The sequence below is a fragment of the Rhinoraja longicauda genome, chromosome 12 (assembly GCF_053455715.1).
Source record: "Rhinoraja longicauda isolate Sanriku21f chromosome 12, sRhiLon1.1, whole genome shotgun sequence".
In the NCBI taxonomy this organism is placed as follows: domain Eukaryota; kingdom Metazoa; phylum Chordata; class Chondrichthyes; order Rajiformes; family Arhynchobatidae; genus Rhinoraja; species Rhinoraja longicauda.
Genome location: NC_135964.1, coordinates 27911940 through 28399526, shown reverse-complemented (window position 1 = coordinate 28399526; position 487587 = coordinate 27911940). Strand labels below are relative to the sequence as shown.

The window sequence follows — 487587 nt, the reverse complement described above, 5'->3', positions numbered from 1 at the left end:
AGGCTGCATTTGGAGCATTATGTTCAGTTGTAGTCATCCCTTTACAGGAAGAGTGTGGGGGCTTTGGGGAGAGTGCAGAAGAGGCGTACCAGACTGCTGCCTGAATTAGAGAGTATTTGCTACAAGCCGAGGATGGACAAACTTGAATTGTATCCTCTGGAGTGTGGGAGGCTAAGGGAGACCTGATAAGGTACTGATAGGATAGACAGTTAAAAGCTTCTAGGAAGGTGAAAATGTCAAAGACTAGAGGGCATAGTGTTATGAGGGGAAATTGTTAAAGGAGACTAGAACAGGGTGGACCCGTTGGGCCCAAAGCTCTACTGCATTGGTCTAGCACCTTCCCCTCCCTCACTCCCCTCTCCCCTTCTCCTCCCCCCTCTCCCCACTCCATCCCCCCTCAACCATGGGATCAGTGATACCCCCCATATCTCCCTCCCCTGCAAGAGATTAATATATATTAATAGATATACAATAACATGTTATATTCTAACATTATTATATTTTAAGTATTCTTATTATTCTTCTTCTTATTATTATTATTATTATTATATATCATTATTATTATTATTATATGATATCATTATTATTTTGGTGAAGGGTGTGTGTGTGTGTGTGTGTGTGTGCTGCCTGCTAGGGGTCCGCTGATGGTCTGGGGCACTGGGGCCGGGCGGGAGTGTGGACTACACCTCCCGGCGGGCAGCGCAGCGGCGGGAGGTGCCCACAAGAGGGCGGAGCGGGAGGAGGAGGAGAAGAAGGAGAGCAGCCGCCATTGTTGTTTGAGTCACCTAGGACGCTGTCAGTTGAAGGGGGCGCTGGAGGAGATGCAGGAGGAGGAGAAGAAGCCACCCGCTGGGGGTTCTTGTCTGATGATGGTCCGGGGCGCAGGGGCCGGGTGGGAGCGGCAACTCGACGATGCCATCGGTTGAAGCGGGCGCTGGAGGAGACGGAGGGGAACTCGGGTGGGACCTGCCTCCCTCTGAGCTCCCATTGGTCAGATCCCGTCCCGTCCTCGTCCCTCATTGGCCAGGTGGCTGTTGGGTTCCCATTGTGACGTCGAACACGGCTGACGGGCAGGGTAAGTGGAAAAGGGGTTTATTAATGTTTAAAAAGTGATTTTAAACTTTTAAAATATAACAACCATTTGAACCGCAGGACATTGGTGAGTAAGGTGGTCCGAAAATTGTTGCGCTATCGTGTACCGTTTTGGCTGTATTTCAGGTATGTACAAATATGCAATGAAATCTATATAGTTAGTTAGTGGCATCTGCAAGAGATGATGGTGCGGCTTGGTGTTGCCCTGTTTGGAGAGGGGGATTTTTCATCTGTGGTTACATTTCACTGTGCCCAGCAAGGATGAAGTGTCCTCTCCATTTGATTTGGCCGCTGAGCCTGGGCAGGTGAATGGGAATACAAACTTTCCCAGCATCTCTATTCCCCTCTCGACCTGGTAGGCTGATTTCAGAGGAACAGCGTGGCTACCACGTCTGAGGCCTACTCGTTTGCAGGAGTTGCCGGAAGGCGGACGCACGAGGGATCAGCCGACCGCCTTTAGCGACTCCAGCTCCAGTGCCTTTGGCTGTCCTGAGCCTTACCCACAAGGCAGCGGGATGCTATTTAACCCATAGTTGGGACCTGGTTGACGGACGTCAGGACGTGTCCACCCGCCGGTGGGCCTGCATGTCGCATCTCTGGGGGCCAGAGTTCCTCCGAGATCCCCGCGCAGTTTAGCCTGTGACTGAAGGTGGCCCCAGTTACCATGTGTTGCCACGAGGAGGCACTGCGAGAGTCTTGATGATGCACAGGTTATGTGCTGGCAGGAGGTGGCTTACGCACTCGGCTCCCTTTTTCGCAAAAATGCTAGCCAGCGGCATCTGGATTTATACCACTGGACACATGCAATGCTCTGTGGCTCGCGCCACCATAACACTTCCATATATATCTATATTCTTCCACCTCAAAAACATTGCCCGTCTCCGTCCATCCCTCCTCCACAGCTGCAGAAACCCTCATCCACGCCTTCATCACCTCCCGTCTGGACTACTGCAACAGCCTCCTCTGTGGCGCACCCTCAAAAATCATCAATAAACTTCAATACATTCAAAACTCCGCTGCCCGTCTACTCACACACACCTCGATCCGTGACCATATCACCCCCGTCCTTTATAAACTCCACTGGCTCCCCATCCCCCAGAGAATCCAGTACAAAATCCTCCTCATAACCTACAAAGCCCTCCATAACCTGGCCCCATCCTACCTGACCGACCTCCTCCACAGGCACACTCCCACCTGCACCCTCTGCTCTGCCGCTGCCAATCTCCTATCCCCCCACATCCGGACCAAACTCAGATCCTGGGGGGACAGGGCTTTCTCCATCGCTGCTCCCACCCTATGGAACTCACTACCCCAAACCGTTAGAGACTCCTCCACACTCACCACATTCAAAACATCGCTGAAGTCTCACCTGTTCAGTACTGCCTTCAACCACTGAAGGTCACCTCACCTTCTGTCTCCTTTCTCTGTTCATTTATTTATTTACTTATTTATCTATTTATTCATTTCCCTATGTTCTCAAAATCTCTGTAAAGCGTCTTTGAGTATATGAAAAGCGCTATATAAATAAAATGCATTATTATTATTATATATATACACAGTTTTAGTAATATATCGATGTGTGGAATAGGTTTTTCACACAGAATGTGGGTACCTGGATCGAGCTACCAGGCATGGTGGTGAAGGCAGATGCAATAGAGACATTTAAGAGGCTATTAGATAGGCACGTGGACATGCAGAGAATGGGGGGATATAGATCACGTGCAGGCAGAGGAGATTAGTTGAACTCAGCATCATATTTGCCTTGGACATTGTGGACTGAAGGTCAAGTTCCTGTGATGTACTGTTCTGTGTTTATATTCAATGCCTCGAATGATGAAGAGAAGCATCCAATAAACTGCCTTTCCCATTCCGTCTGCTTGTGTTGCCACTTTCAGGCAACTTTGGACTTGGACCGCAAGATTCCCCTGTCCATTAATGCTGTGGCCACTTTCAGGGAGCTTAGGATTTGGACCCCAAGATTCCTTTTTCCATTAATGAGTTGTCCATCCTCTGTACAACAATGCAGTTAAGGATATTGCAATACTTAGGTACATGAACTCACACTTTGCCATGTTAAATTCCATTTGCCATGTTTTTGTCCACTCACCCAATTTTTCCTATTTAAGAGTCACAATATCCTTGTCCCTCCACCTATTTTCACATCATCTGCATACTTGCGAAACTTACATTCTGCCCCCACCTTCAGGTTGTTAATATAAATAATAAATGCAGGATCAAGAACTGAATGCTGGAGTACTCCATTCGTTACATCCTTCCAAACTACAAAAAAGACCCATTTATTCCAACATTATTTTCTACATGATAACCAGTTTTCAATTCACGCTAACACATTTCCTCTAATATCCTGTGCTCTGAATTTGTGCTGCAGGCTCATATTTCACCTTATCAAATGCATTTTGGAAAACTAAATACACCACACGCACAGGTTCCCCTCTTTCTACTCTGCTTGTTGCTTTCTTAAAGACAACGAGCAAATTTGTGAAACATGACTCGCATTTCATGACAATGTGGTGACTTGGTTAGATTATATTAGGCTTTCCAAAATTGTTTCGCTATTTTATCTTTGATGATTGATTCTAGCATCTTGCTGACAATAGATGGTAAACTAACCAGTATTATCTTTGGTCGATAGTTTCTAGCCTTTCCCCGATCCACTGGTGCGTGAGTTTTGAAAAACTTCAACCAATGGGTCCACTACCTCTAACGCCTCTGCCTTTAAAACCATTGGGTCCCAGTAACTTGTCAGCCTTAAATTCCATGAGCTTTCTTGTAGCAATCCCAATCACAATGAACACGTTTTTCTATCACAAATAAAGGAGATACACGTGAAAAGTTTGAGAGCACAAAATTCATACCACATTAAATCTCATACCACATTAAATCACAAAATTCATACCACATTAAATCTCATACCACATTAAATCACAAAATTCATACCACATTAAATCTCATACCACATTAAATCACAAAATTCATACCACATTAAATCTCATACCACATTAAATCACAAAATTCATACCACATTAAATCTCATACCACATTAAATCACAAAATTCATACCACATTAAATCTCATACCACATTAAATCACAAAATTCATACCACATTAAATCTCATACCACATTAAATCACAAAATTCATACCACATTAAATCTCATACCACATTAAATCACAAAATTCATACCACATTAAATCTCATACCACATGAAATCACAAAATTCATACCACATTAAATCTCATACCACATTAAATCACAAAATTCACACCACATTAAATCTCAATTCATACCACACTAAATCTCACATAACAATTCTCGCATAACAATATTGTTATTGTTCTCACATAACAATATTGTTATTGATAACAATAACATTGATAACAATCTCAATATTGTTGTGTGAGAACAATATCATTCTCACTGTTTCTGGCTGGCAATATATGTAACACCTCTGCCCAAACTGGACAGTTAAGGCGTGGGATCAGAAGGCAGTAGATTGAGTTATGGCCAAATATTTTTCATAATGCATCGTTTCTGTACAACTGAGCAACGACGCTGACCTGACGCCAGCCCCATACATTGTCACACTGAAGATTCAACAGTCGCCACTGAACCAACAGAAACTTGTATCTGCATCTCACCCGCTGCTCAATATTGGACACGGAGCAACTTCACTCACCGCTGCCAAAGAGGAAGACCCCAATAAGCAGCCGCATCCCGAGAGCAGCCATCGGTGAAGCTGGAAGCGCCAGTCCCGCGGCAGCTGCTGCCAGATGCGGGCCGTGGAGCGACCATCCCCATCCCCATTGCCACCCCCTCCGGCGGGAGGCGGGGAATAGCCCGCCCTCTACCTCTCCGCGCCCGGGGCCACAGTTGCGTGGCTCCGCTCTAACGAAGGCCGTTTGGCCCATCGCGCCCGCTCTGACCCAGGCCCACCGGCGCAGAGTGGCTCTGCTGCTACTCCACGTTTCACCCAGCGCCAAGGTCGTGTCCACTGATCCAGGAGCCGCTGGGATGTCCCAGCCTTGGGCTGCAGGCACCTGGTCACCAGCATCAACGCCTCGGGGCCATGGGACCTGGGGAGGTGGGTGCAGTAAGGTCGCTCGCCAGCCTCCGCTCATAGACAGCCCCGACCCACCCACCCACCCAAACTGGCTCTATCCATAACATAGCCCATTCATAATCAAGTCCCACCCCCACCTACACATCCCACCCACAAATAGACTCTGCCCTCAAGAGACTCCATTCACAAACTGGCCACAAACTGATCAGAATCCACCCCCACCACCCCCTCCCTGGGAACTAAAGCTCAACCGACCCTTATCACAACTGCCCCGTCCTCATGATCCACTGTCCTATATTTTAATCAGAGTTGGTTGCTCTCCATTGCTTTCTCCCCAAGAGCGCTGTGAATTTCCCCCTGTTTAAGTATTTACCCACTTTCTCACTGAAAGTCCCGCCATTGCTTCTGCGTGAGATCCCAGCCTACCATGTAAAGATGCTGTAGTGCCTCATGTTGGTCCAATATCTCACCTTCTGACCCGACACAGTTTCACCTCATTTACACTTTGAAGAGGCTTCAAATGTGAACATTTCCAACAAGTTCAGCAATAAACAATCTACTGGGATCTTGAGGAAAAACACAAAGTGAGTTATAAATTCAATGGGTCGGGCAGCATCTGCGGAGGGAGTGGTCAGGCAGCGTTTCACATCGGGACCCTTCTTCAGATTGCTGAAACAATCGGCTGGAGGAACAGAAAGGTCCATGACACGAAACGTCACTTATCCATGTCCCCCAGAGATGCTGGCTGGCCCGCTGAGTTACTCCAGTATTTTATGTCTTTTTTTTGTAAAGCAGCATCTGCAGCTCCTCGTTTCTTCACTTTAGCTCATTTTGAAGTTCTCCTCTCACGGACGGGAGCGATGAAACCCTCGCTCACTGCCTCCACTGTTATTCCTGCTCCCTCTCCTGCTGTATGACTATGTTCTGGCCCGGACTTGCCTCCACAGCCACGACTGTTTCCTCAACACTTACCTACGTTGTCACCTCGTGTCAGATGGCTTCCAGCTCCGTTTCGGACCCAACCAGGATTTCAAGTACCTACACCGTTTCTCACAACAGTTCTCATGTGCCCCGTGTTCTACACTCGTCTCTCCCGCAGCTGCCGGCCTCACTCCCACACACCTGCAGGCACCGCTAGTGCGGTGTCTGCCTGTCTCTTTCAATCTATCTATCAATCTGAGTTACTCCAGCACTTTGTATCTTGTTTTTGTGAACCAGCTTCTGCAGTTCCTTGTTTCTGCTGGAGGAACTCGAGTGCCACAACTGTCTCTGCCCACAAACCCACCCACAACCGGCTCCACCCACAAACAACCAACGGACAAACACCCACAGAAACAGAGTTGATGGTTTAAGAACCGCACCCCCTCACCCGCAATGTTACCCAACCTACAGATACAGTAGCCACACGTAATATACATAATCACGTATAATATTTCCACTGACTGGATAGTATGCAACAAAAAGCTTTTCACTGCACCTCGGTACACGTGACAATAAACTAATCTAAACTAACTAATGGCCAATTCCTGAAAATTGTCACGGCATGTTCCGTCCTTCCTAGAATGTACTGCTCAAAAATGAAACCAATGTTCCACTTGAGGCTAAACACTGGTTTACAAAATGTAGACAAGACTCCATTGTTTTTGTACTGTATACCTTTGTTTACAAGGCCATGCATCCTATACAATATTCAACATATCTGATTACCTTCCTATAGCAATGCTGACAATAATATCTGTTCAATTAAGATGTCAGGGATTCATGATGACTCGGGTGTATTGAGGAAGTTTGGGGTTCTGCGACTAGTGGAGTTCCCCCGGGATCTGTGCTGGGATCTCTGCTGTTTATGATATATATATATATATATATATATATATATATAACCCATCAGCCAAAACATTATGACTTGATGAACCAAAACATTATGACCACCTGTCTAATATGCTGTTGGGCCTCCGTGTGCAGCCCCATACGCAGCAGGGTACGATGCACTGTGTATTGTGACACATTCCTCCCGTGACCTCCATTAAAATTTTCTGTGACGTGCCACAGTACACCTTCTGTCTGTTCGGACCAGACGGGATAGCCTTCGTTGCCCTCGCGCATTGATGAGCCTTGGACGCCCAACACCCTGTCGCCGGTTTGTGGTTTGTCCCTCCTCGGACCACTGTCGGTAGGTACTCACCACTGCTGACCGGGTGCACCCCCACAAGCCTTGCCGTTTCAGAGATGCTCTGACCCAGTCGTCTGGCCATAACAATTTGGCCCTTGTCAAAGTCGCTCAGGTCTTTTTCTCCTGCATCCAACGCATCAACTTCAAGAACTGACTGTTCACTTGCTGCCTAATATATCCCACCCCTTGACAGGTGCCATTGTAACAAGATAATCAATGTTATTCACTTCACCTATCAGTGGCCATAATGTTTTGGCTCATCGGTGCTGTTCCTCCAATATATATATATATATAAACATAGCACAAAAAGTAAGGAAATTTGTGTTTGGTAGATTATTTCTTTGTTGTAACAATGCTTCTTGGCAATAAATCTTATACCGTTGGAAAGCCTGTTCATTTCCCTTTTAAATGGTGCCACATTTGTAAGGAACATGCATTTGTGGGATGAGCAGCAGAGCTGAGTATATGGGTTGCGCCCATGAAAAATTTGCCAAATCTTCTCTGCCAATGCCAAACAGCTTATTCTGCTGTTGCTATTGACTCTTGTTTTGAGCTTCTGGTACCCCCAGGTGCTGACAATCAGGTGCCTGATTGGTACCTGATTGGCAGCATCTGTGAGCATGGGCCCTGCTACAGTGGTCAATAGGTGTCTGCTCCAAGAATCGGCATGCCACGTTTGACTGATCTGGATAGGGCCCGTGCGATAGGGCAACTTCAAGCTGGTGTTCCGCAAAACCAAGTTGCGGCATTATTTGGAGTGAGCCCTAGTACCATCTCCAAAGTGAAGGCCAAGTTCCATATAACGGGGGATGTCAGAGACAGGCCGCGAAGTGGACGTCCCAAGAAGACGACACCCGAAGAAGACCGTTTCCTCATCCTGTCAGCACTTAGGAACCGTAGGCTGTCTTCTACAGATTTGCAGTCAAGGTTTGCAGGACGATATGGCCGACGGCTCTCTGCCCAGACAATTCGGAACAGACTGCACGCAGCCGATTTCCGGTCTCATAGGGCTGCCAGGAGGCCTGCCATGACTGCCCTTCACCATCAGGCCCGTTTGCGCTGGTGTCGGCAACACGTGCACTGGAACCTGAACATGTGGAGGAACGTTATGTTCAGCGATGAGTCCAGATTCTGCCTACGGCAGTTGGATCATAGGGTCAAAGTGTGGAGAAGACGCGGAGAACGATATGCTGATTGCTGCACCGATAGAGTAACATCTTTTGGTGGAGGCAGTGTGATGGTGTGGGGCGGCATCTCCCTCACTGGAAAAATGAGGCTTGTCATCATTGGAGGCAATCTCAATGCAGAGAGATATCAAGATGAGATTCTGCAACCAGTGGCAATCCCATATCTCCACAGTCTGGGACCGAACTCTATCCTCCAAGATGACAATGCTCGCCCCCACAGAGCAGGGTTTCTCAAAGACTAACTCCAGAATTTGGGAGTGGAGAGGATGGAATGGCCTGCCAGCAGTCCTGACCTCAACCCCATTGAACACTTGTGGGATCAGCTTGGGCGTGCTGTTCGTGCCAGAGTGACCAACACAACCACGTTGGCTGACTTGCGACAAATGCTGGTTGAAGAATGGGATGCCATCCCACAACAGTGTGTGACCAGGCTGGTGACCAGCACGAGGAGGAGGTGCCAGGCTGTTGTGGCTGTGTATGGTTCTTCCACACGCTACTGAGGCTCCTGTTTATTAAATGAATAAATTGTTAAATTGCCAATATGTCTTGTTTCTTTAGACTTCAATCATCCAATCCACCAAACAACACCGAACAAGAGTCAATGGCAGAATAAGCTGTTTGGCATTGGCAGAGAAGATTTGGCAGATTTTTCATGGGCGCAACCCACATACTCAGCTCTGCTGCTCATCCCACAAATGCATGTTCCTTACAAATGTGGCACCATTTAAAAGGGAAATAAACAGGCTTTCCAACGGTATAAGATTTATTGCCAAGAAGCATTGTTACAACAAAGAAATAATCTACCAAACACAAATTTCCTTACTTTTTGTGCTATGTTATATATATATTATATGACCTGGATATCAATGTAGATGTGTAGAAAGGAACTGCAGATGCTAGTTTACACTGAAGATAGACACAAAATGCTGGAGTAACTAAGGCAGCATCGCTGGAGAGAAGAAATGAGTGACATTTCGGGTCGAGACCCTTCTTCAGACTGAGCATCAGGGAAGAGGGAGTCTAGAGACATGGAAACGTAAGGTGTGAAAACAACAAATCAAAGCAGACAATAAGGAAATGTAAAATGTTTAATGTTAGCTGAGGGGACGATGACGAGGAGCCATACAATCAGTAAAATTAATCAGAAGGACAGTGAAACTAGTCGGAGTACTAGGGTGGGGGAGGGATGGAGAGAGAGGGAAAGCAAGGGTTACTTGAAGTTAGACAAATCAATATTCATACCACTGGGTTGTGAGCTGCCCAAGCGAAATATGAGGTGCTGTTCCTCCAATTTGCATTGGGAAATATAGATGGGTTAGTGAGTAGGTTTGCTGATGACACCAAAATTGGAGGAGTTGCATACAGTGAAGAGGGCTGTCAGAAGATACAGTGGGACATAGATCAGCTGCAGAAATGGGCGGAGAAATGGCAGATGGAGTTTGCCCCAAGCCAGTTTAAGGCATTGCACTTTGGGAGATTGAATGTAAGGGGAAAGTATGCAGTTAATGGCAAGATCCTTAACAGCAGTGATGTGCAGAGGGATCTTGGAGTCCAAGTTCATAGCACACTGAAGGTGGCAGCACAAGTAGATAGGATGGTAAAGGAGGCATACAGTATGCTTCATTGCTAGGGGCATTGAATACAAGAGCCAGGAGATCATGATGCAGTTCCATAGGACTTTGGTTAGACCGCATTTGGAGTATTGCCTGCAGTTTTGGTCGCCTCATTACAGGAAAAATGTGGAGGTTTTGAAGAGGGCGCAGAGGAGGTTTACTAGAATGCTCCCTGGATTAGATGGTTTAAGCTCCAGGGAGAGGTTGGATAGACTTGGATTGATTTCTCTGGAACGTCTTCAATATTCACTCGTATCACAATCAATTGCCAAATAACCAATAGAAGCACACACAGTTCTCTCTGCATGTTGTTGTGAATGTTCTCCTACTGTACATTGATTAGACAGAGCACAGCAGAATGTGGAGATATTCTGGAACTGAATCATCCTATTGATTACACGAATTATATTTATATTACAGTTACATTTACTTGAAAATGTCAGGGACTAAATCTGAAGTTCGACAAACTGCTATTCAGGCAATTGCTCTTCCTCAATATTTACAGTCACTGTGTACAATTTCAGTCATTGTCTTTCTGCACCAAGCGGAATGCCTCCAGAAATTCATTGAATTCTATGAAGCCATCATTGTTGAAGTCAATGCTCCGAGCCAGGTCATCCACGTAGGAATTATCCACATGGACGTTCATATGGGAACTGAAGAGTTTCCAGGTTTGCTGGAATTCCTCCATGGAGATCAATCCTGATGGGAGAGAATGATGAGTCATAGGCAGGCACACTGGACATGCCAATATATCAATACAGCTTTTAATACTCTGCACCATGTCCAGCTCTGAATCACAGCTCCATATGTAGCTGGCATCTCACTGCAAAGGAGACCTGTTAAACGCGCTCAATATCTATATACTAAAACTCTTGTTTGTTTGTTTGTATGTTTCTGAACTACAGCCAAAACGGTACACGATAGCGCGACAATCTTAGGCCCACCTTACTTACTGTTGTGTCCCTTTGGTGTTAATGAGAGAAGTTTCATGGAAATTGGTGCTATATTTTTTAAGTTATTCACATTTTAAAGTTTAAATCTATCTCCTAGGGAGGGAGGAAGGGAGAGGGGTGGAGGGAGGGTAAGGGGACGTTGAGGAGGATGAAGTGGGGGGGGAGGGGAGGAGGGAGGGGGAGTGGAGGGAGGAGAGGGTGCTGCACCAATGCAGGAGAGGTTTGGCCCCAACGTGTCCACTTGGTCTAGTCATCATTAATAATCAGTGACAAATCAACATTTGGAGGTTGCAATTGGAAGGAGTGCACAACAGATTACAACATATAATGTCTACAGTTAATTCTGCTATAATTTAATAGCTAAGTTCATAATGAACCCTGTGTTATAGAAAGTCATGTTGTAGCAAAGCAGGCTGCAGTTGCCAATATGTGTTATGGAAACACAAGTTATAGCAGAGCTACCTGTGCTATCCTATACTGTATTTTCAGGGCGGTAATCAATAAAGTCGGCCAACCCAGTCCGTCTCTTGGGAAAGCGAGGGCCATCTCCTCCTTCCCAGGCTTCTTACCAGTCTCTTGGTTCAAGTTATTCAGAAACACGGGCCAAACAGACAATAAAATAAACTGTAACTGTAAGGCAGTACCTGGGGCAACAGTGCCACCCTGCAACAGAATGAACTTAGGTTTCTAGTAAGCCAGGGACAATGACAACATTTGGTGAATCGTGGATTTGATTAGTAACACCACCACCAAGGTATGGATTTTGTACTGCACACGTCCCAGGGAACATTCCCATGTATGGACTTCCGGAATATGTAATGTTGCTGAAGCAACATTTATGGCAGCACAATCTGACCCTCGCTCCCACCACCCCACACCCAACCCCACGAGCATCGGCTTCCATCACAGAGGCATGTGTTGAGGATGCACAAGGTTCACAAGGCCTGGGCAACAATCAGACTCGGGTCTTCAATTCTTTGTGTGAATGCCGTACTGTCTGACTGCTGCTCGCATCAGGAAGACATTGGTGGCAGCCTCCCGAGCCATCATCAGGCCACATGCTGTGTTAATGCAATCCCGCATTTACCACGTGTCTGAACTGACTAACAGGGGGTTCTATAGAGTCAAGGCCTTCTTTGGAAGATTTAGTATCATTGTAATGAAAGGCCTGTACCATTAACAGCTTTCCCCGTGGGAGTGATCCATCACTTTGGTACAAGGTTCCAAAAAATGGATTCTAATTCACACCACTGCCACAACAAAGTGATTTCCCTCTTGCCCTAAATTAGTACACCTACAATCTCAGGAAGTCCATAAGAGTTGATGTGATCAGCATAATCACAACTAACTCACCTCCCCAATACAGCTGAGGTCAAACTCAACCATAGTATATGAGGAAAACTCATCCACACCATTATTCATTTCCTATGTTGTGCTTCCCCTTCATGACTGTTACATTATGTAGCAAACATTACATCACAAAAAATATCTTCTAGATGAGTTCTCTCACATAGAATGTGATAGAGGTAGAAATGTATCTATTCAACAATGATAATGCCATCTCGGCTGCTTTATGCTACTTTTAGTAATGGCTTTCCATGTTTCCTTCTGACTTAGACAATATACAATAGACAATAGGTGAAGGAGGAGGCCATTCGGCGCTTCGAGCCAGCACCACCATTCAATGTGATCATGGCTGATCATTCTCAATCAGCACCCCGTTCCTGCCTTCTCCCCATACCTCCTGACTCTGCTATCCTTAAGAGCTCTATCTAGCTCTCTCTTGAATGCAGTCAGAGAATTGGCCTCCACTGCCTTCTGAGGCAGAGAATTTCACAGATTTACAACTCTCTGTCTGACTGAAAAAGATTTTCCTCATCTCCGTTCTAAATAGTCTACCCCTTATTCGTAAACTGTGGCCCCTGGGTCTGGACTTCCCCAACATTGGGAACATGTTTCCTGCCTCTAACGTGTCCAACCCCTTAATAATCTTGTATGTTTCGATAAGATCCCCTCTCATCCTTCTAAATTCCAGTGTATACAAGCCTAGTCACTCCAGTCTTTCAACGTATGACAGTCCCGCCATTCCGGGAATTAACCTAGTAAACCTACGCCGCACGCCCTCAATAGCAAGAATATCTTTCCTCAAAGATCTGAAGAAATGAATAATGGTGTGGATGAGTTTTCCTCATATACTATGGTTGAGTTTGACCTCAGCTGTATTGGGGAGGTGAGTTAGTTGTGATTATGCTGATCACATCAACTCTTATGGACTTCCTGAGATTGTAGGTGTACTAATTTAGGGCAAGAGGGAAATCACTTTGTTGTGGCAGTGGTGTGAATTAGAATCCATTTTTTGGAACCTTGTACCAAAGTGATGGATCACTCCCACGGGGAAAGCTGTTAATGGTACAGGCCTTTCATTACAATGATACTAAATCTTCCAAAGAAGGCCTTGACTCTATAGAACCCCCTGTTAGTCAGTTCAGACACGTGGTAAATGCGGGATTGCATTAACACAGCATGTGGCCTGATGATGGCTCGGGAGGCTGCCACCAATGTCTTCCTGATGCGAGCAGCAGTCAGACAGTACGGCATTCACACAAAGAATTGAAGACCCGAGGCTGATTGTTGCCCAGGCCTTGTGAACCTTGTGCATCCTCAACACATGCCTCTGTGATGGAAGCCGATGCTCGTGGGGTTGGGTGTGGGGTGGTGGGAGCGAGGGTCAGATTGTGCTGCCATAAATGTTGCTTCAGCAACATTACATATTCCGGAAGTCCATACATGGGAATGTTCCCTGGGACGTGTGCAGAACAGAATCCATACCTTGGTGGTGGTGTTACTAATCAAATCCACGATTCACCAAATGTTGTCATTGTCCCTGGCTTACTAGAAACCTAAGTTCATTCTGTTGCAGGGTGGCACTGTTGCCCCAGGTACTGCCTTACAGTTACAGTTTATTTTATTGTCTGTTTGGCCCGTGTTTCTGAATAACTTGAACCAAGAGACTGGTAAGAAGCCTGGGAAGGAGGAGATGGCCCTCGCTTTCCCAAGAGACGGACTGGGTTGGCCGACTTTATTGATTACCGCCCTGAAAATACAGTATAGGATAGCACAGGTAGCTCTGCTATAACTTGTGTTTCCATAACACATATTGGCAACTGCAGCCTGCTTTGCTACAACATGACTTTCTATAACACAGGGTTCATTATGAACTTAGCTATTAAATTATAGCAGAATTAATTATAGCAGAATTATATGTTGTAATCTGTTGTGCACTCCTTCCAATTGCAACCTCCAAATGTTGATTTGTCACAGACCAAAACTGCACACAGTACTCCAGGTGCGGCCTCACTAGGGCCCTGTACAACTGCAGAAGGACCTCTTTGCTCCTGTACAACTCCTCGTTATGAACGCCAACATTCCTTTGGCTTTCTTCACTGCCTGCTGTACCTGCATGCTTCCTTTCAGTGACTGATGCACTAGGACACCCAGATCTCGTTGTCCGTCCCCTTTTCCAACACAATGCTCACTGTAGATGGTCTGCTATTAGCATCTCTGGGCCAGGTTGGCCTGGCTGGAGATGGGCAGCAGAAGTTCGGGTTAGCAGGCTGTGAGCAAGGTTGTGAGCACAAGCAGAGTGCTGGTATTGGGGATATGGATGCTGAGAGGACAGCACATTCTCGAACCATGGGCTTAGGCACAGAGGGCCTTCCAATCTGCAGAACATGGCTGCATTTGGAAATTATCTCAGTGTTAGTCTTCACATTGTGCTGACTGATGCCTAGAAAAATCATAGGAGTCAACAACACAAAAGGAGACCATTCCTCATGATGCAGAAGGATATTCAGCCCATTAAGTCTGTGCCAGCTTTCCAAGCAATCCCATCCCTCTATATTTATTTTTCTGTAACCTATCCTCACTCACATTCTCCCCTACCTCTCTTTAGATTCAACCACTCACCAACGCACTGGGGGCAATTTACAGGAGCCAATTAATGTACTGACCTACACATCTTTAGGTTGTGGAGGAGCAGGAAAAAACCCACATGGTCACAGGGAGAATGGGCAAACACACAAACAGCACCTGAGGTCAGGGTTGAACCTGGGTCTCTGGAGATGCGAGGCAGTTGGGAAGCAATTAGACATTCATGTTTTGAATCTATTCTGCTCAACCAATGTGCTGCTGTGTCACCCAACAACTCCATGCTGGTGAAAAGAGGTACCCATCCTAATCCCAGCCCTGAACCAGTAACCCTGTTGCTTTTCAAGTACACATCCGAGTCCTGCCCCATTGTGATGAAAGGTTTTGTCTTGCCCTCCCTTTCAGGCAGAGGGGCACAAACTTCACTACCCTCCAGATGAAAACAAATTATCACCTCCCCTCCAATCTTTCAACCAATTACTGCCCTGAATGTGACCTTTCTACCGAGGGAAATAGACCCTTCTTATTTACGCTTCGTGGTCCCTTATAATTTTATACCCTGATTTAGGCTCCATCAGTTCTTCCACATCATAAACTTTTTTCAATGTAGACCTGATTTACATTATACACTGTATATGAGCAGACTTAATACACAGTCCAATACATTGTTAAATCAAAGAATCAATTTCAAATATGGATAACATTACTTCCATTTACCTGTGCGACTTTTACTAATCATCCCAAAAATGATTTCCAGATTTGCACGATGCCTGCACATGGCTTCATTCAAATGTGTCTGAACCTGTAGATCAAAGTCAATCAGTCAAAGAATTTAGATGCCAATGTTTTGAACACATTCCACTAGCCATTACAACCTTGATAAGCATAGGAAGGGTCTCAACCCGAAACGTTACCCATTCCTTCTCTCCCGAGATGCTGCCTGACCTGCTGAGTTACTCCAGCATTTTGTGAATAAAAGCATAGGTCTTTATTGGGATGACCGATCTTCCATTCATGTAATCACTTGTCCTAGTGGATTTAGACTGCTCTTTGCAAAGGCACCTGACCCAACTTTTACTGCAGTGGTTAAAAGAGGTGGCCAGCAGCCAGAGTTCTAGACCAATGATCCATGCCAACCACATTAGCATACTGGGCTAGTCCCATTTGCCTGCATTTAGACCATTTAGACCACAGCCCCCTAAACATTTAGACCATAGCCTCCTAAACAATTTCTATCTGTCCAAATATATTTTAGAAGCCGTAATTTTATCTGCCTCTCTTTCTCTGGCTTCCTCTGGCAGCTCATTCCAGATATGAACTACCCTCTGAATGAAAAGGTTGTGCATGTCTTTCAAAACTCATAATTGTTGCTTCTTCAATAGCTTCCTCTGCCAGTCATTCAAGATACAGACTATCCCCAGAGTGAAAAGATTCCCTTTAAATTTCTCCCCTCTCATCTTAAGCCGATGCCCCCTAGTTTTAGAACACACTACCGTGGGGACAAAAGATTGCAAGCATTCACTTTAACCATGCCCTTTATGATCTTGTACAACTCAATAAGATCACCACTCAGTCTCCTATACTCCAAATAAAAAACGTCCCAGCTTATCTAACCTTTTCAGATAACTCAAACCCTCCAGTCAAAGTAACATCCTGGTGAATCTCTTCTGCACCCATTCCAACTCAATGACATCCTTCTTGTAGCTGGGCAACCAAAACTGCACACAGTACTCAGTAAAAGTGTGCTCTCACCAACGACATGTACAGTTGCATCATGGTACGCCCATTTTTGTGATTCCCTCCCAATAAAGCACATTGACCACCCAACTCATCACTTTTAAGCAACTTTTAAGCCTGTTCTCGCAGATCTCTCTGTTTACGCAACACCCTCTAGGGCTCTACCATTTACAATGTTTGATATACCGAAGTGCAACACCTCACACTTGTCAGAGTTAACTTCCACAATGTTCTCCAGCGAAGGAATCTGCTTGGTTCTGTAAAGAGACGTCCTTTGCACACAGAGTCTTTTACTGGATATTGTTTATTAATTTCACTACACACATGTTGTGCCCTAGCTGTCCGTGGTCATCACTGGAACTAGAGAGCGAGCTGGAGGTGGGGAAGCTACAATTATACAAGAGACAATGGGGAGTGGTTAGTAGTGGTGAGGTCACTATGTTAAAGGAACATGCACTGATCTACATCCTTCCTCTTGGAAACAAAAGTGACCACGGCTCATGCGCTAGGCTCAAACTACAAGCAGGGAGCAGATAGAATGCAGCACAACACAGACTACTCGTACACACCGTACCGGACAGGCGGCCTGACCACTCTCCCAGAGCGGGTGCGCAACGCACCATCCCCTCCGGTCGAAGGAACAGCATGGACGGGTGCGGGTACAGAGGCTGGGGAACCAGGGGAAGGAGGAGGACTGGGAAGCGATACACGCGCAGGCGAGGGAGGGGAAGGGGGCTGGGGCGACTGCGGATGTACCGGAGCAGGAGGCACATCAGGCACCGGGGACTGGACGGGAGGTGAATACGGGACCGCGGGAGGCGGTGCAGGCTCGTTTACCAGCATCAGGTGCTGGCGGGTACGACGATACACGGTGCCCTCGTAGTTGACCAGGTACGACCGTGGAGAGTCAGCATTGCCGACGACCACGGCCAGCCGGTGGTGACCGGAGGTGGACTCCATCCGGACAACCTGGCCAGCGAACAGAGGTGGAAGGGGACGGGACGATTTTCAGCAGGGGTCATTGTGCGAGAGGCATAGGAGACGGGCAGCTGTCGGTCGTCGTAGAGCTGCAGGCAGGCAGCACCAAGGCCGAACCGAGATGCATCGCAGGTGAGGACGTTTGGCCTGTTCAGGTCGAAGAACTGCAAAGTGGGGGTCCGTGCGAGTCTGGACCTCAGGGCCACGAAGGCCGATTGGTGGTGCGGGAGCCAGACCCAGGCATTGTCCTTCTTGGTCAGCTCCCTCAGGGGGGCACTCAGTTCGCTGAGGTCGGGTATGAACTTACCCAAGTAGTTGACCATGCCCAGGAAGCGCTGCAGGCCGGGCACGTCAGTGGGAGCGGGCATTTTGGTGATCGCCGCCGTCTTCTCGGGGTCTGGCTTCAGGCCCCCCCGCCGTGAAAACGTGGCCGACGTAGGTGACTTCCTCAACGCGGAACCGACACTTCCTTCGATTAAGCTTGAGGTTGATCTCACGAGCCTTGTCCAGGACTTGGCGGAGGTGTCGGTCATGCTCAGCGACGTCCCTCCCGTACACCAGGATGTCATCCACAATGATGGCGCACGGCAACCCAGCAAACAGCTGCTCCATCGTACGCTGAAAAACCTCGCTTGCCGAGTTGATCCCAAAAGGCATGCGGAGGAAACGGAACCTGCCGAACGGTGTGCTGAAGGTGGTCAGGAAGGAGGAACGTGCATCCAGCGGGATCTGCCAAAAGGAGCTCTTGGCATCCAGGACCGAGAAAACTGTGGCTGGACCGACCTGTGCCGCAACGTCCTCCACCGTCCGCATGGGGTAGTGCGGGCGTTTAATAGCCAGGTTCAGGTCCTTGGGGTTGATGCAGATCCTGATCTCGCTCGCGTCCTTCTTGGCAGCGACCACCATGGTGGAGACCCACTGGGTGGGGGCACTCACCTCCTTGAGGATGCCCATGTCCACCATGCCACGTAGTGTGGACTCCACGCGGCCCTTCATGGCAAAAGACACACGGTGGGCCGGTCTGACCACTGGGTTGACCCCCGGGTCCACAACGATCTTGTAGGCACAGGGCAGCTTCCCCAGGACGTCATCAAATCGGTCAGGGTACTCGATCAGGGGGTCCATGGGGGCCTGCACCAGGTGGATGTCGCGGTGGAATGAGACCAAACCAAAGTCCTGGCATGCACGGGCGCCCAGCAGGGTGACGTTGTCGGATGCTAGCAGGAGGAACGTGAGGGGCCGAGAGGTCTCCAGAACAGTACAGATAACCGTTGCCTTTCCCACGGCAATCAGAACGCCTCCCCCATAGGCATGGAGGCGGGAGTTGTCAGGAGTAACCCTCTCCCCCGAGCTTATCTGCTCGAAGAGGCCCACAGACATAACATTTGCAAAAGCCCCAGTATCGACCTTGGCAGGGAAGGAGTGTCCATTGACTGTAACATGCACGGATGGATCCGTTATCAATGCAGGTGCACCCAAAAGCGAAAACAGCATAGAGTCTCCATGGGAGGAAGTCGTATCTGAGCCATGGAGTTCCTCATGTTGGTACCGGGAACCGGTTGCGCTATCATCGGTCGCAAGGTTGTTTAGACTCCTTCTAGGAGCAGGGACAGGTCTCCCACGAGAACGACAAGCTGCAGAAAAATGGTTCTGCCTCCCGCAGGAATTACAAGTTTTGCCCTGCGCTGGGCAAACGTTATACCTGTGTGACGAGAAGTTGCAGTTTGGGCATCTGCGAGGGGTGACCATAGTGGGCGCGGAGGGGGTGACCCTGGTCTGCGGGTCATTCAATCGCCGGCGGCCGGTGAAATTTATGTCCTGGGGCGCCGGCCGAGATACTGAGCCAACAGCAGAGGCCATGCGTGCGGCATGTATGGCGTCCGTTAGCGACAGGTCAGGCTTCATCAGGAGCTCATCCCGCAGCTTAGAGTTTAGGAGACCGTTGACCAGGACGTCCCTGATCATCTCGTCGGGTGTAATCGTTTGAAGGCGGCACCGCCGAGCCATATGTCTTAAGGATGCAATGAAGGCGTCAACGTGCTCCCCTGGAGTCTGACGCCGCGAGAAAAAGTTGAAACGTTCGATAATGTTATTGGTGGGTATATCGCACAGGGCAGTGAACTTAGCCATGAGACATACCGGGTCGTTGCGGTCCTCCGGAGGGACGAATTCGAACGACGCATAGCGTTCCATTGCCTCCGGACCAGCCAGGTTGAGGAGCAGGTGAGCTTTTATCGCAGCAGTTGCATCAGGATGGGCAATCGCTATATAGTGCTCGTAGTCCCGCTGGAAGACAGTCCAGCGGTGCACTATGTCCTCATCAAAAACAAGCGTGTCCGGACGACGACACGAGGGAGCCATGGCAAAGTGGAAGGATGGGACACAACTGGGACGAACAAATGCTAAAAATAAAAACCCGATAAACAGGAGACGCAAGTCTACCGCTCTGACACCATGTAAAGAGACGTCCTTTGCACACAGAGTCTTTTACTGGATATTGTTTATTAATTTCACTACACACATGTTGTGCCCTAGCTGTCCGTGGTCATCACTGGAACTAGAGAGCGAGCTGGAGGTGGGGAAGCTACAATTATACAAGAGACAATGGGGAGTGGTTAGTAGTGGTGAGGTCACTATGTTAAAGGAACATGCACTGATCTACAGTTCTAGGTTCACCAATAAGGTTTATCCTTGGCTGCCTCCAAAGGGGCAATCGGTGATGGACCACAAATATTCTTATTGCCAATGACACCTTGTGGACAAATAAATTTAAATGTTGCACTGCTCAACAGCATATGTTGGCTCAGTATCCATTGCAGGACAAACAGGAGGTGCTGAGTCCGTGACCAACACCTGGCATAGACTTGGGCGCTGCACGTTGATTTGGCAGGGCTTGTGTCAGGTGGGATTGTGTGAAGATTGTCTTCCGCACCTGCTCAGCAAGCGAGATAACTCTGCTGTCTGGTGAGTAGTGAAAGTCCTGCTAAAAATTGAGTTTACAATTAGCGACAGAAATTGGAAGCAAATCAACACCTCTGGCACCCATGGCTCAATGGAGCCTGTGCGGAAAGTTTATATATATACACATATATATAAAAGCATTTATTTGTCACATGGCACCTTCTCCCAATGTAAATACTGTACAATTCCTGGAATATCAAAATCTCATTGTTGGCTTCTATTTTACCTCTTTCAGGGGTTGCTCGAACTTAAGATCTTTAAAGGTGGAGAGGTAATCCACCTTTCCATTAGCAAAGTTCTTTGCCAATCTAGGCCTCAAGGTCCTCCAGGGTACATTTAAATGTAGAGCCGAGTGCATAGCCGAGGCCCATTCACTGGATGAAATCTCTCCTTAAAAACAAAATCACACCAGGAAGATGATAAGATCAAGATTTAGTTTGGAACCGTAACGTGTCATTGAGCTTGAAGTTTTTTTGCTGTCATTGACATGGTTGAGCACACCATCCTTTGCTCAGCTCAGTGGGACCATTCTTATTCACCCAGCCTTTCAGCTGCTGTATCATTAGCCCCAAGGTTTTACCCTGAGCACCATTTCTCCCCGCCCAACCCCTTTCCCATGTGTTCGCTACTCCTTATTGACAACATATGATGATGGGAAAGATCCCATAGCCCTCAAACATCTAGCTCACCACCACTTCTTTTAACCCAACAACTCCCTCTGATTTATCACAATACCTGCCCATCATCCAGAACTGGAACAAGAAGGTTCCTCCTGCAAATTCCTGTGAAAGCAGAGGTAGGCTGCTTGCACCATGGTCTCGTGTTTAAGAGTAAAGAGTATTTTATTGTCATATGTACGGGAACAGAACAATTAAATTCTCACCTTTTGCAGCACAACAGGTTTTTAAACACAGTACTCAATATATATTATAATAAACAAATGAAAAAAGTTAAATAAATATGAAAATCAATAGCGTGCAAAACAAAAACAAAGCCTAAAGTCCCTCGTGCAACCAAGGCAGTACGTTGTTTAGAGTTTAGTTGGAGTGAAATTAGAGTGTGGCCAGGATGGTGTTGGTCCTTGATGATACTGGCTGCCTTTTCAAGACAGCGTCTCCTATAGATCCTTTCGATGCTGGGGAGGTCAGTACACTATAGGACCTGGCAATATTCTAAAACTTTATGTAATCTCCTTCATTCCTGGGCATTCCAGTTGCCGAACTCGGCTGTGATGCAACCAGTCAATACGCTCTCCATCATCTATAGACGTTTAAGAGAGTATTCGTCAACATACCAAATCTCCTCAATCTTCTAAGAAAGTAGAGGCATTGATGGGCTTTCTTTATGATTGGATGAATGTGCTGGGTCCAGGACAGATCTTCAGAGATATGCATGCCCAGGAACTTGAAGTTGTTGACTCTCTCCAACACCAACCGTCGATGAAGACAGGTTTGTGGGTTCTCGGCCTTCAGTGGACTTCATTGAACAAGGTGTGATTCACTAAAATTCACCCATATCATCATCTTTAGCAAGACAGTTATAGTGTATATAATGGTAACTGTATCTTTAAGTACTGAATACTAGAATTATATGATTTGTGTCATGTGATATATTCAACATCTTATCAGTCACTGAAAATCTGTGGCTTGTTTCAATCTACATGTTGAAGCCATAATATCTTACAATGGCGATGAGGATCAGATAGAGTTTATGAACTCAACCTTTAAATACAGTGCTGGACTGTTTTGCAATATGCAGTATTGTTTAATATTTTAAACAGCAAATACAAAGCTGTGTCGCAGTTGTTTGCGAACTGGACACGATAGGCCACAAATCCTTCTATGCATGGGGCTGTAGTTCAAAACAGCAGCTGTACAAGTCGTCTAGAGTTTGTCAGGCTATCTTTGTGTTGTGTCTATGGGGCAAGGTGGCGTCCTTGGGATACATTGGCCGATTAGAAACTTTTGACAAAAAACGTGAAACCTTTACCTCATACCGTGAGCGAATGGAAATGTTTTTTATTGCAAATTACATTATTGAAGCTGAAGAAACAGAGGATGATGATCAAGTGCAGGTAAGAGCACAAAACAAGGCCACCCAGGAACAAAAAAAAGCCATTCTTTTAACTGAAATTGGTCTTGAATTTTATGAAACTCTCACCAACATCCTGGCCACTGAGAAAGTAAGGAAAGTTTCATTTGAGACTGTTCTTTCAAAACTTGATGCTCACTTCAACCCTGAGCCCATAGAGATTGCAGAAAGTTACAAATTTCACACAAGAAACCAGAAGTCTGGTGAGGCTGTGGATGAGTGCATTATCTCATTGAAGAAGGTTTCTCTACACTGCAAATTTGCGACATTTCTGGATCAAGCTTTACATGATAGATTTGTATGTGGAATGCTGGATGAGCGAATCCAATCAAAATTACTGAACACACCAGCCCATACATTTGATTTGGCATGCAAAACTGCTTTGGCCATGTAAATGGCATGACAAAGTGCACATGAGTTTTGACCAACACATGCTGGCACAGTCAACAGACAAAAGGCAGGTCGAATACACAAGCATGACAAGACAGGGACAAGGTTTTTAACAGCAAAGTTCTGGGAAAAGCGCAGACATGTGCTATTGAAGCAATAGTCAACACAAAGCAAATAAGTGCCAGTTCAAGGACTTAACGTGTTACAACTGTCAAAAGAAAGGCCACATTGCATCAACATGTAGAGCACCATCACAGGACAAAGCAAAACAAAAGGCTCTACAAAACCAAATGGGTGGGATTCACAACCTTGAAGAAGTCAGAGAGTAATGAACTTGGACTGTACGGCATCTATACTACGAAAGGTGAGTCTGGAAAGGAATACTTTCAGACAAGGGTCAAAGTGAACAATCAACACATTACTATGTGTATTGAAACCGTTGCTGTTGCACAATTGACTTGGATGAAGGGATTAAAAGTACCATTAGCAAATTTGCAGATGATACAAAGCTAGGTGGCAGTGTGAACTGTGAGGAAGATGCTATGAGGTTGCAGGGTGACTTGGACAGGTTGTGTGAGTGGGCGGATGCATGGCAGATGCAGTTTAATGTAGATAAGTGTGAGGTTATCCACTTTGGTGGTAAGAATAGGAAGGCAGATTATTATCTGAATGGTGTCAAGTTAGGAAAAGGGGACGTACAACATGATCTGGGTGTCTTAGTGCATCAGTCACTGAAAGGAAGCATGCAGGTACAGCAGGCAGTAAAGAAAGCCAATGGAATGTAGGCCATAACAAGAGGAGTTGAGTATAGGAGCAAAGAGGTCCTTTTGCAGTTGTACAGGGCCCTAGTGAGACCGCACCTGGAGTACTGTGTGCAGTTTTGGTCTCCAAATTTGAGGAAGGATATCCTTGCTATTGAGGGCGTGCAGCGTAGGTTTACTAGGTTAATTCCCGGAATGGCGGGACTGTCATATGTTGAAAGACTGGAGCGACTAGGCTTGTATACACTGGAATTTAGAAGGATGAGAGGGGATCTTATCGAAACGTATGATTATTAAGGGGTTGGACACGTTAGAGGCAGGAACAATGTTCCCAATGTTGGGGGAGTCCAGAACCAGGGGCCACAGTTTACGAATAAGGGGTAGGCCATTTAGAACAGAGATGAGGAAAAACTTTTTTAGTCAGAGAGTTGTGAATCTGTGGAATTCTCTGCCTCAGAGGGCAGTGGAGGCCAATTCTCTGAATACATTCAAGAGAGAGCTAGATAGAGCTCTTAAGGATAGCGGAGTCAGGGGGTATGGGGAGAAGGCAGGAACGGGGTACTGATTGAGAATGATCAGCCATGATCACATTGAATGGTGGTGCTGGCTCGAAGAGCCGAATGGCCTACTCCTGCACCTAATGTCCATTGTCTACTGTCTATAATTATAAGCAAAGACATCCATAAATCCAAGTTTAGCCTGTAGGGACATAGGGATTGGCCAGGTAATAGAACCCACGGATTGGATTACGGTCATGGGTTAAGGAAGCGCGGGGTATTTAAATGCTTGGCGCCAAACCAGATTAGAGATTAGATTATTAAGTAAAGTAGTGTTTGTCCAGGAAGAAGTCAGTCGCGTTTGTTACGGGTTTTGATACTAATAAAGGATTCCAATAAAACCACTCGTCTGGACTCACTACATTGGTGACCTCGAACGTAGGAAGAAAGCAGCAGCATGTCGCAGGCGGGAGCGAGCGCGGGCGAAGTCCATCTACCGCCGTTCTGGGCCCATCAGCCGCACCTGTGGTTTGTGCAGGCAGAGTCACAGTTCCATCTCAAGAAGGTGGAGGAAGACCAGGAGAAGTACCATCATGTGGTGAGCTGTCTGCAGGCGGAGGTGGCTGCGCGGGTCAGCCGATACCTGACCAGTCCACCCCAAACGGAGCAGTACGTGGGGCTTAAGAAGCTCCTGCTGCGGACCTTCGGCTGGGCCCAGAGCCAGCGGGCTCTGAAGCTCCTCCATTTGCCAGACCTGGGGCAGCGGCTGCCGTCGGAGCTGATGTCCGAGATGCTGGCGTTGGCGGGCGACCATCAGCCATGTATGATGTTTGAGGCGGCCTTCCGGGAGAAGCTACCTGGGGACGTCAGGTTGGTGTTGGCGGACGTCCCTTTTGCAGAGCCGGTAGCGTTCGCCGAGAAGGCAGACACGCTGGTGAGGGAACGCAACGCCCGAGACGGCTCCGTTAACCGGGTCTCGAGGCCCAGCGGCAGTCGGGAGTGCGGCCGGGAGAGCGACGCATCGGCCGCTATTGCGCAGCCGGCCCGCCAAGAGAGGGCGGCGGCGCCTGTTCATTGGCAGCGGCCTCGACCAACAGAGCCGGATAGGCGTCGCTGGTGCTCTTTCCATCGGCGGTGGGGCAGCGACGCCCGAAGCTGTAGATCCCCGTGTTCGTTTCCGGGAAACGCCGGGGCCGATCGACTGTAGAGGCAGTCTCGGTTGGCCGTAACCACCGCCTCTACGCTACGGATCAGACTACCGGGATCGTTTTCCTGGTGGATACGGGAGCGGTTGTAAGTATTGTGCCCCCCTATGACTGTGAAGTTCGAGTGGGGGAAAAGGGCCCGCCCCTAATTGCAGTGAATGGTAGCACCATCCGTACGTACGGTAAAAGGACCATGTCCTTGTCCTTCGAGTCCAGGACTTACCGTTGGGAATTCATCGTTGCGGATGTGGGCCAGGCCATATTGGGGGCAGATTTCCTATGGGCGTTTTCCTTGGTCGCAGACGTCCGAGGGAGGGGCCTACAACCCTTGGCTGATGTACGGCCTCGGGATACTGGGCCAGAGGCTTCTACAAGCGCCGCCCCACCCAGCCTAGTCATCCAGTCCATCACCACGGCTCCCGGTCAGTTCGATGCGGTCCTGGCCGACTTCCCGCAGCTTCTCGTCCAGCGTTTTGATTCACCTTCGGAGAAGCACGGGGTCGTCCATTTCATTCCAACCGAAGGGCCGCCGGTTTTTGCCCGGGCACGGCGCCTTCCACCCGACAAGCTGGCCAGGGCGCGAGAGGAGTTCCTAAACTTGGAGAGGTTGGGAATCATTCGGCCTTCAAGAAGTCCGTGGGCATCCCCTTTGCACATGGTTTCCAAAGCATCTGGGGGGTGGAGACCATGTGGTGACTTCCGTCGACTCAACGCGGCAACACGGCCGGACCGCTACCCGATTCCACACATTCAGGACTTTTCAGCTAGCCTGGAGGGGGCTACAATATTTTCAAAAATTGATTTGGTGCGGGGATACCATCAGATCCCGGTCCACCCGCCGGATATTCCGAAAACAGCGACCATCACCCCGTTCGGACTGTTTGAGTGGTTGCGAATGCCTTTCGGCCTTAAAAATGCAGCTCAGGCATTCCAGCGTCTGATGGACCGGGTGGGTCGAGGGTTGCCGTTCGTCTTTATTTATTTAGACGATATATTGATTGCCAGCCGTTCGGACCAGGAGCACTTGGTCCACCTCCGCACCGTGTTCCAGAGGCTGCAAGACCATGGCCTGATTCTCCATCCGGACAAGTGCCAATTCGGCCTGTCCGTGGTGGATTTTTTGGGTCATCGGGTTACTCCGGCCGGTGCCACTCCCTTACCAGCTAAGGTGGACGCGGTCCGCTCTTTCCCCCGCCCGACTACCATCAAGGGCTTGCAGGAATTTGTGGGCATGGTCAATTTTTATCATCGGTTCGTGCCTGCAGCAGCTCGGGTTATGCGTCCCCTTTTTCAGTGTCTCGCAGGTAACCCCGCGGAGTTGGTATGGTCCGTAGCTGCGGAGACGGCTTTTGTTGCGGTCAAACAGGCCCTCGCCAATGCCACCATGCTGGTGCACCCGCGCTCCTCCGCCCCCACAGCTCTGACGGTGGACGCCTCAGACGTGGCAGTGGGTGGGGTTTTGGAGCAGCAGGTTGACGGTGAGTGGCAGCCTCTTGCGTTTTTCAGCAGGCAGCTCTCTCGGGCGGAGCTCAAGTACAGTGCGTTCAATAGGGAGCTCCTGGCCCTGTATTTAGCAGTCCGGCACTTCCGCTACTTTTTAGAAGGCCGTTCTTTCGTGGCCTACACGGATCACAAACCTTTGACATTCGCTTTTGCTAAGGTTTCTGATCCGTGGTCGGCTCGCCAGCAGCGGCACCTAACCCTCATTTCGGAGTTCACGACCGATGTCCGTCATATTGCGGGTAGGTTGAATGCCGTTGCTGATGCCCTGTCCCGGCCGGCCATTCCCTCCGTAGCCGTGGTTGGTGACCATGTGGATTTCCAGGAGCTAGCGGAGGCTCAGCGCCTGGAAGGAACTGCCGCGGTGTACGCCTCCACAACCTCGGGACTGCGTTTAGAACAGGTGGCGTGTGGCCCCACAGGTATCAAGTTGTGGTGCGATGTTACTCTCCCACGTCCTCGCCCGGTGGTGCCGGCCGCTCTGCGGCGTAAGGTTTTTGAGGCAATTCATGGCCTGGCACATCCGTCCATCAGGGCGACTTCAGCCATGGTGGCCGACCGGTTTGTCTGGCATGGCCTGCGGAAGCAGGTGGCAGCCTGGGCACGCGCCTGCATTCCGTGCCAGACCTCCAAAGTCCATCGTCATGTCCAGCCCCCGCACCAGACATTTGAGGTTCCCCCCGCCCGTTTTTTCCACATCCATGTGGATTTGGTGGGTCCATTGCCCTATTCTAGGGGTTACACTCATCTACTGACGGTGGTTGATCGGTTCACTCGTTGGCCGGAGGCGCTCCCGTTGTCGGACACCTCGGCGGCCTCCTGTGCACGGGCCCTGGCGTTGCATTGGGTGGCTCGTTTCGGAGTCCCGGCTATTATTACCACAGATCGGGGAGCCCAGTTCACCTCGTGTCTCTGGGCCGCGCTGGCGCAGCTGTATGGTGCTCGATTACAGCAGACCACCGCCTATCATCCCCAAGCCAACGGGATGGTTGAGCGTTTCCATCGGCAGCTGAAGGCGTCCCTCTGTGCTCGCCTGACTGGCTACGATTGGGCTGACCAGCTGCCTTGGGTCCTCCTCGGCATCCGTACGGCCCCGCGGGCGGAACTGGGCACATCTTCGGCCGAGCTCGTCTACGGTTCGCCCCTGCGGGTGCCGGGCGATATTCTCCCTTCCATTCCCGCCTTGCCGCCATCCGTCACGTCAGTCTTGGGCTCCCTCCGGGAACGGGTGGGTTCTCTGGCTCCAGTCCCCACCTCTAGTCACGGAAGCACAGCAGTTCACGTTCCTTCGGAATTGCGGAGCTGTGATTTCGTGTTTCTTCGGAAAGATTGCCACCGTCCCCCTCTGCAGCCGGTTTACCAGGGCCCGTTCCAGGTGCTCAAAAGAGGGACTGTAACCTTCACCTTGCAGGTAGGAAATCGTCAGGAGCTGGTTTCAGTGTCCCGTCTCAAGCCGGCCCATTTAGACCAGGACCTCCCCGTGTCGGTGGCTCAGCCGCCGCGCCGGGGCCGGCCTGTGGCTGCTCGACTGGTCCCGTCAGCGGCGCCCAGTTTACCACCTTTTGGGCCTCCGCCGCCTATGGTTGGTCCCGGGCTGCCGTTGTTTATCAAGTGCCCCACGTCACCGGCATCGCCTCCAGCGGCGGCGTCCCCCCCGCCTCCTGTCACACTGGGGGTATCGGTTTCCCCTATCCGTACACGTTCTGGGCGGGAGGTTCGGCCGCCCGTGAGGTATGGTTTCGAGGGTTCTGGGGGGGGTCATGTAGGGACATAGGGATTGGCCAGGTAATAGAACCCTCGGATTGGATTACGGTCATGGGTTAAGGAAGCGCGGGGTATTTAAATGCTTGGCGCCAAACCAGATTAGAGATTAGATTATTAAGTAAAGTAGTGTTTGTCCAGGAAGAAGTCAGTCGCGTTTGTTACGGGTTTTGATACTAATAAAGGATTCCAATAAAACCACTCGTCTGGACTCACTACAAGCCTATCACAGAAACAAACGTTCAGCTGAAAACATACTCTGGAGAAGTGTTGGAGACATGTGGAGAGATAGTTTGTGACGTAGAAGACAAAGACAAGACTCTGAAGTTGCCAATAGTTGTCGCAAGTTATGTCAATAGGCCAACGTTGATGGGCAAAAAATTGGCTCCGCTTACTGAAACTGGACTGGAAATCTGTATTCCAACTAAAAGCGCAAACACCACTGGATCAGTTGTTGCAGAAACATCATGCTATGTTCAATGACAGCTACGATGGCATAAAGGTTGAGCAAGCACACATCAGGATTTGACCCAATGTTGAACTTGTCCACTGTAGAAGGCGACCAGTGCCATATTCGCTGAAAAGTAAAGTGGAAGCGGAAATAAAAAAGTTGGAACAAAACGGTGTACTGGTTAAAACAGATCGCAGTGATTGGGCTAGTCCAATAGTAGTGGTTCCGAAAGTGGACAATACAGTGAGATTGTGGAGAGACTTCAGAGACCATCAACCAGGCAGTAGATGATGAACAGTATCCACTACCAACCTCACAAGATTTATACACTGAACTTGCTGGTTGCAAGGTATTCTCTAAGCTAGATCTGCCACATGCATATGCTCAGCTAAATGTTGATCGTAAGAGCCAGCAGTACCTCACGATAAACACACACATGGGGCTGTATTCCTACCCTATGGTGTGAAGTCAGCACCAAAAATCTTCCATGTTACAATGGACAAGATTCTGCAAGGAACATCACATTGTGTGAGCAATCAAGATGACTTGCTGATTGCAACTGTTATCACAATCACAATCACAATAAAACTTTATTAGCCAAGTATGTTTTGCAACATACGAGGAACTTCATTTGCCATACAGTCATAACAATAAAAAGCAACAGGACACACAAAATACATTTTAACATGAACATCCACCAGTGACTCCTCCGCATTCCTCACTGTGATGGAAGGTGAAAAAAAAGTTCAATCTCTCCCTTCTTTGTCCTCCAGCGGTCGGGGGCTCTAACCTTCCGTTGACGGGATGAGCCTTCCTCGTCGGGGCGATCAAGCTCCTTCATCGGGGGGGGGTGGTCTCAGCTCCCCCTCGCCGGCGAACTACCCCGGGTCGGGACCAGTCGAACCTCATGCAGCTTTTGGAGCTCCCGACCGGTCTCAACCCGAGACTGCGAGCTCCTGATGTTAAAGTTCGCAGGCTGCATTGGAGCGTCGATCCCAGGCTCAGATGATAAGCCCAAGCCTCCGCGGGGACGCAAGGTCTGTCCCAGGCAAGACCTCCAGCTCCGTGATGTTAGGCCACAGAGCGACCAGAGATACGATCCGGAAAACAATCGCATCTCCAGCAAGGTAAGAGATTGAAAAAAAGTTTTCCCAAACCCCCTCCCCCACCCCCCACATAAAACAAACCAGAGAACATTTACACAGACTTTTAAAACTTACCAAAAATAACAAAAAGAGTTTGAAAAGGACAGACAGACTGTAGGCGAGGCAGCCATCGTGCGGCGCCCCCTATTGAGGAGAATCTGGAGATACTCAGTGAAGTGTTGAAACGGCTTGATGATCACAATAGAATGTTGAAAAGAAGCAAATGTGCATTCTTACAGACCGAAGTAGTGTATCTTGGTTTGAAAGTGGATCGACAAGGACTACAACCAGTGAAGGAAAAGGTTGAAGCGATAGCAGACGCACCAACGCCACTGAATGTGTCTCAACTCCGCTCCTTCCTGGGTGGTACAATTACTCACGCTTCTTACACGAGTTAGCAACAAAGCTAGTTGCTCTTCACAGGTTGTTGAACATGGATAAAAAATGGGAATGGTCCAAAGAGCAACAAAATGCTTATAATGCCTGTAAGAAGAGTTTGACCAGTGATTTGTTTGACTTGTTCACTACGATACAAATCGCGAGTTAAAGCTAGCTTGCGATGCATCCAGTTGTGGGGTAGGAGCTGTGATTTCACATGTAATGAAACATGGACATGAAAAGCCTATAGCATTTGCATCACGCACACCTACCAAGAGCGAGTGTAATTATGCACAAATCGAGAAAGAAGCCCTTAGTATCATCTTTGGGATCAAGAAATTCCATCACTATCTGTTGGGTAGGAAATTCACCCTGGTTACCGATGATAAGCCACTCCTCGCTATTCTTGGTCCTCGGTCAGCAATACCTCAAGGATGCAGCGCTGGGCAGTTCTCCTGTCACAGTATGACTACAGCATTGAGTACTGCAGCTCAAAAGAAAATGCTATCGCTAATGCATTGTTGTGTTTGCCTCGTGAAGAATCAGAGGTGCTATCTACGTCACAGAAGCAGTGGACAATGACTTTCCAGTCACAGCAGCTGAAATTGCTGCTGAAACTCAAAAGGGCACTGTGCTAAAACAAGTATACAAGCACATTTTGTGTGGATGGTCAGAAATAAAACCAAGTACTAATGACCTAAAACCTTATCACAATAGACGACATGAACAGTCATGTGAGCAAGGGTGTATTAAATGGGGTGACAGAGTAGTTGTGCCAATTGTTTAAGACAAAGATTACTTAAAGAGCTCCATAGTGAACACACGGGTATTGTGGAAATAAAGTCTATAGCCAGAGGTTGCATGTATTGGTAGACACGCAATGTTGGAGTAACTCAGCGGGTCATGCAGCATCTCGTGAGAGAAGGAATGGGTGACGCTTCAGTTCGAGACCCTTCTTCAGCTGTAACTTCTCATGAAAAGAAGGCTCAGAACTAGATCGAGTTTGGTTCTACCTAACCAATCTCCTAAGGTTGAACGCAAACAATCTGATCAGAAACGTCATTATGGTGGAAGTCCAAAAGTAGGTAGGTTCAATACCCTTGATCAGGTTGGTGTTCTCAGCTCCCCTTAGAAAGCAACCAAATGGGAGGTGGGAACATTAGTTGAAGTGTGTAGCACCAGGAGGTACTTGGTATAAATTGGAGGACATGTTAGAAATGTGCACATGAACCATATGATCCCAGCAAGGGATGAACCGGTACATGAGCAAAGCATAGACAAAGAAGTAGATCTGTCAGACTTTGGTATTTTTCCAAGTTCAGATGTAAAATCAGAATCTCTAAAGAAAGTAGAGACAAAGGTAAATATCCTGAACTTGACTCTCCTTTAGAACCACAACCTGACACTCCCCCTAAACCACTCAGGAGACCAGAAAGAGGGCGTAAACCAGTCGTCAGATTAAATTTATAAAATTATTCTTGTTTGTCTAATTTACAAGTTATTTTACTTTCTAAGGGGAGAGCAGTGTTGTGTGTACAACGGTAACTGTAACTTTCAGTACTGAGTACTAGAATGATATGATTTGTGGTCATGTGATATCGTCAATATCTTATCAGTCTCGTGAATATGTATGAGTATCCGCAGTGTACTTTTGTGAGATAAAGAAGACCCACACTGGCAACAGCGTGGACTGAAAACCTGTGCTTGTTTATGTCTACATGCTGAAGCCGTAATATCTTACAACAGTCTACTTTTCTCTTCCATAACATCTCTTGTGTGAACCTTATCTTAGCTCTTTACTCATAATTTGTTAACTTCAAACTTAACTATTCACTCCTGGACAGCTATTTTCTCTTACAAAAGTTGAGGACGTCAAAAACTCTGCTGCTTGGTCCTAACACATTATGTTCCTTTGGCCCAATCACTGTTATGGTATGGGAAGATGTGACTGGTGGTGGGATCACGTTGAAGGTGGCAGAAATGTCGGAGAATAAAGTGTAGGATGCCAAGACTGGTGGGGCGAAAGGTGAGAACCTTTGTTCCATCTGGGGGGGGGGGGGGGGGAGGGGGGGGAGAAGGGGGAACAAAAACAGAACTACAAGACACAGAGAAAATGCAGGTGAGGGATCTATCTATAACAGCAGGTGAGGAAACCACATTTACTAAAGGAAGAGGACATCTTGGATGTCCTGGGATGGAATACCTCATATTGGGAGCAGGTGAGATGGAAATTGAGAAATTGAAAGTAGGGGATAGCGTCTTTGCAAGAGGCAGGGTGGGAGGAGGTGTAGTCCAGATAACTGAAGGAGTCGGTGAGTTTGTAGTAGATGTCAGTCGATAGTCTGTCATCTGTGATGGCGACAGAGAGATCAAGAAAGGGGAGAGAGGTGTCAGAGATAGTCCAAGTAAATTTAAGGGCAGGATGGAAGTTAGTGGTCAAGTTAATTAAATCAATGAGTTCTGCACAGGTGCAGGAGGCAGCTGCAATGCTGTGATCGATGTAGCATAGAAAGAGTTGGGGGATCGGATATCCCTGCAGGCCATGTTTGATCCACAAACTCGGCCACTTGAAGAGGCGACTGATCTACTTGAGCCCCAGGTTGCTTCAGGGCCTCCAGCAGCCCACCCCACCAATTCTACCAGTCCTTGACATCGGCCCATGAAAGCATCATCTTTCGCCGCAAATGGCCACCGCTTGGCCTCCGTTCCCAGGGGTGCATCCAATGGTGCAGGAGGTAACCCCTCCAGCCTGCACTCTGGCATCAATCATTCCTTCCACCCGCCGCCTTCTTGAAGGATTGAAGACCCAGCAAAATATTTTGAGATTTCCCCAAACAGAAGTTATGGATAAACAAGGAGACTGACCGCTAGATCTGTGCTGTTTAAGACATGTGATGTAGTATCATACAAGATCCAAGGGACAATACTGGACTAAGCTCAAGTCACAGATGGATGCTCGACATTTGTGGCAGGGCTTGCACATCATCCCCTCCTCTCCTACAAGGTGAAACTGGGTAGCAAATATAGTCACTTCCAGATTAGTTCTTTCTTTGCACACTTTCAAAGGGAAAATAATGACCAATGACTCTGTGGTCTCAGTCTCTGAGGCCAATGTCAGAGTACCCCTCGAAAGGGTGAATCAACGAAAAGCATCCACCCTGATGGAGGTTCTGGTAGAATGTTAAAGACCTATGCGGACCAACTGGGTAGAGTATTCAAGGACATCTTCAACCTCTCGCTTTTATAGTCTGAAGTTCACACCTGCTTCAAATGGGCATCTACCGTATCAGTGCCAATAAGAGCAGGGAGACCCACCTCAATGGGGACCATCCAATAGCACTTGCATCCAGCATAATGAAGAACTTTGAGAGGTTGGTTATGGCAGAAACCAATGTCTGCTTCAGAATTTGCTTATTGACACTCAGATCAATAAGGTTTTCCATACCAGGTCATCGGAGATATCCTCATTCTTTAGGAAACGGGGGTTTCCCCTCTTCCTTTATAGATTGAGGCTCTCACTAGGGTCTCCTCAATATCCCGCAGCTCCGCTCTTGCTCCCCCTCCCCCTATTCGTAACAAGAACAGAGTCCCCCTTGTCCTCACTTTCCACCCCATTCAGCCGTCGCATACAGTATATAATCCTCCAACATTTTCGCCACCTCCAACGGGATCCCACTACTGGCCATATCTTCCCATCTCCAGCCCTTTCTGCTGTCCACTGAGACCGTTCCCTCCGCAACTTCCTGGTCAACTCGTTCCTTCCCACCCAAACCACCCCCTCCCCAGGTTCTTTCCCCAGCAACCACAGGAGATGCAACACCTGTCCCTTTACTTCTCCCTTCGACTCCATCCAAGGACCCCGACAGTATTTTCAGGTAAGGCAGAGGTTCACTTGCAATTCTTCCAACCTCATCTACTGTATTCGCTGTTCCAGGAGTCAACTCCTGTACATCGGCGAGACCAAACGCAGACTCGGTGATCGTTTTGCTAAACACCTCCACTTAGTCTGCCTTAACCTACCTGATCTCCCGATTGCTCAGCACTTAAACTCCCCCTCCCATTGCTAATCTGTGTCCTGGGCCTCCCCTATTATAAGAGTGAGGCCTAGCGCAAATTGGAGGAACAGCATCTCATATTTCGCTTGGGTAGCTTACACCCCAGCGGTATGAACATTGATTTCTCTAACTTCAAATAGCCCTTGCTTTCCCTCTCTCTCCATCCCCTCCCCTTCCCAGTTCTCCCACCAGTCTTACTGTCTCAGACTACATTCTACCTCTGTCCCTCCCACTCCCCTGACATCAATCTGAAGAAAGGTCTCGACACGAAACATCACCCATTCCTTCTCTCCAGCAATGTTGCCTGTCCCGCTGAGTTACTCCAGCATTTTGTGTCTACCTTCGATTTAAACCAGTATCTGCAGTTCTTTCCTACACAGTAGATGCTATCTCATACGCTCTCCATGTCAGGCTGCTTTTCATAGACTGCTGCTTGGCATTCAACACTATCATACCTTCCAAATTCATCACCATGTTCAAAGACCTGAGCTTCTGCACCTCATTTTGGAACTTGACCCTTGACTTCCTCAACGCCAGACCTCAATTGCTGCAAGCACGTGCATATGACAATAAACGACGTAGAAACATAGAAAATAGGTGCAGGAGGAGGCCATTCGGCCCTTTGTGCCAGCACCGCTATTCATTGTAATCATGGCTGATCATCCACAATCAGTAACCTGTGCCCAACATCTCCCCATATCACTAGCCCCCAGAGCTCTATCTAACTCTCTCTTAAATTTATCCAGTGATTTGGCCTCCACTGCCCTCTGTGGCAGAGAATTCCATAAATTCACAGCTCTCTGAGTGAAAAAGTTCCTTCTCACCTCAGTTTTAAATGGCCTCCCCTTTATTCTAAGACTGTGGCCCCTGGTTCTGGACTCCCCCAACATTGGGAACATTTGTGACTTGAGCAAGACACTGATCATTCAGAGTTTTCACCCACTGGTAGACTGAACCGTCAGTACATCCCTGGTTACAGTATTTTCAGGTGAGGGGGGGGGGGGGTGGTTGAGGAAAGAAGCAGTGGCGGCAATATTGCTGAAGGAAACAAACACGGCTGTGGAAAGCAATGTTCAAAGGAAAATAGTTTGAAGGCAAAGAGACAAAGCAGGAACATTTGGTAATGAATAACCTTAAAGAGACTGGGAGATACACAATGGGGTGAACAGGTTTCTTCTGTGTTGTATAATTCTTTACTTCTATCACCCTGTAACAAATGTATTTATTTTGCCTCTGCCAGAGCAAATCCCCAGAAGCTCAGGTTGTTCAGTATAGCATTGCGATACTGATTTCCTCACCAATCCAAAGTAGTTGCACTTCTAAAATAATGAGAACTGCTTTGGAACACTGCAGCAGTTGAACTAGAACGGGAAATCCTATTTTGTGGGTGAATAATGTAATGACACAAAACGTGAACCTTAATATTAATTTAAAATCAGTAAGATAAGTGTTATGTTTAATTAAACGTCACAGGTTGAAGATGAGATAGGAGAAATTGAAAAGAGATCAGGGGGAGGTACGTATTTCACACACAAGACAGTGGTGGAGGCAGATGAGATTACATTTGAAAAGCTTTTGGACTGGTTCTTCGAAGGAAAGATGTGGAGGGACACAGGCCTAATGTGGGAAAATGGGATTAGTAGATATAAATGTAGGCATGGACGTGAGGCAAAGAGCCTGTTTCTATGCTGTACGATTCTATGATTCTTATGCAACTTGAGGTGTGATCGGATGCTGGACTGTATGAGCTGAGGTGTTCTACATGAATAAATGCATACATTCTACAAGTGCCATCCAGGTAAATTATTCCATGGCACTTTATTACAAATGGGACATGACCATTATAAGTTGTGCAACATAAGTATGTAAATATATAGTTCCCTGAATCAGTAAAATAAAACACACCAAAACAGAAATAAGGACAAGCCCAGTGAAGCAAAGGGCCGGTCTCTTTCTACCTGTGCGATCCGGATCGAAGTATCTGAAGGCAGTAATAATTTCAGCTTGATGTGTAAACAGCTTTTCACGCAAATCTTTCAGGGCAGTTTCTTCAACCACACTCACTCTTCAAAAAAAAACACAGAACAAGGGATTCAATGGTTAAAAATGGCCAATCAATAGATCAGGCAGCATCAGTGGAGAGAGGAACAGAGTTAGACACAAAGTGCTGGAGTAACTCAGTGGGTCAGGCGGCATCTCTGGAGAAAATGGATAAGTAACATTTCGGATCTGGACCCTTGCTTTTAGTAGGGAGATAAGATGCTTGTTGGATAGAGTGCAAGAGGGATACATAGTTGCAAATTGTGATGTTACTTAATGGACTTTTAGTGAAGGAAGAGGGGAAAGGAGGGTGGGTGGAGGAGAAAGGGAGGTGGGGGGAGAAGTTGTTAACAATCCAAGTGAAATATGAGGTGCTGTTCCTCCAATTTGCGTGTGGCCTCACTCAGCCAATTGAGGAGGCCTAAGACAGAAAGTCAGTATTGGAATGGGAAGGGGAGTTAAAGTGATTAGCAGACTGAGTAGCCTTGGTAGACTGAGTGTAAGAGTTTGGCAAAGTGGTTGCCGAGTTTACGTTTGGTCTCACTGATGTACAGGAACCCACATTGAGAGCAGACATCTGGGTCACAGAAGAGACGTGGGTGAGGGATCCATCTATGATAGTTGGTGGGAAACCATGGGTACGAAAGAACAAGGACTGTTCCAGATGTACACTGGCCTTACCCCTCCTTTCTCTTTCTCCAATACATCGAGGACTGCATCGGGGCTGCCTCCCACACCCATGCAGAACTCATGGATTTCATTAACTTCATCACTAACTTCCACCCTACCCTCAAATTCACCTGAACTATCTCAAACATCTCTCCCCTTTCTCGATCTCTGCCTCCATCACAGGAGTCAAACTGTTGACTGACGTATACTACAAACTTACTGACTCACAGCGCTATCGTGAATACACTTCTTTCCACCCAGCCTCTTGCAAAAATGCAATCCCCTACTCTCAATCCCTCTATCTCAAACGCATCTGTTCCTAAGATGAGGCTTTCCATAGGGAAACATCTAAGATGTCTCACTATTTAGTGAACGTCTCCCCCCTCCCCAAACCCCCGGTGTCACAGACCTGTGTCTCTTTTCTGGGAGAATGAGAGGTGATCATACTGGACATAACATTCTGAGTTGGACCGAAAGCAGGATGTTTTTAAAAGTCCAGGACATGCATGTTCCTGTTAGAAGTGAAGGGCAAGGTAGGTAAGCTTAAGGAAGCTTGGATGACGAAAGAAAATGAGGCTCTGGTCAAGAGTAAGGAGTTGGCATGGGGCAGGTTTAAGCAGCTGGGATCAAGTGTATCCATGGAGGTGTTTTGGGAACTTTAGACTTTAGAGATACAGTGTGGAAACAGACCTTTCGGCCCACCAGTCCGTGCCGACCAGCGATCACCCCATACACTAACACTATCCTACACTCTAAGGACAATTTGTACGATTTTTCCAAAGCCAATTAACCTACAAACGTGTACGTCTTTGGAATGTGGGAGGAAACCGGAGCACCTGGAGAAAACCCACGCTGTCACAGGGAGAACGTACATGCTCTGTACAGACAAAACCCGTAGTCAGGACTGAACCTGGATCTCTGGCGCTGTAAGAAGACAACTCTATCGCTCCACCATTGGAGTAACTGACGAACAAGCTGATAAGGGAAATCAGGAGGGCAAAAAGGGGCCAGGAAATCTGGCTCTGGCAGATAACATTAAGGATAACACCAAAAGATTTGATATGTACATAAAGGGAAAAAGGGTAACCAGAAAGAGAATGGGACCCCTCAGGAATCAAAGTGGTCAACTCTGTGTAGAGCCACAGGCAATAGACAAGGTCCTAGATGAGTATTTCTCCTCTGTTTTTACTGTGGAGAAAGATATGAGCACCAAGGAACTTGAGGCAGTCAATGGATGTGTCTTGAGAGCAGTTGGTATTACGGGCGAGGAGGTGCTCAAAGTCCTGATGCGTATGAAAGTAGAAATATCTCCCGGGCCTGGTCAAATAGATCCGAGGACACTGTGGGAAGGTAGAGAGGGAATTGCAGGTGTCCTGGCTGAGATTTCCGAGTCATCATTAAATACGGGTGAGGTGTAGGAAGACTGACGGGTGATAAACGTGCCTCAATTCAAGAAGGGCTGCAGGGAAAATCCTGGGAACTACAGGCCAGTGAGCCTAACATCTGCGGTCGGAAAGTTTCTAGAGAGTATTCTGAGGGATAAGGTATACATGTAGTTAGATGGACAAGGGCTCTTTAGGGATAGTCAGCACATGTACATTGGGAGGATCCAGCGCTGCCGTCGCAGCTGCGGCTTGCCTGCAGTCCGTCTGTCTTTTGTGTTTTTTGTTGTTTTTGTCTGAATTGTAGTCTTAATATTAATATGATGTAGTGTTGTATGTTATGTTTTTGGGGGGGGTGGGAGGGAACGGGAACTGTAAAATTCTCTCTCCCGAACGGAGACGCGACCTTTGTTTCTGTGTCGTGTCTCCGTTCCCGTTGCGGCCTACCACCGGCCATGCACCTGGGACTACCTGGGGCTCTGGTTCGCAGAGCCCGCGGTCCGGACTCACCACCTGCGGCGCTGGCTGCCTGCGGATGCTGCGGGAGCGGCTGCGACTCGTCTCCGGAGGCTCCGGCGCGGGCCGCGTGGATGTCGGAAGCCCGCAGGCCCCTGGATGGGGGCCGACATCGGGAGCTCCGGCAGAGGCAGCGACAGCGTCTTCGCCCGTCCCGAATCGCGGGGCTTGGGTCGGCCCGCCGCGGACCGTCTCTGCCCGGCGCGGCCTGAAATAGGCCGCGGGAGTTTTCACCGCCCAGCGGGGGCTTCAATATCGGGAGCCCCTACCGCCCCGACGTGGCAACTCCAACAGCCTGACCGCGGGACAAGACGGCAGGGAAGAGAAAAAGACATTCTGGCCTTCCATCACAGTGAGGAGGGACTGGAGGAGACTCACTGTGATGGATGTTTCTTTTTGTTTGGTGTTAGCTGTGATTGTATGTGTTGTATGTGTTATTGCATTTTTATTGATTAATCTTATTGGTCTTATTGTTCAACTGCGGGTAATGTTTCATTTCACTACACATTTATGTATATGTGACAAATAAACGACTATTGATTGAGGTCATGTCTCAGAAATCTGATTCAAATCAGATGAGGTTTTTTTGAAGCGGTGACCAAAAAGGTTGATGAGGGTAGAGCTGTTGACATTGTATATATGGAGTTCAGCAAGGCATTTGACAAGGTTCCAACTGGTAGACTGCTCCGGAAGGTTAGATCCCATGGGATCCAAAGATAGCTGGACTGATAGAAAATTGGCTTCATGGAAGAAAGCAGAAGGTGGTGATTGAAGGTTGTTTTTCGGACTGGAGGCCAGTGACCAGTGGTGTGCCTCAGTGTTTGGTGCTGGGCACCATTGTTTTTTGTCATCTATATTAGTGATTTGGATGAGAATGCACAAGGCATGATGAGCAAGTTTGCTGATGACACTATAATGGGTGGTATTTTAGATAGTGAAAATAGTTGTCAAAAATTGTAGCTGGATTTCGATTGGTTGGGCAGGTGGTCGAAGGAATGGTTGATGGAATTTAATACAGTGAAATGTGACGTGTTGCATTTTGGGAAGTCTAAGAAGGGCAGGACTTACACAGTGAATGGTAGAGCTCTGGGGAGTGGTGTAGAGCAACGGGACTGAAGAGTGCAGGTCGTTGAAAGGGGCACCACAGGCAGATAGTGTGGTCAAAAAGACTTTCGGCACATTAGCCTTCATCTGTCACGATATTGAGTATAGAAGTTGGGAGGTTATGTTACAGTTATATAAGACAATGGCGATGCCACATTTAGAGTAGTTTGTTCAGTTTTAGTCACCATGTTATAGGAAAGATGTTGTCAAGCTGGAAAGGCAGTGAAGACTATGAGAATGTTGCCAGGACTTGAGGGCCTGAGCTAAAGGGTGAAGTTGAGCAGGCTGGGACTTTATTCCTTGGAGTGCAGGAGGGTGAGGGATGATCTTATAGAGGTGTACAAAATCATGAGAGGAATAGATCGGGTGAACGCAAAGTGTCATTTGCCCAGAGTAGGGGAATCGAGAAACAGAGGCCATAGAGGCAAATACAATTAAAATATCCAATATTCATTTGGGCATGTTCATGGATAGGAAAGGTTTAGATGTATCTGGGCCAAACACAGTAAATTGTACTAGCTCGGGTAGACACTTTAGTCAGGACGATTGAGTTGGGCCAAATGCCCTGGTTTCCTGCTGTTTGATACTATGTTACTGGAGAGACAGAATGTTTATTGTTCCCCCATGAAGACCCCGAATAAACTGTAAAAAGGCAGCCCTGGTGTTCATTCTCTTATTTTATTTAGTTGTAGTTTTAGAGATACAATGCGGAAACAGGCCCTTTGGCTCATCGAGACTGCACTGACCAGCGATCACCGTACATTAACGTTATCCTACACATACAAGGGACAATTTACAATTTTACCCAGCCAATTAGCCAAAAAACCTGTGCCTTTGTATCTTTGATCATTCTCATTCTATTACAATTCACAAAGGATTCATAATTTCTTCCAATCTCAATGTGCCTCTCTTTTAAAAATGCAGCTGCCTTAAAGTAGCCTCAGACACTCTCAACATCAGGCCCACAGCTGATCTGTGTAGCTGGTGTACAGTGTGTTTGTACCAATTATTCCAAAGGCCAGGTAGCACCCAGTGGCACAGCTGGTAGAGCTGCTGCCTCACCAATACAGATATTTGGATTCAGTCCTGACCTCGGGTGCTGTCTAAGTGGAATGTGAATCCACATGGGTTTCCTCGTAAGGGCTGCGCTTTCCTTCCACATCGCAAAGATGTGGGTGCGTACGTTAATTGGCTGCTCTAAATTTCCCCCAGTGTGAGGGCAGAATCTGTAGAGAGGTTTTGACAGAAATGCAAAGAGAATACAATGAGATTGGAGTTGGATCATTGTAACTGGGTGCTGATGGGATGACAGTGGGCCGAAGGGCCTGTTTCAATGCTGTGTGACCGTGACTCTAAAGTTATTCCAATATCCGCTCTACCAGCTGGTTTTATTTCAACTTTCAAGTTGCTGTTAAGTGCATCAGAGCATGGACAGTTTGAATAAAATGCTGAAGAACGTCTCACACTCACCTTTGTTGAAGAGTCAGCTTCCTTGTAGATTTACTAACCCGATATTTGACAAAATGAGGAACCAAATCAGGACCAATTTTGATATATGCTCCTAGATTGCTGCCCATTGCATAATAATTAGAGGCAGAAAATATGGTGATAACCTGCATGAAAAATATTTCAGTTTGCTCCTGGTAATTCAATGCCTGATACAGATAAACATTGTTACACTGGCGTCAGGTACAAAATGAATAAAGTTACAGGAAGGTATTGAACATTTCTACTCACCTTGCCATTGTGGCACACTTCATAGCCATCCTGTTTGCACTCATGTGATCTTATGAGTAACTTTAACTTGTACTTTCTGAGCATCTTTTCTGTGACATCTTCACCAAAGTAACAGCCTCCTCCTCGCCTTGTATTGGGGAAGCAACCATCTCCTTTTCTAGGGTCACTCCAAAGAATGTCTGCAATCTAGGAAAGATTAAATCAGCTGCATAAACTTTCAGTTCAAGCATCCCAAGATCGCAGATGCACCTATCCAGTTATCAATAGATTGTGGCATAGCTTTCATCCAGGCTTCAGAACAAAAATGGTTTTAGTGTAGTTGCATCATTGCTACACATAAAGAATGACTTGAAGACAGAAATAACTAAGATATATCTCTCCCTCTCTCCCCCCTTCTCATGCTCCATGTTAAAGGAGTAACATTTTGTTTATTCATTCAGGAACCTAACAAGATTTATTTTTGTAAAAGACAAATTTCAACAAAACCAACATCTGAAAACAGTACTAATTAAATTTGAAATGTTTCTGGCAACTCAAAACATTAACTATGGTTACATCAGTGTGTCAATTTAATTTAGTTTAGTTTAGAGATACAGAGTGGAAACAGGCCCTTCGGCCCACCAAGTCCATGCCAACCAACGATCACCCACACACTAGTTCTATCCTACACACTGGGGACAATTTACAGAAGCCAATTAACCTACAAACCTGCACATCTTTGGAACCTGGAAAGAAACTGGAGCACCCAGAGAAAACCCATGCGGTCACAGGGAGAAAGTAAAAACTCTGTACAAACAGCACCCGTAGTCAGGATTGAACCTGGCGTTGTAAGGCAGCAACTCTATCGCTGCGTCACTGTGCCGCCATTATTTTATTAATTGGAATTAAAATCATCATTATGCGGAAAATTCAATATAAGAATGAAAAATGTTCTTTGATTTCTGAACGGTGAACTACTGAAATGTTAAAGATTTACAAAGATTTACAAGCCCCAAATATGAAAATCCAATTCTCATGTGTCTGCACATTGATTCTGAATTGGTGACACCTGTGAATGAAAATTACTGGTCGAAGGTATCACAAAATGCTGGAGTAACTCAGCAGGTCAGGCAGCATCTAGGAGAGAGGGAATGGGTGAAGTTTCGGGTCGAGACCGTTCTTCAGACTGATGATGAACCCAGGTCTAGTGACTTGGTCACAAGGAGACTCCATCATACCTTATACTGCCAGTCTTTAAGTATAATCCAAAGCAAGGAATCAACTCTATTTGCTCAAACACTCCAAAGCTCCATCATAAGATTAATGCATTGTAAGCGTTTCATAGGTTTGCTAGACTAATACCCAGAATAGAGGGTTGTCTTATGAAGAATGATTAGCCAGGTTAGAACATTTAGAGGAGACTTAACTAATCATAGACTTTTACTCCATAAAACCAGGCCCTTTGGCCATCCTTGTCCATGCCAACCAAAGTACCCATCTAAACTAGTCCCCTTCACCACATTTGGCCCCTATCTCTCTAAACCTTTCCTATCCGTGTATCCGTCCAAAACATTTAAGATCTTGAGGAGTCTTGACAGAGTGAATGTGGATCTAGAATTGTGGGAGAATCTAGAATTAGGTGCCACTATCCAAAATTAACCAGTTACAAGTTTAGAACAGGTGAGTTGAACTAGTTTCTCATAAGGGGCCATGACCTGCTGAGTTACTCTAGCATTTTGTGAATAAATTAACTCTTTGGAACTCTCTGCCTCAAAGAGCAGCGAAAGCAGAATCTGAAGGTAGGGGTTCGTCAGTTCTTGATAAGCAAGTGGGTGAACTGGGATTACTGGGGGTGGACAGGAATGTGGAAGTGGGGTTACAATCAGACCTTATTAAAAGCTGGAGTAGATTTGGTCGACTCCTGCACCCAACTCACATGTTTATCTGTCATGTGTTGGTTGTGAAGCCAGGAATTGTAATCTGTAGACACAGGTTTTGTAGGAAGGGAGAAGAGTCAAAAGAGAAATTGCTCAGGTTGAGAACAAGTTCAGTCAGGCAGATGAGAGCATTAACTAAGGAGAAATGGTTGGATCTTTGCTGTAGAAAGACACAGAGGCTTTAAGGCTTTCCTGATGGGGTGGAGATGTATAAAAGGATCATGATCTGTCTGTGTTGTGTATCTACATTCAGACTGAGAATAAAGGAGATAACCTGGTGGAGTGATGGTGGAGAAAGTAGAACTTGTTTGTGAACAGAAAGCTTTAATATTAGTTAGAGGGTTTGATGGTGGTGACATGGATGCAGACATTAATTAATTGAGCTAAAGAGCTTGTTGCTATGCTGTAAATACATCAGTAGATTGAATCCCTATGCACCTGCTTCCACTCCAGCTCTTCTCTTATTGTCTCGTCAGAAAATTCAATTTCCTCATCCAGGAAGGGCAGGTCTAAAAGATCCTTTGAATAGCTTGGAAATATGCCACTTGCATTGAAGCGTTGTTGATCACGATGTGATTCAGTTAAAGGTGATACCGAGGGAGATGATGAAGATGGTCCCGATCCAGGCATCGCATTATTGTGGCCAGCAACATCCAGCGACAGTTCACTGCCAGGCCTCGTTGAAGATCCTTGTATTAAACATTCTTTTGGTATACCTTTATGCACCCTGAGTAGAGATTTAAACTAAAAGGAATGCACCAATCTTAATGCTGACCCAGACTGTTATTCATTTAACACACATAATCAGAAAAACAATATAGCATGTAAGATTTAATCACAAGCTTTTGCCAGGAGATGCCAGCCCCTTTTAATTGAGCCAAGACAATTTAACATAATAATTCCACTGTTTGATGGCAATGTTGAAAATCACCTTCAACTTACTTGTTAATATATGAGTGGAGCATACGACAAATCTACAAAAGCATCAGGTCCAAATGTGGTTTAATGCTGGAAAAAATATGATGAAGCAACAAAAGAGATGGGTGATGAGGATTTGCGGTTAATGTTGTACGTGTTGACTTTCAAAGGAAATCTGCACCATAATAAATTTGGTAACAGGTGTCATTTTTAAGGACACGTTGGTAGGTGTATGTACACAATTCTTTTTGGGTAGCAAGATAAGCAGAAAATATGTTTTGAAAAAAGCATTGGGATTTTTATTTGAAACTAGAAAGTAGAAAACCCACTTTGGCGATTTTTAACGCAATTGCCGGCGACTGTCAAAGTCATTGCAGATCACCGATAAACCTTCGTTTATTTTAACCCTACGACAATGTCTACGACAATGACCAGGACAATGCCTACGAGAAGCTACGGCAACCTACCGCCTAGGCGACAGCAAGCTACGACAACCGGCGACCCACGATAAGATAATGGTACCAGTCAGTATATCTATCTCACAAAAAAGGCACGAGGATTGTAGGAAAAAAACAGTTCCCATTTCACACAATATTCATCCATTTGACAATTGTGGGCGGATAGAATTATCACTCGGATGCAGCATGTCTTCATTTCCCGAGGGCGGATATATGCCAAGATCATCTAGAATCGACCATTACACACCTACACAGTGCCTGTCGTGCTCTGCTCGGCCGCTTTGCATGACAAACTCGCATGAGAAAAAACTATTCGACAGCAACGTCGATCCACACAAGGTGCTCATCCGCGATACTTTCCTGACCCATGAAAGAATAGAGATTTCCCGCTTTACGCAAAGTGGTCATTTTGGGACAAGTAGACTTCAGACATACAGCATGGAAACAGACCCTTCGGCTCACGGAGTCGGCGCCGACCAGCGATCATCCCATACACTAGCACTATCCTACATACTAGGGACAATTTACAATTTTACTGAAGCCAATTAACCTATACACCTGAGACAGACACAAAAGCTGGAGTAATTCAACACGCCAGGCAGCATCTCTGGAGAAAAGGAATCGGTGACGTTTCGGGTCGAGACCCTTCTTCAAAAGTCACCTATTCCTTTTCTCCAGAGATGCTGCCTGACCCGCTGCCTGACTACAGCTTTTTGTGTCTGTTTTCAATATAACAAGCATCTGAAATTAAATTATTTCATTTTGTTTTATTTTGTTTTATTGGTCAAAATAAATGAAATTAAAATATTTGGAAGAGGTGCCATGAGAAACTACTCTGAAATACAATAACATCAAACATCAATCTTTGGTCAAAATGTCCAAAATTTACTTTATTCAAACAAACAAAATTCTTATAAAAGGTGGATCAGCACCGGCAAAAAACCAAATTCACCTGGCAACAACCTGGCGACAACCTACGACAGGATACGACAAGCTACGATCATTGGCGTCAAGCCAGCTGTCGCCGAAAAATTTAGAATGAAATTTCCGCGACAACCCGAGATCTGCCAAGACTCATTGGAGACGACTCACGACGATACCCGTGACACCCCGGCGAACGTACGGCGGCAGCCTAGTCGCCCGCAGTCGTCTTAAAAATCATCTAACTGGGACAGGCCCTTTAGGCAAAATACATGCTTATTATTAGCTTAATGTAAAGCAAAAAGAGATTATACCCCATGGACCTCCCTTCCATTTTACTTGCTTTGTTTGTAACATGCAGGACAACGGACCTTGCCTAAAGTAGATGTGCTTGTTAAATATCATTTTCTCCTTACCCTTTGTCTTTCTACTGAAGCCAGGAAATCCAGGTCAGTTGTGTCCGAGATCCCACCATGGACCACCAGCACCTTAGAGTCAATGATTGTTGCCAGTGGCAGCCATCTGAACACATCTTGGAAAAGCTGAAGGATTTTTAGTCCTTGTGACTAAACAAAGGATTAACAACAAGCTCAAAGCATCAATCTGCGGTGTATTTGATTTTCAAAAACATTTATTTCTCAAGAGTCATCAATTACAAACATTCTTAAGTTGAGATTTCTCCAGGGCAATGAAGAACATTGTGATACTCTGGGCTCTGGAATGGGCTCTGAGTCTAATACCCACTGGACAGTGAGACAAAAGGGGTCATGTGCAGCCATGCCCTGTCCTCTCCAACACCTCTGATGACAGAGTCCAAGGACCAGAAGAGGAGGTGTGGGAACAGGGAATAGCCCAACTACTGCAGCCAAACTCCTACAGTCGAATAAAGACATCAGGCAGATGATGGGAAAATGGAGAGTAAACAGCACAGTATTCCTTAAAGAGGCAAGTGGAAACAATACAGAAGAGCGCCTTATTCTGCCCCTTTGCCCTGTCCTGCCCTTTGTCATATTTTCCCCAATCTCTTCTCACCTGCTTCCACAATTGGTATCTTTTAGCTTTTACTCCAGGACCTGATGGGTTACCTGCTGATGCCCACCTCCTGACCACACCTGAATCTGCTACTCTTTGTGAGAAATTAGACTTTTTGCTCAATTGGCTTTCAAACTCATGGACATTTCTGGATACCATGACCATGGTTGCACACCACGCCACACGATGCAGCACCTTTGGTTCCCAGCTTAGATTTTACACATTTAATTATCTTACAGCCCAGCCCTACTGCTGCTCTGGCTCTGTGTTGACTGGTTCTAGTGACTCGGTGCCAGTCACAGCTTCATGCACCAGGCTAGAGTCCCGCCACTGGGCTGGTCCATTGCTACGGAATGAGATCATGTGAACACAGATGGAAAAGGTGAAAGTACAGACGGAGGTGGAGTGGGACCTTTGCAACAATTGCAAAAGTAATTTAAAAAAAATCAAAACACATTATTTTACCCATGTGTAACTAGGCATTGATATACAGTATTGAGTACCAAAACAGAAATCCCTGGAAATACATCGGCTGCAACAGTGGACAGTGAAATGGTCACTGACCTTTTGTCAGAAGTGGGAAAAGGTTGGAAATCTACTCATCTTTTAAGTTGCAGAGAAATGTGAGTAGAGGAGAGAATGAGGCAAATGCTTATAATATATTATGCTTAGAATATATATGACTGTCCAACTTTTTTCTAAATAATCAAAGATCTAGTTTCATTAACATTTCTTAAAACCCGTCCTTATTTAGCTGCATTTATTCAACTTTCCTCAAAATTATTTGCAACACCAGCGAATCCTGAAAGATTCTCAAAAGTGGCACAGTGGAGCAGCAGTAGAGTTGTTGCCTTACAGCGCCAGAGATCCGGGTTCAATCCTGACCACGGATGCTGTCTGTACAGAGTTTGTTTCTCCCTGTGACCACGCGGGTTTTATCCATGTGTTCCGGTTTCCTCCTTTGTCCCAACGACGTGTAGGTTGGTGGGTTACTTGGCTTCTGTATACTGTCCCTGGTGTGTAGGACAGAACTAGAAATGGGTCCTTCCTACTTACTATATCTAGGCCCTTACATATTTCTTCCCTCAGCCTTCTCTGCTCAAAGAAAGCAACCCCAAGCTAGTTCAATCTTTCCTCACAGCTAGAGTCTTCCAATCCAGGAAACATCGTCTCCACACTCTCTCCAGTAGAAACACATTTTTCCCATGATGTCATGACGAGACCTGTCCTCAGAACTCAACCTGTGGCATGACTCGGATATTTCATATAAAATGATGAGAAGTATAGGTATGGTAGACAGTCAGTCTTTTTCAGGGTGAAACTGTCCATCGCCAAAGGGTATAGCTATAAAGTGAAAGAGGGAAAGTCTAATGGAAATGTGCGGGGCAACTTAAAAAAAATAGTGTAGTGGAACGCATTGCCAGGGGTGGTGATGGAGGCAGACACGATAGTGGCGTTTAAAAGGCTTTTAGATGAGCACATGGAAATGCAGGGAATGGAGGGATATGGATTCAGTACAGGCGGATGAGATTAGTTTAACTAGACATCATGTGCAGGAAAGAACTGCAGATGCTGGTTTAAATCGAAGGTAGACACAAAATGCTGGAGTAACTCAGTGGGACAGGCAGCATCTCTGGACAGAAGGAATGGGTGATGTTTCAGGTCGAGACCCTTCTTCAGACTAAAGAAGGGTCTCGAAACTAAAATGTCACCCATTCCTTCTCTCCAGAGATGCTGCCTGTCCTGCTGAGTTACTCCAGCATTTGATGTCAACCTTCCCTTTAACTAGGCATCATTTTCTGCACTAACATTGTGGGCCAAACATTGCTGTGCTGTTCTACGTTTTATGTATTTCCTACAGGCCTTGTCTGTCAGGTTTGAGTATTGTTGCTGAAGTTTGGTTTCGTGGAGTCATACATTACCAAAACAGGCCTTCAGTCTAACTTGCCCATACTGACCAAGATGCCCATCTAAGCTAGTCTCATTTGCCCAATTAGCCATATCCCTTGAAACCTTTCCGATCCATGTACATGTCCAAGCTCTTTTAACTGCTGTTATAGTAACTGCCTCAACTATTCTCCTCTGCCAGCTTGTTCCATTTACTCACCATCCTCTGAGTGAAAATGTTGATCCTCATGTTCCTACTATATCTTTCCCCTCTTGCCTTAAACTTATGTCCTCTGGTTCTTGATTCCCCTACTCTAGGCAAAAGACTCTGGGCATGTACCCTATTTCCCTCATGATTTTATACATCCTGATAAGGTCATTCCTCAGCCTTTTGCACTCCAAGGAATAAAGTCCTAGCCCGCCCAACCTCTCCCTATTGTTCAAGCCCTTAAATCCTGTGACATACTCGTAAATCTTCTCTGCTCTCTTTCCAGATCAATGACATCCTTCCTTTAGTAGTGTGATCAATATTGAACACAATACTCCAAATGCAGCCTCACCATTGGCTTGTGCAACTGTAATACGTCATCCCCACTTCTACACTCAATACTCTGACTGATAAACTTGAATGTACCAAAAACCATCCTTACCACCTAATCTAGAGATCAGGGACTACGTTTTTGTACTTCTGAATCCCGCTCCTCTGCAATACTCCCCAGAGCCCTACCATTCACTGTGAATATCCCTCACAGGGTTTGTTTAGCTTAGAAATACAGCATGGAAACAGGCTCTTCAGCCCACGCCGACCAATTATTACCTGTGCACTATTTCCATGTTATCCCAGTTATGCATCCTACACACTAGGGGCAATTTACAGAAGCCAATTAACAGGCATGCCTTTGAAATGTGGGAGGAAACTGGAGCACCTGGAGAAAATGCACGCAGTCACAGGGAGAAAGTGCAAACTCCGTACAGACAGCATCCGTAGTCAGGATCAAACCCAGGTCTCTGGTGCTGTAAGGCAGCAACTCTACCAATGCTCCACTGTGCCACTCAATTTGAATTCCCAAATTGCAATATCGTGCACTTATCTGCGTTAAACTCCATTAGCCATTCCGCGGCCCACTTGCCCAGCTGTTTGTTGCTGAGCTCGCTGAGACTACAACGTGATAGGCCACATGTGCAGTCAGGGTAAATTTATTATTAGAAGCAAGCTAGGAAAGAATTTAAAAAATAGAAAAACCCTTACCTTGTACTTACTCAAAACTTCTTTTTTAAAACCATACCTGAAACATTTAAACATATATAAGCAATGTATACTGTTCACAAGGGGAAATGATCAAAGAAATAATAGGAAGTACTGATTATGCTGAACATCAGGGCAGCTGATATATTGAAGCAAAGGATTTATGGCACAAATTCCCTCAAATTAATTCATATACCCCAATGTTTAGTACTAAACTGTGTGTTGAATTATTATCCCTAAAATTTAACAAAACCTTCAAGCCAATTAATTTTTCTGGATGAAATTAGATTATATCTTCTCTGCACAGGAACAAAAAAATACTTGCAGTGAGAAAGTAAATGGAAGAACTAGTGGTTGGGACCAAACTGAGTGGATCTGTTGGGTATAACAGTTGTATGACTTCAATTCCAATCACCTCCATTGGTGGGTTCTCACTTCAACCCCTTGCTCAGGATGTGGAGTCACAACTGCAGCTAGTCCCTCACGATGTGATCAGTTTACAACATGCACATACAAAGGTAAGTCCACAAGTGACATGATAAGATGGTAGGAGATGCACTATGCCATGCTTGTTCTTTTTGCTACTTGGGGGAGTTTAAATTAGAGAGCCATGGGGATGGGAGCACAACCCACCAGTCCCACCGCCCCACCTCCTCCCCCCCCCCCCCCCCACCCCACCCCACACACACGCACATTCAGGGTTGGAGGATCTCCTGAATGTATTAAAATAACATTGGGATTTCAAAATCGTATTCCAAAACAAACTTATCACTGCATATCTCCCCGAGTTTGCGGATCATACAAAGATAGGTAGAGGGGCAGGCTGGTGTTGAGGAAGCACGGAACCTGCAGAAGAACTTCCATCTGCCACATCTTTGCCCACCCACCCACCCAACCTGACCAGGTTGGGTGGGTGGGCAAAGATGTGGCAGATGGAATGCAGTGTAGCAAAGTGTGCAGTCATGCACTTTGGTATTAAGAATAAAGGTGTAAACTATTTTCTAAATGGGGAGAGCATTCAAAAATCTGAGGTGCAAAGTGACTTGGGAGTGCTGATGCAGGAATCCCAAAAGGTTCATTTGCAAGTTGAATCGGTATTGAGAAAGGCATTTATTTTGAATATAAAAACAGGGATGTAATGCGGAGGCTTTATAAGGCACTGGTCAGACCACAATTGGAGTATTGTGAGCAGTTTTGGGCACCTTATCAGAGGAGGGATGTGCTGGCAGTGGAGTGGGTCTAGAGGAGATTTATGAGAGTAATCCTGGGAATGATTGGGTTAACATATTCTGAGCATTTGATGGCTCTGGGCCTTTATTCACAAGTTTAAAAGGATGGGGAGGGAGACCTCATTAAAACTTATCAAATTGTGAAAGGCCTGGATAGAGTGGATGTGGAGAGGATGTTTCCACTAGTGGGAGAGTCTCTGACCGGAGGGCACAGCCTTAGAATAAAAGGATGCACCTTTACAAAGGAGATGAAGAGGAATTTATTTTGTCTGAGTGGGTGAATCTGCGGAATTCAATGCAACAGACTGTGGAGGCCAGGTCATTGGGTATTTTTAAAGTGGAGATTGACAAGTTTTTGATTAGTGTCAAAGGTTATGGGGAGAAGGCAGGAGAATGGGGTTGAGAAGGAAAGATAGATCTGCCATGATTGAATGGCGGAGTAGACGTGATGGGCCGAATGGCCCAATTCTGCTCCTATGACTTATGAACTTAAGAATGAATTCACACAAGGCTTCCAAGCTCTGTCAAGACTAGCAACGTCAGAGAAAGTAAGAGACACATATTCACCTTATATTCATAACACAATCCTCATGATTTCCTCTGTTTAAATGGACATCTTTTGGATAGATCAGAAAAAATGCAAACAGGATAATTATAACCTCCACGGAATTTTCCCCTCTGTCAACAAAGTCTCCATTAAACACGTAAGATTTCTTTGGCATAGGATGGCCATTCTGTGAAAAGTTTAAAGGGAAAACAGAGTCGAATTATATGATAATTCATCCACAGCACTGAAAAAAAAAGAGAAAGTAGTGCATCTTGAAAAGCTGCTGCCTCACAGCACCAGGCACCCAGATTCCATCCTGATATTGGCTGCTGTCTGGGTGAGTTTGCATGCTCTGCTTGTGACTGTGCGAGTTCCTGTTTCCTCCACGTCCCAAAGATGTGGCCTCTGGCTTTACTGGCCTCTGTAAAAATTACCCCTAGAGTGTCGGGAGTGGATGAGAAAGTGGGATAACATAGAACTAGTGTAAACAGGTGATTAATGGTTGGCATGGAATTGGAGGGCTGAAGGACCTGTTTCTGTAAACTTAAGCGGCACCTTGTGTATACATAGCACATCTTCAAACACCATAATCAACACATTCAGAAACTGCTGTAGTTTAAAGATACAACGGGGAAACAAGCCCACCGAGACTGCACCAACCAGTGATCCCTGCACATTAACACAATCCCACACTAGGGACAAATTTACATTTATACCAAGCCAATTAACCTACAAACCTGTACATCTTTGGAGTGTGGGAGGAAAAGGAATATCTCAGAGAAAACCCACGCGGTCATGGGGAAAACGTACAAATTCTGTCCAGACAGCACCCATAATCAGGATTGAACCTAGGTCTCTGGCTCTGTAAGGCAGCAACTCTACCACTGTGCCGCCCCAAATTAGGAGCCTGCAAACTAGGCAAAGTGCAGAAGCCAATTTGAACAAAGAATAGGTGATCTATAACAGTGAGCAATCAGCCCTTATTGTGACTCTACCCTCTCCTATCATTCCATGGATCACCATTGTGGCCTTTTGTTAATCTAGAAGAATAGCCTGCCCATCTCTCTTATTTGACATGGATGCAGCACCATTGACAAAGGCACCAATTGCTCAGCACTGCACCAAGGAAGGAAAGAGGGGCAATCAAACCACCATTATGCAACATTATGCTCACTATTAGCAGAGCTCTTTAAATCTTTCATCCCAATTAGTACAGAGTTAGCAGTGGCTGCAAGGAAATATATACTTGGTATTAATTTAACACAAGAAAATTTCCAACACATAATTCTCGAAGCCATAATGGTTGGTTTGGGTCTACATTGGTTGCCATCTCACTCAAAGACATCAAAGCTACCACATGGAAAACTGAAGAACGACACCCGTCTCGACCCGAAACATCACCAATTCCTTCTCTCCAGAGACCACACCTGGAGTATTGCGTACAGTTTTGGTCTCCTAATCTGAGGAAAGACATTCTTGCCATAGAGGGAGTACAGAGAAGGTTCGCCAGATTGATTCCTGGGATGGCAGGACTTTCATATGAAGAAAGACTGGATAGACTCGGCTTGTACTCACTGGAATTTAGAAGATTGAGGGGGGATCTTATAGAAACTTACAAAATTCTTAAGGGGTTGGACAGGCTAGATGCAGGAAGATTGTTCCCGATGTTAGGGAAGTCCAGAACAAGGGGTCACAGTTTAAGGATATGGGGGAAGTCTTTTAGGACCGAGATGAGTCTGTGGTGAATCTGTGGAATTCTCTGCCACAGAAGGTAGTTGAGGCCAGTTCATTGGCTATATTTAAGAGGGAGTTAGATGTGGCCCTTGTGGCTAAAGGGATCAGGGGGTATGGAGAGAAGGCAGGTACGGGATACTGAGTTGGATGATCAGCCATGATCATATTGAATGGCGGTGCAGGCTCGAAGGGCCGAATGGCCTACTCCTGCACCTATTTTCTATGTTTCTATGTTTCTATGCTGCCTGTCCCGCTGAGTTACTCCAGTTTTTTGTGTCTATCTTTAGTTTAAACCAGCATTCCTACACATTTCGAAAACTGAAGAACTATGGGTAGACATTTTCCTAAATCTCCAGCGATCTGTAGAACATCCGTAAAATGCGATATCCAAGAACGGAATGAGTTTCTTACCTTGTGGAATATTAGAAGCAGATCATCCAGCTTCCCATGTAAATCTCCTGAAAGACACCACAAAATGTTAATATTCTCCAAGCTAATGTGTCATGCTTAGTACTGAAGTTATTCTATTTTCACCACAAACAAAATGAACTGTAAAATTGTGAAAAAATGCACAACGGTACTCAAGTATTGTACATGGATTCTGGAGCCCATTCCCATGAAATTTGCAAGATGTAGATGACAAATCTCTTGCTGAATAAGGGAGGGCAGCAAGTTGTAGGCCATTTTGCTGACAACAAACAGGAATACTTCAGGGCTGACAGGAGAACAGGTGAGTACAAATTCTTCTGCCTGCAAGTTTTCCCTTAAGCCATTCCATTAAGTTTTCAATGTTCAGTGATTAACAGAGGCTCAGAGTTCCACCTGATGCCATGCTTTCACTGATGAATTGACATTTCCTGGAAACGGACTTAGTGAATAAATCAAGATTTTACCGAATAGAATTCTTGCGCACAATATTTCTAATAATTATGTTCATTTTATGGGTTTTTACAGAACCACAAGAACCTACGTATTTCCTTATGACCATTCTAAAGACCTTTCAGTTCTGGGTACCGCTAGAGAAACTTTAATGCTCTTTCTTTTATTATTTCTTATCGTGGTAATTTGAAGGACAGGAATGTCAGAGGCTGCAGAGAGTGGTGAATTTAACCTGGTCCATCACGGACATAGCAGTCCCCATCATCAAAGGCATGAGGTGCCTCTATCATCAAGGATTCCCACAATCTGGACCATGCCTTCTCACTGCTACCTAATGGCAGGAGGCACAGAAACCCAAAGCCCCATATCAACAGGTGCAGGAACATTTACTTTTCTACAATTTACTTTCCTTGAAATTATCTGAACCACCCTTATTTTACCTTGTCAAAGGAACAATATAAGCCACTTCTTACATTACCATGGATTTGTTTTCTGAATGTACTTGCAAATGTCTTATTTTTTGCACAATCGTTCTCCTTTCATTGTCTTGTAGAATGTATGTATAATTTATGTTTTTGTGTGTGGCCTGAATCTGTGTGCCTGTGATGGTGCTGCAAGCAAGATTTTCATTGTACCTGTACTGCACCATACTTGTGCAGAAGACAATTAACTCAAATTAACTTGAAATCATCTTGGTTGTCTAAGGAGCTAATTACCTTTTGCCACTATTCTTTGAACCTATTTAGATCTGACAGTTTGCCTATTACCAAATGGCCTTATAGTGCCATGCTTTCACTGATGAATTGACATTTCCTGGAAACGGACTTAGTGAATAAATCAAGATTTTACCGAATAGAATTCTTGCGCACAATATTTCTAATAATTATGTTCATTTTATGGGTTTTTACAGAACCACAAGAACCTACGTATTTCCTTATGACCATTCTAAAGACCTTTCAGTTCTGGGTACCGCTAGAGGAGCCAGCGCTGCCGTCGCAGCTGCGGCTTGCCTGCAGTCCGTCTGTCTTTTGTGTTTTTTGTTGTTTTTGTCTGAATTGTAGTTAATATGATGTAGTGTTGTATGTTATATTTGGGGTGGGAGGGAACGGGAACTGTAACATTCTCTCTCCAGAACGGAGACGTGACCTTTGTTCTGTGTCGTGTCTCCGTTCCCGTTGCGGCCTACCACCGACCATGCACCTGGGACCACCTGGGGCTCTGGTTCGCAGAGCCCGCGGCCCGGACTCACCACCTGCGGCGCTGGCTGCCTGCGGATGCTACGGGAGCGGCTGCGATTCGTCTCCGGAGGCTCCGGCGCGGGCCGCGTGGACGTCGGAAGCCCGCAGGCCCCTGGGTGGGGGCCGACATCGGGAGCTCCGGCAGCGGCAGAGGCAGCGTGTTCGCCCGCCCCGAATCGCGGGGCTTGGGTCGGCCCGCCACGGACCTTTCACCGTCCGGCGCGGCCTGAAATAGGCCGTTGACCTTTCACCGCCCAGCGGGGGCTTCAATATCGGGAGCCCCGACCGCCCCGACGTGGCAACTCCAACAGCCTGACCTCGGGACAAGACGGCAGGGAAGAGAAAAAGACATTTTGGCCTTCCATCACAGTGAGGAGGGGACTGGAGGAGACTCACTGTGATGGATGTTTCTTTTTGTTTGGTGTTAGTTGTGATTGTATGTGTTATTGCATTTTTATTGATTAATCTTATTGGTCTTATTGTTCAACTGCGGGTAATGTTTCATTTTACTACACATTTATGTGTATGTAACAAATAAATGACTATTGAGTACATTTCACTCTCACAGATACACTGTCAGCTGAAAGGCCCAGCATAAGGTAAACAAATGGAAATAAAATGTCCTACCACAAACAGTTATATCCTTGGAGTAACGGGTTGAAAGATGGTTAATGTTTGGCATTTTTTTCAAAATGTTCTTGGTCTCCAGCAGAAGATTTAGCACATACCAACTATGAAGCTGCTGTAACAGCAAATCGGATGAGGTTAGCAGCAAGAAGTGCAGAACTAGGCAACCAGACAAAGTGGCTTGCCATCGTCCTTATTTTAACAGTTTAGTAGTCCAAAGACCCACATCATAAGAACAGAATACCAGAGAAAATTAGAGAATCTGAACTCAGTTAACAAAAAATTGATATGAATAAATCATAATTGTCGATAACTCAATAAATACACAAATGTTCTTTTGGAAAGGAAACCTTCTATGCTTAATTCACATACATGGATTATAGAACATATAACAATACAACACAGGAACAGGCCCTTCGGCCCATAGTGTCTGTGCCGAACCTGATGCCAAGTTAAACGAATCTCCTTTCCCTGCACATTCATGTGCCTATTTCAAAGCCTCTTAAACGCCATCATCGTCTTGTTTCCATGATGACACCTGGCAGCACATTCCAGGTACCCACCACTTTTTGTGGAAAGAAATGCACCGCAAGTCTCCTTATAACTTTCTTCCTCTGACGTTGCAGCTGTGCCCTCTAGTCTTTGTCATTTTCATCATGTGAAAAAAAGGTTGTCTACTCTATCTGTGCCTCTCATAATTTTGTATATTCCTATAAAATCTTTCCTCAACCATTGATGTTCCAGAGGAAACAATTGAAGTTTGCCCAACCTGTCCTTATACCTAATACCCATTAATCCAAGCAGCATTCTGGTAAACCTCTATGGAACAATGTGGCACAAACCCATATGGAATGAGCTGTAAGAGGAAGTAGTTGAGGCAGGAACAATAACACCATTTAACAGATATTAGGACGGGTACATAGAAGTGTAAGGTTTTGTGAGCTATGGTCCAGGCACAGGCAATTTAAACTTGTTTGGATGAGGCATCTTGGTCAGCATGGAAAAGTTGGGCCGAAGGGCCAGTTAACATGCTGTATGACTCTATAACTATTCTGCAAACTCTCCAGGGTCTGCACACCTTCCATGTAATGGGACAACTAGAAATGAACACAATACTCCAAATGCAGCTTAACTAATGCTCTAAAAAGCCACAACATTTCTTCCTGACTCTTATACTCGATAGCTTGACTAATAAATGGCAAGCATGCCATACTCTTATCTATTTGTGTTGCCGTTTTCAGGGAGCTATGGACATACATCAGTAGATCCTTCTGTACATCAATGCTGTTAAGGATCTTGCCATTAACTATGCTTTCCTCTTATACTGAACCTCCCAAAGTACAACACCTCCCACTTGCTCAGATTAAATTCCACCTGCCATCTTCCACATTGTTTAACAGTCTTTCTCACTTCCGCATCTCCCCCAATTTTGGTATCATCTGCAAATTTAATAACTAAGCCATTTACATTTATGTCCAAGTTGTTGAGAGCTATTACAAACATGAGGAACCAGCAGAGATTCCCGTAGAACACCACTGGCCAAAGACCTCCAATTAGAATAACATCCGTCCACCACCGCCATCTGGCTTCCATGGATAATCCAATTCTGAATCCAAATTACCAGGTCACTGTGGATCTCATGCACCGTTAACTTCAAGATCAGCCCACCATGAAGGACTTACTAAAATCCATGTAGACAACATCCACTGCCCTACCCTCATCAATCATTTTCACCACTTCCTCAAAAAACTTTGTGTTAGTGAGACACAACCTTCTGTGGGCAAAACAATGCTTCTGTGGGTAAATCATTCTCTTCCAAATGCAAATGAATCCTATCCTAAAGAATTCTCGCAACCGGTGTGAGGCTCATCAGTCTATATTTTAATAATAATAATAATAATAATAATAATATATTCCTTTATTCGTCCCACACCGGGGAAATTTACAGTGTTACAGCAGCAAAGTGGAGAGCAAGAGAGCAAGAGATCATTCATTATAAATAAAAGATACATAAATTGTCATCAGTTTTCTGTGTGTTCTTAGCTGTTATTGTTGACTTGTCTGCTGGGAACAGTGCTGGTTGTGCAGTCTCACAGCAGCGGGAAGGAAGGACCTCCTATATCTTTCCTTCACGCACTTGGGGTGGAGTCTGTCACTGAAGGAGCTAAGTGCAGGGGATTATCTCTACTTCCCTTCTTAAATAAAGTAACAACATTGACTACTCTCCTGGCCTCCGGAAACTCGCCTATGATTAGAGAGGATACAAAGACCATCAAGACCCTTGCGATCTCCTCTTGCCTCTCCCAATAACCTGGGATAGATCTTTGGAGCGTAGAAGGTTGAGGGGGGACTTGATAGAGGTTTTTAAAATTTTAAGAGGGACAGACAGAGTTGACGTGGGTAGGCTTTTCCCTTTGAGAGTGGGGAAGATTCCAACAAGGGGACATAACTTCAGAATTAAGGGATAAAAGTTTAGGGGTAACATGAGGGGTAACTTCTTTACTCAGAGGGTGGTGGCTGTATGGAATGAGCTTCCGGTGGAAGTGGTGGAGGCAGGCTCGATTTTATTATTTAAGGTTAAATTGGATAGGTATATGGATGGGAGGGGATTGGAGGAGGGTGATGGTCTGAGAGCAGGTAGATGAGACTAGGTCAGAGAAAGTGGTCGGCGTGGACTGGTAGGGCCGAACGGGCCTGTTTCCGTGCTGTAATTGTTATATGGTTATATGGTTATCCCATCAAGCCCAAGGGAATTATCCACCTTATTGCTTTTCAAGTCTCAACACCACCTCATTCTTGATCTCAAGCGGCCCATGCAGAGAAGTATATGCTCAGGCAATTTAGAAAAGGCCAACACAAAGTGCTGGGGGAAGGGGCAGCACAGTGATGCAGCTGGTAGAGCTGCTGACTCATAGCTCCAGAGACCTAGATTCGACATACCTGATGTCAGGTGTTATCTGCGTGGAATTTACATGTTCTCCCTGTGACCACGTGGAATTCCTCCGGGTGCTCCACATCCCAAAAATGTGTGGGTTTGGAGGTTAATTGGCCTCTGTAAATTGTCCCTAATGTGTGAGGAGTGGGTGCAAAAGTGAAATAACAGAACCAGTGTGCATGGGTGATCGATGGGCAGCGTAGACTCGATGGGCTGAAGGGCCTGTTTCCTTAGTGTATCTCCAACCTCAACCCAACCTCTACTCAATGGGTTGGACAGCATCTGTGGAGGGAATGGACAGATGACGTTTTGGATCGCGACCCTTTTTCAGACTGATGAAGTGGGAGGGAGAGAGATGGAAAGAAGTGGGGTGGGGTGGGGCAAAGCCTTGCAGGTGATTGGCAAATACATTTCAATTCATCAAGTTTGCATCTGGCCATACTCTAACAATGGAGAAGGGTTCGGATAAAAAAGTATGGGAAGAGGAATTGAAATGGTTAGTAACTAGAGGATAAAGTAGGCCTTGGTTGACAGAGTACAACTGTTCAGCAAAGCAGGGCAGCCTCGTCTATACCTGGTCTCACCAATGTAAAGGAGGCCACATCAGGAGCACTGAATGCAATAAATTCTATCTTGTCCGCCCCTGTCCAGTCCATTCCAACTTAGATCCAAGACACCTCACAAGCTGTTCACCACAATAGCTTTCAATTCCTAGGCTCCTATTGCCTCATTTTTCCCCCGATGAACATCCTTTCCCTTTACACGTCCATTCCCCACCTTGAAGATTTCAGGGCCCTCCACTTCTTCCTTGAGCTGAGACTCAATTAATTCCCCTCCACTAATACTTTCCCCCACTTGGTAGAACTTGTCCTCACCCTCAACAACTCGTTTGACTCATCTCACTTCTTCAAGTTAAAGGTACAGCCATGGGCACCAGTGATGCATGCAAATTGGCTAGTGTATTTGTAACTTGATAAGGGCAACTCCAGGAATGCCAATCGTGTTAGGTGCTCAAGGGATTTTTTTTTTAACGAGAGTGTGAAAGGCAGTATATGACAGCAATGTTTTACATTTTTAAATAGGATAGATTCAGAATAGATCAAACAGCATAAAACCAGGACAATTATGAGGTATAATGGACCATTATTCACAGAAGGATTGCATTCCACCACAATCTGTAATCTTGGGGCCAGCATATCCCTCATTCCACCATGACTGTTAAGCAAGGAAGCAACTCCAGTTTAATCAGTCAGGTAGTAGAGCATGCCAGCACACTGGGGCATTGATTGGAGTAGCTGGTGCCTCTTGTCAAGTGAGTAAAAGACCTTGACTGCGGCATGCAGAGGCAATTGGACCTTTGGAGGAGGATCTGTATTTATTCCCTGTGATGCCCAACTGCAGCTCACACGAGGGCTGTCTCTTTAACTCATGCTCAAACAAACACCCTAACATCAAGGTTAAACTTTCCTGTTCATTCTCCCTGCTGTAGCCATGCTTCAGTGTTGTTGCAGCAACATCGAACAAGCTTCACATAACTGATGTCACTGCATTGTGGGCAGGAATCAGTGCCGTGGATTCACACTGTGCTTCAATCATGTTCGGTGACCGACTCTATAATTTAGTTGCACAGCAGATCAAACACAGGCTGCATAATGCAATTTCCTGGCCATGCTTTCATCAGCGGTTCACCACTATGTTGCACACCACAGATGTGTGGAGTTAATATCGCTGGGATCAGTCAGGCTTAGCCTGAATCTATATATTACTGTAAATTGACTCACTCTCCGTTGTTTGAATGCTTTCAGCAAAGTACCGACATCTGAAACTTGAAGAGGAAACGAAATTCGTGGTCCCCTATAGTAACTGGGAACTTTGGCAATTTCAGGCATGCGGTCAAACTTTACACTGTCACATAGATTCAATATCTCGGGAAACATATCTGTAATAGGAGAAATAAGTGTGATTTTTCAACAGCAGACAAAGATCAGTACCTCAATGTATGCAGCTAATAAATTGGCTGCATTTATCACTTCCTGTAATATACATTTTACGAGATGTTTTGCACCTGGCAGTATCTGCAACTCAATTGCACGCGTCCGCAACAGAAACATGCAGCAATGGCTGAATACGTGCAAACAATTCTGCAGTCTTCCTCACTTACCTGCTCAATGCGCGTATTTTTATGCCATTTCTCACTGCGCCTCTGCCAATTCATCTACATTTACCTCTTATATTAAACATACCAAAATAATCAACCATGAACGTTCGACAAGTTTATTGTTCCCATGCACAAATATACAGGTACAATGAAAATCTTGCTTGCAGCAGCTTCACAGGCGCATGGACTCAGCCAACACCCAAAAACAGAATGTCGTAGGAAGGAACTGCAGATTCTGGTTTAAACCAAAGGTAGACACAAAGTGCTGGAGTAACTCAGTGGGACAGGCAGCATCTCTGGCTGGAAGGAATGGATGACGTTTCGGGTCGATACCCTTCTTCAGTCATTATTCAACCACAGGAGCACTCTTAATCGTGTTAACACCAACATCTTGGTGAATCCTACCCTTTCCCCTAGCCATTCTCCTCATTCTTCGACAGGGGAGAGACCCTGGGTAGGCAGCCCTCTGATACCTGCACTAGAAGGCCACTTCTCCTCTGTCAGCCTAAGCAAAGACCAGAAACGGAGGGTGGAAATGTACCATCTGAGAATGCAGATGTTATGGGGTCGAGTGTGTGTAGGATGGGAGGCTTTTGCTCAATTAACTGAACGTAACAGTGTATTGACAAACTACCTCCTGTCTGTGGCAACCGACGGGTGGGCAAGGTTAAAGGTAATTAAAGCACCATTGGATGTTTGTGGGTTTCTGACCTGTCTGGTGGATGCAGGAGGAAAGAACCACAGCATTGGAGGGGCTGAAACTGAGGGGTTGAAGAGTTGGCCGTTAACACTGCAGCTTTGCAGGGTGTGTGTGGCCTGTGTCAGGTTTTATTTGTTGAACTTAGATCAACAGACCATGTGGAAGACTGCAGCTGAGATGGGAGATGTGTTCACAAATAACAGATAGATTCTGGATTATCGGGTGTCAGGGGTTATGGGGAGAAGATGGAGAATGGGGTTAGGAGGGAGAGATAGATCAGCCATGATTGAATGGCGGAGTAGACATAATGGGCTGAATGGCCTAATTCTGCTCCTATCATTTATGACATGAACAAAATGATGGAGGAACTCAGCACTGTGGAAGAAATGGACAGATGACATATTGGCTCAGGACCCTTTGTCAGACTGATGGAATGGGGAGAGAAAGATGGAAAATAGATATGGGGTGGGGAAAAGCCAAGCAAGTGACAGGTGGATGCAGGTGAGGGGATGTTTGGCAGATGGGTGGCAAACACTGTCAGCCAGTGATAGGGGTCAGAGAGGCATCCAAGCGAGGGGGCATTGACATAGTGGCTAATTGTGAACTGCACCTTGCCCGCTCCACATCAGCATGGTGCAGTTGGAAAACAAGTTTACAGCTCAGAAAATATGCCATAAAGCTTGGGATGAAACTGTTGTTGCTCCGCCTACACAGCTGTGTGTAGGCTGTAAATATGTCATTGTAGGCAATGATAATAGTTATTTTAAGTAATTGATTTTCTGCTCATTGCAGAGTGCATCTATATACTAAAACTCTCGTTTGTTTGTTTATTTGTGATCGAACTACAGCCAAAACGGTACACGATAGCTTGACAATTTTAGGCCCACCTTACTCACCGTCATTGCTTTAATGGTAAAGCAAGTAGTTTTATTGAAATCGGTGTTATATTTTTAAAGTTATTCACATTTTAAATTGCAATCTATCTCCTAGGGAGGGAGGAAGGAGGGAGGGAGGGGGAGGGAGGTGGGGGGGAGGGAGGGAGGGGGGAGGAAGGTGGATAAGGGGGGTTGAGGGGGATAGAGAGGGGGAAGGGGAAGTGGGGAGGGGAGGGAGGGGAAGGAGGGGAAGGGGGATAGGAGAGGGCGCTGCACCAAAGCAGGAGAGGTCTGAGCCCAACGGGTCCACTTGGTCTAGTATTGTGCTAAAGGGCACTCCTGTAGAACTGAAGGATTTTAGTTTCTGGGAAAGGTGAGAACACAAGCAAATTAAGAAAGAACAGGTGTCCTTGTTCTTGGAAATGTATCCCTCCCCTACCTGGCTCCATCTGCCTGTCACCTCCTTCCTCACCTGGTTCCACCCATCGCCTGCCACCCCTCATCTCTTCAAACTGTCTACCTCATCTCCACACTCTCAGTACTGATGCAGGGTCTCGACCTGAAACATTGATTATCTCTTTTTCCTCCACAGATGCTTCTTGACCCACTGAGCTTCTTCAGCAGTTTGTTTTTCTTTTCACTACAGTTACATAACAATTCTATAAGGAGGAAAGAAAAAAGGCATAGTATCATAGTTATGCAGTGTGAAAACAGGCCCTTCGGCCCAACTTGCCCACGCTGATCAATATGCCCCATCTAAACTAGTTCACTTCAGTTAAGTTTATTGTCATGTGAAAAGCTTTTTTTGTACAGAGAAATCCCTTTGTAGTCCTACTAGTTCTACCTGTCTTCGTTTAGCGCATATCCTTCTAAACCTTTCCTATCCATGTACCTCTCCAGATGTCTTTTAAATGTTTTTATAGTACCTGCCTCAATTACCTCCTCTGGCAGCTTGTTCCATATACCCACCACCTTCTGTGTGGAAACGTTGCCTCTCATGTTCCTATTAAATCTTTCCCCTCTCACCTTAAACCTTTGACCTCTGGATTCCCCCGATTTTGGATAAAAGACTGTGCATTTACCACATCTGTTACCCTCATGCTAAGGGCAGGTTTAGCTGATAGACTGAGGTGCAGAGCAAACATATTTAGGAAATCCAAACAAAAGTTATAATTTAAACCTTGGTCAATGGATTTCCCAGACCTGATTATAACAACTTTGCATTGCTTTTGATTGAAAGCATTACTGCCTCGAAATTGGACCTTGTCCATGTTTGGAGCATTAAATCTCTTGGCATATAGTGCCAATGCCTATCCTAAGTGTACAAAAATCATGAAGTTGACTGAAAACACTGTAGGATAAATGCTGTGGTGGTTTACACCTTGAATCATGTGATCCACTGCACAAGGGAGAAACCAAGCGTGAACTAGGCGACAATTTTGGAGAGCGTATTATATTCTATCCGCAACAACCATCTTGAGCCGTTGAATGCACATCATTTTAACTCTCCTCCCTTGCATACCAACCTGTCCTCAGCCTTCCCCACTGCCATGGAGAGAACAAACATAGAGGGGAAAACCAGCATCTTACAATTTGCATTGGTAACTTACAACTCAGTGGTTTGAGCATTGAATTTTCATATTTCAGACAAGCCACAGCTCCTGCTTTCTTCTCCCACACACAATCACTTGACCACCTAGTTTTTCCTCCCTTTGTTCTCCTTTCCCCTCTCCCCTCCCCACCTGGCTGCAACTGCCCCTCATTCTCATCCCATCAAGTTACACGTTTCACCATCCAGCTTCTATCACATCCTTCCCACGTCCCTAGATTTCTGCTATCAATCCTTGCTCTTCCCGCTCAGTCTTGATGCAGGCTCTCCAGCCGAGGCATCAACTTATACCTTTTGCCTCCACAGATGCTGCCTGACCCACTGAATTATTCCAGTGTTCTGATTTTGGTTCCAGATTCCAGCATCTGCCATCCCTTTGGTCTCCCAGTACATAGCAGTGCCAGTAAATGCGTGAGCAACATGGTATGGTATATCTCACAACATAGCTTCGTTCCATGCCCACTGGAACAAACCCTTGATATTTGCAGCTCACCAAGCTGAGAGGGCAGCAGCATTTATTGGCATAGTCGTCATATATATACCCGCTGTTACTCCTGTGGAATAGACAGATACTGTGTGGAAGGGGAGAGGGTGCTTAGAAATTGGTGGAAGGGACTTGGATATTTTCAGCAACGTGGCCCATTGGACAGCACAGTAATGCAGCTGATAGAGCCACTGCCTCACAGTGCAGAGACCCAGGTTAGATCCTAACCTCAAGTGCTGTCAGTGTTGGGTTTGCACATTCTCCTTGTGATCATGTGAGTTTCCTCCAGCTGCTCAGTTTCCTCCCACATCTCAAGAACATGCGAGATGATACGTTAATTCACCACTGCAAATTGTCTCCAATTAGTGGGTGATAGGTAGAATCTGGGAGGGGGGTGGGGATGTAGTTGATAGGGATATGATAAAATAAAAAACGTGTACAATACTGGAATTATGTAAATGAATTGTTGATGGTTAGTGTGGACAGTGGGCCGAATGGCCTTTTTCTATGCCACATCTCTCCGTGACTCAGTAAATGCCTGGGAGATGGCCCTGTGTGTGAAGAAGGCCAGATGAACTCAGGGGGTAAGGATTCTGAATCGTTTTAGACCCCATACCCCCAACGGAACCTCATCTTCAGATGAACATGGTAGGAAAAATAAAAAGTTACTGCAATATGAGCAGAGGGAGTTAGGTAAAAGCTTAAAATGCAGGACGTCCAGGGTGAATTGCATGTGTGAATTGCTTCTGGTGCCATGTGCTCGTAAGGGTAGGAAAAGGAAGATAGGGGAGATGAATGTGTGACTGAGGAGTTGGTGCAGGGCGCAGGGACTCAGATGTCTAGACCATTGGGATCTCTTCTGGGACAGAGGTGACCTGTACAAGAGGAATGGGTTGGACCCGATCTGATGGGGAACCAATATCCTGGCAGGCAGGTTCGTTAGTGCTGCACGGGTGGGTTTAAAATAGGTTGGTTAGGGAGTGGGATCGTATGCAGGACCAAGGCAGTTGAGAGGCTGGAAGGGCAGTATGGATAGTGATGAAAGTTTAGTGGATAAAATAGACTGGGGAAAAAGGCTGGGAGTGAGAAAGGACTGTTGATTTGAATTGCACTTGTTTTAATGCTAGAGGACTGACGGGTAAGGCAGATGAACTCAGGCATGGATAGATAGAGGCCACTGGAACATTACAGCCATTACAAAAACCTGGTTAAGAGAGGGACAGGACTGGCAGCTTAATGTTCCAGGGTAAATGCTTCAGGAGAGATAGAGGTGGGGGTAAAAGAGGGGGTTTTGCTTTATTGATTTAAGGGGGATGTCACGGCAGGGGTCAGAGATGACATTACTGATGGTTCGTCCAGTGAAGCCAGACGGGTGGAGTTGAGAAATAAGAAAGGGATGATCACCTCGTTGGGAGTGTACTACAGGCCCCCAAATAGTCAACAGGAATTAGAAGAGCAAATATGCCAGGAAAACACTGATAATGTTGTCACAGTAGGGGATTTTAACTTTCTCAATATTGTCTAGGAATAACTAGTGCAAAAGGTTTAAATGGGGCAGAATTTATTACATTTGTTCAGGATGGCTTTCTCCAGCAATTTGTAGAGGGCACTACATTGGAGAAGGCTTGATCTAGTCTTAGGAAATTGGGATAGGCAAGTGGATGAAGTGTTCATGGATGAGCCTTTGGGGACCAGTGACCACTGTTCTCACAGGCTTAAGATAGTTAAGGTGAGAGATCGGGCAGGCCCACAAATGAAAATTCAAAATTGGAGCAAGACCAACTTTGACGTTATTGGACAGGAACTCACTCAAGTTGATTGGAGCAGGTTGTCTAAAGTAAAGGAACGTCCAGAAACTGGGTTGCTTTTAAAAGTGTGCCAACAAGAGTCCAGGACCTGCATGTTCCTATTAGAATGAAGGGCAAACCAAATAGGCGTAAGGAAGCTCGGATGACAAGAGAAATGTAGGCTTTGGTCAATAATAAGGAGGAGAAATTGGGCAGGTATAGAATGCTGGGATCAAGTGTTTCCCTGGAGGAGGTTCGGGAACTGAGGAGCACGCTAAAAACATGATGACAAAAAGGGTACAGGAGACAGCTCTGGCAGATAATATTAGGGACCGTCCCAAGAGATGTTGCAAGTACCTTAAAGGAAATGTAGGCAAAACATCTGGGCCTGATCAGATGTATCCAAGAAGAAGAAAACCTACCCCTCAGAATCTCTTTTAAAATATTTCCTCTCACCTTAAACCCATGCCCCTTGTTTTTGGCTTTCGGTCTTCATGAGTCAGGGTATTGTGTCCTGCACTAATCCTTGCGGAACACCACTTGTCAGATTTCCAATCAGAAAATCAATGTTCCACCATTATCCTCTGCCTCTATCACCAAGCCAATTTTAAATTCAATTAGACAGCTCACATGTGTCTTAACCAGTCTGCCATGCGAGACCCTGTCAAAAGTTGATATAAACAATGTCTACTGTCTTGTCTTCATCGATCTTTTTAATCATCTCCTCAAAAAACCCAGTCAGCTCTTTAGCCAGACGTTCATCTGTGCTCTGTGATTTTTACCCTCACCAGCACAGAGCATAGATTAAGAATCTAGATGCTGCTTTTTAACCTTCCTCCTACTTCCCAAATTCACTCTGCAGGACTTAATCCTTTTTTCTACCTATGTCGACAGTGAGAAACCTCGCCTAATAGTAGTCTCCAACCAGAAGGTATATATTTGGGATGTAGAGTAGGAGCTTTAGAGTGGATTTGTGGAAGAACTTGTTCTTTTACTCAGAGGCTAGTTGGAAACTGGGACTTACTGCCTGAAGAGGTGGAGGAGGCATGCCCCTGATTCACCACGGCATAGAAAGTTACAATCCAAGTGTGGGAACATGGGCTTCTTGTAGATGGTTAAACCAATGGCAGGCACAAACAGAGTGGGCTGAAGGGCCTGCCCTGTTGCTGTACAACTCTGTGTTTGCTCTATGCCTTGTTTACCCTGTAGCCTCAATGCTCACTGTTACTGATTACCTTACCATCCCCATCTCCTCTCCTTCTCCAAATGCTGCCCCTCTCTGGAGCCACTGGCTGGTGCATCAGAAAGGGGGCCTCTAAATCTGTCCAAAGTGTATCACAACACATTCTTGTCATCTGGCACTGTTCTCACAGTGATAGCGAGGTCTCCTCTAATCACACTCTCGAGTTGCTATAGTATTCATATTTCACTTAATTGGCCAGGCTCAGCAAGCTCTGGGAAAATGTGGGCGTGCCATCAGTAAACTGGATGATCAATACATTTAAATCATTAATTTGCTGCTCTGGAGCAGATTACGTGCAACCCATCGAGTGCACCGAAGTTAAAACCACAAGACCAAGGATTGAAAGCAGACAACTGAGCTGTAACGGTTTTGGTGAGTGTAGTCCCCATCCCTGTCCAAGGTCACCACTGATTGAAGTAAAAATTCCTTCCAACCGTATAATGTTGGTCTTGATTTTAACTTCATTGTAGACTGCTTAACAACTCTGCCCTTCAATATCAGGGCCTGAGCTGGGAGACACTGGTGTAGAATGGACAGTGAAAAATTAAACTGATATTCAGGGAATGGAGTGATATGGATTTCATGCAGACAGAGGAGATTAGTTTCATTTAAGAAGGATCTCAGCCCGAAACATCACCCATTCCTTCTATCCAGAGATGCTGCCTGCCCTGCTGAGTTACTCCAGCATTTTGTATTTATCTTCAGTTTAATTTAGCATCATGTTCAGCACAGATATTGTGGGCCAAGGGGCCTGTTCTTGTGCTGTACTGTCTATCAGACTCCTTGTGTTGAAATAGATGTGCCATGATTTCCTTCAATCTATCCACTCTTCTATTTCTCATCCCATCTGTACTTCTACCCTGCGACACAATCTCCTGCTAACTTGGTCGAAGTCCTCCCCAAGTGCATCCAGACCCTTCTCCGCCGGATGTTGGACTCAGCTCAATCCAGGTGCAACATGTCCGGCTGAGTACAGATCTCACTCCCCACTAACAGTCCCATTGATCCAGTCAGCGAAAGATCCTCTGCTACATCTCCAGCCACACATTTACCTGACCAAACCTCCCATGGTTAAGCTTACTCATTTTTGTGTTCTCTTGAGTATAGACACCTACAGTTAATGTAAATCAAAATGTTAATGTTCTAGATAATGTAAAGTGATAGAAGGGTTGGCCATGTCCTGAAGACATGGGTGTAACCTTACAATTGGAACTGGATCATTCTGTACTGCTTCACAGAAAGGATGCCAAAAAAATGGAATTCTCACCCACTAACCCATGACATTGGTGAGACCACATTTAGAGTACTGTGTTCAGTTCTGAGCACCAGGAAAGAAATAGTCAAGCTTGAAAGGGTTCAGAGAAGATTCACAAGGATGTTGCCAGGGCTAGAGGGTGTGAGCTATTGGGAGAGGTTGAGTAGGCTGGGACTCTATTCCTTGGAGCACAGGAGGACGAGGGGTATAAAACCATGAGAGGAATGGATCGGGTAGATGCACATTCTCTTGCCCAGAGTGGGGGAATCGAGGACCAGAGGACATGCGGTCATGGTGAATGAGAAAAGATTTAATAAGAATCTGAGGGGTAACTTTTTCACACAGAGGGTGGTGGGTGTATGGAACGAGCTGCTAGAGGAGGTAGTTGAGGCTGGGACTATCCCAATGATTAAGAAGCAGTTAGATAGGTACATGGATAGGACAAGTTTGGAGGGATAAGGACCAGGCGCAGGCAGGTGGGACTAGTGTAGCTGGGACATGTTGGACCGAAGGGCCTGTTTCCACACTGTATCACTCTATGACTAACCACATACAAAAAATAGGTTTGCGGTATCTGAAAATTTCACAACTGAGGTCGTTGTCTTTTTGTCGGCGGTGATAGTAAAGGTTAGGATTCCAACACAAAGGTCAAGGGCAACCACTGATTAGCTGGTCCAGCAGGATATGTTTATAGATGCCGTATTCCCAGTGAGATGATAATTTTGAACGATTTGGGTAGCTGGCCCATTGCAGGCCATGGCCCTTTCAGGCCATCTTCAGACCCGACCTGAAAAGTCACCCATTCCTTTTCTCCACAGATGCTGTCTGTCCAGCTGAGTTACTCCAGCATTTTGTGTCGACCTTCGATTTAAACCAGCATCTGCAGTTCTTTCCTTCACTGCGAGGACAGACTTGGCTGAGGCGGACGGAAATAGATCAAAGGATAGAATGGTGCATCAGTTGTGGTAGCGTTTAAAAAGATACCAGACCAAGTGGACCCGTTGGGCCCAAACCTCTCCTGCTTTGGTGCAGCATCCTCTCCTCCCCCACTCCCCCTCCCCCGCCACTCACCAACTCCATCCCCCTCAACCTCTCTTCCTCCCCCTCCTCCCTCCCCCTCCCCACCCCTCCCCCTCCCCACCCTCCCCCCTCTCCCTCCACCCCCCCTCCCTCTATCCCCATCTCCCTCCATCCCCCCACCCTCCCCCCACCCTCCCCCATCCTTCTCCCTCCCTCCCCCTCCTCACCCCCCTTCCGCCTTCCCCTCCCTCCCTCCCACCCACCCCCTCCATCCCTCCCCTCCCCCACCCATCCCTCCCTCCCCCCACCCATCCCTCCCTCCCCCCACCCTGCCCCATCCTCCCCCCTCCCACCTTCCCCTCCCTCCCTCCCCCCTCCACCCACCTCCCCCTCCCCCTCCCATCCCTCCCTCCCCTCCCTCTCCTCCCATCCCTCCCTCCCCCCCTGATGGAGGTTGCATCGTAACCCGCCTGCCGGCCCGCTGCCATTGGTGGAGCTGGGGTGGGGGGAGAGTCATGTACCGTCCCGGTGCGGGGATGTTCAGTGGGTGGGTCTCCCACTGTTGCAGCGCTGATGCCGCTGGACTCTGGGCGGCGTGGGGAAGGCGCTGAGCCGGCCGGGGAGAGGAGGGGGGACGGGGAACCGAGGGCAGGCCCAGGCCTCGGCCTCCACCTCGACCAACGCACGTCCTCACCGCCGCTGCTGCTGCTGCCACCTTTCCCCTTGGCCCACCTCAGGCTCGCGGTTACCTGGACACATCCAGGCCCAGGCTCTGGCTGCTTCCCCCGGCACCAGGCCTGGCTCTCCCGCCACTACGGAGCCGGCAAATCCGCCCCAAAAGATAGGCGGCGGAAGCCTGCTTGTACCCGAGATGAACAGGCCCCAACTTCGCAGGTGCGGATGCATTTGTTCTGCACACGTGCCGATGCGGCGGCCATCTTACGTAAGTACCAGATCAACAGTGCCGCAACTGCACATGGCATGGTTTTTTAAACTTTAAAATGTGAATAACTTTAAAAATGTAACACCAATTTGAATGAAACTTCATCCAGAGCACCACGGGACAATGGTAAGGTGGGCCTAAAATTGTCACACTATCGTGTACCGTTTTGGCTGTAGTTCAGGAACAAACTAACAAACAAGAGTTTTAATATATAGAAGTTACAAATTGCTGCAAAGGTATGTTCCAGTGAGGCTTGTGGGAAGGACACGCCACCCATAGACATGTAAGAAAATTCCTAATATTCTGCCGGATAAAGTTGTTTCATTGTATAATTCCAGAGAGTGCTTAGGCTTGCTCTGTGAGGCAATAACAAAAGAGGTCTCCAAAATAATTGGAGTTTTACAGAGGTACCTTACCTTATTTTAAGCACCAGTCGACTCCTCTTCACAGTAGACATAGTACATAACATTAACGAGGGATTGACATTGGCTCATAAATGACAAGTTATTTATAAGCAGTCTTTTGTCAACTGCTCCGAATGTACTTTGCGAAATACTTCTGAAATAATTTCAAAATAATCACAAAAATACCTATTCGTGAATAATTGATTTTAAACAATGTCCCCTTCAAGTCCATCAATATTTTGAAGAGAATGTTTCAATGGAATATTTCTTACTCACCATCTGTCATTTCCCATTGTGCAGTACGATGGATATAATAGTCCATCAGAAAGGCGAAGAACTGCGACAGCTGGAGAAAAAATGCACACACTGGATCATTAAATCATTGAGATCCGTAGGAACACCTGCAGTGTCACTCACTGCTGCACTTTCATCTCAACATCACGATCAAATCAATACTGGAATGTAAATTATAACCTGGTCACAGTCCTCGAGGCTCAGAACTGTTATGAAACAAGATGAAAGGATGGAGCAGGTACTCTCAGAACACTTAATAAGTATCTGGATGGTCACATGAATTGTCAAGGTACAGAATGCTATGAATCTACCTCATTGGTGACCCTCGGACTATCCTTGATCGGACTTTGCTGGCTTTATCTTGCACTAAACGTTATTCCATTATCTACTCACTGTAAATGGCTCGATTGTAATCATCTATTGTCTTTCCGCTGACTGGATAGAACGCAACAAAAGCTTTTCACTGTACCTCGGTACATATGACAATAAACTAAGTAACTAACAAAGTGAAAGGGAATTAATAAAACAAATTCCTATGCTAGGAATAGCAGAGGTCAGCATGGACGTGGGAGGCTGAAAGGCTTGTTTCTGTGCTGTATGACTCATTGACTCTGTGACTCCAAAAGGTCTGTTGAACACAAAATGGTCCTCTCATATACTAAGGATGTATTGCCGATCCACCAGTCTACCTCATTATGTCCTCGCACTTTTTATCAGCACTTTCTCTGTAGCTTTAACACTATATTTTGTACTCTGTCACCTTTCTCTTTTTGCATTGTCTGTTGCACTCATGGAAATATTGATTGTACTTGGGTATGATATAATTTGCCTGGATAGTACGAAAAATGATTTTCGCCACATCTCAATAAACATGATAATAGTAAACAAATAATAATACCATATTCCGATATGACATTTGATATTTAAATTATAAATTGGGTTTCCCTAATATACAGAAGCCTAAGAACACTGTGCCTGTAGTTGTTCTTTTGTGTTTATGGATGCATCAGTAAAACTTTGATTAGGTCATACCTGGACCTGAGGACAGAGTTAACTAGGGAAAAATAGATCAAAGTGTAAAATAGTGGATCGACAGTGGCAGACATTTCAAGAGATATTTCACAAATCTCAGTATGTTCCAGTGAGGCCCGTGGGGAGGACACAACATCCACGAAAATCTAAGGAGATTCCCAGGATTCTGGAGAGATCGCGGAGGATTGGAAATCGGCAAATATAACAGGACTATTCAAAAATGCAGGTCGTGAAAAGCCACTCTATCATTTGGAAAGTTTTGGAATCCATTGTGCAGGAGGTAATAGCAGGGCATTTAGAAAACTGCTGTAAACTGCTCCTAGTGTATTGGTGAGTGGTAGAATCCAGTGGGAGTTGGCAGCTTGTTCCAGATAACCAGATAATCTGAGGAATTTATTCCTCAGATCTCCATTAAATATTCTCCCCTCTCACCTTAAACCTGTGCTCCCTATCTATCCTCCTTAGAAGTTTATAAACCTGATTTTATGCATCTGTGTGGAGTTTGCACATTCTCCCCGTGACCCCGTGGGTATCCTCTGTGTGCAGTTTCTTCCCACATCCTAAAGACATGAGGGTTTGTACGTTAATGGCTTTTGGAAATTGCACCTAGTGTACAAGGAGTGGATGAGAAAGTGGGATTACATAGAACTAGTGTGAACCAGGGGTGATCAATGGTCAGCGTGGACTCGGTGGGCCAAAGGACCTGTTTCCATGTTGTATTACTAAGCTAAATTAAACTAAACTAAACTAAAGGTCATAGGAAAAAAAGTAGGCCATTCGACCCATTGGGTCTACTCCACCATATAATCACGGCTGGTCTATCTTTCCCTTTCAACCCCATTCTCTTACCTTCTCCCCATAACCCTTTTGACACCCTTACCAATCAAGTATCTGTCAATCTCTACCTTAAAAATACCCAAATAAACTAAACTAAACTAAACTCTGCAATGTCATTCCTCACGAGTGAGAGTAAACCCAACCTATCCAATATATTTTAAAACTACAACCCTCCATACCAGGCAACATGCTGGTAAATCTCTTCTGCACTCTCTTTTGCTACCACATTCTTCCTGTGTGGTGATAGAACCGTGTACAAAAAATGTCATGCTGTATATACTTAAGGATAAAACTCACCTGCAGTTGGTCCTGCTCTCCAGCATACTCCATGGTTTGAAAAATGTTCCATGTGTAACGCTGTTTCATCTCCGTCCGTGCAGCATGACCACGATACCACTGCTGAATAAGTACAGCTGCCTTAACGGCTGCAAAGTGAATAGGAACAGCGACATTAGTTCACAGATTGGGAAGTCCCACACTTCAGGAGGCAGTGAGCATGTCCTTCAGTTGTCGCAGCTCTGACCAGCTTTCAATGCTTGCCATGTCTGGCCAAGGGCACATTGTATGAATACCCAGGTCAAATTCTGAACTGACAATCTCAAACATGTCAACACAGCACATTAAGTCAGGAGAAATCCTTGTTATCAGGGAATCTTCTGCAGCATTTTTCATTCAGTTTACCTATTGTCATTAAATATTGATAATAAAGGTCTGTGTCAAATGCATTTTATATGGAAGCAGATAAGTTGTCTAATAGGGTATCAATGCACAAGTGACGATAGAAGCGATTAATTGTTGTCTTCTGTGGCCTCCTGCGGTGAAACTGACAGCATGTGTTCTTACGAGACAATGGTGTCTGATTACTGCAAAGTGGTTAGACAATAGACAATAGGTGCAAGAGTAGGCCATTCGGCCCTTCGAGCCAGCACCACCATTCAATGTGATCATGGCTGATCATTCTCAATCAGTACCCCGTTCCTGCCTTCTCCCCATACCCCCTGACTCCGCTATCCTTAAGAGCTCTATCTAGCTCTCTCTTGAAAGCATTCAGAGAACTGGCCTCCACTGCCTTCTGAGGCAGAGAATTCCACAGATTTACAAATCTCTGTTCTAAATGGCCTACCCCTTATTCTTAAACTGTGGCCCCTGGTTCTGGACTCCCCCAACATTGGGAACATGTTTCCTGTCTCAAACGTGTCCAACCCCTTAATAATCTTATATGTTTCAATAAGATCCCCTCTCATCCTTCTAAATTCCAGTGTATACAAGCCTAGTCACTCCAGTCTTTCAACATACGACAGTCCCGCAATTCCGGGAATTAACCTCGTAAACCTACGCTGCACGCCCTCAATAGCAAGAATATCCTTCCTCAAATTTGGAGACCAAAACTGCACACAGTACTCCAGGTGCAGCCTCACTAGGGCCCTGTACAACTGCAGAAAGACCTCTTTGCTCCTATACTCAACTCCTCTTGATATTTGGCCCCGTGTCCGCATCCCATGATGCCAAGCCAAACTTATCTCCATCTGACTGCACATAATCCATACACCGCCATTCCCTTCACATCCATATGCTTATCCAAAAGTCTCTTAAGTGCTGTTATCATATCTGCCTCAACCACCACCTCTGGCAACATGTTCCAGGCACCCACCACCTTCTGTATACAAATATTTGCCCTGCACATCTCAGTCAGGGAAAGTAAGTAGTTAATAACAAACAGTACATTGGCCTTTATTGCAGAGGGGCTGCATTCAGAAATAACAGTTTTATTACAATTGTACAAGGTGTTGCTGAGGCCACGCACAGTTCTGGTACCCTTACTTATGATAGAATATTATAGCATTGGACATAGTCCAACGGATAGTCATCAGGCTAATTCCTGGAATTAGTGGGTTGTTCTATCAAGGGACTAGACAGGTTGGATCTATATTCCTTGGAGTTTAGAAGAATGAGGGTGATCTTGCTGAAGCAGGTCGGATCCTAATGTGGCCTTTCAGATTAGATGTTGAGATATTTCCACGAGTGGAAGATTTTGAATGAGGACATAGTTTCCAGATGAGGAGCTGATCAGTTAATACCAAGGTATGCAGAAATATCTTCTTGCAAAGGGTGGTGACTCCCTGGGACTCTCTGTCCCAGATAGATAGCATAGGTTGGCAAAGTGGAGTAGATACATTATTAAATGACATGGGGATTGAGATTTTTGGTGATATGGCAGCAAGGAGGAGGTGAAGCCTAGGGTAGATCAGCCATGATCTACTTGTAGGGTGGGCTTGAGGGGCCGAGTGGCCTACTCGTGCTCCTGTGTATTTCTATTCTTGTGTTATTGTTAGTTTAGTTTGGCTTTAGCTATCGTAACTGATTACAGAGCACTTACAATGTTTGTATGAAAAGCACAAAGATTGTGACAGCATAAATGTAAGTTGGTGGAGGGCATGCAAACATTTTGACCTGTTATTGATCAGTGCCCCTGTACTGTTGCCAATGGTGCTTTTTGACCCAGGGAGTAAATGGCCGAGCAAAGTGGTGCTGCACTGCAACCTAGTGGTGAAAGCTGGAAATAGCTTAACCACAAAGCAGTGTCATAAAGTGCAAAGAATATTCTAGTCTGAGAGTTACAAACCATGTCAGCACCACATCATCACATAAACCTCATCATCCGCTTATAATCATGTAAGTCACTTACAATTAGTTTTTCAGTAGAATGGGAGACAGGATCATCAAGGTTTTCAATGGGAGAACTCCGCATAAATCCCCAAATGATTGATTGAATCATTGAAAGACACAGCATGGAAACAGGTCCTTCAGCCACTGAGTTCACGCCAACCATTGATCACTCGTTCTATGTCGTCCCATTTTGGCTTCCAGTCCCTAAACTCTGGATTAACCAATTAACCTATCAGCTTTGAGATACGAGATAAACTGGAGCACATGGAGGAAACCAACGCGGTCATAAGGAGTATGTGCAAACTCCACACAGACAGCACCTGAGGTCAGGATCGAACCCGGCTCTCTGGTGGTGTAAGGCCGAAGCTCTTCCATCTGCACCACTGTGTCTCAAAGTGTGACTGTCAATTCACAATTGAAACACTGTTGAGAGGTTTAGGGTCACAAGGTAATTCATGTGTTGTTCTTCATCATTAAGTATTACTTTCTGGGGTTACTTTATACAGTTTGATGATATGTTAGGAAGCTAAACAGCAAGTCTAAATGAAATTGGAATGGAAATGGATAACACCAGAGCACAGATCAAAGGATGCTATGGCACTCTCAACAGTTTCTATTATAAATGGAAGTATTGCCAAATATACAACCAAAGGTTAACAAAAGAACAAAAGGAAGTTAGATTGTTCAACAGGACATCCAAGTGGATGTTATTTTTAACTGTATTTCATAGTTGGAGATATTGATTTCTAACGAAGCATACTGTAATGGCGTTGATTGAAGAGCTATTGTAACCACTCCGGTGCTTCAGATGAGAAGGCTAATAAGGCGCTCCTGTAAAATAGCAGCAAGATGCTGCCCAAGCTGTTGTCTTATGGATCCTGAGAACAAACTTCAGAACAGGTTGTCTGAGTTGTACACAGTTCAATAACCCACCCACTTAGCAGAGTTGTGAAGCAGAGGAACAAGAAAAGTGAAAAGTAATATTGCCAAATTGTATGCATGAATAATGCCAGTGTGTTTCAAGATAATTCTATTCCAGGAAGAGGAAGAGTATGGGTAGTCTGGGATGGGGACATTATCCACAGTCTGTCATTGTGCTGTACATGAGAACAATTTCAGTCTGAGTGTTGAAACTGGTCTTTTCATTTCAAGAGTATTCGGAGATTCGGGCTCTCGCACAGAGACATAACATCACCCACTGATGAGATTACTGCTTTCAAACAAAATAAAAGTACAAAAGTTGAGATTTCGAATGTGCTCTTCAACAATGTCAGAGAGGGGTGAAAGCCAGTATTTAGTTTAAACTATGCCATTATAAATACAGTGATGACGACATCCAACACCACTCCCCCCCCCCCCACCTCACTTTCCCACCTTAACAATGGAGTGAATGCCGGATAGAACGATTCACGGTTGAAGACTTGAGTCAGAGATGGAAGAAAACACAATATATTTATTGCAAAAATTGCCATTGAAAAAGTACACAGCATGAGCATAGTTAGTTAACTCTTCAAATGCCATTAAAAAAGTACACGGCATGGGCTCTGTTAACTCTTTCAATGCCATTAAATAAGTAATATGCACTTTAGTAAAGGAGAATTATGACTGAATAAAAAGGAAAAGGCAATTGTTTTAGACTGCAGTAAGCCTTGCTAATAATCCACAACATTCATACCTGTTCAGTTACACTTTCATTACCGTCTTCTCATGCAACATCATGCAACACGTTAATTGGAATCAGAAAGACAACTTTGCTCAGCACGTTAGTTTGTATGTTTTGGGTCATAGCTCTTGTTTATGACATGATTCATATTATTCAATCCAATGCTCTCACCTTGTGGATACAATTAGTCAGCTCACCTTCAATCCCATGTGCCTTAATCTTAGGACTAGCCTACTATGTGCAACATGTACTGCCCATCCTTGTCAATTCCTTTCTGATTTATTTTCCCGGTGTGCCGGCCAGGAAGGTTCGTCGGTCGGCGGGACATCACCCGAAGGCTCAGCGGTTGATGGGACCGGGAACCCGCCCAAGGGCTCGTCGGAAGGCATAACCGGGAGCGAGCTGGAGATGTCAAGCGCTAGGAGTGGGCCGGAACTGGGGTATTGCTTCCAGCGCCTCAAGTCAGCTGCAGGAGGCGCCCCCGGGACACAAAGATGAGGGGATTAGATAAGATAGATACCTTTTTTTGCAGGGCAGGGGAGTTGAGAACAGGAGGGCATACATTTATGGGGAGAGGGAAGAAAGTTAAAGGGGCAGATTTTTTACACAGGTGGGGGATATCTGGACTGAGCTGCCATAGGAAATGGTAGAGGGAAACGCAATTACAACATTTGGACAGGTTCATGTATAGGAAATGTGCAGAGGGCTACGAGCCAAATTCAGGCAGATGGGATTAGTGTAGATAACCATCACGGCTGGTATGTATGAGGTAGGCTGAAATGCCCAGGTTCTGTCCTCTCTGATTCGATAATTGATTCCATGAAAAGAAATAAAACAATGCCAACTGAACCATTTTCCTCATAACTAATCTTTTCTATCTTTGTATCTCCCCTGAATTCTCTTTTTATACATATCATAAAAAAGCAACCAAATAGAAATACTTATGGAAACGCACTGTAAACAGTCTTCCAATCGATATAATTGATTTGGAGGGATATGACTGAATGCAGGCAAATGCAGGCAAACCTAGATGGGACACCTTGGTCAACATGGATGAGTTGGACCAAGTGGCCTGTTTCCATGATGCATGGTTTTACGACTTTATGACTCTGATCCCCGTGGTCTACTGCCGCTTCACTCTGTGCTTCTGTGCTCAGTTTAGAACCATAACTCATCTTCTCTTGAATCTTACAGCCTATTGTTTCTCAACTTGGGTATTTCTTTCCAGCACAGGTCAAATCTAACAGCACTGTAGCTTATAAAGAATGCGAAAATGCTAAAGTGCAAGGGGATTGCATTAGTACGTACATTTTTCGAACTGTGGTTGCATCTTTGCAGCAGCAGATGCACTGCATCCCATTGCTGCAGCTTCATGAATCCATCTCACATTGGAATCTTCACACTCCACACCACAATCCTTTGGAAGATTTGCCTCAGAGACATGTCTGCTCTCCTTCGCTAACTGTTCAAAACAAAAGGAGGGAAGAGCGGAGATATCAGAGGAGAGGACAATGACATGGGAGAATGATTGCATCAGATAACCGCGCAAAGATAAGGAAAGAACGTCACCTGAAAACTAATCCTGGCCACGGCCCTCACGACCAAATTAATAATTACACTGACACCATTTGCAGTTTTATATTTCTGTACTAATTAGTAGAGGTAAGCTGTTGAATGCATTTACAGCTAATACAGTAACATCTAAAGGTCTTCTTTCAACTGTTCAGGCTCTGTGTTAGAAGTGGGTGTGAATAAGGACCAGAAAGAAAGTCTATTGCTGGAGGAGGCATAGGACTTGGTCGACATGCTAATCCAGTATCAGCTTTCTTGCCTCTGTGGCAGAAGATGGGGACAAACTGAGACCTGTAATCTAGGCTGACACTTTGCTTGAAGTGCTGAAAGAACACAGTACTGTGACAAGATGAGAAATTAAACAAGTGCTCCGTATGATGGATGTGAACGATGTCACAATCCTGTTTTGAAGAAGAGCCGTTCTTCAGTGTCACCTTTGCTGAAACAGATTGTCAAAACGGTGTCACTTTGCTGCTGCTCGAAGCTTCTTGTATGCAAACTGACTATCAATTTGTTGACTTTCAAATACTTTGTGATGGTGTGCCGCAGTAAAGAATTTCTTCCAGTGTCGATCAAGTAGAAGGGTTTACTAAAGCCATTGTAAATAAGGATGCTGTTAGGAACTGAATGCCATTGCTATGGTTAGAAAGGGGTCAGATTGTATGGCAACCCTTGCACCAATTCCCTGTCTTGCATTTGTAGTTAATTTATGGTTATATCTACTGTGGACCCTATGATCTTTGAGGAGAAGGAATTTCATTACATCCAGGTGCATATGCCAATAAACTCATCTGAATCTGTTCCTGAAGGAAGGTGAACAGTCTGAGCACGAGGGTAACCATTTTAGATAGGATGGATGTCACACTCACGAGGGACGTAAAGGCAGAGATACTCAGGTGCTTGTCACAGAACTACAATGTAAACCCTGCAATGTGGGTAGTTGGAGCTCAGCTTCAAGCAGATCTCTCTCACTGCAAGTTTTGGAAACATGAGCCTCCAGGTACACTGCCACTCAGAGCATTGGTGTTGGTCTGGGGCCTCCTGTATACTTTAGGTCAATGAGATCTCTGGACATGAGCCCATCTTCTTCCAATGCTGCAACATCCACATGTCTGTGCTGCCTGTCCTGCAGGTTCATCTTCTACCAAGTGGGACCTGCCATGTCAAGGAGGCAGAAGCTGAGAAGTGACAAAACCTGTCCATGACAGACTGTATGTAGCTCAAAGTGCAACACTATGCACTGCTTCAGCAAATGGGAAACATCTGGGGAACCCTCTAAACAATACACTGTACTGCATAGTTTGCTTTGAAAATCTGCTTCTCATGAGTGACGGCAATCTTAGTAGAGCAAGAAAACAAGGCCCGGTTTCAAATCCTATCGTTCAGCACTGCATGTTTGGCAGCATCTTTCCACATTCATCCACAGCAGTGCACATGGAAATGTTGGAGTGAATTTCATAGATTCTGTGAATCAAACGGAAAGGCTGTGTTTTGTTAATTATTGTAAAAACATTAAACTTCATTCGGTGCCTAGACATCGCAACATGAATTCATTTCTAGTGGGTTGATGTGGCTGCAGGTCACATTCTGTGATGCACAATGACCCTCAGCTCTCTCTCAGACATTTTTGATGTTCACTCACCTTTTAAAAAATCATCTCTTTTTGTAATCTTCTCGCCACAGTCGACAACTGTACACATAAACTAATTAAATTAGTTAAGACAAATGTGGGTCCCTTGAAGACAGAAACAAGCAAATTATAATGGGAACAAGGAAATGGCAGACAAATTGAACAGGTACTTTGGTTCTGTCTTCACTAAGGAAGACGCAAACAATCTCCCAGATGTACTGGGGGACAGAGGACCTAGGGTGATGGAGGAACTGAAGGAAATTCACATTAGTCAGGAAATGGTGTTCGATAGACTGATCGGACTGAAGGCTGATAAATCCCCAGGGCCTGATAGTCTGCATCCCAGGGTAGTCAAGGAGGTGGCTCTAGAAATCGTGGACGCATTGGTGATCATTTTCCAATGTTCTATAGATTCAGGATCAGTTCCTGTGGATTGGAGGGCAGCTAATGTTATCCCACTTTTTAAGAAAGGAGGGAGAGAGAAAGGGAATTATAGACCAGTTAGCCTGGACAGGTTGTGTGAGTGGGCGGATGCATGGCAGATGCAGTATAATGTGGATAAATGTGAGGTTATTCACTTTGGTGGCAAGAACAGGAAGGCAGATTATTATCTGAATGGTGTCAGGTTAGGAAAGGGGAAGTACAACGAGACCTGGGTGTGCTTGTACATCCGTCACTGAAAGTAAGCATGCAAGTACACCAGGCAGTGAAGAAAGCAAATGGCCCCTTGGCCTTCATAACAAGAGGAGTTGCACTTCAACCCCCCTCCCACTCCCAGTCTGACCTTTCCATCATGGGCCTCCTCCATTGTTATAGTGAAGCCCAGCACAAATTGGAGGAACAGCATCTCATATTTCGCTTGGGCAGGTTACACCCCAACGGTATGAACATTGACTTCTCTAACTTCAGATAGTTCCTCTGACCCTCTCTTTCCCCTCCCCCTTCCCTGTTCTCCCACTGTTTTCCTGTCTCCTACTACATCCTATCTTTGTCCCGCCCCCTCCTCTGACATCAGTCTGAAGAAGGGTCTCGACCTGAAACATCACCCATTCCGTCTCTCCTGAGATGCTGCCTGACCCGCTGAGTTACTCTAGCATTTTGTGTCTACCTTCGATTTGAACCAGCATCTGCAGTTATTTTCCTACGTAGGAGCAAAGAGGTCCTTCTGCAGTTGTACAGGGCCCTGGTGAGGCCACACCTGGAGTATTGTGTGCAGTTTTGGTCTCCTAATTTGAGGAAGGACATTCTTGCTATTGAAGGAGTGCAGTGTAAGTTCACCAAGTTAATACCCAGGATGGGTATTGTCTATGTATCTACGTACATCCCACCACCATGGTACCTGTCCAGAGCTGTTCAACAAACTGTGCCCTGACCTTTGTGCTTATGGACTCCCATGCTGAGACTAATCCAACATGACAGAGCAGCTGGAGTATGAAGCAACTGAGCCTTCACCCAATGCTTCTCACAGTAATGTTCCAATTATTTTGTCAGTTCAAGTGGGCCCAATTTCAAACTAAATTGAGAACTGGAACAGAGAAAGGAAACGAGCTCCTTATTGCTCAGCCCAAGCCTCTTCGTACAAATTATCCCCAAAAAGTTTCTTCCAGTCTTTCTTTAAACTACAGTTCTCAGTCAGTGTGGCGAACAGTGTACATTTCTCTCATCTTGTTTCATTCAATCAACCTCACTCTTCCCCTTTAAAAAAGGTTTTGATGAATGCCACAAATAAAAATAAACAAAAGTAATTCACAGGAAAGCAGCAAATGAAAATAACTCAAATCAGAGGAGGCGAAAGATCTTGACTTGAACTGGTTGATCGAGTGACTCGCTGTGACATACAATACAATACAACACAATACAATACAATACAATACAATACAATACAATACAATACAATACAATACAATACAATACAACACAATACAATACAATACAATACAATACAACACAATACAATACAATACAATACAATACAATACAACACAATACAATACAATACAATACAACACAATACAATACAATACAACATATCTTTATTGTCATTGTACCCAGGGGTACAACGAGATTGGGAATGCGCCTCCCATACTTTGCAATAATTTAGGTAATTTAGACAGCAGCAACCCAACGAAACGAAACAGTTGTAACAGTTTTGGACAGGGTAAAGTGCAAGTTGATCTATGCGTTGTGGCCATCCGGCTCAGCAGGACCGGTTCATAGCAGCTATGGCCCTGGGGATGAAGCTGTTCCTGAGTCTGGAGGTGCGGGCATAGAAGGCCTTGTATCGTCTGCCCGATGGAAGGAGTTCGAACAGACTGTTGCAGGGGTGTGAAGAGTCTTTGTGGATGCTGGTGGCTTTTCTGAGGCATCGTGTGTTGTAGATGCCCTCCAAGTCTGGTAGCTGTGTTCCGATGGCCCTCTGAGCTCTATGGACTACCCGCTGTAGAGCTTTCCTTTCTGCCTCCGTGCAGCTGAGGTACCACACAGGGATGCCATGCGTTAGGATGCTCTCTATGGTGCAGCGGTAGAAGGTCTTCAGCAGCTGTTGGGGTAGACCAGACTTTTTCAGTGTTCTTAAGTAGAACAGTCTTTATTGTGCCTTCTTGACCAGCGCAGCAGTGTTATTGGACCATGTTAGGTCCTCCGAAATGTGAGTGCCCAGAAACTTGAAGCTGGACACTCTCTCCACACTGACCCCGTTGATAGAGATCGGGGCATATTCCCCGTTATGTGACCTACGGAAGTTGATGATCAGCTCCTTGGTCTTGGTGGTATTTAGGGACAGGTTGTTATCCGAGCACCAGTCCGCCAGGTTCTGCACCTCCGCTCTATAGTTTGTTTCATCCCCGTTGGTGATCAGCCCGATCACCGTTGTGTCATCTGCAAACTTGACAATGGTGTTGGTGTCGAATGCAGGAACACAGTCGTGTGTGAAGAGGGAGTAGAGCATGGGGCTCAGAACACAGCCCTGTGGTGTGCCGGTACTCAGGGTGATAGTGGAGGACAGGTGCGGGCCCATTCTCACTGCCTGCGGTCGTTCCAGCAGGAAGTCCAGGATCCAGTCACATAATGACGAGCTGAGGCCTAGCTGGTGGAGTTTGGTGATGAGCTTGGTGGGGATGACCGTGTTGAAGGCGGAGCTATAGTCTATGAATAGCATCCTCACGTACGTGCCCTGTCTCTCTAGGTGAGTCAGGACAGTGTGAAGAGCCAGAGAGATGGCGTCCTCTGTGGATCTATTTGCCCTGTATGCAAATTGATGTGGGTCCAGTGAGTCAGGGATGCTGGATTTGATGTGTGAGAGGACCAGCCTCTCAAAGCACTTCATGACTATCGGCGTTAGGGCAACCGGGTGGTAGTCGTTCAGGTTGGAGATCTTTGCTTTTTTCGGCACCGGAACTATGATAGCCGACTTCAGGCACTTGGGGACCGTAGCCAGAGATAATGACAGGTTAAAGATCCTGGTGAATACCTCAGCCAGCTGTTCAGCACAGTCCTTCAGTACCCTTCCTTGAACTCCATCCGGTCCTGCAGCCTTGCGTGGGTTGACCCTTTGCAGAGCGCGTTGTACCTCCTGTGTGCTCAGTTGCAAGACCTGTCCCACCGCCTCGGCTGGGGTTCTTTCACTCAAGGTGGTTTTGCCAGTTTCAAAGCGGGCAAAGAAGGTGTTAAGCTCGTTGGTCAGTGCCATATCGCTGTGGGGGCAGGCAGGGCTGCTCTTGTAGCCAGTGATGTCCCTGACACCCTGCCACATGCTTCTGGTGTCCGTGGTGTTGAAGTGGTCTTCCACCCGTTGCCTATGGGTGTCTTTGGCCCTTTTAATACCTTTGCTCAGGTGTGATCTGGCAACACTGTATGCTGAAGTGTCACCAGATTTAAAGGCATTGTTGCGTGCCCTCAGCAGAAACAAGATACAAGCACTGTGCGTACAGGAAAGGAAACCCCTTATCACGTGCCTCAAAGCATTCTGCCTTTGCAGCAAACAGGCCCTTTATTAAATTGCACAAGTTTTGGTCAATCGAACCACTCACTGCCCATCTTGGCAACTCAGATGAGGTTCATTTCTGCACAGAATTTTAGATTGCAAATACTCACCTCTACACAGACCACATCCTCATTCATACATAATAATCACACACTTTAGATTCACCAATAAATAAATAATGAGGCTTAAAGATGTCACAAGCAATGGTAAACAGGATTAGAAGTTGATAAATGTATCTGGTTAATATGTCATGAACTGGGCCACAGGTGAGGTGAGGTGAGGTGAGCCGCATTTGGTTTCAGCTTATAAATAGATCACTGAAAATGTTCTTTGACGAATTGCATCTTTGACTATTACCAATAAATATGACACAAGTAATGGAATCTATATACTAAAACTCTCATTTGTTTGTTTGTTTGTTTGTTCCTGAACTACAGCCAAAACGGTACACGATAGCGTGACAATTTTAGGCCCACCTTACCATCATTCCTTTGGTGCTAATGGAAGATGTTTCATTGAAATCGGTGTTATATTTTTTAAGCTATTCACATTTTAAATTTAAATCTATCTCCAAGGGAGGGAGGGGGGTGGAGGGAGGGGGGGGAGGAGGGAGGATAAGGGGGGGTTGAGGGGGATGGAGTGCGGGGGAGGGGAAAGGGGGGAAGGTAGGAAGGGGGTTGGGGGGAGGGAGATGGGGAGGTGGAAGGGAGGGGGGGAAGGGGGAGAGGGAGGAGAGGAGGGACGGAGGGAGGGAGGAGGGATAGGGAGGGGGGAGAGAGAGGAGGGGGGAGGGGGGGAGAGGGGAAGGGGAGGGGGGAGGAGAGGGTGCTGCACCAATGCAGGAGAGGTTTGGGCCCATCGGGTCCACTTGGTGTAGTTATATTATAAAATTATAAAATATATAATTCTAAAAAACATAATGGATTTATAAAGTGTTTGATTCAGTACTCATGATTTTCACAATCTCAGGTCCTCCCTGAGAATAAAGAACTTTTTGAACAATGGTCCTGTTTGTGATGTGATAAACAGAGCGGACAACTCACACTTAGCAAGTTCCCTCGCACAATACATAATCTAATCATAAAGTTACCTGCTCAGTCACCTCGGTTGTGTTGGAATATGCTGAGTGGACAGGGTAAATAACTTGACATGGCTCGTTGAGCCAATACAAGATTGGCAGACAATGGGTTGAGTTAGCAGAAGGCTGAAGAACAGCTAGAGCAGGAGGTTGGTTGAAACGAAGATTGGTGTTTTACTGTAATCTTAAAAAGAGACGATTTATCATTTCTCCCAAATAAAAGGGAGTGCTTCCCAAGGATTGTTTGTTGCCAGCAGCACAGTCTCTTCTTGGTGCCAATGTGTTGCCTGGTGTAATTACCTCACAATTCCTCAGACAGTGAGACTAGCTGACCTAACAGGTCCGTGGATCAAAGCCAGAGGACATTGTGTGGGTGGCCAGTTCGTGATTGGGTAATGAGGCTTTAGGTTATCAGGTGAGTTACCTTGTAGAATAGGTGGATATTGTTTGTTAGTGAGTGATATAAAAAGCGGTGATTAACTTTGAGTTTGTTTCGTTAAGTTTAGAGATACAGTGGGGAAACAGGCCCTTCAGTCCACTGTCCACACTGACCATCGATCACCATTCACTCTATGTTATGCCACTCTCTCATCCATTCCCTACACACTAGGGGTAATTTACAGAGGCCAATTAACCTACAAACCCACACATCGTGGGATGAACCCGGAGCACCTAGAGGAAACCCATGTGGTCACAGGGATAATGTGTAAATTCTACACAAACGGCACCCAAGATTAGGATCAAACTCAGGTCTCTGAAGCTGTGAGGCTGCAGACCTAACAGCTGATGCATTCTCTCAACTTGGCCTGGGGCAGAAGCTATGCAAGATTGTACTCTGATAAGGAAACTACCGCAGGTCCCGCGCAGAAGGGAAGCTCCCGGCAAGCGCTGTGGGGCTGTGCAAGAGTAGATCGTGCGGCCGATGAGAACAACCAGCTGCCGGCCGAGAGCAAGGATGGATCCCGCGGGCGACGAGAACAACGACCCGGCAGCTATCGAGAGCGAGGATGGACCCTGCGGCTGACGAGAACGTAGGTCTGGCAACCGCTGAGAACGAAGACCCGGCGGGCCGCCCACAGCCACGTGTGGCGGTAGGCCTGGTTCGCAGCAGCAAACGGATCGCTGACTACAGGGGGAAGCTCAGAAGCCTTGAAGACGGGAGAGTTGAGGAGAGAGCCCGCTGGCAACTACGGATGTGAGGAGTGGGCCGGTAGGAGAGGGACCAGGTATCGCCTCCAGTGCCTTCAAGGTCGGCTGCAGGAGGCGCCCCCTGCACACACAGAGGTGGCCGGGCGAGGAGGGGCACATTGGGTCGTGGGCCTCCAGCAGCCTGGGCCTTACCTGGTTCACATGGATCGGGGGCGCTCCAGTACTTCCAACTTGTGGACCGGACTTTGGACTTTTTTCATTTTTGTTGTAAACAGTGCCAAAATATGGTGACTGTGCATTTGTGGGTAGTGCAAAAGAATTTCAGTGGTGTGCATACGTGATGGTGTGCATACGTGACTATAAAGAACCATTGAACCATTTCTAAATAAAATCCACTACTGATTCACTAGTGCTTTCAACAATAAAATTAAGAATGTTACTGTACATAAATCAAGTGATAATTAATAACATTAACAATTTCAACATTGGTGCTAAGAGGTTTTCCTTTTTTCTTACACATGGCTTCCCCTTTCCCATAGTTAACAGGGCTCTGAACTGTATCCCCTCAATTCCCACACTTCTGCTCTCACCCACATTCCTCCCAGCCAGAACAGTTATACGTTTCCCAGCCCCTCACCTTCCACCCACCTGTCTCCACAGGTAGCCCATGGATCATCTTCTGTCATTTCCACCACCAGATACATCTTTCATTCCTCACGCCTTTCAGTGTTGTGAAGGGACCAGAGACCCTTGATTACTCTTCCACCGCCAGCAAGGTGCCTGGATTCCCCTGCTCATAGCAACTTCTTATCCAACTGTCGCACATGTAACTCTTGCCTCTTTACATCTTTCCATCCCACCATGCAGGAAACGAATTAATTTTCCAGACTAAAAAGCGATTCACGTGCTCCTTCGATCCCTGAGGCACAGCACTCATCACAAATCTCCAGTCTGAAAAATAACCTTCCACCACCATCCTCTGCTGCCTTTCTTAAAGCCAATTCTGTATCCAGTTTGCTAGAACTCCCTGGATCTCAATCGATCTAACTTTCCAGAGCAGTCTACAAAGTGGAACCTTATCAAAGGCCTTGCTGAAGTCCATATGGATCACATCTAGAACCTTGCCCTAGTCAACCTTTTTGGTTACCTCAAAAAACACAAACAAATTTGTAAGACATGATCTCCTACATACAAAACCACGTTAGTCCCTAAGCAGCCCCTATAGATGCTTTACCTATACATAAATATATAATGTGTGCCACATGTGCCTCAATTTAAGAGGGGCTGCAGATATATATATATATATATATATATACACACACACACAGTCCCCTGCACCTCACCGGTATCTCAGTCAGGGCTTCCACAACTTCTTCTCTAGCTTCCCACAGCGTCCTCGAATACATCTGATGGGGCCCTAGAAGGATTTATCTGCCTTCATACGCCCAGTACCTCCTTGACCATAATACAGACTGCCCCCAAGACATCCTCATTAACTGTCCCGAGTTTTCTTGCCTTCATGTTTTTCTACATGGTAAGAACAGGGGAGAAGTACTCATTGAGGACCTTGCCCATCTCCTGAGGGTCGATGCAGAGATGGCTGCTTTTGTTTATGTGAGGGCCTCTTCTCACTCTAGTGACACTCTTTCCCTTAATGTACATAAAATCTGGATTCTCCATAATATGATCAGCCAGAGCTATCTCCTGCCCCCTTTTTGCCCCTCTGATTGCTTTCTTAAGTATGCTCCTCAGTCCCTTAAAGTCCTCCAGGGTTACACTTGCTCCCAGCAGCTTATACCTGGCCCATGTCTCTTTTCATCCTGACCAGAGTCTCAATTTCTCTCATCATCCAAGGTTCTTTACTCCCAGCTGCCTTGCCCTTCACTCTAACAGGAACATGCATGGCTCCAACTTTCATCGTCACTCTTTTAAAAGAATCCCATTTTCCAGATGTTCCCTTGCCTGCAAACAATCTAGCCAATCAACTTTAGCAAGCTCCTATCTAATACCATCAAACTTGGCTTTGCCCCACTTCAAACCTTAACTTGTGGGTTTACCCTGTCCTTATCCATAACTATTTAAAAACTAATAGAACTGTGGTCACTTGTCACAAAATGCTCGCCCACTGACACTTTAGTCACTTGCCCTTTCCAATTTCCTAAGAATAGGTCAATTAAACATTTATCTTGATATTTGTTTCTTATCTTGAAACCTTACAGTAGAACATCTATTTCATCAAGTACAAATTGGCTTTGCAAGAGATATTGAAAGAGATCTCACAGCACTGCAAATCAACTGTTTCAATTCCATTCTCTCCATATTAAGCAAATTTACCTTGCTTGCTGTGTTCATTCCCTTTCAAATTATGAACCTTGCCTCACAAAATACATTTTTGTAGCGGTAGATTCCACATATTGTAAACAATCACACACATTACCTATCCAGCCCAGGACAGCAAGATCCGAATATCCTTCCTGTTGTTCATTACAGTCTGTTCCACTTCATTTCAAGCAGCTTTCAAGGCTTCTGCGGCTTCAGCCACAACTAATACGTGTTATGATGATGCCACGTGGTCAGTTCCTCAGGCACCAGTTTCAAAGCACTTTAATCAACTGGACAACAGAAACAGCTATGAACTAGGTGCCCTTTTCCTCCATACTCAATTTGATGCCTTTCCGCCGCCACAAAACACCGGCTTACAGCTGTGTGTGCAGCCTGCACTGATGAGCTCATTTTCTGATTTCAATATGCACTGACGTGACCCACTGTAAAGCAACCTGGGGGTGGAAGCACATTGCTTGAAAGCCTTCGAATGGAATCCTATCTCCCTTTCTAATGACCCACATGATCAGATCCATATTTTTCATAATTCCATCAACATGATTGCAGGTTATCGTAACGTTGTCAGAAACACTGGGGCTGGCTGCTTTTTGCATCCCTCAAATCGTATTCAATTCAAATCTGGCATTTGTAAAATATTTAATAACGTGCAGGTTGTTGGAAATTGTTGCATATAGGCAGCTGGGATCAAGAGTATCCCTGGAGGAGTATAGGAGATTGAAGATCACACTTCAGGAGAGCAAAAAGGGGCCTCAGATAGCTTATAGATTGTGGAAACAGGCCCTTCGGCCCAACTTGCCCATGCGACCAATGTGCCCCATCTACACTAGACCCACATGCCTTCTTTTGGTTCATATCCCACTTAAGGATAGCGGAGTGAGGGGGTATGGGGAGAAGGCAGGAACGGGGTACTGATTGAGAGTGATCAGCCATGATCGCATTGAATGGCGGTGCTGGCTCGAAGGGCTGAATGGCCTACTCCTGTACCTATTGTCTATTGTCTATTGTCTAAACCTACCCTATCCATGTAACTGTCTAAATGTTTCTTCAATATTGAATTAGTACCTGTCTCAACTAACTCCTCTTGCAGCTTGTTCCATAAACCCACCATCCTTTGTGTAAAAAAGTTACCCCCTCAGGTTCCCATTAAATCTTTCTCCCCTCACCTTAAACCTACCATATGTCCTCTGGTTCTCGATTCCCCTACTCTGGACAAAAGACTGTGCGTTTGACCAATCTATTCCTCTCATGATTTTGTAAACCTCTATAACATCACCCCTCATCCTCCTACACTCCAAGGAATAAAGCCCTAGCCTGCTCAACCTCTCCCTATACCTCAGTCCCTCAAGTCCCAGCAATATCCTGGTAAATCTTCTCTGAACCCTTTCAAGTTTGACAACATCCTTCCTATTACAGTGACCAAAACTAAACACAATACTCTAAATGTGGCCTCGCCATCGTCTTAAATAACAGTAACATGACCTCCCAACTGTAACATGACCTCCCCACTACTCAATACTCTGACTGATGAAGATCAATGCGCCCAAGGCTTTTTGACCACCCTATTTACCTGTGATGCCACTTTCAAGGACCTATACAACTGCACCCCTGGATCCCTTTGCTCTCCAACACTTCCAAGAGCCCTGCCATTTATTGTGTAGGTCCTGCCCATGTTAGACTTTCCAAAATACAACACCTCACATTTCTCTGTATTAAATTCCATCAATCATTCCTCATCCCACCTGCCAACCGATCAAGATCCTGCTGTAATCTTTGATAACCATCTTCACTATCTACACCACCACCCATTTTAGAGTTCCCTGCAACTTGCTAATCATTCCATGTACGTTCTCATCCAAATCATTGATATAGATGACAGACAGCAATGGGCCCAGCACTGAACCCTGAGGCACACTAATCACAAGTGTCCAGTCTGAAAAACAACCTTCCATCATCACCTTCTGCTTCCTTCCATGGACAAATTTCTATCCATTCAGTTATCTCTCCTTTGATCCCATGCAATCTAACCTTCCAGACCAACCTACCATGCGGAACCCTGTTGAATGTCTTACTGAAATCCATATATACATCAACAACTCTGCCCTCATCAACCTTCTTGGACACATCTTCAAAAGACTCAAACAGGTCGTGAGACACAACCTCCCACGTACAAAACCATGCTGACTATCCCTAATCACCACTTGTCCATCTATATGCATGTATACTTTATCCCTTAGAATACTCTCCAGCAACTTTCTGATCACAGATGTTAGGCTCACTAGCCTGTAACTCCATGGCTTTTCCCTGAAGTCCTTCTTGAATTGAGGCACAACATTTGCCACCGTCCAGTCTTCCGGCACCTCATCTGTATTTAATGATGACTCATAAATCTCAGCCAAATTAAAGAGAATCCAAATATTTTATGTATATTAAAGGAGAAAGGATAACCAGAGAGATATTAGGGCCCCTGAAAAACCAATGGGTCCATCCATGTGTGGAGTCAGGGGCAATTGGAAAGGTCATCAATGTGTATTTTCCCTTTGTTTATACCATGAAAAAAGACATGAAAACTATGGAAATTGGGAAAATTGATGGCAAAGTCTTGAGGACACTCCATATGAAGGTTGAGGATGTGCTGCGTCCCAATCCCAAGACGTATGAAGGTAAATAAACCTCTCAGGTCTGATCAGATATATCTGAGGACGCTGTGGGAAGTTAGAGAAAAAAATTGCAAGAGCACCTGCTGAGATTTATGAATCATCGATAGCCATGGGTCAGGTGCCAGAAAACTGGAGGGTACCTCCAATTAAGAAGGGCTGCAAAGAAAAACTTTGGAACTATAGACTAGTAAGCCTAACATCGATGATGAGAAAACATTTCTTCACACAGAGAGTGGTGAGCCTGTGGAATTCTCTGCCACAGAAGATAGTTGAGGCCAGTTCATTGGCTATATTTAAGAGGGAGTTAGATGTGGCCCTTGTGGCTAAAGGGATCAGGGGGTATCGAAGGGCCTACTCCTGCACCTATTTTCTATGTTTCTATGTTTCTATGATAGGAAAGTTGCTGGAAAGGATTCAAAACAATAAGATATGCATGTATGAAAAGACAGGGGTTGATTAGCGAAAGTCAGCATGGTTTTCTGCATGGGAGAGCGAGCCATGATTTTGATTGAGTCTTTTGAAGAAGTAACAAAAAAGAATGGACGGCAGGGCCCCATAGCCGATATGGAATTTAGCAAGGCCTTTGATAGCATTCCATGTGGTAGACTTCTCTGGAACGTTAGTTTGCTTGGGATGCATGGAGTGCTAACTAATTGAGCACAGAATTGGCTGAATGGTAGGAAGCAGAGGTTAGCGGTGGAAGGTTATTTTTTGGACTAGATGCCTGTAACTATTGGTGTGCCTCATGGCTTGGTGCTGGGCCCGTAGCTGTTTCTAATCTATATCTACAATTTGGATGAGAATGCACAAGGCGTGATTAATATGTTTGCAGATAAAACATGAGAGTGGGTGGTAGTGTAGACACCAAAAATGGTTATCATGAATTACAGCAGAATCTTGATTAGCTGGATAAGTGGGCCAAGGAATGGCAAAAGGAATTTGATTCAGATGAGTGTGAGGTGTTGCTTTTTGGGAAGTCAAACTGGGGCAGGACCTTCACAGTGAATGGTAGGACCCAGGGGAGGTTTGAGTATAGAAGTTGGGACATTATGTTACTGTTGTACAAGATGTTGTTGAGTCCAGACTTGGAGTTTTTTGTTCAGATTTTGGACATCCTGCGAAAGGAAAGATAATAATAATAATAATAATGCATTACATTTATATAGCGCTTTTCATACACTCAAAGACGCTTTACAGGGATTTAAAGAACATAGGGAAGTGAATACATAGATAAATAAGTAAACGAACAGAGAAAGGAGACAGAAGGTGAGGTGACCTTCAGTGGTTGAAGGCAGTACTGAACAGGTGAGACTTCAGTGATGTTTTGAATGTGGTGAATGTGATACCATTAAAGCTGGAAAGAGGGCAGGGAACAATTCAAAAATGAATATTTAATAACTGTTAAGATTATGTTTTTTTACATATTACTAATGGCAGGGCTGTTGGACAAATGAGGCACTACTTGTTGCCCTGTGAATTTAGCTTGGACATACATTTAGAAAGGAGATGAGGAGGAATTTCTCTAGTTAGAGGTTGGTGAATCTGTGGCATTCATTGCCACAGACGAATGTGGAGACCAAGTCGTTGGGTATTTTTAAAGCAGAGATTGACAGATTCTTGAATAGTAAAGGTGTCAAAGATTATGGGGAGAAGATGGAAGGATGGGGTTGAGAGGGAAAGATAGATCAGCCACAATCGAATGGCGGAATACGGTCGATAGGCTGAAATGCCCTAATTCAGCTCATATGACTAACAAACTTATGAGCTTCCATGTCCAGAGTAGTGCCACAAAGTAATTTATCATTATCTGAGGTAGCACACAAGGTCTCAGTTTAACATTTCACCTGAATGACGGCACCTCAACGAATTTGCCGGGTTTCAGCTGAGATTTTGTGGTTAATTCTTAACCCTTCTGTGGGAATTCAAGTCAAAAAGGCCCCAGGGCAAAGGGGCAAGGAATAAAACTGGCCTAATACATGAAGAATAGCCATATCCCTTGGTATGGCCCCTGCCTTGTAGAAAAAAAATGTTTTTAGGGAAATTGGGCAAAACCAAGTTTTTCATTTACTGAGTTCACCAGTTGTGCTTAATTTTGAATAGAAAAAGAAGCACACTGAATGGTAATTAATTAGTGGGATCACAAGACGTGGAAAATAAAAGCCATATTGGCCATTGAAATTGTCATCTCCGGTTGCTGTTCAGAAACAACAAGGAAACAGGCATTATATTATAGGGTCATCCATAATTCAAACCAGCCACCAAAGTGTTTTTGCCTTCGGTGTGAGCCCTTCAGAAGATGAAAAATAAAAAGGAAAGCTTCATTAAAGGCAACAAACATTAAAAGGTGATGGCTCACAAAGCAATGAAAGTGATGTGATTTAACATATTCTCCCCTATCTCATTTACAAAGGCCTATTCCACTTCACACAGCTGATGAAAATTCAGTATAATGGCAACAACGCAAGCTTTATAAAATGATACAGTATATTTCAAGCACACAATTTTCAGCACTAGGTTTGTTCACAGATAGTACATTACGATGCACAGCTGGAGAACAAGCTATTTGAAATGCCGCACTTTACTGGTTTTAAAAAGCAAATTTAACCTTACCTGTAATCATCTGTGTAAGAGAATATGAAAGAGACTACTTTAACTGCACTGTTTGGTTGGGAAGTTGTCTTCAACATTGGTGAAACCAAGTACAATGTTTCAGTGAGTCCAGTCACAGCATTTTCTTTACGTCTCCAAAACCGAGTATTTAGATAAAGTCATAGAGGCATACATTGTGGAAACAGGCCCTTTGGCCCAACTTGCTCAGGCCGACCAACATGCCCCGTCTACACTAGTCCCACCTACCTGTGTTTGGCCCATATCACTCTAAACCTATCCTATCCATGTAACCGTCCAAATGTTTTTTTAAATGTTGTGAGCCTCAACTACTTCTTCTAGCAGCTCGTTCCATACACCAACCACCATTTGTGTAAAACAGTTGTGCCTCAGGTTCTTATTAACTCTTTCGATTCCCCTAAAAGACTGTAAAGACAGAGAGTTTCACCCAGAGAGTTGTGAATCTGTGGAATTCTCTGCCACAGAAGGCAGTGGAGGCCAATTCACTGGATGTTTTCAAGAAAAAGTTAGATTTAGATCTTAGGGCTAACGGAATCAAGGGAATAAGGGGGAAAAGCAAAAATTGGGTACTGATTTTGGATGATCAGCCATGAACATATTGAATGGCAGTGCTGGCTCAAAGAGCCACATTGAACACATAGAACACAGAGGAAATAGGTGCAGGAGGAGGCCATTTGGCGCTTCGAGCCATCATTCATTGTGATCATGGGTGATCATCTACAATCAGTAACCTGTGCATGCCTTTTCCCCATATACCTTGATTCCACTAGCCCCTAGAGCTCTATCTAACTCTCTTTTAAATCCATCCAGTGAATTGGCTTCCACTGCCTTCTGTGGCAGAGAATTCCACAAATTCACAACTCTCTGGGTGAAAAGGTTTCTTCTCACCTCAGTTTTAAATGGCCTCCCCTTTATTCTTCTGTGTCCCCTGGTTCTGGACTCCCCCAACATTGGGAACATATTTCCTGCATCTAGCTTGTCTAGTCCTTTTATAATTTTATAGATCTCTATAAGATCCTCTCTCATCGTTCTAAACTCCAGTGAATACAAGCCTAGTCTTTCCAATCTTTCCTCATATGACATCTCAGGGATTAATCTTGTGAACCTACGCTGCACTGCCTCAATAGCAAGGACGTCCTTCCTCAAATTAGGAGAACAAAACTGCACACAATACTCCAGATGTGGTCTCACCAAGGCCCTATACAACTGCAGAAGGACTTCTTTGCTCCTGTACTCAAATCCTCTCGTTATGAAGGCCAAAATGCCATTTGCTTTCTTCTCTGCCTGCTGTACCTGCACGCTTACTTTCAGTGACTGGTATACAAGGACACCAAGGTCTCATTGCACTTCCCCTTTACCTAATCTGACACCATTGAGATAATAATCTGCCTCCTTATTTTTGCCGCCAAAGTGGATAACCTCACATTTATCTACATTATACTGCATCTGCCATGCATCTGCCCACTCACTCAACCTGTCCAAGTCACCCTGCAACCTCCTAACATCCTCTTCGCAGTTTACACTGCCACCCAGCTTTGTGTCATCTGCAAATTTGCTGGTGTTACTTCTACTTCCATCATCCAAATCATTTATATTGTAAATATTGCGGCCCCAGCACCGAGCCTTGCAGCACTCCATTCTCCACTGCCTGCCATTCTGAAAAGGACCCGTTTATTCCTACTCTTTGTTTCCTGTCTGCCAACCAATTCTCTATCCATGTCAATACCCTACCCCCAATACCATGTACTCTAATTTTGCTCACCAACCTCTCGTGTGGTATTTTATCAAAAGCTTTCTGAAAGTCTAGATACACTACATCCACTGGCTCTCCTTCATTCAGTTTACTTGTCACATCCTCAAAAAATTCCAGATTAGTCAAGCAGGATTTCCCCTTCATAAATCCATGCTGACTTGGACCAATCTTTTTACTGCTATCCAAATGAGCCGTTATTACCTCTTTAATAATTGACTCCAGCATCTTCCCCACCACCGATGTCAGGCTAAATGGTCTATAATTCCCCGTTTTCTCTCTCGCTCCTTTCTTGAAAAGTGGGATAACATTAGCTACCCTCCAATCCACAGGAACTGATCCTGAATCTATTGAACATTGGAAAATGATCACCAATGCGTCCACGATCTCTTGAGCCACCTCCTTGTGTACCCTGGGATGCAGACCATCAGGCCCTAGGGATTTATCAGCCTTTAGTCCCATCAGTCTACCCAATACTATTTCTCGCCTAATGCAAATTTCTTTTAGTTCCTCTGTCTCCCTTGATCCTCTGTCCACTAGTACATCTGGGAGATTGTTTGTGTCTTCCTTAGTGAAGACAGATCCGAAGTACCTGTTCAACTCTTCCGCCATTTCCTTGTTACCCAGAATAATTTCACCCATTTCTGCCTTCAAGGGACCCACATTTGTCTTTACTAATATTTTTCTCTTAACATACCTAAAGAAGCTTTTACTGTCCTTCTTTATATTCTTGGCCAGCTTTGCTTCGTACCTCATCTTTTCAGCCCTTTTTGCTATTGTCCTTTGAAAGTTGCCCACTCCTCTGGCTTCCCGCTACTCTTTGCTATGTTATACATCTTTTCTTTTAGTTATATTCCATCTCTAACTTCCCCTGTCAGCACGGTTGCCTCTTACTCCCCTTAGAATCTTTCTTCCTCTTTGGAATGAAATGATCCTGCATCTTCTGGATTATGCCCAGAAATTCCTGCCATTGCTGTTCCACCGTCATTCCTGCTAGGATCCCTTTCCATTCGACCTTGGCCAGATCCTCTCTCATGCCTTCATAGTCCCCTTTGTTCAACTGCAACACTGACATTCCTGGTTTAACCTTCTCCCTCTCAAATTGCAGATTAAAACTAATCATATTATGGTCAATACCTCCAAATGGTTCCTTTACATTGAGTTTCCTTATTAAATCTGGTTCATTGGACAACACTAAATCTAGAATTGCCTTCTCTCTGCTAGGCTCCAGTACAAGCTGCTCAAAGAATCCATCTCGGAGGCACGCTACAAACTCCTTTTCTTGGGGGTCTAGAACCATCCTGATTTTCCCAGTCTACCTGCATATTGAAATCTCCCATAACCACAGTGGCATTACCTTTGTTATATGCCAATTTTATCTCCTGCTGCAACTTACACCCTATATCCAGGCTACTGTTTGGGAGTCTGTAGATAACTCCCATTAGTGTCTTCGTACCTTTACAATTCCTCAACTCTATCCACAGTGACTCTACGTCGTCAGTCCCAATGTCACCCCTCGCAAGGGACTGAATTCCATCCCTCACCAACAGAGCTACCCCACCTCCTCTGCCTGCTGCTGCACCAAGTTTCTATGTTTCTATGACAGAGTAAAAGACTGTGCATTTACCTTGTCTATTCCTCTCATTGTCTTATATGCCTCTATAAGATCACCCCTCATCCTCCTGCGCTCCAAGGAATAAAATCCAAGACTACTCAACCTCTCCTTATAGCTCAGGCCCTCGAGTCCTGGCAACAACCTCATGTCTTCTTTGCACCGTTGCAACTTAGCAACATCTTTCCTATAAAAGGGTGACCAATACGCAACACAATACTCTAAATGTGGCCTCGCTAATGTGTACAACTGTCCCTCTGCTCTACACTTCCCAGGGCCCTGCCATTCACTGTGTAGGTGCTGCCTCGGTTAGACCCAAAATGCAACACCTCGCAATTCTCAATACAACATTTCATCAACCATTCTTCTGCCCACCTGCCCAACTGATCAAGATCCTGCTGCAGTTTTTGACAACCATCTTCACTATCTACAATACCACACTCTTTATTGTCATCTGCAAACTTGCTAATCATACCGTGCACATTCTCATCCTAATCATTGACATAGATGACAAACAATAATGGGCCCAGCACCAAACCCTGAGGTATACCACCAGTCACAGGCCTCTCGTCCGAAAAGCAACCTTCCACCATCACCTTCTTCTTCCTTCCATGAAGCCAATTTTCTATCATGAATCAATAGTGTTTTATTGTCGCATGAACCTACAGAACAATTAAATCCTTATCTACAGCAACACAACATATACAGTGCCCTCCAACATGTTTGGGACAAAGACCCACCATTTATTTATTTGCCTCTCTACTCCACAATTGAGATTTGTAATAGACAAAAATCACATGTGGTTAATGTGCATTGTCAGATTTTAATAAAGGCCATTTTTATACATTTTGGTTTCACCATGTAGAAATTACAGCAGTGCTTATACATAGTCCCCCCCATTTCAGGGCACCATAATGTTTTGGACACAGCAATGTCATGTAAATGAAAGTAGTCATGTTTAGTATTTTGTTGCATATCCTTTGCATGCAATGACTGCTTGAAGTCTGCGATTCATGGACATCACCAGTTGCTGGGTGTCTTCTCTGGTGATGCTCTGCCAGGCCTGTATTGCAGCAATCTTTAGCTTATGCTTGTTTTGGGGGTTAGTCCCCTTTCGTTTTCTCTTCAGCATATAAAAGGCAAGCTCAATTGCGTTCAGATTTGGTGATTGACTTGGCCACTCAAGAATTGACCATTTTTTAGCTTTGAAAAACTCCTTTGTTGCTTTAGTAGTATGTTTGGGATCATTGTCTTACTGTAGAAAGAACCGTCGGCCAATGAGTTTTGAGGCATTTGTTTGAACTTGAGCAGAGAGGATGTGTCTATACACTTCAGTATTCATTATACTATTATCATTAGCAGTTGTATCATCAATGAAGATAAGTGAGCCAGTACCTTCAGCAGCCATATATGCCCAGACCATTACACCCCCACCACCTGTTTCACAGGTGAGGTGATAAGCTTTGGATCTTGGGCCGTTCCTTCATACTTTGCTCTTGCCATCACTCTGATATAAGTTAATCTTCGTCTCATCTGTCCACAAGACCTTTTTCCAGAACTGTGGTTGCTCTTTTATGTACTTTTTGGCAAACTGTAACCTGGCCATCCTATTTTTGCAGCTAACCAGTGGTTTGCATCTTGCAGTGTAGCCTCTATTTCTGTTCATTAAGTCTTCTGCGGACAGTGGTCATTGACAAATCCACACCTGACTCCTGAAGAGTGTTTCTGATCTGTCGGACAGGTATTTGGGGATTTTTCTTTTTTATAGAGAATTCTTCTGTCATCAGCTGTGGAGGTCTTCCTTGGCCTGCCAATCCCTTTGCGATTAGTAAGCTCACCAGTACCCTCTTTCCTCTTAATGATGTTCCAAACAGTTGATTTTGATAGGCCTAAGGTTTGGCTGATGTCTCTAACAGTTTTATTCTTGTTTCTCAGTCTCATAATGGCTTCTTTGACTTTCATTGGCACAACTTTGGCCAGACGAGGTGCTGAGAGCTCTTATACCTGCATTAAGGAGGCAATTAAACACACCTGAGCAATTACAAACACCTGTGTAGCCATGTGTCCCAACCATTATGGTGCCCTGAAATGAAGGGACTATGTATAAACACTGCTGTGGTAAAACCAAAATGTATAAAAAATGGCCTTTATTGAAATCTGACAATGTGCACTTTAACCAAATGTGATTTTTCTATTACAAATCTCACATTGTGGAGTACAGAGGCAAATAAATAAATGATGGGTCTTTGTTCCAAACATTATGGAGGGCACTGTATGTGAACATATTACCCTGTAAAATCCATAATAAACAAAAAGTTCAGTATATATAAAAATAACAGACAAATAAATGGACAATAGTAGTGTAGCTTTACAATTTGTAACTCTTCAATCCTTTTGTCTTACACCTTCTGTCTTTTCATCTCTGGCCTTCGTCCACCATTTGCCGATCATTCCCACCCGCCTCATCTAATTAAATATTACTTAAGACAGACACAAAATGCTGGAGTAACTCAGCATCTGTTGAGAAAAAGGAGCAGGCGACGTTTCTGGTCGAGACCCTTCTTGGGATTGCAGACCCCAGTCTGAAGGGTCTCGACCAAAACGTCACATATTCCTTTTTCACCACAGATGCTGCCTGACCCACTGAGTTGCTCCAACATTTTGTGTGAATCTTCGGTATATACCAGCATCTGCAGGTCCCTTCTTTGGCCTGTTCCTCCTCTCTTCCAGCTCCCTCCCCACCACCCACAATCAGTCTGAAGACCCGAAAGGTCACCTATCCGTGTTCTCCACAGATGCTGCCTGACCCGCTGAGTTACTCCAGCATTTTTTGTGTCTATCCACGTGTGACAATTGTTTGCATTTTATCCTTCTCCTGTCCTGGATCGTCGCGGGTGGGTGGTGACTCCCGGCCAGTCAGTGAGAGCTTTTGCTGCTTCCCCTCCCTGGCCGTGAATGGGCGCCTCTGCCTCCGCACCGGGGGCCGCCGTGGATGAGTCACGGCTCTGCGTGAACTGAATGGATCTCTGTACACAAAAGCGAGGATGGAAGAGAAGATATAAGGAGCGCTGGCACGCATTTGTTTCCGTGTGGTTCCATAGTGTAGTGGTTATCACGTCTGCTTTACACGCAGAAGGTCCTGGGTTCGAGCCCCAGTGGAACCAAGTGCTTGTTTTTTTTTTTTTTAAGTTATGTTCTTAATTATTTTGTAATTTAAAGTTCCGACACAATATATATGAATACTGTTAGCGTTAAATCAACCAGCAGTTGATTGCTCTTTGAAATACCTTATCAAATCATTTATGCATGTGCATGAACTTAAGTAAAATCAAGGTAAATTCTTGCAGAAAGGAACTGGTTTCCAAAAGAAGTAGCTCAACAGGTCAGGCAGCATCTCGGGAGAACATGCTGAGGCGGCATTTCGGGTAGGGACTGTGATGTAAGTAAAGCAGGGTCTTACAGAGGACATTACAGGGACCCTTCTTCAGACTGATCCTGGGGGGATGAGGGAGCTGGAAGAGAGGAAGGGCAGGACAAAGCCTGGCAGGTAATAAGCCAAAGATAGACACAATAATGCTGGAGTAACTCAGCAGGTCAGGCAGCATCTCTGGAGAGAAGGAATGGGTGACGTTTCGGGTCGAGACCCTTCTTCGGACTAATCAGGGGAAAGGGAAACGAGAGATATAGACGACGATTGTAGAAAGATAAAGAACAATGAATGAAACTGGGTCGTAGCATCGGAGAGCAGGAGGAAGGAATCACAGAGGGGGAGCAGCGAGAGAGGGTGTTGCAATCAGCAAACGAAAGTCAGTACGGGACTGGGGAAGAAGAGTTAAAATGAAAAGCAACCGCAAAATCCCACAGGCTTTGGCGGAGCGAGTGTAAGTGTTCAGCAAAATGGTCACCACGTCTACGCTTGGTCTCACTGATGCAGTAATTGAAGTTAGATAAGGTGCACGTGAACACCTGTCTCACCTGGAAGAATTACTGGGAACCTTAGATCGAGCAGAGGGAGGGAGGGAGATATAGGGACAGGTGCTATAAGAGAAGGTGCAGAAATCTCAGAGAATTATGTTTTGGATATGAAGGCTGGTGGGGTGAAAAGTAAAGACAAGGGGAACTCTATCCTTGTTCTGCCTGGGTGGGAGGCAGCAGTGACAGCAGAACTCACGACGCAGAGAAGACACAGGTGAGGAGGGCTCCATTTGTGACATGGAGAAGTGATGTTTACTAAAGAAAGAGGACATCTCTGATGTCCTAGAGTGGAAAGCCTCATCTTGGGAGAAGATGTAGTGGACATAGAGAAATTGGGAGTAGAGAGCACCTGTGTCAAGATGAAACCTGGGTTTCTGGTGCAGTAAGGCAGTAAGGCAGCAATTTTATCGCAGCGCCGCTGCTAATTAATGGCAGGACCTTTCGCAAGATTGGTGTGGAGCGATCTTGGGGTCTGGGTCTGCGGCTCCCTGAACCTGGTAGTGTGAGAGGTTAAAGAACGCCTGACTTCATTGGTTGTGGTTTTGAGTATTATAAAACTTTGATTTGGGGAGAGTACAGAGGTAGTTTCTTGTAATGTTTAATAACCTAGGATGACAAGATATATTTTAAGTTTATTCAAAAGAAAAAAGAAGCATTTTAAGAAAGTTATGAACGAGGATAAATCTGGACCTTGGGGAAAGGTGCTAAATTTATGTAACGCAGATTACAGCAGAAGCTAGGGAGAATAAATTGAGAGCAGTTGTTATTGAGTAAGTCAATATCTGACATGTTGACATTATTTAAAGGCCAGCTAATCAAAATTCAGGACCAAAATGTTCCAGTAATGAGGAAGGATAAGGGTGGCAAGGCAACCTTGGATGACCAGAAAGGTGGAAAACGTTGTCATAAAGTAAAATAAAGCATACGTAAGGTTTAGAAAGGTGAAATCTGACGGGGCCGTTGAGGAATATAAAACAAGCAAGATAGAACTCGTGGGCAATTAGGACAAAAAAAGGGGCCATGAAATGTAATTGGCAAGTCAGATTAAAGATACCAGTGCTTTTTATCCGTACATTAAAAACAATAGTAGGACGATTTAAGGATAAAGGAGGGTGATTGGAATTAGAGAATGTAGGTGAGGTTCTGAGTACTCTGCATCTGTATTCACCAAGGACATGGGGACAATGAAATCGATGAGGGTAGGGCAGTGGGTGTTTAGATGGATCAGTAAGGCATTTGAGAAAGTCCCTCATGTAGGTTGATTGAGAAGATTACCAAGCATGGGGTCCACGGTGAGTTGGTCAGATAGATTCAGAACTGGCTTACCAGAAGACAGAGGCTCAGTGATGGAAGCATGTTATTCTGACTGGAGGTCTGTGACCAGTAAGTTCCACAAGGATCTCTGTTGTTACTATTATAAATAACTTGGATGTAAACTTAGATGGGATGGTTAGTAAATTTGCAAACGTGGAGTTGTGGACAGTTCGGAAAGTTGTCATTGTCAAAGTATAAAGTAGTATATAGATCTGGTACAAAAATCGGTGGCGAAATGGCAATTGGGAGTTAAATCTGAGCAAATGTGAGGTGTTGCACTTTGGGAAAGTACGCAGTTAATGCAAACACCCTTAACCGCATTGACAAACAAACGCATCTTGGGATCCAAATAGATAAGTGATAAAGACAGAATATGGTATGTTTGCCTTCATAAGTCGGGGCATTGAGTATGTGGGCGAGGAACTCGTGTTGCATCTTCACAGGACAATGGTCATGATTAGGGTTATTACAGAGGTAGTGAAAAACAAGACGGATTTTGAGCATTGTGTGCAGTTCTGGCCATCCCATTACAGGAAAGATGTAGAACATTCGGAGACGGTGGAAAAGCGGCTTACCAGAATGTTGTCTGGATTAAACGGTATTAGCTATAAGAAACTGGGCAAACGTCGATTGTACCCTCTGGAGCATAGGAAGCTGAGGGGAGACCTGTATAAAACAGTATGAGAGGCATAGATAGGATAGACAGTCAGACCCCCCCCCCCCCCCCCCCCCCCCCCCCCCCCCCACCCCCCCCCCCACCCCCCCCCCCCCCCCCCCCCCCCCCCCCCCCCCCAGGTGGAAATGTCAGACAAGAGGGCATAGCCTTCAGATGAGGAGGGGAAAAATATGTGTATATATATATATATATTTTTTTTTTTAATACACCCAGTGGTGGATGTCGGGAATGCATTGGCAGGGGTAATTCGATGTAATGGCATTTAAAAGGCTTTTGAATAGACATGGATATGCAGGAATCGCGTGCAGTTAATGATTACTTTAATCAGAGCATCGAGTATAGAAGTTGGGATGTAATGTTAAAATTGTACAAGGCATTGGTGAGGCCGAATCTGGAGTATGGTGTGCAGTTCTGGTCGCCAAATTATAGGAAGGATGTCGACAACATGGAGAGGGTACAGAGGAGATTTACTAGAATGTTGCCTGGGTTTCAGCACTTAAGCTACAGAGAGAGGTTGAGCAGGTTGGGTCTTTATTCTTTGGAGCGTAGAAGGTTGAGGGGGGACTTGATAGAGGTTTTTTAAATTTTGAGAGGGACGGACAGAGTTGACGTGGGTAGGCTTTTCCCTTTGAGAGTGGGGAAGATTCCAACAAGGGGACATAACTTCAGAATTGAGGGACAAAAGTTTAGGGGTAACATGAGGGGTAACTTCTTTACTCAGAGGGTGGTGGCTGTATGGAATGGGCTTCCGGTGGAAGTGGTGGAGGCAGGCTCGATTTTATTATTTAAGAGTAAATTGGATAGGTATATGGATAAGAGGGGATTAGAGGGTTATGGTCTGAGTGCAGGTAGATGAGACTAGGTCAGGGAGAGTGGTCGGCGTGGACTGGTAGGGCTGAACGGGCCTGTTTCCGTGCTGTAGTTGTTATATGGTTATATGGCATCATGAGATTAGGGAGGAGTGTTAATATTCAAGGGCATTTCGATACTAAGGAAAAGGACGTGCTGGGTCTCTTAAAACATTTGGGAGGACAAGTCCCCAGGGCCAGATGGATCTATCCTATAATACTGAGGGAAGCAAAGGAGGAAATTGGTGTTCTTTGACAGCTCTTTGTATCCTCTTTAATCATGTGTAAGATGCCAGAAGACGGAATTATAGAAGGGCAAGAGGGAAAGACAAGAAATTATAGGCTTGTGATCCTTGCAAGGATAGAGAAATCACTAGAGAAGATTCTTGGGGATAGGATTTACTCACATTTGGAAAAGCATGGAAATTAGGCTTTGTGTAGAGGTGACCTTCCTGGAATCTGTGGAAGGCCAAGATAGGGAGATAGTAAAGACACCGACAGCAAGGAATTAATTTCAGTGACAAAAGCACTAAGGCCACCCAACCTGCAGTTGTCTCAATGGTGAAGAAGCCACACCTGAGCAGAAACTTGTGATACTAAATTTAGCAGCGTACAAGTGAACCACTGGGTTACTTACAAGTTTTTGATGCTCTGGATGTTAGAAAATGAGTTGGTAGAGCAGACACTGAGTATGCTTCCGTTGAATGAGATAGAAAATGCATTTCAATTAAAACGATCACTGAAACATGGAATATAGAACAGTATACTGAAGATGGAATATAGAACAGTATAGTGAAAGGCTTGGATAGAGTGGATGTGGAGAGGATGTTTCCACTAGTGGGAGAGTCTAGGACTAGAGGTCATAGTCTCAGAATTAAGGGATATTCTTTTAGGAAGGAGATTCTTTAGTCAGAGGGTGGTGAATCCGTGGAATTCTTTGCCACAGACGGCTGTGGAGGCAAAGTCAGTGGATATATTTAAGGCAGAGGTAGAAAGATTCTTGAATAGTAGGGATGTCAGAGGTTATGGGGAGAAGACAGGAGAATGGGGTTAGATAGATCTGCCATGATTGAATGGCAGAGACTTGATGGGCCGAATGGCCTAATTCTACTCCTATCACTTATGATCTTGAGTATAGCACAAACTCAAGTTAAACTGAACTCCACTGCTGACACATGATCCATATCCATCCATGTGCCTATATAAAACTCTTAAATGCCACTATGGCATTTGCCTCCACATGTCTGGCAGTGTGTTCCAAGCACCTACCACTGTCAAAAAAGGACCCCACACCTCCCTCTCATCTTAAACCTATGCTCTTTATTCTTTGAGATGGTTGGAAAGGAGAAAGAATGGAACATCTACCAATAGCCTATTACGTCAGATGAGCCATTGATCGAGGCTAACAGGGGAGCCATCCCACTCTGGTCTAGCAGAGGGATGGAAAAAGAGGACGAAAGTCAAAGCGGCCAGAGAAACCCACGGGTGAAGACATGGCAAGTCAAATTAGAAACACTGACAATGTGAGGTGGCACCATCAGAACACATGAGGCAGGATTGGGCTAGAATTAATGAAAGTGTGGCAAGACTGCAGATGATGGAAGCTGGAGCAAAAAATTAACTGCAGCAGGAACAGTGGGTTGAGCAGATTTGTTGGAGGAGGAACTGTTGATGTTTCATTTCCAATCCCATTCCCCCTCCTCTATTGTCCCAACCGATGCTGCTCAACCTGCTGAATTCATCCAGCAGTTTGGTTTTTGAAATTAAGTGTGCTCAATGTATCCGTGAGTCGATTGGTTTGTAGTAGATACTGTCACCAGCCCATCTACTGAGATGAAAGGGGAAAAAAATCAGATGAAACACAGGAGTGAAAATTGGCAGCAAAGCTGCCAAACTTATCGTTCAAGGCATACACCATGAGTGTCAAGGTGGAGCAGATGCTGCCTGTCCAACTGAGTTACACCAGCATTTTATGTCTACCATAAGTGTCATTAACAATGTAGCAGAAAATAGCATGGGAAATGAAATGGAATGTTCCAATGACTTTCTGTAGAATCACCAAAATCAACCACAGCACCTTTGCAAGATCACATAGGGATAGGCAATAAAAAGTCTTGTTAATGATGTCCATATGCTTAAATGTTTACTTTAGCGTCCATTTGGAAAAAAATGATTATGGCATGAAAATTGCATAATTAAACTACATAAGCTGTAGATGGTTGATAGCCATTCAAATGTGTCAAGTTGTCTTTGAAATACCTCTAATCAATAAGCCAGTGATGGCCCTTCCACCGCCCAGGTAAAACAATAGAGGCCCTGACCCGAAATGCCATCTGTCCATTCCCTGCAGACGTTGCCTGACTGATTTTGTCTTGAGTTCTTGGCCCCATTGCTCCAGAGCCAGAAGTGCAGTTTAGCCATTTACACATTTACCTTTGTTCCATAACCCTTTTAATTCTTACAATTTTAAACAAATATGTTTTGTTCTGTTCTGAAAGAATTGGGGAAACAGGGAATGCCAAAGTTCAGAGGTCTAGGATAATGCAATACAGGCACTTGCATAAAATATTGTTCCCAAGATTGTTTAAAGGAATTTTGAAGATAGCAGTTCAGCACCATTCCGCTACAGCAGTATTTGGCATGTAAAACAATGTCCAAGTGATCAAGGGAGGTGGTCTTGGAGGGGAGGATGCTCCTCAAACTGTGGAACATCCTGAACAATACAGCTCACCCACTCCATGACCCACTGGTCAACCTGAGGAGCACCTTCAGCAACAGACTAATTCCACCAAGATGCAGGACAGAACGCCACAGGAGATCCCTCTTCCCCGTAGCTATCAAACTGTACAACTCCCCATGGCCGCGCCGTTGCGTTTGGCTGCCTGCCACTGTATGTCGTTTCTTTTTTTTTCTTTTCCTAATCAGATGTGCAGCACTTTGGTCAACGTGGGTTGTTTTTAAATGTGCTATACAAATAAAATTGACTTGACTTGACTTCTGCATGGGGTAGACTGACACTCTCCCTTCCCCCCATCATCTTTGCACATCCCCAATCCTTTCCACTCATCACTTTAATTTCATGTATTTTGCATCTTTATGACAGGTGGCAGATCAATTTCCCTCCTGGGTGGCAGATCAATTTCCCTCCTGGGACATGTTCTATCGTATCGTGATCCAAAATAAATAGAATAAAAGGAATAGAGCAGTAAAAAATAATTAGCACCTGTACTGTGAAAATGTTTCACGAAATTTGAAGTGGCAAGAGTAAACGGTGCAGAAAAAAATAAGCTGGACAAGAGACTCAGCAGATTAAAAGCATGTTCAGTTATGTTTTTAAACAAAACTAGGGGAAGAGAGACATATGGTTACACAGTTTGGAGGAAAGAAATTCAAAAAGCGTGGGATGTACAAGCAAGGATTTCATTAAATGTTAAAAACTTCAGAATACATGTTAAACTTTAAACGTATTTGTTTTAATTATGACTGAATACAACTTAAGTTTGGCTATAGTTGAAAGACTATTTTAATAAAGCAGCCATAATTGCATGGATTGGAGAAGTAAACAATGCAATTTTTCAAACAAGGAATTTAATGCAATAAACATGAGGTTTAAACAGCACTTAATATATACTGATAAATCAACAAGACTAATATCAGTCACAATAAATGTGGCTGCTCTAGTGAATTTATTTTAAAAAATGGTTTCAGAAAATTTCCAGTAATTTCAACCTTGCTATGTACTGAAATTAACAGCTTTCAAAATTAATACAGTTTAATAAAACATCACTGCATGGTCAACTGTTAGATATTAACAAAATGCATTTGAATGAAATGGAATCAGCTTGAAATTACAAAAGTTTTGTTCTCCAGGGATGCTGCTCCACTTGCTGAGCATTTCCAGTATTTTGTTTAAGTATTGCCACATCACATTATCAGTACTAAGAAAAGCAATCTGCATACAAAAGATACAAATGCTTTTTTTCCCAATGGAGTTGTATATTAACCAATTGGAAGCTTAGAGGATCAAATGCTTGAAGTATATTTGTAGATCAAAATCTGAAAGTCACCAACACAGAAAAGCAAACAAGTAGTTAGGATTTAAACTTTTTCAATGTTATATGACTTTTAATTTAATTAATTGGACAACCTCCCATTCAACTTTCTGTAGCCAGTCCAATTCAAAGTAGAAATGCTTGCATAGAACTTTTGTAAAAGTTTTGATAGGTCTCAATGCCCCCCCAAAATATGAAGTTGACATTACTGATGTACTATCAATGGTTTCAAGAGGTTAACTATGGATGAAAGATCAAGAAAATAAATGGAAAAGCCCCTCAATTTGCTCCACAAATGGTTGCAATGGTTACACAGACAACACTTGCCAAATAAAATCAATGTTAACTAACAAAACCTAATAGTTTATAAAATAGATGGTTCAGTTGAGACTCTGCAAAAGTTCAAAAGGAAAATACAAATAAGTGATTCTTCTAAGCACAAAACAACAAATTCAAAACATTCATATTACATGTAGTCTAGATAGCCAATTTTAAAAGATTATTTTGTTTAGTCACTGACATTTTTGTCCGTTGTAGAAACACAATTTTAACATGAGCAAATTTCTATAACTGGCTCTCATTAATGAACTTTCCTTGTTGTAAACTGCAAAGATGTGATGTTTCACACACGAATCTAATCAAAGAGATCAACCAGCATCAATCTGAGAATGTGCACAAGAACTTAGTTTAGAATAAAGATCAAAGATCTATAAGTCTTTTAAAAATATAAATCATCCCATTCCCATTTTGTGAATAGTGAGGTTTCTATTCTTTGCTTCTTGCTTTGAATCACTTGCCCTTTTATAATATTTTTTGCATTGTGCTATGCTTTTGCAAGATTGATAGTAGTCTTTTTTGATTCTATCTATTATGTAGCATCTAATCTCATCCAAATTTGGTGCTAATCCTACACAGTGGAGAACAATGCCCATTTCAACAGAACAGAAAAGAAGTACAAAGTCTCAAGTATCTTATCCAAATATTAACATTGTTTATTAATACATGCAAAAGTGCATGATCAAATGAAAAGCAAAACCACGGGAGCATAGCTAGTCATAACGTTTGATATAAACAATGAAAACACTTTTTTATTCAGACATCTACATCAATAAGCAACAAGCATTTCTGTTCAGTGTCCTGTAGCCACAGGCAACATAGAGATTTACATTTAATTTTGAAACATTCCTGGCTCACCCCATTTACTTCAATTGTTGATCAACTGTCGTGTTACAAACATAATGTAGCTACTTTCAACCCTTGGTACATCATTGATAACATTTGAACAGATTGTTATTTAGCTTCAATATTTATAGTTTTTAACAGTATGCTGTTCATACTAATTTATTCATGGGAAAACCATGTCAGAAATTAGAGCAGAAGGTACTATTTGGGGTACAGTGCTCTTATATTAACTCATACTGTCAAAATTATTTTCATTAATGTTGAAATTGCCCAGGAATACTTTACAAAGTGTCTTAAGTACTACTAACTAGAGTGAAATAAATCCACAGCAGTCTGCAACAGGCATATAGATTTCAAAAAGATGTTCTCGGTAGATTTTCTTCCTAGATCTCAACTCTTCCACATTCTGGTCAATTACTTGTCTGTGGTACTGCTGGGTAATTCCTAATCAAAAAGGAAATAAAAATCAGCAGCCATACGGTTAGAATCAAAAGTATGTTAATTTCTTGATAATTTGGGGGTTGGACGACGATATAGGAAATTAAGTTTCCTGTATATTTCTACAGAATTTGAATTGACCATCTAGAAATAGGTAAGTTTGCACTGTTAGTCTCACTGCATTTATACTGAACATTTGGATTGCACGTGTGAAGACCTTTTGTATTGAACTTGTACAAACATCCTTGTGCAAATTGATTTTTCTATTTTTCATATAACAAGTTTTAATGTCCACCATTTGTTCTTATATTTAAAAACTATAACATTCAAAATAATTTAAAGACAAAATGCAGGTATCACAAAATGCTGGAGTAATTCAGCAGGTCAGGCAGGCAGCATCTCAGGCGAGAAGGAATGGGTGACGTTTCGGGTCGAGACCCTTCTTCAGACTGTTGTCAGGGGAGGCGGGACAAAGAAAGGATATAGGTGGAGACAGGAAGACAGTGGGAGAACTGGGAAGGGGGAGGGGAAGAGAGGGACAGAGGAACTATCTAAAGTTAGAGAAGTCTGTTCATACCACTGGGCTGTAAGCTGCCCAAGCGCAATACGAGGTGCTGTTCATCCAATTTGTGGTGGGCCTCACTATGACACTGGAGGAGGCCCATGACAGAAAGGTCAGACTGGGAGTGGGAGTTGAAGTCCTCAGCCACCGGGAGATAAGTGGATTAAGGCCGACTGAGCGACGGTGTTGAGCGAAACAATCGCCGAGCCTGCGTTTGGTCTCGCTGATGTAGAGAAGCTGACATCTGGAACAGCAAATACAATAGATGAGGTTGGAGGAGGTGCAGGTGAACCTCTGTCTCACCTAGAAAGACTGTTTGGGTCCTTGGATGGAGTCGAGGGGGGAGGTAAAGGGACAGGTGTTGCATCTCCTGCAGTTGCCTGGGGAGGGGGTAGTTTGGGTAGGAAGGGACGAGTGGACCAGGGAGTTACGGCGGGAATGGTCTCTGCGAAACGCAGAAAGGGGAGGAGATTGGAAGATGTGGCCAGTAGTGGGATCCCGTGGGAGTTCTCCCACTGTCTTCCTGTCTCCACCTATACATTGACTTCTCTAACTTTAGATAGTTCCTCTGTCCCTCTCTTCCCCTCCCCCTTCTCCCAACGGTCTTCCTGTCTCCACCTATATCCTTGCTTTGTTCTGCTCCCCATCAGTCTGAAGAAGTGTCTCGACCTGAAACGTCACCCATTCCTTCTCCTGAGATGCTGCCTGACCTGCTGTTACTCCAGCATTTTGTGATACCTTCGATTTGTACCAGCATCTGCAGTTATTTTCCTACTAACGACAAAATGACAACCATATACCAGTATTGTGCTAGTATTGAATCACCTGCACACTGTTTTATCATTTCAGAAATTGTCAAGCAGTTCACAAAATGGATATCAATCAAGGAGGTGAACAAAGATCATAAGCTTGCATCTACATTGCTCAAAATCCTAGCTGGAGATCTCAAAGTTCGTAGGGGTGAGCCAAGCTTCTTGTAGGACTACTGAATTGGTTAATAATTTGCCGAATCTAGTTGTAGCGTTTAGAACTTTTTATTTAGGCACAACAGTTATATGGCAACTGAACAAAGCATGAAAATATCTGCAGTCCTTAACTAAAACTGAACATTTCATAACTAACAAAACAAAAAACCCATGGAATTTCAACTAAAAGATTGAACATAACTAGCAGACAAAAGACACTGGACATCCATCTAATAACTTTCACACAGAACACACTGCCTAAAACAAGTTTTGTTATCTTTATATTGTCCAGGATGTATAATCGCACCTTCGTATCATTGAAGGGGTTATTGTTCACAGTACTGTCTAGATTCTTATCAGTTGTAACTAAGTTCACAAGCTGCTCTCTATCACTGCGTTCAGCAGACCCAAGGTCACTGTTTTTAAAATAAACTAATTCTATCAACTCTAGATTAACCCTATCAATTATCCGCAAGGATTCCTATTAATTCTTTGTAAGGTCCTACAAACCCCCCTTTAATTCGTTGATCACTACAGAGAGAATGAATCACCTAAATAAGATTTTTTTTAAAAACTTGAATAGATGATACAATAACGAAATCAGTTATCATTATAAAATAAATTCAGTTCACTTTTGTTATTGATACTTGGTCTAGAGTGGCCCTTTTAACATGAGAAGCATGTATCCAGGCCTTCTTCCGCTGGACATTAACTGCAGTTTGCGTGGTCAACAGCACCTGGAAAGGTCCTTCCCACTTAGAGCCTAATGGTTCCTTTTGAATCTTCTTAACATAGATCGGTACGCCTGTGATTATGTCGTGGCCTCCCTCTGGTCGGTCACCCCACGTAGGCGATACCTGTTGGGAGGCAGAACTGATAGCTTTTGTCAGGCTTAGGCAGTATTCTAAAAAAAGCATCACTCATAAGATGAAAAGCAGCTTTTTGTAAGTCTGAGGTTCCTGGCAGTGACATAGGTCTGTTAGTGACAACATCAATGGGGCTCAGACCTATTGTTTTATTAGGATGGTTCTCAGACATATAAGACAATGGGAAGGGCCTGTGGCCGTGGTATTCCCTCTTAGTCAGGAGATCCTTCATAGTGCGATTCATGAGTACAACCAAACCAGAGGATTGTGGATGATGGGGACAGTGTACATCCCAGGTAATATCCAGGAGTCTGCAGACCTTCTTACAAACAGTACTTGTAAAGTGTGTACCCTGATCTGAGTGAATGTTAGAGGGGATACCCCATCTTGGGATATAGTCTTTATACAAAACTTTAGCAGTGTGCAAGGCTGCAGCCCATCTAGATGGGATGGCTTCCACCAAGTAAGACAATCTGTCCACTATGACCACAACATCAGAGTACCCTTGGCACTTAGGAAGGGAAATATAATCAACGTAAATGGTGGAAAGGTCCCGCCTAGGCAGGAGCTCATAATGGGACAGGTCGTATTTGATCTTGGGTTAGTCTTTTGGCAAGCCATAGACTCGTTGGGCATATTTTCGAAACCCACAACTCCACCAGTTTTTTTGGAACCGGGTGACCATTTGTATGAGCCAGATGGCCCCAGGAGTGAGCCAAATAAGGCATTGTGAAGCAACTGGTTGTCCAGTCTCTTCATGTCTCCATAAGTCATTGGAGCACACTTTAAATACCCTCCTCCATCTGTCCACATTTCTACTCTCGAGCAGTTATCTTGTATTTCTTTTAAGTCTCGAACTATATCTGAGTCTCAAGCTTGCAGAGGTGCATTTGATTGTCAGTATGGGGAGTAAAGAGGGAGCTTCTCGAGCCACCTGATCAGGTATTGCATTTCCCCGGACTTCTAGAATATCAGCAAAGTTGTGGGCGACTTCAAAGGCATATCTGGAATCAGTGTAGATGGTAGCTGATCTTCGTTCTGCCATCTGACATGCTTCCACTAAAGCTCGTAATTCTGCTTGTTGAGCTGATGTAACCGCTGGTAGACTGCCATTCGCTATTATCTCATGCTGATTTGTAACTGCTCATCCTGCTTTTCGGACACCATTATCCACAAAGGAGGAGCCTTGGTCTTGCGGTTGGTCGATTCCATGACAAACAATGTCAAAGACTAGATAAAGAACTATGGTTGACATATAATGTACTAATGACATAATGATGTGATGATAATGAATAAAGCTCAATGACAGAGCTTCAGAGTTAGCTTGTTATATTCAAATTTATACCAAATTAAATTAATTTGTACAAGGATGCAAGTAAATTACATACTTTCAAATACAGATTATATAATTACAAAATAAATACAGGGCTAAAATTTAGGTAATCGTGGAAATCACTTGCTTGCCAATTTTAACCACAAAATTAAAATTTTAAATAAACCCACTTTGAAGCAATTTTTGTATGGAACAACTACTCCCTTTGAAGTTCATATATAGGCAAGAATTCATTTCATGTGGCATGTAGCTCCAATTCCTGGGCACCACCAAAATGCATTTCTCTGTGATACTCTAAACTATAATTACAAGTTATCATTCTCGCCATTAACAATAGACTTAAAATACACGTATTATGTGGTTTAAACTGCTCTCCATGGACAAAGTTTGGAAGGATTTCACTAGACGGCACCTCTAAATTTAATAATATCCTATATTAAAAACTGGCGATGGCAAACATAAAACCACCAAATTGTTCTAAAAATCTGATTGACTAGCCATTCTGGGAAAGTAATTGACCATCCACATAGTCTTGTATATAGAACTGTTCAGTTCAGAGTTAATTAGGGATGGACAATAAATGTCAGCATGTCCATCCATATCCAGTGAATAGAGATTTAAAAATATACTCTATGGTCCCAATTAAGCCGTAACATTATGTTAGTGATGTCACAAATAGTACACTCCGATTTAACTAGATGGCATAGATAAACAGAAAGCAAAGGAAAGCCCAGTTAAAAACAACATACAGTTAGGTTATCAGAAAAAAACGCTGAAACTTGGAAGTATTAAAGGAGAAATATTTGCAAATTTATTTTCAACATTTGTGATCAAATTCTGTATTATTTCTGCACGGCCAAAATGCACTCTATTGCTCACATGCGCTACATTCCAAACCGTTTCCCTCCTTCCCCAAAAAATGAAAGATACAAGTGTTTAAAAAAATCAAAAAGTACTTCAATTCACTTGAACTTGTGATCTTTTAAAAAACAAATAAGGCAAACTAGGAATATATTACAGCTCTAAGTTTTTATTTTGGGAAATATATATTAAAGAGAGCAAAAATAAATTAATAAACAAAGAGAATGAAAAAGTATGTAGCACATATTAATATTGTTAATATTAAGTAATTAGATAAATTTAATTGACCAAGTTTAAAAATCCCAAATTAGAGGAATTCCTTACCCTTTCATCTCTCCTTTTCCTCACTAGCCCTTCCCTGAAGTGTTTGGTGAATACTCTTGGATTTGTACGTCCAAAACCAACGCCATACAGGCGCCGGTATTTTGACTCAATGCTGAAACTTTTCTTTCGCCCAGGTGCTGTATAGTCTTTTGAAAAATTCTGGATAAATCAATAACATTGATACCATTGTGGAAAATGACAAACATGTAGAAAGTTTAAATAAGTGAAATAGTAATTAGAGTGTACATCAACATTTAATTTTGAGTACAGGTCTACCATTGAATTTCTAGCAACAGATTGTCCAACGCCACCTTTAATTTATGTTCCCGTAGCCAACTTCCACATCTGACTTTACGGGCCAGTATCTACCCCTCCACCCCCACCTCCCCAGAGGGATGCACATCTGTCCCTAAACAGGGACCTTAAAATTCCAAGGAAAATTAGATGAAAAACATTTCCAAAGGACAAATGAAAAAAATATTGATCTTGAAAATCCTTTGTAATTGCAGAATCATGCATTAAATTGTATGAGTGTTATGGTGAAGAATCAAACTCCATACATAAACTAGAACTAAGTCCTGAAGATTCTAAGTATATTCAGGGAGGATTAAATTATTGAAAGATATGAAGTTGTTTGTACTTGAATTTGTTCATGGGGTGAGTGTTTCAAGTATTTAAAACCTCCATTGCTGAAAATATTGTACAATGAATTACAAACACAGATTACAATTAAAATTGTATCCAAAGAAATGCCAGTGATTTACCTATAACTGACAGTAGAGGTTTGGCTAAAGACTGGTGCTATTAACATAAAAACGTTATTCTCATTTTAAAAACATACTTCTTTGGACATTTGCAGCTAGCTCCTAGTTGTTCTTTTTGGAAAGAATTAAAAAAAATAGAATGTCCTAAATACAAGGGCTAAATAAAATTCGAGTTTCAACTTTTCAATTTTTGCTTTCAGGAATCTTTCTGTCATTATTCCATTTTGGATTTTTATCTTGTTTTCCATCTTATTCTCTCTTATCCTATCTGCAATGTTAAACAGATAGCACACTAACTGAAGACAGAGCATTGGTAATCTGCAAGAGGTACCTCAATCATCTAGCAGACTTGCTACCTAGATTAATAATTTGGGGAAAATACAGAAGGAATAAAAGTGTCATCCTCCTTAATTTATGATAGTTCAAATTTCATGCAACTCCACAAATATATAGTTATTAGAATTAAATATTTTATACGAACAACTCACAACTTTTAGCCAGCAAAAAGATTATGTTGTGTAATTTGAGCAGATCTTAAAAATCCAATTTCTGGATTGAATTAGTTCTCTGCTCAGGTTCTTTGGATTATAGCAAAGCACTTCTAATTGTTGTGGGTTGACCACAGGTACAAAGACAGATCCACAAGGAAATGAGAAATGAATCTTGTAAACAATGGCCGGACATTGCCAGAATTAGTCAGTCATTCAGCACAGAAACAGTCTGCAAGCTGACCATTGTACTTAGTCCCGTTTAACCCCATTATGTCCATACGCTTCTTCATCTTGACAATTCAAATGTTTGTCAAGGTACTTAAACGTTGTGAGGTGGTAAATTCAAGATTCTAACCACCCTCTGAGTAAAGTTGCTCCTCAGAAGCCCTCTAAAATCTCCTACCTCTCATCTTTACCTACCCTCTCAATATAAACATTCCGATTTGAAAAAGAGATACTCACTCTATCCATCTCACTCCCAATTTTGTACACCATTATCAGGTCACCCCTCAGGTTCCCTGTCTATCTCCTCCAGAGAAAAACAATCTGTCCTTATAATAAAATGCTGCAATACAGGTAACATCCTTAGAAGGCAGTGGAGGCCAGTTCTTTGAATGCATTCAAGAGAGGGCTAGATAGAGCTCTTAAGGATAGGGGTCAGGAGGTATGGGGAGAAGGCAGGAACGGGGTACTGATTGAGAATGATCAGCATGATCACATTGAATGGTGGTGCTGTTTTTGTAAACTTTTCACAATATTCTTGCTCTTATATTCTTTGCCATGGTTGATGATAGCAAGCATTCTATCTGACTTCTACACTCCCCGCCCTGCAGTGCAGCCACTTTCAGTATTCAGACATATACCCAAAGGTCATAAGGAACAAGAGTAGAATTAGGCCATTTGACCCATTAAGTCTACTCCACCATTCAATCATGGCTGATCTGTCTCTCCCTCCTAGCCCCGTTCTCCTGCCTTCTCCCCATTACTCCTGACACCTGTAATAATCAATAATCTCTTTCTCCACCTTAGAAATATCCACTACAGTCTGCTGTGGCAAAGAATTCCACAGATTCACCACCCTCTGACTAAAGAAATTTCTCCTCATCTCCTTCCTAAAAGAATGTCCTTTAATTCTGAGGCTATGACTTCTAGTTCTAGACTCTCCCAATAATGGAAACATCCTCTCCACATCCACTCTATCCAAGCCTTTCACTATTCTGTATGTTTCAATGAGGTCCCCCCTCACTCTTCTAAACTCCAGCGAGTACAGGCCCAGTGCCGACAAATTCCTGGGATCATTCTTGTAAACCTCCTTTGGACCCTCTACAGAGCAAGCACCTCCTTCCTCTGATATGGTGCCCAAAAATGCACACAATATTCCAAATGCGGCCTTACCAACACCTAGAGCCTCAACATTACATCCCTATTTTGTATACAAGCACGGTAGCGCAGCGGTAGAGTTGCTGCTTTACAGCGAATGCAGCGCCGGAGACTCAGGTTCGATCCTGACTACGGGTGCTGCACTGTAAGGAGTTTTGTACGTTCTCCCCGTGACCTGCGTGGGTTTTCTCCGAGATCTTCGGTTTCCTCCCACACTCCAAAGACGTACAGGTATGTAGGTTAATTGGCTGGGTAAATGTAAAAATCGTCCCTAGTGGGTGTAGGATAGTGTTGATGTACGGGGATCGCTGGGCGGCGCGGACTTGGTGGGCCGAAAAGGCCTGTTTCCGCGCTGTATATATATGATATGATATGATAAATGCTATCATTGAGCTTGCTTTCGTTACTACCAATTCGACTTGCAGATTAACATTTTGGGAATCCTGCACCAGCACTCCCAAATCCCTTTGCACCTCCGATTTCTGGATTCTCACCCCATTTGAAAATAGTCTACTCCTTTATTCTTGCTACCAAAATGCATGACTCCACACTTTGCTACACTGTATTCCATCTGCCACTTCTCTGCCCACTCTCCAAACCTGCCCAAGTCCTTCTTCATAGTCCCTGCTTTCTCTACACTACCTGCTCCTCCACCTATTTTTGTATCATCCACAAACTTTGCCACAAAGCATTCAATCCCCTCGTCCAAATCATTAATATACAACGTGAAGAGTAGCGGCCCCAGCACCGATCCTTGCGGAACTCCACTAGTCACTGGCAGCCAACCAGAAAAAGTTTCCTTTATTGCCACTCTTTGGTCTTTCGCCATCCAGCTAACCTGCTATCCATGCTAGTATCTGCCCTTTGATACGGGCTCTCATCTTCCTAAGCAGCCTAACATGTGGCTCCTGATCAAAGGCTTTCTGAAAATCTAAGTAAACACCATCTACTGACTCTCCTTTATCTGTCCTGCTATTTACTTCTTCAAAGCATTCCAGCAAATTTGTCACGCAAGACCTCTCCTTCACAAAGCAATACTGACTTCGGCCTATTTTATCGTGAACTCGTAAGTACTCCGTAACCTCATCCTTTGTAATGGAATCTAAAATCTTACCAACCACCGAAGCCATACTTATAGTTCCCACTATTCTGCCTTGCTCCCTTTTTGTGCAGTGGGGTAATATTGTCAATTTTCCAATCATCTGGGACCACTCCTGACTCGTGATTCCTGAAATATCCTTTCCAGTCAACTTTGGCCAGCTCCTCCCTCATGCCTCTGTAGTTCCCTTTGACCTGCTGCAATACCGACACATCCGATTTCACCTCCCTCTCAAATTGCAGATTATAAACATATCATATTGTGGTTGCAACCTCCCTATGGTTCCTTTGCCTTGAGTTCCCTTATCAAATCCTGTTCATTACATAACACCAAATCCAAAATTGTCTTTTCCCTGGTAGGCTCCACTGCAAGCTGCTCTAAGAATCCATCTTGGAGGCACTCTGCAAATTCCCTTTCTTGGGGTCTAGTATCAACCTGATTTTCCCAGGCTACCTGCATAATGAAATCTCCAATGACCACCCCATTGCCTTTTTAACATGCCAATTTTATCTCCTGATGTAACTTGTACCCTATATCCTGGCTACCGTTTGGGGGCCTGTAAATAACTCCCATTAGGGTCTTTTTACCCGTATAATTTCTCAGCTCTATCCACAATGACTCTACATCTTCCAATCCTGTCACCCCTCACTAAGGACTGAATTCCATTCCTAACCAACAGAGCTACCCCACCCCTCTGCCCACCTTCCTGTCATTCTAATATGACGTATAACCCAGAATATTTGGCTCCCAGCTCTAATCCTCTTGCAGCCATATCTCTGTAATTCCCACAACATTGAGCCAGCACCACCATTCACAATGAATGGCTCAAAGGGTCAAATGGCCTCCTCTTGCACCTATTTTCTATCATACCTGCCAATCTTTAACTACCAAAAAGCTCATCCACTTTGTTTCTTATACTACACACATTCAAATACAACACCTTTAATTCGGTATTCACCTCCCTTCTCACACAGGTCCCGATTTTACCCAACCTTACTCTCTTACCCCTTCTTGAACTTTCCGTCCCATTAATTTGGCAGACTTCTGTAACATTTGCTGCAATCTCTTTCCCTTTAACTCCACTTACACTTCCAATTTGCTGATCCCCACCCTCCCACTATTTAGTTTAAAGCTCTATCTACAGCCCTAGTTATACAGTTTGCCAGGAGACTGGTTCCAGTCGGGCTCATGTGGTGTCCGTCCCGTCGGAACAGTTCTCTCTTTCCCCAATACTGGTGCCAATGTCCCACAAATTCAAAAGCACTTCTTCCACACCAGTCTTTGAGCCACTTTATCCCTCAACCCTACGCCAATTTGCATGCAGCTCAGGTAGCAATCTAGAGGTTATTACCTTCCTGTTCTGCTTTTCAATTTGGTTCCTAGCTGCTTAAATTCCTTTAGCAGAACCTCTTTCCTCATTCTACCACATGGACCACGATGTTAAACCAGATCTTTGCTCTGCCACTCCAAGTTCCTTTGCAGGTCAGATGAGATGTCCAGAATCCGGGCATCAGGCAGGCAACACAGCCTGATCCTCGCAACAGAGAACTGTGTCAATCCACCTAACTATACTATCCCCAATGACAGCTACACTTTTGTTCCCTGTTCCAATGATTCATCAACACTCCCTAGGGCTCTTCCATTTACTGTGTTTGTTCTACCCATTTTTGGCCTTCCAGAATGAACTACTTCACACTTGCAGATAGAATTTACTTCTGGCATTGCTCCTTCCAACTGATCAATATCATGCTGCAACCACAGTCCACGCTATCTACAATAAGAGTTCTTACAATATTTTATCTTAATTCCTAGATAGGTCTGAGGCACAATGTAGAATGCAAAAAGCTGGAGTAACTCAGGCTGGAGGGACAGGCAGCATCTCTGGAGAGAAGGAATGGGTGACGTTTCGGGTTGAGACCCTTCTTCAGGAGTTACTCCAGCTTTTTGTGTCTATCTTTGGTTTAAATCAGCATCTACAGTTCCTTACACATGTAGAATGCAAATATGTTAAATGAAAGCAATCTGTAGAAACATGTTTCAAAGACTAAAGCCACAAAATACTATCAACTGTGTGATAACATTCACATGGAACTAAGCTGTGGATGCTTCCCATCAGATCATCTATAACACAGAAACTACCAAGTGATTAATCCATTCAAAGAAAGTTTACTGACCGCGATGGGCTTTTTTGCAACTCTCACTCGGTGCTCCATAAGCCCAGTTGGTGGCTTAAAGTGTAGATCTCTTGATGTTTTCACTCGATTGGATGAACGAGACTTTTCATGCCTCTCAGATCTATATTTTTAAAAATAGTTACTCGGGTTACTAAAATTCATATCAAAGAATTAGCGATAATGTAAGAAATATGTACAATAAATCATAATAATGGCCTGGTTTATTTATTTATAGAACACCTCACTAGTAGGGCTTCAATACTTGTTTGAATAAATCAAAGAGTCTGGTTTATCATCATATCATATCATATATATACAGCCGGAAACAGGCCTTTTCGGCCCACCAAGTCCGTGCCGCCCAGCGATCCCCGTACATTAACACTATCCTACACCCACTAGGGACAATTTTTTACATTTACCCAGCCAATTAACCTACAAATAGTAGAATAGTTTCTCCAAATGATTTTTGTAGTTGGTCACATTCTTTATTGCTTCTGAACGAAAAATCTAGTAGAATATACTTGCCACATACAATGGGACTTTGGCAGGACTGGACCAGTAGATTTTCCAGTCTTTCGGGTATTATTCTATTAATACTCCAATATGTTTTCAATTCGGATTTTTAAAAAAAGTTAATGCAGGAGAATAATATTTTCCAGTGATACTACTTAAGTTTAAAGGAACACCAGAACCAGGGCCCCAGGGAGTGGAAGGGAGACTATAAATTAGCATCTCTGATGAATGCTGAACCATTGGGAATTCAGAAAAGACATACAGCAGATTATTAAAGTTTTCCTATCATGTTAATTCAGTCCATGGGTGCAGAGGTTGTTGGTGATAAAGTCAATAAAACAGAACAAATTGGAATTCTAGGCATCTGAAAATGCTTGATATTTTTCAAAAAGAAACTTTGGATATCAGTTCTAGTGAGTCAATCAACTATATTTAGTACAACATATGATCCAGGTATTCCAGTTCCCTGATACAGTGTTGGTATGAGTTTATTATACTCACTGACACAACTGCAGGTGGTCTCAGTTCTTCCATTAAGAAGGCTTATAAACTAAAAGGTCACTCTGCCCTGTTGAGGCCAATTCAAATAATAATTCCTACAAATACTTCTATAATCAAGGCTAATAATCTTATCAACTAAACTTGATTTTGAATCAATTGAAATTCAGTAAAGCGGATCGATCTGCAAGGAGCAATATTAGAGTTCGGCTTTTGAGAATGGAGGAATAATTAAATATTCTTTAAGTGACTAATCACCTATCACAAAGCAATTTATGCTCCTCAGTTTGATAGGGCTCTTCATACTTGTCCCTTAACCGTTCCTTCCTCCTTCTCTCTATGTCATGACGAAGGTCATCCGGATTTACTGCAACCCATGTGCTTGTCTAAATATGAAGCAAACAAGTAAAATATAATTATCATGAGAAAGCAATTCTTTATTATCATAAAAAAGCATTTTGCAGGCCAATCACTTCTTCCCCAATTCAATACTTTTCTAAGAAAAATAATTAACTTGCTACAGGTTATTCAGTATTTCTGAGGAAATAATTGCAGTTCTGGTAAAACTACAGGAACATCTAATTATTTAACACAAGTGGTCCTAAAGATTACAAAAGATGGGAAGTGAAGACAGCGAATCAATGTAGTGAGGGAGAGAACGCAGTACAGTTTCTGGGAGTAGAACAGTTCACAAAAAGAACTGCAGCAGCACAGGTTAAGTAGCACAGGGCTACATAACATCTCGCTTGGCCTTGTCTCCAGCGCAGCAACATTGGGGAGACATTGGCCCAACTGGTCTACAAACAGGAAGTTCACATTCACTCTTAATAGGTTAAGCTTGTTCTTTATTCATGAAACTCCACCAGGTGGTGCCCTCAGCGATGCAGTCTCACGGTCTGTCTGTCTTTTTGGTTATTTTTAGCGCGTTTTAAAAGTATGTGTTAATGTTCTCTGGTTTGTTTTATGTGGGGGCATGGGGTCGGGGGAAGCTTTTTTCAATCTCTTACCTTGCCGGAGATGCAATTGTTTTCCGGATCGTATCTCCAGTCGCTCTGCGGCTTAACATCATGCTGCTGGAGGCCTTGCTCAAGACTGACTTTGAGGGGCCGTGGACTTACCATCGGAGCCTGTGATCCCTTGCCTGGGATCGACGCTCCGACCGCGGCCTGCGGATTTCAACATCGAGGAGCTCGCAGTCTCGGGTGGAGACTGATGTCGGGAAGCTCCAAAGTCACAAAAGTCACCAATCCCGACCCGGGGTCCGATCGCCCGGCGCGGGGAGCTGATCCCCAGATGTGGAGGGCCCGACTGCCGGCTACGGGAGCCAAGAATGTCCCTTCAACAGAGGGCTCAAGGCCCCCGACTGCGAGAGAACAAAGAATGGAAGAGATCGAACTTTCTTTAATTTTTCGTCTTCCATCACAGTGAGGAATGTAGGGGTGTTGCTGTGGTGGATGTTTATGCTAAAATGTATTTTGTGTGTTTTGTTGCTTTTTATTGGTATGACTATGGCAAATCAAATTCCTCATATGTTGCAAAACATACTTGGCTAACAAAGTATGATTATGATTTGAGGAACTGTGCATTTTTGATTATCTGTCAACTTATTAGACAATAGACAATGGGTGCAGGAGGAGGCCATTCGGCCCTTCGAGCCAGCACCGCTATTCAATGTGATCATGGCTGATCATTCTCAATCAGTACCCCGTTCCTGCCTTCTCCCCATACCCCCTGACTCCGCTATCCTTAAGAGCTCTATCCAGCTCTCTCTTGAATGCATTCAGAGAATTGGCCTCCACTGCCTTCTGAGGCAGAGAATTCCACAGATTCACAACTCTCTGACTGAAAAGGTTTTTCCTCATCTCAGTTCTAAATGGCCTACCCCTTATTCTTAAACTGTGGCCCCTTGTTCTGGACTCCCCCAACATTGGGAACATGTTTCTTGCCTCTAACGTGTCCAACCCCTTAATAATCTTATACGTTTCGATATTAAAAAACTTGCTGAACTAAGTTCAGAAAACCTATCGGCATCTGAAAAGACTAAAACGAGAACCGAGAAACTGCTGGAAATCTGAAGTTTCCTGGTCATTATTTCATCACTTATAACTTGAACTCGTATTTAGGTTGGCCAAAATATTTTGTGATTACTGCATACAATCACCTTTTAAGAACTTGTAGGAATCCCATGCTTGTAAAAGAAACTGCAGAAATTTACTTTCCGCTCGAAGGTCATTTCAATTTACTGAAGGCCATAAACTACGTTATTCCTGGTTGCCGAGAGTTAAATTTCCAATAGGTTTATAGATGTTTTCCAACCGAAAACACATTTATTTGCGTCATTTTAATTTCTTCTTACCTCGCTCGTCCTTGATTTACTTTTCAATTTATATTAGCTACAAAGATTCCCAACTTTTTTTAAAGCAAAATTCTCAACACATCCCCACTGGCGCTTTGTTACTGGCAGTGAGAAATAACTTTTGACTAATCTGGCTTAAGTATAATGCAAACTTCATACATCCCAGAGAAATGTTAAGTACATAACTATACTCCTACTTGTATAGCCTTATATTCTCAATCACATAAAATGTTACACTAAGTAAAATCCAAATGGAATTGAAAAGGTAAATAATGAACACATTAAATAGTGCACAGTACCTTTCTTCCAACAGGTTTCCTTTCTCGACTGTGCAAGTCTACCAGTGACATGTCAATCCGTCTTTTTCAGAAAGAAACAAAATTAAAAGATGTCCTTACAGAACAAAACAAATTTGTTTGTAAAGTAAAATTGTTGCTTGTGACAATACCTGTGTATCTCAGGACCCAGATGCTTTGCCTGTTTTGGTAGGCTTTGTGCATTATGTAACTTTGAAAAGCGGTCATGCAAAGTTAGATCGGAAATCTTAAAACGATCATCTGTAACATAAATCATAATTATTCATTATCATGAGTAACAGCGCAATGGCGAACTTAAATTTTACCATTAATATGCCCATTTGACATTTAAAATCAAGAAATCTCATACGACAGACTCCAATCCTATATTGTGTTAGAACTGACCTATTTCTTTAAAAAGTTTGATAATTCAAGGTTTTATGCTGCAATCAAGCATTAAACAACATTGTAAATGTGAAAACTGGTGTAATGCATACATTTGCTGACAAAAAGCCAGATGGCAATGGAGCCAAGTATGGCAGGTGATCTCGGACCCTTGAAATGCTCCTGTGATTCATGTATTGGTTCATGCAAAACTGCTTGAATGTACTTACTAATACCAGGTGGGAAATCAGGTACATCCAGCAGCATGTGCACAGGTAGCACGTCAAGCTATGGCTGGATTCACTATGAAGTATTCGGGATGTCAAGGACATTGCAAATAAAACATTTTAGTGAGCCGGTCACACCACAAGCAATGACTGCAAAGGCAGAAAAGCAGTGGGTAACCACCAGGATGAGTAATAGGTGTAAGCCACCTGTAGTGGAGATCCCCTTGGTCACCCTCCTCTCAAACAGCTATTCCATGTTAGATACTGTTGGAGGGGATATCCTTTCAGGGTAAAGCTGCAATGCTACATGCCACAAGAATAAGATGGTCGGATGAATGTGTGACTCAATAAATGGCTTTAGAATATTAGATCATCGGGAACATTTCTGTCGCAAGTTGAACCGGTACAAGCAGGACAGGTTACTCTTGAACGGGTCCAATAACCTTACTGGGAATTTTGGGAACCCTGATATATCAAAAGATAAAGGGTTTGTTTTAAAAAGGAAATAAATGGGGGGGGGGGGGTCTTCATAGCATAGAGTGCGTGGGGAAGGGGTGAGTGATTCTTCAAAAAAAATTAGAAGAACAAAGGGGCACCGAATATCATTCATGTTAAAGTAAATGTAAGAGATATTATTGATAAGTTTGTAGAAACACAAGAACTGGTGATGTTGTTGATATAGAGGAAAGTCTAACATTACAGAATGAGACTGATATGATGGTTGGATGGACAGGCAATGGTAGAATGAATTTATATCTGAATAAGTAGGAGGTAGTGCATTTTGGAATAATCTAACAAGGGTAGGACATATTTTTTGAATGGTAGGCCCCTTGAGAGAAATTAGAAATAAAGTGAGCTTGGTGCAAAAGGTTCCTGAAGGTAGCAGCTCATGGTGGAGGGGGGGGGGGGGGAGAAGACATCACAGGATGCTTGCCATTATTAGCTAGGGAAAGGAGGCCTGATAAAATTTGATAAAACATAAAATTGCAATTCCATGCAGTTCTGGTCACCACACTTTAGGGAGGATGTGATTGCACCATAGAGGATGAAGAGGAGTTTCACCAAGACAGAGAAGGTTGAGAAAGTCCTGAGAGAAGTGTACAAAATTATTGAAGGAATAGATAAGATTTGAAACTTTTACTCAGCGGTGTCGAGAACTGTAGAGTGTTTGTTGAAGGTGAAGAGCAAGAAGTTTAGAAAGGACCCGAGGAAGATACTCAAGGCAGATCAGCACATTTTTGGCAAGGAATACCGAAATAGCCCATGTTTTTATTAAAGACAGTAAAATTAGTATTCAGGGCCAAAGGAGGTTATCTCAATTAAGCAATTGTATTTTTGCCATCCATCTACAAAATATTTGCTATATTTAAGAAATAGAATTTTTGCTGTTCCCAGTGGATTTTAAACAAAAGACAGTCAAGATTTGGGATAAGACTTCAATTACAGAATGTATGCTCAATTTGTAGTGTTTATTTATGGACAAAGCAAGTTTTTAAATAGGAATGCCAACATCTTGGTAAATCTCCTCTGTACCTTCTTCAGTGAAATGAAGTAAAGAGAGCATAAATCCAAAGGTTAGGAATTTTATGCACTTTAGATCCAGTTTAATGAATCTATTCATTGGACCATTGAAATATACATCTATACATTTATCATTAATGCAAGCTCACCCTTCCAAGCCCCTTTTGAATTGGTGCCTTTAAGTAACTGGATTAAACCTGCAGTTCAAACTCATTTCAACTAACAGCATTCAACAACCAGGCAGCTGCTGGATAAATTTTATGCAGACAAAGACTAAAATACAGTATTTTAAACAATTCTGAAGAATTTGAATATTACAATTCAAGCACTATTTCTATCCGACTGTAACTTAAGGACTTATTCAGTTGTGTCACCAATAAACAAAACTGTTTCAATACCAGTAGCACTTTTTCTGACTAAATAAATAAAAAAAACAATGCAATAATGCATGTCCAACCTTTAATTTGGTGCACCAAAGTGATTATCTCCTGGGCAAATTCTCCTGAAGAGATATTCGGGTTAGCCTTCAATGATGAACCCATATGCTCAAACACATGATGGAACTCATCCCGTTTCTTGCCAACACTAACCAAATCCCGAGACATTAGTCTCTCTGAAGCATGGCTTGACGTAGGCCTGGAGAAATCCCCACATATATTCAAATTCACAGCTAAATATTTACGACTTTGAGCAAAGGCAGCCATATTATATGAACATGTAGATAAATACAAATATAAAAATTAGTATTGAAATTAGCAATTTTACAAATAAAAATCAAGATTCATAAAAACATTTTCAGGGGGGGTTATTTGAAGTATGCATACACCTATTTTGAACTTCAATGTCTCTTAACCAAACAAATAGCTTAATTATGGATAATATCAGTAATATCACGCGCTGAGGAGTGTGATATTCCCTCCCTTAATTCTACTTTCATTCTACAACCCCTAACTTGTCTCTTCATGAGAGCGAAGATAAAACAGAAGCAGGCAGATTGCTATCATCCAACCGGCCAGGAACCAAAGCCCCCAATTGGGTTGAAAAATATGACAATCAGAAATAAAAGTCATGTATTTGAAAAAAAAAATCAAGGCAAGATTTTTCCTTCAAAAAAGTTATACCCAAAGAGGTTTAGATTTTATATAATACAAGATAGATTATCGGCATAGCAGTTTTCATTGTGTGCATCCGAAATATGACAATTGTTTTCAGCTATCATACTTTTACATCAGCAGTTACGATTGAGAAAAAAGTTGTAAAGAAATTAAGTCATAAAATTGGCAAAACATTAGTGCCAAAGGAAAGTTTTAAGTTAAGCAGTTTATACACAGGCTAAAGGGTACAATTTCATTCTTTTTATAGGATGAATGAGGGAATCTTATGAATATACTGACTATTCATGGTTACATTTGTCAACCAGATACTTTAGGATACTAATAGAAATTCTGATCTTAATTCTGAATAACTTCAATAAATTACCTTTACTTTAATCAAGCAATTCATGCAACTTCTTGAAGCAAATCTAAACTTTGCTAAACACTAATTGTCACTCATGTTACATTCATGAGGTGAAAAAGTAGCTGGTGAAAACTTCAAGAAATATGTTCATACCTTGTATAATGACCTGGACTTGGTTTCCTTAAAGTCTTCTTGTTAAATAACTCCTGCATATACTAAAGAATTTAATACGACTACAAAAACACAAGCTGTTTATTTAAAAAGGCGTTTCTTCTGAGGATTTGTGTTTCAAACTTAATGTTATAGTAAAACATACCGATTTTATTAGTTAAACCGGTATCAGAAAATATCACTGTTTAGTACATACAATTGAGGCTGAATATAAAGAAATTTCACACTGAATACTTCAGCTGGAAATTCAAAATTCTTTTCTTTTTTTTTTACATGCTGTTTCTGCTATTGGGTGGTTCTCAGAGACATCCTTCAACATGTCACAAAAAGCTTCAATTTTAAGCTGGTGCTCAAGTACTTATTTGAAATGCAGCAAAGTTAATGTGACAAAATTATTGATTTGTCTTCTATGCATATGCAGTGGAATTTTCTGAAGTCCACTTTGAATGCAAGTTATTTATTCCTGCAGTTTTGAGACGGAAGCTGTTATGATTTATATGTGACGACTTTTCACCTTGTCCAGACAACAGAATCCAAGAACGTGCAACGGTAAGCTGCTGATCCATTATTTTAGCACTTGTGTGGTAAATGTATGGAACAGGCTCTCCAGGAGTTAGCTTTTTCGAGTCTTTCAAATGAAAATCTTGATTTCTTCAGAAAATGTTCCAAGATGAAACAGTAATTTGAACAATTACAGTTTTAGAAGCACAAGACTTGAATCTATTTTTGCCAAACTTCTCCACCACTGGGTTCTTGCTACTCACATATGGGTCTGGCTGTGGAAAAATATAAGATTGTTTGCTAAGATTAGTCAACAACTCAATTAATTGTTCTGTGCAACTGCCAGGATGGTTGGTTTTTCATTGAATTCTTCCCATGCATGTCTTTGTTATAGCAGAATTTAAATTTTCATCTGCAAAACAATGTTTTCTTATTCCATCACCAAGATGTCCAGAGACTTAACAGGAATCCTATGTACTGAGATACATAATGAAGCAAACGAAAGAACGAGTCGACCCTGCTGGATTAATAGCCAGCTCTCACTTCAAGCGTGTAACATACCAAAAGCAACATAAAGTCAAAACAATAGCTTCATGAATACAATGTGAAACGTATTCCAGACTTGTGTTTTTCCCGAAATCAGCTGAATATTATCTTCAATTTATTCATTTGTCATTTTATCAGCATATATTTTCAGATGTGTCGAAAACTGCAACCATATACAATCTGCCATTCTGAAATTGGAGGCTTCTATGAAATGCGTAGCTGCCACTGTGCTGTTTACATTGACAACACTTCAGTGTAAAAGAGCAGATATGAAAGTTATCCTCTGAGGTAATGTTGCATTCTGTGATCCACAATGAAACTTAAGTATGTAATCTTGATCCAAAACATTCACATCAAATTTGAACATCAAAGGGTATATGGGTTGGAATTATTTTCTCATCTGCCATTAACGATGTGCAAACCACTTGGCATATATTTACCAGTTGATCAGGAAAGTCTAAGATATCTTCGCATGGATTTTCTCAACCGAGGATCTGCTGCCTTGAAGTGTTTCTATTTTGATAAAACAATTCATAAGCTGCTCCATTCTCACACAGCAGAATGATTCCACGGGCCAAATTCATTTAGGCAACAGAAAAATACATCCTGTTTGAAGTGTAACAAAAAAATCCTGCGTTGATTGCAAGGACCATTTTGTTTGACCATTGCAAAAGCAAGTCGATTGATTTTACCAAACATTTCTTTATTCAGCCTCATGTGATCAAAAGAATTTAGAACCTGACCTTTATATTGCACGAGGAAGGATGACAATGCACTAGATCATGGCACAAAATTTCATTCTGAAGCGCGAATTTCACTTTCATAGTTTCATGGCAAAACAAATATATCCAACATGTAGCTACTCCTTAACTAAAGGATTTGGTTCCAAGTCGACACCTGCTGCTTTACAGGTATTGTTTTTCCATTCATTTTATGATAATTTGTAGAGAACCTTCACCCAATCTATTAAAAATTAGAGAAGACAATATTGCTTGATGTTCAAGATAATTTCTTTTACAATTTGTATTGACTTGGGTCTTCCATCCATTACTCAGTTCTCATTATGCAAGGAGAGCCTTGGAGAAGTCACCCAAGTGTTTCTTCATTGTTTGATATGTATTTTTGTTCGATCGCACCACCAAAAATGTTCTGTGCAGATAAAATTCTGTGCTTTGGACTCCAAATACTAAGTAAACTATCAAAATTATACATACTAATGTTCATTGCTCTTCCTGTCCTTTTTCTTTTCATGGTCCGAGTATGAAGACATTTGTAGATTTTTTTGGAATAAAGAAACTAGGAACAATAGTGTCCTGATTATAGAATGCAATTGGAGTACGCTGAGCTTTGTTGCATCAAGTACAGTTGAAGGAAAATGTTTTATATTGAAATTCATTTGGTAATAGGTTGCTTTCTGTCAGGGAAGAAAGGCACTATAATTTAAGCCATTAGATAGGTACTAAAAAGAGCGTGAAATTTCTTTATTCAGCCTCACGTGACCAAAGAATTTAGGACAATACCTGCATTTGTTCACAATCTTCTTCATGTCTAATTTGATGGTTAAGGACTCAGTTGTATTGTCTCGCTCATTATTGGAAGTACAATGTGAAGTTTCCAAATGATAAGATCTATGGTTTAATCGTTTAGGAGCATCATCATGCTGATCCTTAGAAAAATCAGAGCGGTTTCTGAACTCCTTTCCTCTTTCCACTCGCCCCCTTGTTGCCGAGGGTGCTGTATATCTTGGGCTCACTTCTTTCTTGATTGCTCGCGGAAACCTGTCAAAGTAATGCTCGAGAACTGGATATTTTTTCGTCACAGAGTTGTGACCCTCTGCTTTGTTCACATCAGTACCTGACCTCTTGCTGTTACTGTGAAAACGACTCACCTCTTTAGTACTCGAGGAGCCAGTCATATATTCTTTATCTTTACTTGAATATCTTTGCTGTCTTTCACTGGAAAAGCTCTGGTGATGCTCAGACGAGTGCATTTCAGGATACTTTTGCGAATGTGTAAACCCACTCTTTACCTGCACACACTCTTCAAAGCGATCACTGTCACTATACCAGCTTCTTGAAACATCTTTGATACGTGCACCTTCAGAGTCATTGTATAATGTCGAAGTGTAGGCTTTTCTATTATGAGGATTTTTTTCACCTTTCCATTTTAAGTCTCGATCATGATCTACTGTCTCATGCTTTCCTGGCACCCAGCCTCTTCCAGATGCTTCTCTGCAACCTTTGACATCATCTTCCTCAGGATACCTGTGTTGACATAAAGCAGTTTACACTTGCAGTAGAGAGAAGACAACGAGAATTAAATTTAGGTAACATGATGTTTGGGAGCAATGCCTTGAAAGCAGTGGTTTCCCCAGGTTACTAGTTTAACCCTTTATCCTTCTGAAAGTCATTCAGCAGGATGCCAAGGGATGGCATCTAGCCATCAATCTGTTCTGTTTTGGAACAAGTAAAGAACTGATCATTTATATAGATAAATGCTCTTACTTTCAGATTAGGACAAAGGGCTTTCCATTTTAAAATCTACTTAAAAAGAGACAATTTTATTCCGTTGAGGTTCTATATCAAAACATACAGCTTTAATGGTTTTATCCCAATACCTCTTCTGGTGGGAGTTCCTTTCCAGAAATTCTTCAGACCGTCTTCCAGGAGAACGTAAAGAACCTGAATGCCTTTCCTCATGCAAATTATGACTTCTAAAGCCTTCAGATTCATGCCATTTTTCTGAATAACCATAAGGGGCAGTGCTTGGTCGATCGTATGAATTTATTTGTGGATCTCCTCTCACAGTCTTGGATTTTTCATCAGGTGATTTGTAATGAGTCAAGATTTCTGTATTCTGATGATAATGTCGTTCATCGTGGTCATTACGCCATTCATTGTGATCATGGTGCCGTTCACTGTGACCATGGTGCCGCTCACTGTGACCATGGTGCCATTCTGTATGCCAGTCACTGTTGCCTTGATGCCGCTCATCGTGATCATGGTATGGATTGTCTTCAGCAGATCTTGAAAGAAGGGCATGGGATCGATTTCCTTCTCTTCCGTGTGGGTAAAGGTGTCTTCCCGTTGTATGTTCTGCCCCCACTCTTCTTGTAATTGGAGAAGGCTGCCTATACTCAAAAACTTTACAATGAACGTCACCGTATTGTGCATTTCCCGATCTCGATTCTACACTGCCCGTTTCATTCCATTGATCCTGTTGTCCCCGCCACTGTGTAGGTCTTCCTGAGATTTGACTGAATCCTCTTGACTCACTACTATGTGACTGATACAATCTTCTCTCAACATGGCATTCTTGGCTTCTTCCATAGGTTGGCGAGATTGACCTACAATGATTTGGAGAAGATGGGACATTTTTGGTACAACTCAAGTAAAATAACATAAAAATGGAGTGCGTTATTTCATTTAAAGTTTTCTTTATTTTTGGATTAACTATACTATGCAATCAATTATCAAAATTCCTAATGGTGCAATTGAAAACCAGAACTATTAAATTAAGGCAGTAATTTTAATTACAAGTAATACCAGTGCTTGCCAAGGTAGTGTAAAACAATTTTTAAAACTATGATCCTCAATTTTGAATTGCTATTTTTTCCAATTGTATGCAATTTTCTTAACTAACTAGCAATTTTCAACTCATTCTATGTTGTATTTTTTTGCGGAGCAACATTACTTAACTGGATGTTGCAGAGAAATCATTGGTGAGAATATATTAAACAATAACTGGCACATAATCAAAATTCTCAGAATAGTTTATCCAAAAGGAAAAGACTTCAAAACTTCTTCCGATCATTTGCAAAGAATATTTTAAAATAGTGTCTTGCATTCACAATAATAATTCAAGCTTGCAGACAGTGGCTAATACTGTTATAGAAGAAATTGCCTTGACAAACAAATAGCAGACATGATCACAGGTATCAAACTCCAGGGATTGGTGTTTTTGTGTCATAGCAACTTCACAGACATGATCTAAAACACATCCAAGTTCTACTTGTTCAAAAAAAGTATCCAAACAATCAAGGATTCAGTTTTGAGGTATTAAAACAGCAATTACGAGAACAAGGATGCATATATCTACTTCTTTTCAGGAAATCAATTGGAGAAACTAATATCAGCCCCAAGTCAAATGTTTTCCTTGTTTATGCTGTCTTTCCAGACATTAACCATCTTGTAGTATCAATTATGTTACAGATGAATTAAATTAATATGCAGGCCATTCAATTCTTGGAAAGCACGAGGGTTATTTTTGGAATATAGATTTCACTGACAAAAAAAACCCAATATTTAAAGCCACTGAGAAGGCAGTAGTGATGTGTTATCTCCTCGAACTGCTGAAATTCATTGTGAAATTGTTCCCATATTGCAGCCAGTCTGAAGAAGGGTCTCGACCCAAAACATCACCTGTTCCTTTTCTCCGAAGACGCTGTCTGGCCTGCTCCAGCTTACTCCAGCTTTTTGTGTCTATTTGCAGCAAGGTAAGTTCAATATCGATGGAAAGAGATGATTCATATCCTTTTAAATTAATGTTCCCATACATTTTTTGCCTTTTGTGTGCAGAAGGACACTGATTTAGTCAAAGAAACTTTGAAACTTCATGTAATAAGTCTTGCAGTTCAAGAATGTTAATGGTGGAGAGGATATGTGTTTGTCAGTAGATCAGGTTGCTTCAATTATGCATCTCAGTATTGCTACAGCAGCAGCCATCCAAGCAAATGGAGAATATTTTATTCAAAGTCCTGAAACATCCAATAATCGTTGGAGGCTTTGGAGAAACAGAATCTGTCCTGGCTGCTGAAAGCTTGGTCTTGTTCAATTTTTGATTAATGATCCCCAGAATGTTCTTGATAGACGACCTGATCACAGCCACACCACAATTTTAATAAGGGGATCACAAGTACTCTGGATGATCGTTGCCTGACCCTTAAGTGGTAAGTTATTGCCATGTTGTACATCAATCCAAACCTTGGCATTGCAGACACTGACAATTTAATTAAAAGAAAATCATTGAATCTCAATTCAGCCATCATGCCATTTTTAGCCTCAAAGTTCATTGACGAAATCATTCAAAAACGTAGGGTTGAAAATTCTGTCATGGAAAATCTCTGCTGCACCATTCCGAGGCCATTCAGCCCATGCTTTCTCAAAAACTTTCCGCAGTGCATGTCAACATTCTATAATGCATACTTTTGAATACTACCATTTCCCAGTCTCTCCATTTTATAAAATATGTATTTTTTCCCTAATATTACAGTTGCATAGCAGATATAGTTGACCTGTTTCGACACCCATTTTATGTTAAGTTGGATGGTTTGTGTAGCAGATGTATTCCTCCTTTGCTAGTTGATTAAGTTTGGGGCAGGAAAATATGGCAAGATTCCATTGTTGATAAAGGAGGAATAATCTGCTTTTTGGGCTAGGCTGAAATCTATCAGTATTGTTGCACTCATCTTCAGTCAACATATTTATTTAGCAGTACTTTATTGCCGGTGGTTGGGTTGGGTTGCATGTAAGCTTTTCAAAACAAATATTTCAATGTTAATTGTATGCCTCTCTAATGGTAGGAAGTAACTTGTTAATCAAATGTATAATCAGCATGGTGCATTAGCAGAGTAATGCAGATATAGTTGCCACACTTTTCCAATTACTTACTGCAGTTAAAAGTTAACTTTCTATAATACATATTTTTGAATACTAACATATCCTAGTTCCTCATTTTACAAAAATATTTTTCACCGACTATGTAGGAGTTGCTGCCTCACCACTCTGACCCAAATTCAATCTTGACCTCCAGCAGTCCGTGTGGAGTCTGTAGGTTAGAAGTTAGAAATGTAGAGCACATGAAAAAGGCCTTTTGGCCCATCATATTCACTCTGAACTTTTATTTTAATAAAGCATTTGACAAAGTTGGCACAGCTGACAGAGCTGCTGTCTCACTGCTCCAGAGACCCAGGCTCGATCATGAAGCATCCCGTCGCAGATCGTCACCTATCCATGTCATCCAGATATGCTGCATGACCCGCTGAATTACTCCAGCACTTTGTGATTTACTCACTCCAGCATCTGCAGCACCTCGTGTATTATTCCAAGTTAATGCACTTCATTTGGTGTTCACAATGTAATCTCAATGCTGGATAAACCAAACGGATTAGCTGCTTGCTTTATGAAACACCTACATTCAGTCCACACATGCGGCCCCGAGCTTCCCATTGCTTGTGACTTTCATTTCCATGCCACTCTGACCTAGTGGTCCGTAGCCTTCTGCAATGTTGCAACACAACCTTGAGTATCTCTCATTTTCTATCGCCAAAAGCTCCAGTCTTCTTGACTTACCATTCAACTCTACAACTGCAGGTAGTAGTCTCATTTCAGTCTGTATCAGTCATCCACCTGTAACTTGGCTCAGCTTTGTTCAAGTTTGTTCGGAAGCTGCCCCCCTCCTCCCTGACATTCTTTTGGCAATGTTCCCAGTCTCTAACTACTCCCATTCTCTGTGACCAGATAAGCTTCTTCGCGACATTACCGGGGCACTGGTTTCAATGGATATTTTTAAGGCAGAGATTGACAAATTCTTAATTAGTGTGGGTGTCAGGGGTTATGGGGTGTTCACAAATTATAGGAGTAGAATTAGGCCATTTGGCCCATCGAGTCTACTCCACCATTCAATCTTGGCTGATCTCTCCCTCCTAATCCCTTTTCCCTAAAACCCATGACACCCAATCTAATCAAGAATTTGCCTATTTCTGCCTTAAAAATATCCACTGACGGCCTCCACAGCTCTCTATGGGAATGTTCCACAGATTAACCACCCGCTGACTAAAGAAGTTCCTCCTCACCTCCTTTCTAAAAGGACGCCCTTTAATTCTGAGGCTGAGAGACTCAGTCCTAGACTCTCCCAGTGGAAACATCCTTTCCACATCCACTGACTATGCCTTTCATTATTTTGTAAGTTTTAATGAGGTCCCCCTTCGACCTTCTAAACTCCAGCGAGTAGAGGCCCAATGTTGTCAAGCACCTATTATATGCAAACCCACTCATTCCTGGAATGAAGGAAGGAAAATTAGGTTGAGAGGGAAAGATAGATCAGCCATGATTAAATGGCAGAGTAGACGATGGACCGAATGGCCTAATTCTGCTCCGAGAATATATGAACTTATTTACCCTATCAGAGACATTCCTCCTCACCTATCCTATCTATAGCTTAACAAGTTTCCCAGTTCTGAAAAAGGTTTTCAACGTGAAATGTTAACTCATTGGCTGTTACCACAGATTAGGCCTGATCTGTTCAGCATTTCCATCATTTTGTGTTTCTTTTTTTCCAGATTCTGCAGTTTTGGTTAAAAGTAACATGGAAATTAACTGTAAGGATGTAAAAAAAGAGTGACAAAAGTAAACATAGGTCGCAAGGCAGACATGGGACAAGTTATATTGGGAAGGAAGAAACTAGAGGGAATATTTGTCTCTTGATAGCAAAGATACAAATACATGGAAACAGTAGGAAATCAGGGGACTAGCGATTTTTAAAAAATATTCAAAAATATAGTACTGGTAAAATTAGTGGGATTTAAAGCTAAGAAATCCTCTCAACCTACATCTACAGTGCCCTCCATAATGTTTGGGACAAAGACCCTTCATTTATTTATTTACCTCTGTACTCCACACTTTGAGATTTGGAATAGAGGGAAAAAAAATCACACGTGGTTAAAGTGCACATTTGGGGTTTGCGTAAAACACAAAGCTGGGTGACAGTGTGAACTGTGAGGAGGATGCTATGAGGATGCAGGGTGACTTGGACATGTTGTGTGAGTGGGCAAATGCATGGCAGATGCAGTTTAATGTGGATACATGTGAGGTTATCCACTTTGGTGGAAAGAACAGGAAGGCAGATTATTATCCGAATGGTGTCAAGTTAGGAAATGGGGAAGTACAAAGAGATCTGGGTGTCCTTGTTCATCAGTCACTTAAAATTAGCATGCAGGTACAGCAGGCAGTGAAGAAAGCATGTTGGCCTTTATGACAAGAGGAGTTGAGTATAGGAGCAAAGAGGTCCTTCTGCAGTTGTACAGGGCCCTAGTGAGACCGCACCTGGAGTACTGTGTGTAGTTTTGGTCTCCAAATTTGAGGAAGGATATTCTTGCTATCGAGGGCGTGTAGCATAGATTCACTAGGTTAATTCCCGGAATGGCGGGACTGTCGTATGTTGAAAGACTGGGGCGACTAGGCTTGTATACGCTGGAATTTAGAAGGATGAGGGGATCTTATTGAAACATAAGATTATTAAGGGATTGGACATTATTTTTATTAAAAACAAGAGAAAAATGTTTAGCCCAAATCATTAATGGGGTATTTTGATTTTGTTCTCAACGAGGTGATGGAGTGCTGCATGAAAAACTGTTCCTAATGCCAATTTAGGTTTAAACTTCAATATATTTCTGCAAACTCCCTAACTGTGCAACAAATACAGAACCCGAGTCATTCCATATTAATAATGCACATTGAACGTGAGAATTTCTGATTCTGCTAGAGAATCATGCTAGAGATTTGTGTTTTGAAATTCCAAAGCAATCACTGCACTTGCATGGTAACCCAAATATACTCAATTATGTTATCATGTAATTCAGGAGGGAATAAAGTTGTCACATGGATTCAGAACTATCTTACTGATAGAACACAGGGGGTTGTGGTCAAAGGACAATATTCAGGTCGGAGGGCTAAGACCTCTGGTGTTTGTGAAAATTATGACTTGGAAGTCAACAAGTTGGTCATACAATGGGATATAGATCAGCTGCAGAAATGGATAGAGAAATGGCCGATGGTGTTTAATCCGAGCAAGTATGAGGTGATGCACTTTGGGAGGTCATAAGTAAGAGAAAAATGTACAATTAATGTCATGTCCCTGAATAGCATTGATGTACAGAGGGATCTTGGGGTCCAACTCCATAACTCCCTAAAAGTGGCAACACAAGTAGATTGAGTGGTAAAGATGGTAGAAAGTATGCTTGCTTTCAGAGGTTGGATCATTGAGTACAAGAGTCAGGAAGTCAAATCCAAGCTTTAAATGTCTTTTTCATAAGAGGAAAAGAAGTATATGACACTTTATCTAACTAAGAGCTTATACAAACTAATATATTCTTGATCTCTATATTTAAATTTGTAACAAATGTCATGTCTATGATGTGACTTTACCTATAGCTAATTAACTTTGGGCTTCCTTATTTTGGTTCCCAAGATTGATGCACTTGAGTTATAAGGAAAGATTGGGTGTGCTGGTCCTTTTTCCCCTGGAGAAACAGAGACTGAGTTGTTACCTTATAAAAAGTATATAAAAACACGACAGGCATAGGCACAATGATCATAGTCTTTTTCCCAAGATGGGAGAGTTTCAATTAAAGGGCATAGGATTAAGGAGAGAGGAGAAAGATTTTAAAAGAGTTGAAAAATAACCTTTTCCATGCAGAGGAAGGTGGGTACGTGGTACGAGCTATCAGAGAATGTGGTAAAGCTGGGTAAAATGTACTAGGTTTAAAATATATTTAAACAGGTACAAAGTTAGGCAAGGATTAGAGGATAATAATGGGTCAAACATAGACAAATGCCACAGAAGGCTGTGGAGGTCAAGTCAGTGGATATTTTTAAGGCATTCTTGATTAGTACAGGTGTCAGAGGTTATGGGGAGAAGGCAGGAGAATGGGGTTAGGAGAGAGAAATAAATCAGCCATGATTGACTGGCAGTTGACTTGATGGGCAGAATGGCCTCATTCTACTCATATCACTTATGACCTTATGAATGAGACTAACTGAGGTAAGACACTTGGTTGAGATGGACGAATTGGAAGGACCTGTTTCTATGCAGTATAACTTTATATATATTCACCCATTATGGAATCTTGCCAATGAATGTATGCTTCCATGTTATTTCTTCCAAAATCTATCACTATAAAGTTCGGTCACCTCAAAATGCCCCCATCTTCCACTTTCTTTCTCAGTGTCTGCCTGATGCCTTTTGCTCCCTACGTCCAAGTCTATACCATTTATGCACATGAAGAATAACAGGAATAAAAGATAGTTCTCCAAAATTGGAGTTTAATGTTCATGCCGTTAGGTTGCAAGCTACCTAAGCAGAATATAGGTTGTAAGCTACTCAAGCAGAATATGAGCTGCTGTTCCTCCAGTTTGCATGTGACCTCACTCTGGCAATGAAAGCAGCTCAGGACTGAAAGTCAGTAAAGGAATGGGTAGGGTAGTTAAAATGGTCGGCAACAGGGAGATCCAGCAAGCCTTGGTGAACTGAGCACATGTTTGGCGAAATGGTTGTTGAGTCTATGCTTGGTGTCGCTGATGTAAAGGAGGCCACATCAGGAACAATGAATGCAGTAGAATAGGTTTATTCACAAAATGCTGGAGTAACTCAGCAGGTCAGGCAGCATCTCGGGAGAGAAGGAATGGGTGACGTTTCGGGTCGAGACCCTTCTTCAGACTGATGTCAGGGGGGCGGGCCAAAGGAAGGATATAGGTGGAGACAGGAAGATAGAGGGAGATCTGGGAAGGAGGAGGGGAAGGGAGGGACAGAGGAGCTATCTGAAGTTGGAGAAGTCGACGTTCATACCACCGGGCTGCAAACTGCCCAGGCGAAATATGAGGTGCTGCTCCTCCAATTTCCGGCGGGCCTCACTATGGCACTGGAGGAGGCCCATGACAGAAAGGTCAGACTGGGAATCGGAGGGGGAGTTAAAGTGCTCGGCCACCGGGAGATCAGTTTTGTTGATGCGGACCGAGCGCAGGTGTTCAGCGAAGCGATCGCCGAGCCTGCGCTTGGTTTCGCCGATGTAAATAAGTTGACATCTAGAGCAGCGGATGCAATAGATGAGGTTGGAGGAGGTACAGGTGAACCTTTGTCTCACCTGGAAAGACTGTTTGGGTCCTTGGATGGAGTTGAGGGGGGAGGTAAAGGGACAGGTGTTGCATCTCGTGTGGTTGCAGGGGAAAGTGCCCGGGGTTGGGGTGGTTTGGGTAGGAAGGGACGAGTGGACCAGGGAGTTACGGAGGGAACGGTCTCTGCGGAACGCAGAGAGGGGAGGGGATGGGAAGATATGGCCAGTGGTGGGGTCCCGTTGTAAGTGACGGAAATGTTGGTGGATGATATGTTGGATCCGCTGGCTGGTGGGGTGGAAGGTGAGAACGAGGGGGATTCTGTCCTTGTTGCGAGTGGGGGGAGGGGGAGCAAGAGCGAAGCTGCGGGATGTAGAAGAGACCCTAGTGAGAGCCTCATCTATAATGGAGGAGGGGAAGCCCCGTTTTCTGAAGAACGAGGACATCTCGGAAGCCTTAGTGTGAAACACCTCATCCCGGGAGCAGATGCGGCGTAGACGGAGGAATTGGGAGTGGGGATAGACTTTTTGCAGGGGACCGGGTGGGAAGAAGTGTAGTCCAGATAGCTGTGCGAGTCGGTGGGTTTGTAGTAAATGTCCGTCACTAGTCTGTCTCCTGTGATGGAGATGGTGAGGTCCAGAAACGGGAGGGAGATGTCAGAGATAGTCCAGGTATATAGGCAGTAGAATAGGTTACAGGAGGTGCACATAAACTTCTATCTCACCTGTAAAGACTGCAGGGGTCCCTGGATGAATACGAGGGAGGAGGTTTCAGCTCAAGTGTTACATAAAGTAGATGGGGAGGGAGTGGTTTGGGTCGAAAGTAACAAGTGAACTAAGGAATTGCAGAGGGAGCGGACTTTGCAAAAGGCAGAGGGGCGAGGATGAAAAGATACAATTGTTGGTGGGATCACATTGAGGGTGGCAGAAATGTCAGAGAATAATGTGATGGATGCAGTGGCAGGTGGGGTGAAAGTTAAGAACCAGAGGAACTCTATCCGTTATGTTTGAGGGGAAGCAAGAGGGGACAGGGGAGAAGCAGGTGAGAGGTGGGGGGAAACATTTACCAAAGAAAGGACATCTGCATTTCCTTGCAACTGAACGAGATACAACATTTGTCCCCATATCTCCTCCCTCTACATTCGTCCAGGGACATTCAATATGATTTCCTACCTCAACTATGTACTTCCAAAACAAGAACTACTTTGCAAATAACATAAAAGGGCAGAGCAATGAAAAACAAGCTGAATCATTGGATTGTCCCTGGCTCCCAGTGGAGCCCTCTTAACACATCTTACAAAATTGTCAATTGAATGGGAAGATCTGAAGTGTGACCCAATGATTAGAAAATTCTGGAAGCATTCTTCAGGTCGGGTTGAAGACTATTCATGAAAATGATCTGATGACCTGAAATATTCAATCTATTTCTCTTTCCACAAGTGCAGTCTGACCTGCTGTGTATTACCAGCATTATTTTTCCAGAAATCCAGAATTTAGTTTATTTAAATTCTTATGATTGACGAATTTGGGAAAAATCAAGAAACCATCTCAAGATCAAGAAATATCTAGTTTCAAGGCTCCCTTAGAAATTTAGGTAACTTTCAAAAAGAATATGGGTTTGGACAGATTATCCTACATTGGAGGAACAGCACCTTATATTTTGCCTGGTCAGCTTGCAGCCCAGCGGTATGAACATTGACTTCTCCAACTTTAGATAGTTCCTCTGTCCCTCTCTTCCCCTCCCCCTTCCCATATCTCCCTCTATCTTCCTGTCTCCACCTATATCCTCCCTTTGTCCCGCCCGCCTGACATCAGTCTGAAGAAGGGTCTCGACCAGAAACGTCGCCCATTCCTTCTCTCCTGAGATGCTGCCTGACCTGCTGAGTTACTCCAGCATTTTGTGAATATATTATTAAACATATAAAAACTAAATGGGGAGCATTTCGAATATTATTTCACTTTAGTTTCACACATGGAGTTAAAATAGTTTCCAGGGAGCTGCAGATCAAATGAAGTTATGTCCAAGCTTATGAAGCCTCCAAGTCTAACTATTCAATTTACAAATTAAAATTAAGGTTTTGCTTGAAGAGTTCACCAAATAACATTGGGTTCACAGCCTGGCTCTCTACATATTAGCATTCATTGCTGCATAAATAGAAGAGTTATGAAAAATGTATTAATAAGTTCAGTTATAATTACAAATCATAGCAAGTTCACAACTATAAAATCCAATTTCACATAAAGCCCAAAATGCTGCACAAAGTAGAATGTTCTGGAAAAGATCTTTATAGAATTACACTCACTTGCAATTAATTCCAAAAATCTCTAATCAAATAAATGTTTAGATAAAATCTCTTAACACAACCAGAACTGGAATTCCTCTTACCACAATTCCAATATTAAAAGTTGTGCTTATTTTTTAAAGACAATATATTATGTAATATATTTTGTTGAAAAGTACTTACTGACTGTTGCACTGAATTTTTTTCTTTACAAAATCTTATTTGCTGAGTCAGTTTTACAATCTTTCTGGATAACAGCATTTGAATTGATTCATTACATTCATTTTCAAAATGCTGTATTTGCTTACCTATGCTTCCATCTTGGGGATCTTGACCTTGAACGAACCATTGTACCACACACTACCCTGTGATATATATACATACACACACACACATATGAGAAGTTCCATATTATAATGAAACAGAAATATTTAGCAATCTTAGCAAATGATTATTGTATGATGGTATTACAAATTTAACAGAAATAAAATGAACTTGATGTCCATTGATACATTGATATTTACAACTGCAAGTGATTTATCTTCAGTGCAAACCAGCAATTGCAGTTCCTTCCTACATATTTCAGGTCAGTTTTCTTTGGATTGCTTCCTCCTTGGGTATGAAGAAGGGTCCTGACCCGATATGTCACCTATCTATTCCCTTCGCAGATGCTATCTGACCTGCTGTGTTTCTTCGGAACTTTGTGCTTTGAACATACTTTTGGCCCATATCATTGTGTGTTATTCACAGATATCCCCTTTCACATGCCACCACTGAGATCCTAGTTGACATTCTAACATAGCCCTGCTGACTCCATGTACACTTGTAAGTGGGTACCCCAAACCTCACAAAATGGGACCAAACAACCCACGTTTAAATATGGCAAAACCTTCCTGGCCCCACCCACCTAAAGAAACATTACCAATACCCGCAGCTCCAGCCAACCCTCTCAGTAACACCCATAACTACTGACCTATTTCAGGGAAACTATAAAGAAACAACCTCACGCAACATTACAAGAGATCTGTAAACATTACGATGTTACTCTCGATCCATCCCCAAATATCTTTGGATTCTATCCATCCCCAAATGTCAATGGATGCTCTCACCAATTACTATTGCCCACGGGGGAACCCTGATCCCACCCACTCCCCGTTGGGGGAGATTCCTGAACGCACGCTTCCCTCCACTCTCCCGCGGGAGGGCAGGAGGACAGGAGGACTGTTGAACCCCGCCCGGCCTCCCTGGTGGAGGGACTACCAGTGCCGACGGCTCTCCCGCCATTGCCCGCCATACCCCGCCTCGCCTCGCCCCAGCGGACGGGAGTAACTAAGGACGTCGCGGCTCGCGGCTCGCGCCTCCCGCGGGTGCAAAGGTCTCGCGCACCGACGTCAGACGCAGCGGGCGCCCGGCAGATGGCGAGGGACCCGGATTTAACGGTTAACCCCCCCCTCCCCCATCGCCGCTGGAGGTACCGGCGGACACGTGCCGGGCCACGTACCGAGCGGCCGCCGTCTCACAGCTCCACACGTTGTTGGTGAGGTGAGGTAGAACTCAGCCCACGCCCTCGTATTTTTGTCCGCCGCTGCCGCTCTGCCCTTGGCCGAACCGTCGGAGCACCGACAACGAGCCGAGCCCGAACCTGCCCTCGCTGCGGCCACCACGTCGGGCCTGCGTCACTGTCGTGCGCATGCGCAGGCTCCGCTGCCCTCCTCTCTGCTCCCCTCCTCCAAAGCAGATGGCGCCTGCGCGCTCCTGCAGGCTTTGCCCCAAAGTCTTGTTTCAGTTTAGTTTATTGTCATGTGTTCCGATTACAGTGAAAAGCTTGTGTTGTTTGCTAACCAGTCAGTGGAAAGACAATGCATGATTACAATGGATGTCACGGTGGCGCAGCGGCAGAGTTGCTGCTTTGCAGCGCCACAGACCAGGCAGGGTTCAATCCCGATCACAGGCGCTGTCTGTACGGAGTTTGTACTTTCTCCCCGTGACCACGTGGGTTTTCTCCGAGATCTTCAGTTTCCTCCCACTCTCCAAAGACCGACAGGTTTGTAGGTGAATTGGCTTTGTACAAGTGTAAATTATCCCTAGCGTGTGTAGGATAGTGTTAATTTTAGTTTATTTTAGAGATACTGCGCAGAAACAGGCCCTTCGGCCCACCAGGTCTGCACGACCAGCAATCCCCTCATATTAACACAATCCTACACTCACTCGGGACAATTTTTACATTTACCAATCCAATTAACCTACAAACCTGTACATATTTGGAGTGGGAGGAAACCGAAGATTTTGGAGAAAACCCATGCATGTCAAGGGGAGAACATATAAATTCTGTACAGACCGCGCACGCCCGTAGTCGAGATCAAACCCAGGTCTAAACCTAACCCTGGTCGGTGCGGATTCGGTAGGCCGAAGGGCCTGTTTCCGCGCTGAATCTAAAACTAAAAGTAAAAAACTACAATCGTGCCATTCACAGTTTACATATACATGATAAGGGAATAATGTTTAGTGCAAAATAAAGCCAGTAAAGTCCAATCAAAGATAGTCCGAGGACCACCAATGAGGTAGATAGTAGTTCAGTGCTTTCTAGTTGCGGTAGGATGGTTCAGTTGCCTGATAATAAAAACACAGCACAAAAAGTAAGGAAATTTGTGTTTGGTAGATTATTTCTTTGTTGTAACAATGCTTCTTGGCAATAAATCTTATACCGTTGGAAAGCCTGTTTATTTCCCTTTTAAATGGTGCCACATTTGTAAGGAACATGCATTTGTGGGATGAGCAGCAGAGCTGAGTATGTGGGTTGCGCCCCTGAAAAATCTTCCAAATCTTCTCTGCCAATGCCAAACAGCTTATTCTGCCATTGACTCTTGTTCGGTGTTGTTTGGTGGATTGGATGATTGAAGTCTGAAGAAACAAGACATATTGGCAATTTAACAATTTATTCTTTTAATAAACAGGAGCCTCAGTAGCGTGTGGAAGAACCATACACAGCCACAACAGCCTGGCACCTCCTCCTCATGCTGGTCACCAGCCTTGTCACACACTGTTGTGGGATGGCATCCTATTCTTCAACCAACATTTGTCGCAAGTCAGCCAACGTGGTTGTGTTGGTCACTCTGGCACGAACAGCACGCCCAAGCTGATCCCACAAGTGTTCAATGGGGTTGAGGTCAGGACTGCTGGCAGGCCATTCCATCCTCTCCACTCCCAAATTCTGGAGGTAGTCTCTGAGAAACCCTGCTCTGTGGGGGCGAGCATTGTCATCTTGGAGGATAGAGTTCGGTCCCAGACTGTGGAGATATGGGATTGCCACTGGTTGCAGAATCTCATCTCGATATCTCTCTGCATTGAGATTGCCTCCAATGATGACAAGCCTCGTTTTTCCAGTGAGGGAGATGCCGCCCCACACCATCACACTGCCTCCACCAAAAGATGTTACTCTATCGGTGCAGCAATCAGCATAGCGTTCTCCGCGTTTTCTCCACACTTTGACCCTATGATCCAACTGCCGTAGGCAGAATCTGGACTCATCGCTGAACATAACGTTCCTCCACATGTTCAGGTTCCAGTGCACGTGTTGCCGACACCAGCGCAAACGGGCCTGACGGTGAAGGGCAGTCACAGCACTCCTATACATTGGTCGTGCAAATTCCTGCAGCATATTACATTTAGGTCTTAATGTGTTGTGTGCAATTTTACTTTCACTTTTGCACAGAGGAATCTTCCCGTGTCAGGAAAGGTGACATGAATATGTTGGCTGGTGGCAACATTTTCTGTACATTACAGAACTGAGCTTTGGAAGAGTTTGTGTTAAGGATCAAGCGAGCTCAAATAATGAAACACAATCTAAACTCTACAGATGCACTGTAGAAATCGTCCTATTGGGATGCATCACGACTGGCAACCTCTCTGACCAGGAGTGCAAGAAACTGCAGGGTTGTAAATGCAGCCCAGTCCATCACGCAACCAGCCCCCCATTCCCATCGACTCTACCTACATTTCAAACTTTCTTAAGAAGGCAGCCAATACAATCAAAGTGTAGGAAGGAACTTCAGATGCTGACTTACACCAAAGACAGTTTCATAGAAGAGGTTCCCTAAAAGAATGAGGACATCTCAGATGTCCTGGTATCTCCAGAGATACTGCCTGTCCCGCTGAGTTTTGTGTCTAACCAATCAAAGACACCTCTAAACCTCATCCATCATTCTCTCTTCTCCCCTTTCCTGTTAGGCAGATAAAGCTTAAAAGCATGTACACCAGATTCAAGAATGGCTTCTTTCCTCTGTTATCGCTCTTGAACAGACCTCATAACCTGAAGATGTATTCCCAATCTCACAATCTACCTAATTGCTGCCTTTGCACATTTTTTAAATCTGCGCTTTCTCAGTAGTTGTAAGAAAATATTCTGCACACTGTTTTCTTTGTTTTTGCACTGCCTAGTGTGCTCATTAAAGTATGTAGCCTTTACAGCATGCAAATCAAAGTTTACACTATGTGAGTGTACTTGGCAACAATGAACCAATACCAATAATGTTCCACTATGAATTCTGTGTTACAAAATATGTTGGAATTAATAGATAACACAAGTAAAAGCGAAATTTGGATTGCTCAACAGCTACTTAGATCGTAAATGTTCAATGAGTTTGAAAAATTGCCATTCCTGCTTGATCAGAACAACATCAAACTTTCACTCCGTTACTTTTAATGTTTTCTGAAATGGTTAAGAAAGCTGCTGCAAAGAACAAAACTAAAACAGTATAAAGAAAAACTGCAGATGCTGAAAATCTGAAACAAAACTGAAAATGCTACAAAAACTTGACAAGTCAGGCAACATTTGTGGAAAGAAAAACAGTCAACAATTTAGCCAAATGTTGACTGTTTCTCTTATCTTCAGATGCTGTTTGACCTGTTGAGTAGAGCTTTATCAGCATTTTCTGTTTCTGTTGAAATAATTTTCTCTTTAACAAATCCAAGACACGTATTCAATTATCCAAGATGCAAAGATCATGTTCAAGGCTATGGTATGCACTGAATTGCTCTCAAGGATTGATACAGAGAATAACATTTCACCTTTAGTAGATGTGTTATGTTTTTTCAGTTTGGTTTTGGTATTTCTGTTGCTCCCACATCTGCATTTGTCTGCTTTAGTTGGAGGACTCACTGGTGGCAGTAGTCTGGCATCACATCACACTTTTTACCCAAGATCAATGGCTATCTGCACTCACTGGTATGACCTAGGCTCAGTGGCAGCAGCAGCCAATTCTGGGAAACTGCTAATGCCTATGATGTCACTTCCTTAATATTGAAATCAAAGTACATGAAATCAAAACCAGTTCTTCATGAACACAGTGGCTGTATGTTCTTCCTGTCTGTGCAGTGGTGGACAGCCAATTGGGAGACATGGCAAAGATTTGCCGTGGCCACTTGGAAAGATTCTCTGGTGAGGAAATTGAGAATCAAAGTGACTTTGACCTTGCCAGTGAAACTATCCAGGCAGGCTAATATAGCTGTAGAAACAAGAAACTGCAGATGCTGATATACACAAAAGGACACAATGTGCTGGAATAATTCAGATCCGGATCTTCTTTTTATGGCTGACGGTCTACCTGCAGAAGCTCATACATCACTGTGATTACAGCCTTAAGAACTCCAGGACCTTCTTCAGAATCTGCAGAAGGGTCTCAACCCACAATGGCACCTACCCATGTTCTCCAGAAATGTTGCCTGACCCGCTAAGTTACTCTAGCACTCACATATTTTTTATAAACCAGCATCTGCAATTCCTTGCGTCTCCTGAAATTGTGTCTTTCGTCAGAGGTGTTCAGGGAGGAAATAATGTCTTCAAACTGCAGATGGCTCATTGCGAAGGTGTATATCTTTGCCTCCTGCACTGAGGTACCCAACAGACCCTACGTGGCCATAACAAGCCCTCCAGCATTGGCGGGTTGCCGGTGGTGTCATCACTGATGCGCACATTAAATGTGCAAAGCCAGTAAATGCAGGAAAAGGCATTCTGTTAGTACAGATCACTGATTTTAAAAATGTGAATAACAGTTCAGTTTAGTTTATTGTCACGTGTACAGAGGTACAGTGAAAAGCTTTTGTTGCGTGCTAACCATTCAGTGGAAAGACAATACATGATTCCATTCGTGCCATTCATAGTGCACAAATACATGATAAGGAGTTAACGTTTAGTGCAAAATCAAGCCAGTAAAGTCCAATCAAAGATAGCCCAGGGTCACCAATGAGGTAGATAGTAATTCAGGACTGCTATCTAGTTGCGGTAGGATGGTTCAGTTGCCTGATAACAGGTGGGACGAACTGTCGCTGAATCTGGAGGTACGCATTTTCACACTTCTATACCTTTTGCCCGATGGGAGAGGGGAGAAGAGGGAATGGCCAGGATGCGACTCATCCCTGATTATGCTGCTGGCCTTGCCGAGGCAGCGTGAGGTATAAATGGAGTCAATGGAAGGGAGGTTTGGTTTGTGCGATGGTCTGGACAGCATCCACAATTCGCTGCAATTTCCTGTGGTCTTGGAATCAGTATCAAGTATAAGTAGAGACAGATACAATTGCAATGTTTAAAATACATTTGGACAGGTTCGTGGATAGGAAAGTTCAGAGGGATATGTGCCAACTCGGACCAACTGGCAGGCACCTTGCTCAGCATGGATGAGTTGGGCAGGAGGCTCCGCTGTATGACTAACTAAATCTAGGTTTTAGATGAGGACCTGTCTTTGCAAAATTATATCAAAGCCAAAGTCAACACTTGCAATAAAACAGAGTTTGTGTATTTAACATAGCCAAAGGTTAGCATAAAGAAAATGTTACAGTGAGTCCCAGTCAATCTAGAGAGCTACTTTTGAGGGAGTGGGAATGAAAAATAACTGTCAAAGCAAGTTTCATATTCGCCATGGTCAGCTAGTCAATAAATGGTCAGTAATACACTCATCCTAAGAAAGAAGTAATACAATATGAACATGTTTGATTAAAAAACCTAAGAATTTAATTCTTTCTTTTAATCATCATATCAGTTTTCAGACGTTTGACCATGAGCTCACCTCCTCCTTTCATCCAAAGAATATTAATTCTTGTTTTTTTTATTCTATCAAAGTTTACTGTTTGTCTAAATCACTTGTGAACAGATGTTTCACAACATAGCAGCAATTACAATTAAAAATTATTGATGCTTTACACGTACATGCTCCACATTATAATGAGATTTAGCACATCAGCAACTACACAACAATGATTGTACATTGGCCAACAACAACTATTTATAAGTGAGTTATTACAGATGCAGAAATTGTTCACTGGATGTGGTATATATTGTAGCATCCTCAAATGAGATAATTTGTAGACTACTGTGGCATGCAAACCATTGTGTGGACAATCCACTAGCAGAATGGATCTATTAGTGCAATGAAACAATTAGGCCATACAGGTGTGTACAATCACACACAATAACAGTAGTTCTGCAATTAATAAGCACTGGGAAATTCATTCTACTATCCAACAAAAGCTGATATACAGCTGATTTGTGAAAGTTTAAGCCAGCAGTTCAAATTGGCCACATACATATTAGGTTTACTTAAAGAAATACTGCTTTTCTTGGCAACAAGCAATCATGGACTTTGCAGAGATAAATAACCCATCACTTTTTGATTCTGTGTAACACAATCTTTCCAAATGGAAATGTGCTACTTGACGCAGTTGACCAAGCTTGGTTCCCATAGCAACAAATAATAGTTACGCAGTGGTTATGCCCAGTGTCACAATCCAGGACATTACCTTGAAATATGCAGATACCGTAACTATCAGCATGGCTGTCAACTTTATGTTTAGGAACCCTTTTGTTTGAAATCACAAACTATTTCAGATTGTCTATCGTCGTTTTTTCAAGTGTAACCAATCATTCACATTTATCATCAGGTAATTCTTGCAGCAAAACAACAAGATTAAGGAAATAAATAATTGAAACTGGCACGAACCCTGCACTCAGCCACAACTTGCCTGAGATCAGATACTTGCCTGAGTTCAAGCTAATGATTAGTTAACAAATGCTCTGTGATCTTTGCAAAGGAACATTGGGAATCAGGGTGGTACTGGACTGATTGAAACCAATCAATATGTTCTGCTGAATGTTTTGGATCTAGGGCGGAAATGTCTGGTCACAGGCACTCCTGGAAATGACATAATATGATGACTTCTAATTATCCTGCTCAGTCAAACAATTCTTTTTCTTACCCCCTTGGCAACAAATGATTGGAAAAAAGTTCCAAGGAAATGAAAATATAATTTCAGTAGTTTTAATTTGCATTTGACGTTTCTCAATGTCTGCTTGCAGTGGTGCCCAGGATATTAATCTTCAATTCCTTGAGCTTCCAGGGCAAGCCTGAAAGTTTTCCAATCCTATCTGGATCTTTAAACACTTTTAATTACTACTGATTAACAAATGGCAAGGTTATTATCTAGTCAACAAGATCTATTCAAGAAAAAAACGACGACTGCTGCACTTTTAACTGACATTTTCATTTCCTTTGCCCTTTATTGGGTACTTGTACTGATGGAACCATTTAAGGTGTCGTTCTCCCCAATGACCACATACATTACTTTTAGGCTGAAATTCCGTGCAAATTGAGAACATGATGGTGTACATTTAAAGATAAATCACTACTAGTTAATTTTCTGAGTCAATTGTGATATATCCATTCTATGCATGAACTATATTCACTTTACTATGGATGTTAATTCTGTATTGAATATTGATGTTAATTATCAACTTAAGAGAATTGCACGTTATTTTTTGCATTAAAAAATTAAGAAATGCTCTAGTTATGCAGAATATTCATTTATAAAATTCATTAGATATGTGGCAAAATGCTTAGTGAATCATAATAAAACATTTAAAAATTAACATTCAGTTGCCACTGAAGAATACCTGAGTTTTCTAAGTACACATTACAATATCCCTTAATCTATACTTTGCATTACAACAAGCATCATTCACACGGCAATTAAATACACTTTCTCCTGAGGCAATTCAGTAAATAGGCTTGAATATTAAGAGAAGTATGCAGAAGCCCAGTAAATTACAATAATATTCACAACCATCTGAAAATGTGAGCAGCATTTAATTTAAATAATAGGAAGGCCTGAGAAAAATGAGTTGTACCATAATTATGAGTGAGTTTTTATTATTAATACAATTTAATTGCAGGATAAATGGCACTAAAGTGTTTTGTTCAAACTGACCATTCTGGCCAGAGTCAATGTTCATACATTTTCTTAAAATAAAAAACACATTTAATACAGATAATTTGAACTGCTGCGTGAAGAACTGCTGTTGGTTAACAAAGGCTACATTAATCTTCGCAGAGTCACAGTAGTGGTGGACGAATCAATTCAGTGGGCCATGTGTTTAAAGCTCTGGAAAAGGACACAATTACTTCATCAGCTGCAAGGATAAAATATAATTTCAGCACCAAATTAAAAAGCCACAAATATAAAATGTTCCTCTCTTTGAGTTATTCAAAATTCACCTTCATTACATTAAAGTTCAAAAGAAAGTCCACATTTTAGAAACATAGAAATAGAAGGAGCCGATTAAAACCTGTTCCACTCTACAGTAAGATTCTCGGAGGGATCAGCTGGAGTTTGAGAAACAATGGGGATGGTGTGGGTGTGTGGGAATCAAGAGAGGAAGAGAAAGCAGGCAAAAAACGTTCCAGTCCACTGGCCTACGATCAGCCATTGCCAATCTGTAGTTTTCAATATAAAATCCTTGGCCTACATTGTCAAACCACAGATTGTGCCTCTTTTTCATGGGATCCCTTGTTCTAATAGGGATAAATTCCTGCTGTTATCGACTGGCTATTTGAATGTCTGACTGTTTATCTACTGACTTGCACTGCTGATTTTCCCCAAACCATTTTAGACAACTTCATCTTCACACCAATCTAATTGCCCTTATTTAAGTGAAGACAATGGTTTTGGTCCTGTGGTGTTAATCCTCAAACTGCACCTGAAATCTCATAATTGATTCTTATTCATCCTTCCTCAATACTCGTGACCAATAACCTGGCCCTGTACAGGTTCCGTAACATCCTGCATTCCTTGACGTACTCCACAAGTTCTTCTGATGCCCATGCCAGTTTGGTTAATCAATATGTGGATTAAAATCTCCCATGATAATTGTAGTTCTTTCCAACATGTCCTAGATAATTTTAATCTTATCCAAATTCAGACATTTTAACTTTTTATCAGAGTTAGGATAAAAGACGCAACTAATCTGCATTCAATGTTAAAGACTTTTACAAAAGTCTCAATTTTTATATGATTTGCATTTTAGCTAATACCCACTGGATTATGTGTAGTAAGGAACTGCAGATGCTGGTTTACACCAAAGATAGACACAAATGCTGGAGTAACTCAGCAGGACAGGCAGCATCTCTGTATAGAAGGAATGGGTGACGTTTCGGCTCAAGACGCTTCTTCGACCTGAAACGTCACCCATTCCTTCTATCCAGAGATGCTGCCTGTCCCGCTGAGTTACTCCAGCATTTGTGTCTACCCACTGAATTATCCTGGAACAAGGCAATCCATCCACTGAAAGGAAATGAGAATGGTCGGTTCTTGGGGAAACACACTGCCCATGGGACAGAAGAGGGCAAGAGAGTTTCCTTTGTCCCCTGCACCATCTGACATCCCTCACCTTCACAATTTCACTCCCAACTACTGAATTCTGAACTTTAACCTATTTTCTCAAACCCTTAGCCATTTGGTCAGGGTGTGTTGAATGGGGAACAGGTAGAAAATAAAATCATTTGAGCAAGGGTGTGGAGGTTTTGAATAGGATACAGAAGAGGTTACTGGGTTGTAACGTGGATAAGTTATCGGGAGGTTGGTTAAACTTGGATTGATTTCTTTGGAGCATCGGAGGCTGAAGAGGGGAGGGGTGGGAGGTGGGGGGTGGGGGGGGGGGGGGGGGGGGTAGGGGAATGACCTGATAGAGGTTTATAAAATTATGAGAGGCACACAACAGGGTAAAAGTCAGAGTCTTTTTCCCAGGGAGGAAATGTCAAAGATTTAAGATGAGAGGAGGAATGTGTAAAGAGGATTTGCAAGTATTATTTTTAGTTGGGAGTGGATCACATCTCTAGGGGAAGTGGTAGAAGTAAATACAATAACAATGTGTTAGGCAGACACTTGAATAGGGAATAGAAGGATAGGGACTTTAAAGGCAGATGGAATTAGTGTAGCTTGGCATCATGGTTGGCACAGATATGGTGGGCCGAAGGGCCTGTTTCTGTGCTGTAAGGTTCTACGTAATCAGCCAGGCACGGAGTAAAAAAATCGGAACTTCCAAGTTTCACAACTTTCTCCATAGCATGAGGCAATATTAGGGCCATTAAGCCTGAACCATATAGTTATAGAGCTGTATAGACTGAAACAGGCCCTTCAGCCCACAAAGTCCATGCCAACAATGTTGCGATATTGGGTTAATCCCATTTGCCTGCATTTGGCTCATCCTCTAAACCCTTCCCTATCCATATATCTTTTCGAATGTTTTTTGAAAAATCATAATTGTATCTGTCTCTTTCGTTTCCTCTTGCAACTCATTCTAGATACAGACTACCCTCTGATGAAAGTGTTGCTCCCGAGATCCCTCTTACCCTCCATCTCATCTTAAGCTTGTGCCTTCTAGTTTTTGAATCCACTACCCTGGGGAAAAAGACAGTGTTCACCTTAATCATGCCCCTCAGATTTTTGTACATCTCACAGTTGCACAGTGGAAGAGTTGCTGTCTTTCAGTGCCAGACACTCGGGTTCAATCCTGACTGTGGGTGCTACCTATATGGAGTTTGTATGTTCTCATTGCGACCACGTGGGTTTCCACGAGGTGCTCCAGTTTCCACCCACATTCCAAAGACGTGCAAGTTTGTAGGTTAGTTAGTTTTTGTAAATTGCCCCGAGTGTGTAGGATCTGAAACTGGGATAACTGGGCGGCACGGTAGCGCAGCGGTAGAGTTGCTGCTTTACAGCGAATGCAGCGCCGGAGACTCAGGTTCGATCCTGACTACGGTGCTGTACTGTAAGGAGTTTGTACGTTCTCCCCGTGACCTGCGTGGGTTTTCTCCGAGATCTTCGGTTTCCTCCCACACTCCAAAGACATACAGGTATGTAGGTTAATTGACTGGGTATACATAAAAATTGTCCCTAGTGTGTGTAGGATAGTGTTAGTGTGCGGGGATCACTGGGCGGTGCGGACTTGGTGGACCGAAAAGGCCTGTTTCCGCGCTGTATCTGAAATATGAAAAAAAATAAAAATGAAACATATAGGTAGCGTATGAATGATCGTTGGTCGGCGCGGACTTGGCGGGCTGAAGGGCCTGTTTCTACTCCGGGTCTCTAAAGTAAACTACACAAGTCCTTGTAACATCCTGGTGGATCTTTTTTCCACCTGTTCTAACGTAATAATATCCTTCCTGTAGCTGATTCTCAAACTTCACAATTATGCCTAATGAAACAGTATAATCTACATTTAAAGCACAGAACGATGGCACAGCGGTAGAGTTGCTGCCTTACAATGCCAGAGACCCAGGTTCAATCCTGACTACTGGTGCCATCTGCACGGAATCTGTACATTCTCCAGTTTCGCTGCAGTTTGCATACCATCCGAACAGATCCACGGATGATGCACACCGCTGAAACTGGGGCTTAACACTCCCCTGTGTGCCTGGATCCTGGACTTTCTCACCACCAGGCCCCAGGTGGTCAAGATGGGGAGACATACATCTAACTCTCTCACCCTGAACACAGGATCCCCCCAGGGTTGCATCCTTAGCCCCCTACTGTACTTAGATTTAGAGATACAGCGCGGAAACAGGCCCTTAGGCCCACCGAGTCCGCGCCGCCCAGCGATCCCCGCACATTAACACTATCCTACACACACTAGGAACAATTTTTACATTTACCCAGTCAATTAACCTACATACCTGTATGTCTTTGGAGTGTGGGAGGAAAGAAAATCTCGGAGAAAACCCACGCAGGTCACGGGGAGAACGTACAAACTCCGTACAGACGGCGCCCGTAGTCAGGATCGAACCTGAGTCTCCGGCGCTGCATTCGCTGTAAGGCAGCAACTCTACCGCTGCGCAACCGTACTCCCTATACACCCATGACTGTGTGGCCAGGTTCAGCTCCAACTCCATCATCAAGTTTGCTGATGACACTGTGGTGGTGGGCCTGATCTCCGATAACGATGAGAAGGCCTACCGGGAGGAGGTGGCTGATCTGGCACTCTGGTGTCAGGACAGCAGCCTCCTCTTGAATGTCACAAAAACTAAGGAGCTGATTGTGCACTTTAGAAGGGCTCAACATCTAAGGACATACACGCCACTGGAGATAAATGTGATTACTGTGGATAAGGTGAGCATCTTTAAATACCTGGGAGTCCACATCACAGAGGATCTGACATGGACAACACACATTGCCGCACTGGTGAGTAGGCAAGGCAGCGCCTTTACCACCTCAGACAGCTGACGAAATTCAGAGTCTCTCTGAGGATCCTTCAGTGCTTCTACTCTGGGGCTGTAGAAAGCATCTTGTCCGGCAACATCTCAATCTGGTTTGGGAACAACTCTGCCCAGGACAGGAAAGCTCTGCGGAGAGTAGTGCGTTCGGCTGAACGCACTATAGGAACTACACTCGCCCCCCTGCAGGACCTATACATCAGGAAGTGCAGATCCAGAGCCAGCAACATTGTGGGGGACCCCTACCACCCCAGCAACAGACTGTTCCAGCTGCTACGGTCAGGCAAACACCTCCGCTGTCACGCTGTGGAAACAGAGAGGATGAAACGGAGTTTCTTCCCATAGGCCATCAGGACTATTAACTCTTATATCACCAGGGACTAATTTACTGTATTCTTTTTTGGGGGGGTTTTGTCTTTAAAAAAAAAAAAAATTCTATTCTGTTTTGTAGTTTTAGCACAATCCGCAGGCATTGCCACTTTCATTTCACTGCACATCTTGTATGTGTATGTGACAAATAAAGTAGACTTGACTTGACTTTCCCCGTGACCTGCATTGGTTTTCACCGGGTGCTCAGGTTTACTCCCACAATCCAAAGACGTGCAGGTTTGTAGGCTAATTGGCTTGGTAAAATTGTAAATTGTCCCTAGTGTGCGTAGGATAGTGTTAGTGTGCGGGGATCGCTAGTCGGTGCGGACTCAATGCCAGTAATCACCAGATGATCTTATAGAGGTGGACAAAATCATGAGAGGAATAGATTGACAAAGAGATAGGGGAATCGAGAACCAGAAGTCATAGATTTAAGGTGAGGGAGAAAGATTTAATAGGAACCCGAGGGGTAACTTTTTCACACAAAGGGTAGTGTATGTATTGAAGGAGCTGCCGGAGGAGGTAGTTAAGGGAGATACTATCACAATATTCAAGAAACATTAAGACAGGTGCATGGATAAGACAGCTTTAGAGGGATATAGGCCAAATGCAGGCAGGTGGGACGAGTGTAGATGGGACATGTAGGTCGGTGTGGGCAAGTTGAGCCAAAGGGCCTGTTTCAACGCTGCATGACTATAAGAAAAAATATGAATCATTTTTCCGTAAAGTAGTGCTCCATATGCAGTGGCTATTTAGTTTGGTGGGAGAGGGGTCAGTGAAGATAGTATCTCAGGAGAACATTTAGAAATATGAAAGTTGGAACAAATGTAGGAAGGTGATCTGATCTGAATGGGCTTATGTTAGAATTGTACTGGGAAGAAAAAAAGGAATACTATAGTTGATCCACAGCTTCAATTGGAGAAAAAGGGGTTTTAAAATTAGAAAACTCAAAATACTCGGGTCTGGGCACATTTGTGGAAAAGGTTAACATTTCTTTGTATGAAATGGGAATGCGGGAAAATAAGTTGTATATTTTTTTTAGTGAACATTCTTATTTTCTCCCCTTCCCAGTCCTGATAAAAAGTCTTCAAACTGGAACATTAGTACCGTCTCTTTCCACAGATACTATCAGACTTGCTGAGTTTGTAGCATTTTCAGTTTTGCCTATTTCATATTTCCAATATCTTATCTTTTTAAATTTAGGTTTATGGGAGTAAAGGGCATTCTGTTCATTTCTCAATAAACAAAGATTAACTCAGATTGTTAAAATACATTTTTATGAGATATACAGTACTATGTACAAGGAACATGCTGGATTTCTTTAGCAAATGTGTGTTGTTGAAGCTCACACAAGCAGTTAAGCAAATATGCTCTCCATCCAAAGGAATCACTTGTGTGCAAATTATAATCAGTATCTATATCTTGGATTCCTTTAATGGTTTCTTTGTAATAAACTGTATAACCAGTATTTCCTATGTTCCCTGTTCATCAAACATTTTATGAAAGAATGTCTGAAAGTTGCTTATGGTAATGCTACATAAACCCAATTTAGAAATCAGCAATTAACCAACTTCTTAGATGACAGGAAGTTTCATATGTGGTAACACCATTCACTCGTTAACTCCTGGAATAGTTTACCTGCTGATGTCTGGATATGAGTTTCCTCAACAGATTTAGACAGCAATGTGAGAAGAGGATTCTCCATGGAAATGCACTGCCCCTCAATCAAGTTTTTGTTACAGTCATCCAAGCTGATCTTATCCTGGGATAACTTATGGTAAGTTGAATGTCCTGTCAGGTCAATGAGATCTTCAACAGCCTGTGCATCACTCAGCCCAGTCTGGTCCTTCTCAAGTTCCACATCTTGGCTCATTTCATTTAGTGGAGAGAACTCAGGGATCGATATACCTTCATCCTTTGACATAGGGCTAGAAACAAAAATACTACAGGATGAAATACTTTGACACTTCATCGAACGACCTTCTAATGAAGGGGTTCCACTTGAAACATTATCCGTTTTTCTTCTTACAGATGCAACCTTACCTGCAATTTCCAAATTTTTCTTCGTCTTTATTTTTGTTTTTCTAGCATCTGCAGTTTTTTTTTAATTTGACAATTGCATTTTGATTGATAATGTTGGAATCATGAACTTTTCCCAAAATTACATCATGGGTTATTATTTCATGTTTGTTTACAAAAGAACATTTTACTGGTTAAATGGAGAAGAATGTAACTCTCAGCATTTCCTAATTCTTAAAACTAGGAAGTATTATAATTAGGAAATAAAATGCTGACTTCTTTTCTCTTCTTCCCAGTTTGACCTAATACGTTACCAATTTTCTTGCTGAGTATTTCCAGCATTTTATTTCAGTTTTCCAGCATCTACAATTTCTTTTTGGTTCTAAGTCTAGATAAGTCTAGGGGGGGGGGGGGGGGGGGAAACCTTTCTTTTATTAGGTCTCTTCCCCGGGGCGCAGCTCGGCTGCAGGGCCTTCCATCGCCCGCGGGGCCTTCCATCGCCCGGCGCGGCGCGGCCGCTGGACTTAACATCGCCGGCGCGGCTCGGCCGCGGGACCTAACAGTGCCCGGCACGGCTTGGCCGCGGGGCCTTCCACCGCCCGGTACGGCCGCGGGACGGTTCAGCGCTCGGTGCGGCTCGGCCGCGGGGCCTTCCATCGCCCGGTGCGGCTCGGCCGCGGAACGGTTCAGAGCCCGGCGCGGCCGCGGGGCCTTCCATCGCCCGGCGCGGCTCGGCTGCGGGACTTAACATCGCCGGCGCGGCTCGGCCGCGGGACGTTTCAGTGCCCGGTGCGGCTCGGCCGCGGGACTTAGCAGCGGCCGCGGGGCCTTCCATCGCCCAGCGCAGCTTGGCCGCTGGACTTAACATCGCCAGCGCGGCTCGGCCGCGGGGCCTTCCATCCCCTTGCGGGGGCTGTGCGTGTCGGTTGCCTCGGTAGGGGTCGAGCTGCCTGTCCGTGGGCGCGGGGGGAGGAGAGTGGAAGTTTTGTTGCCTTCCATCACAGTGAGGGGGTGTTTGGAGTCACTGTGATGTATGTTTGTGTTGGGGTCGTGTGTCCTGTGTTCTTTTCTTTTTTGCTGTGTCTTGTGACTGCTGAAATTTCGTTCGGTATTTATACCGAATGACAATAAAGTTCTGTTATACTGTTATATACTGTTATACATCCCCAAACAAGCACAAATTCCCAGCTTGCTCCTTGTGTGGTCCAACCTTCTCCCTGGTTATCCTCTGGTTTTTGGGATTTTCTTTAATCCAACTCACCAAAGCCTTTTTGTGGCCCCTTTTGGCTTTTCTGATTGCCCACTTGTTCTTTCCTTTTTATATATTCCTCAAACATCCTGTCTGATTCCAACCTGTTAAATCTTTCACACGCTCCCTTTTTGTTTCTGACCAAATTTATTACTTCTTTCGTCATCCAAGATTCCCTTACTTTGTCATCCTTGTGCGTCCTCCTCACTGGAACATGTCTGTTCCAAACTTCAATCAACTGGTCTTTAAACAACTCCCACATGTCACATGTAGACTTACCCAAATGCTCCCAGTGTACCCTCTCGAGCTCCTGCCTAATAGGTTGCCTTACTCTAGTTTAATACTTTCCTGCAAGGTCCAATCTTCCTCGTATTCAAAACAATCTTAAAACATATGGAGTTGTGATCACCATCTCCAAAAGGCCTTCCACTGAAAAACCAATCACCTGGCCAGGCTCATTTCAAACACAAGGTCCAGTATGTTCCCTTCTTTGGTTGGCTATCCACATACTATTTCAAGAAACTCGCTTGGATACTCCTCACAAATTTTGCCTTTGGCTCTGAGCAAGTTCCAGTCAAAATGGGGGAAGGTTAAAGTCACCCATTAGGACAACCTGTTGCTTTGGCATTTTTTGGAAATCTGTCGACACATATGTTCCTCTATCTCCCACTTGTTAATTGGGAGGGGGTGCTATAGTTCAATCCCAATGGAGTGCTTGGACCTTTCTTATTTCTAAGCTCCACCCATATTCCCTCAGTGGAAGAACCTTCTAATATGTCCTCTCTACGTGCTACCATGACAGTCTCCCTGAGCAAACTCCTCCACCTCTTTTGCCCCCTTCTCGATCACGTCTGAAACATTGAAACCCTACATTTAACTTTCCGCAATGGCAATGGCATTTCTAAGACTTTTCTGCTCAATTGAAAACTGCCTGAACTGGACACGTATAGTTTCACTGTCCATTCTATCAGATTATATAATATCTGACATAATCCAGGATGTGATACTATTGCTGTTCTGGCCCTTCTGGGTGATATATTTACCCAAGATCCAATTGGCCTTTTCAGATGGGTTCTTTTGGAGTAATGTGTGCAGCTCTAGTCACTCCATTGCAAGGAGGATGTGGAGGCTTTGGAGTAGGTGCAAAAGATTTGTGCTGTCTGGATTAGTGGGTATTAGTTATAAAGAGCAGTTGAATAAACAATATTGTTTTCTCTGGAGCATCAGTGATTGAAGGGACTGATAGGAGTATATAAAATTATAAGGCACAAATAGGGTAGACAGTCAGAACCTTTTCCCAGGATAAAAATGCCAGAGGGGGGTGGTTAAAGGAGTTGCGTGGAGCAACTCAGAAAGTGGTGTTGCCTTAACACGCTGCTAGGGATGATGGTGAAAGCAGATACGATAATAGTATTGAAGAGGCTTTTAGATAGGCACATGAATATACAGGGAATGGTGGAATATGGATCATATGTTGGTAGTGAAGATTAGTTTAATGTTCAGCACAGACATTGTGGGCCAATGGGCTTGTTCCAGTGTTGCAGTGTTACATGCTATATGTTCAAGCTTTTAATCACCTAACCTATATTCACTTTGGCTTAGTGTCATTTATTTGTCTGATATTCCAGTGAAGCATCCCACTACATTAAAGGTACTATATCATAATACTATACTACAACATATTGTTATCTTTCTATTACCTCAAGTTAAACCAGTTTCATTCCATGTTCAATTTAATCACTTTGGCTATTCTTATCAGTGCTTGTATATCAGGTCTGAATAAATAAATATTCCATTGGTAAGGCTGTATCAATGCATGGGATTTATCCATTTGTGCTTGAGCTCCTGATGTGCAGGCCACATGGAGTCCATGTCAAGCCTTGTGCTGATTATGAGCATTTGGAACAGCTTGATGTTCAGATCTTGCCAGTGCTCTGTTTGCCAGCTCTAGAATGGCATGGTTGGCTGCAGTATCAAGAAACACCTCACTTCTGAGGACCCTTGGCAAATATTCATTTACTCAATAATAGAAATCTCTAGTCAAGACAGGATATTGATGCAAAGTGATTGTCAGTGCTGGAGCAGCCAGTGTCGGAGTGGCTTGTTCTACAGTCATTCTTTGATGGACATTATTGACAATGCCAGAAATTTTCCTCGGAAGCAACCAGTTATTCACATTTGCTCAGATTTGCCCTGTCTGAAGCTATGAAACCGTTCTGTTTAACTAAATTTTCTAAAAAAGAAATGAAGGAATAAAAACACGACTGCAGATGCTGGAAACTGGAACAAGAAACAAACTGCTGGAGGAACTTAGCGGGTCAAGAAGCAGCTGTGGAGGCAGATGGTCGTCAATCCAGGTTGAGAACCTGCATCAGGACTTTTTAAAACCTGTTTCTGCTCACTCTACCTTTCAGGATCCTTAAGGGAATGCCAATTTGAAATTCCCAGAATAACCCTTTAACAAAATGGAATGTAACTATTTAGGTAAGAATCCTCACTATAGTTTACTTTCCTCATTGGTAGAAACACACTAACAAGCCAACCCACCTTACGTCCATTGACTGCAACTCATCTGTCGAATCATCCACACTGTTAGGTTGCTCATCCACTTGCTCAGTTGCTGCCACCACTTCCAGGACGGGTACAGCCTCAGCTGGGGTGATAGCAGAATGAGCTGCCTCATCCTTCTTGCCTTCCAAACAGATCAGAGCTGTGTCGACTTCCACTAGAAAACAAGGATGCAAAGTTACACTGGCCCTTGGATAGTTTTACACATGGCTCATCATATTACATATTGGTGCATTTTTGTTAAGCACCCGTGCACACTGAAGTGCTCACATTACACCTAGCTAAGAAGAATCTGGAAATTACTATATTATAACTGTTGGCTACATATTAAATGAAAAAAAATCTATAATTCATTAAACAAAATAATAACTCAAAAATACAAGTTTTATTCAGAATGGGAACCTTTTCTGTCATACTTTGAGAATCTAAAAGAACTACCCACTGACTGAGGGCACTTGATTGTAGTTGGGGATCTGCCTTTAATTATGTTTTACTTTTATTTATTTACTTATTTTTGTTTACACAATTGCCGATTACCTCACAGGATGGCTGATGCATAATGAACGAGAGAATCCTGAACCATCTGACATGTTGTAGATATGTATGGGCCTGCGCCTTGGAAGAATGTAGAGGTTTTGCTGTCAAATTGTGCATTTGTATTTGTGATATGATATATTGTGAACACATCAGCTGCAAAGGGGTGTCCAGGGAGGGTGGGTGAGGGTTATTTTTGTTGTTATATATAAAGAACAAAATGGAGGGGAATGTAATGCATTACGTTTTTTCATATTGTATCTTTCCTTCAATAAAAATAAATATTAAAAAAAAAAAAAATACAAGGACGCCAAATTATTTCAGAAGATAAAGAGTGCTATTGGAAAGATGCCATTAAGCTGGAAAAAGTGCAGAGAAGATTTATAAGGATGTTGCCAGGATTCGAAGGTCTGAGCTATAAGAAGAGGTTGGGCAGGCTAGAATTTTATTCCTTGGAATGCAAGAGGCTGACAAGTGATCTTAGAAGTGCATGAAATCATGAGGAGTATAGATAGTGTGAATGCATTTGGTCTTTTTCCCAGGGTATGGGAATCAAGAACTAGAGGATATAGATTTAAGGTGAGAGGGGAAGGTTTAATAGGAGCCTAAGGGGCACCATTTTCACACTGAAGGTGGTGCATATCTGGAACGAGCTGCCAGAGGAGTAGATGGGGCAGGGACATTTAAAGACATTTGGACAAGTACATGAATAGGAATGGTTTAGAGGGAGACACAAGAGACTGTAAATGCTCGAGTCTTGAGCAAAACGCAAAGTGCGGTTGGAACTCAGCGGGTCAGGCAGCAGCTGACGGAAAAGACAAGTGACATTTCAGGTGAGGACCCTCCTTTAGACTGGTTCAATTTGAAGAAGGGTTCCAACCCGAAATGTCGCCTGTTCATTCCCAGATACTACCTGACCCGCTGAGGTCCTCAAGCACTGTGTGTTAAGATTTAGTGGGATGTGGGTCAAACACGGGAAAATGGGACTAGCTTAGATGCGGCAACTTAATTTAGTTTAGTGATACAACACATACAGCACAGACCCTTCGACCCACCAAGTCCACGATGACTGTCGATCACCCATTCACACTAGTTCCATATTATCTCACTTTCGCATCCACTCCCAACACAACTAGGGAGCAATTTACAGCGGCCAATTAACCTACAAACCTACACGTCTTTGGAATGTGGGAGGAAACCAGAGCACCCGGAGGAAACCCACGTAGTCATAGGGAGAATGTGTAAACTCCTCACAGACAGCAGCCGAGGTCAGGATCGAACTTAAGTCTCTAATGCTGTCAGACAACAGCTCTAACAGCTGCTCCACGGTCCTGCCTCCTTGGTCAGCATGGACGAGTTGGACTGAAGGGCCTATTTCCATGTATTACAACTCTATGAGTACATTTTACTGTTTAACTCTCTTGCAACCAAGCTCTAAGCAGTGCTAGCATATGTCAGGATATGACCAGTCCCTAATCATCATCACTCAAGTTTAATAGAAGAAAAATCTGCTGATCTCCTGTCCTGAGGGAATTAAGTCTGGATCAAGAACTTTTTTTCTCCAGCTAGGATTGGGTAAGTTATTTATGGCTAATGCTTAAGTGCCATCAGTTTGATTGCTTGGGTTCTAACATAACTGTGGCTCTGTGTTCACCTGCAGCAGTACTCCACCTGTAACTACTTGGCAATACAGAAAGCAACTGGAGTCTTGTCCGTGTTCCACAGTGTAAGGTGTTTGCAATGTTGCGTCCAATTCCTGTTGCTGTTATCAACAAACATCACAGAATAATAGCATTGCACCATTGAAGACACAGGAACTGCAGATGCTGGTATACAAAATAAAACAATTGCCGCAGTAAGCTCAGTGGGTCAGGCAGCATCTGTGGAGGGAATGCATAGGTGATGTTTTGGGTTTAAACTTTTCTTCTGAATAATGGCGAGGAGAAGCCTAAAGGCAGCACAAAGCCTAAAGTGATAGGTGGAGACAGGTGAGAGGGATATGAATGGCAGATGGGTGGACAAAGTCTAGAGATGAAAGCTAGAAATGGCATTCGCTCAGTGAAGCAACTCAGGGGACTTTTAAGGGGAGGTTTTTGCATTCACTAGCACTGTTTTTTCATCTTGTCAGATTGCTTCACAGCTTGGTTTAGCAACAGTTCTGCCCATGACCGCAAGAAATTGCAGAGCTGTAGATGTAGCCCAATCCATCACAAGATCAGACGCCCCACCAGATTCCGCCTACATTTCATGCTGCCTCGGAAAAGCAACCAATATAATCAAAGACTTGTCCCATCCTGGTGATTCCTTCTTCTACCCTCTCCCATTGGGCATAAGATTCAGAAGCTTGAAAGAGCTAACCATCAGGCAGGAACAGCTTCTTCCCTCTGTTATCAGGCTTCTGTACATTCCTTTCATGAGCTAGTGTACTGTCCAATTCACCTCTACCCCATTGCGGACATTGGACTTTGGAACTGGTAAACTACAATGCTAAAAACTATAATCTGCATTCCGTATCTTTCCATTTGCTTAACCAATTGTACTTGAGATTGGTTTAATTGCATTTAACTATAGCATTATCTGATTTGATTTGATAACATGCAAAACAAAACGTTTCACTGCACCTCGGCACACGTGAAAATAATAAACTTAAAAAAGCTTAATACATCAACAAAGAATTTATTTGGCTTATTTCCAAGGGTTTAGGATCCTGCTGATGCACTCAGCATTTATTACTCACACTCAGTTGCATCAGGTGGTCAAGGTAGGTTATCTCTTGTAAGGTCTGGAATTTGATGAAAACATCCTTTCTAGGTCAATGTTTGTGCAGAGTAAAATCGCATGGAGTCAGGCCAGGGAAGGGGTTCTAGCAATCTGGTGGGTGTTTTGCCTTGAGGCCTCAATGTTTTGGTTCTGTTTATCCAAATCTTTTGCATAAGCATTTCTGTTGGGTTCTTCAATAAAAAAGAGCAATATATAGAGTAATAATTAAGAGCAATAATAATAAAAGCAATTTAAAAAAAGTTACTTTGCCACTTTAGGTTCATCAGGAAACTCGTAACATTCTTGCAGATATGAGCAAGTTCTCCTTCAAGAAGGGTCTCGACCCAAAACGTCACCCATTCCCTCTCTCCTAGATGCTGCCTGACCTGCTGAGTTACTCCAGCATTTTGTGATACCTTCAAAGTTCTCCTTCGAAGTCAAGATACTGCCAACATGGAATTAACCAACTTTAAAATCAGATTATCAGAATAATTTGTCATTCTATACTTGCAATAAGTTTGAGGCCTAATCCCATTTTAGTTTAGGTTTAGAGATGCAAGGTGGAAGCAGGTCCTTCAGCCCACCGATCAATGATCACCCGTACACTAATTTTGTCCTACACACTAGAGACAATTTTACAGAAGCCACTTCACCACAAACCTGCATGTCTTTGGAATGTGGGAGGAAGCCAGAGCACCTGTGAAACCCCTCGCAGTCACAGGGAGAATATACAAACTCCATACAGACAGCACCCGTAGTCAGGATCTAATCCGGGCCTTTGGCGCTATAAGGCAGCAACTTACCGCCGCACCATTGTGCCACCTGCAGGATACTACATTTGAATGGGATAATGCTCCATTACAAAAAGAGAATGCTATTCAAACCATCCTACCCAAAAACGAATTGAATGGCAATCATCTGGTGTGAAAAGAACACGAAACACATTGTGACACCATCATTCCTACCAATTTGTTGCCTGAAGCATGAAAGAGAACTAATAAAACATGAAGCATTTTTGTGCCTTTTTGGAACCATTGGAAAATAAGCACAATAGCCTGATAAAGGAGCCAGCTCTTCCCAGCATAATCAATAAACCAAGAAGCTGTTTACCCTGTGGTCACCTTATTTGCAACCACTATCTGTCTCTCCTTTTCTTTGCTCCACTGTGGAAATCTAGAATAATGTGCACTGGTACAGGAGCAGACATTACCTGGTTCCATCGAGCTTAAGATTTGATCCCTCTTTATCCCATTTGTGGCTGGTTCAATCTCCACTTTAATTTCTTCTTTCTGAAAGTGGAGCATTCAAAGTTTAATTATAATGCCCCTCACTTGTTTTATCAGTATTTTTCTTGATGATGAATTCCTCTAAAAAATCTACCTCTCTGTAAGATGATCAGTCCCAGCTTCTCCATTTTTTTAAAATCAGCTGGAGAGAATCACAGGTACCTTTCATGTAAAACAAGTACCCACAAGGTCCCTCGGGGGACAGTCCCCTCCCCCTGTTTAACTCCGCCTCCTGCCACCTGCAGAAGTTTTCAGATTACTTTGTAATTGTGGGTTGTATCAGTTAGGGGAGGGAAGCTGAATACAGAGGTGTAGTCAACGACTTTGTTGAGTGGTAAACATAGAAACATAGAAAATAGGTGCAGGAGGAGGCCATTCAGCCCTTCGAGCCAGCACCGCCATTCATTGTGATCATGGCTGATCATCTACAATCAGTAACCTGTGCCTGGTTTCTCCACATATCAACTCTCTTTTAAATCCATCCAGTGAATTGGCCTCCACTACCTTTTGTGGCAGAGAATTCCACAAATTCACAACTCTCTGGGTGAAAAAGTTTCTTCTCACCTCAGTTTTAAATGGCCTCCCCTTTATTCTTAGACTGTGTCCCCTGGTTCTGGACTCCCCCAACATTGGGAACATCTTTCCTGCATCTAGCTTGTCTAGTCCTTTTATAATTTTATACGTCTCTAAGATCCCCTTTCATCCTTCTAAACTCCAGTGAATGCACGCCCAGTCTTTCCAATCTTTCCTCATATGACAGTCCCTCCATCCCAGGAATTAACCTCGTGAACCTACGCTGCACTGCCTCAATATCAAGAACGTCCTTCCTCAAATTAGGAGACCTAAACTGCACACAATACTCCAGATGTGGTCTCACCAAGGCCCTATACAACTGCAGAAGGACCTCTTTGCTCCTGTACTCAAATCCTCTTGTTATGAAGACCGACATGCCATTAGCTTTCTTCACTGCCTGCTGTACCTGCACGCTTACTTTCAGTGACTGGTGTACAAGGACATCAAGGTCTCGTTGCACTTCCCCTTTACCTAATCTGACATCATTGAGATAATAATTAGCCACCTTATTTTTGCCGCCAAAGTGGATAACCTCACATTTATCTACATTATACTACATCTGCCATGCATCTGCCCACTCACTCAACCTGTCCAAGTCACCCTGCAATCTCCTAACATCCTCTTCGCAGTTCACACTGCCACCCGGTGTGGGCTGAATCACCTGCAGTTCAACACCGACAAGACAAAGGAGTTGGTGGTAGACTTTAGGAGGAGAGGAACACCCCTGTCCCCTGTCTCTATCAATGGTGTGGATGTGCCATTTACCAGCAACTACAAATACCTGGGAGTGTACCTGGACAGTAAACTGGACTGGTCCAGGAACGCTGAGGCCCTGCACAAGAAGGAACAGAGCTAGTTGTACTTTTTGAGAAGGCTCCACTCCTTCAACATCTGCAGTGAGAAAAGCCTATGACTTTCCTAACCTTTACTCAGAATAATCAGTTATAGTAACAAAAGCATACTCCAGAATGATAAAATGTTGAGTGAAGGGAAAAGACATTGCTTGGAAGATTTGATGGGAGTTATTTTGATTACCTTGGTCTCTCCAACATCACTTCGTCTGGTTCTCTTCATAATCTCTTCTATTCTCTACAAGAAAAGAACATCGTCAATAAAAACATTTCTTCTTTCTTCTCCTTAAACTAAGCGTTTCCTGTATTAGCAGCTTGCTTCCTCATTCCTACCCACTAACCTTCTTTCTCTCCAGTCTCTCCTGTTCGACCTGCTGAAAGGCCTGTTCTCTTATTTGACGCTGCTGTTCAGCTGCCTCTCGAGCCTTGGTTTCAGCTTCTTCCCGCTAAAGACAAAAATACAGGAGACATCTTTAAAAAATGGCTTAAATTATAGCTGTCTACATCCTGACCTAATAAATAAGGCCAATTTAATGAGGAAAATAAGTGAAGAAAAGATTCCAATTCTAATTGCCACTGAAAGTCAATCCAATACCTCAACACAGGAGAATGTTAATAATCTGAAAGCTGAATACCTTTCTAAATAGGACCTAGTAGCTAGCCTTCAGATATGCCTGGTGGAAATCAAAGCTCGACTCCTGGTCCCGCACCTCCATCGTGCTCAAAAATATATCACCAGATCTCGAATATTTCATCATGTTGTACAAATATTATCACAGCAAATGAAATAGAAGGTGAGAATGTTCTCCGTGGTAAGCATGTTAAATTTTGAAATTGTCTTTCCATTGAGCTAAATAACACCAAATAGACTAATTGGCCCAACTAGCCCATGCTGCAAAAATCCCACTTCCCAGTGGCCCACAATCCCTCCAAACCTTGAAATAAAAGACACAATGTGCTGGAGTAACTCAGCGGGTCGGGCAGCAACTCTGGAGAATATGGATAGGTGTATTTTTGGGTAGGAGGCCTTCTTCAGACTCCTAAACCTTTCCATGTAGCTTTATAAAACTTTGATCAGGCCACATTTGGAGCATAGTGTGCAATTCTGGTTGCACCATCACAGGAAGAATGCGGAAGGTTTTGGAGAGGGTGCAAGAGGTTTACCAGAATGCTGCCTGGATGAGAGGGTATTACCTACAAGGAGAGGTTGGACAAATATGGATTTTTTTCTCTCTGAAACATCAATGATGAGGGGACACTTGGTAGAACTGTATTAAATGATGACAGGCATGGATGGGGTAGACAATCAGAACCTTTTTTCCCTGGGTGGAAATGTCAAAGGTAGAGGGGATAGCTTTAAGTTTGAGGGGGGGGGGGACAGTTTAAAGGAGATATACAGAGCAAGGTTTTTTTTCACACAGAGAATAGTGGATGTCTGGAACCCGCTGCCAAGGGTGGTAGTGAAGCAGCTAAAATCGTGGAATTTAAGAGGCTTTTATAGAGGCACAAGGAACTGTGCAGAATGGAGGGATATGGATTAGGCTTAGGTTTATTATTGTCACGTTTATCAAGGTACAGTGAAAAACGTTGTTTTGCATGTTATCCAAACATATGAGATAATACTGTACATGAATACAATTAAGTCAAAAGTACAAAAGCTAGAGCAAAGGAGAAAATACAGAGTGCAGAACATAAATCTTAGTATTGCAGTGCACCAGTTTTATAGGCAAAATCTGATCTCCACGATGAGGTGGAGATGAATTGGACAGTACCCTAGCTTATGGAAGGACCATTCAGAAGCCTAATAACAGGGGAAGAACCTGTTACTTAGTTTGGTGTGCGTTAGGCTTTTGTACCTTCTGCCGGACGGGATCAGGGAGAAGGAGGAATGACTGGCGTGGGACAGGTCATTGATTATATTGGCTGCTTTTCTGAGGCAGCTTGAAGTGAAGATGGAGTCAATGGTGGGAAATTTGCTCTCTGTGATGAACTGGGCTACATCTACAACACTCTACAATTTCTTGTGATCTTGGGCAGAGCTGTTCCCAAATCAAACTGTGATGCAACCTGACAATAAGCTTTTTATGGTTCATCTGCAGAAGATTGTAAGAATCATTGGATATGTGCAAATTTCTTCATTCTCTTCAGGAAGTAGAGGTGTTGGTATGCATTCTTGGCTGTCCCATTGATGTGGTTGGTCCATGACAGATCGTTGGTAATAATGACACCAAAGAACTTGAAGCTTTCGACCATTTCTACTTCAGTACCATTGATGTTGATTGGGGCATGTACTCCACCACACTTCCTGAAGTCGATAACTAGCTCCTTCATCTTGCTGACATTGAGGGAGAGGTTATTGTCCTGACATCATATTACTAAGTTCTCTATTCCCTTCCTATATTATATCTCATCATTGTTTGTGAAGCGGCTCACAGCAATATCATCTACAAACTTGTAGATGGAGTTAGATCACATGCCAATAGAGGAGATTAGTTTGACTTGGCATCATATCCTGCACAGGCATTGCGGGCCAAAGGACCTGTTCCTGTACTGTGGTTTTCTATGATAATAGAGTTTTGAGAGTTCAGTATTGAAGGAGTGAAATCAAAAATGCTTTTGCACAGAAAGGTCATTGGTGCTCTGTAAAGTTGCACAACGTTAAGAGTTCCCAAGGCAGAGAGATTATGGAAAGATAGGACAGAGGTATATTGGTCATGGTCTACGTGTTAGAAACAGGTTCAGCAGACTGAATTGATGTATCCCATACCCAAGGGTGTGGCAGCGGTAGAGCAGTTAAACTCGAGGATTAGTACCTCAAATCCCGAGACCAACAATCCAGAGATGTGAATTCAAACCAGAACATGGAAGCTGTGAATTTAAACTAATTTGAAATGATTAGTCATTAGTAACAATTAACGTAAAATAATGGGATTCTCATCGAAACAGAAAGAAACCTGCATCCTAACCCAATCTGGCCCACTTCTCTCCAGAACCAAAGACATTATAGACTCTTGAGTTGCCCAGATAGTGGCAGGAGGACAGGCTCCTCCGCTATTCACCAGGGTGATTAGTTGATATTAATATGCTTGAATTTCAGTTAGATTGATAAATCCCCTCCTTACTCACTCCATCTGATCATCACCGATGCACTCCTCCCACTGGTCCCCTACTACCATCTGCCCACCCCACCTCTCTCCATTGGTTCCAATCATCACCTTCCTTCGTCATCAGATTCCATCATAAAGAGCAACAGATGATGGAATCTGATAATAAAGGAAGATGATGATGGAGAGAGGTGGAGTGGGCAGATATCACCTCCACATATTCCCCCCCCCCCCCCCTCCCAACCTCTGTTTCTACCTTTTCCTCCTGCATCTGACTCCATCTGCCAATGAACTCCTTCTCACCTGGATCCACCCTTTGTTTGCCAACTCCTGCCCCACCCTTGCCCCTACCTCTTTATATTAGTTATCTCCCCTCCACTCTTTCAATCCAGATGTAGGGCCCTGACCTGAGCCATCCACGACCCAATTCCTCCACAGATTCTGCCTATTGCTTAGTTCTTCCAGCAGCTCATTTTTTGCTCAAGATACACAAATGATTAGGAATGATAATTTAGAGTTATATAACACGGAAACAGGCCATTCAGTCCCACTCGTCCATACTGACCAAAATGCCCCATCTGATCTAGTCCCATTTGCTTGCATTTGGCCCATATATCCCTCTAAATCTTTCCTACCCATGTACCTGTTCAAATGTGTTTTAATTGTTCTAATTGTACCTGCCCCAACTACTTCCTCTTGACAGATCATTCAATATACCCACCACCCTTTGTGTGAAAAAGCTGCTCCTCAAGTTCCAATGAAATCTGTTGTCTCTCACCTTAAACCTACAACCTCTAGTGTTTGATTCCCCTACCCCGGGGAAAAAACTATTAATTCACCCCTCATGATTTAATACACCTTTATAAGATCATCCCTCCGCCTCCTTTGCTCCAAGGAATAAAGTCCTAGCTTGCCCAACCTCTCCTTAGAACAGGCCCTGGCAACATCCTTATAAATCTTCTCAACTTTCCTTTAGCAGGCTGATCAAAACTAAACACAATACTCCAAAAGTGGCCTCATCAACATCTTATACAATGGTAAAATGATGTCTCAACGTCTATACTCAACTCGACTGATTGATGAAGCCCAGCATGCCAAAAGCCACCTATCTCCCCATGATGTCTCTTTCAGAGAACTATGTACTTGTACTGCTAGATGCCTCTGCACCACAATATTCCCCTGGCCCTACCATTTATAGAGAAAGTCCTGTCCTAGTTTGATTTTTCAAAATGCAATATGTCACACTTATCTGAATAAAAACATAATTTGCCATTCCTTGACCATGTCCAGCTCATCAGGACCCCGGTGTAATTCTTGATAACCATCTCCACTGTCTATGATGCCACCTATGTTAGTGTCATCTGCATTTTTACTAATAATGCTTTGTATATTCTCATCCAAATTATTGATATAGATGACAAACAGCAATGATTCCTGAGACACACCACTTGTCACAGTTCTCCGGTCCAAAAACGACATTACACTACCACCCTCTGCTTTCTAACATTAAACCAATTTTATATCCAGTTAACTAGCTCTCCTGGATCCCTTGTGACCTAACCATCCAGAGCAGCCTTCCATGCAGAACCTTATTAAAGGCCTTGCTGGTCCATATAGACTATGTCTGGGGCCCTGCCCTCAACAACTCAAAAAATCCAATCAAATTCATAATGTAATGGCAGTTTCTATACCATCTCAAAGTCCTACTTCGATAGCCATTACTACTCGGGGATGAAATGTAGTTATAGCTTATGCACACGTCGCACCCTGATATGACAAAACGAATCTTCAAACGTCCTTTCTTAATTAATTGGTTTTATTAAAATAGCACAAATCAACGAGTAATTCATCGCTTTCCGTACTTTATCAACTGTTTTTTCTTCAAACAATATCTCAGAATTCTTGTAGTTATTACCGTATGGTTCTTACAAATATAACCGGTGCGAGCGCATGGTAAAGAACTGTATGCTCACCATCCTCCGAGTCTAAACTGACCCACAACCTCCACGCTAGCCATCTCCCATCTAGACACTCCCCATTACACATTAAGTCACACCCACAAGCAGGCAAAAAAGACATAAACTAGAAATATTAAAACATAGCCATAACACAATGACAGTAATTGAATTAAGCATAAATGGCTCCTACACACAAGACATGATCTCCCACGTAGAAAACCATTCGGGGTACTGATTGAGAGTGATCAGCCATGATCGCATTGAATGGCGGTGCTGGCTCGAAGGGCTGAATGGCCTACTCCTGCACCTATTGTCTATTGTCTATTGTCTATTGTCTATCCCTCCCCTTGACAGGTGCCATTGTAACAAGATAACCAATGTTATTCACTTCACCTGTCAATAGTGATAATGTTTTGGCTCATTGGTGTATCTCGATCAGGGCTCCACCAATTTATTTTCTAGCTTCTCACGGTGTCCTTGGATATATCTGATCAGGCCCTGGAGATTTAACAACCTTCATACATTTTAGGACATTCAGCACCACCTGAACTGTAATAAGGACTAACCTCGGGGCAAGGATGGAGGGGGGAGGTAAGGAGGGGGGAGAGGGGAGGTAAGGAGGGTGAGAGGAGAGGTAAGGAGGGGGGAGGGGAGAGGTAAGGAGGGGGGAGGGGAGGGGTAAGGAGGGGGAGGGGTAAGGAGGGGGGAGGGGAGAGGTAAGGAGGGGGAGGGGAGACGTAAGGAGGGAGGAGGTTAGGAAGGGAGAGGTAAGGAGGGGGGAGTGGAGCGGTTTGGAGGGGAGGGGAGAGGTAAGGAGGGGAGAGGTAAGGAGGGGAGAGGTAAGGAGGGGAGAGGTAAGGAGGGGAGAGGTAAGGAGGGGAGAGGTAAGGAGAGGAGGGGAGAGGTAAGGAGGGGAGAGGTAAGGAGGGGAGAGGTAAGGAGAGGAGGGGAGAGGTAAGGAGGGGAGAGGTAAGGAGGGGAGAGGTAATGAGAGGAGGGGAGAGGTAAGGACGGGAGGGGAGAGGTAAGGAGGGGAGAGGTAAGGAGAGGAGGTAAGGAGGGGAGAGGTCAGGACGGGAGGGGAGAGATAAGGAGGGGGGAGGAGGGGAGAGGTAAGGAGCACTGCACTTTACCTTCTGAAGCACTTGGCTCTGAACACAGGACAGAACACAGGTTATAACTGTAACAGTGCTTCATGAGATATTAGTCAGTCTACTTAAAGGAAAGTTACACTGCTCATCTACTTTGCACCAGGACTGTTGCATCCCTCTGTCCAATGCCATTTCAGAGTCAGAAGCAAGATACAAAGAGCTGAGGAGGATAACCTCACAAATCCAGTGTATTGTAGAGTTTAGAGAGACAGCGTGGAAACAGTCGTTTCGGCCACAGTTTGCTCCAACCAGCGATCACCCTACACTAGATCTATCATACACACTACCACAATTTACAGAAGCCAATTAACCTACAAACCTGCATGTCTTTGGAATGTTGGAGGAAACTGGAGAACCCGGAGAAAACCCACACAGTCTCAGGGAGAACATACAAACTCCGTACAAACAGCACCCGTAGTCAGGGTCGAACCCGGGTTTCTGCCATTGTTAGGCAGCAATTCTACTGCTGCGCTACCATGCCGCCCCAGTGCAAGAGCAAATCATCACCCCATCACTAACCTGCTGTTCCAGTCTTGCCAGGAGTGCCTTCTCCTGCTGTTCCTTTAAGATTCTTTCTTCCTCTGCTCTCTTCTGGCATTCCAGCTCCTGCTGTTTCTGCTCTTCCTCAAGCCTGCGTGCCTCTTCTTCACGACGTGCCTTCTCTTCAGCCTCTTTTCTTTCCAACTCTTCCTTCATTTTCCTTTAACAAGCATGAGATGTACTAAGATGCTGCCCACATCTCGAAACCCTTTCATCCATTATCCTTGAACCTGTTAGTGTGGGTAGGGTGGTTCGGCCATTATCCAAAAATCGCTATGTCACACCTTTTCCCTCTTACCACCACCTTCTTTGATCCCCCACTCAAATAATCAACTATTTCTAAAGAGTGTTCACTGCCCAAGGTGGCTAAGGTGATCCTAAACTCCAGTGTTGGTCAATAGGCTATTCCAGGAACTTTGGAGCAAAGTTGATCAGGAAACAGAGACTATCCAGCACTTGGTGAGGAATTTGCAGGTGGTGGTGTTTCCTTATAAGGTCACAGTTTGGGATTTGTTGTTGAAGCAGCCCAGGTGGTTTGTAAATGGTACTGACAAGGCGCCACAATGCAAGCAGTGAATGTTTTGAAACCCTTCCGAGGCTTTGCCCCTCCCTCAACCTAACCAATGTGGCCCCACCATCGAGGGAGCCACAGATCTCAATTGTGACCTCTTGACCTGCCCCAAATTTAACTGTGACACCATTATTGGATTTTGAACTGTGGAATCTGTTTCCTTTGTCACCCTCTCCTCCTTTAAGCTGGTACTTTACCAACCTTTTGATCACCTGTCCTAATTTCTCCTGATAGGTTCTGGTGTCACATTTGATTTATACTTCCATTAAGCACCTTGTGACATATTGATACGTAATAAAGATGCTACAAAATGCAATGTTTTTCTTGTAAAGAGACTTACAAGATGATAGATGAATAAATTTGCAATGAATGAAGGCTAGCATTAATGAAGGCTAGCATTAATGAAGGCTAGCATTAATGAAGGCTAGCATTAATGAATCATTACCTCTCAGCTTCCTCCTGTTCTTGTCGCTCCTGCTCCTCTACCTCCTTCTGTAGACGTGCGAGTCTTCGCCTTTCTGCTAGAAGCTTAGCTGCTTCCTCTGGATTTGTTGTTCCTGCCATGGTCTTGTTGCTGGATGTATCTGAAAGAGAAACAAAATTCCATCAAACATAACATGATACTGTATGTACATTAGGACAAAGAAAATCCCGAGTAGAAAGAACACAATGTTGACATCTAAACTGGATGGAAATATAACACAAGCATGGCTATCCTTCAATATAAAGCCACAGGACAGGTCACAATGGATTTGCTTCACATGTGGACGATTTGGAAATGTAGCTAAATATCTGTGATAGTCAGAGAACAAATTGAGGTACCAGTTGAAATTGAAATACAAGATGCTATAAACACTCTGTACATTAGGTTGCATCTACGGAGAATGGAAAAGGAGAGTTAATGTTTCAGTCAAAGGGCCTTTAGTCAGAATATGAACATGCAATAGCATCTTGGCCATTCAAAGCATCTTCAAGTTTAAACCGTATGGTGCAGGGTGATTTGGATAGGTTGCAGATGCAGTATAATGTGAATAATGTGAGGTTATCCACTTTGGAGGCAAGAACAAGAAGGCAGATTATTATCTGAATGGTGTCAGATTAGGAAAAGGGGAGGTGGAACGAGGCCTGGGTGTCCTTGAACATCAGTCACTGAAAGTAAGCAGGCAGTGAAGAAAGCAAATGGCATGTTGGTCTTCATAGCGAGAGGATTTGAGTATAGGAGCAAAGTCCTACTGCAGTTGTATAGGGTCCTGGTGAGACCGCACCTGGTGTATTGTGTGCAGTTTTGGTCTCCCAATTTGAGGAAAGACATTCTTGCTATTGAGGGAATGCAGCGTAGATTCACCAGATTAATTCCCGGGATGGCGGGACTAACATATGATAAAAGAATGGATCGACTGGGCTTATATTCACTGGAATTGAGAAGGATCAGAGGGGATCTTGTAGAAACATTTAAAATTCTTAAGGGTTGGACAGGCTAGATGCAGGAAAAATGTTCCTGATGTTGTGGGAGTCCAGAACCAGAGGTCACAGTTTAAGAATAACGGGTAGGCCATTTAGGACTGAGATGAGGAAAAAACTTTTCACCCAGAGGGTTGTGAATCTGTGGAATTCTCTGCCACAGAAGGCAGTGGAGACCAATTCACTGGATGTTTTCAAGAGAGAGTTAGATATAGCTCTTTGGGCTACCAGAATCAAGGGATAAGGGGAGAAAGCAGGAACAGGGTACTGATTTTGGATGATCTGCCATGATCATATTGAATGGTGGTGCTGGCTCGAAGGGCCGAACAGCCTCCTCCTGCACCTATTTCTATTGTGATGAGGTGGTGGTTATGTCACCCAACATCTGGACTAATGATCCAGAAACCAGGGTTCAAATCACAGGAACCGACTGGGGAATTAAATTTTGGTCATAAAATAGCATTTTACATGGTCATTTGTAACAATTATCATAAAACATCTGGATTGTCATAAGCACTCACTTGGATCACTGGGGCCTTCAGGGGAATAAATCTGCCATCCTCACCCAATCTCTGCATGACTCCAGGCCCATAACAATGTGGTTGTCTCTTATCAATGTCCTCTGAAATGGCCCAACAAGGCATTCATTTCAAAGCCAATTCAGGATGAGCAATAAATACTGGCTTTTCCATCGCCAGATCTTGATAAAAGTGATAAATAAATACAAATATTCTAACTGCTCAAATCCTAAAACTTCCCAAGATCTGTGCTCCTCAGCTGCGACCTCCTTCCTTTCCTTTATTTGCTCCATCTCTCTGTGTGAAAAAAAACTTTATTTTCTCGGTCCTAAAAGACTTCCCCCTTATCCTTAAACTGTGACCCCTTGTTCTGGACTTCCCCAACATCGGGAACAATCTTCCTGCATCTAGCCTGTCCAACCCCTTAGGAATTTTGTAAGTTTCTATAAGATCCCTCCTCAATCTTCTAAATTCCAGCGAGTACAAGCTGAGTCTATCCAGTCATTCTTCATATGAAAGTCCTGCCATCCCAGGAATCAATCTGGTGAACCTTCTCTGTACTCCCTCTATGGCAAGAATGTCTTTCCTCAGATTAGGAGACCAAAACTGTACGCAATACTCCAGGTGTGGTCTCACCAATGCCCTGTGTACAACTGCAGCAGAACCTCCCTGCTCCTATACTCAAATCCCCTCGCTATGAATGCCAACATACCATTCGCTTTCTTCACTGCCTGCTGCACCTGCATGCCTACTTCCAATGACTGGGGTACCACGACACCCAGGTCTCGTTGCATCTCCCCTTTTCCTAATCGGCCACCATTCAGATAATAGTCTGCTTTCCTGTTCTTGCCACCAAAGTGGATAACCTCACATTTATCCACATTATACTGCATCTGCCATGCATTTGCCAACTCACCTAACCTATCCAAGTCACCTTGCAGCCTCCTAACATCCTCCTCACAGCTAACACTGCCCCCCAGCTTCGTGTCATCCGCAAACTTGGAGATGTTGCATTCAATTCCCTCGTCCAAATCATTAATATATATTGTAAATAGCTGGGGTCCCAGCACTGAGCCTTGCGGTACCCCACTAGTCACTGCCTGCCATTCTGAAAAGGACCCGTTTATTCCTACTCTTTGCTTCCTATCTGCCAGCCAGTTCTCTATCCACATCAATACTGAACCCACAATACCGTGTGCTTTAAGTTTGCATACTGATCTCTTATGTGGGGCCTTGTTGAAAGCCTTCTGGAAGTCCAGATATAACACATCCACTGGTTCTCCTTTATCCACTCTACTAGTTACATCCTCGAAAAATTCTATAAGATTCGTCAGACATGATTTACCTTTCATAAATCCATGCAGACTTTGTCCAATGATTTCACCACTTTCCAAATGTGCTGCTATCCCATCTTTAATAACTGACTCTGGCATTTTCCCCACTACCGATGTTAGACTAACTGGTTTGTAATTCCCCGTTTTCTCTCTCCCTCCCTTTTTGAAAAGTGGGGTTACATTAGCTACACTCCAATCCTCAGGAACTACTCCAGAATCTAAAGAGTCGTACTCACCTTCACTCACAGCTGCCTTCTTCCTGTCGTGTTCTTTGACTGGAGTTGTCACAGATGGAAGTTCACTCTCAGCTTGTTCTGCCTCCTCGGATTTCTGTCGAGCCACCTCTCCCTTCTCTCTGCCCTTTTTCGCACTCTCTGCAATGTTAGTTGAAGACGGCCTCCGCCTCATGGGAGAAGACTTTCCACTGGAAGTTGGAGATAGCGGAAACTCTTTGGAAGAGCTGGGGGACTGTGTTCGAGCCTTTGAACTGGCCCTGTGGAAAACAAAACAAACATTCTCAGCAATATTAAATCTTTACTCGCCCTTAATACATGTGGCAAACTGCTATGGTTTTACTACTCCACCTGGCACCTTTTATTCAATCATGGAATTGCTGGAAAGGCGCGTTTCCATAACATGAATTGAATGTAATGCAAATAATGAATTAGGAACACTATATGTTTTATGCGTGCCTAATTGGTTATAAGGTAATTTTGATCTGGAACTAGATAACCACGTACAATTTTTTTTGGAAATTGACAAGCAGAAAGAAAATCGCCTTGCATTTTAAACCTTTTGGCCTACTCCTGCACCTATTGTCTATTGTCTAAACAGTATGGAATGGATATTTCCAAGTGACCTCACTGCAGTAATCAGACCACATTGTCTCCGGGGTTTCTGCCACTATCCCCCCACCCCCACTTTCTGCTCTATCCCCAATCTTCCACCCCCCCCCCCCCCTCTCATCCCTTTCCACCTATATCCCTCCCTCCTGCTTTAAAATTCATTTCTCTTGTTTTATCTGACACCCTTTTGTCTCCCGATCTCTTTCTTGACTCAGTTAGTCCCCTTTGTCACCCTTTTTACCTTTTGTCCATCCATCTATCTCTTAAACATCCCATCACATATATCCACCTATCACGTGTAGGGAGGAACTGCACATGCTGGTTTAAACCAAAGACAGACACAAAAAGCTGGAATAACTCAGTGGGTCAGGCAGCGTCTCTGAAGAAGGGTCTCGACCCGAAATGTCACCTACTTATTTTCTCCAGAGATGCTGCCTGACCTGCTGAATTACTCCGGCTTTTTATGTCAGTCTTCCACCTATCACTTGCCAGGCTTTGTCCTACACCCCTCTCTTTTCCAGCTTTCTCTCCCCTACTACAATCAGTCCAAAGAAGGGTCCCGACCTGACAGTATCTTACAGTAACAAATATAAACTTACTACTATTGAAAATAACTTATTTTTTGAAAATCCCAACCCTAACCCCCTTGACACAATTGCCTTTGTAATGTGATTTTCTACAAAATGAGATTTCTGATGGACACATCTATGCTGCTACAGCAGTACTATCTGACTATCAATAGTACCCGAGCTGACATGTTCATGGGAAGAGCTTTAAAATTCAGTGCAATTTTAATTTGTCTGTTTCGACTTGCAGCTGTCACGTGGTCACACTCTGACTTACAAATCAACTAGTCCCAGGGTCTCCTGTGCAGTGTGGAAGTACTTTGAAGAGCTGTCTTTCAAATTAGAGGCCGGTGATTGCCGATTCGATGTTTTTCGGACTACATGCTCGCTGGTGAAGCTGCTTCCTTCTGGTCCCTCGTCGGACAGCAGGAAGGCAGATTCCCCCCATCCAACCCCGCCCCACCTAACTTGATTTCTCTTCTTCCTCGTTCTGACGTTTACTGTTACTCTTTGGACAGATGCTGCCTGATTTACTGAATGTTTTGTTTTCATTTGTTTAAGGGGATCCAAGTCAACTTCATGGATCCCCATGATACATTGGCTCTGTGGGTTTCATTTACATTGTAATTCCTGGGTATGAGGGCAGAACAATGGTGCACTGCTAAAGCTGCTGCTTTATGGCTCCAGCGACCTGGGTTCAGTCCTTACCTCTGGTGCTGTCTGTGGCTCTGCGGATTTCCTCCAGGGATTCTGGTTTCCTCCCACATCCCAAACGTATCCAATTCGGTAGGTTAATTGGATCAGTAAATCTTAGTGTGTAAGGGAACAGTGGAATCTGGGAGATGATGTTGAATGTGGAGAGAATAAGGTGGGATTAGTGTACGGTTAGTGTGGGTGGGTGGGTGATGGTGGGCATGGGCTCAATGGGGACAGCTTCCCTGCTGTGTCATTCCATGAGCATGCTACTGTTCTTCAACTCCACACAAGGCAGACCATTTCATCACTGCACTTATATTCAGCTGGTTAATACACAGTGAAACCATCGCCCTGGCCAGATGCGATGAGGTTGGGTTATCATTGCCCAGGACTCACCAGCTAGAGATGGATTTGAACCTCATCAGCCTCTGATTTGAGTACGCAAAGGTTACCTCTGAGATGAGCAATACTTTTGAACCAACTTACTTCACTGCAGGTGACGATGACCTTTTAGACATGTTTGCTGGAGACTGGGATCTTCTGAAAGTGGATGTGGCACTGGACCCTGCACCGGATGAGTGCTTCTTTTCCTTCTTCACTTTCTCAGTCTAAAAGAAACGATCATTACTTAGCTTCAAAATCTTCAAAGACTTCAAAACGTTACCACAAAAAAAAGCATTTAAAAAAAAACTGCAAATGCAGGAAATCTGAAATGCTGGGGATATTCAACGACTCAGGCAAAGTTTGTGGAGGGAATCAAGTAACGGATGAAAGGTCATTGATCTGAAATATCTCTCCACAGACACTGCCTGACGCACTGCATTTTCTGGTTTTATGTTTCAAAAAACAGTTTAACACATGCACAGTATAATCATGAATGAAAATTCCAAATTCAAAAGCAGCGTTTAAACATAGATTCCAATGTTGACTTATTGTTAAAGACCAATCGGGTAAACTATGTTAATAATTAGCTTTGAATGTTTGACAGTGTCTGTTCGAAATTATTATTTTGCACAGAGAAGTTTCCAATTTTGCCATCACCACTGTAACTTTGGAAGTGTGTTCAGTTCTGGTAATGCCAGGTGAATAAAATCCTAAAGGAACAGCAACAGGCTGGGGAATTGGCTACTTCCTTGTGGAAGAACCAATGTACTAACAACAATTCGGCAGCAAAAGCATGTTATGTCACAGAATATACTCCAGTATCCCCAGAAATTCTTCAGAGTTTAACCAGCCTGCCACTAAGCCGACTTACACACAAGAGGTGGTGATCAGAACCAGCACCTTAACTCAATTTTCAGTCAGTGAGTTCAACTTCTAGTCACTCCATTACAAGGATGTGGAAGATTTAGAGAGGGTGGGAAGAGGTTCATCAGGATAGTTCCTGGATCAAAGACTTTTAGCTTTAAGGAGAGATTGGGCAAACTTGGGCAGTTTTCTCTGGAGCTTCAGAACCTGAGGGGAGACCTGATAGTAATATATAAAATTATGAGAGGCATAGATTGGATAGTTGGTCAGAGCCTTTACCACAGGGTGGAAATGACAAATAATAAAAGGCATAGCTTTAAGGTACAAGGGAGGTAGTTTAAAAATTAGGATGTTTTTTTTTTACACACACACACACACAGGGTGGTGGGTGCCAGGAACGCACCCTCAGGGTTGGAGGTGGAAGCAGATATGATAGTGGCAATGAAGAGACTTTTAGATAGGCACATGAATATGCACGGATTGGAGGAATATGCTTAATGTGCAAGCAGAAGGGATTAGTAAATTTGGCATCAAGTTCAGCACAAAACATTGTTGGCTATAGGTCCTGTTACTGTGCTGTACTGTTCCATGTTCTATGTTCATTCTTCTGCCAATTAACACAGCTACCAATGTAATCCCCCATTGGATAACTCAGTTAATGCAGCGGAGTTTCAGAAGAGTCTGGTCATCATCTTCCAAAGCTATTGAAAAATAACACTATAAAATATAACCTCGATGTATTTTTAAATTATTGTCTATTTTTCAAAATAAAGTCTGAGCATAACTCTTTGGGAAATGTGATCAATTTTACATTCTAGCAATGCACTGTTCCTTCAGTTTATTATAGTCAAAGATATGATTCAGAAATGTATTGCCAAACTCAGGTAGGCTGAACTATCAGCACGCAGGTTAATTTAGTATTAGAATATACGAAACAGATTGGTGGATCAATGTTACCCTGAAAATGTATTTAATTTTGATTTTTGATGCTTTGGCTTTACCTTTGGATATTGCAATCACAGTTACTGAGAAAAATTGTGTGTTTTATGCAAATCCATTGGTCAGATTGTGCAGAAGGGAAATTTGTGACAAAAATGGCCATAGAAATTCATAAGTGGAAACTATTGGCAGAAATTATCAAACAACCAAAAGCAAAACACAAAGTGCTGGAGGAACTCAGTGGGTCAAACTACATCTAGGGAGGAAATGAACAAGTGTTGTTTCGAGTTGGGATGCTTCTTTAGACCTTCAAACAAAGTAAAGGTTTTGGAAAAGGAATTTGTATATGACGTGTGAAGATTTTGGTAACAGGTGGATAAAAGATGCATATTCCCATTAAAATTGTGAGTTGATAGAGTAACCCAAATTACAAAGGTCATGGAAACACAGCCTGATGTTGATGGCATTAAAGGAAATATTTTCTGCTAATATTGTAAATAAAAATAACTGCAGATGCTGGAAATCTGAAATTAATCCTGAAATCCCCTGCGGGGAACATGCAGCAGGTCTGTGGCCGCTAGCCCAGCAGATGCAACCAAACCTGCTGAGCATTTCCTGCAGTTTCCCTCTTTAATCACTGAAAATATATCGTACTGCAATTAGGGCTAAACTTTATATAAAAAGTTACTTGATACAGATGAACTGATTAACTGCAATCAATAAAATTAAATTAATTTGCAAATGTTGAGCATTCTTGAAATTAGAGCAAATTGGAAAACCAGCTTGAAGCTTGACAGTAATTTATTACCATGGAGGTTAAGAAACGTAGCCAGCAGCAAAGCATAGAAAGAAGCAGGATAGAAGGTATATAGAGATCACTTCATACTGATGACTTGCCCTGCTTTTCAATTCACCGCTGAAAGTGACCTCTGCCATGCAGAATTTCTACAACTGAAGTATTCACTGGCCAAGCATCATTGGACAATTACCCCCTCAAATAACTATCCATCTGTCTCCTTCATGATTCATTGTAGCATCGAGAAAAATATTGTGGTACAGGGAATGTTTCATGGAAACATTTCTTTAAAACTTAAAATTGCTGGTAATTTTTGGTAGAAAGGAAAAACAAGGAGGATATAATTCATGTCAGGGGAAGACAGTGAGATCAACATTACCAGCTGCCCAAGCCGTGCAATGCTGGACATCCAAACCAGTCATGTAGGCTGGTGTGCACTGACCATGCAAGATCCCATTTTAAAATTGAAACATCGAAGCATATGTTGTAGAGTAATGGAACAGTAGAGGATTCAGTCATGTTTAGGAGGAACGTGTTTGGAACTTTTGTCTGTCCATGTAGTATTGGGCAGTGTAAGGAAGCACATTTGGGACTTTTCAACAGAGGTCAGAAAATCTGCCCCATTGGTTTCTATAGTCCAATGTCCAAGTTCTCAAAATTGTCCTGGTTCTCTATTCTTAGTACTTTGGAGGTGAAACCAGAAGATGGACAGGAATATAGGAAGCTGGGCCTTTACTTTCTCTGACCCCAAACAAACCAGACACAGCTGGCTGGGGGTCCGGATGGATAGGCTCTTTATTAGAACCCTTTTCATCAGGGTCAAGAAATAATCAAACTGCTTGATTAAATTTGACATCCATTAGAAGGGCAGATAAGATTTCACCAAACGTGCTCAAGGGCCACCTGAACTTAACCTCAAACCATTTATTTTTTCATAACAATGCTACAGATCATCAGGAAGAAAATATGTATCTGGTTTTGAACCTACTTGGGTTGCAAATAGCCTGTTGACATTAGCAGACTAACCTGGATCAACATGACCTCACCTGATTCCAAGGTGAGAGTTAATGAACAGCGTTGGTTTGTGTCCCACCCGAGGTTTGTGCATCCGCAACCCATCCATAGTGCTTGATGAATACTTTCAAATTATTACAACTTATAAACAGATATTTTCTTCTCATTTTGTTTTCTATTATTACAATACCATGCCAGAGCTTTGGGAGTCCAGTAATACCATCTCAGCTCTCCCTCCATCTCCAGGCCTTCCCTGCTTCTTTCGGCTTGCCCCAGGCACTTTGTTCCTTTGAGGCCTGCTCCAGACTCCCTATACAAGTAGGTAGTGACTTCACTTTAACAGGAACGCTACTCCACATGCTATGCATTTGGCTTACTGGAGTTGTCTTTTAATGTACATATAAATGAACACAACTAAATTACCTTTAAGTAAAAACCCATTGTACAAAAGTACTTGCCTGTTTCCATCACTCCCAGGAAATGCTCCACTGTGATAAGAATCTGCTGGCTGTGGCCAAGTTTAAACCATGGCTTGGTCTGCTCCCTTGGGTGCACAGAAACATTTCCACTCACTGGAGTGGATTTGTGCAGATGTGTTCTCCCCCGTGTCTAGATTGTTATCAATCCATCAACCAACATGAATTAAATAGATTATCTGGTCTTTCATTCAAACCAGCAATATAGTATATGCAATGGGTTTAACACTGACATTCCCAATGGTGGGGTAAGAAGAGTAACAATCAAAGAATGCTGGAAATCTGAAATAAAAATGGAAAATGCTGGAAACACTCAACAGATCAGTCACCATCTGTGGAGAGAGAATCAGAGCTAACAGCTCAGAGGAAAGGTCCCTGACCTGAAATGTTAACTTTGTTTCTCTCTCCATAGATGCAGTCTGACATTTAGACTACACTTTAGAGATACAGCAGGGAACTAGGCACTTCGGCCCTTCGAGTCCGTGCCGACCGGTGAATATCCCATACACTAGCACTATCCTATACACTAGGAACAATTTACAATTTTACCGAGGCCAATTAACCGACAAACCTGTACGTCTTTGGAGTGTGGGAGGAAACCAGAGCACGAGAAAACCCACAGGTTCACCGGGAGAATGTACAAACTGCTTACAGAGAGCACCCGTAGTCAGGATCCAACCCGGGTATCTGGCACTGTAAGGCAGCAACTCTGCCACTGCTCTCCTGTCCCACCTGCTGAGTGTTTCCAGCATTTCCATTCTGGAGTTGAAGTGGTGACATATCCTCAGTGCACAGACGACCATGCGACTTATTGTCACCAACCAGCTTTTTGTGTCTATCTTCGGTTTAAACCAGCATCTGCAGTTCCTTCCTACACATGCGACTTATTAATGTTAAGAGAGAGATAAATACTGATCTGGATACTTAGGGGACCTCCTTATTTTTAAACAGTGTCTGGATGATCCCTTTGACTGGGTAGCAGTAATAATATTTAACCAGGAGTCTTGATCCATTTAAGGAAGTACAAACAGACAAACTGCTGAGCATTACCAACTGAACTTGTACTTCCGGGGCATCAGATGCTGGATGGCAGAGAATGCATCATGCGATCAGCAACATTGGGTTGTTCCTCAATGGGACATCTCCTTCCCACCTCTAGCACCCACACCTGGACACGCCACAGCTTGCCACTCCATGTCTCAGTTTGCAGTGCTTAAGCCAGGGGCAGCGTCATTCCCCCTTATGCCCCACCCCATCTCTACTGGGGGACGAGGTGGAGTGTGAGGATTGTGTTGGGGCAGATTAGGGCAAGAGACCAAGTGGTCTCCAATGGAATGGGAAGGAGTGTGCAAGGGGAAAAGTTAACACATCTCCACGTGTTCCCTGCCACATCAAAATAATTGTGATTTTCTTTTAACATATAAATGTTTTTTGTTTGATAAATGTTTTGAACAAAACATTTCAATGATTATTTTTGTAAAAATCAGGTCCAGAATGTCTGCGCAGAGCAGCAACACTTCAAGCCCCTGACAAATGGCACCTTTGATTGAACAGTGTTGAGCCTGGGGGTGGGGCCCCAAGCTTGGGAAAGGACCCCCCCCCCACCCCTCACATGCAGAAGACCTCCAGTGGCGAGGACCCCCCACGCCAAGGGCACTCTGAGGTGAGGATCCCCCACGGCAAGAACCACCCCTGTTGAGGAACCCCTGTAGAGACACCCACTGGTTCCAGAACCTTCCTACACTGATACCTTTTGTGCTGATACCCCTTCTTCTGAATTCCCTCCTTCATGGGTTAAGTGAGGAAACACTCTACATGCAGAGAGCGTCTTCTAGAAACAACATTTTAAGGCGCCTCACCTGTTAATTTTACATTTGAAATTGACAGATTTTGACCATTTAAGGGGCGTTGAGGAATAAGGGAAAAGATGTGTAGCTAAGAAACAGTTCAACAATCTCAGTGAATGTTAGAAAAGATTGAAGGAATTAAATGAAGTTAAGGAATACATTGTTTCGGTTTCAGAAAAGAAATCAAGTTTTAAAGGCCAAAACAAATGTATAGGTTTACAGTCTAATTTCAATTCAATACAAATGTTTCAACACTCAATTTACCATATTGAAGTTATTTTATGACCAGAGGCTTCAATGGAAACACTGATACTCGTTTTTCCACGAGTAGTAGTTCTACTCAATAACCCAAAGTCTGTAGTTTCTTTTTTTTGTCTGGGTTATTTTCACCCACATGCTTAGACCGTAATGTTGTATCCTTATTGTTTTGATGTGTTTATGCTTTATTCTTAATTGTTAACTGTATGTTTGTGTTGTCATTTGTGAGCGGAGCACCAAGGCACATTCCTTGTATATGCACATACTTGGCCAATAAACTTATTCAATTCAATTCAATATCGGGAAGTCTGCCATGCCCGGGTGGCTGTATGGTAATTCAAATGTCACTGTACCTTAATTGGTACATGTGACAATAAACTGACCTTGAAACCTTGACCTTGAAACAACAGGGGCACTGACCAAATTAATTCAGTAAAAAAAACCATGAAAAGATGAAATTGTGATATTTGACAAAACACCAATATTATGCACTCTTCAATTTACTCCTCATTATTTATTCTTCAAGTATTTTAACTCTTTTCACTACCTGCTGAGTTTCCGACACTGGACTCCCTTTGGTTTCTCCTGGTGAGGTGGAAGTGGTTGCTGCACTCCGTCTGTCTCCACTTGGACTTGTAGGTTTGGAAGGGCTCTTGAGGGGACTACCTGAGATTATATAGGGGCAGACAGAGAACACTGAAGAGTTAAAGCTTCACATCATAGAGAAAACAATTACATAGAATGAGAAGGAATAAAGGATGAAGATACACAGGAGAAAATGGTTACTGCTTGATCAAGTCTGGGAAACGATCTTCCCACCATAACCGTCTGCATCGAGCACGTGATCCTTTGCTGCTGTTTCAGCAAATTAATCTTGTTAGGCCAAGCATGTAAAATTTATGTCTCCGTTTCATGAGATATAAATGTTGTGGTGATACAGGAAGAGAGAGGTTGCACAGCTCAGGAAAAGCAGATGAAACTGGAGCTCTTTGCAAGCTGTGACACAAGCAGAGGTTTTTAAGTTATGGAAGGATTGATTATGAAGAAGGCATATCCACAGGTGGGGATGTCAATTATTTCTGGGAATCTCAAAATCCAACATGAAAATTGGAAGAACGCTGTTCAAAGTGTGGAACTCGTGAGCAGCAAAGCTTCTTCCAATTTTCCTGTTGGATTTTGAAGTGTGAAACTCATGAGCAGGACATAGTTGAGGTGATTAGCATTTATACATTTGGATCAAAGCTAGGTAAACACATGGGAAGGATAGAAAATTGGTGTGGGTTTACTGAGCCAAAAAGGCTTTTTCAGTAATGCACATACAATGTACTCTACCTGGCTGTTCTACAAATGTCATAACCCCTGCACTATAAAACTATAATAACCATTTGGCTATTCTGCACAGAACTTTCAAAACATCCTAGAGTTATAGACTCATGGAGTGATACAGTGTGGAAACAGGCCCTTTGTCCCAACTTTCCCACACCGGCCAACATGTCCCAGCTACACTAGACCCACCTGCCCGGGTTTGGTCCATATCTCTCCAAACCTGTCCTATCCATGTACCTGTCTAACTGATTCTTAAATGTTGGGATAGTACTTGCCTTAACGATCTGCTCTGGCAGCTTGTTCCATACACCCACCACCCTTTGTGTGAAAAAGTTACCCCTTGGATTCCTATTAAATCTTTTCCCCTTCACCTTAAACCTATGTCCTCTGGTCCTCAATTCACCCACTCTGGGCAAGAGACTCTGTGCATCTACCTGATCTATTCCTCTCATGATTTTATAAACCTCTAAAAGATTGCCCCTCATCCTGCGTTCCAATGAACAGAGTCCCAGCCTACTCAACCTCTCCCTATAGCTCAGACCCTCTAGTCCTGGCAACATCCTCCTAAATCTTCTCTGTACCGTTTCCAGCTTGAGAACTTCTTTCCGAAGGCATGGTGCCCAGAACTAAACACAATACTCTAAATGTAACCTCACCAACGTCTTATACAACTGCAACATGACCTCCCAACTTCTATACTCAATACTCTGTCCCAACTTCTATACTCAATACTCAATACGATGAAGGCCAATGTGCCAAAAGACTTTCTGACCACCCGATCTACTTGCAACTCGACCTTCAAGGAACCATGCACCTGCACTTCTAGATCCCTCTGCTCTACAACACTCCCCAGAGCCCGATCATTCACTGTGTAGGTCCTGCCCTTGTTAGATTTCCCAAAATGCAACACCTCACATTTCTCTGTAATAAATTCCATCAACCATTCCTCAGCCTTCCTGGCCAATCGATCAAGATCCTGCTCCAATTTTTCACAACCACCTTCACTATCTGCAAAACCACCCACTTTTGTATCATCAGCAAACTTGCTAATCTTGCCATGTATGTTCTCATCCAAATCATTGATATAGATGACAAATAGTAAAGGGCCCTGCACGGAAATCTGAGGCACACCACTAGTCACATGCCTCCAGCCCGAGAAGCAGCCTTCCATCATCACTCTCTGCTTCCTTCCATGAAGCCAATGCGGAACCTTGACGAATGCCTTACTGAAATCCATGTACACAACATCTACAACCCTGTCCTCATCGACCTTTTTGGTCACGTCTTCCAAAAACTCAATCAGATTTGTGAGACACAACCTCCCATGTACAAAACCATGCAGACTATCCCTAATGAGCCCTTGTCCGTCTAAATGCATGTATACCCTATCCCTCAGAATATTCTCTAGTAACTTTCCGACCGCAGATATTAAGCTCACTGGACTTTGGTTCCCAACATTTCCCCTGCAGCATTTCTTGAATAGAGGCACAACATTTGCCACCCTCCAGTCTTCCGGCACCTCTCCTGTTTTAAAAAATGACTCGTAAATTTCAACCAGGGTTCCGGCAATTTCCTCCCCGGTTTCCCGCAATGCCCTCGGATATATCTGATCAGGCCCCATACAAGGATTTGCCTTCCTTCATACACAATAGCACCTTCAGCACCTCCTTGACTGTAACACCCACTGCTCTCAAGCCACTTCCATTGACTGCCCCAAGTTCCTCCATCCTCCTGCCTTTCTCCTCAGTAAATATAGAGGAGACATTGAGGACCTTGCCCATCTCATTGTGGCTCCACACAGAGTTGACCACTTTGATTCCTGAGGGGTCCCACTCTCCCTCCAGTTACCCTTTTCCCCCTTATGTATTTATAAAATCTCTTGGGATTGTCCTTAATGCAATCTGCCAGAGCTATCTCATGGCCCCTTTTTGCACTTTTAATTTCCTTTTTTACTTTGCTGAAGTATTTTCAACTCGTTCAGTTCTTCCCTCCCCTCGCAAGTCCACTTTCTCCGTAAATCGATTGAAGGAGACCATGAGCCCATTTTCAGTGGTAGGTCAGTGGTGGGGAGAATTAGCAGCTTCAAATCCCTGCAAATTAAATTCTCAGATGACTTGTCCAGAGCCCATCATATAGGTAAAACATGAAGCCGATGTGTCAGTGCCTTAATTTTTCTCAGATGTTACAATGATTCAGCATCTCACCAAATACTCTAACAAACCAGATATACTGTGGAAAGTATCTGACTTGTTGCATCAGGGCCTAGTACAGAAATTCCTGGATACAGCAATGCAAAAGGCTGCAGAGAGCCATGAACTCAGCTGGTCCGTCACAGGCGCAGCCCTCCCCACCATCAAAAGCATTTATACGGGGTGCTATCTCAAGAAAACATCATCTATCATCAAAGGTCCCCACCACATGAGCTATATCTTCTTCTCGCTGCTACCTTCGGGCAGGAGATATGGAAGCCTGAAGTCCCAACCACCTTGTTCAGAAGCAGCTACCTTTCTACAACCATCTGAGGCTGGGAAAGCACATCTCGGACCCGCAGACCCTCAGCATAGGAGCTCCGCAAGACTGCATGCTCTCCCCTCTCCTTTACTCTCTCTACACCAACGACTGCACCTCCACAGACTCCTCCGTCAAGCTCCTCAAGTTAGCGGATGACACTACCCTGATTGGACTGATCCAGAATGGAGAGGAATCTCCCTATAGAGGGGAAGTGACACAGTTGGTGTCCTGATGCCATCGTAACAACCTGGAGCTCAATGCTCTCAAGACAGCGGAACTAATTGTAGACTTTCGAAGAGATCCCCCTCCCCTCCCCCCACACCATCAACATCACCATAGTCACATCTGTGGAGTCATTTAAGTTCCTTGGAACCATCATCTCCAGGGAGCTTAAATGGGGGGCCACCATCGACTCCACAGTCAAAAAGGCCCAACAGAGGATGTACTTCCTGCAGCAACTGAGGAAACACAATCTGCCACAGGCAATGATGGTCCAATTCTATACTGCTATCATTGAGTCCGTCCTCACTATCTCCATCATGGTCTGGTTTGGCTGAGCCACCAAGCACGGAGGCTGCAACGGATCGTTCGCATAGATGAGAAGGTTGTTGGTGAACTGTACACTGCAAGGGCCAGGAAGCGAGCGGGCAAGATCATCTCTGACCCCTCTCACCCTGGCCAAAAACTCTTCGAAGCACTTCCCTCTGGAAGGCGACTCCGGACTGTCAAAGCAGCCACAGCCAGACATAAAAACAGCTTTTTTTCCACGAGTAGTGGTTCTACTCAATAACCAAAGTCTGCAGTCCCTTTTTTGCCCTGGTTTATTTTCACCTACATGTTTAGACCGTAATGTTATATCCTTATTGTTTTGATGTGGTTATGCTTTATTCTTAATTGTTAACTGTATGTATGTGTTGTTATTTGTGAGCGGAGCACCAAGGCACATTCCTTGTATATGCATACTTAGCCAATAAATGTATTCATTCATGTATTCATTCATGTATTCATTCATTCATTCATTCATTCATTCATTCATTCATTCATTCATCAGATTCTTCAACCGACCTGCACAATCCTAATCCTACAGCGGCAACGGAACACTACAGGGCACCCCTTACACTATTATCGACTTGTTTTCTAATTGAGTCTTTCATGCACTAATGTCTTGTATTATCGATAATCTTTTCTTCTTCTGCTGCCTGGTACAATGTATGTGTAATTTCTGTACAATTTATAATTTTGTGTGTTGTTTGAGTCTATGTGCCTGTGACGTTGCCTCAAACAAGATTTTCGTTGTACCTGTACCTCACCATACTTATGATGAAAACATGAAAATAAACTTGACTCAAGTTGGTGCTATGACAAATACAATCCACTCTCTTTACCCCCTAGATAGACACAAAAATCTGGAGTAACTCAGCAGGTCAGGCAGCATCTCTGGAGAAACATCACCTATTCATTTTCTCCAGAGATGCTGTCTGCACCTCACTTGCTGGATTGTTAGATTGCAGGCTAAGAATATATAGTGTTGGCAGCAAATTTTTACCAGCTCAGTGAACCGCAGGGGCCAGCAATCTCTCTCCTCAACCATTGGGTTACAGGATTTGGATATAAAAAGGAGTGAATTCGAAGCAGAAACTGAAGTAAAGAGAATAAAACTGGAATACTGCACGGAAACAGAAAATAAAGTCATTAGTGATGAGTTATTTGCAAACTAATAAAGGTTAGTTCATTAAACTCACCATTACTAGGCAAGTAAATCAAGTTGCGTACATAATTGTCTGTCAGTATTGATCAAATTTATCTGCTTGTGATTAACAAGGGAATTGAAAATATATTCCTGATATAAATTTAAAATATCCTTTGCTGTTTTCTCCTTTCGCAGGTATCACCATTGATATACAACATACAGAATGATGTGGGAGTACACACATTGCACAGGCAGCACCAATCAGTCCAAATATCATTGTTGGTTAACTAATTGCCCGTAGGTATCACAAAATGCTGGAGTAACTCAGCGGGTCAGGCAGCATCTCTGAAGAGGAATGGGTGACATTTCGGGTCGAGACCCTTCTTCAGCCCGAAATGTCACCTATTCCTTCTCTCCAGAGATGCTGCCTGACTCGTTGAGTTACTCCAGCATTTTGTGATACCTTCAACTTGTACCAGCATCTTAGTTATTTTCCTACACAACTAATTGCCCGTGGTCAGACTGGTGTTGCAGTAGGTCTTCTTCACTTTGATAGTCGGGACCAAGAGAAGTTGGAGATAGAGTGGAGTGCAGTGGGTAGATGGAGGGATGATCAGGGCTAGTGTAGGGGCAGGAAACAGATAGAATTTAGGGATCCCCGGAGAAAAAACCTTGCAAAGTTAGGGGTCTAGAGGATCAGAGTAGTCTTGTGAGAAGTGGATTAAAGCTAAGTGAGGGAATTACCATTAAGGGATCACACGTCAGGCCACATTGAGAGTGACCAAGAGCGGCTGGCCCTGCGACAACATTGCCTACTATCTTCCAAAATGATCCATGTGGAACTCAGTGCATAAGGGGGTCTCCGGCCTGGAAGTGTCCACAATTTCCAGCGAAGTCCTGAATGACCCACAAATGTTCGTTAGCAGATTTTTGACGTTAAAAAATATAATTTATTGCATGATCACCAAACAACCCCTGAACTATGCCACTGAATTTGCAGCCCTACATTTTGTATTAACAAATATCCTCGGCTCATTTAGTTTCTGTACTTTCATATGATAGTGATTCTGCAATTGCTAACACATTCATATAAAAAGGAAAGGGAAACAACTCAGTCTCCTTGGAAATTTTTCTCATGGACCTTCTTTGCTCTACCAATCAAATAAACTCCCTGGCAAGTATTATTCTCCAAGTATCGAAAGACACATCTTTTAATCAAATGCATTTTAATTGTATAACGGGAGAATAGTTTTTAATTGTTTTTCGGACAAAAGAAAAATATAAGGCAACATCTGAAATACTCCAACTTAAAAGTATGCTTTGGAAAAATAATATTCAACTTTTACATTTGACCTTTTTAACCTTTGCCATTCACCTGAACAAATTCTTAGATCAATCTGGAAACATAATAACAACTGCAAGTGGAAGAAAGATATGCAAGTGGTCAACAAATGGCTGATAATAAGGTGTCCCATGAGGATACAGTGAGCTGGCAGACTGGGGAGAATGAAACGCAGAATGAAAAAGCATGGGTTATTGAAGGGCACAAATCAATAAAATCAACAAACTTACCAATTCTGTTTCATTAAGCATCAAATTAATGAGAAAGCAATCAATGAATAGCACGAATGAGGGCGGTTAATGGGGGAAAAAAAACCAAAACAACATGCTGGGACGGTGAGCTCCGGAATGCAGCGGTTTCTGTGAATCGGACAGACAAGAGAATGTTGGAACTAGGCAGCATCTGTGGAGAGAAAAAAGTCAAGTTAACGTTGCAAGTGAATGAAATTGTCCAGTTTTTTCACAAACTGGAGTAGCAGGACATCTGAGATTTGAATCCCGAGGGTTGCAGTACACCCAGGTTGAAGGTGAGCTACCATTCTTCAGGGGTATCTTAAAATGATGTGGAGGAGCCGTCTGCTTCCATAGGGCTCTTGAATAATCCCATCAGTCCTCATTTCCCTAGAGCCATATCTCTCACAATAACTCTGCACTGCCTTTAATCAAAGAGGTTAAACTCAAATTTACAGCGGACAACTAACAGACCAATTCACAGATCATTGGGATGTGGCAGGGACTGGAACACCTGAGAGAAACTCATGATAGACACAAAATGATGGAGTAACTCAGCGGGTCAGACAGCATCACTGGAGAAAAGGAACAGGTGATGTTTCGGGTCGAGACCCTTCTTCAGTCACCCGCTGAGTTACACCAGCTTTTTGTGTCTATTTTCTGTTTAAATCAGCATCTACAGTTCCTTACACATCATGAGGAGAAGTTTCAAACTCGACAAAGACTAGAGTTTAGAAGGTTGAGGGGGGACATTGAAACTTACAAAATAATGAAAGGCATAGATAGAGTGGATGTGGAAAGTATGTTTCCACTGGTGGGAAAGTCTAGGACCAGAGGTCGTGACCTCAGAATTAATGGGCGTTCTTTTAGAAAGGAGGTGAGGAGGAATTTCTTTAGTCAGAGGGTAGTTAATCTGTGGAATTTATTGCCACAGAGGGCTGTGGAGGTCAAGTCAGTGGATATTTTTAAGGCAGAGATAGACATTCTTGATTAGAATGTGTGTCAAGGGTTATGGGGAGAGGGCAGGAAAATGGGATTAGGAGGCAGAGATCAGCCATGATTGAATGGCGGAGTGTACTTGATGGGCCGAATGGCCTAATTTTACTCCTATAACTTGTGAACTTGAACAGACGTCAGGACTGAGCCCAGGTTGCTGGAGCCGTGAGACAAAAGCTACAAACGCTGTGCCACATGCTGAAACAGTGCACAAAGCCAAACAGAATGGGAATGGGATAGAGAACTGAAGTGACTGGCAGACGGAAACTCAGGGCAGTCCTAGCAGACCGAATGCACCCAATCTGTGGGTGGCTTCTTCACCCACATCAGACCCTAGATATTCCCTCTGTTCTCTTCACCTCCTCCTCTTTGCAACTTAAAACATGCTTGTTCTTCTCATGTGTCCAGTTCTGACAAAAGATCAGGGTTGTTAGCTCTGTTTCTCGTTCCTCTCCTGCTGTCTGATCGGCTGAGTGCTTTCAGCATTTTCAGCTTTCAACCCAGGCTCTGTCAATTTCTACTCCCATCCATGGAATACTACAGGGAACACACCATGTCATGCTAAAGAGACAAAGAAGGTTGGGCCCACAAGAGACTGCAGATGCTGGAGTCCAGAGCCTAAATCAAACTGCCGGAGGAGCTCAGTAGGTCAGGCAGCATCTGTAGATAAACAATTCTCTCCACAGATGCTGCCTGGTCCATTGAGTTCCTCCAGCAGATAAGCGGTGTGCTTTTATTCAAAAAGCTGGGCTTTTATTCAGAAAGCTGCTCATAAACACTTTAGTCTCAAATAGCAAATATTTCCCACTCTCCTAAATCAGGAAGCCGCACACATTTCCTGGGGAAAGGGGGACTTTGTCTCTGTCCCCACAGTCTCTGCTAGGTTTGATGTTCTTCATGAAAGTGATACAGGACGCACAATCTTTTCAGCTTCAGTAAGTCCAGTCTATGCACAGAAACTGGCGTTCGGCTCAACTCTTCCTCGCCAACCTAGTTGTCTACCTGAGCCAGTTCCATTTGCCTGCGTTTGGCCCATTTCCCACTGAACCTTTGTCTGTTAAACTTTGTAATTGTACCTGCCGCTGCAGCTTCCTCTAGTAGTTTATTCCATATACCTACCGCCCTCTGTATGGAAAAATTAGCCCCTCAGATCCTCTAAATCGTTTTCCTCTCACCTTACATCTATGCCCCCTTTAGACACTTCTTTCCTTGGTAAAAAGACTTTGACCATCTATCTTATCTCTACTCTTCATGATTTTATACATCTCAATAAGGTCACCCCTCACCCATGTTTACTCCAGGGAAAAAAGGTCCTGCCTATCCAGTCTATTCTTCTAACTCAAAGGTCCAGTTCCAGGAGTGCTGACAGCCCTGGACAGCAGTGGTTTAGTAACTCCTACTGCTCAACATGATGATTTTAAAGAATGCCTCACAATTTAACCAATAAGTAAATGAACCCCAGTTGGTGCTGGCATCACTCCACACTGAGTGAAAGGTGATGACCAACTGGCCATCATGGCTGACTTTTGAGCCTGCGGAAATCTCAACCAACTCCACAGTCCGTGGACTACTCTCATTCACCACCATGAGTGGTCATGTGACCAGCCCCCCCCACCCTCAAATGCCCCTGTCTCGCAGACTGGTATTTTGGACAGATTAGCCCACTTTCGCCCATGTATTAGCCCAGGTATTAGTTCACTTTCCGCCCCCACCAACATACTCCCTAATCTGAGGAAAGACGTTCTTGCCTTAGAGGGAGTACAGAGAAGGTTCACCTGGGATGGCGGGACTTTCATATGAAGAAAGACTGGATAGCCTAGGCTTGTACTCGCTGGAATTTAGAAGACTGAGGGGGGATCTTATAGAAACATATAAAATTCTTAAGGGGTTGGAGAGGCTAGATGCGGGAAGATTGTTCCCGATGTTGGGGGAGTCCAGAACCAGGGGTTACAGCTTAAGGATAAGGGGGAAGTCTTTTAGGACCGAGATGAGAAAACATTTCATCACACAGAGTGGTGAGTCTGTGGAATTCTCTGCCACAGAAGGTAGTTGAGGCCAGTTCATTGGCTATATTTAAGAGGGAGTTAGATGTGGCCCTGGTGGCTAAAGGGATCAGGGGGTATGGAGAGAAGGCAGGTACAGGTTACTGAGCTGGATGATCAGCCATGATCATATTGAATGGCGGTGCAGGCTCGAAGGGCCGAATGGCCTACTCCTGCACCTATGTTTCTATGTTTCTATGTAACAGGAGCCCTAGACCCTGGGGAGGCCAGATGCCACCCAACGCCTAGACATCTGGATCCCTGGTGGGGCCGGAGCACTGACTGACAGGAGTCAAGATATTTGAGTTCCCGGTGATGCAGCAGAGACCGGTGTTTGTCAGCGAGTTGGGTGTTGGAAGATTCGCCGCCTCAGACACAAGTGGTGGTACTCTACTGGCTGCCAGTCCCTGGGCAGAGAGATTTAAAATGAAGGTCTGCCACTCCCTTAAAGCCAGTGCACCACTCTGCAGGACTAGCAGAAAATGTACACTGCATAATTTATCAGCAGAAGAATGCTAGATATCCCATCGGTCATAACTGGATGCAAATGATTCTCAATGCTATTAGTAGAATCCCACCGATTGGATTCTTGGCATGAGATAAAACATTAACGACACTACTTACGGTCAATAGCAACACTGCAAATGGATTTGACTCCCCTGGGTTGAGTGACTGATAGCCACTTCCCAAGAAGAAGCTCTTAATTTCTGTACATGGCTGAAACTGCACATTATGGCCTGGTGTCTCAGCACAGTTTGAGAAGCTTCTGGAGCTGCCCGTTAGTGAGAAGGTGATGGAAGACGTGAATTTCAAATATTAACACACTGCCCTTATGGAGAACACAGTAGAGAAAGATGAACAACCCTGATGGAGAAGAAACTGCAAAAACACCCTGATCAGACTATGACAAAATCATTAGAGTGAAGACTAATTCTATTAGACATTTAATCTGATTGGATTTCAGCACTCAACTGAAATATCAGTTGTCAAGTGATCACTGATTTTAATTAATCAACTGAAGTAACCTGGAGTTTTTTTAATATGGATTTCCCTTCATGTTTATATTTATATCTAGTAACCTATGAAGCATGCCTTGTCGATGAATATTTTCAGAACCAGTGTAAACCTTTTTTAAAGTAATTATTCCACATTGGACAAATAATTCCCCACACACAATTCCCTAGTCCCAGTGTTTCTCCCTCCATGTGTGTTGGGGATGGGGGTTGAGAAGTGAATTGGATGGATATTGCCCTAAGTATAAGCCCAATGAACGAAGACAGAGCTGATGCAAGTGGACAGCATCACCTTCAGTTCATCCAACCATTCACATGTAATATCACACCCTTTGTGACTCTTTGAAGGGACATTTTAAGGTTAGAGTAAATAAATCAGTGTAGAAAATTTTCTTGTATATTGCCAAGAGGAAACAATAAATACAGAAGAAAGAAAAAGAAAGCTGCAGCAAACCATTTGTTTCTGTAAATTCTACAGTATTGTTTGCCAAGCCATAGTATTTCTAAAATATGGTGAGAAGTCAGTAGTCAAGACATGATTCCAAAGTATTGGCGCAAAATTGGAAAGCCATTCCCCCATGGTGGGAGGTTGGGAGGACACATTCTCTACCTTGAATGAGAGACAATGGATCTGCTGTCCATTTCAGAGAAATAACTGGGACAGTCTGCTACTTCCAAGAATGTGAATATGAATGACTAGGCCCATGTTGAATAGCCCAGAGACAGCAGAGACGGTGGGCCTTTACCTGGAGCCATGGCAGTGTCAGAGAGTTGTATAAGGGGATGTAGGCCAGAGATTGGCCCTCCAGCCCTGGATGCAACTGCTGATGACAAGAGCAGAGCTGTAGACATAGCTAATTTCAAAGTTGGGTAAATAGAAAACTAATTATCACAGCAACAATGGTCAGTTGGTGAACCAGGCACCCAAGGAAGATCATGTCCAGGTCAATCATGTCAACTTGCCTTTCCCCCCATCAACTCCATATACACTTCACGCTGCCTCAGGAAAGCATCCACAACTATCAAGGACCTGGTCACTTTCACTTCTCCCCTCTCCCATGAGGCATAAGATATAAAAGCTTGAACGTACTATCAGGTTCAGGAACAACATCTTCCTCATTGCTATCACACTCTTCTATTGATTTCTCGTATGTCAAGAATAAATTCCTGATCCTCCAAGCTACCCCAATGGGGCCCTTGCATTTTCTTTCATCTGCACTTTCTCTGTAGATATAACACTGTTTCTTTTCCAAGCACTAGGAGTGGTAGTTCTGTATGACTTGACTCCATTCTTGTATGATATGATTTGACTGGAGAGCATAGTAACAAAATCTTTCACTGCACCTTGGTACACGTGACACCAATAAACCAATACTAATACTAAAATGGTAGCAACAGACAAGACTGGATGCTTTATGGACCAATGGCTAAAAAAATACAATTAAAAACATTGAACAAATTGCCCTGTCTGGTGCTCTGTCAGGGGTAAGGCTGCACTTTTGCCCAAGCTTTGGGGGTGGCCAGTTACATCAGCCCTATCGTTGTTTTATAAGTCTTATCTCTTTCACCATCAAAGGTTAATTGCACACGTGAGCTCGTTGCTTACAAGGGAAAGCAGCAGAGTTCCCTTTCAAAAGGTTCCCCTTAGCACATTCCCTTTTTATTATCAACCCAAAATGCTGGAATAACTCAGTGGAACAGGCAGCATCTCTGGAGAGAAGGAATGGGTGACATTTCGGGTTGAGATCTGGGTGTGCTTGAACATCAGTCACTGAAAGTAAGCATGCAGGTTCAGCATGCAGTGAAGAAAGCTAATGGCATGTTGGCCTTCATTGTGAGAGGATTTGAGTTTAGGAGCAAGGAGGTCCTACTGCAGTTGCACAGGGCCCTGGTGACACCGCACCTGAAGTATTGTGCGCAATTTTGTTCTCTTAATTTGAGGAAGGACATTGTTGCTATTGAAGGAGTGCAGCGTAGGTTCACCAGGTTAATTCCCGGGATCGCGGGACTGACATATGATGAAAGAATGGGTCAACTGAGCTTGTATTCGCTGGAATTTAGAAGGATGAGAGGATATCTTATAAAACCATATAAAATTCTTAGAGGATAGGACAGGGTAGATGCAGGAAAAATATTCCCGATGTTGGGGGAGTCCAGAACCAGGGATCACAGTTTAAGAATAAGGGGTAGGCCATTTAGGACTGAGATGAGGAAAAACTTTTTCACCCAGAGAGTTGTGAATCTGTGGAATTCTCTGCCACAGAAGGCAGTGGAGGCCAATTCACTGATGTTTTCATAAGAGGGTTAGATTTAGCTCATAGGGCGAAGGGAATCAAGCGATATGGGGAAAAAGGCAGAATGGGGTACTGATTTTGGATGATCAACCATGATCATATTGAATGGCGTTGCAGGCTCGAAGGACACATCAGCCAATTTAAGTTTTGAAACAGGACTGCATTAAACAACCACTTACAAATATTAATCACTTTTGATTTTGCTTCACTGCATCCTGCTCATCAGTAAAAGAACCCAATGACGATCCTTCACCAAGAGCACCCTGAACAACACAGTAAACCCTTCAATGGCTGATGATTGACATCATCTGGTCTTTCTGTGAGAATCTAGTCAGTCCAAACTTGGACTCGCTGCCTAAACATAAGAAGTCACCACTTAAGATGGAAAGGACGTGAATATTTTGTTCCCTCCGAGGGCCGTGAGGTCATCTACCTGATAAGCAACAGTGAGAGGGGAGGCGTTGTATGTAGAAATGCAGAGTTGGGGTAAAAATCAGATCAGCCATGATCTTGAAAATGGTGGGGCAGGCTGAAGGGAGTGAGGGTTTGCAATTACTCAACTCCTATCCCTCATTTACTGTACATGCTGTGCATTGTATTAGTATGATGAGGTGTGGCACCACCCCATGACCACTATTACGCCTGCTATCTGTTTCAATAGGAACATACCAACAAAAGTTATCTAAAGCAAAAGACAGTTTGCAATTTTCATAGCGCAATGCAGAGATTGCATTAAAACTCAAACCAGAGCAAAAACCCATCTCCTGCGGCAGGAATGCAGCAGTGCCTGTGCGCTGAGACGAGTAAGAGGATGAAGGGAAGAGTGGCAAACCCAGGGAAGCAGACTGCACAGGGCCCACATGCGACACCAGGAGCATGACCACTTGCCTCTTTCAGGGGGGCCTGCAGCGGAGGAGGGCGACAGCTTGTGGTCCGGTGACTCCATTTGTTTGGGAAGATCCGTAGCAGAAGCTGAGAGCCTGTCAGCCGCTGCAAGGAGAGAGGTAGCAAGGATATTTCCATTTACATCGGCTCCACTTAAATCTTTGCTTTGATACAAAAAAACAACCAGGACACTGGAAATCTTTTTCCCAAAAAATAAAATTTCTACATTGCAAAGACATGCATGCGAATAGTCTGACAACATAGAGTTTTACCGGCATCAAGGAAAGTAGATTGTCCACCAAAAAATATCACCACCATGCTTACCGATTACTGAGAAAATAAAAACATACACAGTGCCCAAAAGAAAAACAAGGAGTAACAATACGGACAGAAAAGACCACCAGAGTCGGGGTGGGAATACAGTGGGTTAGACAAGTGGGCCACACACTCAAAATATTTTAAAAGACAATAAGGTAAAGAGTAACTTTCCAAAATACCAGCATTAGCAGCAGCAGCATCAATGACCACAGGCTCTGGAGGATAGGTGTTGGCTGCTAGATCTATAGGAGGGGGTGGGGTATTTTCTGATTCACCTACACGACACAGAATTGAAATAAAATCAATCGAGGAACAGAATTATTACTTACAGGAAATAATACTTTGAGATATCGTATGACAAATAAATCGAGGCCCTGCCACAATGTCCTCAATACCAGGATTATTTGCAGTATGTTATCTCAGAGCTGGCCCTCATCTCGTATATAATTCACCAAATGTTCCTTTATGCCTCAGCAGTGTAAGGTTTACTGAGGAGCGGTCCGGGGGAAATTGATCTCTCTCGGTACAGGAAATACTGCAGAGGGAATTGCACCAATTGTCTGGGCTTCACAATCTGCCTGGGCTGACAATTATAAGCTTAAAATGTGCGAAGTTCCGAGTTCAAGGTGATCAAATACATAAGATATTTTCTTCTGCACGATTCTGGCATAGTTTGATAAGTCAGTGATTAAATGTTTCAGAAAGACAATCCTTGTAGATAGCAGAATTAAGAAAAAAAATCATATTGCTGTAAAAACCATTTTGAAAGAAAGATCATTATTGACTGAAGAATCACTTTTATATATCTGGCCCATATAACCAAACGCAGTCCTACACTTAATTAGCTTCCTATATTTAGATATCCCTTCCCTAATTTTTATCTGACTGCCTGAACCAGATAAAAGCTTTTGCTGCAGATTGCAGAATCGAGCTGAATGTTATTGCCGAGCGAAGACAAGAAATCCACATGAAAATAAGCCGGATGGAGAGAGAGAGGAGAAGGGCGAGGTCCCTCCTTCATAAGCTTGCTTTGCTTACTGAAATCAGCTGCTGCATTCTACGGAGGAATGGCTTAAGTGGTGTGAGAACACAGAACTCTCAGCCGAGGGGCACAGTTTCCTGTTGTTTTAGAAGCTGCAATGCAGTGAGTGTGTTTAACTCACCATCTCTGGTTCCAGTCCCCGTGGATGCTGTTCCTCCCCACGACCACCTCTTCTGTCGCTGTTCTAACTGTTGGTTACGTTCTAAAGTGCGACGCATCATTCCTTCGTGACGCTCCTAGCATTGAATGCAACAGACAAACGACCACACCATCTCCAGCATCAGTGGATTCACAATGCACTTTCACAATGTGTACACCCTGTTAGTAGCCCTGTCACACCCTGTCAGCCCTGTGTCACACCCTGTCAGCCCTGTTAGACTAAAACAAACATCAGGACTCACCGCTATTAGAAAATTATTGTGCAAAATTACAACCTAATGCATTCAATTAGTAAAAGCTAGGAAGCTTCCAGAATTTTCAGCATAAAACAGGCAGCAAAAACATACCATTGTAAACCTCCCGACGATGTAACCATACTCAAGAGTAGGACCTGGGTACAGGATGCTGAACTATGCAAATAGCACTTTACATCATCAGCAGCACCTGCTCTCATAGGTTTGAACATCATTGGAGATTCTGACTGCATCTGCCCATGAATAATGCTCCAAGAAGCAGGAGCCGCAGGGCGATGGGGAGAACTTAGTGCAGGGGATCAATAGCTGAATCACTGACTGAAATCCTTAGCATAAATGCTAGCCAAACTGCCCAGACTGTGCACATCTACGACAGACAATGGCACTGCACTGTCATGCTGGCTGACTGCATTTGTAAGTAATTACATTTTCCAATGAAAATAAACATAAATATGTCTATTATTGATGTAAACATAACATTTTGAATAGTACTAAACTATTCATCATCTTACTGGATACAGTTTATATAAAAGCACATTGCACATCAGTCACCTTGAAGATCTAGAGGTGATTTATTCCTACTGTGGGCGATGCAGAGTGTAAGGGTTCAGACTGATTTGCACAGAGGTAGGGTGTGTGCTAATGTTGTGCAAGTTGTGTCGCACCTAGAGTAAGTTCACACCGTGAGGTAGGATTCATGCACTGAATGGAATCTTCAAGACTGGATATGGGACGAGGCTCCAAATGAATATTGGTCGGGTGAGTAAGCAGGCACTGTTCATGGAGGTCATATAGTCATGTGATAGGAGCAGAATTGGGCTATTTTGCCTATCAAGTCTACTGCACCCTTCAATCAGGGCTGATCTATCTCTCCCTCCTAACCCCATTCTCCTGCTTTCCCCCCATAACCTCTGACACATGTACTAATCAAGAATCTATCTTGCGCAGGTTCACCAGGTTAATTCCCGGGATGGCGTGACTGACATATGATGATAGAATGGGTCAACTGGGCTTGTATTGACTGGAATTTAGAAGGATGAGAGGGGATCTTACAGAAACATATAAAATTCTTAAGGGATTGGACAGGCTAGGTGCCTGTTGGGGGAGTCCAGAACCAGGGGTCACAGTTTAAGAAAAAGGGGAAGGCCATTTATGACTGAGATGAGGAAAAACATTTTCACCCAGAGAGGTGTGAATCTGTGGAATTCTCTGCCACAGAAGGCAGTGGAGGCCAATTCACTGGATGTTTTCAAGAGAGTTAGATTTAGCTCTTGGGGCTAAAGGAATCAAGAGAAATGGGGAAAAAGCAGGAACTGGGTACAGATTTTGGATGATCAGCCATGATCATATTGAATGGCTTGAAGGGCCAAATGGCCTACTCCTGCACCTATTTTCTATGTTTCCATGTGAATCTGCCTTAAAAATATCAATTGACTTGGCCTCCACAGCCTGCTGTGGCAAAGAATTCCACAGATTCACCACCCTCTGACTAAAGAAATTCCTCCTCATCTCCTTCCTAATGGAACGTATTTTAATTCTGAGGCAACAACCTCTAGTCCAAGACTCTCCCACTAATGGAAACACATCCACTCTATCCAAGCCTTTCACTATTCGGTACATTTGAATGAGGACCCTCCTCATTCTTCTAAACTCCAGCGGGTACAGGCCCAGTGCCGTCAAATGCTCATCACATGTTAATGCACTCATTCCTGGGATCATTCTTGTCAACCTCTTCTGAGCTCTCTCCAGAGCCAGCACATCCTTCCACAGATACGGGGCCCAAAATTGCTCACAAAACTCCAAATGCAGCCTGACCAGCACCTTATAGAGCCTCGGCATTACATCCCTGTTTTTGTATTCTAGCCCTCTTGAAATAATTGCTAGCATTGCGTTTGCCTTCCTTACCACCGATTCGACTTCCAGATTAACTTTTTGGGAATCCTGCACCAGCATTTCCAAATGTCATTGCAGGACACAGCTCGCTGGTTCACCAGGACAAAGCAGCCTGCCCTAATTCACCCTGTCCTGACATAGGGTCTTGACCAGGAGTCTTTAGGTTTAGGTTTATTATTGTCACTTGTCCAGAGGTACAGCGAAAAACATTGTTTTGGGTGCTATCTAAACACATCGGATGTAAAAAAACATAGATGCAATCAAGCCAAACTCAAGTACAATACATAGAGCACAGGGCAAGATACAGTGCAAAATATAGTTCTCAGCATTGTAACGAATCAGTTTCAGAGACAAAGTCCAATGTCCACAATGGGGTAGAGGTGAATCATCCCTTCACCTCCAAAGGTGCTGCCTGACCCGTTGAGGTCCTCCAACAGTTTTTTTTTTTGCACCAGATTCCAGGGTCTTCAGTCTTTTGTGTCTCCGCCCTAAACATCTACTCCCTCCTTTTCTCACAGACCATGGTTGTAGTAGGCACTGTCCATGGAAGGTCCTGCAACAATTCATCAAGGCATCTGCACTGGAATCACCCACATCTGTGTCCTCTACCCCTGAGATGGACATGGGTGTCAGGTACTCAGGAGAGGCATGGGTGCCAGCAGGGTATCTGGATTGAACACAGCTTCACTGTCCCCGGGAGCACCTGCACACACCGACCCTAGCGCTCAAAGATAGCAGCTCACCACCAGGTTGTCAAGAGTATGTAGGGAGGGTAACAAACACACAAACCTTACCAAGGACCTCCACAACTTGCACAACACCTTCCTCCCCTTGCCCCCTCCCATGAGACACTATTACACGGCCTCCCTTCTCCAATCCTGAGCCCTCAGCATTTACCCTCCCTTCTCAAGTCCTCAGCTCTCCATTTGACTGCACTCAGGTCCCTCCTGTCCACCCTTACACATCACCCCTCCCAATATGTAGCCGAACCAGACTGCTGGTCCAACTCCTGACCCTCTGGTCCACAGCAACAAGCCACCCCAGTCCTGCTGTCACTCTCTGCGCCTGTACTCTGGGCAAGCACACTCAGCTTCTTCCAGCGGAAACTTCTGGAAGGTGTCCACTACCAGCAACGGGGGCAGGGGAAGCTGTGTTCCAGTGCTGCTCGAGCACTTCCCACATAACAAGTAGCATCTGCACCAGCATCACCCACACCCTCTACCCCTGAGAAGGACTTGGGTGTCAGGTACGGAGGAGAGGGACGGACTCCTGGGTGCCAGCAGGGTATCCGGACTGAACTTTGCTTCACTGTTACCGGGAGCGCCTGCACATATGTTTCTTTTTTTTTTCCTAATCAGATGTGCAGCACTTTGGTCAACGTGGGTTGTTTTTAAATGTGCTATACAAATAAAATTGACTTGACTTGACTTGACATCAATAGCAACAGATGTGCTCGACAACCTAGCCACCAACATCACTGAGCTCAGCCATAGCAGCAGGGGGCACCACTCACATTACACCCCTCCACCCCCAGGTCTGGGGCCCACTCTTTTAGGAATAACAGGCTGGGAATGACTGCTTGTGTGTTCCAGTGTCACTGCACTTGTCGGCATAGTTCAGTGACAGCGAGGATGCACTGTGTCCTTCCACTGTCGGGGGGACATGGTTGCCATGGTTTGGGAAGCAGATGGAGAATGGGTCTGAATAGGCTAGTAGTGGATAAGGTTTCACTGTCAGCAGTGAAGAAGCACTCAGCTTTCACTTCAGGGCCTGTGTGTTAAGAGAACCGTCAGGACACTGTACTCGAGTGCCTGCTTTTACTTGGTTGGTTAGAATTCAAAACAACAAATGACCACAGAAAATGTATTCTTCCTCGGCAAAAATAATACATTACTTCCTTTTATATTTTCTTCTGGCACATTCAGCCCAGCAAGTCTGTGCTAGCCCTCAGTGCAATCACATTGGTCCCGTTACCCCACCTATTCCTATAGCCCGTTACCTTTCACAGGCCAATCAACACGTGGCACAGTGGGTAGAGCTGCTGCCTTGCAGTGGCAGAGACCAGGGTTCGATCCTGACCTCGGGTGCTGTCTGTGTGGAGCCTGCAAGTTCCCCCACCATAGCTGTGTGGGTTTTCCCCGGGTGCTCCTTTTCCTCCCACATCCCATCGATGTGCGGTTTGGTAGTGAGTTAATTAACCACTGTAAATTACTCCTAGTGAGTAAGTGAGAGGCAGAGTCTGGGGAGTTTGTGGGAAAGTGGGGAGAGTAAGTGTACAGTCGTGTATGATGGTTGTTATGGACAGAGTGAACACAAGAAGCTGTGCTACATCTCCCCATTCACCTGCTTCTGCCTCTACCCACATTCAGAACAATTTTCAGACCAATTAATCTCCCAATCCACACATCTCTGGGACCTGTTAAAGTTCCACCTGTCCTCGCACCACTCCATATTTCCTAATGACACAAACGTTTACCACTCAACCCACTGAATCTATGCCAGCTCTCAGAGCAATCCACCAACCCATTCCTCTCTAAGGCAGTAATTATCTCACAAAATTTGAGACTGAACTCCATAAGGAAAAATGCAAGGGAAGATAATCTTCATTAAAGAATCAGGTTTCAAGGAGTGTTTTAATGTGATCTTCAATAAAGAATTAGGTTTCAAGGAGTGTCTTAATGCGGCAGAAAAGTAAAGTGGTTAAGAGATTAACGGAAGGAGTTTGGAGCTGAGGGTCTACAAAGGTTGAGGCACAACCATCAGAACAGAAGGTGGGAGAGACCGGGAGACCAACCCACTGTACGACGTTGAAAGATGAGATGCAAACTGGAGCACAGTGGGAGCTAGAAGCAATCTTGGTCGGTGAGTGGACAGCTGGTGCTGAACTGAACGCCACTGACAATACAGACACAAGCACTTTGCCTGAGCTCACGTTGATAAAAGGTGAAACATGCCAGGTTAAGATTCAAGGCATGTATGGAGCTTGTAGCCTGCTGAGAGAGGCTTGAGGGGCAGAATGGGCTGATCTGGTTCATGCGTTCCTGAATAGCGATCAGACCCCAGCACTGCCAAGGGGGAAATCAGTCATCCCACTGTAAAGACTGAACCTGCAAACTTCCCAATCAAAATTTAAACAAGAAATAGTCCATGGGTTAGGAAGCATTTGTGAAGAGAGAGACCAAGTTAATGTTTCACACCAAACACATTAGATTAGAACTGGGAAAATTTTGAAATCAATCTTGTTTTAAGTTGGAAAGAAGGGAGAGGGGTGGAGGGATCAAAGGGAATGTTTATAGTAGTGCTAGCTGAGAGAGATTAAATTACATAAGTGGTGGTAGAAGCTGGGAGAGGGTGGACACGGTTTGGTAGTGGCAGCAGATCTATCATGAGGAGGACCAGAGGGAGATGAGCATGAACAGGAGAGATGTAGAAAACTATGCTGGAACAGCATGATAAAGATGGTAGACACAAAAAGCTGGAGCAACTCAGCGGGTCAGACAGCATCTCTGGAGAAAAGGAATAGGTGACGTTTTGGGTCGAGACTCTTCAGTCTGAGAGTCAGGTGAGAGGGAGTTGAGAGATATGGAAGGTGTGAAAACAACAAATCAAAGCAGATGCTGATAAGGAAATGTAGAATGGTTCATTGTTAGCTGAAGGGAAGGTGACAAGGAGGCATACAATCAATAAAATTAACCAGGACAGTAAAACTAGTCAGACCACTAGGGTGGAAAAGGGATGGAGAAAGAGGGAAAGCAAAGGTTACTTGGTTAGAGAAATCAATTCTCATACCGTTGTGTTGTAAGCTGTCCAAGCGAAATATGAGGTGCTGTTCCTCCAATTTGAGTTGGGCTTCACTCTGACAGTTTCCACACCTTCCATACCTCTAGACTCCCTCTCCCCCGACTCTCAAGTCTGAAGAAGGGTCTCAACCCGAAACGTTGCCTATTCCTTTTCTCCACAGATGCTGTCTGACCCACTGAGTTGCTCCAGCTTTTTGTGTCTATTTTCTGTTTAAACCAGCATCTACAGTTCCACCCTTGATAACAAGGGTGGTGGTTTACGGAATGAGCTGCCTGTTGAAGTTGTTCAGGCAAGTACAATAGCATTATTTAAAAGACATTTAAATACGACACGGACAGGTACATGTATAGGACAGTTGTTGAGGGATATTGGCAAAATGCAGGTGAATGGAACTAAGCTGGTGGGGCATCTTGGTTGGCATGGACATGTTGGACCGAAGGGCCCTTTCATGTGTTGTTCGACGTCCATGCATTAAACAGCAGCTGCTTGCTGACTGGTGTAGGTATTGGGGGTAAAGTCGCTGCGTCATTCTATTGTTTTATGCTCCCTTGGAGTTTATGAGGAAGGAGCTGTGTCTTGTTGCCACAGAATTAATGAATGATTTTAGCGCTGTCTCAGCAGCGATGTTCTTACAGTTCCTGGCATTACATTGTGACCTTATCTGGAGCAATACAGGTACTGGACACAATCAATAATGTGCTGTTAAAGTCACAGATCAGGAAAGGGAACCAAAGCAACTGAATAGCAGGGCAACAAAGTCAGCATATTCTTGAAATACAAAATCCTTTCCCTCTGTTCCCCAACAGCACTTCCAATAGCCTCAGCAGTAGTCAATTGAGTCGTGCAATTCTTTGATTTCTCTGCCGTCGGTTGCCATAGTACTGCTTTGCCAGCAGGGAGAACCAGGAGGAGTAAAAGAAAGGCGGCTGTACTCAGCTGAACAGCACACATCTCCCGCACGCTACATTACTGGAACAGATTCTGGAACTCTGCACCCAAAGCACTGCACTCGGGTTTATACAGAAGAAAATATGAAGGTCTCTGCATGCAGTCTGAGCATTCACACTCTCAGAGCAAATGGCAGGAAGACAGGAACTAGAATAAGATATCCCCTTCTCCTTTGCACCTGCCCTCCTTAAGTAGACTTGACTTGCTTTCAAGCACTGTCCCATTTAAAGTGGGCTGGTGTGAAATATAGAAATATAACAGCCCAATTTGGCACAAAAGTAATGCAGTAAATTATCACACAGTTTATATTAGGTTGACAGAAAGATAAGTACTGTGCAGGGCGGTGGTAACTAATGAACTATTCCTCAAAACGATGCTATGAAATCCTCTGCCTGACATCTCATACAGAGATGTCAAACATTAGAAGATAGACACAAAATGCTGCAGTAACTCAGCGGGACAGGCAGCATTTCTGGAGAGAAGGAATGGGTGACGTTTCGGGTCAAGACTCTTCTTCAGTCAGAGATGCTGCCTGTCCCGCTGAGTTACTCCACCATTTTGTGTCTATCTTCAATTTAAACCAGCATCTGCAGTTCTAGTCAAACATTAGATATCAGCATCCTCCCAGTCATATAAAGGCAGACACAACTCAGTCTTCAGGGTAGGTATTATGCAGAAATTTGCCTCAGCATCTTGGGCGTTCTAACTGGTAGAGCTAAGCATCATCCTCACTAAAAAATAAATTTAACAAAACCTTAAACACGACAGATTTCATGCGTTAGAAAAAATGTAATGGGCGACCAAGTGCTGACATAAATGAAGCAGCTGCATTGTAGCAGGCCTGCCCGACACACACACACTGCAATGCTGCTGAGCAGCACTAGCACGGAAAATTGACAAACTTCCCTGCCTCAGGCAGTCGCTTTGGAAAATAGTCATAAACAGCCAATGCTTGTTCTTTTCTGTCTTCATGTCTCATTTGACATTCTCATGGGTTTATTACTTCACATTTCATTATAGATTTCTGGAAAAAGCAAATCACTCTGTGTTTAATAAGCTGGTAATTGTCTAAATATGACTTTGCAGTGAGACTGGATCAGTTCAGTCACAGCCCTCTTCACTGCAACTGCTGGCTTGCTTCAGCATTAAGTAATAGCATGTAGTGATTACTCAGAAAATTGAGCAGTAATCTGTCAACCACTGCACATCTTTGAAAGATGGAGACACAAGACACTGCAGATGCTCAGACCTAGAGCAAAAAACAAACCGCCGGAGGAACTCAGAGGGTCAGGCAGCATCTATGGAAGGAAATGCTTTAGGTCAAGATGAAGTGTCCCAAGTGTCCCAACTCGAAATGTGGTCTGCCCATTTCTCTCCACTTTCACTGTGAAGACTGTCACAAAAGACTTATTCGATTCATCTGCCATTTCTTTATTCCCCATTACTACTTCTCCATCGTCATTTTTAAGTGGTCCTATGTTCACTCTTGCCTCTCTTTTACTCTTTATAGATCTGTAAAATCTTTTGGCATCCTCTTTTACATTATTGGCTAGACTACCTTAATATTTTATCTTTTGCCCCCTATTGCTTTTTTAGTTGCCTTCTGTTGGTTTTTAAATGCTTCCCAATCCTCTTGGTTCCCACTAATCTTTGCTATGTTATATGCCTTCTGTTTTGCCTTTTGCTATATTTGACTTCCTTTGTCAGCCACGGAGCCCTCATTCTCCCTTTGGTATGTTTTTTTCCTCTTTGGGATTAAAAGATCCTGCATTTTCCAAATTACTTCCAGAAACCCCTACCATTGCTGCTCCACCGTCATTCCTGCTTGGGTTCTCTTCCAATCAACTTTAGTCAGCTCCTCCCTCGTGCCTCTGTAGTTAACTGTACTCAACAGTAATACCAATACATCTAATTTCAGCTTCTCTCTCTCAAATGGCAGGATGAATTTTATCATATTATTATCACTGCCTCCTAGGGGTTCCTTCACCTTCAGCTCCCTAATCAAGTCTGGTTCATTCCACAACACCAAATCCAGAATTGCCTTTTCCCTAGTGGGCTCAACCTCAAGCTGCTCTAAGAAGCCATCTCGTAGGCATTCTACAAATTTCTTCTCTTGAGATCCAGTACCAACCTGATTTTCCCAGTCTACTTGAGTATTGAAGTCAATTACGGCCACTGTAACATTGCCTTTCTTAAATGCCTTTTTTGTTTCCAGGTGTTATTAGTGCCCGACATCCTGACTACTATTCGGAGGCCTGTACATATCTCCCATCAGGGTCTTTTTACCCTTTCAGTAGACCCCTTCCTGACCCATTTCTTGTACTGGAGATTTCAGTAACCTCTATTGTGATCTCCTTCCCGTTAACTTTAGCCCTACCTTTCTATTCTGTTGACCGCCCCCACCACTCCACAATTTAGTTTAAAGCTTTGACCTGCAGTTTCATCAGGATGCTACCTGAATTAGAGGGTATTAGCTATAAGGAGAGGTTGGGCAAACTGGGATTTTTTACTCTGGAGCTACAGAGGCTGTGGGAAGACAGGTGGGTCAAAGGTCCCGTTCGTGTGCTGTTCTATGTTCTCCACATCTCACCGAGCTCACATAATTGCAATACAATATAATTTCTACAGTATTCAAAGCCTCAGGCCATCATACATTTGTCTTCTCAACTACTTTAGGGCAGGTGGGCAGTGTACCAGTTTAGCAAGATCCTTAGACCTGGATGGTGTTCAGCTTCTTGAGAAGTGATGGCACTGTACTCACCTAAGCAAGTAGAGAGTCATTGGATCATGACTCATACACTCCCTTTCCAGCCTACCATCTCCATGCCAACCATTGTACTTATCTACACTACCCATATTTGTCCATATCATACATACACTTGTATAGACACATAGCCATAGAGTCACACCGTGTGGAATCAAGCCCTTTGGCCCTACTTGCCCACACCGACCAACATGTCCCATCTACACTAGTCCCACTCGCCTGCGTTTTGCCCATATCCCTCTAAACCTGTCCTATCCATTACCTGTCTAATTGTTGCGATAGTTCCTGTCTCAACTATCACATCTGGCAGTTTGTTCCATACACACACCACCTTTTATGTGAAAAAATGAACCCTCAGATTTCTATAAATCTTTCTTCCTTCACCTTAAACCTATGCCCTCTGGTTCTCGATTCCCTCATGCACTCTGGGCAAAATATTTTGTGTGTCCAATCAATCCATTCCAATTATGATCCAATTTGCCTGCTTTCCCTGGATCCCATGGACCAGTTGGACCCACTCTTCCATATGGGACCTTGTTGAAGGCCTGGATGATGTCCACGTAGACTATATCGAGCAACTGCCCTTACTTTTTGGTATCTCTCAGAAAATTCATTCAATTTGGTCAGACAGGATCTCCCCTGAAACAAAGCATGTTGCCTATCTGTGATTAACCCCAGCCTTTCCAAGTGGATGTTATTCCCATGTCTCAGAATTTCTCCCAATAACTTCTCTTGACTCACTGGCCTGTAAATACATGAGTTATCCCTGCTTCCCTTCTTGGATAAGAATGCTATGCTTCTGTGAAAATACTGTATACAAATCTCCCAGCAATCTCGTTCCTTGCATCCTAAAACAGCCTTGAATCCATCTCGCTGGTCCTGGGGATTATTCACTTTTAACCCCAATAAGACATCCAATAGCTCCATTTTAATGATAATTATTTCTAGAAGGTCACCGTCTTCCTCCCTGAATTCCCCAGCTACATTATCCTTCTTCCCCCTACTATAACCAGTCAGGGATATTCTTCACCCATCTATTTTCTCTAGAGATGCTGCCTGACCTCCTGAGTTATTCCAGCACATCTTGATTTATTGAAGATTCCAGAATCTATAGTTCCTTGTCTCCATTTTACTGCTCCACTGTGAAATCTCCTCAAAGTGCACCTACTTTAAAGAAGTTCTCTCTCTGAAGGGAGTTCTGTGAGACACTCTCTCATTACTCCCACTCTGTGATTCCTGCTGCTCTCCTGTTCTACGAATCTGGACTTGCTACCACAACCACTTGCGTTTCCACAACACCTGCCTGTCATGTTGTGGGACATGGCTTCCAGCTCCATTTCCAGGCCTTGTAGTTCGGGCGAACCAGGTACTGCACTCCATCCACTGTTTCTCGCAACAGCTCTCACTCCGTGCACTGCATTCTACACTCTCCAACAGCTCCCTCAGCTCCGGGACTCCTTCCTCCAGACACGCCATGGACCTCAACTCCACTTCATCCAACCTGCTCTATCCATGCCTTCCATCAAGGCTTCTTTATCCACCTGACCTCCACTAATGATCACAAACTCACCCGCCTACAGACTGGGACCCCCACTGACTCTACACAACCCAACCATGCCTCTGAATACCCTCAGACCACAGGCCCCACCACTGGATTGCACGCCCGCCTGATGCTACCAGGACAGGACCTTTGGTGCCTCTGCTGCCAGAGGAAACAAGGCCGATGCTCACTGCCTTCCAGGCCCATGCCACTGATGCCACTCACCACGATGGTACCCAGACCTTCCTCTGCCCTTCTCAGAGCCTGGGTCCGAACCCTGGCAAGTTTTTACGAACCCCCCAACCTCCCCCACTCTAATGCAGAATTGTCTGTCCTCAGCAGTGGTCATACCTTTGTTACCCTAAGACAACACCTCAAGGAGTTCCAATCCCATCATGACGTTCTCTTGTTCAGTTGCCTTCATCTCTTCGCCCATTTCTCTGATAAGGTGCCCTCACCTCCCAGTGACGATCACCTCCCGTCTCCGACACTCCTGCTCCTGCCCCCCCTGCCTGCCTTCTACCGGCTCTGGACTTTTTACTTCCAACTGCCAGTGCGACACCACCCGTCTCGATTTTTCCACTCTCCTTACCCACTCCAATTTCACCCCCTCTGCATGCACAGCCCTCTGCTAACTCAGCAATAATCACAAAATTGTTATCAAACCTGCCGACAAGGGAGGTGCCGTGGTTGTCTGGCAAGCTGACCTATACCATGCTGTGGCCAGTTGCCAGCTCTCGGACACCTCCTCATATCTATCCCTTGACCATGACCCCATGAACAAACACCAGGCCAACATCTCCAGGGCCGCTACTGATCTCATCACCACTGGTGATCTCTCCACAGCTCCAATCTTATAGTTTTTCAGCCCCTGTACTACCCTTTTCTATCTCTTTCCTAAAATCCACAAGCAGGACTGTCCTGGCAGACCCATTGTTTCTGCCTGCTTCTACCCAACGGAACACGGTGGGCGGCACGGTAGCGCAGCGGTAGAGTTGCTGCCTTACAGCGAATGCAGCGCCTGAGACACAGGATCGATCCTGACTACGGGCGCCGTCTGTACGGAGTTTGTACGTTCTCCCCGTGACATGCATGGGTTTTCTCCGAGATCTTCGGTTTCCTCCCACACTTCAAAGGCGTGCAGGTATGTAGATTAATTGGCTGGGCAAATGTAAAAATTGTCCCTAGTGTGTGTAGGATAGTGTTAATGTGCGGGGATCGCTGGGCGGCGCGGACCCGTTGGGCCGAAGGGCCTGTTTCCGCGCTGTATCTCTAAATCTAAAAATCTAAACATCTCCAAAGACCTCGATTCGATCGTGTACCCCCCTGTCCAGTCCCTTCCGACTTACATCGGAGACACATCACACGCTATTCAACACTTCAGAAACTTTCCATTCCGAAGCCTCAATTGCCCCATCTTTCTAATGATCATCCATTCTCTTTACACCTCCATCTCCCACCAGGAAAGTGCCAGGGCCTCCGGTTCCTCCTTCAACAGAGACCCAATCAGTTCCTTCCAATGACTCCCTCCTCAGATTGGCAGAGCTTGTCTTCACCCTGAACAGCTTCTCCTTTGACTCCTCGCACTTTCCTCAAGTCAAAGGTAGTAGCCATGGGGACTCGCCTAGGACCCAGTAATGCCTGCTTTTTTGGTGGTTACGTTAAACAGTCCTTGGTACACTGGCACCATCCCCCAATTCTTTCACCGCCACATTGATGACTGGATCGGGGTTAATGCCTCCTGCAACCGTGCACAATTTGTCAATTTCATTAACTTTACCACTAACTTCCCAGCCCTTAAATAAATTTTAGACTCTGACACCTCTCTCCCCTTTCTCGATCTCTCTGTCTCCATCACAGGAGACACCTTGACTACATCTCCTCCCACTCTCCCTCTTGCAAGGACGCCATACCCCGAGTCCCAAGTTCTCCATATCCACCGTAACTATTTCCGAGATGAGTTTTTCCACTCTGGGACGTCCGAGATGTCCTTTTTCTTTAGTAAATGTAGTTCCTTCCCTGCTATTAAAGAGAGATCCCTCACCTGTATTTCCTCTAGTGTCCTGCAGTCCTCCTCTCACTCCCCCTCCTTCCAGAAGGAAGGATAAAGCCGACAAACCAACGGGCATTAATATTGAATTCTCCAATTTTAGGTAACACACCTTCCTTTTCCCCCTCCCCCTCTTTCCTGTGCCCCACTTAGGAATGTGCACCCATTTCCACCAGTATCTCACTCTTCTATCCCCTTTTCATCTGTATCTCTCCCTCCAACTTCACATTTCATTCCGCTTCTCTCCTTATCTGACACTCTTTTGTCATCTTTTTGTATCTAACCTTTGTCCATAGATCTGTTATTCAAACACTCCCCTCACCTGTACCCACCTATCACTTGACAGGCTTTGTGCCACATCCATTTCTTTTCAAGCTCACTTCCCCCCCTACTTGAGTCAGTCTGAAGAAGGGTGCCGACCCAAAGCATCGCCTATCCATTCCATCCAGAGATGCTGCCTAACCTGCTGATTTTACTCCAGCACTTTGTGTTTTACTCAAAATTCCACCATCTGAAGTTCCTTGTGTCTCCATTATCTTCTCATCTGTGAATGCAAATGAAAAATATTAATTTAAGACCTCACCCATTGCCAGAAATTAGGCCCAGTACAGCCCCTTCTTTGGTAGGACTGTTTATAGAGGTCCTTCTGCAGTTGTACAGGGCCCTAGTGAGACCGCACCTGGAGTACTGTGTGCAGTTTTGGTCTCCAAATTTGAGGAAGGATATTCTTGCTATTGAGGGCGTGCAGCGTAGGTTTATTAGGTTAATTCCCAGAATGGCGGGACTGTCATATGTTGAAAGACTGGAGCGACTAGGCTTGTATACACTGGAATTTAGAAGGATGAGAGGGGACCTTATCGAAACATATAAGATTATTAAGGGGTTGGACACGTTAGAGGCAGGAAACATGTTCCCAATGTTGGGGCAGTTTAAGAATAAGGGGTAGGCCATTTAGAACGGAGATGAGGAAAAACTTTTTCAGTCAGAGAGTTGTGAATCTCTGGAATTCTCTGCCTCAAAAGGCAGTGGAGGCCAATTCTCTGAATGCATTCAAGAGAGAGCCAGATAGAGCTCTTAAGGATAGCAGAGTCAGGGGGTATGGGGAGAAGGCAGGAACGGGGTACTGATTGAGAATGATCAGCCATGATCACATTGAATGGCGGTGCTGGCTCGAATGGCCTACTCCTGCACCTATTGTCTATTATACCAGCTTGTAAAACTCTCTTGGAGACATTTTAAAACTTCCACCCCCTCTTTACCCTTCACACTAAGATGGCCCCAGTTAATATTAAGAAAGTTGAAATCCCTGCTGCTACAACCATTTTCCACTTAGACCTCTCCACTGGGTGTGTGTTACAGACCTCCTAACACTCAGTAGGAAATAGAGGAGCTGATAGTTGGGGGGGGGGGGGAGGGGAATCACAAAGCTCTATCCATTGTGCCTCATTTGAAGAATCTTGTGGGAATCCTTCCTCGTTCAGAGTCCATAAATAATATTGCAACGCCTCACCCTCATACATGCCTGTAGATTCAAAACCCTGGAAGATTGAGTTGCCAGTCCTGTCCAGTTTTCAAGTTTCTGCAGTTACAACAATGCCACAATCCCATGTCCTGATATATGTTCACTTCTAGTCAGACTCTGCATTAAAATAAATGCAATTTAGTCTTTGCATTGCTCGCATGTGTTTTATAAAGTCCGTGTCTGCTCTAATAGTTTGACTTAAGTACTCAATCACACTCCTGATTCGTGTTTCGCAGATGTTGGCAGTTCCTTGGGGTTTCAGAAGGTGAGACACTCACTGGAGGAACCCCAGCCTCCGATCTCCTGTTACTGCCAAGGTACCTACATTTTTGCAGGCAAATATTTATGCAGACACTAGAGAATACAGATTCCAGGACAAGCAGTTTTATTCTTGCTACAGTATACATGTAGCTATTATAGGTGGGTTTCTCATCAATGGTGGCTGCCAGGATGTTGACAGTGAGGGGCCCAGGGATGGTTCTGCCATGGAACTTCAATGGGAAGTGAAGTAACGCTATTGGACACAATCTTTTCATGGGGCAGTTTGCAATAGCTTCTCCTCTCGTTCCCAAATACAGTTCCTCCAGTGGCACCAAATTTCTATCTGTGGTACTCATTCTTATATGTCCAACTCCCAGCCCCTCCCTCACTACCACCTCTCCCTCATAAGACTGCACTGGATAAACACAGATTGGAAGGACTGAAGCCATCATCTCTGTGTTCAGTTCTAGCGGCATCATTGTGGGAAGGGTGTGGAGGGTCCAGAGGAGGTCTATGGGAATAGTTTGTGGTGTGACCAAACACAGTTGTAGGGAAAGAATGGAGAGACAGGGACTACTTTCTTTGAAGAAAAGTTGAGGGAGATATGATGGAAGGGTATAGAATAACGAAGAGTTTGGACAAAACATAGAGTATTGAACACAGAACAGTGCAGCATAGAAACAGATGCCCTAAAATGTCTCTGCTAAGGTGTGATATGATACATGATACAAACTTAGCTGCACATCTGCCTGCACATGAACCCTATCCCTCCATTACATGCATCTGTCCGAATGCCTCTTAAACACTAATATTGTATCTGCTTCCACTACCTCCCATGGCAGCACCTTCCAGGTATCAACCACCCTCTGAAAAACACTTGCCCCACAAAGCTCCTTTAAACTTCCCCCCTCTCACCTTGAAGTTGTGCCCTCTAGTGTTTGGCATTACTACCCTGGGACAAAGGTTCTGACTGTCAAATTTATATTCTTTCATCAGGTTTCTCCTCAGCTCCGACACTCCAGAGAAAAAACAATCAATGTCCGTGAAACCTTAAAGCAAATACTCAGAGTGGACAGTCAAAGGCTGATCCTCGTGCAGTCGAGGGCTGGAGGCCACAAGATAAAATAACAGGGAAGAGAATTAAGAGCTTACGTGTGAAGAAGCTTCATCCTGTGGTTTGTGGTTGGAATCTGGAGCTCACTGCCAGACATGTGGGGGTGGGGGGGGGGGGGGGGGGGGGGGTGGGGAAGGCAGCTTCCACTATGGCTTTCAACAGGGAATAGGATAAATACATGGTAGAAAAAAAGCTTTGCAAAGCTGTGGAGAAGGGGCTGGTGGATGGAACACGTTGGGCATCTTTCTGCACACCAACCATTCTGTGATTCTGCGATGTGATTCAATGTTTGCTCATGCACCTTAGGATAACTTACTGCTATAAAAGTGATGGACAGCAATGTTGGTCACCAAGTATCATTTGATGAAGACTTTAAATGAATGATGCATAGACACACCTTCTCTTCTTCGAACTTCTGCCTCCGTTTCTCCTCCACGGCTGCCCTGCGCTGCTCTTCACGATGACGCTGCTCCTCCAGCTTCCTCCAACGTTCCTCGATCTGCTTCTCGTACAGCAGCCGTGCCTTTCTCTCCTTTTGCAGGATCTGCAGCTCCTTCACGGCTAGCAGAAGACACAGGGGTCAGGATCGAGTGCACAACACCCCTTCACAAACAGAGCTGGGTATGGCAGAGTTCGCAAAACAAGGCTCAAGTATTGCTGGAAAATGATGCATTAGGAACAGGCAATTTGGGCAACAACAGGACAGTGATCATGAAACAGATGATTAAAGCCATTATGTTGCCAGTTCTAGTTACCAAAATCAGACCAGTAAGTGGTCTGATATTAGATCCAATAACATTTGACAATGAGCTATAGTTTGTTAGATATCTAAACCTCGGGCTTTTATTAGATTTGGGGTTGGTGCTATAATGGCAGTACCACAAAGGGTGATGTAAATCATCCTCTCACCTTCAAGTGAGATGTAAACATGGCAAAGAAGGCAACACCAAGATGGAAAATGCTTTGATTCGCATCATGGGGACTGACCTCCCCACCTTCAAGGGATGTACAGGAAGCACTGGCTCAAGAGGCAGCTAATATCATCAAAATCCCACACCACAATGGCTACATTCTCTTCTCGCTGCTACCATCGGGAAGAAAGCACAAGTGCCTGAGAACTGTTACCTCAAGGTTCAAGAACAGCTTCTTCCCATCGACCATCAGGCTCTTGAACCACTTTGCAAAACCCTAATTACAATCCTACCACTATGGACTCTGCACTGCTATGGTTGCTCTAAGCACTTTAATTTTTGCATTATCAGGGTCTGATATATTTAATTGATCTTATTTTATATTTATTGTTGGTGCTGCATGGCTGTTGAATGGCGGTGCTGGCTCGAAGGGCCGAATGGCCTACTCCTGCACCTATTGTCTATTGTCAAACACTCCTTTGATTCCTGATTTCTGCACTGGTTTGCCAATCACCAAAGGTAGCAAGAGGAGAATTTTCCACAATACCTTCATAGAAACATAGAAAAATAGGTGCAGGAGTAGGCCATTCGGCCCTTCTAGCCAGCACCACCATTCAATATGATCATGGCTGATCATCTAAAATCAGTACCCCGTTCCTGCCTTTTCCACCTATCCCTTGATTCCTTTAGCACTAAGATCTAAATCTAACCCCTCTTAAAAATCCATGAATTGGCCTCCACTGCCTTCTATGGCAGAGAATTCCACAAATTCACAATTCTCTGGGTGAAGAAGATTTTCCTCATCTCAGTCCTAACTTCCACCGGGTGGCGCCAGCATTGGCTGCCTCGCCAATAGTCTGTCTGCCCCTTCTTTCTTTCTTTGTTGTTTTTTTTTAGTATCTGTTAAATGTATGTTTTAGTGTTCTTTAGTTTGTTTTATGTGAAGGTGGGGCAATCTTTTTTTAATCTCTTACCTCAACAGAGATGCGATTTTTTTTCCGTATTCCGTCACTGCGGCCTAACATCGAGGAGTTGGCAGCCTTTGCTGGAGACCGACTTCGGGAGCTACAACTGCAGCAGCTGCGGACTTACCATCGTGGAGCTCGCAATCCCTGTCGGGGATCGACTTTGGAGCCCCAACTGCGGGAGCCTGTGGACTTTAACATCGTGGAGCTCACGGAACGTGGTTGGAGACTGACTCGGGAGCTCCAAGACACAGGAGCTTTGACCGCCCCAACGCGGGAGCTTCGATCGCCCCAACTTGGGGGCTTTGATCGTCCTGACAGCGGATGGTTCGACTGCCCCGACCGCGGGAGAATGAGGAAGAAGATTGGACTTTATTGCCTTCCATCGCAGTGAGGAATGTGGGGAATCGGCTGTGGTGGATGTTTATGTTCACTTTTATGTAGTTGTGTGTCTTGTTGCTTTTTTTTTGTATGGCTGTATGGCAATTTGAGTTTCACTGTACCTTAATTGATACAGTAACAATAAACTGACCTTTGAACCTTTAAATGGCTTACCCCTTATTCTTAAACTGGGACCCCTGGTTCTGGACTCCCCCAACATTGGGAACATTTTTCCTGCTTCTAGCCTGTTCAATCCTTTCAGAATTTATGTTTCTATAAGATTCCCTCTCATCCTCCTAAATTCTACCGAATACAAGCCCAGTCGACCCATTATTTCATCAAATGTCAATCCCGCCATCCCGGGAAATAACCTGGTGAACCTACGCTACACTCCCTCAATAGCAATAATGTCCTTCCCCAAATTAGGAGACCAAAATTGCACAGAATACTCCAGGCACGGTCTCACCAGGGCCCTGTACAACTGCAGTAGGACCTCCTTGCTCCTAAACTCAAATCCTCTCGCAATGAACGCCAACATGCCATTAGCTTTCTTCACTGCCTGCTGTACCTGCATGCTTACTTTCAGTGACTGATGTACAAGGACACCCAGGTCTCGTTGCACCTCCCCTTTCCCTAATCTGACACCATTCAGATAATAATCTGCCTTCCTGTTCTTGCCGGGCGACGGACACAATGATAGTCCTCGGCAGCAGGGAGCAGGTGTCAGTCTCACAAAGACTGGGATCCTCCTGGTGCCGTCAGACCACTGAGAATACACCAGGACCATCCCTGAGTGGGAAGGGTCTCTTCCCCCTCTCTATTCCCACACTGAGGAGTGGGCGGGCGGCACTCTGTCCCCTCACCGAGGGGTGAGTGTGTGACTCTCACCAAATTAATATTCAGGTCAGGAAGCTTGCATGGTCTTTCTTGCCTTTGGTCTTTTGTGGATCTCCATGGCAATGTCTCACACTGATTCCCTGACATCAGCAGAAGCACAGCGCATCTGCAGGGACTGTGTTTACTTAGCTCAGCATGGCAGGGATGTTATGGGAATGGCAATATGTTTACTCTCACTGAGACTGGGTGGCAGATACATGCAGCCATCTCTCGAGCAATTTTAGCTACTATAGCATCACTGCCAACATTGCGGATTTGGGGAACTGACATATATAGAGACCAGTGCGTTAAATCGACTGCGGTCTAAACAACCTCAGGGTCCTTCATTAGTTGGCAAGTAACACCTTCAAACCTTGAGATCCAAGTGACTCACCGAGAGATCTGTCTCGTTCGTCTCGCCTTTCCTTGGCCAATCTCTGGCGATCATCTCTCTTTGATGGTTGGACATCTGAAAATACAAAGAATTCTCAATGTTCTACCAAGGGAAATCGTGTGTGTGCGCAGTAACAGTGAATCTCAGCGCTCCCTCCTCAAAGGTCAATGGTTCACTGTGACATGGACTTTGGCTGTGAAACTACAAGGTCGAAGAAAATTGGCACTCAGAATTGGTGCTGGCAGATGTGTTTGGATGAATCCTTGACCTTAATTCTGCTCTTGTTTTCACAGAGCACTCATTTATTACCTGAGACATGCCCTCCGTCGATTTCCTTTTCACTCTCTGACCCTACCCTTTCCCTGTTTATCTGCTTGTAGAATATATTTTTTGTTTGCTGCTGGTCCTCCCTCACATTCTCTCTCAACCCCATTCTTACTTCCTCTCCGACCTTCTTGCGATCAGATTGATCCACATGTGGACAACCTGACATTTGTCACGTGCTTTGTGCTCCTGCTCAACTGTCTTCTGCATCATCCATGGATCTCAACGTTTTACCCCCTACACTTGTTCTTGTACCTAGACTGTAGCTTTCAAAGTCTCTCATTGCTCTAATGGCAGTGCTGCCTGTCAGGTTTTGATTACAGCGTGCCTCGACCGAATCGGTGCCCGTCCCATTTCACTCTCCTTCAATTGACTATATCTTGAGTGGACTATCTTGAGTGGACAATATCCATGGCAATTTTATACCATTATCTTATGATTGCCGTTTCCGAGATGTTCCCGCATAGATTTGTTCCAGCCCTGGTTTCATTTCCAGAACCATGTCCTGTCGAGAGCAAAGTTGTCAAGCAAGTTTTCCAGTTGCCAAATGACAATATTAAACACGCAACAGTGCTTACAGCCCAATCATGTTTCAGTCCTCTTCACAAACACCTTAGCACTGGTATCAAAAGCACGTGAGCTGTCCCATGGATTAGCTCGATATTGTCATAGTCATGGGACCATAGCCTATAACTAATGTGCTGCTCCTCCCTGTTCATTCTTGGGCTCATTAAACTATTTGTTGCAGGTGCTTCAATTATTATAGGAGTGAGTTGTGACTACAAGCTCCTAACTTTGAGGTGCGATCAACAGCAACAGTAGAAACCTGTGCTACTAGAACTTGTAGTCTCACAGCCCAGTGTATCCCTCACTCAACCACAACCAGCAAGTTTTCAAACCAATCCTGGTGTAACAAGGAGTGAAGTAGAGCTGGTGTTCTGAACAACAAGGTGCTAACCTGGTGAAGCTGCCACACGGGGCAAAAAGCAGCTGCTAAACAGCAAAGGCAGCATGCAATGAGCAGTGCCAAACAGTCCCATAACCAATGGATCAAAAGTTGTGCTATTCAGTGGTGAACGGTTAAGCAGGTGTCAGGAGGAGGAGACCCTGGGAACATTCTCGTTCTCATAATGGCAAGGAATAGCCTGCTAGTGCCAAAATCAAAGCTGAAACATTTGCAATCTCTTCCAGTCCTAGATTCCAATTGGACTGAACATCAGCACTTCCTCTTGAGGTCACCACAGTCACAGAAACCGGACTCCAGACAATTCAATTCACTCCACAATACACCAAGAAACTGTTGAGAACACTGGATGCAGCAAGCGCTGTGCGACTAGACGCCATCCAAAATGAAATACAGAAGAATTGCCCTCCAAGTTCATTTGCACCTCCTCCAACTTTATCTATTGCATTTAGTACTTTCAGTGTGTACCTCCACATCAGTGCGACCAAACATAGACTGGGCATCTACAAATACATTACTGGTCCTTCATCATTGTTGGGCTAAATCTTGGAACTCCCTTCCCAACAGTACTGTGGGAGCCCTTCGACCAGAAAGACTGCAGCAGTTCAATAAGCTCACCATAACCTTGTCAAGAGGGTAATGACTGAAGAAACACGGAACTGTGGACATTCTTTTACAAAAAAATACACAACATGCTGGAGGATCTCAGCAAGTCAGGCAGCATCCCTGGAGGACATGGATGGGTAACGTTTTGTCCTTACTGGCTTTACTAACACCACTCACGAAATGAACAATTAAAAAATCATTGTTGGAAGACTTCAGCAATTTCCCTATTGTAGACAGCTCTGTAAATATGGAAACCGCAGAAGCTGTAATATTGAGTAACACATAAACTACTGGAGGAACTCAATGAATTACCGTTATCATCTATCATCTCCCCCCTCCCCCCGAGTTCCTCCTGCTCTTTGTATTTTAGTCCTGCAAACATATCCTCTTCCCTGTTATTAAACCACGGTCGCCCTATGATAATAAACAAATGCCTCTGTGAATGATGCCCCTCAGAACCGATCACCTCTACAGTAACTGTTCCTGTCGCTCCTTCTGCAAGGATTGACCCTGAGTCTGTTCCTGTCGTCCCCATCCTTGCAATGCACAATTGTCCCCGAGTTATAATGACCCAATGGCCAATGTTTTGTGCAATGAATGTCCCCGACGTCTGCACTGACCCTTCTCACACGGAGCAGGGACAGTACGTGCAGTGACCACCAACACCGGCCGTGTCACCGTGACCAGGGCTTGCAAGAGGCGGCCCGCTCTCCCTACCTGAGCGCCGGGGAGAGGCTGCCAGCAGCCCCGCCATCTTCACCCGGGTTGTGTCGTGTCGGGTCGGTCCGGGCTCTGCCTCCTCCCTGCACCCGGAGAGCCCCCAGCCCGCCGCGCGCCACTGCGGCAACGCGCCCGGGAGTGCGCGTGCACGCGCGCGTACAGACCCCGGCCGCGCGCAGGGGGCGCGTGCACGGTGCACACCTGTGGTTGTGCAGGGGCGCGTGCACGTTGCACACCTGTGTACAGGGTGCGCGTGCACGGTGCACACCCGTGTCGTACAGGGTGCGTGTGCACACCTGTGTTTGTGCAGGGGGCGCGTGCACGGTGCACACCTGTGGTTGTGCAAGGGGCGCGTGCACGGTGCACACCTGTGTCGTACAGGGTGCGCGTGCACGGTGCACACCTGTGTTTGTGCGGGATGCCGTCTGACTGAAGTGCACAGGAGCTGTCCCCGATAGTCCGCTGTCCGATGGTTCGGGAATCCCAACCTGCACTTCTAGATCCCTCTGCTCCACAACACTCCCCAGAGCCCTACCATAAGGCATGGAGCAAGGAAGATACAGGAGGACCCCATAGCAATGATAGCAGTTCAAGCTAAAATACCAACAAAAAAATTGCTGAGCAATTTTAAGCTCTAATTATTCTCAGTTCAACATTTATTGCAATGGCTTCACAGAAAGTTGTCCCAGGTGAGAATAACACTACAGAGCTCAAAGTCGTTGGTGTCACTGGAGATTTTATGGAGCCAATCACAAGACCCCCCTGGTTCTAACAGATTCATTTCCAGGATTTTAAAAGAGGTAACTAGAGATATAATGAATGCATGAGTGATGATCCTTCAAAACTCATGTAAATCCCAGCGAGGCAGATGTAGCAAACGCAATATCCTTATTTAACATGGGAGAGAGGAAAAATAAGCCATATATCAGCTAGCCTGACTTTAGTTGTCAGCAAAAATATCTGTGAGGAAAGAGCACATGGAAAATTATGGTGTGGCAGGATCACATGCTTTGATAAAAAAGTTGTTTGGCAAATCTGAGTGATTTTTAAGGGTATAATTGGTAGTATGAAAAAGGGAAAAGTATTAGATTTTCAAGCACATTTCAAGGTTGTTTCAGGTTCATAGGGTTGGTGCAACATATTGGCAAGCAGAGGGATTGGTTAAAGGTCAGATGAAGGAATGGGAATTAAAGGGGTGTTTCTGGTTGTCATTCTGTGGCTTGTGCAATCCCACATAGATCAGCTCTGTGCCCTCAGCTGTTTGCCATTTATATTGAGGACTTATATGGAGAGACAGCGTCAGATCTAGATTTGTTGATGTACTGAGCCAAGTGGGAAAGTGAGCTGTGAGGAGAATTTCAGGGGGATGCAGTTCACTGAGTGCAGCCGAGCTAGTGACAGAAAAAATATAATTAGAGGAATCTGAAATGAAAATGAAACCATGGAGATATCTGCAGGCCAGATATCCCCTGCAGAGAGAGCAGCAGAGTTAATGTTTGGCTGATGACCTTTCATCTGAACTGAGAATAATTAGAGCTTAAAAAGAGTTAAGGTCTGCAATAGGTAGAGGCAGGGAAGCCCGAATCACAAAGCAGTGTGAGAGAGGACGTCGCTGGGAGAGTCAAGATAGGAAGGGCTATTCTGGCAGTGGTGCAAGTGGGAGAGGTTGGAGCATTATCCCAAACTACTGTTGGAATGTACCGTGAGCTAGTGTACATGCTGATTATCTGAAACTGTTGAGCTCTGGGGGCTGAAAGTTTGTACCATACCCAGTTGACAGATATAAGTGTTCCGTGGGCTTACATTGACCACTGCCAAGTTTTTCTCTTTTAGAAAGTTTTAGATTAATGCAGCAGATGGACAGACTCTTTGGCCCACCATGTCCATGCTTACCTTTAAGTCTCATCTATACCAATCCAGCACTTGGCCCACAGCCTTCTATGTCCTGGTGATTTAAGTACTCATCCAGATACTTCGTAAATGTTGTGAGACTACCTGCCTGCACATCTTTTCACGCAGTGCATTCTAGTTTGCAACCACCCTCTGAGTGAGAACATTTTTCCTCAGATCCCCCTTCAACTCCTCACCTTTGACCTATGCCGTCCACATCTAGATGCCTCCGTTATGGAGAAACCCAACACTCACTATTATCCACTCATAATTTTGTACACCTCTGGCAGGCTCTGACACCTCAGGCCTCAGCCTCCTCCACTCCAAGAAAACAAACCCAGCCCCTCCATTTGTTTCTCATGCTGAAACGCTCCAGCCCCACCAACGTCCTGTTGCATCTCCTCTGCTCTTCCCACCACAATCATGTCCTTTCTATGGTGTGGTGACCAAAGCTGCACAAAATATACTCCAGCTGTGGCCTAAACAGTGTTATATAAAGTTGTACCATCACGGCAATTACAACCTGGTTTGACAACTTCTCAGCCCAAGACCGCAAGATATTGTAGGTGGGGAGAATAAATGAAACAGAGCGAGGGCAGCACTGGAACAAGTGGGTGATTGGTAGGCAGAACATCTCAGTGGGCCGAAGGGCCTGCTGCCATGCTATATGTCTCCATGAAAGCAAGAGCAGGGTAGAAATTGGCAGCACTGATGGCAAACCTTTCCAGTTCAGGGCGACAGCAGGAAGCAGTATCGGATCAGTCGTCATTATAGCGGCTACCAGGACTGAAAGCAAACAGGACTGAGGCAAGGAATATCCCACCCACCCCACAGGCACTAGAAGCAGGCAGTGGAAGGTAAACTTCTTATGAAATCATGCCTATTTCAGGCACATGCAACCTGGAAAATGGGTCTTATTGCCTTTCGCAGCCCATTCACACCTGCCCAGCTCATTCCCTGCCCAGTACTCATAGGGTGTGGTCAGGTTTCAGCCAAAGAGTTTAGTGTGATCATAAACAGAAAATTATAGAGGGTTTAGTAAGGAAATGCCTTTTATTTGAAAAAGGTGATTGAAGCAAAAATAGAAATTGGGATTGGTGTTGCTTTATTATTGTCAACTGTGCTAAGATGCAGTGACAAACTTTGTTAGAGTGCAATCCATGTCAAATCATACAATACATGACTACATGTACAAACCATACACAGGTTCAACAGCAAAGAGAAAAATACCAGATTGCAGCACATAGTGTCATCACATTATTGTGTGGCAGCTACAGAGAAGGTAAAAAAACAGTGTAGGTAGGGTGTGAAATTGTGATTACACCCTAGCTTGTGGGAAGACCGATCCGGAGATTGATAACAGTATAACAGTGGAAAAGTAGCTGTTCCTGAGTCTGAGGTCAGTGACAGTTGTATTTCTCTCCCATATTTTCCTGGGACACTTTCAGATAATCATTTGACCTGCATCACATCATCCCACACTCAGCATCTGCGTAAAATTATCCCCTACAATGGTTGCTCCCTGTCAATCTATTCCAGTGTTGGAGAACACACAACTGATACTCTAACTGGGCCAATCTCTCGGCAGGTGGGCAGTGCCTGACTTAAGAGCTATCTTTAGTTTTTGCCAGGTTTCCAGAAGCTCTTATTTTGTTTTAATCCCCCTTTGCTTTGGCTTTGTTTCAGGAAGCGGGGACAACCTCATGGAAACGCTTTGGAAATAGAATATGTCACGTAGCAAATGGACTTCTGTCCACACCCACTCGGGACATAGTGAGTCATACACCGCCAGAGCACTAACTATTTCAATGAAGCCAAGCTTTGTAAGTATGATTCTACAAAAGAAGAAAAGAATCTACTTAACATTTGAGTTTTTTTCAATAATAATTTATTTTGATGGCCAAGTTTCCTTCCAAAAGTGCTTATTGTTCTCAATATTGTGGCTCGCAGGCAGATGAAATATACAATATGCATTCAGTGATAATGGGCAATCAAAAACTCCAGTAGATCGATCAAGGCTGCTGCAGACAGTCCAGTTGCAATGACATCCCTCCCCGACCCACTGTCCAAAGCGCCTCTCCTCCAATTCCTCGTACTCCCCAGTTATACGACCCCCTGAGAGAGACAAAAGAAAAGATTTTTAACAGTGCTCGTTGGGAGGAAGCATTTTAGAAAAGCTCCTCTCTGATTCCTGGTGGGCATATTCCCAGGCGGTACAAGGGCCGTCACCCAAACCATGGGCAGTCATGGTCTGGAACTAGTCACTCAGATAGCTAGTAGACAATCTGAAACGTTAACAGAAAATGCTGAGACACTCAGTACTGGGTCTTACAGTAGGTCAGTACTGGGAAATTTGTTTTAATTGCAAAGGAGGAGGGACGGGCTGGATCAGACATGCAGGATAAGTTATCTGGGGATTGGGAACCTGTGTTCAATGGTTACGATGGACAACTATAAAGACAAAAGCAGATTTCAAGCAGAGGAATCCTCAGTTATGGTAGAAAGGCATTGGATCACATTTATTTTAGAGGTGGGAAGGAATATAAGCTGTGCATAAGCTAATTGTTATTCGATGAGACTGAGCTACTATTTCCAAAAATACCCCAGCTGATTACAGTGGGCAGAGAATGCCGATATCAATAGCCAATCCACATAGGTTTCAAGCTGTCGATGAGGCACTATATATAACAAACGAAGCAGCACAGAGAGCTGTTCCTGAGGGATTAGCTGCCCTCCCTGATATAGTCCCCAAGGCAAGCGGCGGCACTCATCCCCAGCAATGGAACTCTACAGGTCTGCCATGGTTCTGGGGGGAGTGGGCGATGCACTGGGCTACAGGAACTCCAGGTGGGAGGACTGTCCCTCAGGTGTGGTCATTCTCTCAGAACTGAAGGCTCTCGGTGGATTGGAAGGGATTACATTATCGGTGGATGACTGGCCTGTCAGCGACGATACAGTCATGCACATCGTGACAGCACAGGCACTCGTGTCAGGTAAGAATTCAACAAGAACAACTTTATGCCTCCTCTCAGGTCCTCGCAAGAATTCAGTGCCCAATACCCAAGGGTCACTCAGTATGTTTAAGCACGTTCTCTCTGTGACTGCGTGGGTTTCTCCCAGGTGCTCTGATTTTCTCCCACATCCCAAAGAAATGCGGGTCAGTTGGTTAATGAGCGTCTAAGTGTGGATGAGTGGTAGAATCTAGGGGGGAAGGGGAGGGGGATGTGAGGAGAATAGAATAGAATGGGATAGGGAGCATTAGAATAAAAATGGGGGCTTGACGGTCAGCAGAGATCCAGCGGTCAAAGGACGTGTTCTGTGCGGTATCTCTATGACTCCATGACAAGAAATGTCTTGCATATCTGCTGTGCTTTTTCTGACCTTGGGATAGTCCCAAATCACATTACTGCCAAATAACTACTTTGAAGTGCAGTGACTTTGATCTAGAGGCACCCAACATGTTCGGCGAGCTTCCATAAGGTTTGGACCATTTGTTTCGGCGATGAATGAGGGATAACTTTCAGTAGATGTTGCCGGTTCTGCCAGGAGCCTGTATTTATTATCTGGCCGAAAAAGGCAAACTGCCTATTTGAACTCCTGCAAATGATATAGAAACATAGAAACATAGGTGCAGGAGTAGACCATTCGGCCCTTCGAGCCTGCACCGCCATTCAATATGATCATGGCTGATCATCCAACTCAGTATCCCGTACCTGCCTTCTCTCCATACCCCCTGATCCCTTTAGCCACAAGGGCCACATCTAACTCCCTCTTAAATATAGCCAATGAACTGGCCTCAACTACCTTCTGTGGCAGAGAATTCCACAGATTCACCACTCTCTGTGTGAAAAAAAAAGTTCTCATCTCGGTCCTAAAAGACTTCCCCCTTATCCTTAAACTGTGACCACTTGTTCTGGACTTCCCCAACATCGGGAACAATCTTCCTGCATCTAGCCTGTCCAACCCCTTAAGAATTTTGTAAGTTTCTATAAGATCCCCCCTCAATCTTCTAAATTGGTGGGATTCCCTTCAGCACAGGGAATATACCGCAACTAAGTGAGTAAATCATTGCACATTGTTTGCATTTCAAGGCACATCAGATAACAAATAACAGCAGTAGGTTTTCATCACAGAGTGACCTTTCTGAGCCAACATAAGCGAATGAAGTACAGCCAAGCACATTGTGTTTCTTCCTCTTCCTCCCTGATCCGTCACTCTCCCTCTGCCCATCGTAGCTCACTGCAGTAGTGGTGGTCATGCCATTGGATTGTAATCCCATGGTGACAGAATGTCATGTGGCGATGGATGTAGGCCTTCATTCAGTGATGACTCATCACCAAACAGTCAAATGTCTTCTTGAAGAGATGGGTCTTCAACTGACTCGTACTCCCCAGTTATAAGACCCCCCTATACGAGTTCTTGTTCATCAAAAAATAGTGGAAGAACTTTTCACAACGGAGGATCCTCCACAGATGTGACAAGATCCTTGTACATCTGGAGGACATCAACATCATTATCGCCTCCAAACTTGTTTTCAAACTCAGGGAACTGGGTTTAAGCTCATCCCTATGTGGCTGGATCCTTGACTTTCTCATCAACAGACCACAATCAGTACAAATTAGCAACATTGCTTCTTCCTCGATAACAATCAACATAGGAGCACCCCATCCCCCCTCCCCTGCTGTGTGCTCAGCCCCTTGCTCTATTCACTCTAGTCTAGACACATGACTCTAGTCTAGACACATTCACTCTAGTCTAGACACACCCAATCCCCCACTGACTCATGCACCTTTAAACAAACAGCATGCCATCTTTAATATACTAAAACTCAGAAGAGTATATATGTTTGTAACAGTGATTTCGGCTGATTTCGGCAAAAACGGTGAACCGTAGTGCCACGATTTTTGCACCGCCTTAATCACGACGCTGAACGCTGCTGGAAAATGATATTTTTATTTGATTCGGTCGTGTATTTTTTAAGTTACAGAGGTTTTAGTAAAAAAAAAATAATTCCAGCCGTTTTTTCCATGGCCTTCAGCGTGTGACGTCAAAATGCCCATGTGAGAAGAGCTCGCCCAACCCCCCTCCTACTGATTTATTGAAGGCTTTCAGCATGGTGCGTCTGTGCGTATGGGCTCCCCTCTCCTCGCTCCCCTTGCTTCTCTCCTCTCTCCCACACCTGGGAGACCCGGGTGGGGAAAGGGGGGGTTGGGGAGAGTAAGAGTGTGTCTGGGGGAGAGAGAATGGTGGCAGGGTCTGAGAATGGGGACTGGGGAGGGGGACAACAGGGGTCGTCCGGAGGGGGCTTGGTGGTGGGGGAAATAGGGGTACTGGGAAAAGGGGAGGTCGTGGGGAAAGGGGGGGGTGTGGGGAGAGTAAGATTGGGGTTGGGGGAGGAGAGAATGGGGGGTGTGGGAATGGGCCCAACGGGCCCTCTTTGCTAGTAATCCTATAAAAATAGGCTGCCCGGTTACTAAGTGGGCAGTCAGATGGTTGACATCCTGATTGTTCCAGCCGTTGTTTGCAAATAAAGGCTTTTAACTTCTTGAAGAATTCTCCGTGTCATCTGCTTCATTTTGAACACCGGTAACCACGACAGTAGCTCCTTCAGTGACAGACTCCTTCACCCTAAGTGCGTGAAGGAGAGATATAGGAGGTCCTTCCTTCCTGCTGCGGTGAGAATGCACAACCAGCACTGCTCCCAGCAGACGAGTCAACAATAACAGCTAAGTTTAAGTTTAAAGATCACGAAGCAGCAACTCCTCAAGAAATAGTTATAAATGTCAATTATCAACTTATCCAAGAAGTTGAACAAAAATAATTGTTTGCAAACATTTTATATACGAAGAAATCGCAGAGAGTTATGAACACTGCCCAGTCTTGCACACAGAATCTGCCTTTCCCAAAATGGCACTAAAATTTACCCATGCCCTACTACGGTTTTCGGAGTTGAGTGGTCTATCTTGGTACTCTAGTATCTTTGGTACTAACGTTTCCACCATCAAAATGATTTTTAGGAGACTCGACCAAATGGATCCGTTGGGCCCAAACCTCTCCTGCATTGGTGCAGCACCCTCTCCTCCCCACTCCGCTCTCCTCCCCACTCCGCTCTCCTCCCTCTCCCACCACCCCCCCCCCCCTCCCTAGGAGATAGATTTAAACTTTAAAATGTGAATAACTTTAAAAATATAACACCGATTTCAATGAAACTTCCATTAGCACCAAAGGGACGACGGTGAGTAAGGTGGGCCTAAAATTGTCGCGCTATCGTGTACCATTTTGTCTGTAGTTCAGGAACAAACAGACAAACAAACGAGAGTTTTAATATAAGAAAATAACTGCAGATGCTGGTACAAATCGAAGGTATTTATTCACAAAGTGCTGGAGTAACTCAGCAGGTCAGGCAGCATCTCGGGAGAGAAGGAATGGGTGACGTTTCAGGTCGAGACCCTTCTTCAGACTAATGTCAGGGGGGGGCGGGACAAAGAAGTTTTAATATATAGATGCTGCCTCAAACTGTTGACTTGGATATTGGCAGCTTAAATTCCCTCATGCAACTACCTAATTTCCCTCCTGCAACACTTCACATGCTACTACATTAGAATCACCATAAGTTGCAGATTGGTTTCATTTATGTGCACCCATTTTATTGATTGATTGTTTTGCTGACAGATCGGGACCAGGACGTTACTGCAATAGTTGCCAACAAAGAAGCAAACTATTGGCTGATTACTAATTTATGCAAATATAAATTACGCCAGGAATGATAGAGGAACAGAAACTATATTTCTCCATCATTAGTAAGTTTCTAAATGACGGGAAAAGATTGCTAGAGCTTGTGTTTAATTCCGTTCTGGATTTGATAGAGGGTCGAGGACCTAGGGTTTGGTCGGCCTGACTGAAAGGTGTCTTGCTGTGACTGGGGAGCGGCGCGGCGGCAGTTGAACGATAAGGCTATACTTTTAAGGATCATTTCTATAGTCTGTGACTAGAGAAATCGTGTACTAAAGAGTAAGGTCTCACCAACCACGATGAGGAGCTGCAGCGTTCCCTCCTGAGCGCGAAGCGGTCCTCCGGCTTTGTTTTATACAAGTGCCGGTGGATATTGATGACCGTTCCCTGTCCCCATTACGGGGGCTGCGGAGGGAGGAAACGCAGTCTGAGTGGTTGGCCTTCATTATAACGAATAATAGATGAACATTTGTCACTGAGCACCCATTCGTGACACTTAACCTGGTGTTGAACTCAGCTTCTTCCGCTAGTTAGTTACATTTACAAATAGCTCAAGGATCAGTGAATCAACACTGTAGAGGGAAGGAATTACCAACCTGCTTCAGTTGATAATTGAGCACTTTGTGTTTTGCCCCAGATTCCAGCATCTGCAAATTCTTGTATCAACTCTTTAATCAAAATTTGATTTGAAACAGGAAAGCTTCTGGAGGCTTCATTAAGCACAAGCATCTATAAAGGGCCAGGGTTGTTGGCCCAGCATGTCCCAAGGGTCTGTGCTATTTATCACAGCCGTCCCAGTACCTCACGGAGGGTCTTGCAGGCTGGGGTCTGCATTTCTCAGTGCATTCTTCACAGCTATATTCACCACATTTCTTACGCAAATGCTAACTACAATTAGCATAATTTGTAGGAATATTGCCTCGATGTTTTGATAGTCAAAATAGATAAAAACCACAAAAAGGTGCTGGAATCTGGAGCAAAATATAAACTGCTTGAGGAGTTCCCTCACAGAGGCTGCTCAACCCCCTGTGTTCCTCCAGCATTTTCTTTTGTTTTTATTCTTGAATTTTGAACTTGTCTGTACTTTAGCCAAATCACTTTAGTTGAGTCTTTTGAAAGGCACCTGCCCATCGACCCTTGTTTAAGAGTTGAGGACTGCCATTCTCAAAATGACATGCGTGATATCCTGAATATCACTGTTCACTTTCAGCCCGACATTGGAATCCTGTTTTACGTGCACTTATCATTATTTGACCGAGGCTCTTGACACCCAGAATAGCATGGAGCAGATTAGAACTCAGGCAACATGGGTGAAACAGAGAGCATACCCATGACTTTGTAGACTTCTTCCTCAAATTTCTCATCCCTTTCATTGGATTGTTGAATTCTCTTCTGTTCTTTACATCTCTCTGCCCTGGATTATGGTCTCACTCTCTGACTATTGAGTCAAGTTGGGTTTGTTGTCATTTGTATAATGATGGTGAGGTGCAGATACAATGAAAATCTTGCTTGCAGCAGCATTGTAGCACATAGGCTCAGAAAACACCCAAACTATAAATTATGCATAAATTATATTATATGCATTTCTACGATTTTCCTCTAGCCCACAAAATGTATAGAAAAACATAGAAAAATAGGTGCAGGAGTAGGCCATTTGGCCCTTTGAGCCAGCACTGCCATTCAATATGATCGTGGCTGATCATCTAAAATCAGTACCTTGTTCCTGCTTTTTCCCCATATCCCTTGATTCCTTTAGCCCTAAGAGCTAAATCAAACTCTCTTTTGAAACATTCAATGAATTGTCCTCCACTGCCTTCTGTGGCAGAGAATTCCACAGATTCACAACTCCCTGGGTGAAGAAGTTTTTCCCCATCTCAGTCCTAAATGGCCCACCTCTTATTCTTAAACTGTGGCCCCTGGTTCTGGACTCCCTCATCATTGGGAACATTTTTCCTGCATCTAGCCTGTCCAATCCTTTAAGAATTTAATATGATTCTATAAGATAGAAACATGAGCTATGTTGCTGTTTGGGTTCTTGCTAACTGTCTTTGTCGAAAACCAAACATGAGCGCATGCCAATAACTGAGTGACTGGAGAAATAGCCATGAAGACATTCCCATTGCCCCCCCTCCTAGTCTGGCTGACATTTGAACCTTGTTGGAGCCAACAATTGCAATAGTCACTCACTCTGGGGCGATCAAACTGTGCCTCACTGGTCAACTTCAACAGATTCTCATGTCCATAACTTCCTCATTCCTTTTCCAATTTCTTCCTCTCTCAGTGGGTAACTCAGTTTGTTGTTCTTTTTTCGGACCTTCCAGACATATGATTTGCCTCGTGTTTCAAGTCCCATTTCACAGAGAAGGTGTTTCAAGTCCCATTCACATAGGATGAGAACCTGGATCAAACTCCTAATCCCAAGCCTCCAACTGACCTTCTCAGCTATCTTGAGAAGGTCAGTTGGAGGCTTGGGATTAGGAGTTTGTGATACCTTCTCAGCTATCTTAATGTTTCTGAACATGCCACAGGAGAAGTGCCCTGGGTGAAGAAGTTCAGGGTGAGGACTAACAGCTGTAGATGAGATCGTTGGAAGATTGTTTTTCATCTGGAGGGGTAGTTGGAGTTTGGAACACATTCCCTGAGGGGCTAGTGGAGTCAGCGACTCTCACAACATTGAAGAACAACTGAGGCGAGCACATATCGCAAGTCCTGGTTAATAGGATTCGTATAGATGGGAGCTATGGTCAGCATGGGCAGGGTAGGCTGAAGAGCCTGTTTCTATGCTTTAGACGGTCTGGGTTTCCTTATACACAAGAAGTTAAAGTGCAGCAGGTAATTTGGGGAGGAACAGGAACGTGACCCTCTATTAGAAAAAGGTCTCAAAGAAAAGGAGCATGGTAGTCATGGTAATTGTGCAGGCCTTTGGCAAGAGCCACCTGAATTATTGGATAAATATTTGGTATATTAAGCGAGGGAAGCATATACTTTTCACAAAAGGGAGTGCAGCAAAGGTTCACCAAAGACACAAAAGACTGCAGTTGCTGGATCTTGAACTAGGCACAAAGTGCTGGAGGAAGTCAGTGGGTCAGGCAGCATCTGGGGAGGGAAATATCAGGTGACATTTTGGGTCAGAACCCTTCATCAGACTTACCAGACTGGTGCTGGGGACAACAAGTTTGTCGTATGAGAGATTGAAGACTGGTACACATTCTTTAGGGTTTAGAGGAGAGAGAGGGTATCTTACTAAATCTTGCAAAATTCTTAAAGGACACATCAAGCTGATACAGGAGAATTGTCCTGGTTAGGATGGTGTGGAGTGGGCATGAAAGGTGCATCCAATGGGGAACCATTCACACAGAGTTTTTGAACATTTGTTACTGTTTTAATTGGATTCTCAGACTTCTGGTCCCTGGACGACCTCTACCGTGAGATGGTGAAGGTTTATGTTGAGATTGTGGAGAAGATCAACAAGCGTCAGACAGACCCAGCCACCATTGAAGGCTGCACTCAGCTCAAGCCGGACAACTACCTCCTGGGCTGGCACACGCCCTTCAACGAGAAAGGTACGGGCCGAGCTTCACACTGCACAGGGTTCTTTCACAACAAGGCAGCTCGGCAACTGATGTGGCTCTGACCTCTCTCCACCCTTTAGGGTCAGGATATGGTGCAGCCACAAAGGCCATGTGTGTGGGCATGAGGTACTGGCAGCCTGAGAAACTGGACAACCTTGTGCAAGTCAGCATTGAATGTGGCCGGATGACTCACAACCACCCTACAGGTAATCAACCACGAACATCACCCCGGGAACTTCACCCCAGTGACGTGCCCCTCGGGACATCACCTTGGGGACATCACCCCCAGGAACATCACTCCAGTGCCCCAGGTACATCACCCTCAGGGGCATCACCCCGAAGTACATCACCCCCAGGTACATCACCACCAGGTACATCACCCCCAGGTACATCACCCCCAGGTACATCACCCCCAGGTACATCACCCCCAGGTACATCAACCCCAGGTACATCACCCCCTGGTACATCACCCCAGGTACATCACCTCAGGACCATCACCCTGCAGACATCACTTCAGGTACATCACCCCCTGGGAAATCAGGCCCAGGAACTTCACCCCCAGGTTTATCATCAGGTCATCAGCCCAGGTTTACCAAACCAGGGTCATGACCCCGCAAATCATCACCTCAGAGTTATCACCCCGGGACGTCCTCCTGCGGTCATCATCACATGATCACCACCGGGTCATCATCACCGGGTCATCATCCCAGGGTCATTACCCCGGGTCATCTCCCAGGAACACCACAAGGGTCATCACTCAGGGTCATTACCCTGAATCATCAGCTCAGTTACCATTTTGGGGTCATGAGCCCAGGTCATCACACCAAAGACATCACCCCAGCGTTGTCACCCTGGGTCATCACCCCAATGTATCACCCAAGGACATCACACCTGACTCATCACCCATGGGTCAACTTTCCAGAGTGATTCCCCACAATCATCATTCCAGGATCACCACCACTCCAGAGACTTTACCCAGAAACATCACCCTGGAGCCACCATCTGAGGGTATTCACTGCAGGGTCATCAACCAGAGTTACCACCCAGAGCCATTAACCCAGGTCATCACCAAAGGGCATCATCCCATTTATTTACCCCAGGGTCATCCCTCCATATCATCACCCTGGGTCATTACCTCATGGTCATCACCTTGGGTCACAAACTCAGGTTGTGATCTATGTCATCACGTTAAGGTCAACATCCCAGGGATATTTTGTAAATTCCAAGTACTGTATCCAGTTAGCAAGTTCATTAAGCTGCAGCAAGTAAGAATTTCATTGTTAATGTGGAGATACATATAGTCCCATTAATTTCTCCTATACTTTTACACATTAGGCTCCTATAATGGAAGGGAAAGGAGCAGGGGAACTGGTGGGGTGTGAGGTGGTATGAGAAATGTGTGTGCACGGGATTGGGGTGGCAAGGGAAAGAGGGGTACAGGGAAAGATTTCTCCCGCTATCTGCCATCTGTCCTGCTCCTTTCTCCTCCTTCAACCACTTTCCCATCCCCGAGCCCCACATTTTCCTTTTATTCCCCCCTCTTTTCACTCTGGCTTTACATTTACCTTATCTGAGACCCTTTTGTCTCCTCTTCACTCCCATCTGCCAATCACCATCCCCCCCCCCCACCTCCCCCCCCCTCCCCCCCCCCCCCCACCCCCTCCACCTCCCATCTGATTCCATCTATCACTTACCAGGCTTTCTCCTGTCCCCACCTCTCTTATCCAGTATTTTCTCCCTCTACTCCAATGTCATAAGATCATCAGATCATAAGTGAAAGGAACAGAATTCGGCCCATCAAGTCTACTCCGCCATTCAATCATGGCTGATCTATCTCTCCCTCCTAACCCCATTGTCCTGCCTTCTCCCCATAACCTCTGACACCCAACTCCAGCGTCCCAACCCGAAACCTGTCTGTCCATGTCACTCCACAGATGCTGCCTGACCTACTGAATTCTACCAGCGGTTTATTTTTGCTGAAGATTCCAGCGTCTGCAGATCGTAGAGTCTCCATTTTGTTTAACGTAGTCCTCCAACCAGTAAGCAGGAAATAGAAAAGCCAATTTGTTCGCATGTTGCCAAGGCATATACAGAATAAAATGGTCAGATAAAGATCTTATCTAATATCCAACAGAATAAAACATAATATTTAACAAACTCCAAACAGATATTCATCTATGAATAGAGGAACGGGAATTGATTAAGTACTCCTCAAGACTGAGTTAACAAGACCAGACCATGACTGATCTGTAAACTAAATTTAGTCATTCTCAATATCCTCATATTCTCTTATGACATTGTCCCACTCTGACAGCATTACCTGCCTTTTCCAGGTTTGTGTCTTCCGCAGCACATAGAAGAGATGCAGAACTTTTTTTACTGAAACTCTGGGCTCTAACTCTGTCCTCTAGAAACACCAACAGTAGATGTACCCTACAAAGTGACAAAAAATCTTGAATATTTGATCAGCATCCTATCACATTGCAAGTTCCGGGCTTTACTGTCCTAATTTAAGTAACTTCTCTTTGTAGCTTATCCTCCAGCGTGTTCCGAGTGAAGAAAGTTCATGCATCTCTGCCTGAAAGGCCATCCCTTCCTTTGGGTCTGTAATTCTTGTATCTAACTGCATTGCACCCATTGCCTCTTTGCTGCCCATTCACTGCCCCTCACTACCACATCCACTGCCCCCTTACTGCCCTCTCACTACTGCATCCATTGCCCCCTCAATGTCCATCATATCCACTTGAGAAGGTGGATGGAGTATTGGTTTAATATCAGAAGCAACAGGATTAGCTGTCTGGTCCTTCAAACCTGGCCTGAGGGGACAGGGCCCTATGGCAGTGCTGCACTACGCAGGGGCTTCTGTCTTGATTTTTAAGCACATTTGTCTGGAGTTGTCAATCTACACCACTTACAATCCTCCATTGTTCCCGTCCGCCCTCCATACCTCCCTGTTTTGGTTGAAGGTAGACACAAAATGCTGGAGTAACTCAGTGGGTCAGGCAGCATCTCAGGAGAGAAGGAATTGGTGATGTTTCGGGTCGAGACCCTTCTTCAGACCCTTTTTGGTTGTTTGCTTCACCTTCCTGTCACCTCTTGCTTCACCTCTCCACATCACCTCTTTTTATCGGCTATCTCCCCTCTACTATTTCTACTGATGAAGGGTCCCAACCCCAAACATTGTCTGATTCCCTCCAAAGATGCTGCCTGACTCGCTGAGTAATCCAGCACTTGGTTTATTGGTCCAGATTCCAGCATCTGGAGTATCTTTTGTCTCCTAAAAGTCACCGCTTGTAATTTTGGTTGCCATTAGATCTGAATTCTTGGTGGGTTAATTGGCCATTATAAGTCACAGTTTGTGTTGGTGAGTGGTGGAATCTGGGGAATGTGGGAACAATAAAAATAGGAATAGCAGAGGATGAACATAGAGGTATGCTTTGTGGTTGGCACAGACTTAGAGGGCGGCACAGTGACGCAGTGGTAGAGTTACTGCCTTACAGCGCCAGAGACCCGGGTTTAATCCTGACTATGGGTGCTATCTGTATGGAGTTTGTACGTTCTCCCCGTGACCTGCGTGGGTTTTCTCCGGGATCTCCGATTTCCTCCCACACTTCAAAGACATACAGGTTTGTAGGCTAATTGGCTTGGTATAAATGCCAATAGTCCCTCGTGTGTGTACGAGTGTGTTAGTGTGTGAGGTTCGTTGGTCGGCATGGACTCTGGAGAGAGAAGGGAATGGTGTAGAGAGAGGTAGTGGATGGTAGTTCTCTAAACTAAACTAAAAAAGAGCTTGTTTTTTATGCAGTGTGGCTCTAATTGTCAAAGCACTGACCAGCGAGAAGAGTTTTCACTGTATCAGTTCCTTACAATTTTAATCTCCTTCTAACTGTGTCAGTACAGTAGTGCAGTGCCCAGCTCCTACTGTTCTGCAGTCCAGGTAGCCATGCGATGGCTCCCTGCTGTCTCTCCTTTAAGACCATGACTTTCTTCCTGATGGTCACCGTCATACTCCAGTTGGAGTGGCTTTGCACTACTTTGGAAAGTTACTAATGAATCAGTCACGGCTCATGTGCTCCAGCTTTTTTCCCCTGTCTGTACCAGGCTTCCTTGGATCACTGTGCACAGCGTTGTTTGCGTCCTACGCCATCCAGCGCAAGCCGGTGGTGGAGTGGGGACGGGAGATGCTGAAGGTTCTCAGTGTGGCTGAGACCTACTGCAGGAAGACCATTCGGCACATGGCAGGTAAGAGCAGGGCTGGGGTGGGGGAGGGCGAAGTTGGTGGGTGTGGGCATAGGGGGAGTAGTCAAATGCAAGGTCACAGCTGGCAGTGTACCCAAAACCTGCACCCACCTTTCACATACTTGCTAACAATATAGAAGGCAGCCATTTGGCACCGTCCATGTTCGCACTGAAAGCAGTTCTGCTAACTGCAATACGCTCACAACCTATTCTCTCTCACATTCCCATCAGCACACACCCAATCCATCTGCCACCCACCCACACTGGGGGCAATGTACAGCGGCCAATTAACCCATTGACCCACACATCTTTAGGACATGGGTAGAAACTGGAGCACCCAGTGGAAACCCATGCGGTCACAGAGAGAACATACAAATTCCACACAGGCAGCCATGATTACAAAAGTGTTGGTTTTACATGTTCTTTGTGTGAATGTGTGGGATTCATTCCACATCTCAAAAACGTGTGTGTCATTAGCCACTGTAAATAGCCTATGGGGTATTGGAGAGTGGTGGAATCTGGAGGGAGTTGATGGACAATGAGGAAGAATTGGCTAATGGGGTTGCCCTAAATGACTGGATGGTCTGAAGAGCTTCCTTCCATGTTTTGAGTAAATATGAATGTGTACCCGTGTGACCAAGATGTGGCGAACACTCAGGGATGGCACAAGAAAAGTTGGAAATGTGATTAGGTTTTGGTGAGGATAAGCAGCTTGGGGTCAAAGTGCCAGGGTCAAGGTAGGGCAGAGACAAAGCCGCACACTCAGGCATGACTGTGCATTCACACACTTCATGTATACAGGCACTCACCCACATTTCTACACTTGGGCACATACCTCAGTCGAAGGCTTCCTTCCCCCTCCCGCCAGTATCTTCACCAGAATGATCAATTGGCAAAGGGACGAATGGCCTAATTCTGCTCCTATGTCTTTTGAATTTATGAGGTCAGCTGTGGGTGAAGGAGGCTGTCAAGATCAGGCCATCGACAACTGAAGGGGCAAGTGGGGGTGGGGGGGGGGGGGGAGGGCAGCAGCCTGCCTCATCAGATGGCCCCATCTCTCAAACCACAGTGCGGTCACCCCTGTCCTAGCTTTTCCCAACACTTCCCGAGGGCCTGTAATCAACCAAAATAGGGAATCTACCCAAAATTACACAGCATCCTTCTAACCTTGAAAAGCCAGCTGTCAGACCAGAATTAAATTTGATAATTGGATTAGCTAGTCAGCATATCAATATAAAATGTGAGCCAAATCTAAAAGTAATGCTGAGATTTCTCCAAAATAATATCACTGTAACAAATGAGACTATATGGGCTGGGTCTTGAAACAAGGAACTGCAGATGCTAGTTTATACCAAAATTAGATACCAGGTGCTGGAGTAACTTAGCAGGTCAGGCAGCATCTCTGGAGATCCTTTTTCTCCAGAAATATCCTTTTTCTCCAGAGATGCTGCCTGACCCGCTGAGTTCCTCCAGCATTTTGTGTCTATATGTGGGCTGGGACTGCTTTCCCTGGATCAGGGAGGTTGAGGGAAGGCCAAAGAGGTTTATAAAATCATGGATTTTACCTTGGATAAGGTGAGAGGCCACAGTCCTTCCGCCAGAGTAGGAGTTAAAATAAAACCTCAGCAAGAAAAATATTTTAATGTGTCGGGGATATTGTGATATTGGTTGAGAGAATGGCCAGATTAAGATGTGCCTCTTTCCTTAGAGTACCAAGAAAATTGGTTTTATTTTGAAACTAAATGGCAGTCGTATTTAGAAGAGAGAGGAATTGCCCGGGAGGAACAGAATACACCGACATTTCCCAAGAATTACGATGCAGAGAAAAGAGATCAGGTTGGTTAATTTAAAGTGCTCTATTTCAAAACTCGATAAGCTAGGTGTCAATGGTATGGATTTCGGGAGACAGGTCCTTAGTTAGCAGAGAATCTTGTGAAATTGCCACCCAGTGCCCACATTTTACCCACTCCTGTATCATTGTGGGGGGCATGGTCCGTGGATTTGTGTTCACCCTGTAGGGAATCATTGTTGGTGCTTCCACCAGGAGATGAACCTGGGTTTGGGGTAGGGCATGGGTCAAATGGACATTATTCCCACACTGTAGGTTCGGAGTGAAGCTCTAACGCATGTCACTGGAAAGGACATTGTGTACGGAGAGGTCGTGATACTGCCAAAAATGATCCCTTGTGCCATATTCCAAAGCAATTCATCAGGAATCTCACCAGCATGGCTCGAAGAAAACTGAGGTTGGCTGGTATCTGATCAGCTGTGTGGGGGGATCAATGTGTGTCAGAGGTGGTATGCGCTGTGCTGGGGGATCAACGTCTTAGAGGTGGTATGTGCTATGCTGCATCTCTGGTGCACCAATGATGGAGAAGGGGCACCTCGGATGGCATATTTACCCCGATTGGAGTGTTATTGCAGTTTTACTCATCCAGGAAGCGTGGGGAATCCCATCACACTCATGCCCAGTAGATGGTGGAACTGTTTTAGGGTGGAGAGTCCCTCACTGCAGGAGACAACTCCTCTCATCACTTTATGCGTCGAGTGTCTGTTCTCCAGGACGTCAGTGAAGGGTAACCTGGTCGTGGAAATGTCCCTGGGCAGCAGGGGAGGTGTTTCAGCCCCCTTCTGAAATAAATTTCCTCAGGTGAGAGTACGGCTCATCACTTAGCAGCCCAAGACCATGTTTAGTTGGTTGATAGACACAAAATGCTGGAGTAACTCAGCGGTTCAGGCAGCATCTCTGGAGAGAAGGAATGGGTGACATTTCGGGTTGAGACCCTTCTTTAGTTGGTTGATCAGAGAAACATAGAAAATAGGTGCAGGTGTAGGCCATTCGGCCCTTCAAGCCAGCACCACCATTCAATATGATCATGGCTGATCATCCAAAATCAGTACCCCATTCTTGCTTTTTCCCCATATCAATCTGATGTTTGCGATGTCGAATGGTCACAATTCTGTTGACAACTCAGAAGTGGGACTCAGAACTCAGAAGTGGGACTCAGAAGTTTGATCCCTATCCTCAAGTCACAAAGACCAACTTTCCATGGATGCTCTGGGATACTCTGGACAATATGCTCTGATATGCTCTGGCTTGCTCTGTATCTTTGCTCTGTGATGGTTTAGAAGTTTGCATTGGGATGAATTGAGAAGGTGCTCTGGACTGGTTTGGGCTCTTTGCTTTGAGTTGCACAGGTTCCTCTGCTCTTAATAAGTCAGCGTTGGTTTATTTGTCAGCATAGTGTTTGGGATAGTTTGGTATGAGAAACAAAGAGTGACAGATATGGATGTACTCAATCTACCGGTACTCAGAAGGGATGGATAAATTGCATAAATTAAGGATCTTAAATTAAAAAAATTAAGGACAAAAGAATGATAATGTGGTCAAATTAACTCATCAAAGGTCTACAAGGAATGGAGCTCAGAAGGTGTGGGTGGGCGGAGAGGACATGATGCACCTATGATAGCCTACGATGCCCTCCTGTCTGCTGGCAGCAACTGGACAAACCTGTGTGACCATGCCATGTTCCATGGAGGTAAGAGGATTTATTGTCACCATGATCATTCATCCTGACATTCTCAGTAATCAGCAAAGAGGACATCAGAGATTCAAAAACGCAAGACATCTTGGACCATCCTTCAGGTAGTAATCATGGTAATGTTGCAAATAAATACATTTCTGCACTATTTAATTATCCCACACCCGCTCCCTCTACGAGTGATAAATTCATTTATACCAGCTTCATGTAGACCTATCTCATCATGAACATTAAAAATTACATCTTTGGAACTTTCCTTTATTAGGCAAGGAAGTTTAATGTATGCTTTCCCCAGTTTTTAATATGCACTATCTGAATGGTATAAAATGCCCAATCTTCAGTTCAGTCCTGGCTGACCTGTATCTAAACTCTAAACTCCAATTACTTATGTTGCTCCATTCCCCTGAAACCGTTACCACACAGTATCGGATCCGGGTGCCTGGAGCTGAGGCAGCAACATTACATACTGTAAGAAGGGCAGAGCTGACTCCCCCTTCCCTTCCCTCCCCCCACCCCCCCACCCAACCCCCACCCCCACCCCCACCTTGCTGCCTGAAAGATCTTCAGCTGCATCAGAGAATCCATTTGTCATTGCGGATGGCACGATGGAGTCACTGCCTCATTGTTCCAGAGACCTGGCTGTGATCTTGACCTTGGGCACTGTCTGCATGAAGTCTGCACGTTCTCTCAGTGACTGCGTGGGTTTCCCCGGGTGCTCCGGTTCTCTCTCACACAAATGCACCAGTTGTTAGGTTAATTGGTCGTTGGAAAATGGCCCAATCTGTTGGAGAATTGATGGGGGGTTGTTTTTGAATTGATGGGAATGTCGGTGAAAACAAATGGGCTCCTGTGTCACAATAAGGAAACCGATTGGAGTGTTATTGCAGTTTTACTCATCCAGGAAGCGTGGGGAATCCCATCACACTCATGCCCAGTAGACGGTGGAACTGTTTTAGGGTGGAGAGTCCCTCACTGCAGGAGACACCTCCTCTCATCATTTTATGCGTCGAGTGTCTGTTCTCCAGGACGTCAGTGGAGGGTAACCTGGTCGTGGAAATGCCCCTGGGCAGCAGGGGAGGTAACCATCATTATCGTCTCTCTCCTCTACCCTGAACAACCTTTGCCCTGTGGAAGGCAGACGCTAGCTATGAGACCATGAGCACAGCATTCACCGCGCCAGGAAGCAAAGACGTGACCAACCTCTTCCTTCACTCCAACAGGACAGAGTGGGGCCACCGGCTCCATCGCTGGCTGCCTCTATGGCCTACTCTTCGGAATGACAAACGTTCCCAAAGGACTGTGCCAGAATCTGGAGTTCAGGGAGACACTGGAGGAGCTAGCAGCAAAGCTGCATAAAGCAGCCAATGCGAGTGAAGGCCCCTGACCGCTGTCATGGGAATGGGGAGTGGTATGGACCCAATCACTGGGCTAGGAGAAGGTCATTTAAAACATATTCAGATTTCCAGACCTTTCTCACTGACAAATCTGTTTTACTAATAAAAAGTGTTACTGACATTAAAAATAGAAAAATAACTAACAATGAGCGTGGCTTTAAATGGCGTGCTTTAAAATACAAACTGCGTGTAAGAAAATAACTGCAGGTGCTGGTACAAATCGAAGGTATTTATTTCACAAAATGCTCGACGTTTCGGGTCGAGACCCTTCCTCAGACTGATGTCAGGGGGGCGGGACAAAGGAAGGATATAGGTGGAGACAGGAAGATAGAGGGAGAACTGGGAAGGGGGAGGGGAAGAGAGGGACAGAGGGACTATCTAAAGTTGGAGAAGTCAATGTTCATACCGCAATATTAAAATACAAACAGCTGGACGATTCACTGGACTTCTCAACGCTAGACCCTTGTCAGCAGTGATGTGCGAAGTGGAACTTCTGTTGAATGTTTAGTGAGATGGATTCAGAGTACGTACCATATACCATGGCCTTCATTATGTACATTTTACAGTGGCCAATTAACTTAACCATGCTTTATAAGCTTGATAAAGTTCCTGTTTTCAGTACAGTTTAAAGAAGGGCCCCGTCCCGAAATGTCACCCTTCCTTTTTCTCCAGAGATGCTGCCTGACTGGCTGAGTTACTCCAACACTTTGTGTCTATTTCAGTACATAGTATGTATTTCACAGTGTACATTGTGCTTGCTTTACTATATGTAAAGTGTACCGTGCATTTGCTTGGACCAGGCAACAAATATTAATCTGGGAGTGAGACCACTGTCCTCTCATTAAACCCCTCTGCCCCTTTCTCTCTCCTAATAAGTACCCTGATTATCTCACTCACAGCCTTCTTCCCTCAATAACCCTCAACCCCCATTTTCCTATCTCTTGGCCCCTCCCCCCAGCTCCTCCATCTGCCCATCACCCACTCGATACCCTCACCCTGCATTACTCATCCCGCTCCTGCCTGTGTTGCCACCACCTTCCTTCAATCCCACCCTCCTTCAATCTCACCCTTCACATTCCTATCAGATTTCATTTGTTCCCCACTTATCGCCTCCCAGCCTCTGTCACGATCTGTACCCTTCCTTCTCCACCTGAATTTATGTGCCAGTTAACTTGTCCTCCTGCATCCACTTACTACCTCTCACCACCTCTTTATACTAACCCGAAATGTTGTATACCCATTTCCCTCCACAGATGCTGCCTGGTCAGCTGAGTTCTTCCAGCACCTCTTCCTACATATTCCAGCACCTGCAGTTCTCCCACGTCTTACATCCTTACAAACCGAGAGCAAAATTGATTTGACTTCACTTTAAAAACATTAAATGTTTACTGCACCGTATAGTTGAGGACACATTGTATAAAGCTAGCTGGTCCCATTGTGCACTGGAGATTAAAGGGTAATATAACATGGTGATAAAGAGTGAAAGCTTTGATGATATAGAGATCCAATCTGTTCTCTGCCAGGGAGCTAAAATCAAGATGGAAAGCTGGAAAACTCAGCTTCTGCAGAAAGCGTTAGCATTTCAAGTTGATGAACCGTGATAAAAATGTTTTATCTTTCAGTTCTGATGAAAGGTGATCAGTGTGAAATGTTAACTGCCACGCTCTCTGCGAGTGTGCCGGACATGCTAAAGTTCTAGCATTTGCCTTTGTTTCTGATTTTCGACACACAGTTTTTTTTATCCACACAAAAAAACATTGAAGCTGCAGAGCTCGGGGCAGTGAGGATGGGAGAGGCAAGGATGGTATGGCAGGGAACCTGAGAGCAGGCAAAAGGGGTGAGGCATCCATGGCAGTAGAGGTAGGGGAGCGTGGAGAATGGGCCACTACGTGACGGGTAGATAGAGCAAGGCAGGGGAGATGGACCAATTCAAATTTCAAACCAGGGGTCAGTAAACTCTGTCAGAGGAAGATGTAGTAAGCTCCACACCAACCAGGTTCCAAATGAATGATGGACCAAGCAGAAAGGAACAAGAGGGTATTTGTTGGTCCACACTGCTCCATCCTGCTGTTGCCATGCAACAAAGCTTGCTGCCTGGATATTTTATTCTGCAGTCAAAACAAACGCTGGAGGTAGGTGGAGGTAGGGAGGTGGGGCGGACGGGGCAGCGTGTGTGGAGCGGAGGAGGACATACAATCTATATAATGCATCTTTGCCTCTCACTATGATTAGAAGGTCGAAACAAAGAACTGCAGATGCTGGTTTGCAGAAAAGGACAAAATCCAGAAAATAGGAAAAAAAACTGTAGATGCTGGTTTAAATCGAACGTAGACACAAAATGCTGGAATAACTCAGCGGGATAGGCAGCATCTCGGGAGAGAAGGAATGGGTGACGTTTCGGGTCGAGACCCTTCTTCAGACTGAAGGGTCTCGATCCGAAACGTCACCCATTCCTTCTCTCCCGAGATGCTGCCTATCCCGCTGAGTTATTCCAGCATTTTGTGTTTACCAGAAATAACTCAGCGGGTGAGGCAGCATCTTTGGAGAGCCTGAATGGGTAACGTTTTTGGTCCGGGCCCTTCTTCCGATAGAGATGCTGCATGATCCGCTGAGTTATTCCATTACTTTGTGTCCTCACTATGATTACCTTAACACAATCTCCCTCCCTCCCTGACTCTGAAGGAACATGACTACCTCTGAGTTTCCTTCTCCTTACACACCAACTTGGAGTGGACATCCGTGACAGATGTATTACGGACATTAGATTAAAATCTGGAACTTCTGCCCCAACAAGGGGTGAGAACCAGAGCAGCAAATTTGGGAGGGAAGGGGGGCGGGGGAGGAGTGTGTTTTAAACAAATTGGAAATGTATGGATGATGTTACAGGGAAGGAGAGCATAGTTACTGAAGTCTCCAGAAAAAGTCATTGGACAAAGTTTAAGAAGGGGATGAGAGTTGAAAGTCAGGCAAAATGGTGCCCAATTTGGGGGTGGAGGGGGGAGAAGAGGGGTGGCGAATACTGAACTAAAGGTGTTATATTTGAATGCATGCAGTATACGGAGCAAAGTGGACGAGCTGGAAAATGGCGCTGGCCATGTAGTAATGGGGAATTCCGAATTGAATATGTTTTTTGAGTCCGTTTTCACAGTGGAAGACACCAGCAATGTTCCAGAAATTCAAGAGAGGGGCAGAAGTTAGTGGAGTTGCTTTCACTAAGGGAAAGATGTTTGGGATGCTGAAAGTTCTGAAGGTGAATGTCAACTGGACCAGATGGACTACACCTCAGGATTCTAAAAGAGGTGGCTTTAGAGATTGTGGAGGCATTAGTGGTGATCTTTCAAGAATCACTAGAGTCAGGAGTGGTCCCAGAGCACTGGAAAGTTGGTATGATTTTAGAGTCCCAATCTGTCCAAGTGCTTCTGCAGAGAGTTATTCCAGCATTTTGTGTCTACCTTTTATTATAAAGGATGTGTTTTCCAAGTACTGAGAAGCACATGATAAAATAGCCCCAAATCAGCATGGATTTGTGAAGGGTAGATATTACCTGACAAATCTGTTCGAACTCTTTGTGGAAGGAAATAACAGGATGGGCAAAGGAGAGACAGTGGATGTTTTTTTAAACTTGGATTTTCTGAAGGCCTTTGATAAAGTGCCACATCTGAGGCTGTGAAGCAATATAAGAGGCGATGGTATTGGAGGGAAGATGCCAGCATGGATAGAAGATTGGCCAAGTGGCAGAAGGCAAAGAGTGTGAATAAAGGGAACTGCCAGTGAATAGTGTTGTTCTGCAGGGTACGATACGATAAAACTTTATTCATCCCCGGAGGGAAATTAGTCTGCCGACAGTCACAACACACAAGGTACACAAAAAAGGGAAATTAAAAATTAAAAAAATAAAAAGACAAGCGACTGTTGGCTGGCTGCCGTGTGCACAGCGTCTTCACCGGAACAAACAAACAAACAAACACAGACTTATCCCCTGGCCAGAAGATTCTAAACTATAGTCCCCCCCCTCCCCAACACCAGGTCCCCCTTTGTTCTCCCACTGTCCCTCACGATGGTCCCCCCACGCTGGGTCCCCATTGTCTTCCCATCCCCCTTCACACTCATCGACTGCGAGGCCCCACCGCCGCCGAGGCTCCCGTTGCCGCCGAGCCCCGCGTTGCCCCGAGGCCCAAGCTGCCGCCGCCGAGGCCCCGCTGCCGCCGAGCCCTGCGTTGCCCCGAGGCCCAAGCTGCCGCCGCCGAGGCTCCCGTTGCCGCTGCCGCGTAGGTGTTGGCTCCACTATTCTTCACGCTGTACATTAATGATTTGGATGATGGAATTGAAGGCTTTGTGGCCGTTTGTGAATGATACGAAGATTGGTGGAGGGGCAGGTAGTGTAGAGAAAGCAGGGTCTCTGCAGAAGCACTTGGACAGATTGGGAGAGCCGGCAAAGATGGAATACGGCATAGCAAAGTGTGTGGTCCTGAACTTTGATAGTAAGAATAAAGGCATAGACTTTTTTCTAAATAGGGAGAGGATTCAGAAATTGGAGGCGCAAATGGACCTGGAAGTGTTGAAGATTCCCAAAGAGTTCATTTGCAAGTTGAATTGGTAGTAAGAAAGACAAATGCAATGTTAGCATTCAATACGAGAGGACTAGAATATAAAAGCAGCGATGTAATGCTAAGGCTTTATAAGGCACTGACCAGACCGCGTTTAGAGTATTGTGAGAAATTCTGGGCCCCATATCTGAGGAGGAATGTGCTGGTGTTGGAGAGGGTCCTTGAGGAGATTTACGAGAATGATACCAGGAATGATTGAAGGTATCACAAAATGCTGGAGTAACTCAGCAGGTCAGGCAGCATCTTGGAGAGAAGGAATGGGTGATGTTTCGGGTCGAGACCCTTCGTCAGTCTGAAGAAGGGTCTTGACCCAATCAGTCTGAAGAAGGGTCTCGACCCGAAACGTCACCCATTCCTTCTCTCCAAGATGCTGCCTGACCTGCTGAGTTACTCCAGCATTTTGTGATACCTTCGATTTGTACCAGCATCTGCAGTTATTTTCCTACACCAGGAATGATTGGGTTAATGTATAATGAGTCAAAAATTATGGAGAGAAGGCAGAAGAATGGGGTTGAGAGAGAAAGATAGATCAGGCTTGATTGAATAGCAGAGTAGACTTGATGGGCCAAATGGTCTAATTCTGCTCCTATGACTTATGAACAGCACCATGGGAGCACTGTGACCAGATGTTTACAGAGGCTCACCTGAAATTTCTGAAGGGCAGGTATTAATGACCTCCCAATACTGTAAATAAGAATAATTAAAAAAAAGAAATATCTGAGATTATGTTTTGGTCCTCATTTTGAATAAAATGCAAAAGGTAGAAGGATATTTGTTTTTTATTCAAATTTAGAGATGCTTTATAAGATGCAACCATATCAAAGACATTTAAAATAAGAAATTAATCAAGGTTGTGTAACATATAAAATTCCTTATATATTATAAAGTAATAGAGCATAAATAATGAACTTAGATGCATGTACACAGGGCATCTTATAAAATGACTAATCTGGTAATTGTTCATGATATAATTAGTTAAAACCTTTTGATAAAATATACCCTCTGACACATATGGCAACCTAATCACAAATATTTGCCCATTACACAATAATTGGTAGGTGAGAGTACCCACCTGAACTGCTGACCACTATTTAAATACCCCAAATTTGTCAAGCTCTGAGATCAGTGCTGGCTATTGATCTTTGCTGGCCTCTCTCTCCACAGTGTTTCTCAAGAAGGGCAGTAAAGGGCAGAAAGAGACAACACAAAGGGATTTCCATACAATGAACACTGAAGGGGGTAGGAGGGAGGGAAGGAGAATGAATGAAGTGAGACCAAAGATTTTTACAGCTGCCTTCTTCACAATGCATGAAGGGAACATGGCGGTTAGAACCAATTACCCACAAGGTGGACTTTAGCTATATTCAGTGTGCTAAATGTTGACTTGTTAATAGAAAGCAAAAAAAAAATAAAGGTGAAATTGGGGCATCCTTGCTTTAGGAAACTTTTGGAAGTTTGCTCCCCTTTCAAAACTTAAAATCCAGGCTGCATGATTCACAGGGGGAAAAGCAGGATTCTGTGGAGGCACCAAGGAGAATGCTGGTGGCGAGAGTTGGTGAGGAAGTGAAGGTGAGAGGCCAGTTACAGAGCTTGACATGTAGATCTCATGACTCTGATGAGCCTTGGGTCTCAAAGGGATAGTCTGTGGGTTGCTCTTCCCTCGAGTAACTGCAAGCCACAAGTCACAATGGAGGCAGCAGTGATTCCTAAATGTAGCAATGGTTTTGGCAACAAACATTAATCAGAAATTACACCAAACCCATTGACATTTTTTAAATCTTTGGAATCTGGCACAAGTCTGTTTGGCTTCAGATATTCAGAAATATCTACAGATATAATGAGGTTGTTTGATAAATTTTGTATGGCTTCAAACAGTTTACATTTGTTTTCTGTGGTTCTGACGGAGTGTGGAGCATTTCAAGGGAGTGAACGGCACCCTCCTGTACATTACCTTGGCAGCTTGCTTTCGCTTAAACATTGCCCACGTCCCACATCGGTGCATAACAAAGGTAAATGTTCAGACTGAAGTAGCCATTCCTTTGGCAAACTCAGCATATAGCAAGATGGAATATTAACATATAAAAGCTTGAGAAACCACAGTGGCCACCCGTCAGTCCACCACCGCGAGGTCCCAGAGTCAGATACAAGATTGTCCCTGCCACCTGACCTTGATTTTTTAATAATACAAATATTATTTAAAATAGGCCTTTTAAATAAAAACATAATTAAAATGGAAAAGATGAAAGGAAGTACGAGCGGTCTTGATGGGCGTGATTGCACAGCTGCTGCAGAGGACAGGGAACTTCCCGCTGGATGTTGTACCCTCTGGCAGAGTGTGGCACCAGAGTGTGGCACCAGAGTGTGGCACCAGAGTGTGGCACCAGAGTGTGGCACCAGAGTGTGGCACCAGAGTGTGGCACCAGAGTGTGGCACCAGAGTGTGGCACCAGAGTGTGGCACCAGAGTGTGGCACCAGAGTGTGGCACCAGAGTGTGGCACCAGAGTGTGGCACCAGAGTGGGGCTCTCTGAAAGCCCTGCCCACTGAAACCTATATGTTTAGTAATGTGGAGTCGCGAAAATCAAAGTTTTAAAAATTACGCAAGACTGCCTTTTAAAATCAACTGGCTGTTTTCAAACACGTTTCCCTTCTCTATTGCTTGCTGCAGACTTCCCACACATGAGGGGGCAGGGAAAACCACCCTGGGGCAGTGACAGACAGTGAGACACAGCTTCACACCTGGGGGGTAGACCAAGCCCACACTCACACACCTGGGGATATATTGGACAGAGTTTCTCACTCACACACTTGAGATATATATTGGGCACTCTCGCACTCATTCACTTGAGGGTTTATAATTGACACAGTCACAGTCACACAGCTCAGGGTGTACATACTGGGCATAGTCACATGCACACACTTCTGATTGTACATACTGGCCACAGTCCGTACTCACACACCTGGGTGTACATTCTAGGCACAGTCACACCTACACACTGGGGGTGTATATAGTGGGCATAGTCACACTTACACACCTACGAGTAGATACAAGGCACAGTCACACACACACATTGGGACAGTCTGACACACAAAGCCACAGTCAACACCTGCACATGTGTACTGAGTAAACCATGTGCACAGACCACTGTGCATGCTATTACATGTTTATCAGGCATAAAGCCTTCTTGTACAACTGGTCCGTATGTTGGGCAAGCAGCCATTCATTACTCCCACAAGGACTCTTGCGGATCTGGGCACATGATATCAGACCCAGAGGACACATACAAGGGGATGTAGACCCAGGTTCTGAGTCATTTCACACACAGGGTATTCTGCCAGCACAGAGACAAATCCGCACACTCAGACATGACTGTCACTTATACACTGAGACACATGCATCTTGTGCATTCACACTCATGTATGCAGGCACTCATGCGCATTTCTACACTTGGGCACACACCCCAGTCGAAGGCTTCCTTCCCCCTCCCATCAGTATCTTCACCAGAATGGCCAAAGGCAAAGCTTGCTCCAACTAGTTTAAACACTTAAGATTATAATATGTTAACTTGTGTACGATTGTCACGATGTTTGAGATAACAGGGGTAAAGCTCCCACAGTGGTTTGTAGCTGAATCTTGTTTCATAAATTGTCAAAATACTTGGCATGCAAAATAAGGTTTACAAAGACAGGAGGCCTCCACTAAAGCAGGAACTGGGTGTAACCTTCTGCTCCCGTCACAATGACGTCCATCCAGATCCGCATGGTCTCAGGAGAAGGTGCCACCATATAGAAGATTCTGTCCCGGGTTTTCACACTGAAGGTAAGCAACGGTTTGGGGCTCTAGGAAGAGAGACAGCACATATTCAAAGCACGGCAATTGTTTAGCAGGGCGTCCACTCTACACTCAGCTGCTATCCTGAAGGAATCTCACTGTCCTCTTTGAAGGCTCGGCAGCCTAATCTACACTGCTCAGCAGAAGACCCCTGACTCTGGACCATGTCCTCAGCTTTCACCCTGGGAGCTCATGATCCCGCATCGAATTAAGGTGAGACTTCGCAACAGAAGCTGGGGAAATAAGGCAAACTGCGTGGTAACTGTACAGGCAGCACTGAAGCAAAGAACTATAGTCCATTGCCCATCGTCTGACCAAATGGAGCACTGTATAGGGAAGGAACTATAGGAACAGAAGGATAAGGATAGCCAAGGTAAGGCAACCTTGGATGACCAAAGAGGTTAGAAATGTGGCCAGTACGAAAAATGAAGCTTCTGTGAGGTTTAGAAAGATGAAATCAGATGGTTAAATATATTTACCGGAATATAAAGCAAGTAGGAAAAAAAGATAGGAGATAGTCAAATCCTTTTCTCAGGGTAGAAATGTAAATTACTAGAGAGCATAACTTTAAGGTGAGATGGACAAAGTTTGAAAGGAGCAATGTGGGGCAAGTTTGTTTACAAAGAGAGTGGTGGCTGCCTTTACTGAATCAACACCATTCTACCAGCAAATGAACCACCCTGCAACAACTAGAGAGCAGTCCTAAACTACCATAGATTGAATTAACATTTTGTTCAAGATGGCCGCGCCGTTGTGTTTGGCTGCCTGCCACTGTATGTTTCTTTTTTTTTCCTAGTCAGATGTGCAGCACTTTGGTCAACGTGGGTTGTTTTTAAATGTGCAATACAAATAAATTGACTTGACTTGACTTGACCATCTAGCTCTGCACCTTATGATATTGTGGGAAAGAACAGAAGTCCCTCTACCTTGTGTGCGCTCTTCAAGTGGTCGTAGTACACTTCCTCGATGGCTTGGAAATAGATCACCCCTTTCAATTTGGTTTCATGTTTATCTGTGGAAAAAATAAAAGTCAGTGCTTGGCAAATCAAATCACACAGCCCAGCCTGGGATTTAATTCCTGACCCCCCCTCGTTACATGACCACCATCACCAGCGTATTTCAGCAGATTGCCTATTGGCGTGGTGGAGATTGGTGAGGGGGTGGGGGGGGGGAGGGGCATGAGCACCTGAACTTGGAACATGGCTGTGGTAAGCGGGGGAATATCTGCAGCAAGAGGGAGTACCATCTGGGCTAGTGAGGTCCAAGAACAAGTGATGAGTGGACGCAGGAATTATCTGGTGCAATTTGACTGGGGAACTGCACTCTGTGGTACATCGGGGGCAAAATAAGGTGGTAGAGCAAATGGATCATGTGACTTGATCATTAAAGTACTGAAGAACAAAATAAGTCATTTCCCTTCACCTTCACACAATGCTCCGTGTGAAGCACACTTCAAAAGGAGCATCAGGAATTGGACCGGGTGTAAAGATCAGTCAGAATTGAACCAGGGATGAGTGACTGGAGGTTGTTCTTGGACCAGAGAAGATCGTGACGGTTCGGGAGAGGTGGTCAATATGAAATGGTTTGGATGATGAAATAGTAACTACAGCCTGGCAACAGACCTGCGGTAATTGGTAGAAGAACTGCAATCCATGAGGCACCCGAGTTAATGTCGGGAATTCATTGATAATGGAAACAGATATAACAGAAGCGACTGACTGGGTGGAAAGGCCGTGCAGGGTTTGTGGGGAGAATGGGAAGCTGGGCTTGGTTGGATATCTCCAATGAAGGACAAATGCAGGAGGCCATGAGAAGACCTCACCCGTGAACATGAGAAGCCTCACCCTGGCTAGCATGAGGTGCGGGTGCATCCGTGTTCACCCACCTGCGTAATACGAGAACGTCCGCTTATTTCGATCAAAGACGAACCAGCGCTTCTTCCAGCTTTTAATTTTGCCCCCCATCTTAATCAAAAATCCTCTGCAGGTCTTCTCAGTGAGGGACACATGGTAACACGTCTCGACCGTGTGACCTGCAGTTTCGATGTGAGTTCGCAGGTCAAAGTCCTCCCTCCTGACCGGGAGGTAACGAGTCAGCGGTCTGGCCTGTGGACATGAGCAAAGCAGCTGAAGCCACTTGCACCCAGTGCCTGCACTATGCTGCTGCCCTGACTATGCTTCTGGCTGGCCCAGCTATCAGGCACCCATCCCACCAACAACTAGAGAGCTACTATCTACCTCTTTGAAGATCCTCCAAATATCTTTAATCAGACTTTACTGGACTTTATCATGCACTTAACGTTATTCCCTTTATCATGTATCTGGACACTGTGGTAGGCAATGTGTTGTCCTTCCATTGACTGGTTAGCATATAACAAAAGCCTCGATACACCTGACAATAAACTACATTAAACTAAACTACTGCTGGTCCTCATTCCATTGAGTATACAGCAAACACAATGAAGCACAAGAGACTGCTGATGCTGGGAATCTCGAGCCTGAGAGTGGAGGGGGGGTATGGGGCAAGTGCTGGCAAGTGATAGGTGGACCAGGGTTGGAGAGGTAGATTGGCAGGTGAGTCAGTGGAGGGGGTAGAAGGGAAGTACAGCATGGAAACAGGCCACCAAGTTGTTGGAGCTGCAGTCATCAAGGCAAGCAGAGAGTGTTCCATCACGCTTAGAGATGGTGGGTGATCAAGAAGGCTTTTGGTACATCGGCTTTTTTCAGCCAGGGGAATGAGTTTGGGATGTTATATTACAGTTGTACAAGATGTCGATGCGAGGGGAAGGATGACACAAAAAGTGTAGTAACTCAGCGGGACAGGTAGCATCTCTGGAGAGAAGGAATGGGTGACGTTTCAGGTCAATACCCTTCTTCAGACTAGTCAGGGGAAAGGAAAACGAGAGATATAGACGATGATGTAGAGAGATATAGAAGAATGAATGAAAGATATGTGAAAAGTAATGATGATAAAGGAAACAGGCCATTGTTAGCTGTTTGATGAGAAGCTGGTGTGACTTGGGTGGGAGAGGGATGGAGAGAGAGGGAATGCCGGGGTTACTTGAAGTTAGAGAAATCAATATTCATACCACTGAGCTTGTTCTGCTGGAAAAAGTGCAGAGAAGATTTACGAGATGTTGCCAGGACTTGAGGGCCTGTGCTAAAGGGAGAGATTAGGCAGGCTAGGTCTTTATTCATTGGAGCGCAGGAGGATGAGGGGTGATATTACAGAAGTGTTTAAAATCATGAGGGGAATTGATAGGATAGATGCAGAGTAGGGAAATCAAGAACCAGGGGAAATAGGTTTAAGGTTAGAGGGGAACGTGAGGAGCAACCGTTTCATGGTGGATGGATGGTGGTGGATATATGGAATGAGCTGCCAGAGGAGGTAGTTGAGGCAAGTACTGTAGTGACATTGAAAATAAATTTAGACCGCAACATGGATAGGAAAAGTTTGGAGGAATATGGGGTAAACAGGCTGGTGTATTAGTGTAGATGGGGTATCTTGGTCAGCATGGTCAAGTTGGGCTGAAGAACCTGTTTCCTTGCTATATTACTCTATGGTGGAACGTCCTTGGGGTTATGGAAGGTGAGTCAAGCATCGCAGGATCTTCCACCTCTGACTTGTTGTATTTACGTGGCTGGTTCATCTGGAGAAATCTGGCCAGAACATTCCTGGGAATATTGGCTCCGGAGTCACGGATCAAAGCATCAGCAGCACACGAGCTGAGGCTGAGGCAGGGTGAACAATGCCGCAGAGGAACTGACTGGTCTTAGTGATGGCACAGATGTGTGGTCAGTGGCTGATCATGGGTTCACCAGGGCAGTGAACCATCACAAAGCAGGGTGGGCAGTGGCCAGAGTTTACGCAGATGCACAGAGCCTCTTGCTCAGAGTAGGTGAATGGTGGACCAGAGGACATTGGTTTAAGGTGAAGGGGAAAAGATTTAATAGGAATCTGAGAAGTAACTTTTTCACACAAAGGGTGGTGGGTGTATGGAACAAGCTGCCAGAGGTAGTTGAGTCCCAACGTTTAAGAAACAATTAGACAGGGTATGGATAGGACAGGTTTGGAGGGATGTGGACCAAATGCGGGTAGGTGGGACATGTTGGCCAGTGTGGGCAAGTTGGGCTGAAGAGTCTGTTTCCACACTGTATGACTCTATGACTTTATGACTTTATGTAGGGGGAGCAAAGGCACTGGCGTTAATCTTCCAGATACTTAGAATCATCGAGTCGTACAGCACTAAAACACACCTTTCGGCCCACCACGTCCATGCCAATCTTTTTGCCCATCTGCACTAATCCTGTTTGCCTAGATTAGGACTGTATTCTAAGTCAAGAGGCTGAGGGGAGAACTAATAGAAGTATATCAATTTATAAGAGGCACAGATAGAGTGGATAGTCAGAATCTTGTTCCCATGGTGGAAATGTCAAAGACTAGAGGGCACAGCTAAAAGGCGAGACGGGGAAAAGTTTAAGAGAGAAATGTGGGGCGAGTATTTTTACACAGAAAATGTTGGGTGGCTGGAATGCACTGCTGATATGATCGTGGTATTTAAGAGGCTTTAGATAGGTACATGGATCTGCAGGGAATGGAGGGATTTGGATCACGTGCAGGCAGAGGACATTAGTTGAACTTACCATCATGTTCGGCACAGACATTGTGGGCCGAAGAGCCTGTTCCTGTGCTGTATTTTTCCATGTTTTACATAATCTCCCCCCATAACTAAAGTCCTCCAATCGGGGCAACATCCTGGTGAATCACCTCTGCGCACTGTCCAGGACAAGCATATCTTTCCTTCACATCCTGAATACCGTGAGATCAAGCAGGCACAGGGCTTTGGGTCTCTGATTGTTAGCTCCCTATAAAAGATGATGCCTACAGAGTTCGGCAGAATCTGTGCCATCAGCAAGTGGCCAAGTTCCAGGCTGCCGCTGACAGCTTTAAGATCTAGGTGCTCCAGGGACTAGAGTACAAACAGCTCCTAAATTCGTCAAATACCTGCCATCGCTGCTTTTCTCGTATTTTAACCTCCTTCTCAATCAGCTGCTGCCTGTGCTGAGTCTCTTCGTGCAGCCTCTTCTCCAGCTGCTCCCTACGGCATCGCTCCTCTTCCAACGCCTGCTTCTTCACCTCCATCTCTCGCTCCTCCAGAAGGGGAAATAAACACCAATCAAACATTCTTGCAGAAAAAATACATAATAATATTCACCACATGGAACGTGATGCACTGCCACCGTGGTCCCTGTAAAACCCCCCTCCAGCACTAACTGTCATTGGAACTAATAACATACACAGCCAGCATCAGAGTCAACACGACCACTCCCAACGCCACCCGGTATAAGGTAGACGTTAGGTTTGCCGTTACACTTTGCCTGTGTTGGCTGTGCTAAATGCACAACATGTGGGCTGTTCTGTGTGCCTCTCCTCAGGCTTCAGGGAGACCTTATGCTGTCTATGGCTGCCATATAGACCATATACAGTCATATAGAGTCTCTGACTCTATGTGGCAGGTGACCATGGTTGTATGTCCTCTATTGTTGCACAACACAGGACATACAACCACAGTCACCTTCCACATAGTCATAGAGCCACAGCATGGAACCATGCCCTTGGACCTAACCTGTCCACGCTGACCAAGGAGGCATCATGGGCTAGTTCCATTTGCTTGCATTTGGCCCACAGCCCTCCTATCCACATATCTGTGCAAATGTCTTTTCATTATTGTATCTGGTTCTAGATATTTTCTCTGACAGTTAATTCCATTTACAGATTAACCCCTGAGTGAAAAAGGTGCCTTTGAGGTTCCCCTTGAATCCCTTCCCCTGCACCTTAAGCCTCTGCCCACCAGTTTTGGGTTTTCCTTTATGCTGGGAAAAGGAGTGTGAGTGCTCACTTTATCTATGCCCCTCATGATTTTGTGTACTTCCAACATCGCCAACACCCGCTAACATCCAGGCTTCAGTGTCTACCTCCCAGTTTCACCACTGGCAGGAGCAACACCACAGGCCAAGTTGGAAAGGTTGCAATAGGTTCGGATAACCCACACTACAACCACTCCCAATTCCCGATGTTTCAGCACCTGGATCACCAGGTGATGTTTGTCAAGCTCCCCATCTGCTTGCCAGCCCTGTCATCCATCAATTTCTTTCAGCATAAAAGGTGACCATGAAATCAACTTCATATTTAACCCCACCCAAACGTTGTAGGAACAGCACTGTGTGCAGGGAAGAGGAATTCATGATATTTGACTCTGCATTAAAATTTGATAAGCAAGTCAACGCTGTGGTAAAAGCCAGCTTCTTCCAACTTCGAACCATAGCTAAAATCAAACCTTTCCTCCAATTCGACGACACAGAAAAAATCATTCACGGTTTCATTTCCTCCCGCCTAGACTACTGCAACTCCCTATACACTGGGATCAGCCAATCTTCCCTGTCCCGCCTGCAACTGGTCCAAAACGCCGCAGCGAGACTCCTGACGGGTACCCGTAAAAGGGACCACATCACCCCGATTCTGGCCTCTCTCCACTGGCTCCCTGTACGGTACAGAATCAACTTCAAGCTCCTCCTATTCACGTATAAAGCCCTAAATGGACATTCCCCCCCCTACATCAAAAATCTTCTAACCCCCCTCTCTAACTCCAGGTCCCTCAGGTCGGCCGACTTGGGGCTACTCACTATCCCGCGGTCTAGGCTTAAGCTCAGGGGTGACCGCGCTTTTGCGGTTGCAGCTCCTAGACTGTGGAACAGCATCCCTCTCCCCATCAGAACTGCCCCCTCCATCGACTCCTTTAAGTCCAGGCTCAAAACCTATTTCTACTCCCTAGCGTTTGAGGCTCATTGAGGAGGTGCTGTGAACTGTTTGCGTGCCACTGTTTGTTTCATTTTTTTCCTTAGTACCTAATCAGATGTACAGCACTTTGGTCAACGTGGGTTGTTTTTAAATGTGCTATACAAATAAAATTGACTTGACTTGACTTGACTTGACTTGACTTGACTTGACTTGACTTGACTTGACTTGGTGTTTGCAGTGTGAAATCACAGCAGCAACTTAGTATCGGAGACAAGAACTCACTCTGCTTTCGATCAGCCACGCCTTCTCAGCCTGCGCCTCCTTCAACAGACGCTCCATCTCTTCCAGTTTGGCGATGTTGAACGTACTGGCACTGCACAAGAGCACAAAAGATAAGTCGATACGTTGATGATTCATGGTGCAATGAGAGGTGATTTAACCCATTCTGTCTGTGTTGGTCAAGAAGCAATCAACCTAGCCCCACCAACACTGGGTCCAACGCATGTCACAGCTCTTCAAGTACAGCCCGGCTACTGCTTAAATGACACGAGGGCTTCTACCTTCCTCCTCCCTTTCAAACCATGTTGCAGCCCCCCACCAAAACTTTGTGGGAAGTGACACCACGTTGATGGAGGGAAGTCCCACAATCTAAATTGGACTGGCAAAAACACCCAGCGGCCCGCGTGAGAAGCTGTGAGGAAACATAGAAAATAGGTGCAGGAGGAGGCCATTCGGCCCTTCGAGCCAGCACAGCCATTCATTGTGATCATGGCTGATCATCCACAATCAGTAACCTGTGTCCAACTTCTCCCCATATCCCTTGATTCCACTAGCCCCCAGAGCTCTATCTAACTCTCTCTTAAATTCATCCAGTGATTTGGCCTCCACTGTCCTCTGTGGCAGAGAATTCTGCAAATTCACAACTCTCTGAGTGAAAAAGTTCCTTCTCACCTCAGTTTTAAATATCATATCATATATATACAGCCGGAAACAGGCCTCTTCGGCCCTCCAAGTCCGTGCCGCCCAGCGATCCCCGTACATTAACACTATCCTACACCCACGAGGGACAATTTTTACATTTACCCAGCCAATTAACCTACATACCTGTACGTCTTTGGAGTGGCCTCCCTTTTATTCTAAGACTCTGGGCCCTGGTTCTGGAAGGAGCAGGTGAGAGCAGTTCTGATTCAGATTAGTTTATTGGTGTCTATACCAGGGTGCCATGAAATTCCTTGTTTGGATGAAGCTCACAGAGTGCACAGTAAACTTGGTAATGACAGAGACAACAAGTACAACAGAATGGTGCAAAGACTGAATGTGAAATCTGAAGTAGTGGGAAAAAAAACACGTGCAATGACAGAATAACCAAATGAGGTAGAGTTAAGAGTAATATTACGTGGCAGCTCCTCCGGGAAGGTGGTGTGAAAGAGATGATTGTTCAGAAGTCTAATAGTAGTGGGTTGATTGATTAGTGAAAATATTTAACGCAAGATATTATTTCGAGAAATTTACTAAATGAAGTACAAGCAGTCACTGGGTTATGGAAGACTTGACCTGCAGAAATCTGACATTACATAAATGTTTAACCGGAAGGGGGGGAGGGAGGGTGGAAGGAGGGGGGAGGGGGAGAGGGATGGAAGGGTGGAGGGAGGGGGAGGGATGGAGGGACGGAGGGAGGGGAGGGGAGTTAGGAGGGGAGGGGAGTTAGGGGGGGAGGGGTGAGGGAGGTGGGGAGGGAGGGGGGAGGGAGTTGGGGAGAGGGAGTGGGGATGGAGGTGGGAAGGAGTGGGGAGGAAGGGGTTGAGGGGGGAAGGGTTTACATGATATTGAACTATTTTCTTCCAAACCCCAAATTAGCGATAACCTTCAACTGTGAAAAGAATGCAGCAGTCAGGTGTATAAAATCAGTGGATGCTGTCAGTTCTATAACTTTGTTTACTCACGTAAACAAGAGGATTGGGAATGTTACCACTCCACACAAAAAAAGATATTTCTTCCCCAGGTCAAACAACATTAAAAAATATCTCAATAGAAATTCTTAGTTTGAACATTTGTTACGATTGAAGTCAGAAGCTGTCGATAGTTTAAATGCAGCAATACAATTGATGGCATTTTAAAATAGAAATCAATTAATCAATTAATAATCATTTACATTATACTCAACAAAATTTGCTGCCCTTCTGCTGCCAAGGTATTTTGTCCTTCCTTATCCATATGTCACATTGTAATATCTGTAATATGGTTTTTTGGTGAAATTGCAGTGAAATTACAGAGAAATGAACTTACGGACAGTTCTCAGGAACAGAATCTTTATGTAACCTGGGGACTGGCTGGATTCCAGAGATCAGTGTAAGGAAATACATTAACCGAGTTCCAAAGAAAGACGGGTGTGTGGGTTGAAATTGAGTTAAAGAGTAAGCACAGGCACAATGGACTGACCGACCTCCATGTTAAAGATCTATGCTACACAGAACCTCCCAGTGAAACCAATGGCATTGAATACACAAGAGCAATGGTTGAATTTAGACATGCTTAATCCATCCACTGGGGAGCGCTACAAGGCACCACTTACTGGTAATGCAAAGAACGCTGTGAACAGCTCGTCTTTTGGAGGAGCAGGAGGAATCAGAGGGATTATGGAGCTGAGCCATGGGGACAGGTTCTAGGCTTTAAAACATGGAAGGCACTGTGTGTAAGCTGGCAGAGCTGCTGCCTCAGAACTCCAGTGACCCAGGTTCAATCCTGACCTCAGATTGTGTGCTGTCTGTGTGGAGTTTACACGTTCTCCCTGTGACTGCGTAGGTTTCCTCCGGGTTCTCCAGTTTTCCCCACATTGCAACGATATGTGTGTTGATAGGTTGTACTTGGTTACTTTACTGCACCTGATATGTAGGTGAGTGGTAAAATGTGGGGGAGGTTTATAGGTATGTGGAGATTAGTGTAGGATTAGTGTAAACGGGTGGTGATGATAAGACTCGATGAGGCCCAGACCCTATTTTATCCTGTTTGATACCTTGACCAGACAGATCAGCCTCTGCTCCTCTTTGCAATTATTCTTTTGGTAAATTTATTGGATCTGGGTTTCAATAGCAATGGAATCTGACAAGGAGAGGTGATAAGGGAGGGATAGTGGGCAGATGGGAGCAGAAGGGGGATGGTATCGCGTGGATTGAGTGCGTGGGTGAATGATACATGGAATTCTGTGGCTTCTAGTCACAGATACAAATCTGTTTTCAAGGTTTAATCATACTGGTTATTACACTTGGCTTAATATAAATGTGGTGGCTGAATGGACAATGTGGCAAGTTTCTGAGGCACTCAAATGCTAGCGGAAATATATCAAATTTGACTCAAATTTGGTTTTAAAAAAGTATCGCAGTTATGTGATTCTTCCCCTGCCTCAGCATTTCTCAGTGCTTTACAACCATTAGCGTACTTTTGAAGTGAAAATCTAAAAAAATGCATTTACTGGAAACACTCGGCAGGTCAGGCAGCATCTGTGGTAGGAGAAACAGAGTTGACAGTTCAGGCTGAAGACCCTTTGTTGAAACTCCATGTCACTTCCCACGGATGCAGCCTCACTTGCTCAGTATTGCAAGTACAGGCAGTATTATCGGACAGAAAACACAGGCCGACACTTTCTGCACAGTAAGATCCGACAATGTCCTTCCCCGCCTCCCTCTCATCCTTATCTACCCAACTCTTCCCCCACCCCCATCAACTAGTTCCTTTCCCTTCCCCCACCTCATCCATCTACTCATTACTCACCTCTCCCTGTTTTGAGCCCCCTGTTTTCCTTTCCTTCCCACTCCCCCCACAGCCCCATTCTCATCTACCCACCATCCCACTGACTGGTTCTACCTTTCGTACCAGATTCCACCACCAGGTTCAGGAGCAGCTACTTTCCTACAACTATCAGGTACCTGAACCGACCTGCACAACCCTAACCCTACCTCAGCAACGGAACACTACGACCACCTCTTGCACTCCCATGCAGGTTTTTTCTAATTATGTTAGTAATTGCATTTTTCTTACTGACTTGCAGAATTAATGCATCATTTACGTTTTTGTGTGTTATTGGCGTCTATATGCTTGTGATGTTGCTGCAAACATGATTTTCATTGTAACTGTACTTAACCGTCCGTGCAGATGACAACATACTTGACTCAACTTGACATTTGCAGCTGTTTGTCTTCTCTATTTGTCACATCCAGCCTTGGATGCTGTCTCCACACTTCTCTCCCTGACTCATCCTCCAATCAATCCCTCTCACTTGGTAGCTCTTACCCCACTGCTTCCTCCCACCTCTCTCTACCAGCCATCTCCCCTCCTCTCCATCAGTCTGAAGAAGGGTCATGGCGATATGGTGGCGCAGCGGTAGAATTGCTGCCTTACAGCGCATGCTGCACCGGAGACCCGGATCGATCCTGGCTACGGGCGTTGTCTGTACAGAGTTTGTACGTTCTCCCCGTGACCTGCGTGGGTTTTCTCCGGGATCTTGGGTTTCCTCCCACACTCCAAAGACGTACAGGTTTGCAGGTTAATTGGCTTGGTATGAGTGTAAGTTGTCCCTAGTGTGTGTAGGATAGTGTTAGTGTGCGGGGATCACTGGGCGGTGCCGACTCGGTGGGTCGAAGGGCCTGTTTCCGCGCTGTACCTCAAAACTAAACTCAACTAAAGGGTCCCGATCAAATCACCGTCTGTCCATCTCCCCTCACAGATGCTGCCTCATCCAATGAGTTTCTTTAGCAGTTTGTGTTTTGCTCAAAATTCCAGCATCTGCAGTGTCTGGTGTCTCCAATAATGACCGATACCTGGCTTTCTGCAGGTTAAAGGGGCCATCACTAGTCATGGCCATCAGGAGAACTCCTGACATCTTTTAAATTCACCTGAGACCACAGACCATCTCTTCTGACAGATAGTACTAGTCCAGAGTGTTCAACTATATCAAACCTTTCTGGAATGAATAAATTGGGAAAAGCTTCAAATTACCCTGATTGTAAAATTAATAACCACCCTGCATGTTAGCAGGCACGCCATAGTATTAAAAGTATTGAAAACTTTTCATAACAAGCGGTGTTACTATTTTTAAAAAGGACACAAAGTGCTGAGTAATTTAGCGGATCAGACAGCATCTTTGGAGAACATGGATGGGGTGACCTTTCGGGTTAGGACATCTCTTCAGTCTGATTGTTCCGGGGGGGGGGGGGGGGGGGGGAAAGCTGGAAGAGAAGAGGAGCAGGACAAAGCCTGGCAAGTGAAAGGTGGATGCAGGCTAGGGGGTGGTTTTGATAGGCAGATGATAATAAAAATATGAGAAATAAATATAAAAATATGAGAAATAATAATGATCTACTAAGTTCTTTTGTGGCATCAGGCTGACTAAATGGGAAGAAGAATAACATTACCTGAATAGTAACATTGTAGTCGAGTGAAACTGCCACACTTGAAAAGATGTTGAGGAGGAAACGTCAAGCAGCATTAAACCTCTGTTCCTTAATTTAAAAGTCAGCGAAAGCCAGACTGGACCATTTGGCTGCCAGATCTCATTATATTACTCAAAACCAGCTTGTAGATGCTTCTGGCGGCTTCAAAGCATAACCTACAATGATTAGCACCACACTTGTCCTGTTAAAAGACTTTCATTTGAAAGAGTCTGGTGTTTAGAGACAAGAGTTGATTGTGTCAAAATTATAGCTCAAAATTGCCTGAAGCTGGCTTTGCACACAGGATCTAATTAACAGGGAGCACCTGGTACTAACCACACATCACAAACCGGCTTCAATCACCTCACAGCGGTTTAAACATTCCGACAGAGTTTGTTACAATTTAGCAGGTCCGAAACAAATATGATCCATCAAACACCACCTTAGAGTCATCACATTTAGCTGTGGTTAGAGTCTAATTGCATTCTCCATCAGCAAGAAGCTTCAAGCTTGAAAGTTAGGGCAGTTGACTATCCAGACAAAATGTGATGAGTGTAGCAGCTTATTTATCAATTGTGCTGCATAGAACGACTGATTGTTTAACAAAAGTGTATTTTGAAACTGCTGGAGGAGCTCAGTGGGTCAGGCACATCTGTGGAAGGAATGAACAGACGGTTTCAGCTCGGGACTTTTCTGAAGACCGTATTTTTAAACTTGCTTCCTTCAGCAAGCCCTTAAATCAGTGATCTTTGTTATAGAGTCACACATCACGGAAACAGACTCTTCAGACAAACTTGTTTTTGCCAACCAAGATGCTCCATCTAACCTAGTCCCATTTGCTTGTGTTTGGACCATATCCTTCCAAATCTTTCCTATTCATGTACCTGTCTAAATGTCTTATAAATGTGATTATTGAACCTATCTCAACTATTTCATCTGGCAGCTCATTCCACGTACCCACCACTCTCTGTGTGAAAAGATTGCCCTCAGGTTTCTATCAAATCTTTCCCATCTCATCTTAAACCTGTGCCCTCTAATTCTGAATTCCCTTACCCTGGGAAAAAAACTCTTCATTCACTCTATCTATTCCCATCATGATCTCATACCAAAGCAGTACACACACCCTGATATACATTAGTGGCACTGTAATAGAGATGGTTGCAAGCTTCAAGTTCCTTGGAAAAAATATCACCAGCAATTTGCCCTGAACCAGCCGCATCTACTTCCTTAGAAAGTTTAGGAAGTTTGGTATGTCCCCAAAAACCCTCACTAACTTTGGCAGATGCATCGTAGAAAGCATTTTATCAGGATGTATCAGAGCATGATTTGGGAACAGCCCCGTCCAAGAAATTGCAGTTGTGGACACAGCATGCCAAAAGCCTTCATCACCACTCTATCTACCTGTGATGCCTTTTGAAGGAAACTCTGTCTTTGTACTCCTAGATCCCTGTGCTCTACAACACTCCCCAGGGCCCTACCATTTACTGTGAAGGTCCTGCCCTGGTTCGATTGCCCAAAATGCGATAACTCCATTCGTCATTCTTTGGCCTACATGTCCAGCTGACCAAGACCCTGTTGTAATTCTTCATAGCCATCTTCACTGTCTATGATAGCACCTATTTAATTGTCATCTGCAAACCAACTAATCAGGCCTTGTACATTCCCATCCAAATCATTGATATAGATGACAAACAGCAATAGGCCCAGCACCGATCCCTGAGGCACAGGACCAGTCATAGACTTCCTGTCTTACTTACTAATCATGCCTTGTATATTCTTTCTCTGAAAACAATCTCATCTCCAGCCTCCTTTCCCTCTCCAAAGTTCCAGACAATGTCACTTCCCACTGTGTGTATCTATCCAGTCCTGTCCGTTCACACGTCCTACAGAAACAGCTTTCAAGTCATGTTATGCCTCTATGTGACTGAGAGTAGATACATTATCCCTGCTTATCCTGCTGCACCAGTCTGCAATCTGTGATAAAGCCGACCAAACATGTCCAGCCATTCCAGGCAGGTTAAAGCATGACCACTCACAGTGGTTCCACAAAAGCAAGAGATACACCAGTTGCCAGATTCAGAGGAGGGCAGTGATCTCAGGGGAGTGTGGAACCAAGGGATGAGGGCACAGGACATTTCTTGAACAAGAGCCATCTACAGGCACAACAAGAGGGGGAGCGAGTCTTGCATGAGTCACTCAGATTTACAGAGGAAGGTCAGCCAGGAGTGCAACTGAGGGGTGATGGGTGCATGAATGGGGCTTCAACAGCAGGGGGCTGAGGTGACAGGTTAGCTGATGTAACAATAGGCTGAGGAAGACATTCAGCACAGTCATAGCGTGATACAGTGTGGAAATAGGCCCTTCGGCCCAACTTGTCCACACCGGTCAACATGTTCCACCTACACTAGTCCCACCTAACTGCGTTTGGCCCATATCCCTCTAAACCTGTCCTATTTATGTACCTGTCTAAATGTTTTTTTTAACGTTGCGATAGTACCTGCCTCAACTACCTCCTGCAGCAGCTCGTTCCATGCACCTACCACCCTTTGCGTGAAAATGTTACCCCTCAGGTTCCTATTAAATCTTCCCCCCTCACCTTAAACCTATGTCCCAATGTTCTACATCCCTGTCCGCTCTTCTTCCACTGCAGGTTATTGGCCCAAGGAGGGACCACTCATGGGGGCAGAATCTCACGGAGAAAACCTTTACCTAGAAATGTTGTCGGGGGAACAAGCAGATAGGTTGGTGTCCACACTGTCGGAGCTGTCCAAGCTGAGGGTATCAAAGGCACTGTCCTTGTAACCGTTGTCAGTGCAGGAGGAGCGATCCAGCCCCGTGCTGCTCTGATCCTGGGCTTTCACCCTCTGTTCCTCACTGGCACGGTGATGCTGGGGTCCTGTGGGCACAATAGAGCAACATCTCAGTCAGTCTAAGCAGTGAACCAGGCACAAAGCAGACCAACGCTGACACTTGGACTCATGCCCACCAGCCCCACTTAGAAGCTAAATGGTAATTGTGATGATGCTCCAGAATCCATTGATTAGCACGGAAAATAATGTGACCACAATCCAGGCTCATACCCAAAAACCCAGCAAGTTGCCAGCAATCATTTTATCTCTTAACTTTATTGACCTGAAGCAGCGCAGAAACAGCCCCTTCATCCCAACTCATTCATGCTGGTCAACATATGTCCATGAGCTAATCCCATTTGCCTGCATTTGGCCAATAATGCTCAAAATCTTTACAATCCAGTCACCTATTCAAATGTCTTGAAATCTGCATAAATTATATCGAAAGACACCTCCTCGTCTACCACAGTCAGGTATCTCCTCGTATAGTTCACTGATAACAATGTGCTTCATAATGATGACAATGACGCTTCACATATCAACCTGGATCAGTTCATCTCAGATTGCTCAATCGTTCACTCGACAGGAGCTTCCTGAATCAATCCTTTCATGACTAACATTGCTGCTTACCAGCATTAATACAATACAATACAATACAATATCCTTTATTGTCATTGTACAAGTACAACAAGATTTTGATTGTCGTTTCCATATCGATGCTATCAAATCAAATATATAAATAAATCACGGTGAAAATGAAAACAACAAAAAGGGGGGCGGGGGAAAGGAAAAAGAAAATGGGGGAACAAGGTAAAGTGCAAAAAAATGGTTCATGCAGGGGTCAGATGTACCAGATGACCCTGGGGGCAGAGACACATCATGGCGGGCTCTCAGCAGGACCGATTCAGAGCAGCTATAGCTCTAGGAATGAAGCTGTTCCTTAGTCTTGAGGTGTGGGCGTAGAAGGCTTTGTAACGTCTGCCAGATGGAAGTAGTTCAAACAGACGGTGGCATGGGTGTTTGGAGTCTTTGTGGATGCTGGTGGCTTTCTTGAGGCAGCGTGCGTTGTAGATGTCCTCCAGGGCTGGCAGCTGTCCCAATGATCCTCTGTGCTCTGCAGACTGAAGAGCTTCCGTTGCCGTGCAGCTGAGATACCACACATAGATGCCGTATGTCAGAATGCTCTCTATGGTGCAGCGGTAGAAGGTCATCAGAAGCTGTTGTGGCCGACCGACCTTTTTTAGTGTTCTCAGGAAGAACAGCCGTTGCTGTGCCTTTTTGACTAGAGCAGCAGTGTTGGTGGACCATGTGAGGTCCTGTGAAATGTGTGTGTCCAGAAACCTGAAGCTGGACACTCTCACCACTTCGTCCCCGTTAATGAGGACTGGAGCGTATTCCTCATTCTGTGACTGTCTGGAGTTGATGATTAGCTCCTTGGTCTTAGCTGTGTTTAGGGACAGGTTGTTCTCTGAGCACCAGCTCGCCAGGTTCTGCACCTCCGCTCTGTAGGCTGATTCATCGCCGTTGGAGATCAGCCCGATCACCGTTGTGTCATCTGCAAATTTGACGATGGTGTTGGTGGCAAATGCAGGGACACAGTCATGCGTGAGGAGGGAGTAGAGGATGGGGCTCAGAACACAACCCTGCGGTGTGCCGGTACTCAGGGTGGTGGTGGAGGACAGGTGGAGGCCCATTTTCACTGCCTGAAGGCGCTCCGACAGGAAATTCAGGATCCAGTTGCATATATGCAAACTAAGGCCTAGCTGGTGGAGTTTGGAGGTGAGCTTGGTGGGGATGACTGTGTTGAAGGCAGAGCTATAGTCTACAACTTGCTGAACTCGTGTTCAGCATGACTTTCTATAACTATTCCAGGCTCCATCCCTGGAAATAGACACAAAAAGCTGGAATAACTCAGCGGGTCAGACAGAGGAGCCTAAGGCTGCAGGTATATAGTTCCATGAAGAAGGCAACACAGGTGGACATGGTGGTGAAGAAGACATTTGGCACTCTGGCCATCATCGGTCCAGGTATTGAGTGCATGAGTTGTGATGTGATGATATAGCTGGAGAAGCTGGGCCTTCTACCCCTGGAGCACAGAAGGCCGAAGGGTGACCTTAGAAGAAGGAGAAAAGGAATAGGTGACGTTTCGGGTGGAGACCCTTCTTCAGACTAAGAGTCAGCATCCCATCCCTGGAATGTTTGCTGCAGCCTTGAGTCACCATGGTGCTCTCGCTGACCTTATCCCTCTCACACAAATGACTGAGCACTTGATTATCCTTCCTGGCCAACCTAGAGCCCGTGAGCCAACATACAGCACAGAAAGGGACTCATCCATGCCGAACAAGTTGCTTAATCAAACAAGACCCAATTGCCTGTGCCTGGTCCATGTTCTTCCAAACCTTTTCTTTCCATCCATCTATCTGTCCAAGTCTTATAAATGTTGTAATTGTATCTGCCTCTCCTGCTTCCTCTGGCAGCCCGTTCCATATACCCACTACTCTCTGTGTGGAAAAAGTTGCCCCTCAGGACCATTTTAAATGTTTCCCCTTTTGCCTTAAACCTATGCCTTCTGTGTGTAAAAAGTTGCCTCTCATGTCCCTTTCAAACCTTTCCACTTAGTAATTCTGCCCGGCGGAAAAGCCTGTGGCCATCCACTTTCTCTGTGCCCCTCATAATTTTATAATCTGCTGTAAGGTCATCCTTCGGCCTTCTATGCTCCTGAGATAGAAGACCTAGCTTCCCCAGCCTCTGCTTATGATTCAGACCTTCCGGACCCAGTAACATTCTTGCACCCTTTCCGATTATATGGCATCCTTCCTAAAGCAGGGCAACCAGAACAGTACACAGTACTCCAAATGTGTTTTTATCAATCTCTTGGATAGCTGTAACATCATATCACAACTCGTGCACTCAATAACCAGATCGATGATGGCCAGAGTGCCAAATGTCTTCATCAGCACCATGTCCACCTGTGCTGACATCTTCATGGAACTATGTACCTGCAGCCTTTGGTTCCTCTGTTCTATAACACCCCCCATTTACTGTGCAAGTCCAGCCCTGATTTATCTTGCAACCCTCATATTTATCTGAATTAATATCTTCAGCTCATTGGCCTAGTTGATTAAGATCCTGTTGTAATATTAGATAACCTATCACATTATAACCTTAGATAGCCCGTTACCAATATCATTAAATGTTTTCTCCATCCTTACACACTCGCCCTCCACTCTTCAACCTTCCTTTCTACAATACTGGAATTGTAGAGTTCGTACTAATTTTACCAGGAGTCACCCATTTTAAACTGGAGAGGTTAACTGCCCTGTTCCAGCACCAAAGTGGCTGTTCAGAATGACCACATGCTCCTGTGACTTTGACTGACGATCCAGCCCGATTTCTTCTTCCAACAGCAGGTGTTGACACAGCGGCCCATTGTCCGCCAAAACTTCTCCACCGTTTGACACCTGGGTGGGAATTAACTTCTTCGGCTCCATTTCCTTTTATTCAATTATAACAAAAGAGTCATCAGGGACTCTTCTGCATCGTTGCCTCTGGTGTCCCCAGTAGATCAAACCTTGGCCACGTACTGACTCCACACTGGGGAGCCAGGCCGACAAAATAGTGCAGCTGGTGGTGTTACTGCCTCACATTTCCAGAGGCCTGGTTCGGCCCTGACCCTGACCTGAGATGAGCAATTGGTTCAGGCCACGGTGATGACATGTCTCTTCGTATCTGACACCCTTTTGTCTCATTTTCATCTCTAGTCTTTGTCATTTACTCCACCCAACTGCCAATCAACCCCCTCACCTGCATTCACCTATCATTAGTCAGGCTTTCCCCGACCCCCTCCATGCTCTTTTAGCTTTCACCCCCCCCCCCCCCCTACTTCACTCAGTCTCAACAAAGGTCCTGACGAAACATTGTCGTCCACTTCACGTTCATAGGTTATTGGAGCAGAATTAGGTCATCTTCCTTACTACCAATTCAACTTGCAAATTAACCTCTTGGGAATCTTGCACTAGCACTCTCAAGTCAATTTCTGAATCCTCTCCCCATTTAGAATATAGTCTACATCTTTATTCCTTCTACCAAAGTGCATTACCACACACTTTGCTGCATGGAATTCCATCTGCCTCTTCTTTGCCCACTCTCTCAATCTGTCCAAGCCCTTCTGCAGACTCCCTGCTTCCTCTACACTACATGCCCCTTCACCTATCTTCGTATCATCCGCAACCTCGGCCACAAAGCTATCAATTCTATCATCAAAATCATTAATATACAATGTGAAGAGTAGCGGACCCAACACCGACCCCTGCGGAACACCACTAGTTACCAGCGGTCAACCAGAAAAAGCCCCCTTTATTCCCACTCTTTACCTTCTGCCACTCAGCCATTCTTCTATCCATGATTATACCTTCCCTCTAATACCATGGGCTTACACTTGTTTAGCAGCCTTCCATGCAGCACATTATCAAAGGCCTCCTGAAAATCCAAGTAAACAACATCCACTGACTCTCCTTTCTCTATCTTGCTATTTACTTCCACAAACAGATTCTGCCTGAGCTACTGACTTCCTTTAAAAAAAAACTGCAGAGCCAGGCAGATAAATAGACACCCGGTCTACTGCACGAGTCCCACACAATGACACTGAAAAGCCGCTCGCTTTTGTGAAACCACTGGTGTAAGAGACTGAGTAATGGTGGCAGAAAGGTCCTCCTCCCTAAGCTCGGGTTTAAATATTTTCAGATCTAGAGTCCAAGACAATCTTAAGGAGAATTGTAGGAATGGGACCGCTAGGCTCATGAGAGCTGAGGCCGCACAGGTCAAGGACTGAGAAACGGCCCACACTGTGACGTTGAGAGATTGGATTATCCTTAATTCACCAATAATGCTTTTGAACAATATCTCAGTCTGGCATACATTTTAGACCAATGTCTAGAAACAGTTACACTTTAGGGCCTCAGTGGCAGATGGTTTGAGGGATTGCCTGCTGTTACATGGGCCACCCTCACGTAATGCACTCTCCCATTACACAGTACCCATGTTGAGAACCTGTCCACCAGGGTGGCAGCAAGGCAATATTCCATTGCATGCATCACAGCAATCAACCATGCCCACTCAACCACAACCCAACCACAGCAACAGCCCCGTTACCAGCCCGCTCGAGTCTGCTTTGTTCCTTCCATGTCAAAGCATTTACCTTTTCTGTGATTCCCCTTGGAATGTGATGCCGATCCTAGAAATATTTGCAAAATAAAATAAAATCAGAACCAGGAACTCCGAGTGACTATTGGAAACTGTGTTTCAAATTGGTCTAGAGTGGTTTCATGTCACATGACAGGATTTAATGAATGAACCAATGCAAGCACGTCTCTGTGTTCTGGAACCTAGTTGTGTATGACATGAATGTACACTAAGGCCACGGACCATATGTCACATGGAACTGTGATCGCAAGGCCCACATCTGCTAGACATCTCCCATTCCAAAGAGAGCCTTTGATTAACTAAGCCTTGCATCAGGCCGTGACTGGCTCTGGTAAAATTTACAATCCCCCTCTCCCTCAATCACACTTCATCTGTCACTCTGATTAGTGTAAAACTTGTGAACAAAGGCCTCGGGAGCAGGTTCAATGGGGGACCCGTGTTCAGTCAGCAGGGAGGACTCTAGGTTTCTTGCTACCTGCCACCCATCCCACTCTGGCCTGTCTGTCCACAGCCCCCTCCACTGCCGTGGTGAGGCCTTGGGTAGCCTAACAGGACAACATCCTATCTGCTGTTGTGCACATTGCAACCTTCTGAATGAACACAATTCTCAAACGGCTCTCTCACTATTTCTCATTTACAGGGTTATGAACCTTTCAACCCCAGTTCCAGCAAAACCCCTCGCTCACCTGTCCTGTCTCGATCCGTCTCCCTGTCCTACACTTCCCTCCTCCCCTTGATCCACTTTGAAAACTGAAACCCTTCAGTTCTGGAGGGTCCCTAATCCAAAATGTTGACTGTTTTCTCATTCACAGGTGCTATCTGACAGCCTGAGTTCTTCCAACACTTCTCTTTTTAGTCCACTCTGCCTCTAGAAAGAGATTTCTGAAGGAGCTGTAAATCCTATGACACAGAGTCATGGAGTTAGGCAGCATGGAAACAGGCCCTTTGGCCCAACTCATCCATGCTCACCAATATACCCATCTAAGTAAGTCCCATTTGCCTGTGTTTGACCCTTTCCTGTGTTTGCACCCGTCCAAATGTCTTTCAGGTGTTGTTATTGTACCTGCCTCAATTACTTTCTCTGGCAGCTCATTCTATATACCCACCACTCTGTGTGAAAAAGTTGTCCTTCAGGTTCCTGCTAAATCTTTCCCCTCTCATCTTAAACCTATGCCCTCTACTTTTTGATTCCCCAACCTTGGGAAAGAGCCTGCATGCATTCACACTGCCCAGATTTTATACACTTCTAAAAACTCATCCCTCAGTCTCCTTTGCTCAAGGAATAAAATCCTAGCCTGCCCAACATCTAACATCAACTCAGTGCCTTGAGTCTTGGCAATATCCTTGTAAATCTTTTCTGCACTCTTTCCAGTTGAATGGCGTATTTCCTGATTGGCAATGTGACAGAACCCTTCTGGTAGGGCAGACACAGCACACTACAGACACAAAAACACCGCCAGGCAGACGGCAATCCGTACCTTTTTTTGATTTCCCTGCAGACAAGAGAAAGGTTGGACAGGTTAGCTGGTGATTTCAGTGAGTTTAGAACACAGAGGTGAAAGGCGAACTGACAAGGCTGAATGCAGGAAGCAGAGGGACATGCAGAGAAAGATTAAACAGAGACACCCAGGTGCCACAGGCATTACCACACCAGCCTGGCAGCAGCAACATGCTTCAAGTTGGTAGCATTTCACCTGACCTGACACACATCTTAGGACTTAAATCTGAATAAATCAGTCACATGAGAATGCAAAGGACAGGATATGGACTGGCACTGCAGGAAAATGATTGATTGACTCCCAGAACAACATCAGTGACCTTGAAGTCTTGTTAATGATCCAGGCCAACACCAAAGGTGAAGACTGTATTGGTGGGATGGGATGGCTGCACAAGGGAACATCCAGTGATAAACCAGCCCCACAACCCAACCAGACAACCCCCCACTAACACACTTCAAGCTCGCATCACGTGACAGAACAGCGGCACAGCAGACAGTGCTCCAGCAACCTCGGTTCAAACCTGACCCTGGGTCTTATCTGTGTGGAGTTTGCACGTTCTCCTCATGTGGGTTTCCTCCGGGTGCTTCGGTTTCCTCCCACGTCATAAAGACATGCAGGTCTCTGCAAATTTCCCCTTGAGTGTGGATGGAGGATGGGACCTGGGGGAGTTGTTGTGAATGTGAGAAAGACAATGGGGAAACAATTTCTGGGGCAAAAAAACAATCTGTTGGAGGAACTCAGCAGGACAGGCAGCAGCTGAGAAGGAAAGTGGACAGACAGTCAGGTTCCTTCATCTGCACTGAAAGAGTGGAGGAGAAATAGGCAGCATAAAGAGGTGAAGGGTGAGCGGGACAAGAGCTGACAGGCAATAGGTGGATCCAGGTGAGGAAGGGTGGATTGGTGGGAGGACTCAGGTAGGGGAGGGAGTGCGAGGGTAATGACAGGACCCAGAGACAGGGATGGAGGCAACAAGAGGCTGCAGATGATGGAATCTGATGGCAGATGAAGGTGGAGTATGGGACCAAATGAGGGAGGAGGGAACAGTGGGGGGAGGGGACCCAATAGAGGTCTGTGGGTGATGGGCATATGGAGTGGGTGGGAAGGAAACTGGGCGAGAGGAGATAGGGTGCTTGTGGTAAAAAATATGAGTGAACGGATTTGGATGGATAGGGGGACTGGAGGGAGCAGGATACCTGAAGTTAGAAGGTTCATGACATTGGCTTGTAGACCACTCAGCAGAACAAGAGGTGCTGTTCTTCTTGGTTGCATTTGGTCTCACCGCAGCAGTGGAGGAGGCCGAGGTCGGTGTGGGAATGGGAAGGGAAATTGAAATGACTGGCAACCGGGACCTCGCTGAACATGTGCAAACCAAACGTTGTCCAGGTTACCATTTTGTCCACCACAGCCAACTGCAGCTCCTAGTTGCAGCCATTTCAATTCCACTCCCCATTCCCATGGTGACCTGTCTGCCCTTCACTGCCAGGGTGAGGCCAAATGCAAATAAAGGAACAGCACCTCATGTTCCGTCAGGGAGGTCTACAACCAGACGTCATGAACAATGAATTCTCCAACTTCAGGTATCTTGCTCCCACTCAGTCCCCCCATCCATCCAGATCCTCCCACAAACACTCTGCCCCCTCTCGATCAGCTTCTTCCCCACACACTCCACACACGCATCACCCACACACTCCACATATCACCCACACACTCCACACCCATCACCCACACACTCCACACCCATCACCCACACACTCCACACCCATCACTCACACTCCACACCCACACTCCACACACCCATCACCCACACACTCCATGTACCCATCACCCACACACTCCATGTACCCATCACCCACACACTCCATGTACCCATCACCCACACACTCCATGTACCCATCACCCACACACTCCACATAATCACCCACACACTCCATGACCCCACTGTCTCCACCTCCCGTATTTGATTCCATACTCCACCTCCATTTCCCATCAGATGCCATCATCTGCAGCCCCTGGTTACCTCCACCCACCATGCCCCAGTCTCTTCACTATCTCTACTTTCCCTCCCCCACATGTTCATCCACCTATCAACCTCTCCTCACCTGGATCCACCAATCACTTTAACTCCCCTCCCATTCCCACACTGACCCTTGTGTCCTGACATCCTCCAGTGTCAAGAGTGAGGTCACATGCAAATTGAAAGAATAGCATCTCATATTTTGCTTGGGCAGCTTTCAAGCCAGCGGTATGACTATTGATTTCTCTAACTTCAAGTAACACTTGCTCACCCTCTCTCTCTGTCCCTCCCCCACCCTAGTTCTCCGACCAGTTTCACTGTCCTGCTGATTAATGTTATTGATTGTATGCCTCCTTGTCACCTTCCCCTCAGCTAACAATGAACCATTCTACATTTTCTTATCATCGTCTGCTTTGATCTGTCATTTTCACACTTTACCCTTCCATATCTCTACATTCCCTCTCCCTTGACTCAGTCTGAAGAAGGGTCTCGACCCGAAATGTCACCCATTCCTTCTCTCCAGAGATGCTGCCTGACCTGCTGAGTTACTCCAGCATTTTGTGTCTATCAACCTCGCTTCCTGTGCATCCAGCTTGCCAGGTCTTGCCCCACCGCTTCCCCCTCACCTCTTTGTGCTGGCCATCTCCCCTCAACTCTCAGTCTGGCCTGGCTCACTGAGTTCCTCCAGCAGTTTGTGTATTGGACCAGAGTCCAGTATCTGCATCTCCAGCATCTCTTGTGTCTCAAAAGGATTGTGTCTCTGACAGCCGACAGTTCCATTGGCCTCATCCCACGGAGATGGCAATGTATATATCGGCGGGCAGAACGTCCACCACAGCATGCTGCTGGCTCACGTTTGCCCGACAACAACAACACAGCAACAACCACTATGACTCCACACCAGGAGCAACACCTCTCTTATCGCTGCCCAACTCGCGGCTGAGGTCCAGATTACAGTGTCACACTACGCACCAGCCTGAGCCTCAGCCATCTCATCATTCCCCCCGTGGTTTCACCTGCCGCTGTGTGTACAACAGGATCTACACCGTGGGCTCTGCTCTCGCCAAAGCATTCACAGAAATGCTCTCTGAGCACCAGGAAATGCTGGAGACAAACAGCAGGGCAAACAGCATCCATGGGTCTCCCACTGCTGCCAGAGAATGCATTTGCACACCTGCTGTCTCCAACGGTCTGCTGCTTTACCTTTGTGTCTAATCGTTTTAACACTCTGGCAAGGACAGGGCCAGTCTCAGGCGTTTGGGATCAATATTTAACAAAGGGCTCCCTTCCGATGATTAGAGTTCCCCGGAACAACACAACAATCCCAGAACTAATGATGCCCATGGACTTTTACAGGATGTAACCAAAACAATATGGAGTCATTGAAAGGATCAATCTTTCTTAAGGAGACTGGAAAAAAATTGCAGGAGTACAGGGAAAGAGTAATGGAGCAGGATTAGTTGCTAGGTTATTTCAAAAATAAGTTAAAAAATAAATAAATGTGGCATTACACATTGCTGGAAGAACATTAATATTGCACACAGCATAATATTACCAATATTAAGTATGATGCAAAGATTTGATATATAACCAAGAAACACCTCAGTGGTCATGCAAGGACCTGTACCGTACATTGAACATGCACATGTCGGTTTGATCAATTCCTATAGACCAGCAACATTAAGCACTCTGCAAAAACTGGCATATTATGTATCTTGCAACTTTATCATTATTTTACACAAGGACATTTTTACCAACAGCACAAAGTTACCACATACAAGTTACAGGCTTAGAAATTTTGCATACATCGTAATAACACCAACATTACACACAGTTAAAATAAGAATATCACACCTTGCTTAGTGCCGTGGACACACGGTGAGTAATATGGATGTTAATATGCATTGCACAACACTCTCAATATTGCACAAAACAAATGTGGCCATTACACAGCATTCAACATGCCAAGAGGGGGCGTGGCTGTGTTCTGCAGCTGCGGCTCACTGGCAGTCTCTCCGGTTTTTTTTTTGTGTTTTTTTGTCATTGTCGTTGTTAAATGTACGTTTTGTTTTATTTTTAATTCTGTGTATGTGGGGGCGTGGTGGGGGGGTTGGGGGAAACCTTTTTTTCAATCTCCTCCTCAACGGAGATGCGACCTTTACCGTGTCGTATCTCCGTTCGCGCTACGGCCTAACAACGTGGAGTCGGCGGCCTCCAGCTGGGATCGACCTCGAAGACTCCGGTCACAGGGCCTGGACTTACCATCTCGGAGGCTTCGGCCGTGGGCCCTGCAGACCGCAACATCGGGAGTTCGCAGGTCCCTGGCTGGCGACCGGCTTTTGGGAGCTCCAACCGTAGCAGCTTCAACCGCCCCGAAGCGCGAGGTACGTTCAACCCGCCCGCAGGCCCTTCATCGCCCTGCGTGGCCTGGCCGCAGCACTTTACATCGCCCGGTGGGGGCTCAGGACTCTCATCGCCCTGCGTGGCTCGGCCGCGGCACTTTACATCGCCCGGTGGGGGCTCAGGACTCTCATCGCCCTGCGTGGCTCGGCCGCAGCACTTTACATCGCCTGGTGGGGGCTCAGAACTCTCATCGCCCTGCGTGGCTCGGCCCTGGGACTTTACATCGCCCGGTGGGGGCTTCAAGGGGTTGGGAGCCTCGACTGCCTCGTGGCGCCACGGGAGAAGAATGAGGAGGAGATAAGACTTTGCCTTCCATCACAGTGAGGGTATGCCTAGAGCAATCACTGTGATGGCTGTTTTGTGTAAAAAATTGTATCTGTGTGTCTTGTGCTTTTTGATGTCTGCTGCCGGACCCTGACGTGAGAGGACGCTGGCGTTGAGTATTCGCCGCTTTTCCGTCAGGATAGTTTGTCTGTTTGTCTCTATGTTAATTGTATTTGTAAAGCGCTTTGAGCATGTGATAAGGCGCTATATAAAATAAATATATTATTATTATTATTATTATTAAGAGTTGTGCACAGCCCAATGTTCCAGTGTTACACACAGCACAACATTGCACTGTGTCACACACAGCACATTCCAATGGCACATGGCACAATAAACACGCCGCAATGTAACAAATATCAAACACGCCACAATGTAACAAATATCAAACACACCACAATGTAACAAATATCAAACACGCCCCAATGTAATAAATATCAAACACGCCCCAATGTAACAAATATCAAACACGCCCCAATGTAATAAATATCAAACACGCCCCAATGTAACAAATATCAAACACACCACAATGTAACAGATATCAAAACACACCAAAATGTAACAAATGTCAAACACACCAAAATGTTACCATTATCACACACACCACAATATTACACACACAACATTAACTATATTACACGTACCACATTATTACCGACATTGACAAAAATATAGATATTATTTATGAAAGGTTAAGTTCGGGGTTCCTAGTTGTCTGCCTTATTATCCCAAATTGAATGAAGATATGAAAAGGTTGGCAAGCATGTCTTACATGCACATTTTACTGATGTTACACACATCACATTCCCAATATTAAACATGCCACGATAATATTAACATGAAGCACTCCACAGTGTCACCGATATCCCACACATTATCTTACCAATATTATGTACATTGCAATATAGTTATTCTTACGTATTATGAATACCTTTGTGTCTGTGAAGCCTCCTCATGTCCAGCTCCTTCACACTTGCTGTGGTGTTGTGAGGTAGAATATTGCCACAGCTGTTACTCTGCACCAGAGTTAAGTGACCCTGCAGGATGAAAGGGAAAGTACATTTTCACTGATTAATGGCTTTCAGCTTCACGGTATCTCTGAAACATAGAACAATACAGCAGCATATGAAAAGGGCCTTCAACCCATTGTGTTTGTGCTGACCATGATGCTAATTTAAACCAGTTCCACCAGCCACCATGTGGTCCAACATCCCTCCAACCCCAGCCTGGTCATGTGGTCCATTTAGATACCATTTAGATACCATTATCACATCTGATTCCACCACCATCTCACTTACAGCACGTTCCAGCAACCCGTCGCACTCTGGTAAATACTTGTCTCATAAATCTCTTCTAAACTTTGTCCCTTTCACCTTACATCTATGCCCTCTAACATTTGACATTTCCACCTGGGGAAAAAATAATTATCCTGTCTGTGCCTTTAATAATCTTTCCCCCTCAGCCCTCTGATGCTCCAACCCACCCACAGTGTTATGACATTAAAAACAGTGAACTGGTCTTGAAGTTCACAGGACACACACACAGCAGCCTAATAAAATTCTCCATCTCATCATTCTTGAGGAAACACAGCCATTCAAACCTGATGGAAGGATCACTCTGAAATTTAATGACAGTCACCATCCTTAACACTAGAATGTAATTTCAGATAAACTTGGATGCTATGAATTAGACCATCACACCTTCAATTCCATCCGACACCTGATGACATTTTCTATGAGCCAAGATGGCAGAGAGTTCCCACCAGTCCTTGACCTGAAGGAATGGCCCATCATCTCCAACCATCTCTATGGAGGAGAAGCTGTCTGCAATACCACAATCACTACTGTTTCCCTCCACAAAGTCCAGACCACATTCAACACCTATTCCATGGTCAGCATGGACATGTGGTCCAAAGTGCCCGTTTCTTTGCTGTATGACTGAACAACACTAAAACATGACCAAGTACCTCTAAACTCAAATGCCTACTTTAACAGACAAAATCAACAACATTCAGCTATCGAACAACAACATAAAGTAATTATCTTTGCAGACTGACCTTCGGGGTGGAACTGCGGCCCACGGTTGCACTGGTGAACCTGGAGGTGGTACCTGAGCTGGCTTTTTTTCGTGGTAATGTGTCACTCTGGTAAAAACCCTCTTTCTGCTGCTTCTTCCTCTCCTCCAGGGCACGGAAGTTCTTTGAAATGAAAAGTTAGATGTTCATGTGAGCACCTGGAGTAAGCAAGAGACTCCACAGCACAAGGCAGCAGTCACCACATTGTCTCATTGGGATCATTCTTGGCAGTGACACACTTACTAGGTGTAATACTTCAGCCATTCACTAGGGGCACCCCCACTGGAGGTCTGCTCAAACGTGGTGGGACAACAACTAAGATTATTTCCAGATCCATAGCATACCAGTTGAAACTATGTTCATGCAATGATTTCATATCAGAACGAACAACCAGTATGTGAACCTCTGTGGTGAAAGATGTAACAGAAGTGTACTTCGCTGGTAAAAGAAGCAGGACATTGTTGGGCATGCTTCACATGATGTACTGTTTGAGCTGGTGTTCTCCAGTCCAAGTGATAGATAGCCAGTATCGTCTAAATGTTGACTTGCATTCACAGATATACTGACCAGGTAAAAGAGCATCGAGGGTCAGCTGGGAGAGGTCTTTCCAAGGCCTACTCTGAGGCTGCCAAGCTCAGAGAACTTAGTGAGGACAGGGCATACAGATCAAATGCTGGCCCTTTACTCATCAGGGGTTCAACTGAGGAAATAAAGACTTTTCAAACCAAGCAATTTGAAAATCTCACTGCCGGGCTGCTTAACCCTGCGAAGCTTGCTTGTAGAAAATAAAATCCTGCCGCAAATTGAGAAACAAAAATACCCGATGCACATATTGCTCATCTCGGAGTTATGGAAATTTAATAGCATAACACGTTCTATCAGTGTCATGTGAACAACATTTTAGTCCACTGTGTTCCTTCGCCCCACTCGAGACAATGTAGAACAAATGGCGCCATTTGTCTGATCACTGGTGAATCATTTTACTGTTGAGTAAATATTGTTCAAATCAAATTTGCAGATTTTGTGCATTAGGAAGAGAAAGAATGAGACACAGAAATTGAGCGAGAGACAGAGAATGAGAGAGAGAGAGAGAGAGACAGAGACAGAGACAGAGACAGAGACAGAGACAGAGACAGACAGACAGACAGACAGACAGACAGACAGACAGACAGACAGACAGACAGACAGACAGACAGACAGACAGACAGACAGACAGACAGACAGACAGACAGAGAGGAAAAGGGAGATAAGGAAATTCAGAGTCAGACACAACGACAGAATGAAAGAAAGAATGAATGCGATAAAAAGAGAAATTGTAAGATAGGAAGAAGCAGATAGGGGAACGGCAAGAGAGAGAGAGACAGATAGATAGATATGGACTGAATGAGAGAGAAAGAGAAAAGTGAAATGCAAGTGAGAGATGAAGAAATAGAGGGAAGACGAGAGGAAAGGTGAGGGAATGAATCCAGACATTTTCTTCTGTTGTTGCCTCAAAGGAGCTTGTTCCTTCCTATCTTGAACTTGTTTTCTCTCCTCATACTGACTCCCACCCCCCTACACTTGTTGCACTCCAATGTCCCCTGTCTCTTTATCTGTTTCCTGAAGCCAACCATCTCCCATTCACCTGGGGTGTCTATTTCCTCCACTCTCCACACGGGCGATCTGCGGACAAATCACTTCCTCCTTGAAGCAAGGCCATGTAGTCCGTCCCACCCTCCATCACCCTGAGCCCGGCTGAGCTTGTTCTCAGTCACTTTCTCTAAATCAGCAGAGTGGCCAATGGCAATCTACAGCAAAAAACAAACTGCTGGAGGAACTCTGGTCAGGCAGCATTCGTGTACGCAAATGGACAGTTGATATTTTGGGTCGAGACCCCACATGAGGACTCTGAGAGTGTAGAGGGTTAGCCTGTATAAGGAGGTGAAAGGTAGAGTGGGGGTTAGGAGATGACAGATGAAACTAGGTGAGGAGGGGGGGTGATGAGCCAGGTGGGTGAGGGCAAGGGGAACAGAGACAGGAACCTGCCCACACTCCCCCAGCCATTGTCTCCACATTCCTACTCCTTTACCTGGCCACACCTGTCCATCGCCCCCACCTCACCTGGTTCCATCCATCTCCCCGCCACGCTCTCAGTCCCCATGTAGGGGTTTGACCCAGAACATTGACCATCGCTGTTCCTCCACAGATGCTGCCTGACCTGCTCGGCCCTCCAGTAGATCGCTTTCATACTCAAGATTCCAGCTTCTGCAGTCTCTTCCTTGGGTCCAATGTCTGTCTGCCTCTGTGGGGAGAGTCCTGTTGAGGTCCTAGATGCTAATGAGAATTTCCAGGACTATCTTCTTTTGTAATTCAGTTTTCCAGCATCAGCAGTGCCCCACTTTAGCACATTAATGATTCTGCATCTGCCGTCTACACTTGATCACATTTTCCTTTCTTTCTCATCCCAGTCTCTCACCCCTCGCATCCACCACATCCTGTCCCTGTTGGACCACGCCTGGACCAGACCGCCCCACCCTTTCTCTGCATCTTAACACTGGTTTGATTTCTAACTGTTACCAGTTCGGATGAAAAGTCATCAACCTGAAAGGTTGACTCTGTTTCTCTCTCCATAGAAGCTGCCCAACCTGCTGAGCATTTCCAGCAATTTCTGCTTTTGCTTCACATTCCCGACATGCAGAGCATTAATTTCCCCATGTAGAAGTGCACTGCATTGCTGCCCGTACCCACTGGGACCACTCTTACCACTAAAACACTCCAACACCGTCCGCATTAAAGTAGCAGGCAGCAGCACCCCAGACAGACCCGGGAGGGAGGGAGGGAGGGTGAAGCACGATGACTGTACCTGATGGTGCCGGCAATGCTTTTTTGCTGGAAGAGGAGGTGGAGAAGGAAGAGAAGGAGGAGGAGGAGGAGGAAGAGAAGAAGCAGCAGCTGCACAAGGCGTTGAATCCTCTGCCGGAGGGGTGGGCACATGGCGGGAGGAGAGGTGCGGAGGAGAGCCACGTCCACGAGAGAGAGGCGATGACTCTGAAGGCTAAATCAGCAAAACCAGGCAAGAAGAAGAAGAAGACAGAAGAAAGAAAGTGGGTGATGTTCAAACGGAGCCTGCCTCCCTGTATCACGGCATTACATACCCTCCCATTACATACCCTCCCATTACATACCCTCCCATTACATACCCTCCCATTACATACCCTCCCATTACATACCCTCCCATCCCCGGATCCATCTTCTTTTGTCTGACTCATCACCCATAGCCGGGTCTCCCAACTCCTCCACCTTCCCCTCCCCCTCGGCTCCAGCTACTCGTCATCCTTCGCCCTTCCTTCATCCTCTTCTGACCCTGTTTCACCTCTCCCCCTCTCCGTTCTATACTGGCTATCTTCCCTCTCTACTCTCAGTCCAAATGCATGGTCTCAACCCAAAACGACAATTTCTTCCCTCTTCCCCACCCCCCCCACTCCAAGATGGTGCTCAATGTGCTGGAATCCTCTGGGGCTGTTTTTATGCTTCAGCGTCCAGTCTCTTGTTCAGCAGGGGATGGGGGAGAGGAGGGGCACATGAGGGTATCCATGAATGCTCCGGTTTCCTCCCAGGTTCCCAAAGATGTCCAAGAGGTTTGTTAATTGGCAGTTGCCAATTGTCCAGGGAGAGGTACAATCTGGGCAGAGTTGGTGGGAATGTGGGGAGAAATAAATGGGATTCATGTAGATTTAGTTTTTAAAAAAAGGGCAGCAGATGGTCGGCATGGACTCAGTGGGCCGAAGGGCCTGTTTCATGCTGTATCTCCATGAATCACCACCCAGCCATGTGCTCATTCAGTACAGCTGACACACCAATGTAGCCAACCAACCTGGTGACAGCCAGCCTCCACTGTGTGCTGGTGTGCGGCTGGCCCAGCTGGTAAACCAGTGGGCTGGCTGGCGCTGGAGGTTCTGTACAGCTCATTGATCTGGCTCACAGTCACATAGTCCTAGCAAAGGGAGCAGAAAGGAAAGGTTCAAAGCACAGCGGCCAGGCAAGCAAGTGGCAGCAACAGCAACAGGAGCAACGCCAGGCAGCCAAGAGCAATTGGTGAGGCAAGGAGGGCAGCGAGAGAGTGATTGACGAGGGGAGTGAGGGGGGGGGGGGAAGGATGAGGGGTAGGAGAGAGTGATAGATGTGGGGAGTGAGGGATGGACAGACAAGGGCAGCAAGGAAAGGAAAGACAAAGAGAGTGCGGGAGCGAAGGATGAGGGAGTGAGGGAAGGAAGGAGGAGGGAGTGAGGGACGGAAGGATGAGGGGAGTGAGGGAGGGAAGGATGAGGGGGGTGAGGGAGGGAAGGATGAGGGGAGTGACAGAGGAACAATGAGAGGTGACACAGTGGCTCAGCGGTAGAGCTGCTGCCTTACATTTTCAAGCCTGACTACAGATGCTGTATTTACGGAGTTTGCACGTTCTCCCACGTGGGTTTTCTCTGGGTGCTCCGTTTCCTCCCACACTGCAAAGCCGTGCAGGTTTATAGGTGAATGGGCTTCTATAAATTGTCCCTTGTGTGTAGGGTAGTAGTATGTGGGTGATCATTGGTCGATGCGCTCTCGTGGGCCGAAGGGCCTGTCTCCATGCTGTATCAACTAAACTAAACTAATTAAACTGAGAGGGGAAGAGTTAGAGTGGAGATGAGAGAGGGAGGTGAGGGAGGGAAAGCTGAAGGATAAATGTAGGGAGAGATGGAGAGGTGGAGGAGGGAGGAGGGAGAGGTGGAGGAGGGAGAGGTGGAGGAGGGAGAGGTGAAGGAGGGAGAGGTGGAGGAGGGAGGGGGAAGAGGTAGAGGGGGAGAGGTGGAGGGGGGAGAGGTGGAGGGGGGAGAGGTGGAGGGGGGAGAGGTGGAGGGGGGAGAGGTGGAGGGGGGAGAGGTGGAGGGGGGAGAGGTGGAGGGGGGAGAGGTGGAGGGGGAGAGGTGGAGGGGGGAGAGGTGGAGGGGGGAGAGGTGGAGGGGGGAGAGGTGGAGGGGGGAGAGGTGGAGGGGGGAGATGTGGAGGGGGGAGAGGTGGAGGGGGGAGAGGTGGAGGGGGAGAGGTGGAGGGGGGAGAGGTGGAGGGGGGAGAGGTGGAGGGGGGAGAGGTGGAGGGGGGAGAGGTGGAGGGGGGAGAGGTGGAGGGGGGAGAGGTGGAGGGGGGAGAGGTGGAGGGGGGAGAGGTGGAGGGGGGAGAGGTGGAGGGGGGAGAGGTGGAGGGGGGAGGGGGGAGATGTGGAGGGGGGAGATGTGGAGGGGGGAGAGGTGGAGGAGGGAGAGGTGAAGGAGGGAGAGGTGAAGGAGGGAGAGGTGGAGGAGGGAGGGGGAAGAGGTAGAGGGGGGAGAGGGGAGAGGTGGAGGGGGGAGAGGTGAGGACAAGTGACCCAGAGGTGAGAAAGTTGATCCAGAGTGACAAACGAGAGATCAGGACAGATGAACTCATTCTAAACACCACTCTTCAGACCATGCAGTCAAAGCAATATTTAACCAAGTGGTGTGTATAGTACATTATCATTAAAAGGGCAGTTTACAGGCTGTAATTACCTCTCTCAGTATGTTTGGGTTGACAGGGATGCCGCGACCACCAGTGCTGTCATAGTAGACCTTTTCCAAACTCATCAGGTTCTCTTTCTCCTGAGGGGAACAAGGGTCTTGGTTTATTTCTAGCCGATCTGTTACTCTAATGTGTTAGCCACAAGTAATGATAAATTTAGGCATAGTTAACTGCAATTTTAATTGGCAAGTATACGACAAGGAAAAGATGCTGGCATTACACATGCGATCCCAATGCTCTTTTACCGTAGAACTTAGAATGGTACAGTGTAGGGAAAAAAACCTGCAGATGCTGGTTTAAATCGAAGGTAGACACAAAATGCTGGAGTAACTCAGCGGGTCAGGCAACATCTCAGGAGAGAAATAATGAGTGACGTTTCGGGTCGAGATCCTTCTTCAGACCTGAAGATCTGAACATCCTGTCCCTCTCCTCCACAGCTCCAGTAATGTTTCGACGTGGTTGGCAGCTGACTTGAGTTCCATCCTCAGGTTCAGCTGCAAACCTGTGTTTGGTAACCAGCTCTCTCAGCATACCTGAACCCAGAACCTCTTCCTACTCCCTCAGAGCCCAAACTGCAGCCTGGGAGGTGCGAGAAGGCACATTCCTCCAGCTGGTCCCAATGTTTCAGCAGTTCTCTACCTCAACTCTCATCGTCAGCTCCAGCTCCCAATTCCATGCTGCCCTTAACTAACAAAATGCCACAGCCTGAAAAGTTTAACTTCCCAGTCTTTATGTCCATTGGTGACTTCCGATTTGGCTCTAGGGTTTGCAGAAAAGATTCACGAGGATGTTGCCAGAATAGAAGTGCAACGAGAGGGAGGTAAAAGAAGTGGGGGAGTTGCCCTAGTGAAAAGGAAGCATGTACTCAGGAGAGTAAACTGGGAGTGGTTGTTAATCCAAATCTGACACGTGGGAGTTGTTTAAGTGGGAGTTTTCTGAAGGCAGTTCAGGACTGGCATGATCTCGTAAGGAGTTGAGTTATGAGAGACCGGGACTGGTATCCCAGGATAGGCTGGGACTGGTATCCCAGGAAGCTGAGATGGTGATCTTACAAAGCTGCTTTATAACACTTTAAGGGATGTAGATAATGTGAATGATGACAGTCCATTCCTAAGTTAATGACTCTAAAACTAGACGGCATAGGTTTAAGGTGAAGTGTGAACGATTTCAAGGGGACCTGACGGGCAAATCTTTCACACAAAGGAGGACGTGCAGGTGGAAGAAGCTGCCAGAGAAAGTGGTAGAGACAGGTACAATTTCTATGTTTAAAAAACAATTGGGCAGGTACGTGTATAGGGAATGTTTAGAGGGCTATGGGACAAATGGAACTACTGTAGCTCTGAAAGATATCTTGGTCAGCATGAGACTATGATTTTCTGATTTTCTCAGCCCACTTCTATCTACTGCATTCTTCCATCAGAGGAAATAGTTACCCCATCAGATCATTTGAACCTTTTAAACACTTCAGATGGATGAGCTCTTGAATCTTCTGCGGCTAAGTGGCATTGCCACTTTCATTTCACTGCACATCGTTTGACTTGACTTGACTTGACTTGACTTGACAAGAGGAGCTCGTGACATATGTGGCCCTGCCTCTGTTAGTTGAGAGCTTCTCTACCTCTCTGTGGAATGTCGGTAGCCTTGCACTGCCGGTGGTCACAACCAAGGCTCTGTCCTGTAACGCGAGACGGTGCTGATTCCAATAGCTCAGGAAGGAAAAGCTCAGCCCCAGCCAATCCAGCAGGAACATTGGCCAGCACTGGGAATTCAGTCACACTGGAGCATTCCAGCCTCATCACAACCTCTGTCAACATGACCGCCAAAAGTAATTGGTAGCATTCAACAGCACAGAGTGCAGTGAGGGGAAGCTGCTTCAACCTGCTATTTTCTGACTGTGAGAACTATTCCAGTCTGTTATTTATACAGAGGCCACAGAACGCCTCATATTTCTGGACAATCTGAGGAGGAAGAGCGGGGCTCAGAATGCAATCATCAGGTGCGATCAGCAGGTGGGATCAGCACAAAGAAGGACTGAGCCTTAGTCCAGCATAATGTTGCAGGGAGTTGGTCAGGTTGATCCACTTGCTCGCAATACATCAAACTCTTATTTATTGACGATAGCTCTACCTCCTTCACCACAATTCCAACCAAACTCATCTCCAAACTCCTGGACCTAGAAGTTATCACTGCCCCTCTGCAGTAGATCCTTAAATTCCTGACCCACAGATCACAATTAGTGATGATAGGTGACAACACATCCTCCACAATAATCCTCAATGCCACAAGGCTGCATTCTCAGTCCTCTACTACACTCACAACTGTGCGGCCAAACTTTGCTCAAATTCCATGTACAAGTTTGCAGATGACACCACTGCAGTGGATCAGATCTTGAACAATGATCTCAATACAATACAATACAATACAATACAATATATCTTTATTGTCATTGTACCCAGGGGTACAACGAGATTGGGAATGCGCCTCCCATACGATGCAATAATTTAAGTGATTTAGACAACAGCAACCCAACGAAACAATTGTAACAGTTTTAGACAGGGTAAAGTGCAAGTTGATCTATGCGTTGTGACCATCCGGCTCAGCAGGACCGGTTCATAGCAGCTATGGCCCTGGGGATGAAGCTGTTCCTGAGTCTGGAGGTGCGGGCGTAGAAGGCCTTGTATCGTCTGCCCGATGGAAGGAGTTCGAACAGACTGTTGCAGGGGTGTGAAGAGTCTTTGTGGATGCTGGTGGCTTTTCTGAGGCATCGTGTGTCGTAGATGCCCTCCAAGTCTGGTAGCTGTGTTCCGATGGCCCTCTGAGCTCTATGGACTACCCGCTGTAGAGTTTTCCTTTCTGCCTCCGTGCAGCTGAGGTACCACACAGGGATGCCATGCGTTAGGATGCTCTCTATGGTGCAGCGGTAGAAGGTCGTCAGCAGCTGTTGGGGTAGACCAGACTTTTTCAGTGTTCTTAGGTAGAACAGTCTTTGCTGTGCCTTCTTGACCAGCGCAGCAGTGTTATTGGACCATGTTAGGTCCTCCGAAATGTGAGTGCCCAGAAACTTGAAGCTGGACACTCTCTCCACACTGTCCCCGTTGATTGAGATCGGGGCATATTCCTCGTTATGTGACCTACGGAAGTTGATGATCAGCTCCTTGGTCTTGGTGGTATTTAGGGACATGCAGTACAGGAAGGAGGTAAAGAACTTAGTAACAGGATGTCATTCAACAATCTTTTCCTCAATGCCAGCAAGACAAAGGAGCAATTTGTTGACTTCAGAGAACAAAGTGGTGTACACATCCCAGTCATCACCAAGAGTTCAGAAGATTTAGATGAGTAAACACCGGGTGGCTCCAGCAATGGCTGCCTCGCCAACAGTCTGTCTGTCCTTTCCTTCTTTGTGTTTAAATAGAAAGTGTTAAATGTATGTTTTTAGAGTTCTTTAGCTTGTTTTACGTGGGGGGTGGGGAGTGGGGGGTTTAGGGGAAACCTTTTCTAATCTCTTACCTCGACGGAGATGCGATTTGTTTCCGTATCGTATCTCCGACCGCACTGCAGCCTAACATCGAGGAGTTGGCGGCCTTTGCTGGAGACCGATGTTTGAGAGCTCCACCGCGGTCGCCTGCGGACTTACCATCACAGAGCCGCGATACCTTTGCCAGGGATTGACCTCCAACCGTGGGTGCTCGCGGACTTAACATCACGGAGCCCACGGTCTCTGGTCAGAGACCGACATCGGGAACTCCAAGCCACGGGAGTTTTGACCACCCCGACGCTGGAGCTTCGACCACCCGACCCGGGGGCTTCGACCGCCGGCTGCGGGAGCTTTCATCGCCCTGATGGATGGTTCGACTGCCCCGACCGCGGGAGAAATAAAGAGGACGAAGATTGGATTTTTTTGCCTTCCATCACATTGAGGAATCCGCTGTGGCGGATATTTAAGGTTAACTTTTATGTATTTGTGTGTCTTGTTGCTTTTTTTTCTCGTACGGCTGTGTGGTAATTCGCATATCACTGTACCTTAATTGGTACACGTGTCAATAAAAGACCTTTGAAACCTTTGAAACTTTTGACACCTAAAAAGGCATGAGGTGTGAGAAAAGCATCCCTACTGGCATGGGCAGGTTGGGCCGAATGGCCAGTTTCTGTGCAGTTTGTTCTGTTAGGCATTGGCCAAACGACTCAAAGTGACAGCTACAATTCTTCCAATTGTCAACCTGTGCCCCTGTGCCCAAGGAGACCTCTCACAATGCCCCAACTCCTCATTGATTAGACTGCCGAACTTCAGAAACACAAACATTGATTTGCAGAGGAAGGCACCAATGTTTAACTTTCCTACCGTGAAATAACACCGTTAAAGAGCAACATGTTGGTTACTTTCACCCAAATTACTGATTTCCCAACACAATTTCCAGGAATGTAGCAGCATTCAGGAAAAATTAATAGAAATCATAAGCCGGAATTATTTGACAACTCAGATTTTGGTTGAAGTGAAATTCACTGCTGGAAACCCAGCCTTGGTTCCTCCACATTCCCAGGTATCTTGGCCTGATCGTCCATGCTTCCCGTCCCATCTGGTAATCATTGACACCTCCTCTGAAGCACATTTCATTTGAATGTTTGTCCATGATCACACTTTGTGGCATCATTTTCATCACTATTCCTGCCCTCCACTCTATTGCTGGTCTACCCCTTGCTTTCCCTGACAACAGCTCCTTGATAATAGCTCCCAGTTTCAATGAAATATCTTCAACTCTGTTTCTCTCGCATGCTGTTTGGTAATTCCAGTATTTTCTGTTTCAGAACAGTAACTGGAAGCCAGTGAAATTAAGACGGAGATGTTACAGGGTGTTATAAACCAATGTGCAATCAAAATCAAGTTACTCACAGAGAAAATAAAAATCACATCTCCCAGGGTAATCACTGCAGAAAACATATAGAGTGGAGGAAAGTTAGGTAAATCATTCTAATCACCTTTGGCAATTAAACAATAATGAGGCCATAAGTAATAGGAGCAGAATTAGGCCATTTGGCCCATCAGGTCTACTACGCCTTTCAATCATGGCTGATCTATCTCTCCCTCCTAACCCCATTCTCCCACCTTCTCCCCATAACCCATGACACCCGTACTAATCAAGAATCTATCTATCTCTGCCTTAAAAGTATCCACTGACTTAGCCTCCACAGCCATCTGTGGCAAAGAATTCCACAGATTCACCATGCTCTGACTAAAGAAATTCCTTCTCATCTCCTTCTTAAAGGAACATCCTTTAATTCTGAGGCTATGAATCTCTAGTCCTAGACCCTCCCACTAGTGGAAACATCCTCTCAACATCCACTCTATCCAAGCCTTTCAATGAGGTCCCGCCTCATCCTTCTAAATTCCAGCGAGTACAGGCCCAATGCTGTCAAACGCTCATCATATGTTAACCTACTCATTCCTAGGATCATTCTTGTAAACCTCCTCCAGACTTTCTCCAGAGCCAGTACATCCTTCCACAGATATGCGGCCCAAATTTGCTCACAGTACTCCAAATGTGGCTTGACCAACACCTTATAGAGCCTTAGCATTACATCCTTGGACCTGATTGGTGAAGTGCAGCCCCTCCAGTCACACAAGACCAACACTCCCTTGGATCTCTTCAAGGAAGGAAGTTGTCCCTGTTTAGTGGAGTTTCTTTGCATTGATGATAATGCAGCTGAAGCCTTCCCACCACATCTTCGACCACCAATCCCATCAACACTTACTCTCTGCAGCATAGTCACCAGGCTGTTCTTCTCCTTTGTGAAGTGTTGATGGTCCAGCTGAGCTTGTTGGACAATCTGATTGGCCTGATTCCTCAACAATGCAATCTTTTTCTGGAAAGCAATCAAATTGTATCATTAATAACTGAGTTGATACTTAAAATAAATTCGCAAATAAGTGACAAAAAATGTTCAGCAACAAGGGACTGGTGATGCTGACATTGGCAATTCATCCCCAACTGGCCTGAGACTAATTCCGGATACTTGAGCCTCACGGATCAGGATGAACAGTGGAGCACAGGAACAGGTCCAGCCCACATTGTAGATGACAAACATGATGCCAAGTTCAACTAATCTCCTTTGCCTGCACATGGTCCAGATCCCTCCATTCCCTGCATATCCATGTGCCTATCTAAAAGCCTCATAAATGTCACTATCATATCTGCTTCCATTAGCAGCTCTGGCTATGCGATCCAGGCACCCACCACTCTCTGCGTAAAAGAAACATGCCCTGTAAATCTCCTTTAAACTTTCCCCCTCTGGCCTTAAAGGGCCTGTCCCACTTTAGGCGATTTTAAGGCGACTGCCGGCGACTAGGCTGTCGCCGACAGTTCGCTGGGTGTCGCGGGCATGATCGTGAGGAGTCTTCCAAGAATCGTAGTGGATCTCAGCGCGTCGCTGAGAAATCATCCGGAGTGAACTTTCTCGGTGACAGCTGGCTTGTCGCCAGGTATCGTTGCTTATTGCGGGCGCTGTCGCCTGCTGTCCCCAGGTTTCCTAGGTTCTCTTAGATGCATTTAGAAGCACATTATATTAAAATAAGTAAAGTCATTTCAAAATACCATAAAATGCTTGTGTTTAACCAATTTATTTACCGTCAGGACATTTGACAGGTAGATTGGAGGCGAGAGTTTGACGGTCAGGTAAGCGTGGGAATTTTGCGATGTTTATGGCCATCAGCCATTACATTTAAAGTGGGTTCCCAACCCAGATATGCAACCCAGAAACCAGATATGCATCTCCCGTACATTTTCAAAGAATGCCCACACACTTTTCACAAAAATTCACTTAACCACTTTTTAATTTTTTTTTTAATACAGCTATTAGTAAGCTGGAAGTAAATCCAGTTTATGTCTTGTTACAGTGATGCTTGGTTTTTAAGTAACCCATACAAAATGTTATAGTTCAAAACTCTCAAGTACTTACCGACTTGTCAGTGATTTCAGTGAACATTAGGACGCTGGAGAAGCATTGACAACGTGGGAATTTTGCGATGTTTCCAAAGACGCTGTAATCTCGACCTGACACGGCATTGTCGTGGTCATTGTCGTCGGGTAAAAGAAAAGTTTGGTGATCTGCTACGACTTTGACAGTCGCCGGCAGTCACCTTAAAATTTGCCTAAAGTGGAACAGGCCCTTAAAGCTATGCCCACTAGTCTTTGAAATTTCCACCCTGGGATAAAGGTTCTGACTATCCACCCTGCCTAATCTCTCATAATTTTAATACTTCTATCAGGTCTCCCCTCAGCCTCCAATGCTCCAGAGTAAACATTCCAATTTTGTCTACCCTTTCCTTATCGCCAATACCCTGTAATCCAGCCATCACTCTTCTGCATCAACTCCAAAACGTTCACATCCTTCCTGCATTGGAGTGACCAGAACTGCACACAATACTTCAAACACTCCAGATTATGTTTTTGTTGAAGAATTGTCTGAGTTTTTAGCAGCTTCAGAAACCCAGTCACCAAGTTATGGAACTAACTCTCCGGGGCAGGTTCGCTCTCTAGCGTAACAATTTGGCAATCATTTGACACTCTGTCGGGAATTTTCCCAAAGGGGCCGGCATGACTTAGTTCAGGATAATTTAAACCAAAATCTTTCAAACATGCTCACCGAAACGTAAGCAGGGCACAACTTTGAAAAGTGTATTTGCATTGGCCCGAGTAAATTTGCTGGCTGCGTAACTCATAACACCCATCAAACACAAACTAACAATCTTGTATCTGTGGACACTTTCTGTCAACTGCTTTCAGTTTGCACTCCCACACATTTATGATGGAATCTGCTCTTGTCCACAGCGATGGAGTCGCAAGAGACTGCACATGCTATACCCAGTCTGAAGAAGTCCCAACCCAAAATGTCGTCTGCCCATTTCCCCTCACGGATGCTGCCTGACCTGCTGAATTCCTCCAGCAGTTTGTTTTTTCACACTTGTCTGGACTGAAATCACCTGTGCACCAGATGTGGCACCAAAGCAGCAGCCCATTTTGAACAGGAAAATGAGACGTTGTGAATGTCAGATTTGCTTGGTTCATTTCACACCACGAAGGAAAACAGGTTTCACACCTTCTTCCAGTCCCGCCCACCCCGTCACAGCACAGTTGCAATCTCACACACAGAGGAGACCCTCCAGTCCAGTATCTTCTACCCACTGTGTGAAGGCAACATGATAAAACCACACTTCCAAAGTCATTGAAACATTTGTTGAGATAGAGGAGACAGCAGATGCTGGAACTTGGAGAGAGAAAATAAAATGGCCCTGCTGGAGGAACTCAGCAGGTCGTGCAGCATCTGTGGAGGCAAAAGGGCGGTCGATACTTCAAGTTGAGATCAGGGCTTACATGCACTTACTGGGAACAGCAAATGCTGATCCCAAGATCTTGCAACCAATTGCTGGTGTGCAAACTGCAAAGAGCCTCCTGGGATCCGGGCAGGTGTGTGAGCGGGTGTTGGCTGTCATTCTGTATTTCCTGGTAACAATATGTTACTCGCAAAACCTTTGGTCTGGTCTGGGTGGGCAAAGAGCAGGGGGGTGGGTCTGTGGATGAAGCTTCGGGCAGTCACAGTTACAACATGCTGAAGTGTCCAACCTGTGTGGAGTGGCTCTTCAGATCTGCAAGGCCGAGGCTAATTTTTCTGGAGACACATGCACTGTAGATGCTGGAATCTCGAGTGAAAAACAAACTGCTGAAGGAACTCAGTGGGACTGGCAGCATCTTTGCAGGGAATGGACACATGGCGTTTCGGATCCGGAACCTTCTTCAGGCTGATGGAGATGGGGCGGGGGGAAAAGCTGGAATGATAGGTTTATTTCTTGATATACTCTGGGCCCACATCGTCGCCTCCCCTATGTGTGGGCACCTCGCCAGCCCCAAACACTCACCTCCCGAGTGGCAATGCTCTGCTGGTACTCTGCCACCTCGCCCAGCAGCTGCTTGCTTATGGTCTCCTTTTCCTCCTCAAGCCTGCTCTCCTGCTCCAGCTGCTGAAATTCCAGGTCATCGTAACGCCTCACGTCGGCATCCAGCTGTTCGCCATCCTGTGGGAACATAAGCTCGTCAGGTACTGGAGAAACACCAGAACCACCCTATCTCCGAGCTTGCTGGCTGGCCTTCCCACAACACAGTGTAGTGGAACAAGTGCCAATTCCCAAGCACATGGAATCAGCACCAGAGACCACTTCTCCCACTGATGCAGGGATAAGCCTTACACTTGTGGCCAGTGAAGACCCAGTTTGTGTACACGGAATCCCCTCTCAGCACCAACTCATTTCTCCCTAAAGATTAACGAGATGAAATCACTGACAGGCACAAGGAATCCTAGATATGCCAAAGTTTTTTTAAATTAGAGGCATGCCCCAAATGTGGCTTCACCCGTACAGAACCATGCTGACTATCGCTAATCAGCCCCTGTCTATCCAAATGCATACATATCTTATCTCACAATATTCTCCAGTAACTTGCCTAACACAGACATTAGTCTCACGGGTCTATAGTTCCCTGTCTTTGCTTTGCAGCCCTTCTTAAATAGAGGCACTACATGAGCCATCCTCCAGTCTTCTGGCACCTCACTCATATCTAATGATGATTTATATTTCTCAGCCAGGGCACATGCAATTTCTTCTCTAGCTTCCCACAGTGTCCTTGGATATGTCTGATCTGGTCCGGGAGATTAATCCACCTTCATACAGCCTAAGACTATCAGCACCTCCCCAACTGTAATACTGACCGTCCTCAAGACACTTCCACTAACTGTCCCAAGCTCCCCAGTCTTCATCAATTTCTCCACAGTAAACACAGAGGACAGAGACTCATTATGGAGCATGCACATCTCTGTTGTCTCCACACGGAGATGACTGCTTGGGTTTCTAATCACACAGAGATGACCACTTTCGTTTTGCCACCTGAATATCAGGAAGGATTTGAACTTCCTGCACACCTCATTTCATGCCCCCCTGTTCCTGTTGATTTTTCTCCCAGCCAGCGAATTATAAACTTGGGGTTATTTTTGATCTCCACTTTCATTTTTTCAGCTGTTCCCACAGAATGCGGAATAGTGAACTGTAACATCCGGACCGAGAATGCTTTTAGAAATCCAGCGGGGCTGGTGGCAGAGGCAGCTGTGTGAGGGCCGACACGCTACACTTCAAAACATTGCTCAGGGTCAAATCATTAACCTCATTCATTTCATCCCGCATTCACAAGGACAAAGTGTTCGCTTCCAGAGGGAGCAATGCCGGGAGCTTGTGCAAGAGAATTATTTATGACTTCCTCATTTGATAATGATGCTCAGACATTCCATTGACAAAATGCTTTAACTCGATCGTTTCCCTTGGCATTTTACTCAGGGACACGGCAGCGGGGCCAGTGTTCAAGTTCACCCAGGTTACGGGACGGCATAAATAACTACCGTGAGGAGGCACGAGCTAGTGAAGGCGCGAGCATAAATGCAGCAATGAATTATCTCACAGCCGATTCCCACCAAGGTGAAACGTGTTCCCAAGAGGTGCAGCAAACTAGTGCCTGTTCAGCAGCGGCACAGCAGACCACCTGACAGTAAAAGGCCGGCTTCACCTGGTGAGGAGCAGGGTGCACATTATATAGAAAAACATGAAGCACTTTGGTAGAAAAACAGAAATGGTGAGAGCTGAGAGGTTTTCAAGGGACCTGGGGAATTTTTGAAGTTTCCCCTGGCTGGGGGTATGTTGAACAAGGCAGAAAAGTCTCAAAGTCTCAAAACTGGCCATCCAAGACTGAGAAGACATTGTGTCAATGTCAGAGTGGTGAATCTTTTCAGTTCTTCCCTGGACCATGGAGGCTCAATCACTAAGCATATTCAAGACAAAGTCTGGTAGATTTTACGGTATTAAAGGAATCCAGGATGTGGAGTCAAAGCAGGAACATGATACTGAGGTGAGTGATCAACCAAGATCTTACTGAACATTAGAGCACGCACAGAACTGAATGGCCTCCTCCTGCTTCTATATTCAACATGACCATGCTTATCTACAGATATTCCCAATGCAAATGTATCTCCTTTGCAGGCACAGTAAATATATATTTCTTATATACCAATTTACCCAATGAACATTTTATCTGCGGTCAACTGATGCACCCTCTACAGACATCTACAATGGATATCACACTTACCAAGATTTTATATTGTACCTGTACCTCATTTTACTTGTGCATATGACAATAAATTCGACTTGACTCCTAAGCCGGGACCATTTCCTCTCCCCCCCTTTCCCTCCAACTTTTTCTATTCTCAGTGCACAGGTGTTTAGAAAGTTTTAATCCAACATGTTTGCTATCTTCTGTCTTGCTTTTAACAAGGTAACTATCCCAGTTACCATGCTAAGCACCACAATCTTCAGCATCCAGTCACAGTGCCAAGCTCCTGCGAGAGCTCTCAGGTTTACTGTAAAAGGGGAGCACTGATGAAAGGGCCTTTGATTGGAAACGTTAACTGTCTGTTCACGGGTGCTGCCTGACCAACTGTGCCCAGCATTGTCTACTTTTATTTCAGACTCCCAGTATCTGCAATGCTTTGATTTTCAGAGTTGTTAAAGTTCGGTCAGCTGAAGACAGGGTGGTGAAATGAAGAAGGGAGGAGCAGAGCATGGAGGGATTAGGAGGTTGCAGCAAGTAATCGAATAATTAAAAATATACCAACTCTTTCTCTCTCTCCCCCTCTCTCTCCCTCACTCATTTACTCACTCACACTCACACAAACATACTCACACAAACACACACACAATGTATTTTAAAAACTGGCATTTCAACAAAATCGCTTCTATCCACTTCACCTTTGAAAGCTGTCCTCTAACTATTTAATATTGGAAAACAGTTAAACAGAAACCTTGGTGCTGATGGCACAAATCAGGTGCTTGTTGGGACGATGCATCTGGGACCCCACACAACTGCACCTTCTCAGTAACTGTAACGTTATAACACTGTAACACTACATTCTGCACTCTGGTTATATTTCTCTTTGCACTACTTGATGCATTAGTCTCTGGCTTGATTGCACGCGTGTATTGTAGCACACAAAGGTTTTTTTACAGGTCACATGACAATAATAAATCAATGCCAATTCCAAAGTCATAGTACGCTCATCTCAGCAGATAAACATCACATCCAAGCCAAGCTTCTGGGAGATTATTGTAAACCATTCATCAAAGCAATAAGCAACACAAGACTGCTAAGATAATTCTTACTGACAAAACATATTTCTTTGATTTTGGACATTTCCATTAATGAAGGAATGAAAGCATAAGAACATATTTCTGGAGGGCATTCTGAGGGAAGAGTGGGATAACAGTTGGGTTGACTACCCTGTGAAACATCCATTCCAAGGCCGGTGTTTGTGACGGGCTGCATGGAGCTGCAGTAAGTCCGCCTGAGCCCACTGCTCAGATCAGCCTCTGAGAGCAGAATCACAGAGGACTCACGTGGTGAGATTTGCGGGACTTAATTTAATATGGACCTCTTTCATCAATGAGTTTAACAAACAAGCTCCTCACTGAATTAGCAAGCAATTTTGTTTAGATTCGAGTACAAGTGGCCACAAGCTCAGGGACCAGAGATCTACTGACCCTCTCCAACTGTTGCTGCAAGTATTCTCTCATGGACTCGGGGCAGTTATCAAGCTTGCTCTTCAACTCAGAGTAAGTCTCTTGCAGCCTCTCTACTTTTTCTTTCTGAGTTTTCAAATGTGCTTTTTCCTGAAAAGCAGAGCACAGAAATAACAAGAAGGAAAGATGACTTAAAAATGAGACCATGCACACAGCGGGTAGCATGCTTGCTTCCTAAGCCAGTAGTACATAAAGTCACTCTGTGTGTGTGCTGGATGGGATGGTCTGAAGAAAGAGCATGGTGTGCCTCTCCTGTTGTACCCAAACGTGCTACTGAAGTACTTGTTTCATTGAAAGAAACGGGAGGACAGTCAGCTCCTCAGATCTTTTCCAACCTTTTATTAGATCTAAGCTGATTATCAGCCCCATTTAACCGGCCCTGAATCACATGCAATGATATTCCACAATCCCGAAAAAAAAATCGTTGTCACTTTCAATTGCAATTTGGTTTCAGTGGCTTTTGGTGGAAGATATTTCAGACTTGCACACCCTCTCTGTGCTATGTGCTTCCAACGTTCCTTCTGAGGGGACTAGCTTTAACTTTAAGGACTTCTTAATCTGGGTTCCCATGCAAGAGGAAATGGTTTTGCATTATTAAGTCCTAAATCATTTTAGCACATTGATTAGATTGCTCTGCTAAATTAAAGGAAATATAAGTCTTAACCAGCTTCTGACAGCACAAACACAGCAAAAATTAATCAGCAAATGTATGCAGCATTTATTCAGATTACACAGCATGGAATCAATTGCCAGCGGGATGTGCATGCTATATTAACTATTTTTCGGAGGAATAAATTATGGTGAAGCATAGAGGGACATAACAGTTCTTCTTCGGAATAAGATGCAGCATTAAAAAGAGGAGTAAAAAACAACTGGTGTTCATGATATCTGCTGTTTTCAAGCCTATCTGTAATAGCATCTGTGTGTAACAATTTGTATTTCTAAAGTCCCATGACTTCTGAAAGAAATCCTAGTGTGAAGTGGGATAAGCATGACTGCTGAGCAAAGTGAGCTGATGTTAGTGTAGATGACTAATCAGCAGGTGAAAGAGTCAGAAGATCCCGGGGCAATGGGAGCCTTGGATCTGGTACAGGGTATACAGTAGGACTTTGGATCAGATGATGTTTACAGAGGGGAGGGTGATGGGACAACGGAATAAATCCAGGCAATCAACATTTCCAAACAGCACAAAAATCCATGCAATTTTTCAGTAATGTTGGGGATTATGCAATAACTTTAAGAAAGGACTGTAAACACACAACCAATTGAGAAATGAAGTGGTAAACCTTTGGCCAATAAAATAATATCAATTAGGGAGTGACGTGTATCGCTGTGTGTGCAGAAAACATCTAGTGACTCTCGGCTGAAAAAGGAACCAAATCCGCTCGTCACTGTCCCCTGGTCTTCCCTGTCTTGATAGCATAAGATCCTTTCATATCGATGTCTGAAGTCAGTCCTTTCTCTTTACTCCCAAGCAGCTCTACCTGTTCTCCTCCATTCCCCTCACTCTGGCCCACTGTACCACTGAACCGTTTCACACGGAGGGTGGTGGGAATATGGAACAAGCTGCCAAAGGAGGTACTATCACAATATTTAAAAGACATTTAGACAGGTACATGGATGGGAAAGATTTAGAAGGACATGGACCAAACATGGGTAGGTGGGATTAGTGTTGATGAGGGATCTTGGACGGCATGGGCAGGTTAGGCTGTAGGGCCTGTTTCCATGCTATATGATTCTATGTCTCTGTAACAACCCCATTGGTGATTGTGCCTTCAGACAGAGTTCCCCTGGTCCTCACCTTTTACCCACCAGCCTCCAAATCCAACACATTATCCTCCAACATTCTCGTCACCTCTTATGGGATCCCACCGCTAATCACATCTTCCCAGCTCCACTCCTTTCCGCCTTCTGCAGAGACCGTTCCCACCGCAACTCCTTGTTTCACTTACCCCATCCCACCCAAACACTGCCTCCCCAGCTACTTTCCCCTGCAACCCCAGGAGATGCAACACCTGTCCTTATACCTTTCCCATCAACTCCATCCAAGGATTCCGACAGTCCTTTCAGGTGATACAGAGGTTCACGTGCACCTCCTCTCACACCGTCTACTGCATCCAGTGTTCCCGATGTGGGCTCCTGTACATCGGCGAGACCAAATGCAGACTCAACCACCATTTAGCTGAACACTTATGCTCGGTCTGCCTCAGCCTGCGGGATCTCCCAGTTGCAAATCATTTCAACTCCCCTTCCCAATCCCAGACCGACCTTTCTGTTCTGAGCCTCCTCCAGAGTGCAGCCACACACAAAGTGGAAGAACAGCACCTCATATTTCGCTCAGGTACCACCCAATGGTATGAACGTTGAATGATCTAATTTTACGTAACTTCTTTAAGTAACTTCTCCTCTTGCCCCCTTCCTCCACCATGGTCGTTTAACCAGTTCCACATTTCACCACATTGTATCACTCTTGACATCACACCTTCCCTAGCCAATAATGGGACTAGCAGGGCACTACCCTGCCTAAGCTCATTTGTTGCCCGCCCTGATTGGTCCTGGTCTTTTCTCACCTCCAGCTCTTCACCCCTCCCCCCCCCCCCCCCCACCCCTTATTTTCAGTCTGAAGAAGGTGTAAATTACTTATTCCTTTTCTCCAGAGATGCTGCCTGACCCGCTGAGTTGCTCCAGCATTTTGCATATATCTTCGGTATAAATCAGCATCTGCAGTTCCCTCTGCATGTTCTCGCTACATTAAGGGTGAGTATTAAAACAGGAGCCCACAATTCTTTACTGATATTTAACCTAAGTTTGATGTTCAGAAGCACTGTGGCTTCCATATAAAATAGTAGAGCTCAGTGAGATTTCCCAGCTGAACACGGGAGATGTCGCCGAACACTGTCCATTCACGTATCGCAAGGGCACATTACCGAAAACCATCACACAGAACTGAGAAGTATGTTTAATCAAGAAAATGGGAAAGATGTAGCTGATCAAAGACATGGAGCAAATGGGATATAGATTTCTAAATCAGCACGATCCGACACAATGCAGTAACCACAGGCAACCAGCCAATTCTGTCATCATCTTGATGCTGCTCCATTCTCCTCAGATAACTGGATTTGTTCAGATTATTGAATCAAATCTTTCTCTATTGAGCTCCTGGTCACATACCTTGTTTCCTCATCAGTATCGACAATATCGTATCATATATGAAATCAGGCTTTTAATTTCACTTGACCTCACGAGAGACCTTGGTCTGTAACCACACACTTTCACTAGACTCACTTTCACTTTCACAGGCTGCACTCACTTGTATGGACACTAATGCACACACCAGACAAACAGGCACATAACCTGAGTAATTCTTCCCAAATGATTGGCAAAGAGTAGATAAAGGGGGAACTGCAGTCCCTTATCGCCATTACACAGCATCAGAAATGTTCCATGGTTCGTAGACTTGAAATACAGCTGAGACACATCATTATTAGAATAGCTAATTTCCACACAGCAGGAAGCCACAAACAATAAAAACAAAGCGATCAGAAAATTTGCTTTGCTGATGCTGGTTTAGGGATAATTTGGATAATTAAACAGGTTTCTCTTCTTTGAATGTTGCAATGGGACCATTTATATTCACCAGAGAGGAAAGACTTGGTCTGCCGTTTCATCCTTGGGGCAGCTTTCCCTGCAGTGACAAGCCTGTATTGTCAATTGTCCAGAGTGAACGCAATTGTCCAGTGTCTCGGCTTATTGGTGGAAATAGGACCTTATTTCACTGAAAGGCACACCTCTGCACCTAACCCAACCAGAGTTATGGTGGCAAGCACTCAGAATATTAATGCACTGGTCATTACAAGGTTGCCCTGATTGTGTTAACAGAGGTAGGGAAAGAATGTGAAGGGAATACATGTGGGAGGATGGAAGGATTGTCTTGGAGCATTTAAGTGACCAGTGGAGCAGTGCTTCCAGTCTCAAACTGTTGAACTCCAGACGCTGTAGTGGAAAGATGAGATGCCACCTTGCATCTCACTGGGCGAGTGCAAGCAGTCAAGGACAGAGAGCTCAGAGGTAGATGGGCACAGCTCCCCGTTTCCCTCAGACATGAAGTCATCCCACTGCCTCCCGTCCAGTCCCCCCTCTATTAATGCACCATCATTACCCATTCCAACTGTAAAACAGATCATGGATAGAACTCAGAGGAAGCAAGCAGGCCTGAGTCCATGCAGACAATCAACCACCCAGTTGCACTAAGTCCATTTTATTCCCATCTACTCCCCCCAGATTCTACCGCTCACCTACACAAGAAAGGGGGGAATTTACAGTGGCCAATTCATCCACTGACCCATACATCTTTGGGATGTGGAAGGAGATCGGAGCACCTGGGAGAGATCCATATAGTCACAATGAGATTGTGCAAATTCCACAAAACAGTACCTCAGGTCAGGACCAAACTCGGACCTCTGGAGCTAAGAGGCAACAGCTCTGCCCACTATGCCACAGTATTATTTATTTTGATGGAAGTCACCAAGCAGAAGAGCTGGTATGTTTTTATCTCACCACAGACACAATCATCTGCCGGTACTTACTGCTTCAATTCTAACTAGACTTTACGACTATTTTCCTAAGAAAATTAATCCTGGAAAATTCTTTCTATGCAATTTCTCCCAGTTGACCTGGATCTTTACTAACTCAAGTTATACACTCACAGCAGCCAGCGCTGCCGTCGCAGCTGCGGCTTGCCTGCAGTCCATCTGTCTTTTGTGTTTTTTGTTGTTTTTGTATGAATTGTAGTTTTAATATGGTGTAGTGTTTGTATGTTATGTTTGGGGTGGGAGGGAACGGGAACTGTAAAATTCTCTCTCCCGAACGGAGACGCGACCTTTGTTTCTGTGTCGTGTCTCCGTTCCCGTTGCGGCCTACCACCGGCCATGCACCTGGGACCACCTGGGGCTCTGGTTCGCAGAGCCCGCGGCCCGGACTCACCGCCTGCGGATGCTGCGGGAGCGGCTGCGATTCGTCTCCGGAGGCTCCGGCGCGGGCCGCGTGGACGTCGGAAGCCCGCAGGCCCCTGGATGGGGGCCGACATCGGGAGCTCCGGCAGCGGCAGAGGCAGCGTGTTCGCCCGCCCCGAATCGCGTGGCTTGGGTCGGCCCGCCGCGGACCTTTCACCGTCCGGCGCGGCCTGAAATAGGCCATTGACCTTTCACCGCCCAGCGGCGGCTTCAATATCGGGAGCCCCGACCGCCCCGACGTGGCAAATCCAACAGCCTGACCGCGGGAGAAGACGGCAGGGAAGAGAAAAAGACATTTTTGGCCTTCCATCACAGTGAGGAGGGACTGGAGGAGACTCACTGTGATGGATGTTTCTTTTTGTTTGGTGTTAGTTGTGATTGTATGTGTTATTGCATTTTTATTGATTATTCTTATTGGTCTTATTGTTTAACTGCGGGTAATGTTTCATTTCACTACACATTTATGTGTATGTGACAAATAAACGACTATTGACTATTGACTATTGTTCACTCGTCGAGCTGAGTGGATGAAGCCACAAAAGGCTGTGAGCTACATTTTTAAAGGGATATTTATCTCGGAAGAAAATAAATGCAAGCACCTCGCGGAACAACTCTTTCCAGTTTTTCCTACCTTTGCCTTTTCAGATGAAACACTGGTCTCCAGGTCAGTTATCTTTTTGTGTAATTGTTCCAGCACATCCTTCTCATAATGGACATGTGAAATCTCGGAGTCACGCTCCCCTTCCAACAAAGCTCGCTCCATCTCCATCTGTAAAACAGCACACACAAGGTTCTTTACCCTTTCTGGATGACACAGAGCAGTTGGAAAGTCATGGATGGGAACATTTTGAATGGGCACCTTTCAGAAGCAGGAAATAACTCTCATGATAAGTGGCAGCCAACACCAGTCCCCAAGAAAGCAATGTTAAATAAATCAGCTACATTTCCTATTGCACTATATTTCCATTGCTGCAAAATGTGTCCTTTGTCTCGAATACTGACATAATAAAGATGAAGGACAAGACATAGTTTTAGAGACATGCAGCACAGAAACAAGCCCTTATGCCTTTTGAAATCATGCAAATGTCTGTCACCCATTTTTTCACTAATTCGATACCATTCACATTTTACTCTCCCCGCGTTCCCAACAACTCCCCCCCAAACTCTACCACTTACACTAGGGGTAATTTACAGTGGCTAACTGACCCACTGACCTGCCTGTTTTGGGGATGTGGAGGAAAGCCATGCAGTCACAGGGAGAATGTGCAAACCCCACACAGACAGCATCCACGTCAGGACTGAAACCAGGTCTCTGGAATTGCAAAGGAGCAACTCCACTATGGCTCCCACTGAACCAGCCTTGTATATTAAAGAAACTTCCTCAACAGGACATTACATTTCTTGGAGATGTTGAATTCCTGCTATAATTCATCGGACCAGCTGCTTGGATGGCAGGTCTGTCATTCGGCGTGTGTTTGACTTGACGAAGCTGCTATTCGCTAGAGTTTATAAGAGTGGGAAGTGATCTCATTGAGACATACATGTCCATAAGGGCTCCACAGGCTGGATGCAGGGAGGATATTTTCCTTGCTTATGAATTCAGGAGCTGGGAGCTCAGTCACAGGATTAGCAGCTGATTGTTTGGGACTGAGGTGAGAAGAAATTACTACTCCACATCACAGAGGATCTGACATGGACAACACACATCGCACTGGTGAGTAAGGCAAGGCAGCGCCTTTACCACCTCAGACAGTTGAGGAAATTCAGAGTCTCTCTGAGGATCCTTCAGTGCTTCTACTCTGGGGCTGTAGAAAGCATCTTGTCCGGCAACATCTCAATCTGGTTTGGGAACACCTCTGCCCAGGACAGGAAGGCTCTGCGGAGAGTAGTGCGTTCAGAGTAGTGCGTGAATGCACTATGGGAACTACACTCGCCCCCCTGCAGGACCTATACATCAGGAGGTGCAGATCCAGAGCCAGCAACATTATGGGGAACCCCTACCACCCCAGCAACGGACTGTTCCAGCTGCTACGGTCAGGCAAACGCCTCCGCTGTCATGCTGTGAAAACAGAGAGGATGAGACAGAGTTTCTTCCCACAGGCCATCAGGACTGCTAACTCTTATATCACCAGGGATTAATTTATTGTATTAATTTATTATTTTGTGTTGTGTCTTTTAAAAAAAAAAATCTATTCTGTTTTGTAGTTTTAGCACAATCCGCAGGCATTGCCACCTTCATTTCACTGCACATCTTGTATGTGTATGTGACAAATAAAGTAGACTTGACTTGACTTGAAGCAGCAGTTGGATAAGTACATCAATCATCAAGGCATAGAAGGCTACAGCTAAATGCTGACAAATGGGATTAACAAAGGGAGTTACTTGATGGTCGGCATGGACATGGTGGGCCAAAGGGCCTGTTTCTGTACCTAATGACTATGACTCTAAACTTCACTCTTAGAGGACGGTGAGGTTTTGGAATTTTCTACCCTGGAGAGCTGTGGAGGTGCAGGTCTGATAGATTTCTGGATGGTAGGGGAGTCAAGGAATGTAGGGATAGCCCAGAAAAATGGTGTTGAAATAGAAGATCATAAACGGTGGGAAGTCTGAAGAAGGGTCTCGACCCGAAACGTCCCCCATTCCTTCTCTCCAGAGATGCTGCCTGTCCCGCTGAGTTACTCCAGCATTTTGTGTCTACCTTCGATTTAAAGCAGCAACTGCAGTTCTTTCCCACACATCATAAATGGTGGGGCAGGCTCAGGAGGCCGAATGGCCTGCTCATTTTATATTTTCTCTGCTCTAATATACATTGTTTTTTTGTTCATATAGAAATACTTCAGAAATCTTTTTGTCATTCTGTTGAACTTCCGTACCTCTACCTGCCAAACGCTAATGCTTCTAACGTAACAAAAAATCATTCTCTAAATTCCCCTTTACCGTCAGATACAATTGTAGACCAGCAGGAGGCATTTTAGATTATAAAACATTCCTTACAACATCCACATACAGGCAGTCACCAGATTACCACAGGATTCAGTCCCTGAGAAATATTTGCAAATCATATTGTTCGTACGTATGAAATGAACGAACGTACACAGGAGGATCTCAGATCAATGATTTGGACGAGGGGATTGAAGGCTTTGTGGCCAAGTTTGCAGGTGATCCAAAGATAGGTGATGGGGCAGGTAGTGTAGAGAAAGCAGGGACTCTGCAGAAGGACTTGACCAGGTTGGGAGAGTGGGCAGAGAAGTGGCAGATGGCAAACAGTGTGGCAAAGTGTGGAGTCATGCATTTTGGTAGAAGGAATAAATGCGTAGAATATTTTCTAAATGGGGCGAGAATTCAGAAATCGGAGGTGCAAAGGATCTTGGGAATGCTGGTGCAGGATTTCCAAACAGTTAATTTGCAAGTCAAATCGGTAGTAAGGAAGGCAAATGAAATGCCAGCATTTATTTTGAGAGGACTAAAATACAAAAGGTGCAGGTCAGACCACATTTTGAGTATTGTGAGCAATTTTGGGCCCCGGACCTGAGGACGGATGTGCTAGTGCTGGAGAGGGTTCACAAGAGGTTTATGAGAACGATCGCAGGAATGAGTGGGCTACCATTTGATATGCATTTGATGGCACTGGGCCTCTACTCACTAGAGTTTAGAAGGATAAGGGGGAGCCTCATTGAAACTTACTGAATAGTGGAACTCCTGGATAGAGTGGATGTGGAGAGGATGTTTCTACTTGTGGGAGAGTCGAGGACCAGAGGTCATAATCTCAGAATAAAAAGATGTACCTTTAGGAAGGAGATGAGGAAGAATTTCTTTAGTCAGAGGGTTGTGTATCTGTGGAATTCATTGCCACAGAACACTGTGGCGGCCAAGTCAATGGATATTTTGGATGCACATCACTTTCTTCTTTTCTATGAGGCATGACTCATCTACCCGAGATAATTGACCACTACTTTTCTTAATGTTTATTTTAATTTTTTTAGTTTCTAGCTTTAGAGATGCAGTGCAAAAACAGGCCCTTCGGCCCAACGGGTCTGCGCCGACGAGCAATCATCCTGTATACTAGTACTATCCTACACACTACGGACAATTTACAATTCTTATCAAAGCCGATTAACCTACGAACCCATACGTCTTTGGGACATGTTGACTTGATGACATGAACCTGGGTATACAGGGCACAATTCCCAAATATGCAGGTGACACAAAACTTTGGAACTGTGATGCTAACAATAGTTTAGTTTAGTTTAGAGATACAGCACAGGGACAGGCTCTTCAACGACCAGCGATCCATGCACATTAGCACCATCGTACACACACTAGGGACAATTTACACTTATACCAAGCCAATTAACCTACAAAAGTGTACGTCTTTGGAGTGTGGGAGGATACCGAAGATCTTGGAGAAAACCCATGCGATCACGGGGAGAACGTACAAACTCCGTGCAGACAGCACCCGTAGACAGGATCGAACCCAGGTCTCCAGCGCTGTAAGTGCTGTAAGGCAGCAACTCTACCGCTGCGCCACCGTGCCACCCAAGAAGAGAGAGAGACAGGCTGGTAGAAAGGGTGAACAGGTGGCCATCAGGGTTTAATGCTTGGATTGCCAGAAGCTTAGACCCAGGTATAACTCTCACTTCTTGTGAAGATTCTTCCATCTGATTGTCCAGCTCCTTGATCTTCCGGTTAATCTCCTCCACATTATTTAGGATGGCCATGCATTCTTCATCCAGCTGGGCGATCTTTTCTTTCATGTTCCTTTGAGCCAATATCTTATCCTCCTGAAAGTGTAAATCATGTGGTATTATCTTTTTTAGCTTTAGCTTTAGAGGATCAGTGTGGAGATAGGCCTTTCGGCCCACCAAGTCCATGTCGTACATTGATTACCCGTAACACTAGTTCTATGACATCCCGGATTCGCATGCTACACACTAGGGGAAATTTACAGAAGCCAATTAACCTATAAATCTGCACATCATTGGAATGTGGGAGGAAACCGGAGCACCCAGAGAAAATCCACATTCCAACAGGGAGAAGGTACAAACTCTGTACAGACTGCACCCATAGTCAGGATCAAACCCGAGTCTCTGGCGCTATAAGACAGCAGCTTTACTGCTGCACCACTATGCCACCTTCCAACCAGCATCAATCAACTACAACTGAACAGCTGGCTGTGAAGTAAGATGTCCTGAGTGACCTGGAGCTCACTGTGGAATGATCACTATGGGCCAGCACAAGATCTCCCAACACTGTAACTGCTGGAGATTCTGGCCCACAGCTCATGGGGCACGAGGCTGAGGAACAGGCCTGACAGTCAGCCGTGGATCAGTGAGTGGTGTCTTTGGTCCCACTGCAAAGACGTCAGCACCTGCAGGTGGCAGCACGGTGGCGCACTGGTTCTGTGAAATCTCAGACCGTCCCTTTCGAAGGTCAGACTGCCCATGCCACTGCTCCGCTGTGCCACCACACACTCTGACCCACCCCGGCGTTTTGCCTGTGCCCTCACTATGGCCAGAGAAGGTGGTGCAGTCAGTAGGAACCTTGTACCCAGATCCAGAACAAAGACCAAATGATGACTCTGCACCAACGTGGCCATTTTCCAAGTCCATTCCTCTTCCCCTGGGATGGATGAGTGGAAGGAGTCGCGGTTGGGATAAGCTGAAGCCCTGAAAGCACAGAGCTGGGAGGACAGAAGCAGCCCGAGAAAGATGAACAACAAGGAGCGGTCATTTAAAGTAATTAACTCTGGCAAAAGATAATGCGCTGGCGGAACTCAACTGGTCAAGCAACATATGTGGAGGGAATGGATAGACGTTGTCCATGGACTATTGATACGACTCAACAAAAGCTTTTCACTGCACCTCTGTGCACGTGACAATAAACGAAACGAAACGAAATTAAATGTTTCGGGTCAGACATTTCAGTCATGAAGAATGGTCACGACCTGAAACATCGTCTGTTCATTCCCTCCACAGATGTTGTGTTTTGCTCGAGGTTCTAGCTTCTGCAGTTCCTTGTGTCGTCACTAACTCTGGTCAGTCTAACTCTGTAAGCAGGTCACGTGGCTAGCTGGACTCAGACTCAGGAGCACACAAGGGAGAGAGGAGAGAGAGAGAGAGAGAGAGAGAGAGAGAGAGAGATATGATGGTAGTTGAGATGGCAGAAGAGAAAGTCCTTTTACATCAGGTAGCAAGGAATGGATATTTTAGAGAGCTGTGGAAAAAATGCAGAGTTGGAATGGGACTGACAAGCAGGAGGATAAATGCAGGGACAGGAAACACGTTGTTGTTGCTGGAAATGGCTGTCAAATACGGAATGAGTCAGCCAGGGCAAGGAATGTCCGTTGTGGATTAATATCCCAGCATGCCAGGTGGGTTATTTTTGGGAGCCAGGGAAGTTTTTCTGCTGCCGTTCAGAAAGGACGGCTGTAGTCCGCGGAGGATTCCACATCTGTGGATCATTTAGAAATGTAGGCTGCAGGGGAACATCAGAAACTCCTCTCCTGACAGAGGGCTGTGTCCCACCCTGGAGAAGCCAGTGTCCCACCCTGGAGAAGCCAGTGTCCCACCCTGGAGAAGCCAGTGTCCCACCCTGGAGAAGCCAGTGTCCCACCCTGAAGAGGCCAGTGTCCCACCCTGGAGAAGCCAGTGTCCCACCCTGGAGAAGCCAGTGTCCCACCCTGGAGAAGCCAGTGTCCCACCCTGGAGAAGCCAGTGTCCCACCCTGGAGAAGCCAGTGTCCCACCCTGGAGAAGCCAGTGTCCCACCCTGAAGAGGCCAGTGTCCCACCCTGGAGAAGCCAGTGTCCCACCCTGGAGAAGCCAGTGTCCCACCCTGGAGAAGCCAGTGTCCCACCCTGGAGAAGCCAGTGTCCCACCCTGAAGAGGCCAGTGTCCCACCCTGGAGAAGCCAGTGTCCCACCCTGGAGAAGCCAGTGTCCCACCCTGAAGAGGCCAGTCCCACCCTGGAGAAGCCAGTGTCCCACCCTGGAGAAGCCAGTGTCCCACCCTGGAGAAGCCAGTGTCCCACCCTGGAGAAGCCAGTGTCCCACCCTGAAGAGGCCTGTGTCCCACCCTGGAGAAGCCAGTGTCCCACCCTGGAGAAGCCAGTGTCCCACCCTGGAGAAGCCAGTGTCCCACCCTGGAGAAGCCAGTGTCCCACCCTGGAGAAGCCTGCTGTACGGCGGATGGAGAAAACCCTCGAGACCTGCAAGATTTCTGTTTAAAACTTCACAGGAGAGGCTGGGGCTGTTGACACAGAAGCACACACATGATGTCACGTTTCCCATGGCTGAGGGGAAGTGTTGCACAGGCTGTGGCGTATCACATTTTAGCCCGTTTATAGATCATCACAATCTCCATCTTCCTTCCGGACACCATTCATTTCTAAGCATGGTAACGGTTACTCAAACAAACTTCCCAACCACCCAGTCAAAGCCACACTGCTGCTTCCAAAGGAAAATGCCAAATGATAAACTGCTGTCAAATACGAAATGAGTCAGCCAGGGCAAGGAATGTGTGTCCAGAGTATTGGAGCTCAGGGGCAAAATTCTCAGCAGCTCAAAGTTCAGCTTCTCACTCACCAGTCACTTGCTTTAAAAAACAGCAAATGTGCAAGTGTTACATTGAATTTTTATTTTCAGAGAATTAGGTAAGAGAGCAGGGAATATGTTGCAGAAGTCACTCCCAGCTCTCTGCCCTGTCACACGGAGCAATGCAAATCCTCATTATCACACATCCTATTCCCTTACATCCATCCCCATTCTCTGCCTTGGCAATATGTAACTTATATTAACAACAGTCTTCACCCTTTTGGCTTCCTTGCCAGTGTTCTCAAATGCGTCCCCTGTGATCCCCAATCCTGTTGTCACTACAAGCAGTTCCAGTCTCAACTTAAACTAAATCCCACACAACATTTTAATGGCTTGAGCCTTTTTGTACAGCTCCCAAAAAGTAAACCAGCCTGAAAAAATTAGAGAAGTTTTGTTTCTTCACTTTGACAGCTAGCTTTTCCTAATCCTAATGATTTTTTGTTTGAAGTTAAAGCTGTTGGAAATCGCAAATAAGCACAGGAAATGCTGGGGGAAATCTCAGCAGCTCAGCTATCACTGTTTGTTCTGCGACCCTTTGCCAGAACTGGGCCACAAGCACTTCTGATGAGAGTAGAATTGGGACAATTTAAGATAATGTGAGGAGGGAGGTTTCGATGTGTGCTTGAGGGTAAGTGTGGACCCATTGGGCTGTTTCTGAGTTCTGTAACTATGATTGGTAGTGCAGTCAGGAGAAATAAGGTTAGGAAAATGAGATCAGTGCAGGTGAATAAGTACAGACTCTATGGGCCGAAAGGCCTGTTTCCATGCTGTATGTCTCTGACTGCTTTAAATTGCCCATCGGAACATATGCCCACAGCACCTCGGCAGAGTAAACTAGTCACAAAACATTGAAAAAAACAGGGTGTTTTATGGCAATAAAATGCAGCAGTTCAACAGGTGCTTTGGATTCAAATATCAGACAGCTTGCCCAATATCCAGTACTTCCTGAGTAGAACATTCCACCATCCTGTTCCAATGTTCTCTCGACACCCCCGCCCCCCCCCCCCCACCCACCCCCACCCCACCCCATGCCAATGCGGCCTCTCGGCTTACAACCCTTACCGGGGCCCCATTTTACATGCTCCCCTTAAACACGCCGAGGCCCAATTTACAGCACTCCCTTTGAACTGCCTGGCATCAAACTCTGGTCGGCCAGATCACGAACAGTGACGAGACGGGGTGCATGCAGGAGAGAGTAACATGGCGTCAGCACACCAACCTGTCCCTTAATGCCAATTCCTCCTCATCTCCTTCCTAAAGGTACATCTGAAACCCACCACTGACCAAACCTAGTGAATGTTCCTGCAAAGCATTTTGCGTCAATTTTTCTACTTTGGAAACACCCTGTTGATGGGACATTTTGTTACCAAATTCATCAGCATGAGACTGGGCAGGGGGTGTACGGGTGCTAACCGATTACAATCCATACAAGTGAAGACTCTCGTCGGCCCTCTGATGGTGAGGTGACCCCTCCTGCACACTGGCAATGTAGTGGACTATGCCTCTGTACTCTACACTGTGTAAACCCAGCTCTGGAAGGTAGGGAGACTCACCATGTTGCTGGCCTCCCTGGCCACTCTTTCCTGAACATCACGGAATGGACTCAGTCTGTCTGCAGGATCGTTCTGCCAGTGAGGCAGCTTGGGAGAGTAGGATGAGGTGGATACATCGGCATACTTCGGGGAAGACTCGGCTGTGCTGGGAGACAGCTGCTGCAGAGACCTCCCCACGCAGTTTAATTCCACACCTCCACCTGGCTCCAGGGGACCGGAATTCCTCCTGGACCTTCTCCCGGATGGAGTGAAGTCAAACATGGAGGAGGTGCAGGGCAAGGCTCTCGTGTTCGCCCGTGGCTCACTTTCGCTGCCGCTGTGGCTGCTGGCCTCCAGGTGTGGCGAGCATCCTCTGCTATGGGACAGTGAGAGTTTGTGTAGCTCTTCCCCGATCTTCTCAATGCTGCTCACGGCCGCCCCGGTTGTGCCACCGCCCGCCTTGTTGTACTCCGAGCACAGGTTCAGGATCGTCTCCAGGCGCTGCCGTTCCTGCAAAGCAAGAGGGGAAGTGTTGATGAGGTACTTCACCGGAACATGGCCCTTCCAACCTGCTCTGTTGCCCAATGAGATATGACCACACTCACCCACCGTATCAAGATCCGGAAAACTTTTCGGCTGGAGATCAAGACAAAAGCAACAAGGGAAAGGGTGGGCCAATCCAGGGCCGTCTTAACGCATGGGCCTGATGGGCACTTGCCCGGGGCCCCACGAGCATAGGGGCCCCATTTTATCGACCATTTACATTTTTATTCCTGTGAGTAGTTGTCGTAGGGGTCCCAGTACACTGCTTTGCCCGGGGCCCATAATGCTGTAAAGACGGCCCTGGGCCAATCACCACTCGAGCATGTTCATCTTCCGATAGGGTCGTGATTGATTCGGCATCTATTCTCCTGCCCTTCCCCCTATCATTTGACCCCCTTACTGAATAAAAATCTATCTCACCTTTGAATACGTTCAAGGAACCAACCTCCAGAGCCTACTGGGGCAAGGACTTTTGGTGATCTGGGTATCATCTTGCAAACTACTGACTAGTTTCCACACTTCTCACGGGCACCAAGCTCAGAAGGACCCCGATACTAAAATGCCTGAGGTGAACATAAATAGCAGGAGGTATGAACCCGCTCATGCCTGCTCCACCATTCAATGAGAACGTGGGCAAGAGAGAGTCATAAGCACAGAAACAACCCTTCGGCCCACCTGCTCCATGCTGACCTTTTTGCCCAACTACAGTAATCCCATTTGCGCGCATTAAGACCATATCCTGGTATGTGTCTATTTAAGTGCTTGTCTAAATGCCCCTTAAACGTAGCAATTGTATCAGACTCCACCACCTCCTTTGGCAGCCAGTTCCAAATATCAACCTCCACGTAAAAGCATTTAACCTGCAGATCCTCTTTAAAGCTCTCCCTTCACCTTAAACCTGTGCCCTCTTGTTTTGATATTCTTACCATGAGAAACTGAATCTATCTACATAATCTTGTACGCTTCTATCAGGTCACCCCTCAGCCTCCTTTGCTCCAGGAAATACAAACACAGACTATTCAATCTCTCCCCTTAACTGAAGTTCTCTAATCCATACAACATCCCGGTGAGTCTCCTCTGCCCTTTCTAAAGCCCAGCCACTTCCTTCCTCCAGTCTACCTCAGCACACTTTCCTACACTGACCTCTACTTTCTCGATTCCCTGAACATCTGGTATTGTACTCTATGCCTCTGGATACAAAGGCGTGGATTTGGTACTGCAAGTGGTTTTGAGGATTGAGAGGTGATCTCATTGAAACACACAAAATTATTACAAGATGGAGATGGAGATTGGGGGACCACACAGTGAATGAATGGCAAGGCTCTGGGGAATGTTGTAGAGAGAGGGATTTAGGAGTGCAGGTACATAGTTCCTTGAAAGTGGCATCGCAGGTCGATAGTTTGGTCGATAAGACTTTTAGTACATTGGCCTTCATCACTCAGGGTATTGAATATAGAATTTGGGATGTTATGTCACATTTCTACAAGATGTTAAGGAGGCCGCATTTGGAGTATTGTGTTCAGTTTTGGTCACCCTGCTATAAGAAGGATGTTGCTAAGCTGGAAAGAGTGCAGAGAGGATTTACGAGGATGTTGCCAGGACCTGAGGGCCTGAGCTATAGGGGGAGTATGCTGGCTAGGACTTTATTTCATGGAGTGAAGGAGGGTGGGAGGTGATCTTATAGCGGTGTACAAGATCACGAGGGGAATAAATAAGGTAAATACACAACGTCTCTCACACAGAGTAGGGGAATCAAGAACTAGGGGACAGGTTTAAGGTGAGAATGGCAAGATTTCATCAGAAACCCTTCGGGGCACATAGCGGGTGGTGGGTTTACGTGATGAGTGGCCAGAGGAGGTAGTTGAGGCAGGTGCTATAACAATATTTAAAATACTTTTAGATAGGCACATGGATATGAAGGGTTTAGAAGGATATGGGCCAAATGCTGGCAGGTGAGACTAGGTTGGGCATCTTGCTTGGTATGGGTACGTTGGGCTAAAGGGTCTATTTCCATGCTCTGTGACACTATGACTAGGAATCTTTCAAGACAAAGGTTTTAAGGAAGGGAGACACAAAAGACTGCGGGTGCTGGAATCTTGAGTTCACGGGTAGTTTCACACTGACACACGGCCACATTCACTCGTAGTTTCTGAGATTCAGTACAGTTCACGCACGAATAGTCCCTCACTGTTTCAGTGCAACGTTCAAGAGTAGTCCCATACTGACTCACTGCAGGATTCACTCAGAATTTCGCTCCGATATACTTCAATGTTCGCGAGTAACTTCATACTGACTCACCGTAATGTTCACTACTCGCTTCTCTCTAACACACTGCAATATTCACGGGGATTTTCTCACTGATTCAGTGCAACATTCACTAGTAATTTCACACTGATTGACTGCAATGTTCACCTGTAGTTTCTCACTTACTCTCTTCAACATTCAGGAGTGGCTTTCACTGATTCACTGCAATGCTCACTCATAGTTTGATACTGACTCATTGCAATGTTCACGTGTAGTTTCTCACTCATTCAGTGCAATGTTCACTGGTAATTTCACCAACAGGCACAGATGAATCACTGCAAGGATTCATGAGTGAGAGGCACATTTCAGAGCTTGCAGCAGTCTGTAGGTCCCTGGGAATGAGGGCAAAGGACAGTGCAAAATTCAGAGTCCAGGCGGAAGTGGAGGAAGGGGAATTCCATGGAATGAGCTCCAGGGAGCAGTTAATGCCACATTCTGATATCACTCAAACCACCAACTTACATTAGCTTTACTGGTATCACAAAATGCTGGAGTAACCCAGCAGGTCAGCATTTTGTGATACCTTCGATTTGTACCAGCATCTGCAGTTATTTTTCTACATTAGCTTTGCTGGTTATTGTTTAAAGGTCCCAGAAAAAGCAAATGATTTATTTGCCATAAAACATTAAAGAGAGCTGATGGGGAGCTCAGTGGGCCAGGCAGCATCTGGAGGCAGAGGGGTGGTCAACATTTAGGCACTGTGAAGCACATTTAGACCCTGCATTAACATTGTCTGCTTCTTCATCAACTGCTGTTACGGGACTGTCCAAGACTCACCTCAGAAGCTGATTTTGGGGTTTCCAGTGGATTAAATCTCATATTGATGGTCTCCCCTCTCACGTTAACCAAAAAAATGATCAGCAGGTACGCCTGATCCCCTTCCTTTTCACCCAGGTTTTCAATCTTCCCTTCCAGTAAATTAACAGCATAAAAAACGCTTCAATTTCGACTCTCCATTCAATGATCTGCCAGGTACATTGAGCCAATAGCCAGACCAGTCATCTCCTCGTTCACGCGTTTAAATGGACTTGCAATGAAAGTGGAGGTGAAGAAACCCCGTGAACAACTGGCCAAGTGTAACATTACCCGAGGCTAGCCAGCCCTGGAGTCTGATGTCAGGGGATGTGCTAAAATAGGAGCAGGGAGACTGGCAGCTTCCGTTCACCCGATCTATCGGCAGCCACAGGATTTGTTTTGTTTTATGAAGAGTAGTCGTTCCCTCCACATGAACAGCAAGCCCAATCCCTGCATAACACTCACTTCCCAGCTGCCTGATGCTGGACCTGATGATCCAGGTTGGGTTGGGGTGGGGTGGGTTACTGAGAGAGGAGACTGAAGTGAAGGGAAAATTATATCCAAAGCTCAGCTGGACAGGACCAGCCAACATCACCACCCTGCGAAGTACTGCTGACGAGTTTTCCTGCAAAGCCGTTCCCAATTCCAACTGAGGCCCAAGTCAGAAGTCCACTGTGGTTGTGCTTGGTCCTCCTCGAGAAGGTGAAAGATGCAGTGGTGCTAGACATCATGGTGCACACATTAAACAGCCCCGCGCTGCACAGTGACAGAAGCTGTGTAGCTACGAGGTTAAATTGTGTAAGCATCATCTGCAGTTAGGCACAAAATACTTTGTGCCATTGCAGGGGGCCCGTGACTGACTTCCCACCCTGACGTAGCAAAGTGAGCCGGCTATGGGAAGCTGCAGGGCTGGCATCTGGGTGTCGGGATACCCATTTCTTCCTCGCTCGAGCATGCTCCTCCCCAATGATCTGCCTCTTACTCACAGCCTGGCCTGACTGCAGTCTCCAGGCAACCCTGGATGTTAGCCGTGGCCGATCCTTGGCTTGCTTTCCCGCCAACTCCAGACCGCAGTCACCCTTTGGTGGGGGTAGAGGGTGTCATCCTGTTAGAGAAGGCAGGGTTTTGAACTGTACTTCCAGGGAGAAGGGATCAGGGTTCAGGCTGACAAATCCGTGCTTCCATGCCCATTGGGAATGTGTGTGAAGCCTAGCACCCTTGATGCCCCCAATCCCCACTCCATCCCACAGCCCATCACTGCCGTGAGGGTGAGGCTTCATAAAGCTTCCCTGTGTACTGGGCCAGCAGACTACTGACCGGGAGAGGGGGTTTGCCACACTGGGCTGTTGAGGTAGAGTCTGCCTGCACTCCATCCAATAACACACTGCTGTCTGCAGGAGGAACATGGAGATGGGAGCGGCATCAAGGAATGGGATACCTATACCGGGGACTTCCAAATTCCAAAGAGCCCCCGAGTATCAAGGAGGAATCAGGGAAGGAGTGGGGCCAGGTTAAAACAGCAGAGGGAGAGGCACCACATAAGGCAGAAGGATGGTGAAATAAAGACTTGCAAAGGGTGAATAGAGTCATAGACCATGGAAACCGGCCCTTCAGCCCAATCGGCCAATGTCCCATCTACACTAGTCCCACTTGCCTGCATTTGGCCCATATCCCTCTAAACCTGTCCTATCCACGTACATGTCTAATTTCTTCTTAAACGTGTGATTGGTGATGACACTCCCAGCACTCTGGCCAAACTACTTTTCAGACACCGGTGAAGGGTGGGAAGGGCCAGTATCTGTAGGGGTTTGTGAACTGCTGTTGGGGAGGAGAGAGGGGTTTCTGTGGTAAGACCAGGGTGAATGGGGCAGCAGTTGCAGGTGTTGGTGGCGCGGACTATGTTATGGCAGATATTGGTGGGGACGATTGCTGAGAATATGCCCTCCCCAAGCCTGTCTAGGAGCAAGGAGTGGGTTAGTCACTGGGTCCAGGATTGCACTCGAACCACGGTCAGAGCTTCCAGATTGTGTTTACGTTTTTAGCTAGCTTAACTCTCCGGAACTGGGGCTGATGGCAGAGTTGTTGAGAACGGGGCAATAATGATTTTACAGTGTTGAGTGGACATGATGCGCAGGAGCTGTTGACTCTTCAGGATAAGGAACTGGATGATCATGAGAGAAGTGGAAAAAGCCAGAGATTTAAGGTGAGAGGGTAAAGATTTAATAGGAACGTGTGGGGCAACTGTTTCTCACCGAGGGTGGAGGGGAAATGGAACAAACTGCCAGATGAGGTATTTGAGGTGGACCAAATGTCATTTAAATGACATTTGGGCAGGTCCATAGGAAGGAATGGTTTAGTGGGATAAGCCAGATAAGGGCAAATGGGATTAGCTACGTCTAAGATTGGGCATCCTGGTCAGCATGGACAAGTTTATACAGACCATTCACTACCACATCCAAGTTCCCTCCCACAAACACAACCCCCACCCCATGCTGCCTTGTGGGCACAGGGTCTGCCTGCCGACACCCACACTCCCATTCAAAAGCTGCCCACACTCTCAACACTGGCAGCAGCGAGAGGGTCAGGCCCAGCCCTGTCCTAGCCCCTCACACTCCCTGCTCCTGGACAGGCTTGGGGGGGCCTTATTTTCAGCAATATCTGCCATAACAAACACAGTCCATAACAAACACAAACACCAACACCTGCAACTGCTGCCCCATTCACCCCGGTCTTACCACAGAAACTCCTCTCTCCTCCCCAACAGCAATTCACAAACCCTACAGATACTGGCCCTTCCCAACCTCCAATGGTGTATCCCTCCCCTAATGTACCACACATGTGTACCGCTCCCCTGGTATATCCCTCCCTCTGTACCCCACCCTGGTGTACCCCTCCCTGGTATATCCCTCCCTGGTGTACCTCTCCCTGGTATATCCCTCCCTCTGTACCCCTCCCTGGAGTACCCCTCCCTGGAGTACCCCTCCCTGGTGTACCCCCCCCCCCAGTGTACTAAACCCTATACCCATTTACTGCTCTCCCCAGTGTACCTCATTGTAGCCACCAGTGTACCCCATTTTGGTGAACCCCATTGTGTGTAGCCCTCCCCCAGTGAACCCCATCACCCCTCAACCTCCTGGTGTACCCTATCCAATCCCCTGCATACCCTTCCCTGCCATTCTCCACTTTGCAGTGTATTTCTCCCATGGTGCACCCCACCCCCAGTGCGCCCCACACAGTGCCCCCCAGTGCGCCCCACACAGTGCCCCCCACACAGTTCCCCCCAGTGCGCCCCGCACAGTTCCCCCCAGTGCCCCCCACACAGTTCCCCCCGGTGCGCCCCACACAGTTCCCCCCAGTGCCCCCCACACAGTTCCCCCCAGTGCACCCCACACAGTTCCCCCTAGTGCCCCCCACACAGTTCCTCCTAGTGCCCCCCACACAGATCCCCCCAGTGCGTCCCACACAGTTCCCCCCAGTGCCCCCCACACAGTTCCCCCCAGTGCCCCCCACACAGTTCCCCCCAGTGCGCCCACCTTCCATTGTACCCCACCACATACCCTGTTCCCCACCTCAGTGTAGCCCAATGTAATTTCACTCTGATTCACTATATTAGGCATTCTCTGGTTGTTTAATTTGTTTAAATGTAATCATATAAAATCATTTTAGTGGCAATTTTATTTTTAATTGCATCTGAATGTGAGCCCAGGACTCTCACCGCCCAGCAGTGAGATACCATCCCTGGGACTCAGCACAAGGGTGACTCTCGCGGGAAAACCCCTGCACCTTACCACAGGTGAATATTTGCTCAAATCCCATGAGATCAACAAGCAGATGAGCTCTGAAGACCGCAAGCTCAAACAACTGGCAGTGAGATTTACATTAAATAACATCTTTAATGGTTCCCCAGTTGCTTCACAACTGATGCCACATTTTTAAGTGTAGTCACTGTGTGTAAGTACACACTATGCCAGACAAGCTTACTCCTTCAGAATAAACTTCACAAGGCTGCAGCATAAAGAGCAGCTATGTGGGATGCTAACCGTCACACCGTAGACAACTTCTCCGCTCTTCTGAACGTTAACACTATGATTCATGACGACAGTTCACAATGCTGGATACCACCACCTTCATTTTGCCATTTTCCTCGGTTCACATCAGTCTCAGCACTAACATTATGGCCACTGCATGTTTTCAGTACCGATTTGAATAAAAAATACAGACTCAATCACATTTGCATCTCACACAGGGCACCTGACACACACCAAATCCACACTCATGTCTATGTGCTCCATAGCAAAATGCAAAGCCAGAATTTATTTGAACATGGGATTAACTGCTCCCTAAAAAAGTCATTCCCCTTCTGAGCTGGAGTCTGTGGAAGTTAGGCAATTTCAGACAGATACAGCATGAGAGTTAAGGATCAGAGAGCTGAGGGAGAGGCAGAAACACAGACATAAGGTGATGGAGAGTTAGTCAGCGAGCAAGGACCAGGCAGGGGGAGTTTAACACAGGCCTTTCTGTCCACAACCTCTGTGCTAAACATTATGGCAAGTTAATCTCCTTTGCCTGTATGTGATCCATATCCCTCCATTCCCTGCATATCGATGCCAATCCAAAAGCCTCTTAAATGCTATTGTATCCGCATTAGTTCTCTTCATTCAGTCCATACGTAGATGGTAATGATATTCCCAGCAGTAAGCCCGAAGCAGCAATCTGTGTTCCCAGACACACATCCTTCCAAATTCTCTCCTGAGCCAGAATCCACAGCAGAGCTGAGAGCACAGAGAGAGGTGGAGAAAGCAGCTGAGCAATGGAATAGGCTGAGGTAACCTAGGGCAGAGAAATAGAGAGAGGGAGATGGAGGTGGAGTAAGAGGGAGTTGGAGAGAGGGAAGTGAGAGGAAAGATGGAATGGGAGGGAGAGAGCGAGGGGGCAATGGAGAGAGAAGGGAGAGGAAGGGAGAGGGATTGAGGGAGAGGGGAGGAAGGGGTAGAGAGAGGCAAGAGGGAGGGAAGAAAGAGCGGAAGGCAGGAAGGGAGAAGGAGAGACAGAGAGGGAGTGATCGTACAAGAGGGTGAGAGAGAGAGAGTGGGAATGGGATAATGAGAGAGAGAGTGGGGAGAGGGGTAGATCAAGAGAGAGGACAGAGGGGTGGAAGTGAAGAGACAGAGCAGAGACATCGAAAGAGAAACACAGAGAGAAGAAGAGGAAATGGAAGGTGTGGGAGAGGGCAATGGAGGGGGAAAGTGAGAGGGATTGAACGGGGGGTGGGGGTGAGGAGGAGGAAGAGGGAAAAAGAGGGATGGAGAGGGAAAGGGAGAGGAAGAGGGATTGAAAGAGGGAGAAAGACAGGGAAAGAAATAGGGGGAACAGAGAGAGAGAGAGAGAGAGAGAGAGAGAGAGAGAGAGAGAGAGAGAGAGAGAGAGAGAGAGAGAGAGAGAGAGAGAGAGAGAGAGAGAGAGAGAGAGAGAGAGAGAGAGAGAGAGAGAGAGAGAGAGATGGGTAGTGAAAGGAGGGAGAGAGAAAGAGAGAAAGAACACACATCAGAGCATTTGCATTGAACAGTGTTTCAAATTTTATTTTGCCAGATATATGAAAGGTGGAAAAGATGTAAATACTAACTCCATACACTCTACATGATCTCCCTCACATGCATTCGTGCACTCCCTCACTCTCAGCTCCCAGCTCCCTCACTCTCCTGGATTTCCCTCTCTCCCCAAGCTCCCTCTTCCTCCCTGTGCTCCCACACGCACATTCCTGAACTCCCTGGGGGTTGGAGTCCAGCAGAAACTCCCGATGCCTCTTATGATCTCCTACAAATGGAAAGGGACATCTTCATTGGGCATGGTGTGTATTTTACAACAATAATCAGGTGTAGGGTCACAGTACATCCAAGGGCATGAGGTCACTCAGCATGGGGTCACAGGGTGCAGAGTCTCTGGTCATCCAGAGGAGCAGGGACACAGGGCAGTGGGTCACTGAGCACAGGGTCACAGAGTGTGGGGTTACCTGACAACCAGGGCATGGGGTCGCAAGACATCCAGGGTGTGGGGTTCACTGAGCACATGGTCCTGGGACACAGGGTCACCGGACATCCAGGGCATGGGGTCACAGGGTCGCAGGACATCCAGGGTGTGGGGTTCACTGAGCGCATGGTCCTGGGACACAGGGTCACCGGACATCCAGGGGCAGGGGGTCACAGGGCACGAGAACACTGGGTCACTAGACATCCAGAACTTCAGCTGGAAGATTAACGATCTTTCTTGCTTCTTTGAAATGGAGCCATGTTTAACATTAAGTTATTTACTTGGGGGTGAGCTCCCTTGGCCCAAATAAATCTGCCCAGTCCAAGCAGGTGGAGGCTCCTCCAGAGCATTCCCATCAGTGGCTATCACAGATCTCCCTGTCCCTCCCAACTCTCTCCTACTGAACTTTCCCAGTTGCACCAGAGGGCCACGACCCAAAACATTCACCCTCTCTCTCTCCACAGATGCTGTCTGGCCAACTGGCCTACATTATGAATCTTTATTTTCCAGCAGTGTTATTCCCCAAAACCCCATTCTCTTTCACATTCTCATCTCATCAACACCCCGTCACCAACAATCTGGAGGCAATTTACAGCAGCCAATTAACCTACCGATCCGCAGATGGTGGGAATGTGTGTAAACCCCAGCGCCCGGGGGAAGCCCAGATGGCCACAGAGAACATGCAAACTCCACCCAAATAGGGCCGAGGTTGGGATCGAACCAGGGTCGCTGGAGAAGGGAGGCAGAAGCGCCAGCTGCCCACAGGCGGGTGGGTCAGTCAGCAGATCACCAAGCTGCAGACAGTCCTTGTACTCACCAGCCGCTCCATCTCCTGCTCCCGCAGCCTCTCGTCCTTCTGCCGCTGGTGGTAATCCACCAGCTCCTCCTCGTTGCCGCCCAGTGAGCTGACACTGTTGGTGCGGGCTCGGAAGCCGGGCGATGTGGAGGGACGGCCTTGGAAGTGCAGTGGACTGCTGGAGACACTCCGGCTCCAGGCTGGTTGCTCCACCCCCAGGCCATTGTGAACGGCGCTCCGGCCCTCCCTCCCATGTGAGGCAGGGGCCGCTTGCCAGGGGCTCCTGAAGCCCGGGAACTCGCCGGGACCCTCGGGCTCCGGGCCCAGATGAGCCCGGAGTGCTGGGCTGGGCCGGGGGCAGTGAAATTCCTTCACGGGCAGTGGGAAGTATCTGGGACTCGGGATGCCGGGCATCTCCGAGTTTCCTGTGAAAGGCATCAGCTGGGCCTCGGCTAGCCGGGGCATGGAGCGGCTGTGGAGCGCTGCCTGTCGGAGGCTGTGCCCGGAGGAGGGCCTGGCTGTGGGCCCTACTCCGAGGGCCCCGTTGTGGGCGGCCCTGTCCTGCCCTGGGTACCAGTACTCGGTGGGGCTGGGCAGGGGGTGTATCCTGCGGGCCATCCTGGGGCTGGAGGGCATGCTGGCTGACTCCCGCCCACGGCCGCCCATGGCCCGAGGACCCAGGCAGCCTCTCCCCGACGACAGGCCGTCCTCCCAGGTGCCAGGCCGGGGAGGAGCCTCCATGAAGGGGCTCCCGTAGGTCAGTGCCTCTCTCCTCTGTCCGGCCCATTGCTCCGGCCACCTCCCCCAGCGACCGTCAGTGGAGGAGGGGGAGGGCGAGGGGGGGCTGCTAGGGGGGGTCAGCAGGCCGGGTGAGCCAGTGAGGAGGGGTCGCTGGGGGCCGCCGGCCTGGGGCGAGTGGGGGAGGTTGAACGGGGGAGAGGGACTACCGGAGGGCAGGGTCGCCCCCTCCACACCGCGGAACCCACGCCGGGCAGTTTTCGTGCTCCAGGCTACAGCGGGGAAGACGTCATGATCCGGGTGTCCACGGCTTACTCCCGGTCCCAGAGGCGGGAGGTGTTCCTGGTGGGGATGACCTGCCAGGAATGACAAGGAGTCAGGAGCGGTTCTGAACTGCCCTACGTTGCCTGTCCTCAACACGGAGCAGGGAGGTCCACCGTGCGGCTAAGAAACATATCACACACCACCCTCTGCCAAAGGGAGGCGATCCCACTGAGGGAACTACCCACTGAGGAATCTACCCCCTGAGGGAACTACCCACTGAGGGAACTACCCACTGAGGAATCTACCCACCGAGGAATTTACCCACTGAGGGAACTATCCCCCGAGGAATCTACCCACTGAGGAATCTACCCACCAAGGGAACTACCCACTGAGGAATCTACCCACCAAGGGAACTACCCACTGAGGAATCTACTCACTGAGGAATCTACCCACTGAGGAATCTACCCACTGAGGAATCTACCCACTGATGAATCTACCCACTGAGGAATCTACCCACTGATGAATCTACCCACTGAGGAATCTATCCACCAAGGGAACTACCCACTGAGGAATCTACCCACTGAGGAATCTACCAACTCAGGGGAGCTAACCACCGAGGGATCTACCAACTCAGGGCAACTAACCACCGGTGATGGTTAAGGCAGATACAACAGTGGCATTTCAAGGACATGTGGATTTGCAGGGAATGAAGGGATGTGGATTATGTGCAGGCAGATAACAATTGATCTTGCCGTCATGTTCAGCAAAGACATAATGGGCGGTAGGACCTGTTTGTGTGCTGCACTGTTCCCTGAGCTTTAAGAAATGTATAAGGACAGGGCTGATTCACACGTTAATGTTCAAAATTAAAGTTCCAAGCGATTTTGTAATAATATATAGAGAGAGAAAGGGTAACTAAAGGGAGAATGGGACCCCTCAGAAGCCAATTTATTCACAAAATGCTGGAGTAACTCAGCAGATCAGGCAGCATCTCGGGAGAAAAGGAATGGGTGACGTTTCGGGTTGAGACCTTTCCTCAGACCCGACCCGAAACGTCACCCATTCCTTCTCTCCCGAGATGCTGCCTGACCTGCTGAGTTACTCCAGCATTTTGTGAATAAATCGATTTGTACCAGCATCTGCAGTTATTTTCTTATACCCCTCAGAAACCAAAGTGGTCATATCTGTGTGGAGCCGCAGGAGAATAGGACATAAAGACTAGGGAACTTGGGAAAGTAAAACAGTCGAGGAGGTGCTGCATGCCCTAAAACATGTGAAGGTAGGTAAATCTCCTTGGCCTGATTAGGTACGTCCTCAGATACAGTGGTAAGCTGGAGAAAAATTGCAGGAACACTGGTTTAGATAAATGAATCATAAACATGGGCGAGGTGCTCGAAGACTGGAGCATAGCTAACGTTGAACTTCTATTTAGGAAGGGCTGCAAAAAAAACTGGAGAGGATTCTGAGAGATAAGAAATACATGCAGTTGGAAAGACAGTTTGATTAGGAATAGTCAGCGCGGTTATGTCCGTGGGAGATCGTGTCTCACGAATTTTATTGTGTTTTTTTTATGAGGTTATGAAGACGACTGATGGGTCCAGTAGATATGATCTACAGGCACCGCAGCCTTTGATAAGGGTCTGCATGGGGGCTGCTCTGGAAGGTTAGATTGTATGGAGTCCAGGGGGACCTAGCCGAGTCAATAATTGGCTTCATTGTAGGAAGCAGAAGCTGGTCGTGGAGGGTTGATTTTCGGACTGGAGACCAGACTAGTGGAATGCCTCAGGGGATGGTGCTGGGTCTATTGCTGTTTGTCGTCTATAAATTGGATGAAAATGTACAGGGTAGGATTGGTAACCGTTGATTACACTAAAATAGGTAGTATTGTAGACAATGAAAATTATTATCAAGAATTACAGTAGGGTCTTGATCAGCTGGGCAAATGATCCAAGAAATAGCAATTGGAGTTTAATTCAGACAAGTGTCAGATGTTGCATTTTGAAATGGACCTTCACAGTGAACAGAAGGACCCTGGGGAATGTGATCAAGCAGAGAGATCTATGAGTACAAGTACATAGTAACCTGAATGTGGCATCATAAGTAAATAGGGCAGAGATGGCGTTTGACATGTTGGCCTTCATCAGTCATAGAACTGAGTTGGGATATTATATTACAGTTGCACATGACTTGGAGTATTGTGTTCAGTTTTGGTCATTAAATCGGAATGAGTGTAGAGAGGGTTTACAAGGCTATTGCCAGGCCTTGAGGGCTTGAACTGGCAGGAGACTAGGGCTTTATCCTTGGAGTGCTGGAGGTTGAGCAGTGATCTTAAAGAGGTGTATAAAATCATGAGGGCATTAATTATGGTGAATGCACAGTATTTTTTCCAAGGTATGGAATTAAGAGCTAGAGGGCAGAGGTTTAAGGTGAGAAGGAAAAGATTTAATAGTAACCAGAGGAGTGAACTTTTCACACAGGGGCGGTAGGTATATAAAATGAGCTGCAGGATGAAATAGTTGAGGCAGGTACGATAACATTTAAAAAACATTTGGGCAGATATATGGATAGAAAAGGATCAGAGGGATAACTAATCCAGGCATGGACAAATGGGACTCGCTTGGACGGAACACCTTGGTCAGCCTGGATGAGTTGGGCTGTAAGGTTTGATTCCAAGCTCTTTGACTCAATTATTCTATCCATTAGTCATTAACCAGCGACCGGCTCAGTCATTGTACAGGGTCACCCACTAATCATTAACCAGTCACCGGTTAGTCTGTAGCAGGGGTTCTATTAACCCTAACTTAAACGTAACTTGGTGGGTGATGAGAGAAGCATCAATAGGTATCTTAATAGGTTGGAGAGAAATAAGTTATTCGATTGATCAAAAGTTGGCATTAACTCTTTGGGACAAACTCCCTCTGCCTCTGCTATAAGGGGAACAAATGTCACCCTTCCACACGAATCCTATCAACGCCACTATCCCTCACCTACTCACCAATTTTCAGCGGCCAAGTAACCTACCGATCTGCATGTCTTTGGGACATGGGTAGAAACCTGAGTGCCCAGAGGTAACACATGCAATGGGGATTGAGCCGGTGTCTCTGGAGCAGTGAAGCAGCAGTTCTACAGCTGTACCACTGTCCTGACCAAAGAAACAGAACTTGAACTCTGACCTTTCAGGCTATGTGCAGTACTCAATCAACAAAGTTCATTGTTCTCCACTAATTACATTTGTTGAGCACCTTCCCCCATCGTTGGGCCTTCCTACATTTCTGTTTGTCAGCACTGAGTGAATACTGAGCTGGTTCCAAACATTAGACAAGATGTCTGACTTGCTCCAGGCAGGGGAAGCTCTCAGCCCAGGGAGGAGAGGATGGGTTCCAGTGAGCGAGGCTCTGAACATGCTGAATGATGAGGAGGTGAAGTCTGCTCTTGATCAGGATATCGCCTTGAGTGCCGGCCTCTGGAATACACCTGGGAAGCAGGAGGAGGAAAGGGAAACCAGACCAGGCTGGACCTCCCACAGCAGGACCACACTGACCCTGACACTGTTATGGCCGACAGGCTAATGCTCCTCTGGCTCACCCCACAGCCCCGAGTTCTCACTTACCTGGGACATAACCAGGCGCGGAGACCGCCTCACTGTCAGGCTTCATGTCCTTGATCCGCTTGGCTTCCACGGGATGGTTGAAGCGAAAGTAGTTCGACTGGCCCAGGCACAGAATGCAACCTGCAGTAAGTCAAGGCAATAAAACTGATCAGTGGCCACTGCAGGGGCCAGACACCTGATCGGTCCCAGATAAATCCAGCGATTAATCCACACCAATCAAAGCCAGAAAATAATTACACGTGGCTGCCCCCTCTGGCCATGCGTGGAAGTGTCGAGGGGACGGGAATGCGATCCCGCCAGCACAGCCCGCGGCTCACTCTTACATTAGTTTACTTTATTGTCACGTGTACCGAGGTACAATAGAAAGCTTTTGTTGCCTGCTAACCAGCCAGCGGAAAGACAATACATGGTTACAATCGAGCAATCAACAGTGTACAGAAATACGATAAAGGGAATAAAGGGAATCTGCACATGGAGCAGAGGGGAGCTGTGAGCAGGGAATGTCTCACTGAATTCCAGCGGGAGCAGGGGCAGAGTCACAGTGGTGCAGTCAGTAAGTTACTGAACTAGTGATCCAGAGATACAACTTCAGGTCCTACCATCCATACTGTGAAATGTGAATTCAATTAATTAAATAAATAGAAATTATATATTGTTTCAAGTATTTGCAATGGTGACCGTGAAACTGCGAATAAAAACTCAGTCGGGTTCAGGGGGGAGGGACAGGGCCGCCTTAACGCATGGGCCTGATGGGCACTTGCCCGGGGGCCCACAAGCATAGGGGCCCCATGCTGATCTGTGTATGTTAAGTGACTTGCAATAAATAAATACTACTTTAAAAATGTAGGTTCAATAAGTGCTTTTTTCGCAACATTTTCGGTCACTAAGTGCTTCCCACAGCGATCTGTAAGTGCTTTTCGCAACAATGTAGCACCCTAAGTCCATCGCTAAGTGCTTTTCGGTAAGTGCTTTTCGCCGGCACGACAGGGGGGGGGCTGGTAGGGATAGAGAGTAACGGTAGGGGCCCCAGTACACTGCTTTGCCCGGGGGCCCATAATGCTGTAAAAACGGCCCCGGGGAGGGATGTCCACTCTTCAGCTGGCCTGTGTGTGACTCCACCTTCACCAGTGTGGTTGTCTCTTCACTCCACTCTGAGATGGCAGAGTGGCCCTCAGTGGGTCCAGTGCTGTTCCGCACGCCTTCTCATGGGCAATTAAAGAAGGGCAGTAAATTAACTCACACCACATTCCCCCAAAAGATAAATAGACAAAAGCAATTCACCATGTGTGGGCAGCGGCAAATCTGGACCCACACCTGTGAGAGAGGCAACCAAGGAGAGTGCAATCACCTGAGGCTGGCCATGTACACCAGAATGAGTGGTGACCGGGAACGTGGGAATGACAGGGAAATGATGGAGTAAAGGAACGGAGGAGTAATGGGGAGCAAGGGAGTGACGGGTGAACAAAGGAGTGATTGGGAATGATGCAATGACAGGGGAACGAGGGAGATACGGGGTGCAGAGAGTAACAGAGGAACAAAAAAGTGGGAGTGACATGAGTACAAGAGAGTGAAGGGGTACAAGGGAGTGGCCCGGACAAGGCCGCTGACAAACTGGCTTCTAAATGTCCGGACCCTGGGCCTCACTCACACACTGACCACACCTTCCCCAACATCTCCCCATTGGTCTCATCAACAATACAACTCCTTGCTTTACAAACCAACACACAGCAAAGGTCACATGGGCATGGCATCCTCCAGCACCCTGGGAAATCTGGTCGGCAGGCTCCAACTGTACCATGATTTTCTGGGAATAAGCACCAGTAAATTGAAAAACATGGTTTGGTGAACGAGGTGGGGAATTGGAGGATGCCACTGCCTAGTGAAAGAAATAAAGTGGAAAATTTTGGAAACACTCAGAAGACCGAGCAGGTGTGTGAGGGAATCAGGACCAGCATCGCCCAGAAAGGCTTGTGGTGCCACATTTTATTAACTGTTTCCCTTTATGTAAAGTTTGCACTAATGTAGTCTCTGATCTGAAACGTTACATGTTTCTCTCTCCGCAGACACTGTCTGACCTGCTGAATGTTTTGAGCATCGTCTGTTTTCAATCTGGGTTCCCAGGATCTGCAGCTCTTTGATTTTTAAAATTTTAATTCCTTGCAGGCAGAGGCCTGCCTGGTAAATATCATACAGCCCTGATTATGGGAACCCATTTATCAACTCTCCTGAAACAACTGTGCCAGTGAAAAATGTTGCTGCATTGAGCCTCGCCTACTGAACCCTTGCGGGAAAAGTTTATAATTTATCCATCCTGTCCCAGACATCTGGAAAACATTCCATCTTCTCCAGACACACCAGATGTTTACTTCTGTTCTGTTTGCCAGAGCTGCCTTTAAACTTCAATTTCCTTTCTCGAGTTAAAACCACCGGCTTCTGAAATTTGTGAAACAGCAGGGCAAAAACAAAATCCGGGATAATTCCTCAGATACCTACTTGCCCACGTTTCTCAAACGGGCCTTGGAAGCAAAGAAAAGGGCAGGACATGGGGAGCATGGAGGAAGACCAGCCACAACCATATTTGGTCAGAGACGGAGGAAAACATGACGCTCGCCTCAGACCTGGAACAATTCCCTGCCTCTGTCACGGCTCTCAGAGGCACTGCTGCCAAATAATGGTACGCATCATTATTGTGTAAGCAACCCAGCAGCTTGTGCATTGAGAGAGGCATCTGACTCATAGAAACATAGAAACATAGAAAATAGGTGCAGGAGTAGGCCATTCGGCCCTTCGAGCCTGCACCGCCATTCAATATGATCATGGCTGATCATCCAACTCAGTATCCCGTACCTGCCTTCTCTCCATACCCCCTGACTCCTTTAGCCACAAGGGCCACGTCTAACTCCCTCTTAAATATAGCCAATAAACTGGCCTCAACTACCTTCTGTGGCAGAGAATTCCACAGATTCACCACTCTCTGTGTGAAAAAAAACTTTCTCATCTCGGTCCTAAAAGACTTCCCCCTTATCCTTAAACTGTGACCCCTTGTTCTGGACTTCGCCAACGTTGCAAGTTGCTGGAGAATTTGCTCTGTCCCCTCGTGAAGCTCATGAAAGAGCAGACTGCTGGAAAAATCTGCATTTCTGCCATTCCCCAATTCACCCTCTGCACAGTCAGCCACATTCGTGAGTCTGGAGTCACACACACACTAGTGAAGGATTGCAGCTTTGCTTCACTGGAGGACGAGCGAGGAAGATGTTTATGCTGTGGTTTTATGGGCACTATTACTAGTAACTATTTTTTCCACCAGTTGCATTCCATCGGACCAATTTAAATCCAAATTGCTTTGACGGGATTGAGGCTCAGGCCTCTGGATCAATGGTCCTCTGGACAGCACTGCACTGTCATGAAGCCCCTGCCTCCCAAAGAGCACTGTTGCATTCGAACATCAGTTACTGCTGGACTGTACTCGATGACTGAATCTTATGTTCCAGCTGAGGCAATCTATAGGTTTGCTAGCCTTGCAAATCATACTGTGTGAACTTATTCCTGCACTGGTTACAAGGAACATTGAACAGTACAGCACAGAATAGGCCCTTCAGCCTATGATGTCCGTACTGAACAAGATGCCAAGACCATCTCTTATCTACCTGCTCAGAGTCCATATTCCACCATTCCCTGCATATCATTATACCTCTCAAAAGTCTTAAATTGGAGATTCAAGACTTTTGAAAAAGGTTGAATTTTTGGAAATGTTGAATTGGAGATATACTAAACAGGCTGGGACTCTATTCATTGGAGCACAGGAGGATGAGTGGTGATCTTATAGTGGTGTACAAAATCATGAGAGGAATAGATTGGATAAACGCACAGTCTCTTGCCCAGAGTAGGGGAATCGTAAACCAGATGACATAGGTTTAAGGTGAGGGAGAAAGGATTTAATGGGGTGGTGGATGTTTGGAACAAACTGCCAGAGGAGGTCATTGAGGCAGGGACTAGCACAACGTTCAAGAAACAATTAGACAGGTATGTGGATAGGACAGGTTTAGAGGGAAATGGGCCAAAACAGGCAGGTGAGATTAGTATAGATGGGACATGTTGGTTGGTGTGGGCAAGTTGGGCTGAAGGGCCTGATTCCAAGCTGTTTGACTCTATGACTTTAAACGAGTACTTCACATCTGTATTCACCATGGAGAAGGGCATGGAACATCGTGAAATCAGTGCGTGATATATCAATACATTTTGAGATCAAGAAGGAGGTGGGGATAGGCTTTTGAAATTCATCAAGGTGGATAAACATCCTTGACTGGATCTATTCTAGGTAATTGAGAAAGGCAAGAAATTAGTTTGTAGGGACTAGTGAGCCTCTCATCAGTAGTGGGGAAGCTGCTGGAAAGGATTCTTCAGGGTAGGATTTACTCGCATTTGGAAGAAAATTGATAATTTGGGACAGTAAGCATGGCTTTGTCAGCGGGTGGTTGTCTTACTAACGTGATTGTGATCTTAGTAAGCCAGGTGACGGGAGTAGCGGCCATTGGGGGGGGGGGTGCCCAAGATGGCCACCGGGGGCGGGGCCTGCCAAAGTGACAGGAGTGGCGACCAATGAGGTGGGGGGTGCCCATCTTCCCGCTCAAAGCAACGGCCATTGCCGTTGAGCTGCCGCTGCCGCTGAATGAGGGGACAGTCTCAAGGATCTCCAAGATCCTGGGTGCCCAGGTTGAGGGGGGTGGGAGTGGGTGAGGAGGGGGGGGGGGGGAGAGGGGAGAAGGGGGGATAAGGGCGGTTGAGGGAGGATGGAGTGGGTGAGTGGGGGGGAGGGGGGAAGTGCCGGAGAGCCCCAAAGAGTGGAGGGGGGGGGGGGGGGTGAGGGGAGGAGGGGTTGATAAGGGGGGTTGAGGGGGGATGGAGTGGGTGAGAGGGGTGGGGAGGGGGTGAGTGGGGGAGGGGAGTGTGCTACACCAATGCAGGAGAGCTTTGGGCCCAATGGGTCCTCCCTGTTCTAGTTTCTTCCTAAAAGCGAAGCCTTTTCTCTTTTAGTTCTTCCACATTTGGCGGAGGTCCCAAACCCTATGTTGCAGTCTCCAAGCCTTGGATAGCTCATACCTCCAACAAGTAATGATACACAGAGACTTTGAGCCTCAGGAATCAACACAAGTGCCTGGATATTTTACACAGAGAAAGGCTGAATGTTTTACTGAAGCCTGTTATTCCAAGCACTGAACACTGTTGCTAAACCCAACAGGGTAACATCCACCTGACCACTCAGGCAGAAGGACCAGGAGTGTTCCTGCACCTTCATCCCATTTAAACAGATCCGACATGCAAATCTTCATGCCTCTGCTTGATCATTTATCAGAATGCTGCTTCTGTGAACTTGATATTATGTTTCTCCCACGCAATTATCAAAGTGACTATACTTGGAAAATACTTCATGCACTGCCAAGTATTATGGGAAGTCCCAAGATTGTGAAATACAGCATATATACATGGAAATAGCTAAAAGCCAAGTCAAATTGAGTTTATTGTCATGTGCACGTTGAGTACACCGCAGGGTGACTTATTGTTTACCTGCAGCAAATACAAACTATTCTTCAGAGTGCCGCATATCCAGAGCATGTTGCAATGGATACGCTTGGGTTAACCACCCTGGCCATACTCCCTCCTTGCTGCTACCATTGGGAAGAATGAAGAAGGCCTGAGAACCATTACCTCCAGATTCAAGAACAGATTAATCACATCGGGTTCTCGAACCATCCTGCACAACTCTACCTCAGCCCCAAAACACCACGGAATTCGCAATAAAATGGTTGCTCTATGCACTATGCAAATTGTCCCGATTGCGTGTAGGATAGCGTTAACGTGTGGGGATCGCGGGTCAGTGCGGACGCGGTGGGTACACATCTAAACTAAACTACTATCATGATCTAGAATAATCGATAATTTATTGTACATTTATTGTTGTGTCTAATGTGCCTAGAAAGCTGCAGCAAAGTAAGAATTTCATTGTTCTAGTTCCCATTCAGTGCATCTGACAAATCAACATTCTTTAAACTCTGGAGCTACCTCAAGGTGGGATCTTTCCTCTCTGCATCCAGAGCTCAGCCTTAAGGAACAGAATTAATCCAGGGCAAGGATCCAGCGTGTGTAGACAAGCCCATCACTTTCCAGGCCCCACTCCACCCCCACACTCACATCGGCTTTCAGAACCATGGTCAAAGGTCAGTTTGTTTTGCAGCACAATTGGAATTCAGCAAGGAACTGAAGAAATTACAGTTACAGAAAACTCTTTGAGAAAGTGTCAGACCTGCTGATGAGCCTCAGAGACACACATATTCACGGGATAGAGGTCCTATATTTTATTTGAAGCAGGTTCCAACTATGTTATTTATAGATGCACTAAAATCAGGCTGTGACCATGGGTAAACAACAGAGGGATGTTGAACGTGACTCTGAAATGGATCCATTCTGCTGGACACACAGCAAGAACATGCTGCTCAGTCTTACAAAATGTACAAGCAAGACAAGGATGATGAAATGTTGTACAACTGGAGTTAAACCAAGAGTCAGCCAAACACGGTTCTGATCCCAAAAAAAACTACTGGAGAAACCCAGCAGGTCAAGCATCAATTGGGGAAGGAATGGACAAGTGACATTTCAGGTCGGGATCCTTCTTCAGACTGATGGAGTAGAGGGGTGAAAGTTGGTAGAGAGAGGCAAGGGGGAAGGATGGGGCATAAGCAGGCAAGTGATATCAGGTGGGAAGGGATTGGTTGGCACTGGATCGGGTGGGAAAAAGTGCAATGATAGTTACAATGATGGAGATAATAAATGGAAAGACAAGTGGCTGCAGACAGTGGAATTTGTTAAGAAAGAAGGGCGAGGAGTGAAATATAGGGTAGATGGGAAGAGGAGGGATTAGGGGACCTTGGCAATAGAGGTGGGTGATGAACAGGAGGTGGTGGAGAAGGGGAAAGGAACACATATACCCTTATACCCTTATCATGTAAATGGATCGATTGTAATCATGTATTGTGTTTCTGCTAACTGGTTAGCATGCAACAAAAAGCTTTTCACTGTACCTCGGTACACATGACAATAAACTAAACTGAACATATTGCAATCAACCCCTCCTTACTTGAATCCACCTGACATTTGCCCCATCCCTTCTCACTTTTTATCTCCATCAGTCTGAAGAAAGACATCTACCCGAAACTTCAACTGTCTATTTCCCTCCGCAGATGCTGCCTGGCCCACTGAGTTCCACCAGCACTTTGTGTTTTTTGCTCAGGATTCCAGCATCCAAATCATCTTTCATCTCCATACTTCTTATTTATCAGAACCATGCATTAAAAACTGAAAACAACCCTCAACTTAACCTTGGGCCTTTTGTGGTGAGATTAAATATACCCTATTTGGAAGAGAATGGGCTAACTAGGGATAGCCAGAACAACTTTGTATGTGACAGGTCGTGTTTCACTAACTTGATTGATTTTTTTGAGGAGGTGGGGAGGAGATTGACGAAGTTAGGACAGTGGATGTTGTGTACATGGATTTTAGTAAGGCTTTTGGTAAGGTCCCTCATGGTTGGCTCTTCCAGATGATTAAGATGTGTGCTATTCATGATGACTTGGTCATATGGATTCAGATCTGGCGTTTTCATAGAAGACAGATATAGATCAGCTGCAAATATGGGCAGAGAAATGGCAGATGGAATTTAACCCAAGCAAGTGTGAGGTGTTGGGCTTTGGGAGGTTCAATGTCAGGAGAGAGTGTACAGTTAATGGCAAGACCCTTAGCAGCATTGATGTGCAGATGATTCTTGGAGTCCAAGTTCATAGCTCACTGAAGGTGACAACACAAGTAGACAGGATGGTTAAGAAGGTGTTTGATATGCTTGCCTTCATTACTAGGGGCATTGAATATAAGAATCAGGAAGTAATGATGCACCTCTATAGGTCCTTGGTTTAGGCCACATCTAGTGTTGCATGCAGCCCTGGTTGCCCCATTTCAAGAAAGATGCCAAGGCTTTGGAGAGGGTGCAGAGGAGGTTTACCAAGATGCTCCCTGGATTAGAAGGTTTAAGGCACAGGGAGAGGTTGAATAAACTTGGATTGTTTTCTCTGGAATGTCGAAGGTTGATGTGAGACTGGAGAGAAATATATAAAATTATGAGAAGCATAAATAGGGTAGACAGTCAGAACCTTTTTTCCAGGGTGGAAATGCCTAACACTGGAAGGCATAGCTATAAGGTGAGAGGGGGAAACTTTAATGGAGATGTGCGGGGCAAGTTATTTAGACAGAGAGTGGTGGGGGCCTGGAACGCATTGCCAGGGGTGGTGATGGAGGTAGATACGATAGTGGCATTTAACAGATTTTTGGAGAGGCACATGGAAGTGCAGGGAATAGCGGGACATGGATGAAGTACAAACGGATGAGATCAATTTAACTTGGCGTCACGTTCGGCACAAACGTGGGCTGTAGGGCCGGTCCCTGCATTGTACTGTTCAATGTTCTATTGGATTTCAATATTATTCAAGAGAGTGAACCCTGGGCACCCTTGGCATCCCGAGGCACTTCCAAGATATTAGCATGTTACCTCAGGGATAAATATTGGCCAGACCTATGGGGAAAGTCCCCCATCCTACATAGAAATACTGCCAGAGTAAATCGGACAACAGACAAGGTCTTAATTTAACATCTCTCCTGCCCTGCAGTCCACACTCGTGATTTATTGGGACTGGTGTCAACCTGGATTTTCCTGTCCGTGTCTAGAGTGGGATTTGAACCACAGCTTCCTGCCACAGCAGGAAGAGTACATGTTGAAACTCTGCCGTCCGGTACCCTTTGTATCTGACTGGTGCCGGACCACAAAAAATCCGGGCCACAGAAATTACCCCTGGTTATCTCCCTATGAGCAGGAGAACTGTTCTTTTTTAAGTATAGTTACTCCTGCGTCATCCGAGGGTTTCAAGAACAGTCCGCAACCCAAAGTTTACATAAATTGCAAATGCTGTCCACAGAAGTTATTCTGATAGATTGATTAGGAACCGACTAGACAGATTTTAGATAAATTTAGGTCTCAGTTAGAAGTAGTTCAGCAGTAGTACAGATCTGAACTGCAATTCAAAACATGCCAGACCATTCAATGCCAGACTAGACAGTTTCACTCTTAACTACCAAACAAGTCATAGAGTCACAGAGCACAGAAACAGGCCCTTTGGCCCAACTCATCCATGTTGACCCAGATGCACCATTCCCTATTCCCATTTGTCTGTTTTGACACATAATCCTCTGAGCCTTGCCTATCCATGCTCCTTTCCAAATGTATTTTAAATGTTGCATCCGTACACTCCTCTACCACTTCTTCTGGCAGCTTGTTCCATACACCCACCATCCTCTGTGAGGAAAGGTTGCCCCTCAGGTTCTTATTAAATCTTTTCCCTCTCACCTTAAACCTACGCCCATTAATCCTGGTTCAAATTCAGTCCTTGAACTGTCTTTTCATGAAGAGCTCTAAACTCTGCAGGGGCAGCACCAAATTGCAACAATTTTCAAAGGAACTGCTTCTTTGGACTGGTGTCAATGGCAGATTAAGGGATCTGCTGCATTTGGGATGACAATAGACAATAGGTGCAGGAGGAGGCCATTCAGCCCTTTGAGCCAGCACCGCCATTCAATGTGATCATGGCTGATCATTCTCAATCAGTACCCCGTTCCTGCCTTCTCCCCATACCCCCTGACTCCGCTATCCTTAAGAGCTCTATCTAGCTCTCTCTTGAATGCATTCAGAGAATTGGCCTCCACTGCCTTCTGAGGCAGAGAATTCCACAGATTCATAACTCTCTGACTGAAAACGTTTTTCCTCATCTCAGTTCTAAATGGCCTACCCCTTATTCTTAAACTGTGGCCCCTTGTTCTGGACTCCCCCAACATTGGGAACATGTTTCCTGCCTCTAACGTGTCCAACCCCTTAATAATCATACGTTTCGATAAGATCTCCTCTCAATTCTAAATTCCAGTGTGTACAAGCCTAGTCGCTTCCAGTCTTTCAACATATGACAGTCCCGCCATTCCGGGAATTAACCTAGTAAACCTACGCTGCGTGCCCACCATGACAGATTGTGGGGGTGAACCACTCTGCTGCTGCTGCTGATGGCTCACAGCACCTCACGGATTCCCATTTCCAAGCTGCTAGACCTGTTTGAAGAACAACTGTAGTGCCACAAATACAATTGACGATGTCCTCAGTGTGAAATGGGACTCTGTCACCATGAGGGTGCATCATAGAGTCACAGAGCTGTACAACATGGAAAAAACCCTTAAGCCAAACACATCCATGCCAACCAAGTTACCTATCTTGAGCTAGTCGTATTTGCATGTGACTGCTCCATATTCCTCCAAACCTGTCCTACCGTATAGCTGATAAAACAAATTTTAAATGTCATACTTGTACCCACCTCTACCTCTTCCAACGGCAGCTTGTATCATGTACCCATCACTGTGTGTACATGGAACATACACATACAGAAACAAGAACAGCAGATGCTGGTTTACACCAGAGATAGAGACAAAGTGCTGGAGTAACCTGCTGAGTTACTCCAGCACTCTGTGTCTGTACACAAACAGAACATTTCCTCTGTGTGAAAATGTTCTCCCCTCAGACGCCTTTAAATCTTACATCCTCTCACTGTAAACCTATGCCTCTAGCTTTCGGCTCCCCTAGCCTGCAGCTAAGGACAGATGCATTTCCCATCCATGTTCCTGTGGATGCGGTCAAGCTGGTTTACCCCTCTTGTTAGTTCACTCACTACCTGCCGCAGAGAACATCCCCATCCCAAACATCGACCATCTCTCCGCCTCCACAGATGCTGCCTGACCCGCTGAGTTCCCGGCAATTTGGTTATTTTTGCTCCAGATTCCAGCATCTGCAGTCACTTCACCGCAGAGGACTGATTCTGAGACTAAAACTCTGTCCACGCTCTAGTTATTTATGCACTGGGAGTAACCATCCTACTTGCAAAAACTTCCTAGAGCGTAGATTCTATTCTAATTGTGTTTCAAAAAAGTAAAATTGAATTTGGTGGGCTGAATTCCCATGCAAGTCTTTTTCCATTTATGCTGAGGAGCAGTGCAGAGATCGGCAGATTAGCAGCAACATCCCCTTTAAAGATTTCTATGATCCTTTTACCATGGTTCAATTAAATGTTGCTGTATTTTACAAGGCGTTTATTTCGCCTTAAAACAAAGAATTGCTGAGCCAGACATTGTTATTTAAAGGGGCAAGGAGATGAGTTTTTGTCCAGGAATTCGTAAGCATAGAATTCCAGTGTGTGATCGTCAGTGATTCTTTACGATCAATTCTCATGCCCCTCGCCACCCCCCCCCCCTCACTCTTTCACCACCACCCCATCACCCCCACCCCCTCACTCTCTCACCCCCCCCACTCACCCCCACCCCCCCCTCACTCTCACCCCCACCCCCCCTCACTCTCTCACCCCCCCTCACTCTCTCACCCCCCCTCACTCTCTCACCCCCATTAATCTCTCTCTCTCTCTCTCTCTCTCTCTCTCTCACTCTCTCACACACACACACCCCCCCCCCCCCCCCCCGATGTGGGGCGGCTGAGAGTAACTGATTACCATCCATACTCTGTGGATTTGCTCTGTGGGCTGTGGGCTGTGAGAGGGTGCGGGTGTAAGTGCGGAGACAGTGAGGGCACCTCGCAGTCCGCCCGGAGTTGAGCTGAGCAGAGCCCGGTTGTGGGGAAGTTTTGGGCGACTTTATGGTGGTGGGATCCTGTTACTTTTGGTGGCAGGAAAGCCCCCCGCACACCGCCCGCGACAGACCCAGACACAGACACAGACCCCGACCCCCACCCGGGCCCCGACAAGGCAGAAAGCGGCACATACTCACTCACTCACAGGTCTGGGAGCTCCGGCTGGAAGGGGGGCTCGGTCCGGGACACAACGCCGCTGTCTCTGTCCCACACCCCGGGACTGGAGCCGCACACTCACTCACTCACACACACACACTGGCAGCGAACAGACAGACGCACAGCCCGGCGTATGGGTGGGGGGCGGCGGCCGTCTGCTGGTGGGGAGGAGAGAGGGAGGGGGTGAAGGGGAGGGGTGGGAGATGGGAAGGGAGGGGGAGAGAGGGAGGGAGTGAGAGATGGGGAGGGAGATGGAGGGGGAGAAGAAGTGGGAAAGGGGAAAAAAAGGGAAAGGGGTGAAGGAGAGGAGGGGGGAAAGTGAGAGGGGAGGGGTGGGAGGTAAGAGGAGAGTGTGTGTGTGTGTGAGGGAGGGGAGTGGGGTCGCCTCCAACCCTCTCAGTGCTGGCTGGCCTTGCGACCTTCCTCCTGCTCCCAGTGTGAGGGGGCACTGCGCTAGGGAACCTGCCAGTGGTGTATGGGGCCAAGTGAAGTAACAGTGAAGTTGCAGGGGTTGACTCCAACCATCTCCACACTCCGTGTCTCTGGTCACTCTCTGTCCTGGGTGAACAGTGAGTCCAGGGACAGCCACACACACTAGATCGGTGAGGGAGATTCATCAGTACTTGCCACCGGCTGGGCCAGGCATTCAGCCCTTCCACACAGACAGCCCTGGTGTGTGTTTGCAGCCAATCCACACACACAGCGTCCCCACTCTTCCTGAGATACCATCTTGAGACCTTCATTGACCGAGCACCCCAATCTCAGATGTCTGTGGAAAACAACACTTATGGACCGTCGGCCTGGATTACTGCGTGAGGCCTACATTTTAACTAAAGCACAAATAAAACGTCCCCAAAATGCTCTCTCTGAAATGGAAAAGGTCATTTGTATTTGCATCAACAAAGATTCGTACCAACGCTAGATGTTAACCACGTGATATTTATATTCTGTTTCTGGAATGCTGTACATGGACTGGTTGGTGGCTGATCCATCTATATGGCTTTGCATGAAGTGAGTGTTGACAAAATATAAGAGTGAAAAATTACCTCTAAAATAAACTCCTGCATCCTCAGAGGGTAGTAGGTGTAGGGTTTGAGGGTGGTAGGTGTAGGGTATGAGGGTGGTAGGTGTAGGGTTTGAGGGTGGTAGGTGTCGGGTTTGAGGGTGGTAGGTGTAGGGTATGAGGGTGGTAAGTGGAGGGTTTGAGGGTGGTAAGTGGAGGGTTTGAGGGTGGTAAGTGTCGGGTTTGAGGGTGGTAAGTGGAGGGTTTGAGGGTGGTAGGTGGAGGGTTTGAGGGTGGTAGGTGTAGGGTTTGAGGGTGGAAGATGGAGGGTTTGAGGGTGGTAGGTGGAGGGTTTGAGGGTGGTAGGTGTAGGGTTTGAGGGTGGTAAGTGTCAGGTTTGAGGGTGGTAGGTGGAGGGTTTGAGGGTGGTAGGTGTAGGGTTTGAGGGTGGTAGGTGTAGGTATGAGGGTGGAGGGTTTGAGGGTGGTAGGTGTCGGGTTTGAGGGTGGTAGGTGTCGGGTTTGAGGGTGGTAGGTGGAGGGTTTGAGGGTGGTAGGTGGAGGGTTTGAGGGTGGTAGGTGTAGGGTTTGAGCTGCCAGAGGAAGTTGTAGAGGCGGGTACAATTATAGTATTTAACTCACGGCGATACTTGGAGAGGATAGGTTTGGAAGGATATGGGCCAGGAACAGGACTAGCTCAGTTAGGCAGCTTGGTCTGCATGGATGAGTTGGGCTAAAGGGCCAAAGCCATTTAGTTCTATACTGTACAACTCTACGATTGTAGGACTCTAATATCTTCTGTAAAATACAAAAATGCTGAATACAGAGGTGTAGTCAACGACTTTGTTGAGAGGTGTGGGCTGAATCACCTGCAGCTCAACACCGACAAGACTAAGGAGTTGATGGTGGACGTTAGGAGGAGAGGAACACCCTGTCCCCTGTCTCCATCAATGGTATGGATGTGTTGTTTACCAGGGAGGACAAATACCTTGGAGTGTACCTGGACAGTAAACTGATCCAGGAACAACGAGGCCCTGTACAAGAAGGGACAGAGCCGGCTGTTGTTTTTGGGAAGGCTCCATGCCTTCAACGTCTGCAGTAAGATGTTGCAGATGTTCTGCAATCGGTGGTGGCCAGTGCCATCTTCTTTGCTGCCGTGTGCTGGGGCAGCAGGGCGAAGGCCGTGGACGCCAATAAGTTCAACAAACTCATCAGGAAGGCTGGCTCCGTCCTAGGGGCGGAGGTGGATTCGTGGGAGATAGTCTTGGAGGGGAGGATGCTCCTCAAACTGTGGAGCATCCTGGACAATACAGCTCACCCCCTCCATGGCACACTGGTCAACCTGAGGAGTACCTACAGCAACAGATTGCTTTCACCAAGATGCAGGTCAGAATGCCACAGGAGATTCTTCTTCCCTGTGGCTATCAAACTTTACTACTCCTCCCCCTTCTGTCGTGGGGTAGACTGAGACTGACTCCTCTCACCAGGCTTTCCACTTTAATTTCAAGTTTCATGTATTTTGGGTTTTTATGACTGTTGGCAGATCAATTTTCCTCCTGGGATAAATAAAGTTCTATCGTATCATATCGAATACAATTGTGATTGAAGCAGTGTTCAATAAAGTGTGGGAAGGAACTGCAGATGCTGGTTTTCTGTTTGAAGGGTCTCGACCCAAAACGTCACCCATTCCTTCTCTCCAGAGATGCTGCCTGTCCCACTGTTACTCCAGCATTTTGTGTCTATCTTCAGTGTTCAATAAAGGTTGGTCATGGCTTCCTTGTTCCTGTTCTCTATGTCTCTATTTATAAAGCCCGATCCCATAAACTTTTGGAACCACCTTTCCAAATTTCAACAAACTGCATATTTACCCTCAGATCTACCCTACCTTGTTCAAAAAGCCTTCTCTGATTCTTCCAACCGAAATGTGTCACTTCACATTTCTCATCATGAAATTTAATCTGCCACCTTTATGCTCAGCTGTCTATATCTCCAAGGTCTGTTACTGACCCACTAAGGATTCAGTACATCTACCAGTCCTGTGGCATTTACAAATTTGGAAACGTGCAAGTCCAAGAATGTAAAGCAGTCCTGGTCTGGGCCCCAGGGAATGTCACTGTACTCCACCTTGCCAACCGTCAAACAGTGAGAGAAAAAAAAGCCACGGTAAAGTCCCTGCTGCAGGAAGGATATCACTAAACTGGAAACGATGCATAAATGATTCACAAGGATGTAACTGGGTGTGGGCTGTTTGCCGGATGGGCTAGGACTTTTTTCCCTGGAGTCTAGGAGGTTGAGGGGTGAGCTTATTGAGGGTAATAAAATATGAGGGTCATAGATTAGATGGATGGTCACAGCCTTTTCCCCAGGGTTAGGGAGTCTAAAACTAGACAATATCGATTTAAGGTAAGAGGGGGAAATTTTAAAAGGAGAGACAACTTTTTCACAGGTTAGTGAGTACATGAAACTAGCTGCCAGAGGAAGTGGGAGCAGTGGGTACATTACAATGTTTAAGAGACACTGGGAAAGATACATGTACAGGAAAGATTCAAGGCATATGGCCAAGCACAGGTAAGTGGGACCAACCTGGTTTAGGTAACTTGGTCAGCATGGATGAGTTGGGCCAAAGGGCCTGTTTCTGTGCTGTATAACGTTATGACTGCAATGCTGAGGGTACTCATCAGCCGTTGAGAGGAAAACTGGGTTAAACTCTTGGTCAATGACCTTTCATGAGAAGTTGGAAAACAAGTGTGTTTGACATAGTGGGGGAGGAGGGCTGGCTCAGCACACTGAATGTTTCTAGCATTCTCCTTGTTTATTTCAGATTTCCAGCACCTGCGGTTATGTTTTCTTTCTATTTCACAGATCGCCTATCACCTGCTCTGTCCTGCTACAGCTCCTTTCACTCCCTGGCATTCAGTGCCGTTGGTGAACCCATTGTGCAGTACCTTGGCAAACACAGACTGGAAGGTGTACAGATTATGCCAGGGAGAATAAGTTGCTGCTGAAGTTATAATTAGAGGAAAGCCTGAACTGGTCTGTTAATGTTGCAGACCTGGTGTTTCAGTGGTGGCTGACATGTTGGATCCTGGATCACAAAGCTCGTATAATTAATATATACATTCACAGCCCAGGTATCCGAACAATGTCATCGCTACCCGAAATGAAAGGAAAGTGTGAGGAAGAGGGAGAGACAGCCTGGCATACTGTTCATAAACAAGCATCAGCAGCAAGCATTCTGTGCCAGGATTGCTGACTCTGCACAAAGTATTTGCTGAAGGTTTCTTCGAATGTTGTAAGCGCATTGAGTCGATGCAAATGTAGCTGATTTCCCCCTGATGAAACACCAAGTATCTGCCCACACTCTGGGAGTGAAGGCTGTGCTGTTACTCTGATTTGTGCTTTGAGATTGAAAAAATTCGTATTGTATTGTATTGTATTGTTAACGTTGATGTAAAGTTAAATCGAGAGAAAAATACCCAAGCCAAATCAATAATGAACCCTAACAAACTCAAGCCTGTCTCCAAAGTGGAATTTAAATGCCTTTAAACTTCCAAAGTAGGAGTTCTGTGACTGAGATCTGAACCCGAGATCAGGATTGAACCCGTGTCTCTGGTGCTGTCTGAGTTGAATTTACACATTCTCCTAATTACTTTGTGGGTTTTATCCGGGTGCTCCACTTTCCTCCCACATCCCAAAGAGGTGCAGGTTGGTGGGTTAATTGTTCTCTGTAAATTGTCCCTCGTGTTAGTGAGGGATATAATCCGGCCCAATTCTGCTCTTCTGTCTTATGGTCTTTTGCTATCAGTGCCGAGGGATCAATTCCTCTCTTACTCAGACTGTCTTATACTAAGTATGGATTGTTGCAAAGTGGAAGAGCTCTTTCCACATGTAGGATGTCCCAACTACTGCATATGCAACACCCATCACTGACAGCACCATTGGGCGGGTCAGGTTTAGTTTAGAGGTACAGCGTGGAAACAGGCCCTTTGGACCACACTGACTGATCATCACCCATACACGTTCTATGCTACACAGTAGAGACAATTTACATAAGGGATTTAACCTACAAACCTGTGCATCTTTGGAGTGTGGGATGAAACTGGAGCATCCGAAGAAAACACACACACGGTCACAAGAAGAACGTGCAAACTCCATACAGACAGCACCCATAGTTAGGATTGAACCCAGGTTTCTGGTGCTGTAAGGCGGCAACTCTACCACTGCACCACCATGCTGCCCATGTGGGCTGATGAGGACAAACTGCTGGAAAGGCAGCTACACTTTACGATAAGGACTATCATTTACAGAGCAATCAGTGATGGCCAGTGAACACATCCTCACCTGATTCACTGGTCCAACATCTTGCACAGTAGTCCTATGCACAACTCCACAGGGCTGATGTGGGGCTATGGCATTATTGTATTGTTATGCAATGTATCACCGCTATCTCTGACACAGTGACCATAGCCACTGGCCCTTGCAACTGGATGTTCCCTTTAGCTCTGAAACAGTACACATACCTGTCAGCACAGGGGCAACACATACACCAGCTGCTCCTGACAGCACACACATCCATTGACACAGGTGCAGTGTACACACACACCTGGAACTCCCAACACTGACACACATGCACACACCCACTGACACAGTGCGCACACATCCACTGACACAGTGCATGCACACATCCACTGACACAGTGCATGCACACATCCACCTACAGTGCATGCACACATCCACCTACACAGTGCATGCACACACCCACTGACACAGTGCATGCACGTACCCACTGACACAGTACGCACACACCCGCTGACACAGTGCGCACACACCCGCTGACACAGTGCATGCACACACCCACTGACACAGTGCATGCACACACCCACTGACAGTGCATGCACACACCCACTGACACAGTGCATGCACACACCCACTGACACAGTACGCACACATCCACTGACACAGTGCGCACACACCCGCTGACACAGTGCATGCACACAACCACTGACAGTGCGCACACACCCACTGACACAGTGCATGCACACATCCACTGACACAGTGCATGCATACATCCACTGACACAGTGCGCACACACCCACTGACACAGTGCACACACCCACTGACACAGTGCGCACACACACTGACACAGTACGCACACACCCACTGACACAGTGCGCACACACACACACTGACACAGTGCGCACACACCCACTGACACAGTGCATGCACACACCCACTGACACAGTGCGCACACACCCACTGACACAGTGCGCACACACCCACTGACAGTGCGCACACACACACTGACACAGTACGCACACACCCACTGACACAGTGCGCACACACACACACTGACACAGTGCGCACACACCCACTGACACAGTGCATGCACACACCCACTGACACAGTGCATGCACACACCCACTGACACAGTGCGCACACACCCACTGACACAGTGCACACACCCACTGACAGTGCACACACACACTGACACAGTGCGCACACACACTGACACAGTGCGCACACACCCACTGACACAGTGCGCGCACACTGACACAGTACACGCACACACCCACTGACACAGTGCGCACACACCCACTGACACAGTGCACACACCCACTGACACAGTGCACACACCCACTGACACAGTGCGCACACACCCACTGACACAGTGCACACACCCACTGACACAGTGCACACACCCGCTGACACAGTGCATGCATACATCCACTGACACAGTGCGCAGACACCCACTGACACAGTGCGCACACACCCACTGACACAGTGCATGCACATACCCACTGACACAGTGCATGCATACATCCACTGACACAGTGCGCACACACACACTGACACAGTGCGCACACACCCACTGACAGTGCGCACACACCCACTGACACAGTGCATGCATACATCCACTGACACAGTGCGCACACACACACTGACACAGTACACGCACACACCCACTGACACAGTGCGCACACACCCACTGACACAGTACACGCACACATCCACTAACACTGGCCCCTCTCCCTGTCAGAATCCTGTGAGTGCGGGTGGGAGTGGTTGCAGGCCGGGCACCTACCTTGGGTCAGTTGTGTGGGCTCTTTCACCAGAAACCCGTCCATGGTGCAGCAGTTGCCATCGGGGTGCAGCATGATCACCCCCTTCAGGTTTTCAATGTAACAGTGCTCCGCTGCCACGTCCGCCCCTTGTATTATAATGTCCTGAGGGACAGCAGCATCTTCGGTACCAATCCTCGTCTTGCCTGAGGACAAACATAAACCCTTACTTCAGTGGCAATCCAACTGAACTGTCCTCACGCTGACATGGAGCATCCATGGACCCTCACTGACTGTCCCCAGACCACTCTCCCAAGTCACTCAGTGTCAAGAGTCAAGAGAGTCAAGAGCGTTTTATTGTCATATGTCCCAGAATGAAATTCGTATTTGCTGCAGCACAACAGAAATATGTAAACACAGTACACTGTAAACAATATGATAAACGAGAGAGAAACAAGTTTAGTGTGTATATATACACATACTCACAAGTACACACACACACACACACATATATATATATATATATATATATACACACATATACATACACACATACTCACAAAACAAACAACATAGTTCAATAATAATAATAATAATAATAATAATAATAGTCTATTGTAGTTCAGAGCTTATTTGAGGTTGTAGTGTTTAATAGCCTGATGGCTGTAGGGAAGCTGTTCCTGAATCTGGACGTTACAGTTTTCAGGCTCCTGTACCTTCTTCCCGCTGGCAGTGGTGAAATGAGTGTGTGGCCAGGATGGTGTGGGTCTCTGATGATGCTGGCAACTCCGATAAATCCCTTCGCTGGTGGGGAGGTCAGAGCCGATGACGGACTGGGCAGTGTTCACAACTTTCTGCAGTCTTTTCCGCTCCCGGGTGTTCAAGTTGCCGAACCAGGCCATGATGCAACCAGTCAATGTGCTCTCTACTGTACACCTGTAGAAGTTCAAGAGAATCCTCTTTGACGTTCCGAACCTCCTTAATCTTCTCAGGAGGTAGAGGCGTTGATGTGCTTTATTTATAATTGCATCAGTGTGCTGGGTTTAGGAAAGGTCTTCGGAAATATGCACACCCAGGAATTTGAAGTTTTTGACTCTCTCCACCATCGTCCCGTTGATATAAACAGGATTGTGGGTCCTCATCTTTCCTCTTCCAAAGTTCACAATCAGTTCATTGGTTTTACTGATATTGAGAGCCAGGTTGTTGTGCTGGCACCATTTGGTCAATTGGTCGATCTCACTTCTATACTCGGACTCATCACCATCTGTAATTCGTCCACCATTTCTCACTCAGCAGTGAGGGGGTGCCCCTGCACATGAACCCAACCACCCACAAGCTTCTCAATGAATGGAGATCTGAAGTCGGAAAGGGTCACGGGACGGCACAGCGGTGCAGCTGGTAGAGTTGCTGCCTCACAGGCCCAGCAAGGGCCAATCCTGAGCTCAGGTGTTGTCTGTGGGCACTGCGTGTCTGGGGCCTCTCCAGGGCCTGTTGAACGAGGGGGCTCATTGTGTTCCTGAGCAGGGCACCCCCCACTGCTGAGTGAGAAATCCCCCAGCAGCAACCATCCATGCCTCGTCCCCTGGAGGGTTTCAAATGCTGATATTGCCCAGGTCAGTCCCCACCACACCTCAGTGTAAACGCTTTAACTAACTCTGTTAGTTGAAGAAGCAAAGAGGGGGGGGGGGGCACTGTGATGATGGAGGGGGAGAAGGGAATGAAATGTAGGAGAGGGGAAGGAAGGATCCATGAAGGGAATGGGGGAGAAGGTAGGAGAGGAGGAGTAGGGAGGAGGGGAGAAGAGAAGGGGAGGAGATGGGAAAGAGAGTAGGAGGAATAGGAGGCAAGATAGGAGGGGAGGAGGAAAGGGAAGAGAGAAGATAGGGAGGAGGAGGAAAGGGAAGAGGAGGCGAGATTGGGAGAGGGGAGGTGGAGGGAAGGGAGGAGAGGGGAAATGGAAGAGGGGGTAGTCTGAGAGGGAAGGGGGGAAGAGGAGGATGAGCAAAGGGGAGCTGGAGTGTCTCATGAACTGTTGCAAAGTCAGGGGAGGCTGCAGCGCTGTTAACTGTAGGGGGTGAAAGTACTGGGGAGGAGGGAGGAGGGAGGGGGGAATTGCTGTCTTTAGGCTCCATGTTGCCGTTAATGTTTGAAGGGCTTCTCTCCCCTTTTGGGAATCTGCAGAAGGAGTGGATGAGGAAGAGTGGACGGAGAGGAGGAAGAGGGAATGGGAGGAGGGGGGGGTTACAGAAAAGGGATGGGGAGGGGAGGTGGGAGGAAGAGAACAGGAGTGAAGGCAAGCACTTCAGCAGCCAGAATGAGGGAGACTATGTGAGGGAGCCAAAGGGAGGTGAAGCTCAAAAACAGACACCATCAAGTACAGATGGGGGAGGGAAGCAAAGGAAGAGGGAAGAAAGGTTTGTGCTTCGGTTATAAAACAATGTCAGTGGGGGCGTCTGAACCCGGACAGGCGACCTGCTGATGACGGGACTGTGATCATGGCTCTCTCTAATCCAATCAGCTGATGCCATCCCAGGCTGCCGGACACACACGCATAAACACATGCATACACACGCACGTCCACACACACACACAGACACACACACACACACACACAAACGCTCACACACACAGACATACACTCACGCACAGACACGCACAGATACACACACGCTCACGCACATACACGCACGCACATACACACACAAGCATACACAGACACACACAACACACACACAGACACACTCACATACACACACAAGCACACACCCGCAGACACACATATGCACAGATATACACCTACACGCAGACAAACATACGCGTGTACGCACACACACATGCACCCAGACATACACACACAAGCACACACTCAAACACACACACACGCACACACACACATAGACATACACATGCACGCACACGCACACATGCACACACACACATACACATGCACGCACACACACACACGCTCACATACACACACACGCCATGTGACACAATGTGAACAACTCACACTCACCACTCCCCGCTCAGCCACTGACACGATTCAACAGATCACACTCCCAGGAACCTAACTGAGCCTTGTCCTCCAACAGGACGATCCTGGAAGTTATCAAATGCACCACCTCAAAGGGGCAGCCATGCACGTGGATCACACACACAACATCAGCTCCCACCTTTACTAACAGGATGGGCACGTGCTGCCTCCTTCTCCCCTCTACGACCAGCTTCCCCCACTCTACCGGGTGGAGTGAGGCGTGGTGGGTGGGAGTGATGACAGCTCTGTCCTCGACACACACCAGTCCGAGAGTCACCATGGACTGGCTGGTGCCAGGCACTCCTCTCTTACCTTCATTGATCGGGAGCAGAGTGATGGCGATGCTCAATCGGCCACGGCCCAGGCTCACCAGGTGGGGCCGCTCCGACTGCATCTTCAAACCCTTTCCGATGTCGATGATGTCCAGCGAGGTGCTCTGTCAATGAACCAAAGCCCACGTCACTCCCACCTGCACTTCCCTTCTGCCCTCAACATCTGTCGCACAAACCGCATTCCCAACCCCATCCTGCACATTTACAGAAATCCCAGGAGTTACCCCGCTAATCCCCTCACTTCCATTTCATTCACTCACCCTCCTTGAACCCTACCTCTTTGACCACACTTTTCATTACCCGTTCCAACACTCAATACTTCATCGTTGAATTCTGTTTGACACAATTCCTTATGACAACCCAAGACCCTCTCAGCCCATCTGGTCCACACCAGCTCCCACTGGTCCCATTGCCCCCCCTAACCCCCCCTCTTTATTTGTAGCCCCGCGGGTCATTCACTTTTATTCTTTTCTCCAAAACGTAGTGTGTGATCTGCCATCAACACTGCGCACATGAAGAGACAATAAAGGCACCTTCTCCAGTGCCATCTCGTTTGTCTAAGGCACTTGTGGCCAGCGTAGCCCTAACCCACTCTACTCCCTATCCTACAGGTCCTGTGATGAAGTGCGAACCTCAGAGCACAAAATTAGCCATTTAAACAGCGAGGACAAGGCAGTTGTTACTTTGCCTGGGGCATCTCTTTCACTGGTTGTTGTTGATAGTGTGATGTTCAACCCCAGACACTCACTTTCAGTAACTCCCGGTCATTCCTTGGCTCCTCCTTTTCTTCCAATACTTTCTCAACTTCAGAGTTTCCCATTTCCTGCTGAAAACACATGAAATTCCTGGTCACACATCCAAACAATGGAAAGAATGCAGAGCTAAAGATATTTCAGATCTTTACAAAGTGTCCTCATCCAGTGAGCAATTGCAGTAAATTTCTCCTCTTCATTATGTGTCAACTTTCCTTCTGTATGTTAATCATTTTCCGCCTCATTTTCAACCAGCGTATTCCAGATCGGAACAATTTGCAGTGCATTAAATGTGTGGCTAAGAAATGGCAACTACTTAAACCTGGTCATAACCCTCTTGTCAGTGGAATCAGCTTCTCCCCATCTGCCACGCAGTGCTGTGACTAGTGGACCTGCTGCTTCCCAGCTCCAGTGTCCTGATTCAATTCCTGGCCTGGCGTACTGTCTGTGTACAGAGTTGGCACATTCTCCCCCACCCGGGTTAATTGGCCACTGCAAAGTGCCCCTAGTGTCTAGGTGAGGGGTGGTATCTGGAGGGAGTTGAGGGAATGTGGGGAAAATTAGAGGGGATTATTGTAAATGGGTGGTTGATGTTCAGCATAGTCTCTTATGTCAAGGGGCCTGTTTCTGTGCTTATAAATTAATAGAGTTAAGCAGAATGGAAACAGGTCCTTCAGCCTAATTTGTCCACATCGACCAAGATACTTGTCTACTGTACGCTAATCCTATTTACCTGTATTAGACCCACATCCCTTTAAATCTTTCCTATCTGTATATCTGGCCAGATATCTTTTAAATGTTGTCATTGTCTTCAACTCTACCAATTTCGGCAACAGTTGGTTAAATGAAAAATATACAGTTTAAATGAAAAATATGCCATCAGTTTCTGGATCCCATGTGTCGCCAACAGGACTTTGTCAAGGACCTTTGTTAAATCCAGCAGAAAATGTCCATCACCCTTTCCTTGGCAATACTCTTGGACAACTCTTCAAAAAACGCAACTTAAATTTGTGATCTCCTATGAATAAATCCATTCTGACCTGCTGAGTTACTCCAGCATTTTGTGAATAAATACCTGCTATAGGAAGAATGTCATTAAGCTGGAAAGAGTGCAGTGAAAATCTACAAGGATATTGCCAGGACTTGAAACAGATTTAGGGGTGAGACCTGAAATAGGTTTTAGGGAGAGTCTGGAAACAGGCACAGGGGGAGACTTTAAACATGGGGAAGGCATGAAATAGTTAATGGAGGAGATCCTGAAACGATTTACAGGGGAGACCTGACACTGGTGGGGGGAGACCGGACACAGGCAGGGGAAGAGCTGACACCAGAGGGGGGAGTGGGGGGGCTGTTACAGGTGGCCGGAAACATCCCACCGGTGGGGGGGGAGACCTGGCACAGACGGGGGGGAGAGCTGACATCGGGTGGGGGGGAGACCTGGCATAGGCGGGGGGAGAGCTGACACCAGAGGGGGGGGGGGGGGGGAGGGGGGGAGGGGGGGAGACCTGGCACAGACAGGGGGAAACCTGACACTCTCCCTCTCTCCAAGACCTCGCCCGCCGCTAGCTCTGTCATCCTTTGGCATCCCTGTAATTTCTCACCCTCTTCTCCGTCTCCCTGTTCTTCTCCTTACCATCCGTCTTCAGCTCCCTCAGCATCCTGCTCCTGAATTCCCTCCAGGATCCCCTCTGCCCTTCTATTGCCACCTCTACACATTAGCCTAGCCCATCGTGGCTGTTGCTGTCAGTCTGGCCTCCTCCTGCCGAGGATGAGATGGTGGCCAATTTGAGTGACCAAACACCAGCAGGCACTGAACTAGAGCCACACCAGCAGGCACTGAACTAGAGCCACACCAGCAGGCACTGAACTAGAGCCACACCAGCAGGCACTGAACTAGAGCCACACCAGCAGGCACTGAACTAGAGCCACACCAGCAGGCACTGAACTAGAGCCACACCAGCAGGCACTGAACTAGAGCCACACCAGCAGGCACTGAACTAGAGCCACACCAGCAGGCACTGAACTAGAGCCACACCAGCAGGCACTGAACTAGAGCCACACCAGCAGGCACTGAACTAGAGCCACACCAGCAGGCCACCAGCACAAGTGGTTAAAAGCCTTGCATTTCATTCTCTTCAAACAACCCTTCACACTGGCCCCCACAGGAAGGAATTCACCATTAAGTGATCCTGCAGATGGGGCCTTGTTTTGACATTGAGCCTCCCACCCGTGCCTGGTGCACTATGATGCACTGCTTCATCGCAGATTTAACGCATTTCAGGAAACCCGGCTCCTCCTTTGGCAAGCTGACCCAATGGCACAGGCATGGTCAACTCTGACCCCACTTCTCCTCACATCCCAGAGCCAGCCCACGCCTTGCATTCTGATGTTGTCGCACTTTACAGTGCACAAAGCAGTGATTCATTGTGCCAGAGGAAGAACAATGGTGGGCTGGCCTCGAGACTAACAGCTAACCTCAGCACAGGCAAAAACGGGAAGGACTCTGGCCTCTGAACCTCCAGTGGAAGCAACCCCTTCAAACAACACACTGAAGGGCGGGCAGGATCAGCTCTCTACCTTCCTCCCATGGCACACAGCCTGCTGGTCAACACCCTACAATCTGCAGTATTTCAGCTACAGTTATCCCACCCATCCATGAGAGTTACACTGCCTCTCACACTTCATGAGAGTAACACTGCCTCTCACACTTCATGAGAGTAACACTGCCTCTCACACTTCATGAGAGTAACACTGCCTCTCACACTTCATGAGTGCAACTCTGCCTCTCACACTTCATGAGAGTAACACTGCCTCTCACACTTCATGAGTAACACTGCCTCTCACACTTCATGAGAGTAACACTGCCTCTCACACCTCATGAGAGTAACACTGCCTCTCACACTTCATGAGTGCAACTCTGCCTCTCACACTTCATGAGAGTAACACTGCCTCTCACACTTCATGAGAGTAACTCTGCCTCTCACACCTCATGAGTGCAACTCTGCCTCTCACACTTCATGAGTGCAACTCTGCCTCTCACACTTCATGAGAGTAACACTGCCTCTCACACTTCATGAGAGAAAGTAACATTACCGCTCCCATAAGGGAGTAACACTGCACCTTACACCTCATGAGAGAAACACTGCCTCTCACACTTCATGCGACCTGTTCGGAAGTTCTGTATACGTTGTGATAGTACCTGCCTCAACCACCTCCTCTGGCAGCGCATTCCATACACCTACCACCCTTTGTATACAAAGTTGCCCCTCAGGTTCCTATGAAATCTTTCCTCCCTCATCTTAAACCTGTGTCCTCTGGTTCTTGGTTCCCCTATTCTGGGTAAAAGACATTTACCCTATCTATTCCTCTCATGATCTTATGCACCTCTATAAGATCACCCCTCATCCTCCTGCGGTCCAGGGAATAAAGTCCTAGCCTGTTCGTCCTCTCCCTATAGCTCAGGCCATTGAGTCCTGACAACATCCTCGGAATGACAAATATACTGCTGGAGGAACTCAGCAAATTGAGAAGCATCTGTGGAGATTGGAAGATAGTCAACATTTCAGATGTAGACTCTACATCAGGATTATTGCAGGGTTCCAAGGCTGGGTCTTGTCCTGAAATGCCAAATGTCCCTTCGCTCCACAGATGCTGCCTGAGCCGCTGAGTTCCTCCAGCAGTTTTCTTTTACTCAGAACTCTGGCAACTGCAGTCACTGTGCCCCCTTTGAATTATGAACTCTCGCCAATTAAAAAGTTATCTTTCCGCTTCATTTTGTACGAATCCCAATGTCTTGGAGCTCTTGTAAGTTTCATCTCTGCTTCTCAGCTACTGTAGAAATGGCCCATCTATCAAACCTCTTGCCAATTTATAGTTCCCACTCCAGCATCACCTTGTGGCACCCCTTCAATGGCTGATCTATAAGGGGGACATCATTTTGCATGAGTGGTAGTGGTGGCCACCCCCATCAAAAGTGATCATACCTGCGTATCCATGGTCGTTACTTCAGAGATTTACCCCGTTTCTTCCATCATGTGACTGGGCATATAGTACCTGGGTCCATTTCTCCTTAAGGGAATGCATGAGCTTCCAACAGCTGTAGAAAAAGAGAGGTCAACAGCAGTTAGCTGGGGCATCTCAGTGCTTCAGATAGCTTTGTAGCAGAGAACAGAACAACATGCACAGCAAGAAGAGACTTGGTCTGGTTTCACTGGCCCTGCCTTGCCACATTGTGCAAAAGGGCAAAGGATCAACTGTGCAATCCTTCCCAATCTCTTCTATTGTGTTTGGAGAATTGTGTGCACTTATTTTGAGTATTACGTCCAGTATTGTGTGTAGTTCAGGGTCTGAAGGGCCTTGTTCCAAAACATTGCCTTTCCATTTTCTCCACAGATGCTGTCTGAACCTTGAGTTACTGGAGCACTTTGTGTTTTGCTCAAGTTTCCAGCATCGGCAGTTGCTCATCACTCTTAGTGGTAAAGATCATGCATAGGGGAGGTGCTGTTGGAACAGCCCAGGCAAGCAACGGTGTACCCCACTGGTGGAGGGAATGAAGGTCTAGGGTGGTGGATCGGGTGCCAATCAAGTGAGCTGGTTTGGCCTAGATGGTGTTGAGTTTCCTGAGAGATGTTGGAGCTGAATTCATCTGAACAACCGGAGCGCATTCCATCATAATCCTTACTCGGCCAGTGTGATGTTGGAGAGGTTTGGGGGTGTCAGGAGATGATTCATTGACCACAGGATACCCAGCCTCTGACCTGCTTTTGTGCCGTGTATTTACATGGTCGATTCAGTTTAGTTTCTTGTCAATTATGATCAGCAGCAGGATATAGATAATGGGGGTCTGATGGATGGCAGTGCCATTGAAGGTCAAGGTCAGGTGAGCACACCTTTACATTTTGGAGGTGGCCATGTGGATAGTTTTTTATTTGCTACTTATCTGCCTAAATGTTGTCCAGGTCTTGCTGTATGTAGACCCTGCTGGATTTATTGAGTAACTGTGGATGGAATTGAATATTGTGCTATCCTCACTTCTAATGTCTACTTCTCTCCGCCTGATTAGCTGTGCATTGCAAAATATTTTACATTTTGATTTCAGATTTCATTCAACTCAAAAGGTTGCAGAATTTTTTTTACGAGGATGTTACTGGGATTGGAGGACTTGAGTTACGCGGAGAAACAGGATAGACTGGGTTTATTTTCCCTGGAGCACTGAGAGGCAGAGTGGTGGCCTGGCAGAGGTTTATACAACAATGAGACACACAGACGAGCTGAATAGCAAAAGTCTTTTCTGCAGGGGAGGGGCGTCTAAAACTAAAGGGCATGGACTTAAGGTGAGACGGTAAAGATTTAAAAGGACCTGTGGGATACTTTTCCCATACAGAGGGTGGTGGCTTTTAAAGTACAATTAGACAGGTACATGGATAGGAAAGGTTTGGAAGGATATGGCCAGGCATAGGCAAGCAAGACTACTCGGTTAGTCAATTTGGTTTTCGTTTATGACTTAGGCCGAACTGTGTCCGTACGGAATGCTTTTAAGACTCTTATTTCTGGTGTTTGGGCCACAGGGAGCCGAGGATTGTGGAAAGACCCTGTGATCCTGTTCTAAGTTTAGACCCTGGTCTGATTAGTCATAACGAAAGATGTAAACACAAAGTAATTGGCAAGGGCACCAAAGGTGACGTGAGGAAGCAATGTTTATATACAGTGAACATTAAGATCTTGTAGAGCACTTCCTGAAAGGTCGATGGAGGCAAGTTGAGGAGGAACTTTAAAAAGAGAATAGACAATTACCTACAGGCTAGAGAAGGAAGCAGGGGTGTGTGATAGGTTGGCTACTTCCTTCCCGATGTTGCTCCATTTTATAAAGTTTCTTGATAAACATTACAACCAATGTCTGATACAACTGATTAACCGAGGTTAATCTGTAGGACAGATTTTGCTAAAGAATATTTACAAGGCTCTTGCACCTCAATTGAAGTGTATTGCCTCAACTGTAACCACATTCGGCAGAGTGGCGAGCTGGCTTTGAGTGCTGTCTGTGTGGAGTTTGCATGTTCTCACTGTCACCGTGTGGCTTTTCTTCAGGTGCTCGGTTTCCTCCCACATCCTTGGTGGTAGTTTAGTTTAGAAATACAGCATGGAAACAGGCCCTTCAGCCCACTGAATCCACCCAACCAAAGATCACCCTTACACGAGTTCTATTTTATCCCAGTTTCACATTCTATGCACCAGGGACAATTCTACAGAATACAATGAACCTACAAACCTGTATATCTTTAGAATGTGGGAGGTAACCAGAACTTAGAAACTCCATAAGACAGCACCCATAGGCAGGATCGAACATGGGTCCTCTGTGCTGTAAGGCAGCAGCTCTACTGCTGTGCTACCCAATTTAATAGATTAACTGGCTGCTGTAAATTGTCACTGGTGTGTAGATGAGAGGTGGAATCTGGGGGAGTCGAGGGGAATGTGGTTAGAATAAAATACGTGGGGTAGGATTAGTGTAAAAATGGGTATTTGTTGCTCAGCACGGACCTAATGAGGCAAAGGGCCTGTTTTTGGTGCTCTATCTGCCCATGACTATGTAAGTCACCTCCATGAAGTAACTTCAATAGCATTGCTAACAGATTTTTATGGCTGGTATAAGGCAGAGAGTTTTGTTTACATTTAGTATTGACTCCAGGTAATAAATGCCATGTTTGTAAATTCATCAGTCGCTCTGCTACAACATAACCTGACTGTGAAGTGCAGGGGCTTCCAGCTGTGGACATCTGGGCTTAAGGCTGCCTGCCGCCCAGGAGACTGTTTCTTTTCGTAAAGGGATGGTGCCTGTCATTGGACTATTTGGGAAAAAGGAATGCACAAAGTAATAAATCATTAATTACAAGCAGGATTGACCAGCAGGACTGAAATAGTTGTGGTTTCATAGATGTGGATTGAACTTATTTAAATCACTGTGCAACTCAGCTGTTAATATTCAGAATCATAAAGCAACACAAGATAGGCTGCATACACAGTCATAAATTACAGCATTTCTACAATGCATCTCATCCTTCTGCACGCTACAGCCAGCAAAGTACTTTGGAAGGTAGTAACTTGGAATCTGTTTGAATGCAGGAAGAACTCACCATGTGATAATGGATGTGTAAGAAAATAACTGCAGATGCCGGTACAAATGTGATAATGGATGAGTAATCTGCCCAGGTTTTGCTGAGAGAGAGCTGGCTTTTGGCCAAGTCCCCGCAGAGAACTCACATCCCGTTCAAACTACCGTGTCTGCAGAAAGGTCTCAACCCGAATCATCGACTATTCCTTTTCTCCAGAGATGCTGACTGACCCGCTGAGTTACTCCAGCCTTTTGTGTCTGTCTCCCATGCTTTATTTCTCCTTCAAAGTAGTGCATAGATTTTTTAGAGAGGGTCTTGGCTTAACATTTCATTCAGAATGCTGCATACAGCCCTTCCTGACTGCTGAACCAGTTAAAGCTCCAATACTCAACTGAGATGTGAAGACTGAACTTCCAACTGAGAGTCTGGGTCTGGGTCGAGATGTGACGGCTTTTAATTGGTTTAATATTAATGGTGAGGAGATCGTTGGGTTCTGTGGATCAAGTAGCTTGGGGGAAGAACAGTAAGATGGGGAATGTGTTAGCCCTGCTGTTGTGAAACCCAGGGTCACATCTAAATCTCAGAATGTGGAACCAGGGAAGGACATGTCCAGCGTATGAAGGAGTGTCTGGAAGCCACAGCCGATTGGCTGGTGTGGGGAGGGAATGGGAACAGAGAGTTGGCCCACAGTTGGCTGTGGACAGGAGCAGAGGAGGGCCGAGGACAAGCGGCCAAAAAGCCGGCATCCTAGCTGAGTTCTGGTACCCACTCTCCAAAACGTTTGAACTCCCTCACCAACCTTGACTGGAGTGCACCCTTCCATCCCTTCTGCTCCCAGAGAGGCTAATACCCTCAAGCGGAGTGTGTCAGGAGAACCGCACCTCCTTACATCATAGCCATCTGGGAGTGCCCTCCCTCCCTATTTCATTCTTCCTCAGCCTCCTAGAGTGCCCTCCATCTCTTCTGGTTGTCTATCTCTCAGGGGCCTCCCAGAAGGAATCTTCATTCTTCCTGTTTGGTGTGACAGAACCTCCTCCCTTTCTTCGTCTCGCTCACTGTGACCTTGGCAACCCCCCCCCCCCCCCCCCCAATGTAGAATTTAAAGCAACCCACTCTCTCCCTCCCCACCAACCCCACCTTCTCTGCATTCTGCAAATTGGGGTGTCATAGTCATGGAACCAGAAATGACTGAAAAGGCCCTTTGGATTGCTAAATCCATGCTGACCATCAACCAACCATTTACACTAATCTCATTTTATTCTCTCCATATTCCCATCAACTCCCCCCAGATGCCTCTAGAGATGCTGCCTGACCCACTGTGTTTTGCTCCATTGGTGTTTGTTATCTCACACCAATGGCAGAGTTTACTCTGAAACTCCCTCCCACTCCCCAATCTGGCTCACTGGGAGAGCTTGAAATGAACTGCTGGGCCCAAGACCCTAAACTCTGGAGTTCCTTCCTGAAGCCCCACCACCACCACCATTCAAATATGCTTCGATCGGTTTTGATCACCTGCCCCAATATTCCCTCATGGGGTGCAATACCAACTGTTGGTTTGATATTGCCGCTGGGAAACATGCAAACAGGTTATTGCTATATGAAATGGAAGCCTTTTTATTCAGTTTCCAGATTTCTGGGCACTCTTTCTCCAACACTTGTTTGAACAGACATATTCATTGTCCATCTCTAATCACCACCATCTTGAACCATTGCAGTTCTTCTGGTGAAGAGGCTCTCAAAGTGCCTTCGGAGAGGAAGTTCCGGGACTTAGACCCAGTGGCAACGAAGAAGCAGTGATATATTTCCAAGTGAGGATTGGATAATAAATCTATAGGTGGTGGTGTTCCCATTCCCCTGCTACCCATCTCCTCAGTGGTAGGAGTTACGGGTTGGGTGGATGTCATCTGATCAGCTTGGGCAAGTAACTACGGTGCAATTGTAGCGGTGGTGGATGGAACTAGTGTTTAGGATGATGGATGGAGTGCCGATTAAGGGGGCAAGTGGAGAAGGCTCCGTGCCTGACGAGGGTTTACTGTTACAAGCAAGAACACTGAGGATTAGGCAGGTCAAAACTCAACACTGTCCTTCCATATCATTGGTTCTATCCCACTCCTTATCCTGTTATCCTGGGTATGGATGGCATTGGTCCCAAATTTCCTCTGAGAGAAATCTTTGATCAGGGTTGAGAACAGGTTTTCACCCACGACCAGGAGAAGGATTTGTGCAGATAAAAGATTTATCTGATTGAAACTCGAGAAAAGGTTTTTCACGGCCACAGGCTGCCGTATTGGATAAACATTGAACCAAATATGTCCCGACATTCCTGTCAGTGAGTGATTGTGAATGTTGGGGCACACTTTCCTGTTTAAGCTTGAGTGCTGCACTGCTTTGTGAAGACAAAACACAAAGCTTGTTCTATGTTTCATATCAAAGTCTGGACAACGCATGCAATCCTGCTCTTAAATATTTAAACAGGGAACGATAAAGATCAGACAGCATTTCAAGGTATCGCCCATTTAAAATCTCATTGGATGAATTTGTTGTAAAGATTTAGATCTCGACATTCTTTCACATCAACAACAGCATTCAGTCTGCCTGTACACCTTGAACTTTGCAAAACGCACCCTAACATTTCTGCAAGCTGATCCGTCCATCTGCTGGTATTTTCCTCGTACCTCTGGTTAACTCTCTTGCTGTCAGAACAGAACAGCGTAGCACAGGAACTGGCCTTTAGGCCCACAATGTCTGTACCAGTCATGATGCCGTTAGAAAAAGACACAAAGTGCTGGAGTAACTCAGCGGGTCAGGCAGCATGTCTGCAGAACATGGATAGGTGATGTTTCAAATCGGAACCCTTCATCAGATTGATTGTGGTGGGAGAGGAATGGGGAAGAAAGCTGGAAGAGAGTAGGAGCAGGACAAAGCCTGGCAAGTGATAGATATTTTGTTTTTGTCAAGAGGATTTGAGTCTAGAATAAAAGCACTTCATATCAAGCGGTAGCTGGAATATTATTTAAAACCTGGTCTCCCTACCTAATACAGAGGAAGTGCATCTAGGTAAGGTGATCTCACCGAAATGTACTAAACATATGGGCATGACAAGGTAGTGTCAGTCTGAAGAAGGGTCTCGACCCGAAACATCACCCATTCCTTCTCTCCAGGGATGCTGCCTGTCCCGCTGAGTTACTCCAGTTTTTTGTGTCTACCAGTGACATGGATGTTGTTCATTGTCCATCTCTAATCACACCATCTTGAATCACTATAGTCCTTCTGGTGAAAGCGCTCACACAGTGCATTTGGAGAGAGATTTCTTGGACTTAGACCCAGTGGCAACAAAGGGACATTGATATATTCCCATGAGGATTTGGGGAGGGGGTCGGGGGGTGAATCCATAGGTGGTTTTTCCCATGTCCCTGCTGCCCTTGTCTCCTCAGTGGGAGAAGTCACGGGTTGGGGAGGCATTAACTGATCAGACTGGGTAAGTGCAGTGCATACCAGGGGCCTGGTGGCACAGTCTCAAAATAAGGGGTTCATCTCTCAGAACAGACAAAGAGAGATGACCTCAACTGGGGAATGCTGAATTTTAAGTTCTCCACCCAAGAGATTGTGGAGACTCAGTCGCCCATAAGGTCAGGGTAGAAAATAGAGACCTTAGGAGAACAGAGGGATATGGGGCTAGTGTCGGGAAATGATACTTGTACATAGCTGTGATTGTACTGAAATGGTAGGGCAGGCTCGAGGGGCCGAATGGTATTCTGCTGCTTCTATTTCTGTTGATCGTTTTCACAACTAGCCCTGGCAGGATAGTGTCATCCTGGGCTATCACCACAAGGCCAGACTCAAAGCCTTTTCTAACTGAGAATCCTTGTTGATAAAATAAAGGAATTGTATTGCCATGAATAGGAGTAGAAACAAGGAACTAATTGCTGGTTTATACCAAAGATAGACACAAAGTGCTGGAGATAGACACAAAGTGATGGGTCCCCAGGGTGGGGGCAAAGAGTCCCGGCCCGAAACATCACCCATCCTTTTTCTCAAGAGATGCTGCCTGACCCGCTGAGTTACTCCAGCATTGTGTGTCTATCCTGCATTGACATGCAGCCAGCAGCCAGCAGCCAGCAGCCACTGTCTTCAAACCTCTTGCTCCTTCCCCTCCAGCTGCTGCTTCAGGTGTTGCCCTGAATGGCTCCCTCTCCAAAGCCCTGCAGCTGCCTTCAGATGGCCCATGACCATTGGGAAGATACGATTCTTATTATCACAAGAAATGCCTTCCGGGAGAAGCTACCGAACCACAGAGGAGGAAGGAGTGTATAGACGGGTTTAGATGAAAAGGAATGGAGGGAAAGTTATGGAGCTGAAAATTCCATGCTACAATAATCCAATCAACGTTCCACTTTGCTGACACTGGATCAAACAACGACAGACTGAGCCAGCTACAAGCCTTGGTTCCCTGCCCTGAGAATCATCCCTTCCCTTCACCAATGGCTCTAGGTTTACCAACAGCTTCTCAGCTTACCCCACCACCCTGCCCTGGGGGAGAGAGGGGGGAAGAGGGGGGGGGGGGGGAGGGGGAAGAGGGGGGGGGAGGAGAGGGGGGAAATGGGGGAAGAAGGGGGAGAGGGGTAGAGAGGTGGGGGGGGAAGGAGTGAGGAGGTGAAAGAACAGGCGGAGGGGGCAGTAGGAGGTGTGGGGAGGCAGCCGTGGGGACGGGAGTGGGAGATGGAGGGAGGGAGTTGTGGATAAGAGGGGGTTGGAGGAATGGGGAGGGGGGAGGGATGGGATTAGGGAGGAGAGGAAGGCAGAGGGGAGGGGGGTGTGGAAAGCTCGGGTGGAAGGGGAGAAGGGTGGAAGGGGAGGAGGAAATGAGAGAGGGAGGGTGGAGGGTGGATGGATGGGGGACGTGAGGTGAGGGTGGAGGTGCTGTGAAAGTGGGGGGGGGGGGGGGATAGCTTGGTGGAGGACGCTGGAAGGTAGTGGTGGGAGGGAGAGGTAAGATGGTGTGGGGGGTGCAGAAGGGGGAAGAAAGAAAGTGACTATCAGACATGGTAATAAACCTTTAAACCACTCTGTCAGCTGGCTGCGGAGAGGAGCCACAGGCACAGCCATCGCTACATCCCCCAAGACCCCGGCGTGAACGGGCTGCCCCTCTCCCCAGCTCAGCCCAGCCCCAGCCCAACCCAGCAGCCCAGCCCACCCCCAACCCAGCCCCAGCCCAAGCCCCAGCCCAGCCGCCCACCCCAGCCCCTCTCCCCAGCTCAGCCCAGCCCACCCCATCCCAGCAGCCCAGCCCCAGCCCACCCCCAACCCAGCCCAAGCCCAGCCGCCCACCCCAGCCCCTCTCCCCAGCTCAGCCCAGCCCCAGCCCAACCCAGCAGCCCAGCCCCAGCCCAACCCAGCAGCCCAGCCCACCCCCAACCCACCCCCAGCCGCCCACCCCAGCTCAGCCCAGCCCCAGCCCAGCAGCCCACCCCCAGCAGCCCACCCCAGCAGCTCAGCCCAGCCCAGCAGCCCAGCAGCCCAGCAGCCCAGCCCGCCCCTCTGCTGTGTGGGGAGTGTGAGCCTGGGCTCCGGGGAGGGCTCGGGTACTCACACTCTGCCCGTCGCCAGCTCCGCCGACCCTGGCCTCTGGCCGGACCGCTGTGCGCTCCCTCCCCCCGGCCACCACTCCCTCCCTCCCTCCCTCCCTCTCCGGCCACGTAGCGCGGCGAGGCGGGAGCAGGGAGCGGGGGGCGCACACACACACACACACACACACACACACACTGGGGGCGGGGAGGGAGGGAGGGAGGGAGGGAGCGGGCGGTCCCGGCGGTGCGCTGGACAACACAACGCACCTCATCACCAGGACTGCCACCAGAGAACGGTGCGGCTCATGCGGAGACCCCTCGGCCCACAACGGCAGGACTATCCCCTCTGCCTGCATGTGATCCACTTACCTCCGCTCCCTGCATATTCATTTACCTGTCCAATAACCCCTTAAACGCCACGATGGTATCTGCCTCCACCATCACCTCTGGCAGCACGGTTCAGGCACCCGCCCACAACCTGCTGTGTAATTTGCCTCGCACATTCCCGTTCAATTACATTTCCCCACCTCACCCTGAAATCTTCACCCTGAGAAAAATATATTGACTGTTTACCCGACCTATGCCTCTCATCATTTCATTTACTGTCATCAGGTCCCCCCTCAGTTTTTCCTGAACTCTGGGGAGCTAGTACAGCACTAATAACTACCGTGAGCACAAACCAACACTCCCCGGGGACAACCCAACACACTCTGCACCACCATGGGTACAACCTAACGCACCCCACTACACTGTGAGTACAACCCAACACCCCCACACCATCCTGGGTACAACCCAACACCCCCACACCATCCTGAGTACAACCCAACACTCCCACACCATCCTGAGTACAACCCAACACTCCCACACCATCCTGGGTACAACCCAACACTCCCACACCATCCTGAGTACAACCCAACACCCCACACCACCCTGAGTACAACCCAACACTCCCACACCATCCTGAGTACAACCCAACACTCCCACACCATCCTGGGTACAACCCAACACTCCCACACCATCCTGAGTACAACCCAACACTCCCACACCATCCTGGGTACAACTAACACTCCCACACCATCCTGGGTACAACTAACACTCCCACACCATCCTGGGTACAACTAACACTCCCACACCATCCTGAGTACAACCCAACACCCCCACACCACCCTGAGTACAACTAACACTCCCACACCATCCTGAGTACAAGTAACATTCTCACACCATCCTGGGTACAACCCAACACATCTCACAGCACCGCACATGCCCCCACACCACCATGGGTACCACCTAACGCACCCCACTACACTGTGAGTACAACCCAACACTCCCACACCATCCTGGGTACCACCAACACTCCCACACCATCAAGGTACAAACCAACATTCCCCTAACCATCCTGGGTACAACCCAACACGCTCTGCACCACGATGGGTACAGCCTAACGTACCCCTCTAAACTGCGAGAACAACCGAATACTCCCACACCATCCTGAGTACAACCCAACACACTTCACACCAAAGATAGACACAAAATGCTGGAGTAACTCAGCGAGTCAGTTAGCATCTCTGGAGGAAATGGATAGATGACATTTTGGGTCAGGACACTTGACTTGTGGTAGTCACTGGGAATGTCTTGAGAGCAGTCAGTATTTCGTTCACAGAGGTGCTGAAGGTCCTGACGTGTATGAAGATCGACAAATCTCCTGGGCCCGATCAAATATATCCAAGGACACTGTGGGAAGCTAGAGAGGAAATTGCAGAAGCTATAGCTGAGATTTACGAGTCGTCATTATATACTGGAGAGGTTCCGGAAGACTGGAGGGTGGCAAATGTGGTGCCTGTATTTAAGAAGGGCTGAAGGGAAAAGGCTGGGAATTACAGGTCCGTGAGCTTAACATCTGTGGGCGGAAAGTTATCAGAGAAGATTCTGAGGGTAGGATATACATGCATTTAGTACCAAGAAAGCAGATGTGGCTGAAGTCTGAAGAAGGGTCTCGACCCGAAACGTCACCCATTCCTTCTCTCCCGAAATGCTGCCCGACCTGCTGAGTTACTCCAGCATTTTGTGAATATATACATGCATTTAGATGGACAAGGACTGATTAGGGATAGTCAACATGGTTTTGTATGTGGGAGGTCCTGTCTCACAAATCTGATTGAGATTGTTGGGGATGTGACCAAAAAGGTCGACAAAGGCAGAGCTGTAGACGATGTATACATGGATTTCAGCAAGGCATTCTGCAAGGTTCTGCATGTAGACTGCTCTGGTAGGTTAGATCCTATGGGATTCAAGGAGCGATAGCTGAATGGATAGAAAATTGGCTTCATGGAAGGGTGCTGGTGGAAGGTTGCTTTTCGGACTGGAGGCCTGTGACTAGTGGTGTGCCTCAGCGTTCGATTAATCGCATTGAAAGCAATTGATCCATTCTTCATGATGCATTCCTGCAGTTGTGATAATTTGATTCCACTGCAAAGGCACCTTTTGATCACCAGCTCTGGCATCACTGTCTGGCACATTTCAGAGAAGTCGCTTTCCTGCAATTAGCAGTAGCTTTGTTGGTCATTACAGACACAGCCGCAGTAGACGGAAAACATCTGCAGCCTTGGATTGTCTATCACAGCAACATCATGCAGCATGATAAGAGATCGACACTGAAGCAGTATTATTACCAGCACAAATGCAAGTCGCATGCAAAATCTCACATCACAGTTCAATTGATTTTTTGGAGACCAGGTAACATAAAGAGAACAGGCTTTGACTATGGTGGAAGGCCATGTCTTCATTGCCACCCCACCATAATGGAGAGTGGCCAATTCAATGAACCGTCAGGTTTTTTTCTAACTGCCTTTTAAATAGTCAATTGAATACTCAGAGCGTCATTTAAACAAATTTATTTGTACAAATCAAAAAAGAGTACAGAAAACTTAACTGTTGATGGAAACATAGACATTGCACCTTCCCAACAACACATTAGAAACTATCCCTGAAAACAATTTATTCATGATAATTCTCATTCACATTTAAATACTCTATTCTTCAAGTATTAGGGCCACAAAAATTTACTTGGGAGAAACTAATAACTGAAACACAAGAATGATTGGTCAGTCATCTCCAATCAATTTGGTGACCTCCCAGTTTTGAGATGAAGGGTGTCAGGCAGTTAGTTGATCCACTGGATACTTTGACTGTTCCAATAAGGACCATTTATATTTTACATAGTAATGCCTTCAGATTTGCAGCTCGTGTGGTGGAAGACTGAAGAGCAAAAGCACCCATTGAAGTGGTGATCGACTCCAGGCATTCATTCATCATGCGAAGAATTGCAGAATAAATCATTGAACTGCTGGTCCACAGAGATTCCTTCTACCTATTTTAATTTAGTTACACTTTACAGAGATTGAAGATGAGCACCTTGAGTGAAGGTTTTAAAAAGAAAAATCAAAAATACCTTATTTTGCTAAATAAAACCAGAGAAAACACCCTGCAACTAAACCAAAAACAAAGACCAAGAACTGTGACACAGCAACAGAACTTGGCTCACATATTTTAGTAAACGATAGATGTAAATTTCCCCAGTGTGGGACGAATAAAGGAATATATTATTATTATTTGTAGTTCAACCACTTTACACCCCAGGTGTGGAATAGAAATCCTACTTTCCACAGGAACAACTACAGTAATGCTTCAGATAATCAATGTTACTACACGGACTGAGTGAATTTCTCAAACACAACAATATGTGATCCAATTACTCTCCTAATTTACAATAAAGAGAAATTAGTACATACGCACACCTGGAAAGGAAAATAGTCTGTTGTCATTTGTATGGAATTCCAGTGTTCCTGAGCATTAATTAAAACAAGACACAAAAAGCTGGAGTAACTCAGCAGGACAGGCAGCATCTCTGGAGAGAAGGAATGGGTGATGTTTTGGGTCGAGACCCTTCTTCATACTGGTTAGGGAATAAGGGAAATGAGAGATATAGACGGTGATGTGGAGAGATAAAGAACAATGAATGAAACAAATGCAAAAAGTAAGGATGATAAAGGAAACAGCTATTAAACACCATCTATATCTCTCATTTCCCTTCTCCCTAACCAGTCTGAAGAAGAGTCACGACCCGTAATGTCACCTATTCCTTCTTTCCCGAGATGTTGCCTTTCCCGCTGAGTTACTCCAGCTTTTTGTGTCTATCTTCGGTTTAAACCAGCATCTGCAGTTCCTTCTTACATTAATTGAAGCTGTTGGACTTGCGAACATACATTAAATGGCCACCTCCTGCACCTATTGTCTACTAAAAAACCCATTTTGATTCAATCTAATTCGGCATGACAAAGCACAATCCCACTGCGATTTATATTTAACTGCTGATCCACATATCCGTTTTGCATTTACGTTGAATTGCAGTCCAGGCAATGAAACTCAATACAAACATTTTTAAGATGAGCCATTAAGATTTAATACTCCATAATCAATTTGTTACTGTCTAAACTGTGTCACAGACACATACACACAAAATGATAAATCAAACTGAATTTAGAATGTCTCCTCCAGCATTTCTGCTTTTATTTCAGATTTCCAACATCTTTTGCAATGATTCTTTCACCTCTTTTCAGAGAACCTGAATCAAAAATGTTTTAAAAACTATTAATTTTCCAAAGCAGAATTTCAAAAACACATGATTTTAAAAAAATACTGTAGACAGTGCAAATCTGAAACAAAAGCAGAAAGTGCTGGAGGCACTCAGCAGGTCAGGCAGCATCTGTGGAGAGGAAAATAGAGTCAACTTTTCGGGTCACAGACCTCTAATCAAGGAGAAAAAGATAATGTCATTTTAAGTTGCGGAGGGATGGGCTAGGGATGGATAGCTCAAAGGGAATGACTGTGGTAGGGTAAGATTAGGGCTGCCATACATGGGGACAACTTGTGTGTTCTGGTCAAAAGGATTAATGGGGCATTTAGAGGGCAACAATAAAGACACAGAAGGACATTGTGTTGCAAGTGGCAGGGCTATGGGACATGTCCAGTACGAGAGAACGTAAACTCTTCAATTTAATAATAATAATGCCTAGTTCTAAATAAAAATTGATCACATTCATTATCCTCCTCCTATAAAGCTTGTACATCCATTTTTATAATTGTGTACGGATCCTCCCCAGGTTACAACAGGGTTCCGTTCCAGAAAACTGTAACCCAAAATGCGGCTGCTTGGTAATATATTCAAACAAAAACATAAGCAACCAAGGGCAACCTGTAGTTACACCCGGGTGTTCAGCTCAATGATCCAGATATTGCATTGAAGCAAATTCCCATGCAGTAGGAGATGCCTGTGGCCCCTCAGCAGCCAGCAAATCCACCCCATTGGTATCCTATTTGTTCGTTTATATGTACAGGCTGTACATACATGGGGTGTACATAACCTAGGGAAGACCTGTAAATTTGTCACAGGTGCAAATTAAAACTTTTCTGTAACCGCTGGAATTACTCAGCAGGTCAGGCAGCATCTGCGGAGAGAGAAAATTCACTTTTCATCTCGATGATCTTCCAACAACCACTACAGTATTAAACACCACAACCTCCAAATAAGCTCCGAACTATGTAGATTTGGGAGGATTGCTTTAGTCTTTGCAATTGGGACATATGATAATAGAACACTCTCGACTTGGGACCTGAGAAAAGCTAAAATAAATATTCTGATGCACATTGTGGCATCGGGGAGGGATAGGGGGAACAGAGGTTGAATAGGAAGGACAGTGATGGGACAGCAGTGATGATTAACGAGGAAAGGAATGATGCAGCCAGGAGAAAGAGGTCGGGAGTGACAGAGGCCAGGTGTGGCGGAGCATGTAAATATATGAAAGATTACCTTCTGGAATCGCAACAATAGAAATTTGTTCCATCTCCAACTTTTTTTCCAATTCAGATGCCCCTGACTTGCTGGGCATTTCCAGCACTTTGTTTTATTTTAAACTTGTCAGTTTGGTCACACCCACCCTCCAATGGGAATGGTGCAGAATTTAATGCGGTACAAGTAGTTTGCACAGGCGATTCTTTGTTGGAAACATGAGGGCAGAATGTGCAACTTTAAAGTGGAGACTGAAATACATCCGCACACACAAGCCCACAGCACACCACATCTGATAACCAGATGCCATCCTGGCTTTGTTATTTTAACAGCCACTAGTGCAAGGAAGGGTGCTAAACCTGCTCGCGTTTGGTCTTGTCATGCAGGAGCAGGTAATTGAGCTTGATCACAGTTGTAGCAAAGTCCACAAGTTCCACAAAATCTGAGGTGATGATGTTGACTCCATTTACACCTGGCTTCTGGCACTTCACCCAGTTCATTATTACAGGAAGATTTCTAACAAGAAGAACAAAATGAAGCATGTGAAATGTCCATTGTCATTTAGAAAATGTTAAATATGAAATCTACACAACTTTTCCTCATAAAAACAGTGTACCTTCATCATAACATTTGCAGACACACAATCCAGATTATTCCTTTGCCAATAGCTCCAGCCTATTATTACACTGCTAATAAGATTTATATGGTCAAAACTACATCAGATTTTCTTTCCCGAACATCATCATCGTCTGAGAGGCTGTTACATGACCCGTCTTCCACATTCCCCTGCTTATCCATTTGCCTATCTTAAAAGCCACTATCATATCTTCTTGCCAACACCACCATCCCTGGCAGTGTGCATATATCCTTATATTCATTTACAGTATTTACAAACATCAACATCATTTTATTCAACCTCAAAGATCACATTAGCGATGGATTTAAGAGACAACTCCTGCCTTCACATTGGAATGTCAAAATTACTTTCCACATATGATTAGCTCAAGCTTTTGCCTCTCCTGCCTCATGGAAGAGGGGAGAAGAGAGAATGACTGGGGTGTGAGTCCTTGATTGTATTGGCGGTTTCCTGCAGCAGCGTGGTGTACATAGTCGATGGTGAGGGGGAGGGGAGGGGGGCGTTGTTAGGAGGCTCATTTGTGTGATGGAATGGGCTGGGGTTCCAAAGTGAACTTTATAGTTAGGGAACGATTACATAGACCGCAGAACAATGCAGGACAGGAATGTTCCCTTCAGTCCACAATCTTTATTCTGAAATTATGCCTACCTGAACCAATCTCATCTGTTCCGTATCCATATCCCTCTATTCTCTGCACTTCCATATGCCTATCTAAAAGCCTCAAAAATGCCGCTATCATATTTACCTCCACCACCACCCCAGGCAATACGCTTCAGTCCCCCAGCACCCTCTGTGTAAAAAAATGGAGCTACACATCTCCATTAAACTTTCCCTCTCTCACCTTAGAAACATAGAAACATAGAAAATAGGTGCAGGAGTAGGCCATTCGGCCCTTCGAGCCTGCACCGCCATTCAATATGATCATGGCTGATCATTCAGCTCAGTAGCCTGTACCTGCCTTCTCTCCATACCCCCTATAGCTATGCCCTCTGGTATAGGACATTTCTGGAGAAATTGCCCTGGGGAAAAAGGTTCTGATGGTCTACCCTATCTATGCCTCTCATAATTTTAGATATGGCAATCTGGAACACACTGTCTGGGTGGGTGACGGAGGCAGATACATTGCAATGTCTAAGAAGCATCTCGATGAGTCGATTATCAAGGCAGAGAAAGTCAAGGGTTGAGAACGAGCAAATTTGATTCATGTAAATTTGCTGGTCAGCATAGACAAGAGAGATTCAAATGCCAGTTTCAGTACTGTATGACTTATGTTTCTTTGTAAGCACAGTAACAAAACAATGAATGCAAGTGCCGAATACAAGAATTTTACCCAACCTTGCGACGAGAGAATCCCGTAGTCCGACAATCATTCCCCGGAGGACAGTCTTGGCATGTGGTGTCAGGATCGCCTGTGACACATGGAACGTCCCTCGTTTGGCCCGCTCACTCAAGGTTGTCTCCAGGAACTGCACCAGCTTCTGAGCGTCAGTGGTGTTGGCCCAGGGAGCTGGAATCTGATGCCCTGGCCAGAGGAAGGGAAAGTTGTGGGCCAGAGGGTGGTGGTAGAACACGAGCACCTGGACATTTTGAAAATGAAAACCAAGATGTTACCAGAGGATAGTAACAGTGGTACAGTGGTAGAGCTGCTGCCTCACCGTGCCAGAGACCAGTTTGGATCCTGACAATGGGTGCTGTCTGTGCCAACCTTGTACGTTCTCTATGTGACTGCTTGGATTTTCTCCGGGTGCTCTGGTTTCCTCCCACTTTCCAAGGTTTGTAGGTTACTTGGTTTCTGTAAATTGCCCCTAATGTGTAGGATGCAAAAGTCGGATATCATGGAACTAGTGAGTAGATGATCAATGGTTAGTGTGGACTCAGTGGGCCGCTGGGCGTGTTTCCACACTGTATCTTTAAAACTAAAACAAAAAAAAATAAGAACACTTGGGAGGATAGACTGGGAAAATCAATTTGGTGCTGCATCCAAAGAGAAGAAATTTGTAGAGTACCTATGAGAAGGCTTCTTAGAGCAGCTCGTCGTCGTGTCTACTAGAGTAAAGGCAGTTCTGGATTTGGTGATGTGCAATGAACCAGATTTGATTAGAGACCTTAGTGACCATAATATGATAACATTCAACCTGCAGTTTGAGAGGGAGAAGATGAAATCAGATGTGTCGGTATTACTGTTGAGTAAAGGTAACTGCAGAGGCACGAGGGAGGAGTGGTGAAAGTTGTTTGGATAGGGACTCTACCAGGAATGAAACTAAAACAGAAGGGATGTAATATTGCAGAGATTAGTGGGAAACGAGACGATTGGGAAGCTTTTAAAAACTAACAGAAGGTAACTAAAAAGACAATGAAGGGAGAAAAGATGAAATATGAAGATAAGTTAGCCAATATTATACAGTAATAACAAAAGTCTCTTCTTGACGCTGAAGTAGTAATGGGGTATAAAGAAATGACAGATGAATTGAATACGTTTTTTGCATCAGTCTTCACACTGGAAGACACCAGCAACATGCCTGAAATTGAAGGGAGGCAGGGGACAGACATTAGTGAAGTTGCAATTACTGAGAAGATACTTGAGAAGCTAAAAGGTCTGAAGGTGGATAAGTCACCTGGACCAGATGGACTACACCCAAGCGTTCAGAAAGAGGTCCCAGTTGAGATTGTGGAGGCATTAGTAGTGATCTTTCAAGAATCACTTGTCAGAAGTGGTCCTACGGGACTGGGTTATTGCAAGTTCAACCAAGCGGAGGAGAATGTTAGTGGCGGGAAATTAATTTGGTACCTGAATCCTTTCCATTGCCTCCACAGATGCTTCCTGCTGAGTCCCTCCAGCATTGTGTGTTTAGTTTAGAGATACAGCACAGAAACAGGTCCTTCAGCCCACCAGGTCCGCACAGACCAGCGATCCCTGTACACGAACACTTTCCTACACAGGCTAGGAACAATTTACATTTATACCAAGCCAGGTAACCTACAAACCTGTACCTCTTTGGAGTGTTGGAGGAAACCAAAGATCTCAGAGGTAACCCACGCAGGTCACAGGGAAAACGTACTAACTCTGTACAGACAGCACCCGTAGTAAGGATCGAACCCGGGTCTCAGGCTGCAACTCTACTGCTGGGCCACCATGCTGCTCTATTATGCTCAAGTGACATGTGGATCCGAGGGATTAATTAGCAAATGAGTCAGGTGGGGGAGATAAGGATGGAGATAGTAAAGAAGGCGTGAAGAAAGTAGGTGTCAAACCTTCTCTTTAAATATAAATTTCTCACTGCTCAGCTCTGAGTAGCACTTAGCACCGAGTTTATATTAGAATGTGATGATGTAGCAGGCATGAAAGTGACTGCCTCACAACATCTACATTTGATGGTGAAACAGACTGCACTTGTAACAGAAAACCTGTGATCTTCTGGCATTATATTGTGACATTATGGTGTGACTACATTACAGAGACATAAAGCCACACTACTCTCTCTGGTCAATTTCGCCAATATTATAATAAGATGCTATTACAACATCATTAACTTTCATGCTCTGGCGTGCATTACTGTCTCACAACTGCCACACTGTGTCACAGTACTGTAATAGCACTGTCATGCTGCCATGTTCAACATCACTGTCATTGAATGCAAGAGCAGGGTCCTCACGTTACATCCTTATAAAACATTCATCAGTCTGTGAGAAACAAGATGTTTCCATAGGAGCAGGTTCCTGTGGAGATTCACCAGGATGATTGTTACCTGCGATGGAACGTTTTGACTATGTTTGTTTCCTTGGAGAGAAGGCTGGGGGTGGGGCGGGGGAAGGGGGTTGATAGAAGTATATAAAATTCACAGAGCCAACTTTGCGGCAAAGATGGTAAAAGTTAGAGCAAATAAGTTTAGCTTAACAAGCTCTGGAGAATAATGTTTTGCCACCCATCAAGTGATTGGAATCGGAAATGCATTGCTCAACGGATTGATGGAAACAGAAATTGTGGCTCATTTAAGACATATATGGATAAGCTCCTCAATCACTGAGAAATCTACAGGCCCAGTGCCAGTAAATGGGATAAGTATTGATGGGTACTTGATTGTCAGCATGGAGATGATGGATTGAGGGAGCAGTTTCTGTGCTATATGACTCCAGGAGAAAAAAATAGCTCCAGTCACTGGCTAATCACCTGAAAGGGTATTGCAACACACAAGCAATGTTAAGCATTGCAATAAATATACATATTATTTTAAAGATATATAATCCTTTCAGAATGGAATGTTCCACTTCAAATTCAGAACAGCCTCAGTGAACTGGTGATGGTAAGGACAACTTTAATGAAAACTAGACCAAGTGGACCCATTGGGCCCAAACCTCTCCTGCATTGGTGCAGCACCCTCTCCTCCCCCTCCTCTCCCCCTCCCTCCCTCCTCACCCCCTCCCATCCCCCTCCCCCCACTCCATCCCCCTCAAGCCCCCTTCCCCCACTCCATCCCCCTCAACCCCCTTCTCCTCCCTCCTCCTCACCTCCACCCCCTCCCTCCCTAGGAGATAGATTTAAATTTTTAAATGTCAATAACTTTAAAAATATAACACCGATTTCAATGAAACTTCTTCCATTAGCACCAAAGGGACGACGGTGAGTAAGGTGGGCCTAAAATTGTTGCGCTATCATATACCGTTTTGGCTGTAGTTCAGGAACAAACAAACAAACGAGGGTTTTAGTTGATAGATAGCTTACAGTATGCACAAGGAGATTACAGCTCTTACAGCAAAGGAGCATTTTCTAAATGCAAAGGGTATGCGTGGAATTGATCAACAGAGAGAAAATAAGAGAATCAGCAAGATGAAAAGACTTAGAATCTGTATATAATGATCAGGAAGCATTCAGTGATAACTATTGTGGTGGAAAAGGAGAATCGAGAAATAAACAGCAAACTGGTTAAGTAATATTTTGGATGCCTCTTCAAATAAGTCACGAAGAAGAGAAGTCACAAAGACTTTATCAGGGTCCAATTAGATTGATCTCAGTTGGGAGGGGGGATCTACTATTTACTATTAATTTACTGTTAAAGGTGTGACTGAGTCAATATGTCAATATGGAATTTCAATGGAATAATCCATGGAAATATTTTGGGGGTTAGATAAGAGGAGAAGGGTAGACGTAGTATAGTTAGATATTTAGTAGGCATTTGATAAGTGTTGTGCATGTTAAGTTTAGGGTTGGGGGCAGTTTAATTAATTCAGATTAAGTCGAGGTTGTGCAGGTATAAATAAACATCATGTATTAAGGAATGCAGGGTACAAATGCCAAAATGATTACTGCTTATACTGGAACCATCACTAGCCTACAGCAACACGCAAGCTGAGGATACAACGTCCTAGACAACTGATAATATAAAGCTGGGTGCGAGGTAAGGTTAGATGATGACATAAAAGGAAACAGGCCAATTGAATTACTGGACATTAGATGGAATATACTCTTGGGAGTTGGAACATTATGGTAAGAGCAGCAAATAAACAACTTTAAAAAAAATAAAAGATGAGGCATAAATAATGAAATCCAAAGGGATTCAGCAAGAATTTCCAAACTTAGTTGCACATTTGCATAGGTACAGAGGGTACAATAGACGATCCAAAAATCTTCAGAGTTTAAAAGAATGACAAATGCTCTTCTTGAAATATGTATCATTCTTTGAATTTAAGTGAAGTTGTGGTGGAAGGGAGGGGGGCTGTTTCTCAAGTCCAATGCTCCAGTCACAGAGCATCAAATGGAAGCTGAGCGGTGACACAAGCAGATATTCAATCCCCACTGAGAGTAACGTGAATCATTACAATTCACTTCAACCAGAGGGCTGGCGATGCTTGGGCGATATTCAATTCATTTTTGATCATTGCAGCAGTCGGGAGACGTTGAAACTGGCTTGTAAAAGTATCAATGTAGTTTTGAGAGGAGGTTGCTCGTGCAATGTTATTGTGTCACAGTTCTGCGGCTCCACATATTTACATCACACGACGTTGTTATTCCATTACTATCATTACTATCATTCCATTACTATCAGTCTTCATTGCTTATTATTACACTGCTGTGTTATTAGATAAATACAAGCTGTCCCTGGGTAAAAAAACGTGCACCGTTTTTATACCTATGTCAAATTTGTCTGCAAATTGGGAAATACACAAAAATCACTCGATTGTACCTCCTCCACGGTGTTGTAAAGAATGGCATCAAAAGCACATGACTGATAAGAAAGAAGAATGACTAAATGTGAAGAGAGATATATAACTTGTTCTGCTGTTCATAGGAATTTATGTGTGTGCGTATATTGGACTTTTGATATTCGGGGAACTCGTTTGTACGTGGGGTGCACATAAGTGGAGCGTGCGTAACCCAGGGGCAGACTCTGTGCAGTTGATTGCATGTTTTAATACAGTTGAAATTGTGCAAAAGCTGCAAGAGCTGAGAGGACCAACCTGGTATTTACGCTCCCATAAATACTGGAGTGTTATTTCCGCAACTAGGTTGGCTCGGCAGAGTTTTGACCCAAATATTTCTTTAAGCATTTCGATGAGGTATTCATGGTTTATGTCCTCCATTGCATAATAGTGATTGAAATCCAGAAAGATCACCTCCTTGCTGTGAGATTTCAAAAATTGGTCTATCTCCATCAGTCCATCATAAACTTTGCAGCCAAACAACCCGTGGATGAAATAAAGCTCATTCTCCTCTCCCGGTTTTCTGGAGATTCGAAGGTCAAAGTAACGAATGCCAGCTTCCAGCTGCTCTGTGAAATTCAAGCTCTGTGTCACAGACCATTTCTTCATCATTTTCTTCCAGAGAGAGCGGAAGATTCCAGCCAGCTGCCTGACCACAACTGGCTGATCCAGACCAACAGGGGACTTCTCATCGATCCAAAAGCTGAAGGAATCGTGTGATCCTGAAAAGGAAGCAAGGAAGAGGCACAAAGTTTGTTTATTCTTCGAACAATAGACTTGGCTCAAGCGCAGGGTCGGCAATCATTTCGCTGAACACCTCCGCTCAGTCCACCTAGGCATATGATATCTCCCGTTTGCCAAACACTTTAACTCCCCCTCCCATTCCCATACTGACCTTTCTGTCCTGGGCCTCCTCCACTGTCAGAGTGACGCTGAATGCAAATTGGAGGAACAGTACTTCATATTTTGCTTGGGCAGCTTACACCTCAGTGGCATGAATATTGATTTCTCTGACTTCAAGTAACCCTTGCTTTCCCTCTCGCTCCGTCCTTCCCCCACCCTGGTTTTCCGACCAGGTTCACTGTCCTCTGGATTAATTTTACTGATTGTATGCCTCGTTGTCTCCTTGCCCTCAGCCAACAATGAACCTTTGATCTGTCGTTTTCACACCTTACCCCTCCATATCTCTAGTCCCCCTCTCCCCGGATCAGTCTGAAGAAGGGTCACAACCTGAAATGTCACCCATTCCTTCTCTCCAGAGATGTTGCCTGTCCCGCTGAATTACTCCAGTATTTTGTGCCAATCTTTGGTGTAAACCAGCATCTGCAGTTCCTTCCTACAATGCAGACGGCTCAATTTTAAATAACCTTTCACTTTCTCTGTGACTAAAAGCAAAACTCAACATGGCAGCAAAGCAGTCTTGTGCAGTTACAACCTTGCAGAGATGTATGCCACAGAATTCTATCACATTGGAGTAACATGATATTTGGCAAAGCTCAATAGAAAATGTGGATGTAGCAATTTTGCAGAATAACAGGAAGGTTATAGCATAGGAAAAAGCTCTTTTAACCCATGAAGAAGCGTCAGTTGTATGCGAGATAAATCCAGCTAGCCCATTCCCCCCAGAGCTCTGTAACATTTAAAGTCAGAGTCATACAGCATGGAAACCAGGCTCATGGCCCCAACTCGTCCATGCCGACCAGAGTAATCCAGCAATGGAGCTGGAAGAGCAAATATGCCAGGAGATTGCAGGACTAATAAGGTTGTTGTAGTATGGAATTTTAACTTTCTTAATAAAGACTGAGACTGGTTTAAATGGGGCAGAATTTGTCAAATGTGTTCAGAAAGGTTTCCTCAGCCAATATGTAGTGGACCCTACAATGGATAAGGCTTGGTCTAGTCTTAGGAAATTGGGAGGGGGGTGTGGATATTGTGTTCATGGATGAGCCTTGTGGGACCGGCGACCAATGTTCTATTAGGTTTAAGATAGTTATAGTCATAATCATAAAATGTGGAAACAGGCCCTTCGGCCCAACTTGCCCACACCGACCGATCATCTACACTAGCCCCATATGCCTCGAAACCTAGATGGCCCATATCCCTCAAAACCTACCCTATTCACGTACCTAAATGTCTTAAACATTGCGATGGTACCTGCCTCAAATACTTCCTCCGGCAGCACTTTCCATACCCTCACCACCCTTTGTGTAAAAAAAGTCACCCCTCAGGTTCCTTTTAAAGCTTCCCCCCTCACCTGAAACCTATGTCCTCTGGTTCTCGATTCTCCTACTCTGGCAATGACTAATATTTACCTGATCTATTCCTCTCATGATTTTCTATATAAGATCGCCCCTTATCCTTCTGCTTTACAAGTCCTAGCCTGCTCAATCTCTCCCAATAACTCAGGTCCTTGAGTCCTGGCAGTATCCTTGTAAATCTTCTCTGCATTCTTTCCAGTTTGACAACATTTTCCTGTAACATTGTGACCAAAACTGAACACAATACTCTAAATGCGGCCGCATCAACGTCTTACATAACTGCAACATGATCACCCAACTGCTCTACTCAATACTCTGACTGATGAAGGCTAATGTGCCAAAAGCCTTTTTCACCTGTGACTGTGCGTAGATAGATAATGTGAAAAGACAGGGCGGGCCCACGAGTTAAAATTCTAAACTGAGGCAAGGCCAAATTTGGTATAAGACAGGAACTCGCTCATGTTGATTGGAGCAGGTTGTTCGAAGGAAATAAATGTCTGGAAAGTGGAATATGTTTAAGAGTGTGCTGACAAGAGTCCAGGACCTGCTGGAGTGAAGGGCAAGGCAGGTGGGTGTAAGGAAACATAGAAAATAAGTGCAGGAGGAGGCCGTTTGACCCTTTGAGCCAGCACCACCATTCATTGTGATCATGGCTGATCATCCACAATCAGTAACCTGTGCCTGCCTTTTCCCTACACTCCCTGGTTCCACCCGCCCCTAGAGCTCTATCTAACTCTCTTTTAAATTCATCCAGTGAAATGGCCTCCACTGCCTTCTGTGGCAGAGAATTCCACAAATTCACAACTATCTGGGTGAAAAAAGTTCCTTCTCACCTCAGTTTTAAATTACCTCCCCTTTATTCTTAGACTGTGGCCCCTGGTTCTGGACTCCCCCCATCATTGGGAACATTTTTCTTGCATCTAGCTTTCCAGTCCTTTTATAATTTTATACATCTCTATAAGATTCCCTCTCATCCTTCTAAACTCCAGTGAATACAAGCCCAATCTTATATGACAGTCCTGCCATCCCGGGGATTAACCTCGTGAACCTACGCTGCACTGCCTCAATAGCAAGGACGTCCTTCCTCAAATTAGGAAACCAAAACTGCACACAATACTCCAGATGCGGTCTCACCAGGGCCCTATACAACTGCAGAAGGACCTATTTACTCCTATACTCAAATCGAAGCTTGGATGAGAAAAGAAATTGAGGCTCAGGTTAAGACTATAGAGGAGGCAGCTGGGATCAAGTGTATCCTTGAAGGAGTTTCGGGAACTGAAGAGCAAGCTAAAAAAAGAAATCAGGAAAGCAAGAGACAGGAGATAGCTGGCAAATAATATCAAGGATAATCCCGTGTTTTTAATAAGTACATGGAGGGAAAAAGGTAACCAGTGAGGAAATGGGGTCCCTCAGGAATCAAAGCGGTCAACTCTGTGTGGAGCCACAGGAGATGGGTAAGGTCCTTGATGAGTATTTCTGGGGTTTTTTCGTGGAGAAAGACACGAGGAGCAGGGAACTTGGGGTAGTCAATGGAAGTGGCTTGAGGGCAATCAGTGTTATGGTCGAGGAGGTGCTGAAGGTCCTAACATGTATGAAGATGGACAAATCTCCTGGCCCTGATTGGATATATCCAAGGACATGGTGGAAATCTAAAGAAACAATCTTGTACCCTAAGTAGGGAAATCAAGAACCAGAGAACATAGGTTTAAAATGGGGGGGGTTAAGAGATTTAATAAGAGCCCGAGGGGCAACTTTTTTCTTACACCAAAGGTGGAGGGTGCATGGAATACACGTATGGCCAGAGGAAGTAGTTGAGGCAGGTACTGTCACATCGTCTTCAAAACATTTGGACAGGTACATGGATAGGATAGGTTTAGAGGGATATGGGCCACATGCAGGCAAGGATGGGATTAGCTCCTGATGCGGCCTCCTTCACATCAATGAGACCAAGCAAAGATTAGGCGACCATTTTGCTGAACATCTGTGCTGCCTGCCAAGACCTGCTGGAGTCCCAGTTGCTAATTCCAACTCCCCTTCCCATACTGACCTTTTTGTCCTTGGCTGCCTCCATTGTTCGAGTGAGGCCACACATAAACTGGAGGAACTATGAATATTTCAATACTTTCCACCCCCTCACTTTCCCCTGACCCCCGCCACATTTCCCTTTTCCTCCTTTGTTCATTCATCTCCTATTCCCACCCCATTTCCCCTTTATCCCCCATCTTTTCCATCAAGTGCCCCTGTCCTCTCTCACCCATATCCCTCCCTCTGCCTTTACATTCCATTCCTCCTCTTCTTTCCATATCTGACATCCATTTGTCTCCTTTTCACTTCCAGCTTTTAATACTTGCTCCATCCATCTGACAATCGTACCCCCCCCCACCCAAACTACATTCACCTACCACTTGCCAGGCTTTGTCCTGCCTCCACCTCTTTTTTTCCAGCTTTCTCCTCCCTACTCCAATCAGTCTGAAGAAAGGTCCATTTGGCTGAAACATCATCTGTCCATTCCCTCCACAGATGCTGCCTGACCTGCTGAGTTCCTTCAGCACTCTGTTTTGCTACTTCTCGCTAACTTGGCCAATTTTATATCCATACTTCAACAGACCTCGTATTCCACTGGTGTTGGCCTTTATGAAACATTGTGATGTGGAGCTTTACCAAATGAAAGGTCATGTACATCACCAATCCTCTCTGGTGTCTCATCGACTATTAATTAAAATAAGTTGCCTTGAACAATTCCGCGTAGTATTTCCCTAACCAGGCACATCTCTCTGAGTCTGTGAATTCAATGCTGATTGTTTTTGAATATTTGAGATTAAGCTGAATTGTTGTGTTTTATCCATACACCTTTTGTAAAAGCGTTTTTTTTTTAAACACTCAGATCTCCACTCCTCAAACAGGTCCCTATATCTTTGCATTTGGAAAAGATTATCAGAAAAGTGTGGCCAAAAATTTTGGAACAGAAAGGTTTGAGCTAATTTTTTTCCACTTCCATCTGTGTGCTGATGTGGTATTTCAGCTGATGTAGTGGCCTCGATGGCCTATTGGATAAGACGCTAGCCTCGCAGGACAGGGATTATAGGTTTAAGTCTCATCTGGGAAGTGAAAGAGCTTTGCTTCGAGATCATGTAGCTGTTGTTAGAAGCTGGTGTAAATCTGACTGTTGTATATGGATGGGTCGCTCCAGAGACCCAGGTTCAATCCTGACCTCCAGCACTGTCTATGTTGAGTCTGCATGTTCTCTGTGGCTGCGTGGTTTCCTCTCGGTGGTTTGTCTTCCTCCCATATCCCAGTGTTGGTGGTGAGGGACTTCAATGAGCAGGAATATGGGTCAGAGAGATCTACAAAACCAAGGCCTGAAACATGGAGGTGCAGTCTGCATGAATCTACCTTGTGAACCAGATTTCTTTGCCAGAAGAAAATACAGTAATATGGTAATTTTGTACAAAACGACTAAAGGCACATTTTGTGTTAACCCTAGTGAATTGAGGCGTCATTCTAGTGTGCCATTAAAATGTGGTCTCTACCTAATAAAAGTCACCCAAACATGAATACATAAAATAGCATGAATTTTGGACACCACAGCTGATACAGCCACTGCCTCACAACACCAGAAAACTGGGTTCAATCCAGACCTCAGGTGCTGTCCGTGTAGAGTTTGCACATTCTCCCTGAGACCAAGTGGGTTTCCTCCTGATAATTCCTCTCGCATCCCAAAGGCGTGCGGGTCAGTAGGTGGCCACTATAAATGACCCCTTGTGTGTCGGTGATTGGTAGAATTTGGGGGAGTTGATGGGAATGTAGGGAGAATAAAACTGGGTTAAGTGAAGGATGGGGGTGAATAGATGCATGATGCTGAGAGTGGATTTGGTGGGTTCCGTTTCTTTGCCATGTGACTGTCTGATTCTCTTTGCCAGCTGAATGCTCAGTCTCTCTCTAATATAAAGCTAGGATTGCTTTATTTCCTTGTTGTATGCTGTCCAAAGTTCCTATTTTATATTTTGCATAGCACTACAAATTTACTGTAGGGGGTAGGGTGTTGACATAGATAGAGAATTGGTTGGCAGACAGGAAGCAAAGAGTAGGAGTAAACGGGTCCTTTTCACAATGGCAGGCAGTGGCGAGTGGAGTGCCGCAAGGCTCGCTGTTGGGGCCGCAACTATTCACCATATATATTAATGATTTGGATGAAGGAATTAGAAGTAACACTAGCAAGTTTGCAGATTACACGAAGCTGGGTGGCAGTGTGAAATGTGAAAAGGATGTTAGGAGGTTGCAGGGTGACCTGGACAGATTGAGTGAGTGGGCAGATACATGGCAGATGCAGTATAATGTAGACAAATGTGAGATTATCCACTTTGGCGGCAAAAACAAGGAGGCAGATTATTATCTCAATGGTGTCAGGTTAGGTAAGGGGGAAGCACAGCGAGACCTGGGTGTCCTTGTACACCAGTCACTGAAAGTTGGCGTGCAGGTACATCAGGCAATGAAGAATGCTAATGGCATGTTGGCCTTCATAACGAGAGGATTTCAGTATAGGAGTAAAGAGGTTCTTCTGAAGTTGTATAGGGGCCTGGTAAGACCATTTCTGGAGTATTGTGTATAGTTTTGGTCTCCTAATTTAAGCAAGGACATCCTTGTAATTGAGGCAGTGCAGCGTAGGTTCACGAGATAGATCCCTGGGATGGCGGGACTGTCATATGAGGAAAGATTGAAAAGACTAGGCTTGATTTCACTGGAGTTTAGAAGGATGAGAGGGGATCTTATAGAGACGTATAAAATTATAAAAGATCTGGACAAGCTAGATGCAGGAAAAATGTTCCCAATGTTGGGGAAGTCCAGAACCAGGGGCCACAATCTTAGAATAAAGGGGAGGCCATTTAAAATTGAGGTGAAAAGGAACTTTTTCACCCAGATAGTTGTGAATTTGTGGAATTCTCTGCCACAGAGTGCAGTGGAGGCCAAATCACTGGATGAATTTAAGAGAGTTAGATAGAGCTCTGGGGGCTAGTGGAATAAAGGGATATGGGGAGAAGTTGGGCACAGGTTACTGATTGTGGATGATCAGCCATGATCACAAGGAATGGCAGTGCTGGCTCAAAGGGCCGAATGGCCTCCTCCTGCACCTATTTTCTATGTTTCTATGTTTAAGATGTTGATGCACAATCCTTGAACTTCACACAAACAAAAACATAATTGATACCTTCTGCAAGATCAACTTTAAGGAATTAGATCAGAATATGAAATGTAGTAAAATAGATTTAGAATTATATGCTAAAAAATTGAATGGTTGCTAACCCACTATACATTGAAAACGGACTGACTTTTGATGTTTTTTTAAAAGGCCTTCTGTGCTGGTCTAACCAGGTCTGAGAGCATGTAGCGAGCATGGTACCAGGGCCAGTTGTGTTAGTATCGATTTATTACTGATGCAAACTGAGATACAGTGAAAAACCATGTATTGAGTGCCATCCAGGCAAATCATACCATGCAGGTGTACATCAGGTAGTGCAAACAGAAAATAATCAGAGTGCAGGATATAGTGTTACAGCTACAGAGAAAGTACAGAGAATACAAGTGCAAGGAACAAGGTACATTGGAAGATTGAGAATACATCCTTGCCATAGCGAGGGCTGTTCAAGAGACTGATAAAGACGGGGAAGAAACTGTTGTTGAATCTGGTGGTTTGTGCTTTCAAGCTTTTGTATCTTCTACCTCACGGGAGAGAGAAAAGAGGTGAGTGTGAGTGGTCCTTGATTGTATTGCTTTTCTGAAGCAGTGTGAGGTGTTGATGAAGCCGGCAAGTTTTTTTCCCTTCTTCTTTGAGAAGCAAGATTTGACTCTTTGTTAAACTGCTATATGCCTAGCTAGTTGAATGTGAATATTATTCCATTGTTTAGTCATGTTAACTGCTGATTTAAGGAGCTGTAGTTACAATTAATTCATGGATGGCCACACTTAAATGTGGGAAAGTAGTCTGTTTCTGTAAACATTGCGTACAGACACAACCTAAAAGGGCTGCATCTGTGAAAGGAATGTAGCCCGGATAATGATAGAAATTACCAATTCCACAGGTTCTTGTTTGACTTGATTGTGTTTATTTATAATATGTCTGATCTGCTTGGAGAGCATGCAAAACAAACTTTTTACTGTATCTTGATACATATGACAAAAATAAACATGAAGCCTGAGAAAGGTGGAAGGGCATGGGAGAAGGGGAAAGGGGTGTTGTTAGTTAGTTACCTAATATTGGAGAATACCTAATATTGGAGAATTCAATGTTCATATTGTTGTGTTATAAGCTACCCATGCAGAATGAGGTGCTGTTCCTCCAGTTCACTCTGGCAATGGAGAAAGTGCAGGGCAGAAAGGTTGGTATGGGAAAGAAGCACACAAAGTGCTGGAGTAACTCAGCGGGTCAGGCAACAACACTGGAAAACATGGATGTGATGTTTTGAATCAAGACTTCTCTTCAGAATTCTCTAGAGTTGCTGCCTGACCTGCTGAGTTACTCCAGCACATTGTTTCTATTTTGTAAAGGCCAGTATAGAAACAGGAAGGGTAGTTAAAATGTTAGCAACCAGGAAATCCAGCAAGCCTTGGCAGATTAGGTGAATGGACAAGTTGATGGAGGGACTACAATGTGAGCATATTCAGCAAATTATTATTTTATGAGACTAAAATATTTTGTTACAAAAGAGATCTTGGGGTCCTTGTATACAAAACATAAAAGATTAGCATGTAGGTGCAGCAAGTTGATTGGAGAGGTTGTTTGCAGGCAAATGGAAGTCGAGAAAGTAGGAAGGTGAGAGTTTTAAAAGGTGAGAGTTCAGGCATGTTCCTGTTAAAGGGCATGGCAGGTGCTATGGAGTAAGGAAGCTGAGATAACGAGGGAAATTGAAACTGTTCAAGAAATAGGAGGCATGAGGCAGATATAGGCAGCTGTGATCGAGTGCATCCCTGGAGGAGTTTAGACAGAGGAGCATCTTAAGAAGGAAATCAGGAAGGCAAAAAGGGGCAGAAGATAGTTCTGGCAGATAAATTTAAGGAAAGTCCAAATATATTTTATGTTTCTTTGCTAAAATGGTGCCCCAGCTGACGAGTATTTCCAGCATTTTCTATCTCTACCATAGCAGGAACATATTACTCTTGTACTGGTTGCCTTAAGGATCATCATACCATTTGCCTTCTAATCACGTATTGAACCTATATTTCATGGTCATAAGGGATAGGAGTAGAATTAGGCCATTCGGCCCATCAAGTCTACCCCGCCATTCAATCGTGGCTGATCTATCTCTCTTTCCTAACCCCATACTCCTGTCTTATCCCTATAACCCCCTACACCTGTACTAATCAAGAATATCATTCATCATCACAAGATCAAACTGTGCACAAATATTCACCGGGTGCTTAATTCTTTCCTGTGAATTGCATCTGGAAGAGGCAACATGCAACCCAATCTTGATGAATCCCACTCAGAGATTCACTCGTAGACAAACTGTGAGAAGGAACCAGGTCACAAAGTACCAAACCAATCCAATTAATTTACAATGTGAAATCAAGACCTGTGGCAGGTGACACTGAAAACCGATCTTAACTAAATTGTTATCAGAAAATATTAATCAGGCAAATTACTTTAAGAATGGTGAAGTATGTTCCAGTTCACAGCTTGCCCTTAAGAATGACAAACCCAATCGCTGTGCCGAGTTCTTTAAAGCAAAATGTTGCTGCTTGAATGACAGGACTTGGTATGGGATTTAGGTAATCGTATTTCTAATCAGTTCTGACAAAATCGGAGGCGTCATCCATAAAAATAGTGCCAAATGGAAAGGTGGTCAGAAATCGAACAATTAAAAATATCACCCTATTGTGGTGGTACCGTTTCCATACACAACACTTAAATCCAGGTTGTAAATAGCCCTAGCATTAACTTTAATAAGAAACAAGTATTAATTCTGCAAAAACGTACGTACTTTTTTGCTAGCCGTTAACATTCTACTGCTGAGAAGGAATGAGTTCAAGTATCAATAAAGGAATCAGTTGGAAGTGGTGTACCCCAAAGACTCTCTATTCACCTGCCAGAGACACCAATAAGCAGAGACAAAAGTAAAGTTCAGACATGGATAGATAAATACTGTTACACAAATTCCGAAAAGCAGAGATGTAGGTTAAAGAGGCTAACAACAAAAGAATGGACCAGAAGTTACAATGGAACTGAAAATCAGAGTAGTGGCGGTGCTAAACCGGAACGGGACATGGTTTCGATATAGTTGGCCCGGTGGATTTCGAATTTTAAAACGAGCGAGGCGCTGTATAAATGTACAAAGAAGATTGACCACGATAATACCAGCACGGCCAGGATGTATCCGTCAGCGAAAATTCAATTGCCTGGGGCTGTTCCCCCAACAAAACGCAGCTGAGCTGACAGAATCGCTCCAGTTTTACCAATGAGTTTAATTTAGTGTACTGATACCTATGGACATTATGGCAGAAATAAAGTATATTATTAATACATATGAGTAAAGTACATAAAACACGATGGACCCCATACAAATCCACTGGGCAGAATATAAACATGTACGGTTGTGCACGCCGCACAGCCAGGCGTGCCTGTAAACACAATGCAACTACAATGCACCAATAGTGACTGGTGAACACGTAGGTGCATGGTGAACACGTAGGTGCATGGTGCACCCAAAGACAAGTGCAGGTGGCAGATACACAGTCAACACACACTCCAGACTTATGCTGATCCTCGGCGCTACTCCCCTCCCCCCAGCCCCGGGCGAGCGGCACCTTACCCGGCACGGCGAGATTGGCGAGGGGCAGAGCGCAGAGTGACCGCGGCAGGCTGCCCATCCAGTCGGCGTGCGGGGCACCCAGGCTGGGCGCCGGTCGCACTGCGCCGCTCCGGTGTTCCGCAACCCTCGCCGCCGCCATCCGCTCGCCGCCGACACACTGCGGCCGAGCAGGCGGGACCGGGAGGAGCGAGCCGACTGACGACGGCGGCGGGGCGGAGCGGGACCGGCCCTGTCCTTCCCACCCCCATGTACATCACACACAGGGTCACCCCTCCGCATCATACACAACACAGGGGAACACACAATACGGGGGAACACACAATACGGGGGAACACACACAATACGGGGGAACACACACAACACATGGGAACACACACAATACGGGGGAACACACACAACATATGGGAACACACACAACACGGGGGAACACACACAACACATGGGAACACACACTTCACATGGGAACACAGAGGAACACACACAATACGGGGGAACACACAATACGGGGGAACACACACGACATATGGGAACACACACAACACGGGGGAACACACACAACACAGGGGAACACACACAACACAGGGGAACACACACAACGCGGGGGAACACACACAACGCGGGGGAACACACACACACTCTCCAGGGAACAATAGACAATAGGTGAAGGAGGAGGCCATTCGGCCCTTCGAGCCAGCACCGCCATTCAATGTGATCATGGCTGATCATTCTCAATCAGTACCCCGTTCCTGCCTTCTCCCCATACCCCCTGACTCCGCTATCCTTAAGAGCTCTATCTAGCTCTCTTGAATGTATTCAGAGAATTGGCCTCCACTGCCCTCTGAGGCAGAGAATTCCACAGATTCACAACTCTCTGACTAACACACACAACACAGGGGAACACACACAACACAGGGGAACACACACAACACAGGGGAACACGCACACATACTCCGGGGAACACACACCCTCACACACAACACAAGGTCACACATCCTCACACACAACACAAGGTCACACACCCCCACACACAATACAGGATCACACACACAATACAGGGGAACACCCCATCCCCATCACACACAACAAAGGGTCACTGAACAACACCCCTCTCCCATCACGCAGTCCCTCACTACCCTCCTATCACACTACACGGGGTCACACATCCTCCCCCCTCGCACAGTCCCTCACCACCCTCCTCTCACACACTACACAGCACAGGGTCACCTCATCACTGAGTCCTTCATCCACCTCATCAAAGAATCCCCACCCTGAACTCACACTCTACTCTCTGGATCCACCTCGCTCATGCCCCTCACCCAGTCCCCATCCTTCACTGGTTCTATACGAACTCACTGACCGTCGCCAGCTCAGTGAACCAACGGCCCCCAGTTAACTCCAACCCCCTGTACCCCACCCCTCTCCCTGTACCCCCCTCCCTGTACCCCACCCCCTCTCCCTGTACCCCCCCTCCCTGCACCCCACTCCCTGCACCCCACCCCCTCTCCCTGTACCCCCTCCCTGCACCCCACCCACCCCCCTCCCTGTACCCCACCCCCCTCCCTGCACCCCCCTCCCTGTACCCCACCCCCTCTCCCTGTACCCCACCCCCTCTCCCTGTACCCCACCCCCTCTCCCTGCACCCCACCCCCCTCCCTGCACCCCACCCCCTCTCCCTGTACCCTACCCCCATCCCTGCACCCCCTCTCCCTGTACCCCACCCCATCCCTGTACCCCATACCCTCCCTGTACCCCACCCCCTCTCCCTGTACCCTACCCCCCCTCCCGGCACCCCCTCTCCCTGTACCCCACCCCCTCCCTGTACCCCCATCCCCCTCCCTGCACCCCCTCTCCCTGTACCCCACCCCCTGTACCCCACCCCCTCCCTGCACCCCCCTGTACCCCACCCCCTCCCTGCACCCCCCTCCCTGTACCCCACCCCCTCTCCCTGCACCCCACCCCCCTCCCTGCGCCCCACCCCCTCTCCCTGTACCCCACCCCCTCTCCCTTTACCCCACCCCTCTCCCTGTACCCCACGCCCCTCCCTGGACCCCACCCCCTCACCCTGTACCCCACCCCCTCCCTGTACCCCACCCCCTCTCACTGTACCCCACCCCCTCCCTGTACCCCACCCCTCCCTGTACCCCACCCCCTCTCCCTGTACCCCCTCTCCCTGTACCCCACCCCCTCTCCCTGTACCCCACCCCCTCTCCCTGTACCCCACCCCTCCCTGTACACCACCCCCTCTCCCTGTACCCCACCCCTCCCTGTACCCCCTCTCCCTGTACCCCACCCTCTCCCTGTACCCCACCCCCTCCCTGTACCCCCTCTCCCTGTACCCCACCCCCTCCCTGTACCCCCTCTCCCTGTACCCCACCCCTCCCTGTACCCCACCCCCTCTCCCTGTACCCCACCCCCTCCCTGTACCCCCTCTCCATGTACCCCACCCCTCCCTGTACCCCACCCCCTCTCCCTGGACCCCACCCCTCCCTGTACCCCCTCTCCCTGTACCCCACCCCTCCCTGTACCCCCTCTCCCTGTACCCCCTCTCCCTGTACCCCCTCTCCCTGTACCCCCTCCCTGTACCCCCTCTCCCTGTACTCCACCCCTCCCTGTACCCCACCCCCTCTCCCTGTACCCCACCCCCTCCCTGTACCCCACCCCCTCCCTGTACCCCCCTCCCCTCCCTGTACCCCCCTCCCCTCCCTGTACCCCCCTCTCCCTGTACTCCACCCCTCCCTGTACCCCACCCTCCCTGTACCCCACCCTCCCTGTACCCTAACCCCCTCTGCCTGTACCCCCACCCCCTCCCTGTACCCCACCCCCTCCCTGTACCCCTCCTCCCCTCCCTATACCCCCTCTCCCTGTACCCCACCCCTCCCTGTACCCCACCCCCTCCCTGTACCCCACCCCCTCTCCCTGTACCCCACCCCCTCTCCCTGTACCCCCCTCTGTACCCGCAATCCTATCTCTGACCCCCAACATCTCTCCTGCCCCTCACGCAATCCACTCACCCAACACCTCTCCCCCCATTGCCTCCTACCCCTCACTGCGCCCCAACTCACTGAACCCACACTCTCCCACAACGCAACCCCCTTCACTCTTCCGGCGCCCATCGCCGACCCTCACTGTACTGTGAGCCTTGAACCACCCATGACCCGAGTCTGGCGGGTTCACCGCCGCGCCGCAGATTTTGAATTCGCGATGCGCTTCCTTCCTCCCGCGGCCGCCGTACAACAGGGCCTGGACGCTGCGGCTCGAGCACCGAGCATCGATCGGAGGGCGCGGCGCCAAGATGGTGGGGACGGAGCGGGGCCGGGCCGGAGGAGCGGGGCCTGGGGGAGCGGGGCCGGGCCGGGGGAGCGGGGCCTGGGGGAGCGGGGCCTGGGGGAGCGGGGCCTGGGGGAGCGGGGCCTGGGGGAGCGGGGCCGGGCCGGGGGAGCGGGGTCTGGGGGAGCGGGGCCTGGGGGAGCGGGGCCGGGCCGGAGGAGCGGGGCCTGGGGGAGCGGGGCCTGGGGGAGCGGGGCCTGGGGGAGCGGGGCCGGGCCGGGGGAGCGGGGCCTGGGGGAGCGGGGTCTGGGGGAGCGGGGCCGGGCCGGGGGAGCGGGGTCTGGGGGAGCGGGGCCTGGGGGAGCGGGGCCTGGGGGAGCGGGGCCGGGCCGGGGGAGCGGGGCCTGGGGGAGCGGGGCCGGGCCGGGGGAGCGGGGTCTGGGGGAGCGGGGCCTGGGGGAGCGGGGCCTGGGGGAGCGGGGTCTGGGGGAGCGGGGCCTGGGGGAGCGGGGTCTGGGGGAGCGGGGTCTGGGGGAGCGGGGCCTGGGGGAGCGGGGCCTGGGGGAGCGGGGTCTGGGGGAGCGGGGCCGGGGGAGCGGGGCCTGGGGGAGCGGGGGCCGGGGGAGCGGGGCCTGGGGGAGCCGGGCCTGGGGGAGCGGGGTCTGGGGGAGCGGTGTCTGGGGGAGCGGGGCCTGGGGGAGCGGGGCCGGGCCGGGCCGGGGGAGCGGGGTCTGGGGGAGCGGGGCCTGGGGGAGCGGGGCCTGGGGGAGCGGGGCCTGGGGGAGCGGGGCCGGGCCGGGCCGGGGGAGCGGGGTCTGGGGGAGCGGGGCCCGGGGGAGCGGGGCCGGGCCGGGGGAGCGGGGTCTGGGGGAGCGGGGCCGGGCCGGGCCGGGGGAGCGGGGTCTGGGGGAGCGGTGTCTGGGGGAGCGGGGCCTGGGGGAGCGGGGCCTGGGGGAGCGGGGCCGGGCCGGGCCGGGGGAGCGGGGTCTGGGGGAGCGGGGCCCGGGGGAGCGGGGCCGGGCCGGGGGAGCGGGGTCTGGGGGAGCGGTGTCTGGGGGAGCGGGGGCCGGGGGAGCGGGGCCTGGGGGAGCGGGGCCCGGGGGAGCGGGGCCGGGGGAGCGGGGTCTGGGGGAGCGGTGTCTGGGGGAGCGGGGCCTGGGGGAGCGGGGCCGGGGGAGCGGAGTCTGGGGGAGCGGTGTCTGGGGGAGCGGTGTCTGGGGGAGCGGGGCCTGGGGGAGCGGGGCCGGGGGAGCGGGGTCTGGGGGAGCGGTGTCTGGGGGAGCGGGGCCGGGGGAGCGGTGTCTGGGGGAGCGGGGCCGGGCCGGGCCGGGGGAGCGGGGTCTGGGGGAGCGGGGCCTGGGGGAGCGGGGTCTGGGGGAGCGGGGGCCGGTCGTGGTCGAGGGCTGCGTCCCGGCGGGGGATCCTGGTCCGTGCGGGATCGGGGGCTGAGCTGAGGGCGGGTCGAGGATCCCGGCGGGAGTGGGGGCAGTGGCAGGGGGTCAGTGGCAGGGTGTCAGTGGTAGGGGGCAGTGGTAGGGGGGTCAATGGCAGGGGGTCAGTGGCAGGGGTCAGTGGCAGGGGGTCAATGGCAGGGGGTCAGTGGCAGGGGGTCAGTGGCAGGGGTCATTGGTAGGGGGTCAGTGGCAGGGGGGTCAGTGGCAGGGGTCGGTGGCAGGGGGTCAGTGGCAGGGGTCATTGGTAGGGGGTCAGTGGCAGGGGGTCAGGGTCAGTGGTAGGGGGTCAGTGGTAGGGTGTCAGTGGCGGGGGTCAGTGGCAGGGGGTCAGTGGCAGGGAGTCATTGGTAGGGAGTCAGTGGCAGGGGGTCAGTGGCAGGGGTCATTGGTAGGGGGTCAGTGGCAGGGGGTCAGTGGCAGGGGGGTCAGTGGAGGACAGAGGCCACGGGTAACATCACACTCCGTGATGGGGCCCCACCCGTGGCTGCGCTTGAGGGACAATTCCAGATGCCAGTTGTTGTGCGAGTGAGAATTGATCCCATTCCGTGCAGGGTGGAGAGTGAAGGATATATTCCACAAATTAAATGTCGGCCACTTTGGCAACTATATTTTCTAGCAGCTGGTCGGATTGGCTCCGCTCCGCCTGTCCCTCCTGTCAACAACTGTGCTTGCACAGAGTAACGAAGAAAAAAAAGGGATTCTCAAAGTTGAGCAGGTAACATTTTTATATTTTAGTTTGATATTGTTGACATGTTCCTTATCGCCTCCTTATCTAAATGTGTCAATACGACGAAATGCTTTGTTTGCATACAATCCAGTGCAATCATACAAATGGAAGACAAAATGCTGGAGTAACTCAGCGGGACAGGCAACATCTCAGGAGAGAAGGAATGGGTGATGTTTCGGGTTGAGACCCTTCTTCAGACTGCTGGAAATGTGAAATTAAAACTAGAATATACTGGAAACACTCAGCGCGTTAGGTGCTATCTGTGGAGAGATAACTAACTACTTATAAAACAAGTGTGTTTTACTCGGGTGATTTATACTTTGGTCCATATTCAAGGAATCTGGCCAACTTAAATGCGAATGCCACTGCCGTCACAGACTTCCACAATACAGGTAAATGTGTAGAGGAATATGTGCCAGACAGCATCATGTTGGAGAGGTGGGAGGGGAGGAGGGGTGGGGGGTGGGGAGAGATCAAATAAGACGATTTACCAAGAAAAAGCTTGCATTGTAAAAAGAGGCGAGGTACAGTGCCCTCCATAATGTTTGGGACAAAGACCCATCATTTATTTATTTGCCTTTGTACTCCACAATTTGAGATTAATGGAAAAAAATCACATGTGGTTAAAGTGCACATTGTCAGATTTTAATAAAGGCCATTTTTATACATTTTGGTTTCACCATGTAGAAATTACAGCAGTGTTTATACATAGTCCCCTCATTTCAGGGCACCATAATGTTTGGGGCACAGCAATGTCATGTCAAGAAAATAGTCTTGTTTAGTATTTTGTTGCATATCCTTTGCATGCAATGACTGCTTGAAATCTGTAATTCATGGACATCACCAATTGCTGGGTGTTTTCCCTGGTGATGCTCTGCCAGGCCTATATTGCAGCCATCTTTAGCTCATGCTTGTTTTGGGGGCTAATCCCCTTCAGCTTTCTCTTCAGCATATAAAAGGCATGCTCAATTATGTTCAGATCGGGTGATTGACTTGGCCACTCAAGAATTGACCATTTTTTAGCTTTGAAAAACTCCTTTGTTGCTTTAGCAGTATGTTTGGGATCATTGTCTTGCTGTAGAATGAACCGCCGGCCAATGCGTTTTGAGGCATGTTTGAACTTGAGCAGATAGGATGTGCCTATGCACTTCGGAATTCATTATGCTACTACCATATGCTACTACTACTGATATGTTGTATCATCAATGAAGATAAGTGAGCCAGTACCTTCAGCAGCCATACATGCCCAGGCCATAACACCCCCACCACCGTGTTTCTCAGATGAGGTGGTATGCTTTGGATCTTGGGCAGTTCCTTCTCTCCTCCATACTTTGCTCTTGCCATCACTCTGATATAAGTTAATCTTCGTCTCATCTATCCACAACATCTTTTTCCAGAACTGTGGTCGCTCGTTTAAGTACTTCTTGGCAAACTGTAACTGGGCCATCCTATTTTTGTGGCTAACCAGTGGTTTGCACCTTGCAATGTAGCCTCTGTATTTCTGTTCATGGAGTCTTCTGCGGACAGTGGTAATTGACAAATCCACACCTGACTCCTTTGTGTTTCTGATCTGTCGGACAGGTGTTTGGAGATTTTTCGTTATTATATAGAGATAATTCTTCTGTCATCAGCTGTGGAGGTCTTCCTTGGCCTGCCAGTCCCTTTGCGATTAGTAAGCTCACCAGTGCTCTCTTTCTTCTTAATGATGTTCCAAACAGTTGATTTTGGTAAGCCTAAGGTTTGGCTGACGTCTCTAACAGTTTAATTCTTGTTTCTCAGTCTTATAATAGCTGCTTTGACTTTCATTGGCACAACTTTGGTCCTCATGTTGATAAACAGCAATAAAAGTTTCCAAAGGTGATGGAAAGACTAGGTGCTGAGAACTCTCTTATACCTGCATTAAGGAGGCAAATAAACACACCTGAGCAATTACAAATGCCTGTGAAGGCATGTGACCCAAACATTATGGTGCCCAGAAATGGGGGGACTATGTATAAACACAGCTGTAATTTCTACATGGTGAACCCAAAATGTATAAAATGGCTTTTAATAAAATCTGACAATGTGCACTTTAACCACATGTGATTTTTATCTATTACAAATCTCAAATTGTGGAGTACAGAGGCAAATAAATAAATGATGGGTCTTTGTCCCAAACATTATGGAGAGCACTGTAGTTGTTTGGGAAATCAGCTTCTGTTAAGTGACAGTGACCTTTTGTACGCAGATCTACATCCCAGTCATTACTACTCATGAGCTACTATTTAAAGATATAAAGTGAAATGAGAGGGAAACAAATGAGATGCTACACGTACATCATACAACATCAGTGCATCTGAAAGAAGTAGTAAAGGTTCCATTCAGAACAGACAAAAACTTATGTTTGGACTCAAGGGATTTGGGGAAAAAGCAGGAACGGGGGGTACTGATTTTAGATGATCAACCATGATCATATTGAATAAAAGGGCCGAATGGCCTACTCCTGCACCTATTTTGCTATGTTTCTAATGTTCCCTCCATCAATGCTGCCTGATCCCCTTGTTCATTGATTTTTTTGGTTTATACTTCTCATTTTCAATATCCACTATATTTGGCACTTAATTGTAAATTGGGAAGAATTCCAAGGAGTTATCAGGTCTGCACATTTTTCATCCATATTTCGAATCATGGTTACAACAGGAAGTGTGGAGCTCAACACTTAACTAAATGCCCAACTTCCTACCAACAGAGTCAATCCACCATCTGCAAGGCATAAGTCTGGAGCTTGTCTGGATGCGTGCAGCACCAGCAATACAGAAGCTCAATAAAATCCACGACAAAGCAGTCCATTTCATGGGCACCTCCTCTATCTTTCTTTGCATTCATCCCTCTACCACCAGCATGTGGTAACTGCAGTTACATGTCTAGGCCACAACATCATCTCACAAACCCACAAATTCTCCTGCAAATTCACATTGTTAAAGCTGTTACATAGAATTGGATGCATTAATGTTGCAATTTTAGCCTATGTAGGCAGCAGTTCAATGGTCTATAGCAAACGTGTTTTATCTTTGTTCTGCAGTTATCACTTTATACAACTCCGGCTAAAGCTTATCACTTTGAGGATGCAAAACCGACTCGGCTTGAAGAGGGGATCTCTGCTCTGCGAAACCACGTCAATCCATACACCGCCCAGTTTCAGGTATGGCAAATCTCTTGAGTTTTGTCCGTTGGAGAAAAAAGTGGGATTTATTTGAATTGTATGACTTGATGGTTTCCCAATGGTTTCCTCCAGGAATGAGAGAAGTTGGAAGAAGTCTGGGTTACTGCATTCTGGGATCTTTTGTACAATCTCCTTGTTTTAACTAAGAAATAAAATGGCAACGAAGTGGGTCAGGCAGCATCTGTGATGGGAATGGACAGATGGTGTTTTGGATCTAGACCTTTTCTGCAGTCGGAAGAAATGTCCCGAATAAAAATGGCATTTGTTCACTCCCTGTCTGACCCGCTGAACTGATCCAGCACTTCGGTTTTTGTTTAAAATTCCAGCATCTGGAGTTTCTTGTGTCACCTTGTTTTAATTGTTGGATTGCTATCATTGTTCCTTGGATTTGCTAGGTATAGATGCAGATCACAATTAATAGTGGATTCTCCAATTGATGTTGTCCTCCAGGACAGAGTTCGTATCTGAAGAATACCCCAGATATTGACACATTTTACCTATGCCCATAAACATTTAGCAATCTTATCAAACGTGGACCTTAGTTAAAGATGGTACTTAGAAACGTTTCATTTAGTACAAACAGAAATGCCTTCAGGCGCAGAGTACTGAATGCAATTGAGGACTTTGTTCTTTGCTGAAGACAGATTTTTATATTCATTTATTTCCTTTTTTTCTCTCCTAAGGGTGTTTACAAGAATCTTCAGCCTAAAATAGAAAGAACTGTCCAGCTTGGAAAAGGTAAGGATCTATCTGAGTTTGTGGTACATTTTGGTGTTTTGTACAGAGTGAGGATTAAGAAATAGAAGCGGGATCACATCATACAGCTCTTCTGTTCATGGCTGACCATTTGTGTAATGCTAATTAACTGCACTGTTAGCTACCTAAAAGTTAATTGCTGCCTGGAATATAGTCAGTGACTGAGTCTTAACAACCTCAGGGGTACTGAAGTCCAGAGAGTCATTGAAGTGAAGAATATTTCTTCTCATTTCCTGCTCGTATTTACCTGTGACCTCAGGTGATAGTCACCCCAGCCAGGGGGGGAGGTCAATTCTGCATCTAATCTGTGAAGTGCCAGACCAATTTAGTATATTTTGATGAGACACCTTTCATTCTTCTAAATTCTTGGAGATTATGTCCAGTCTGTTTAATCTCTCCTAAACCCACTATCCCAAATATCAACCTGGTGCTGCAGTCCCTCTGTTGCAAGTGTATTTTCCTTTGGTAGTCAGATCATACCTATTCACTCTATTTCAGCTGCAGACTTACCAGGGCTTTATGTAAATGGAGCAAAGTGTCTCCACACTTGTAATCAAATCCTCTTGCCATTGAGCCCTTCAGATTGCTAGCAATATCTGTATATTACCTCTGCTGACCTAAGTACAAGGGCACCAGGTTGCTGTAAATAGACACCTCTCGGTGTCTTGACAGTTTAAAATATACGAGCAATGCTTTGTTTCCATTCAGTGACTATCTACACAGGAACTCTATGCTGCTGAATATGGTGATCAAACTGGAGATCAGGCCCCTTGACTCCTGCTGTTTGATCCATGGACCCATTTCAGTACTTCTAAGGCTAGCTCAAAACCATTTGACTTTGATGAACAGTAACTTTGATGTTACTTTGCTAATTCTCATGTGAACGTGGTTTTACGTGGCCAAGCTCAGTCATGTATGTCAAGGACCAAACCCTTACCTTGAAATAATTTTGCTCACCAAAATTTATCATACACAATGTCTTATTCAGTTTTCAATTTTGGTAGTCCTCTCATTGGCATTGAAATACTGATACTTGGACTGAGAATGTGTGTGTTGTAAAAGTATCTTAACTGTGGGCTGTCCCAGCAGACTAAACCCAAATTATGGCCATTGTGCAGTCTGAACCCAATTACAGTGCAATAAACAAATCTCAAGTAATCAAGGGTTACTTGAAATTCTCTAATTTCAAGTAACCCTTGATTACTTGAGATTTGTTTATTGCACTGTAATTGGGTTCAGACTGCACAATGGCCATAATTCTCTAATTTCAAGTAACCCTTGCATACCCTCTCCCCCCCCTCCCTAGTCATCCTACTAGTTTCACTATCGCCCTGCTGAGTTTTACGGTTTGTATCGCTTATTATCACCTTCACAGCCAAAAATATACCAGTGTGGGCTCCAACTTTCCTTGATCATCGTTGCTAGCTTTAATTTGTTCTTTTGCATACCTTTCATTTCAGGGGAGGGGAGGGGGAGGGGGAAACGAGATGTACCTATTCATACTTCCCGTTTCCCCCTCCCCTGACTCTCAGTCTGAAGGAAAAACCTCCAGTTTAAATTCCATTTTAGAGGAACAAGAACCAAGGGTGTCGACTGGAAAGTTCACCTATTGCTTTTCTCGAAACATGCTGCTTGACTTGCTGAGTTACTCCAGCTTTTTGTGTCTATCTATAGTGTCATACAGTATGGAAATAGGCCCTGCAGCCCAACTTGTCCATGCTGACCAAGATGCTCCCTCTAAACTCGTCCCATTTGCCTGCATTGACCCATATCCTTCTAAACCTTTCCTATATGCATATTGGATGCTTAGTCATTAAAATTAGTTGTTTTATGACTTTGGTTATACCGTGCACAGCATCCTTCTATATCCTGTTTTCACCAAGGAAATACATTTACTGTTAGCTCATAAACACAGCCAGAGCTTCCGATTGCATGCTCATTCAACAGTTGCGTTAATGTGCTGAATCCATTGAGGTTCTTGGGCAGGCTGAGACTTTGTTCCCACAATCAGTGTTGATCCCCTGTTGGAGTCAAGGTCCCCAGCTTGTAATTCCATACAATAAAAGCTGAGCTGATCATAGAGAATGCTGTGGCAATGTAGGAACAACACTGTTACTCATTTTTCTGGTAACTAGTAGAAAATAGTTGGATAAAAAAATATTTAGATACACGTGGAAGCTTCGATGGTTAATGGATTGCCCTGATGTTTTTTGTTGTCTCTGGCAGACGGCTATATCTTTCTGAAGAATCCGCCATCGGGATTTTACCCACGGGCTGGAGTCATCACACTCGCTGGAGTGGCAGGCCTACTGCTGGCTGGAAGGGGTAGGTCCAGGAGGAACCTTTCATTTTAGATGCAGTTTAGTGTTTCATCTGATGAAGCCCATCTGAGCTCAATCATGCAATCACAATGACTAAGTGACTTGTACTGGTTTACCTCTTCCATTTCACCAAAACAAATACAATGGTTAAAGTTTACCTGCACACACCATTGAGGCCTGGTGGTGGTGGTGGTGGTGGTGGTGGTGGTGGTGGTGGTGGTGGTGGTGGTGGGGGGGGGGGGGGGTGGGGGAGAGGGTTGTTGTCGAGGATATAGGCAAGAAACAGAAGAGGTTGAGAGCAAAGACAAAATATAATAGGACATAAACTTATGATGCATTGCAGCTGCCTCCTGTTAGAAAGACATTGTTGCGGCCAATGTTTGCCCAGCGAGTTGTAATAAAAGGATTGAGATGGGGATCACCAAGGGCAGCGTTAGTTTGGCCACCAGAAGTACGTGATCTTGTTTCCGAGTTGTGCCATGGGATTTTTCATCATCATTGAAGGGTGGGGATGCAGTATCTTGCTTTATCCCCTCAATTTTTCCCCTCATTCACAAAACCACACTCCGATAGTGCCACACTTGAAACGCAAGCACAGGTTGCTGCTTTACAATCCCTGAGTTTGGCTTAAGTCTGCAATCTCGTGGAACAGGCACATGTACTACCTTGGACACAAATGGGTCCTGTGAACTGGAGCCATGACTTGAGATTGGCCAAGAAACAATTTGGGAGGTAAATGAATGCCCTCTGTTTTTGCATGCCCAATCATACTATCACCCTCTCCTGCACCAGATTCACTTGGATGTTGAACTGCTGTTTACAGTCTCTCTAAATAAGTGGGTTGATTTCAGTTTCTTCTCTCTAGTTTTTCATTGGTTTCATTTGAGTACATTTCTCTATTTATTTTGATGAAATTGTAGGTTCCCGTGCAAGGAAAGTGATTTATTCATGTGGGTTTGTAGCTGCTTGCGCCTCTTTGTATTATCCTCAAGCAACAGTTGAAATCGCAAAGGTGAGTAGTTTGTTTGAATCCCAGTTCCACATTGAATGTCCCTCATGGAAATATCAGAACTATAAGTAGGTGTTATGATTCATTCTAAATATTTGAATTATTAAACATGATTTATGAGCTTAAAAAAAACTGCTGGAGGTACTCAGTGGGTCAGGCAGCATCTGTGGAAGGAGATGGACTGCTAACTTTTTGGGCTGGGACCCTTCATTAGAAATGTATCCGAAACATTGTCTGTCCGTTTCCTTTGACAGATGCTGCCTGACCCACTGAGTTTCTCCAGCACTTTGTTTTTTTGTGCTCAAAATTCCAGGATGTACAATCTTCCAAGTCCAAAACATGATTTATATCTGTTTGACATGCCTCAGGATTTAAAAAAATTATTTCTGCTGTTTAAAATATATCCCAAAGAAAGTAATGCATTTAATTAGTGCCTTTGGCACAGATTGTCAAAAACTGCTTTAGATTTTCTGTTGCCAGTGCACGCTTTGAAGTAGGGAAATGCCAGTGCCAGCTTGTGCAGTGAATTATCAAACCATCTGCTAGTGCTGTCATTGGGAAATCCAGCATTGACTCTCCATCCTTAATGGCCCCTCATCGGAGTGGCTTTGCAGGGCTATTTCAGACTGCAGATAAGAGTCTATGTGGGCGTTTCTGTAAATAAGGGTGCCAATCTGTGACATGGGTGGCCAAATTTGAAAGTTATTAAATCATAATGAAATACTGCAGCATTAAAAATGGGCCTACTTATGATCCTTTTGAGCTAATTGAACCAAAATTTAATAATTTCAAATTTGAAAAAAAATGAGAGAAAAAAATATTTATAGGACGTATGGGACACTGTCTCATACTGGTTTCTAAGCTCCCTTACAAAATGTCGGCACGTAACTCACCACGAGGCCCGTAGTTCGGGTCAGGGGCATTACAATCGCATTGTTAAAAAAACTTTTTTTTAAATCGCACGAGTGCAACAAAAAACGGAATGAGATATCAATAAAATAGGTGAACAAACTAGATTTTTATTTCATGATTTAAAAAAAAGTTCTATTCATTATTAAGTATTTCAATGGAAAGCTTAAACACAAACTATAAACAATAAAAAAAGAAACAAAAAAATATAAAAACTGTTCCTCTGCTTCTAATTCACACGTGACCAAATGGACACTGCTACTCATGTTCTGCTGCAAAAACTTGGGGCTTCAGAAAACCATCTTATCATATCATATCGTATCATATATATACAGCCGGAAACAGGCCTTCTCGGCCCACCAAGTCCGTGCCGCCCAGCGATCCCCGTACATTAACACTATCCTACACCCACTAGGGACAATTTTTTTACATTTACCCAGCCAATTAACCTACATACCTGTACGTCTTTGGAGTGTGGGAGGAAACCGAAGATCTCAGAGAAAACCCACGCAGGTCACGGGGAGAACGTACAAACTCCTTACAGTGCAGCACCCGTAGTCAGGATCGAACCTGAGTCTCCGGCGCTGCATTCGCTGTAAAGCAGCAACTCTACCGCTGCGCTACCGTGCCGCCCATCTTATCAGGTGATAAATGATAAAAATCATAAGCATTATCAGAATTTGGCTTATATAGATTTATTTAATTGCAAAATTAATGTAATCTTTCTGGTATAAATTAGTCTAAGGATTTGATGACACCCTGCTTGAAAAATGTCACAAAAAAGGCAAGAAAACACAGGGATATATCTGATATTTTTCTTTGTAAAAAGATTCATTTATTTTTGCTTCATCTGATTATTTTGGATATACACCATGATCTATACTACTTAAAATATAGGATATGAAACAATGGGAATATTATATTAAAAAAACAGGAAAATAACCTGGAAGTTCCTTCAGTTTCACTACTGTGCTGTATTTACGGAAACACCCATATACATTGTGTCTGCAGTTTCTCACAGGGTGGACCAGAAACACAAGGCAGATTCCCTTCCCTGAAAGAACATTACTAAAGCAATTGGGGTTTAATATCTTAAGTTCACCCTTGCTGAACTGAACTATGTGTTCATACTTATTTTATTACTGCTGAAATGGGATTTGAACACTGGTCCGGTGTTGCAACAAGTGTACAATGCTATCTGTCCAAGGAATACATTTTGGCTAGGGCACTGCAGTGTGTAATTAAAATCAGCGATTTTGAAGGGAGATGAGCCAGGGAGTGGGATGAGAATTTGAGGGATTATCTAAAAGGTAGGGCAGTGAACGGCAGGGTGAGGGGGGGTCATCTGAGGGAGGTGTGATGAAAACACCAGCAGAGATGAACTGATACATACTGTATGGTCAACACTTTCTGCTTGTGTTTTTTTGAGAAGCCACTGAGACTTGGTTCACATCCATTTAAATTGTGAAAAGAAGACACTGCTGTAACCCTAGTTTGGTTCACTGACGCAGGACAAATGGTTTCATTAAAAAAGCAAGCTAAGTAACAACATCAAGGTGATTTTGGATCCTTTGAAACCCACATGTAGAGAAGGTGTTTGACTAACTGCCCTGCTTTTCTCAGGTGACCAGTTCATCGCTTTATGAAATGTCCATGCAATCGTATTTAGCTATTGAATCACTGTGGAAGAAATACAGATCCCACAACCAAGAACCTTCCCCAACACAGGGGAGTAATAAGGTAATTTCATTTTTGGTCTTATTCAACTTTAAAAACATCAAGGCCTGACCTTTTTCTGGTCCTTATAACCCCACACACATCAACTGTGAATCCATAACTACATTATACATGGCTTGTACAGCACAAGATTCTGCACAGATTGTTACTACGTTAAAGCATGGTGTGGCACTATATCTTGTTCAGACAGACGGATCCATTCTGAAGCACTTCCATGGCACTGTTTCTCTGTATAAGTGAAGGATTTGTATGACACAATCATGCTGGACAAACAGATCCTATTGTGAAGGGTCTGTGTGACCCTGGGCTCTATTCCCCTTCACAGATCAATCCCATATTGAAGGGTTTGTGTGACTGTCCACCAACACAGATCAATTGTCACATTATAAAGGGATTGTCTGGCTTTGACCCACTATCCAGATAGATTGCCAGACTTGGTTCGATCTCCCTGCATACATCATGTGGAAGATATCTCTTGTAACTCTAGCAGTCTACTTCAAGATGTGTACAAGATAATAATGCTTGTAAAGTTAAATTCTTCACGTATAGATGATGAGAATTTGAAGTCCCGTGTTTGTCCAAGAGTCCTGACCTGAAACATCATCTATCCATTCCCTTATGTGTTGAATTCCTCCAGCATTTTGTTCTTTACCCTTGTTTGTTCTATGTCTCTTCTTGAAAATAATTTGCTCACAATGATACATTTATAAAGGCTAAAGAGGTTTAAGTGTCAGTGCCTGAAATGTCCCTCTTAAAGTGTGTCACCAACAGCTATGCACAGTTTGAATCCTCCCTATCCTCTAACCAATGGGATTGCCTGCTCTCTGATCCCGTTCAGTTCTATAAAAAGGGAATGGGGGAAAAAATGGAACAGATGGAGCAAGGTTTTGGAGGGCAGGTTGCTCTGGAAGGTTAAATCACAAGGGATCCAGTGAGAGCTAGTTGGGAAGTGATGTAAAGTAAAGGTATCAAGAAGTACATAGATCCCTGAAAATGGCTTATAGGGTAGTGAAGGCTTTTGGCACGCTGGCCTTCATCAGTCAGGGAATTGAGTATAGAAGTTGGTACATAATGTTACAGTTGTGCAAGATGTTATGAGGTCACCCCTGGAACATTGTGTTCAGTTTTGGTAACCCTACTACAGACCTCCCAACCCTTCTGAATTTGGCGGAAAGTTTCCGCTTTCTTATTTCATTTCCGCCATTCTGATTTCGCCTCACATTTTTCCGCAAAACACATGCCTCTCCGCACGCCCCGTCCCGCCGCTCGCTTGCCCCTCGCCTCGCCCCCGCCTAGCCCCTGGCCCGGCCTCGCCGCAGTATTCGCCTCGCTGCTGGCACGGCCTCACCGCTGGCCCAGCCTCACCTCGCCGCTGGCCCTGCCTCGCCTCTCGCCGCTGGCTCTGCCTCGCCTCTCGCCGCTGGCCCGGCCTCGCCGCTGGCTCAGCCTGCGGAGCGTGAGGCTCGTTGATGTTGAGAGGGGATGGGGGGGGGGGGGGGGGGGGTGTTGGGGTGCAGGGGAGGGGGCAGTGGAGTGGGAGGAGAGAGTGGGTCGGGGGGGGTTGGAGGAAGGGAGGGGGAGAGTGGGGGTGGGAGGGGAGTGGATTTGGGAGGAAAGGGGGGAGGGGAGTAGGGTGGGTGGTGGGGAGTAGGGTGGGTGGTGGGGAGTAGGGTGGGTGGTGGGGAGTAGGGGGGGTGGGAGGAGGGAGTAGTGGGGGTGGGAGGAGGGAGTAGTGGGGGTGGGAGGGGGGTGGGCGGGAGTAGGGTTGGGGGGGGACATGGACCATTGTGATTTGCTGTTGAAGACAACTGGAGCAAGTATGTCTTTAATTAAATTAGGTATGTGCAGTTTTTTAAATGAAACTCTTTCTTCATAACTTAGTCATACATTTTATGACCATTGTTCTTTTATTCAATACCAAGAGAATTGGGATGTGTAAGGTAAAAGCAAAATGGAAAAAACAAAACAATTTTTTCTTTGTTGTAAAAAGTATTTCTGGTCAATAACCTTTCCATAATAGTAGAATATACTCATGATAGGCCTGACATTGTACATGTAGTGCAAGAACTAGACTGTTGGAAATAATAGTTGTTTTTCACACGTGAATGTAGCGTGTACGTGCATTTGGCGTGCATACTTTTTTTTTGCTGAAAAGTCACATTACGCGCCATATTAAAAATGTTGATGTAAAATTCTGAATTTTGGACATCAAAATTCTGAATTTGTAAAATCAAATGTTGAGAGGTCTGCTGCCATAGGAAAGATGCCTGAGATTCACGAGGATTGCAGAGATTACCAGAGATTTTATGAGAATGTTGCCAGGACTCAAGGACACCAAGGAGAGCTTGGGTAGTTTTGGACTTGGAGAGCAGATGGCTGGGGAGTGATCACAATGGCGCTGCTGGTAGAGCTGCTGCCTCAGTGCCAGAAACGTGGGCTGAATCTCACTGTAACTTGGGACACGTAATAATAAAGGAACCGATTAATACAGGAACCATTGACCTTTGGTGCTGTCTTTGTGGAGTTTGCACGTTCTCTCTATGACTGTGAGCTTCCTTCAGGTGTTCCAGTTTCCTCCTACATCCCAAAGACGTGCAGATTTGTCGGTTAATTGTCCACTGTAGAATTGTTAAATGGATAGGGAATGGCTGAAAAAGTGGAATAACAAATAACTAGTGTGAACAGGTAATCGGTGGTCAATGTGGACTCGGTAGGCCAAAGGGCCTGTGTCCATACTGTGTCTCGAAACTAAACAAAAAAACTAAAGTGTATAAAATCATGAGAATAGATTTTTAGTTTAGAGATACAGCATGGAAACAGACCTTTCGGCCCACTGTACGCTCTGACCAGCGATCACTCATACACCAACTGGTTCATCCTATGCACTAGGGACAATTTACAGAAGCCAGTTAACCTACAAACCTGCACGTTTTTGGGATGTGGGAGGAAATTGGAGCACGCGGAGAAAATCCACGCGCTCACAGGAAGAATGTACAAACTCCGTAGACAGCATGCACGGTGAGGATCAAAAGAGATGGCGGCTGGAAGGTGATATATATAAAAAAGGGCTGCAGATGTGGAATCTGAAAAGGAAGGTGATGTGGAACCAGATAAATGGAAGGATGATGGCCAATGGAACCTGTTGGAGAAGCGGGATAGGAGACCCAGTGGAAATACTGTGTGGGTGAGAGTCCCTTCTTTCTCTCTCATTACCATTTCCACAAGCTACTGACTCCAGACTCTACTGTTTCCTTCCCCCTCCCAAAACCTAGCTGCATTTGCACATCACCTGGTGCCATTTATCACCTGCTCCAGATTCCAATATCCATAGTCCCATGTGGCTCCACTGGACTATCCACTCCTGGATAGTCCACTGAGCTTCAGGCAACCATTTACTAAGTCAGCTAGTCTCACCATAGGCAACTAACAGAAGTGCGACTCTTTCCTTTCCCACTTTATCAGCAGAAAGAACCCATCACCTCCCTCACCCCCACGATCAAAGGGGATAGATTGTCAAGGGCACCATGTTAGTGACTTGGCCCTTCAGCTTAAGTATTCAGTGACAGGCCAAGATCAAATGATAGCAGGTTGGGTCAATCAGAATCCTCCTTACCCCTGGCACCTTGTTTGGAAAGAACTGCCGGATAACCTTTGTAAAGGTACTGACCTAAATTATTTTCTGACAGGTGGATTAATGGAATGGTTCTGCTGAAGAAACACAGCCTAAAACTGAAGCAATATTTCTTGTGGAACATAATGAACGTGAATCATTATAATTTAATCAGTTAAATAATTAATCAGAAATGTATTTTTGCTTGGAAGTGGTTTCAAAACCCTCTCAATCGTACAGAAATGTGTATATAAAATATGATCTAATAAAGTATTATTAAAGAGCAAATTGTACAACAGAATTTGATGATCGTAACTATTCAAAATTGTTTCTGTCTATATCTCATTAACAAAAATGAGATAATCTAGAGCAAGGAGAGTGGCCATTTTGCCAATCTTAATTCTTTTGGAGCTACCCGATTAAAGCCTCAGAAACAATTATAGTCTCACCTCTGAAGCAGAAGGATACGAGTTCAAATCTCATAAATCATAGTGTTCTAATCTCCCTGTGGAGATCTTTAAATCGCCACAGGATGTATGCTTTGTTCCACCCCCAAAGATTGTTTCTCTCACGGACACCCGTTCACTATTGGAGATTACAAAGAGATCAAGGGGAAACACTCCTCACTCAAAAGGAGATGGATCGTGATCTCAGCCCCTGGACACAGCTTCAGGAATTAGTGATGGAAGTGTCTTAGAGCCAACTGCCTTCATTCAATGTCTTCCATATGGCTCGATTCACTGATGATTGCACAAAGTTCAACTCCTTAACAACGGAAACAGTCCATGACTCCATATTACATCCAACAAATGTTGATAACATTCATGCCATAAAGATAAGGCTAAAAAAAAAGCTCTAACAAGAGAGAATCAAATTACCTATCCTGATATTCAATGGCATGACCATTATCAGTTTATGCATAACTAACACACAAAGGAGGTGCTAGAGGCAGAGACAACTACAACTTTTAAAAAGCCACTTGGACAGGTAGAAAAGGAGTATAATCATAAGGTATATGAGTATAATGCAGGCAAATTGGGTTAACATAGATAGGCTTCACGGTGGACATGGACGAGATGGACTGAAACAACTCGATATGTGCTGGACAATTCCACGATATTGTCTTCATGGGACAGATAACCATATAGTGGAAAACAGGTATTTATTTCCCACATTCCGTTACGACATAGGCCACTCAGCCCATTGAGTCTAGGCCGGGCCTCAGCACATTCCCACCAGTCCTATTTTCTTCCTGTAACCTATTCTGCGTCTCCCTATGGCATGCTGGTCCTGCCACGCTCACTCAAAGACATTTACAGCGGCCAATTAACCTACCAACCCCGCACATCTTTGGGATGTGGGAGGACACTGGACCGCTCGGAGGAAACTCAAGTTATGTAGGGAGAACTCCAGCGCTTTGTTTTGTAAACCAGCATCTGCAGTTTCTTCTTTTCTCACCAACATGGCCGCCGTGGTCGTTAAATCCTCACCAACATGGCCGTCGCCATGGCAGTTAGATCTTCACCAACATGGCCGCCGCCGTGGCAGTTAGATCTTCACCAACATGGCCGCCGCCGTGGCAGTTAGATCTTCACCAACATGGCCGCCGCCGTGGCAGTTAGATCTTCACCAACATGGCCGCCGCCGTGGCAGTTAGATCTTCACTAACATGGCCGCCGCCGTGGCAGTTAGATCTTCACCAACATGGCCGTCTCCCGGGCGTCCTCGAACCCAGCTGACTTCACCTGAGCGGCCATTTCCGGTGTGATGGTGCCCGCCGCGGTGGTGTTGGGCCCGGTGGGGTTTTGGTGTGCGCTCTGCCTCGCCGACTCTGCGTTCAAGGTGAGGTGGATGGCTCCGGCTCGGTCTGCGGTCAGCACTGGCAGGGCACGATTAAAGCTCCTCTGCTGCTCCCCCTGTCACCAGACACTCCCCAGAGAGAACCCTCGTTCCTGGTCCCGACACTACCACCTTTCCCCCAGTTTCCTGAGCTCCCTCCACATCGTCGCTGATTTCTCCCCAGCCTTGTCACTCCCAGAGCTCCCCCACCATTACCCTTACCATAAGATAGACACAAGAATGCTGGAGTAACTCAGCGGGACAAGCAGCATCTCTGGAGAGAAGGAAAGGGTGACGATTCGGGTCGAGACCTGTCACCAGTCTGCAGAAAGGTCTCGACCCGAAACGTCACCCATCTCTCTCCAGAGATGCTGCCGGTCCCGCTGAGTTACTCCAGCTTTTTGTGTCTATCTTCGGTTTAAACTAGCATCTGTAATTCCTTCCTACACACTACCCTCCCTGGGCTCTCCTGCACCCCCCGCCCCCCGGGCTCTCCCTCACTCCTACTCCCTCACTCCCTCCCTGAACTCTCCCTCACCCTCACTCCCTCCCCGGGCTCTCCCTCACCCTCACTCTCTCCCTGGGCTCTCTCTCACTCCTACTCCCTCACCACCACCCCCTCCATGGGTTCTCCCTCACCCCCACAACCTTCATGGGTCTCCCTTATCCCACTGCCTCCTTGGGATCTCCCTTACCTCACTCCCTTCCCAGGCTTCTTTACCACACTATCTACTTATATTGCCACTTTCGGAGAGCTGAGGACCCAAAGAGCCCCCTGTACATCAAGGCTGTTGAGGGAATTGCATCAATACTTTCCCCAGCATTCAAGCTCCCAAAATGCTATACCTCACACTTGCTCAGATTAAATTTCATCTATTGTTTCTCCACCCATATCTGCAACTGATCTATATCCCCTGTATACTATCTCACTGTCCACAACTCCACCAATTTTGGTGTCATCTGCAAACCCTGTAACCAACGCATTTACATTAAAATATATCACAAACAACAAAGGTCCCAAGGACTGTGATAATTAATAACCTTGTTGTAGAGATTGACCATATTATAGAATAAAGCACAAAGTGCTGGAGAAACTTACTGGGTCAGGCAACATCTGTCAAGGGCATGAGGAGCCACATGTGGAGCCAATCCATTCCCTCCACAGATGCTGCTTGACCAGCCAAGTTAATTCAGCACTTGTTTTGATCAAGATTCCAGCATCTGCAAATCATAGTGTCCATATTGCATAAATAAGTTTGAAAGTGATTTAGTTCAATTTGAAATCAGGGTTTTCAATTTCATTAAAGGAAACTGTAGGTTTGAGGAGTAGGTTGGTGTGTATATTGTGCAGTAAAGACCAAAACAATGGACAGGTAAGGATTGGTGATCAGTTTAGTTTATTATTGTTACATGTACTGAGGTACAGTGAAAAGCATTTTTGTTACTGCTATCCAGTCAGCAAAAGGACTATACTTTTTTTTTAATATCAAAAAATACTTTATTCCAGTAATAAATATTTACAAAACCTTTCTTTTCAAAAACTCCATCCGACATTCCCAGAGGTTATACATTCAATACAGATATTCATTGCCAGATTTACACAGAATCCCTTCCCTTATTTGGAGGGGCGTCTCCACCACACCCTGCCCCCCCTGTCCAGCAGCGGAAGGACCCTAGACTGTGGTCCTCCCCAACAGAGCCTTGGCGTTGGCTGCACCAAGCTTCAGTGCGTAACTCAGCACGTACTCCTGCAGTCTGCAGCGGGCCAGTCGGCAACATTCCCCGACGGACAGCTCGTTCCGCTGGGAGGTCAACAAAGTTCAGGCAGACCAAAGAGCGTCTTTCACCGAGTTGATGATCTTCTAGCAGCACTCGATGTCAGTCTCTGAATGCGTCCCTGGGAACAGCCCGTACATCACAGAGTCATCTGTGACGGAGCTGCTTGGAATAAATCGTGACAGGGACCCCTGCAAAACTCTCCAGACTCTCTTAGCAGATCCACACTCTGTGAAGAGGTGGGCAACCGTCTCCTCTCCATAGCAGCCGTCTTGAGGGCAGCGTGCGCTGGTAGTGAGGTTCCGGCGGTGCAGGAAGGATCTGACTGGGAGGGCTCCCCTCTCCGCCAGCTAAGCCAGGTCTTGGTGCTTGTTGGTGAGTTCTGGTGATGAGGCATTTTGCCAGACAAGCTGGGCAGTCTGCTCTGGGAACCACGCCACAGGATCCATGAAGTCATTCCCCTGCAGTGCCTGATGGACTTGTGGTCAAAGGTGTTGGTCCGGAAGTACCTTTCACGAGCGACAGATGGTGCGGCAATGTCCAGCTGACTGGCACATTGCGTGGCATCTGCGCCAGGCCCATCCTTCGCAACACCGGGGACCGGTAGAACCTCAGCGGGTAGTGGCACTTGGTGCCCACGTGCCTTGGCTCTACGTAAAGGTGGCCACCAGGATGAGGGCGACGTTGGGCACGCTTTTACCCCCGTTGTCTGCCGACTTGTGCATTGTGGCCCGTCGCTCCCGGTCCATCGTCGACCTCCAGATGAAGCGGAAGACGGCCCGGGTGATCCCTGTGGCGTAGGAAGGAGGAACGGGCCACACTTGCGCCAAGTACAGCAGCCCCGAGAGCACCTCACACCTGATGACCAGATTTTTCCCTGTGAAGGAGAGGGAGCGCTGCTTCCACAGCTCCAGCTTCTTCCCCACCTTGGCTATCCACTCCAGCCAATTCTTGTCACACGCCTCAGCCCCCCCGAACCAGATCCCCAGCACCTTCAAGAAGTCAGGCTTGATGGTGAAGGGGATGGAAGATCGGTCAGGCCAGTTGCCAAAGAGCATGGCCTCGCTCTTCCTGCGGTTTACCCTGGCCCCCGTGGCTGACTCAAACTAGTCGCAGACGCTAATCAGTCTGCGGACCGACCCTGGATCCGAGCAGAAGACGGCGACATCGTCCATGTACAGGGAGGCCTTGATCTGAGTGCCCCCACTGCCTGGCAATGTCACTCCTCTTATGCTTGCATCCTTCCTGATGGACTCGGCAAAAGGCTCAATACAACAGACGAACAAGACAGGGGAGAGAGGGCAACCCTGCCTGACTCCAGACCTGACGGGGAAGCTGTCTGATTCCCACCCATTGATTTGGACTGCACTACAGATGTCGGTGTAGAGCAGTTGGATCCACTTCCTGATTTCCTTACCAAAGCCCATTTTGGAGAGCACGTCCCTCATGTACGTGTGCAATATCCTGTCGAAGGCCTTCTCCTGGTCCAAGCTGACCAGGCAGGCATCCACCCGTCTGTCCTGCACGTAGGCAATGGTATCTCTCAGCAGCACCAGGCTGTCTGAGATTAGCAAAAAGACTATACGTGGTTACAATCAAGCTGTTCACAGTGTACAGAAACAGGATAAAGGGAATAAAGTTTAGTGCAAGTCCAGCAAAGTCCAATTAAAGATAGTACGAGATTTACGAAGGGGAAATCATGCTTGACAAATCTACTGGAATTTTTTGAGGATGTAACTAGGAAAATTGACAGGGGAGAGTCAGTGGATGTGGTGTACCTCGACTTTCAGAAAGCCTTCGACAAGGTCCCACATAGGAGATTAGTGGGCAAAATTAGGGCACATGGTATTGGGGGTAGGGTACTGACATGGATAGAAAATTGGTTGACAGACAGAAAGCAAAGAGTGGAGATAAATGGGTCCCTTTCGGAATGGCAGGCAGTGACCAGTGGGGTACCGCAAGGTTCGGTGCTGGGACCCCAGCTATTTACGATATACATTAATGACTTAGACGAAGGGATTAAAAGTACCATTAGCAAATTTGCAGATGATACTAAGCTAGGGGGTAGTGTGAATTGTGAAGAAGATGCAATAAGGCTGCAGGGTGACTTGGACAGGTTGTGTGAGTGGGCGGATACATGGCAGATGCAGTTTAATGTAGATAAGTGTGAGGTTATTCACTTTGGAAGTAAGAATAGAAAGGCAGATTATTATCTGAATGGTGTCAAGTTAGGAGGAGGGGGAGTTCAACGAGATCTGGGTGTCCTAGTGCATCAGTCAATGAAAGGAAGCATGCAGGTACAGCAGGCAGTGAAGAAAGCCAATGGAATGTTGGCCTTCGTAACAAGAGGAGTTGAGTATAGGAGCAAAGAGGTCCTTCTACAGTTGTACCGGGCCCTGGTGAGACCGCACCTGGAGTACTGTGTGCAGTTTTGGTCTCCAAATTTGAGGAAGGATATTCTTGCTATGGAGGGCGTGCAGCGTAGGTTCACTAGGTTAATTCCCGGAATGGCGGGACTGTCGTATGTTGAAAGGCTGGAGCGATTGGGCTTGTATACACTGGAATTTAGAAGGATGAGGGGGGATCTTATTGAAACATATAAGATAATTAGGGGATTGGACACATTAGAGGCAGGAAACATGTTCCCAATGTTGGGGGAGTCCAGAACAAGGGGCCACAGTTTAAGAATAAGGGGTAGGCCATTTAGAACGGAGATGAGGAAGAACTTTTTCAGTCAGAGAGTGGTGAAGGTGTGGAATTCTCTGCCTCAGAAGGCAGTGGAGGCCAGTTCGTTGGATGCTTTCAAGAGAGAGCTAGATAGAGCTCTTAAGGATAGCGGAGTGAGGGGGTATGGGGAGAAGGCAGGAACGGGGTACTGATTGAGAGTGATCAGCCATGATCGCATTGAATGGCGGTGCTGGCTCGAAGGGCTGAATGGCCTACTCCTGCACCTATTGTCTATTGTCTATTGAGAGTCTCCAATGAGATAGATGAGAGGTCAGGATCGCCCTCTGGTTAGTGATAGGATGGTTCGGTTGCCTGATAACAGCTGGGAAGAAACTATCCCTGAATCTGACTGTATGTGTTTACACACTTATGTACCTCTTGCCTGATGGAAGATGGGAGAAGAGGGAGTGGCCAGGATGAGACCGGTCCTTGCTTGGATGTCAATGATTGGTAGAATCATGGTGGAATTGATGTGATTATGAGGAGAATAAAATGGGATGAGCATTGATGGGTGGTTGTTAGTCAGTGCAGATTTGGAGAGCCAAAGGACCTGTTTCTGTGCTGTATGTCTCTAAGACATTTATATGGATAGGAAAGGTTGAGAGGGATATGACTAAAATCTGGCAAATAGAAGTCCCTCTGATGGGCACGGTCGGCATGGATGAGTTGGGCGGAAGGGCCTGTTTCTGTGCTGTATGATTCAATGACTGTATTACTACATGATTCTCTGACACTCATTCTGGTCTGTATGTGCAGTCATCGCCCAGTCTCAAGGTCTGGTATGAAGAATTTCTGACAAAACTTGGGATCAGCGTTGCCCCTTTCCACATTCGTTGGCAGTCTACTTTCTTTAATCGGTTCTTTTTGAAGCTGGGACGATGGAAGCCACAGTTTCTGCACTTATGGTAAGTTGAGTTCAAAAGTTCTCTTGAAAATTAAAATTGGCCAGGATTATTTTTGGAGAATTCTGGGTTATTGGCAATGTGACCACTCAGTTAAGTTTTAATAGTGAGCCTAATGTGTTAATTGTATGAAGGTGAAAGAGAAAAAAGTCTGAGGCCAAATGTTATGAAAAATAACTCCTTTTGGTAGTTTCTCTTGCAACTATTCCCTCAGTTCAGTTTTGTTAGGGAAACTAGTCAAGTTTCACAGAGCAGCACAACCAAGAATTCCTTTAAAAAAACATTCCAAAGAACGTACATGAGATTGTCAAAGGTACCATGTACTATACGAACTGTGCTAGTCTAACATGTACTTGACATTGCTTTGACCATTAACTGTAGCAGCTCCTGGATATTTTTTCTGCAGGTGGACAGTTGTGTTCACAGTTCCCAAGCTCATATTGGTCATATTGAATGGCGGTGCTGGCTTGAGGGGCCAAATATCCTACTCCTGCACCTATTTGCTATGCTTATTCTTTAAATATTAATCACTCTAGATGACAGTGGCGACCATTCAGAATGGCAAACTATAATGTCTACAGGTCCTTTCAAGTTGCACACTCTTCCCTGAACCCTCTTTACTTTATGTACAAAGGTCATGACAATTTGATAGGCACAGCCTTCCCCTCTGATTCATAGCATTTGCCTACTTCAAAACCATGAACTATCTAATAAGGAGCCGTTCATTGATGGGTGGATGAGGGAGAATGAATGGGTGGATGAGGGAGAATATGGTTTGAGGCTGCGGGGAATGGAATTGATGGGATTGCTCCCTGGGAACTGGCATAGATTCGATGACTGAATGGCCGCCTTTATCATGAAAAGGAAATGGACGAGATATTCATTTGTAGTTTGTTTTTGGTGAAGCTTAGCCAATATTTATCTCTCCATCGGTGTCACAAAAACTGATCTGGACGTGGATGTCCATGATATTTTCAGGACATTGCTATATCTGAATTAATCACTGTTATACATATGTCACAAGTGATTCATTGGCTGTAAAACATTTGTAGGTATTTAAATAATGCACGTTGTTGTATAAATGTAAAGTTTTTGTTTGTTCAATAAATCTCAAAACTTGATACTCTTTAGGAGTGTCTTCTGAGCAGGATGAAGTCGCTTAATTTATTGCTGCTTGTCATTTATTGGAACGTGCTGTGGGTCATTGAGTGTTTCTTGATTTTCAGGTTCAATCTTGGCATGGGATTTGGAGTGGTCTTCATGTTTATCTCAATAATACTTCTAACAAAAACCCTCTCACAGACACTGGCACAGATGTCAGCTGACGGCCCGACAGCTGAGAACCAACGCATTCTGCAAGTCGTGGTGAGTGGCCCAAACCTGGGAGTGAAGAATTGTGTACATTGTTGTGGGGGAGGGGAAGTAATGCCAAAACCCTCCTTGTCTCTGGTGTGAGAGCAATAGAGTTAATATTTCAGATCCAATTCCAATTGATAGGTCAGCTTTGTGCACAAAATGAACAGTGGATGTAAAGAAATTATGAACTAAGGTTGTTTGAGAACAGAGAAATTAAATGACAGTCCTTTGGGTTTCTTGGGTTTCTTTTTCCATTGGCATTGGAAGAGGAGTGAAGCATGGTGGGAGAACATCTTAGAAGCCATATGATTGAGATGGTGCAAATGCTGAACATTTGGAAAGAAGGAAGGTGAAAAATAACCACTTCTTAGGGGATTAGTCTGAAAAAAATGTAAAGCAAGGTTTATGAGTGGGCATATGATGGGAAAAGTGCGGAGGGATATGGACCAAATGCAGGCAAATGGGACTAGCTTAGATGGGCATCTTGGTCAGCATGGATGAGTTGAGCCGATGGGCCTGTCGGTGCTGTATGACTCTATGACTATGACCTTGACTTTCACCAGTCACTGAATGCTGAGCAATGGTAGGCCCAGAATCATTCTGTTCTTCATAAGATCATAAGAGATAGGTGTAGAATTAAGCTGTTCGGCCCATCAAGTCTACTCCACCATTCAATCATGGCTGATCTATTTCTCCCTCCTAACCTCGTTCACCTGCCTTCTCCCCATAACCTCTGTCATCTGTACTGTTCCTGTTTGGTGGCCACATTTATGGAAGGGGTGAGTGATCGGGAGCTCGCATGCACTGCCCTCTCTACCTCCAATCGTTTAACTTAGTGCTGGCCAAGCAGAGGGTGAAACACCTGCATCTTTGGCTTCTGAACAAGGAACAGTCAGATCAGCGGCTTGCCTGAAAAGATGGTTTGTTGGTGTCCACAGCAATGAACTGCAGGTGCTTGATATCCATGACAGGGTAAAAGCACAGATAATAAACATTGCTGAGTCAACCCGGCAACAATCCTATGCCTGACTATACACCAAGTGACGGCGGGCCAATCAGTTCTTACTGCTTCTTTATAATATCTACAGGTGCCTGGCGTTAACCTACCTACAAGCCAGCTGGTATATTTTTTCAGCGTGATTCTGCTCAGTGGCATCATTCATGAAATAGGTCACGGGGTGGCTGCAGTCAGGTACTGTTTCTGCTATTTCTCTTTGCTCTAGAGATTGAGACTTTAAGAAGTAGAATTAGAGGAATGTTTTTCATTTGGGGATGTGTTGTTTCCATTTGTCTTTAGTCTTGTGGAGAACAGTGGGTAGCAATGTTTAACAGGACTATGAGACGAACATGACAATGGGGTTTTTAATTCTCATCCTAGGCATGTGAGCTTCGTAGGTTGAGCCAGCATTTAATTACCTATCCCAGTTGTACTTGAGAAGGTGGTGTTGAGCTGCTTTCTTGAATAGATGCAGTCCTTGAGGTGTGGCTACACCCACAATGCTGTTAGAGAGTTCCAGGATTTTGACCAGTGATGGTGAAGGAACGGTGATATATTTCCAGGTCAGGACAGTGAGGCTTGGAGGCTGTTTTCCAAGTGTTGATGGAGAGGCAAGGAACTGCAGATGCTGGAATCTTGCGTAGAACACAAAGTGCTTGAGTAGGTCTGTAGATGGGTCTCGACCCGAAATGTCACCCATTCCTTCTTTCCTGAGATGCTGCTTGACCCGCTGAGTTACTCCAGCATTTTGTGTCTACCAATTCCCCTTCCCCCTTTACACACCAATCTTTTATGAAACAGTGCAGAACATGAAACCAGCCCCTAGGCGCACAATGTCTGTGCTGAACATGATGACAAATTAAACTAATCCCTCATAATCCATATCACTCCATTTCCTGTTCCTCCTCTGCCTTCTCCACTGCCAAAGTAGGGCCCAAATGCAAATAAGAGGAATAACGTCCCTTATTCCACTTGGGCAGTCTACAACCCAATGGTACGAAATTGAATTTTAAGTAGCCTTCCCTTCTGGTATGTTACCCCCTCTTTTGCTCTCCTTCTGATTCTCCCTCGGTCCCCATCCCCCATTTTTTTTACTTCTTTCTATAACACCTCCTGCTCCACATCACCCATTTTCATCCTTCTCTTGCTCCAGTTTCCATCCACGCATTCACATACATTTCATCCATAGGTACCTCGCTCCCACCCTCTCCTATTTAGTTTTGGTTTCCTCTGTCCTTCACCTCTCCCCTAAAGGTGCCCATCAGATTCCAATTCTAGCAACTTTTGTGTCCCTGCGTATCAACTATCATCACCTCCACCCTCTATTCCACTCATCTGGCACCATCTGCTTCTTTTATTCACTATTTCTTCTTTCGTCTGCCTCCATCTTTCATCTGTCTGCCTCTGCCTCCCAGCCGCCCCTTCCCCCCCCCCCCCTCCCCCTTACCTGGCTCCATATGTATATCATCCATCACCTATCCTCGATTCACCATTCACCCACAGGCCCCTATCTCATCCCTCCACATCTCCCCTTTCAATGAAAAGTCGACTATCCCCCCACAGATGCTGCTCGACCTGCTGAGTTTCTCCAGCAGATTTTACTGCTATCAATTAAGGGGCCGAGGTTCGGAGGTATGATCTAAGGTATATCTTTGGTAAAATCTTCAATGGTACCAATAAGGTAAACCTTTAACTTGTGTGTTAGTTAGATCTAATTAAAATGGTGAAAAATATATTTAAAAATGTTCCTAGATTTATTTTCTTTACTATATGTTGGGAAGTTTAGAACCATGAAACCAATGATGCTTGACAAGTTCGACATTAAATGTTAATTGCTGGTGAGATATCTCAAGAATCTATTCTTAGCTCAGTTTACTTTAGTAAAAATTGATATCAATGCTTGTTATGCAACAATGAATTTGATACTAAATTCTAATTTTTGTTAAACTGTGTGCAGAGAGCAAGTGAGATTTAACGGCTTTGGAGTATTTATTTTTGTAGTCTACCCTGGGGCATTTGTTGACCTCTACACAAACCATTTGCAGTTGATATCCCCAGTCCAACAGCTACGAATTTTCTGTGCAGGTAAGCCACACCTCCACAATTATTTTTGGTTGAGAAGAATTAAAATTATGTTTAAAACTGGCTTTATTTTTTGACTGCAAATTCAAGCAATATTTTTTTTCCTCTCGCTTTTGGCAGGTGTTTGGCACAATTTCGTCCTGGCGTTAATGGCTTTACTCGTTCTGTACTCGTTACCATTCTTTCTCTTCCCTTTGTACTATACTGGATTTGGGGCGTTAGTCACTGAAGTTGCAGAGGTAATTAATTTATCATCCAAGCAAATGGCAGATGTGTCTAAAACCAGAGGTCATAGATTAAAGGTGTGGTGTCAGAGGATTCCAGGTGATCTCAGGAAAAATGTTTTTCACCAGAGGATGTTTGCAATCTGGAATGCATTGCCTGAGGAGCTGGTGAAGGCAGTGCCTCTCCCAAAGTTCAAGAAACCCCACCTGGATAAGTGCTTGAATTGCCAAGATATAATAGTCTTTGAACTGAGTCTCGGAAAAGTGAGGGAGAATTCAAAAGGTGAAGGCATTTAGTGGAGGCATTTAACTTGAGAGGCCGGACAAGAACAGGAGAGTTTAAAAGGTGCAGTGGTGATGGCAGGTAAGTTGGTACAATGCTCCTCCTGCAGGATGTGGGAAGTCTGGGGAAACTGCTGGAGTCCCTTATGCCTGTGGGAATTGTGTCCAGGTGCAGCTCTGTAATGACCGTGTTAGGGGACTGGAACTGAAGCTACAGGACCTCAGGACCATCCGGGAGAATGAGAGCTTCTTGGACAAGATGTATAGTGAGGTTTGTCACGCTCAAGGTCCAGGAAGAGAGAAGGTCGATGACCATGAGAAAGGAAAATAGGCATGAAATGCAGGTAATGCCTGTGGCTATCCCCCTTCAAAACAGGTGCACCTTTTGGGTGCTGTCGGTGGGGATGACATATCAAGGTTGAGCAGCAGTACCAGGCAAGGGCTGTGGCACTGACTAAATCAATATTTGGCTCTACTTCCTCCTCTGACAGCTCCTACCACATATTCATCACCCGCGTGAAAAACTTAACCCTCAAGTCTCGTTTAAATCTTTCTCCTCTCATCTTAAACCAATGTTCTCTAATTTTACTACAACTTTTATAAATATCTATAAGGTCCACCACTCAGTTTCCTTTGCTCCAGGGAAAACATTTCCATCCTATCCAGTCTCTCCAATTCAGATTCAGAGGCAAGAATAGCATGACATGGTGTATCATGGGGCATTGCCTTGCTCATAACATTCGGAGACCACTTGGCCCATTGGGTCCATGTAGATTCCCAGAAGAGGAATCTCATCCATCCCATTTCCCCTCCTTATTTCTCCATATATCCTTGTAACTTGGTCTCTCTCACATGCACCTGCTTCCTTGTGATTCATTTGCCACTTGCATACAGCGAGGGGCAATTTGCAGTGGGCAATTTGCAGTGGCCAATTAACCCTCCAGCACATGTTTGGGATGTTGAGGGAAACTGGAACACATGGAAGGTATCCAACAGTCCAAGGGAGAAACTCTATGCAAACACCACCGGAAGTCAGGATTGAACCTGGGTTGCTGCAACTGTGCCACTGTGCCTCCACATACAAGGAGTCGTTAATATTACCTTTGCAAATCTTAGCTATTACCAATCCCACAGATCACTCCTTTTTTCTGTTAGCAGTTTTCTGTTGCCTATCATCAAACCAGTTTTGTGTCAGCTATTTATTGTTGCTGTCCCTGAGTTAGTTCTGTGGTTATTAAAAAAAAACAGTAGGAAAATGGTTTGTATGTTAAACTAAGTTGTGACCTTTGTAAAGAGATCTGCCAGCTTTATCCCCATATCCTCAAAAGTGAGCTCTATAAAACTGCAAAATGTTTTAGTTTAGTTTAGAGATACAGTGTGGAAAAAAGGCCCTTCGGCCCACCCAGTCCACACCGACCAGCGATCCCCGCACATTAACACTATTCTTCACACACTAGAGACAATTTACATTTATACCAAGCCAGTTAACCTACAAACCTGTAAGTCTTTGGAGTGTAAGAGGAAACCGAAGATCTCGGAGAAAACCCACGTGGTCATGGGGAGAACATACAAACCCCGTACAGACAGCACCTGTAGTCAGGATTGAACCCGGATCTCTGGTGCTACAAGGCAGCAACTCCACCATTGCGCTACCATGCCGCCCCGTTGTCTTTCGTTGTGTCTGCGTTTTCTGTGCTAAATTTCTTTGTCTTGACGTTAGGAAGGCTGTGAATCTGCAAGTTATAAATTTCCTTTCTATGAGGATTTATTCAGTCCTTAATACTGCCTCACATCCTGATTCCATACTTGAATGCTGCTCCTCTGATTCTTAAAAGAACATCAGTAACTTTGAAAAGTGTACTCTTAACTAAACACTCAGCTTGTTCGAGAATGAAAGTATGATCATCATGTGATCAATGTAGTGGTTGGTATTCCTATTTAGTTAAACTAAATATAATATTGCCTTGTGCATGGCATTGACAGAAATAATGGATCGAAGTGGGCGTTTCATAATTCTGCAATCCAGGGCATAAGAACATCTTTTGACTATTTAATTTTCTTGCTCCCAAATTTATCTGTGCCGAAAAAGGCAGGATAAAAGCAATCTGATCAGATCATTGGAACCGATCATTATTTCCATAGAAGACTATTCATCACCTCAATCTTCTTTCACCATTCATTGATGTGTTTCTAAAGTGGCATTGTTTCCCAACATAATAAATAATATCTATTGATTTCACTTTTGATATTTCCAATATTATTTAATGGTGAGAATTTTCCTTGATTTTTACTGTACTTAGGTGAAGAAACCCTTTGACATTTCCTCAAGAGTGGCTTGGCTCTAATTTTGAAGGTTATGTTGCCTCATTCTAAATTCAAAGGAAAAGGGTTTACTCTATGTATCCTGCTAATGAAATTTAATTCCACCGACTGTTTAGAATTCTCTGAAGGAAATATAAGCCTATCCTTTGCAGACTTTCCTGAGGGGTAGTGTCCAAAAATGAACATGATATCCCAATTGGATTGAATTCAAGCCTTTTGTCTACCCCCACCCTGAATTCCACCTAGTTTGTATACAGATGTGACAACGACTGGCTCGCTATGCATTTTAAGAGGGCATTGAAGAGTTAGCCAAATGAAGTCCTTTAAACTGTAAACATCTTTGATTTCAAAAACTCTTTGAGCTCAAATTCTTAGCTTGAGAAACAAATAGTGGCACTACATCACATGCAGGAATTTGGGAGTTTAATTGGACAGCCAAATTTGCCTTTAATCGATCAACAAGTTTGCAGATGCCACCACTGTGGCGAGTCGGTTCATGAACAATGACGAGACAGAGTACAGGGAGGAGACAGAGAACTTAGTATAATGGTGTCAGGACAATAACATTTCCCTCAATGTTAGCAAGATGGATGAGCTAGTTATCAACTTCAGGAAGCATGTTCAGGAGTACATGTCCCCAATCATCATCAGTGGTGCCAAAGTGGAAATGGTTGAGAGCTTCAAGTTCCTTGGCATTAACATTAACAACGATCTAACGTTGACTAACCACATTGATGCGACAGCCAAGAAAGCACACCAATTTCAAGGTGACAGAGGAAATTCGGCATATCTCCAATAACTCTTACAAAAACCTTTAGATGCACTATAGAACATTCAGAAGGATCCAGTCTGAAGAAGGGTCTTGACCCAAAATGACTGTTCTCCAAAGATGCTGCTTGACCTGCTGAGTTACTCCACCACTTTGTGTCCTTTTGCGTATTAACCAGCATCTGCAGGTCTTGTTTCTATATAGAAAGTATACCGTTGCATTGCATCACAGTTTGGTTTGGGAACAGCTCTGCCCAAGACCCCAAGAAATTGCAGTGTTTTAGATGTAGCCTAGTCTATAGCACAAACCAGACATCCCACATTAACTCCACCTGCACCATCCTGCCTTAGAAAAACAACCAACATAATCAAAGAAATGCCACCCTGGTTATTCCTTCCCTCTACTCGAGTCCGACTTGAAAGCGCACACTACCAGAGTCAGGAACAGCTTCTTTGCCATTGTTCTCAGGTTTCTGAAAGGTTCTTTCAATAGCCAGAGTACTATCCCATTCACCTCTACCTCATTGTGAACATTGGATTTTGCCTATGGAACTGATGCACTGCAATGCTGAGAACTATATTCTGCAGTCTGTACCTTCCTCTTTGCTCTATCTATTGTACTTTAGTTTGACTTGATTGTATTTATGTTTGGACAGCATGCAAAGCAAAGCTTTTCACTGTACCTTGGCACATGTGACAATAATAAACCTAAGCTAGTGGCAGGTTTCAGGAATTGCTCACCTCATAGCCTTAGAGAGTGGCACAGAGACATAGCTAGCAGAGCCACTGCCTCACAGCTGCACAAACCTGGGCTCAGTCCTGATGTCCAGCACAATCTGCATGGAGTTTGCATGATGAGTGTAAATGTGAATTTTGTGGGCTGAAGTATGACTCTGTAAAAATTCAGGCAAAGGAAACTTGTGTATGTTTATTCATGAATAATTTCTGTTTCCCAGAATTCTCCTGCTACTGGACCCAGAGGATTGTTTACGGGTGATCTTATTAAACATGTGGAAACTTGTTCGGTCTACAGTGTGGAAGATTGGCACAAGTGCATCGAAGAAATCTCTTTGAAACCTCAGACTGGATACTGTGTTAGTGAAGCAACCGTACAGTATCTAAGCTCCGTGAGTCGAGGTATTAATGTCGTCTTTGGATGTAGATGCTCATAAGATCAGGCCGCATGCCCAGAGAGTGAAAGCTAGTGAACATTTGATTTTGATGAGCTTTCAACGAACGGGAAAATGGGAGACTCACTATTTTAGCTGGCTGTAGAATCTGGGGAAAGGGGTTGTGATTAAATGACAAGGGCAGAGGATGCAGTGCAAAGTGAGATGTGACTGATACAGAAACAGCCCGTCTCCTTTGGAGGAAACCATGGTAAATCTGGGAGAGCAAAGACTGGTGGTTGAGGAATATGGTGGAAGAAAGTACAAAACCCCATATGTAATGGACAGTTGATTTTTGTGAATAGTGCCTTTGTATCTTAACCTTCTTTTGGGAAACAAGTGATAACTGTTTGAAAATTGAGGCACTGGGCACTCATGTTTACCAGTTGGTACAAGGCAGCCATAGAAATTCTCAGACCCACAGTATTTCCTCCCACCCACCTTGTTCCTAATCCACAGAAGCTGATATTTCAGCAGATGCTCTGTCCTTCCCTCCTCTCTGCTACTCGACTGTGACTATGGTCTATGATCTGAGCAGTGCCTTAAGTGAACAATACCGGAACAAGTGAAATGTTCTTTGGAGTCGAAAACAACCTTTATACACCAGCTAAAATTTTCATAATGACAATTTGCAAGTAGTTAGGAGATCTGAAGCTTACTTTAGTTTAGTTTAGATACAGCGTGGAAACGGGCCTTCGGCCCACCGAGTCCGCGCCATATTAACACTATCCTGTACACACAATAGGGACAATTTACATTTTTATACATAGCCAATTAACCTATAGGTCTTTGGAATGTGGGAGGAAATCGAAGATCTTGGAGAAAACCCACGTGGTCACGGGGAGAACGTGTAAACTGTACGGACAGCACCTGTTGTCCGGATCAAACCCGGGTGTCTGGCGCTGCAGTCGTTGTAAGGCAGCAACTATACCGCTGCGCCACCGTGCCACCCTCGTAGGACATATTTGTAGTGGACAAATACTTGTAGCGTAACAGAAAATTGGTCTTTTCTTCTCTACAGCTTACAAGAGACTCGACGGGACCACCGAATGTTGTAACAACAACAGCCTTGTAGATATTTGCTTTTCTTACCCTGGTAACCTGCAGATGCCCCAGGTGAGTCTCTCCAAATTCTGTTCTATGCTGGTGTCTGACAAACTGAAATCTACTTCCTCCTGTCTATACATAGAACTCATCGTTTCCATAGACACCATTATGAAGTGAACTTGATTAAAATGAAACAAATTGTTAATTGGGAAATATTGACACTTTTGTTATACATGAACTGGCATTCATGCCTGGGACAGCTATTCTGACCACTATAAACTCAGCAGTGAATACATTGGACTTAGCATTAAACAATAATTCAAATTATGGACTTTTCACTGCACAATAAAGCAGGGGTACAATGGGTAGAATACTTTATTTGATACTTTTCATATAATGTTTAGAATCATTAGTATAAATTTCTGTTTATCATTGTGAATTTTTTTAATTCATCCCTGGGATGTGAGTTTTGCAAGCTAAGCCAGCTTTTAATAGGTCAGGATGTGTTGGGTTTGGTAGAGAATTCACGGATTGGGGTATTTGTCTTCCAATATACTGTATATGAGCTGCTATGCCTCACACTCATTCATGTATTTGTTTGGGTTTGTAGCACGTTTGTCTGGCAGCCAGGAAAGCCATTGAATCCAGCCGAGTGTGTCAGCGGAATGCAGATTGTCGAAAGGAATTTGTCCGCAGCCTTTGTGCAAAGCCTTCTGTTGAAAATCAAACCAGGTTGATCAGAATCAAGCACTCATCTCCCATGGATATGCTGTTTATAGGACACCCTGTGCATCTTCAGTATACAGGTTTGTGGTACTATGATTCTGTAGACAACGGACTGTGTCACAGTGAGGTAAGGTTCACTTCAAGTTGCTTGCTCTTTGCTGGCTGAGCTTCTGAAGCTAATTATCTTGAGCGATGTGAAGTGACAGCCAGGCAACAGAAAAATCGAACCATCATTTGGCCTTTTCACCTGCATCTCAGTGGTCAGAGCATGAGATACTTGGAATTGGTTGCATGTTGACTTGGTCTCTTTCATGACTAGTGGTATTGTAAACCCTATCTTTGAGATGATAGCCGAGCCCACCAGTGAGGTTACTGACACTGCATATAATGTAAAGGGCTCTGGATCCCTATTTCAATTCAATTCAATTTTACTTTATTTTCATAAAATAAACACTTGAACTCGTGATCTTTCCACATAATGAACCAGCGGTGTTCTGTAGGGGTCATTGCTGGTGCCGCTACTCTTCATGGTGTGTATAAATGATGTGGATGGGGGAATTGAAAGCTTATTTGCCAAGTTTGCAGATGATACGGTTAAGTGGAAGGGCAGGTAGTGTAGAGAAAATAGGGATGCTGCAGAAGGACTTGGACAGGTTGGGAGAGTGGGCTGAGAAGTGGCAAATGGAATATAGTGTCACAAATTGTGGAATCATGCATTTAGGAAATAGGAATAAAAATGTTGACTATTTTCTCAATGGGGAGAGAATTCAGAAATCGGAGGTGCAAAGGGACTTGGGAGTGCTGGTGCAGGATACCCCAAAAGTTAATTTGTAAGTTGAATTGGTAGTAAGGAAGGCGAATGCAATGCTAACATTTATTTCAAAAGGGCTACAATACAAAAACAAGGATGTAATGCTGAGGCTTTATAAGGCACTGGTCAGATCGCATTTAAAGTATTGTGAGCAGTTTTGGGCCCCATATCTGAGGAAGGATGTGCTGGAATTGGAGAAGTTCCAGAGGAAGTTTACGAGAGTGATTCCAGGAATGATTGGGTTAACAAATGATGAACATTTGAAGGCACTGAGCCTGTACTCGTTGGAGTTTAGCAGAATGTAGGGGACCTCATTGATACTTACCAAATAGTGAAAGGCATAGATGGAGTGAATATGGAGAGGAAGTTTCCACTAGTAGGAGAAATTAGGTCCATAACCTCAGAATAAAAGAAAAATAGAAAGGAGCTGAAAAGGAATATTTTTAGTCAGAGGGTGGTGAATCTGTGGAATTTATTGCTACAGATTGCTGTGGAGGCCGTCAATGGATATTTTTAAGTGGAGATTGACAGATTCTTGATTAGTAAGGATGGCAGGGGTTATGGGGCGAAGGCAGGAAAATGGGGCTGAGAGAGAAAAATACATCAGTCATGATTGAATGGCGGAGTAGACTTGATTGGCCAAATGGCCTAATTTTGCTCCTAGAACTTCCGCTTATAAACAGACTAGGTGTATCTTCTCGTCAGTGGGGATGACTGAATAAAAATCTTTAAACCAATGAAAGGTTTTGATAGAGAGGTTCACTTGCAGGAAAGAGCGTGATCAGAAGCCATCAATAGAAAATGCTCATCAAGCAACACAATAGGGAAATCAGAAGAAACAGGAGAGATGAACTCTTTTTTTCACCAAGTGGATAGTGGCTTTCAAACTCTCAGCTTGATTAGGATAAAGATCTTGCCCACATTTTAAAAACGGGGAATTCACTTTACTTGATCTGTAGCCCTGCGGGTCACGGTTCTTTAAGGGCTGGAAGGTGGAATTCAGGTAGGTAGCAAAGAACTGCAGATGCTGGTTTAAATCAAAGATAGACACAAAATGCTAGAGTAACTCAGCGGAACAGGCAGCATCTCTGGAGAAGGAATGGGTGACGTTTCAGACTGAAGAAAGGACTTGACCCAAAATGGCACCCATTTCTTCTCTCCAGAGATGCTGCCTGTCTCGCTGAGTCACTCCGGCATTTTGTGTCTACCTTCGGGTTGGTAGCTGTCTTTTGTATGAATTCTACACTCAAGAGTGCTGAAAATGTAGGATGTGCTGCTATTGGGAATAGTGAAGAAAATCGTCTTGATGATTTTAAAGGAGTACTGGACAAGCAGAGGAGAGAGTCAAGAATAACATGCGCTAATAGATTTAACAAGGAGATACGAGTGGAGGCTCATGAACACCAGCATGGATCGGATAGCCCTATGGCCTGTTTCTGTGCCATATTGATGATGTATTCCCATGTAATTAGGATAGAAAATGCAACTGAGTGTGATCTCCATGATTGTACCATTAAACCTGTTGGTGTTCCAAATAGCTCCACGCTATCTGCAAATGTTTTTTACTCTGATACACGTTACCCTGTGTGACGATATGAATACATTGTAGCCTGGGTGATTGCGTCAACAAACTTAAGGCCATAAGAGGAACGAAACATTCCCTTGGCCAAACACATGTTCTTGGAGATGCTTCGTGTAATGCTGCCATATTATAGAAGGCTATTTGAATTTGTATATTTTAAAATATCTCCAGATGATATGAACATTCAGCTCGAAAACTTATCTGAACATAACATTCTGGTTAACAATTTTTGATTTTCACGACTTGCTGATGCCCATTATGCCAGTGTATATGGTGCTGATGGACTAATGTGCCTTGTATGCTTTTGATCTGCTTCTGATATGCATCGCTTTGTCCACAGTGAGCCTTACCAACTACATGCCTCGTTTTGGTTTCCTGCACCTGGACATTCCTGGTGTAATAGAAACGTTTTGCAAGTATCCTTTTTCTGTCGTCAGGATGACAAACCAGCTAGCTAGGGGTCGATGGAAGTTTGTTGGTGCCTCGAGCTTTTTGTTACACGCTGCCAAGGTAATAGCTATCATAAATTCCCAGGCCATCGGTCTCCTGTGTATTTTATCAAGACAGATGAGGGCATGGTGCAGTGGGAATTATTTAACTTGTATAACTTGTTTTATTCAGGCTCTTTCTATTCAACTTGCTATTTTCACAATTCCAATGGCAATTCTCAGATATGATCACCTTTTTACTGAATCACCAAAAAGTAAAAGCCATGTTTTCAAGTTTTCCCTTTCAATTTTGACACCTTGTGATGGAGCTCCTTAACCTATCTGCAAAACTGCTAAGCCCCTCTTTGGCTCTTCATCACCTCCCTCCAGTAAGGTTTACTGTACCTATCCATTCCATCGACCCATCCTTGCTCTGTTTACACCATTCTTCAAGGTCTTGTCCCATTTTCTGTGATGTGGCCTGTAATTTCCTAATTGGATCATTGAAATTATATCCATTATTGGCAGAGAATGATTATTTATAACCATCAGTTTATTTTGCCCTGAAATGCTGCCTTTGGTCTCCTTTTCCACAATGTTTATGGTTACAACTTCCTTTCCTCTGCTCTTTATTTCCTGCTCCCATTTGTCTCTGGATTTCACTCAGTATTTTTCTACCTCCCTGCTAATGGAAATGATAACGCCATTTCCAGGAATTCTCCTGTCACATGAAGTCCACACAACACAATCTGGCACCATCTCCCCACAAGAAATAGATCCGGAAGCTAAAGTAACTTCAACCCAACTGCATTCATGCTCCAGTCAAACATGTCTGAAGAAGGGCTCCAAGGCGAAATGCCATCTGTCCACCTCCCTCACAGATGCTGGTGAACCTGCTGAGTTACTCCAGTGGTTAGTTTATTCCCACTCTCCCTGGCTCTTGCCTGTACTTCAATTAATCAGTGAACGGTGGGGAGGAAGGGAGTTCTGAGTTGCTGTGTTGCAGCTTCAAAATGGATGCTGCTCTTTGGGAAGACATGCGTATCACTTTTTAAAAGCAAAGTTATTACGATTTTATGGTTCAGTGCTGACTAGTTTCCTTGACTGTCCTAACCCAGATATCTGCTCTCTTTATCAGGAGCACTAGCAGTGATAAATGCTGTGCCATGTTTTGCCCTGGATGGACAGTGGATGTTGAATTCATTCCTAGAGGCCACACTCAGTTCTCTGATTGTCGAGAAGAACCACCGAGACCTCATTGGGTTTTTTATCTTGCTTTTTGGCAGTGCATTGCTGGCTTCTAACGTGGTCCTGGGGCTTTGGATGGTAACGGCTAGGTAGTGTTTTAAACCTAACCTAAACTAGTGCCCATGGTGTACACCTTTTATTCATACCTCTGTATTGTACACTTCCCTACCTCCCATGTCGAAAAAGATGAGCACAATCCCAAGATTTTAAAGAAAACCAATGGGTTGTGCCCATATGATTTTTGCGCCAACTGTCCTGTTGCACAAGGCTTGCTCTCAGGAGTATGGAATTGGAAAACCTATAGGAAAGCGGTCCTTGCACTAAGGACACCTTCCGTGGTATTGTGTGACACTACAATTGTGTTCAATGGAATAAATGTACAATAGATCTGGCAGCTCAAAAATGGACATCTATGAGGTGCCAGGCACCATCAGCAGCAGCAGTAGAAATGTTTGTCACCGCAATCTGTAACCTTATGGCCTGGCATATTCCTTACTCCACCATGACAATCAATCCTGGTTCAATGAGATATGTGGGGGCGCACCAGGCATATGTAGAAATGCCAGGTTAACCTACAATAACGGCAACTGGGTCTACAAGTGTGCTTAAACCAGTGCTTGCCAGGGCTAAACAGTCTCAACAAATTGAATCAAAACTCTGCAGTTCAGTCACATTCAGTTGTGGATGGTGGTGAACCCTGAGGAGGAGTAGACCTCTTCCCTTTCTCAGCAAGGGCAGGGCTTGAAGCTTTCAGCCAGAAATGCTGAGTGGGTGATCCATCCTCATGAAGTCCCCACTGTCACAAAAAAACATTCTTCAGCCACTTTGATTCACTCCACATGATATAGGGAAGTGGCTGGGGGCACTGGATACAGCAAAGGCTAGAGGAACAACCAACATCACAACTGTCAGTCCTTGCACCTCTAGTCTAGTTACTCCATGACAGTGACAACACTGGTACTGTTACTGGTTTGACAATGTGGAAAATTGGTCGGGCCTACCTTGTTCTCAAAAACTAGGGCAAATTCAGTCTAGCTAATCATTGTCCAATCAGTTTACTGCCACTCATTGTCAAATTCATGGAAGACCTAATTTTCGGCTGCTATTACTCATGAATCACCGGCTCACCAGTACTCAGTTTGCTTCCCACCAGAACTATTTGGCCCCAGATCTCATCACAGACATGGTCCAGAGTGAGATAAAAGTAACTGCCCTTGATAGTGAGGCTGCATTTGACCGAGTGCAAACTCGAGGAACCATGTTCAAACTGACGTCAATGGGATTCAAGGAGAAAATCTCATTTGGTTGGAATCATAATACCTTATACATAGGAAGCTAGTTATGGTCGGTGGAGGTCAACCACCAGTATAACATTGCAGGAATTTCTCAGGGCAGTGTTCTAGGCCCCACCAAGCTCAGCTGCTTCATCAATGATCTTTCTTACATCATAAGATATGTTTAATGATTGATCAGAAGGAGTTAGCCATAGAGTCATACAGTGTGGAAAAGGTCCTTCGGCCCAACTTGCCCAAGCCGACCAATATGTGCTATCTGCACAAGTTCCACCTGCCTGCATTTAGCCCAGATCCTTCTAAACCTATCCTATCCATGTATCTGTCCAAACTATTTTTAAATGTTGTGATAGTACCAATTTTGCTATCCATTCAGCTATCTCTCCTTGGATCCCATGAGCCCTAACCTTCCAGAGCAGCCTACCATGCGGCACCTTGTCAAACGCCTTACTAAAGTCCATGTACACAATATCTACAGCTCTGCCCTCATCAAACGTTTTGCTCACGTTTTCAAAAAAATCAATCAGATTTGTGAGACACGACCTCCCATGTACAAAACCACGCTGACTGTCTCTAATCAGTCCTTGTCCATCCAAATGCCTGTATATACTATCCCTCAGAATACTCTCCAGTAACTTACCAACTACAGATGTTAAACTCACCGGCCTATAGTTCCCAGCATTTTCCCTGCAGCCGTTCTTGAAAAGAGGCACAACATTTGCCACCCTCCAATCCTCTGGCATCTCTCCTGAATTTAAGGACGACTCATAAATTTCAACCAGGGCTCCTGCAATTTCTTCTCTATTTTCCCGCAATGACCTCGGATTTATCTGATCAGGCCCCGGAGATTTGTCTACCTTCAGTACTTCCTCGACGGTAACCCTGACTGCTTTCATGACACTTCCAGTGTCATGCAGTATAATGTGGATAAATGTGAGGTTATCCACTTTGGTGGCAAGAACAGGAAGGCAGATTATTATCCGAATGGTGTCAGATACGGAATAGGGGAGATACAACCAGACCTGGGTGTGCTTGTACATCAGTCACTGAAAGTAAGCATGCAGGTACAGCAGGCAGTGAACAAAGCAAATGGCATGCTGGCCTTCATTGTGAGAGGATTTGAGTTTAGGAGCAAGGAGGTCCTACTGCAGTTGTACAGGGCCATGGTGAGACCGCACTTGGAGTATTATGTGCAATTTTGGTCTCCCTAATTTGAGGAAGGACATTCTTGCTATTGAGGGAGTGCAGCGTTGGTTCACAAGGTTATTTCCTGGGATGGCGGGACTTACATATGATGAAAGAATGGGTCGACTGGGCTTGTATTCACTGGAATTTAGGATGAGAGGGGATCTTACAGAATCATATAAAATTCTTGAAGGATTGGACAGGCTAGATGCAGGAAAAATGTTCCCGATGTTGGGGAGTCCAGAGCCAGGGGTCACAGTTTAAGAATAAGGGGAGGTCGTTTAGGACTGAGATGAGGAAATATTTTTTCACCCAGAGAGTTGTGAATCTGTGGAATTCTCTGCCACAGATGGCAGTGGAGGCCATTTCACTGAATGTTTTCAAGAGAGAGTTAGATTTGGCTCTTAGGGTTAAAGGAATCAAGGAATATGGGGGGAAAAGCAGGAACAGGGTACTGATTTTTGATGATCAGCCATGATCATATTGAATGGCGGTGCTGGCTTGAAGGGCTGAATGGCCTACTCCTGCACCTATAGTTCTATGTTTCTATGCCCAACTGATCAAGTCTGATAAAGGGTCTCGACCCAAAATGTCACCTATTCCTTTTTTCCCCACGGATGCTGCCTGACCCGCTGAGTTAATTTGTATCAATCAACCTATGAAAGATCCCAGTAGAATTTTTGACAACCATCTTCACTATGTACAATACCACCCACTTTAGCGTCATTTGCAAACTTACCAATCATGGTTTGTGTGTTCTCATCCAAATAATTGATATGGATGACAACCAGCAATAGGCCAGCATCGAATCCTGAGGCACACCACTAGTCACAGGCCACCAGTCTGAAAAACAACCTTTCACCATCACCCTCTGCTTCCTTCCATGAAGCCAATTTTCTATCCAGTTGGCTATCTCTCCTTGGATCTCATGTGATCTAACCTTCGAGAGGTTAGACCTTCCGGAGCAGCCTACCATGTGGATCCTTGCAGATGGAGCAGTTACATAAATACTGTGGCTACACAAGTGGTCAGAGGCTGCATATCTTGAGGAGAGTTGTTTGCCTGATACAGCGAGACAGCAAGTATTTACTAACATCCGCTAGGAATATGTCGGAAATGTTACAAAATACTTTTTTTCAACAAGATGAGTACTGCTCCAACAACACTCAAGAAATCTGACACCATTCAGGATATAGCAACCTGCTTAATTGGCACCGCATCAAGCATCCTAAACATTCATTCCCTTCAGCTTTAGTGCGCCATATAAATTGCACTGCAATTACTCTCCCCGATTGCTGACAGCACCTCCTGATCCCATCCATGATCTCTACCAGCAGAAGGGAAAGGGCTTTAAATGCATGGAACACCACTGCTTTCATGTTACCTTCCCAGCTGCACACTACCCTTCCTTCGAAATATATTACCGGTCCTTCATTGCCGTTCAGTCTAAGTCCTGGAGCTCCGACCCCACCAGCAGTGGTAACTCCTTCACAAGAAGGATCGCAACTGGTCAAGTCATCAACGCACCACCACCTTATTAAAGACTGAAGAATGGCAACAAAATCTCCCAAACCTCCCTCAGAAATGTAGCTGTGGTCATGTATTGTATATTATGATTTGAAATTCCAAGCAATATTTGTGCGGATGCTTTCCACTGCCTTTTCAGACCGATTTCATCTGGAAACTCCGATATATAACAATGAATGTCAGCCAGTAACTAATTCCCAGTTTGTGTTCCAGACATTTCAGCAAAAAATATTGTTTAACTCTGTAGGTGCTTTTGAATCAAGGTTCCTCTCTTCGATGGAGATGTTGGTTGAATATGAATTTGATCAGAAGTTTATCCTATTTCAGTGATTAGAATCAATTACAATATTATGCCAGCTGATATGTGGCACTTTTCAACAATAATTGTTTAATGCAATGGATCTGTCATCACACAATATATTTCACCCATAGAAGAATCATCGGGTCCTTCAATTATAATAAAGTTAACCAAAACTAAATCATGCTGAAGCAGAGTCAATGCTTGCAGAATAGAAGTGGAAAATAATTTGGAAGTTTTTGAGTAAACCTGCTTCCACATTGAATCAAAAGTTTTTATTGGCAGAATTGGGACAGGACCGGTGTACAAATTCCACACTCATTTACATGTCTCAATACCTTACGTATTCTTTCATACTTCAGGTGTTTCACTGTAATTTCAATGTTTCCATTTGTATGACATTCTTCCCATGAACTTGCACTGGAATTTCTCCTCATGCCGTAACATTTTAATTTGTCTCAGCTTCTTAAATGCTTTTCTCCTCCTTTCATTCCGATTGTGACAAAATGCACAAAATAGTTTGTACCTCTGCTGATGCTGCTGGCCCTGCTGTGCTTTTTCAGTGTCACATAATTCTGTTTGAATCAATTCTGGATTCTGTAGTTTAAAAAAAATATTTCCCTGTATAAATGAGACCTTGTGATGATGATCTTGTGACATGAAGACCTGTAACTCTATGTGCAATTTGATGATTTTATTTATTGAATGCTTGAATAATATTGACAGGTTAACATTTATTGTCTGTGCACCATGAGGGATAGAATTGATCCTGTTGCATTTGGTGCTTTTTTTAAAACCCTAATCACCTGATAGGCATTTATTAATATTTTCTGGTCTTCAAGCAGCAAGCTGTTGTTCATCCCACTGCAGATGAGGGAGGGATTTTTTCTCCCTCTGTCCAGCAGTGAATTGGTTAGTAAGTCGATGAAATCATTAACACATCACGGTAATTGGAATATTACCCAATGTCCTGTGGCTTTATATAGTGGTTCTAAAAAAAGTACTTGGACTACAAAGTTTCATGCATGTCTTGTCCACTTGCATAATAAGTACTCACATGTTTTGTTATGTTGTGTTTATGTAACTTTTGGTTGCATTATCTGGGAAACCATATTTTTTAATAGTAAACTATATAAACCAAGAGCTTTGTTCATTATTCAGCTTCAGGTTTTTTTTCGAGGATTTTGAGGGCATTGTGCAGATTTAGTGGGGAATTAATTGCAAAGATAAATGGTAATAAGATTGGAACATTTATCTGTCTTATCCATAAGCAAAATGTATAATGGAAATGCTCGGTAAGTTCTAAAATGAAAGCAGAACATTGGTTTGCAGAAATTGAGGGAAGAAGAACAAGGGATCATGAGTAAAGCCTGAAAGTAAGATATTTCGATAACAAGAGGAACTTCATTGAGAACTGTTCGCCCACAAAATAAACACCAAACAACATCCTTTTACTGCTTTGGAAGTTTTTAGAATTGCTTGTGATTACATATGAAGAATACTTTGTAATGTGGATGTAAAATAGCTCTTTATGGGCACATAAAGTGGTTAGATTTTGTTTGAAAAATGATTAGATGCCATGCTTGAAGCCATTGTTTTAAGAAGTACTGTTATAAATCTCCATACATTCAAAAAGTATTATCATTATTTTATATAGATTGGAATATAAGCTGGGAAAAGATGGAGCAAGTTTCTTATAAATGAGTAAATGAGTCCCATTATCTCTTAAATAATTTCCATGAAATATTTGTCAAATCCCTCCTGTATAGTCCTGATTGATTCTGTCCCTGCCATCCCTTTGGGATTCTGTTCATAAATACAGACCGTGCAAATGCTTTTGCTTGCATCCACTTTGAATTTTTGGAAAAATTGAAGAAAGGAAAGAAAAAAACATAATTTTCATTCCAGAGATACACGTGCAAATATAAAGCATAATTTAGTGCCTGAAGTAGTGTTTCAGAACTTCCACACTGAGAGCTGTGCAGCTTGACAAGTGTTCCTGCAATTTGGTCTTTTGCCAATTCCTTTGTAAGATCCAATTCATGATAGGCCTGAGGGATTTAGAGATGATTAAATTACGTGGTCTTAAGGTATTTATTTGAAACAAGCATAAAGGATAAAATATTAGAAGTTCATTGTGGTATTGAATGCTATTCATCGGCCTTGTTTCTTTCGGTTAGCTGTGAGATTAATCTCCCCTCAAGACATGATGAAATCTCAGTTGATAAGGGAGTAATTCAGCAAGAGCTACCGGATTGAAAAAATTAAAAAACTGTAATCCAGAGAATGAAATCATTAAAGACTCATGTTCATTTTAAGTAAATTCATCGGAGTGAGGCAGCAGAAATGGAAGTTATAAGGGAGGGAATAAGCAGCAACAAAATTATTATAATGAATAAAAAATTTATAATTTCAGATGTTGTTAGATCGGGATTGAAGGCAGGTAAACAAACATTAAAGTGGTGGATTTAATTGCGAAGCAGAATAGGCAGCGGAGTCAAATAAATTCATGAATGTTGTGTTTCATTTGCAATATTGCAAGCAATAGACTGAATTAATTAAACCATTTGCCATTAATGCAAAGTCTGTAATAAATTAACCTTCCCACAAGGTGCTGCAGATATCACTACATAGCCATCTGAACTGCAGATGCTGGTTTATGAAAAACGGCACAAGGTACTGGAGTAACTCAGTGGGTCAGGCATCATCTGACGTGGGTGGCAAATGCTTGGACAAAGGCCAGAGATAAAAAGACAATGTGTGAGATAAGGGTAGAATATTTATTATTGTCATTCATCTGAACAAGTGGGAGATGTTGCTCTTTGGGAGGACAAATATGAGGGGAAAATAGACGATTAATGGCAAGGCCCTTAATAGCATTGATGTACAGAGGGATCTTGGGATCTCAGCCCATAGCTCCATTAAAGTGACAAAACAGGTAGATAGAGTGATAAAGGCGGCATATGGTGGGCTTGCCTTCATCGGGTCATTAACTATAAGAGACAGAAAGTCATGATGCAGCTTTATAAGACTGGCTAGGCCGCATGTGGAGTATTGCATGCAGTTCTGGTTGCTCCATTACAGAAAGGATGTGGAGGCGTTGGAAAGGTTGCAAAGATTTACCAGAGTGATGAAAAAGAGAAACTGCTGGAGTAACTCAGCTGGTCAGTAATTCAGCATCTCTGGAGAACAAAGATGGGTGATGTTTATGGTCAGGACTACTCTTCAGACTCAGAATAAGGTCTGGATTAGGGGGTATTAGCTACAGGGAGAGGTTGGACAAACTTGGATTGTTTTATCTTAAACACCTAATGTTGAAGGGTGACATGATAGAAATATTTAAAATTGTGAGGCATAAATAGATTAGGCAGTCAGAACCATTTACCCCAGATGGAAATATCAAATTATTACAGAGCAGTTTTAAGGTGAGAGGGACAAAATTTAACGGAGATGTGTGGGACAAGGTTTTTGCACAGAGGGTGCTGAGGGCTGGGAACATGCTGCTGGAGGTGGTGGTAGAGACAGATAGAACAATGGCATTTAAGAGACTTTTGGATGGGCACAAGGGGAATGGAAGGATATGGATAATGTGCAGGCAGATAAGAGTTTAGTTCAGAGATCCAGCATGAAAACAGGCCCTTTGGCCCATTGAGTCTGTGCTGATCAGCGATCACCTGTAGCCTAGTTCTGTCCTATAAACTTGGAACAATTTATAGAAGCCAATTGACCAGGGGGTATGGGGAGAAGGCAGGAACAGAGTACTGATTGTGAATGATCAGCCATGATCACATTGAATGGCGGTGCTGGCTCGAAGCACCGAATGGCCTACTCCTGCACCTATTGTCTATTGACCTACAAACCTGCACGTCTTTGGAATGTGGGAGGAAACCTACTCGGTCACTAAGAATGTATTAACTTCGTACAGGTGGCACCCGTGGTCAGGATAGTACCTGGTCCCAGACACCGAAAGGCAGCAATTCTACCACTGCACTGCTGGTAAATCTGTAGAAATTCATGACTCATTGAGGATGTGCTGAATTTCCTTAATATTCTGAGGAAATGGAGGCATTGGTGCACTTTCTCGGCTAGGCCATCAATGAGGTCAGACCAGCTCTAGCTTGATGACATTTGCACCTATGAACTGGAAGCTCTCCACCATCTCCACTTCAGTGCCATTGATGCAGACTGGGGTATACACCACATCTTCATTGACATTAAGGAGGAGATTGTATTGATGTCAGCAGATACCTCAGTACCCACAGAATCATAGTGTGAGCAAGTCAGCCCTGGTCCCAGGAAACTAGCTACAAGAGATAGAGAAGGTTTATTTTTTTCTTGCTGGTGTCAACCTTTGTTGGCTCCTCCCCGTGGGTAAATATAGCTTTACTCTAACATCTGCTGGCAACCTTTGGGATGTAGTCTTTCCCTCAGCTTTCATGGACGCATCCCTTTGTTTGTTAACACCACCTCCAACTTTCACCAGCCCTCCCTTTGTATAATTAGCTCTACCCTCGTCTGGCGTTGGCCTGTCTCCGTGGGTAGGGTTTCAGCTTTAGCTTTCACTGACCTCAAACCCTTGGGTTGTTAGGCCTACCGTCAGCTTGTGCTTAACCCTCCAGAGGGCTATAATCTTTTCCCCCAGCATTTATTAGTCATCCGCCTTCCCTGCCCTCAGCTTTCTCCACAACACAGAATTGGTGAGTTAGCCTACACATCCCCACATGGTGAGTCACGCATCACCGTCTTCTGGTTGTATAAGAAAATAACTGCAGATGCTGGTACAAATCGATTTATTCACAAAATGCTGGAGTAACTCAGCAGGTCAGGCAGCATCTCGGGAGAGAAGGAATGGGTGACGTTTCGGGTCGAGACCCTTCTTCAGACTGATGTCGGGGGTGGGACAAAGGAAGGATATAGGTGGAGACAGGAAGATAGAGGGAGATCTGGGAAGGAGGAGGGGAAGGGAGGGACAGAGGAGCTATCTGAAGTTGGAGAAGTCGACGTTCATACCACCGGGCCGCAAACTGCCCAGGCGAAATATGAGGTGCTGCTCCTCCAATTTCCGGCGGGCCTCACTATGGCACTGGAGGAGGCCCATGACAGAGAGGTCAGACTGGGAATGGGAGGGGGAGTTAAAGTGCTGGGCCACCGGGAGATCAGTTGCGTTAATGCGGACCGAGCGCAGGTGTTCAGCGAAGCGATCGCCGAGCCTGCGCTTGGTTTCGCCGATATAGATAAGTTGACATCTAGAGCAGCGGATGCAATAGATGAGGTTGGAGGAGGTGCAGGTGAACCTCTGTCTCACCTGGAAAGAATGTTTGGGTCCTTTGATGGAGTTGAGGGGGGAGGTAAAGGGACAGGTGTTGCATCTCGTGCGGTTGCAAGGGAAAGTGCCCGGGGTTAGGGTAGGAAGGGACGAGTGGACCAGGGAGTTGCGGAGGGAACGGTCTCTGCGGAACGCAGAGAGGGGAGGGGATGGGAAGATATGGCCAGTGGTGGGGTCCTGTTGTAGGTGACGGAAATGTTGGTGGATAATATGTTGGATCCGCTGGCTGGTGGGGTGGAAGGTGAGAACGAGGGGGATCCTGTCCTTGTTGCGAGTGTGGGGATGGGGAGCAAGAGCGGAGCTGCGGGATGTAGAAGAGACCCTAGTGAGAGCCTCCATTATAGATGAGGCTCTCACTAGGGTCTCTTCTACATCCCGCAGCTCCGCTCTTGCTCCCCATCCCCACACTCGCAACAAGGACAGGATCCCCCTCGTTCTCACCTTCCACCCCACCAGCCAGCGGATCCAACATATTATCCACCAACATTTCCGTCACCTACAACAGGACCCCACCACTGGCCATATCTTCCCATCCCCTCCCCTCTCTGCGTTCCGCAGAGACCGTTCCCTCCGCAACTCCCTGGTCCACTCGTCCCTTCCTACCCAAACCACCCTAACCCCGGGCACTTTCCCTTGCAACCGCACGAGATGCAACACCTGTCCCTTTACCTCCCCCCTCAACTCCATCAAAGGACCCAAACATTCTTTCCAGGTGAGACAGAGGTTCACCTGCACCTCCTCCAACCTCATCTATTGCATCCGCTGCTCTAGATGTCAACTTATCTATATCGGCGAAACCAAGCGCAGGCTCGGCGATCGCTTCGCTGAACACCTGCGCTCGGTCTGCATTAACACAACTGATCTCCCGGTGGCCCAGCACTTTAACTCCCCCTCCCATTCCCAGTCTGACCTCTCTGTCATGGGCCTCCTCCAGTGCCATAGTGAGGCCCGCCGGAAATTGGAGGAGCAGCACCTCATATTTCGCCTGGGCAGTTTGCGGCCCAGTGGTATGAACGTCGACTTCTCCAACTTCAGATAGCTCCTCTGTCCCTCCCTTCCCCTCCTCCTTCCCAGATCTCCCTCTATCTTCCTGTCTCCACCTATATCCTTCCTTTGTCCCACCCCCGACATCAGTCTGAAGAAGGGTCTCGACCCGAAACGTCACCCATTCCTTCTCTCCCGAGATGCTGCCTGACCTGCTGAGTTACTCCAGCATTTTGTGAATAAACCGTCTTCTGGTTCCTCTCCTTGGTTGATTAACCATGCCCCCAGCTTTCACAGCCCCTCCCACCTTATTTGTTTACTCCACCCAGTGCTAATTTGTAATTATATAAATTTAAGGAACAGCACCTCATATTTAGCTTGGGCAGCTTACAACCCAGTGGTATGAAAATTGATTTCTCTAACATAAAGTAACCCTTGCATCCCCTCTTTCTCCGTACCTAGTCGTTGTACTAGTTTCAGTTTCCGTTGAGTTTCAATTTCTGTATAACTCGTCACCTAGCCCACAGCCAACTGTTTCATTAGGTCATAAGTGATAGGAGCAGAATTAAGCCATTCGTTCCTGCAAGTTTACTCTGCCATTCAATCATGGCTGATCTATCTCTCCCTCCTAACCCCATTCTCCTGCCTTCTCCCCATAACCCCTGACACCTGTACTAATCAAGAATCTATCTGTCTGCCTTAAAAATATCAATTGACTTGGATCTCTGCCATAAAATATCCCATATCCATGGACAGCCTACTGTGGCAAAGAATTCCACATATTCACCACCGTCTGACTAAAGAAATTCCTCATCTCCTTTCTAAAGGAGCGTCTTTTAATTCTGAGGCCATGGCCTCTGGTCCTAGACTCTCCCACTTGATCCTTGATCATCATTCCATTTTTGCATGTCTTTCATTCATTTGTTCTTTCTCTCTCTCTCTCTGCATCACCGTGTACATTTTTCGTTCCCCTGACTCTCATTCCGAAACGGCACCTATCCTTGTTCTCCAGAGATTCTGCCTGACCCGCTAAGTTACTCCCACTTTTTGTGCCTCCCCTCCCTTTCTTGCCCCCGGTCAGTCGACCCCGCACTCCGCTTTAACGGCCTCTCCCTCTCAGTCAGCCCAGCCTCGCCCCTCCCCCACCCTCCGCCCCGCCCCTCCCCCACCCTCCGCCCCTCCCCCACCCTCCGCCCCGCCCCTCCCCCACCCTCCGCCCCTCCCCCACCCTCCGCCCCGCCCCTCCCCCACCCTCCGCCCCGCCCCTCCCCCACCCTCCGCCCCGCCCCTCCCCCACCCTCCGCCCCGCCCCTCCCCCACCCTCCGCCCCGCCCCTCCCCCACCCTCCGCCCCGCCCCTCCCCCACCCTCCGCCCCGCCCCTCCCCCACCCTCCGCCCCGCCCCTCCCCCACCCTCCGCCCCGCCCCTCCCCCACCCTCCGCCCCGCCCCTCCCCCACCCTCCGCCCCGCCCCTCCCCCACCCTCCGCCCCGCCCCTCCCCCACCCTCCGCCCCGCCCCCAGCTCTTGCCCCGCCCCCAGCTCTTGCCCCGCCCCCAGTTCCCACCCCGCCCCCAGTCTGAAGAAGGGTCTCGACCCGAAACGTCACCCATTCCTTCTCTCCCGAGATGCTGCCTGACCTGCTGAGTTACTCCAGCATTTTGTGAATAAATCGCCCCCCCCAGTTCCTGCCCCGCCTCTCAGCCCGTGCCCCGCCTCTCAGCCCGTGCCCCGCCCCCAGCTCTTACCCCGCCCCGCCTCCAGCCCGTGACACCACCACTCGCCCCCAACCAGCCCGTGACACCACCACTCGCCCCCAACCAGCCCGCGCCACAGCCCGTGCCCCGCCCCCCAGCCCGTGCCCCGCCCCCAGCCCCTGCACCGCCACCCAGCCCGTGCCCCGCCCCCCAGCCCGTGCGCCGCTCCCGCCCGTGGCTTCAGCTCCTCCCTGTGCGTCCCCTCCGCCCATTGGTAGATGGCGGCTCTCTGAACCTCGGCTCCGCCCCCACCCTCCTCGCGTGCGCGCGCACGTGCACCCGGACGAACGGTGCGCGCTCGGCATGGCCAGGAGGTGCAGCCATGGCAGTGCAGCACCATATTCTCGACTTCTGCCTGTCGGCACCAGGTGAGCGCGGTCCAGAGGCTCCACCGTCGGAGAGTCGCAGGCAGCGGGCGACCGGCCTGCGCTTCGACCCGCCGTCTGCGGCCAGGCGGCAGCGGAAGAGACGCGTTGTTGCTGAGCCGGGGTTCCGGCCCCTCGTGTATCCCGGCGGCCTGACCGAGGCTGGTTTGTCTCAGCCGGGCCCCGTCCATCCGTCTCTCTGGGTAGGAGGGATAGAGGTCTGCCTGCATTCCAGCATGGACTCGGCTCCATGTTGTGCCCCGGGACGGTACAGAGGGCGGTGGCAGCCGGCGAGGGAAACCTCCATGGTGGGGACCCTCTCTCAGTGCCGACCACTGGGCCATATGAGATGTTCTTGTAATCCGGTGCCCATGAAGGGCGCCTCAAATCCTGGACAAGCTACATCTCAATGCAAGGCAGGGGGTCTGTCCTCGGGAGAAAGGACGCGGTTGGATATTTGAATGGATTTACAAATATTTGTAGACCACACGGCTGGAATTATTCCTTTGGCTGGATTGTCACTCAACTTATTTTATTACTCAGTGTAGGTGGGGGTTGGAGTTGGAGTGAGGCTGGTTTTGGGGGGCTGATTCAGCCCAGTCCATCACAGGTGAGGCAGAGGTTCACTTGCAACTCCTCCAATCTCATCTACTGTATCCGCTGTTCCAGGTGTGGACTCCGATATATCGGCGAGACCAAGCGCAGGCTCGGCGATTGTTTCGCTGAACACCTGCTCAATCTGCCTTTAACCTACCTGATCTCCCGGTTGATAAACAATTTAACTCCCCCTTCCATTCCCATATTGACCTTTCTGTCCGATGCCTCCTCCATTGTCAGTGTGAGGTCCATCGCAAATTGGAGGAACTGCACCTCATATTTTGCTTTGGCAGCTTACACCCCCAGCAATATGAACATTGACTTCTCTAACTTCAAGTATCTCTTGCTTTTCCTCTCTCTCCATCCTTCCCAGTTCTCTGACCAGTCTTACAGTCTCTGACTACATTTTATCTCTGTTTGCTTTGCTATTAACTTCTCCCAGCTAACAGTGATCTAGTCTACATTTTCCTTGATCTCAATTACCTTTGTCCTATTTTCACACCTTACACTTCCTTATCCATGTATCTCCCTCTCCCCTGACATCAATCCGAAGAAAGATCTCGACCTGAAATCACCCATTCCTTCTCTCCCGAGATGCTGTCTGCCCTGCTGAGTTATTCCAGCCTTTTGTGTTTATCTTCGGTTTAAACCAGCATCTACAGTTCTTTCCTGCACACCAGTTTGATCTTAGGTGGATCATTTGCCAGACCAAGCTGTGATGCATCCAGATCGGATGTTTTATAGTGAATCTCTAGAAGGGTAAGAAACATTGGAGGCATGCTAAATTTCCTTAGTCTTCTGAAGTACACATTTGTGCTCTTTATTAATCATAGCATCACTGTGGTTGCACAACATCACAATGTTGGTAATGCTTACACCTATGAGTTTGAAGCTCTTGACTATCTTCACTTTAATACCATTGATGAAGACTGCAGTGTGACTTGGCGCGATATGACTACGTTTTGTATCTGCTTGTTGTAGTCTGTATGGTATTTGTTTAAGATCGAGTCGACTGCAGTGGTATTACCTGCAAACTTGTAAATGGAGTTAGAGCAGAATTTGGCATTAGTCTTGAGTGTATAGGGAGCATAGTAAGGAATTAATAAAAGATCCTTACAGAGCACTGATATTGAGAATTATAGTGGAGGATGCATTGCTGCCTAGCCTTACTGATTGCTGTCTATGGGTCAGAGAGTAAAGGATCCAGTTTCAGAGAGCGGTGCTGAGTCCTAGGTCCAGGATATAGATGACAAAGAACAATGGTGCCAGCATTGAATCCTGTGGCATACCACTAGTAAAAGACCTCCAATCCAAAAACAACCTTCTACAATCACCCTCTGCTTCCTACCATCAAGCTAATTCTGTATCCCATTAGCTAGCTTTCCCTGGAACCCATGCGATGTAACATTAGCCGAACATGGAAGACCTTGTCAAGGTCTTGCAGAAGTTCATATAGATGTCTGCTGCCCTGCCCTGCCCTCATTGACCTTTGTTACTTCAAATTCAAATCCATGCACAAAGCTTTGCTAACAATATTTAATTAGTCCAGAACACTGAGTCCAGAACACACCAGTTTCTAATTTCCCTTGTGCAGTAACTCAGTTGAAAACCAGCTGAAAATAGAAATCATCATATAAAGCAACTAAATTTGTAGGATTTCTGTCTCTCATCTAGTATCTGCAAAATTACCAAAGTTTCTATATATGCTATTTTCCTTTGAAATTGGAAAGTTGTTAAAAAGTGCTCCAAATAGGTCTTTCCTGTGAGCACCCAATTATTTGGAAATTTACTTTAAATTTGTGCAGTAGTATCTGGAGACATATATTTTTAATTTGCATTATGATATTTAAGTCTACTAGGTGGATGTAGATTGCTATAAGTAGGTTTAAATTGTCTTGCCATACATGTAGATTGTCATTTGTAGATGGGCAAATCTGGAGTGTAGGGGCCAACAATAATTGTTTTTAACATTGTTTTTCTCTTTCTTCAGCTGATGGCAGAACTGTTATTGAAGTATTGGAACCCATTTTTCAGGAACAACGAATGACCAAGACAATTCACAATTTAGGCGAAAATGGTTTCTTGGTAACGTATATTTCAGAGTCTGGCAGGTATGAAAACGTACGAACCAGATTTTTTCTGCCAATGAAGTGACAAATTCAGAAATGGCACAAAGTTATGTTCTACTGAAACTAAGCCTATGAAATTTACCGAACAATCTCTTTTGTATTAGCAAACACATCTGGAATTAAGTGTGGTACAGGTCCTCACTGGGTTATGAGCACCTGACTTCTGGTCACCCAGTGTGGGATGGTGGATGGGGCTGGATTTGCCAGCTACTGTGGGTTGCAGGTTTCTTTTGCCAGGTGGGAACAGAACAGTTGTCAGGAATGGAACTTGTCATAACCTGGGGATTGTGAAATTGATTTACTGCCACACTGGATGATTCAGTGTGTTTCTTGATGGTTAGTTGAGCTGCTGCCTCAGTTGCAGTGACTCGAGTTCAATATGACTCGGTGCTGTCTGTGTGGAGCGTACATGTTCCAAGAGAGGTTACTTTGGGTGCCCTGGTTTCTTCCCACACCCCAGCGACATTGGTTTTTAGGTTAAATTGGGCGTGATAAATTGCTCCCTCATGTATGCGGGAGGAAGATATAGAAATGTGGTTCGAACAGGAAGTTAATTGAGAAGATAGGATTGGTCTGAGAGCTACAACAGACATGATGGATCAAATGGCTTTCTATATCTCAAGGAACTATGGAAATCTCCTGTACCCCACCCTAACTTCAACCTTGAGATGGATTCTATTTGTTAAGGCAACATAATTTGCCTTGAAATAAAAACAACACGTTGGGCATATTCAGTGGGTCAAGCACCATCTGTGGAAAGAGAAACAGAGTTAATGTTTCAGGCTGGAGACCCTCTGTCAGAATTAGCAAAGAGTTAGAATTAGCATAAGTTAGTTTTGCGTTGCAGAGAAGGTGATGGAGAGAGGGATAGGACAAAGGAACATTTCTGATGGGGTGAGACAGGGCTGCTATGGGGATAAGTTGCAAAGGTCATCAAGCCACAATAAGTCAATGGGTAGTCGGCGAAAATCAATGAAAGGACTTGGAGAGTTGATTTTGATTTTTATAACATGTGTTCATTTGAAAACAAAGTATGTAAAAAAAAATTTTTTAAATGCTGGGTGTATTAAGCAGCTGAAGCAGAATTTGTGCAAATAGAAACAGCTTGAAGGTCGTTTGTTGCACCTGCTTCTGGACCTATTTTTAATATTCAATGTACCAGCCTTCGGGTAATTCATCAGGTGCTTGGTGTATATGTGATTTCATCTGGTTATGTCTTAATAGTTTCCATCACTTTTCACGTCCTTCAGGCAGTTTTGAATGCAGAAGAGGCATCTGCTGAGTGGAAATTTTCTGTTCTCTGAAATGTTATTGTTTTTGCTGCATGTAATGGTCAATTTACCAATCCATCTACTAAAAATACGGTGAGGAACCTGATACAGACCTCCCAACCCTTCCGAATTTGCGGGAAAGTTACAGCTTTTTTATTTCATTTCCGCCATTCCGATTTCACCTAACATTTTTTTGCAAAACACATGCCTCGCCGCTCGCCCCGTCCCGCCCGATCGCTGGCCTCGCCCCGCCTCGCTGCTCGCCCCATCCGGCCGGCCTCGCGCCGCTGGGCGGGCCTGGTGCCTCGCAATTGATGTTGAGAGGGGAGGTTGGGGTGTGGGGGAGGGGGGAGGGGATTAGGAGGGGTGGGGGTCGGGGAGGTGGGGCGGAGGGGGTGGGGGAGTGGAGGTGTGGGGAAAGAGGGGGAAGGAGTGGGAGTGGGGCATGGGGGAGGGGGTGAAGGTGGGGGAACGCGGGGGAAGGGATGGGGGAGAGGGGGGTGGGTGGGAGGGTAGTAGGGGGGTGGGAGAACATGGACCATTGTGATTTGCTGTTGAAGACCACTGGAGCAAGTATGTCTTCATAAATTAGGAATGTGCAGTAAATGAAACTTCATAACTTAGTCATACATTTTATGACCATTGTTCTTTTATTCAATACCAAGAGAATTGGGATGTGTAAGGGAAAAGCAAAATAGAAAAAAAGAAAAAAACCCAGTTTTTTTTGTGTTGTAAAAAGTATTTCTGTTCAAAAACCTTTCCATAAATAGCAGAATATGATAGGCCTGACATTGTACATGTAGTCCAAGAACTACAGACTGTTGGAAATAATAGTCGTTTTTCACACATGAATGTAGTGCAAGGCCGCTGCGCATTTGATGTGCATACTTTTATTTGCTGAAAAGTTGCATTAAGTGCCATATTATGAATTTTGATGGAAAATTCTGAATTTTGGACATTAAAATTATTAATTTGTAAAATCAAATGTTGGGACGTCTGCTGATATTGAATGCATTTAAGCATGGTTGGTGTTGTCGTTTAAATGATTTTAGTGTTGCTTGTCATTTGGATTTGGTGCCTCTACTGTTTTCTGTACGCAATCTCTCAATCTATACAGAAATGTTAATCTCTCAATCTATACAGAAATGTTGACATTGTGCTCCTTATCGTTTGGTGGTAAGGAAAGCGTTTAAAGTCGGATCCAAGTTTCAGAAATAGATATTATTTTGAACCTGATTTAAATTTACTTGCAGCTTTGCCACTCTGAGAATGTACACAGATAAGCTTCTGACATTTGACATCCACAGCTATGAATTGGATAACAAAGGGCGAGCAACAATTGAAACTGTAAGTGCATCTGTGTCATTCCATTATCATTTTTAGTTTGCAACGAGACTTTTTCGTGTTGACCTGCAAAGGTATGTAGGAATTGTTCAAAAGGACAGGGTATTGGGGGGGGGGGGGGGGGGAGGAGGAGGAGGAGGAGAGGAGGAGGAAAAAGAAAAAGAAGAAGGGGAAGAAGGGGAGGAAGAGGAAGAGGAGAGATAATTCATCTGCCATTTTGATAGTCCCATAGTAGGTTTCTAATTTTCTTTTAGAGGTGGGATGCAAAAGTATTAATGAATCCACACATAGTCACCACACTGGAGTATGATCATCCTGCAACTGCTTGGACAGATCTCATATGAAAGATAATTGGCTGGATGTCAATTTAGGATTTGAGGAAAGGTCAAACAGCCACTGGGTGCAGAGACCGTTCCCTCCGAAACTCCCTGGTCCACTCGTCCCTTCCCACCCAAGTTAATCCCTCCCCAGGTACTTCCCCCTGCAACCGCACGAGATGCAACACCTGTCTCTTTACCTCGCCCCTCGACTCCATCCAAGGACCCAAACTGTCTTTCCAGGTGAGACAGAGGTTCACCTGCACCTCCTCCAACCTCATCTATTGCATCCGCTGCTCCAGATGTCCACTTCTCTACATCGGCGAGACCAAGCACAGGCTCGGCGATCGTTTCGCTGAACACCTCCACCCAGTCCGTCTCAACCAACCTGATCTCCTGGTGACTTAGCACTTCAACTCCCTCCTCCCATTCCCAATCTGACCTTTCTGTCCTGGGCCTCCTCCATTGTCAGAGTGAGGTCCAGCGCAAACTGGAGGAACAGCACCTCATATTTCGCTTGGGCAGTTTACACCCCATCGGTATGAACATTGACTTCTCCCACTTCAGGTCGTCCCTGCTTCCCCTCTCTATCCCCTCCCCCTTCCCAGTTCTCCCACGAGTCTTCCTGTCTCCGAATACATCCTATCTTTGTCCCTCCCCTGACATCAGTCTGAAGAAGGGTCTCGACCAGAAACGTCACCCATTTCTTCTCTCCATGATGCTGCCTGACCCACTGAGTTACTCCAGCAATTTGTGTCTACCAAGTGAATTTTTTGCTCTGTGTTGGGATTAGAAACCAGTTAAAAAAAATTACAGGTAGTATTTTAAGCATATCCTATTCTGTTTTAGTATTACAGCATCTGTGGCATTTTGCTTTTCTATATGTGCTCTACCTATGTTTCAATCATAGAACTCTACATCACGATCACTCTGAGTAGAAACAGTTCTACCCTGCATCACCCCTGGTTCTTGTGTCAATCTCTGAAAGATTGACTGAAGTTTTGAAGATCAAATGTTTTTGATAGACTGAATAATAAGAAATTGTTTTCATTGCTAGAGTGACAGGTTGAAGATAAATGAACTGGAGCAGGCTTGTGGGAGAAAAATGTAGATAATTATAGTGAAATGTTGGTAATCCAGCACTCTCGTGACTCTTTGATGCCGGACTGGCAAATTTTCTGGACTATCGGTTATTAATTTATTCATGCACTTCCATTTTAAATATACTTTTTTGATGTTGCATGGTATTATAATAGATTTTTATAGTCAAATACTGGTGAGTTTAAAGGAGCATGGGATACCAAGCCCAGGGATTTATTTAAGGAGAGGATAGAAAGTGAGCAAAGGATACTGGGTCTTCATGTTCAAAGGGAATATGAGAAACAGAGCCCTCGTGCATTTAAAGAGAGTCTGGAAATGGAGCCCAATTAGTTTAGATGGAGAATTGGATGTGGAGCCCCAGTAAGTTTAAAGTGAGTGGGAAAAGGGACCTGGGGAGTTTAAAAGGACTGGGAAATTGTGGCCCGATTAGTTTAAAGGGAATGGAGGAAAAGTTTTACTGAGTTGTGAACTGGAATGTACTTCTAAAACTGTGCATGTAGCAGATTCGATGATAGCTATTGGTGAATATGAAATACTTGCAAGGCTATGGGGAAGCTCCAGGGTTTTAGGACTAATTGGTTTGCTTTTTGAAAGCTGCGCAGATACTTGAGCCATATGGCTTGGCATAATGTTTGTGTAGTTTGGTTTAGGTTTATTATTCGTACATTGAAAAATATGACGGTGGTGCAGCAATGGCAGTGGTTTCTGGGAGAAATTTGGAAGACGCAGGATATTTTCAACCCAAAGAGGAAGAAACATACTAAGTGGAGAATGAGTCGACCATCGCTGACAAAGGAAGTCAAAGACTGCATAAAAGCAAAAGAGAAGGCATATAATATGGCAAAGAGTTAGTGGGAAGCTAGAGGATTGGAAAGCTTTTAAAAACCAACAAGGCAACTGCAACAGCAATAAGGAGAGAAAAGATGAAATATGGGCAAGCTCGTAAAAAGTATAAAGGGGAATACCAAGGATTTTTCAAATATATAAAGAGTAAACGAGGGGGCAAGCGTGGACATTGGACTGTTGGAAAATGATATTGGAATAGTAGGAACGGGGAACAAAGAAATGGCAGACAAACTGAATATGTTTTTTGTGTCAGTCTTCTCAGTGGAAGACACCAGCAACATGCCTGAAACTCAGGAGGGTCAGGGGGCAGAAGTGGGGGCAGTCGCTATTACTAAGGAAGAAGGTGCTTGGGTGTCTGAAAGGTCTGAAGGTAGATGTCACCTGGACCAGGTGGACTAGAGAGGGTTCTGAAAGAGGTAGCTGTAGTGATTGCAGAGGCAGTAGTAGTGATCTTTCAATAATCACTAGTCAGGAATAGTTCAAGAGGACTGGAAAATCATAAATGTAATTCCACTGTTTAAGAAGGGAACAAGGCAAAAGATAGGAAATTATAGTCCGGTTAGCCTGACTTCAGTGGTTGGTAAGATTTTAAGTCCATTGTTAACAATGAGTTTTCAGGCTAGAGTCAGCATTGTTTTGTTAAGGGGTGATCTTGCCTGACAAATCTGTTGGAATTCTTTGAGGAACTAACAAGCAGGATAGACAAAGGAGAGTCAGTGGATAAAGGGACACAAAGTGCTGGAGTAATTCAGCAAGTCAGGCAGCATATATGGAGAACATGGGTAGGTGACATTTTGAGTCGAGACCTTTCTTCGGACTGATGGAAGAGGGGGGAAAGAAAGCCGAAAGAGGCAGGCTAAAGCATGGCAGGTGGACACAGGCGAAGGGAGGTTTTGGTAGGCAGGTGGTTCGAATAAAGGCCAGAGATAAAAGCAGAAGTGTGAGATAGAATTAAAGAAGCTAGAGGGTGGAAAGTAGCGGGTGGGGTGGAGGAAGAAATAGGTGGGAGTCCAGGTGGGCAAGAGAAAGAGAGGGTGTGGGGTTAGTTAGATGTCGCCAAGTCCAGACTCTTTCGACGATGAACAGGAGGGTACACTGTGAACCGACTCGATGGTCCGAATGGCCTAAATTTTCACCTCTGTCTATGATCTTACAAAAAGGTTTTGTTTTACATGCTATCCAAACAGATCAGATATACCATAGATAGATACCATCAGTTGAAACTTATGCAAAACAGATAGAGTGAAAGGGAAGATGCTGAGTGCAGGATATAGTTCAAACTAATTTAACAATGTAATCCACAACTATTTGAGGGAGCGGGTTATTGAGGTATTTATTTATTGGGTTTGGTAGATGGTCTTCGACTCGTCCTGCACTCTGTCAGCACAGATGAAGGTAAAACTTTGCCATCAATACAATACAATACAATATATCTTTATTGTCATTGTACAGGGGTACAACGGGATTGGGAATGTGCCTCCCATGCGATGCAATAATTTTGTTAATTTAAACAACAGCAACCCAACGAAACAAATTGTAACAGTTTTAAGACAGAATAAAGTGCAAGTAGATCTGTGCTGGATCACTGTGCGATGTGACCATCCGGCTCAGCAGGACCGGTTCATAGCAGCTATGGCCCTGGGGATGAAGCTGTTCCTGAGTCTGGAGGTGCGGGCGTAGAAGGCCTTGTATTGTCTGCCCGATGGAAGGAGTTCGAACAGACTGTTGCAGGGGTGTGAAGAGTCTTTGTGGATGCTGGTGGCTTTTCTGAGGCATCGTGTGTTGTAGATGCCCTCCAAGTCTCCAACTCGGCATTGCTCATGGTTTCCTGTCAGAAAAACCTTTTAGTATTGCCAGCAATTAAATATTTTATTTTATATTTGCTCTCCTTTCCAGTCTAATCTTGTACTGCCACGCATTCCCACATCTTTAATATTGCATATTTGAATCCAAACGAATGCTTGGTTTCTCTTCTATGTATCCTATCAACACTAAACCAATGGTTCTACTTGGATACTGCAGCTTTTAGTATTCCACAAAGTCTAATCCCATTGACCTTGATCACATACTTTAAAAACTTTTATTGTGTAGGTGAAGTAGAATTTATTGGAATAACATCAGTGGGTTCCTGGCCATTAATTTGATGCTTTGATAGGTTCATGCTTTGCATAAATATCTTTACTTCCAAACTCGCTTTTTTGGATCAGTTTAAAAGAAGTTCTCAATGTTGGCCTGGTAAATAGTACCAATTTTACATAGAATAGTACAGCACTGGAACAGACATCTTGGCCCACGACGTCTGTGCAGAACATGATGCCAAGTTAGATTAATCTTGTCTGCCTACATGTGGTCTGTGTCCTTCCATTCTCTGCATATCTATGTGCTTATCAAAAGCTTCTTAAATGCCGCTATTGCATCTGCGCAGCAGCCTGTTCCAGCAGCCATTCACTCTATGTAACAAAAGCCTGCTCCACACTTTAAACATTTTTCCTCTGGCCCGACTCTTATACTCAACGATGACTTCCTGACTCTTGTACTCAATGTCCTGACTGATTGCATTCTATTTACTGTTCTTTCTAGGCTCTATTTGTGTTGCCACTTCAGAGATCTATGAACTCAGACCCCTCTACACATCAATGCCATTAAGGGTCTTGCCATTAACTGTATACTTTACCCTTGCATTCGACCTCCCAAAGTACAACACGCCACACTTACTTGGTTGAAACTCCATCTGCAATTTCTCCACCCATATTTGTAGATGTTCTATATCCCGCTATATCTTTTGATAGCCTTCCTGACTGCAACTCCACCAATTTTGGTGGTGTTTGCAAACTTACTGATCAACCCTCTCTACATTTCCATCCACAGAGTTTATAATATTGGTTAAGTCGCTTTTGGAGTATTGTGTGCATTTCTGGTCGTCCCATTACAGGAACGATGGAGAACTTTGGAGAGGATGTGGAGGTTTACCAGAATGCTGCCTGGATTAGATGGTTTTGGTTACAAGGAGAGGTTGGATAAACTTGGGTTTTTTTCTCTGAAGTGTCAGAGGATGAGGGGAGATTGATGGAAGTATTTACAAATTATGAGGCATAGATGAAGACTCAGAATCTTTCTCCAAGGGTGAAAATATCCAACACTAGAGGGCATATCTATAAGGTGAGACGGGGAAAATGTAATGGAACACTTAGTGGTGGGGTGGTTCTGCAGATATAATAGTTGGTGTTTAGGAGGCTTTTAGGTGGGCACATGGAAATGCAAGAAAATAGGTGCAGGAGTAGGCCATTCAGCCCCTCGAGCCCGCACCACCATTCAATTGATCGTTTGACGAAGGGTCTCGCCAGAAACGTCACCCATTCCTTCTCCCCTGAGATGCTGCCTGACCTGCTGAGTTACTCCAGCATTTTGTGAATTCAATTGATCATGGCTGATCATCCAAAATCAGTACCGTGTTCTGTCCTTTTCCCCATATCCCTTGATTCCCTTAGCCCTAAGAGCTAAATCTAACTCTCTTGAAAACATCCAGTGAATTGGCCTCCACTGCCTTCTGTGGCAGAAAATTCTACAGATTCACAACTCTGGGTGAAAAAGTTTTTTCTCAGCTCAGTCCTAAATGGCCTACCCCTTAGTCTTAAACTGTGACCCCTGGTTCTGGACTCCCCAACATCGGGAACATTTTTCCTGTATCTACCCTGACCAATCCTCTAAGAATTTTATATGTTTCTATAAGATCCTCTCTCATCCTTCTAAATTCCAATGAATACAAGCCCAGTTGACCCATTCTTTCATCGTGCGTCAGTCCCGCTACCCCGGGAATTAACCTGGTGAACCTACACTGCACTCCCTCAATAACAATAATGTCCTTCCTCAAATTAGGAGACCAAAACTGCACTTAATACTCCAGGTATGGTCTCACCAGGGCCCTGTACAACTGCAGTTAGATCTCCTTGCTCCTAAACTCTAATCCTCTTGCAATGAAGGCCAATATGCCACTGGCTTTCTTCACTGCCTGCTGTACCAGCATACTTACTTTCAGTGACTGATGTACAAGCACACCCAGGTCTTGTTGCACCTACCCTTCTCCTAATCTGACACCATTCAGATAATAATCTACCTTCCTGATCTTGCCACCAAAGTGGATAACCTCACATTTATCCACATTATACTGCATCTGCCATGCTTCAACCTATCCAAGTCACGCTGCAGCCTCATAGCATCCTCCTCGCAGCTCACATTGCTACCCAGCTTTGTGTCATCCGCAAACTTAGAGATGTTCCATTTAATTCCCTGGTCTAAATCGTTAATATATATTGTAAACGACTGGCGTCCCAGCACCGAGCCTTGCTGCACCCCTCTAGTCACTGCCTGCCATTCTGAAAAGGACCCATTAATTCCTACTTTGTTTCCTGTCTGCCAACCAGTTCTCTATCCATGTCAATACCCTACCCCTAATATCATGTGCTCTCATTTTGCACACTAATCTCTTGTGTGGGACCTTGTCAAAGGCTTTTTGAAAGTCCAAAAACACCACATCCACTGTATACTGGCACACCCTTATCCATTCTACTTGTTGCATCCTGAAAAATTTCCAAAAGATTAGTCAAGCATGATTTCCCCTTCATAAATCCTTGCTGACTTTGACTGATCCCGTCACTGTTTTCCAAATGCGCTGCTAGAACATCTTTGATAATCAACTCCAGCATAGTCACCACTAAGGCTGTTTTCTCTCTCCCTCCTTTCTTAAAAAGTAGTTACATTGTCTATCCTCCAGTCCACAGGAACTCATCCAGAGTTGGGAGAACATTGGAAAATGATCACCAATGCATCCACGGTTTCTCGGGCCGCCACCTTGAGTACTCTGAGATGTAGACCATCAGGCCCTGGGAATTTATCTGCCTTCAGTCCCAACAGTTCACCTAACACCATTCTCTGACTGATGTGGATCCCCTTCAGTTCCCCCCTCCCACTAGGTCCTCGGTACCCTCGTATTTCCGGGAGATTGTTTGTGTCTTCCTCAGTGATCAGTTTAGCTTGGCATCGAGTTTGACATGCAGACACGCACACATGCATAGGTGCATGCATAGAAAGGCACAGGCAGAGGGAGACGGGCACTGGTAGACAGACACAGGTGGAGAGGGCAGACAGGCATAGGGGAACGGGGAGACAAAGACAGGAAGGCTGAGGGACACGCAAGCTTCTTTTCCTTTGGTCGTATGTTCTTCTGAAACGGGGTGTTCAAATGCAAAGTATTCCAACCATATCCAGAGCCAGCATATAATAATCTCCCTTCTTTGCTTATGTGGTCTGATTTTGTTATACAGGCAAAAATTTAATTTGTTATTTTGCAGGCCCTGGGGATGTATTGGGGGGATGGATCTTTATGTATTATCAATTGATGTATGTATGTTCTAGACACAAAATACCAGTGAATCAGGCAGCATCTCTGGAGAAAATGGACCAGGGTTGTTTTGTGTGGGGACCCTCCTTAAGACTATTCTGTTCTGTACATTATGTTCTGCTCTGCTCTACAGAATATAACCATTTGTGGCGGCCTCCTGCTGATATTTTACCAAACATCAGTAAATCACTGTAGGCTAAAACTGTACTCCTTGTGCATTCAGCCCCCGCCTCCAACTCACCTGGTCACAGCTTGCCAACCTTTGCTTTCAGCTAGTTAGGTGTTTTCTGTTGATGCCTATTCTGAACATTGTTAAGCCAAATGTTGATAAAACCCAGTTGTGTAGCAGATTCCACATTGAGTCTTTACAATTGTAATGTTTTACATTTATGATACTTGTGATTTACATTTATGATACATTTCAGCTCTGTGACAAACTAGAACAGAAAATAAAAGATCTCTTGCAGGGGAATATAAACAGGCTAAAAAGGTAAGAAATAAGATCGGTTTTGCAAAAAGAAATTATCATGTCAGCTGATCAATTTAAGAGTGCTGTTGTACAGTTTCTCTCAATCGTTATCTGTTGATAGTGTTCTGTAGCATTCATAATTGGTGTCTTATTTCACTATTTTTCATTTTACATTAAATTGCATTATTTGCTCTTAATTCTCTACTTGATGATATGCCACTATCATTTCAGAGGGTAGGCAAACAGCCTCCTTCTCAACTGCTGATGCATTGAAATAAAAACAAGATTCTGCCTCAACCTGTTTGTAGATTAAACTGTACATATCATTTAGTTTGGGTGCAACTGTGCCATCATCTTGTTATCATATAGCCACTACACTTATTTTTAGTTTGTCAATACGGAACTAGCAATTCAAGTGCCAGACAATTCTTAAACATCTCTAGATTCAGTACATTGGAAACATTTGGACTAGAGGCTTGTGCCTGTGACTCGTGTGTTTTGGGGATTGGTGCTGGGCCCATTGCTGTTTGTCATCTATATCAATGATTTGGAAGAGAAGGTACAAGGCATGATTAGTAAATTTTCAGATGATACCAAAATAGGTGGCATCGTAGACAGTGAAGATGGTTGTCAAGAATTACAGCAGGATCTTGGTCAGTTAGCTAAATGGGGTGAGGAATGGCAAATGGAGTTGAATTCAGATAAGTGTGGGGTGTTATATTTTGGGAAGTCAAATGGGGGCAGGACTTTCGCAGTGAATGCTAGGCCATGGGAGTGTATTGGTGACGAAGGATCAAGGAGTACATGTACATAGTTCTCTGAAAGTAGCACCAGAGGTAAATAGGGTAGTGAAGAAGCATGTTGACACATTGGCCTGTATCAGTCATGGAATCGAGTATAGAAGTTGGCCATGTTACAGTATTACAAGATGTTTGTGAGACCCTACTTGGATTATTATTTTCAATTTTGGTTACCCTGCAACAGGATATATGCCATTAGGCTGGAAAGGGTGAAGAGAGGATTTACGAGGATGTTGTCAGTAATGTTGGGTGTGAGTTGCAGGGAGAGGTTAGAGAAGCTAAAACTTTATTCCTTGGGGTGCAGAAGGCTGAGGGGTGATCTCATAGAAGTGTATAAAATCACGAGGGGAATAGATAGGGTGAATGCACACTAATGCAGAGATTGCATTGTATTTCTTCAATACCAAACAGTGACAATGTGACACAAACCAAGCTGAGGGGTTGATATTGCTGTAATCTGGAGAGTAACTTCTGAGGATGATGGGTATATGGAACAAGCTGTCGGAGGAAGTGGAGTCATGGAACAAGCCTTCGGCCTAACTTGTCCACACCGACCAACATGTCCCATCTACACGACTCCTGCTGCCTATCTGTGTACCTGTCTAATTGTTTCTTAAACGTCGCAATAGTCCCTGCTTCAACTACCTCCTCTAACAGCTCGTTCCGTACACCCGCCACCCCTTTGTGTGCAAAAGTTACCCCTCGGATTTGTATCAAATCTTTCCCCCTTCACCGTAAACCTATGTCCTCTGGTTCTCGATTCCCCTGCTCTTTGCAAGAGATTCTGTGCGTCTACCCAATCTACTCCTGTCATAATTTTATACGCCTCTAAGATCACCCCACATCCACCTACACTCCTGTAGCTCAGACCCTCGAGTCCTGGAAACATCTTTGTAAATCTTCTCTGTGCCTGTTCCAACTTGACAACATCTTTCCTGTAACATGGTGCCCAGAACTGAACACAATACTCTAAATGCGGCGTCACCAATGCCGTATATAACTGCAACATGATCTCCTAATTTCTGTACTTCATACTGTGCTGAAGGCCATCTTGCCAAAGGCTTTTTGACCACCCTATCTATCATTGAGGCAAGTACAATAATATTTAAAAGACATTTGGATAAGTACATGGAATAGAAAGATCGAGTGGAAATAGGGCCCAATACGATTAGCTTAGATGGGGAATCTTGGTCCACATGGACAAGTTGGGCTTGTGACGCTGCAGTGACGCTGTGGCTCAGATTATTAGTGAAGCCAAATTAACAACGAGTCATCTGGATTTTTTTCCCAAATATGGGGCAGGTAACCTATGAAGTGTTTTGTTTTTTTGCTTTTCCTTGACCCCTTCTATGTTATCAGGTTTTCTCAGATGACTGCATTATCTCCCTATTCATAGGTGAAGACTTACTAAAGAAAGCTGCATGGCTTATTGTTCCAAGTTGTTGGTCATGGGGCTTGAGGTTGACAGGTGCATCAGATTGAAGAGGAGGAATAGCATGTAGGCTGAGGAGGAGGATGGTGATTACTGGTTACATTCTTTGCTTGTGGCGATCAATGCAACGGCGTTGTTGCTGTGTTCACACAGAACTGCAGTTGCTGGCTTACAAAAAAGATGCAAAGTGCTGGAGTAACTCGGGTCAAGCAGCATTTCTGGAGAACATGAACAAGTGACATTTTGGGTTGAGACTGTTCAACCTTCAGACTGATGGGGGGCAGGAGGAGAAAACTGTAAAAGAAGTGTGGACAGGACGACGCCTGGTATATGATAGATGGATACAGGTGAGGTGGGAAGATGGTCCAAAAATTGGGACTGCATTAATTATCATCATATCATCATATCATGTATATACAGCCGAAAACAGGCCTTTTCGGCCTCCAAGTCCGTGCCGCCCAGCGATCCCCGCACATTAACACTATCCTACACCCACTAGGGACAATTTTTACATTTACCCAGCCAATTAACCTACATACCTGTACGTCTTTGGAGTGTGGGAGGAAACCGAAGATCTCGGAGAAAACCCACGCAGGTCACGGGGAGAACGTACAAACTCCTTACAGTGCAGCACCCGTAGTCAGGATCGAACCTGAGTCTCCGGCGCTGCATTCGCTGTAAAGCAGCAACTCTACCGCTGCGCCACCGTGCCGCCCTAAATTGTCTAACTTGTATATCTAAAAACAACCCCTCAAACAGCTTGGTTTGCATCACATTGTCATTATTTGGTATTGCAGAAATGCAATGCAATCTCCGCATTAATAAAAATTAGAAATGCTGGAAGCACTCAGCTGGTAAGCCAGCATCTGTGGAAAGAGAAGGTTAACATTTCTGATAAAGCGACTGAAATGGTAACTCTGTTTCTCTTTTTAACAGATGCTGTCTATACTACTGAGTATCTTCCAACATTTTCAGATTTCCTGTATATGGTCTTTGATTTTTTTCAGGTTTCCAGCATTCTGCCTTCAACCATCATAATTAAAGCCCAAGTGCTCTCAGAATTCATCTCATTTAATGTATGCAGAACATTCCCTGCAGCCGTATTTACAATGTTGTTCTTCGTACTTGGGATTTCATTAATGGCATGGTGAGGAGTGGAATAAATGCAAATTTGTTTATTCAACCAATATTGCTCTCCTCAGGTTACCTGCAATCATAAGAGGTGGGACCATTGATAGATATTGGCCTACTGCAGATGGTCGATTGGTTGAATATGATATTGACGATGTTGTTTATGATGAAGATTCTGCATATCAGAACATCAAGATTCTTCATTCAAAACAGTTTGGAAATATTCTTATCCTCAATGGTGACATTAGTAAGTATTTGGATATAACGTTGAAATAAGAATGTGATTGTTTCATGTATCATTATTAAGAGATGACTAGTTTGTCTCTATTAGTAAACATTAGGGCGGCACGGTAGCGCAGCGGTAGAGTTGCTGCTTTACAGCGAATGCAGCGCCGGAGACTCAGGTTCGATCCTGACTACGGGTGCTGCACTGTAAGGAGTTTGTACGTTCTCCCCGTGACCTGCGTGGGTTTTCTCCGAGATCTTCGGTTTCCTCCCACACTCCAAAGATGTACAGGTATGTAGGTTAATTGGCTGGGTAAATGTAAAAATTGTCCCTAGTGGGTGTAGGATAGTGTTAATGTACGGGGATCACTGGGCGGCACAGACTTGGAGGGCCGAAAAGGCCTGTTTCCGGCTGTATATATATGATGATGATGATGATATGATGATTCCTAGACAAAAATTGAATTTTATTTCTCTTTACTTTGTTTCATCCATTATTTATTGGTTTCTAATCTTTTCTCCGCTGTAACCTGATTTGAGTGAAGATCTTCACCAAATTCTCCCAAATTTGCACTTGCACCTTGTTGAAATTGCCTTGTCGGCGGTTCTGAAGAGTTCACTTCAATAGCTAAAATCCCTGCATTGTTTGTAAATTACACACTGTATCCTGTGAAAACATGCTTGCATCTGAAGTAATGAATCAGAAAATAGAGATGTTCAGAAATTCAAGCAGCATCTGTGGAGGGAAGTTTGTGCTCCTTGTTTCAAATCCACATGGAAGATGTTAGAGGAGCCTCTTGCATTTCTAGACCAGTTTTTAAAAACAGCTGCCTGAGTGCTGAGAATAACTTCTATATGCAAATTTATGACGGACAGGGAAGTGTACCTTCTGAGCTTTAACTTGTTAACCTGGGTTCGGTGGTGAAGTCACGAGTAAGTGTGGACCTTGATGCGTGTCCTAACAGTGCTCGCAAGACATACCTAGTTTGTTTGTCCTCCATTTCTGTTACTTTATTGAAATTTGTTATAAATTATTCATATTTATTTGTTCCAGATTTAGGAGAAAGTGACCTCCCGTATACACAGGCGATAATGGGTAGTGGAGGCGAGGACTACACAGGGAAAGAGATTCTTATCCTGGGAGGAGGCGATGGTGGAATCCTTTGTGAACTTGTTAAGTTAAAACCAAAGATGGTCACCATGGTGGAAATATCCTTTAACATTGTGGATGACCTCGCCCAAATTAGTTGTCCATTGCCTGAGTGAGACTACACAAGCCGGAAAAAAAGTACCTCGTATTCTGCTTGGGCAGCTTACAACCCAAAGGAATGTACATTGAATTCTCCAATTTTGGATAACTCAACCAGAACAACCCTTTCCCCTTTCCCTGTTCTCTTCCACATATATCCCTTTCTCTGGCTTCATATTTCACACCTCTTCTCTTCATATCTCAGCCTTTTGTCTACTTCCCTTTCCTAGTGTTTCCATCTGCCTATCAACTCCCCCCTCCAAATATTATATAGTTTCCTAATCTACAGTAGCCAACTCATCCCTTGTATCTTTATAGCTTGCTCTTTAGATCTAAGACTTGATTTCAGATTGATCTAAACAAACACTAATTTTGATATAAAATTCTATCTTTTATATTAATTCTTCTTTCCCTTGCATCTTAACTACCAGATTATTAATTTACCCATTTGCCCAATACTCAGTCTAGATTAAATTGTTTGTGTTGCTTCTTCAAGATATTGATCTAGCAGACCTTAAACCACTCCATGAATTCATTCATTTCATTGCTCATTTGTTTTGTCCAGTCCACGGGTCATTGTCTCTCGTATTTATTGAATTCCCCTTGTTACATCTCCTTTTGCTTTCCTGATGTTTGCTCTGCCCTATGTTACTAGTTTGGGGATTATAAAGACAACACCCGCCAATATTTTCTGTCCCTTGCTTTTACTTGGCTCCTCCAAAGCTAAACTCTTTCTTGAGTTATGAACCTTTATTTGTACTGTTTTTAATCCCATTCTTTATCAAACCAGTCCACCCATTTTGCCCAAGAGGTTAAGTATCCAGGAATGTTTAATCGCAATCCTTGGTCACTTTGCAACAATATCACCGGATTGGCCATGAGATTGTCCTCATTTATTTCCAGAAGCACCATTAATTCAGCTATCATGTTCCAAATGCTGCATGTAATTTATCTTTTTTCTTTTTCCCTACTCCAATTGAAGTTATGTTGTCACTTTTGTATGGCCAGTCTCTTCCGAAAGAACTCTACACATATTCCTAGGTACAATGAAATTCTTTGTTTTGCATACAATATAACACACAAGTATGCAAAGAGTTGCCACATATAGGGTCCCGACAAAGTTACAAAAGTATTCACCATAGTCCTGATAGTCTCACTACGTTCACGGCGCCTCCTCCGGGCGGGTCGCTCTTTGTTCTCTCGGTGCCCCCCACATGCCAGGTCCCTCTTTATTCTCTTGGTGCCTCCCCCCCACATGATGGGCCCCCTCTTTGTTCACCCCCACCCCCCCCCTTAACTAACTGCCGGGACACACGGGCTGTCCTCGACCGAACGCTGGGAATCACGTGGGCTGTCCTTGACCAACCTCTGTTTTGGCCTGATTCAACTATGTGTTATAATTTTGCTTTGCAAGTGTTTTCAAATTTCCTTCTGTCCTTAACCAAACTTGTACATTGACCAAATGGTGATCAATGCATGTTGCAAACACATGCGCAAAACCTGTGGAGATGTTCTGGACAATCTGAAAGGAGACTGCTACCAGGTATATATGTTCAAAACTCTGGATTAACACATCAATTGCAAAAATGTTTAAAGTATCTTGCCTTACACATTGTGAGGAATTAATAATTCTGTGCTGCTTTTCTTGATTTCCATGAGCTTCTCGTTCTGCATATTGTTTGATTATTAGAACCAGCCTGGTCAAGACTTCATTGTAAGCTCTCTCAATTCCAAAGTTATTACCTGTTATCTCTTTTGGTCTTGTACTCTATCTCCCCATCTCAGAAATGCTTGCTTTTGATTTATTCTATTGATTCCCTCAGTTACTCACCTGAGATTCTATTCTGTTTTGGCACCAGGTTATTCAGAGCCTCAGCCCATTAATCCTCATGTAAATTGCTTTGTGCCTGAAAACAACGCACTCTTTCAGACCCACAACCCAGTCTTTGTTACTCTTCTCCCAAGGTACTTGTGTCGTGTACAACATATTCTTAAACCGTTAATCTTTTGAAGAAATATGATGGTTCCTTGCTGGTTTGTAGCATAATTAAGTCAGCTTCAAAATGAGCAGTACATAAGCACCCTGTGCAAAACAATGGCCACAATCAACTAGCTGTCTAAATGCATTTGGGAAACTGTCAGGTTTAGAATTTGTTTCTTGTATTCTAGTATTTTTTAAGTATTTCTCCCCAAACCCAGTGTGCTATAACTCTGTTCTTACATTCAGTGAAGTCATGGCTGACCAGCAGACCTTCCAGCACTAGTCCCAGATCCTTGATGCTTCTAATATATAAAACATTATTGTTCCATTGCCATTCTTGTTAGTTTAGCGCACTGTTTCTTAAGCTCAGTAGGGTCTTGTCACATTTTGTGATCACATTTTACTCCTCTTTCCTCAGGGAAGTTTGCTTCACTAGTTAAAACTGTGGATCTCCTAAACACTTTCATCACAGATGAATATGTATGCAGTTAAGTGAAAACATTGGCCATTTCTGCACACACACAGCACCTTGTTTGTGTCCGATAGAACTCACTATAACAGCAAGCTTGAGCTGCTTCCTGTGGTGGTGGAAGGGATGACCTTTTACTCCCACCCCATTGTTGTCAACATCCAAGGTCCTTCTATGTATTCATAACTGCCCCAGATTCCTCATTCTCCGCACCCTAGTAATTTGCATACTTTTTGTTGTACTATCATATTTTGAAACTGGTGTTTTTGACATGCCATTTAAGTGTTGCACACTTGGCACTTAATACTGATGTCATGTGAGCAGTGCTGACCAGAAGCCATTAAATGTGAATCATGGCACAAAGTGCTACTTCCCTTCCTTTTATTTGCACTTCGCAACCTCAAAACAGAACACTTTCTCACAAAAAAATGAATCGGTATACAACATTAGTTTTTATCATTGTATAGCCTCCAAAATGGCGTAATGTTGTTTCTTTACTGTGCAGGTCTTAGTTGAAGATTGTGTTCCAGTACTGAAGACATATGCTGCAGAAGGCAGGGTATTTGATTATGTTATTAATGACCTGACAGCTGTTCCGATCTCGACATCTCCAGAAGAAGGTAAATATTACTGGCAAGGTTAGCAGTTGCTGCCAATCTTTATCTCGGGTAATTTCAGGGGCTGGTTAAGAGTCAATTGATCGTGGTTCTGTATTTGGCGATTTAATTGAAACAAAGTCCCAATTTTCATTTTATCAAGGTCCCTATTACCAGATGGAATTATGGAGCCCAGATTCTCAATGGTTCTAGCCTGTTTTTGCAAATTTTGACTTTTTAATTGTCCAACTTCTATCAATATTTTAAACCTTTGGAGTTTTTACAGTTCTCATTGTAGAATGAAGCATTTATTTCTTCCCCCAGAATCAACATGGGATTTTTTGCGACTTATTCTTGATCTTGCGGTGAAGGTTTTGAAACCCACTGGAAAGTATTTCACGCAGGTGGGTCAGCCTTTCTCCAATCTAACCTGATTGTAACTGCAATAAATTTTCATAAATTAATACTACACAATTTGAAGCCAAGTATGTGAGGAGATTTTAGAAGGCAGCTGTACCATGAGCCTCGATGGAATGACTCTAGTTTGCAAGTTTTCTAGTTGGTGGAATGGGGGTTACGTTCCTTTTCTAAGTTGCTGTGCGAGATCTCCAAAACACTGCAAGATGTTGATTATCACGGATGATGCGGGTTGTGAATCCGGTGTATGAGCAGTGATGCACTTACAATCTTGGAATTCTCAAATATCAGGGATGTTTATTGGTCCAGGAACTTTTGCTTTAATAATAAAATGATGACTCCTCCTTTACAAAGGAAGGTAGAGAGAAAGTAAGAAATTATTCGATTAACTTATTGCCGGGTTAGCTACGTTAGTTACAAGGTAAGAAATAGAAGGTGGGACAGGCCATTTAGCCCAAGCCTACTCCATCCATTAAGATCGTGGCCAATCTTCTAATGCAGTGCAATTATTCAGCACTTTCCCTGTATTCCTTGATTTCCTTCATGACCAGAAATGTATCAATAGATATATTGATAAAATATTGATATGTTTTGAATGTGCATGGTGACTGAGTTCACCATTCTCTGCATGAAGAAATTTCACCTATTCTCCCTGGCTGAAGATAATGAGAATGAAAAAAATTATCAGGGTGTGTGAGATTCAACTTTTCACTATTACATCATACGTCATATATTTACATTAAAAGCTTGAGTAACTGGGAAGAAGGTAGAAGCACTCAAGGATGGAAGGTATTTAGATGAGGCACCTACGAGTACTTTGCATTCACCAAGGATAAGGACATGGAGGATAGTGAAATCAGTGTAGGGATCCATCAGTGTTGGGTCTCTTGAAAAACATCATGGTGGATAAATCCCCAGAGACTGGCAGGATATATCCCAGATTATTAAAAACTTCAAGTTCTTTGCATTTCCTCTAGCCATCAGTGAGGTTCTGGAGGACTTGAGAATAGTCAACATTGTTGTTCCTTTGTTTAAAAGGGAAAGATAATCCAGGCTGGTGAGCCTCAAGTCGGTGGTAGGGAAGCTTTTGGAGCGGATGCTTCAAGATAGGATTTAATCTTATTGCGAAGAGAAGATTAATGAGGGATTGATGAGGGTAGATAACTAGATGTCTACATGGATTTTAGTAAGGTGCCTGATAGTCTTCCGGCTGATTCAAGAGAGTAAGATGCATGAGATTCATAGTGACTTGTAGTTTGAATTTAGAACTGGCTTACAGAGGGTAGCAATTGAAAGGGTTTATTCCGGCAGGAGGTCTGTGACCAGTGGTGTTCTGCGGGGATCTACAATGTGAACTTGAATATCGATGGGTAGGTTAGTATGTTTGCAGATAATATTGAAATTGGGGGAGTCATATCTGTGATGAAGTGTGCCAGAGGATACAGCGGGATATTATTTACAAATATCAATGGAGGTATGACAGATGGAGTTTCATCCAAGCAAGTCTGGGTGTTGCACTTTGGGAGGTTGAATGAAAGGGGTAAGTATATAGTTTATGTCAAGGCCTTTAACAGCATTGACGTACAGAGGGCTTTTGGGTTCCGTTCATAATTCCCTGAAAGTACCAATGCAAGTGGATAGATTGGTAAAGGTGTATGATATGCTTGTCTTCATCAGAAGGGGCATTGAGTCAGGCAATCATGTTATAGCTTTTTAAAACATTGGTTAGGCTGCGCTTGGAGTATTGTCTGCATTTCTGATCACCCTATTACAGTATGGGTGTAGAGGCTTCGTAAAGGGTACTGCAGAGGTTTTACAGAATGCCACCTGGATTCAAGGGTATTAGTTGTAAGGAAAGGTTGGACAAACTCGGATTGTTTTATCTGTAGTGTCGGAAGTTGAGGGGAGACCTGATAGAAGTATAGATGCATAGATAGGGTAAACAGTCAGAACCTTTTTGCTAGATGGAAATGTCAACGGTTAGTTGGCGAAGCTTTAAGGTCAGAGAGAGAAAGTTTAAAGGAGATATGTTGGTCAAGTTCTTACACAGTGGTGGGTGCTTGGAACGTGCTGCCAGGGGTGGTAGTAAAAGCAATACGATAGTGACGTTTAAAAAGGCTTTTCGGTAGGCAAATGGATATGTAGGAATTGAAAGGATAGAAACATAGAAAATAGGTGCAGGAGGAGGCCATTCGGCCCTTCGAGCCAGCTCCACCATTCATTGTGATCATGGCTGATCGTCCACAATCAATAACCCGTGCCTGCCTTCTCCCCATATCCCTTAATTCCACTAGCCCCAAGAGCTCTATCTAACTCCCTCTTAAATCCATCCAGTGATTTGGCCTCCACTGCCCTCTGTGGCAGAGAATTCCACAAATTCACAACTCTGGGTGAAAAAGTTCCTTCTCGCCTCGGTTTTAAATTGATTGGATATTGATTGGAGGGATAAAGGCAGGCACAGGAGAATAGTTTAACGTGGCGTCATGTTCGGAACAGTTATTATTGACTGAAGGGGCTGTTCCTGTGCTGTGTAGTTCTTTCTGTTTCTTGACAGCTGTTTTAAATAGTGTTTGGTAACACTCGTGTGACTTATTTTAATTGGGAATAGACAGTTGTAAAGAGGTATAGATGGGCTAAGTCAGTGAATATTTACCACAGAAACCGGCCCTTCGGCCCATGATGACCGTTTTGTTATGAAGTAGCCATCTATATTAATCTCATTTTCCAGCCTACTATGGCTTGATGATTCAGGTGCTCGTCTAGATTATTGAATGTTGTTTGAGTACCTGCTTCTTCCATTCTATCAGGTGGGTGAAAGCAGTGCTTCCATTTACCCATTGTGAAGGGCTTAAATTTGAAGTATTTGGATTTAAATTGGAGAAACACAAGGTCAAAATATTTTGGGTGCAAGAAAGGTATTTTCTGAATGGTGATAAAACAAGAAATGTGGCAAAATAGAGATGAAAAACTTACGGTAACTTAAGTTACTTAAGTAACTTAACACTGGAGTTTAGAAGGATGAGAGGGGATCTTATAGAGACATATAAAATTATAAAATGACTGGACAAGCTAGATGCAGAAAAAATGTTCCCAATCTTGGGGGAGTCCAGAACCAGGGGCCACAGTCTTAAGAATAAAGGGGAGGCCATTTAAAACTGAGGTGAGAAGGAACTTTTTCACCCAGAGAGTTGTGAATATGTGGATTTCTCTGCCACAGAGGGCAGTGGAGGCCAAATCACTGGATGAATTAGAGAGTTAGATAGAGCTCTGGCGGCTAGTGGAATCAAGGGATATGGGGAGAAGTTGGGCACATGTTACTGATTGTGGATGATCAGGATGATCAACATTGAATGGTGGTGCTGGCTCTAAGGGCCGAATGGCCGCCTCCTGCACATATTTTCTATGTTTCTATGTATAAAAATGATTCAAAGGGATGAAATGTTGATCTTGATCAGTGTCCTGTGGTACAAGGGATGAATGATATAAAGTTGGCTGGAGTTGCAGTCTTACTGCAACTGGAATATAGAACAAGTGAGTGAAAGATTTGCTAAGCCATGATATAATTGAAAGGTGGAACAGGCATAAATCTTTCTGATCTTCAATTAGTGTCCCTCTAGTTCCTACATTTAACTGCCTTACTCCTGGTTTGTCACAGGGTTTAGCTGGTGGAGGCTAGGGCAACAGGGATTCCAACCCAGAATTCCCTAACCTTTCACTCTGGATCAATCCATGCTCTCTCGTAGAAGATAGGAGGATGTTCTGCTTTCTTTGAAGTTTCTGCTTAGGAAGTACCTATTTGCTCAGATTAGAGAGTCTCTTCATCAACAACCTTCTTGCTCGCATCTGCAGTATCTCGTGTCTCCATTCTACTGCTCCACTGCAAAATCAAAGTTTGGTTCCTTTGAAGAAGTTATTATCCTCTGTCTGATAGGAGTTCTTTGAGACCATCTCTCACTGCTCCCCTTCTGTGATTCCTGCCGCTCTTCTGAATGTCCCATTTCCCTTCACAGCTGCCTGACCTGCTGGGTTCCTCCTCTGGTGTTTTTTGTGCCTTCATTCTTCAGTCAAATATTACAGTACAGGTCAAGTTATCCTTGTGATCCCATTAGGCCTGCTAAAAAAAAAGTACTATCACTGTCAACAGAGGCAGAATCCTACTGCTTCTCCAGAGGACCTGTTTTGGAATGAAAGGATAGGTTGATTAGATAAGTTGCTGTCTTGAGGCATTTTCCAGTCAAGTCCTAGTTATTTCCATTTCCTCACAGTAAAAATGGTGACTCTTTTTGTGCGATGTCCATTAACGGAGAGCTTTGTTCAAAATCAGCATGATACAAAATTTCTTACTGAGTGTACAAAAGGTGCAGGACTGTTGGTGCACACTGGGTGGCAACATCTACATGTACAATACCAGACAAGGCAATTTGGATTTGGAATGTTTTATGAGCATGTTATATGTAGTTGTGTTTGCTTTGATTTCTAAATAGCTCAGATATGCGATTGATTTTCAAAACATTTAACTTCTGTTTTGAAAAATGCTCTATCAGTTTTCTTAAATATTAGATATGGGTGAATGTTGAAGAAAGTAAGTACTGTAAATCACAAGCAGTAAAATATCTAATAATTACATGGCTAATCGTGTGGCAGTATGTGGAAACCCTGTGGCCCAGCTTATGAGATCTGAAAGAATTGTAAGTTCTGTGTAAAGAGCAGAGAAGTTCTGGATTCCTGACCAACATTCTGCCTTCAGGCAGCATTACTAAAACATTATCTTTACTGAGCATGTATTTATCCAGTTAGAAAATTGCGCAAAACAAAGCTGCACATTCTAATTATGAAGCAGTCAGTGTGTGTATGTACAGTTAAACTCTGGCTTCTGATTCCCCTCTCACCTTAAACCTATATCCTCTGGTTCTTGATTCCAATACTCTGGGTAAAAGAATATGCATCTACTCTATTCTCTTCATGATCTTATACACCTCACCTCTATAAGATCAACTCTCACCCTCCTGCTCCCCAAGGAATAAAGTCCTAGCCTAATCAACCTCTTCCTATAGCTCAGGCCCTCGTTTATGCAACATCTTCATGAATATTCTCTGCACTCTTTCCAGTTTAATAACATTTTTACTTTGGCAGTGTGACTCCCAAATGTGGCCCCCAAACGTCTTGTACAACTGCAATGTAACATTCCAACTTCTATACTCAGTACCTTGACTGATGAAGGCCAATCTGCCGAATGCCTTCTTGACCACCCTATCTACCTGTAACATCACGTTCAAGGAAACATGTACCTGATTTCCTAGATCCCTCTGCTCTATAAAACTCCTCAGAGTCCTGCCCTGGTTTGACTTCCCAAAATGCACCACATCACTATCTGCATTAAACTCCTTGGCCCACATGCCTAACTAATTAAGATCCTGCTGTAAACTTCGATAGCCATCTTTGCTATATAGGATACCACCCACATTAGTGTTATCTGCAAACTTACTAATCGTGCTTTGTACATTCTCATTCAAATTGTTGATATAAACCACAAACAGCAATGGGCCCAGCACCGATATCTGAGGCACACCACTAGTCACAGGTCTCCAGTCTGAAAAACAACCTTCCACCTTCACCCTCTGCTTCCTTCGAATAAGCCAATTTTCTATTCAGTCGGTTAGCTCTCCTTGGATTCCATGTGATCTAACCTTACAGAGCAGTCTACCATGCAGATCCTTGTCAAATACCTTACTGAAATCCATATATACAATGTCTGCAGCTCTGCCCTCGTCAATCTTTTTGGTTACAAAATATTCGGATCAGATTCGTGAGACACTATCTCCCATGCTGACTATCCCTAATCAGCCCCTGTCTATCTCAATGCATGTCCATTAGAATATTCTTCAGTAACTTGCTTCCAGATGTTAGGCTCACGTCTATAGTTTCTAGGCTTTTTCTTGCAGTGCTTCATAAATGGAGGCACAACATTAGCCACCTTCCAGTCTTCTAACACCTCGCACTTATTTAATGGTGATTCGTATATCTCCGCCAGAGTGCCTGAAATTTCTTCTCTAGCTTCCCAGTGTCCCCTAATATATCTAATTTAGCCCGAACAATTTGTCTACTTTAATATTCCTTAGGGTGTTCATCACCTCCTCAACCATAATACTGAATGCCTCAAGACACTTCCATTGACTATCCCTATTTCCCCATTCTTCATGTCTTTATGTTAAAGCACTTGTTGAGGACCTTGCCCATCTCTTGTGGCTCCACACAGAGATGCCTCCTTTGGTTTCTAAGGGCCCTATTCTTTTTCTAGTTACCCTCTTTTCCTTAATGTGCTAATAAAATCTTTTCATTTTACTTAATATCTGCCCCCTTGTTGCCCTCCTGGTTTCTTTATTTAGCATGCTCCTCAGTTCCCGAAACTACTTCAGGAATAACCTTGATCCCAGCTGCCTATTCCAATCTCATGTCTCCTTTTTCCTGGCTAGGGCCTCAATTTTTCTCATCATCCAAGCTTTCTTACACCCATCTAATGCATGCCTTGAATTCAAGCTCACCCATGAACACATCAGTCATTTGTCCTTCCCAATTTCTTAAGAGAAGATCAAACTTTGCCCTCTCCAGTGTAGGGCCCTCTACACATCACCCGAAGAGACTTTCCTGAACAAATTTGATAGATTCCGCCCCAACATCCCTTCACCATTCATACGGACGTCCAGCTTCTCACTTGCCTCATTCCCGCATTGGATCTCCCCCCCCCCCCGCCACCAATGTAGTTTAAACCCACCTGTGTAGCACTAGCAAACCTGCCTGCCAAGATATTGGTTCCCCTCAAGTTCAGGTGCAACTCATCCTTCTTGTACAGGTTACCACTGCCCCAGAAGAGATCCCAATGGTACAAACTAAACCCTTTTCACCTGCATCAACTCCTTAGAATCGCGTTTATCTGTCCTATCTTCCTGTTCCGACACTCACTAGCACGTGGTACTTGGAGTAATTCTGACATCACTATCCTTGTGGTTCTGCTTTTCAACCTTTTTGCCTAACTCCCAATCATTTTGCAGTGTGTCAACATGGACAACGACTTTCGGCTGCTCTGTGTGCTAATTGCAAGAAGCACTGAAGCAATTTACTCAGACTGCTTTAACAGTAAATCCCAAGCCTTCAATCTGGACCACTTGGGAGGTCAGGAGATGTACAAGAACTCCAAATTCCCTCCCTCAGCCCCACAATGATTTGGAAGTATATCAGCATCCATCCTTGATCGATCAATATCCTGGGAATCTATATTTAATGTGCAAATGAGACCCCCTTTTCTCATTTGTGCAAAGGATTTTGGAAAAATTTGCATGCTGGCTGCAGGAGTTTAATATGGCTTCTCACCAGCACCATCCCAAAGGTTTAGATTTTTAGATTTAGAGATACAGTGCGGAAACAGGCCCTTTGGCCCACCGAGTCCACGCCGCCCAGCGATCCCCGCACATTAACACTATCCTACACACACTAGGGACAATTTTTACATTTACCCAATCAATTAACCTACATACCTGTACGTCTTTGGAGTGTGGGAGGAAACTGAAGATCTCGGAGAAAATCCACGCAGGTCACGGGGAGAACATACAAACTCCGTACAGACGGCGCCCATAGTCAGGATCGAACCTGAGTCTCCGGCGCTGCATTCGCTGTAAGGCAGCAACTCTACCGCTGCGCCACCGTGCTGCCCAAGGTAATGACAGATGGTCAGTAAATGTTAGTGTTGATCAGACTAGTCTTCATCCCATTAATTAATGAACGTCCACATTTTCCTTGAGAGATATAAATGTAGGTGATCTCTGATTACGGCAATGTAGTGTTCTTCTGAACTGTTGATAACCCGGATAGTTTGCAAATCGAAAATGTGACTGCAACTGAGTTCCCACACAGTAGATGATGACTGCAGCCTAGCAGCAGCTGGCAAATCCAGACCACCAGTCTCCCAAACTCTCGTTCATATTATGGCTGTACATATGTTGGGCATAACCTGGGAAGGATCAGTAGATGCAGAGATTCAGAAATGGGCAGTTGCATGTTTACAGCTGACATACTCTTTGAGACTGACCAAGAGCTCACTTTAATAAATTATGGGACAGAGTAGGAGTTGGGATGGCAGCCTGGTGCCATCTTCAGCTGATCATTTTCACATTTGTTTCTTCATACTGCCTGTTTCCAGTTCAATAATCTTGTGAAACTTAGTCCCTTTTCGTCCTTGGAAAGTGCCTAACTTTTGTGTTCACTTTTTTTCCTACAGGGTAATTGTGCAAACTTAACTGAAGCACTCGCGATGTATGAGAAGCAGCTGAACAAGCTCTATTGTCCTGTGGAATATTCAAAGAATGTTGTTTGTGTTCCCTCGTATGCAGAATTGTATCCTTTTCCAAACATTTTGCATTTTAAGTAGCTTCATTATATCTGAATTTTAATAAGTTGAATTCTTTTCCTAAATGAGTGCTGTGGTAAATTCATCAATCCCTAGCATATATGGAGATCATAAGGAGTGTGAAACTTGTTCTTGTGAAACTTGCTGAGGGGTGCTTGGTATCTGATCCTAGCTTCAGGACATTGAAGAATTTGGGGGCAAGTGTTCAGGAAGAGAAATGAAGTGGGGAGAAGAGCAAGTCATGAGCTGACCTGTTTCAGCAATTTTTGGCATTTAAATGTTTTGGAGATGCATTCAAATCTCTGGATTTCCTGTGTCAATATCCCCTTCCAGCACTGCATCCCCTTCCAGCACTGCACCTTCTAAGCCCTGTGCCTTTCTCTCATGTTGGCCATGTATGTATCCCCAGGTTCACAGCACTCTGGCTGCGCTTTCAGTCATCCGTGCCCAAAGCTTTGGAATCCCTGCTCAAAATCCACATTTTATTCTTTGTCTTTTAAGTGCCTCTGTGACCAAACATTTGGTGTCTAGTCCTATTATCTCTACATTGACGTGCTGTCAAATGTTCTCTTCTTGTGAAATACCTTGATCCATTTTTACTAGTTAAAAGCACAACATAAATGCAAGTAATTCAGAGGCATGTGGAGTAGAAAGATAAGTGTGTTGAAGTTATCCTTTGAGTGAAGTATAATGATCATTGTTATCAGTAGTTATTCACAAAATGCTGGAGTAACTCAGCAGGTCAGGCAGCATCTCAGGAGAGAAGGAATGGGCGTCGTTTCGGGTCAAGACCCTTCATGGATTAGGACGACAGCTGCTGAGTGATCAGGCTAAGTAGAATTGTTATCAGTAAGATCATGCAATGTTCTGAATTTCTGGAAAACCTGTCTCAAGGATTAATCACAGCCTAATAAGGAATAATAATATAGAATGTTGCAAATACTTTTAGACTATCACTTTGGGAAAAGAAACTGAGTTTATCTTTTCGTGTTGATAGCCTTTCATCAGATGAAGATTGAGAAGAGCACAACTCGACTGCATTTCAGTGATAAATTGAGCAAAAGCTTTGAGGAATTTGGGCAATGTTTTATAGTGTTGTATACATGCAATTCCTTCCAAGATATGAATGGAGGTAATAACAATGGTGAAGTGACCCGTTATAAAACAGTGGAAAATTGGAAAGTAGTGTTGATCTTATCAATAGCTTTGACTTATGAATTCATTGAACTTGTGACCTTAGCTGTCGATCACATTATTTACTTTGGCGAGGAAATGGAGTACATTGCGTCAGGCCTCATCCCCAGATGGTTTCTTGTAGAGTATTGAAATCATGACATATTTTTTCATTTTGACCATAACTCCAGCAGTCATAACAATACATAAAGCCACCATTGAGCTCTACCATTAGTGATGTATTTCTGCCTTGTTCCCATGGCCCTTCAACCTCCCTTCCTTATCCACCTGCAATCTAATCTTCAAATTGATAGTTGCTGCTCAATTGTTAATTATAGAAATAAGCTTTAGAACATTGGAAAAAGTTTATTTTGTTTTTTTGTTATCCTGTTTATTTAATCTTCTCTTTTGGTACTTGGTTCTTGATCCCTCAAATACTGAAAATGAACTTCTTTTGTCTGTCTTGTTTTATCGTAAAACCATTTGGATGTTTGGCGCAGGTTTAGTTTTTAAGTTTAGGGTTATTAGGTTTATTGTTACTGAGGTACAGTGAAAAGCAGGCTATCCAAACAGATCAGATATTCTATGCATAAATGTAATCGAGTCAAGCTCAAGTATATCAGAGCAACAGAGAAGTTGCAGAGTGCAGAACATAATTCTCAACATTGTAGCGCATCAGTTCTATAGACAAATGTTCACAATGAGTTAGAGGTGAATCAGACTACCCTAGTTTAATCAAAAGCTTTCTAACAGAGGAGACAAAGCGGTTGCAGAGTTTGGGAGTGCACGTTTTCAAGCTTCTGTCTCTTTTGCTGGGGGGAACGGGGGATATAGAAATAACCGGAGTGAGACGAGTCTTTGATTATGTTGGCTGCTTTTCCAAGGCAACGTGAAGTGTAGATAGGGTTAATGGTGAGAAGTTTGATCAGTGATGGACTCGGCTACATTTACAGCTTTCTACAATTTCTTGTGGTCCTGGGCAGAACTGTTCCCGAACCAAGCTGTGATGCAATCTGACAGTATACTTTCTATGGTGCTTCTGTAGAAGTTTGTAAGATTCATTGGAGACGTGCTGAATTTCTTCAGGAAGTAGATGGTGTTGGTGTGCTTTCCTGGCAATCTCATCAATATTGTTGCCGCAATGTGGAGGTTGCATCACAGGAGGCCACTCTGCTAGTTATGTGCGTCCCCGTCAGAAAATTGAGCTATTAAGGTAACTCCAACTTCCCAGCTTCCATTTAGCAGCACAAGTGGACAATGTGGGTAAGGTGACATGGGGGACTTTGTTAGTCAGGACACTGCAAACAGGAATAGAGAGATTATGATCCAACTTAATAAAACATTGGTCAGACCTCAGCAGGAATATTGTGCTCATTTCTGGTCACCATACTACAGGAAGCATGTGATAGCGCTGGAGAGGGTTCAAAGGAGATTCAACTGGATGTTGCTTAGGTTGGAGGTTTGTGGTTGAGAAGGAACTGGAGAGGCAGGATCCATCCCTTCAAACTTGTTCCATAATTCCATTCAATCTTTATATATTAATAAAACTCTCATCTTGTATATATATTTGTATATAGGTATGTTCCCGAAATACAGCCAAAACGGTACACGATTGCGCAACAATTTTTGGCCCACCTTACTCACCATTCGCCTTGATAAAGTTTTGTTACATTTTAAAAGTAATTAACAAACTTTAATAAATGCGCTTCCCCCATCCCCTTGCGCAGCAGCGCATGACCCGCTCCTGACCTTCCTCCTGTGGTGCAGCGTGGCGACAGAAGGTCAAAGAAGATGGCCTCCAGCAGGGCAGAAATTTGGCAGCTCCTTGCGGCCACCCTCCAGCTGCTGTCCGCCTGGGGTCGGGGTGAATGGCTGCCTCCCCCCTTTCCTTTTCCCCCTGGCCGTCAACGGGTCCGCGTGTCGTCATTTGGGGGAGGGTTGCCAGGCCGCTAGAGAGCTCTCCTCCTGCTGGCTGCCCGGGCTGGCGCAACGGTAGAGTTGCTGCCTTACAGCGAATGCAGCGCCGGAGACTCGGGTTCGATCCTGACTACGGGTGCTGTACTGTAAGAAGTTTGTACGTTCTCCCCGTGACCTGCGTGGGTTTTCTCCGAGATCTTCGGTTTCCTCCCACACTCCAAAGACGTACAGGTATCTAGGTTAATTGACTGGGTAAATGTAAAAATTGTCCCTAGTGTGTGTAGGATAGTGTTAATGTGCGGGGATCGCTGGGCGGCGCAGACTTGGTGGGCCGAAAAGGCCTGTTTCTGCGCTGTATCTGAAATATGAAATAAAATAAAACATAAATGTATTCTGTAGTAGAAAATTATACTTCTGGGTAAAGAGATTTTTCCCTCACCTTAATCCTAAATGTTTTACCCCATAGGGTATGGAGGAATATGGATCATGTATAGGCAGGGTTACCAGTTGTAGGAAATCTCAAATAAAATAAATCTGGAAATATTCTGAAATAGTTAAATTCATAAATTGAGACTGATTTCAAGATAAATAATGAGTTGAATTTAAAATAGTGAAGGCCAAGGACAAGGGTTAGAATAGGAAAGGGAAAGGGAATTCAAGCGGCAGGTGACCATAAACCCAGGGTCACCTCTGCAGACACAATGGAGGCGTTCAGCAAAGTGGTCACTCAATTGATGCTGGAGAAACCAACATAGAGGAGACCCATATGTGCACCAAATTCATTTCACTAAACTGTAAGATGTTCTGGTGCATTACTGCTTCACCTGGAATGCCCTAGAATGTTAGATGGGGTCAAAGGGCAAGTGATGCACTGCCTGCGGTTGCAGGGGAAAGTACCATCGGAAGAGGAGTGGTTGCTGTTGATGGAAGAGCGAGCCATGCAATTATATGGGAAACAATCCCATCAGCCATCTGTTGAAAGGCTGGAGCAATTAGGTTTGTATACACTGGAATTTAGAAGGATGAGGGGGGGATCTTATTGAAACATATAAGATAATTAGGGGATTTGACACATTAGAGGCAGGAAACATGTTCCCAATGTTGGGGGAGTCCAGAACAAGGGGCCACAGTTTAAGAATAAGGGGTAGGCCATTTAGAACGGAGATGAGGAAGAACTTTTTCAGTCAGAGAGTGGTGAAGGTGTGGAATTCTCTGCTTCAGAAGGCAGTGGAGGCCAGTTCGTTGGATGCTTTCAAGAGAGAGCTGGATAGCGGAGTGAGGGGGTATGGGGAGAAGGCAGGAACGGGGTACTGATTGAGAGTGATCAGCCATGATCGCATTGAATGGCGGTGCTGGCTCGAAGGGCTGAATGGCCTACTCCTGCACCTATTGTCTATTGAATAGTGAATAGGGAGGGAAACATGACTGATGCTGGAATCTTGTTGGGGGGGTGTGTGCAATTTTTGGTAACTTGTCAGAATATTAACTTTCCTATTCAATGTGAAGTGTTTTAAATTATTTTTTAACCAAGATAAATTGTGCGTGTGTAGATTCAGTGTGTTTGCTTTCCTTAAGCTCCTTGTTCAGATGGGTGTTCTACACTGTATGGAAAAAGTAAAACTTTTCTTTTCAAAACAAAAGTTGAGTTGTAATTTTATGAAAATCAATAAAGTTCTTAATCATAAGGATGCCAGGGTGAAGTGCTGCATGATGCTTTTTAGCTTGAACCCTGGTTCATATTCTTTCTAAAACAAAAAATGCTGTGTACTCAAAGTCAAAAGTGCTGGCCCAAGGGCTCTTGCACTCTGCTGTGATGCACAACTCTTTTCATGAAATGGCAACTTCTATATTTTGCTGCATTTTGTTTTATTATTTCTGGTCAATTATATTTTAAATGGAAGTGAAAGGAAAAAGTCTTGACTCCACTGGTCTAATGCGTATTGCTGTAAATGTGAACCTAGTTCTACTGTGTGAATGGCAAATTCACAATGTGTTTGGTGATATTTTGTTCATGTAAATGTTTATCTTTGTTTGCATTTCAACTGCTACATACACATGTCAACCATAAAACTGTTTGGAAATTAAGTTTTTTATTTGCTGTTTTTCCTCAGAATCAACACAAATAAAGAGATGTGTTGCTATTTTAGCAAAGTTACTACTGTTGCCTCTTGAAAGGGCTAATGGCAGGAGAAAGAAGTGTAGATTGCTTCATGCATGGAAAGTGGGAATCAATTGTTCAAACCTCTTTCTCTGTCATTGTATGAATGTTTGTCCAGGCATGTTGCTAATATTAGAGTGATATGTTTATTGTTTCATTAATCAAAGCAGAATAGTTTTTCTTTCTGGTTGAGTGAAAATGTTTTCACTTATCAGCACTGAGAACCAAGCGGTTTCTATAATTATTTATTTTGGTTTGGATATGAATGAACGAGAGGTTACAAAGACATTTTAATCATAAATTTAGGTTAAAGCAAAAAGTACCATTGATGCTCCTGAAAGCATGGGAATAATAATTCTAGGTAATGGGCCCCAAGTCCCATGGGAAAAATAAGAACAAGGCTTTGATACTTTAACCTGAATATGGAAAAACCCTGCAGATTACTCATTCCCTGCTTTTGGTAATGTGGTTCTATTATTTGCCAGCAGTCACTCATATTCATCACAAATATCAGGGTGAATGAACATAATTAACAATGTTACTCCACTAATGGTGCAGAGCATTAATTGCAACAAGTAGGTTGGAGATTCATGCTTGTATTGTCATTGCATCTCTCACCTGCTTGTAGTAAATGGTCATCACACCTGCAAAGGAATTTCAGTGAGCTGTCTCAAGAAGTAAATATTGGATATTTAGTTATAATGATCAATCAGCCAGTTGTTAGTCTTCAGAACATTTCTGTTAAATTAACTTTATTTCCCTTCAAAATCAAATTAAAATAAATTGCAAATCAACAAGGAAACTGGTGGGAAATATCAGGAGACAGGCGGGATATTTTTTCCATCAAATTGTATATTATTTGATATTGGTTTAGCAAGGACCGTCTAATTTTGCAAAACCCCACTTAGGAGAACTGTATTTTTTGCATCCTTTGTCCTTGTGCAGCACAACCTTTATTATATGTAAGCTGATGTACGAGTTTCTGCAAGTCCTCTCAGAGAGCTGGCTTTCTCTTGTAGTGTATTGTGAGGTGGTTACATTCAAATAGCCCAGCCGGCATGCACAGTAATTCAAACACGTGAAATACTTTTTCTGCATGTTAGACAATGCAACTTCACACAAAACAGCCTTTGCACTAAATGCTGCTCTCATTGTGTAGAACTATGGTCAGGTACAGTAGACAGGAGTTTATAAAGATTTTATCAATAGTGATTTAGTTCTGTAGTTTAAAAAAAGTGCAACAGTGCAGTAAATCTTACAATAAATGTCTTAACTTGAATTCAGCTGCTTGTTTTAAACTCGTATAAAAGTTTGTGTATGTCAACATGTAATGAAAAGGTACAAAGCCACAGCACTGTAAACATTGTACCCACATAAACTCTTATTTTTAAAACAAATTCTGGAGTCTTTCTTTGTTCCTTTCCTGCATTCTCACCTCATGTTTCGGGTAGAGGCTGGAGGTGTGACATGAATCAAATCTTGTAACTTGACACAGCCAAGTTGGCAGTAGGCAGCTTGATTCATTGTCTTCATTAGTGTTTCTGCAGGAGCTCATTCTAGCTCCTTTATACTTTACCAATGCTGTTCTAGGCAGCTGATTTACTTAAATAGGATGGATATGTCCTACCTTGCAAGAAGGTGGTGGAAGTTGATTTGCTGGACAATTTGGACTCAAATGAGAGCATGTTGAAGATCATCGATATACAGATCAGAATGGATGTCAAACAGGTTGGCAGTACATTTGAGATAATCTAACAATTGCATAAGTCAAAATTATCATGCTGACTTTTCAGGTAACTTTTGCAGTTGTTGAATAGTGGGGAGTATTAAATGATTATAATGGATAGAATGTTTTGCCCCATTCACAGGAATATTCAATTGTGGCCTGCCTTCATCGGAGTGAATCCTGAAAGGCTTTTGGCCAGTCTTGCCTTGCCTGATCTCGTAAATTAGCCCCGCACATCTGATACTACCTCAATGTTCGCCCAGCACCCTTTTAGGAGCACACTCAAGAAGATCATAGTTCACTGTGCAATTTTTATTTTGTGTACCTAAGATTTACTGATATTTCTGCTGGAATGGATTTCACTTCAAAGATTTCACCATATTTATGAAATTCCCTTTAGCTTATCAAACCAGATTTTTAACCATGTCTCTTCCTGTGACTGAAACCTTTCTTTATTCTCCCATGCCCTCTCAAAGACCCTGCCATCATACCTGAAGGTGCCCAGATCTGACACAGTATTGCATACAGGGGTTAGTTGTACTTTAAAGACGGGGTGTGACTTCCTTCCTTTCTTTCTATCTATCACTAAAGATAGAAAGTATACACCATCTTTAAAGTACAGAATCAGACCACATTCATTAAAAAAATGTATAATTTAGTTTCTATTGTCTCATTTGTTCTATCAAATTGAATCTCATCAAATATGTTCTATTTTGCCTGCAGCACACCTGCCTGTTTTCGCTATCTTCCCAACATGCTCCTCAGGGCTGACTAATCGGTGTTATGTTTCTGAATTTTGTGCCATTTACACATTTTTCCCTTAGGGTATAGAATATCTTAATGAGCTTCATACTAACCTCGAGGAAGCATTCTCCAATCTGATAAATAGTGGTTAATAGTTTTTTCTTTCTGCCCGCTGGTCAATTTTGTAACTCTGGAACCTCTGCTCTTTTCACCTCCAGCACTTCACTACACTAATAGTAATGATTAATTATACAGTTTCTACTGTTCCTTTATCTATACAGGGCTCCATAGCTTACAGAGCCTGCAATGAGTTAATTCATCAGGAGACATCCTGAAGACTAAAACATCACATTGCAGTTGGTCAGGAAGCAATTGGAAGGATTCAGTGTACAATCCCATCAGTCATTGCAGATGGCAGGCAGGTAAAGCATATTCTGTTGGAGTGTGCTTGGCTCATTTGTTTACCAGATGACACTCAAGGAAAGATTGTTTTGAAAATAATGGATTAATTAAATGTTTTTGAAACACATTAATAAGGCAGTCAGCATGGGGTTGACTTGCGATTTATTACGTGAGGAGTTTATCGAATTATGCTGAAATCTGACCATTGACAGGTGTTGAGACATGGGCGAAAGCTGCTGATGGAGTTAAGGATATTTTCTGGTCTGGTACTTTCCTAATTCTTGGGAAGCATGAGTACTCTGGTACTATCCTAACTCTCAGAGGATGAAACCTTTGCTGCAGTTGGTGTGAGAATTGTTTTTTCACATCTTGTGTGGGAAGAGAATTCCAGGTTAGATATTGTCTAATGTTCTTGCAGGCTATGGCAAAATGGTGGAGCTTTAGAATGGCCATCACCTGGATTTCCAGTCTTGGCCAACATACAAGATCCATATTTGCATCAAATATAGAACAGTACAGGAGTACTGGCCTGCAATGTCTCTGTTGAACATGATGCCAAGTCCAAATCTTACCTGCCTGCACCTAATCTATATCCCTCCATTCCCTGCATTTCCGTATGCCTATCCAAAAGTCTCTAAATGCCACTATCATAGCTGCACTTGCCCCTCTCAAGTTAAAACTATGCACTCTAATTGTTTTTTTTCATCCTGGAAGACACGTTTTGACTGATTATCTATGCCTCTCATAATTTTATGTACCTTGATAAGGTCTCCCCACAGCACCTGTCGTTCCCGAGAAAACAATCCAGATCTGTCAATTCTTCTTGTAGCTAATATCTCCTAATCCAGGAAATATTTTAGTAAACCATCTTTCCAAAACCTTCACATCCTTCCTGTAATGGGACAACCAGAACTGCACACAATGTTACAAATACGGTTTAACCCAAGTCCTATAAAACTGCATCGTGACTTCCTGACTTGCATTCAATGTTCTGACCAATGAAAGTAAACATACCATATGCCTCATTTACCTCTATCTACTCTTGTTGCCACTTTCTGGAAGTTATGGATTTGGACCCCAAGATCCCTCTGTCCATAAATACTGTTGAGAGCCATGTCATTAATTAATTTATTTTCCCCTTGCATTCAACCTCTCAAAGTGGAGTTTGGTGCTTTCCTGTGCTTGCTTGGTTCACCTCCATCTGTCATTTCTCCACCCATTTCTGTAGCTGATCTATATCCCACTGCATACTTTGGCAGCGACCCCGACAATCTTGGTTAATCCTGTCCAGAAGAATCCTTTCCAATAGCTCCAGTGACATGAAGCTCACTGGTCTTCAAAACCCTGGAATCCCTCTACTACTTAAACAAAGGACCAACATTAGCTATTCTGCAGTCCCCCAGCGCCTTGCCTGTGGCTAAAGAAGATGCAAAGCCTTGCATGCGAATCCCTTTTTCTTTGTCAAGGCTTCCACAATCTTGCATTTCAAGAACCTGGGATGAATCTCGTCAGGTCTTGGAGATTTATCCACCTTGATGCTCTTCATGAGCCCCAACACCTCTTTGATCTTAATCTCACACTGTCCTTGCATATTAGTATTCATCTCACTGATCTCACTGTCCTCCACGTCCTTCTTGGTGAAAATGAATTCAAAGTATTCATTCAGTCCCACGTCCACATTTCCTGACTCCAAGCACAAGTTCCCTCCTTTATCCTTGAGCTGCCTTATTTTCCCCCGGGCTGCATTCTTGTTTTTAATGTAGATATAAAAAGCTTTGGGATTTCCTTTAATTCAATTCACCAAAGCTTTGATTCCTCATTGGAAGCTCCCAGAGGGCTGGCCCATTGGTGAGAAGCTGTCTAGCCAGACCCTGCTTATCCCCCATGGCCAGACGCAGTCAGTACAGGGAAACCCTGAGCAGCCCCTGCTCTTCCCCAAAGACCAGAGACCACGAGGATGGAGCTGGCGATGATGGTGGATGCAATGGGCAAGGAGCAAGGCTGGTAAGGGGCACTGCGATCTGGCCAACCGTGCCCTCGAGGTTGGCTGTGGGAGGCACCCCCTGGGCACAAAGGTGGACAGGAGAGTAAACCAGTCAGTTTGCAGGTCAACCCACATGTCCAAGGAAGGTGACGGCTGAAGGCCCACAGCAGCCTGGGGTTCGTTTGGGTCGGGCACCGCTCCTAAGAGCTAGAGCGTGGACTGGACCTTAAATGGTGCCAAAACCTGGCAATTCTTGCATGCTTGCATGGTTCAATGGTACTTTATTGTCACCTATTCGGCATAGTGGCGCAGCGGTAGAGTTGCTGCCTTACAGCGAATGCAGCACCGGAGACTCGGGTTCGATCCTGACTACGGGCGCTGTCTATATGGAGTTTGTACGTTCTCCCCGTGACCTGCGTGGGTTTTCTCCGAGATCTTCGGTTTCCTCCCACACTCCAAAGACGTACAGGTTTGTAGGTTAATTGACTGG

General features: G+C 45.2%; 9 protein-coding genes and 2 non-coding genes across 34 annotated transcripts; 6 read left to right on the top strand and 5 right to left on the bottom strand.

Moving 5' to 3' along the window:
- Positions 1-9394: 9394 nt before the first annotated feature.
- On the bottom strand, positions 9395-102058 carry ppef1 (protein phosphatase, EF-hand calcium binding domain 1). 11 transcript variants are annotated; one of them, XM_078409327.1, is made up of 18 exons: positions 101699-102058; positions 82140-82232; positions 80234-80387; positions 74893-75020; positions 72709-72778; positions 61736-61893; positions 57020-57134; positions 54687-54733; positions 52562-52728; positions 50769-50805; positions 47017-47166; positions 44742-45047; positions 42388-42573; positions 42121-42263; positions 36898-37004; positions 20932-21095; positions 15747-15831; positions 9395-10848 (listed from the first exon to the last, which is right to left on the bottom strand). In XM_078409327.1, exons 3-18 carry the CDS (start codon positions 80283-80285, stop codon positions 10667-10669), a joined length of 2097 nt encoding a protein of 698 aa, XP_078265453.1. In that variant the 5' UTR covers positions 80286-80387; positions 82140-82232; positions 101699-102058; the 3' UTR covers positions 9395-10666. The 11 variants fall into 11 exon arrangements, with proteins under 11 accessions (XP_078265453.1, XP_078265455.1, XP_078265456.1 ...); XM_078409329.1 differs by having other exon boundaries at positions 101730-102058; XM_078409330.1 differs by having other exon boundaries at positions 102011-102056.
- Positions 102059-102417: 359 nt separating this feature from the next.
- Positions 102418-102490, top strand: trnav-uac (transfer RNA valine (anticodon UAC)). Its single transcript has one exon. It is a non-coding gene; the product is annotated as a tRNA-Val (tRNA).
- Positions 102491-111158: 8668 nt separating this feature from the next.
- On the bottom strand, positions 111159-145975 carry LOC144598836 (BCLAF1 and THRAP3 family member 3-like). Of its 3 annotated transcripts, none has more exons than XM_078409321.1 (11): positions 145770-145972; positions 144577-144633; positions 133719-134447; positions 132622-133365; positions 128883-129109; positions 126446-126554; positions 126297-126357; positions 123900-124027; positions 122631-122751; positions 116723-116881; positions 111159-111817 (listed from the first exon to the last, which is right to left on the bottom strand). In XM_078409321.1, the coding sequence occupies exons 2-11, from the start codon at positions 144615-144617 to the stop codon at positions 111788-111790; spliced, it is 2349 nt and encodes a 782-aa protein (XP_078265447.1). In that variant the 5' UTR covers positions 144618-144633; positions 145770-145972; the 3' UTR covers positions 111159-111787. The 3 variants fall into 3 exon arrangements, with proteins under 3 accessions (XP_078265447.1, XP_078265448.1, XP_078265449.1); XM_078409322.1 differs by having other exon boundaries at positions 128883-129061; XM_078409323.1 differs by lacking the exon at positions 116723-116881 and having other exon boundaries at positions 145770-145975.
- Positions 145976-151111: 5136 nt separating this feature from the next.
- Positions 151112-227624, bottom strand: LOC144598835 (MAP7 domain-containing protein 2-like). Of its 6 annotated transcripts, XM_078409314.1 has the most exons (18): positions 227468-227624; positions 224857-224931; positions 221727-221890; positions 205145-205259; positions 204161-204256; positions 203663-203768; positions 189882-189996; positions 186974-187063; positions 183243-183364; positions 180886-181142; positions 177782-177920; positions 176745-176925; positions 170354-170458; positions 170197-170250; positions 168513-168591; positions 163988-164165; positions 159811-160100; positions 151113-153697 (listed from the first exon to the last, which is right to left on the bottom strand). In XM_078409314.1, the coding sequence occupies exons 1-18, from the start codon at positions 227502-227504 to the stop codon at positions 153690-153692; spliced, it is 2211 nt and encodes a 736-aa protein (XP_078265440.1). In that variant the 5' UTR covers positions 227505-227624; the 3' UTR covers positions 151113-153689. The 6 variants fall into 6 exon arrangements, with proteins under 6 accessions (XP_078265443.1, XP_078265440.1, XP_078265445.1 ...); XM_078409317.1 differs by lacking the exon at positions 203663-203768 and having other exon boundaries at positions 151112-153697; positions 189882-190000; XM_078409315.1 differs by lacking the exon at positions 186974-187063 and having other exon boundaries at positions 151115-153697.
- Positions 227625-232139: 4515 nt separating this feature from the next.
- Positions 232140-248898, top strand: adprhl1 (ADP-ribosylhydrolase like 1). Its single transcript, XM_078408717.1, has 7 exons — positions 232140-232353; positions 239491-239655; positions 239745-239870; positions 243766-243906; positions 245612-245739; positions 247310-247442; positions 248666-248898. The coding sequence occupies exons 1-7, from the start codon at positions 232140-232142 to the stop codon at positions 248827-248829; spliced, it is 1071 nt and encodes a 356-aa protein (XP_078264843.1). The 3' UTR covers positions 248830-248898.
- LOC144599036 (small nucleolar RNA U3) lies at positions 236311-236528 on the top strand. Its single transcript, XR_013547951.1, has one exon. It is a non-coding gene; the product is annotated as a small nucleolar RNA U3 (small nucleolar RNA).
- A 5403-nt stretch (positions 248899-254301) lies between the features above and the next one.
- Positions 254302-369163, bottom strand: phldb2b (pleckstrin homology-like domain, family B, member 2b). Of its 6 annotated transcripts, XM_078409307.1 has the most exons (23): positions 369095-369163; positions 360379-360491; positions 356392-356469; positions 355624-355747; positions 352301-352483; positions 333288-333407; positions 328697-329769; positions 318232-318720; positions 313726-313869; positions 309720-309857; positions 300324-300479; positions 297164-297274; positions 291406-291495; positions 289719-289838; positions 285848-285988; positions 284723-284828; positions 277547-277582; positions 272210-272396; positions 264357-264447; positions 262281-262427; positions 259162-259381; positions 258203-258288; positions 254302-257284 (listed from the first exon to the last, which is right to left on the bottom strand). In XM_078409307.1, the coding sequence occupies exons 2-23, from the start codon at positions 360388-360390 to the stop codon at positions 257144-257146; spliced, it is 3993 nt and encodes a 1330-aa protein (XP_078265433.1). In that variant the 5' UTR covers positions 360391-360491; positions 369095-369163; the 3' UTR covers positions 254302-257143. The 6 variants fall into 6 exon arrangements, with proteins under 6 accessions (XP_078265433.1, XP_078265434.1, XP_078265435.1 ...); XM_078409308.1 differs by lacking the exon at positions 277547-277582; XM_078409309.1 differs by lacking the exon at positions 289719-289838.
- Positions 369164-371947: 2784 nt separating this feature from the next.
- plcxd2 (phosphatidylinositol-specific phospholipase C, X domain containing 2) lies at positions 371948-393561 on the bottom strand. The gene is made up of 4 exons (XM_078409306.1): positions 392811-393561; positions 382007-382470; positions 376889-377130; positions 371948-375432 (listed from the first exon to the last, which is right to left on the bottom strand). The coding sequence occupies exons 1-4, from the start codon at positions 392947-392949 to the stop codon at positions 375270-375272; spliced, it is 1008 nt and encodes a 335-aa protein (XP_078265432.1). The 5' UTR covers positions 392950-393561; the 3' UTR covers positions 371948-375269.
- A 2358-nt stretch (positions 393562-395919) lies between these two features.
- On the top strand, positions 395920-412089 carry LOC144598540 (MICOS complex subunit MIC26-like). Of its 2 annotated transcripts, none has more exons than XM_078408716.1 (8): positions 395920-396105; positions 398151-398246; positions 401320-401439; positions 402144-402198; positions 404443-404541; positions 405458-405549; positions 408079-408195; positions 411879-412089. In XM_078408716.1, exons 1-8 carry the CDS (start codon positions 396103-396105, stop codon positions 411885-411887), a joined length of 591 nt encoding a protein of 196 aa, XP_078264842.1. In that variant the 5' UTR covers positions 395920-396102; the 3' UTR covers positions 411888-412089. The 2 variants fall into 2 exon arrangements, with proteins under 2 accessions (XP_078264842.1, XP_078264841.1); XM_078408715.1 differs by having other exon boundaries at positions 395922-396105; positions 398148-398246.
- Positions 412090-413524: 1435 nt separating this feature from the next.
- mbtps2 (membrane-bound transcription factor peptidase, site 2) lies at positions 413525-440542 on the top strand. The gene is made up of 11 exons (XM_078409305.1): positions 413525-413644; positions 418901-419049; positions 420273-420411; positions 421491-421594; positions 423357-423484; positions 423602-423720; positions 428034-428214; positions 429268-429362; positions 429904-430099; positions 432753-432828; positions 433959-440542. Exons 1-11 carry the CDS (start codon positions 413570-413572, stop codon positions 434179-434181), a joined length of 1485 nt encoding a protein of 494 aa, XP_078265431.1. The 5' UTR covers positions 413525-413569; the 3' UTR covers positions 434182-440542.
- Positions 440543-446710: 6168 nt separating this feature from the next.
- sms (spermine synthase) lies at positions 446711-483628 on the top strand. Its single transcript, XM_078409304.1, has 11 exons — positions 446711-446823; positions 449408-449528; positions 452071-452164; positions 460249-460313; positions 463727-463902; positions 464935-465091; positions 466585-466672; positions 468085-468199; positions 468500-468579; positions 476865-476980; positions 481671-483628. Exons 1-11 carry the CDS (start codon positions 446778-446780, stop codon positions 481699-481701), a joined length of 1089 nt encoding a protein of 362 aa, XP_078265430.1. The 5' UTR covers positions 446711-446777; the 3' UTR covers positions 481702-483628.
- The last annotated feature ends 3959 nt before the right edge of the window (positions 483629-487587 follow it).

Bases quoted from the DNA above. Each gene is read 5' to 3' on its own strand.
- plcxd2 (XM_078409306.1), bottom strand. From the start codon at position 392,949: ATGGCGGCGGCGAGGGTTGCGGAACACCGGAGCGGCGCAGTGCGACCG. The intron at 382,471-392,810 runs GTAAGGTGCCGC...CTTCCTTTTCAG, and splicing joins CGCCAATCTCGCCGTGCCGG to GATCACACGATTCCTTCAGC. The intron at 377,131-382,006 runs GTTGGTCCTCTC...CAAAATGTCCAG, and splicing joins TATGGGAGCGTAAATACCAG to GTGCTCGTGTTCTACCACCA.
- ppef1 (XM_078409324.1), bottom strand. The intron at 72,779-74,892 runs GTGAGTTTTATC...TTTTTTCTCCAG, and splicing joins GAGAGCAGGACCAACTGCAG to CTGTCGCAGTTCTTCGCCTT. The intron at 50,806-52,561 runs GTGAATATGTGT...TAAATGTTTCAG, and splicing joins GATTGTGTTATGAATATAAG to GTATGGTTTTAAAAAAGAAG.
- LOC144598540 (XM_078408715.1), top strand. The intron at 402,199-404,442 runs GTAAGGATCTAT...TGTCTCTGGCAG, and splicing joins AACTGTCCAGCTTGGAAAAG to ACGGCTATATCTTTCTGAAG. The intron at 405,550-408,078 runs GTGAGTAGTTTG...TGCTTTTCTCAG, and splicing joins CAACAGTTGAAATCGCAAAG to GTGACCAGTTCATCGCTTTA.
- mbtps2 (XM_078409305.1), top strand. From the start codon at position 413,570: ATGGTGCCCGCCGCGGTGGTGTTGGGCCCGGTGGGGTTTTGGTGTGCG. The intron at 421,595-423,356 runs GTACTGTTTCTG...AACTGTGTGCAG, and splicing joins CACGGGGTGGCTGCAGTCAG to AGAGCAAGTGAGATTTAACG. The intron at 429,363-429,903 runs GTGAGTCTCTCC...TTGGGTTTGTAG, and splicing joins GTAACCTGCAGATGCCCCAG to CACGTTTGTCTGGCAGCCAG.
- adprhl1 (XM_078408717.1), top strand. From the start codon at position 232,140: ATGGAACTCTACAGGTCTGCCATGGTTCTGGGGGGAGTGGGCGATGCA. The intron at 232,354-239,490 runs GTAAGAATTCAA...TTGGATTCTCAG, and splicing joins AGCACAGGCACTCGTGTCAG to ACTTCTGGTCCCTGGACGAC. The intron at 245,740-247,309 runs GTTGGTTAATTT...AACTCATCAAAG, and splicing joins ATGCAGAGAAAAGAGATCAG to GTCTACAAGGAATGGAGCTC.
- LOC144598836 (XM_078409321.1), bottom strand. From the start codon at position 144,617: ATGGTTCGTTCAAGGTCAAGATCCCCAAGATGGAAGCATAG. The intron at 122,752-123,899 runs GTGATTAGTCAC...TTAAAAATATAG, and splicing joins CATAAATTGCTTTGTGATAG to ATCTGAGAGGCATGAAAAGT. The intron at 111,818-116,722 runs GTAAGGAATTCC...CTTTTTGATTAG, and splicing joins GGAAAAGGAGAGATGAAAGG to GAATTACCCAGCAGTACCAC.
- sms (XM_078409304.1), top strand. From the start codon at position 446,778: ATGGCAGTGCAGCACCATATTCTCGACTTCTGCCTGTCGGCACCAG. The intron at 460,314-463,726 runs GTAAGAAATAAG...TGCTCTCCTCAG, and splicing joins AATATAAACAGGCTAAAAAG to GTTACCTGCAATCATAAGAG. The intron at 465,092-466,584 runs ATCCTTTAACAT...AAACTTGTACAT, and splicing joins ATGGTCACCATGGTGGAAAT to TGACCAAATGGTGATCAATG.
- LOC144598835 (XM_078409314.1), bottom strand. From the start codon at position 227,504: ATGGCGGGGCTGCTGGCAGCCTCTCCCCGGCGCTCAG. The intron at 181,143-183,242 runs GTAAGTTGGTTC...TGTTTTCCACAG, and splicing joins TCATCGTCACCTGCAGTGAA to GGCCAGTTCAAAGGCTCGAA. The intron at 168,592-170,196 runs GTAATCAAAATA...CTCCACTTTCAG, and splicing joins GTGATGTTGGAGAGACCAAG to AAAGAAGAAATTAAAGTGGA.
- phldb2b (XM_078409307.1), bottom strand. The intron at 264,448-272,209 runs GTAAAGGTTTTC...GCTCTTGTGCAG, and splicing joins TCCCCCGACAACATTTCTAG to TGCCAGTACGTTCAACATCG. The intron at 258,289-259,161 runs GTGGGTGAACAC...TTTTTTCCACAG, and splicing joins GACGTTCTCGTATTACGCAG to ATAAACATGAAACCAAATTG.